Source organism: Tyto alba, unplaced genomic scaffold (assembly GCF_018691265.1).
Source record: "Tyto alba isolate M040663 unplaced genomic scaffold, T.alba_DEE_v4.0 Super-Scaffold_18, whole genome shotgun sequence".
Classification (NCBI taxonomy): Eukaryota; Metazoa; Chordata; class Aves; order Strigiformes; family Tytonidae; genus Tyto; species Tyto alba.
Window position 1 is genome coordinate 9,691,137 of NW_024881280.1, and position 576,716 is coordinate 10,267,852.

A 576,716-nucleotide genomic window follows, 5' to 3' on the forward strand; every position below is an offset into this window, starting at 1 on the left:
CAAACCTGCTCTATACAGCAAAACATTAGGATGCCCAATGAAACACACAAGGGAATTTTCCTATAACGCTCAAGAAAGAGACAAGTTACAATAGTATAAAAACAACTCAAAGTCTTGTTAAAAAACAAAACAAAAAACTCAGACAACCTGTTTTAAGTCAGTCTTCATGCAGCAAAATATGGAACACTGATTTAAGCTAGAAAACACAAGCAAGTTTGACTTGAAAAGTCAGTGTAAGCAATTCTGATATGGTTATTTTATTAATGCTACCCACAATGAATCAGCATACAAATGAGATGAATAAAAGTACTTTAGAGGAGACAGGACAATATATTTTATGAAAGTGTAAACGCTGACACTACAGTTAGCAAGTCATACTGGAAAAGACAGATGTTTCCAAGGACAATCAAAGTAAGCCTTTCTTGGTTTTAAAGCAGATTTATACATCACAGCCTTTCTTCCCTTATTTGGGCAATGGTTGCTGAGCATCTGTGATATCTCAGTCCTTTGAATCTATAAGCACTGAAACAAAGCCCCAGAAAAAGGGTAAAAGGAGTTTGCATCAGGATTTTGACAATTGTTCTACTTGGCAAGGACTCCAGTATCAAGATGCAAGTAAAATGGAATGCCCGTCAACAGTATCCACTCCCTATGCTTCCCTCAGAAAAAAATTACTTGTACAGAGTAAGACCCTACGGCAAAAACAACTTCATCTCACACAAGTCTCATTTCCAAGCAATTATTCATAGATGAGTTCTTTCAAACGAAGAGGAAAACAGAGTTTAGCAGTTTTAAGGTTTGAATCCATCCTTTTTCTTGTGAGAAGTTAAAAATCTCCCATCTTTTTTTCAGTGATTTTGAGTTGTCTTTCATTTCTCCAGTCTTTGGTTCCTCGCAGGAGAGACAAAGTGAAGAGGGCCACAAACTTTGCTCCTTGGTAACATTAAGTAATGTCTCACCTAACTTAAGTATCCTCACCAATAAAGATACTGCACTAAAAAAAAAAATCCCTGCCCAACCTGAGGTGTTAGGTGGTTGAGTGACCAATACTTCAGGTCCACAGAACTGTAAACGACATTTTTGAAGAGGAAAAATTTTAGTGATGCATTAGAAGTGCTACTAATAGCACTTTGGCCTCTCGATCTGGCAAGCTAAACTCCACCTGGGATTGCTGCAAATGTCTACTTATTTCATAAGAATTGTAATAGAAGGAACACACACCAACAATTCAGTCCATATCGTTAGTGACTATTCTCAAACACAGGGTTTGAAATGGTGTTCTAGCAAAATGATTTGCAAGAGCACAAAGAGTAAGTCCTGAAATTGCTTTTTAATGTAGTTTATTTACCTTTCAAAATCTAAGATCCAAATTAGGACCTTATGATCCACTAATGCGAAATAATTCAGTCCAAGTCTAAATAGCTACATTAACTGGAGCACCTATACAGAAGGGGCGCTCCATGCTTGAGGATACAAAGTATTAAAACTGAGAAGAGGCTCTAGGTTCCAGTGTGGAAAAAAAAAAAAGCTTTGAAATTTACTAACCAAGCACACTCAGGCACAGAGGCTATGAAGTGGTGGAGCACTCAGAGTGACAGTACTTTCTCCCTTTGTTGAATTGCTACAAAGTCCTTTCTTGTTACATAAAGAGTCATGACTCCACTGTCAAAATATCACTGCTGAAGAAGTCCGAATTGGGTTTTCTCTCTTCAAACGGTTACAGGGACAAGGTCCATGTGATTTGCCAGCTTCCTCTGTTAACACCAAGGAAGTCCCAAGCACCCTTAATGCTGTGAAAATAATCAACCTGTGGTAAGAGATCACATTGCTGGTGGAAATATTAGCAATTTTCACACAGGTGGTCCTTACCAGAGATATGTATATCAGATTACCTCTGATATAATAGCACCCGGTTTAGACCGGCCATCAGGAAGAAGCCACTTTCACACAGGAAAATTCATACGGTGCCCAGTGCAGCAGTTGTCTCAGGGAAGAGAAAAAAAAAAAAAAAAAAAAGGAGAACAACAAACAAACCACCATCGGAGGAAGTTGTAATGATTCAGGCTTGGAATCTTGAGTATTAAACTTCAGTCTCACTTGAGAACTGAGGGGAAAACATTTTTTCTCCTCCCAGATTTGCTACAAATATCCATAGAATACAAGCATCAAGTATGCTAGATATAAAACTGATGGAACGCTAACTGGTCCATAAAGGGTTGCACCAAGTTATCTGTAGCAAAGTAAAAAACTAGCCCAAATGTTATGGATATTGGAAGAGCTGGTAAGGCCTTCTTAAAGATGGCAAGAAGCAGAAGTGTAAGGCACAGACCCTAAGGGGAAGGAAAAAAAAAAAAAAACAAAGAAACAAAAAACAAAAGGAGAAATTAGGGAACTCTGACAAGCAGAAGATTATATACTTATATAAACATTAATCACACAGAAATACAAGATACAGTTCATGCCTTCCGAAATGCAAGGCTTAAGATGTACATCCAATGAAGGTCATAGCTAAAGCTCTCGTAAGTTTTCAGTCTGGCCACCAAACAAATGAATTCCGAAGAAAACAATGTAGCAGTTATGACTTTGTTCTGATGAACAACAAAAACTATTTCGATTATAATATTACATTATACTCACAATTAATATGGCTACAAAACATGCTAAAGTTGTATTCCAGTCCCCGCTTGCTGTTGCAGAGGCTTTGCCAACAAGGACACTGTAGAAAATGAAGTCTCCTAAACCTAGCTTTACTCCTCCTGCAAAAGTGAATATATGACAGCATTAAGTATCAGACAGCCTACTAATATTATATAACGGTAATTGTCAGGGAATAATACAGATTTACATTAAGTATCAACAAGACTTGCTAATACGAACATTTTTTTTTTCAAAACTAGTACCATGCCCGAATCAAGTCATAAACTGTTGTGAAACAAGATGGCTTAGGAACATTACACCACTCAATTTATTCTAGAGTTAGAATTTTTCTATATTCCTCGTCTCCTGTACAAACAAATGAAATATATACAAATTCACATAGGGTAACTGTATTTATTGGCAGGGTGCCCACTTTTGTTTGTCATGTCATATTCAACAAAATACCGAAGTACAATTCCTTTTAAGCTGGCTAAGGGAGGGGGAAATCAAATAAATCCCTTGCAGATGATGTTTTATTTGCCAGTTAGAAACCTACACCCAGCAAAATATTCCACAGCCCTCCCAATTTTCCTACAGAATTCTTATTAACGTAATTCTACAAAGCACTTGTACGTAATTACAGAGCATATCACAGAGGCAAAAGCCCAACATATTTAGTCCAAGACGTGGGATTTAGGAAAACTCATGAGCTAATGTCTTACTCTTTTTAAATAGTAATTCCCACCTTAGCAACAACTCTGGGAGCACAATACTTAATTATTTCTGCAAATAAAATAACAAAGACTTCCTGAATGTCAGTTCACTTTCTGAGCTTTTAGTCCAAGATGCTATATTAAGTCAGGAGAGGCCAACATCAGGTCACCAGCTGTTTTGATCTGGCCTGTTGTTTACTATGTCACCTGATTGTAGTTCACCCAAAACTCACTTTTGAGTTCTAAGAACGAGCATCAAAACAGAGGTGTATGCCTGGTTGACCACTGAGAAGAAGAGGGGGAAAAAAAAAAAAAAAAAAAAAAAAAAAAAATATGGAGGAGAGAGGCCTCTTTCAGTAGGCCTCCAATATATGGTCTAGCGAAGTGCATTAATGAAAAGCTCTTAAGCACTAAAACACCCTTTAACTGCTGAAACAAAGCTTGGATGTTTGCTTTCACCGTGACAGGACAATAAGCAAACCCAACTGCTAGATAACTCCTTCCACACAAGCAAACTCTCCAAATTTCTAATAAGCTGCTCCAAACTTCTAGTAAGCTAATGCTGACTGACAAGTCTGACTGGATCACTGCACATCTGTCACTACTATTCCCGGTAGGAATACAGGAAGGAGAAAACTACTAGTCTGGCCAGACAAGAGTGTTAGTTGACCTGTTAACTAAAATAGCCCAATTCATAAAATTTTTGCATCTTACTGTTATTTCTCTAAGCTCTAGAAATGAAAACATATTTGCAACTCACACTGAATTTAGAATTTTTGAGACAAAGTAAATTCTAAAATTGTTCTTAAAAGTAGAATTTTCTGTATTTTTAAATAGAGGAGTGCCTGACAATCAGAGGAAACAGTTTAACCTGCTAAATATGGCAGCATCACATGGGGAGACCAGTTTATTAGACAGGCAGACTTTAATTTATTTAGAGCTTTGCAAATGTAATAGCAGCTTAAACTCCAACTGGAAATCACAATTCTGTTAAATGAGATATTCGAGTACTGTTGTCATATGCTCTCCAAAGATACTGCACCTCAGCAGGATGCTGGAGAAAAATAAGCAAGCCCATGGCATCCTGCATTCATTTCAGTCTCCAATTAGGTTTTAAACATTGCTTTCTACAGAGTGAATTGCAGTAGCTTAATCTTGAGGCAAACACATTAATGACCGCATTTACAGGGCCAAAAATCCAAAAGAGGCAAAACACAGCAGAACACCATGTGAAAAAGACAGAAGCTAATGCAACTGACTGTATAATGGTCTGGAAACAGCTTGTGTTATTAAAGTTTTGAGTCTGTGTATCAAACTGAAGATGAGTTTGGTTAATATTACTCACTCCTGCAGCAAAACCAAAAGCTACCGAAAAGCAACTTCATCTATTTCTGTAAGGCATGTCAGTATTGATCATGAGCAAGAGCAGCTCTTCAGCTTGCTACTAGCTCACAGCACACTGTATCTGTGCAGTCAGGATGACTAAGACTAAGAATAACCAGCTTCAGATTTACTAAATCTTTCAGACACAGTACTCCATACTCACGTTCTTCGGGGTCTTCACTTGTTTGAGAGTTACTGGGTAGAGCCTGAACAGCAGCACGCGATTCGGGTGTTGATTCAATGGGTCCTATTCTATTGTCCCTTTGTTGTTGCCATTCCTGACTAAAGCCACCATCATCTGCTTCAGCATCTTCATTCTGAGTCTGGTTTGCCGGAGCTCAAAGGAAGAAAGGCATTTAAGATCTCCTTCAAAAATGTGCCTTCTAAAACATGACATTCTTTCCACATGTAAGATCATAGAAGAATGAAGAAAAAAATAGGTATTCCATAATATTTAGCAACATTGGCACACACCATTATAAGACATTCTCACTTAGGATTTTAATAATTATTTAAACAATCAGGAGTCAATGTGCACTCTGCAGTCACATCATCCACATGTCACACTCAAGTCCTAGTATTCAGGAGTACTTGGACATAATAGAGTGGAAGTTCTGTGGTGTCCTCATTTCAAGATCACAGTTTAAGGAACAAACTCTCATTTAATATTTCATTAGCTTCTTTAGTCAACACTGACAGCTTAATTTTCCAGTAAAATAGAGAACTTTACTGAAAGTTACATATACATACATGCCATCAAGCATGTTAAATTCAGAAACTCTGCTCTGCTTTAATAATACATGTAAACAAACAAACCCCATGTTTCTAAACACTAGCTGCATAGCCAAGAGGGCTAGACACATTTCTATTTAATACAAATATAAATGAGTTAGCATTAGACTAGATCATCCCAATTTGACGAGCAATTGAGCTCAGTCAATAGTTGTCTATTGAGAGTCATTTTACCATCAACATCCAGGATCCTAGAAAAACAAATGTGAAGACATTAACTGCACAGTAAGTACGCATTTTTTGAAGTCCTGACAGATTCATCATTCCTAATAAGGCCTCTATGCTTTCACTCTTCTACAGTAACCAGGAGGCTTAAAAAGCTAAAAAACAAGTCTCCATAAACATGTATTCCAACCAAATGACAATTATAAAGGCTTGTCAAAGAAAAACTCACCTTGTTTATCATAAGTGGAGTTTTTGGATGCTTTCCGTTGGGCTTCTGGATCTTCCTCAGCCATGTTCACTAGCCATATCATTGTTGCTATAAAAACAAAACAGAACAAAAAAAACACAACAAAAACACCCCAGCATAACTTCAGATGCATGCAATTTTGAGACAGTGTTGGCATCAAGCCATTCTTTTTTTTTTCTTTTTGATACAACTATCTTTTGCAACAGGCAATTTTACTCTCATTAAAGCACAGTAATAGCTGGAACGCAGCCAGTACCAGCTACAACATGCATTTACAGGATTTAGTGAATAAAAGTTTTATTCTTACTAGAGGTTGGAAAAAATGGCAACAGCTGTTGCCAGAGAAATTACTTCTATATATGAGGCACACTTGGAAAATCTGAATCAATGATTTATTTACTTTTTTCCATTAATCAGTTCTTTTATCTGCAAGTATAAAAGTCTGTTAAGATTGATACTGAACTACCTCAATTCAGAGGCTGTATCTGCAAAGTTAATTGTTCTCTGCCCCCACCATCACAAAGAATTCTCCAATCTGGAGGTAATGAAATATTGTCACACTTAAATGGTGGATTTTAATTCAAGTTTGTGGTTTCTCAGCGTTAACCTCTCTTCTGACAAAACAGAACAGACAGCTATAAGAAGTATCAGTAAAACACAGCAAGAGTGACAGATAAAGACACCCCCCCCCCTTTTCTGCACTGTAAGCTTGCCCCCAAAGCAGCCACTCAGCCCACAGCACACTTCCTGCTTCCAAGTGCAGGCCTTCCTTGAGCACCAGTAGCATAATGATGTATTATTAACCTATTTCACTGCTTATCCATATGATTACAACCAGCAACATGGAACTTCAGAAACAGTGGAATTATGTGCTAATTGATACACAGCTCACAACAGCAATTTGCATTCAATAGGTTATGTTTTTGCAGCTGCAGGGACAAAAAAAGTATCAAAAAAGTCAAGCCCTGGAGAAAACAGTTTTGTAAACGAATGTCTCCCTGGCTATTTCTCCCTTTCTTTCCAGTAACGCACAGGTTATTAAAGCACTGAAAGCTGATGAATATTTTCTGAAAACAAATACTCCCTTTGAATAGGCTTAATTCACAGCCTAATGACATACTACTTTGGCCAAAAGAAGGTGTATTATCATTTTTCCTGTTCGTATTTTGTAACAAAAGGTGCTAGTTTTTATCTTGAAAGACCTTAGCCAGATATTCTACATTTCTGAGTCAACAGTGAAAGGAAAACTGAGGCCCAAGTGAACAGACTAAGAATTCCAGCTGACAAACATCATTATAAAACACTGAAAAATGAGAAAATCACTTCAGTTGAGTGGGTGATTATAAGATTAAAGTATTTAACTTAATTTAAATTATTTAATTTATATGTATGTATTTATATTTAAATGTACTTACAGGAGTAAATAAGTGCTGGGAAGAGAGTTTCATTTCTCTCTTGAGCTGTTTCAACTAGCATACGAAGAGGACCTTTAGGACATAGGACAGCAACCAAATCTGAAAGGAAGAACAAAGAGATCTTCTATCACTGCAGACATACTTATTAGAAGGTTTTTCTCTAACACTTGCAGAGACTGGTAATAAAGATAAAATGCTACCGTGAACATAGATTTATAAGAGAGCCATTGGCCACAAATCATGTCCTACAGGAATACTTTTTAATATTCTCAGTTATAGAACCTATTTTACATATTACTGTAATATGTGTGCAAATTAAAAATCGTGATGTTCCTCACTTAAGATATTATGAAAGTGAAAATGTATCTGTGCCTGTATGTTGACTTGCAAGCTGAAACCAAATAATTCATGAAAAGCTACTATTGAACTAACATCCTGGAAATACCCTAGCCTGGTTTCTATTATCGAAGTTTCTCTTAATCAAAGTGTAATGCTAAAACAAATCTGAAGACAACAGTTAAATGAGGGTTACATAACTTCCGTGAAGTAGGTATGACTGCCAACTTATTCCCACTTAAAGAGGAAAAAAGTGAATGCGCATGTGAAAAGGAAAAAAACCAGGTTTATTAAGCAATGAGGAAAAATGCTGTGTTTGCATAGATTTGAGAGGCGTTCAAAGCATATTTAGCATAAGAAAAGAACAGCAGCCTTCTGTTGCTTCTCTCAATTCTTGTTCATCGGATAGGATATGAAACTGGGTGAACAAGTAAAAATTAACCGAACCGCAATCATTTACAAAATAGGATGACTGTACAAGTTACTCATACAAATCAAAGCAGAGCATTAAGGAAAACTGATCTATCAGATGCTCCATCTGCTTTCTCACCTGAATGTTGACGGTTTGTTAATGAAATTTGCAACTCCACAAACAACCTTAGCTACTTTTCCCTTGTCTTGCATATTTGGACAGAAAGCTGCAACATTTACGTATTAACCTTGCTACTACCTTTTGCATTTGTCCACTCACCATATGTCTTTAAACTCATTTGAAACAAAATCTGACACCGAAAGGAACAGCTTCCTTGTCAGGAGCTGTATGCTGCACAGAGCAAGCCACCTGCACCTGAGCCAACTGCCCTAGCAGCACTGCTGGTCCTGCTCAAGTAAAGAATTCCTAGCATGCGGTCACAGACTTTGAAACTTACCTCCCCTATACACAAAACTACTATGTTATGGTCTTGAAATATGATCCGAAGAGTAACTTCATTTTGCAATCACTGAACAAAGAAGGCTGAATGCTTGGCATACTCAGATTTGTTCCAGTCATATGAAGGGTGGCAGTGGGGAGGGGGGATGGGAAGGTTGTCTTAATGTGCCCTATGATCCATGAGCATACACACAAGGGACATTCTTCCTCCCTCTGAAGGAAGAGGACACCTAAGGAGTACACTGACCTACCAGAGCTAAACAAATCTTATTAAACCCTGCACTCTTACAACAGGTCAGATTCTCAGTCCTGATCATTACCAGTGACCTTCAGAGTACACATTCATCACACTTACATGATTCCAAAAAAATTCAAGTTATGAGCACATCTTCACAGATACACTTAGCTGTAATTTTAAAATTATGTCTAAGTAACTGGATTTTAGTCTTACCTGGAAACTAAATTGGTATTTGGGATACAGAGTGATCGTCTTACCAAAAGTGTCCAGTGCCCTCTAAAGCTTTATGAAAAAACTACATCTAGATATCTCAGTCATAATCCTGAAAAAGCGTAATATAATTCAAATTAATTTTATTTTTATTTTAAAAAATCAAGGAGACAGATATCACAACTATATCCTTCTAAACGTAAAATAACTCTGAGCAATGAAAACTGCCTTTAATCCTTCCTTGCTTCTTTCTCATTGTATTATTAGGCATGGATCAGGGTGCTGTTTTTACATCCACAACTTTGAGCAATTCATAGGTTGGGCAGATCTATACCAGGGGACTGTATCCAAACAACAAGCTCCTAAATTCTGAACATACAATAGTTTCCAAGGATTCTTGAAGAAAATGAGAAGCCAGAGGCTCTCCACCTTCATAGAAGTGATCAAAATGGCAACATAGGTTTCTCATCTCCTCCTGTCTTGAATTACTTCAATTCTCCTCCCCAAAGAATCTGGAAAGTTCAGAAAATAGGAGGGAAGATGGTATCACACAGTCACAGAAAACCCGTAACTGCAGGGGACCGATCTCAGTTTAGATCATGATCTTATTTCTGAAGTCTGTAATCACCTTATCCACTACTCTGGATGATACTCCCACACACACTTTTTTTTTTTTTTTTTTTTTTTTAAGGTCTAGTCAGACAAACAGAAGACTCAGGGAATAGAAAAAACTCCCACAATACCAGTTACTGTGCCTTGCCCCAGACCTTACCATACACTGAAATAACAGCCAGGATAAGCCATGCAGTCCATTCAGGAAGGTACTTAATGAACACCAAGGCCATGAGAGCACTTATCATAATGAGATATGCCTGCTGGAGCCGAAGCGGACCCTTCCAATGAATACAAATCATTCCCACAACACCGAAGTTCCAGATCATGAGTGCCACCGTGATGTAGTCCATGGCAACATTGTAAGTCTTAAAAACCTCACTAAAAAAAAAAAAAAAAGGAAAAGAATATGGACTGCATTTGCTTAAAACAATGGAAACAAGTTACAGATGCAAGCTTCGGAATATTTTTTTTAAATTTCATATTCAATGTAGTGGCACAAGTGTAAAATTCCATCTCCAATTAGTATTGAGGCATTCTTCACAGGGGGGATAATTTTACCATTGTTTTCTCGACACCAACTCACTTCTCTGAAAATCTTAATTGATTTTCTGCTTCCTTCTCAATCAAAGCAGAAATTCACAGGAATGGACAATACTGCAAAACCAGTCATTTTCAATTTGCTCATGATTTTTAAAAATCAGAGTAAGAACTTGTGCGGTTATAAAGGATCTTCAAAGGCATGCAAACAGATATCCCTCTACTTACCTGCCACCTGAGGAATGGAAACACTTTGCTAACTTCAGTGTGGTTATTCCATTTTATTCTTCACCACAAACACTGAAGAGCTTTCTTTTTGGATTAACTGTGTCACTCTGTCACACTAAATACTATAAACTAATTCGGACCCTCAATAAGTAAAACCAAAGTAGACAAATAATGCTGTCACCAAGTCACTGGTGAATTCCATGAACCCAGGGAAGAAATGGTTGTGATGGCTTTTCGCAGATTTTGCTGCTACCATCTCATCAAGGCACTAAGAACCTTATAATTTACATGATACTTTCCCTCCAGGAAATTTGTCTTACATAATTGTTAGCTGGCCTCTGAGATGTAGAGTGTTAACAGGATGTCCCTTACTGCCATCACCTATAATTGGTCTATAAACTCCCTCCCTCCTCACCCACTCGACCTCTGCAAAAGTAAGCCAGCACTGCTGTGAGGCAGCAGGGACGGGTGAAGGAAAGCAGAGTGTCAGGAAAGCCTTCAGTCCCCCTGCTCACACAGGCCCATGGAAGTGCCAGCTCCAATCCAAACCCAAAGGAAGCAAGCCTGGCAACTTGTCTCTACTCAGCCTGCATCGCACTGGTGCAGCACACACTGCCCTGTATTTCAAAAGTTGTTACTGAGGTTAGAGAAAATACTGACCAAAGAAGTCATCACAGATCACTTCTGGTAAAAATCAGTCACTGAAGGAACACTATTTTCTCCCCTTGAGACCAAATTAAATAAGCTTCTTCAAAGAGAAGTGTATCAGTGATGAAGTGGCACAAAAATATAGAGTGTAATAATGTCATGCTATAACTCTAATTAGAAACCCTGATCACATTGCTCATTTTAGAGAATACTGAGTATTATGTACAACTCTTCTTGATGTCTGGATAAAGGCATGCTTTCAAATTTGAAAAGAAAAACACTGAATATATTTTGGTGAGAGTGTAGATTCTTTTCAGCTGATTCTTTGCTGCCACTACCACACAAACAGCCTTTGCATATACATCCCACCACCAAAACCATGACGTAAACAACTTCGCTTGAGTCATATTGTTATCAAAATTGTTATAGAAGATATGCTAATAGAATAAGCTACCCTGTGGATGACAGTTTATTATGGTGATAAATGTGATGGACAGCTTCTGTACAATATCCAATGCACTATAAACATCCCTCTCTTTTATGTGTACTCTATGAACCCCTATAAAACTGAAAATTTTATTGCAATAGCTTACTCACTATCATCCTTCTTAAGATTCCATAACTAGTTCTAAAATAGACACATACACAAAGTGATACATGAAAAACAGTGTATTCATGCTTTAATTCACTTACCCTAGGTAGATGAATGAGAAAAAGAAAAGCAGCAAAAGAGAAGAAATGATAAGCCAACCATGGATCACCTAGGAAAAAAGGTATCAATATAGATATTTTTAGATTTCTTATTTTAAAGTTAATATCTACTTAAAAATGCTTTTAGGGTTATTTCCCTTTTGATTAGAGCAAAAAAATGATATTCAGATCTCTCTCGCTTTGGTTGTTGCTAAATTCATATTTAGGCTATACACATTATTGTATTTCAACTTCTGAACTGTAAGTGCTTTGTGGTCTTTCAATAGAGGTTCTCTACAATGAAAGCTACTGCTTGTATATTTTTAGGCCATTTTGATAACACTGGCATTATAACATAGCAGAAGCATCCAGCACTAACACAGATGAAAAACATGATTCATTTTTGCGCAATTAAAAAGCCTGCTGTGATTCCAGATAATTTTCAGAATGCAGTTATAGAATTAAATGCTGGAGCACAGAAAAACCTTCAGTGCTCATCTGTTGGAAATCAGAATTAGCATGTCTTTGGTGAATGACTATATAAAGATTTCTATATTCTATATCAATCATGGATAAACATAATCCCTAATTTTGATTTGAGAGCAGATATACATGCCCAACAATTTAACAAAAAACAGTTCAGGGTTGTACTCAGCAGGGACACTCATAGATTTAAACTTGGACATGACAGGCACTCAGACTTTGCACAGACGAAAGTGCCTACCACTCCTGTATGTATATACTGTGCAAAATTAAAAATTAAGATTGAAGAGCACTGTAACTTTGGTCATCTCCGAACTGAGAATTAAACATGAATTTGCCAAATTTCCTGCACAGAATCTTATATATAAAACCAAACCCAACATTGCAAGTAGATAACCAGTCAGATGTAATAATCTGGAAATTCAAGCTGCATAAGATATCCTGCTTTGAATAGTCATGCTTAGTGGAAAATTAACTGGTTAAATTAGCTATATATGTACACCAGATCAAAGCATCTATTCCTCTTCTTCTGAAAGATGTGTAGGATAATGCATCTTACGTTATAGCTTTTAAAATGTTTTGCAAAATTTAGTAAAGCCCATATGCACACAGACTAAAGGAATCACATTTATGTGAGGCAACGAGGACTTTCCAGCGAATTAAAGATCTAGCTATTACAGTTAGTAATTTAGTACATTGAGTCTAATACTAAATTGTTCATAAGCATTTTTAGAATTCTCAGCAATTTTTGAAACATTCATTCTCCTCCTTCACACTCCCTGTCTTTCAAAACAGGTTCAAACTTAACCTTTAACCTAATAAAACCTGTCATTTAACTTGCTAATCTAACAGATTGGCTTTCCATGTTTGCTAGTGTCCTCTCAAAAAGACTTAAGAATTTCCCATGTTTTAAGCATGGTGCAAGGAAACTGCCAAAATATCTGTCTCAGCTCGTCCAATTGTCACCACTCGCAGCAAGTGGGGGGAAAAAAAAAACATAGTAAAGCTGAAGACTGATAGGTACCTGAAACAGAAACCAAATTTCAAACACGTAAAACTACTTCTATATCTAAGTAGTGACCTAACAAGAGTAATTTTATTTCTCTGTAAGACTAGTTGAAACCTTTTTAAGAACACAGCAAAGCAAGTTGTGTATTTTTTTTAATAACAACATGACTTTTATCTATAGTTCTTCTATTTGTAGTATAAGCTCTAAAACTTTCTTACCACATAAGAAAATATTGAGAATACTGATGTTTCCTTCTAGTAAAGAGTAAAATGCTAGCAATGTTAAACACCAAGGCCACAGTCCAGCAAATGTTTGCATGCACTTTATATAATTACTGTCAACAGTACTAAAGGAAGTAGTTTCAAGAGTTGACATAAATAGGCATTTTACACACAGATGTTTGGGGTTTTTTTCTCAGTATATATCTCACTTGCTATAGCATTTTCCAGATCACCAGCTTCTTTTCATACAAGTGATTTTTCCAAAGTATTTCTTGTAAGTTTTGGCCAGTGTTTTCCTAGCATAATACCACGACAGGTTTTTTGGCTTATAATTAAGAATTTTCATTCTTCATTTGACAACAGCTTCAACATTAATTGATTGCTGGTACAGAGTTGGCTCTGCCTGCTACAACTTGAATAAAAACTAAGGATTGCAAAATGCAGAGAACTAAAACAAGCTACAGCAGCCAGATTTTGGTTAGCCAGACTAAAGCAATAAAGAACACAGAATAATAAAATACATAAAAAAGAAAAGCTAGTCAAATACAATCACCTTCAAAGATGCTGTTTGTAGTTGTATGTAGGAGCTACAATCAGGACCATGCTTAACTTATCACATAGAGGAGAAGCGTAGGAAACTAACAGCAGTAAAGTCGAAATAGTATTTCCTGTCTTCAAGGGACTTTTCAGGTAAAAATGTTGTGAAGGTAAGCAAATTATCACTACCAGCTGGAGGCCTAGCATTCTTTCATTATAAGTTCCATTCCCCAACATCTAGACTATACTATACATAGAGAACTGCATGTAAACTAGATTTCAGTAGACAGGTAACTGCATTTTACAGCATTCTGGTATGGTGGCATAGAAATACTCTTTAGCAATTCTAAAAATAAGTATTTATTTTAATTAGCATAAAATGTAACTACAGGAAATTTCTGTTCTCTAATCATTCTAAGTTTTCAGTATAACAATTATTTTTGTAATGAAAATGTGCAGTGCTTTGTAAGGTCAAGAGGGAAGTCAGAAATGTGAAAAGCTTAGTAAAAACTAGTTGGTGCCCTCAGCACCTGAGAACTGATTGGCTGCCAAGGAACCTAGCTGAAGTATATCAGTACATCAGTTATTTGACTTCATTAGAATGAACAGAATTGACAGTTTAAAAAGAAAACTTTGTCAGTTCAGATTTAACACCACATTGTGATAAACGAGAAGGTCCATACTTTAAGAAATACTATTCCAAACTGTATGCAGATTCAGGCAAAAGTAATTTCCTCAGTCGCTCCACAGATACTTTGTAAAAAGGTTTCACCCACAGCCACGGAGACCAAAACCATACTCCCCTCTTGACAACAAAATAAAGTGGAACAAAGCTTTGAGCCAGTACATGGATCTCACTGCCTGTTCTGCAACTGTGAAACAGATTCAAGGTTCTGGCTGCACACTGGGAAGTTTTATTAGGCCAAGCCTTGTCAAATGGGTCATTAAGACCAAAGACAAACAAAAATTTTCACAAATAACTCCTCCCAGGCAGGTGACATCACAATTATTTATGCTAAGCCCAGACTTGCCTATATTACCTCATTATACGGTGGAAGTCTTTCACAAAAGAGACTTAAGAGCCTCTGCGTTTGCTATAAGGATATTGCCTGGCGTGTACAGCCATGCACACATCACACGGTTGGGAGACTTCTATACTGAGGGCAGGGCTGGGAGAGGCGAGCCCTCAAAAAGCCCCTGAAGTCCTGAATAGATTTCAAAATGTAGGACCAGGTCTGTACTTTGTAGTTCTTGACCATGGGAAGATTTCAGTACATGGTACACTTCACAAGAAGAGGAAGCAACGCCACCCTAATTCTGACTTACTAAACAGGCAGTAGTGTTAGCACTGGGCCTTTGCCTCCCTGATGCATCAAAGGAGCAGAAGCCACGAAGTTGAAACAGTGAATTGAATCACCAATTCTGCTACTTTTACTCATTCATCCTCAATAGCCCCTCATTTTGTTCCATTCTCTATAATCTGTACTAATAAATAAAACGAGCACAATTACTCAAGTCAATGATATTTATACTCACCTTGTAGCACCTGTATTTGTAAAGCACAACCAGGAGTATGGTCATGACAATGATAACGCTGATCATGATAGCCGCGTTGAGAATTGAATTCAGGGCTCTCTGTCCTACTGTCTCTGTCTCTTCTGTGAAAGGAGTGTAGATGCTACAACAACAAAGAATCAACTGAAATGCCACTGAATGCACAGATGTTTCTGTTACGTGCGGCCAGCATCAATTTAAATTGCAGTAATCTTTCAATTCAGAGCTGTAAAAGCAACAGCTATTTTCTACTTTGGCAAAATGTGAAAAGTGGCACAGTATATTTGGCAAATGTTAATTAAAAAGAAAAAAAAATAAAAATCCACAGAATTGTCTTTCCTACATTCTTCAGTTACTACTATTTTCTACTTTGCAAACCAAACAAAAACCAGAACTCCATGTTGTTTGATACAATTACTGCCACGCTATGAATCATTAACTATTACTGCAGCTAGACCTTTATAAGCACACCATCTAGTGGATTTACAACGAAAGGTTCCCCAGTGATTTCAACAAAACAGCGCATGGGCTCAACTCTCTTAAGCACAACCGGGGAAAAACCCCACTTCATTATGGAGGGCTGGGGGGAACACTTACCATAAATAAAATCTCAAGAAAGGTAATACTTTGATAGTGAAAAGAATGTTGTGTTTTATTGAAACATTTTATGACATGCTCATAATATAAACATTTCAATGCCAAACACCCTTTGAATCATTTTGTCTAAACGTTTTCACAATGGAACATTTAGACTGATTTGCTGCAGGTTCTGACAGGTTCAGTGTTCTTCCTTTGTCTCCTTTCTCTCAAATCAGCTTTCACTGAAATTGCCTTTTTTGGCAGTATTAATGTTTTGAAAAGAAAAAAAAAAAAATCCATACAGGAAACCTGCCAGGAAAGTTTCTGCAACTGCAAAAGAGGTGAACCTCATAAAGCTATCTTCCTCTTGCATATGAATTTCTTTATCAAACAGCATAGGCAAACAAGAACTTGGCATATATGTTACTTCATTTAAATGAGTAGCTTTTTTCCTTTTCCAAAATCTCTGTATTCTAGCAGAGTAGAACTGAAATAGCTTTGGCTCAGGATTTAGTTTATTTAATAAATACCACAGAGCACAAGTAAGTATTAAAATGAGGACTAGGATTTGAATCAAACAGTAACAAACATGATCTTATCTTGACTGGTCACCAGACAGATAGCAAATGTCAACAGTACCACAAATAGAGAGTCTGGTTTCTGGAAGGAAGGAAAGAAAACTATCTTCAGGCCGATGGAGGGGAAAAGGGAAGCAAGATGGAGTTCACTGCTTGATTTAGACTCCTGAAGAAACGGAGATTAAAGGAAACTATCTAAGAGAGTCCATTGAAAAGATAAGTGGAAAAAAATGATACATACAGCTGTCCATCCTTGCGTGTGTAAAAGCTGACAGACTTGATGGTTGCAACAACGACCACCATGCAAAGTGTGACAGGTACAAACAACATAATCACATGTTTTGCCCCATATTTCAGTGTCAGCTCCTCATCTTCTTCTTCGTCATGTTCCACCACTTGCTGAAGATTGTTCTGTGGCTGCCCATTGGTCTCAGACTCGGGATTGTCATTTCTTCTGCGCTCACTATTATCATGGCGACGTCTTTCGCTGTTGTCATTCTGCAATACACACAAAACAGTTTCTTCAGCAACCGTCCACAGTCATGTTCTTATACACTAAGCTACAGATGATTTTGAGGGGAAAACATGTAAGGTAATATTTACTGTCAAAAACACTTGCCACAGCAAGGACTTAAGCAGTAGTAATTAATTGCATCACGTAGTTATCAAAAGAATGGGAATGCAGGATTATGTTAGAAGCACTTACATTAAAAACAGCAGCTCTTGAAAGTAGACTGGTTGCATCTAACAGCCTATTTCGCTTTTCCTTTAAACAGAATTTAAATAGCTGAATAAAGACAGCTTTTTCCCTTGGTCCAAACTACAGTTGATACAAGGGGGCATGACAGTAGCTTGCTCACACTTAATTCTTGTCAAGCTATATCTGTTCCTAGAAATAATGCCAAACAGACATTTATGACCCTAGCGCCATGAAAATCCCAAGATAATTTCTACTTTCCTTACCATGTTACTCCCACTACAGTACACTAACTAGAATATATATTAAAATGGAGTTTCATGAGATATTGTGTTCCCATATTTTTAGCAAGAATGACACAGAAATGGTAATCAAACTCAGGTAATTCTCAGTCTTTATACTGAGATTTGATCCCAAGGTTTTGGCACGATGAGCTAAACGTGCAGATTCTTTCTCTCCTTTCCCAAAGATACTACTGCCATATCCTTTTACTGGCACTGAAGAAATTCCAGCAGCCTTGTCAACAGATACAGAAGTGCCTCCTACCCTTCCTGATACTGTTACATGAAACATCAAGGGTGTCATTCAAACTCAAGGACAGAGGTAAACTTTCAATGGAATTAAGATTAACTACAAGCAAAAAAACAAACTGGGAGCACCACCCATAAGTAAATGATCAGGCCTGCACTCCTCCTGGTGCCATGAACCTTTTGCCCCCTCTCCAGGAAGCCCCATCAGTAGGGGGCATTCAGCCTTTTATATGTTATGTGCACATACTGAGAGCACAAGGAGAGAATGAGCTGTACTTCACCTGTTCTGGTCTACAAAGAAACAAAACCATTTTATGTTTATTGGTCACTCTAAACAAGCTCTAAAATGCAACAGTTTATTCAGACTACTCTCTTTTTTTTCTACTATATTACCAAGTGCAAAGTCAATGCAGTACTGTTCCCATTCCCTCCATTCAAGGGTTTAAAGTAAGAGATGTAGCATAAAGATTTTTGATTCCTTGCAAAATGAATCTCATTTCTTCAGAATGACTTCATCTACAAACAGTTCAGTTTGAGTAAGTGTACTAAAGCAGCTTTAGATTGAACTGTACAATAAACTAAAGATACCTTTTGCAATACCTTTAAAACATCACTCAGTTTTAGTAAAATTGCTCTAGACATGAGATAGGGCATTGAAAATAGCCTAATGAATTTCTGTTTAGATCCTCTAATGCAGGTAATTTTTTCCTTAATCATGCAATGTTAAAGTCTCATTACCTGTTCTCAATAGCATTTCCAAACACAACTGCTGACTTATCTCTCATTAACTCCCTGGAGATTTTTGATAAATCAATAGTAATTCTGGAGATTCTTTATACAGAATTTTCCCAGACCCACCCTCAGAAAAGATAAGATATACACTCAGGAGCTCACAGTAGGGTTTTCAAAAGCACTTAAGTGATCAAGGAGTACAACTCCCTGGACTTTGAACTGCAAACACTGACACTGCTAAAACTCTGGTTGAAGCTTTACAACTTCCCCAACTCATTAAAAATTTGCTTTTACAAAACACTACAAAGTAACAATACAAACCAAACACTCTGCCTATTTACTCCTTTTTTGTGGTATCCTCAGGATCAAGCTCAGCTGGGTTTCAAGAACAGTCCTCTAAGAAAATTTTCTCTATTTTTCAAGAAGGAAACAGTATGTAAGGGGAGTAAAAAAGAATCTAAAATTGTCTTAATTAAACAATTAAAACTAGCAGGCAACCAATTTTTTTTTAATTAAGGTTTTAACCTTAATTTCAATTTAGCATCATTAACTTAAAGTATGTCCTGAAAAAGACTGTAGGTTTAATATTATTTCTTACTAAATTAAAGATTCATTATAAATAACTTTTTTGCATAAAGTCCTCACATACAATTATTGCAAGTCAGAAACAGGAATATAGGAGAATGCAAATAAGAGATCATGTTTAATTATACTGAAATGCTGGCTGCAGCTGAACCTTTTTTTGTACAGATTATAGCTCAAATGTAACATTTTTCACTTTGATACTAAAATACTCCATTTATCTTAGTCTATAACAAGACAGCAATAAGCTCCCTTGTCTACATGAACTGCCTAAGACGATCATAAGTAACACTACAATGGAAATGATCAGAGCCTTGGAACACTTCACATGTAAAGCAGACCTAGTATTCAGGTTTCTGCATACTTGCAGAATACATTGCTCGTTCTCTTCTGTAATAGCAGTCCTGCACGAGGGAGCACCTACCTCCATCTTAGGCACAGAAATATAAAAAGAAAAATCTACAGCTTTGCAAAGCAAACATAAAAGCAGCCAAAGGAAAAGCCTGATTAACTTGCACACCACTAGAGAAAACTGCAAAATCAAACATGAAGAGAAAAATTGAAGAAATTAGACCAGTATGTGCCATTTTATTCCCTTCACTAGTTAGGAACAAAGACAATCGCAAAATGCTCTTACATACTAAAACACAGTGCATGGAAACCAGATTGGCATCAAGAGTTATTCTCTCAGTCGCTGTTAAAACTAGAAAAAAGTTCTTTTCAGGCTACTAAAGTGTAGCTAAACATGACATGCGCGTGCCCCACTGCTTAAAAGAACAAAGTGCACTCATATCCTACCTGATCAGTATTAAACAGAGCAGAGGCCATGGACTCTTGCTGAAGTGGAAGCAAAGGAACAGACTCTTCACTTTCCTCAGACATAGTTAAAAGTGAAAATTCTGAAGCTAAAAAGTCAGTAATACCTGTTGTAACACCGTAAGCAAACGTAAGTTATGAACTACGCGCTTTCAGGTGAATAAACAATATCAAAAGAAAATGATAGGTGTTTTTTCTTCCTATCAGGAAAATAGTTAATAGTAAACCCAGAGCAATGCCACTGAACCAAAAGATAAAAAACTAGCCTATTTGATAAAAAGTTTTTATTTATTAATTCCAGATTTATACATCAGGATCAGACCAACTTGCCCGACAGTGGGCACAGCCTTCATTAGTTGTCACATACACCATTTGTGTTTAAAGGTCATTATACAGTGACAGATATTGAAGACTGGGCTGAACTCTTGTGTGTGACTGGAAAAAGAGACGGTAAATTTAGCACTTACTGATTTCACACGCTGACTGTTAGCCACAGAAGCTAGATACACTTAAGCAGGAAAGGATTTTCATACATTATGTACAAAGTGGACGTGCATAAGGAAGAAAAATCATTGTAACTAAGTATTGAAACTACACCTAGTTACATTTAAACATGGAAAGAAAAAGCATAAGTAGTAGTTATTCATCAGTACAATCTGTTAGCGAGAAGTAAATAGAAGCATCCGTTCCCCATTGCTGTAAAGGAGCATCACCAAGTTATCTGTAAGGATGGTGAGCCCACAGCTTATTGCTGAGTTCTGCCTTTTTAATTGGGCATAAGTGTTTCAATAAAAGTTAATCTCTCACCTGTCCAAGATGAAAAGAAACTTTTTCATTCCCTCTGAAGTAAAAGCACAAAGGATACAGTAGGAAAGGTTCCACTTCTCTGTTTTTATTAACAGTTTCTAATAATCAATAAGGTCTTAAGTCAGATTGACTTAATTTAAAAATAAATTTTCAAGTGTTTTATATTTGTACTGATATAGCAGGATGCTGATCTGAGATAAAGACAGGGATTTTTCAAAATTCTACTTAAACTACTGGATTGTGTAGAAGAGTTAGAGCAGGAATCAAAATAGTCTCTTCAATCACTTCCATAAACATGGTTACAAGTGGCCCAGCTCACAAGAATATTTCTGTGTCACAAGGAAACCTGATGTTCAAGAGCTATAGCAGGAACAAAGAACTGAGCATGACAAATCCAAGAGCCTGAGCACCACACCCAAGTAGGTCACCTAAACTTGGTTTTACCACACACGTGCAGTACAGTCAGTACAGTTCTTGCAACAATTATGTGCTTAGGTCTTTCAAAGCAATCATATAAAACTTTACAGTTTGAGTTCTCTGAAAAACCTCAAGAACTCTGAGAGCAACTTGTCAACTATTCACAAGTAAGACAAGACAGTGCTGCTCTTCCTGCCTAGGAGCAGTCCTCAGCAGTAGCAACAACAAAACCCAGGCTTCAACCTCTACCTAGACTAAAATTAACTCTGTGACTAAGACACCTGTGAATCAAGCAGACCACAGCCAGGCTAGATCAAGAGAGCTCACTTAATCCTCTAAAGGTCAGTGTTTGACACAGGAGTGTCCCATCCCATTTTCTTATTTTTCTTGAGGGCTTGCTCACTCCAACACCACTTTAAACTGAGGGAAGTCTTATCTGTATATAAAAAGGAGTTTAGAACATCAGATATTTTACAGAATATTTATTTTGGCACTGCTTATCACTGCAACAGTCCAGATAAAGAAAATTACTCCAAACAAAAAGGCTTCTAGAGTTCTGAACTGTAATTTTGTCCACACTCATTATTCATCCCCATTTAACTGCTAACAAGCAATAAAATTGTTTGTTACATACGGTATTGCTGAGGTGGTTATCAGGGAAGTTTTCTGTCAGCTGCCCATGCTGAAACTGGGGTAAATGTGCAGACAGTTCTGTCATTGGGGCTGTCCTCTGGAAATCACTTATTTCTACACAAAACGGATCTTTCCTCTTGAGATGCTGAAAGGAAAAAGATGTGTAAAAAGCCTTTGTTCTTACATAACCAGGTTCTCCATCCCCTCTATACCCCAGTTTTTAGAGTTCACACAGACCAAAGACAACCATTTTCTATCTACACTATGATACCAAACTGTATCACATCTACTAAGAAGTCATAATAGGGATTTTCCAGCATAAAAATAAGAACATCTAGGTGTTATCAAATTAGTTCATCAGACAAGGAAGTCAGCCAGCAACAAACTAATCATTCAAAATAGTCCTCCATTCCTTCTTGTGCAATGAACGAGAAGCACTGCACGCTTGCTCAGAGCACAACTTGTATATTTTTATCTCAGCAGAGTTGCTCCAAGTTGTTCAGTTTTGTATTGCTGATGAGCTCAAGGGGGATATTCAAGCAAGGATGACTTGAGTTACACTCGATCATTTAAAATGTGGATATATCTTTAACACTGTAATCCCCAAGAACAACACACAAAACAGTATTTCAGCTGAGCCTCAAGAACTAACATGTGGTAGGTTTCATCTCAAAGTACATAAACGTGCCATGTGCTTGTAACTGCTTTATACATTCTTCCATAAAAAAGGTACATGCTAACATTTTCCTACACAAACATGAATAAACAGTGTGCTCCATAACAAAGAAGAATAAAGTAAAATAAGGGAAAAGGGGAAGAAGGGTGACATAACTACAAAAGTTTCAGAAAAACATAATTTCACAAAACAGTGAGTAAGCCTAAATAAATCACTGGCTTGGTTACACAAAACACAGGGAAGCAAATAAACCACTGCCTCAAGGGTGGAGTGCCAGTCCCCACTTCCATCCCAAGCGGCTCCTGCTCCTACCTTGTGCCAACTCCAGCACTCATCAGTCCTCTTTACAGTTGATCTTACTACAACGGAAGAAAACAAATGCAGGAAAAGAAAACAAGAATATTTTTCTGCTGGCTTAGTGTACTCAGCTAATTTATGGAGGGATCTAAAAAAACTCATACAACGCAAGACATCACAAAGCAAGGCCTCTCACTTTAGGCAGCAGCAAGCCACAAATGCTGAAAGACAGCACCTTATTTAAAGGGAGTTAAGACTATTTTCATACATAATAAGGTACAGAAGATGTTTCTCTACTTACAAATAAATACACATCTGATAAGACTAGCGCACAGTGCTTACTAACTTCAGCGCGGATGTAGCTTACAATAAAGAGCCATTAGGAAGCTTCACCAATGTAACACATCTAGTGGGAGCATGCAAATCATTTGGAAAAAGACAATGCAGTATTCACTAGAATGGCTCTCTTCCACATTTGTAATGAAAAATAAAGCATATCTAATTTAAAGTGTAATGAAATGTAAGACAAGATGAAAATAAATAGGCATTACACTGCTTTTAGTTTTAGAGTTTTTGCTCGAATTCTTTGGTTGGGCTAAAGAATATAAACAATGTCGTTCTGAAGTTGTTATTGATTAAAATTTTCAGTGACAGGGCCATCAGAGGAGAAAGGAATATTTTTATGTGAATGTGAAGTATGATTTTTCACATAGCAGCATATCAAAACTGTAATTAAATTACAGAAAGGAAAAAAACCACACAAACCAATAGAAACAAAATATCAACCCACAAAATCCTATTTAAAGACTAGTGTAAAGAAAACCACCACAAACTCAACAAACAGAAAAACAGCTACTGAGGAGCAGAGAGAAACTGAAGACAGGGAGGAGTAACTCACAGAAGTCGCACCAAAGCTTGAATGACAGTGTCTACCAGGCCTCAAAACGTATAGTTTGTTAAAACAACCCCTTCTGAAAACTCAAGAGCTCAGAAGATGGATGCAGGACATTTTCGCAAACAACTTTATTTTCTGTTTTGAAATAAAAGAACGTTGCCAAGTTTGAAATTTAACTATGAATGAATGAAATCTAGAAATGAACTGTGCAGAGACACAAACTAAATTTTGGCTTGTTTTACTTGAAAAGGGACTCACCACAACGTTTTTTCTAATGAAACTGTTGATATTGGAGTAGCCTGTTTAAAACAGTTGTTCCTTGGTTCCTTTGGCTTTCCAGAGCAAGAGCAGCAGGAGTTACAACCGTAGCTTCCACGCGTTTACATTTAGCCTAGTGAGACCAGGCAACGCGCAAGCAAGCTCTGTACCGTTTTCTCTCCTCGGAAAGCCAAGCAAGCATCGATCAGCCCCTGCACTCGCGGTGAGGCCCGCTTAACGCCCGTCCTCGCTCTCTCTCGAACCAGCAACAAGCAGCAGCCCCTGCTTTCCCGGGACGCACGGATCGCCCCGCCGCGGCCAGGGCCCCAGGCAGGCCGTGAGGGCGGAGGGGCCAGGCCCCCGCCCCGGCCCGCTCGGCGCCATCGGCTCCCCGGGCCCCGCGCCCGGCCCGCGGCCCGGCTCCCGCCCGCCCCACACGCTGCCCCCCACGACCCACGACCCACGACCCTCCTCCGGCCAACAGACCTGCACGGCGGATCCTCCCGGCGGATCCTCCCGCCGGCTCCCCCACCGGCTCCTCCGCGCCCCGCAGCCCGGCCCCGCTGGCTTCCGGCGCCGGCCCCGCCCGCCGCCGCCACCTCACTTCCGAGGGGAGGCGCGGAGCAGCGGGGCGAGGGGCGCCGGGGCAGCCGCTGCGGCCCGGCCGCCCGCCCTCAGGCACCCAGCCGGCCGAACCGCCGCGGCGGCGGCCGGGGGGAGGGCCTCGGCGCCAGGCCGGAGGCCGCGGTTCGGAAAGGGCAGGCTGAGAGCGGGCCCTTCAGCAAAAAGGAAGGAAAAAAAAAAGGCGTGAAGTCACTGACAAACAGTCACCCGTTAGGAGCGGGCCGGCTGGGGATGAAGACAGCGAGCGCTCTTTGAAACTTCAGCCAAGAGTAGTCTTGCAAGGGAAATGGAGCTTGTCCCATTGAACCTGGCGAGGGATGTTACCAAGTAAAGAGAAAGGAATTAGGAGAAAATGCATGCCTTGTTTTGAATTCAAAGCGCTGATGAGCTAGTAACCCTGTTCTAAAATGGCCCCACAGCATGAATGAAGTAACTTGAAGGAATCTTTGCACTGAGAAACAATATCAAAACTGAACTGAAAGTCTGTGTGGCACCTTTTCAAGAAGTCTCTAGTGGAGCTGCGGCTCACTTGTGGAAGAAACAAAGGCAATTTCAAACTTGAAACTTACCTTGCTGTCCATGATACTCGAAGAGTAATGCAGTTCCTTTTTAAATGTGCATATCCTAATTGGGTTACTAACATATAGGAAACACTATGACACACGTAATTATTCTAAATAGAATCTCTGAGGGACCGTGTAATTCTCCATGCTTAGAACAGATGATGTATTTCACCCACTAGACTACAGGAAGATGTGGGAAAACGAAGCAGCGCAAAAGTATCACACATTAAGTTAGGCTTTCCATAAGCATTTTGACACAAATACCAAGTTTCAGTAGGTTGTATGCATATGAATTGTATTTAAAATAAGCTGGTTTTAGACTGAAAGTGACGCCTAACCATTAAACAATTAGAATTATTATTTTAAGAGGGAAAAAAACCCCACCCAAACATGGACATACAGCTATACCAGACTATTTATATTACTGGTATCAGTCTGATCTATGATGAAATACCTTACACTGCTCACACCACATTTTAAGTCTGCATGTATGACAACCAATGTTCCTACACAGGAAAACATATAGAATATGAAAAAGTGTGACCCTATTGTAATATAAAAGCCAATACCGTCCAGTTTTAAGTGTGCCACTTGCTAAAATGCTACTTCTGCAAGCAGCTATGCAAGCAGCTATCTAGCAACTCCATTCAGTAAAAGCATGAAAGGTCTAATACTTCCCTGTCAGTAATAGGAAAGCATTAGTAGTAAGAAATAGGAATTAAGTAGGCAAATAAACTTACTGTTCAGGGCCTTACCCATGCCCACATTTAAAGTCACAATGATCTAGCTAGATAGCTACTTTTAGTGCAGGCTTCTACTTGAAGAGAAGGGAGAAAGGATACACCCAAAATTAGGAAGACCAATTCAGTATGTGAACAGGTTAAATATTCTAAAAAAAAGTCTTATCAAATTAACAGCAATATAAAAAACATGTATCATTCTTGGTAATGGATCTTGTTCATGGTTTCCCACTTATTTTCAGTGCATACTAATGAAAACAATGACACTTTATGTTTTGTACTCCCGTATCCCAAATAACACTGAATGGCAGTTAGACAGAATGATTATCAGGAGACTAAGGGCAGATGTTAGGTTAAGGTGTAAAGCCTCATGCCACAATAAAGTCCAGATCAATAACTAGTATATCTGGTTCTGCTGTATATTGCTTTCCCCCCCCGCCATGCACTGTGTAACTTCTGAAGTATCTTTCCATCACAGAATGCCATGCTATGGCATGCTGCACTGAATACCCAGTGGCAACATACATACTTTGCTAATGGATCTCATTCTTGGGATACGCTTGGTCTGTGCATTCATTAATGCACACCGCGTGTGTTATGTTAGATCACATATTCAGACAGTAAAGTGTTGTAACACTTGTAAAAAAAAGCTTTTTCTACCCCAAATTTTCCAAGTTTGTCTTGAAATAATACTGATACTGCACGTCTAAAGAAAGTTCACAACAGAAAGTAACTTTCTATAACAAGAACCTCCCAGCAGTATGCAATTTTTGATCTACCCCCAAACATCACAGATGCAAAATACATTGCTGTCACTGAGAAGTAGTAACACTAATTTGGGTAAGAGGTAAATACTAGAAGTGACTTTATAAAGAAACATTTTGCATTCTGAAAGAGGAAAAGTTGAAGTACTTGCATAAGCCAATTCAGAGATTCTATAGTGAACGTTCCTTCCCCCCTTCCACTACTGAAGAAAACCTCAACTTCCAAATTGATTTTTTTAATATGTCACAGCTGCTTCTAAATACTTATTTATCTGGATAATTAACACTCCATCTTAAATTTTAGTTGTTTTCATTACCCAGACACCTTCAGTCTCCTTAGGAAAGGAGTACAAGCTTATTTCCAATGCATAAATAATATAATAGATGAACATACAGCTTTAATTTAGGGCAGAAGAAAATAAGCTGAAGTTTCACAACTTGAGCTTTCACTGAAGAATCTCAACAAGAACGTTAGGCAATCTGTCAGCAGCGTTACAACGCATTTGGCTTGTTTAACTACTACTAGTGAAAGAGAGAAAATGCCATATTAGCAGGACAAAACATTCGAAGTTCACTCTCCCTCTTCTCTGCATTTACTGCAAACAGAACAAGTTTTTAAATTTATTTAGAATCTGGAGAATTTTTGGTATATGCTGAAAATTTTATGGGGAGAATGGGGAAGTAGTTTCTTAGGGTAACATGTTGCAGGAAAAAAAAGAGGAAGGTTGCAGCATATAAGTATGTAAAACAAAACATTCTCATGCAAGCTCAATCACAACATAAAAGTAACATCTGACTATTACACTTCAAGTTAAAGAAGAACATTTTGTGGTGTGTAGTATCACAGGGATGAGAAAGAACATACTGGGATCACATCCGCATTTGCAGGCTTCTAGTAACCTGACAAAGCAGGAGGTAGTTTTAAAAACCCCACCCCTAATTTGGGAACACTTGTTGATTCATAAAGCAGTGTTAAATATAAGTGTCATGCTGCACAAGACTCCAAAAAAATGTCAGCCCTTAAATCAAATATATACATTTTTAATATCTGAAATATTTACATGGTGGAACCTTTACACGATCCCATTTGTTAAGAACAGTGTTTTCAAGTGTCCTCTCCAGATACAAAGAACTAGTAACTCAAGGTCACAGTTAAGTTTTCTGAACAGGTCAACCTGTATCCTTCAGTTAAATACAATATAGAGATACTGGAACACCTTTACTTAATTTGTTTGCTATTAAGAATTGTGTTTAAAAATTAAAAATGTTTTTGAGACAGTTTGCTCCCTGGAACACAGTCCTCCTGCAATCAAAACAGCTCATCGCATATTATCGATTTGTCGTCTTACCCAGGTATGAGATAAAAAATGCAGTTTACAGTACATCTCATCATTTATACCATATCAGCCTATTTATAAAACCCCATACAAACAAAGCAGGAAAATATCACCTTCTTTTTGTGGACAATAAACTGCTTACAGTAGAAAACAAAAGTTGGGGCTAGTTTAACAATATGGATAAAAACAAGACTTTGGATTTGTTTGAAAACTTATGCTTCAGTTTTTGTCAACTGCTATGGTCAGTTACATCCAAACAGGTATTTTTTGTCTAAATACTAAAAAAACGTTTTTTAAAAAAAAATATTTTTAAAAAATCCATCTGATCATTTTGGAGACAGAAGGAATAACAGGGAAGGGCTAAAATGAAATTGAGCAGAAGATATCCCAGGTTTAAAAAAAAAATCATTAAATAGCACTTACTGAATTGAGGTCCTGCTCTTGTTTTAACTGAGCAAAGAATAAAAAAATTCCTGCAATTTGCACTTTCTAGGAAAGAAGCAGAGCAACTGCAAGAGATAAGTTCCCAGCTTCATTAGTAATTCTAAATGGGCAACAAAGTACCAAGATTACAGAATAAAAAGTCTGAGGGATCTCCTTTTCCAGAGTCAGATGGAGGGACCAAATGACCACAAAGCTGTTCTGTGAAAGCAGCTCAAGCCACTTTTAAAACTGTATTCTGATCATTCCTTAAATAAAAAGGAGGGAGAGTATGCAAAAAAAACCCAAAAAGCACTGATAAATTGGCAGTAAAATAATGTCTTCATCTGTAACTGATATAGTTCCACATTAAGTGCAAATGTTTTGCAAAACAGGGGCTTTTTTTTTTTTCTTAATATTTACAAGAATCAGAGTAACAAAACAAAACTACCAGAGAGCGTGTACAGTAGCTGCAGCTTATAAAACATACCGGTAATTGTACCTTGTGAATTATAAAGAGAACCAATGCAGGATTCAGATAACTAACTGAGAAGGGTAAAGGGTGCCTCAGAGCAGAGGACAAAAAAATTCACATTTTCTACATAAAAAAATACAGGTCTCAAGTCTCTGAGAACAGAGAAAATTCAAAGTCTTTGAATGATGGGGGGGAAAAAAAGCCCAAAATTGAAATGGAACCCTAGAAGCAAGGAGAGTACTTTATTTCACTAGACCAATCTTCTTTGCTTCTGTCTCGTATATCAACAACCTCCACATTTTGACTATGAAAACTTCAGCTTCTTCATCTAGTACCTGTAGGAAATACATATTTTATAGATTATTTTTTAGGTTAGGCATTCCAGTTATAAAGACTAATTCTAGACACATCAGAACTACAAAGCAGAGGTATCATAATACAAGTTAAACCTTTGAGGGAGGCACAGGATAAAGCTTCAGTGAATTTGTCTGTCCTGTATTTATCACCTGACTTGAGTAGGCTCTAATTATATACTTGCATAATGCAGCTGTTGAGCACTAAGTGTATCAGTATCCTAAGTCTACAGAAGTGGCTTGGGAAGAATTTAAGAAGATACACATGTGGTATTTATTTTCCCTTAATTCCCTCTGCTCAATTTCAGCTTGGAACTTTCCTTGGATATTAACTAAGTAATCTCTCAATGTATTTCTCTTCCTTGGACTTATTATCCAGGCTTTTATTGAATACATGCAAACTTTTGGCATGCATGACATCTCTTACAGTTCCCCATGTCACCTACAGGTCACAGCAAGAACAACCTACTAACGTCTACTATGAATCTCTGACTCCCACCAACTTTGCCTCTAAGTTTCCTTAGTGGAAGAGAGTGATCAGTTCTTACTCACCTTTTAGTGTATGAAAACAGTGAAACAGTAGCATTATTTCATAAAGTTTCTATTTTCCAACACAGGCAAAAAAGAGCTTTTACTCCTCTAGAGAAAAGCCACCCTTTGCTCATTATTTAAATAGACCCACTAAACCACTAATTATAAAAATCTAGTTACAAGAATGAGAAGGAATAAAAGTTTATATTTCTGATGCAGTTCGGTTATTGCTGATTCTTAACTCTACTGTTAGGGACAGAATCCTTCTTCCACATTTCTGAATATTGAGAAATTCTGAACTGGGATCAGTAATTTCTACCTAGATGCTGTAACTGCAATATCATGCCTATGCTAGCATGATCTGTTTAATCAAAACAGCTTTCATATCTAATGCATGTTTTCTATGCATGTTCTATGAACACCAACTATTTATGTTACGGACTCCTACTATTTTGCAGAATTGACTATTAGCTTCAGTGTAATGTGTATCCCAGGTGTATCAGTTGTGCAATTTCTGCTTACCATGGCAACATCATCCAGTATGCTCTGTGGCGAGCTGTGAGCCATAACCTGAAAGAAACAAATGTTTTTAGACTGAAAATTTGGAGTAAACCATATAAACATCTTTGGACAAAACCCAATTACTTCTCAAGGATTTTGAATGCTTTGCACATGCAAAAAGTATTTGCAGTTCATTAGTTCCCAGCATTAGTCAGGGCTAAAATTAGTTTTGAACTACATGGGATTCCATCATAGTGAGTGATAGTTTATGTCTAGTTACTGAGGAACAAGCTCCAGAGATTCGGCAGGTCCTGTATTTGCTGCCTATTTTTGCATCTCAAATTAAGCTCTCCTAATTTAAGGAAAAAGCTCCCTCTCCTTCAACAATGAATTCCTAATGGAAGATGAAGGCAAAATTCTCCCTGGGTCACTCTTCATAACTGAATTTTCCACATGCCTGTTAAGTTTCAAATCTTTTTTCAGAACCAAAGTTGTCTTACAATACCACAGAAGGGCATCTTTTTCATATATATACGTGATTTCAACTTAACAAATATTCAACTTCTACTTTTTACTTTCTACTAACCACCTGTGCCAAAATACTATCCATTGCTTTGCCTCTCATACCATAGCCATAAAAGATAAACCAAGACAAGCCATTATGAATGTGAGTACCACAAAAGCTGGAGAGAGTTTTTGAAATTCCCTATTGATGAAAAGCCATAGAGTTGTGACAGATTTAGAAGGGCAAGTTATTAGAATTTTATTTGTAATTTGATGGAAGAAGCTATGCAGAATTTAGTTTAAACAAGTCATGCAACGGCTAAAAGGTATAGCAGAATGACTTCTAATGCTAACTCTACAAACCTTAGTATTTGCTTACTACTAAAGCAACAACAGCATCTAAAAAGCTGTTTACGAAGTTAATCCAAAAATGTATATATAAAAAAAAAAAAAAAAAAAATCAAGCTACTGGCTTTTTTCCCCCCTGAATTCGCACAAATCCTGTTTTAAAATAGTTAAAAACATTAATGGCCAGTGAGATATTAACTCTGAATTTTAATGATAAAATTACCAGTTAAAACAGCTGCTCCTGTTAACTGCTCATTTTATCCAGTGCCATATGTTTATCTAACAGATAACAGCCTCTAGCATATATACATTATGCATAAGCATTAAAGGAGGCAACTTGTAAAAAATTAGGGTACATTTTGATTCCAAGTACACCAACTCTCTCTGATGAGCAACATAACAGATTAAAGAGAAACTAAGAACAGACTGCCTTCAAATACAGATACCACAGTCATTGCTGCAGGTTAGATAGGGAGCAAACCCCAGACTTTACAAAGGAAATGTGAGACATTCACCTTAGAACAAACAAAGTCAACTAGTGTGGCTTCTTCTTCACCAATATATTCTATTATTTTCTTGTTGATCCATGGTCTAATTCGACGTTCCATTAGCGTCTGGAAAAAGAAAAGAAAAAAAACAACTTAATTTCCATCAACTTTACTGTCCTGAAACAATACTGCCAGATAGGCAGCTAGGAGACCCACATATCTATATAGCAGAAGATATATTTTGCTATCAGTGAAATAACCCTTAATGATGTGGCATCTGCAAGTACTTCTGACCACCATTCAAACATGTTTTTACAGGACCTTTTTCTCCCCTTCCATAAAACTGCTAGGCATTTTGTAGCAACAATTCAAGAGAGACCAAACAAAAATACACAGGCATACTTCAGAATAAGTACTATATATGGACAAGAAATACAGTACTGAAGTTTGATTCCATTTGATGATGAGGGTCCAATCCACAGGGGTCCCAGGAACACTGTTCTTCTAGTCAGTTCCAAGGTTTGCTTGGAAAAATTATGCTTTTTTGTGAACAGTTAAAAGAAAATCAACTTACTGAATCCACAATTGACCAGTCAAGAGGATAAGCAAAGAGCTCTGGTTTTGCTGTGGGAATCTTCTCAATGAGACTCTTAATATGTTTGCGTTTTTCTTCTGTATTAACACTGCCTTTGATATTGCTTTTGTCTTCTTCCCCATAATCCAGGGGAACAAGTTTCCTTTTCCGGGGGACATCATCACTGTCTTCATCATCAAATTTATTGAAAACACTATCCACAGCAAGCTTCTTCCTTTTTACAGCATTGGGCTGATTAGGACTATTGCAGGCACCTACAACCCAAAAGACAGAGTAACACATTCATAAAATGCAATGGAAGATAGTTTGCTCTTCACACGTTTCTCCAGGAGTATTGGTTTGTACGTTATATACGTGTTTGTGAATGCCTAGCAGTGGCACTTTAATCTCTCAAACTCTGTTATAAAAATGGCAAAAGAGGTAAAGATCTCAAGTCGAGTTTGTTCAAGATATTTGTAAAATGGGGTCATCTTTCTCTGCCCTGAAACCTATTAGCACCCTCACCGAGGGAGGACTATAGCATGAGTTCAGACCTTAGCAGAGGCAGAGCACAGAAGTAGAAGGCTGCAATGACTCTAGCTGTAGGAAAAGCATTAATCAGTTAGCCTAATGCCATACAGTCTCTCTTCATTCAACGTCTATCACAGTGTGAGCTCAAACTGCAGTCCCACTATAATATAATCAAAGTAATAAATGACAAATACACAAACCTTCTGGAATACAAATATACTTAGTTCTGCTCTCAGAACAAAATTTTTTTAAAAAATACTAAGAATTACGTACTAAGGAACTCTACACTCACATTCCATTTGCAGTTGTCATCAATTCATTGTGTTACTCTAAAAGGAAGAAAAAATCATCTAATTTTCTGTTTTTCTCCTTTTAAAAGAAGGGTCTTTGTGAATAAACATAACTATCTAAGGCTTAAATCTAACATTAAGGTAAAGAAGCATATGGAAATAACTAATCCCAGCTCAGAGCATTCCTAAAAAAAATTAAGCCTTCAGGATACCAAAACTTCTCTCCTTTTTTCCCCCTCCAGATTTTAGAATAATAGATATCTATAAAAAAAAACATATTTTCTGGATAGGAGAAAGCAAGCACAGCATCTGGATAACAACAGCTTGATATAAGTAAATCAAAACATACAATAGATTTGTAAAACTGTGTGGCTAATCAGCTTGACTTTTTTTCATCTGATCCCATAAGGAACATTATAATAAAATGTAAACTTGCCCAATTTGAGGCTAAGTCCTATTTTGGGCCGATGCTCCTCCGGCTGCTGTTGATCAGGTGAATTTTCATGAGGGATAATAATGCCACAGGGGGATTCATCACCAGGTGTGTTAGGGGTTGCATTTCCACTAGCAGAAGAAACAGATGGGGCAGAACTGATGGGTCTTAAGGTTGGTTTAAGGCAGGGCTTTTGTTCAGGCTCCTCCTCCTCTTCCTCTGGCTCTTCTCTTTTTTCCTCTTTTTCTGCCTTTTCTTCCTCTTCCTCCTCAGACTCTGGCTCTTGTTTTATTTGTGGCTGCCTACGCCGCTCAGCCTCCTGCTCCATCTACAATGAAACAGGCAATTAGCAAAAAAAGCAGCTTTTTCAAAACCAGCACTGTCTGAAAAGAATCAAAAGATCCCCTGTTTCCTAAAGGAGTCTCTATTAGTCAAGAACAGATATATGCAACTACTGCCATTATAATCAGAAATACCAGTTAATCCAAATTTGTTTCCAGATCTACGTTTGGATGGAGTTTGAGAAGTTATTTTCTGTTCCCAGTGCTCTTACTGTTTATCTGGACTTCTTTTTAAGCAAAAGTGAACAGAGCAAATATTAACTATCATATCTCTTACACAATTTCGCTCAGTACCACCAGGATACCAAGGGCTCTTTTTTTCCTATCAGACTAACAGCTACTTACCCTCTGGAGTTCTGCATCTGGATCTGGGTGTCCTTCTGCCAGAAGGCGCTGCCTAATTTCTTCTAATTCTTCCTTCTCTCTTTTCCTATCCCGTTCATCTGCTTCCATCTCTTTCTCCCTGTCTCGTAGCCTCTTTTGAAGAGCACTACCCCTGTAAAAGATATCGATTTTGTGCTTGACAGAACATCCCAATGAGAACCTCGTACCACAATACAAGAAATACCTGATACAGATGTATTGTCCACTAAACGAAAACTAGATTTGTAAGAGTATCTGGTGTCCTCTAGTTTTGTAACAGAAAAAACTAAGATACCCGTTCCCAACCTTACTATACAGAATTTACCCCATGACGTTAAGCAATTTAGACAGTATGACTGCCGATCTTAGAGAAGGAATAAAATTATTTTATAGGTTTTCACTTGACGAGAACCAGTTCTGCTAAATTAATTTGATGCAAATTTTAATTAGTCCCATGCTGAAGGATCTTCCCCATCCTTTACAGAGTTAACAAGCTTGTTCTTTGTACGATTTACAGCTTCCTTGTAGTGAGTTCTTTACAGGCATACTTGATCACTTCTCCCTGTCCCCACCACCTTATTTTGGCATTACACTGACCTCTGCTCTGCCTCACCCACAAGCGAAGTGATAGGAAGGAGCAGCTACTCCCAAGCATTAACCAAGTAGCAGTAAGGAGTTTGCCTTTTCCCTCTGGCACTTATCAAGTGACACTGAAATAATTTAGACAATTATAATCCTTACATTGTCACATAATCACTCAAATATAAACTCCATAAGCCTCTGCCAACATACCCCCAAATTCTGTTAAAATTAACAAGATTTTATTGTGAGGAATCAATACAGAGACATACCTGTAGTATTTTGGATCATCTCTGTCATCATCGTAATCTTCTAAGAATTCTTTTAACCGTTTGGCTTCTTTTGCCTGCAAGAAATTGAAACATAAGTAATGTTATAAAATGATTTCTGATTTTCTTTCCAAGACATTAAAATTTAGTAATATTATTAGTAAATTAATTTTGGATCTGCCATGCTTCAAAGTGAAAGCATAGAGTTTTCCAGATAGAAAATGGGAAAGTTTTGGAATTGCATCAACTTCCAGGATCTGTCAACTTACTATCATATGTTCAGTAGCGGATACTACATCCATCAGGTCCACTGGGATCATGTCTCTGATCTGCAGACTACTGTTCTGTTACTAGCATTTCAAAGGCTTTTTACAGATTACACACACATGCCACCTCTTTTTTTTTAATCACACAAGAAGAGGATCACGGTTCCCATTCTTCAAATCCGTAAGTCTGGTATTGGGTATTTTAACATGGCAACTTCAGTGTATTTTATCAGTACTGTTTTGTTCAAGAACTGTGCTTTTAAAAAAAGAATTAGTTATGCACAGAAACAAATCTAATGGATACTTCTAGGATAAGCACTCTCTTGCTGTGTTACTAATCCAAACCATGTGGCAGTGTATTAACGCACATGCCTAGAACTGAAGGGGGCAAGGGGGATAGAGAGGAGGTATTTTTTTCCCTGCTCTGATAAAATGAAAGTAAGTAAGCAGTTCTTCAAGGAAAATATAAATTCTAATATATATAAATTCTAACCTCTATCTAAGCAGTATCTTTAAACCAACAGTAAGATATTTCTACGCTAATGACAAGAAACAAATTGTCATTATAGTTGTAAATTCAGCACAAAATAGCACTGCTCTCTACAACTGCCACCCATAGCCAGCATCCAGGAGTATCATGAGTAGAAAATACCCTTGAGTCAAACATTTTTTTTCCCCTCTCAATCATTTAGATTCCATGTAAAACAGTGTGTGGGGTTTTTTTGTTGTTGTTTTTTTTTTTGGTTTGTTTGTTTGGTTTTTTTGCCTTTCCTGTGTCTCTTTGCATATTTTGCTTTGAAGCAATTTCCAATCCATCTTCCTCTTAGAACTCTCTCATAACTTCTCTGGGAGAATTATGAAGTGAAATAACACCACCATAATTTAGAATAACTTCTTTAGACTGTAGCACAAAAACAGACATTACAGAAAGTGTCTTTTCAGACAAAACTTCCAAGTGTTACATTGACAACTATCATCATTTCAGAGCTAATGAACTACAAGACAGACATTTACAAAGTGCTTAGATATATTATAGAATATTATATCATATATTATAGAAGGTTCAGGCACATGAGCAGGTTGGAAGTAAAAAGACTGGTCTAGTTCCACCTGCATGACATAAAACATATGGTAGGTTTTCCTACAAATCTGACACAAATACAAGTTACTGATGTAATAGTGTATGATGATCAAACCACAGTATTTTGCAGCTGCCTACTTCTCATTCTTTTGCCTTCACAAGAGCAAGCCACTAGGCTTTCAATGGTACTCACACTTATTAGACATCATCTGTTACAAGTCTATTAACTCCTTTTTTTAAATAAAAACATGCATGGTGCTTATTCAAAATATGAGCTTTAACAATATCCATAAAGACAGCAGTAGAATGTTCCATTCTAAATGGAAGCCAAAGAATAAGGGGAAAAAATTACAAGTAAAACTATAAGCCTTACCATTTCCCTCCTCCTTTCTTCTTCCCTTTCAGCCTCTTTTTCATATTCTCGACTTTTCTTCCGTTCTCTAATTTCCCAGTTTTTAAGACGCTACAACAGAAGAAAAAAACCACACGCTAATCTCAAGAACATTAAGAGCAGTGGTACTACGTTGAAGTTAGTTTGGATTATCGCTTAAAACCAACTGCATTACAATTAAGCAAATTATTTATTTATAATTTAAAACGCCAGAATAAGAAGTCCAAAGTTGCTCTGATGGGGACTTACATATTCCGCCCCAATTCATGTCATCGAAAGATTAAAAATGTATTTAGGAAAAGGAGAGGGAGAAGGAATGACATATTTTATAGTAGAACACTTATTATCATCCCTCAGAAACCATTTTTTCCTGAAGGAACCTTAAAAATCCCAACCTACCTCCTGATAAGCAGCTTCTTTTTCCCGCAGTTTCCTCTCTAGTTTTCGGCGTTCGTAGGCATCTTCTTCATCCTCTTCTCGGTCTCTCTTCTTATCTTTCTCCCGTTCCCGTTCCCGCTCGCGTTCTCGTTCCCGTTCCCGCTCTCGTTCTCTTTCCCTCTCTCGTTCTCGTTCCCTTTCCCGTTCTCGTTCTCGTTCCCTGTCTCTGCTTTTTTCTCTGAAGAAAAAAGTCCAGAGTTAAGTACAGAGCCTTCCTCTCCACTCAATCAGATGATTTAACTTCACATGCATAATGCACTGTTTATAGCATCTTGCAAGTTATTCTTCTTCTGCAATTGTACAAGATGATTAGCTGATAGAGCAATGGGCATAAATCAATACTTCTAACATATTCAAAACCCCATTTACCTAAAAATATTTATTTGAGCACTAACCATTAAATAGCAGTATCTACAGAAACTACACATGGCAATTCTTATCAGGCTGTGTTAGCAACTCTCCATATAAGTGAAAGCTAAAAATCCCACAAATAAAGGGTATGCTTAATAAATCTCTCATGTTTACATGGCTTACAAACAACTTGAACTCTACTGACAAGATGATTTGAAGTGAAACAGCTATTTTTTTTCTACAGTGAAGAGGGAGAAAGCAGCATCTAGAACCTAACATGATTAATCACAGTTTAAGACTGAAAGAGGAATTCCCCTGGTTTTACTTTAAAAAAAAAAAAAAAACAAAAAAAAACCAACAACCAAACAACTAAACAAGTCAACAACAACAACAAAAACAAACATATAACAAAAGAAAAGGTAAAATCTACTTAAGCTAAAAGATACCACAGACATAAGAGGACCTCAAGTAGGAATAAAGCTACCCAAGAAAAAAATAAGAGACTTGAGATATGCTTAAGTCATGGGTGGGTGGCTGCTTACTACATACTGCAGTCCTTATAATTCCTGCGCTGTGGGGGGAGACAAGTATTCTTCCTGGAAGGACTAAAGTATTCTTCCAATTTGTGTAAATACAACATTTTCTGAAGTTTTGATCTCCTGTTTTTACTCTGATCTTCCAAAAGGACCGTTCTCTTTTGAATGGCAGGTGATCTGCTGAACTATACGCACTTAGTAAAAAGCACTAGGAAAAACTGAAATAAATAGCTACTCAAGTTCATTTACCTTGATCTGCTCCGATCCTTGTTGCGATCTGAACTCCTTTCACGATCTCTGTCACGATCTCGGTCTCGTTCACGGTCCCGTTCGCGGTCCTTAGTTCGGTCACGATCCCTATCTCGCTCTCGTTCACGCTCCCGTTCCTTCTCCTTCTCTCGTTCACGCTCCCTCTCTCTTTCACGCTCCCTCCTTTCTCGTTCACGCTCCCGTTCCCTTTCTCTTTCTCTGCGTTCTTTTTCAATTTCCTGTCTTTCTTTCTCCTTTTTGCCTTTTTCCTCCTCCAGTTTCTAAAAACCAACAAGAGAACTTTCCTAGTTAATTTTGTAATTATAGGAACTGGATACTCCCGGCGCAACACACAAGGCTGGTAATGGAAATACCAAAACCGCCACTGATTTTAAAATATTAAAATAGGGTTTGGTGGGTATATTTTGGAACTCATAAGTATGAAATCAAAATGCAGCAATCACAAGACTAAGTTTCGTGCAAAAGCATAGATCTACACAGACCAGCAATCTCCAACCTTAGCAGAGTAGGGCTGGCCTTGTATTATAAGCTGACTAAACTGCACATACACAGTGCACTGCCAGTCACGATTCAGGTGGGCCACAAATTCCAATGACCCTGTAAGCCACTTGGGTACAAACAAAGTGAACTTCTAGCTGATAAAATTAATTCTGTTCAACTAGGAAAATATATTTCAGTGGAATGCTTACTGGGACAGTGAGTTGTTTCCCCAAAACTCTTGGCAGACCAAAACCGTCCTCTATGAAAACTTGGGTAAAGAAATTTATCCACTTACACGTGGTGCATGTGGTTAAACAGTGAAGAGAACTGCAACCTTTCCCCTTTTCCCTCCCTAAAAAAGTTCTAACAATTCATTGGTAAGAACTGGACTGCAGAATGGAATCCTTAACTTCCACCACTGCAAGATGGAAAGAGTTAAAAAAAAGGTTGGAAATAGCTCTTTTGAAACACAGAAACTAAAGGGTTACCTGCTACAGTTTTACTAAAAATTGTACAAAATTGCCACTTTTTTTTTTTTTTCAATTAGAAACAGTTCCTATGACCAGAATTCCTATAAGACAATAGAAAATACATCAACAGAATGATAGATAAATCCATCCTTGGAAGCAATTGTTATGTGTTAACTTACAGATGCTGTGCTAGGACATGGACCGCCAACACTGGATTAACCTTGCCTATAAGCTATGTTTCTGGGAGGAAGAGCAAGTACACGGTTCACAAATATACCAAATAACAACCAAATACACCAAATTGCAACCTGATGGATGCCAAAACACCGCTTTTTTGAACAAATATTGAGCAGAATAAACAGATTTATCCCCTTTGGCTCCACGTTACCATCACTGAAATGAAATTAAAAACCGGAACAATGAAACAGCATTTTCTCTGTGTTTTTTTTTTTTTTCTTTTCTTTTAAACAAAGCATTTAAGACAACTTTAAAAAGCAATCTTACCTGATAAATGTTCTTCTGCCACAGGCACAGGGACCAGAGAACCGACAAAGGATTACAGATATAAAGCTAATTCACTAGTGATTAATGTATCCAGTGAAACTACACTGCATTGATAGCACAATACAGGCAAACCAATGTTGGATACATTGAAATCACAAAAGGAAAAAGGGACTAAAAATGGTAGGAGTTGGTAGAAAACTGATATGAAAAAACAAAACTTAGATTCTATAATATACACTGGGCTGAAAACCAATTTCTAAAGGACTGTACTTTACAGGAGCTTTACAGTGTTAAACCTCAGCACGGTCAGATGTTAAACTAGGTTGTCAACTTTCAAAAATCCAACTTACCTCAAATTTCATATACTTTTAAAGAAAAGTTTACATACTGAAGTGGTTGATACTTACAGGTTATCTTAGATGTTCCAATAGAAATTTCTTTGGTTGAACTCCTGCTTTTTTGCCACTCAAAAACTTTGTTTGTGGTGAGATTTCTCAAGAGTGGGTTTATTTTTGTTTAAAATATATTCATACAAGTGTAAATATACACACACAAGTCTTGGCATATTATAATCCATTTTGTAGGTCCTAATTCTTAAAATCCAATTGAAAAAATAAATTGGTCTATTTTGCAATCAAAATCTGACCTCATCAACTTCTATCAGCCTAAATAAGATCTGAAAGGGTAATGGGATGGGAACGGTATCAGATAAATTGAAGTAACGAACAGAAACGAACAGGTATAATAATTATAAATCTTACCTTGAGCTCTCTTCAGACTCGTCCGTGCTGTAAATGGACGCCCCCTGCAATGCTGACACCCTGACAGTCTGTGGTTATTGTTTTATAAACTCATACCAAAAACATGCAAAGGTTCACTGTGCTCACTAGCCAGCTGCTAAAGATTCAACAGCCCCTTTTAAACATATCCAATATACACAATGACTACTTTCAGTTGATTTTTAGCATTAAGAAACCCAAAATAGCCCCCCCAATATTACAGATTAAAGGCAGTAAAATGCCCAACAGCTTCTGAAACAATGAAGCATGTTTTTTGTTTGCTCGTTTTGTTGGCTGTTTTTTAAAAAACTTACTACTTGTTTGCATCTTAGTACCAGTGACGACTTGGGGCTCGGAATTAAACACAATTCTATTGAAGTTTTACCACTGACCAGTTTCACGTTCAATTGCTGAGCTTCTCCAGATGATTTCTTCTACAATTTTTCTCTCGGTTTTTATCTCCAACAACTTCAGTCAAAAGAAAAACTGAATATGTGTACATACAACAATGTGTAGACACTTGTGTTTACATTGATACAGTTGTGTGAAAACATGGTACCATCCCCAGTGACTGCATGGGGTAAAGCTGAATAACACGGTCATACGTCACCTTGATGTACCTTCAACATTTTCTTTAACGTTGATTTGAGGGTATTTTGAAAGAAAAGTGTGTGCTCAAAAGAGAAGCTTGTTGATACTTCCCTAGGCCAAGGACCATTCCAGTCTTATTGGGGAAAAAATAATACCAACTTTAAGCTAAACATTAAAATAAGAACATTACATGCATAGTTGTGCTTTACTATCTGCAAGTATCATTTTCCAAAGCAGAAACATTCACAGATGCACTAGCATTAATGGAAACTTCTGTAAGTGGGAACCCTGAGGTGGGACTTGATGTGCACAAACATTTCCAAGCCAGTTACCCCTTTGCATATTTTTCTGAGGGGGCATCCATAAGTATAATAAAAAACAGAAGCTCATACTTACATCCTATTCCATGTTACTTTCCAAGCTGTGAGTTTCATCTTGCATTAGTCACCATATGATCTCTATCATAATGGTGGGGGTCAATGAATAGATTAGCTTTATGGGAATTTACAGTTCTTCCATGCATCTAAAGTTTGGTAAGTCTGGTAACCACTGACCTAGTTTTAATCTTCCCCCACTCTTAACTTAGAACTATTAAAATAAAAGACTTAAATTTAATTCAACTTTCAACTCTTCACAATATCTTGGATTATGTTACAAATCTACCTACAGAAACACACTCAAGTGTATGTCTTATACTGCAGCCCCGTTTAGCCTTTAGTTATAAATATCTTGACTTAATGTATGTGTAGAAACTTAAGTTGCCTTTATTCATGGTAAAGTGAGAAGACTGCAAAATACTCAGTAGCAATCAAAATCTTAGCATAAAGATGTCAAGGGCCACTTTAACGTGGTAGTTGTCTTTTTTTTTGACTTGTAAAGAACTACATGTATATTAAACCTCATAAAAACATCATTTTAAGTGATATTGCAATGTACTGATAAATTTTATAATAGTGGTTTTTTGGATTTTGAAAAAGCCTAATTTGTATCAAGTGCAAAAACAAGAATACTACCTTGTGTGTGTCTCTGAATTTACTGATCTCTCTTGATATCAGGTCTCTTTTGTCTTCCTCCATTTCTATAGCATTTATATCCTCCTAAAAAACAAGGGGGACAGGAGGAAAAGCATTAAGAGCCATCTGTACAGACACAGGAGAACAAGAGAAAAGCTGAAGGTTAGAAGTTTTCAACCAGTCTTGCAAGAGATAAATAAAGTCCTTCTGCAGTACCAAACCTGACAGTCTGATGTTAATGAGTGAAAAAAAAAAAAAAAAAAATAAAAATCAGATGGACAAGAGTCACAAATCTGGCAACTAGCAGTAAACATAGTCATTGTCAAAACCTACAATGTAAACGAACCTTGGTGATGAGTGGATAAGGTATCAGTGGGGCCACTGGAAATCTGCGGAAAATCTGCGGAAAAATCCACGGAGATTTTTTTTTTAAAAATAGATTGCACACTACTCTGAAAAACAATGTTTTGTATGTTTGTACTACAAAGCAATATTGTATTGCTGTGATGTCATTTCTTTGATTCAACAAAATTACAGAAGAACCTCGCTAATTCTCCCTTCTCTGAACTACTTTAAGATACATTGTGAGGTCTCATATTAGTAAGACTTCACTGAATTACAAGTGTACTACAGGATATTAGTATGCTATGGTAGCATCATAAACAAGACTAAGCTACACTTGCCAATATAAATGATCAGTATATTTGCGGTGGGTATGTCTTGATTTTATTTACTCGCTAATTCGCAAAATTTGGTAGATTGCTCCTACTAACTGATAGTTAGTGCGAATTAGCGAGGTTCCCCCATGCTTGAAATTGAAAACCAGATTCCACTCACTCTCAGTTCCCCGCACACATTTTCAACTCCCCCACATCAGTCATGCCTTCATCCAGAACTAACAGATTCTGCTGCTAACACCAGTGGGAGTCTTCTTCACACCAAGCTCTTCAGGGGACGACAGCCCCAAAGCTGGTGAGTCCCCCCCGCCCCGGCCCCCCCAACAATATATCTGCATCCATCTTCCCTTTCCCCCCACCCTCCACAGTCCTTCTCTCCCCTCTCCTTTAAGGACAAGAGAGCAATGAGCTAGGACCATCTCTTCACTCCCACCTCTATCCACAGAGGCCAAAAATGGCAGCTTTCAAGTTTCTTTTCCTCCTTCCCAGTATGGGAGGGATGGTGGGGTGTAATTTCAACCCACAAGTGCTATGTTTTTAGAAAGAGCTTATTTGTCTACTTGACTAGCTCAGAATAGTCAAATTCTACATCATACAGAGCCAGCAGAATATCCCTCTGTTGCAGGGACATACTTAGCACCCAGCTCTTCCAAGACCGCAATGGTCTCTTACAATGTTTAACTACCTGGAATCATTCATGGCCATATATATATTTATATATATGTACCCACAGGACAATACACATTGTAACAGTGCTTGTAACAAAAAAATACAGCTGACAGCAATAGACAGTGACTCATTTGTAAATTCTCATCCAAGACAGCATCTTCTCCCAAAAGGAGGGAGAGGAAAGAAAAACAAATTCTCAGCTCAGCACTCTTATACCTCAGGTCAACCATGGCTAACAACATTGTGGGGAAGATATACTCGTTCCCCAAGGGAGATGTTGCTTCTTGCACCACACTTAAAACTCCATAAGCATTTGAAACTGCATTATTGCCTTGGAATAGGTACTTTGCAGAAGACTTAGGTGGGTAAAAATCTTGGTCAAGCAATTTTCCAATCTCTTTCATATTAGGTGCAGAATGGTAGGTGTGAAAGCCCATTTTCCCATGGTTAGAAACTTGGCTGGAAAAGCCAAGTCTGAGTTTGCTTATTCTTATTCCCCCTTCTCCAGTTTGTTTAAATCCATAAAAAGGTCATCCACAGAAGCAGGTCTAAACCAGAACATACATTCCTGCTTGACAGGGTTTTTTCTGCATTACACAATATATGAAATCCAGCTGATCAAATCCAGCCAAATTGAGACATGCATGTAAAAGTGATTTTGTAAGGCAGGAAGATTACAATATGCCTTTCATCCCTGAAGGATCCCTCCAAGGTTTGTGGGGTATACATATATACAACTAATGAAGCGCTTTCACATCTGGGGAGACAGCTGAAACCAGTTGGATCAAGGTGCACTACAAGAAATGCATATTTTAAGCAGAGAAGAATAATTTTGTCAAAACTACCAGAGCAGATTCCTGCCATTACAAAAGCGCCCTGGCATCTTTCAATGAAGATGGACAGTATGCAGGAACACTTACAGTTGTTTTTTAAATTCTCATCTGAAAAACCCTACACGCACATACAGATTAAACTGCACTAAATTCAGTATTTCCACCTTCAGAGGGATGAAAGGTCAGTTCAGTCCTGCCCAGATTCAAACCTGTTGTGCCAAGAAGTCTAGGTGCTTAGAAGCCTAAACCATCCTGAAGGGATGGTGTCTGTAACTGACTAGCTTTCAGCTTAAAAAAAATGAAACTGCTGCTGCTGACATCAATGCTTGTTGATTTGTTTTCTCATCAGAAGTTTAGGTTTAAAGTATTTGCACAAGGTTTGGCCATTATATAAAGGTGAGTTGAAGAAAAATCTGTTTTGTCCAAAATCAAAACACATACGTCCTCCTTCTTTTCCTTTTTCTTCTTCCTGGGGTGAGAGTCAGATTCCTGGGAGGGGGCATTGAGCTCGCTGGAATATTCTCGTATTAAGACTTCAATGGCCCCTTTAATTATCTGATCTCTTCTCTTCGTTTCCTCATCCAGTGCTTCATCGTCATCATTTGTCGTCTCTGGTCTGGAGTTCTAAGGAAAAATGGCAAAGTAACATGAATCAACAAAGTGATATTAATATTAGTTTTATTTCAGAAGTTCACCTTTGATCATCATATTCATGCCCCTACAGCACTTACTATTAAAAAAAAAAAAAAAAAACACAAAAAAACACACAGAAACCACATCACCTAAAGTAGTTATGAACTGCATTATTTTAGTCATATCTTTTCACACTGGTAATATCATAGTGACCACATAGTTTTACATGTGGAATGGCTGCAAAGAGCAAGTGTAGGATTGCAAAGTAAAACAGATAAATGGTGATTAAGGTGGTAGACAGGAAAAGAGAAAGCGCACGCACACTCACAGACAGGCAATCACTATAGTCCAGCTCATAGTCAAAAGTTTCTGCCTTGTATCCTCCAGAACTTCAAGTAATTTCAAAGCAGTTCCTCAAAGTCTTCCACTTAAGTGCCATGCAATACAAATGTCTACCTATAACTTTCAAGCTGCAACTTACAATGGGAAAAATATTCCTTGCACAGCAAACATTTTCTTATTGTTGCTCAATTACTTTGTAGTTCTGCATTTTTTTGCCCCCTTCCACCTTGCAGGGCAGAAAGGAAACACAGACAAAGAAGTGCATTTCACTAAATGTTACATGAAAGGGTAGAACAATGATCTGCATACTGAGCAAGGTAGCCCACCTCTTGATCCCCTGAATCTTTTAGAAAAATGGAATCTCACCTGAGAATCCAGCTGGGTATCCCGTCCAGCGATAGGTGGTGGGTGGAGTGAGGGGGAGGGAAGGGTCTGATGGAGCAGCAGCTAAGAATGAGGGGAAGGGAGGATTCAGTTGGAGCTGAAGAGGCTGACAGGCCAAGGAGAAGCAGGCTGAAAAGAGCTAGAAGGCAGTGACAGGGAGTGGAATTGAAGAGGTCCAGGGAGAAGACGTGGTCAGGGAGAGGAGCTAATTAGATAAAGTTTGCTTGGTGTGTCTCTATAAGAAATTGTGTTGTAGTGTACATGTTTGATTTCTTAAAAAAAAAAAAGTTGCAACTTTTGGATCTGAGTGGCACCAGCACACCAATGATGGTATGAAAGGAATCACAAGCAGCATGATTACGATACTCTTCATCAGTATTCCTTGTCAATTCACAGCCTTTCTTTGCACCACCAATCAAACAAACAAAAAAACCCCAAACCATTAGGAGCTAACCTCACTCTACAATTCGATGGAATCGGCACATACTGTTGTATTTGTCAAAGCCACAAACAGTATCCCTCAGCTTTATTACAATCAATCCTGTGGGATTGACTGTAACTCACAAGAGCTCACAGAAAACAAAATTAATGAGAGATGTACAAGAACCCCACTGATACTTTAAGCTTGTTTATAATATCAGCTGTGAAGCACAGTATTCTAGGTGATTCCATACTTCCTTGTTTCCCGTTGGCATGAAAGTGGCAGTCAAATCAAACCCTTACCTAGGTTAACCACTAGTACATTACTCCACCCAAACCCCATGAAGTCAGGACTCAGCTTTACTGAGCCACTGCATTTCATCCCATACACTGGGTCCACAGTCAAAAACGTGTCAAGTATTTCAAGTCATCATTATGCCTCTACTTCTGGCTAAATTACATGAAATAAAAGTACTTCTGTTTCCACTGTATTTTACATACCTATAAGAAAAATTCCAAATTAGAATTTTAAAAAATTTATCTGCTACAGTGTGGTTAGTATTTTTAGTTTTCTGAACAAGAGCCTCTTACTTTCATTTTACAGAAAATAGTTTTAAGTACTATCTTAAAGCATATGCAGAACTTCAGAATAGTTAGAGACCAAGCCCAGCAACTTGATTGTGATGTGAAATATATTATTTTAGCAAAGAAATAGATAAAAATCATTTTAACACAAGTCTGTCAGTGAACTCTTTGTAGTTCACATGAATTCAGCCTACCTGCGATTATTCCAGAACAGATCCTTACCTCTAGAAAGGAATGGTACAAAACCAATTTCCCCATCTACTAAATTTCTGTAAGCTGCCCACTGCCCAATAACTGCATCTTGTATCAAACTATCTATTCATTTCCTTTTCATTACTTTGTTCTAGAAGATCATCAGTGGAGGGGAAAGAAACTCCAATTCTCCTCAGACAGCTGATTTACAGATTCTGACAGAGTAACAATTACTTCTACAGTTTATATACTCCTAAGAGTTTCTAAACAAAAATGAAGTGACAGAATCATAAGGTATAGCACGTATTACTACACTTTAGAATGAATTACAGAATTAACTCTAAAGATTCAGTTGTAGCTTACAGATACGTTTGAATGCTGTTGAATTAGAAGCTTACACTTCACTGCCTTTCAATTTATCTTCAGACTCATTAATGTGATTCTGGCAAAATCCTAAACTAAACTAAGGGCAGACACAAGAATAAGAACTAAGAGACACACTCACAATCTGTTCTAGCAAGTACATTACATTGCCATCCTGCCAAAATAACACGTCACACATTATATACATACCCCATTAGAAGCCTTTTTCTTTGCTTTCCATTCATCTAGCTGAGCCTTTGTCTTCGCATCAACTTTGACTAGCAGCTTCTTCTCTCCAATCTGGAGGTCATGGAGCAATCTCAGTGCTCGCAGTGTGGATTCTGGTTCTTTGTACTCACAAAATCCAAAGGCTGAAATGGATGATTAAAATGAAAGGTGTTAAAGCTATTCAGGTAATTCACTTTGTGTAAAAAAAGTGTTTTGAATCAATAAACTTAGAACACTGGCACTTGTTTTTTTTAAAACCAGCAGCACACACTTCCTACAAAGTCAGAAAGATCCCTCACTGCATTAGTCTTTGATATAACTAACAGCCTAGTGAATAAGGTGAAAGCAATACATACATTGTAGATGCCCCATCCCTGGAAAACATTCAAGGTCAGGCTGGACGGGGCTCCGCACAGCCTGGTTTAGTTAGAGATGTCCTTACTGTAGGGAGGTTGGACTAGATGACCTTTAAAGGTCCCTTCCAACCCAAACCATCCTATGATTCTATGATTGTGTTTGTAAAGCTTTTGATGTGTCTGTCTTAACTAAGGAATACAGTCTGTATGAAGACATCTCAGGTGGATGTGCAATTGTCTGAAGACTAACGATATCTATTGACAGCTCATTGTTAACCTAAAGACGGGTATTTCAAACTAGGTTCTGCACAACAGTTACAGAAAGTTGTACTTGAGAAAAAACACCTTATGAGAACAAAATAAAACAAAGAATGATCTCTAGGAAAGCTGAAGAAACTGAGTTACATCTTAAAAAATAATTAAAAAACAAAACAAAACAAAACACCGAGGGAAGATATGAAAATACTAACAGCAAAAGATAGTAACCAAAATTGTTTCCTGTATCCACTGGATAAAGGTCACAAGAAAAAATACATCAGTTGAACCAATAATTCACTTTGCTGATAGGGAGGGAAGATAAATTTTACATCAGGAAAACCTCCTTAAGAGAGAAAGATAACACATAGTAATGGCAGAGACTATTAAGTGTTGCAAATACTCTCCTTTGGAGGTTAAGTCCAAACTGGTAAACCTTTCCCAGGGATGGTCTATAAACTCCTGATTCAGTCTCAGAACAGAAAGGTGAGCAAAATTAGGCCCCCAACACATTTTCCCATTTAACCTTTCTCAATTTTTTTTTTGTTCTGTCTCAATTCCAGGGACAGAAAATACTAGTCCTTTACTAGGAAGTATTTAGCAGTTATGTATCATATACAATATCTTCAAAATGTAAAAGTATTAAGGATAGCAATGTGTCAGACATTTTAAAAGCTGCCAGGTAGTAAATACAAGAGTCTGACTAGAGATTTTGAAAAGTATGAACCATTACCTTGAAGTTTTCCAGATGCTCCTTGTACTCTCTTCCAACTCAAAACCAAGCCACATTTCTGCATTAAAGATAAACATTATTAACTAAATATTGTTTATTTCAACACATTACAAAAACTTAACCACTTATTGCAAAAGATAACATGTAAAAAGGGTAGACACTACTAAAAGTAAAATATGTCTCTGTTCACTGACATCTACAGCTTAAAAAAAACCTGTACTCTTCACTTACTGACTTTAAACTTGCACATAATGGACTGCTATTCCAGTGAGTGGGACTAGCTCTGCTTTTAGTTTCAATCCACTGTTTGTGGGTCATTACTTCATCCGTTAGCCAGGGATAAAATTTAACAAGCATTCTACTGTACTTACTGCTAAAAGCTGCCGTATGAGCATGTCTGAGGCCTTCTCAGAAATGTTGCCTACAAAAACGGTGGTAGTGGGACCGCTGTTTTCATCGTTTTCTTTGTTCTTTAAGCCAGGATGTTCTTTTCTGGCTCCCAAATGTTTTCCCACCATAGACACTGTGGTAGGAACTAATACCTAGAAAGAGGAGAGGGTGTAAAATAAGGGTGTTGGGTTGTTTGTATTTTTATTTAAATCCGTAAGATGAAAGAATTGGGGATGCACATGTTTTTAAAAATTAAATTTTTCTATGAACCTTAGTTAGGCTTATGGAGTGATACACCAAAAAGTGGTTCAGGCTTTAACACTTTATAAAACACAATAAAATTTGCAATTTTCTGGCAAAGACAGACAGGAGAAAAAAGGTGTACCTGAACATGGCTACGGGAAGGTCTTAAGGTGAGCATACAGTAACATTAGGTATTATTTCTTCTACAAGTAATTAATTTGCAACATTTGAGTCACTGGAAGTTGAAGTACCTTACCTAACAGTGTAAAAAGCAAGCTGCAAATGGAAGAGTAACTTGGATTCAAAAGGTTTCAATGGACATATGACAGTCTTAAAGCTTTCCTAGAGTGAATAAACACTGCTTTATTTAATCAATACACAACCCAAAGCCTCTTTGGGTTAAGGAGCAAACATCTGTAAAAAACTGTACAGAGACAGGCACAATCATATGTTCCATTGTGCTGCACCCCTCTCCTTCCATCTAAGATTTAACAATACATATGCACCAAGTCCCTCTTCTCAAAACACCCTTTAAAAGTGTCACTTAAAATTTACTTTAATCAGTAAACGGAATAATGCATTTGTTCCAGTATTTTTGTCTTAAATATACTGGTTACCATGAACATATCCTCCTGTAACAGATAATACAATTTTGGGGAGATTTCACTTACGCAAAATCATAGAAATGGTAATTCACCTTGAAGCCAGGAAATAACCTTTATATCTTAGAGAGTGATTTCTTCCACCCCATAAATCAAACTTTCCTTCCAACTAGAAATTAGTGAGACAAAGAGTTCCTTCTCTCATATGCTCTTCCATAGATACATACTACATGGCAACTATTCCCTCCCCTCCAACAAGGGGAAAGAGAGCTTGTTTGTAAGCTTGCCAACCCACATCTTTCTATCTAACTCAGCAGTCCTGCACGATGGCCTTAGAAACCTGGATGAGGTGATGTCTCCAGAGCACTGTTAGGCCAACAAACTCAAAAGCAAGAGACCTGGAATCTAACTGAACTTACTGTATTGCACAGGAAGGCCACGTGTGACCCAAAGGCAAAGCCTAAATCATTGTATTTGAGAGAAGTACATCTTCTTGCAAGAACAGTAATCACTTCACCTTTGCAACTAGCAGCTCCAGATATTATTTCAAATTTTGTCTAGGTCAGAAATTAGCATAAAATTTGCATAATAGTTGCATTTAAAGTGAAGCATTTCCTTTCATAGTATGAACTCCAGTGGAATAGAGCAAAACAAAAATACTGATGACATCCACTAAATTTTACTCTCCATTTTATTTTGCTACCGTCTCATCCCCATTGTAATACTTACAGTTGGAGCAGGAGCCATTATGCCCATTGGTACAGGAATCATAGGGGTCCCTAAGAAAGACAAGACATTAACATTAGTCTGCCCTGTTGAGATTACTGATGAATAAAAATAAACTGATCACAGACATGATTTCCAAACCAGACAGCAATTTTGGTCAAATAAGAATTTCACAGTACTGATTACCAGTAATTCCTTAAGAATTCAAGCACAGCCCAAGTACACCAACATACCACGTCCATCCTGGTCACTTTTAACATGTTACCATTTCAACTTTGTGACAAACAAATCTATTTTCAAGGCACATTCAAACCACTGTACTGTTCTAGAAGATAGCCCTGTGATGGATGAGGCAGGGAATTCCATAAACAGAGAGCAAAAGCAGCTAGAGGCCTACAGGCAATAATCTCAGTCCCGACTTGCTCAATTCTTATAGTATAATCGATTCTGCATACAGCTCAGGGATGACGTCCTATAGAAAATGCCACCAGACTTCAAGCTGCTATTTATGGAATAGTTTTATAAAGGCAGCGTAAAAAACCCTCAATCCAGAAGCTCCCTACCTGCTGAATACTTGACTTGGCAGTCTCTAAAACTTAATTTGCAGTATTTAATCAAGTAAAACCATGCAATACCCTCCTTCCCACTACTAAATTCACTGGCAACTTTAAGTACTATCATGTGAGCCAATATCATAATAAAGGCTATTTATCCTTCCATGCCAGCTGCTAGAGGAAGTTAAAGATATTAAGTGAATGGATTTCAAAACTACTTTCTGGCCAGTAAAGACTTTGAGACTCAAGAACAATCAAGTCAATCTCACATTCTTCAGAGAAATACCCTCCAAGAATCCTAGATCTCTTTTTTCATTATACAAAAATCTTTCTTCATCTTTCACTCTCAATCCTTCTCTTTTGATCCTTTCCTTCGTCTTTCTTTCTGCTGTATTCATAAAATCCTAACCAAACTTCTGCAACTTACTGTTCATGGACTTGTTCCCCCACTTTCTCCAGTGCTTAGTCCTGAAACAACACACCTCCTCAGACACCCTCTCCAGCTTTCTCCTCATTCACTCTGGTTCTGCTTTGATTCCATCATTTATTTTCTCCATCACTCAATCCTCTTCTTCAGTCCCTTCATATTAAAGTCATACTACCTCCTATCCCTCCAAACCATTCAGAGAATCAAAAGGTGTATTGCTCTCCCATGCTCTCAGTTTTAATGCACCATGGCATCTCACAGACCAGGGGAACTACTCCAAGATAGAACTCTGGTTGTGAAGCTCTATAACTATTATAATTATCAAGATGCTGAACTGGGATTTTAAAGTTACAACTCAGTAAAGATACTAGTGTTATCACTGACAGTTCTCTGAAACTATCAGCCCGATGCTCAGCAGAAGCCAGAAAAATCCACTAAAATGTTGGGCATCATCAGTAAACATACTGATAATCAAGACCACAGGTACCATTTAGCTGCTATACAAAACCCTGGTGCTCCTATGCCTTGGCTACTGCCTACAGACCTAGTCTCTGCAGTCCAGGAACAGCACACAGTCTTAGAGAAGAGCAACCGCATGACTTAAGTGTTAAAGCAGCTGGTTTATTAGGAAAGACTACGCTGAGACTCTTCAAGTGTGGAGGTCTGCAAGACATGGAACATGACTGAGTTGTACAAAACCACAAAATGTAACTCACCCAACTCCCACATCAGAACTGGGGCAGGAGTGGGATGCTAAGTAGGCATTGAGTTTAAAGACAGACATAAGAAAGTAGCACTTTACACAGTCGTTAATGAACTTCTTAAGTTTGGTTCAAGAGGCGACAGTGGGGATGGACAGTATCAGAATGTTCATGAATGACGGGTCCAGAAAAAGGTAAAGGAAAAATGAAAGAACATACTCCAACATCCCTAACACTACAGTTATATGAGGGAACAGAATCATAAAGCAGGTATGTGCACGTGCCCACCCTAAATACCACCTTGTATTCCTACTGTCCAGACAATGCATCAGGCTATATGGACTGCTGGTCTGACCCACCACACCATTTCTTACATACCAACCATAATTTTATACATCTTAATGGTATACCATAATCTTCAGAGATGGCAAGAGTTACCAGGATCACCTCCTTATCAAATCTTCCACACTTAAGAGATGGAAATGCTAAAACTTCTTATTTTTAACAGCCGTATTTTTAGCAAAGCAAAACACTTTTCCTAACTTCAGTCTTACACAAGCAAACTGCTATAGCTGAACCTTTTCAAAAAATTATAAGCTAAGGTAACTAGAACATGAAATTTTGGCCAAACAGCTAGCTAAAGATAGCATTATAAGCCACTAAAATTGTGATCTTACATATGGAATCACTTCAGAGTAAGCTTTCATAAAGTCACTGTGGCATTTTCAACCCTATTAATACACTTGTGCTAAGAAATGAAAGATCCATATACTCTACGTGTTGAAATATGCTATCTGCACAGGTAGGCAAATCATATTTCTAGTGTGTAGAGAAAAATTTAATTCTCACCTAATACCAGGCTCTTCCACTCTACATACTGTTTGGATTACTAATACTGGAACAAGACTATTTATATAAAAAGTCAAACACAGCAAGAGAACAAAAAGATCTTTGATGCACATGTTAAGAAGCAAATGTTCAGAGCAGAAACTCATATCAGGCATTTTGAAATATTCTTCAGAAAGTTATTTTTAAAAGTATTTGGTGTTTTTCACACTAGTACATATAAACTGGAGCTAGCAAACAATAAAAGGTATGGTTTTAAAATTTTACCTGAAAATTCTGATGGCAGAATGCTACCTAATCAAGAACTCTGCCTTTAGCAGAAAAATAGATAATGTCTCATGAATCTCAGGAAAAAAAAACTTTAGAAAAATTAATGTAAGTAAGGATTAGCCTGATGAATGGATGTGTACAAACCATTCCAGAGTTCAGCCATCTGGTTTTTGAATGCCTTTATTGTCTACAAAACACTTGTGCACAACACAGCTTAAGACCATACAGACAGGAGTTATTTTCTGCAGCCCTTGTGATGAATTTTAAAGGGGTAACTCTCTGATGTATTCCTCTCTCCCACTCGCTCTGTGGTCTCCTGCCTTCAGTTACTGTTATCTATGCCGGCAACGTACATAAAGAAGGTGGTTCCAGACCAATGAATTCAAGTGTAATCGCAAAAAACAGAGGCTGATCTTACAGATAAACAAAGGAAAAAAAAAGTGGGATTAATTTTGCAAATATTAGAAGGAACGAGGAACAAACAGTAAGTTTGCAAGATGTGTGGAGGAAAGTATGGAAGAAGCAGAAGAAAAGAAAGGGGGGCTTACAAAAAAGCGGAGAAAACCAATGCAAAATGTTGTACCTTCTCTAAAAGTTACTCCTATATTTTCACACCATGCACACTCAGTGTATCCAGGTGTTTCCAAAGGCTATTACAACGTCTTGTTTGAAAGTAACTGAAAATCATGGTCTGCTGTCAAAACAGCGGCTCTTAGAACACTTAGCCTTAACAAAATTCACCACCTAGCTTCAGCCTCGGAACAAAGGTCCAAGACAAAGTCCGGTATTGACTCTAATGGTTTGTTTTCTGGTCAGAAGTAAGCAGCTTTTGGTAGACCAAAAGGAACTTGCTCACATGACGTGATCTGTGGGAAAACTAGAAACTCAACTGCAATGTACATGAATCACAGTTATTGAAATAAATTAAGAGCCAGTAACTTTAGTAAATAATGCAATTCAGAATAAAAGGAAATTTACTTCTACATAACTTACCAGGAGGTACAGGTGGAGGAAAGCCAGGGAACTGTGGAGGTGGGATCCCTGGTGGAAGCGTTGGGATTCCCATAGGAGGGCGATTCAAATGAGGTGGAAAAGACATTCTTCCAGTCACAATCTGACAAAAAGATAGAAAAGGAAACTTGTAGTAGTCAGTTCCCAAACAGAAATTACAAAAGCAGTGCAAATGCTAAGTGTCCATAATGATTTTAAGTCTTTACATGGATATTTAACTACAAACGGAAACTATTTTTACTCTTTTTCCCCAGGTTATGAATGTAGTATAAGTCTTCTTCCACAATGAAAAACAGCACTTCTAGGAAAGTGTTTCAGAATGAGGTGAAAGACAAAACTGTATCTGGCACCTCATACCAATGGTTTACAAGGAGTGAGAATTAAACATCATTTAACAGTTTGTACAACTTCTTTAAAGTAAAGCTATCTTTGCAGTATCTGAAAACAGAAGTAATCTTATAATACATTTTCAGTAAGGCAAGCAGTTCTCTTGTAAAATAAATGATCACACACAATACAGCTGGGGAACAAGATGAGAGAAAGAACTAACACATCCTGATGTTCAGCATTAACAGGATTTCCAAATTCCAGCACAGAGACAGTTAAAAGCTTGGAAGAGGGTTCTCTGATCTATTTTTAACTTCCCAGTTCACACATCTTCTAGAGCTCAAGTTGGACTGTAGCCCATGAGCTGAGAGTCAGTACACTACCATGAAGAGTAAAGGTTGTTTTAACATCATTTGCTTTTCAGATGATTATTATGTGTGTATTACTGACCCTGTAACGGACAACACCAGATAATAAAAAAAATCAAGATCACTCTTAACACAACTAGTGAGGCATGTATTCTTGCTTCCAATATTATCTCAGCAACCTTACATGGTGAAGTCTTCAAAAAAAGTTGGCCCTCAGTTCCAGTAAAAACAAAATTGGTCACCAGTATTACTGCTGAACATATAGGTGCATTCATACTGCAGTGAGGAAGCACTGGAGGAACTTCAAACCCACTGGACTGTGTGGATACAAATCACAAAGACACCACGTTACAAGCAACGGGAGCCCAGGTAGCTGTCTGTGCAAACATCTGTGTTTCTCAATGGCCTGCCTGTACAGACTGCTTTACAACCTACAGTACCGTATCTTCCCTGCAATAGTTTTCCAAACAGGCAACCACAAGTCAAAAATCAAAGCAGGCAGACTTGAGAAAAAGAGTTATGATAAGAAAAATTCTGATACATACAACAGACCTGTAGATTATAAACTACTTTCCCCAGCTTCCTGGCACTGAACACTCAAGAAAGAGGAAATGAGCTTTGCTGGACAGAGGTGTGTCTTCCATGCATGTGCAATAGCAAGCAGTTAATGACAGCCTTAAATACCAGAAGTAAGAACTAGTATCAGTACTCTACTACAATAGTAGACATATTTGAAAGAGCTAAAATATTATAGTAAGAGAATCATGTAACAAAACTATTCCCAGAGAGCCTGGAAACAACTATGAGAGAGAAATGTATATAGTGGACCAGAGAAGATGAAAGGGAAACACAAATGTATTTGGCAATACCTCTGAACATCACAACTTACTTATTCTGGTATAAGAACACTTAAATGACCCTACAGCATAATTCACTCAGTCACATTTACAAGAGGTTCATGATAATGGCATTCATTAATTGGGCCCAAAGGGCATTCCTCAACATCTAACCAAGAGAAAAGATAAATGCTCCTGTAACACAAGGTCTAAGATGGTAGAAGAAACATGAGAACAAAAGCAAGCATTCCTTCAACAGTTCAGTAAAGATTATTGTATGAAATATAGCAAACATAAAACCTTCCCTTCACTCCCCTTAGAATCCATATGCCCTAGAACACACCTCCTTTCTGTTACTCTTGAATTTTAAATATGGAATGGGCAAGAAAAAGCAGCAGAAGCGTACTGACAAAACATTTTAGGTGGAAGAACACTGTTTACTGTCTCTACAGACTACATGCACATCAGCCAACACTCCTCTACAACGTGAAGCTTGGATGGTGTGGAAGGGAACCAAACTCCTTTATCTGCCTTGGTATCACCATTTGAAACTTTTTCACCAAAAAATAGCCAACAGTCCCAGGAAAGGCAGGAAACTAAGATCTCTGAGGCTCTCAGTCCTTATCTATATTCCACGCTGACAGACAAGTGGATGAAATTCAAAGCTGTTTTGGGGCAGAACAGTAGAGCAATAAGCTATTGGGTCTGAGATGGTACTAAACAGGCTACAATAGTGTTACACCATCTGAGGTCCAGAAGACATTAAGGAGTAGTCTGTTAAACAAAAAAGAACCACTGGGAAAGCAATTTTCCAGGCTGCCTGTAGGTGCACAGTCCCTTCTCTTTCTCCGACAGGCACTTTGTCAGAGACACCATTTTGGAGAAGCTAAAAAAAAAGCTTAGGGACTAAGAGGTGCAACAGTTGTTTGAAATAAAAGATGCTGAAACATACTGTACTCAATGGATGTTACATACGCACGGAGGCAAATTTGGGGTTTTTAAAACTTGAAATAAAAAAAAAAAGCAAAGATTTAGCAGTCAGTGAAGTAATTGTTACTGCATAAAAGGAACAAGACTGTAAGAACAGATCAAATTTAGTCTTTCAAGCTTCTAGTCAGATGATGGGAAACACACCATTATCTGTAGGCTTCGACAACCGATTTTACTTAAAGCACTCTGATCTTATTTTTTTTTTTCCATATTTGTACACTTATTTTCACAGCAGCTAGAAAGCTGCCCTGTTACTGACTTTAATTCTTGCACGGACCAATCCTAGGCACCTTTGCTGCCTGTGATCAACACCAGACCTAAAGAAAGCCTCGGTCTCTTCCTTGCTACTATATGTAACTACCAATGTGAAACTGGCGGACTGAACAGTTAAATTCTGTTTCCGTTATGAAAACTGTGAGGATCAACAGATACCAACATTGAAACTGCTCACTGGAGAAGCAAGAGATCTGGAAGAGAGAAGATGTATCCAGTTTGTCGCAGCAGCCAAGATGATACAATGAAGGGAACTACTTAACACTTTTTTCTTTTGTCAGCAGCTAGACAACACACAAGAAATGTACATACTCTTCCAACAGAGGGGCCTCTGACATCAAATCTGTAAGCAATTACAAACCAGTGGGTTAGGTATGGTAAGTTATAAGATGCTAAGCTGGGTCTAGGTAGAATACACTTGTAGAAGTCTCAGGAACAGTATCTTGAACTTCCATGCAGCCTGTCCTACTACCCCGCCAGTACAGCTCAGGGATCAGTGTCTGATACATTTCCTGTGGTCTCAGTATTGTATATGGTGATCACCAAATTTCCCCAATATGTGCAAATGTGTAAGTAAGGAACTAAACAGTCCTGAGATATTTTTAAAACCTCTGTCGAAGGTATTACCTCAAGTGAAATCGGATGTAAGCTGCATTCTTGATAGCTGCATTTTAACTAGCAGCTCTGACAGATTAATTTGTGTGGATGTTACAGTGGTCACAAAGATACAGGGGTAGGGAAAGCAGTGAGCATCTGGCCTGATGCCATTCAAAATATTGAAATAACAACATCTTCAGCCCCCAAAATGATGGATTTATGTCAGGTCTCTAACTGAAAGCATAGTCAATTTAGGCTATGTCCATGCCCGCAAGCAGGGCAGTACAACAGGAATGGGTCTGTTAATCAAAACAGATGGAACTGAGACCTTTAATGTCCACACTACATGTTTTGGGGAGGTCTGTCCCACTGACAAATGCCCATTTGCAGGTAAAAGTGCATTTTTCAACACATTTTCATCCAAAAGGAACCCAGTTCATCCACTGGAATAGTAGAAACCAATGTGAAAAAAAGTTTCCCAAGTGAGGACTACTGAGAGACTTCCTTCAAAAGCACACTCCTGATCCAAGTTAACACAGGAATGCATGTGCACGCTTTACTGGCCTTAGGCAATTTTTGTAAACTGCAGATTACTGATGTCTTGGATGGCAAAATACCTAAACTTACTTTAAGCAGGCCCAGCTCAAATCCAACCCGAGCTATTAACTAAAGCAAGTGCTGCACAATCACAGCTATAATATTCCAGGTTCAACTTTGGCCTAGAAGGAGTTCAGCTGCTTTCACACACTACTCTTTTGAGTTAATAGGTCCTGGTGGAACCAAACACCACGCAGAGCCAACTGCACCAATCTTCTGAAACTCTGAGAGAGTCCAGAGATACCCATATGTCTCTACGGTTTGGTAAAATCCACTGAGACTTGTTAATGCTGAGCCGGTGCTAGCCCTGCTGGGACAGAGCTCTGTCTGCTAGAAGCCGGCTAGCTCTGACACACAACTTAGGACTGCATGGGGCTGGCTGGAGGGCATGCTGGACTCCAGTATCTGAGACCACACAAAACTCAAAATTACTACTAAACAAGGGGCGCCGACATTCATACGTTGCTGCCCTGTGCTGCTTTATTATTGCTGGCCCCCAAAAGTCCCACTAAGAGGGGACTGGCTATAAGAGAAGATTGTACTCGTCTGGCTGCACTGTAATTTTTTAAAAAATCATAGTATTCTTTAAAGTCCTTTGTTTTTTTTTAATTTATTCCTTTTTTTTTAATAAAGAGGTGAAGAGATATGTCAAAAACAGAATGTAAGTTTAATAAAAATCAATGGTAACTGATTTATTTTAACCTGACAATTATATCACCTACTCAGGGCAGCACCACAATTCCACCAGTGTCACAGGATTAATCTCGTCGTATCTCTGTGTTTACACACTGTAACTTCTATTTTAAAACCTGCAAAACATTTTAACCATTTTCAAAACAGTGAGGTTCCCCATGAAGCAGTTAGAATACTTACTATTGAGCTGCTGTTATACTAAAGTTAAAATTAACTGTAAAAATCCTGAAGTCTTAGTGCATAAACAAATTTAAATGTGTTTTCAGAATACGTACATGTAGTGTCATAAGAGCAGTGACTGTATGACTGATCTAGCTTGACTTCATTTTCTCTGATTTTAACTTCTCTCCAACATTTTCCCCAGACAATTGCTCTGCACCACAAAAAAATCTGTACACTTATTCTAGACTAAGTTGCATGAAATAGTTTGGCTAGCTAACCTCCAAAATAAGGGAGCAGTAAGTGCAAAACTTGTTTGGAACTTTGTTAAAACTGAACTATAATCCAGCTTTGATTAGAATCGTATTTTTAGATTATTACAAGAGCACCTGACAAAATCCACATGTAAGGTAAGTATGTAACACTATGATCTTTAGTAACACCCTGGTTAAAGAGATGTTATACCAAGATACCTGATTTGTATATCCATGTTATTATGTTTCACTGAAATGTCCCTATAGAAAAGCTTTCACACAAAAATGTTCTTCATGCTTTTTAAGAATTACAGTAATTCCTATTAAAGATTGTACAATGTTTTGGCATTTGATTCTAGTGTCAATACCTAGGCAGCAGAGAGTTAATAATAACTTCCTCTAATTTATGACAAAATATTTTATACCTTTTGTGTCATACAATGGGTGCAGCTGAGAAATGAATTTTTGAAAGCAACTGAAGAAAACATGCAGTAAACCAACCTATTCAAGTCAGTGCTATCACACTGGCTTTTACATCAGTCTCTACATGACCTATAGATTTTTAAGCCATTCCGTTATAAAAATAAATAACCTCTTAGTTTGTCAGTCATTTGAGATACTTTTTATATTATTGCTTCTCACAAAAAAAAAAAACCAACCCTCCCTAAAGGAAAAATCTTTTTATTTCAAGATGATTCTCTCAGTGAAAATGTCCACTTTTTCATAGAGCCCTCCAGTTTCCTCCGAAACTGCCTGCAAGCTAAGGCAGGCATCAGTGTCAAACACAACAGACATGGGGAGAGATAAAACAGATCAGATATTTTCTAAGTATATTTATTCCTGAACAAATTAAACTAATATTTGCTCAAGCCTATTTTTCAGAGGTGATCTAGAAAGTGTTCACTAGTCACCACAGAATTAAGTTGCGTTCCAATTTGTTGCTATGAAGCAACCCAAAAAGCAACATGCTTATCCAAACAAAAGCCTCAGTCTGAAAGCCCTTTAACTAGGGCTCAGTCAAGCTCCATCACCAGAACTTTAGGATCTTTTAGTTTCCAATTCTGTGCCTGTGCACCCATACAAAGCCCTCATCAGTCAAATAACTGACTCTTCACTGTAACTCTGCTATTAACTCTTCCCAAAACACAAACATGGCTGTGGCATTGCAACATTTATGTAAACGAGTGCTCAAGAGACAGAAGCAGAAATATGTGAAGCGCTATGTACAACGCCACTTCTTTACAGGGAAAGTAATAAACTGTCCTTTCGTCCTTCTTCAAATTTTTTCTGGACCATCTTCCATAAATGCCGATGCAATAGCTGAAACAACGCTTTCTTGCCCCCCTCCTTACTAAAAATGCACGTGCATACATTTTAATCTGAATAAACCGAGAGCTGTACAACTTTAAGATTTCACTTCCTGTAAGCCCATTAAAAAAAAAAAAAAAAAAAAAAAAAAAGTTGTATTCGGGATTTTCTCTGTATTTAAACAAGAATCCCTCTTTTCCTTCAGGTAGACAAAAGTCTTTCCATATAATGAGAAAAAACATCATAAGAAAAACATGCCAACAAATACACGTCACAACCGACAGGGATGAATCACTCCGATTCCTTTATGCACAAGCTCCTCACACGTGTTTTGAGGTGACCACCCCAGCCCACTCGAAGGACATTAACTTCCCTGCCGCGGTACCGCCGCAAAACGTTTCCTCGCATGACCCGCTTCCCCGACATCGGAAAGCAAAAATCCCACCCGCGGTCCGAGTCGGCCCGGCCCAGGCCGGGGAGCGGTTTCGGGCGGCGGCAAAGCTCCGCCACGGGATCGTCCGCTCCCCGCCGAGAGGCGCAGGGGCCTCGTCCCGAGCGTGCGGCGGGTTCCCCTCGCCCTTCCGCGGCGCCGCCCGCCGCCCCCGGGAGGCGGAAAGGGCTCCCACGCCTCCTGGGCGGGAGAGGAAGCGAGAGGCCCCCGCCGCCCTCCCGCCAGCCCCTCCCCGGGCCCGCTCGGCCCGGGCCGCCTCCCGTCACGGCCTAAGGGTGCGGGGGCGCGGCCTCCACTCAGCAGGCGGCTGAAGCGCCGCCGACTTCCCTCTCCCTCCCTCCCCCCGTTCCACTTCTCACCCCTTGGCTGCGGAGCGGGAGCAGCGCCCGGGGATGACGCAGGGAGAGGCCGCGGGGCCGCCTGAGGCCCGGCCGGGGAAGCCGCGGGCGCCGCTAGGCCGCCGCCACACCGCGCCGAGCCGCCACCGCCGCGCTGCGCACGGTCATGTGACCCGCCCCTTCCGGGCGGCCGCCCGACCTGCACCGCGCCGCGCACGACCATAGAGGTGGCAGGGCCAGAGCGCCCTCCCGCGCCGCGCCAGCACAATAACGCGCCACACCATAGAGCGGCGTCGGCTAGAAGGGCGAGGGGGGTGGAGAGGAAGGCGTCCTGGCCGCCATCTTTGCTAGGGGCAGGCGATGCGGCGCCTCGACCCTGCCCTGAGCTTCGCCATCTTGAGGTCAAGTCCCGTCGCTTGGGGCTGCCGGCGGCAGAGGCACGGGAGGTTGGAGGCCCTGAGGAGCCTTCGGCTGTGGGCTGGTGGCGGCTGAGGGCGCTGCGGCCGGCGCCAGACCCGCTAGTGCGGGGCGCCATTTCGGGCCGGGCTGCACTGCGACCCAGCCATGACGACCTGCACCTGCAGGCACAGCCGCCTGCGAAGTAGCGCCTGTTGCTTATTTTTAAATAAAGCGGGGTGTGGGTGTGTGTGTGTGTGTGTAATACGTGTTCTGGTCGTGTTCAGCAAATTTTAAGGGCCTAGAAATCTAAAACAAAATGCAGTCTTAGTGAGTATATGTGAAGATAAAGAATCATAAGAGCAGTTTGGGTTGGAAGGGACCTTAAAGATCATCTGGTTCCAACCCCCCTGCCCCGGGCAGGGACACCTTCCCCCAGCCCAGGGTGCTCCCAGCCCCGTCCAACCTGGCCTTGAACCCTTCCAGGGAGGGGGCAGCCACAGCTGCTCTGGGCACCCTGGGCCAGCGCCTCACCACCCTCGCAGGGAAGAATTTCTTCCTGGTATCTAATCTAAATCTACTCTCTTTCAGTTTTAAACCATTGATGTTCATCCTGTTGCTACAGGCCCTACTAAAAAGTCTGTCCCTATCTTTCTTACAAGCTCCCTTTAAGTATTGAAAGGCTGCAATCAGGTCTCCCCGAAGCCTTCCCTTCTCCAGGCTGAACACTCCCAGCTCTCTCAGCCTGTCCTCACAGGAGAGGTGCTCCAGCCCCCCGATCACTGCTGGGGCCTCTTCTGGACCTGCTCCAATAAGTCCACATCTTTCCTGTGCTGAGGACCCCGGAGCTGGACTCAGCACTCTGGGTGGGTGGGGGGTGGGGGGTGTGATAAGTAATAGAAGATTTTTGCTTTTGCTAAAAGTAATTAAACAATTACTTCTTAGGCTAAAGCTATTATTAGTACAATGATCCAAATTTTAAGAAAAGTAAAAGACTTTACTACTGGGAAAAGGGGGGAATTGATCTGAGGAAACACCAACCTAACAGCCCCCCCTCTTGGGATGCTCACCAGATGGTCCATATCAAAGGATGGTAACTCCTTTGCAATGGATTGAGAAAGAACAGAATGGGCCATCTCTGGTATCCCTTGTCCTTGAGATAAGAGAGGAACTGAAACCACTGAGCCATAAAAGACAAAGGAGCTGCAAATTGGCCCAGACTTGAAGGACAAGGTGTACATGACCACAGGACTGAAGAAAGAAGATAAGATTGTAGAATAAGCCAGGAGGCTGCTGAAGGTGTTGAAATGGCAGCTGGGTGGATAAAAGGGGGTTTGAAACTTAAACAATTTGGTGAGCCTGGACGGAGCAGCGACTCCTCGGCCACCCCAGCACTGCATTTGCTCTCTTACCTTAATAAAGATTCATTAATCCATATTTGGATGTGATTGGCCTTAATCTACCTATAACAGGGGTGTCTCACCAGAGCAGAGCAGAGGAGGAGAATCCCCTCCCTCGACTTGCTGACCACTCTGCTTTTGGTGCAGCCCAGGATACAGTTGGCTTTCATGGAAGGCTGTATCTCTGCTTAAAAAAATAAATAAAAAAAAAGGATTTATAGAGCAGAAATAGCAAGCACCAGTGTCTTAGGCAGCCATATGCTCAGCAAAAAGATGTCACTTTTCTACAAAGCAGTTGGGCCTCTCCCTGGTCTGCAGCTGGTAGTTTCCCTGACCTACTTTCAGCATTTAGACTACATTAAAAGACAATTTGAAGTATACAGTTCCCCCCAATGTTACATGCGAGACCGTAGTTGCTGTAGTTCCCACAAGGATGGCAAGCAATTGGAAATGGAAAGAGGAAGTGACTGTGAATGGAAGGAAGGGGGTTTACAGACAATACTGAGGTAGACCATAACATGAGTATATGCGCACAAAGTTGTTTAAAACATTTTGGATCAGCTAGGGGAAAAAAAAAAAAATTACTATCTCTATATTACATTTTCCACTGTTTATATACAGTTTAAGGAAAAGTGCTCAAGACAGGAGTCTAATGACACAATCCCCTCCACCTGTAATGGCAAGGAAAGCATTCAAAGTAGACACTGTTGACTTCTTCAGAACAAAGCAGAGTAAATCTATCTGACTGAACAGTCAACAACTGAGCTGGAACTAATGTCCTGTTCATCACCTTGCTTTACAAGATGATGTGCAAGGGTAAATATTTTAGCAGTACCAGGTTTAGGAAATACCTCAAGATTGAATGCAATTCCTTCCCCCATCAGAAACAGCATTTTCACTTTCTATTAATCACAACTCATTCCATGCAGCCTGCATATCCCCCTTCAACTAATACAGGTTTAGTAACTGCAATACTGACTACTGTTAATATTTAAAATAATTTATAAACATACCTAGGTAGGTAAAAATGGTACTCATTTTGCAGCTTGCAGGAAAACCAAGGAAAAGAGAAAGGGCATAAAAAGCATCTTCTGAGTTTCCTGTTTCTATGCTGTTGTCTCAGATAGAAACTGTTACCTGCTTTAAAAAGAAACGTGAAATCCAAACTCACTTGTACTGCTATAACAAGATTTTATTTACTGGAAACATTGCAAAGGCTTTCCTAATTTAGACTATTTTTAGACCATCTATTTTGTTTAGCCAGAGAAACAGACCATTTTGCATTTACTCTCCTTGTACAAATCATGAACATCAGCCTCCAGTATCCTTCCTAAACAAGGAAAAATAGGATCAGAAGCATCCAGTAAAAATATCTACTTCCACATCTCTACTCTTTCTGCTATTGAATTTTAGAATTACCTACAACTAAACCTATCCATGTTATTTTTCACCCTCCAGTTGTGAAACTGAGATCCCACTTTCCAGATACTGATCACAGTTCATTTTATTCAGTTCCACACTGCGGAGTCCTGAGTTTCATGCTCAAGCCAATCAAGAAGAGTGCAGTAGATGGCTTTAATATTAAAAGCCAAAATTAAAAGAGGTGCTTTTTATGTTTGCATATTGTTTTGCATTTCAAGAGTGAGAGATGGTTCCAGACATGCTAGGCAGCATCACAGGGAACAGAAGTTAAATTGTTTCTAGTCTATGCAACATTTTAAGTGTTTTATGGGTGAAACAGAGTTCTAGTCCACAGCTCCAGAATGACTGGGTAAAAAGGATCCACTACAGCAGAGGAGTATGGTCTTTATAAAACTGTGACTAATCACTGGGATCCTGGATCCTTACTGCCTAGCTGCTCTATCCCGTGCAGTTTCCTCTCTCTTCGGTATGTGCTATGTTACACAGAAATCAATAAAACTGGTTTTCAAGGAGCAGCTGGAATTTATTTTTGACATACAACAAAGCCAAATTTACAGTTATAAGGAGGGCATTTAAAAGATAAATTAAATCTACACTTCTCATTCCAGGAGGAACAGTGCTGCAATTTTTTCTAAGTAGGAAACAGTGGGGGATGGAAGTTTAGGCTTTATGCAGAAAGTAATGCCCAGGGCAACTTTGTATATTTTTGTAGTATTTTAAATAAAAGTAGCCTTCAAGCGTACTTTTTTTGACACCATGGAATGAATAACTGGGTTTTGTCTTCTCTTCCTCATATCCTTTAATTGCTCTCTCTAGCACATTACCAGTCTAAATAGACCCACTTAGAGGAAGATAGCTTAGATGCCAAACTCTCATTGATTTATTCCTTGATTCCCTGTGAATAGCATTATGAGAATTAAAAGTTTCTACCTCATATGTTTTAAATATATACGCTATCCAGAGTTTTTTTCACTCTGAAGGCATTTGGTTCAGCAAACGTTTGTTCCTATGGATGTCAGTTTACTGACTATTTTTGATTACTTTTTTTTCTGCAAAATACTGAGTGAAAATACATTACAAAAGAGAACAGGGAAGACAGTTACTGTTCCAGTCTTCACTCATTCATTATCACTAAACTGCGTAGAAGAGAAATAGATAAACTATGTATATACCTAGTTCCACAAATATATATAGTAGAATCTGCACATAGATAGTAGAACAAAAATCCTTCAGCAATACACTTGAATTCTGTCAGGGCCTTGCTCACTCCTAGTGTTAGGAACTTCCCCCATGCCTCATTTTTGTGGTAATTGGTCCTGCTGACTCAGTTTTGTGAAATGATATTTCACCTTACAAAAGGTGAACTCACAATCACTGTCTGCATGGATATCCAGTTATGTAATTTGGCTCCCTCTCAAAATTATTTGTATACAACCAAACCAGGGGACCAGACAACAGGGCATGTTAGAGCTGCCTGTCTATAGTTATCAACATGTAAAGTCCACTGAAGTGAAAGAGCACATCTCTTTCCTCCAGTGAGGTGTCCATTAGCATTAGATCCAAGCATCCAGCCCAAAACTCTGGTTACTTTAGAAGAGAAATTGCTTGTGCACTGGCTACACAACAAAAATATTTTCTCACGTTACCTAAATCACAGACTTTGGGAAACATGTACAGCCAACGGAAAATAACTTGCCCTTTTCTTGTAGCACCCTGCCCTTTCCAGCCAGCACCACAAGCCAGAAGCTCACTGCAGCCGTTCCCGGCCGAGGGTACATCCTCACCGCGGGGCTTCTCTGACCATCGCCTTCTGCATCCACCACCCGCTGCCGCAGCGCCAGTTTCTGACCACGGACCTGCCGTTTTTCAGCGGGTGTGTGGCTCTATTTCGGATCTGCAGCCTCTTTCAGCTAAACAAACGGCACCAGTTCACCCACCGGCTGTAGCTACCGTCAAGAAAAAAAAGAAAGGACAATAATGACAGCGGCCGGTAGCGCTCCTTGTCGAAACTTGGTTTAAGCGCCCGCGGGGCGCAGGCGAGCTGGGCTCTGCCTGGGTGAGCACCACGACCCGATCGCTTGCCGGGCCTGGGAGCGGCCACTTGGTCGCTCTCCAGGGGGTGGAAGGAGAGAGCTTCGCTCCGAATTTCATCCCCCAAACACCTGCTGGCGGCTATTTACGCTCCCGCAGCTCCGCCCGCCGGGCGGGGAGACAAAAATAAAGCTGCAGGGAAAAGAAAAAGCTGAGGAGAAGGGGGCGGAAGGGGCAGGAGCCCCAAGCCTTCCCCCCCCCCCCCCCCCCCCCCCAGCCGCCCTGAGGGGCGGGAGCGCCGCCTCACGGCATGGCCGCCGGGGCGGCAGCGCCCTCAGCCCCGCCACCCCGGGAAACCTTCCTGCTCCGCCCCGGGAGCCACAGGCCGGGCCTCGCCGCCCCGGGAACTACACCTCCCGGCAGGCGCCAGGGAGGAGCCGGCGGCTCTCCGTGAGGCAGCGCCGGACTACAGCTCCCGGCGTGCCAGCGCCATTCCGCCCTCCGCCTTCCCGTCTCCGCGGTGAGAAAATAACCCTCAAGTTCCCCGCGATCAGCTGATCCCGGCTGACAACGAGGGGAGCGGGCGGAGGGGGGTGGGGGGGTGCGGGTCCTGCCCTGCCCTCCCGGGCGCCTCGCCTGCATGTTCGGGCCGCCGCCGCGGCCCCTGCGGGAGGAGAACCGGGACACCCCCCCCCCCCCCCCGTCCCCAACACCACCACCCTGGGCGCGGAGGGGGCGGGAGGGAGGAGGAAGAAGCTACGGCCGGGACGCGACTCCTTAGTCACCGGGTGCCGGCGGGAGGAAGGGGAAGAAAGGTGGCCGCCGGCTTGTAAACAATAGCCCGGCTCGCGGCGTCGCCTTTGTTCCCGGCCCCCCCCCTCCCCGCCGAAGCTCCGCGCCCGCTGCCGCCGCTCGGCGGGAGGACGCCGAGGGCTGTCCCGCTCCCTTCCTCCCCGGCCGCCGCTTAGGACGAGGCGGCGCAGCCCCAGGTAGGTGCGAGGCGCCGGTCGGTACCGGCGTTACGTAAGGGCCGCCCGGCCCCGGAGCGGCCGAGCCGCAAGTGCCGTCCGCCGCGGGGCACCGCGACCGGGCCGGGCCGGGCCGCTCCTGCCGCCCTCCCCGCCAGGTCTCCGAAATCAGCCGGGGAGAGCGGGGTGCGCCGGGGGTCGGGGCGGGGGGGCAGGGCCGGGGCCCCGGGCGGCAGCAGGTCGAGACAAAAGCGGCTTCGTGCTCAGCCCGCCCTGAGCGGGCGGGGGGTTCGGGGGCCTGCTGGGGTTATTTGGGGCTGGGGGTGAGGGGGGCAAATCCGTCGTCTGCCAGCCTGGCCGCGGCAGCGAGCGTCCTCAGCCTGCGTTACTAGAAGGAGTGCACAAAGAGAACGGATTTTTGTTTATCTGGCGGAGCACATCAGGAAATTCCCAGCAAATAAATACTGTGAACTCTGAAGGAGGAGCTTAGCTGGGGAGTGAAAGCAGAGAATTTTCTAGTATTGACACAGTCCTCTCTCTGTGTCTGTACATGTGTATGCACTTGTGCATTTCTAACGCCTTTTTTGCCTCTGTGTCACCAGCTGCCTCCCTCCGATCTCTGCGTCAGGGAAATACTTGCCCTATAAGCTGAAGTACACTAGACTTTTTTTTTTTTTTTTTTTTTCTTCCCCTTATCATCACTGAAAATACATTATACAGCTAAGCAGAGAAAGAATGTATACCAGCATTTGGGTATAACAGTCCATGAAACCGGCCACATCGTTTAAGTTTATTTTGGAGAAAGAAAACTTCCTTTGTGCTTAACAAGACTCTTCCTGGGAGGCAGGTCGCTGTATGAATCTTACAGAAACATCTATTATTTAAAACTAAGTACAGACAACATTCCTGTTGAGTTTCGTTCCCCTGTGAAAATACTAAATTTGCAACTGGCTTTTACACATACCATTGTTCAAAAGAGAAACAGGAGGGAAAAACATTGCTTTAAAGAAATCTGAAGATGAGCGCCCACACACAAACTGCAGAGAAAGGACAGAACACAACACTCCTGTGCCAGGAAAGCTATGTTTGCAGTGGGACAGATGAAGCAATCTTTGAATGCGACGAGTGCAGGAGCCTACAGTGCCAGCGTTGTGAAGAAGAGCTGCATCAGCCGGAAAGGTTACGGAACCATGAACGGACCCGAATAAGACCTGGCCATGTCCCATACTGTGACTCCTGCAAAGGTGCCAATGGGAACATAATGCACGCCAGCATGACGGGCTCGAGGCAGATAGCAGCAGTGAGGTGCCAGGTGTGCAAAATCAATCTCTGTGTGGAGTGTCAGAAGAGAACACATGCTGGAGGGAACAGGAGGAAGCACCCCGTGACTGTGTACCATGCTGGCAAAGCCCAAGAGCAGGAAGAGGAGGAGATGGATGAGGAGACCAGGAGAAGGAAGATGACAGAGAAAGTTGTGAGTTTCCTCTTGGTGGATGAAACTGAGGAGATTCAGGTAAGAATTACCGTGGTTTGTTTGAACAGGCAAGATCTTTTAGTTTCTATGTTAGTCTGACAGGTTGCTGTGATGCATGATTAATACTTGAAGTATAACTGGCAGCAACGGTAACTAAATGAGGACAGCCAGTTAAGTGGCACTAGGTGAGTATCTTGCCAAAAAGACACAGCGCCTTGGAGTGGCCTCACGAGTTCTTCAAAAGGTCAGGTTCATTAAAACCTTATGTGTGGCGAGAGCCTCCTTTAAGAGGTTTGATAAGCGAAGCTGGTGAAAGAATTGACTCTGTACAGAGACACACACAACTAAGATAAGAGCTCTCTGTGCAGGATGCTGATCGTTCCTGAGCAAAACTGAACTGAGAGTATTGCAGTAGATATCCTGCAAATGGGAGTGCTGGCAGCCAATCTCCTACCGTATGACTAGGAGCAGGCATGCTACCAAGCAGTGCTAGTGCAAGACTACAGCCCCCTGCTACCCTCCTTTAGGATCAGTAAATCCATCTGATTTTTTAGGAATAGGATAAAGTAGAAATACGGGTCCAAAGTGTGCCATCCAAGTCCTACAGAAATCATGATGAAGCTGTATTGCTCGTCACAAGTGTTATTCCATGGTAGCCTGTTGCTGAAAGAGGGGGGGAAATTAGCCATCAACTTGGGGTAGGCCTGCTGTTAATAATGATGGAAACGCTACCTGACTAGGAACAGCCTCTTGGGAGGCATTATTTTAGAGAGTCTAGCATTCAATATATGCAGTTAATGGACTCTTCTGTTGGCCCATACATTTGGTGAGCGTAAGCACCTTACAATGTAAAAATACTTTACAAATGTAAAACCAGCAGCGTGTGAAACAGAGCAGGTTAGTTACACAACTACAAATTCAGCTTCATCTTCTGGCTTCCAGTTTGCATCCTTAGTGTTAAACCTTGTTCGGTAGACACTGAAAGAAAATGTGTAGTCACCTGAAGACTCAGTATCTGGTGGCTCTAATTTAACATATTCATGATACCAGCAGTAAAAAGAACTGTAGTAATGTTCTGATTGTTGGTACATTAGTTAATTTGTATCCATCACAGTAGCAGTCAATGTGTCTGCCATGCATTGCAAGGAAATGTGACTTAAGTATTTCGTATCTATTCTATACCATAGAAGAGTGTGTATATATATGCACACTGTAATTATACCATAGTGTAGCACAGATGCAGGGTACCTGGGTCACATTTTTGTCACTTCAGGTGTACTGACTGACAAATTCTTGTGGCTTTTGGAGGGGAAAGAGAGGAAAGGATGACAGTCCTTACAAGGTACTGACATAGGAAACACACTATGAAGGACACCAGTGACTGTAAACTGAGTGATTGAGTTTCAGGTGTAGTAGCAGTCCTAAGTTTGTGTGCCTCCCCTAAGTGCACACACATTTCCTTGTAATGCATGGCAAATACAAATACGGCTTTAAGGTGCAGACTTTTCAATAACCTTCATCTAGCCGCAAGCTCTGCTCTGAAATGCCTTAGAACAGGACTGTTGTGGAAAGCTGCTCACAGGCTGTGGCTGTGTGTGGTTGTACCAGTTTAAGTTACCTTTATACTCGTGAATCCATAAACCTTACCAAGGCAGACTCTTCACTGCCTCTTGCAAGCAAATGCATTGCTGTTAAAATGTCATGGGCAATAAAGCCAACTTCCTTATTGGGACAACAATGGTCCTTTATCAGATCATAGCATTTGATTAGAACAGGGTTGAAAAAGCTCTCCAAAAACTATCTTGCTTTGCTGTCAAGATGTTGAATCAGAGCTCTTCCATCTGGAGTGATCTTCTCTTCCTCATAGCTGAATACTTGCGTGATATCTCGCAGCCCAGTGTCAAAGCAGTTTGAGAGTTTTCAAATAAAGTATTTTCTGGCAACTGGAACTTCAAGAGTGCTTGCTATTATAGTGATGTGTCTGCTAGTGAGCATGAGGACCTTTATTTAGAGAGGGCTGTCAGATGACTAGCTAGCTCTGAAGGTATACTCTGTAGCATCACTTGCTCTTGAGAATACTGAACAGTCAATTTAGCTATAAGAAAGTGATCCTCAGTATTTTCCTTTGTGCTTGTCTTTAGCAAGATTATTGCTGATTACCTGGGGAGAAATCCTTAGAATGCTTTTTATGTAAACCAACTTTTTGTCCCAAAATGGCAAAAGAGCAGCAACTTGAAATGTGGAGGTGCAGGGTTTGAGGGTGTGTGGCTTTTTAAGCTTGAGCAGACAGATGAAGAATTTATCAGAATTATGGAGTCTACCTATCTTTAACTGTCTGTTTTCTGACCTTTGGAACTTTAAGATTGTTGCATTAGTTAAAAAATAAGAGAGGATGCAGCTGATTTGCTATCAGTGGTAGATTCTGCCATGTCAATGTTGAATGCTAGTCCTACAAAATTAGGCAGAACTAGTTATGCTGCTGAGCAGACACGATGGATAGAGATACTCGCTGATGTATACATGTTTACAAACCTCTGACTTGAAAGTGGTTCAATGAGATGGGAACACAAGGCAAAGAGATTTAATTTTTTTAGTTTCCTTTGTAACTTGGAGTAGTTAAGCTCAGGTGGCTGTATTCCATTTCATTGTTCCTGTTGGCTTCTTGGAGGTGGTAACTCTGAAACTGAAGGACCGTTATAGCACGTAAGCAATGACTGAGCTTGTTGCAGATCCAGCAGCAATGCAGATTAATCCATAAGGAGCTGTGCCTGTGCAAATTAGTTTAGCTGAGAAGTGGAGATTCTCAGCTTGGTCTCAGCACTGCACTGACACAGCTATGATAATTCTGAGATCTGCATAATTGTCTTTGTGCCATGTTGCACAGATGTGCTGGCCTGCTCAAAGCTTGTTTGGAGCTTTTTGCACTTTGCAGACATAACCATAAGCTCAGAAAGTTGAGGACTTCTTGTGCTTGTTTAAAATCCACTTAGTTAGGAAAGGTCCCATTTTAAACCACTGCACTTGTCTGTAGAGAACTAATGGTAGCTTAAGTTCGTACCTGTGAAATGCAAACTTCTCTGTGATGGTCATTGTAACAGCACTGTATCCGAGCACCTCAAAAAGAGGTTGGTCATCTTGTGTTAAGAAAATACCATTAAAGGTTAAATCCAAGTTTGCACTGCAAGTCTGTGGAAGAAGCAGAGAGAGGGGTTGTTCCTCATGGAGTCCAACCCCAGTTGTCTTGCACAACACACAGTGTATGCTTAGTGATTCCTGTGAGTTAGTCCCCAGCCATCTTGACCTACACCACAAATTTTCCTTTCCTTCTTTCAGGACTTATTGCCCCTCATAAGACTTTATTGACGACTTCTATCCGAAAACAAATCTTGTTCATGTTTTACAAATCAGTATCACCTGCAGTTTAGACTCCATCCTAAGTCCTCTCTCTCAGGCTGTATTGTGTAGTTTCTCTTTCCACAGTATTAAACCTTTGGCCTTATCTATCGCATATCTAAAGTTGAGACTTCAATCAAATTGTTCTTGATAACTGCAGCATCTGTTTGTTAATTGGCTCTGACATAGTCTGTCTTCCTTGCTCATCTCTACTCCGAATGATACTGTGGGGAGTACTTCCTCAGTCAGTTGCTTCAACCTTGTCACTGCTCTTGCTGCATCTTCCACATCTCCTCTTTGTGGTGTTAGACTCAAACTGCGTGCCTTCTTTCTTTGTGTGTCAATTTTCCAACTGATTCTCCGGATCTGCTCTGTCGAGATGTCAGCTTTCCTTTCGTATCGCTAACTTGCTGAATTTTCAAACAACCATCATTATGCTGTCACTAGTGCTGCCCCTTGCACACAGGAGGCACTGCCCTTAAGAACTTACAGAATCAATTCATTGATCTTTTTTAAAACTCCCCTGTACTTGTGGCTCTATTAAGAAAAATACAGCAAAACACAACAATAAAAATATGACTCCAGTTAGGATAATTGTTTTGAGTCCTGATACTGTCTTACTGTTTCTCGAACTTTTCCACTTGTGTGTATCTCTTGTACTTATGTTTATGCAGTTTCTGGAACAGTATCCATTTTTGCTTTGTCTTTATACAATATACCTTTGCAATAGAGTTCCTTAGCATAAAGCAGAGAGTTATTTATCAATTCTACAGTGAACTCTATTAACTATTGCTACTGAGGCAGGGGAGAAAAAATGCTTAACAACGCATAACAACAATTTGATATTTTTATCTTGGGGAACAGATGTTGAGGGTTCTTGCCACAGGATCAGAACTTGGCTGTAGTGTCACTGGTGGCTTCTACGATAACATTTTGTCCAAAGCCCTAATTAAGGACTCGGCACATACACTTTATAGATGTAGAGAAAGTCTTTCACTGACCCCAGGGGATAGGGGACATGCTTGATTGTTATTAGTCTGCCTTGAAGAGTTCACTGATCTTTGGTCAGAAACTAGCTCTGTCACAAGAAATTACCTAATTTTTGCAAAGAAAAATAAAAGGTACTGACTTTCTATCCTGTCTTGCAAAGGAGACAAGAGGAAAAGAATGTTTTTCCTCTAGCTAGTCACAAAAATAATAATGCTCAGCTGTATAATTTTATGTGGGAGAAAGGAGCGTACATTTATTACTGGGTCTCCCCTGAGCTCCCTTTCTTCAGTTAGCAGGGTCTTTTTGTTTTGCCAATAGATATCTCCGTTTCCTAAATCCAGCCCCATTCCTTGAGTTCTTTTTATTCTTGCTAGCAGGGATAGACACCTAAAGGATTAAGCTCTTTCACTCAGTAAATACTGAGCAGGATCTATATAATGCTTTGCAGTCAGTTTAGATGACGCAGAATGACCTGCAGCCCTTATTTAAATGCATACCGTTTTATACAGTCATTAAATAACCAGCCTCTAACAGTCCACATGCCCTCCTTTGTCCACCCTTGTTAAAAAGTTAACATACAATGTGATAACTCTTTAGGGATGCTAGCTGCTTTGTTTTTCTCACTCCCACTGTAAACCTGATGAAAGTTCTGGGATTTTTGCTCATTACCTACTGATTTGAGCCTAGCCGGTCTAGGGATGAAAGAATGGAGAGTCACTGGAATGCTTTTTCTAGTCAAGTATTCTTTTTCAGTCAATGGAAGTTAACATATGTTTTCTCTCCCAAGAGATCAAAATCTCTTAAGTTTTATTGCTTGCCTCTGTAGTAGAAAAGCATTTGTCTATCAAATAGTACTAGTTCCTGTGACACTCTTGCTTGATCTGCTGTTGGGGGAATGTGTAGGTGTTTGTTTTTATTTTTGTTGTTGTTTTGTTGCTATTTTTTTTTTTTTTGAGCTTTAGGGTACCACAGTCAGATGTAAGTTTCTGGAATTTTGGTCCATATCCTGTAAAGGGAAGAGTCACAATTGGTATATTTGCCATGTATGTAAAGGAGGAAGAAGGAATGTAGAATCATCCAAGTTTTTTAGATCAGTGTGATCTCTCAGATCAGGATATGTAATTTCTGTCCCTTATCACTGTTGCTGTACTATTGAGGAATTTTCCTCCTTTTTGTACACCAGAGAGGTTTTCTTGCCAAAGTATTTTTGGGAGTTTGCTGTCCTACATTCTATGAAATTTTCTCTTACTACTTTTCTATTTTTCAGTATTCTTCCTGCCCCAGTCTGTTATCAGTTTTGCAGATCCCTCTCCTACACTAAAGTGCACCATGTTTCTGTCCTTGGAATAAAGTAGTAGAAAAACTACTTAGTGATTGCTACTTAGGAGTGTTCTTTCTTTGCCTGGGTATATACCAGAATTCTGAAGAGTGTTTTTAGAAGGTGTCAGAGAAGCCATCCATTCAACGAATGCACAGCTCCTTTAATGATCTCATGCTGACTCCTAGCTAATTAGAACATAGCCACTTACAAATATTGCTTTTCCCTGGAACTGCCCTTGCACCTTCTTCATGATGCAGTTCTCCTGGGCTGTAATTAAAGTCAAATCTCTTGCTTGCTTCCTGTCTCTTTTGTCCATACGCTGAAATGAGTGCAGGTGTGGAAGCAAAGGAGAGTGTGTCACAGGTGAGAGAAGCTGGTAGCAAGCCACCCTGGAGTTACCCACTGTTTCATTCAAGGTGTTTCTGAACTTAAATGAACTTCCTGAACTAAATAGGGTTGGTGGGTGAAAGGGGGCGTTTTCGTGCTGCTTCTGCTGTACCCCATCTTGCATTGTCCAGTGAATCCTTTTGTGCTCCTGGGTGCTGCCAGCAGGAGCAGGGTGTGTGTGCTTTGTGGTGCATACAAGAAAGAAGAGGGAACTGGCAGCCTCCTGCCCTCCAGCCCTTCTGTCCTTTCCCTCTCCTCCACTGTCTCATTTCTGCAGGGTAGTGGGGAGGCAGATGTTGGTGCAGTATACGTTTTCCTTTTTTACCTGCGTTGTTAGTGCCTTGTAGGATTGCATGAAGGCTTAAGTTTCACAGTCCTTTGGCCTGCCTGTCAAAACACCCTGAAATTGGGAAAATAACCAGAGTAACTATTTTCTAGAGAGAGTGGACTTGTAATATGAGTAAATTTTGTAAATGCCCCCCTTAACAAGGACAGTGGTATAAAGTAGTGTCCTCACAGGTAATCTAGTTACCGGTAGTACTGAGGGAAACTAATAGTTACAGCATGAACTTGCTCTCTGACTTGCTGTCTTCTGGGCATGTCTCTTCACCTGGGTGTGGTCTCTGCTGTTACAACCTGGGACATTGGGGTGGTAGTTGGTAGCTCTGTGGCCAAAGTAACATTCATGGTGAACTTGAAAGGTACTTAGGATTCAGGATAATGATTTCTGCTTCATTGTTTACTGTTCTCTTTTTAAGAGTTAGGTGAAACTCTTAAATTAGTGTTATTTCTGCAGCAGTTGCATTTACCTTGAAGTTTTTATTAGTTTTGAGTTCTTGCAAAGGTAGTTTTTCAGATAGCAAACAGGTTAGTGGGCTATCTAGTCTTCCTTCTGCTTTCAGCAGTTTCATATAACTCAGTGGTCATCTGCAAGGGTAACTTCTCAGATAAGAGCAATATTTCAGTCAATATTGCCTCTTGGGGTAGGGGGGAATCCAATCAAATGGGATTACCTCCTCCCATGCCCTTATGTTTTTTCCTACCACTGTCTTAAAACCTTTGAAATAGGGTCTCTCTCTTTGAGTAGGGCTGTTAAACCGGATTTAACTCTTATCTCTTCGTCTCTTTCAGGAAAGAGCCCTGTAATAGATCGACATGGGCAGCCTCTACCCTTCATGGCAGGGACCTGTAGGTCCTGCTGAGACTCATTCTGTTAAGCTCTGTGCAAACCCATGAAAATACAGTCCCTGAATTCCTTTGCCAGGGCTGTGGGAAGGAATAGGATAACTTTGATCTGAAAAAGATAGTCAGTTCAGGGACACTATTTTCAAGGGAGTATACAGAGGCTGATAAAACAATTCTCAACAGAACCCTTAGGTGGTACTGTGGTGAAGGCAAATAGGTACAAAAAACTCCAGCTTAGAAAATACCCCTAATACAAATGCTTTCTTCTGGTTGAGCCAGACCTGTACCCAGTATGGGGAATAAGATCAAGAGTAGCTGAAGCTGAGGAGGAGTGTTGGAATCTAACCTTAAATCCTCAGAGTGTGTCTGTCCCCTCCTTCATATTGCCCTTCCTGCATCCAGTGTCAGGTCACTCAGTTTGGGCTTGAGGCTCTGTAGGGCTCCGAACCTGAAAATGCTGATGTCCACTGTCAGCTTGGCTGAAGTCTAGGAGATTACCAAGGACAATAATGATAAATATATTTAAGTGCTTGCTGGGTCAAAGATGAATAACTTATTCCTGAATGCTAGGTTGTAACTGCTGGTATGACATACACAGTTTTATAAACTAATTCATTGACACAGCCCTTTTGGGAAAACGCTCCCAAGCTACCATAAAATGTTTACATAGTAAAGAAGTAACTTCTTGAGAAGTAGAATTAATGGAGTCTAATTTGAGCTGTCTGTCTCCCATTATCCAGTGCTTATACCACATTTTCTGTCTTTTGGGTAAGAAGCGGTATGCGTGCTATCATGCACCAGCTGGCACGCTTACTGGTTAGCAAGTGTGGGCATGACAGCTCAGCTTACTGCTGAATCTTGGTGGTTGTGTGGAGTGGACAAGAGAGAAGCTTTTTACTCAGGTTATTAGAATCTTTTCTACTCTGCTGTTAAATTTCCTAAAAGTTTGATGAAAATAATGTTTTAGAGGCACTGATTTCTCTGTCAATTATGTCTATGTAATTGGATTATGCATTTTAAGTTATATGTGGAAGACTCAATTAATGGTATAAATGAGATTTTCCATGGGAAGTAGTGCAGAAGAAAAGGTATAGGAGACAAACTAAGGTAGGAAACCAGAGCTGCTTGGATTTATGAGTCGGTCAGCCTTGATTCTTCTTGAGCACCTGCTTATCATCAAAATCTTCTCTTGTCTGGAGGCCTCTAAAAGCTGGGAGGGAGTAATGGCCTTCTGAGGTCCTTTCCAGCCTGAATTAGTCTATGATTTTAGCAGAAACAGGATTATATATATTAGCAGAATTAAACAGAATTATATATTTAGCAGAATTATGATAGTCTAGGGCCTCTCTCACTGCTCTACTGATGCCATGGGTTTCATAGCAGAGAGTTTCTCCTCCTCACAGGCAGCTATCCAATCCTTTTTCTCAATTGGTAGCAAGAAGCATTTGGGAATGTCAACAAAAGTTTCTCCTGGGACAAAAGCAGGGAGTTTCCAGCTGCTTTTTTTAATAGCCTGTTTCAGTTGAGTGGCTGGGGTGCACTTCTTTGCATTCACGCACTGTCTTTCTGGGAGTGACTGTGAGGAGCTCTGCAGAGATGTGAATTTTGTTGGCAGCACTGTGCTGTGGTGCAGGTTATTCTTCTCAGATTTGTTTTATAGGCTGTAGTTAAAGGAAGAAATCCGCTTCATAGGTTTCTGTCCTGATTGTTTTCAAAGTACACTGAAATTCTGATGTAATGACCTAATGGAAGGACCTAGGACTTCAGGCGTGCACTCATGAGACTTTTGTGTGAATCTACCTCTGGATAGGAGCTCAGATTTTTAGAGTTAAAGCACAACTGCCAAAATTTAGAAGCTGTGTCATAAAGAACTGGTCTGTGTTGAGGTGAGCAGCTCTGACAGATCTGTCCTGTTTCCAGGTTTAATGATTGATATGATACTCTGTCCTTAAGAGCAATTGCCTAAAATTGTCTCAGTTTTGTGTTTTAAAAGTTCAGGGCTGCTTAAAAGGTTGCAGATCTTGTTTTAGCTTGCTTTGCTGTTTCTCCCTCTGATTTCAGGCATTAGCTTTATCTTTTTTAAATTTTTCTTAACTGTGAACAGAATTACTTGCATTGCCAGTGTGAAGTAATGCTTTAAGGGAAATAGTATTTTTTTTCCCCCACTTGATTGTTTTGACCACTTGTGCTTGAAGACTGATTTGTTTCAGCTGTTTGCAATTTTATGCTGGTATATATTTGGATGTGCTGTTACAAATCTTGTAGATTATTTTTCCATTCATTGACAAGTGTGTTAAATTTATATCCTCTTTGTTGATTTAGTGGCTGTGTATCGGAAAATATTGTCACATGATAGTTGTCAAGACAAGTCTAATGACTCATAAATTTAATTATTTGTATGATGGTATCTCTCTTGATTGAAGAAAATGTGGTTTAGTTATTAAAAATACTCTGTTAAAACCAGGTCAAGCAAGGAGTAAGATTTCAAAACGCAACAACAGAAGTACCAATGTAAGTCAAAATGACAGTGTAAGACTAGCAAAAGAAAGCATTCTGGTGAATACTATGCCGAGCACTCTTGACTTTTGTTTTGAGCTATTGTGTTGTCGTGGTACAGCTCTGACTTTTTGTACTGCTTCCGTAAGCACTAGCAAGCCTTAAAGGGTTCATAAAGAGTTTTAAAAGGAGAAAAGTGTGGTAAAAATGTCTGATTCTCTTAATGTGTTTGTTTTGCCTGGGGGCAGATTTAAAGCTGTGTAATTACAGGTCATTGGAAACTCTGTTCTATTTTATGGATTTTGTTCCTAGGCTTTTAATGTGTTATTGTTTTAATAACACTGTTTCCAAGAAATTCATAAGCAGGAATGTCATTTTAGCAATTCTTGCTTCTTGTCTCCTCCTAAACAGTTACAATTTTATTATGGCTCAGATCTAGGAAACTTATGTGAAGTATAATAGATTTACAAGTATGGGTGGCAAGGAGGCTTCAGATCTAAATGTGTTCCATGGCAGCGTGGTGTGTGTTTTTGTGTTTTCCATAGAGAGGACTTGACAGCTAAAGTTCTCTGTTTTTCCTGCTGAAGACATTCACCTTCAGTTCAGCTCAAATAGAGTGGAGTTGTGGGGCTGGATGACAGTTGCTAACAGAAATGTAGTTAAAACTATAAAAGGTGGCTAAACAGGATTTTAACCTATGATGGAGTAAAAACTAGTATTTCTAGAAGAAATAGCTCTTCTTCTACGAGCTATAACAGAAGTGTAAATGAGTCTCAGATACTAGAAATGGCAAAATAGGGAAGGGGCTGGAGAGGTACGTCTCTTGTCTTAGGTTAGACATACAAAGTTTTCATTCTTAATTGACATTGCTGTGCAATTTAAGGAAGGTTTCATGTTTACGCTCTGCTGTTCGTGTCAGACATGGAACTCTTGGGTGACATGGGAGTGGACACAACTATGGAAACACGAGTCCTTTGCTCATCCAGCAGAAGGTTGTACCATGCCAGTTTCTTTAGAGATGAGAAGCAAAATGGAGAAGTGGGACTTGAGCCCAATGAGGATTAGTACTTCCACAGTTATTACACCCACTCTGACTTTAAATGTCTTAAAGGAACTTGCTCAAGGGAAGTAAATTTGACTACTGATATACTGATACTGATATATATCATTCCTGTGCTCAGCAGTGGTTAAAGAAGGCAAATGCACAAGAGTAAGGAACACCCAATGACATACAAGCATATTCAACAAAAGGAAGGGTTTTTTTTTGGCTGTATTGATTTTTTTGGTTTTGTTTCCTCCCTACTCCCACATGGAATTTATTGTAACAGGATGTTGCAGAATCTAACACTATGACTAGGTTCACAAATGGGTTAGACAACCTCCTAGAGGATAGGTCTACTGGTTCTCTACAAGACAGGAGCTACTGGTTGCAGCCACTGCTCAGGAAGTCCTTTGGCATCTGACTACTGAGAGCTGGTAAAGCATGCTAGGAAACATTTACTCTTTTCATGTCTAAGTTCCTTCTCGCCCATCACAGAGTCCTCAGAGATGTGGCATTGGATCAGCTGGACTTTGGTGCACTCTTGTGTTCTTGGGTGACTTGTCCGAATCACTCCTAAATTCTGTACCGTGAGGAAGTCTGAAAGAGCCTAGAGACTTAGAAGGGGGTAACAGCTCAGTACTTTGTCTGATTTGATATTCAGCGTAACTTTTTTCCTGGAGTGATCTGCATTATTGATCTGGAACCGATTTTTCTTCTGTCTGGCTCAGCAATCCATCTCTTCTTCCCACAATAAGTTGCCCTGGTATCACAAGTTGTTAAAGTACATTGAATGTGAAAGAAGGCTGGTGATGTGGACATTTGCATTAGCTCAGCTTGAGATAATTTCAGCTGCAGCAGAGTTTCTGTGAGTTGACTCCTGTTTCTTAGTAGTGAGAATGCATTGCAGACCTACCCTCATCCCTGTGGTCCTGATTGTCCTTTGTGTCTCCTGACATTACTGATACAGGCCCTTCCACAAACTCTCCCAAACTGATACCAGAATAATAACCAGTGCTGCCTAAAAGACCTTAGTTATTAGTTGTCCTGCCAATACTTAAGAAGCTGTTTTTTGAAGACTGATATTTCCTTGTGCTGTACAGGGAGTGCATAATCACTGACTGGCAAAAAGAGGGTCTGCCACTTTTATGGCAAGAAGTTTGGGAGAGTGAGAGTTAAAAACAAAACAACCTGGAGAGGAAATTATCATGTTCCTTTTTGCTTACATACACATAACATTATTATACTATCAAATCTGTGACTGTGTTTAGGAGCTATCCCCTGAACCAAGAACTTTCTTTCATCCACAGAGACATCTCCAGAGATACTAAGAGAAACTGCATTTGTCATCTAAATTACCTTCCTGATGACAAGCTAATAATCCCAGCTACCAAAAAAGCAGACCCGTTTTTGTGCACCTATAACTTGAGTGTATCTTGATGGTCTCCCACAGACACCAGAAAAGATTCTGTTGAGAACACTTTGATTTCTCTATATCCTGTTTTCTTCCACACTGTGAGGCTGCCTTGAGTGCTTTGAGTCCGTGAGAAGCTACTGCAGCCCCACAGTCCACAGTTTTTCTTTCTGCATGCTGTTCCCAACCACAGTCTGGCACACTGGCTATTTTTTATTTTTTGGCACACTGGTTGTTTTTTCTTTTCCTTCAAAGTCTAGATGATGCTGATAGACTTTTACCAGAGCAAATGGGGCTGGGTGAACCTTAAACTAATTTGCTGATCTAAGAATAAACTTGTTCAAAGAAACCATTTATTACCTCATGGCCTCTGCAGATCGTGTATCGTGAGACCTTTGGACTGTACTTGAGTGGGGGAAGTAGCCAAGGAGCTTCCAGAAGTTGAGAGGCGGGCAAGAGGGGTTGGAAGCCCTGCTCCTTTAAGCTGTCAGGGATTCTCTGAGGAGAGAATTGTGACAGAGGAGGTGAATTTAATCCTTCTCAAAAAGCACCTATGTCATATTCTTCCCTGTCACGTAACACATGGATAAAACCTGTTAGAAGAATAAAAAGCAAATGATAAACAACCATAGCCAGAAGCATGAAACCTTTGAAAGCCAAGGCCATATTCTGTAACAAAAACAAGGCAGGCTTTTGTACAGAGCCCTAACCTGTTTCATTGTTTGTTTATCTGTTCCCTGTTGCTCTAGTGTCTGAACAGAAAATGCCCTATTCTCTAACCTAAATAGCATGATGCTTGTCACTGAATCTACATCAAGCCAAAGAGAAGTTACGGGCTGAAGGCTGTCTCCTCTCCTTTGGTTGTGTGTGTGTGTGTGTTTTGTTTTGTTTGTTTTTTTTTTTAATAAAAGCACCATACAGTAAATTATGAAATGTATCACTGAGGTAGTTGTGACACTTCTGTAAAAACAAGTTTGACCTGCTTCGACCACTTGACTCCAGTGCACAATTTTGCTTCCTTATTCTCTGCCCCTCCTTCCAGCTGAAGGGTCTATCAGCTGGGGAGCAGTGGGAGCAGCACAGGCTGTGTCTGAGAGCCCCTAGCTGTGGATAGATGCAGCACAGCCGTGTGAAGGAGGTTTTTCTCCCTAAATGGGTGCTCAGCCTCTGTGGATGAGGCAAGTTAAGGTGACAAAAGCAGGCCCCTGTTTTGCACCTGAATCTGGATGTTTGCCAGGAGACCCATGCTGCTGAGGGTGTCTGCCCTGCTCCAAGTAGCTCCAAGCAGACTTGGAAGTAGGGTAGTGCTCCCTTCTCTGAAAGGATTGCCTCGGGGAATGGGGTGAGACACAAGAGGTTGCACTAGACAGGTAATCACAGTGAAGCCTCTCTTCCAAAACAGCTGTGTGATGGAACAACCTAAATCCCATTGATGTGTATGTGTTAAACTGCTTTCTGCTATTTTGCTTTGGACTTCTCAGTGCTTCAGAAACTTTTGATGAAATCTGAACAGAAAGTAATCGTTCTTGTTGACATTATGAATCCTGAAACCAGCTGTATGTTTCAGTGTTGTCTACTCCAATTGCATAGTTAAATATTTTTCTCCTTTTTTTTTTTTTTTTTTTTGGAAGGTAAGGAATGAAGAAGACTTTATTAAGAATCTGGACTGCAGTCCTGACCAGCATCTAAAGGTAGTGTCCATCTTTGGGAACACAGGGGATGGCAAGTCTCACACCCTTAACCACACTTTCTTCTATGGCCGGGAAGTCTTCAAGACGTCTCCAGCCCAAGAGTCTTGCACAGTTGGAGTCTGGGCAGCGTATGACCCTGTCCGCAAAGTGGTGGTAATTGATACAGAGGGCCTCCTGGGGGCCACTGTCAACCTGAGCCAGAGAACACGGCTGCTGCTGAAGGTCCTAGCCATCTCTGACCTGGTCATCTACCGTACTCGTGCTGACAGGCTCCACAATGATCTCTTCAAATTTCTTGGTGATGCCTCGGAGGCTTATTTAAAACATTTTACCAAGGAGCTAAAAGCTACCACAGCCCGCTGTGGCCTAGATGTTCCTCTGTCAACTTTGGGTCCAGGTGTCATCATCTTTCACGAGACTGTGTACACCAAGCTACTGGGCTCTGGTGAGTAGGCAGTAAGAAACTGAATTACAATGTGCTAAACGCTATCTATAAATTATCAGGTTGCATTGAATATTCAGTGTTCTTTACTACCATGTAAAAGATGTGGTTTGGGTTTTGCTCTCACTTGTTCCAGCCAGGGAGCCAGGCTGTGGAAATAGCAGAGCACTCCCTGATGGTGATCTGACTGCCCCAGATCCGCTAGAATAATCCTCTTAGCCAGCTGGACATCGGCACAGACTAGTCATGGTAGGAGTTCTGCCAGCCGTAGGAGGGGTCATCGTGCAAGATCATATGAGTATGGGTGATATGGCAGACGAAGGTGAAAACTGAGACACCCTGGGATTTTGGCAGGGATATGGAGTATCCTGTTGCAAAAAAGCTAAAATAAAACTCTATGTAGAAACTAGGATGGGCAAGAATAATGACACTGATGAACTTCTGTACTTCAGTACCCTCACTCTACCTTTTTAAATTCTGTGGGCCAACATCGTTCTGTGGTTGTGCTGGCACAGAGCTGATGGTTTGACATCACTTTTCTCTGTGCAAGTGCCTGATACGGCCAAAGCAGCAGACCTGGCATACTGTTATTCGCATCAGTGTTCTTCATCAGTACTTTTAACTTGGCTCGTGTCATACTGCATTATGCATATTTAAATTGTGTATTTTATTTGTATGTCTGAGTGAAAGGCACTGTTCTGTGGAAGTCACGGCATGTTTTAGTTTTGACTATGTAGGGATCTAAATTTCTTCTCCTGGTCCCATTTTTTCCGTGTTTCAAAAGACATGATGAAACCTTTCTTCTTTCTGTCTGTTTCTGATGCTTTGATGAGCCAGAGCCCTAATGAACTGGCCTGCAGTAGCTGCTGCCTGTGAACATCTGGAAGTCTTCTGCTGTGCAATACCACAGCAGCTCCCTGCTGGCCCACATTCTCATTTTGGCTTTTCTCACCAGTGAGATCTTGAGCTAGTAGAAAAACTTGGCATTCTTTCTGGTTATTATTAGAGTGACTTCTTAATTACTTTTAACTTATCTGCCAAGGAAGTTCCATTTCTTACGTACCAATTTGCTGAATAGCAATGCAGAGTTTCATGTAGTTGTTGAAATCTGCTGTTTCAGCACTTTGGATTTAGTGACCCATAATGATAGTTGCACCTGTGTGCGAAGCCAGTGTAGTAAAAAAATTACATTTTTACGATCATGGTAGGAATACGAAAGAAACCTCTTAGCACGTGGATTTGCAGCAAGCTGTAACCATCTGACTCGATGGATAATTGCAATAAGTGTGTTCATGTAGTTTTAGGGCAGGGAAGAAGGGGTCTGTCTTATTCTGAAATGCACAGCTGGTACTTGGAAGCAGGCAGAACAGTGTGGTTGGCTCTATGGAGTCTGACCTGATGCAAGGAGTTCTGAAGTGCTTCACCATATACAAAAGGTTGATAGAGGCTCGGTCTTCCTTGCTACAGGGTTGGCATGGAGAATAAGCAGCCGATGTGAGGTTCACGTCCTCTCCTTCCCAGGTGCTAGGATTAGCTGTACCGGGATATGGTCTGGTGAGAAGAGCCAACAAGTGTGCTGACATGGAGTTTCCTTGTATTATGTCATAAATTGCTTCTTATTCTCGGTATCTGTGTTTCCAAACCTAGATGTTTCTGGTTTTACCTGTGGAACTTGGTCTTAGAATCTGAAGCTGTGTATCAAAAAACAGGGACTGCTTTTGGAAACACTTGGTTTCTTTTCCTTCTTGTAAAACGTAATGGTAACTGCGTTCCAGATGTATTAGAAGGCTTAATTAGGAGAACTAGTACTGTGTTGCATATGAAAGCACTGTGCAATTATTATTTTAAACAATCATTGTTTATATACTTGCTGATACTCTTACATATAGATCATCCTTCTGAGGTTCCTGAGAAGCTCATTCAGGATCGATTTCGGAAGCTAAGCTGTTTTCCTGAGGCTTTCAGCTCAATCCACTACAAGGGAACAAGGACCTACAATCCTCCAACAGATTTCTCTGGACTTAGGCGAGCTGTGGAGCAGCAGCTGGAGAACAATACCACTCGGTCACCTAGGCAGCCTGGGGTTATCTACAAAGCACTAAAAGTAAGTGGCGAAGAGTTCGTCACAATCTTTATTTGCATCACTGTGCTAGTAACTGTCAGTTGCAGCTAATAAAGGTAGAGCAGGTAAACCAGTGACAGAGACTTGCAGATGTCTGGAGATAAAGCAAGTCTTCCATGAAGATGATGATTTTTGCATAACAGTCAGGTAGGCTGGGTAGGTTTTTTTTACTTTAAAACAAACACACACCTTTGCAAAGTCCCCAAAAGGTTAAGATGTTGAAGAGCAAAACAGAGCAAAAATCAAAAAACTGAGCTGGGAAGAAACTGACTGGGGAAGAAAAAAAATAACTGGTGTTGTGACAGGCACTTAGGGACAGTGATTTACAAAGAGGAGGCCCAGGAGGAGTTATTGGTGAAATTCCTAAAGATGGCCTCAGCACAAGGGAAGGGAATGCAGGAGACTTGGAAGGAGTTAATGGTTGGCAAAACCTAGCACTGAGTGTAGTGTAACCCCAGGGCTAGGAGGCAAAAAGGAGGAAGGAGTTGTGCTGGTAGCTAGGAAGCAAGATGAGATCAAGCCAAATGACGTACCATTTGAGGGGTGCCGCATCAGATCAGAAGGCTGATGAAAAAGACTTGAAGAGAGCAGCTGGTGATTTTTTTAGAAGGTTCACCTTGCTAGGATGTCAGAGGGATTTTTGGGTCTTCAAATTTGCAGTCTGTCCTACAGGTTTCTGCACATTGCTACCACTACCTGATTAGCATCATATTTTCACTGGCCCGAAGAGAACAACTGTCATCAGGGAGGGGTGGGCAGAAAGGGCATATTTGCAGAAGAAGGTAGTGTTAGCAGTTTTTTCTGATGTTAGTCACAGCTGTTGGAACAGATAGTTCCGGATGTTCTGTATTTGGGGTAGCTGAAATAGAGAGGGAACTATCAGGGTGGCATGTACACAGTTCCTTGCATTAGGGAGCAGACAGGCAGCAAGGGGACAAGAGCTGGAGTGGTTAATTCCAGTTTCCTTTCTAGGACTTTACTGTAATAATCAAGTACTCCAGTTTCAGATGTAGCTGCTAGTATACTTAAATTCATGTCCAGTAAAGTGGTTGCTGTACTCAGATCATTACTGACTACAAATTAACTTCTTTTGCTTCACTTCCTGAGGACACGAGGCTTGCTAGAGATCTGTGTTCACGTCCTCTAACTCTTGAGTCCATTGGTCAGTATCAGCCACACTTGAAAGATCTTAAAGCTCATTTCCTTGAAATTCTGTGAAAACAGATGTCTGTGTAGAGATCTTATCTGAGAGAAGCTGTGGTGAGAGATACACGCATGTCTGTGTGTGTGTGTGCGGTCAACCCTTGCTGGACAGCAGAGATGCTCCTCTCCAACACTCCCTGGGAGGGGAGAGGGAGGAAGAGGAAGGCAGGCAGCTGCTATAGTGACCTCAGCTGTAGGGAGAGTTTCAGTTAGACCTTATGCCTTCAGAGATATATCCATCAAGAAAAACCCTAACTATCTGCTTTGTTCCAGTGCTTACTTTTTTTTTTTTTTTTTTTTTTAACACCCAAAAGAACTGAAAAAGTTAAGTGTGCCAAGGCTAAGGATTGGCAGTCTGAGAACAGATGCTCCCAGGAAAGGGAAGGAATCCCTTTGTCTCAGTCTTGTAGTTCACCAGAGGAAAGCAATTGTTCAAGGAGCTGGAGGAAATCTCAGGTCAGCACCTTGAGCCAAGGGGCACAGAATGTGTCCTCATGTAGTGTGAGAAATGACTGAGTTTCCTTCTGGAGGCTTCCAGAATGCACAAGCTCTTTTAGCAAGCACTCTGCTATTTCGGGCACGGGTTGTTTGCACAGAGGTGGATGTGATCTTCTATCACCTATTTCTACTATAAAATTCAAAGCAGGTGCAGGAGGAGAGGAAAAGAGTAATTATCTTACAAGCATTCAGGTCACTTCCATACAAGTGCAAGATTGTCTTGCTTGGTTTCTAATCCTTGTCGTGATTTCCAGGTTAGTAAGACATTATTTGTTAGCTGTGTACTCTCTCTTTGCCTCTCCTTCCAGCAGAGAAACCCATGCTTTCGCTTGCAAAAGCTTTCATAAAATGTCCGCATTGCTCTCAGTCCCTTACTAGTTCATTCTTTCCTGTTTGACAGGCTCTAAGTGACCGGTTCAGTGGGGAGATCCCCGATGACCAGATGGCTCACAGCTCTTTCTTTCCAGACGAGTATTTCACGTGCTCCTCTGTGTGCCTCAGCTGTGGGTAAGTAGATGAGACATGCACCCTCATCCTACTAGAAGATAGTCCTGACCTGATCTGCAGACATAGAATGTGAAGTTGCTGTGACATCTTGACACCTGATATCACCCATCACCAGCTAGTACTTAAAGGCAGAATTAGCTTGAGATTCAACTCCTATGTGAATTGGGCAGCTGTTATTGCTGCATCCCAGCTGGATGCATGTTCTTTGCCTACTCTATTTCTATGTATGGCTACAAACCTGTTCGGTCTATATTTTTTCCCCAATGCACACAAGGCAGGAAGAAAGGAATGTTTAAAGAAATCCCCTGAAATTTCCTATGATGATTTTTTTGGCAGTCAGTGTTCTGAGTCTGTGAGGTAGTACAGCAGTGTGATGTTATGGCTGATAATGCTTCTGGAAACATTTTCTCTCAAATGTAATATACTGCTGTGTTTGTGCTCTTTTATGCTCATTAGAGAATTTCTAGCAGCTCCTTGCAAAGGCTGCAGCGTTAACTCTGTCTGGATTGATTTCCAAACTTGGTTAGTCCTTCCTAAAATTCTCTGTGAAATTTAAATTGGCTACAGCGATCATTTCCTGTGCTGAGCTGTTGTGTAGTGCTGCTTTGTACTGGGAAACAGTTGCTATAGCTCCTTCCAAAGAGCCTGCCTTTTAATGATAAATGATGTCGTTGCTGTACATACAGTTGTGAAAATGGTTTGGGGTTACAATGTCTATACAGATGAAAGAAGTAACATAAATGAGCTCTTGGTGCAGTCTGCCTGTATCTGACAGTATCAGCTCATGGTTTGCTTTTGTATAATCAGGTGTGGCTGTAAGAAGAGCATGAACCATGCAAAGGAAGGAGTCCCTCATGAATCCAAAAGTCGATGCAGATATTCTCACCAGTATGATAACAGAGTCTACACTTGCAAGGTGAGTAGTGACACAAGGACAAGGTCTGAAGAATGGAGAAGGAAAGGATGGCCCAATGAATGAGGAGTATCGTAGGCATGTGCCTGTTTTCTTGCATTTTTTCAAATGGGAGAGGTGCTCATGGCCTTGATAAGAAAAATTGATCCTCATTGAACTTGTACTGTTGCTTGGAGAGGTCATTACCTCTGCATGCTGTGTCATTTGCTGGCTGAATTGTGAACCCAGCTGCTCTCAGCCTGGGTGATGTTGACCTTCCACATATTTGACGTCATTACTCTTCTTATTTGCTTATGCCCATTGCTTGGTATTAGCCAATTTTTGTGAAGGTTGTGTGCAGGAGACAGGAAAATGTTCACCTACCATCATGGTTTTTGTTGTTGTAGAAATGTTTCCCCGATGTCATTATTGATAGTGGGTTTGGCTTGGTTTTGTTTTTAAATCCGTTCTGATGAGTGCTCTCCTTTGCTGTGGAGACCACTGTATGCCAATTACATGCTTTATGTGGCTAAACAGCTGCAAGACCCAGAGTCTGGGATTCCCAAGAATGCAATTTATATTGAGCTTTTGTGTTGTAGGCCTGTTACGAACGAGGGATGGAGGTCAGCGTGGTGCCAAAAACCTCTGCTTCCACTGACTCCCCTTGGCTGGGCCTTGCCAAGTATGCCTGGTCAGGGTGAGTACTGCAGCTAAGATCTCTGCTGTCTGTTGCTTCTAGGCTGCCTGCTGCACTGGAATTCCAGCATCTCGCTGAGGTAACCTGTCTTCCTCTTCTGCAGATATGTGATTGAATGCCCCAACTGTGGGGTGGTGTACCGCAGCCGACAGTACTGGTTTGGCAACCAAGATCCTGTGAACACTGTAGTGAGGACAGAAATTGAGCATGTCTGGCCAGGGGTAAGTCTGGTTCCTGGATAGTCTTCGTGTAAGTGTGCAGCCAGGCACATATTGGTTCTTAATGGATTGGCTTTTGTTACAGCTGCTCCCGGTCTCTGCTGTTTAAAAGAACCTTTGCCAGGGCCTTCAGTCATCTTTTGGCTATCTTGAAATGGCTAAGTTGCCAGTTAATTAACACTTCACGTAAATGACACACCGTTAAAACCTACCCGTGTTTCAAAGCAGGGCTGGTGAATTTTTTTCTCCTGTTTGTCCTCCAGTTTAACAGGAGCAGTGGGTCACAGAGCCACCTGCACCTAAAAAAATGAGGTGTCCCTGTTTTTATGCTCAAATGAATATCTGTTTTATTCCAGACTGACGGATTTCTGAAAGACAACAACAATGCAGCCCAGCGTTTGTTGGATGGGATGAATTTCATGGCACAATCAGTATCTGAACTTAGCCTAGGACCCACAAAAGCTGTGACCTCCTGGTTGACAGACCAGATTGCCCCAGCGTACTGGAGACCCAACTCTCAGATTCTGGTAAATAGCAGCTGCTGTAGAGAAAAGCTTTGCATAGCTAAAACCCCTTTTCCTCACTCTTTAAGTAACATAGTATTTTGCAGATTCCAGATGCTTCTTGTTTTATTGCAGCAAGCCCTTCTCCTACAGTTTTGAGAACTGAAGTGCTTTCAGCTCTTCCCACTTTTGACTTAGCCAGAGAAAGTATGAACAGAGACTCTGCCCTGCCCTGCTAAAGAGACTGTTTCTCCCTGCTTTTTGTGAGCTCCTCTCCCAGCAGTATCACAGAAAACCCTGGCTTGCATGAACTTGCTCTTCAAAGCAAAGAATCAACATCTTAAATCTGGCTACTGCAGTTAATAGTACTATGTTTATAGGTGCAGAATTTAGACCCTGGTTCATACCACATGCAAAAAGCTGGCCCAAACAATTCAACTAGGGAAGGATTTCCAGTGTCTTGCAGGAAACAGATACTTCTTCAATGAAAATTGCCTTCTGAAGTCTTACCCCGGCCAAAGATCAAATACTCACCATTCAACCCTGCATGATGTGGCAGTAATTATTTGTGATTGTGAATGAAGGGATCACAGCAATCTATTGGCTTAACCACTGTATATCCACCTGTCTGAATCACTTCTCCAGGGTAAAGTGATGGGGCTGATAGCACCCAAGTCTTGGGTGTAACTATATTTTTCACAATTTCAGTCTAAGTTTTGCCGTCCAGGGATTCTGCTCTCTATTTCTCTATTAAGGAAGATGAAACTAACAGTTTTTCTTTCTATGTTGTTCTGATTAGAGTTGTAATAAGTGCAACACGCCTTTTAAAGACAATGACACTAAACATCACTGCCGGGCCTGTGGAGAGGGCTTCTGTGATGGCTGCTCTTCTAAGACCCGTCCAGTGCCTGAGCGAGGCTGGGGACCAGCACCAGTGCGCGTGTGTGACAACTGCTATGAAAACAGGGGCATCCAGTTAGGTAATTTTGAGTTGATTGTGACAGAATTATCCCTGGGCAATAGTTAGTCTGAAGTCTTTGTTTCTGGCTTCTGGATTACAACCATTCCCAGTGGGTGTAGACAGTATGGTTCAAACTGGGCTTTGGCACAGAGTTTTTAGTCAGGAAGGTCAAGAGCTCGATGTCTTTTGGCAGGAAGGTGACCTCTGCAACGACCCACCAGATACCTGACTCGTTGATGAAATTATTTTCTAATTGGATCTTTGCTTTGTTTTTCCAGCATCATTTTGCTGATGGTGTGGAGCTAGCATGAGAGCAGGGATGCTGCTGTTTCAGCTGACTATTATTGTTGAAATCAAAATGAAATCTCTGCAATCTAAGATTGGGGATGTGGGAGATAAAGGCTGAGGAGAGGCTCCAAGCTGCCTTTTTGGATTTGCTGCTGGTTTTTGCTACTGTAAATTAACTGAAACTTGGCAGAAATTGTGCTGGACTTAGATGTTGAGCCCTTTACTCTTGTGTCATGCAGATGTGGCTGAGCTGCCTTCAGATGAGGAAGGGGGGACACTTATTGCCAGGAAGGTGGGGGAAGCTGTGCAGAACACTCTTGGAGCAGTGGTGACAGCCATGGACATTCCCTTAGGTGAGCTCTGTTCTCTTCTGATTAATTTTTTTGTGTAGATGCATTTTTGTTTCCACAGAGCAAAACTTCTGATTAAACTTCAAGAGTTTGCGTGGCAGGCTGGCACCTCCACTATCACACCACTGTTGGTTGAGAGTTCTACAGCCCCTGCACCTCTCCTGCTTGATGTTTCCTCTTGGTTTTCAGCACACTGTTTTTCCAGTTCATACTTTGCCTTTTCTCCCTGTTGTGCAAATCTGTGTGCATCAAGCTGTGAGTAATTTATGCTGCTCTGATGCATCACTGCAGTGACCTGCCAGCTGGAGTTCCCTAAAGACTGGCCAGTTAGGAAGCATTTTATCAGGTTTGGTTTTCTTCCAGAGGTGCTGAGTGCCTTTTAAGTGTGTTCATGGATACTTCTGGCACTTGGTACTTCTGCAAGGGATGGCTCAGAATCTGAAGCTGTCCAGGTTGGTAATGGTGGGAAAGTAGTAATCAGTAATGCAGTCTCTAATGGTGATCTTAGTACAGTGAACATTTGCTGCTCTTTCATGTGCTGGGTAGCCGTTCAGGTATGTCAGCAAACACTTCACATTTGAATCTTCTGTTGTTGGACCTGACTTCCCCCTCACTGTGCAGATCATTGTTCCACTGCTTTGCTTACAGCATGTCCTGTCATCACCATTGTGGGTGTTTGTTTTGTCCAACCCAATGAAAGGCAGAATAAATCCCTTTCTCAGTTCAGATAGTATATGAGTTTCTGAAAGTTTGGTTTGGTGACTGTGGTTTTTTGGCCACAGCTGAAACTGAAGGTAGGGAAAAGCAAGTGTTTCAACCTCTGTAAGAGTCTGAGCAAGGGAAGATGCCGCCATTTAAGGAGAAACAATCTACCCATTTGAAGAGAGGCAGAATGTGGGAGAATGGCACTATGACCTAAATGGCTATCTGTTGCACTGAAGTATTCTGTCAGTAAGTGGTCTTCCCCTTAATGGCAGTGGTTTGACTTGCAGCGTGTGAGTACTTCCACTGGAGTACATTCTTAACATGCTCATGTTCACAAATTATTTTCTTCTCCCTCTTTCTCGTCCCCTGCACCTCACTTCCTCCGTAGGTCTGGTAAAAGATGCTGCCCGACCTGCATACTGGGTACCAGACCATGAAATCCTGCACTGCCACAACTGCCGGAAGGAATTCAGTATCAAACTCTCCAAACACCACTGTCGGGCCTGTGGCCAGGGATTCTGTGATGAATGCTCACACGACCGCAGAGCGGTTCCCTCTCGTGGATGGGATCACCCAGTCCGAGTTTGCTTTAACTGCAATAAAAAGCCTGGAGACCTTTAACCCCAGGCTCTTCTCCAGATCTTTGCAATTCCTTATGTTCTCAGGGGTACAAATGAAAATATCTGGTCTCCCTTTCACCTCAACCTGTTGCAGCCAGAGTGCATGTTTCCAGTTTCTGGCCTCCTCTTGTGTTATATCCATCTTGGAACGCTGGGAATGAGTTTATGTTCAGCCTCTAGGTTTTAATTTCAAATTAACTGGGGAAGGGAGGGAGCTCCCTTGTAAATGAACAAACCAAAATCCAGTGTATTTTATTCCAATTAAAACAAAGAAACAAACAAATATATCTATCTATCTATGTATGTATAATTTAGTATATTAAGAATACGGTTGGCTAATGAAGCTTTGAATATTCCTAGTTCAAATGATGGATGGTGGTGTTCCTTACTATATTGGATCAGACTTATGGCCTTCTGATTCTTCTTTTGGAACGTCTTGCTGATCATGATGTCCTGTGAGGAAAGTTTGGACTCTGTGCTGCCAGGAAATCTCCAGTGTTGATGTATGAGTTACAGCTGGTAATTCAACCAACCCTACATTTGGAGGTGCCATGCTTCTGGCCACGGAAGATTAAACCCAGATTCATTAGCAAGTTTGTTTGAACTGTGATATGAGCAGTGGTCTTGCAGTGCAAGAGGTATCAAGTTGAAATAGACCCCCTGGTAGAGACCAGTAGAGCTTTGAAAAGGTAAAGCAAATCATATGGCACAAGGCAAAGCATTCCGATTTTGCCATTTCAACTCCAATACCAGATCAAAAGGCAGCAGGGTCTTGCTCTTGCTGACAGTGTTCTCATGTACTCAGGTTTTCTTCAAGTCTCTCTGCCAGCTTGTTGCAGTTAAAAGTTTTGTCCAGAGCAGAACAAGAGAACAAGTTATGTAAGCAATTCTGAAATACGAAGTTTGAGTTGTTTGGGTTGTGATGACTTTTCCCCCACTTTTTAAGTGATCCTGGAGTCTCTGGAGCTTCTGTGTTCTCAGATGTGGTTGCACAGAAACTGCACAGATTTGACTTATCTTCTTTCGAATAATATGAATTTACAAATCCACCTGGAAAATGGGAACCTTTCTTCTTTGCTCCTAGCAACTGGGACTCACTGGACTTCATCCTTTTATTAAAGGACTGCAATGAATTCACTGATTTTATGATCAAAAGCACCACTTAACCTAACTAATACTGTCTTGTACTGTGGATTTGTGGTTCCAGTTATAAGAAGTAAGAGACCATTGTGGATTAAACTGCCTAAAATTCTCCCTTCTTGGCTTACATAGACAAGAATTCTTCCACCACATGAGAGCTGTCTCCTCTTGGAGTGGCTGGAGTTTGATGCAATGTCCTGGAACTGTGGTATTTTTTCCCCAGCTTATTAAATGTGCTCTTGTGTAGATGAGTGCCCAACACCCTGTTTTAGGACTGTATTATTAAATTAACTGCTATAAAAGACTCTTATCTTCTGAACAGGCGTACTGACTTTTTCCTTGTAACGAGCAGTTCTCACTTTGTCTTTGAAAGAACATACAAAGTGATTGCCCCTTTGCACCTACGTCCAGCCTACGAATGGGAGTAGACTTGGAAGACATTCCAGGACATATTTGGTACTGGCTGAGTTTACTGGGGACTGTCTAAAGTTTTTTGTAAGCCAAGTCTGCCATAAACTGAGAGTTGCCCAAGGGAGGGCACAAGCAGGTAAAAATCCTCTCCTAAAAGACATTCTGCACATCCAGCATAATTCTGTGCTTCAAAGTATTTTTATTTTTTTAATGGGTGAGCAACGTGTTCTTGGTTTGTAGGCTGTGCCCTGTGTGCTGTTTATGCATGTAGCTTTACTACCATGTTAATGCACAAAGAGAAAGCAGCCATGACATTCCTTGTATAAAATCTTTGGCATCTGTTTCAACTTGTCTGATTTTTTTTTTTTTACCCCCCTTGTCACAGCCAGAATTACTACTCAGTTAAAGAGAAAATATTGTCTAAATGTTTTTAGTATATATGCAGTCTTAGTAACTTAGTGACCTGTCAATATGCAGAGTCCATTTTTGATTGAATATCCTGGAGCTAAATCTTTTACGCTGTTGCTCACAAAGCAAAATCTTACATGGTGCTTCAACTGCAGCAGGCTTGGTGTTGCTCTTTCTGGGCAATGTTGAAAGGGTTATTTGGGTTCTTTGTTTTCCAAAATGAAAAAAATGTCTGTAAGGTTTGAGTTCATTGCTGTTTTCTATACAGAAGAGCTTTTATTTTTTTGGGTAGTATTGAGTGCTGGGAGTACAGAGAGTATAGAATATGGTTGTTAAATGGATTAGCTATTGGAAGGGGACAGACACATATTTTAGCAGAGCCCAGTGCTATTTGGTATTAACACATTAGGATTCAATTGGAAAAAGTGTCCAAAATGATGTCTGTGGATAGAAAGCTTTATAGGAAACTTAAATGAAGGAAATAGAAATCCTGGAAAAAAAAAAAAAAAATCACTAAAGCAAGTGACATGCGAGCATCTTGTGCTTGGGGTGGGACTGTCAGCCTGAAGACAAGGGTTAATCTTAGCAGTAGAAACCTGTGAGGGTTTTGTTTCTAAACTCTTGCGAGATGCTTCGCGTGCAGAGGTATTGGTAGCATCTAACCAGAGTGAGTCTTTGCAAAACCTGCCAGCAGTTAACGGCAACCTCGATGGAGCTCCACAAAAACCCAAACTGACTGTTTCATAATGGCAGTATGAGACACGTCTGACACTCTAATGCAACTCCTGTGTGAAAAAGTCATGTTTATTTACAAGGGCAGGGATAGGAGGGGACTGTTTTCCAGGAAATTTCTGAAAGATCGCTATGTGTGGTTTACTGAAGACAAATTAATTGCTTACCATGGAATGGCAGTTGGTCAAGTTGATGATGTGTCCTTTGGATCAATTGAAGTTCACTGTAATGTTAATATTTCAGTAGTTATAATGTTAATATTTCAGTAGTTATAATCAGCACACAGTCTCGGTAAGATAATGGCACGGTAAAAGCATGTTCTGAGTTACAGAATGAAGCTGACTCTTTGATGTAAATCTCGTGCCAGAAAAATGATATCAGATTGATTATTGGCAGATCAAGCAGCCTCTGCACCTCATCTGATTAGGAAATACTATGAAAAACATTGAGTAAAATAAGAATCATGTGAATTAATTGATGTGCAAAGATGTGCCCCACTGGAAAACTAATTCCTTGCCCAAAGTACCACCAAACAAGCCTAGATATGTAGAGGAAAATAGAGCAATCACATCAGACATTTTTCTGATGGATTTATTTCCATCGTGGGTACCTATGCCACTTCAGCATAAAGATTCACCTTCAACTAGGTGATGTGAGTTTTCCTCTCCTTCTGTGAAGCAGATCTATGGGAGCTTCACAGAGATGTGTGCACATTCAGTTAAACTCCCAACCCGAAACCTTTAGGCCAAGCTTGGCTTCAATGCATACCAGGTGCACACTGCACCTGAGACTTGGGGCTAGGGCAGCAGATGGCGGAACAGCGTGGCTGTGACACGTAGCTATTGCCAGGGCAGCAGCAGGCTCTAACATGTAGCTACTTGCACAAGAAAAACTGCTTTGTCTTTCACTTGCCTGCCCCCCCGTTGGTTTCCTGCTCGTTCATCCCCCTGCCCAGTTCCTCACGCGTGAAGTTGCACTCGCTGAAGTTGGCCACGGTATCCTGTGCATTCCTGTTGGTGTCACTTGGGAACTGGCTCTTTGGTTGTGTTCTGGAAAACATGACAACCCTCACTAGCTTTCGATGTCAACAAGACTTTATTTGTTGAAATAAACACCATCATTATGTTAGATCTGCCCTGCATTTATGCTGGGTGTCTGTCTGCTGTGGCTGTGCCGAGACGCTTACAAATGCCTCTGTTGTTTTGGGTAGCCTGAGCTTTAACCCTGCAGGACTCTGGCTTCCCAGCTGGTCATACAGACTGTGCTGCTCTTCATCTTTTTTGCATCCAGCATAACCAGCCCAATGAGGTTTAAGTACTACTATTGCACTCTATTTTGCAGCCTCTCGTTTTCAGGTTTCATTATCAACAGATGTCAGACACTGCAACTCTACATATTGTGGCATTGTCCTTGCATTTGATTTATTGCTGATAGCTGTAATATAATTTGGCACAAACAGATACGTTTTTGCCTGCCAGTAGTTCAAGAACAGAGAGTGATTTGGACAAGCAATAGAACTGTCTGGTTTTCATCATCTGTGTCCCACTCCCACCCCCTGCTTTAGTTGAGCATTCCTTCTTGGTAAAGCAATGTTGATATGTATATTCCGTGAGTCCCAGCAGAAAGTACATCATAAAATGTTTTCGTTAGCAGTACAGGCACATCAACAATGAAATCGTGGCAATGCCAAAATAAATAAAAACTTACTACGAGGACTTTCAAAATCAGTACTATAATGTGACAAAGACAAAGCTAAACTAGCGTGGCAGCTAGTCAGTTATCTGAAGCCAAAATTAAAGTGCATTCAGCTTTTTAACTTAATTTTTATTGGCTATAACTCCAGGAAAAAATAAAGCAATACAGATACAAGTTTTATACATATATATATGTAAAAAATCATCATCTAGGAAATGTCTCAATTGCAGCATTACAGAAATTTTAGTGTCGAGAATGCCTGGAGATTTTGAAACACTCTGATTTTTGACATTTTGAAAAGCTAGCTAAATTGTTCTGTTTAAAAGGCAGTTTTACAGCAGCACTGGAGAAAAGCAGTAGTGTATGTATGGCAATGTACAGGTGATGACTTGTCAGGAAGGCATCAGAGTGCTTCACAGCTACCATCATATTAATAGAACTGCAGCTAGGAAAGAAGTCGAACAAAAAAAGGCTGGTGATCTTGATTATATTTTCAGACACCACCTAAAATGGTTTATCAACTTGGTGCCTTGGCTTCCACATGAAGCTGATTCATAAAGTGCTTTAAACACTCCGATCGAGCGTCTTTCATCCCCCAGCCCCTCTCCCCAGAACCCCTGTCTAGAAAGTACTTTGGGTTGGTATTGACTGCTGGATACAGCTCGCAGGATATGTAGTATATACAAGCAGGCACTGCCAACTGAAGGTTTGGGGGCCAAAGCTGAGTTGTCCACTGCCAGATGATAACTGTTCTGAAAGCAGCTACTGGAAGGGGACATCTTGAGACTATGTATATGCTCGGGTTTGAATTCTCACTTCCTCACAACAAATTTTCTAGTACTGTTACAATAGGTCCCTATTAAGCTCAAAAATGTAAAAATGCCAATGTGAAATTATGACTAGCAAATTGATTATTTTAACAATAAATCAAAGCCAACACAAAGACATGACTGACCCCCCCCCCCCCCCCCCCCCCACCGCAAAAGACCCAAAAGCAAATACCCTCCCTGCTTTACACACAAAGTTAAAACTGTAGAAGTTGAAATTTCTACTGGTTATGTCTAAGAACCTTACGTGACCTGAAGTGTTTTATGTGGAAAGAGCCTTTTTAATCAGGGTTGAGAGATGACTGATAGGAGCAGGGTATATGGAACTGCTGAAGCAATGGCATTGGTGGGAGGGCCCTTTAGTCAGCCAGGAGAGCCTGGTGGTCCGCTCGGAGCCGTGCTCCAGTGAGCAAAAGTGACCAGATTGTGCCTGCTGGGTGAGGGTTGCTGCAACCTATGATGGAGCGCGGGTTTGACCTTTCTGAAGTTGCCTACTAGTTCAATACTTGCTGAGAAGCTGAGGCAATGAAATACAGTATTTTGCTACCATAGCAGAGGGGAAGAGTACTGCAGTTCCTTACTTTTTAAGTGCCTTAGGGTCATAGCTATTGCTGCATAATGAAATAGTTGATTTAATATGCTTTAGCCGCTGCCTGCAGGCTGCTTGCTGTTTGTCACTGGAGCCAAATTGCTTCTCTTCTTGCCCCCTTTCCCCTCTCCTTTCATAGTGCTCTTGCAGACATAATTAGAAGTATTTGCTGCAAAAGTGTTAGTTGGGCGAATGGGTTTACAGGGACATGTGTGTGCGTTTGGTTCCTGTAAGTAACAGAAAGCAAATGAGTGCCTTTTGTTTTATGAGTTCTCCCCAAAAGGGAACAAAGAAAAACTATCTTCAGTTATGTAAGATGCCTTTCTGCCACAATTCCTAGTTTGTGTTTCCCACGGTAACTGGGCATAATTGTTGCACGGTCTTGTTCTTGCAGAACGGGTGTTACTGGAGGTAAGAGCACTGAAAAAGTTTCAATTTTGGAATTAATTTTGATTTAAGGGAGTTCGTGATCCTTGTGGTTTGCTACCTGCAAGTGTTTGAACCACACTTTAACTAGCAAGAATATCAATATAAAGTAAGTTCCAACTCAACACTGAGTTTAATTATCAGATGTAACATTAGGAGTTTGCAGTGGGATGGGGTTAGCTGCATTTCTATTCCCTGAACAGATGCTTAGTTGCAGTAGGCATTATTAACTAAGTCAATGCAAATGCTTTTGAAAGTTGTGCCGCATGCATTAATCACTATGCATGCAACAGAGAATGTCTGAAATTAACATAACTAATCAAGACAAATTGCAGACTATTTTCTCACATTGAAAAGAAATCAAGCCAGGAATAAGATCTTATGGTTATCCAAAGGTAGTGGAGGGAACAGGAAGAGCCTGCAAGACTGACCCTCTGAGGAGAACAGGGGACCCCTGGTTTTACAAACAAGGTCTGTAGAAAGAAGAGACAGCACAGATTATGCTGTGAGCAGCATCTGCTCTGCCTTGTGTGAGAAAGGCGGCTCTGCAGAGGAACACTAAAGCCAGATGCATCGCAGGAGCCATAGCTGTAAGGAATTCACAGCTCAATCTGCCTATGGGGAAACAGGAGTTGGCTGTTAATGGGATACAAGAAAGATTTGGGGGTTTTGAGTGTATACTCAGACAGGGAAGAGACCATTCTGAGTATTTGCTGGGATTCATCTTTCATCTAGAGTACCTTTGCAACAGCAGTTTCATACAAAATATATTCACACTGTAAAGTTATTACACCACCCCGGAGAGTTTTCCTGCTCTGTTGTCTTCTATGTAGATTAAAGGGTAAGAGAAATACAAAGAAAGGAGAGGAGGTCACCACACAGAATCCTGGAGTGTGGTGAGCAGTAAGAGCTGCTGAGAAGAAACAGCTTCCTAGAACAGCATATTGCTTAGGCCTGAGGGTCAGGAGAGTGTGGAGCCCTGCAGGACTGAGAAGATTTTTATCAGGGCCCACCTGTATTTGAGTAATTCCTTCTTATCTAAAGTCACTTGAAAAATGAAAGGGAAGAGGAGTGCATTGGAAACAAACAAAACTCAGCAGGATATGCTCAGGTTTGCAGTGGCCTGTGAAGGGAATGAACTTGCAGTACAGGGCACTCACGATGCTTCTTTTGGAGGAAGCCCACCCAGAGACACTCACGAAGTGTGCCAGATGAGCTCAGGCCCCTAGCAGGGATGCAAAGGGATGATGAATTGGCTGCGACACCAAGTCCTCTATGAGCTCTAGAAACGCTTCTGCCACAACCTTGAGTGCCTCATCCCTGTTAACAGTGCTGTGCTCGTGCTGCAGCTCCCACTCTCCTTCTCTGGGAAAAAACATTTTGTAACTGAACAGTTTTGCACGCCAACTTGTTTAACTGCAGCTACTCCTGCTCAGTTACAGCCTAAGAGCTTTCCTCGCACAGGCCCCAGGGTGAGGTGGAGGGGAGCTGATGGACCATTATGATGGTAGTATGAAATCCCTCAATAAATAGGTTGCTCTGGCCAAAAGCTTTAAGTGCAAAAGAGTAGTATCTGATGAGAAATAAAAAAAGCTAGAAACCTTTGTAGCATGCCTAGGAGAGTAGTACTGAAGGTTGTCTCTGAGGGCAGGAACAGGATTGCTTGGTACCCTGCTGTGCCCCATTAAGCAACAGAGCACCCCTCCCCTCCTTTGGGCTGTAGCAGTACTGGAACAGCTCTTCAACAGACCTACAGTTACCCTTATCTAGCTCCTGCCTCTGCCTATACACAGAGAGCAGATACTCTGCTGGACTACTCCCGCTCTTCTGCTGGAAAAGGTGTTTCTGCTAGTTGCCGCCTTCCCTGCCCCTTTGAGCAGGCCAGGTGGCCCTGAACCCCAAAAGAGTTTCAGCGAGTGCACTCTGGGGGCAGGATGACACACAGCAAAGTCAGGAAGGGCCTTGGAAAACAAATGAATTATGCCTGCTCAAAAGATACGGTGGAACGAATAGGGTAAGCAGCTAGGAGACAGGCATCGAGCCCTGGATTTTATTCCTGGAATGCCATTTAGTGAAGTCAAAAAGCTCTGATGAGGACTTATAAGCCCGTTCCTTCCCAGGATGCTGAGCACTGTTGCACCCCTCTGCAGTGAAGACACAGATGGTATCGCAGGTGTGAGCGTGGTGCTGGGCGCTCCCAACTCCAGGTCACCAGCAACACTTATCGTTGTGCACGTGTGCAGCTTATACCCAATTTCAGCAGACACTTGGAACACCAACACTCATCCAGCCATCTCACTGAGCCAGCTGGACGCAGCCTCCATCCTACCCTGCTGTGCAGCCGGGGTGCGATCAGGACCTGTTTGCGTGCTCACTGGCCAACCTGGCCCCACTCCGTGGGAAGCGGCGTCTCTGCTGACCCAGCTGTACATCTGAATGCTCCAAGTGGATCCCAGGATGGAAAGGCAGTTCCTGCAATCCTTTTCTAAGAATTTTTGAAAACTTAAGTGCAGCATGTCTTCCCTGTGAAGCCCATTAGTAGCCCTACATAGTTCCTGAAGGTTCTTATCCTCTGTAGGCTCCTGATTGTGTCAGTACTTCCTACATTTACCAGCTGCAGGATGGCCTTGCCCAACCCAGACTGGTTACCAGGAAGGAGCTGGAGGTAATGAGGCTCCTTGGGATAATTGTTCTCAAATACAGATACAGCATCATCCAATTACTGTGAGCTGGTGCTACAATTTCACAGCTGAGGGACCAGCTGTACCTCTGTACAGAGAGGCCCTGGCTCTGCACAGGTGACCTCATATCCCAAAGATGTGGTCTGTCCAGACAGGGCTCGTCTCCTGCTACAGCTGCAGGAGCAAGCCTGCCATTCCAGACCGCTGACCACACTCTGGGTTTGGTGTGGGCTTGGTTAGGAAACACTATGATAAATTCACAGGGACATTCAGCCTTGCTACTGGACCAGGAAAGGGGCTTTGTTCTACACATGCTGCCTTTTAAAGGGAATGCTGGCAGAGCAGCCGCGTGCTACCCTCATCTCAAAATGACAAAGTTTAACACAGCCTAGCTCACAGGGCTGCCAGGGTGAGTGGGGAAATAGCTCTGCTCCTTGGACTGCTTCCAACCGGAGGCATAGCAGAGATGCTTGCTGCAGGGACCCAGACCAAAGCTACTGCAAACAAAGCCCCAGAACAGATACAGTCTCAGCTTCTCCACACTGGCTGCTTCGCTCTGCCAATCCACACTGCTGCACAGCCTCCTTGCTAAGGTAGGTGTAACCACAGCCAAGCGGTGGTGGTATGGCCAAACTAGGATTAAGGTAGAGCAGCCTTTTGGCAGCAAATTCAGCTAGCATGAGACAGGCCCTTGCTGAAAGTTACCTGCTTTTCAAAGCTTATAGCTAGATTTCAGAGGCTGAATATTGCCAAAGAAGTTAATCAGCATTCAGCTTTTATTTACAAGGTGTCTGAGATGTATACAGCAAGATTTGCTGAACCTGCTGAAGAAGGTTCAAAGTTTCATGGGCAAAGCAGGTGCAACAGCAGCACACAGTGACTCAACAGCATGGTGACTGGTGCAAACATTTTGAAGTCGTGTATAGGCCGGCAGCTTTGTAGACCAGGTCTGGGGAGAATACTGTGTCAGTTATAGGAGAAGTGGTAGAGATCCTGTTTGACAGCCATGAGTAAGCCAGGAACTCCTCGGCTACCCCCAAGTCTTGAAGAAAAGACCACACTGGGAATGGCATCTTTGGAGGATGGGTGGGGAGAAGGGATAGTTCTAAGCAGATGAGCATCTTGGAGACTCCAAATTCTGGTGTAGCAATCCTGACCAACTGGAAAGGAAAGGACACCAGAATTCAACATTACGCAAGAAGTACTTTACATAGCTCTGCAAGGTTATCATCACGAGAGCAGAAGGTCTACATGGAAAATACCCTGATCATTTCTACATATACCAGAGGCAAAGTGCTTATCAGTACTTTGCAAACTAGAAGTTCCGTACCAAATACTGCAAAAGTGGGAAAAATGTGCATTTCCTATCAGGCAATAAAAGGTATGATAAATCAGGAGAGTGTTTTCCTCATTGTCAAGCTCCCAAGCCAAAAAAAATGGAGAAAAAACTCACTGTCAAATTAGCAAGAATTCTTCTCATTATTCTGTCACTTAACAAATCCAAGGAGAGGAGGTCACTATGTTTACAGTGACAAGCATGGAAGTTGTCTATACTATGAGGATTTAGGAATTTTGCTTCATTTATTGTTACCTGTCCTTCCCCCAGCCCCAAATAAAATAAAAAAACCCCTCAGACTGTAGCCAAGTATATTAAAAATGAACCTCTGTGGTACAGACAGTTTACAAGGAGTTATGCTTACATGCCTAGTGCTTCAGTCCATCACCACACTACCCACTTAAGCACCAAACAAACATATACACAGTCTTCAGCCTCTATATAAAGTTATCACCAAGTCTCCCATTTACAAGTTTTTTCCCTGAATTTCAAAATGAAGTGTTTTCACAGCTCTACTCTCGAGACACACTGTGGAAAGGATAATGACTTTTGCAGGACACAGCAGATAAAGCTGTTAAGTGTTACACAGGAGTGATTATAGTAGCTGTGCATCCATAACATTGTTTCTTAATTTCCACAATATATTACACTATGTCTAAGGCTAAATTTCTTCTGAATTTTAAAGAATTAACAGCTTTAAAGCTTCCAACAGCTGTAGCTAAGAAACACTCCTTAGGTGTAAGAAAATCTCTGCCATGCACTCTACAGGTAGAGGTGAAAAAAGTCAACCCACCTGCTGTAAGAAGTCCTTCCTCCTCATTTACGTGCAAAGGGAGAACAGCATACTCGTTGTGATGACCTCTGTACTGTTTCACACACTTTGCTGCTCTCAGGTCCCACAGTTTTATCTGCAAATTGCAGTAATGGTTTGAAAGAGGATATATTATTAAAGCTGAGCGCACTTGATGGCTGGTAAGTAAGTGGATCAGGAAGACGACCCACAGACAGAACTACCACCGAGTTCCATACCCAAAGAACAGGCATCTGCGCTCAGGACTGGGAGAAGCACCTGTCAACGCCCAGATACTAAAAGGAGCAGAACATCCTAAATGCAGCAGACCCGTACCTTTCCAGCCATATCTGCTGCCATAAGGTAATGTTCAGCCTCAAGAAGGCGAATAGATGTAACTGCTGAGTCATGGAAGAGACGACTTGCTTTCCAGCTTTGGCCCTTTCGGTTGCGTTGACGCACATCAATGCTGAAAATCTCACCCGAACGGCAGCCGTTGTACAGCATGGGGGTCTGGAAGAATCCAAGAGAAAGAGGTATACTATGTAACATCTGAAAGGATCTTATACGCTGCGCAGACAGAATATGTCAAGCTTTTGAGCTTTCTGGTGCAGCTGTCAACTTATTTTAACAACACGGGCATTAAGAACCAGAACTGTCATTGCACACTGCAACATTTTTCAGCCAACTCATTAGTTACATTTGAATCCCAAATATTTACTGCAGCTGTAAAAGTTCAGCTAGGTAAGTAGGACCCTAGTTTAACGTAACAGCAAAACAGGAACTGGAAATCTCATATTCTGATTTCACCTTTCTCACTAAATCTCTGTGAACAAGTCCTTTAGTATTTTATAGGGGTTTTCTCCTTGATGGAGACAATCCACTGAATGTTAACAAAATGAGGTCATTTCCCAAAACCAAAACAATTTTACAACATGTTATTACTGTGCTCTTTGTACTTATTTCATTTTTGCCTCTGTACAATTAACAAAAATTACCCCTGTTGCCCCAGAGTTTGAAATCAGTTCATCTTTTCTGTTGCTATTCCATCATGCGCAAACATCAGACCACATCAGCTCTGTTGTGGAACAGCTATCCGACAGCAACGGTAATCACCACCTTACGTACAGCAGGATGAGTCCCATCACGACGAGAACAAAAAGCCCACCAGTGAGGCAGCGCTCCAAAAAACCGAAGGGCACGTGGTTGTTCTTACCTGTGTGGCAAACTGTTGTGCCAATACATCGCTACTGGTTCCAAATGTCTGTCGATGCCCTGTCACTACATTGGTCACAAGAACACGTCGTGTCAGGCCTAAGGAAGACAGATTATATTAATTTAGCTGAAATTTGCATAGCAGCTGGGATATTAACGCAAGAAGCCTCTCCCACTGAGACAGAAGGGGCTGCTAGCCTTGCAGATCACCTGTGCTGAAGCAGTTGTCTGCTTGGGGATTCAGGCACCAAGCACAGGACCAGGCAGTAGATATTTTGAAGCTGCACAGCATTCCAGGTCGATCTCCTAGGAGAGAGGAGCAACACATGAAATATCCATAAAACATTAGCACAGGATGGTAACTCAAAAAGCTTCTCTTCATTTCTATACTTCTTTCAACATTTCAATCTAAGGCAGAGAAAATGCTACCCAGTTAGCGCCCCTGTGCTACTCAAGACAGAGGAAACCGAAGTGGAACTTCATGACTAAGCTGAAGACTTACAGTCTATACAAATAGATGATTGTGAGACATTGTGAAACATATTCAGTAGTCAGAGGGCTGACCATGGCAGGGAAGAGAAAAATAATACTTGCCTTACAAGTTGAAAGTTAATTTTGCCTTACAACAAAACACCTTGTTTCAGACAGGTTAAGCTCTACTTTGTTTCCAGCATCTACTTAGCAAGGTTCCCTCAAACCAACAATTTAGTAGAGTAAAGTAAGTAAAGATACTTGGAACCAGCCAATAGAAAATACTAGACAGGAAGACTTTGGTGGAACTCAGGGCATCTGATTACGGTAAAGGGCTTAAAATGTTCTACAGAGCAGTTGGGCATGCTGGCCTAGTAGCTATCCATCTTCAGTGACTCTTCAAGTTCATGCTAACTTGATGCATATTTTTTTTTTTTAATAATAGCTGCATAAATAGCACAACAGGTCCATAATTCTTATCTATCACAGATTCCCTCTGTATAAACTTATCATGTCTGAATGGAAACCAGGTTGGAGGACTGTACTGTGTGACTTCAGTCAGCATGGTTCTGACATCTATCAAGAAAGTCCAATTAATAACATCCTGCCCCCAAGAACACTGAACAAATAAATTTATGAAGATACAGATACAGGCATCAGACTTTAGACACAGGATTCTCCAAATCAATCATGCTTACACACAATTGAGCATAAACTTGTAATAGAAGATACGGGCTGAGACATTTACCAGCTTTCCACCTTCGATTAATCCACTAAGCATACTTGAGTAGCTACTACAAGAAGGGATTCTGCAATGGTTGTAAATGGTCTATAAGGAAATCTGAGTATTTCTTGGGTGCAAGTATCCAAGTATTAGTTACAGGCCAAGCTATTCATGAAAAATCTCAGATGTTTACACGTGAGATGCCAAAGTCAAGTACCTACATCAGTAGCAGCTAAAAATAAACTAGTCCTTTGAATGTGGCTTGTTAATTAATTCTTAAAGTAAGTTCTTTCATCTATTCGCTTCTCAAACTGTTTCAGACTTTCTAGATTTTACAAGAATACAACAGTTTCACCAGCTACTGAAGAAAAGCGGGGAAATAACCTTTCCTTTGCTATCAAAGCTATCAAAAATTGGAGAAAAAACCCAAAACAACAAAAACACCCTACCTGGGTTAGTGCTGCTGAACAATGATGCTGGAAGCAGACTGGCACAGCCTGGTGTTTCTGCAATTCCCATGAGACACAGCTTGCTGAAGTGAGTTAAGGAAAAACAAAGATTCCTCCCTAGAATGCAACAGGCTGCCTAACATCCATAGCTGAGGAAAAGCAAGATGCTCTGACACAGCCAGAGCTCAACACTTTCCCTTTGAGACCCCTGATGTGCCTTAAGCGTTTACAATTAAGTCTTGACTTCCTTTCTTTCATAGGAAAGAGCTAGAAAGAACTCATTTTTGTTTGTGTATTTTCACTACCAGAAGGACAAGAGGAATACTAAGGCATCTTTCTAGTGCTAGAAAAAGAATGCATGGCCTACATGGATCATTCTTCTCACCTTTACATGCTGATGGCACTGCATTACTATAGATCTGTTTTCAGGGAGGTAAACTGGAAAAAGAGAAGCACGCATTGGGGAAGAAAGGAAGACTTACTTTAGTTTACATTAAAATACTTTCTAAAGATTATACTAGGTATAAATAGAATTTGAAAGCTGCATTGCAAGATCAATGGGGTAAACCTGACATGACTAGAGGAAAGCACGAAATAACCAAACCAAACAATCCCTAACTCCTAACCAGTTGTGAGCAAGCCTGATGAACTCCTGCCACCTTCTGGATCAGTCCTGAATTGCCTGGCTTTTCCCATGAGCCATTACACACATTTTTACACAATTTCCTCTCTTTTGGCACTTTAATGGCTCACCTGTTGCCTGCCATCTCCCATGTTAAAATCCCCTTTACTTCCTCTCTTCTGGGTTCTGCACTGTCTTCCTGTCTACTGCTTCCTCTACTATACCATCAAACCTCCTCTTCTCCCAAGACAGATCTGCAGGACATGCTTTGAAAGCTGCAGAGCACGATGCCAACAAATTGCTCCCATTCTCCTCTGGCCCCAATCAGTATGGGGATGGTTTACAACAGAAACTAACTGACCCACTTTCCACTTCAGAGAGGAAGTTGGTTGCCTTAGTCCTCTCGTTCTTTTGCACCAGCCAATTTCTAAACATCAGATCATTTTGGACATGGCATTGACATTATTAATGAAGTGGTAAGTCTCCAGGGCAGGAAACACAGTCTTCCACCTACAATTACAGTGGAACAATTCTACATATATCTATTACAGAAACATACATCTGTCTTACTAGCTCCAACATCTTTCAATTTTTATAACTTTCTCTGTTTTCCAAAAAACTTAATTTCCAGGGAAACTACATGAGGAGTCTTCCTGGAAGCTATTTATTCTGTGCACCATGATGCAGACTTGGGAAAGCTGAATTTTTGCTTTTTTTTTTTTTTTAAAAAGGATATAAAACATGAGAATCTGGATGAGTCAATGACGCCCAGCACACAGAATTCACCTTCAGACACAAGAAGACATACTTATTTTGTGATCTCTTAATCAATGAATAAAATGGTATTTCCACAAAAAAGTACATAAAACTATGTCCTGTGCACACTTCCCTAGCCTACTAAATAGTCCAGTAATGGGGCATGAGCATTTTAGCCTTATATTCCTCGTAAATGTCGGAGATAGAGCAGCATTGAGAAGTCTGTCCAAACGCAGACTGAGGCACCAACACCAAGCACATCGCGTTTAAGGGATCATGCTTAAAATACTCTGAGCACAAAGAGATTATGAAAGCCTGTTTTAAATATGCTTCATGTTCAAGAACAAACACATTTTCCCAAAACTATTAAGAAAGAAGCATGCAAATCTTAGTAGTTTCTGGCCCTCAACATCAGTTTTGTCAGATACAGCCAAGTGCAACTCTGAAGTAAGCCCTGTCCTGTGAAGCTGGTACTTCTATATAGTTGTCTGTTCCAACTGAAGCATAACTTTCCTGAGAACTAACACTGGTACTGAGAACTTTCAGAGATAAGTTTACTGTGCTTCTGCATTTATCCAAGCTTCACATTGCTCGATTCTTCCATTCTCTCCTCTTAACCCCTTCCCCAACCCTCATGCATTTCCACCTGTGCCTCCCAAGAACAGTGTTCTGGGAATGCAACAACCGAAGGAAGCAGGAACAGAGCACAGTACTTTGCGGTTTGTGAAGTAGAGGTTGTCATACATCTCCACAGTGAGAGACTCCTTCCCCAAACCACTGAGGTTGATGATACCATATTTACATCCTCCATGCTCTACATCGTTCACAGTGAATATCCGTTCACAAGCAACATCTGCCTGTAAAATAAAAGCTTACTGGTCATACGTACTGGAAACTTACAGGAGAAAACAGCTTGAGGGAACTGCATTAGGTCTAAAATGAAACAACACATTAATTGTGATCCCTTTAATGGAATTTGCTTTCCATTCATCTCTAAAAACAGTGGCCAACTCCTTTTTATATGCATGCACAGAAAAACACATGAGTAAGAAAGCAATTTAGTCCTTCAGTAATAATAGATACTCTTTGCAATTATATCAGTTCTAGACACTCTGGCTGATCAGTAAGCACTGACTGGTATTGGTGGAGGACTCAAAAATGTAACCCCTATCAAATGTGAATGTGAAATTCTCCTGCTGTTGGATCAAGCAAAAAGGCTGGTGCTACATTTCAACTTTTCTTTTATGACACTAAGTTTCTGACTCCCTTCTGGCTTCAGCTATCTATCTGTGCAGCGCTCTGTTTTAAGAGGCCAGGAGCTGGTCCTGAAGAGCTTCCTATATAGACTGGGAAAGATATTTGCCCCAGAGACCTCTCCTGCACATGCAGTACCATCAAAACCAGTAGAAACTGCTTTCAGATCATGAGATGTAAAATGATTACTGATGTTTACATAGGTCCACCAAACCACAGACTTTGCCACTCCCAAAATAATTCTCTTCCATTTTCTTCTTCTTTCTTGTAATCCTCTCCACTCTCCCTCCCAGCCTCACACTAATTATCCACTTAACACCTGTTTATTTCCGAGACAACATGTTGATCAGCTAAAAAAAAAAAAAAAAAATTTCACTTTCATATCTAGCCTTCTCATCATTTGCCTTTCTGGGAAAGGAACAGCCTCTTCCTTCCTGTTTAAAACTAACCAGCACAGTTTTTGAGAACTGACACAACAGGAATAATGCATCTTTGAAAGAAAAATTTGACCTGTGGGATTTCATTACAAGATCCTGAATTTTCATTGAAGATGGACTCTCTTTATCCTAAAGACTTAATAGTTCTCATAACATACCACAATTATTTTAAAATTGTTGGTTCCAGCAACCGAGGAATCTGGACTGTGAATTTCTATCTTCCTCCTCTGCATGCAGTTCACTTTTAGTTCATGGACCAGCCTGTAAAAGCAGGTGGGGGGGCAGAGGGAGAGAGAAGAATTCCGCTAAGCCTAGGTTTAACACCAATCAGAGTAGTTCTAGACAGGATACCCAGAACTGCCTCTCAGTCACAGCTGGTAAAATGCCTGCGCATCTAGCATGCTGAAATTTCACTTATATAACCCATGAACATGTGCATCTTCCACATTGTTGGAATTTCATCCTGTTATTTTGAACTCCAGCACATCTTCAGTAGCAGAAACAACAACACAGCGAGTCATTAACTTGCTTTCTGTGCTGCTACTGAATCTGAGCTATCTTATGGGGGGTGGGAAGGTGGGGGGGTGTAGGGGGAATGGCCACATCAGTTGGAAGAGCATTAATCCAAAGAAAAGCTGCATTGTATTCATAAAACACAATGTGGCAAAACAGCACATATAAGGAGTAAACAAAAAAAAAAAAGAATTTTTAGACTCCATTTATCTGAAATTGGGAAACCTCTTCATTTTAATTTTCATCAGTTTAGTAATCTGATTATAAAAGCATATAACTACTTTTTATTATAAGTAGTATGCTCTTCTGAAATGCAAAAAACCTGACAGGAACAGTTGCACTAACAGCAGAACTTGGTATCGCAAACAGAAGACAAATCAAACCATTGTACCTGCAATAACTTGTAGACCTGAGCAAACCCAGCTGCCTTTTCTGTAACAGCATTGATGAGTTCAGTCCAGCCCTTGTTGTTTTCTGGAAGAGAATAACATGAAAGTATACTCAGTTATTTGCTTGTTTATGATTCAAGCACGGCTGTGGGTCTTAGATGTTTGGGATATTTAGGTAACTTTTTCCTCTAGCTTACATATATTAAAATTTTAAGAACATCTATAAAACACATTACTACACCATCTCCCTGGCCTATTAGAGTAAGTAGACAAGAATATATTCCTAAGAGATGTGGCAAGAATATATTCCTAAGAGATGTGGCAAGAATATATTCCTAAGAGATGTGGCAAGAATATATTCCTAAGAGATGTGGCAAGAATATATTCCTAAGAGATGTGGGGTGCTTCTACATAAATACAAAAACTGGAGGGGAAAGAAAACAACCTATGAACAAAACAGCCATTGTTTTTGTTTGACATAACCAGCAGTACCACCCTGAGGTGTGACATCAGCTTCTGGCTTCACTATAACACTTTAAATTCTCATTATACAGCAAAATTTTCTGTCACAAGACTGCTATTAACTATGCAGTGTTATTGCTGCACTGAACTACTTTTCCATTCCTCGTTTTTTAAAATTTCATGCAAATGCTTTCTGGGGAGACCAAAGGATAGAGTACTTTGCAGAGCTATGGAGTAAGAAATCTTTTTGATAATGCTCAGATAAAGCAAAAATTTAAGAGTTAAAATGTTCTTATCTGGGAGCCTAATTCAGATGTCTGATTTAATAGCCAGATTTTGAGATGTTATACCCACATCTCCCATTAATGCAACATGGCCAGCAGCCTTTTTGTATCTATGAAACCTAAACTGCTCATGGAATCAGCTAAAACAACCAAAAAAAAAAAAAAAAAAAAAAAAAAAAGCAAAACCCAAGCCAACAGCAGTACTTTCAGAGTGAAGACTGAAGAGCTGAATAGCTGGTTGAAATGAGAAATTCACTACCTAAGGAGAAAAATACTGCTTGTTTCTTCCAAATGACAGCATATTTAAGCTGAGCTGTGATTTGTAAAGTTGTAAGACACAGCTTTCAGGTACTTAAAACACATCCTTCTTGGGTATTTTACCCAGATTACAGATATGTAGCATCAGCAATAATTGCTGCAACACTTTATTAAGAAACACATACAGGCTTTCCAGACAACCATAAGACCTACCTTGATTTTACCAGTCCAAACCAGTTCTTTGTAAAAAAGCTATTTCCATAAAATAACAGTATTATTATTCCTTCAGCATCCAGGAATATGATGAATACATTTATTAAACATGTGGAAAACTTAAAATCAAGACCCTATTTTGCCAATTCAAGGCAGGGATTTGAAACCTGGCATCCAATGTCCTGGTTTGAGTGTAACTGTTGGACAATCTGCAATTCTGAGCACAGTTCCTGTCTCTCTACAGTTTTTGTTTCTAACATCTTCTTTCATTCCTGTGTGGAACAGCCAAACAAAAGGCTTCAAGGACTATAAATTCACAGCAAAAAGAAATTTTCATTTCTTCAGACATCTTAGGGAACTCTATCACAGAATCGAAAGGCTTTAGCTTATAAACTGTCCTGGCCCACAGCACAATAAAGCCTAATTGCAATCTTTTGCAGAATGTACCTTCTTTTGTTTTCCTTCCTCTTCCAAGAGTCTCAGTCTTTTGCATTCCATTGCCTTGTACTGAATGCTCTCCTTGGTGAGTGGGTTGTAGTTATTATGTCCAGGCAGCAGGCGAAAATAGCGGTTCTTTTCTACGTCATAGTAAAAGCCTGGCAGTTCTTACGAGAAGAAAAAAAAACAAAAAAAAACAAGTGGCTAAAACCCAGGCAAAAATCAGATGGATAATTAAGTTTGTTTATTGCTCTTTGACATCCCACATCTTCATGGGAATGTCAGTCACAAGGCTCAAAGCTCTTGCTCCCAGTAGGTCCCAAGCATGATACACAGACTAGGAATAGGTACCAGACACTAAAAAAAAAAAAAAGGCTTATTTATAGTTTTCAAATGCAGTGCCATTACAAAGGTACAGAAAGGATGTCACTACTGACCACGCCTAAATTCAGACAGATCAGAGAAGCAGAGAGGAAAGGTTTTACTGCAGAACAAAAATTACTTTACTTCATAAATCAATCATGAGAGGACATTCTTAGTTAAAAGACTGGGTAGGGACATCCCAAACAAACAAAAAAAACACCTGACAACAAGGTATCACCCAGACCGAAATGAAGTGATTCAATTCCCACAAGCCACTCTTTCTTCAACACACAGGAGAGATTTAGATGCAATCAAGAGACACAGAGCCTCTGTCTGTTGTGCATTTGGACTACACACAGAGGCTCCTTCCAAAGATAAACTGGGATGAGAGAAACATTAAGTTTTAGTGCTTCACTGCCCAAGTAAGTTCATAGAGGCAGACTGGTAAAATACTTTGACATATCCCTAATGGTACATTGTCTCAAGACAAAGGATTTTATTCAGAAGAGGTGAGTGTTAACATTTAATTTTGAGTTTTTACTTAAACTTTTATCTACTACAAGAAATCTGAAGTCACATCTTTTTGCTGCTGCCTAAAATTCAGCTCCTTGTCAGCACCTTTTTGGGTTCAGCTTAGCAACAAGTGACCAAGATTTATTCAGGTCAACAAAAATATAGTTAGTGAATGAATCAGTAAGGTTCATGAAAGTACACTTAATTTAGTATCTAGAATCTAATTAGCAATAAACGTTTGCAGGGTACATCTCCTAACATGCTCACAACCTCTTATGCACAAGAGGGTGACACACAAAAAAGGTCTCTTTAAACTCTGGCTTTGCCTGCTGTTAAGAGGTTATAGAGTCAGGGCTGTTTCAGGACTACTGTGGAGAAATACATGTTCCCACACGCTTAGCTTTTGCTAGGGTTATTTAACGAGTGAGGAAACCTGAAAGCAAACCGGACATCTTCCTCAACAGCACTGCTACTGAATCAAGTCTGGTTTCACTGGTTGACTCCCTGATAATGAAACAAACATTTAGCCAGAGTGTTTTTCTTACAGATTACAAAATACACTGAAGGCATACAGAGAGGTGATCCCGCCGCCCCTAAGTGGTGGATCGTTGTGTCTTATAAAAAGATTGAATAACTGGATGCAAGTTATCATTTTTTTATATGCTCTCTTATTTTCTTTATTTAATGTTTCTATTGAAAGATGTATTTTATAACATCTTCAGCACATACGAGAAAAGAAACAAAGTTCATTTTCTTCCCAAAGCAACATTTCTGGAGGTAGAAACAGAATTCTATTTTTTTCAGTTCATATCAACTTAGCTAAGCACTTAAGTTTTCAAACGTGAGAAGTACCTGTGGGCCTGAAAGGGCATTTGGCCCTGCTCTCTAGATCCTTATTTACTGAATCTTTTTTATCAGCCAATGTTACTTTTCCCTATAAGCTTTACTGCTAATATCCTTCCTGTAACACCACACTATTAATGCTACTACTACTTTTTCATACAGTCAGCATATAGGCACTGGGTTTTGACCTGTAAATATGGTCTCTTACCTGGTACTACAGAGTTCTGTGTTAAACTGGACAAAGAAGGATCTCCACTACTGCTGGGGCCTGCATTCACTGGGGTCTCAGTTTCCTCCTGTTCCAACCTAGAAAAATAGCACTACCTTCAAGACAGGTAAACAATTGTCCTACACATCATTCCCACAAAGAACCTACAAAGCAGCCTGTATTGATATTAATGGAGTGCAATTTTGCAGGGCTCTGATAAGCACACTGTGCATATCAATATACACCAAACTATGAAAATAAAACAGTGCAAATATTCGTCTTAAAAACCTCTCAAGAACATTAGAGATACCAACATCTTAAAAGCCTTAATTACTTGCTAAAATATCAGAGATAACTGCTGATTCTGCAGGTGCCTTTTCAGTGAAAGAGTAGTTCTGGACATTTTACCATATCCTTTAATAAAAGAAAAGCCCACCCTTGAAAGCATGTTAAGTTTCCACAGCATAAAGCAAGAGACAGTGTGGGTGAAACACTGATGTCAGGTCAAAACATTTTGCCATTCTCTTCATGGCAAGAATTTCCTTCATAAGGTTCAGAAACATGCAAAATAAACAGAAGTTTCATGAAAACTCCAAGAAAGAAAACTCTGCTTTTGTAATAAACATCACAGTCGACACGGTAACTGCAGCTTTCTTCTTTCTCAAGTAATTTAAATGGGCACATTCAGTCCTGATGAGCAAAATTCCACTGGGATGTTTCTGAATCACCCATAAAATTCTTGCTTTTTAAGACAGGTCTTACACCATGTCATCTTAAAAGCGTTAGGCCAAGATGTTTTGCAAGAGTCATAATTTACTGAAAACAAAATGAAAAGCTCTAGTCCTAGTACCAGGTCTATTGCTGTTTGATTATACGACTTTGAAAACAGTTCAGGAACATAACCTATCTAAAACGAGAAAAACACCTCACACTTCAATTTAAAGCTTGTTAATAAAACCCTTTAAAACCTATTTTCACTGAATTAGGGGCTATCTGAATTTTTAACTTTTCTTACACAAATACAAGTAATGGGGTAACTCATGTGTATGTACATGTCTCTTTCTCTAAAAATATACTTAAAAAAACACTCAGAGCATTAAAGCAAAGGATTGGCCTCTTTTATTCCTGCAAGAGGCCCTAAGGAAAGAAGACCAGAAACAGCCATAAAAATAACTCAAAGACAGGCAAGTATAAGTTCTAAAGTTGAAAATGTACTTTTCTGAAAGAATCAGTTTTCAGGACAGAGGATTATTTCTGGGACCTTGTTTCAGTTTCCTGGTCTGCTAGATGTGGTATTACCACCACATTATTTAATATGCTTGCATACTTTCAGAAAGATCCTTTAATGGTAGCTTTTACACTAGTAGACACCAAGACATAAAATAAATGGGTAGGTGGAATGAACTACTTACATTTTTCTTCCCTATCTTTACATATTGATGAAGAGTTTATGGACGATCGGGCACACCTGAAAGGGCCAGCTCTTGGAACCACTTTTCAGTTTAAATTGAATATACAGTTGCAAACATATGATAGATTTTCAGAAATTAATGCAACTGCACTCCCGCTAGTGATGACTCATATTCCAGAAGTACTGTCCACTAGATTTTTAGATGGCAACCCTCCTCGACAGCCACCCTTCTGCAAATGTGATTAGGTGTAACATCTAACAGCTTAACCCATGCTGAGCACAAGCTGCACACACTTACTTGCCTTTCAGCATAGTTACTGCGACCGGGTCTTCTGTACCGATGGGGTCGGTAGCTGTGCTTGCGGTTGCTCCATCCATGCTTTTCTTTGCTTCTCCAGAAATTTCTGTTCATTTCTACCTATAAAGCAAAACACGCGCACACACATCAACGCTACTTGCCTGGAAGGGTTCAGCATACGAGCCAGCCTTTTAACACGCCCTCTTTTCAACCAGTTTCAAGTAGCTTCGCAGTGGCCTAGAGACCAAAACCAAGGAGGCTCATTGAAGAAAATAATTTAAAGCGGAACGCTCTTAAGTCGGAACGGCATCAGGTCTGAAAGAAGAGAAAGGCACCAGGGGGGCCGAAAGACGCACAGTTGGGTGGCGGCCCCACCCGCACGCAGCGCTCAGCTCTCCCATGCGAACCCCGGCGCTCGCCCCCACCCACCAGCCCCCTCCCGGGCACCGGGGCTCTCAACACGGCCACGAACCCGAGCGACCGACGGCGGCCTGCCGGGCCCGCCTGCCCCCGGCCCAGGCGGGAGCAGCGGGCCAGTGGCCCCAGCCACGGCTTTATAAGCCACCCGGCCCGCTGACCGACCTCCCGCCCGCCCTACGAGCGCTTCCCCACGCCTGTCGGCTTCCCTACCGGGTCGGGCCCAGCTCCGCGGCTCGCCCCGCCGCGCTGAAGGTAAAACTAAAGCTAAAAGTCCCCGAAGGCGGAGGCGCGGCGGCCCCCGGGGCGGCCCGTCCCTCACCCCGCCGCCGCCAAAGCTCCACCCACCCCCCGATGGTCGCGCCTGATTGGCCCTCCTCCGCGCCTGCCTCTTGACCGACAGCCCGCTCACCAAACAGGAGAAGGCCAGGAGCCGGCGCGTGCGCCCCGCGGAAGGGCGGGGTCAGAGCGGTGGTAGGCGGGTCCCGAGCGGTGCGGGCGGGCCCGGCAAATAAAAGCAGAGTAGCGGAGGGCGTTTTTTTTTTTTTTTTTTTTTGTTTTTTACGTTTTTTTATTTTAGCAGAAAGGGGCTGTTTGGTGCGGTGGGGGGAGAAGCGGTAGCCCGCAGGTGGCTGAGGGGTGGGAGCCTGAGGGGAGCGAGCCTGAGGGGAGCTGCCCCTCAGCGCTTAAAGGCGCGTTTCTGTGTGCCCGTCAGTCTGTGGGGCGCCGGCGGCTGTGAGAGGTCCCCGGGGCGGGCTCCCCGCGCAGCGTGGGTGGGGTGGCGCGGTGGCGGGGATGGAGGGTGGGGCGGGTCAAGAGTGGAGTTCTGTGAGGGGAAAACACTTGCTACCTCCCCGGGCTGGGGGCTGGAGGTAGGGGGCTTACAGGGAAGGGGGCAGAGAGGTGTGTTTCTGCGGGGTGGGGTGACTAAAAGGGCGTCGTTGCTTTTTTCTCTGGGTCCCGTGTTGGGTAAAGGAGCGAGAGACTCTTACAAACCCTCTCAACGTCTTAAGGGTTTAGAAAAGAGAGCTGGTGGCTCTAAAGTGACCCTTCCAGCAGAGGCCTCTTGATGCTTAAATATTTTTTTGAGCCTTCTGCTGATAGGCAAGAAGCAGGTGGGGGATGTTGAGGCAGTAGTGCTAGGACAGCTTCGGGAAGCGTGCAGTGAAGGAATGAGGCGGGAGAAAAAACTCGGGGCTGCAGTAATCGGCAGCAGTGAGAGCTCAGCGCTCCTCAGGTGGTCAGCAGAAGCTGAAAGAGCAACAAAAGGATGTAGTGGTAACTGCCAGCTCTTTGCAGTCATTGTAAGAAATCCCTTCTCAACCTTTTACTAAAGGTGTCCTTAAGCTCATCTTATGCAGTGTTTTCCTCCTCCCCTTCCTGCTTATACAGCATGTAGGAGTTCAAAAATGAAAGCCAGTATGGTAAAAATAAATACATCACCCCTCCATTGTTCCTTAGCAATTGTCTAACCTCTTCTTAAAGACTTTTGGTTTGGTTTATCCTGATTATTTTATTGTATCTCTCACTGAAGGTTTTTCTGTGTTACCTGAATGCTTATTGCTGCAGTTTAAAAGCATTGCTGCTATTCCTTCTGTGGAAATAGAAAATTACTTGTTACCTTGTTCTCTGCAACCATACTCCCTATTTGAAAATTGGTAATGCTGTCCCACTTAAGTCTTTTTTCTAGATTAAAGGACTGTCTAAAGAATGCCAGTTAACTCGGTTATTACATATGCCAACTTGTAGCTTTGATCACTCTTGCTTCCTTTTTGGACCCTTTCCATGGGGAACACATCTTTCCTTGAAGTGTGTTCCCAAAAACTGGATCTACCACTATGCAGCTGAGGCTTTCCTTGTGCTGAGTGTCTTTTGCAGGCTGTATTCGTGTTTTAGCTGTGTGATGTTTTACAGCTGCACAGCAGTGTTTACTTTCATGAAGCTTATGGTCAAAAAGGATGAGGGAGTTTCAGTTGGAGAACTGATATGTGATCAGTTGTTTTCAGTCTGGGTTTGTGGAATTGCCTGTGCTTGGGCTGGTATCAACTGAATGCTGCTCTTCTCTAGGCTGGTTCTCGGACTGGTCAAGGCCACCCTGACCTGCAGAATGAACTCGGTCATCAAGTTGTGTCCTCCATTTGCTCTGGCTGTTTTTCTACAGGGATTGGTTTTATACCTGTGTAGTCCATTAAATACAGGCTAAATGTTCTGGTTATATTTATTTAATTTATTAGTTGAGTTTAAAATATAATTGTAAATTTAATTAAAACTTTCTGTAAAGTCCAAGCTTTGTTAATGACATTAGAATTTATGGTTTGGACGTAGGTTTAGGATTGCTGTAGTTTAGTGAGTTGCCTTTCATCTGAACTGCAGTACCTGAATCTGTGTTCATTCTTAGCAGTCACATATGAAAAATAAAAATAGTTTGCTTAAACTCTACTTGTGCTGAGGCTTAAGCTATGTATTTTATCTCATGTTTGTTGGGGGCTAAAACTGCATTCTGCCAGTTAAAGCTTAGCTTGCATAAGGTGAATTGCTAAGCTTTGGTAAATGGGAGGTGTACCTGGGCCCATGAATTACCCTTGGTTTGTGCAGGCTAATCAAAAGCAGGATTTTGTTTAATAGTAAAATTTATCTGTGTTCTAATGCCACTGAAAGCAAAGCAGTTGCATTAAGAGCCTATGTAACTTTGTATGTGTACTCTTTGCATTATGAGCTGCAAGAGTCCTGCAGTAATAATACCAAAGATTTTAGGTTTGAATGTGAAAGTTGCTGTTTGGCTTTTTATCTTGGTTCTCAAAATATTCTGCTGTCCCACAGGTTGGCTCTGCTGTTGATGCTGAAAATCACTTCTGGGTTCTTCTGCATCAGGTCATGGAGGAAGGAACAAACTGCTGTATCATTTAAGGTGATGAATTATCACAGTTCATATAACGATCAATAACTCGCTGCGTTTATTCTGTACTTATTGGCTTATTCTTAATTTTTTTTTGTCTTTAAGTCTGTAGCTCCCGAAGCGGTGCTGACGGTCTTGGCGGTGCTGCCTGGTGTAGTTGCGGCCGCAGATCTGATCCGCCCCAGGAGAGGGCAGCAGTGCACTTGCACAAAACCGCTGTCTCTTGGTTCTGTAGGGTATTTCTCCTGGATCTCTTTTGTACCAAGTATCGAATTCCTATAAAAATCAATTTAAAAAGGAGAAGTACACCAACGAATCCCTTTGCAACACTACTTAAAGTGTATTTATTTGTATTTATAGCTCTAAGGTCCAGGGGCACTGATGGCACATATTTTAACCAGACTTATCTCCAAGTAAGAAGGTGAAGAGTCTTTCTCCTGGTCTATCAGCTTTGTCTCCCCTGCAGGTCAAAGGTCATGAAAAGACACAGAAAAGTTGGCAAATGAAACTGAATTTTTACAGTTTGTATCATTGCATTAGCTAAGAGGTTTTCTAAAAATCCAATACTTCTGGCTGTTAATATAGCAAGGAGTGCTTGTGTGCTAAGTGACTCCTGGAAATTGTGGTAGGTTCTGCATATATCAGCTCTTATTATTTTATATGTATGCATATGTATTTTTTTTAAGTTAATCAGTTGATATAAATTCAAATTGTGCTCTGAGACTACATCTGCAGTCTTTTCCTGCCAAGTATCCTTAGCAGTGAGAAATATTCTGGTCAAACCTTGCCTTCTTTTCAGTGCTGTTGTTCTTGATGGAAGTGTTCAGATATAATTTACTTAATATTCTCCTGATCAAAGTTTGTTTGTTTGTTTTTACTGTGAGATCAAAAGGAATAAGATGTCTCAACAATTTGTATGTAAAACTTACCAGAATTAAGTCCCATTTTAAGATTATTTAGATGCTTAGGAAGGTTTCACTAAAAGACAGTAATGAAGACGTTTAGGTTATGCTTTTGCTGGTGATTATAATCAGAAGATTGACTGCAGAATATGCAGGCCTAAGTGAGTGCTGACAATTTATGTGGTTTGTATATTGGTAGAAATGGAGCTGCGGAGTTGTGGGTCTCATTAGATAGGCTGGCATGTTCCAGGAGATAGTCTCTGGTAAAAACTCATCTCTGAGACCTTCTACATGTCATCGTCTACTCCCTCCCATGGGAGGCACAGCTGCTTGGGCTGTCTTTGCTACCTCGGCGGCTGCATGCCACTTCCTGTGACTGCACTAGCCAGTGCAGGGCTGTGTTGCTGCTGCTGCTACTTGGAGCTGGCTGGAGGAAACAAAACAAATAAAATCCCCAAAACACAACAACAAAAAACCCCAAACCAGACTCCTATTGGATGTTAAGGGAACAGTTGCAGGGAGAGGACTGATCCATGTAGCTGCAACCTGGTGGGTGCGGAATGGCAGGTCTGGTGACTGTTGTTGCCAGTTTGTTAGAGAAATGCAAGTGTTTATCCCATGTGAGTATTTCCTGCTGTAGCTTCTATGGGGACTAGAACCCAAGAACCAAGCTATATTATTACTAGGCTGTTATACTTGTGTATACAATCAGGACGGGCACGGTCTTAGATATACAGAAAAGGTGTACCCATACTTGCTAATACCAACAGATTGACTCTGTTGTGCATAGTCCAGGTCAAGTGACTGAAGTGATGTGTCTGCTGAGTTACTTTCTAGAGTGAAAAAAGAGTCTAAGATTGGGAATTCAGAAGATAAGTTTCTCTACTGTGACAGTAACTCACTTCCATTGTGCAATGTGAATTTATATTTGAAATCTCTCTCCCTAGAAAGACAAGCTGAAATCCAGACTCTGGTGCTAGATTTTATGCAGATTACTCTGTATATCTTAAAGTAGCTCCTGGTGACTCTCATCCTGAAGGGATGTTAAAAATCCTTTAGCTTTTGCTGTAAAAAGAAGGGTTTGCTTTGCCGTTTTGGTTTAGACTTGCTATTCCTGTGATAGAGCACAGGCTTCTGTGCACCAGCTAGTTTTTGTGTCTGTTCCAGAAATGGCTGCACTTCAATACTATGTTTGTCTTTCAAAATAGCATACTGTCTTTGAGATGGCAAAGTGCTAAATATTCGTGAAGTACTTTTGAACATTTTTTTATGCTTTAGCTAAGTATCTTAAATATTATTTAGGTGCAGTATGAACAGTTACCTAACACTTCAAAATGTCTTTTGTTGTTTTTTGACTTCTGTCATTACTTGCGGGTTCAATCTAATAATTATTAAATAATGTAACAATATTCACTTCTCCTGCCGGTGGTGTAGGTATATGTAAGTTGTGTGGGGGTTTACACATATCTCAGTGTACAAAACCAGGACTTCATCACCACATATTTCTGTGTTTGAGTGGAGGGAATGATAATTTCAGTGCATGAGATTTGCAAATTATTTTGACCACAGAGGTGTCTGTGCTCTGCCATGTTTCCTGTGGTGCTGTAGGTCTGACATCAGACAGTTACAAAAAAAAAAAAACCTGGCCCCTTTCTTAATAATTCTAGTGCTTTTGTGAAATCTTATTTTGGTAAAAGATGATGTCTGCAGATGGTAAAATGACCTGTCAAGCAGGTAAGGATGGTAATGAGGCTTTATGCTGCTAGAACACAGAACTGGAACTGGGCCTTATATTCCTTGCAGAGCCATTGTAAAGTAGAATATTCTGATGGTGTGGTCTTTGAAGAAACCTGCACTGAATAATGCTGTCTTGCCTTTTTCTGGGGGGAAAACTTAGGATCTGCATGGGAAGGTTAAGTTCATGGTATACATAATGCTGTCTTTTGAGTAGTGGCAGCTGGCAGCTTTTTCACTTTTCCTCCAGACTCATTTGTTCAGCTTATGGGTCTCTAATACACTAAGTGCTTGGAGTTACAAGATTGATTTCTAGCCTCGTATTTAAAAATTGCCACTGAAAAAAACTGGTCAGCGTCTCCAAAAAAGTATTTTCTTTTGTGGTCAAAATCTTGTGTGCTGCTTCATATTCTCCCTTGTCTGCTTCGTATGTAAGGTTGTACTTTTATACAGAGAGAGGTGAACTGTTTTGCTTTTACACATCAATAGCGGATGTCAGGGCTCTGACAGTTGATTTCCCACTGGAAGAAAAATTGGTGACATAGACCATAGGAATCGCCTTTTTAGTAGATTTTTATATTAAATACAAAAGTCTTTGAACAGATCTAGAGACCAATGATAATGCAGGGAAAAAAAAACGTTCTCCAGAAACGTCAATCTGGAAACAGTGTTTTGCTTTCAGAAAGCAACACTTTATCTTTGAAGTTTATAGCAACTTAACTAAAGACACCGTGTCACAGGGCTACTAACACCTCATTTTTCAAAGTCTACGCCCTGCTCACATCCAAAGGAAAGTAATTGGTGAGACTTGTGTGCAGGAAGCATTATAATCATGTGAGTGTGGTTCTCAGAAATGCACAGAAATGTACACAGTGCTGTCTTGGAGCATGAGCTTCCTCAGTTATTTTTGCATGTGTTGTGTGCTGTAGATGCACCCTTTGTAAAAATACTGTTTGAATGATGCAGGAGTGACTTGCTTAGTCTCCCTCCCCTGCTGACCCCATTGTCTTTGAAGATGTGTGATGGAATTTCTTGTTTCAAGTGTTCTCTCTCTCTTTTTCTTTTTTTTTTTTTTTTTTTAAAAAAAAAAGAAAAGGGGATGAAAGTTTTATGAGATAAGAATTCTTCCTTCTGAATCTTCTCTCAGGGAGAACACTGCAGGAGGAGGAAGCTCAGCCCAGTGTATGCAGACTAGTGTGGGAGGCTTCCTGTTATTGAGGTATAAAGTATCAAGAGTAAGTTTCTTTTGAGGTCTTTCAGGAGCACATCCTGAAGGAATAAGGGTGGGAGGAGGGAAGGTTGCCATGGGAAAGCAATCTCCAAATATCAGTACATTCTGCAGAGGGTATGTGTGGGTTCTTTGATTTGTTTGATGGCGGAGGAAAGGTTTGAAGGGAAGTTAGAGATACCAATCTACAGATACCTAGTCTCATAATCATACTGTATATAATCTCCTTATGTTTTGATTACTATTTATATGCTGCTTCATATTCTGGATACTTCCAGATGTGTCTTTGTGGCCTCAGTCTTAAGTTTTATTCTTAAACTCCTGTGCCTTTGGTAATTCTAATTGCATGTGTATACTGATACTTGTGATTGACCTTGGCATTGCCTTCAATCTGCTGGAATGACTATTTCACATCTCATGGATGGCTCCATAGATGCTCTGCTTCAGGGAGCCCTTCTAGGACCTGGTTTTCAGGCTGCTTCTCTTCTGGGTGCTGAATAGAAGCCAGAGATAGTGAACTGTGGTCAGCCACAATTACCAGTATAGACATCAGCCTGTAGATTTCAGTATGTGTGTCTAATGCAGAAATCTGCTCATGGGAATAGCACTGCAGGATCTGTCCTGTATCTACAAACTGATAAAATTAATTTTCTGCACAGTTTATGATCTGTCATTTCTGTGTACAAAACTGAAATAAAAAGGTATTCTAGACCAAGACGTACAACACTCACATGAAAACAGTGGACTGTTTCTGGAAAGAAATATTGGATAAATGACTGAAGTGGAACAAAACTGCAGATAGGGTAGTCCTATTTTTAGCAGTATTTTATAAGAAGGTCTTCAAAAGTCTAAGGACAACTGAAACTGCTTGTGTACTTTGTGGAACTGAAGCAGTAATTGTTTCACATACAAGATGTAATATATCAGTTTGCAGTTCCAAAAAAAAAAAAAAAGCCCAAACCCCAACCAACAAAACTTTAGCTCTCAGCTTAATTGGATGGAAATCAAAAGAGGAGGTAGGATACAGAAGATGGTTTATGGGCTTTGTTGAGCTATCATTTCCCTGAGCAAAGCACTTTCTAATTGGGAGCTGGAAAGCTCTGCACGTCCCAAGGAAAGAAGAATAGCTAAAGTAACTGGCTATAGGATAATACAAATTCTGTAGTATAAGCTTGTGGGAAATCAGGAAGGATGACAGAACTCTGTGTGAAATAGTTAAGAGCTTCCACAGGCTTTAAGAGGCTACCAGACCACAGGGTTTAAGTATATTAATTACCCAGCAAGATGTAATTGTGTGTGGTGTGTAATTTTTTTTTTCTCTCTCTACCCAGGTAACAATTGAGTGTAAGTTGACTAATAGCATTTATTTGTTTTCTTTATAAAACATGCCTGCTTTCCTAAAGCTAATAGACAGTGCAATTATGTCAGCTGGTAGAGAGTCCTCACCTTGAATACTGGACATACTTTATCACCTTGGTTCAGAATGCTAAGTGTGAAAGAAAAGGAAAATACAGATGATCACCAAATGTGTGTAAGGTCAAGGTCTAAGAGAACTTCTACTAGAGAAGTAACATAAAGGATGAGTGTTGTGGTATGTTGATAAGTCAGTGAAGTAAAATTGTTCCCACAGGTCCTGGATAAAATTAAAATAGCAGATGAATGTCTTTATACAGTGTAGCTCTGAGTGTATATAATGTCCAAAAGAGAAGTACTACTGACTTGAGGAGGTTGTCCTCTAAAAATTTCTTTGAGGAATAATACAAGGAGTTAGTAACCTTTCTCACAGACAGTTGCATCCATTTATGGAGTCATCAGTCTCAGCCATGTGAAATGAGGGAGGATCCTTTTTGATATAAATGTTAAGAACTGTTTTGACAAATTTGTTTCTTTAAAAAAAGTTAAATGGAGATGAAAAAAATAGGGGAAAATATTTTGAGGGTCATCTATAATTTGTTTGGGAATTTTTTGACCTATATAGTATTAAATCCAAAGAGATTAGGCTATGGGGCAGCCTCACCAAGGTACTGTTCATTGGTAGTTGCACATGGGAAGTGCTTGCTGTGAAGGTGTATAACATGACAGGAGGCTAAAAAAGCTTATCGTGGGCAAATAACTGGAAGCAGGACTTAAGAGATAAAATAAACATTGCAATCAGGTGTCAACCTGTTAATTATTCCTTTTTGTTATTAAGGACAGCATATGTACTGTATGTATTTGGAAATCCATGGGTATAGACTGAGTAATGCAAATAGTGACTGTACTGAAGGATAATGCTAATGCCACCGAAGAAAATCAGAGGGCCTTAGAAACGGTACTAAATCAAAACCACAGTTGCCTATCTGGGGAGGGGGGAACCACAAAGCCCCCCACCAAAATCCATAGCCCCCCAAGCCAGTATGTGTCTATGGATCTTTTAATCTGAAGTAGCAGGGATTGGTTAAATCAGTATGTGGTGGGTTGCAAAGTAGACATTTGTCTCTGAAAAAGTCTTAGGTTCCAGAAATGAAATTAAAATTTTAAATTTATTGAAATTATGTCCCTTGCCTTGCAGTATAGAGTATAATGGTACTTAAGCATACAGCTGCATCTAGGCCAGTATGTTGTTTCTACCCATTACCAGTAACTGGGAGGACAGTGATGTTCTGAATGTAAACTGCTATCTTCTGTCTTATGCATCTAGTGGCCCAGGGTCTCATCTGGAAAGATTTAAAAATTTTTCATTCAGGAAGACTTAAAAAGTCACTCATGTATTTTTATTGCATGAATCTTTTATTTTTTTAGGGTGTGCACAGTTTTTGCAGGCACAGCACCTTCTGACAAGGAATTCCATAACTTAATTGTTAACTATGTGAAGAAATACCTCCTGTGTTAATTTTGAACCTGCCTTTTAGAAGTTTTGACACACAAAATACTTGTTTTAGGAGATATTGCAAATGCTATGCTCCTTCTGGCATTACAGGCTTCTAATATATCCCACCTCAGCCACCTCTTCCAGCCTGAGGAGTCAACATTTTTTTTAAAAACTTCTGTTTGTACAAATTTGCTGTAGAGAAATTGTTCTATACCTTTGACCCTCCTTGTCATCCTTTTTTGTGCCTTTTCTAGCTCTAACAAATTGTGCAGAGTATTGAGGAAGTAGGCACACTATAGGTTATTATGATGAGGCACAGTGCCCAGAGTGTGCTGTCTTTCACTTGTGGCTCAATAGTGAGCTGTTATCCAATAATTCCTGGGTATACCCCAAGATCTTGTTCTTGACTGATAATGAGTAGTTCAGAGAATGAAGCTGTACATGCAAGGTTAGGATTTTTTTAATATATGTGACTGTCACACATTTTACATGCCATTTAATGTCTTATGAGTCAGTTTCCCTCTCTCTCCCTTCCCTGACTGTTTTCCTCATCTTCTGAAAACCTCCAAAATAAAAAAAAAAGAGATGACTGCTACTGACTTCAGTTGTGTGGGAAGAATAAAGTTCTGTTCCCAAGGTTCTCTGCAAGTCAGTTGAAAATTGTCACTGAGACCCTCTACCACCTTACATTGCCCTTTCAGTAGGTGCACTGAGGAGAGCTTGTTTCAGGGGAGACCTTGGAGAAAATCCATTACTTCCAGGTTCCTAATCCTTGTGCGGATGAAATAACTTGGAATGCACTAGAAATGTAATGTGACTGGTATTAAATGGTTACAGGCTTTCTGAATTAGTACAGAATGGTTTGTTCCAAGAAAGTTTCCCTGGAAAGTGGTTACTAAGTGGTCCTTATTTTCTTCTGACTCTTGCTGGTAATGGCAAGCAGTGCTACAGGAACTGGAAAAGATGTTGTTAAAAGTTTTGTATGCAACACATCCACAAAGAATGTGGCTGTCCCTAAAGAGGATAAGAGCTTGGTGCTTGCATTAAAAATAATTTATTCAGGCTTAGCTAATGCTGCAGAATCTGGGGGTCTGTTATGCTGCTGGCCTGCGGTGAGCTGCAGTACGCGAGGTGTGGTGTGGAAGAAATGGATGGCTTTCCAATTGCTTGTTGAATGTGTGCCATGAAAACTTTCTATTAGTTGTGTTGTAGTAGATATAATCTAAGGCTATAAGCAATGCCATAAAGATATTGTTTTAACTAAACTATACTAGTCTTAACATGTTAGATGTATCCTTCCCATTAGGAGGAGTGAACTCGTACATGTTCCAATTTAAAGTCACCTCTGTAGTATTTCTTAAAACATCATTAGCAGGCTATGCTGGCTTGAGAGACCAACTGCTTCATCTTCCATTTTCTAAGTTCAGAGACGTGACCAGCATCTGTGTTGTGTTTGCGTGACAGCTTTGGGATGGCAGCAGCAGTGGAAGGGAAGCTGAGTCAGCATTAGCCTCTGGCTCCATAAGTAGCACTGCTATACCTGCATGGAACAGTGCCTGAAACAATAAATCCTGTTTGATGGCCCAGCAGCTCCTTTCTTGTGCCGAGTTATGTGCAGCTTTGTTCGCCTGTAAAGCCTACAGTAAGCATGACACTTGACTAGTACAGTTTGTTGTGGTAACTTGGCCCAGCTTGCTCAGCTGGCCAGCCAAACAAGCAGTAGACAGCTCCAGATTTGCTGTGCGTCATGGTGTAGCTAGCAAGTAGGCAAGACTGGCCGTGGAGTTGGAAGACACACCCTGATAGATCTGATGCAAAGCCTATTTAATTATCTAGAATTATTTTTATGGAATGTGGATTAGGTGCTGAATCCTGGAATGGCATTTAAAGGTTTGGTATCTAAGAAAATTCACATCTCCTGAGAGACACAAAGTGTACCTCTTCAGTTCATTTTTCTGAGCCAAAGCAAACCCATTGACTTAAAGCATCAACGTAAAATGCAAGTTTCAGTTTTTGGTAACTTGTAAGTATTCTGGGTCAGACTTGTGATGCGACCACGTAAATTAATCTGAGGGATGAATCAGGCACTGTCTTGTTATTTTTGGGCGTAGTAACTTGACTGTGTCCTTTAATATTCCCAACGTTAATGGACAAATTACAAGACTTCACTTATTTGGCTTTTCCACTGCATTTCGTTTCTACCAGCCACACCACCTGCTTTCCTGTAGGAGACTCTTTGCGTGCACATCCCTTTCCATGGATGGTTGTCTGGATTGGTTTCTGCTGCTGGCTTTTTGTCAGGCTGGGTGATGGGTAGGATGTCATCCTGCCCTGCCACTCCTCTGTGGCTGGCTGTGGTGTGAAGGGCTGGGTGGAAAAGCAGGAATTTGCTCTGTATTGGTGTGACAGCAGAAGTGTCCTGTGCATCTTCCAAAATGCTTGAGTAGTGCCCAGTGCATTAATGCCAAGGCCAATGACAGGTTGTTGAAACACAGTATCTTTTTCACAGGGCTGTCCTTCAAGCTGTGTCCACTTCAGTAGAAGTTAGGCTAAGTGGAAGGACTTGAGATGTTTAGACTGCTAAAGAATGATTTTTTTTTTTTTTTTTTCCTGGAGACAGTTGTTAGGGCTGAATGTTTTGTTTACCCTTTGTTCTTCCAGGAAGAGGGGGTTTGTAGTCTAGAGGGGAAAAAAAAAAGGCACTAAGTGTTGATGTTGTTTTTGTTGTGTTTTGGTTTTGTTTGTGGCTTCCCCGCCCGCTTTAAGGAAAGATCTGTCCATAATAATTTGGAAACAGTACCATAATGTATAGACACTTAAAATAAGAAATATCTGATCCTGAAATCATAAACTTGCATTTGTCAAGTGTTTTCACTGGCTGGTATTGTTGGTTTTGGCTTTTTTTGGGGGAGTGTTACAGACTGTGTGACACTTTCTCGTATTTGTGAAAGAAATCAGTTTAAATACTGTAGCTCGCTGCTTTGTAATATAAGACTTCAACTAAATAAATGTCTTGTACACTTCTTTGGCTCTATAGACTGTGACTTAACAAGTCCCATGTTACTTGAGAGACATATGTAGTAGATCCTGAGTGACCCTGACTATAGGTTGTTAATATTTCTTTAAAGATCATGGTATGGTGAAAAAATATTAAACTTTATAGAAACGTGTCATGCATGTTTTTCATCCTTCTCTTGCCTGATTTCTCCTGACTAAAAGTTTTGGCATGAGAATGTTACCTTCTGTGTAGGTGTTCTTCTGATCCTTCTGTTTTGTTCTTCACCTGAAAGCAGCATCATCACCTCTATAAAATCAGTTGGCTGCTCTACGAATAATTAGTGTTACAAACAGAACTATGATTTTAGTGAACAGAGCAAAAGCAGATAAACACTTTAAAAAGTGGCTTTCAAGCAGTATCTCTGTACTTGTACAGCGAAGTGAAAAGAAAAAATAATAATGCAGTGTATATACCATGATGATTGTTTTTTAAAAGTTGTTTTCAGATGTAGTTTTGAGATTGTCCCAAGGCTTCCAGCCTGACTTCAAAGGTTAAATGATACTCTGTAGATCTGTGTTCGTGCTTGCGTGTGCATGCCCAAATGTTGGAGAGGGACTGTGTGTGTGTATGTACAAAGAATGGTCAAAATAGAAGTCTTGAGGTATAACCTTTTTGTCCTAGTGCTAGTACGTGTGTTCTGTGTTCTGGGGAAAAGCAGAATGGTACACAATAGTCCACCACAGGTATATGTAGATATAATACCATATATATGGCATATTAAAAAATAAAAGTAGCATTAAGTTTGCAAGTTAAGTCTTCAGAAAGCTTAGGAGATGCCAGAACAAAGGTTTTCTTCAGAGTTTTAATTCAGCTCCTTTATGAGGATTGCATGATAATTACAGATTTTGGTTTCAGGGCTGAGTCCTTTCCCCTGCTCTCCTCCAGTGCCGCTGCCCTCGCACGCTGGCAGAGAGAACAGCGAGCAGAGTGCCGCTCTCCCCTCCTGCTGCCTGATCAGCAGGAACCGCAGGATGAGGGACAAATACTGCGGAAATACGGACGGAATCCTGGGGAGTTTAGTTGCCACATCCCAACAGGTTTCTGGTGGTATTTTTTTTTTATGGCATACTTTATGCCAAATTCACCAAGTTGCCTGGATTTCAAAGCCATGAAGACATAGTCACTCAACCTTGTTATTGTTAAATGTAAGATACTTTGTTTGCTCTCACTGTTGGAAATGCTTACATTGTTTAAATGCTGAAACTTTAAAAACTACTTTACCCTGTTTAAAGACAAAACAAACCCGAACACAACAAAAAACCCGCCGCAACCCCTTGCAACCCCCTCTAAGGGAAGCCTTTGGGCTAGAAAGTGTAGGACTAGGAAGTCGGGGCGCCCACGGCTGCTGGCAGTGCCGCCGAGGATCCCGGCACGCGTGGGCCGGGCGGTGGGGACAGAGGCAGGCTTCCCGCGGGCGGCCGTGCCCGCTACCGCCTAGGACGCAAGCTTTCCGTCGTGATAAACACGCGAGGGCGGGGGAGCTGCTGTGCCCCTGCCTGCTCCGGCGGCGAGGCAGCCCTGCCGTGCGGGCTGGGGGGTTCCCTCAGCCCCCGCTCCAGCCGGCGGCGCGGCCCCGCCGGCCGCCAGGGGGCGCCGCAGTGCCCGCCCCGCCCGGGCCAGGTGAGCCGCGGCCGCGGGGCCGGGAGGGCCCCGGGGGGGGGGGGGGGGGGGGACGGACGGGCCGCGACTTCCAACGCGTCACGCCCCAGGTAGTCCCTGTACGTAACCCACGTCGGGTTTTAATGCTGGCGCACCCACTCGCGCCGGGTATTCGGGGAGCTGGCGGAGAAATTCAGCTACTGCTGTGGAGTGAGACAGGAATTACGTGCGTGTTGCTGTTAGCCGATTTCTTTCGGATTATCTTTTTTTTTTTTTTTTTAAGATCGTGCTTTCATAAGGAAATACCACATACAGGCCCAATTCTGCATTTATGGATATAAAGAAATACTATTTTTGGGCCACGGCTTTTAACTCCTAACCCCGGCTTTAGATAGTACCAATTTCTCTGCTGGGTTAACTTTGAGAACTGTATAAGAAGATCTGCGCAGAAGACTTCAAGGGCAGCGTGCATATCTTTTAAAACTTCTCTATAAACATTAGACGATCTGCTTTAGTTTACACCACTGTACATGCAGAATAAATCTTACTGGCAGCATAAACCAGATTTGATTGTGACAATGTTGGACAGTCCTTCCTCCTGCTGAAGCCAACTTTGGTGGAACCAAGCCTTTAGGTTAGAATTGCATATTACAAATGGGGACAGAATCTGACTGGCAGGGATTTTTCTGTTTGTTTTTAACGTCTGTAGCCCAAACATTCAACCCTACAGAGACTAAAGCTAGGCCTCTGAATCCAATAACTCCCAGAGTTACGTAATAGGAAACACTAGAGTTGGGGACCCATATGGAATCTAGGCTATGTGAATCTAGGCTTACACAGCTATATTGCAGCACACAAAAATAATCCAGTCTGCTTTTTCAAGGTGTCCTATAGTTTGGGGCTCTTAGCCCTTAGTGACTCTACATTAGATATATAATCCTACTCTGATTCTAGATCCTTTCTTTATAATATCCAAGTCTCAGCAGCCATTGCTTCCTAAATTATTTTCCAGTCCTGTCTGACACCTGTGTTGCTTGTCTTTCCAGTCTTGTTACCGCAAGGTACTCGATAGTATAGCTCGCCTTTAGCAAATGAATGGTATCGATGATTATGCATCGAAAAATGTTTTAGTGCCTTTGCTGAACTAGGGTCTACCTTTTTTGGTATGATTTTTGAAAACAGCGTAGGGCTTCCATAAGCCTTTAAGCAGAGGCATTAGGATATTTGTGTAAGACTATGGCCTGGAAACAAAGCTTTACTGGTGGGTTAGACTATTTGTTGGGGGGGGGGGGGAGGAAATTAAATATGCAGTGAACTGCAAAATGAATGCCTATTGTCCCAGCATTCTTGATGCTCTGCTAACAAGTAGGCCTGACTTGGATGTCCCCAGCACTCCAGTTTGGAATAGCGCCCAGCTTTGGAATATAACATGCTTACGTTTGTATCTGGAATACAAGTGAGATTCTCATATTCAGTAATCAGAAGGAGGGAGTGTGAGTGAGGGAAACAGCTGCATGTCTCTGGCACTAGGCTTTGCATACTGACCCTTGTTGTGTAACCTCCGTGCTCCAGAAGTTTGAATCCATTTCAGGAGGTGGGCATTTATATAGCTGGGAAAAGTGTTAGCTAGTGAATTATTCCAAGTATATAAATAGAGTAAGGGAATCCATCACTTGTCTGATATGAGAATGATCTTAAGCAATAAGCACCTCTTACCCATAGCAAATGCAAGTACAGTTCAGACCATTCTATGCTATCCTTCTCCTTCTCCCTGAGTGGATTTTGCCAATGCCTACGTCTAGAAGAATGATAAGAGCGTGCGGTTGTGATTTCTGGGAGAAATTATTACTGTGTGGGGAGAGAAAAGGTTTTAACAGGAAGAACTGGCCAATGGCTAGGAAAGAGTAAGAAGCTGTGTCAGGGCCAAAGGGGAGTGGAAAAGAATGCAGTTCAGTTATGCTTGCTGAAACCCTTTCTGAAGAGTCGTAAACTGCATAAGGATCAATTATTAGGCTTTATTTTGTGGGCACTGGCTGCACAGGCTTCCTGAAAGCTGGACTCCAACTGCTTACATTTTGTAGTGAGATGCAGATGCTTGCAGGATCCAGGCATGGAGAATCTTCCCTAAGAAAATAATTTGGTAAGCTATTCTACTTTGTGTAAGCTGGATCATTGCAGCAGCAGCTGCAATATTGTTCTTTGTAGATGTTTTTATTCTATCAAAATTGTTCTAATGCCTTTAAATCATATTTCACAAGGGCTTTAGCTATAGACATCAGGTGGGAGGGAACATTCTGCTGTGTGTGAAATAGGCAAACCTTTTAGGTTTTGCAGGTGAGCGCAGAATTTAACACATAAAAGACACTGTCCTTAGTAGGTGACTGATCTTACACCTAGTTTTACTAAGTTTTGCTCAGTTTAAAAACTGTAGTGCTTGATCATTCCTGAGCATGATGGGTACCAAAACATTCTAAATGCTACAAGGTTTTCTCAGGTATGTTTGGTGGGATTTTTTCTGATGTTAAAGATGCCTGCGCCTTCTTTTTTTCAATTGTACAAGCTGGTATGCTCCCAGCTGGCTGTTGACCTTTAAAACAAACAAAAACATTGCAAGCCGGCACTGGAAGGAATAGTGAGGTAGGGAACTTGTATTTTCTGCATGTGGCACGGTTGACATGATGGAGAGAGTAAGCTTTATGTGACAGTGTTGTATTTAGTCTTGTATTCTGCTCTCAGCTCTTGGTTAGCAATCCTTTCTGTCCAGCTGGCCTGAGATCTGAATGATGGGTTAAATAGGTACTATACAGGAGTGCTACTTGTAGCGAGGTAAGGGAAAGTGTGTGTGTGGTTCATGGGGGTATGGGTTAGGAAGCTTGAGCCTCTATAGCCTGCTTGAGTTCACTGGTTACAGCTGTTAACTGTGGGTTTTGGAACGATGGCTGTGTAAATCTACTCTTATGGATATTGGGGTAAATAGTAGCAGTAGTGCTGCTAAAGCCAGTAGGCCCATATTTGTAATACACATGAAAGATGAGAATCTGGCCCTGTGTATATACGTGGTAAATCCTGCGCTTTAGGCAGTCTTACTCGGAATGGCACAAGGACTCTATGGGATAATCCTAGAAGGAGCCTAATAAGCAGCATCAGTGGTAGGGAAAATATGGTCCTTGCATCAGACAGTATCCCATCAGCCACTTTCTTTGCTTGGAATTTCATAATGAAGTTTGACAAGTTCTTCTTTACTGCTTTCTGTTGAGGCAGCACAGAGTAACAGTGTCAGCAAAGGCCTGTCAACTCAAGCAAAAGCCTGAGCTTTTGCAGATGACTTGACACAAGGGCTTAGATGTGTGAGAATGGCTGGGGCAAGACTTAGATGGCAGAGCTTCCTGCTGGAGAGGTGGCTTCTGCATCAGAAGGAGGTGTCCTGACAGCAAAGCTGCCGCACCTTTGTTTAAAAATAACAAACAGGAAAAAGAAAAACCCCCAACAAGTAACATACCACCCTCTGCAACACTGCTTTTATGCAAGGGATTTTACCAGTGTGGCTACCTCTGTTAAAAGGTTTCGGCGAAATTATTCTGAAGGGGAGAATTCTGGCCGGAGAGCCTGTTTGAACTGGGGAAATTTGTATCAGATTAGTTCCACGGGCACAAGTTGTTGGGGAGATTTGGGGACAAGTAAATCAGGACTGGTGCCACTGTGACACTAACTGCAATAACGTACTCTAATAGATTCCCAGGATCTGGTTTGTGTCATACCAGTACCACACGTGTCCACTGAAATTTGCAGTCGTCAGCTTCTAAAGTTAGGCTTGACCTAAACTGGTGTTTTATGCAGGTCAGTCCATACCTTTCTGTTGTTTCCCCTCCTCTACCAAAGTAAAGTTGGATGGGAAATGGAAAAACAACTTTGTGACACTTTTAAAGCTGTTTCTACTTAGCAGGATTTAAAGCATAGCTAAACAAAAGGAGTCTTATTTCCCCCTTACTTGCATTTTCCTCTGGTGTTTGGCCAATCAATGCAATAAAATGAGCTAGTGCCCTCTCATCCCCTCACTAATTCCAAACTGCTGTTTAAGTGGATGGTTTCCTTTCCACCTCAACCACCTCATCAGGTTTTATTTTTCTTACTCTGAACTTTTACAAAGTAGAAGATATTTTAAGTTACAGATTGTTTTGACAATAATGGAACAAAACAGAAGGAAAGAAAAACTTAAAAGCTGCAATACTGTAATTCTTTTGTAATTATATGGAAGAGGAGGTGAAACCATTGAATGTATTATTAAAAGAATTAAAAAATTGAAAATAAAAATATTTCCCAAATAATATGAAACTAAAAAAAAAAAAGTTATCAGGTGAGACATTTTCTGGCTAAATCTAATTTTTGTTGTAGTTAAAAAAAAAAAGACTGGTTTTATTGTAAGCTATATAACTCCTGTATGTGCTACAAAAGTAGCCTACTTATGATAGTGTTTGTTTCCTTAGCTTTATAAAAGCCCTAAATACACTTTATAAACAAGGAAGCTTGAGTATTGAAAGAAACCAAGTTGTTTTTTTCTTTGAGGTGGTCTCATCGGTAATGAAGGAAAAGTGAAGCTGTTCAAATCAACAGCAAAATTCAAAGCTAACACTCTCTTTGGATGAATGTGGCAGTTTGTTTTTCGCTGTTGTTAATTTTCTCAGATAGAGTGCCATTCATTATGCTCAATCCAAATGCTAAACCTTTCTTGGAATCATAATTACAGTGTGTGCTCTGTGCTTATTAGAGATAAGATTGATTAGCAAGGTATTACATTCTGTTTTTCTACTCATGGGCAAGAGGAAGTAATGTTGCAGCACTCTTAGGCCATATTTGGAATCTGTATTTCAAGGTGATTAAACCCCGAGGTAGGCAGAATCCCCAGACTCCATCCATAGTGGTGATGAGGAACTTGTTTGGAGGGTCAAATCTGTCCATGTAATTGTGCCCTAATCTATACAGTCTGCTCCCTCCAAGGTTCAAGGCACCTTAGAAACTCCCTTTCAGCCCTGCACTAGGAATAGATGGAAACAAGAGACACGGCATTATCTCAGATGAATCAGGGTACCACCGCTGTATCCCATTGATGGATGTAGATGTAGAAATACTTTTCCCTACCCTTAATGCAGGGAAGAGTGAGAAGGAGTCCTAAAGGGTTCACTTTTTTTTTTTTTTTTTTTTGTCAGCTAGTTACTTAAGAAATAAGGCAGGCAGACCTGAACGTCTAAATCTTGTGCCTCATGATGGGAACTGTTTTGTCCTATCTAAATTGTGACAATGACTCCCCTCATGGAGAGGACAACCATATTTACTGTATGTGTGTCCTTCAGAGCATGTATCTTCATTATTAGATTCCTTTTCCTGCCATTATTACACAACTGCAGTGGCTACCATGAAGATTTGTATTCTCCTTTTGAGGCAGTTTGTTTGTAATGTTATTTTTCTATTGTTGGGGAAATTTAAGAACAATCCATGATAACATAAAGAATTTTCTAGCAACCACACTAAATAGGTTTTCAGCGGTTTGCCAAATTGGCAACAGACTTGAACTGGAATCTGGAACCTTAAAGAACTTCTGTCTCACCAAACTTTTAAAAACTTCAGATTGAGGCCTTAGTGTACTACTTAATAGTAGAGACTCCTCTTTGGTGTTAAAATATATTTATTTTATTGAAACATCCCATTAAAAAATAAAGGGGCTTGAGTCCATACCTCTGCATAAATGTAATTCAGGTGTAATGTGATAGAAAGCTAAATAGTGAATACAAAATTAAAACTTTGGGAAGTGAGAATCCATCCCGAAATCAAGATAACTCAGGGGCATCCAAAAAATGTTGCTACAATTATAGAGGGGAAATTTTGCTTAAAAATTAAATAAAAATAATTGAGGTCACCTTTTAAGAATGCAGTTCATGAAGTTGCAAAGAATTAATCATTGGCGCCAATTTTTACGCTGTGTAGCTCCATAGTTATCTTTGCTATGCTGACTGCGTAAAATTTTTGGTGATGTGTCTGTAGAGGGCTGGTGTTGAGTCTGTAACATTGACACTCTGATATCTTTCCCTCCTCTTTCAGCTAACCAACTATTGGTAAAGATCAAAGAAAGTGAGGTGGAGGGCTGACAAGAAACGGTGTATGAGATGCCTGCACAGCTTTAAATAAACAAAAAGGGGTTGAGACTTCAAGCCTGTTGCAGGCTATCTGTGCATGTGGGGCCCTGTTTTCTCTAACAAGGTACATTATAGCACGCAGAGCATGCTGTCATATTTAGACCTATACGAATCTGGTCTTTTGAATATTGATGTATTTAAAGAAGAAAAAGTTGTATATCACTGGAAACATCTGGGAATATTAAAGGTGAAAAAAACACGTGGCTTCTGGTAGACTAACAACGGTTCGTCTTTTATGTTTCCCTCCATAGCTAAATTAGATTTGTGGCTTTCAATGTCAGTGTCTAGGTTGTTTCACTTTCCAATTCACAGTGTGTAAGTAAGGGAATGTATAAGAACCTAACTTCTCTCCGTCTAGAAAAGAACAACTCTATATTAAAACACAACAAGATAAAAAGGAAAGCAGGGGACAATAAATACAGGGTAAAAACTCTTTCACAGTGAAAGATCGTCAGCTAAAATAAGGCTTTGCAGGGTGAGCAGGAGTATTTCTGACACCTTACAGAAAGTATCAATGCACTTGCATTATGTAAATAGTAAAAATGTTTGAAATAGAGGTGGATCAGGAGGGCAGCAGTATGATCTACGAGACATGACACTTCCCAATACTGTGAAAGGCAACGACACTGTTTTTCTTCTACTTGGGTAGAGACCAGCTGCAGGTCTGGATCTGGGGCTGGCGGTGAGGCAGTGGGTTCTGCCTTCTAAAGCCCTGCTCACTTTAACCCCATAGAGGCAGCCTGCTCAGGCCTTGTCTTAATGCTGTAGATTTTACCCCAATAGTTTTATGTCAAAACTTACCTTCCTTTTTAAAAATTAAATGTTGGCTGTCCAAACAGGTGGCAGTCTCTCATTAAAAATATGCCCACCTAGGGTTTTTATGCCAAATACTTGTAAAGTGTTTATATTTTCTTGCAGCCTCCTTGTTATGTTTCAGGTGTGTCTGAATAAAATGATCAGTGGCTAAGTGGGAATGTAAAAATCCTGAAGTTAGAACTTAGTGTATATATGTGTTTCAGATGTGTTGGTCTTGAAGGGTGTAAAACAACAGTAACACTATTGATTACTGACTTACAGTACCCTAAAATCAGAAGAAAAATTAATGTAAAGATTTAGTTCATAAGGGATCGGTTGATGATGGACTAATGTGTATGTGAAAACGAGGCAACTATGGTGTGGCATAAAAGTTTTATTAACATAGGTTTGTGATGATCCCCTTACTTGCAACTTGCAGGTAGTGAATATATGAATAAGTTATTTAGTTCATTACAAGTGAAAGCCACTTGGTGCTCCGTGCCTTTTTTTCCAGCTAAAATGGTAATCTAACTGTAGTGGAATTCTACATGAAACACGCTATAGGAAAACTGTACGGACACATGAGCAAAGGCTGGTGTCTTTGTTACCATGGGTGAGACTCTCTACTGCTCTGATATGGCAGCTCTGTCCTTGAGTGTCCTGGAGATTCCTCTGAGCGAGACAGTGTTGTTGACTGGTTTTCCTGGCCTGTAGCGTGGGGGCTGACTGGGAAAAGGGCTATCAACAATACAAGGTCCTCTGTGGATATTCTTACTGTTTGTTGCTGGTGCTGGTAGCTGATAAAGGCCCAACGTCTGAATAACAGGGAGCAGTAAGGGAAGCACATCTGTGGCTTAATCCCATTTTTGCAACACGGTCTCAGCCAAGCTGTGCCAAGAGCTCTTTGCCTGCAGAGCAGGAATGGGCCTATATATCCAACCAAACAGGACCAGAGGGAATCATTAAGCTCCTAAAAAATTACCTCAAACAGGTTTGTTTTTTTTTTTTTTTAATTTTAAATTCACTGAAAATGTCACCATTTTGCAGTAGAATATCTCAGGACTTTCTAGCTTGGCTGAATTTTGGTGCCTTCTCTCAGTAGCCTACAAACCTGCTTCCAGTTCTGCAGGGTAACATGGTCCTAGGCTTTTTTTTCTTTCTTGTGAAGCAAAGTCATTGTTATCCCAGAAATGACTGTTGCCCATCCTAGGGTAAATGCTAAAATTTCATTGATGTTTGCCATTAAGTGAATATCATTCCAGTAAGAAAAGTCAAGCCAGAAATCCTCATAATAGCAAGATGTGATATAGGTCACCAGTTCAGGTGCATGCTAAGCCGTTCATTTTTTTTTTTTTGCACAGTGTACATCAACTGTGTGCTTATGAAAAGTTGGCAGTTTGTGGTTAGCTTTTCCTGTGAACAGTGTGAGAGTACTGAACAGGAGGGTCTGAAGTCACGTTCAATGTCACCTGGGCTAGTACTATGTTAAATAACATAATGTAATACGATAATGGGAATATTCTTAAAGATGTCTTCCCAGCACTGTTTTGGTATAGATCTCGGCATCTTGGCCACTCTCCAGCTGACAGAAAGCTTATTTCTCCTCAGCAGTGCCTGTAACCAAATGGCATAGCTTGCTTTGATGGAGGAGAGGGTTGCCCCCGGGGACGCGCACTTGGCACAGTACCTACTCGCAGTACCCAGGGTGCCCTAGTAGCTGGAGCAGGCAATGTTTTGGAAAGAGGGGCCCTAGACACACCTTAGAAAGTTTAACTTTTTGCAGACTTCTGAGGAACCCTTAATGGATGGGAAACTGCTGTATTGCTCTCTTCTCCCCTCTTCACTGTGGGTAATCGTTTCTCTACCTTTCTGTTCTCCATCTCTCTCCCTTTTCTCTTCTGCCCCAGAATTAGAAAGTTTTATGTCGTCAAACAGTTGAGAGAGAGATTTTGGTTGTCTTTGCCTTTTAAAGTTCAGCCCACTAGCTCAGGAAGATTGCTATTTCTACTTCTGTTAACACCTGACTATCTCACAAACATTATCACTTCCATTCTTCTATTCATTAAGTTGCGAATCGAGTTGGTTCCGTAGTCTCCTCTCTCGTACTGTTTTTACATCAGTGCATTTTAACTGTGTTTAGTTGGGTTTCCTCTGGTTATATAAATGCAAAGAATAGAAGCAGGCTTGGGTTTTGTGGTGGTTGTGTTTTTTAAAGGGATAGAGGATGCCTGGAGGGAGGCAAGACCTTTGAGAGAGGGAGAAGTGTTAGATGTCTGATATTAACGTAGGCTTTGTCAGGAAGAAAACTTCTTGGTTTGATTCTGCTCTTGTTGACGCCTGATTTACACTGGTGTAATTTTGTGATCTTCAGTGGATTTACCTCTGAGAGTGAGATCAGGATTGGCACCTCTTAAATCACTTAGGTCATGCTCCGTAGTTCATTTGCAAGCTTCCTTTAATTAGTTGCAGGTAAGCCCAGACTTCCTGGAGTTCGCTGCCTCCCCGAATCGGGCTCCCCGGCCCCCGCCGCGGGGCTGCCCGGCCGGCGAGCCGCCGGTCGGGGCTTCCCCCCCGCCTCTCCCTGTGCCGAAAGCTGGGGGGGGGGCCGCCTGCCAGAAGTTGCTCTGCGGGAGAGCCGGTGCCGCTCGGTCGGTCTGTCCGGCCGCCGCGCGTTATGTAAGGGCGCAGGGGCTGCGGGCCGGGATGACTGACAGGGAGAGGGAAATTCCTGGGGGAGGGGGAGCGGGAGCGGCGCTGCCCTGGAGCCGCTGCCAGCGCCTGCGGCTCCTGGAGACCTGGCGGGGAGAGCGGCTCCGGAGCGAGGGAACCGGCCCGGGAAGGGCGCTACCGGGGGGGCGTGAGGAGCGAGCGGGGCGGCGCGGGCTTCTCTCCCCGGTGGGGCACGCCGCCCGGGAGACGAGGGGCAGCGGCGGCGGGGCGAGGAGCGAGCCGGGCTCTCCCTCTCCCGGCGCGTTAGAGCGGGGAGCCGGAGAGCTGCGGGCAAGCCTCCCGGCTGACCGCCCTCGCCCCCGCCGTCCCCCCCGGCGCGGCCGCGGCCCCGCCGGCGGGCGCTGCCCCTTTAAGACCTGCTCGCCGCCAGTTCCAGGGAGAGGGAGTGACCTCTGGGCTTTGACAGCTCCCCTAATAACTAGCAGAGCCCCGGCTCCGCCCGCGGCGCCGGATTGGTCGGCGGGCCGGTATGCCGCACTCTGATTGGCTGGCCGCTTCCCCTGAGCGAACCTTTAGAACTCCGAGACACAATATTCTGTTACATTGTAGCAAAATGGCGACTGTCATTCACAACCCCCTGAAAGCGTAAGTAGGAATCAAAAATGTACATATTCCGCGTGGTTTAAATATGAAAAAAGGCGCCTTTCCGGCGCCGGCTGCCAGCCTGAGCCGGGTGCCGGCAGCCTCCCGGCGGGTCCCTCCTCCCGCCCTCCTTTCTGCCCCAGCGCCTCGCTCGCTTTTTGTGCAACACATCCCCGCGGCTCGCGCCGAAATTAACGAGGAAAAAAAAAAAAAAAAAAAAAATTGCTCGGCTCGCGCGCCAGTTAATTGGCGCCCGGGCGCGGAGCCGGGGGGGAGGCAGGCGGCGGCGCTGGGGGGCTGCCCGCCCGCCGCTCCCGGAGCGCTGCGAGGGGGGAGACGGCAACGGCGGCGTCCCGCGGGGCCCCCGCGGGGGTGCGGGCACTTGACAGCGTCCTGCTCCCGCTGTCCGGGCCGGGCTTCGGCGGGGGAAGGACCGGCCCGGGGGAGCGGGGGAGGCGTGTGCGTGTGTGTGTGTGGGGTGGTGGTGGGGGGGCGCGGTGCCTCCGCGCTCCGGCCGCAGGTCGGAGTTGTCTCGGCAGGTCTTTGCGGAGTTGGGATGTCCTCTCCGAGGGGGAGCGGAACGGCCCCCGCGCTTCTCGGCTGAGGGGCCGGGGGGTGGCAGGGGCGGTGGGCAAGCGGGGCAGCGGGGGCCACCGCCGGCGCACCCCGGCGTCCGTGCGGGAGAGAGGGAGCGGAGAGGAGAAGGGAGGGAAGCGGGCTCGCGTGAAATGAATGACTCGCGACTGCCGGTCGTTGATTTGGGGCAGGAAGTCCGGAGATCTGTTTTGCATATGACAGGCTTTCGCTTTTCAAAGTGGCAAAGAGAGGGGATGGTGTTTCCATCTTGCGAGTGGGCACAAGCAGCCGTGGGCTGCTCGGGCGCGCTCTGCCCCGCGGCCGGTTCCGCGGCGGGGGTCCGCCGGGCTCCGGCTCCGGGAGCGAGGCCGGTTTAAGAGGGGGGACGGCGGGAGCCGGTTGTCGGTCTTCTGGATCGCGTCCTTTATTTTCCTTGTGGTCTGCAGCGCACGCCGTTAATCCCTGAAGGCATTAGGGAGAGTGGGATTTGGCACCGTGTGTGGGGAGAGGAGCTGTCTTAACCTTTTTGAAACGACTTCTCTGCTAACGGGGGCAGCGCTCTTGCTATTAAAGCGGGGAAGCAGAGTACCTGGCGGTGACGCTTCGTTTGCACTTTCTGGCTGCGCTGAGTGGGTGTTTTTATACCTTTGAGTTTTCAGAGATGAAATTAGGGCTGCGAGGTTTTGCTTTTTTTCTTTATTTCTTTTTTTTTTTTTTTTTTTTTTTTTTTTTTCTTCCCCCGACTGAAGTCTCTCTGGCTGGAGTTGGAAAAACGCTTGAAGGTTTTTTCCACGGGTTCCTCCCGCTGTCTCTCTGCGATCCGGAGGGAAAGGAAAGCCTCGAGCTGGGAAGGGGTGCTGACACGTTTATCGGCTCTCCGGCTCCGTCCTGGCAGAAAACCTTCGCTTTCATTTACCCGTCCTCTCGGGAGCACCTTCTAAAAACCCGCGGGGAGAGGGGAGCGCAGTTGTCGGGGAGTTAATCGCCGAAGTCCGATTATCCCCGTGGGGAGGTGGCGTGGGGTTGAACACGCTCCGAGAACCGCGCGGAAGGGACGGCGTGCCCCGCGATGGACGGCGGGCGCGATACTCGGGCGGCCGACAGCAACTTCTCCCCGCCGCGCAGCCCTTCACCTGGGCTGGGAAAAGCCACGGGCGTTTGTGCCCTTGGCGAGTATTTGCCGGTAGCCAGGGAGCCCGGGCTCCGGGGGAGCGGGGCCCCGCCGTGGCAGCGCACCGGGCGCTCCCCGCCCCGGCCGGCGGCCGGGACTTCGCCGCCTCCTCTCACACTTCGTGGCACCGCGGGGCTCCCTGCAGTCGCGGCGGGTCGCCGGAGAGGGCGGCTCCTGCCCCGGGGCCGAAATGAATCGGGGGCCCGATCCCCCTGCCGCGAAAGTCGGGGCGGGCAGGATTAGGCCATTTCTAATTAGCTCCCTTCTCCTCCCCTCGCCCCTGGGGGTGTGAGAGGAGGAAACAATAGACATCAAGTGCTGGGTTCGCTTTTCTCTGCGTGCCTTTTAAAGTACTAATGCTATGTGGAGGGAACAGAATTGGTGCTGGCTGGCTGACATCATCTGCATTTTTTATTAACAACTTCTTTAATAAAACATTTTATAATTTTCACTTATTCTTTAAAGTTGCTGATCGGGAAACAATACACATGTAAATAAATTATGCATGGGATAAATTAGGACAAAAGCAGTAGGACACATAATAGGGGAAGGGATGCAGTGCACAGTATTTTATCCTCATGTGTCCTTCCTGACAATGAAAGGGAGCTGAATGACATTTGCATTTCCTCTGTCTGCGTTTTGATTGTATCTCAAAACCCACAAACGCCCCCTACAGAAACTGGCCACACAAAGGTTTTGCTCTGAGATGGGGGACAATGTAGAGACTGAGAAATTCTAGCTCAGGTATCAGGCAGCTCCCTGTGTGTGCTTGTGCATTTAAGTGCATCCAATATTCAGTTTATCTCTGGCACTTGGACACATATGTGGCCTTGTTCATGCTAGACTAGTCTCTGGGGATAATATATGCCAGTGTACCTGAGCATCTGTGGGAATGCATTACATAGAGTAGCTCAGCGCGTAGTAGTCCCTTATTACTTACTGGCACCTCCTTACACTCAGCTTGCTTCTTTCTCCGTCTAGCGCTCTCTTCTCACTTTCTGGTTCTCTTCTGGTGCTTTCATCCCTTTGCTCTTCTCACCTTCACTTCCTCTGGTGATCCAATCAACCTAACATGACTGTATATTATTTCTGTCATTTTCTATCTTGTTGTTTACCAACATGGCGCTACAGGCAAAAATATCAGAGATCTAAGTTTAACAGATCTGCAAAGGAAAGGCAGCAGGTGTCTGGATAAACACAGCCTTCTTCATCTGTAGAAAAGGCAGTATTCAGATAGCTTTGATGGGACAGCAGTGGATTTGAAGTGCTGGGTTTGTTGGGTTGTTTTTTTCCACTAGTCTGTGTACCTACCGTCCGTACTTTTCCTTTCCATCTTCTCCTTTGGATATCTTAATATGGAGACATTTGAATGGTGCAGTAGAAGAAACAAGCGCAGTTAAAAAGTATTCTGAATTATTTCAAATGTCAGTCAGAAACCTCAGTGGACTTTGTAAACATTAATTAATTAAACCTCTTGACACCCTTGTGAAGAAAGGATTGTTGCCTTTGTTTTATGGATGGCTAAACTAGGACAGAGTGGTTCAGAAACTTCTGAATTTGAAGACCAAGTCTAGAATGCAGCCATTCCACTTCTAGTCTTAGCATCTAGTCCCGTTTCCTCCATCTCTGCCTTATTAGCGATGTGCATATGGTACCATAATGCATTTAATGTAATTAAGACCTTGTAATTTACAAAGTCTTATCTAGAAGCAGAGCTGGGTTCCCCCCGCCCCTTCTCCATCTTCACTCCTACAGCTGACTTTTATTTCAGGTTGTCAATTAAACATACTCACTGGAACATATGTTAGGCTATTTGCGTTTTCTGCATGTGAGCTTCCCTCATGCCGTATAGCTCTCTGCCTGGATGCTCACCAGAGGAGCTGTTGCCTTCCAGTGGTTTGGCCCCCGAGTGCCGGTGTTCTCCCTTTTGCTCAAGACAGCCTCTGGGACAAAAGAGGCTAACTGAGGCTCGACTGCCAGGCTAGGTCACTTGCATGCTGACTGTAGTGTTGAATAACATTGACATGCTTGGAGACACTTATTCCTCGCCAGGTGTTTGGGGACCAGATCATCACAGACTTGTGTGCACAGTGCTAGAGCTGACCTTCTAAACCCTCGCAGGCCTGCTCTGTCTCTGTGCTCCCGCTGCAAACACACAGCAGCGGTCAGTTTTACAATTGCTGTACCTTCTCAGATGAAATTGCCTTGACGGCGAGCTCCAACCCCTGGGCTGCCAAATGGCCATCATTGTGATGATGAATTCTGTGGCGTGAGACACCTGTGAAGGAATGGTCTGTGCTCACATCCTTGTTTCATGTCACCAACAGACCAGCATGGGTCTTGGGGTCTTGTATGGCAAGAATATTTCATTAGTGATAACTCTGGTTTGAATTCAAGCTGGGGACTCTTAACTGGAAGGTCCTATATCCCATTATGTGTCCCTCAAACAGCCCTGCATCCTGATTAAGTGCTGAAGACTGAGGGTTTGTTGCTTTTGCTTTTTTGTTGTTGTTGTTGTTGTTGTTTTTTGGTGTTGTTGTTTTTGGGGTTTTTTTTGTTTTTGTTTTTTTTAATGTTCTTGCACAAGCATGTGGTTGCTGATTTTTTAATATTAAAGTGAAAGTATAATGTGCAGTGCTGCTTTGAGCAGGTGGAAGCAATAAAATAGATGGACAGTTAGGTTGCTAGTTCAGTGTTTACAAGTGATGTGAAGGTGATTTTAATGTGGCTTTGCAGAAGAGAATTTTCTTCTGCTTGACAGAACAGGGTTGTTGGGCACATTAAATCACATACCAGAATCTCTACAGCATTTCCAATGTGGCTCTGGTGTCACTTAACAACATAAGTGAGCCCTAGTGTGACACATTTCAAACCAAAACTGTTGTCCACATGGAAACTGTATTTTCTCTATCTCAGCACCAGCTTTCATAGAAAATGAGGGATGAATGTTATTGTATTTACCCAAGGAAACATAAGCATAAAACCAAAATCATTGAGTGGGCAGAGAAAACAAGAAGACCTGAGGATGCACTGGTTTGAATATGAGAGAACCTGATAAATGGTATGTTACTAGTTACAGTGTTATGTCTGGTTCCATGAGTCGCTTGTGCATGATTAGTTGTTGCAGTGCTTTTGTAATTTTGTTTTGTTGGTGTTCCAGCCTTTCGCAGTCTGTCCAGTTGTGTGAATGGATGTGAAGTTGTATCACAAAACTGCTGCTGAAGAAAAAGCTTTTAAAACATACTATATGTGATGTGTGAAAGCAATATTGAACTATCTGGGTTGTTCTACAGAGGCCCAAAGGTATGATCTTTTGGAGGGTGTAATAATTTCAAGGTAAGCACACGTCCAGTGGGCTGGGTGCATAATACCTGTTAGGTAGGATTCACAGTGTCCGAGCAGGAATGGTTTACCCAGACTGTGCCGAAGTCCGGTACACAAAGCCAGGTGGGGCTTTGTCTGCAGTCTGAGTCACGGCGAAGGTAATGTAGCTCATCCTTTCTGTAGCCTAATGAAAATTGATTTCTTCCTCTGCTTTCCTAAAACTGGAAGTGTGGTATTTGGAGGTTGCTCTCAAGAGTGGACTTTGTCCATCTTGTATATCTGTCTCTGCAATTTATGACAGTTGACTGGACCTCTGCTTTCCTGAAATGAAGCATTCCAATGCCCCCATTGGCTGCGGATAAACCATCTTTTAGGGTTATCTTTTGCTGAGTGGTGTTTTCTCACTCTGGTTTGTCTTTCATGTCAGAGCTGAATTTCTTTGCTTGGTAGATCAATTTTACAATCTTGGTATTTATTTTGGGCTCATCACTGTGTTGTCTGTATGTGATGTTGCCTTGAGCAAGAACCATCCCTGTATTGTTTATCCCCGAGGACTTGTAGGAGTGGAATGAATCTGTTTCCAGAGTTGATGTTTTTCTCCCTTGGACAGACCGACCTCTGATCTGAGGAGTCCCTGTCTGGGGTGACATACTCCCACATGCAGAGAAGCAGCACCAAGGCAACGTTCTTAAGACCTGTTCCAAGGGCTTCATTAGAACTGAACTGCACTTGTGGCTTTGGCTGGCAGTTTTGCCCGGGATGCAGAGACTGAGATGTGTTAATCACTTCCTTAGTGCAGGTTCCAGTTTTAGCACTGGTTTGTATCTTTTAAGGGAACTTATCTCATCAATGCAATCTAAAAGAAAGTGTACTTTTAAAATACTTTTTTTTTTTTTTTTTTACATAATTTTGCAAATGGAAGTGCTTCTTTCTTGTCTTTAAAAACTCTACAGTTTGTGAAACAAACCCAAATATACTGGACTAGTGCGTGAGAAACAGAAAGTGGTTTTCCTTTTTTCTTATTTCAAAAGAAGGAACAGAACTGTCCAGTGTATTTTCACTGTCTAAACTGAGTGACATGTAACACAAATACCATAAATGAGTGCTTGAATACTGAATGTTTAAAATTCTTATTTATCTTTAACAGCCTAAATTATTAGAAGTACGATATTTCTTTTAAAATTGTTATATATGGTTTATTTCCCATCAGAGCATATTGTAACCACAGATTCCCAGCAGATGTCTCAGAGAAGAATAATGCAGTGTCTCAACGGCTGCTGGCAAATATCCTTCTCACACCCCATGCCCACCAGTATGGGAAGAGCAGGAGTATGTCAGCATGTGTCTCAGTTTTCAGGTTACCTGCCTGAGCCGGGTGCGGTCAGAGAGCTGCAATTCCAGCCGCGTGGAAGGTTTTACTGGCACCCCAGCAGTGTCTGAGGGGAGGATGCACAGGGAGGCAGTGGAGCAGTGAGAGCGGGGCAGGGACGGGTGCTGATGAGTGTGCACTAGGTGGCTGTGATCAGCAGTGTGTGCTTGCCAAATCCTGAGTCATTAATTTCACATTCTGCTGAGCTGTAGCTGGGAGAGAGTCCCCTGCTCAGGTGTTGATGGGGACACTGACTACATTAATGTTATTCTTCTGGTGAGAAAGGCTGGGAGTGATATTTAATATTGCAGTCCCTTTTGACAACTGATCCAGCCCAACGGAAGATCATCTCTCCATTCATACATCACCATGAGTTGTATCAGTCCGACATCTGATAATGCTGTCCTTGCTTTCTGATAATTTTTATAAATTAATATAACATGACAACTGTAATATGCATGAAATGTATGTATGAAAACTCAGTATGCAAAAGAAAGGAACCCCACATAATTTACAGTTTCTCTCCCTTGTTTCTTCTCAGATTCCCCCTTGTGATACAAGATACAAGGCCTCGGTGCTAAATTCTCTACAAACACGTGGCTTCATGCCTTCTGCCTTTTAGGTCTGGAAAATCTAAATAGGTTGGATGGTGCAAAGAAAATCAGGTGCAGCACAGTGAACTGAGGCCATGCCCTGAGTTGGTTAATTCCAGCCTGCCCTACCGCATCAGCTGGCAGGACTGATTTGATCTGATCAGATGTGGGCATGCTCCTGCTGCCAAAACACAAAGTACAGCGCTTATGCTGCTTTTATGCTTTGAGTTGGCTTCATGCTAGCCACAGGAAGATAGATGATGCCTGTTGGAACAAAATTTCCTCTTGAAAATGTTTTGGGTGCTTTTCATGTTTTGGAAGAGTAAGTGAACACCAGTTCAGTGCTTTGTGCTCTGAAATTTTTGGTCTGGTTCTAGGAACTCTGAAGTTTCTAGTGTTCCTGTGGATCCACAGCCTAATGGGATTAGTCACAGAGTTGGGAAAAAATTGAAATGGCCAGAGTTATAGCCCAGATAGTTGACTATCCAGTCAACAGTGCTATAAGGAAACTTATAACGGAGACACAAAGTTGGTATTATTTCTTCAAGGGAAATGTAATGTCCATATTTCCATTTTCTTCAAGAGCAGGGCTGAAGAAAGTAATCCATGGATTTATGACTGTTCAAGTATTTTGGTCTCAGTGTTGTTTCCTAAGAGACTTTGTTTAGTCAGTGATGGGGACAAATATATTTTATGTTTATGATTACTTTAACACCTATGCAATCTGAATAAAGAATAATGGAAACAGTGGTTCAGAAAGCTGTTTTACTGCTGAACTCCTTTGGTCTTGACTGTGAATAAAAACTCCATCTTATTTGAGGCTGCTATCCTCCTGAGTGTTCAGGTAAATCGCCAGTGTCCAATATTAGAAATTATAACATGAACCCGCTTGTATCTACAAGCTTAAGCTGAAGACTCTAGGTTTTTGTGTTTTCTGTGGATTCTTTATCCTTGAGGTTTTCAGTTCATTAGCATATACCTGTTGATGTGAAATATGGAATAAATCAGAAGCACAATTTTAATTCAGAGATCAGTACCTTTTATAGCTGGAGTAGTGGAGGCTAGGAGGCACATGAGATGTGATGGGTGAGGGCTGGTGATAGGAAGACTCCACAGTGAACTCTTTCTCCACAGGTGTGGAGAAACCCTCTCAGTTGCAGCACTGAGATACTACTTCTACTGCTTCACCACATCTGACTGACCCTTTAACTTTTAGGAGGTGCTTCTCCAAAAAAGATGTGCCTCTCTGTTAATTTTGGTGATGTTAGTCCTCAGTAATCAAATGGCATGTGGATGAATGCAATGTTAATACCTCCAAGTAGAATGGGGCCCCAAAGGCTTCTCGCTTCTTTCTTTCTCTTCTCCTGCACTGAGACAAATGAATGGGAACTTGGTCAGGTTAGCTGATGTTATGTTGATGGCAAACAGGCATTTCTGAGGTCAAAATCTAACCAAAAAATGTTGATGGGGGAAATATGTGGAAAACCCTTCTCAGTTTCCTGTCACCAGATCTGATTTGTTTTTGTCAATGGTCTCAGCTAAATGTTTTATCTTCTAGTTTTCCTCTCCCCTGCCTTCCAACCTCTTTCCCCCATTGACCTCTACCAGTGCAGTCCTAGCTGTTGATTTATCAGGGCAGGCTAGCTCAGCACTGTGTGGAGATTGCTTTTAATTAACTCTCTTCGTTTTTTCCAACCTTCAGGGAGCAGCAACCCTTTAATGATTTTAATATTTTATCTGGATTTATATCCACCTTATGTGTTGTTTGTTGCTCTGCTTCCTCACATGTTCTTTCTGAGTCATTTCCCAAAATGAAATGTTTGTTTCAGGCCCCTCATACAGGATGATGAGGAGAGTTTTTAATGGCTTCTGGACTGGGAGGATCGACTCTCTATGATCTTCCCTGGTGTTTCGGAGGAGGATGGGGACTATCTGGTGTTGTCTTGGAGCAAGACTTGTTATAGTGTTCTGCCACTGTGCACAGTGAGACAGCATTGTTTTGTGGTGGCAGCATGGCAGATCAGAGCCTACTGAATTAAATCTGACCCCTGACTTTTTGTATGTCATAGATAAATCATGAGATTATTTTAAGTCAGGTATGACTCTCATGCTAGTCAGGCTGTGTAGAGGAGGCACTAATGCTCTCAGGTACCTGTTGCTAAAATGTAGTTAACTTCCTGTGCGTGAATACAGGTCTAAAGGAGACTTTGCCTCCTGTGAGTAGCTCTACCAAGTGAGATTTCTTCAGACTGAGCAGAAAGCAGCTATTCAAAATTTCTCTCACCTGGAGTTTTCTCTTTATATATCCTACAAAGAGGATTTGGGGAGGTTCCAGCATGAAAGAATTAGGAAAAATATGTTATTTGTAATGTAAAATACGTGGCACTTTCATGCTAGAGCAGGAAAATGCTTTATAATCATGCTTAAAGTAAGTATCAGAGTCCCTTTTGTGGGATTATTTTCCCCGTTCTTCTGATGGGAGGAATGGCATGTACTGACTGGCTTGGTGATGGTCACACTAGTCACACTGTCAACTGCTGACGGAATTGGAGGCTTAGAAGCCACATTGCTTTGCTTTTGGTGTTGAGTGATAGACAGTATATGACTAATGTGTTGAAAGCGCACGGGAATCCTTCCTTGGTAGCACTTCTATGGCCAAGCTGAAATTAGGGGCATGGAGGAAGAGTGGAAAAGTGAGTAAAGACTGTCTGCCTGGTTCTGATGGAAGAAGTTCACAGATAAGTATCACTAAACCATCCTTAATGGCAGTGGTTTATGCCTGGAGCTGATAAAGGCACTGTTGGGGTGCAAAGATTTTACCATGGAAATGAACCAAGCAGCAAGCAGGTTTGTATTTCAAAATATACATACTGCCCACCAGACAATCTGTTCAGTACAATTCATGCGCTGAATTCAGAGTCATTGGTGCAAGAACAGTTAGACTCAATTTATTTTACAAGGCTACTTGTAAGTATGTGTATTTAAAGCCTCTTTGTTAAAATGGCAGAAGAAATTAAGAAGTTCCCAGATCTAGTCCTCCCTTACTGAGGAAAGTGACTCTGAGGCACTAGCTGCAAGGAACACGGTTATGGGTGCTACTTATCAAAATACTGGCAATGCATCACTGCGTAAGATCATCTGTGTCATCTGGTCTGTGATTTGTGTTTGTGTCTTTCCTATCTTCCTCTGAAGCCCGCTTTGCTTTAAAAAAATAATTGTTTGGGTGTATTTTTTTTCCAAGTTGTTGCTGGGATTCCACAGTAACTAACTCCTGGTATTCTCATCTGACCAGACTGCAAATGTGTCTGGTTCAGGTATTCATTCTGAGTAGATCTGAAAGCAAATTCCCTCCTATTCTGTTATTAGTGTTCTAGTTTTGTTTCCACAACTAACCTACCCACAAAGTTCTAGGGTTAGGAGAGGCTGTCTCTCCTGACATGTCTTCCGAATTCCTCACTGCTAAACACACACCATGCCAAGTCAAAACCTGGCTGGCCCTCAAATCGGGCAGTCTACTTCCCATGCTGCTGTTTCCAGCTACTTTCTCCTCCATGCACCCCTCGGAGGAGGAACAGATGAGGGGTGAGCACTCTGCCTTTGGGAAAGGCTCTGACCTGAAAATGGATTGCAATTCCAGCGGAATGGTTCCTTCCCTTGGTAACAGAATTGCACGCCTGGGCTCTGAGTATTTTGCATTAATTCCATCTCTGCTAAACTTTCCCAGTCAATTAACCATGTCCATCTCCTGCTCTAGCAGCCACATGTGCCTTTTCTGCTGCAGCAGGGTTTTGGAACAGTAACTCTCTGCAGCCTTTGCTGCAGCAGTTTTCCTCCAGCAGTTTTCCTCCAACAGCTCCCCCCAAGCATGGTTATCAATCAGGACCTGTCAGGTTTTTCCCTCCAACACATATATTTTCAGGGCTGCAGGACTTTGACCTTTTGCTTTTGCCTTTATAAGTACTATTTTTTGCCAATAGGGCCAGCTCAAATGCTGAGTGTTAGGTCTTTACACTGATACAAAAGTGGCATGAAAATTTCAGTCTTTAGTGTGAGGAGCTTCTGCTAAACCTGGGTATTTCTTTGGTTTCTGTCATTTTGCCTCCCTTGGGTTTTAATTTTGCTTGTTAAAAAGTCCTCATTAAGCTGGCCAGTAGTTCGTGTGTGTTCCAGGCAGCAACCGCAGTGCAGAGATCTTCTCTGAGTAGCTGGCTAACAGGACTGGATGAAAGAGTAGTGAGTTCTTGGAGGCTGAAGTGTCTGGGTGATGCTCACCCGTGGAGTTTGGTACAGACCACCTTTGAAGGGAATTCTGCACACCCCTCTGGAAGAACGGTTTGCATGCTAACACTAGTGGTCTCTTGGCAAAGCACTTAAGGGGCCATGACAGTGCCTTGAGCATGATTTTCTTGATGTTGTATACCATCAAAGGTCAAGCTGGGCTAGAGTGCCTATGAAGGCAAGAGGTGATGTTTAATATCTTGTCTTGAGTGTGTGGGTGAGCCTGGTCCTGTTTCTAGTGGGTAGGTACCTATATCATAAAGGCTGCCATCCCAGTTAGTACTAATTGATTCCTGTGTAGGTACTTTCAGATGAGAAGACAAAGACCAAATTGTCCACAGAGGCTCAATTAATAGAAGTGTAGGTTTAAAAAGAGGGTTCCTGGGTTTTATGTCCAGTCCCCTGGTACCATGTCAGATAATCCCTTTCATAAACTGAAAAGTCCTTGTCTTAAATCCCCACTTGGACTGTTTGTTCCCATTACTCCTCTTGGGAGGGTTCCAGAACCCACTGCTCTGATGGCTGGAAATAGCATTTTAATCCCTAGCCTAGTCCTACTTGTGACCAGTTTATATCCATCTGTTCTGGTGCCAGCATGGAGTTGTTAGTTTAAATACTACTGCTCCCTCCATGTCTTCCTCTCCACTATCATGCGTTTGTATGACACTGTTATAAGCCCTCTCAGACTTTGTTTTGATATACTAAACTGTCTATGCTATCTTTTCCTTTCCTTTGATCACTGGAGTATTTATTGTCCTTGCCTTTTCTACCTCAGCTTGGATTACTTACATCCAGCTTTCTAGAGTGTGAGTCGACAGAATTGTACTCTGTTCCAGGTGAGGTTTTGCCCTCTACGTTAATTTTATTTTTTACCTCTTCTGGGAGCACCTTGCTTTTGCATTTGTTTGTGGTTGTATTCTGCTGGTGGTTCATAGTCATCCTATGGTAGACTGACACTGTTATGTTTCTTATCCTGTCTTTTCAGTTGTTGTTGTTGAGATGATGATCTCCAGGGTATTAAGTGAAACTTACACTGAATTCACTCCATCTAATTCTTCTTGTCTGATATTCTTAATTTCCTTGATACTGAATAAGATCAGTCCCCAGGCCAATCTTTTCTAGAACTCCAGAAGTCACCTCCTGCCAGCCTGTTACTGTCTCTGTTGGGACTTCACCCGTGTCCAACCCTCTTTCAATGGTTTTTCAGTCATATCACCATTCTTGTACTAATCCTCGTCTTTTCCATTTTCAGTAATCTCTCATATAGTACCATATGAAATGTTTTTTGAAAGTCCAAATAGATAAGAAGATGTCTAGAATATCAGTATCTGACAAAAGCAAGGTGTCAGGTTACTCTGGCACAAGGTATGGATCTTGCATCTTAGTCATCTCCTTGTTCAAGAATGTCCTTAATAATTTTGCACTTAAAAAAGCTGTACGTGAGTAAATTCTGGCTCAGTTAGCCTTACTGCAATAATTTGCAAAGTTTGTGTTCTAAAACAATTAACATAGAGTATTTTATTTTGCTTGCTATGCTTCGGTAATATAGTAGTAACCATGATTTGCATTATCTGTTTAAAGAACTTCCTAGCAGATGTATGGTTGCAGTTCTTGGGCAGAGATTATTCAGAATTTATGCCTTGACTGCACAAATGTCTTTGTGGCTTCCACCTCAGTCATCCCACTGAAGCACAGCATTCCTTTAGTTCTTGGCCTGTACGTGCATTATATTTAATCTATGTACCATTCTAACTGCAAAACAGCTGAACTTTCTTTGACCACTTTTATTTTGATGTCTGAAGAATATTACTATTTTTTAATAGCTTTTGCAAGTTCTAACTCTTGACTTTGGCAATTCTCCCTATAGTTCCTGACCTTTAAGATCTAATTTTTTCTTCTGTTACTACTGTTTTCTGTTCCTGAAGGGTGTCTGTTCAGTTCTGATGGCCTTTTCCAAGGTACTTGTTCAGCCAGTAACTTCCACAGTCTTTCCATACAAGTTTCAAACGAATCTTGCATTTTTCTCTTAAAGAAACTCCCCAAGTTCTGTTGTATTCCACTCCTCCCATGCTTAAGGAGCAGGTTTGAAGCCATCAGGAACAGGTTTGAAGCACTTTATGATGGTGATGGGAATTACACAATTTTGTACCTGTTCTTGGACTGCAGAAGACATAGGCCATGCTGATCTAGGGCAAGAGGGGGCAATTCTGCTTAATATTAGGTTGTTTGACTTAATTAGATCATGTCTAAATGTGGCTTTTAAAAGTTCATCAATGTAAAAAAATGTTGCATCTTTCACCAGAATTGCAACAATTAAGTAAAAATCCAAATGAGCATAAAGTATACATAAAGTTGTTTTTTTTTTTCTCATATGTCCTTGTTTCATTGTTCTCTGATGTTATTGGTCTTAATCAGAGAAAACTGTGTGTATGCAAAATACATGTATATTTGTGTGCATGTATAATATAGGAAAGAAAGAATGTATTTACAGGTGATGTTTAGGAAAACATGGTATTGTTTGTTAACTGATGTCTTGGCATTTTAAACATGTCCATATACTTCTTACTGATCTATATCAGTATATGATTCAACTCTTTACTACTGGTCAGGTTCAAAAACTGATATAAATAGGAAAAAATGATACATACAGAAATTTTTTGTTTTCATACTAGAGGTCTCTGGGAACTTCTAAAATATTACAGCACTCTTTGGATCAATGCATATCCCAGCATCCCCTTGTATAAGTGACCTAAAATTGTGTGATCAAACCTCTTCTCCCCTCCCCATCCCTAGAGAGATATTTGTAATTAGATAAAATGAGGACAGAATATGCATAAGTATCTGTTATGCTGGGATCCCTGCCCAGAAAGGAAACTAATGGCCTGAGCTGGCCATAATCTTTTGCACCCTGTGTACTGTTGACAAGGCTACAGCTTGAGATGTTGGGAGTTCAGGAACAGATTTTTGCTGCTGTCTTATGGTAAGCTTTCTAAATTGACTGTTTTCCAAAACAAGTGGAATTACACAGCCTATATTTTACTCGTCATTCACTGTCGGGGACATTTTGCTTGTAAGAGCGGGCCTGATTCTTCAGTCTCATGCCTAATGCAGTGGAAGTGAGTGTAAATTACTGCTTCTGTGGTTTGGAAGTGTTTCACGTTCACTTTGCCCAGATGTAAATGACCACATGAAGTGCAAGACAGTGGAGAACTGGAAGTGGAGTTGGTGGTGGTTATTTTTTCCCATTTCATATAGCAATTACTGCTTGTCTGTTGTTCTTCAGAGGAAGGGACGGTGGGGTTCTGTGGGCAAATTCAGCGCTCTAATCAAACTAAGTAGCCCCTTTGAAGTCTGTGTGACAGGTTGTCTAGTACTGTGATACTACAGAATGCAAGAGGATCAGATAGGTGGCATTTCAGAAATCTAGAGGGTGATATATGTACTGTGGCCGTTTTCTTTTTTCTCCCAATGTGTATGGTAGGTGTTGGCTCACCCCTCATAAAATTCTAGATTTTAGACCTCTGCTAGATCTGCAGGTTTTGTCTTGTGACTTGGCAACAGTGAAACACAAATGCTGGGTGCTTATGAATCTGTCAGTCTTCCTCAGATATCTCAGTTGTTGGTAAATCTACTGATGAAAGGCTTTTCTTGGAGCAGGTGGGCAGTCTGCATGCTAATCTTCCTCTCTTGCTTTGCTTCAGTGTCCTTGGGGTAAATGTCAGTGAAAGTAAGAGAAGCGTTTTGATAAAAGGAAGGGCAAGGTCACGTAAAAAGCATGCCCTCCTGCACATTCCCGAGGAGGTTATCTATCCAGCATTTCCATTCCTCTTCTCAGTGTAGCTAAATCAGGAAGTAAGAGAGCCAAAGCCATGCTGAAATGTGATTCTTTTTTTTTTTTTTTTTTTTTTTTTGAAATTATGTCCAGTTTGGCATCTTTTTGAGCTGAGAAAGTTTGGCTTGCTCTCCTTCTCCACTCACAGTAATTTGGAGAGTGGAAGATTTAGGGTGAATCTCTGTTTTCTGTGCTTACAAGGCAGCAGGAGCTTCTATGGCTGGGCTGGAATGTGTTGTTTCAACACACTGAATGTGAAAAAAAAAACTTTAGCTTCATACAGACTGTGGTTTTTGTTTGTACTCAGTCAGTGTGATTTCACTGAAGTCCAAAAAGTTATGCCAGTGTGAGAGACAAACCAAGTCTCTGTTTTTTCAAGACAACTGTAGTACCAGAGAAAATTCCTTTTATTCCCCCCCCCCCCTTAAATTTTCAGAATCTCCTTCCACCTCAGATATTCACTAGCGCCCAGTGCTTTAATTTGGCAGCGAATGTTGACATCAGCAGCCACCTATGAGATTCTTAGCAGAAGTCTATAGCTTAATGTGCAGGACAGGCAGCAGATGTCTTCTTAGTAACAGGGATGGGTCAGAACAAAATCCTGGATCTCAGCACTTCTTGCAAGCTTCGAAAATTGAACCTGGGTCTGAAGTTAAATGTCTTTAATGGACAGGATCCAAACACCCACATGCTTTGGCAGAGCTCAGATCCAAATTTTGTCTACCTAAAGAATCAAGGTTTTGTTTTCATGTAGATTCTTCTACTAGAGAGAAGCAAGGGAAGGGATAAGACAGAAAATATGACACATTGGCAAAATTGTTTTTCAATACTATGTTTTTCAAAGTTTTTTCCATGAGGCGTCAGCAGCTCTTAAAAATCACAGGGAGAGCGTACAGTTGTCAATGAGCCAGAACGGTTAAATGCTCTTAAATATTTGAGTTGGGTTATTCCTTCACCTTTCTTTCTCACAAACATGTCTGGTAAAACTCCAGTAATGAAAACATTTGCTTGAGGAGGGGGATAAAATCCTTTTCAGCAAATAATGATGGTGACATTTTAATCGCATCATAACAACACTGTTAGCAATGGTTTAGGTTTGGCATTGAACATATACACAACATTTGTTCTTTTATACACTATTGGTATTACATAGTAAAAATAGCACAATTGCAAAACTCATTTGTTACCCTTGTGCCAACTTTGTTCAGCTGACAGTTGCTGTTTGAACTTTTAAAGCAGTGTTTCATCCATATGTTAATACCAACTGTACGATTAATTCTCCCTACTTTCAAATGATCCTTTTGTGCCCTGCAGCCCTGTATGGTAGTTACTTCCCAGTTTGACATACCTGCAAAACCACTTTTGTCAGATAAGCTGTGCTCATCCTCAGTGGTCCCATACTTCAAAATGGTAAAGAGCAGACACTGCTTTTAATTTTCCCAGTATCTTCCTGCACAGAAGTTTGTTATAGGCACTTCACTTCACTGAGCTATTTCAGGATGGTGCTATTCAGAAATTTTCATCTTTCTAGTGAGAGATTTTGGAGCTACTCTGCAATGTTTTGGGTGCCATATATTCTCTGATTATTTGCTGTCTGTGAAGCATTGCTTATTGTTTAATTTCTCAGGTTAGTTTAATAGTAGGGGTTTGATTAAAAAAAAAAAAAAAAAAAAAAAGAAAATCAAGAGGGCAAACTAAAGACCAATAGTATCCATAAATGAACACTACAAGTAGTAACAAGTGGGCAGCTGGCATGGAAGTCTCCACTGGATCACATTTGAACTAGTTTTGGATTAACAAAGCCAAAACATCCTGGCAAATGGGAAGGGGGAAGAACTCTCCCCAGGTGAAATGATACTCCCTTGGGTGGTTGGTAGCCAGGAACAGGCTGACATACAGGCTGACCTGCTGCTGCATCCCCCCCGAAGGTTAGAATTCAGCCGGAGAAGACACAAGTAGATTTTATTTTAAAACCTTTTGAATTCTTCCTTGTTCCTACTGTTACAGTTGTTTTCTGTATTTACTTAACAGTTTCTCAGGTGGGGAACTTAAAATGGGTAGGAAAGAATCAATATGCAAGAGTTTGTGTGTAGACTAGAACTTGATCCCAGAGGGGGGGAATCAATGGGCTTTCACACAGGTGGGGGCATCAGGGTGGATACACTTAGAGAGATCAGGGAGGAGCCAAAAGTGCTGTTGGTCCCTAAGAAGCACCACTTACCTAGGAGTTACATGGAGTGGTTTTGTTTTCTGACAGGCCTGCTCAGAGTTTCACTCAGTGCTTACTTTTATGTATTTATAAACATATAAAATATGCAGTGAACTTAACTGTTATGACTGATATTAGACCCAATCCTTATTAGCTCCATGATACCACTGAAGAGTCCTGAGGTTGGCAGACCTCTGCTTAGTTGGAGATTGTTTGAAGGGTGATGAAAGTTACTTCATAATAGAATTGTAGCTACACAGTAGGGCACAGCGCTTGTGTGAGACATTTGCTTTTCTGCTTTACATTGGCAGCACGCTTATGTAGCAATAATTCCTACAAAATCACTCTTCAAGCAAGCTTACACAGGCTATTACTTCTACTTGCACTGGTGCTCCCTGGGACTGCAGAGGTCGGTGCTCTAAAGAGACTTGGGGCTTCCTGGCAGTGCAGGCAAAGCTGCATTTTGCCTCTCCAAGGATGAAGGAACAAGGCCAGTGCAATTCTGGCTATGGTGAAGGAAGAAGTGGGATGAACTGGAACGGAGAACTGCAGGAGGACGAGGCCTGCTTCTCCTTTTCCTGCCGGGAAGGTAGGAGTGACGGGAATGGCACCTGCAGCTGGGGAGCAGAGCTTTCCTCCACTGGCAGCCACTCCTATTCAGATGCCACCTGGACACTAAGAAGTGTCTAGAAGTTGTAGAAGCTTTTAAAGCTTTGGGAAGTCCTCCAGAGGCACACAGTTGGTTAAAAACCCAGAATCACAGGCTAGGAACACCTGGTCAGGTCACCTGTGGAGGTCCAGCTGGATCAGTAATTGGGCCTGTGCTGTCTGATATTTGCAAATGATCTAGAAAAGAAAGTGGAGAGGGAGGTGGCAAACTTCTCTGATAAACTAAGTATATTCTAGGTGGTAAAAACACAAGGTTGCTGCAAAGTGTTGTAGAAGGACCTCACAAAACTGAATGATTTGACTTATTAAAATGGTTGATTATGTTCAGTTTAGATAAATGTAAATAAATGCATACGGGGAAAAATGATCCCAAATTAACCTATACAGTGATGGGGACAGAAATTGTTACTGATATTGAAGAGAAAAGTTTTGGAGTTCTAATAGATCTACCAAAATAGGAGTTTTGTGCTCAACAACAGGGAAAGATAAGGTAATAATAAGGAGATAGAAAGGAAGAGATGTAGGCAGAATGTTAGGACTTACTATGAAAGGAAAGACAACAAACGTCATTACTATGACACTACATAAATCCAAGATTTGCTGCATGTTGGACACTGTGAGCAGTTTGGTCTCCATGTCTTGAAAAGGATACAGTAAGTTCAAAGATGTAATGAGAAGGAAACAAGGATGATCAAAAGGAACAACTTCTGTATGAAGAATTACTAAATTGATTTGGGTTTTTCAGTCTGTGAAAAGATTTCTGACTCTGTGTATGAGAGGGGTTCATGAGATCATGGAGGCATCATGGAAGGGGCAAACGGGATGGATGTTCATTCTCTCTCTTGAAGCCAGAATTTAGGGCATCAAGTGAGATTATAAAGAGGCTGGTTCAAAAGGAACAAAAGGGAATACTTTTTCACTAAATATTAAATAAAGCTGTGGAACTCTTTACAATGGGATGTACAGGGTATTAAAGTTTACCTAGGTTCAAAAAGCGTCAGCTTCACAGAAGGAAAATCCTTCAGTGGCTGTTGACTACCAAGATATCTGAATCACAGTTTGCCAGAGGTTGAGAGGCTATACCAGTATATTTCCTGCAGAACATCACTATATCCTGTCCATATTTTGTGCGCCTCCTTAGGGATTCCTTACTGCCTGAAGTTTGAGACAGAGTCCTGGGTTAGATGGACCTTTGGTCTGACCTGGTATGGCCATTTTTATGTTTCAAGGGCTCTGGCAGTCACATAGTACTTAGCAGTGTTGCAAGGAAGGCCTTGAGAAGTTTCAAAATAAGAGACCCAGAAATGCAAGATGGAATTACGATTACTGGTGGAATAACCAGAGCTTTATTTTGTTCTTTGCAACGTTTGCTCCTTCATGTCAACCCTAGGGGGAAATCTGTGTGCCAGTTCACCCAGGTCTTGCAACAACCTGAGACAACCTGTTTATTAAACATATGCTTTGGCTGCTATACAGAGGAAATGGCATGATCCAGACTGGTAATGCAGAGACTTGCATTTAGTTTCTGCCTACACCGTTGACTTTCTGTATATTTCCAGCCAAGTCCTGTACCTTATTGTCCCTCTGTTTCCCTATGCAAAGAATAGATAAAATCCTTTATATGTTTCCTTGAAAAGCAGTTTGAGAGTAATGGTTGTAAAGTGCTAAATAAGTGCTAAAAGTTGTGAGCAAATGCAAAGTGTTTGATGCTGATTTGTTGAGTGGACAGTGCAGTTAAGAAATTTGCTATTTTCAATGTCTGTTCATAGGCCTCTTGTTCGGACTGGTTAAGAAGTAAAACCTATATTCAGATTCATTCTATAGGGAAAAAATCTGAATGAGTTGTTTCTGTACTTATTAGTTATTCATTGGTTTGGGGTGTATATGTCAGAACTGGCAGAGTTATCCCCTGGGAAATCTGCAGTGGTCTGGTCTGACTAGAGGACACGTTATTTTGTTTGTCCTTTCTGTCCTGTTGCAGTTTCTTTTTGGTTTTGTGCTCTCACTAGGTCACTATTTATGGGATGAATTTTCTAGTCATGTCTCAGATTCACAATCATAGGTGACCTTTGCTCTTGCATGTGGCTCTTTCTGCTCCTGTGGCCATTTGCAGACGTGTCTTATAAGTTATTATTTATCATGAAAGGCAGCTGATGGAACTTGCACGTAAGGTGGTTGTCCTCTCCTCATGCTGTGCAGTAGCATACCTGAATCCTGATGAGAAGACAAAGAGATGCTCTTGTTCAAAATTAAATGTATCAGAGGTCCCAGAGCTTGCTTTAACATTTGCTGCTGGGCTAGATGGTATCAAATTTCAGAGAGACATGAAACAAATTCTTGGTGTCCAGCTGTTGTATCCCAGGTACCTGCTACTTGCTTAAATCAAGTTTCATCAGGGAGGTATGTAGCCAGGAACATAAAAAATTCTGTTCCTAACCTTCTTTACACACATTATAAAAATTGAATGGATTATTCAAGGCTTTCCTTCCTTTGGACTAACTAACTAAAATCTGTCGGGAGAGGTGACTTTAATCTGCTTGATTTCCGAATTTGTGGGAAGTGGTTTGATTCCTGGCTCTCGTTGCTACTACATCTGATTGCTGTGGTCCTTATGCTGCTCAGGTGTAGTTGGGGTACATGGGTATTACAGCTCTGCCTTCTCTTTCCCCACTCACAAGCCCCATTTTGCTCCTTTTTCTAGGGCAGGAGGCCTTCTAATTTGCTGTGTTCCCACACTGGGGCTCCCCCACAGGAGACCTGTCTTTGCACAGGAGTGGCTGCTGCTGTAGGTCAGCAGAATGATTAACAGTTGCATATTAAGTACTTGATCAGGCATCTGTAGATGTTTCCAGGATACTGTACGCATTGGGTAAAAGACAAAAACATCCATCTTTTCCAGTGCACTAGCTAGGTATTAATACAGCTTTCTACAGTCAGGAGGAAGCTCTGATGTGCTCCTTTTATGTATCAGCGTTTGAGATCTTAGACATCATGTTTTTGAGAAATCATTGGAGATGAAACACAAACTTTGGCAGCACAACCAAGAAGACCTACACGACTGCCTGTACTACTGGGATTTCAGTGCTGGGATTGCATCAGTCCTCTGCCTCAGAGCTGTTATGGGTCAGGAAGTGTGGGAGAGGACCCAGGTGGTTGTGCAAACCTCTCAGTTTCACTAATAAACTTCGAGACACTTTTCAAATGAAATAGGTGGGACTGTGGGGTTCCTATAGAGAACCTTGCTGCAGCAAAAGAAATCAGCAGCTCTTGTTAACGTATCTGCTTGGTGCTTGTATGTGGAATAGTTATGTTGGGCACGGAGGTAGTCACAATGTGAATGCAAGTCTCCATCTCAAATGCGAAGGCAAAAGATGTGCAATTGCTTCTCGGTATTATCACGTTTCCCGTGCTCGCTGGTGGGTTCACAGGGCTGCTACAAGTGGCTGCTAGGAAGAGGTGTGTGGATTGTGAGGAGAGGCTGGCAGTAAAAGAAGTGGCATCCACCAGTTAGCACAGGACTGTCTGCAGGCATGACCTGTACAGCCATGGTGAGTCACGCAGCATGGAGCACAGTGCCACACTGAGTGGTGTTAATTGACAGTCCCTAAATGACATTCTTTGCCCCAGTAAACTCTGCCCATCCCCAAGTAATGCTCAAGTGAATTCAGCCACCGCTCTGCACTTAAGATTGCAGTAGTTAATCTGTCCAGATTTAATACAACACCCACCCCCATACCGTGTATTCCATGCTATTCAGCCTGGAAATTGTTTCCAGTTACACTCTAAGTCACTTGTATGCCTGTTACAGCTACATTTTGACTTGGAAAACAATGGTTATTTGAATGATGTCTCTCTGTTTTACGTAGTTTCCCCGTCCCCACATAATTTCTTCATGAAGGCCACCGTGCCCTCTTGCTCTTTGCGTAAGTGTAGAGAGGTACCTAAACACGACTTAGCAAACAGTTATTCTATGCTATGCAAACAGTGACTCTGTGCAAAGGACATTCACCCCAGCCTATGCTGCCAGTGATGATGCTCAGAGGGTGGTCTTGTCTCAGGCTTCCCTTGTTAACTTTATTTCTGATTGTCTGTGTACAATGCACTGCTGTACTATCTGCCTGGTGACCACAGGCATCCAGTTATGAAGTAGAATAATTGATTTTAAAAGAAAAATACACAAGAAAACACCCAGTCTAGTTTAAGGTATGCCACTTATTTGAGCAGAGTACGGAAGGGGGTACTGAACACTTGAAGTGTCCATGAGAATGGAGCAAAATATGTTAAATAGAAAAATGAACTGTAATTCAGTATTGATATTTCAGTTTATGTAAGTATGGTATTTTAGTTTCACTTTCTACCTTTCTCTGTGTGTAATCCCAGGTCTAGTTATAGTTAAAGGTTTTCTCTACCTTTTGGTTGTCTGAAAACTATCTTCTGGCAGTTTCAAGGTAGTTGGTAATATTGTGGAAGTGTTAACTTTAAGAGTTCCCTCCTGCAGTTTAACCCTTCTTTTTAAGGGGCCCAGGGACATTCTCCTTGCCAGTCTTCCAAGATAAATCCCACTTTTTGCTCCCCTGATGTTATTTTTAGGGGAGGAAAATCTAAGTATTTCTAGATGTTAGGATATTCTATTTCTTTAATTCCTGGAAAGGCCAAAGTAAGATGGGGGAAGTTAAGCGAACCCCCAACAAAGTGAAGGGATGAATTACCACTGTTGCAGGGGAAGAGGTCAGGAGTGAGAGAAGGATTGGAAAGAAAATGTGTGTGGGTGTGGGTGCGTGTGTACATGTGTGTGCTGCTTCACTTCGAGGACAAGTCGGAGGAGAAGACTGCAGGTATGAAGGCTTCCAATCCTTTAAAAGGTTTGCAGCATTTTGTTTTGAAGAAACTGGTATTCCCATGGGGTAGGGGGATGTATGAAGGTTTTTTTTTCTCACCAAACTTGGTTTCCCTGTAATTGTAATATGGACTCTTCCAAAATACAAGTTCATGTGTCAGTACTCTCCTCATGTACTAATGAAGAGTGCGGCAGTGGTGATGGGGACAATCTTTAAAGTCCTGTGAGGGGTGTGAAAGCAGATATAAGGCTGGCTACAAGGTGTGGTGACACAAGGAGACTCAGAGAGGACCACTGCCTGGATTCGAAGGCAGAAGTGTTTTACTGGAAGAGGGCTGATTTGGAAGGCTCTGCCTGGGGAAGTGACTGACAAAAGAACATTAGGGAATGAATAGGAAGTACGGTAGAGACATGGTAGGGTAGGAAAAGAGGTTTTGTAGGCCAGAAGGGAAATGAAGACACAAAAAGACAGACTGTACTACAAATTAAAGACATTTCTTTTAATTAATTCATTTTAAAATTACTATTAACTAGAAATCAGTATTGTAAGTAGTTCCCACTAGGCTGTGATTTCTTTGCACTAATTGAGTAGTTTCTGACCAAAAAAATTACAGCTGGCAGTTACCACTGGTCCTGGTCCCTGCTAAGTAACAGGATGGGTATACGTTAGCAAATTAAGAGCATGAGAGCAATTAGCAATTCACAGTGTTCCTCGGAGAGGATAGCTTGTGCGGCCTGGTGTGATACCCTTTGGCGTAATGTTGGGATTTTGGATGAGAAGGCTCAGATCTGGAAGAACATCAGCAAGACCTCTTTTTCCAGGCCCAATATGAAAAACTGGCAAGGGAGAGTTTGGGAAGGGTTGCAGTGGGAAGAGTGGGAGGGCAGTCACGGCAAAGGGGAGTAAAACACAGCTTCAGCAGTAGATGCCAAAGCTGGTGATAATTGTATTCCTGTTCCTGAGGGGAGGTGTGAGGCAGAGACCCTTCTGTGCATTTGGGTTTTTAGAGACTAAATGGGTACCACAGCTCAGGGAATCTGATCATTTTTCCTCCCACTGGTAGTGGAAGGAAATCTCTTGTCCTCCTCCTCCTTCCACTGAGGAGCGGAGGCAGGAAATGCAGCGGCAGCCTTGCTGGAAAGGGCAAGAGACAGTGTCAGGGATACCTCTGCACCAGTGCATTGCAACGTGGAAAAAAACTGCGTAACTGTCACACTGAAGCTTGTGGGTTACTGTTCTGGGAGGAAACAGAAGCAAGGATCCTTTTGCTCTGGCTCCGAGACTTAACCCTTGGGTTGCTAAGCAGGTTTTGGCATGACAGATCAGACCTGTTATCTGCCTCGTCCAGAGTCTTACTCTGGCAACAGTTTTTGAAGATGGATTTTTAGTGTCTTCTAGGGGTCCTCAGTGAAAGCTTTATCATGAGAGCCCAGCTGCTTATGCTAAAGAGACAGTGTATGCTGTCTTCAGATGTGCTGTTTTCTTCAACAGCTTCCCTCTCCAGTGCCATTCCCACTCCTTCTTCTTTCTCTTGGGAATCTGTAGGGACTAAGAAATGTAATCCCATTATTTATTTTCCTTATGGGTACAGAACAGATTCTGTGCCCACTGAATTTGGCAGGGAGATCCTGAGGGGAAGCCTGGGAGAGTAACTCTCTTGGGGCCTGCCTGCATGTGAGCGGCTAAACTCATCTGATCACCTTTTCTCCCTTCCTGCTCCGCTCGGACAGACTTTCTCTAAAAGTTCCTGCAGCCTTTGCATGACCTGAAAGCATTTAGTCGTACCTGCCCAACACCAGCTCTTAATGTACAGCATCACCAAATACAACAAAGGCAGTTTCCCACCCTTACCATCAGTCTATCTGTGCTATGGTATTTGAGTAGCTCCCTATTTTGTGCCTTTTTTTTTTTTTTTTTTTTTTTTTTTTAAATGGTCAGTATAGATGAGGACTTGGTAAGAGAGCTTCAGCCTCTGTTGTTTTCCTGATGTGGTGGTTTGTTCATCGAGAGAGCATGTAAAATACTTCAGTTTAAAACCTGTCACATTTTGACCAGGTGTTAACAACAGCACAAGGTGTGCCAGGAGGGGTGAGATGGGCCTTGGGCTCTGTTGGTATATAAAATATTGGCTTAAGAATTGACTCTTTCATGTTGTCCTAAATGACTGTTTCACTCTTGTGGTCTCATTTTTGCAGCAGTTAGTAGCACATACAAGGCAAACATATTCTTTTCTTTCACATCACAGATACGAGACAAAGGGATTCAAAAGCTCAGCCCATGACTCACAAGTGCATAGAAGTGGAGTGTACGCATCATGCTGTTCATCTTCAGGGGGGAAGAATAAAAGCAGTTCAGTGTCAGGAAAGGTTTTCTAGAAGGTCAGCATTTGCAGTTGGTGTTGCAGTCATCCTAAGGGCATCCTCTTCCAGTTATGGTTTGGAGTGGTTCTACAAGTAGTTTCATGTCGAAAGTTGGTGGATGACTTTACTGCCCTGCTTTGTTCTATCCCCTGTCCAGGACAGGGCTTCAAAACTGGCACTGGACATTGTGCTGAAGGCCAGGGCAGTTCTGCAGCAGGAGACCTCTGTATCCTGCATGATGTGCTTCAGAGACGCCTTCCTCTGCTGCCACTATCCTAACACACCTCCTTAGGAAAGGAACTACAACCTGCTCTATATTTTCTTCTGTTCTTTACAGACTTTGTGGTAAGAAAATACACCTCCTTACAGTCACTGCTTAAATACTACTGGGAGTTTCACTACATGCAGAGGAACTACGGGTGGGAGAGTAGTTTCACGAAAGCAGCTCTATTTTCAAGAACTGTGCTGAGGAATTTTGTGCAGCCAGTGAAGAGACTTACCAGGCTTTATACTGAATCCAGTGCATGCTGGACAGGATTTTGCATGTTTAATCACTGCTGTGTGACTGTACGTGTAGTGCAGAAATAGTCAAAAAAGCGTGTAATTATGACAGACCTCATTGTCCATTCTTCATGCCGTGAATTAAGGTCCTCAGAGTAGCAGTTCATATCTTCAAAGCACTGCACCAGTTCCAATACCAGAAATTCCTGTGATGGGGGCCAAGTGATGTTATTCCCATTTTTAAAATTAGGGAACTGAGAGACAGGGAGGGAGAGAGAGGTGAAGTCACAGGCCTGGGACTTCAGAAAGATTAAGTAACATTTAGGCGTTGCTGGCCCCCATACTTGTGTTAAGCATGACAAAACATGCCTCTGTCTGGATATTATGTAATCTTATATGTATATTACAATTGACTGTCAGTCATCTTGGAGAGAGGGCTTCTTAAGAGCCATGCTGAGGTGTTTGTGATACAGATTCCCCTGCTTGCATCATTTCGTCAGGCCCTCTCTGTGACCTTCGTCGCAGGTGGCTGTTCCCCCCTCAGGTGCAACCTAGGAAATACAAGAGTTTACCGTAGTCTGAAAAGTGGTGTTATTGACATCCCATCTCTTCAGCTTCTTTTACATAACAATGTTGAACACGAGAAACAATTAAAATAACTTTTTCTTAATGTTCTGAGAAATCCCAATCTAGTGTCATTGGATTGGAGTGGTGAAGCCCTTCTCCTGTGAGGAGAGGCTGAGGGAACTGGGTGAGTTCAGGTTGGAGAAGAGACAGCTTTGAAGGAACCTAACATCAGCCTTCAAACACTTAGAGGGCACCGGGGACTTGGAGCCAGGCTCTTTGCAGTGCTGCATGGTGGAAGGATGACAGACAATGAGTATATGTTGAAATGAGAGATTCTAAATAGGGGTGTAAGGAAAAGCTTTTTTACCCTGAGGACAGTCAAGCAGTGAGAGAGGCTGCCCAGAGAGGTTATGCAACCTATATCCTTTGAGTTTTTCAAGACTGAACTGGAGAAAGCTCTGAGGAACCTGGTCTGACCTCACAACTGACCCTGGTTTGAGCAGGAGGATGGACAGGAGACCTTTGGAGTTCTCGTCAACCTGAATTATCCTTGAATTATGGTGCAATACTTTGCCTCATGTGCTGCAAATCAGTGTATATGTTGAATTTCCGGAAGGTGATGTATGCTATGGAAAGGAAGCTTAATGGAACAAACATGATAGCATAGATGGTAGAGTAAAATGTTCCCCATTTCTGAGAAGTTTCTGGGTCTCTTCTGTTGTAATGGAGGTACACACAAGAACTTGATGTGGAACCTTGGTGACAGTCTTGTGTCCTGGAACTAGCAGTGTGAAGAGCTCCTTTCAGCTTTCCACAGCTATAAAGAAGTAATCTCTTCCAGGTGGTACACATAATTCCTGCAGACATTAAAGGGATGTAGCTCATTCTTCTCCCCTTCTTTCTCCTTCCCAAGAGAAGCATTGCCTTGGGGTGACTCTCTTTTACACTTCATGGATGGGAGAAGAGGTAGAGGAAAGTCCTCACAGCTCCTTTCTCTGGGTGGAGCACATCAGTGTTTACTTACAACCCGTTTTACCTCCAGTGACCATTGTTTGTGGTGTATGACATACCCATTTTCAAGAAATAATTTCTTTCCTAAACTGTGTTTTTGACTAGGGTAAATGAAGACTGTCTAGGCCACAAGTGTTTGGTTTGGGGAATTTATAATACACTCTGGAGAGAGATTTAATGGGAAAAATAATGGAGTTTTTGGAAATCTTACATTGTGGGAACAGACTAATATTAATCATTTAATACATTTTCCTTAGAAAGAACAAATGCAGTATGTTTAATTTTGTTATATTTCCTTTGCTCAAAACTGTGGACTCCACTTTTGTTGATTTATTGGCTCTATACTGTGTCAATAGAGCTACTTTAAGTGAGTGTTGGAAGCAGTAGGTTTTGCGTGGGATAGGATGCTGTATTTTTCATTTTTGATCATGTATTCTGAAGTGCCAAGACTTGAGTTTGAAACAGTTATCCTTGGAAAAACTGCACTGTATGGAGAAATAAAAAGTCATCATCTCAGAAAAACAATGCCAGAAAAAAAGGGTGCAGCTACAGAGTAATAGTAGTTGAGCTGAATACACTGTAGGTAGCAATACAATGATAATGGTTTCTGCCTGCAGCTCCTAATTTGAAAAGAACTTTATGAAGTCCTTACCACACTTCTCTTCACCCTTCCCTCTACCCCACTTGGTGTCACTTTTTGAACATGTTACCTAACTGTTCCCATTTTTGGTGAAAGCAAGGCTTTTAAACTGAAACAGAACCTCTCACCCTCTCACCCGATGCCTGATAAAGGTAGATAGCATGAGACTCTCCACTTACCACCTGAAGCTGTAAGAGGACACCTTTGCTAGGTAGAGGCTCTAGAAAGCTTAGCAACCTCTCTCTCTTTCTCCTTGAGCTCAAAGAATACCATTAGGACAAGAAAATCAAGGGTGAGATGTAAGTATATAAAAGAAGAGCCTCCTTCCTCTTCTCTGTCTAGTCAGGTTGGGCAGGAAAATCCTTCTGACAATTCAGATTATGTGCTTCCGGAAAATGTTAATGAACTCTGCAAGCTGTCTGGAGAAACTAGCATAAGAAGCATACCTAGCAGTTAGATTTCAGGCATAATGAATCAGAACACCCAACTTGTGTTTGTTGCATCCTTAGTGTCCTTGGACAGGTTGTTTAACTATTCAGCAACTCAGTTTCATTTCCTATATAAGGAGAACAATAAGCCTTACGCACACTAAAGGAGTGTTTAAGGGTTAATTGATGCATACTTGTAAAAAGCCTTAAAAGGGCCTATTGAGAGACAAAGTATAATTATCATGTGCATCATGATTACTTGAGATTGCTTCTCATGATTACCTGAGATGTGTACATGTACACATATGCACACAGTTGATTCAGGCACACAGTCTGCTGAAGATACCTGACCAGTAGCAGATTCAAAAAGGAGTTCTTATATTTGCAAGGTAGAGAAGTCTTCTGATAATGTTAAATTACTTGCTTCAGTGGGAATTGACATTTACTGAGGTATTAAATTTAGGCAAGGAGGGGGTGATGAAGGAGGAAAATAAGTACTCCTCCTTATATTATGGTGGGTGCAGGTTCTTTCCTTTATCTACAGCATGCTTACAGGCAAGATCTTACAAGACTCTACCTCATCTTGCCTTAAAAAGATCAAGGGATCCTTCATTCAAAGGAATAAGAAGATATTTTATCCTCCACAACCCTTTTAAGCCTATGGCTTCTCTCCAAGGGAGGTAATTCTAATGGTGTTTCTAGTGATGTGCCTGCTTGTCCACTGGAAACTAAATTAAAACACCTCTCCTCACCCAGTTCACAAATGTCGCACACACCATACATGTAAGAGGAGGTCACTGTCAAAGAGCTTTGTGGAAAAGGCAAAGATGAATTTTGGTGACTGTAGTTTTACAACAGATATTTACTAGAGATGTGTGGACTTTGCTTAAGTTCTGTGGTATTACTGATCTTGGATGGGAAGACAAGTAATACAAAGAAATGAAAGGTGTGGTTGGAGTCTTTTAGTAGGGCAGCTTCTTCTTTCTCTGGATTTCCTATTTTCTTGCTTCTGAGAACTTGAAAAGAAATGGAAGCTATATTTTTTAACTGAAATTTTTGGATATTTGCATGTCTATGATCAGAGAATGTCCCACATAAGACCCGTATAAATGCAGGACTGGCCCTTCTAACTGACAAAAGAGTTAACCTGAACTCTCTTTAAGTTGTTGCTCAAGAGCTAAATGCTGTGTGCTCAACTTGTGAGGTGGGTAGAAGGAGCAGGGAGTTTCTGGGGGCAATTATTTGAAAACTAGAGAAAACTGGGGATTTTTTTCACTGACTGTTTTAGAGTGAAGTATGCGGATTCATCAAAAACAATCCAGTTCACAGAACACAGGTGATTTTTTGATTAATTTCCTAAATCAAAGAATTGAAGTTGTTTTTTGGAACAGTTTTAGAACATGGAGGAACGTTCCATTTTGATATTTCCGAATTTATTTATTTTGAAGTGGAAATTACTTAATAATTCAAGAGGTCCCAAAGGTTAAAATCAAAGTGAAGCACTGTAATTGACTTAAAGACATTTTTAAATGTATTGTCAGTTTATGCACTTTTCTGATATTTTCAATTTTTGTACTGTTGTGGGAGAGGGCAACAAATCTTCAGATCACCAAAGGTGAGAAAACAATGTTGTGATGAGATTCAGTAAATGAGAGATGTGAATCCAAGAAGTTCTAATGATAGTTCTCTGAATGTCTATGCTGTGTTGAACATATCAGAAGCTTATACTACAGCTGGGACTATTGCTGCTTAGGCCCACTGTGTAGGGTTGCAGTATGGATAATCTGAAAATTGTGATGCAGACAGATACTTCTTTTCTCTTCAGGAAGGTTAATTTTTTTTTTTTTAATGGTGCCTTTTTGAATGCCTGTCTTTACATTTTGAGTTTTGAGTCTTTAGGGTACAAGTCCAAGGTCTTCTCTGCAAATCCAAGAGTCAGAAACACTCTTATACCTATGCAAGCTATCATTGCGTAAATTATATGGCTTTGGGGTTGAACTTTGAGGAAGAATACCACATTGCACGAAATGTGAAATCAATCCATGGGAACTGGTAAGAGCTGCTTTATACTTTTTGTGATATTGCAAATGAATTGAGAACTAGTGGCGGCTTCTTAGAATCAAGATAGGAACTTGACCGTTCCTGATTCCTGTTTATGGACTGACTGACTAAACAGCAGGAATGTGAAAATGGATTCTTGCTTATAAAGTTCCCTGAAGTTGCAAAGAGAATGTGATTTGTGCAGATTTTATTAGCTGGGCCTTTTTTTCCCTGTGATGACAGCCTATCTCAAACTGGAACAAAGTGAGGCTCTTTCTTGTTTGCCAGAATGTATTTAACTTTCCATAACTTATTCACCTGGTTTGGAAGCTAGTTTGTTTGTTTTTTCAGGAAAGGTGCCTGCTTTTGCCCCACTTCATGATGGGTAAACAAAAATTCAAGGAAGATGAGTGGCTGATACAAGGTCACCCACTGAATTATCTGCTTAGCTGAGTTTAGCACTGTAGACTAGTCTGACTCATGGTCAGGCAAATGAGATATTTATCCTCTTCTTCTTCCCTTTCCCCATTCCTCACAGGCAAATCAGTCCCCTCCATAGTCAGGTATCTCTTGCTTAGGTGCTGATGTTTTTCCCAGAAGTCACCAGAATGGGGGCATTAATTCATGGGGTGTTTTCCTGACATTTGTGGCAGGCCTACTTCCAAATCCAAATGAGTGAATGAACAAAAACTAGATTGAAGATGGTATGAGGGACAGAGAGTCAGTAGTACGGATACCATGCCTGGGCAGAGAACAACTGTCTTAAGCTAAATCGTTCATGAATCAACAAATCAGTTACATCTTCATCATGGGGTCTGGGCTCATTGAAGCTTTTCAGTAGTCATGGAAGTAAAGCCTTTAGATATGCTTGGCAGAACAGAGGGGGGACCTGTAGACATTCTGAAGGCATCTCTTTCCCTTTTTTACTGTTGTATCTAAACGCAAATGATTTAACATCCTTTTCCTGCTGACAGGGTTCTCCTAAAAACATATACACTCCATTGTCTGCAACTTAGTTTACAGAGTTGTTAAAGATTGAGTTCACTGTGGAGGCTGAGGTGGGGAACTGCTGTTGATGTAGAGTGAATAATGCCCCTGGGCCCTTTGGAGGGGCAACTTGGATCTCCTTACTTGGTGCTTTTGCAGTGTGCTGTTGGAATGGCAGCTGCCTGGCTGCTGCTCTCCTAGCCTGATCTCTGCTCCTCCAGCTAGGTCACCCTTTCAGCTGGTGTTTTCTGTTGGTCAGATCAAACAGTATCCTGTTTTATCTGCTGTGCTTTATCTCCTGTCATGAAAATCAATTCTCCTATACCTGTTTGGGAATACAGTATTCCCTTGTGAAATGCCTCATGTCTTTCTCCCTCAAACTCTTACTTAAACTTGTTTATGGTTTGACCAGGTAGTCTGTTATATTACCACATGTGGTTTATACAGCTGGGCTTCTGAGAGGGAAAGAGCCCACCCCAAGCCTGCAGCTTATGTATCTTTTTCTCCACCTCCTCTTCCTTCTCGCCTCCCTGGCCCCCACACTGGAAAAAAAAAATTCAACTAATCAACCGTTGCATCTATTAAAATATTAGTCTGTGGGATACTACATGCAAGAGCAAATCCTACAGAAACTTCTTGCACCTGCAGGGGAAATGTTCCATATACGGTATGGAGGCTGGCAGAGTCTTGATTCAGAATAAAATTTAAATGATTCTGGTCGTTTTGCCACATCCTGTTTCTCTCATATATGCATGCACTATTTTGATAACCAGCAAATAGTTCTCAGTTGGCTGGAGCTAAAGATAGCCTTGAATCGTAGCACTAGTATCCTGCTCCTGTAGAAGTGCTTGGGTTCTCTCCCCTGCAGAGATTGGGGCCAGCCTCGAAAACTGGGGCAAGCCTTAAATTTAATTTCTGGTGTTTCTTTAGGTTTAGCACGATTTCATAACTGCTTTTGAAGTGTTTCAAAGTAACCCAAACATGATAAGCTGCAGAGTTTCATTCTCTGGTTAGTCAAATGACCAGTATCATCTCTCTGTTTCTTAAGTTCCAGTCCTCTCTTTTGTGTGAGATAGGAAGTAGCAGGAGAAAAGCAGTTGGTATGCTTCAATTTCCTGACTCTGCCTGAGGGCTTTCCCTTGTTAACTCTGTTTGTAGCATTAGGGCTTTTCTGGCACACAAACTATTCTGTAGATCCATTGGCTGATGTCGGCACATCTTGTGTTTACATCGTGTTTTATTCCCCTCAGAGTATAGGTGTTTTAATACCAGACAGAAAACTTGATCTTAAGAACATTGTCAGTAGCCACAGGAGAAATCCCCATGTTGACACCTTGACTAACATGGCAGCTCTGCCACTTCCAGCAGTCTTCCAGCTGCTATCCCTGAGTGCAGTGGCTCGCTCTGTAGCAACCTGTGGTGGTTCAGGGTGCTCCTTCAACCTTTGGCCATGTTTGAATGGCCTTGTTGTCTCCTTCATGTCTTCTGCAGACTCCAGTGGTAGTTAGATTTAGAATTCAAAAAGCCAAGCCATGTCTGCAGGTTTGGGTAGATCCACCTACAACTTTTAAATTTGTAAGGAAGAAGGGACATGTCAAGAAGATGCACCAAGGCCCATTGATTGTATGTACTTTTATTTATTTGCCTTCCAAAATTGTTTGGTCTAAGTATATTTTGTACTGAAAAAGTGCATGCAGTCTGCTTTGGAAAAGCAATGGTGCTATCATCTGCATTGGAAAGAGTGATGCAGTTTTGCCTTCAGTTAGTAAACCTATGCAGAGCTCAAATATGAGGGAAAATCTTTGTGAAAATGTGTGGTTTTCTAGCCCATTAGCTGTTCGAGTGAAGTGGTGAGCGGAACTTACGAGTTTACCTTGATCTGATAATATGTGTTAACAGTGTAAATGCTTTGTATAGAGCTTTGCCTTGGAATAGTGTTTTCCTAATAAAGAAAAGAGGTAGAAGATTACAAACCCAGTTGAATAACTGGCAGGGATTAAAGTGGGGAATCGGTGGCTTAATGATGCTCCCTTGCTGGAGAATCCCAGTCTGGGCTCCACGCACCGTGCGGTTGGTGTGCGTGCTCAGGAGCTCACATGTGCTGTTGGACCCAGCCTTTGTGGAACAGGCCTTCTTCTGAAACAGAGATCTAGTTAAAATTAATATGCAGTTACTCTCAAATTTGAAGAATAACTAGGCGGGTGTTTTGTTCAGTTCCACTGCACTTTTTGAAAACAAAGTTCCTCGTGACATTTGACACTTTCTGGGCCTTTCGTGTAACGTATGTTAAGCTGAATCAGACTTTGGTCTATGCAGGCTGCTGTGCTTCCCGAGACAGATGGAAAAGATGTATATTTGAACTACATACTTACGGAAGATTGTCAGGGGACAAAAGTGATAAGCAGCTCTTTCTATAGGCTTGTAACTTCATGTTTCTTTTCCTTGGTCTATCTGAGATACTAACCATCCTAATATGCTACAGCCCTTTAAAATCGCATACAAAAATACTTGGCTGTCCAACAGCGCAGAATGCCGCAGCTCCCATGTGGCAGCTGGGAGCCCAGTACTGGGCACACCAACTGTTATCGTCAGCTATTTGCAGGTAAGTAGTGTCCAGAATAAGGATGAAGTCCGTGAGACTGCTCACATGAGCAAGACTAATATTCTGATGTGCCTCACTCTCATCAGCAATCCTGGAACTACTCAGCTAAGCAAGGCTAATAATATTTGGCTGTGTGTGTGGAGAGTTGTGTTCTTTCCATTAAACAAAACGTGACCTCTACAGGTTCTCCTTTTCTGGTGTAAACACGATGTCTACACCAACCGGGGAACCTCTGCATTAGTGTTGCTGATTCCAAATATAGCAATGGTGACAGAACCCTTCCTGGGAACTTACTCTGCCAAATTCATAATGCAGCAATGCAAGAAAATTAACTCATTGGACCAGATCCTCACAACTGTTGTAAATCTTGGTCACCTTACAGACTTTGCTGGAAGTGTGCCAGTGTACACCCGGAAACAAATGGGATTGTTCTCCTCCTTTATTCCCTACCGCCCATATGTATATTGTATTTTACTTTTAGTATTTGTACGCGATTGATGCTCACTCTTGGAGGAAATCCTTCGCTCGCCTATTTTTTTCCTCAGTGGTTCTGCTGACCTTCTGTGGGCAGTTCTGCAGGGTAGAGATGTGGTTTGTTACCAAGGTTCAGCACGCGTTGCCCACCCCTTCCCCTTCCCCCTCCTCTGTCACTTTGTGGAGCAGATGGTGCTAATTCCCATGGTGCCTCTTGATGCAGCTGAGATCTCTTCCCTGATGCCTCTACTGTATCATGGAAACTCCCTGTGGTCTTTTTGGAGAAGAGAACACACAGTTGATTATTGTCTTTTGTTTATGACTTTTAAGATCCTATTAGGATTATAGTTCTTTTTGCTTTTCTCTTCCACCTCCCCTTCCAACCTGTCCCAAAGATCTTCTGTCTGAAAATCTCTGCAACTTGGGGAATATTCCTTTTCATTACTGATGTTAGTTATATTAGTTTGCATTCCTACAGACACCCACCCACCATGTGTTTACCTTTGTAAACATTCTCCTATTTTGATTGTAGTTACATCTTTTTTCAAGCAGAAATGCTGTGTCTTTACATATAAAAAAGGTCATTCTATTGTTTTCTGTTTCAATTTAGAAGCTGAAGCATCACTAATTGCCATTTTGAATTAGCCCCTTCTTTAGTGCCCCTTTTCGCATGCTTTGGGCCTTCCCCTCTCTTGTATTATACAAGTACAACATGATGATATTGATGATTGCTAAAAAAATCTTCACTGGGCCACCGGTGTATCCTGCCCACACCCCTCAGAATCCCTGTGATGGGTTTTGGTCTCCTTATCTGATTCTAGCATCACATCCCTATTTAAATGTACTGCATTTCTCTCTCCATATCTTTCTGATTATTTTTGACCATATCCTTTCCTCTTTACAGTTAAGTCAGTGGTTTTATATTGGTGAAATCAGGAATAGCATTTCACCTCGTGTATCTGACTGCTTTATTTCTTGCGCCAGCTTTTCTCCTAGGTCAGCTTGCTGCGTTGCCCCAGTATTCTTCTGCCACAAATGTCTCTGTGCATTTTCACATATCATATAATGATGCCTCCCTGACCCTGTGCATTGTGCTACTCAACGTTCCCCCAAACCACTCACAAAATCCACTCCTTTTAGGCTAGCCTTCCTTTACTGTTCTCCACCCTTGCCTTTTACGCCAGATATGAAGCCAAATCCTGACGCTACTGAAGTAATTTGAAATGTTGCCATTTGCTTCACTGAGATGAAGACTGAGTTCACTGTCTACAGATTTAAATATTATGAATGGGGGGGAAGCGTGGAATGAAGTGCCATGAGAAAAAGAATCACTAAGTTCATTACACCCGCTGAACAGATCCTGTGAGCTCTCACTGTTGTGGTATGTGTCCTCCTGTGCCGCTGTTTTTTTGTCACCCTTGCTGTGCTGTGTTTAATTTAGATTGTAAATTCCTCACATCAGACTCTTTCTGTTTAATTTCTCCTTAAGGTGGCATGCCCACCCATGGCACTGTGCAAATGTAGTAACTCAAGAAGAGGTAGTCTTCTGAAAATTTTACCCAGGTTAAACAATTATAAATAAATAAATAAATCAATCACCTTTTCCTTGTACCAAACAGGAAACCTCTGAGCAGTGGTCAGGATCTCAGTGGAAAGTCTAACTTCACTGTGTGGCGGGACATGCAATGATCACAGTGTAAGGGGCAGGACAGAAGCCTGTGGAGGAACATTTTGTTCATGAGCTTTGTATCTGTGCCAGGCTGAGGGGTATAAATCCTTCAAATTCTTTGTATGGGCAGATGTAGTTTTCTTCTGAAAATATGCACACAGATACAACCTTGGTAGGGTCTTCAGCAAGTACTCGCCCTGGTTCTGTATTAGGAGAGAGGACGAGCAGTGGTTCTGTGTTTTTGTTTTTTTTTTTTTTTTTTTACGGTACTATGTACAGTCTCCTATATCCCATCGGCCTCTCAGGTGAATCCGTACAGGCCTGAGTTGGCCCAGTGACATAATGTTTTAGAGTAGCTGTTGTTTTGTAGAGAGCATTGGGTTTGGTCCAGGCAGTCCTAATGATGTGCTGAGTGGTGGTTATGTCCGAAATGAAACAGGCAAGAAGTGTGCTGTGCAGCTGGGGCTCGGGCTGCTGGGGCGCGGAGTGGGCTGCTCCCGGGGAGCTGCACAGCTCCACTTCTGACCCCCTTCTTCGTTAGTAAGTAGCTTGTGGCCTTCGTGACATCGAGAGGGATGTATTCCAGTTACATCAAACTCTGATACTGCCTGATAGCAGTGGCACAATGGAGTCAACTTTATTTTGCAGATATCACAAGCTAATTTCATTCTTACTGAAGTCACTGACTAAACAAAGCCAACATTCCTCTCTGATCTGTGCAAGGTTACTTTTTTCCCCTTTCCTTTTTCTTTTTCTGCTTAAGGTTCACTTTAAAACACAGAAGACCTGATTCTTCTCTTGCTCCTGGAATTCACTGTTTTAATTTCTACAACTTGCACAGTTCTCTTAGTTTATAGAGGTGATAAAAGGAAAAAAGAGTCTCTTTCATGTCATGTGACAAGCTAGCGGTGGCATGGTGCACTGGGAGAGAGCTGCGCTGAGCATCAGCTAGCAGGGAAGGTCTGTCTGTCTTGCTGCATCTGTTTCTTTGATATTTGAACAGGACTCTTCTGAGATAGTCTCTGTCACTCCTTAATTAGCCTGTCACTCCGGGGAGTGAAAAAAAACTCAACAAAAAAAAAACCTGGGATGGGAATCTAATCTGGCTTTCCTGGATGACAGGGCACAGCACAAAGCTGGCCAAAGAAATATGTATTTAAACAAATTGTTTCACATTTACACATTAACTCCTGAGAGAGTGTCTTGTCTTCCTTAAATAATTTACTTTGTGATTTACTAATTTCCCATCTTTTGATAAGGCAAATGAAGGAGCATATCTGGGAGAGTCTAATCAAGCATCTGTTTCTGCAATTATTCCTCCTATCCTGTCTTTTTTTTTGTGTTAGAAATCCTTCTGTATCCCACTACCAGACAAGTCTCTCAGAGTAAAAACCTTCTGTTCTGACCATTCTTAGTGTCCTATAGTCTAAGAAGTAATGGTGGGAAGTGGTTTCAGGCAGGAATCTCAGAACATCTCTTGTAAGCATGAAGATGTTCATGCCAATAGTGGGGAAGGGAGACTGGATGGGAATCTACAGCAGAAAGACCCTCTGCCTTATGTTGTCCTCTAAGGATACTGGTGAAAGCACTGGATGGCTGATTGGGAATTTGTGTGTCTGTACATGAGCATGCGTACCTGAGAAACAGCTTTACTCACTGTCCTTACAATCCCCACTGGAACAGAATTTATCACAGGAGCAAGTAAAAATTTTAAACCAGACTGGGATGTCCTGCTGTGTGGGAGACAAGAGTTTTAGCGAGAGCCAGTCACAAGCTCCAGAACATGTTTGAGCCAAGGATAAGAATGGCCATTGTGGGAATTAGAGCAAATGCAAAACAGGCTTGGTTATTGTTTCAGTCACGTCTGACCAGTCAGTAGTCTATTCATTTAACTCTTATGAACAGGTGTCTCTTTTTATGCAAGAGACAAGAATTCGTGTTCTCAAGTACATAGTTCTGTTATAGTGCTTTCACCTAGTATTTTTAGCTAGTACAATAAGTACAACTACTCTGATACTCTGCAAAACAAGTGCTGAAGTCTTAACATATACCTTGATTTTCTTCCTAAATTCAGCTGCCACTTTAATTTCTCTACAACCTTGATTTTCTTGCTAGAAAAGACACCTAGCAGTTACACTGTGTGAAATCTCTTTTTGTTTTTTTTCTGTAACATGGTGTTTTCTCCAAACAATATTTAACTAGAGAGTTCATTTTTGGCATAACTCTGACTCCACTGGTGTTACAACAGAAACAAATTTTGTCTCTGGAAACCAAGTAATGGATCAAAGATTTATAATTAGAATATCTTGTGCCCTGTGGTCCTGTAAACGTTTTCCACATCACAGGCAAGGTCTTCATTAGGATAAATGAGATAACACACTTTACTTCAGGCTTGTAGTAGCCATGTAGGCTTTTTTCTGTCCCCATTTAAATGGATTTAACTGAAGTTAGTTCTTGTTGCTGGATTTCCAGGTCTGTTGACTTAAATCTCCTTCCTGATGAGCCTGTCCAATATTGTCAGTAGGAATGGAAACTTTCCCACAGGCTGTCTTGCCAATCTGCACCAATACCAGGCCTTGAATATGGAGATAACTGGGTCCTTCTTATTCTTTCAGTTAGAAAGTAAATTGGTAAGCAGTTGATTTAAAAATCAATTTATTTTTAATAATTTAATAAACAATATATTACTTATCTAAAGCAAAATAAAGACATTGAGTTAAATACATACATGTTTTAACCAATGTAGTTAGTCCAGAAATGTACATCTTTTGATGCATGATGTTGCGATTATAACCTGCTTGTGACTTCCTTTCTTCCAGAAACTACTGCTGCCCCAGCCTCCTAGCAGAGCAGTTGGTGTGCACCTGCTTTCATTTCAGGTGAAATCAGTTGGTTTAGTTCTGACCACCAATTTAAGCTATTTAAGTTAACCCAGTTTGTTTTGCTTGATGCAAATTAGGAACCTTCTTCAACAAAACTGGGGCAGTAACTTCTGATATGGTGGTGCTGTATCCATTGCAGCTGAAGCTAGATGAGGAGTTATGTGCAGGGCAGAAACTGATACAATTTCCTTAGGTACCTTGCTCTTCAGAAATGTTTTTGGCACATGTGGTCCTGAAGAAATAGGCTCACTGTGGTACGGGTGCTCATGATATCATCATCTGACCACTACTGACAGGATTTAGATTCCTAAGAGACTATGTGAAGATGCAAATTGCATGAAATTCTCTCTTTCTCTCTGGTTTTCCCCCTGCCCTCTTTATTTCAAAGTGTGGCTGAAACCCACAAATTTTGTTAGTGTTCAGTACAGGTCTAAATGTCTCAGAACTGGCTGTTTTCATACTTCACAAGGATAGTGTTACTTGCCAGTAACTCTTTTTGTTGATGGATCTTCATAGTTATCTATGAACTACATAGAGAAAAATATAATGGTCAAGTTGTATGTTGACCTGTACCAGTTGATGGTACTCTAGCATCTAAAAGATGAAGTATAACTCTGCATTCACTCCTCGCTTATCCCACCAGTATGAAGAACAGAAGTTACATTTGGAGGCAGCTGTACAAATTCCCATTACTGTATTCTACATCAGGAGAACCCTTTGTAAGAATAGTACAAACATCAGTACAATAAGTTATACAATACTACAAACAGATTTAATAAGAAGCAACTTGAACCTTTACTGGAATTGAGACTTCTCAGATGGCAAATTTCTGAAAAGTAACAATTTCTTCCTCTATTGCTTTCACATTCCATCTTGCAAAAAGGAATAGAAAAGTCAAAATAGAGTGAAAGAGCTGTTGTGGGATAGCGAGCCTGCTGGGAAGGCAGACGTTTCTGCTGTCCCGGAGGAGGGCTGTGCTCAAGTGGAATCTTAGCTCAGTTGTGCCAGACCAGGCAGTTTGTGTCCAAATCACAACTGAACCGATTTGCTAGTAAGATTCCAAGGTGGCTGGCTAGAGAGCTGTAATAAAACTTCCAAAAGCAGTGAATTAGTCCTGAAGAAATTAGCCAGCATTGTGTGCCTGCCCCAAATGCAGGTGTTTAAGAGGAGGCTGTTTATTTTAGTTCATAGAGATGTCTATAGGCTAAAATTTAGTTATGGATTTCCTATATAGGGCTTATTCAAGTATAAGTATATGTCCATTATGAAATATTTATAAGGATAGTTACAACATGGAAACATGTTGTCTGTTTCTGGCTGTAGAAGTTTTGGAGGAAGAAGATGGAAAAGTACTCTGAAGTGAAGGAATTAAAGGGACTGCTAGCATGAAATTCAAATTCAGTAGAGGACGCAGACATTAGATTTGCCTCATAATCATTTTTAATTGTTTTTTGCATATACTTGTTTTTTCATCTGTTCTGTATGAGAGGTGTGAAAAGCAGCGGCATCCAAATATAAGCAAGGAATGGTCAAAACTGCAGTGTAGGCAAACAGAGGAGAATTAGCTTTTCTCTTTTTTTCCTGGTGTCTTCATTACAGTGACCTTCAGTATGACTTATGTTAACAGGAGGTTAAAAAACCTTCTGATAGGAATGTGACTTTGAAGTTGGTTGTGTTCCTTCTACTGAAAGCTTTGTTACAAGAGACCCCCAGCCTTCCCCACCCCACAATAGAGAGGCCTGGCGCTGCTGTACAATTTCTGTTGTGGGTGGAACAGAAGGTGAGTGCTTTTCCCAGGAGAGTTCATAGCCTAGTGTGAGTATTACAAATTCACCACACAACTCCTCTTTGTTCTCCCCATAGGGATAAGTTTGTCTTTTGTTTTCATGAGGTCAAATTCACTGCTGAATTTTAGTGCTGTGTGGTCTGCCCCTGGTGTGCATTTTACCGATATGATAAATTCTGTCGGAGCTCCAGCAATCATGGTGTGTCAGGACCTCCACCTCAGAGCTGATTTGGGCATCTGCACAGTGTTCCATTACCATCAGGTTTGGGCTTTGATTCAATAGTGACTCACTAAGGGCAGAGCGTTGCTTCATGAAGTACCAGCTATGCACTCTGTACTGCCTGGGGATTCAAACTAACTCATAGAAGCACAGCCCTCCTTTGAAATAGGTGCCCAAGTAGTTCATAATACAGCAGTGTAAGAAGGGCAAATATTGGGGATCAATAATCATACTGGCTATATCTTTTATAATTGTGGAGCATCCCAGGAGATTTATTTATGGAGTTGACAGGGCTTAGACAGGTACGAGCTTGTTCTGAGACCCCTCTCCTACCAGTGACATACTTGACATCACCCACAGTACTTGGTGGTTGTATTGGATGCAGTGTGAGCTGATCCAGAAGGAGCTAAGGTTCTGTATGTTTGTTTGTTTTAATGTATCACAGAAGATTGCTGAGGCTACCAAGAGCATTGGAGAGGAATATTTATTTATTTATAGACACATTGTTTACACATCATAGCTTGATGAAAGGCTGAACTCATTACACTTGAACTGAACATGTGACTCTGTAGTTATCTGCATCACGCTGGATGGCTCTAGGCCAAGGCAGTATATGTACGTACTCTGAGCAGCAGTTGTGCAGCTGAAGCAGTTGTTCTCTTGCAGCTTGTCTTTGCCTCTCTGCTGAAAGTTAACATCCCGTGGTGTGCCAGCTAAGCCTCTCCATTTAGATACTCTTTAAAAAATAATTTAGATTAGCATAAACATATAATTTAAGCAGTAGGTCTCTTTACTGGAGTTTATCTCAACTGGTGAAGGTTAGGGAATGCTTGCACAAGCCCCTTGACTAGCAGCAAGGGTGGTAACTTCTGGCTGAGGCCTTGGGGGTTAAGTGGGAAGTAGCAGGTTCTATGTACCATTGTGGCACTTAGAGGACATGGGACAAAGGCATTTCCCTTTACAGTTCTTTAAGTTCTGTTTTGTCTAAGTAGTCTCCACTGGCAACAACATTAATTGAAATGGAATACACTCTTTATAAAGGTTTCCTTCTGAATCACCACTGTGATTTAGAATAATAGAGTTCTGTAGTATGCGAAGAAGGAGAGAGGAGGTAAAAAGTCAAAGCAGATGCATTTCTGTTTCTAAGCAGAGTGAAGCTCCATCATATTCTGCTATGGTATATCCAGCGTGAATAATATCACAAGGGTTGTGCCTGCTGCTTATGAACGGTTCTTTTTGAAAGACAGACACTTCTCTGCTGATACGTTGACAAATGCACAAGAGTAACTATGCTCCCTGTTGACAGGGTGGCTTATGAGTAGCATGCAGACTATCCATTTGGAAAGAATTTCTGTGCTGTGTCTCAGGCGATGCTGTCTCACTAAACTCTGCCTCTTTCTTCTTTGGAGGCTTTTCTATTCGTGCACCTTCACAGTATCACCTAGGGGAACTGGGAACTACATTTGGACTTGTGTCAAGGGTAATCTCTTAATGAGAGATCTAGCCATGTTTTTTATTATCTTTGCGCTTGAAAGTACATTAATGACTGGCTTGCATACTGAGCAAAGAAACTGGACAGAGTGGATAGAAAGATGTATGGTTGGCAGTGCAGAATGAGAGAAGAAAGTGTTAGAGTAACAGTGCTGCAAGAAGAAATAGCAGGAAAGTTGAACTTTGTGGCCTTGTGGAAAGCCCAAGGTGTCAAGTACAGTAATATTGACTAGTCTGTCCCTGGGAAAACTGTCCCATCCTCCTCAGTGTCTGTATGATCACACTTAATTTGCAGCATGGATGGCAGAAACTTTGAAGATGCTAACAGAGTAAAATGAGACTGAAATAACAAGTTCATGATGTGTCAAGGTGAAGATCCTTCAGAGATGTTGAAACAACAGAGACAACTCCTATAACCTCCTTGCTTCCATCTCTTTCAAAATATAAAAAAAAAATGACTGGATCTGTGAAGGATGTACAGGCCTTGCTGACTGATGGTGTAGGCCTGTAATTGCTTTAAGTCAGTGCTGCAGTCTTGTCCTCCAGCTGTCCTTGACTGTATATCCCAACCCTGACACTACCTTTTCTTGTACCAGCCATGGAGTAGTTCAGGCTGGAGAACCAATTGCACTTAAAACTGTTTTTGTGTTTTGTTTTTTGTGTTTTGTTTGTTTGTTGGTTTTGGGTTTAGTTTGTTTGGGTTTTTTTTGTTTGTTTGTTTGTGGGTTTTTTTGCTTGTTTTTTTTTTTTTTTTTTTTTTTTTTTTTTACAGCATTGTTTTACGTTTAGTGATTATGTGAGAGCTTGTGCTGGCATAAGGGGGAGAACAGTGTGAGGGTGGGAACAGTGGCAAGAGAAGGATAGAGGACATTTATTTTAAGGTCAGTGCTAGCTATTGCTGGCTTAAACTGATTGTGGGACTGTGGCATAGAGTAGCCATGGAGTAGGTAGGGAAGGAGATAAAGCATGTCTGGTTGATTAAAATAGCGCAGGTGTTAAAGCTAATGTAGCAGGTCCTGTGCTTGGAGACGGTTCATGTCCTCCCTGTGCCTTTAGCTCCTCTATCAGCAAAAGTGCAGATAACTCCCTCAAGGGGCTCCTGTGGGGCTTAATTCAGTAAAACCCTCATGAGGGGAGGTTTATAGAGATAGGCAGTGTTTGTATATTGTAACCAGGTGCCCATGCTGACCAGGAAAGTGTTCAGCATTTACACTTGGCTGGGACTGTGCGAGTTTCTCTGGGCTGGTTCAGACCTTCCTTCAGCAAGGGGGATCCCAGATTTGTAACGCTGGGTTTGTGCTGCGTGGTCCGGCCTGCAGCCTTCAGTGATGAAAAATAGAGCTAAGGCAGTGTGTGTTCAGAGGGACGATGCTCGCAGGGAAGGAAGTGCCACCTTGTCCTCAGTGATGTTTGCTGGTTACAAATTTGTCCCTGTGTAAGTGGCGGAGCATCGACTTTCACTGAAGCTCTACCTTTAAGTAGATTATATCAGGTAGCACGTGCACTTGCATGATAGGGCAGATGGTTCAAAGCAATTGATCTAGCAGCCTCTCAGCTGGGAGAACAAGAGCAGGGTGTTGTTTGAAAGGTCTTTAGTAGTGAAATTTGCTACTGGTTGCTTCCTTTTAGTATATACCCCTAGCCCCTGTCTAGTCTCTAGATCCTCTAGAAGGGGAAGAGTAAGCCACACTGACAGCAGGGAAAATTTGTTGATGATGCTGGGGCATATGAAGAGGTGGTCTTTAAATTTATTTTGAATTGGGACTATTGTAACATTAATGAAAGTGCACAGTGGTCTGGAGAAGAGGCCTACCTGCTACTCACTTGCTTCCTTGTAGCTCTAAGCAGATATCTTTCTGATTACCCTTGGTTTTCCTCATGAAAAGTTCATATGCAATAATTTTGTTTAAATCTGTTTCTGTTAAAGAAGGCAAAGAAGGATAGACTATTAGGTCCCCTAGAACATACTAGGTTTAGAGCAAAAGCTGAGATCTTGGTTTTACAAGAAGATTGATGCGTCAGTTTGCTTCCTTGTATTTCCAACGCTACTGATCAGTTATATGCCTCAAGTTGTGTTATTTTACTATTTTAACATATTCTCAGGTCAAAAAGTGCTCTTGAATATAATGTTGATTGTCATAGAATCATAGACTCATTTAGATTGGAAAAGACCCTTGAGATCATCAAGTCCAACCGTTAACCTAGCACTGCCAAGTCCACCACTAAACCATGTCCCTAAGTGCAACATCTACATGTCTTTTAAATACCTCCAGGGATGATGACTCAACCACTTCCCTGGGCAGCCTGTTCTAATGGTTGACAGCCCTTTTGGTGAAGAAATTTTTCCTAATATTCAATCTAAATCTCCCCTGGTGCGATTTGAGGCCATTCCCTCTTGTCCCATCACTTGCTACTTGGGAAAAGAGACTGACACCATAAGCTAGCTTCCTCATGGAAGATTTCTTTTGTCTTCTTTTATCTATTAGACATATAACAGATACACTTGTACCTTCCCTTGATCAAGTAGATGCGCCATAACAGTATCACAAGTATGAAATTGTGTTACTTTGCAAAAGTGTCCCGCTCACTAGTGTAACTTGAGTGAGCTCTGGCTTTGTGTCTGATCTCTTTTGTTCTGGAGATGTTCCCGTCTTCCAGCACTACGCATGTGTGAGTGGAAGGGATGTCAAATACCATAGTATTTGGTGTACTTCTATTTCTGGCTCTTTTTTGACTCTACATTTTAGCACTTTTTCTTTGATGTCCTGATTCTTACAAGAACATCAAGTCATAGTTCTGTCTCAGAACAGCTTGTTACCACTATTTTAAAATAGTTCCTGAGATGGTCTTACCTCTGAAAAAATTATTTTAGTGTTTTCCCCCACAGGTTGTTAGCCTAACAGCATTTGACAGCACTTACTCTGATGGCATCCTTTGAGCAAGTTTTGAGTGTGTGCAGGAACAGTGGGCAAGAAGCAAATGTACAAAATTTCCTGCAAGAGGAGATGGGATGAGAAGTGTGGGGCATCCTGCATGAGGCAACTGCCCGGGGCTCTGCTGGACTCCCCGGGCCTTACCGTGCTTCTCAGCCAAACCTGCCTGGGCCACCGGTTCAGTAGAAGTGACGAGCAGTTGGTCAGCACTTTCTCCTGGAGGTTTTCCACATAACAAAGCCTGTGGTGTGTCTGGGTCAGCTCCCTCTCTGGTTCTCATCTGATTTAAATCAAAAAAAGATATAAGAACAGAGTGATTTCTGTTGAAAAAAATGGAAGGCATGAGAATAAACCTACCAGACATTGCTTTGACCAAAGCCAGAACAGGGACAAGAGGAAGGGAAACTACTACTTCTTCTAGGAAATCAGAAGACATTAATCAAAAGGCAGTCCTGTGTATCCACCTGGCAGGGACGCAGAAAGTTTATTTTTGTCCTGGGAAGCTGTTTTTGGATCTTTGAAATGTAACCCTTGTTATGGCAAGTTTGAGGAGTTTGCGGAGTATCAGACTGCTGAGGAATTTGCTTTGTTATATTTTTGTCTCCTTCCTTCTGCTCCTCCTCAAGGAAGACATCTTTTCAAGCTCCTGCCCGCGTCCCCTTCCTCCCCCCCCCCCAAATACCATAGTAACCCACCAACTTTGCCAGAAAATGCTTAGCACATTAGCGGGTTTAAGTGTCATAGCTGTAATCACTCAGAAGGCCACAGAACTGCATAGATTTCATTCCAGTATCCTTTCCAGCTGGTGGCTTTTTGACAACACTTGGTGGGCAGAGTTACAAACTCATGAAGCCTGTGGTACAGATGAAATATGAGTTGCTGCACTGCACAGAGAGGACAGTCGTATATGTGTGGATGTGGCAGAGGGAGGAGGGTTATGAGATCAGCTGGGTGTCTGTAGTGAGAGAAGTGTGAAATGGCAAGGGTGAGTTTTCCATTACATAGTGTCCAAATAAAAATGGTTGTTATTATTGAGGTTATCTATTTTAGAGTAAAAAAAAAAGGGTCAGCACTGCCCTATCCAGCATTCTCTGTAAATAAACTGTATTTATGCCCTGTTGTTTTGGCTGTCTTGGATGATTCCTGTCTCTTCTGTAATAGCCTGAGTGCCAGATTCTGCTCACAGCATCAGGAGCACGACATCAGGAACCATTCTTTCCCAGTCAATGGAGTTATACTGATTTTTTTCTTTCTAACCTGGTGCAACTGAGAGCACTTTGTGGTCACTGTATTAACACCTGTTAACAAGGACAGAAAGGCCCCCATGCTGCTGAATGGAGCCAGACAGCTGCTTATCTCTTGCAGATGTTCCTGCCTTTTTGTCTGCTTGGTGTGAGGAGGCATGATGGAGCACAGGAATGTGTCATATCCTTTCCATTCTCCTCCCTGCTGGTTTGGGGCAGCCAAAAGTGAGAGGGGACTAGGGACCCATTTAGCAAAGTGAGGGGAGAATGCTTAATAATCTCCTATTTTCTTGAGCATGGGATCTGACTTTTTGGCTGTGGCTGCAGGCAGGGCTGCAAGTGGCATTGTAAGCAAAAAGAATGTGTACCTCTACTTTCTTTTTTCAAAATTATGGTACTGCAGGCTTTTGGTGTGCAAAAGCTGCTTTCAGACTTCCTGCTGGGTTCAGGAAGAGCCCTACTCTCACCTTCCCCTCACAGGACCTTGCAGCAGGCTGGCTCAGAAGCTGCTACACGATTGCAAAGGCAGAGTGCTGATGATCACACAGCTGATGGGCACTACCTCACTTCTTCGGAGCCAGTGTCCCAGTCCCAAGCTGTTTCCATCCTGCAAGCTCCTCCCTTGAACAGGGCAAATCAAACTTTTTCCTCCATGCAAAACTGTCTCTTCCAGGTCCCTTTGCATTTTGAGCTCCACAGGAACCTGCATTCCTTCTCTCACGAAGGTGAGACACTGTTGATTATTTCCTGCACTCAGCAGTGCCATGTGTTTCCTGCTAAGTTTAGCACTCACCCCAGCCTGTAACTGGATTCTGGGCCTACACGAATTTTGCGACAGCTCTGAACTTTCCCACAGAGGTTAAACGCTGCCAACTGCTGATCAGAGGTATCCTGCTTCATGTGGAGTAGGCGCTCCTGGATTCCCTTTTCAACTCTGAACAGTAGATGAGGTCTAAATCCCATTAGGGAACAGTGGTTGGAGTGCTGGCCTGCAACGTAGCCTGTCACTACTGGCCTGTAAATACCTCTAGTAACTATTCACCGTGGCATTTCCTAGCTACAGAGCACAACTGGCTTGTAGCTCAGAGGAAGCACGTCCGACCATGTTGCAGGCAGGGCAGCTTTGCTAGGAACACTCAGGCTTGAGCACACCTGTACACCAGTGACGTGGCAAGATCCGGCAAGGGCTGATCTTTGGGTTGTTAGGAGGTTTTTTTTTAATCTTTGCTCATCGTTTGGAGACACAGTGTTCTGGAGTGGTTGGACATTCTCTTTGGAGGAAACAGGGCTCGATCAGTTGTGTCCACAGGGAGGAGCAGAGCCCACCTAGAACAAGCAAAGGAAGAGGTGTTTATGTTTGTCTGCTTTTTTGCATAATGCTACAGGGTTCACTCTGGGGGCCAAGTGATACCCTTGCTTATACCAGGTTGTCACAGTTACCTACTCTCAAAACAAAAATATCAAAGAGGAACATTCAGATTTTGCAGAACTGATAGGCTACTCCACGCTTTTTTTGCTACTTTGGGACAAGAGCAAAGTGTCTAATGCAACATACTGTCTCTTAAAAACATACAGAAGCAGCTAAAAACCGCAACTCCAAGTCTTCCAGTATTTCCCCAGCATTGCATAACACTACAAATGCAAGCAGCATGTTTTAAACAGGTGTAGAATTGTGCCTCGCTGCTTCCTGTATTTCAGTACCTGCTATCTGATTGGAATGAGAGTGTAGGTATTGAGTGCCTGTGAGCCCTGTGTCTTGGTAACACTTGATTATTCATTCAGTGAATCACCAGCCCCTTGCTTTTCTTTGTCCAGAGCTGGAGTACATCTCCATCCACCTTTCTCATCTCCCACTGCTTATACACATGGTGTAATCATGCCCTGGGCTGAGCTGCTTGCGCCAAATCCACCATGCTGTGGAAGAAGGATGTTACAGTGCTGGAACCAATTGCAGCATAAAGAAGCCAAGAAATGCATGAAAAAAGGAATTGTGTTTAAATCATCACATCAAATAAAAGAAAAACCCAAATAAATGTGAAGAGAACATGAAATTTCCTCTTTGATGTTCTGTGCTGGGAAGGTTTCAATCTCTTTTTAAAGCTCCTCCTCCACCCCCTTGCTTCTTATGGGATTGTATCCAATATTCCAATGTTCATGTAATGCCTTGACTTTGCTATCATTCTTCTCAGGATAATTATAGGTTAGTATAATGTACCTATTGTTCTGTTCTACAAAGCAGCACTGTCATACGGATGGCAGCGGTGGGGTGGGGGGGATCTCTGTGTGTTCTCCTGCATCCACACGCTGTCTTTAATTAGTGTTCTTCCTTGTCTTTCCTTTTTTATTTTAATTTTTTTTTTTCCTTCCGATGATGAATGCTGAACACTTCCCCTTTTCAGACTGTTGGTCTCTTTTTACAGTTACACTGGTGCCCTGTTTTTTTGTTTTGGCTGAGTTCATTCCCATCATAGCAGGTTTGCCTTTCAGATGAAAACGTGAAACCCAAGTAATGAGCTATTGGTATTTCCAGAGAAAGTGGATAAATGATTCTTTCCCAAACCTTATTGGTTGCATCTCTTATATTATCTTGCAAGATTTTTCCTAAATTCAGAAAGAAGAAGAAACCTACCCTGTGCCCAGGGGCTCCACTCTGCATTTGGGCCCTGCTGTGCAAGGCACCTCATAAACATGTACTAACACAGTCCCTGACTCTGAGTGCTCACAGGTTTTTCTGTAACAGCATTTGTCTTTGCCCTCCAGGTGCAGGTGTGGGAGACTGCTGTTGAGTGTTGTAAAGTGTTTTTGGTGCTGGGGCTTCACTTGTGTTTGCTAGACGAGGTGCTGAGTATGTTACTGGGTGCTTGAGAAATGTTAGGAAGGTCTGAAGAGCCTAGTTAAGTCTTCGCTGTTGTACACAGGAGATAAATGTTGGTTCATAATTGGTGGAGAAGCTGTGTAATCAGTTGCTCACTTTCTATTGTTGCCACCTCCAAGATAAATAATATTCAGAGTTAGGGCTGTATTTTAGCCAGTAAGGCTGTATAAGCAAATAGGTTCATCTTGATTAGCTGCTGTTTATTTCTCTGTAAACTACTTTTTGCCTTTGAGTCAAACAAGTGGTCTGGAGAAATGGTTCCTGACTAGTGCATCAAAGGAAAACAGTAGTGGGGTGTTTTTTTATTTTTCAGGACTTCACACAACTTCTTCCTCTTTGAATGTGGGTTTACCAGAATGATGAAATGGGAAACCTCCAAACTATTGCATTTTTAAAACCTATTGTTATAAAGGAGGGAATTACAGGTTTTGGAAGAATCGGGATTGAAACGTCTCTGCTAGCAATGAGGGTGCCTCAAGTGCATGCAACTTCCCTGCTATAAAAGTGGACAACAGCGTGTTCAGAGGTCAGAACTCTATTTCCTTTTCTGCAGTCCCTGAGCTTCCTCTTGCTCCTGATGTGCAAAGCCAAAACACACCGTTTTCAATTGAATGTCTCTTTCAACATGCCTTACATGAATCTTGGGAGAGATAGGAAGGTCCATCTAACACTGTCATTGCTAGGTTGTCCTGCCACAGGAAATGACTTCTTGTCTGAGGCCTTTAAAATCGTCAATGTCTCTGTACACCTTTGCAGATTTGCAAATCTGAAAAAGTGTAGTGTCCGTCTGTGGGTGTGTAGAATGGAGGAAGAGGGACTTGGTGGATGGAAATGGACTTCTTCCTGTGCCCTGAGAATGTGATCTTTTTAAAACAAAAATTAATCTCTTTCATAATGATAATCTGTAGAATTGTGTCTCCAAAACAAAAGAACCAACACAGATGCACAATTTGGCAAGCCACAAATATTAAACAGCCAACCTCTTTCTCCCTGGTGTAATTCCGTGGACTTCAAGGGAATTACACCAGTGGCAGTGAATCTGGCCTAAAATGCCTTTGACTAAAATTTGTTGGTTGATGTCTGGTGTCCTGAGTAATGCTGAATGAGATTCGATGTTTTAGAAATGGATGTAATCTCGTGTTCGGTGCAGCATGCTGAGAAGCACACCCACGTGTGAGCACACCCACGTCCGTGCAAGCGCACGCGTGTTGATTGCTTTCTGGGCATGTTCCCAGAACTGAGACGTGCTTGCCAGGTGTGTTTGCAAGCCAGGTCTGGCTGTGTTGTGTGTGTTGGGGAAGCACAGGGATGCTCCTCACAACAGCTCCTTGCCGTGTGCTTGCTTATTGTATTTCTTCTTTGTATCCTGAAGTGGAAACCGCAGGTTAATCCCAGTCAAATCCTGTAAATGATTGCCTCTGTTGGACCAGACCCAGAAAAATTCCTCCTGCTGGCTTAAGCGTATTTACATACCACAGGTCATTACAAGTTGGCGCTCACCTTTGTATTCATTCCCATGTGTCAAAGCAGAGATATTGGTTAATTTTTCTTTTTTTCTCCAGTATTTCTTCTATTTTCTAGGTTACCTTTTCTTGAAGAAATAAGAAAGCCAAAGGAGTGATCCCCATGGGTCCTGACATCTGCTGCAGTCATTCTTACTGACTCAAAGGAGACCTAGGGAAGGAGAGGGAACAGTCTGGCTGCAGTCTCTTATTGTTTCTCTTTCGTGGGCCCCCACCCTGCACCCTCCTGGGCCTGCAATCCACTAACTAGCTCCTCCTGACTCCAGCTGTCATTTTTCCTTTTTATCTACTCCTCTCTCAAAGAACCAAATGTCATCTCTTGTTGTTCCCTTAGCTGGGGTCAGAGACTCCTTTATGTGCTTTGCACTGATCAAGGATTTTTAACTGGGAATGAGAGCGATAATCAACTGCATGGTTGGAGAAGGGGAGAGATTAAATCTGAGAATTGCCAGTGATTGCCCCACGTGAAGAACAGCAGCTAGCAAAACACATGCTATCATTATGCTCTTACAATTATTTTATTCCCTTAGTGACAGTAAAATGCTATCTATAGTAGAAAGGTAGGACAAAGTCCATCCTTGTTTAGCCCTGTGGTATTCAATGGATTTTCAGTGGGGTAGAATTGGGAAAATTTAGAATAACAGTGAGGACTGACTTGTATTTTTAGACCCTCCCTCTGGGAGATTTCAGGAAAGAGAGAAGGCAAATCAAACACATGTTTGGGTTCTACATTGAGGACCCATTTTTGTTCAAAAAAGGACAGCCATTTTTATTTCTTGTCTTGACTCTAGCTATGGGGAAGTTATTGGAGGGTGTAGTGGGATGTGACTTCTGCAGTGTCCTGACACTTCAACTTCATCAGCCAGTTTTGGGGCATGCTGGCTGAATACAAGTGGGGACAGAGAATTCCTGGTGGTGCTTCAGATTCTGCCCATGGTTATTTTTCTGGATTATTTAAGACAGAATCAAGCTCCAGGGATCGCAACAGATTGCAATCTGTAAATTTCATAGTCAAAGCTAGGTAGGCAAAACAAACAGGCTAAATTATGAGAATTACCTCTGAATTGATTCGTTACTTTAATTTTAGTAGCCTAAACTGTCTCCTTCAATACGCCCTTATTAAAGTCCCATCAGTCCCTATAAAATGTCTTCTGTTGTTACAGAGCTATAGGAAGAATAGTACGAAGTGTCCTGCTTCTCCCTTTGCATAGATAGAGGTCAAAAGTACTCTGAAGTATGCAGGAACTGAGTCAGCCCTCTTCCAGAAAAGCGTTTTCTTCACAAGAGAAAAGCAGGCTGTATGGGGAGTTTGTTTAATTAAGGGAGCTCCAGCTGGTGGAGAAAGTGGTTTCACTGAACTTGAATTGCCAACTTTTGCCAAGATGTGTGTTAGGGACTAACACGCTGGTATTATTCTGTGTTTCTTCTCTAGGCATTTGACAGAGATTTTGTTAATGCTTTCAAAATCTGTTACTTTCTTAGCAACTCCAGCTCCTAGAAGCCAGAAACTGCATGGAAATTTCAGTTTTATACCTGAAATTTCTGGCTCTGCTAGCTGTAGAAATACCTACATCTAAAATAATCTACCAGTTCAGAAACAGGACCCAGCTCATGATTTTTTGAGTGGCTTGATTTGGAAAGACTGTAAGTACCAGGTGCAGGTGGTAGGTAGAATAATAAAAATGGGAATATCAGGATAAAAAAGACTTCTTTACCATAAGTCTGGGACTGGGCTTCTTGAACTTAGGATAAAAAAGACTTCTTTACCATAAGTACCAGGTGCAGGTGGTAGGTAGAATAATAAAAATGGGAATATCAGGATAAAAAAGACTTCTTTACCATAAGTCTGGGACTGGGCTTCTTGAACTTGGACTTCATCCCCTTCCTTCCTATTTTTCCAGTGAAAACAGGAGATGTGTCTGAATCTCAAGTTTAAGATGGAACCTATTGGTAAAGTTTCAGTCAACTACTACAGCATGAAGCTCCTGAATCTGGGGAAATGTGGAGTTGTGCCTGACTTTTCCTGCTTCCCTCTACCATGATGCTTCAGCTCTAGCATTTGGAATGGGCCTTTATATACTGTTTTTGAGGTCTGATCATCCCTTGTATGCATTGTGATATGAAAAGAAGGATGGATAGGAGTCCACAGTCCTAGAGATGCTTGTCATCTGTTTTCTTGGTCTCCTCCTTTGTTTTTCTCTGTAGCATGGGATATGGATCCCCTCCTGGGACCAAATAAGCACATTTATCCCGTGAATCCCTTGGAATTGTGCATGCCCTAGAACACTTGCGATGCTCCTTTTTCCCGGGGCAGATTATAGTACTTGAGAATCCTGGTCTTTTTTAATATAGATTTTAAGGTTTTTTAGAATACTGAGAATTTATACCCCTTTTTTGTGGACCTCTGTGTGCTAAATACCTTGTAAGTTATTTTCTCGGGTTGCTGGAGACTGGGCTCCATCTTTTAGTTTGTAATTTCCAGTCCTTTGTTGTTCAAAGACACACAGTCCCTGCTGTGTGCTGTTCTATTTACTGCTCCCTTTTCACTCTTTCCTTCCCATCTTTCCTTCCTTATTCAAATTTGTCATTCCCAATGGTATTGCTGTTTTGTTCAGTGGGAGCCATGATTGAGTTTCCCATTGGACTGATTTGGATTGACACCTGTCTTTTCAACCCACCAGTCTTTGAACAAATCCCTCAGTACATAGGCAAATACCAACACTGAAGCTGAGGCCTCGTTCTTCTTCCATCTTGTGCAGACTTTTACCATAGGAAGGTGAGTGTAAAATACTAGGAGAAATCAGAATGGAGTGCTCGGTCTGTGCAAGCTTTAACGACAGCCAAGTGTACAATCACATGTGGAAATGATGTTTCTGAAGTTCAGATTCAGGCCTTAAATCCAGACTGAAGTTAAAGTGTAATTTGTCATAATTTACCTGTCTCTGCAGTATTAAATGTTTTAGAAAGTCAAGTTGTATTTTTTATTGCTTCCACCTTTTTTTCTGTGCTGTTGCTATACTCAAATGTATCCACAGTTGCAATCCCATGGAAAGATACTACTACAGTAGCCAGTTTAGTCTTTCAGGACATAACATAAACAAGTTTCTCAAGTGACTGTAGAACATAAAACCCTGAAGGAAGCAGATAATTGTAGAAACAAAGTACTATATTTTTACTGCCATTTTTTGAACACTAACAACTCTCTAAAAAAGTGGATGTTGCTAGAACTTGGTCTTCTTCTTTCTGCAGAGCTGTGTGTTCTGGGATTCTTCTCCATTATTTTATCAAGATTTTCTCTTTTATGGAAGTAGAATTAACAGAAAACAGACAAGCAAACAAACCTGAGCAAAAGCATGCAGCATAAACGTTCTGAAAAGTGTCAGAATTTGGATATTAAAAACAATCTCAAAACCATGTCAGCCTATAGCAAATTATAACCATACCTACTATCACCTCAAATCCTCTAGGAATTTTTGCCACAGATGCTTGCCAGATGCTGCAGCACTTTCCAGCTGTTTCCCCACTTTTGGATACATGAGGCAAAATTGAGAAACCTCAACAGCTGATGGACAAACTTATGAAAGGTAAAATGGAGTAGGAGCTAGCTCCTTAGTGAGAACTGACAGAATTTCATCTAAAATGATGCTGACTGAAAACATAGATGCCAGCTGTTTATCAGCAGGCTTCATACTGAAGGTTAATTTTCCTATAGCATGCTCTGTATTTGTACTTCCCCTCTTCCTTCAGTCTTTTGGCTTGCTAGACCAAAAGAAGGAGTATAAGAGAGAGACCCATGAACTTATAATTCATATGTGTATCATTTTCTTACAATGGAACAGATGGAAAGCAAGAGAAGTGATCCCCCAGCTCTTCACTGCCCCCGCAACAGGAATGACCTGGAAGGGGTTGTATCTAAACACATAAAATGTCAAATAAACGCCAGGTATTTTTTGTATTCAAAAACCTATAGCTAGTTCCTATAGCTCCTCCAAAGTAAAATACTCAGTCATTCATGGCAGCCTTGTAAACAAGAATCAAGGTGACTAATGATTCATTTGTAAGTATATGCAATCTGTCTGTGTACAGGCAACACTATAGATCAGTGATAGTCAAACCTGAAAAGTTTGGTTCTTGAATGGACGGAGAGGAAGCGACATCATCACCAGGGTGTGGTAACCTGATGCTGTGGTGTGCTGTCTTTGATGCTTTGTCATCATTGTTGTTGTTGCATATGGATGGTAAGCTATGAGCAGATGCCTTAGTGCAGTGTCAGATCATCACACTGTGATTGACTTGTAGAACTCTGCAATTGTGTTTTCTTCCTGAATGCTGGTGAAAAGAATTGCTTCCCATCTCTCCATCTTTCTGCCTCTCTCTTTGATTACATCAAGGAGTAAAGAACAATTTCCAGTGCTGTGAAATATTGGCTAAGCCTTCTTTTTTGTAAAGAGAGGCTCTGATTAAGCCTACAGATTCCTCCAGAACTCACATGCGATGTTTTAAGGAAGTCAAGTTGAGCATTGTTGAGCTATGTAATACATTAGATTATTTTCTGACTTCTGCAAAAATGTCCTGTGTTTCACTGAGTGACATGGTGCTATCTCCTAGTCTTTCTCTTTATGCTGAGACAGATTCAGTGTGTAACTGGTTAGTGTACGCTACACAAAAACTCCAAAGAAGGAATATCTGAAGGGCTTTTCTCTCATAACTCTCAGTAAAGATGATGAGATTTCTTTTTTAATATTCACTGCATACGGCTTGTGGTTCTCTTTGGGGAGAAGAGGGGAGTGTGTACATTTGGGGAAAAAGGAGATAGTCATTCTGTTGTGCATATGGTAGAGCCAACAGTGTTGCTGTCAAATAATAGTGGTTCCTAAGCTAACCACGATGGAAGCCCCCCACTTGAGGACAGAGGAGACATTTACCTGCCTGTTTTGTGCTCAGTAGCAACTACACCAAGATGATTCATCTGTGTGTGATGGTCCTCAGAAGCAGAAGACTTTCATACCCTCCCTATGTTGTGACTTTTTTGCAGATCCTTCCATTTTATTCCCTTCTCAGCTCCTGCACATGGAGGGACTTTTCCCTTCCCCCCTCCATTGCCTTGGAGCTGTTTTCCTTCTCCTGATGAATTTCAAGTGCTTTGGGCCTGCAGCCCTACAGGGTGGGGGCTAAGACTTGGATTTACCCCTGAGACAGAGTGGAGCCAGCAAAGACGGGTTATTTTAAATTGTGTGGTGACAAGCCTTTTTTTTCCCTCCCTTTTTGTTCCCAGAGGATAACTGGGGAAGTTTGTTGTGCCAAATGCTTGGAATGTGGTTTTTCTCCTCTTCCTCCCCCTTCAAAACAGAAAGACTTTATGCTGTGAATTGTGTTAATTGGGGAACATAAATCCAAACTGTGGTGCAGCATTGCTGGGCCTAGGCACCTCTTGAAGTTTAATGAGGGAAAAGCAGCTCTCTCTTGCCCTCCCCTCTTATGCTCTCCCCACATCAAACTCTTTCTTGTGGTACAGTCCTGTTCAGATGGGAGTATGGGAATGCCAGGGAGAGCATGTGTGTTGGTCCAAAGTTCTCACGGGTCTGAAAGCAATATGTGACTCCCTTAAATAATGCAGCCAGAGTGAGGCATGGATGTTCTCTCAGGCCAAAGTTAGTTGTATAGCCAGTGTAGAGGGAGAGATTCTTCTGGGTACCTGTCTGAAGTGGCTGCAAGTCAATTTGAAGCAAATCCATGTTGCAACAGAGATTTGATGGTCCGTGTGCCCTGACCATGCGTTTCTGGACTGATGGCAGGATCCCATGTAGGATGCCATATGATTTTTTTTACTCCTTGTGTCCTGATACTTTCTCAGAACTTCATGATGAAGTATTATTTTATGATTACTGACTGGCCAAAGGGATGTCTCATTACATACAGAATAAAAGAGTCCATCTCCCTGTCCCAGCCATGGTACCGGGAATAAATTGGTGCCCATCAGCTTGTACGGGATATAATGTAGTCCCTTACACAAAAGGCCAACCTGGGAAGGCCTTGATCAGAGCATGAATGGGTGTATAATTACACTGAGTGTAATAACATGTACTTTTAGCAGAGATGGACAAGTTCGTCTGAAATGGCTCTTGAGTGAATGCCAAAAGCAAAAGCTTCCTTTTGGCAGTGATGTTTCAAGAAGAAAAGCAATTCACATAGTGGAAGAAAGGTAGATTGGGAGGGTAACAGGAAGAGAGCTTAAATAAAGGGCCCTGTGAGTCCAAAAATTTACTAAAACCGATGCTGACTGGCTCTGAGGTCTGCTGCAATAAAATAATAAAACTTACTCTCAGGTAAAAATGCTACTTATAGTGGTGAGAAACCAGTGTTCATCCTTCAGTTCTGGACAATATAACATTACTACAGGAGGTATTTTAACCTGATGGTAATATTTTACTGCTTTTGCCTACAAGCTCATCAATGTTTGTGTAGCATTAAGCATTAAAACTCTTGTTTTTATCAACTTCAACAGCCCTTGCTGATGCAGCACTGGAAGTTGGGGAAGAACCACTTGCTTTTGCTTTGAGAGATGGGATGAAAGGTTAGAGGGGGTGGATGGCGATTGCATGAGCAATGCAGGTCAGGTTACTGGTGGATTCCTCTTGCAAGATAAGTGAGAGCCCTCTGAAAGGTAATTATTGGAAAGCATAAATTCCTGAGATAACCTGTCCAGTAAGAAATACTGACAGGAGCAGAGGCCATGTGTTAAAGGCTAGCCATTACTCCAGGGCAATGGGCTAAGCTCTCTTTCTTGCTTTTTCTGTAACCTCTCCTTGCTCTGACAGTTGACTCCCTCAGTTCTTTTCCTTCAGTTACTTGTCAGTCTTTTCCTGGTCCTGTTTATAGACCACTTTGATGCTTGTCTCCATTCTGTACTAATTGGGGTGCAGACAAGTGGAGACTCAGTATGCAGTTTAATTCCATGTCCAAATTCTTGTTTAGTTATTGTCTTTGCTTGTCATTGTCACTGCAGTGTTCACATAGCTTTTATGGCATGTCTGGAAAAAAAGAAAGGTTGCTCTTGTGTTTCTTTAACTGATTTCTATATAGAAGAGCTTCAGCTAGCTTTCAGGGGTAACATGGGGGCAGTTTTGCCCCTGAATGAAGAAAATTGCTGGATTGCTGTTGGGTAAGGAAGTCTTAAAGGGTAAGAAGACAAATTTCAGAAGAAAAGATGGAGCAAAACTGGGAAATAAGTGCCTTCTCTTTCTCTGTGGCTTTGTTATGTAAACTCTCTGTGTCTCATCTGTAATGTAGAGATAATGATATCTACCTAGCTCCTATTTCCACTTGTTGATTGATTAATGCCTGTCTCATGATCCCTAGATTACACTTTTGTGACCTACAGCTTTAACTACTGCAGTGTATTACATCACAGAAAGAAGATGGAAGTAATGTGTTAGCTCTGGCTAGTTCCAGCTGCAAAAACATGATATACTGACCTGAACAGGCTTGCCCATGTGTACCTGCTTCTAAGACCTCATTCTAAAAGTGCACTGGAGCATGTGCTGTCTGTTCAGCTGCCATCTCTGTTCAGCAAGCCATTCAAGTGTCTGCCTAACTTTGAATTGAAGGGGACCTGCACACTCAGTGAGGTGCTTTGCTGAACTGGGGCCTGGTGCTTGGTAACAGGCAGAGTTTCATCATGAGTCGTTGAAGACCTCAGTGAGCACACAGAGGGCCAAAGATGGATCTGAGATCTGCCCTAGCATGATTGAGGTATGTGTTAAACAGCTGGAGTCTTGAAAAATAGTGAAACTTGCCAAAAGAGTAAGTTGTGTGAGCAGAAGAGAGGATCTTTACTGTGCAGTGATAATTGCAGCAGCACACTTCTGCAAGCTTTGCTAATTGATAAGTGAATTACAAGGCTTTTCTATTTGCTTTAACTGTTCTACAGTAATAACCACCTCAGTCTGATACTTGAGTTAAGGTGGTGCTGATAGCAGGCGGCAACCTGGAAGAAAAATGCGTGCAGGGAAAGTTGGTGTGTAGGGAAACTACCATCAGATATTTGAGTTTCTGAAAGCTAGTTGTGACAAGTGCTTTTTTTTGACTTTAATAAAGAGTTCCTCTCACATGCTGCATAAGTACCTACAGAAACAAGGGTACAGATGTTTGAAACATCACTCCTCAGAGTTAAAGCAATGTGTATATTTGCAATGATGGTTTTCTCTGCTCCCATGGGATGTGCTCCAGGTGCAGAAGATCTTGTGCCTGGACCTTTGAGTTAGTTCAAATGTGCTCTCAGTACAGGCATTCTTTATGCTGAGGGAACTGTGAGATGATGTGTTGGAGGACACAGTGCATCTGTTTCACCTCTTCTAACTTTTACTGTTCCTTTTTGAGGAGTAATAATGATACTTCAGCAGAGGAATGCCCGTAATCTGCCCTACTTCCATTTGTGGGTACAGCTGGGGGAAGGAGGTGAGAAAAGGAAATCTAATTCACAGTCCTCTTGGGAATTCCCCTATGCAGCATGAGTCAAGTATATCTATGCTGTACATCTGCTGAGGTCAGTAGTTTTATACAAGTGACAGAATGATTGTTCCTATGTATTCAAGACAAATAGTAACTCAAAGAAACATAACCTGAATTATCAAGGCTTAAGATGACTTTGCAGAGAACAGAAAATATGATTTCCCATTGTAAGTGGTTTGTGTGGTTAATGATTATTGACTGGGTAGAGTAGATTTTTGTGTTTTCTTATATGTGTATTTTATTTGCCATGCATATCGCGACTGAGGGACTGAAAGTGCTACCCATTCAAGATTAGTAACTTTATCTTTAAAGCATTGGCCACAGATCATTTTTTTTTCCCCACGACTGACCTCAGAAGCAAAGTAAACTCTAATAATTATGTGGTTTTATTCTAGATCTATATAAATCTCTGCTTTGCTACTTGTGTGATCATTTTCACCTGAGCAGAATGGATTGTTTCCTGTAGCGGGATTTCCTTTTCAACAGGAGATACAAGGTTCCTACAGAAGAGGCAAGTCAGCAGTAAAATGTGAGCTCACTAACTCTTTCTAGTCAAAGGACAGGAATTACCTAAAATATGAATGTAATTACAGTTCTGTGTGGTGGGGAAGCTTGCCTGCCATTTGGGAACGTTTCTACTACTCTTCTACTTGCATGTTCATTTCAATCTCTTCGGAATTCTGCCATCTGGATTGAATGGCACTGTATATTTGTCTACTAAATAACTGCACAAAGTGCAGGGGAAATCCCAGCCTAGGAACTTCCAAGATGGCTAACAGAGGTCATTCAGACCAGGACCATGCTGTAGAGTTTGGACAGTTGCGAATCTGACATGGCTAAAAGCATGCAAAACCCTCAGGCTCTTTCCTGGCATCTCACTGTCTGTTGAGATCTGATGGAGATATGTGGCTTCATGAAAAATGAGCTACATAGACACACATGAAAAGGAATTCTCATCAGCTTAACTGATGGCACTTGGGCTGATGATGTAACTGTGGTCATAGGGAAAAGCTTCCATTTGTATATGCTGTGTCTCCTAAGAGGGCTGTGCTGACTGAGTGACCTAGCTGTCACCACTGATGGTGCGGGCAGGCTTTTTTCCACTGCAAACAAACAAGTGTGCTACTTGAAGTTGGATGTACTGCCGGAGACTACCTCTGGTGGCAGAAGGGATTTTGTGAGCTTGCCCTCAGCTCCTCCAGGCCATGTCAGCTGGGTTTGCTCAAACAGATCAAATAGCCTTGCCTGAAGTAGATCAGGGAGCACTCACGCAAGTGTTGCTACTGGCGGGAGGTGCAGGAGCAGTAAGCTGTAGGAGACAAGCAGTAAAAAGCAGCAGGATAGGAGGGAACAGGTGATATTTTTAGCCAGCACAGCTAGAGCTAGGAGAGGATGTCTGTTTATGATCTGATCATCTTTGAGTATAGACAGTGCCTAAAGTAATGCACATGGTTTATTAGTGAGGCAAGTGTAGGGTGTTACCCATGTTCTGGAGGGGAACTTTTAAAGCTACAATGGAAGTTGCAGCAGTGTCATTTGTAGAAGTCTGGTTTGCTGGCTTTCCAATGCCAGCTTGGGTGATAGATTATGTTTTTTACTAATATACCTTTCTCCTGGATGTAGGAATGCAAAAGATAGGTCCGCTGTGGGAAATCAGGACTGAGGGAGTTGAATGGATAGACTTTGTCTTTGGCTACATCTGGCCCCTAAGGCTATGATTGCACTAAGCCAAACAGACTTCTGTGACCCTAAGCCCTAGCAGCTTGAGATGCTTTTTAAAATATATATATAAAAAAATCTCTTGGATGTTGTCATGTCCAATCTAATATTGTTGCCGAAGTTTTCATTAGTTCATTCTTTTAGTAATTGGAGAGAATTTTGACCTTTCAGGGGAGGTTAGGACCAAGCTGAATTCTGACTGCTGTCTTCAGATACAAAAGAGGTCTAGGTTACTACCTTTCACACCTGTTGTTCATTTAATTGGATGATGCTGCATCTCTTTAAAACAGAAACCCTTGCCTGCGAAAGAATGATGCTTTGAGACATCCCCAAGGAGTCTGCCTCTGAGATTAACCTAATTGGTCACTGTGCTGAGTCTAATGGAGATTGTATGCAATGCCTGTCTCTGGAAACACCTTAGGTAGCCTGGTGTATGGCATGGAAACTGCTGCTGTTACTTTTCTTCCATTTCCATGGAGAGGTAACAGGAGAAGTGGACAAATTACCACAAGCACCATAGTATAATTGTTCACAGTCCAGTATATATGAATGCGGCCAAGAAATTAATCTTCTGAAATACCTCATCTAGGCATACATCATCTTGTACCATACACAGATACCTGTTGTATCCAGCCAACAACTCTGTATGTTAACTGTTGAGTAAGATGGGCATAGCGATCCCACTTTTTTGGCTTTGAGGGCTGGGAATGTTGCAGGCCTTGCGTGAGGCCACGAGCAGCCGCAGGAAGAGGAACACCTCCAGCTCCGGTCCTTCTTCCTGCACAAAGATGCAGCAACTCTTGACCCTGAAAGGCAGACTTGGCCTGCAGGCTGCGGTCAGCAAAATACGCTGATGTACCCACACTCTTCTTGGCAGTGTTAACTTGAGCTGCTCTCTCCTTTCTTTAAATAGAAATGCTGGCGGAGCTCTCATACTTCCACAGTACTTGTGAGGATGGGGCTAATCAGATCAATTTTCCCCAAATTGTAAGCTATGCCTACCTTTTGTCTTTTTTCTTCCGAGAGAGATTTTCTGCATGAGATGATACCTGTAGTTTCACGCTGGATTAAATTACAGTCTAAGACTGTTTCCAGAGTAGTGAATTTAGCTCATTCTATGAGGCTGGGTTCTCTGTTATGATTCAGCATCACACCGTGACTCAAGCAGTGAGAAGCACGTCAAATCTGGCCACAGACAGCTAGTAGGGATTTCCAACCCACCAGGGAAAGTCTGCTGATAAATACCTGGCCAAAGGGGATTCCTTTGCCCTTCTATGCATAGCGGATGGGCTAATGCTGGGTGCTCAAAAGAGGGTGCTGGAAAATCTCACATTGCTTTTTCACTGATCTGGGATTCAACCTAGACTTGTAGCTCAGGGCATCTCCTTGACTGCTGTAATGTCTGGGCTGTGCCAGTGCTGACTCAGGAACTTGTCATCAGCTCTCTGATGGCTCCTAATCTCTTGCACCACATACAGTCTATGCACCTGGCATAGTACTTTTGAACAAGTGCTTGAAAGCTTGTCTGTTTTGACCCGGCTGTATGAATTCTTCCAATGAAAGGCATTAACTCTCCTTGTAAGCCTTTCCTTTCATTTACCCTTCGATCATTGCTGCTCCAGCAACACTGTCTCTGCTTGCAGCTGTGTACTGCTTTGTGGTCTGATTTGTGTGCTCTGTCTACTACTGAAACAGTTCTGCTAGCCATTTTTTTTTTTTTTTTCCTCTGACTCCCATGCTGGGGAGAGTTATACAGGCCTCTTTTTGTCCATCAGGTGAAATTATTCAATATGTATAGAAATGAAATAGATGTCTCAATGACTCTGGCTCTTGTAGAGTCTAAGATAGCTATGTGTTTGTGGGTCTTTACAAAGCTGCCAAGTTTATGTTAAAAAACTGACAGCCCAAAAAGTTTGAGCCTTCTGTAGCCCATCTGGAAATCTTGTTTTGCCTTTGCTCGTGTTCACACCCCTTACATCATTAGAAGATGTTGTGCAGGGACAGACACAACTGACCGTTATGAGAAAACTGAATCTGCACATTCCTGCACTTTCTGTCTTGCCCTTGGAGTTTGTGGCAGGATGTTGAGCAGTATGTTATGCTTCACCTAACATTAGGAAAGCCATTTTGTGTTCCTATTGAGTCTCGGTATCCTACCTCTCTGCAGTTGCAAAGGGTGCATGATTGTTGCATTTAGGAGCTGCATATAGACTAGAAGTTCCAGGGAGTACATCCGAATGAGGGACCCAGCCAGTCCTTTGTTGTTTAATGCTTAATAGTGGTCTGATACTCTTGAATATGTCATATTTTCTTTCGCTTGGATCTTTTGATGAATCTTGTGTTATCATCTTGCAATGTAATGTGAGGATGAGCAGAGCAGAACACTTTATCTCTTTCAGGAAAATGCTCTGGAGCTGGGGGTCTGCTGTCCAAAGGTGCTGCAGGAGTCTGGTGATACTGGGCTCTGGTTTCCAGTTATATCTGCTGTTCTGAGTCTAGAATGGAGAAGCAGCTGTCCAAGAGGCTTTAACTTAGCCCATTATGCCCTTTTTGAAAACCACTGGTGTTTCAGAGTGTGTCAGGAAAAGGCATGATGACAGGCTGGGGACTACTGGTCTCTTTGGCTTGTGTTGTGACAGTGTAGATACCACAATTTTGCAATTAGCTCTGTCACTTATCTAGTCTAAGGTAGAGAGTCATAGTAGGCCAGCCCAGATGTGAAAAACACACATGATCATGGCCAGACCACTGCTTGAAAAGAAAATTATGCGGATGAGAGAGAGAGAGAGAGAGAGGCCCTTTTGATGATTGTGTCTATTAATTGTCCACATTAGTTTCTGTCTTTGAATCCTAAACAATGGTAGCTCATAGTTTGTAACACTTCCCACTTCCAAACAGCCTCACTACGCTATCTCTTCTGACTTCAGCCTCTGCCAGCCATGCTACCCTTGCTTTCAACACAGAGATTTGGGAGAGTGCTGTCTGTATGAGAGGGGAAGATACGTAGAGCTGTGTGTCATCAGCGTAATGGCTGGCATTGCTGCCCATATATTCTGTCATATTCCCTGGAGGTTTTGCATAGATATTAAAGAGAAGTGGTGGAAGAATTGAGCCCTGTGGCATCCTTCATGTCAAGACTCATGGAGAGGAGGAGCAGCCGCCTGTCAGGGGCCTCTTGGGTTCTGCCGGAAAAGAGCAAGTGTAGCCAGCTCAGCACAGTTCTCCCAGCACTTGCCAGGACAGGCGGCTGGTCAAGCTGTACCTCTTGGCCTGCAGTGTCACAGGCAGCTGATAGCTCAGGTACTATCTGCATGATTTCTTAGTCTCCGTCCATCTTTGTGAGAAGGCCCAGGACCCAACTGGTGCTTCATTTACAGACTACGAATGTATCCAAAAGGAGAGTGCAAAGTTTTTTCTGAAGCTGTGTTGCATCACTTGTTTCTCACCACTTCTCAGATATTTCTCAGTTTGAAACTGGATGGCAGTGCTCCTGAAGAACAATTTCTGATTTAAAATGTCCTTTTCAGTTGTCCTCAGTGTTCCTCACAGTATCCAGTGATCTAAAATATGACTAGAGGCTAAACATATAGTAAATGAAAACTCCGTGGTCTTGAGGATGGTAAGTCCCACATTTTTGATCATGGCTGGGGAAGAAACTTCGGAAGGAAAAGTCTCTTACTATCTGTTACAAGTTTAGTCATTTCTTTCTGTGCTATCAGCTTTTTACTTGTCTAGTCATGTAGTGAGCATGGTTTTAGAGGGAAATGACTAGAAATAGGCCTCGCCTCAAAGAATTGGAGACAATCTGGATTCATACTCAAAGGATCTAGTGGAAATTTAAGAGCTATGCTTAAGGAGGACTGGTTCTTTGTTACACGAGTTTTCCAGGGGTGATGTGGACCTGTAATCATGGCTGAACTTGGCTGATTATGCCTTCAGTGGGTGCTCTCCTTCTCTGAATCCTAACCTGAAATGTGCCAGGCACTGCAGGAAGGATGTGCCAGATTCTGCCCATTGTGTAGCTTTTGTAAAAGGTGTCTCACACTTGAATAGCTGGGACTTTGCAGGATGAACTGGAAAGTAGTGGTGGAGAGCTGTTCCACTGCTTTCAGGGCCCATCAGGATCTCTTGTCAGCAGGGAAATGAACATCCTGAAGCAGCTGGAGAGAAGCCAGGTTTTTCTTGGTCTGTGTTTTTAACTTACGGGTTTATAAGCCAGGCCAGTTCTTGTGTATTTTTTTTTTGTTTTGTTTTTGTTTGTTTGTTTGTTTGTTTGTTTTGTGGTTTTTGTTTGTTTTGTTTGGGTTTGTTTGTTTGTTTGTTTTTTTCATTTAAGGCATGCCTAGACAGAGAAGTCATGACACTAGGTACTGTACAGAAAAGTAGTAAGTCAGAGCCTGCTCAGAAATCTTATGGTCTAGTTAGAGCAGGCAGACAAAAGCTGTGAGAAGGGGAGGGTTGTTCTTCCCTGACTTTGTTATTAGCTGACCTGATTCCATGATAGGAAACCTGTTTCTTAACACTTAAAAGGACAGCGACCTCGTGAAAGTCATAGGGTCTGATCCTCCAGTCCTGGTGCCTGCTCTCATGCCAGTGACTACCTGCAAGGCTGCATAGAATTCCACCAGCCTCACATTGCTGTCCCAGGACCCACGGGATCAGTGGTGCTTTCAGGGTGCTCACCTCCCTGTTCACACGGCGCTTCCGCTCTTCCAAGCCTGATGTTTCATTTCAGTCACGACCTTTTTTGCCAAAGAAGAGCCCGTAGCTCCTGCTAGATATATACCCCTCCTATGCAGCCTTGCAGAGGATTGTAATAGCATAGGTTTTTCTTTTCCAAGCCAGGGAGCTTTTATTAGCCAGCCAGAACTGGGTTATTTTAGTGTCCTCAGGCTGGAATATAAACACAAAGCCTGCACGTATGCCGGCAGTGTCACCAGCCTGCCTGTCCCAAGCATCTGGAGTTTCACCTGTGGCCCTGCACTGAGGGGCTGTGTGCTTTTTTCAGTGTGCTGAGAACTTTATTCTGTATTTCCAGTTGTGCTGCTTTCAGTATGATTTGCCTTCCTTGGCCAGCAGTTGTTCATGTTTGCTCCTTGATTTTTTTTTCCCCCAGCATCTTTGAAAGCTACACATATGCTGATGATTTTGTGTCATTAATATCAATCTAGACAAGTCTGTGTGACCTTTCACTTCAGTGTCCAATGGGAAGAATCGACCCTTGCAGTCAGTCACAGCACAGCACTGACTCATACATACTTTTCATAAAAATAATGCGAAAATTCCCCATAGTTTTTACAGATATTTTTTCAGGAGATGAAGTGTAAGTCTTCCATAGCAACACATCTTGGGAAAACTATGAAGCATGTAACATCAGATAATTAATCTTTCTGACATATGATACTTTTTTTATTATTAATATTGTCCATTTATTTTTTTCTCTTCATGTATCTCACTTTCTCAACCTCAGCTGATCTGTTTGAATGTCATTTGAGCTCATGTGCTCTCCAGTCTTATTCCCGCCCTTGTCTATTCTCCAGCTCCGTTGTAAACCTCCTGGGAGCGGGCTGGGATTTGTCCCACCTCCATCACTGCACAGTGATGAGCACAATAGTACTTTCCCTTTTTTGCCCCAATTCTAATAACACTTTCTGGTTTTCCTGCATAAGATAAAATGTACTGTGTTCAGATATGTGGCACTGAAAACAAAGGAAAAACTATCTCTAAGTTTAAAGTTCCTTAAAAAAAACTAACTGAAATTTGGAACGAGTCAGAGTCACTCCAGAAGTCACTCCAGGGTCACCTCAGAAGACTAATGGTAAAACAAAACCAACCAACCATCCACCAGTAATTTCAGGGAAGCTGTTTTCCACTGAGATATGACTGTTATAAGGAAATATTATTTCTTTACTTTCCTACATTTGATTATTTGTCACTTCTTAAAAATTCTATTTATAATAAAAGGAGAAGTTCTCAAGGTCCCAGTATCTGAATACCTTTCCAGTGAATACTTATAAGGAGTCTGTGGTTTTTGATCATGTTTGCTGTAGTGGAGCCAAGGCAAGCTTTCTTAAAGTATGGAGGTGACTAAATGCTTCTCATAAATTGATATTTTTCTTTAAGACAAAAGATGCATATTTAAAATCTTTAAAATAAATATAATGAAACAGCTAGACTACAAGATTGTGTCAAGAATGAATTTGACCCATTAACTTGGTAGCTTCTAAGCCATTAGGATCTCAAAAACCCTTTTTTCCCCCTTAGAAAAATTTGAAATTTAATCTTACACCCTACTTGACAGCATCATTTGAAGCCAAATATTTAACATTCTAAGATTTATAGTGATTGTCAGTCTTAGAAGAAGGTGGAAACTGAGGTCATCTCCAGCTAGGTCCTGTATCTGGGTGGTTGACACATACTGTTTTTGTTAATACGGATACTTTGTGGTGTGCATATTCTAATGACTGGAGTAATTTTTAGCATAAAGGAAGTCTATGCAGTGATGGCAGTTTGTTGTCACACAGCTGCGCTCTTCCTTCCAGTAAACTCCTTGGAGTTAGCCAGCATCCCTGGCTTAATGTAGGGGGAATCTGAAATAGCTCTGTGGAAGCTCAAGTGTTTGTGGAAAGAGCTGTTAATCTTTGATCAACTGGAGTCTCCTTGTTACTGACTTTGATTACACAAGTGTACAACTTTAATTACAGCTTTTAATAAGCTTTCATTTCTTCCTAGTCACATTCTTTGTATAACAGTGCAGCTTATCTTTTCTTTTCTCCTCTGCTCCCCTTCCCTCCCCCCCTGCCTTTTTATGGAAAAAAGGGGTTTGAGGTCACTGCAGGGGATTCAGTGTCCGGAGGGATCCCGCTGTGCACGCTCTGCCCACAGCTCTGCTCTCTTGTACAGTCCAGAGAGCTCTGTCCTTCAGCTGCCCTGCAAAATTCCCAGCACCGGCCGCTGCCCAGGAGCTGCTGGTCAGCAGGGGGGACGGGGCTGTGGAGCACTGCACTCACACAGATGTTCACTGCTGTGCGAAACCGCTGAGCAGCCCTCAGAAAGGCTCTGTAGCCAAAGGATGTGCTGACTCCTGGGTGCAATTCCTGCTTGTGGAGGACTGCCCCTTTCTCTCCCTTGGGGACACTGAAATGTGGCGGCTGAAGTCAGAGTGGCAGAGGGCAGCAGAAAGCTGGTGGGCTCCAGCATCCAGCCACAGTGCTCATTCCACATCCAGGGGCTCAGCGTGCGGGATACCCTCTGCTCATTAGAGAAGTGACCTGCTGGAAGCTTTGTGAGAGGCTTACAGACTTGCAATTGTGAATAGTTGGGATATGGGTTAAAACAAGCATAAGGAAATGCTTTTTTCGCATGAATTGTATTTCAGCTGTGGAACTCATCACCCCACAGTGTTTTAGGTATGAAAAAGATAAGTGGGTTGAAGAGTTGGTTGGATAAATTCATGGAAGAAAGTCTCATAAACATAATATCCTCACCATTGGGTGACCTGGGACTTGGGGAAATTCAGTTCTGATCATCAGAAGTGAGAACAGGGAACCACGGGTGCCTTCCTCTGAATTTGCCCTGCTCTTGTGTTCTTTCCTGAGCCTCTGCCATTGTCTCCAGTCAGCAGAAGGATGTTGGGCCAGAACTGCCGAGGGGGGAAGAGCATGACTCCCATGAAAGTCATAAAGCACAACTGAGGAGTGACTTAAAAGATGTGAGTCAGAAAACAGACACAGATGGTAATACAGAGTAATTTGCCCCAATTTGATATTCAGAGGTGTGCAAAAGGAGTGTACTTTTAAAATGCCATTTGTGCCTGTGGAAGAGAGTAGCAGGGAAAACTAATAGAACAGGAAAGGGAGCCTCTTTTATCTCTGTGCATGCACCCCTTTGGCTCCCTTGCTGTGCATGCTATACTCTTTTTGCACACTAATGAAGATCAGAGTCAGAGCAAGTTATGCTATATATCACTCTACTCCTATTTTCTAATGAACTTACCCCTAACGGGTAGCTTTCCTAGCTATTCGTGTCATGACTGAATTTCACCTTGACAGTAGATCCAGAATGAAGTTCAGCACTGTGGCCCACCTACTTTGCAGTGCTCCAGCATGACAGCTGCTTTGTGTCCTCAGGGTAGCTTTAATTTGATGCTTTTCCCTGTTTAGAAAAATTTGGAGGGAGGATTTTGGTAATCTCCAGCAGGCAGTTTTTAAACCTTTCTCAAGGGAAGATGAAGATTCTACAAGATTTTTGAACAAATAGTTATTTATGAGATAAGTGACATTGACTTTAGAACTGTTCCTCCCACTGGGCTCTAGAAGAAAGTAGCATTTGCCATACTGGATCTTACCAGTCACAGTTGTAGCCTGCTGCTGTTGGTGCCTCAGGCTTGACTGTGGAAACCTCTGGAAGGGTTATGACAAAATGTCTAGTCTGACCATTGCAGACATGGCCCTAGTTGTTAAGGGGTGTGTTTTCATGCTTCAGAAACACTCAATATGAGGACTATGTCCTTTGCTCTTATGGGCTCTCTGACACCAGAAATGCTGGAGTGAAGTTCTTCTAAACTCGGCTGGCTTTCTGGTTGCTCAAAATACACTGCGGGAGTTGCTGTAACATAGGATTGACATGACTGCTCTGCTGAATTGGCTGGACAAACTACAGGGGAAGAGAAACAATAGAATGAGTTCACCGTGGTGTATATGTTGCCTGACCCAGGGTCGTGGGCTAGTGTGGTTGCATCATTTGCTCATTCAGTAGCTAGGTCACTACTGAAAAGATCCGTGTCCAGTTCCTGAGAGTCTGATTTCTTGGTGGCACTTTCTGCATGATCTATTCCAGCAGTGTCTCGCGTCAGCAAGCTTTGCATGTGTTCAGGGAAAGTTTATCTGTTTGTCCATTTTAAAACTAACCCTATGTCCCCTGTTCCTGGTCTTGTTTGAGGGAGCAGCGCAATCCTTCTTACTCTCTGTCCTGTCTCTTTTGGCAGACTCGGGGACCAGTTCTACAAAGAAGCAATTGAACACTGTCGCAGCTACAACTCCCGGCTGTGTGCTGAGCGAAGCGTCCGCCTTCCCTTCCTGGATTCGCAAACTGGGGTAGCTCAGAACAACTGCTACATCTGGATGGAGAAGAGGCACAGGGGACCAGGTTGGTAGGATTGTGTCTGTGTATGCCTGTGCATGTATGGAGGGCTGGTCACTGAGCCCTCCTGGGGTTTAATTAATATGAGCTCAAACCTGCTACAGGCCACACAGAAGAGAAACTGCATAAACCTCTGTGCCTGCAGGGGATTTCCTTTGGTAACTGCAGAGAGCTCATACTAATTATTCTCTCTCTACCCAAAGAAGAGCCTGACATGGTAGTTTCTAAGGCCACATCATCGTAGCTCTTTTAATGCTATTGATCCCAGTCTGTAGCAGAATACACAATGCTCTTCTCTAAGCAGGACTGGGCTGATCTTCAGGTTGAAGAGGTGGAGGTGGGAATTTCTCAGATGAATGCTGAAAATAAGGATTTATATTCGGAAGGAGGTAAAATATAGGAGAGTCCAGTTATTGGAATGAATGTTGTTCTAATGGTTAGAAATATACCTGTAACTCCTAGTTCTGCTTTGGACAAGTTGTGTGGATATCAGTTCTGAAGCTGCAGTTTCCTGAGGTGCAGAAAGAAGTTGATATATGCCCTTGCATGGACCTTGCATGGTATATGCCTTCAGTAAGGGAAAATTGTGCCTGACAAATTTGGTGGCCTTCTACAATGGGGTTACAGCACTGGTGGGTAAGGGAAGAGCAACTGACGTCATCTGCATGGACTTGTGCAAAGCATTTGACACTGTCCCACATGACATCTTTGTCATTAAATTGGAGAGACATGGATTTGATGGATGGACCACTTGGTGGATAAGAAATTGGCTGGATGGTCAGACTCAAAGAGTTGTGGTCAACAGCTCTGTCCAAGTGGAGACCAGTGATGAGTGGCATTCCTCACAGGTCGGTGCTGGGGCCGGCGCTGTTTAACATCTTTGTTGGCGACATGGACAGTGGGACTGAGCACACCCTCAGCCAGTTTGCTGATGACACCAAGCTGTGTGGGGCAGTGACACACTGGAGGGCAGGGATGCCATCCGGAGGGACCTGAACCGCCTGGAGAGGTGGGCCTGTGCAAACCTCATGAAGTTTAACAAGGCCAAGTGCAAGGTTCTCACATGGGTCAGGGCAATCCCAAGGACAAATACAGGCTGGGTGCTGGGTGGATTGAGAGCGGCCCTGTGGAGAAGGACTTGAGGGCACTAGTGGATGGAAAATTGACTGTGGTCCAGCAATGTGCACTTGCAGCCCAGAAAGCCAACCACATCCTGGGCTGCATCAAGAGAAGCGTGGCCAGCAGGTCAAGGGAGAGGTTTCTCCCCCTCTACTCTGCTCTTGTGAGAGCCCACCTGGAGTAGTGTGTTCAGCTCTGGGGCCCCCAACATCAGAAGGATACAGACCTGCTCGAACAGGTCCAGAGGAGGCCACGAGGATGATCGGGGGGCTGGAGCACCTCTCCTGTGAGGCCAGGCTGCGAGAGTTGGGGGTGTTCAGCCTGGAGAAGAGAAGGCTCCAGGGAGTCCTTAGAGCAGCCTCCCAGAACTTAAAGGGGGCTACAGGAAAGGTGGGGAGTTACAAGGGTATATGTTCACAGGACAAAGGTTAATGACTTTAAACTGGAAGATGGTAGGTTTAGATTAGATACCAGGAAGAAATTCTTCACTGTGCGGGGGGTGAGGCGCTGGCCCAGGGTGCCCAGAGCAGCTGTGGCTGCCCCCTCCCTGGAAGGGCTCAAGGCCAGGTTGGACGGGGCTGGGAGCAACCTGGTCTGGTGGAAGTTGTCCCTGCTGTGACAGGGAAGGTGGGACTGGATGATCTTTAAGGTCCTTCCAACCCAAACCCTTCTGTGAATCTATGATGATTCTATGATTTTTAAAGAGCTTTGACTAACACCTGTTCCACAGCGCAGTGAAGCTCAAGGGAAAAGACCACTCTTATTTTTGTAGACTTTGGTTAGTCTTTCCTTTGTTAGAGTAAATCATCTGAAATTGTTCTTTGAAAGGCAAAGGACAGTCACCAGTTCAAAGACTGGAGATGTTACTCATACAGAAGTCCTCCTGAATCCCAGGGGGAATTTTGCTTTAGTATGGCTCAGTATCTGACCCACCATTAGCTCAGGGAACAGATTTTTTGATGGCACCTAACTGGGTTTCTATTTTTTTGTGTTTTCAGTGCAGACCAGAGAATCCAAGCAGGGAGGGGATTAGGGTGCATGGGCACCAGAAGCACGACATACACACATGTGCATATACGCATGCCAGTTCCTGTAAACCATACTGAAAAAAACCTGAAAAACTCCAGATCTGCAATTATGGGAAGCTGCAGCCAGCTCTTTCCTCTTCCACTGGCCAGTTTGCAGGAGGTGGAGTGGGAGGAACACATAGGATCTTTACCTCCCCTCCTGGGGCTAAGAAAGAAATTGTCTCTTCTGAAGAGTGCTTAGCTGAAATTTCCCTGTCCCTTTTGCTAGGATATGCTGAGGGAAGGATCCTTGCACTGCTCCTATTCCTAAAATATCCAAAGTAAATTTAGTATTGTCTTGCAGTACTGTTGGAAAACTCTTTCTGTAGTAAAATGCAGCCACTGGTGGTGCGGGAGACAACAGGTGTTTTATCAGCTTTAAAAATACCCTGAGAATGTTTCAGCTGCCAAAACTACTGGGGTAATCTGGGACCACTGAATGTGGTTTACAAACTGGGAGTTGTCTGAGGTTCTGGGCTAACTATTCTTTTGTAGGTTGCTTCATGACCACAGTTGTTTTTTTTTTTTTTTCAGCTGAAAATTCCCCATTCCTAAGGGATTATACTTTGTCAAAATGACCTTTCCTTTTTTTTTTTTTTTTTTTTTTGGATAATATGTTTACCCAAGGAATTTCTGTTCTTGTAGCATCAGGTTATGTGTAAGGTGCTGCTATTTTCATCCTTTTAAACACAGTCATAAGCAGGCATACATCCACTATATCCATAAATAATGTTTTGGCAAGAGCATATGCTACAAAAGTAGACACAGATAGTTTTGTATGGGTCTCATTGGTGTCTTGGTGTCTCTGCACTTACAGAAGAAATCATCATAACAGTGTTACAGCATAACACCAGGAACCAAGAGGTCTTAACGCTTTGCCTTTCTCAGCCACAAGCTCTCCGGAATACCTTGAGCAAATTCACTGTGCAAATCTTTCTTTCCTCACTTCTGATAGTGAACTGTTCAGCAGCTTACCCTGCAAAAGAGGATCTGTGGCATTTCTCTTGCAGGTATGCAGTGAAGACTAATGGTGGACCATTCTTCACAGGGAGTCTTAAGTGAAACAAGCCTCCTGCATCTGCGTTAGCCACCAAATCTGATGCCTTTGTTATTTTGAATTAGAATAATCAGTGTGAAATGAAGGATCCCTCCCCCCCATATTTGCTTTCCTCTTCCTTGATTTTTATTAGCCTGTTTAGTGCTCCCTTGAGTGTCTTTGCATCATCTATTTCTTGTAGTGTTATGGTGGGTCAAAGCATCCCTCTACAGTTTTAACATGCCTGTTTTCAGGCTGTATACAATGTGTTTGTGCCCATACTGAAGGGCTGTGAAAATTCTCTGCCAACCACCCTGATATCTGTCTTGTGTGCTGTGTTCACTGCCATTTACTATGCCTAACCTGAAAAACTGTATAAAGACAAATGGCAAAGCTCCAGGACCTCTTTTCAGTTACAGAGGGCTTGAAAAACAGAGAGGAGAGTCAGGATCTCAGCATATTAACCTGGTTTCTTGCTGTCCTCTTTGTTAAAAGAGTCAGAAAACTGCATCTCATGATAAACAGTTCAGGGTTAATTTCACACAATACTGCACATAACTCCCTCCTTTTCCCCTCCTCCTCCGGCCTTTCACACCACCTTTGAGTTATGGCTCTCCTACACTAATGAGATAAACAACATAACTCATTGCAGGTTCTGCTATTTCCTCTATAAGCAAATGTTTGGAACCTTCTCTGGTTGCCCTGTAAGGCTCCAGAGGGAGAGACAACAGAGCCAGAACTGAAGACAGTAAGACCTGTATGTGCATTATTTCCATATGCACTGCAAGATTGACTGTGGAGGGGCTAGATTTGAAGCGTTCAGAACTGACCCTTTCCTTGTTGCCTCTCCTTTTTGTAAGCAGTCAAAGGTCCACACTTCATGTGAGCCAGCACAGTGACAGATGGGGGTCAGGGTAGAGACCTGAAGATAGCATTTGATGGGTCTGGATCAAGTGAAGGTCTGCTATGTGTTTTAAGTTCATTGGATGGCTGTTATTAATGAGCAAGGGTATTGTGAATAGGAACAGAGAGCTTACTTCAAGGGGTACAGAGATGGGTGTTGGATCATCCATGTCTTGTTGATCTACCTGTCACCTGGAGTGGGCTGTAGGTCCTCTAGGGAAGAAGATTTCTTTTCAAGGATACCTGCTTTTTTTCTTGTTGAGCTTTCAGCATTTGTGGTTGGATTTCACTGTCCTGGCTGCATCCAGAACTGATATTTCATATAAGAGGACTCAATAACTGAACCCATGTTAACAGATACACCCCCAAAACAGCAGTAGATCCTTGCTCATGTCTGTCTGGGAGAAATGCTCAAAGCTGTGGTGCTTACTTAATTCAAATGACTCCTCTGCATTGCCAATGCAATGGAAGACTGAATCTCTGTCCTATTGCTTCGGTCTAGCAACTGCCATTTCAATGTTGTGAGCAAGTTCTTGCAGCAGACCTGATGTGAAAGGGTGAGGCTTCTTGCCTCCACCTCTTTAATGATTCACATCAGAGCCAGGCACAATCCACCTCATCATAATAGCAATTGTTTGCGGTGGTTAATGTTTGCAAAGTGCCATAAAGAAGTGTGTCCAAACACTGTAGAAGTGCTAGTTATTCACATTTTTATTCCCAAACTGGTCCTAAGCACCCCGCTCTGAAATGTGTCCTTCTTAGGGTGGGCATAATGCCCAGCAATCTGTGCAGCAATGAAAGACGGGTGTGAAAAGCCCGAGTTCATAGCATTCTGTGTCCTGGAACAGCGAGGATCTCTGTAAATACTCCGTCTCTCAGCCATACCCAGGCAGTGTGCTATAGGTACTCTGTTTATGCACCAAGACCTTGGAAATAGGTGGAAAGTGCTGGGGCCTGAACTGGCATTTCCAACAGTTGAAATATTTCAAACCAGGACCTCAGGCTTCACTTGCAGAATTTGATTAGCCCATTCCCATGAGGTGAATAATTTTGTTGTGTCTTTTCTTTTTTTTGTTCCCCAAGTAACAGGATATTGGTTTTTTTCATTATCCTCATTTGATTCAGTGAGTCAGTTTTCTTCCCAAGCTGGTACACTCTCCTGGCTGCTTCAGAGGGGATGTGAGAACTCTTGGGCCATCCTGATGCCCTTGAGCTGTTCTGCTTTACTGGCACCCCCCTGATGTTGCCCAGCTGTTCACTGTTAGTATAGTTTCAAATATGGTAACGTGACTCCTGGCCCCTCTCTTACATGCTCTTACCTGCTTTCTAAGGGGAATGAGTCTGGATTTGCAGTCATGCTCTGTAGCCCTTTCAAGACTAACAGCAGAAGGGTAGGAGAGCCAAAGCAGAATTGATGGATGGAGAGGGCAGGGAAAGCAGGTGAGAGAATGAAATTCTTTCAACATTTCTGTGTCTTGCTGGGTATTTCTGTGTGTCATGAGTATCTGGGGCAGTTGAGGATACTTTGAAGGACTTGGCAGTGTTCTAGTAGCCATGCTTTCAGGAAGCTCTGCTGTATTCTGAATACAAGAGAGCAAAGCATAGCTTGAACGTCAGTCAGGAGAGCCAGGGCAGCTCAGAAGCCAGCAATGCCAAATGTGATTCAATGGAGCATGCAGTAATATAAACATTACTGCTGTATCTCCTCCCTCATTCAGGATGTTGGCATGAGGAGGTAATAACCAGAATGAAGAATCTGTCCTCAAACAGAAGTCCAGAGTTTAAGCAAAAATACGGAGTCCAAATAGCCAGACCTCATGAATCTTGATTTGCTCCCATTTGGAAGACATGAATTTCCTGAGATGCTCTGTGCCTTATGATTTGCATGTTGGAACTTCATCTCTTCCCTCCCAATGGGCTTTTTTTGCCCATGGAGGAGGCATCGCCCCTGTGACCCAGGAGAGTCTGAAATTCTATTTACCCTGAAGAAATCACAAATTATTTATGTGCAGCTCTGGTTTCAGTAAGCTGAGTGAAGCGTCTTCAGTGAGACCTAGATTCTCTATAGGCCTGATCCCAGGAGGTGCTGAGGAGCCTCGAGAGCACTGGATGCCTTCAGTGCGTAGTTCTGCCTCGTGATTTGCAGGATTGAACCCTCCAACAAGGAGATGCTGGAAGGGCAAGAACAAAGATGATAGAGACAGTGCTTGTAGTTTACAAACTGAAATGTGATTGTATTTATTTTTTGTCTTTAATCTTCAGGCCTGGCCCCAGGACAGCTGTACACGTACCCAGCACGTTGCTGGCGCAAAAAGAGGCGTTTGCACCCCCCCGAGGATTCCAGGCTGAAGCTGTTGGAAATTAAACCTGGTAAGTATTTGTTTGCCTCTTTCTCTCTCCTGTGGTGCAGAGCAGCTGGCATACATGCAAACCTGGCATTTAGACCTTGGGCTTTATCTTTGCCTCTCTCCAACCATTTCTCTTTGCATCTGTTGCATCTTACTTGATTTGCTGTACAATAACCACCACCAAACCCTTTGCACGCAACTCATCCTTTACAGAAATGTGCACAACTTGTATTGAATACAATGGGAGTTTAATTTACCTTCTGTAGGGGTGAATCCTGGCCTCTATTAGCAAATTCATAAGGACGTAAAGGATCAATCATTTCCTCAGTGCGTTATTAATACAAAATCTCACTTTGGCATCTGCTGCCTAATCTTTGTGAAAAAGACCACTGTGTGTGTGGAACAGTACACTGATAGGATTTTTCATAATGGGGCTGGGGACCAGGGGTGTGACCAGATTATCAACAGCATATAACAAAAATTAGTGAGCATATGCCACACTTGTATATGTGTGTATGCCTGCATGTGTACCTTAGTTCATTCTTCTTTCATTGCTGTTGTCCTTGGTACACTTGCCCCCCAATTAAACTACGTGAAGTGATAAGCCTGGATGCTTGAATGAATGACTATAAAGCAGATGTGGAAGAGCTACATTTGTGTCAGGTAGAGCATAGTGTTGTGCATTCTTCCCTGCAGTTAGTAATAAAGGCTTGCTGTCTTTGGGGTCAGCTATTATGAGAAAGAGGGAACACACATTCTCACAGCTGTATGTGGTTTTTAAGAGGCGAGACACTGCCAGTATAAAAAGCACAGGAGAAAACCCCAAAATGTAAATTAAGAATATTTTAAAAACCTGTTTGACAGAAGAAGGTGTCTGGGAACTGAGCTATGCTCAGCAATACTGATGACTTTACTTCTATGCAGCAGCTGGTGAAGAGACAGAAAGGGGTGATAGGGACAAGTTCTAGACCCAATAAAACCAAGAGGTAAAATTCATGTTGATTTTGGTAGAAACAGTTTTTGAAGGCTCCCTACCTTCAATATAGGAAATGTCAGCAGACAGTTGGACAAGAGGAAGAGATGCTGTAATCACTCAGTTGGAGTTGAAACCAAGGGCAAAATCTCAGCCAGCAAATAGAATCAGACCTCACAGCAGAGCCACTCAGAAAGAACTGGCAAAATTAATCAGGTACACTGATGGAAACGAGACAGGACTCCAGGAGGAGGATGATGTTGGCCCATAGAAATGTCTATCTGAGATTTTGTGATGATGCAAACACTGCTGCACCTTGGTAATTTAGTAAGGTAAAGCAATAGTGTAGAGTTTGACTCTTCTTTGTTTTCATTATGCTTCTTTGCTGTACTCACTGAATGCCAAATTAGTGCATCCTACATGCCACAGGGCATGAAGGACAATTACCACAAAGTTATCAGATAAAGAGACCTCAGCATGTCTGTCTCTGTGTTGTTTTCTCTGCTATAAACATCTCTTCTGCATCTCAGGAGTGCCACTTTTGTTGCATTGCTGATGGCAGCCAAATAAAGCAAGTTACATTGCTCTGTCATTTAAATCTATTTTCCAACTAATTTCTATCTAGTGATTAACTTTCCTTATCGATTACACCACAAAATAATTTCAGTCCATCTGTGCATATCCAGAATAGACTCACTAGCCAAAAATGGGATTTTTTCCCTTCTCTGATTTGAAAGTATGAAACCTATGGAAAACATTTGCTCTCCCTTTGAAGGTAACTTTTGACATTTTGAGAAAAAGTGTAGTTCGTATTCAACATGGATGGCAGAAATTCTGTAGGTTTTGGAGGAGGACACTGTGGTAAAACCTGATGCTGAACCTAGGAAGCTACTTTTGCTGACCCTTTATTCCTCAGTTAAACACTAGGTGATTTTGTGGGGCAAAGATGTGGCAATTTAAGATTCCTTAAAAAGCACAGAGGTGACAACTGTAGGACATCTAAAATAAATTTGGAAGAAATCTAAACTAGATGTTCCATAGTTTCACTCCACCTAGGGCTTGGATAACCTCGTCATGTCTTAGAGCTGCTCTCAGCAGCTAGAGAGTGCTTGTGCTCAGTTAATACGTGAGCAGCTGATTTTTATAAAGGAGGCTGTTGAATTAGTTATATGTTATACAACATACACAAGCAATGCAATTCTACAACATCAAATCAGGGCTAAACTTTAATTTTATTATATTTTACATTTGTTAGCTGTTTAGAAGTACTTCTCGTAAGACTGACACTGTAACAAACACGGAAGGAGATCTGAGCTCCAAAAATTGCCAATCCAGCAGTCAATGGGAACGGCACTGGTGGTGTGAATACTTGCTTGGACTGCATCTGGGATTTTGGAGTGGCATTATAGTGATAAGTTGTATCCAGATGTTCAAAACTTCTACATAATTTAGGGGATAGGTAGACCTAGGATTTTTGTTTTGGTAAGTCATAGCTAGTCATCAGTTGGCCAGTAAGTAGAATCAAATTATTGTCTTGCTAGCAGCTCAAGGATATAATACATCATTTAGTAATAATATAGTATTTGTAGTTACAACCTATTTTTGCAGTGTTGGTACCTTGCAGGTTTAGGTAGTGCATAACACAACTCAGTGAGTGAGAGTTTCACATTTGGTAATACCAAAACCTAACGAAGAAAATAATCATGCTCCAGTGGTCTTATTTTTTTTTTTTTTTGTAAAATGCAATTGCACTATAATGTTTTTCTTGGGGTCAGTTGCTGCTTGCTTCTTAATAGAACACGGTGTTTTTATTGTCCTGGTCTGTTGCTTTTATTTGGTTTTAAGTGAAAGAGTTTGGTTTTAAGAATAGTTACAGTCAGAGTTATAAAGATCAGAACACTGGAATAGGTGTTGCTGATGCAGCCTTTAGATGTCTATTTTCCTCTGCCACTGTACTTGGGGTTATGGGCATGGATTGCCCTGGTAAAGTTGTCTGAATAAGGGTCTAACAATGTTTATGTTATTACTATTTCTAAGCATCCCATCCAGTAGCCTATCCAATAGATATGCTGTAGAAATAAAGTATTGCCAAAACTTATTGCTTCAGTGACAATACGGTCAATATTAGTACTGGATCTTTAAGAATTACACTAAGTGTCCCTGACATTCACTTTCACATGGACTGGTCTTCATCTTTCAGTGGTATATTCATATCATCAGAATCAAGCATTATGGCTCAAGTACAGCTGATTTTTCATTGTTGTAATGGACATGAGCTGTTACATGAGTCATTATAGTGTAGCAGTCAAGACTCCTGTGAACAGTGGTATAGATTTGAAACAAATCCCCAGTCATGGGCAATATATTGACATGTTAATACTGTGATTTCCTAGGTACAGAGAGCTAAAGTTATTAGGTGTTGATACTCTCATAATATTAATGAAACTGGACTTCTGTTCAACTGCATATGGGCAAATCTGATTTTCTGGAGAACTGGGCAGTGGTATTTGCATGGCACTTCAGCACGGAGCAGTGGGAGGGCTGGAAGCAGCTTGTGATTCCACGCTCACTCCTCAGCTGGCTTTTCTCCTGCCCAATAAAAGAGCAAAAGCAGAGCAGTGCTCCTGTGCATGGGAGGTCTGTGAGTCTGGTAATGGGAGAGTGAGAGGGTTGGGCTGGGCTGGGTAGCCTGTTCTTCCAGAGGAGTGGGAGAAGGAGGAGAATTCCAACTCTCCTACCACCACCTTGAACTGCAGGTGCCGCAAAGGCAAACAGTAGGGTTCTGGCTCTCAGTAATATCAGGGAAGCTGGAAAGATGAGGGTTAGAAATAGAAGAGAGATTCCTGATCACACCCAAGGCCCCTTGAAATCTTAATTGCCTCTTGTCCTATATACTTAGTGGTTTTGTGGCACTGGGTGGTACCATGATTCTGTGTTGGGTCAAGTATCAGTATTGTGGAAGTGGTGTTACCTACAGTAAACCCTGCTGACAGGTATTGCCAAGCTTTGTAACTATGCAGATGAGAACAGATAGGGTGTGTATGGCCAAAAACTTTGGTGGAATTTAAATCGGTAGTGTCCTACTTCAGTGTTACAAGATGGCTAAATATAGATACCTACATGCATGCACACAGAGCTTTTATTTCATGTGTTATGTAAATGTAAAGAATATGACTGGAAAACTTTTGTCTCCATTCACTGCTGTCCTTTGGTTTTGGACTGAAAGGCAACAGTGAAGTCTCCCAGCGGGCAGCCTTCCCACCCTCTTTGAGGTTGTGGAGTAGAGTTTTGGAGTGCTGCTACTGTGGTAAGAATGAGCTGGTGTCCTTTGCTAGTGTCTGTCCTGTTATGTATCTCTGGGCAATCTAGTGTTCAGCTGAACTACAGAAATGGCTTTTTTTTTTTTTTTTTTTACCAGCTGTTGAAGAGGTAAAAGTAAACAACAGTATTTTTCATTTGCTATTATGAACCATGGTGGAATTGTTTGAGGCAAGTATTGATAACAGATTTTTAGATGCCACTTAGACAATGCCTGATCTGTTTTTAATCTGACATGTGGGATTGTCCTGGTTTCAGCTGGGATAGAGTCAATTTTTCTTCTTAGTAGCTAGAAGAGTGCTGTGTTTTGGATTCAGTATGGGATTTGATATGAGAAGAACGCTGACAATACACTGATGTTTTCAGTTGTTGCTGAGAGATCAAGGACTCTCCAACTCCCCATGGCCTGCCCGTGCACAGGTGCACAAGAAGCAGGGAGGGAGCATGGCCAGGGCACCGAACCCAAATTGGCCAATTAAATATTCCATATCAAGTAATGTCATGCTCAGTATATAAAGAAGGGGTGGCAGGAAAGGAGGGCATTCTCTCTCGCTTCCGGGATTGCCATTACGGGATCTTGGTATTTCAGGTTCCCTAGCCAGGAATGGGCTGGGTATTGGTCCGTGGGTGGTGAGCAATCGCATTGTGCATTGCCCCTTTGTACTTTCTATTATTGTTATAATTTTATTATATTTCAATTATTAAACTGTTTTTGTCTCAACCTGTAAGCCTTCCTTTACCCCTCCAATTCCCTCTCCCATCCCCTGGGCAGGGGGAGCATGTGCAAGTGTCTAAGTGGTGTTTGGCTGCTGACTGGGTTTAAACCACAACAGGGATATACCTATGTGAGTGTGCTTGTGGATGAATGAATGGAATCCTTACAGATACTATTTTTTTTCAACTATCTCAATATACCTTGTAGAGGCTGTGTCTGATCGTTCCAGGTACTGTGTTTCTCCTGGGAAGTGATGAGTGCCCCCAACTCTTGTGGAAGATGCTCAGCATGTCTGTGGAGGTCCCCTGCTCTTTAAGGTGGGGCACTTCACCAAGATAAGATAGAATTAAAAAACAGAGAACAGAATTCACTTATGTGATAGACTCTAGAGACTCCAGCAGCACCTTAGATCATCATCCTGGGGGTCTTTGTAAAGGCTTCTTATACTCACTGCTATAGCCATATACTAGAGCAGATCTTATGGTCCAAATTCTCAAAATACAGTAAAGAAAGTACTTTGATTCCAAAATGGAGAAATGAGCAACAAAGATAATAAACTACTTCTGTGTAAGTTTGACCAGGGGTTTGTAGTAGATCTGGAAACTGAACCTGAGAACACAGAAAACGCTCAGTTCTCCTGAGTTCCATATTCTTTTTTTCTTTCCTGGTTGCTATGTCCAGTGTCACTCAAAGTTATTAGAGCCTAAAAATAAATCAAAACACTAATGAGAATTTCCTTTTATAATTTTTCTCAGATAGGCCAATTAATATTGACTAGTTTCACTTTCAATTTCAGCAATTTCTACACAATCACACATTGGTTCTTATTCAGTACTACAAAACAGCAGTGTTGTTTCACTATGGACACTGTAAAGAAAGGCACATTTTCTTAACAAAAAGTTTTTCTACTGTTTAACATATATGAAAACTTCCCTGTGATTAAAGTTCCTGTTATATTATAAAACTTGCTTGTGGCTACTCTTTAAGATCCATTAAGACTGTGGTAGAATCAAAACTGGCAGAATAATTATGGTGCCAAATAAGACAACATCTGTAAAATGCAGATGAATTGTATATGATATTCCTGAAGGCAGCTATAATATCAATGTTTCGATTGTTCAGACTTCTGACAGGTTTCTGTAGATGTGAATTTACCAAAGATACTTTTGTGTAAGCCTTTTATTTTTTTTTTTGTTAGTTATTCATGGCTTTTATAAACATTTGCTGTCTTGAAAACTAAATTTGGGGCAGATGTGACATGACAGCCAGCAGACAGAGGCAACTTTTGTTCTCTGATGACTTGGTCTAGATTCCTCATGAAAGATGGAGTTTAATAGTCTGTTATCAGCTTCTGTGACTTTTGCTGTCTGCCCTCCAAAATCTTGAAATTAAAATGTTTTTTAAAATCTGCTTTCTATTCAAGTACTCCTTCATTCTGAAGTACTTTGGCTTTTAGAGTAATTCTCCTCATCTTTTACGATATATTCTTCAGTACTTTAAAATATCACTGATTTTAGGATTTTTTTTTTTTTTTTTTTTTCCCTTTTCACATGCCTGATTCCAGCTGCCCGGACAGCTGCACAGGCTGGCGGGGCCAGCAGAGGGAGCAGTGAATAGTGTGTTTTTTTGCAAGGGCAGGGCCTGACTCTGGTTCACCCCAGCTGAAGTAAGTCAGGAGTTACCTCTGCGGAACTGAATGGAGCTCTGTGGGTGTAAAACTAGGGTAGGAGAAGGATTGAGCCTACTCCATGAGTCAACTTTTTAGCAGATTTTCTTCTGTGGCAGGAATAGCCTGTTTTTAAATTATTATTTGTTAGAAACAGGATTTGATTTTGGTAGGTGGTGCCAAAGCAACAGTCCAGCAGTGTATTTAGGTCAAGTGTTAAGCAAGTATTAGGTCAAATGTCAAATAACTCAACATCACAGAGTGTGGACGATGATGAGCTTCATATTTGAAGAGGCTGCATGACCCATGTCAAAGAATTTTACTGAGTGATTCCACATGGATCCTGGGGTTTCTGGTTGAGCTCAAGCAGATCTCATTTTCAACCATTCCCATCAGTCTTTATTTTCGGCACCACATGTAGAAGAAAAAAAAAAAAACAAAAACCCAAAAAAACTTGTTGTGACAGGGAGGGTGGATAATTTTCAGTTTTCATTTGATGTGTCATGGTGCCCATCTGCACACTGGCCATGCTGAATCCTGATGTTGGTCTATCATGTGCCTATATATGTAACATTTCTGTAACACCTCGGAATAAAATGAAGCTTTGTATTGTGAATCCAAATCTGGGAGCAGGGATGCTGGAAAGTTGTGGTTTTTTTTTTTTTTTTTTTTTTTGTTTTTTTTGTTTGTTTGTTTGTTTGTTTTTTTAAGGCTAGATAGGAAATTTCAATGCGTGAGAAAAAGGAAACATTCATCCTGGCTGTAGGAATCCCGAAACACCCCACCTATTTTTTTCCTATTATTTCTTTAGCAAATTGGGAACCTTTCATAAGAATGGGGGGAAAATTATTTTTTTTACCAGCTCTAGCTTTTATTTATACCAAAATAAATACTGACTTCTGGTGGGCCTTCCCTTTTGGGTGTTTTATCTAGTAAAGTACCTAAATATTGGCCTAAATTTAAGTAGGTGTTTATTCATCAGCTAAACCTGCAGCTTACAGATGAATCCATCAATGCTATGGAATCAAAACAGTAGGCTCCAATTCTCCACTAATCTTGCCTTCAGATTGTTCTCAGCAGGACATGGCACCACAGGCAAGAGCTGCTGTTCTATGGCACTTACACTTCCAGCTATGAGTCAGGTTAGAAAAAGTGACTTTCTGTCACCAGGAGAAAACTCATCAGTGTGGACCTACATGTGAAGCAGCTTCTTCCTTTTACACACGTGTTTAACCAGACTATTTCCATCTCATTCACTGCCTTTAAATTCTTCCTACAGTGGGGACCTTTGCTGGTCCAAATCTCTGGGCAGATAAAGTTTGCTTTCCTTTTCTTTCATGGCACTAAGAATACCAGAGAACCTGTTCCTTTCTGCCTGTATTCATGGACACTGGATCGTGATGTAGAAGTCCTGCAGTGAAGTATCTTTGTCCCATTGCCAGTCTGCAGCAGAGGTGCCAACCTCTGCATTCAGTGTCCTGCCCCACTATCACGTACTTGCATCACCTGTACCCCGTACAGGACTACACAGCACCAGGGGCAATGGAATATCTCATTAAAATGGAGGCACTAAAACACTGGTTCCATTTGTCCATCTCAGAGAAGTGTGTAACAGATAGTTAATAAATGTTCTGAGAGAGTTTGGGAGGGGTGGGGGAGACCTTTAAATAAGAAGGAATATATGAATAAAGCATGCCACCTGTCAAGCCTTTAAAGTGCCAGTATTAAACATTTTGGCCATCAGCATGAAGCCTTGAAAACTGGTATGAAAGTGTATCAAACTGATGCAAAACTGGTGCAAAACCTGGGCATATCTGTACCAACTGATGAAAACCAAGTTATTTGTTACACACCCATATATACAACTAAAGAGGTTCACCATAGGTGAATTATTGAGCCGGTTTTTGCAAGGCTGGCTGTGCAGTGTAAATGTTAGAAAGATATCTCAGGTTTTGCACAGCGTAACTCCTCTTGCTTCATTATGGCCACTGATGAGCTGGCCTTCTGCACATCATGGCTGCCAGGGCTGTGATAACTTCTTCAAATCACGCACTGTTCTTGCTGGGTATGTTACATGTGGTAAGGTGCAAATTCTTAGACTAATTCAGCTTAGTGAGTGTGAGTGAATATGTATCTTCCCCCAAATGGGGTTTCATGATTTTGGAGGTATGGAAATAAAACACACTCATTTCTAGAAAAGCAAATAATATTCTATAAATAGTCCAGACAAGAAAACAAAAACATTGTTTCTGCTGCTTAACTCTGCAGTCATGCTGCTAGAATTTACGGGATTAACTTTGTGTAAATAGTTTCTCTTTCATTTGTGGGATCTGGAACAGGTCACTACAAGTATTTTATATGCACAGTTTTACCAGGAGAACTGTGTTGGTTAGCTATAATTGCTTAAATGAATCACCTGGGATTACTCCTGGTTCTTGTGTGGCTCAGCCAGTTTGCATAATTAGGAGAAAGCTGCGTGAAGAAGCCACAGGGCTTTCAAACCTCTCTGGGTTTTGATCAAAAGCCCACTGAAGCCAGACCCCTCTGGCCCTAGTCACAGGCTGAGGCAGAAGTAGCAACTGAACGAGATAAGGCTATTCTGGAAACTGTTAAATCTCTATCTTTCTGAGCTCTATGGGTGTCATCCCTTAGAATGGGAATGTAATCTACATCTGCAGCAACCCACAGACACAAGGCTGTTGTAATTTCAGAAGCAGTGCAGCCACTTAGAGGTGATTTTTCCACCAGTGTGTAGTCTCAACTGTATTTAGTATATTTGTGAAAATAGAGTTATGATGACTTTGGAGCAAGGCCGTTTTGAAAAATGTTGTGGTCACTACAGTAGGCCATTAAACTGAAGGAATGTGTTGTGCTGATGAACTCCTCAGAGCCTCTACAGTGTGACTGGAGGTCATCTCTTGGGGCTCGATCTGCAGGATGTGAGGAAAGCTTGGAGGGCTCAGGCTGTTAGGATGGCATTGCCTTGAAATACCTGGGCTGCTTGAGCGCGAGCTTGCTTGTGGTGCTGCAACCCTTCCTGTGTTATCCAGCCCATTGTTTTGCTCCTTCACTTTTCTTGGCTACTGTGTGCTTGACCTACATCTGGCTGCTAGGACGCGTCTTTGGGAAGAGGTTTTTCAGCATGTGCCTCTTAAGCTGCCAAGGCCTGACTGTGAATGCCGTGTATCTAGGAGACACATTACTCCTACTGGAGAGTTAAAATGCTGTGGGATTTATCCCCTTACTATGAAGTTAACATGGATGTTTGTAACCATCAGGATTACTTATTTCTGAAATAAACAGATTTAACCTTGGAAAGAGGAGAGTGCAGGTGAGCTGAAGATGGGCTTTTCTTCTTAGAGAAAAGGTGGCTTTGAAAGAGTGTTTTGGCACTCCCTGAGCAGGGGTGGGGGGCCTAGGAGTGGGTTGCCCAAGCAGTTCCCTCCAGGCTTGTCAGGAGGAAGGGGTGTAGGAGCCCCTGGGGAAGCGCCAGGGGCTGGTACCTGGGGGAACGCTGGAACCCAGCAGATTTGTTTCCCGCAAAGCACAAATCCTCAGCTCTCCAGCAAAGGGGAGGGGCAGCTGGAAAGCCGTCTGCCCTGTAGGACTCTTGCAGCTAGAGCTGAACCTGAACAGCTTTGCAGGCACACCTCCTGGCACTGTTCTTAGTATAGCCGGTATGGATGCCTGAAAGAGTGAGCTGTATTGGCAAAAGGATTTTTGTGAAGCACAGGAAGTTTAGATGCAAGTACTGGACACAAGATCCTAGGAAATGGGTATCTTTTATCTAATTCACTATGTCTGTTTTGTATGTTCATGCGAGTAATCCTGGGTGTTCTCTGGTAATCACATGAAAAAGGGTTTATAGGATCAAGTCCCCAGGGCTTAGTCTTGTAAGATGCCAAGCTGTCTAACCCCAGACAAGGAAGGCACCCGAGCTTGGGCCTTAAGAACATGAGTGATCTTTTTGTAATTAATGGGACTTGTCACATGCTTAAAATTAAATCCACATGTAAAGTACTGGGTTGGACCAGACTTGCAGGTTTTGTACTCAGCATTCTACGAGATAGAGCCCAATAAAAAGTTACTGGGCTACTAGATCAACCATATAGTAGAACCTGTGCACTATTTTATAGAAGAACATGTTAACAAAAAATAGTAAAGAGGCTATGGAATATCATTACCTTCAAAATATGATTTTTAAAAAACTTGTATTCAATTTTATTGTTCTCCTGACACATAGCAAATGAAATTGTTTTGTAGTATGAAATATTATAAAATTTATAGCAGGTGATATTTTTCTGGTGCATAATATAAAGGAATGAGCAATAAATGTTAATATAAAGACCAGTTTGAAGTCTTACAAGCAAACTTTATAGATTTGCTGAGAGTAGAATGGAGAGTGTGATGGCTTCCCCTCCCACATCCCTGTACCTCCCACCACCTTCCTTGGTGGAAGTCTTCAGTCTGTCATTCCCATTCTCTGGAGTAATCATAATCATCTTGTACCTGAGAGATATTAGGTATGTTTTTACTAGATTACAATTCATTTCAATATTCCCTGCATTTTGCATTTGATTGCCTAATAGTTTATTACAGGTATGTTATGCTTCAGGATTCTGACACCGTAGGTGTTTGCCATGGCGTCCATTCCCAGTAATGAACTCCTTGGGGAAAGGAGGGTCGAGGAAATGTACATTTGGAGGGGAATTACGAGTAGAATAGATGGATATGGCTTCTCTGTTCAGTGTCTTCCAGACCAGAGATCTCACTTATGATGCACTTGGAGCATGGTTCCTCTTAAACAAACATGGTAATTTAGGGCCAAGACCTTAGATGCTGTAGGTAGATACAGTTCCATTAAGGACTACAGCAAGCAGCAATTTCTGTCAGCTAAAGCTGTGGTTCTTGATGTAGGAGAAAGGATGAAAACTTTACTCTTCTTGATGGAAATGATGCACTTCTGGATGCATGTGATTGCCTTTGGAAGGTATGGGGTTGATGTCTTAGGAACACATGTGGTCATGATTAATATCCTCTGCATGTCCTACAGAGCTGTAGTGAAACTCCTTTTATTGTTGGCCTCAAATAAACAGCATTGCAAGATGGGAATAAAAGACAAATTTTCAAAGCTGCCTTAGATAGTCAGAGTGCTAAAGCTACATTTAAACACTTTGAGCAAGTGACTCATTTCTTTGTGTTTTTGAGAGATGGTGAATGCTTTTATCTTCTCATGATTTCCTTGGTGCAATATCTGTGAATGACACCGTTATAGATATGTGCTACTCTGACAAAGTGAGGTTCATAGTTATAGGAATTTCTGGAGTGCTTCTGTATTTGTAAGTGATGCGGTGGGTACATCTGCCATGTAATGCTCATTGCCTAAGTGAGGTAGCAGCACAACAGGAGAACTGGAAACACAGAGGCTGTATCTGTGAGCAGTGAAATAGACCAGGATGGTATCAGCAAACAAAGACACTATTAACTAAATAGAAAGGAGTCAGGATTAAGTGCTTTGTGCCTCTGAAGCTGCTATACCAGGGTTGGCACTATAAATATACTTACAGTATATTCTTCCAGGGAGCTTTCTGATAATATCTGAATGGGCAAAATAAAAAAAATTAACCTCTCTCTGCTAAAGATGTTGCCCCAAGTACATCTGAACTCTCAGCAAGTGCTACAGATGGAATCAGAGTGCATCCAACTTTTTTGTTTTGCCTTTCAATCCTGAATCTTAATTAGTTCCCTACTGCTTTAGTACATGCACAACATTTTAATAGTCATAAGGACTTACTCCAATCCACGTTGCCATTTCCACAATTCACTCTTTCATACCAGTAGCAGTTCTGTGGCCCCGTCCCCCCCCGTCCCCCCGGCCCTGCTTTTAGGAATAGCGTAAAGAAAACTAAATAGCCAAGCGTGTAGCTGTAGATTGATGAGGTTGTCACACCATTCTCTTCACCGTTTTCTTCCGACCTGCACTGTGCTCTAATAGATGGATGATTGCTGGGGGAGGGAGAGAGTTAGCAAATCCCACAGCCAGATGTTCAGGGATGGACAGAGCGACCTTCTCAAGGAACCCAGAGGAGTATAACTGTGTCCTTCTGAGAGAGAAGGACACTCAGGTGCCTCCGGCTGCCTGTGTTTATCTCTCTTTTCAAAAGGAGCACAAATGGGCTCAGCATGGCTGCAAGGATGGATGTCTCTCAGTGCATCGCGGGAAATGACCAGTCATCCGTCTCTTCACTGTGGAGCCTGCCTGCAGCCATCAATCTTGTAGCCCAGCACGGCAGCTCCTTTGGCTTAGTTTGGCTCAACGTTAGAAGAACAAAGGGAAATGAAAGCTGAGCGGGGGAAAATGAGAGAAGAGCAACTATTCTCTTTTTCACTTTGTTTTCCCCTTGCATGGCTATCTTTCCCTCTTCCCCGTTATCATCTGTTTTCATGGTGTTTTGTAAGGTGCGGAAAGGGCCCAGACTGTTTATTTTCAGGATCTAGGAGTTTAAGGCATTTCTCTGCTAGCAGAGAGCAGAAAGGAGAGAGACATCGAAAAGGCATAATTCAAAGCCCAAACCTTCAATTTTTCAGACTTTTTTCTGGGGCAGTTTTCAGAACAAACCTGACATAGTTTAGCTGCAGTAGACAAGGAGAAAGAATACAATAGCTTTCCTCCATCTTGCTGGTTTTATCCCTTGTTCTTCGTGATTCCTTCCTCAATGCCACTTCAGTGTTTTCAGGTGTGTACTTCATCTCTCCATTCCTGTTCTGTTCAAAAAGCAATCAGCAGAGCCACATGGTGGGTCTTCTTGGAGAAAGGGATGTGCTGATGTCCAGAGCCATGATGGCAGCTCCTGTCAGCAATCGCAAGCTCTCCTGAGTCAAGCCTGCTTGGTGCAGCAGTGCTGGGCCTGCACAGGCTTTGCACAAGCCACCTGAGCTCATCCAGCACTCATGGTTCCTACTGGGAAACTGGAGGTCGTGGCAATATCTTTGTTGTAGTTGATATTCAGCCCATCAGAATAAAAATCATCCAGGTATGTCTGCTTGTACACTTAGCACAGAATTAACTGATTTCAGCACTGAACTTGGATGGGCTAGGTTTTACCTGAAATACTCACAGCTGAGGTACTTTGAGACAGGCTGGAAGGAAAAGAGGTGTGTGAATTCACTACCTGCTGGACTCACACAGCTAGGGTCTGCTTTTTTCCACGGTGAGCTGTATTGTGATTGCTTATTTTGCTTTCCCCTAGAATTGTTGCCTCTGGATATCACAGGAGAACATGTTTGGCTTATTTTGTAGAAGGCTTAGTTAGAGGTAGCATTGTTCCCCTTGGAACTGCCCCACTGTGCTGTTTGACTGATGTTTTAAAATACCCATGTGATCGCATTTACTTTTTAATTTTCCTGGTTGACCTCAATGGTGTAAGCATAAGGCCTAAAAGAGCCAGGCTCCACTGCAGAACTGTGGTAGGAGATTTCTCTCTCCCACCTTTTATTGTAAGCAAAAAACTGAGATCTCCCAGGCATACACAAAGCTTATTAGGAGATTAAAGGCCCAACTGAGCAGAGAGATAGAGCAAGGGAGCTCTGTGAAAGCAGGTATTGGACATAGTGATGTCTGAGGAATCTTTACCTGCTTTCAACCCAAATGTGCCATCTGGAGTGAATAGACTTATGCCAAGCTGGGGAAAATTTATACCATCATGGGTTTAAAGAGCTGCTTTGCAGTTTGTGCTGAGGTTCTTTTTTCTTTTTACCATAAACTGAAAGCATAAACCCTCAAGGAAAACATTTGTTTAGTGAAAACCAGTTTCTCCTCTCCCACACCTTGTGTGAGCAGGCTTTACAAGTGGGCACAAGACCTTTCTGAGTGGGGATATTCATGGATTTTTTTTTTTTTTTTTTTTTTTTTTTTTACAAAATATAGCATCCTTTTCCAACCTGTGCATTTAATTGTGCCCATTTTGAATGAATGGTCATATTTTCTGCCACTACCCATTTTGCCTCCCTGCAAATTTCGAAAAAGACAAATCTTGTTCATGTTGTCATGAGACAGACTACCCCAGATGGCACATCTGTGTCTTGGGATGCCCTCTGGCTGGCCTGTTGGCAGGCATTCCCGTGGCTTTGAAGGTCACCTTGTTTACACCTTGCCTTTTCCCCCCTCCCTGCTCAGAGTCTTGCTGAGCCTGCAGGCTGGGCTTCACCATCTGCATTTTCTCTGGTGCCATTAATCTTCCTGTTTACCATTCTGTTATTAATTCTAGAGTTCACCTTTTTGTCTAAACGCTTTATAGGCCTCTTGGAATTTCTTGCCTTTTTGTGGCAAGAGATCTGAGCATCTCAGTAGATGATTTGCTTTGTTCTTTCCCATTTCTGAAAGGATAGTTACTAGCATCTCATGCCATTTTTCTATTACAAGCCTTCCTTCTTATAATAACATTTTTCAATTATATAGCTTCATCTGTCAGATGTATCTTACTGTATGAGTAAATATTATCCTCATTCCTTGGAATTTTAAAACTGGCCACCGAAATCTGCTGTCTGTGGAAATGGTCTTGCTTTTTCAGTGCTTTTCTTGGCTGGTACAAAAACGTGCTTAAACCTGGCCTTGTGAGAACCTGTAAGAACACCTTGCATTTTTGGTGCATATTATTTGAATGACTGAATGCCTCTGAATATTAAACAAGCCCTACCAAACCCCAGAGGACAGATGAAGACTACCTCCATTTGACAGATGATGGAAAAGCAGAGGGTACCTTTGTTAGAGTTTGGCCCAAGACCACATGGTGAGACAGCAGCGATGCCTAGGGCAGTGTCTGGGGTGATTTTCCCTATCCCATCCTAAAATCACTGTCACTTTGCTGTGGCCTTTCTGTTCTTCAGTGGTTTACAGAAGTTTGCTATTTATTGAGCTGGGGTTGCTGGACTAGATCTGCTTGACGTGGCTGACTTCTTCAGACACCGCAGCATGCGAATGTGGCTCCTCTCCTCCTTCCCAAGCCTGCCCGGGTTGCAGAGCACTGTCTTCCTGCAGGTGGGAGCATTGCAGACAGAGATGCAGGATCAGGACCGGGACACCTGTAATCTGGCTGAGTGGTGCTAATAAGACCTGCTGCCTCCTCGCTGATGCCTTCAGAGCCGACTGGGTGTCTCTACCTGCTCCCCAGCACTTTGGGTTTGAGAAGGGCCTCGTTAACGGAGTTGACGCGGCATGTGGAGCCAGCCAGAGCTGAGCACCTCACTCAAGCAAATAACTCCCCCTCGGTCCGGAGCAGGAGAAAATGCGGAGCAGGCTCCCAAGAATCATTGCAGGACTCAGATTGGCTTTGGCAGGTTTATCAGCTCTGGCTTAGTGCCGGCTCTGCTAGGCCCAGACTGAATTAATTGGGATGCTTGTGCACTGCAGTTGAGAGATAACTGCATTACAGAGATTTATCTGTTACTAAAGGTATCCCCTCCACTGTCCTCGATAAGGAGGAGGAGAAGCTATGCAGAATCTCACAGAATTTGTAGCAAGGTTACAGCATGGCTGGTTTTATGCATGGTTTGTGTATGAGTTTGCATTGGGTACGTGTAGTTTTATTCAGTGCTGTCACATATTGAAATAGTACAGTTGATTGCAGTGGAGGTCCACTCCCTGTTACCATTTGCAGAGTGTGCAGTGTTGGGGTGCCTGGCCCAGCTCTGTGGTGTGGGGGTGAGTGGGGTTTGCTGGTAGCTGTCTGGTTACTGAACAATAATCAGATTCCGGTTCCTCTGATGCTGCAGAAGTCCCGGTCCAGTGTGAGCCCATCTAGAACGCAAATACAAGAGTGACCAGAACACAAATGAGTGATAGAATAATGTTATTGAATGGAGATATTCCTTTATGACTTAAGCCTTGGGGGTAGTTACCTGATCCAGAGCACTTACCCTGATATTGTAATTTGGCAGACTTTGAGAAGCAGGTACATAATGTTATATGTGACAATGATTTATATCTGTGCTGAGAAATAAATCTGTAAAGAACTTCCAAGAGACAACTGACAGGAGGGCTGTTTTTTTTTATTGAGAGATTTTATAGAGGCATTCTGTTCTGACAAAGAAATACAGCTGCTTGTAAAGTCCACGTTTTGATGATGGGTTAAACTAAACAATGCTTAACCTGATGTTTGAGGGCCTCTGCTGTTTTCTGCAGCCTTATTTCTCATTCTTGTTTTGCTGCAGCCTCTTGGGCTGTATTTTAGCTAGGGACTGATAGAAGCTTTCCATGGGATCGTCGTCTTAAAATTCAAAGTTGTCCTCCAATTTTTCTGCAGTTTACACCCAGGCTGAAGAGTGAAAGTGTGCAGTCCCCCCATATCCTAACTTCCTCTGTCTTCTTCCATCTCTTTGCTTTCTCCCTCTGCCCCCTGCTTCCCCTCAACCTCAGCATGAGACTAGCAGCTTTGCGGGAAACGGTGCTAGGGAGACATTGGGATTTTCCATTCTCCCAGTGTTCCCTAGAGCAAATCTCAGTAGTGCCTAAAATTTGCAACAAGTGTTTACTAAGATTCGTTTCAGAGCCTTATAGGATCCCATGACTCCAGCCTGAAGAGGAGTTTTCATTTAATGGTAGATAGTCCTCCGAACTATTATTTCCACACAACGTGTTTTGTTTCTGAGGAAACAAATACTCATCTTGTTTTCAAATAGCCTTGCCTCTAAAACCAGTTTATCATTCTCTTTGATTGGATTCTTGTTCTCACTATGGCCCTGTTTACCTTGAGAGTGCAATAATATACATGAGGTTTGAGGGTGGAATTGGCGGGGGAGACAAAGAGTTACTGGAGTAGCCTTACAAGCTCCAGTACAGCCATGGCTTTATTATGTCTGGCTTGAATTAAAAATAAAGTGGGTTTGATGTTTACTAGTTTCTAGGGGCATTTGTTTGGCTTTATGGACTCGTTGTGAGAGGCCCAGAGCTGGGCTGGTAGGAGGTCCTGTGGACCAGGGTTGGAGGGATTGTAAGTGTAGAACTGCACAGACAAGTTTGCTACAGATGGATGCTGAATTGCTATTGTGCTGGGGTAGCAGGGACTGTGGAAGGTCAGGATTAAAGTGTAACAGCAATAATGTGAGCATCTGCCCCTGGGACATCAGGAGACGGTGTGCTGAAAGAAGGATTTTGATGATCCAGATCTGTAGGAGGGGTGAAGATCTGTGCTGCACTATGCTGTCAGAGGCATGCTTACGAAAAGACTTGCAGGGCCCTGCCTTTACTACACCTGGTTCTGGTCACTGCCGCGAATGCATCAGTTCCAAGGACGGTAACAAATCACTGTACTGACCATGAATGTAAGAAGCAAGCGAGCAAACAAGCTAAGGAGAGTCTGGTTGTGCATGCATGGAAAAGCTACAAAATCCAGCCATTCACGTAAAGCATTGTCTCCTCTTTCTTTCTTAAGGGATTCCATCCCCCCTGCCCCCACCCTTTGCACTCTAACGCTATATTTGTGCCTTGGAGATGTGGAGATGAGCGTATGATGGATGGATGGATGCTGCTTGTCTGGGTTTTTCACCACCATTTCCCCTGGGGCACTCTGTCTGCTGGCAGAGAGCACCATCCCAAAAGATGGTATCTTTTGCAAACTCGACAGCTAACAGACAGCTTCTCTCTCTGCATATTTCCCCAAAGAAGAGCAGGCTTAATCTGGTTTTTATATGGCATATTTCATTATAATCTTTTTGACTTCCCATGTTCCCAATACGCCATCATAAATAAAACGCTGGGGGTGGGAACAGCAGAGATGCTGAGGCTTCACACTCTTGTGACACTGATAGGTTCTCATTTTAAATTGTCATGGGATTTAATTGCTTGCTGAGCCACTGCACTGCACTTTCAGACAGATCCTGCCACATCCTCTTAATGAGCTTAGTGGCTGCATTCACTCAGCAGTAGTTCTGTTTGCTGTGAATTAGGTGGCTTTTTTAGACCACCTATATGATATTAAAGAGGTAGTGGTTATTAAGGTAATATCCTTGGATTTATCCATCTTAAACAGCACTTCATGGACTCTTAATATATAGTTTCCTCTGGCACTTTTATGTTCCAAAAAACCAGCACCAAGAAACAAAAATGCAAGAATCTATGTGCAAAGTCAGTGTTTGTCTAAGAGGGTTTTTGGAAGCCGAATTGCTTTGGTTTGCATAGTAGCTGTCTCTGGCATGATAGATCATGCTGGAACTCACCCAATAAGTATCTCTGTTCCCAATTAGAACTGGAAATGGAGCTGCTTACGAGTGCACAGAGATGATGGCTTGGGTGGCAGCTGCTACTGTGGAGATGGAAATGATCCATTGTAAAACAAATACATTGCACTGTATAGAAAAAGAGATGGTTGTTTTTAATTTGTTTCAAAGAGACACTGAAAAGTTGCTTAGCTCCCAATACGTTGTAAACCAAACGTAGCATATTTAAGGACAGGAATTTGCAGCTATTTTGGTGAATCAAAACTTGAAAAAGCCCACCATTTTGTAGAATCTGTGAAAATGTGCTTCTTTTGGAGGCAGCAGTTCAGTAGAAAACAGATTCAGGAATGATGCTGGCATGGGTGCTTGTTCAGATTCTACCACCGCGGTCTAAGGACCTTGATAAATAGAGAGGTTGCTGCACAGAGCTGGTAAGCAGAAATAACCATGTTAATTTAATTACTATGAAAGGAACTCTGCCAAGTTAAGAAACATAAATTTTAATTATATGCACACACACATATTTGAATTATAATATATGCACAATATTTAGCTGTGACACCAATAATACTGTGGTTTATTAAAACAGGAAAAAGTCTTAAATAACATTTTATTTTTCATTGATGATTTTTGTTGACTTGACACTTCCATTTTGTATGGTTCTATTTCCTGTATCTCCTACACTAACCAGGTGCTATTGCATTTGCAATACTAATCAAAAGGAAATTTATGTACAAGCCTTCTTAAAATTTTTATGTACAAGAGTAAGCTTTTAGTTATAGTTCTTTTACTAGTAGTTATTACTTGTAATAAAGATTATGATCTCTGAAATTGCAATGTCTGAAGAAGAGCTTGTGATACAAACTGAGAGTTACAATAGAAAGAATTTAGAACAATTAGTGGGTAGCAAATGTTATTACCTATATTTGAAAAGGATTTGGATGTGATTCAAGGATTTAAAGACTCATAAATTCTACATGAACATTTGAGAAATTGATTGAAACAGTAATTAGGTATAAGCAGTAAAGCACCTGAGAAATGATGATATAGGAGGTTCTAACTGACTACTTTTTTTTTTTTTTTTTTCCTACCAAGGAAAAGCACTTTTCACTACTTTCTTATAATTCTTTACATTATATGTAAAGGACTAATAGACAAAGGGGTTGACAATTTACTTAGACTTTCTGAAGACCCTTGGTATGTAATAGGCCTCCAAAGAGAAACAAAGCATTTTCTTGGATCAAAACTTTCAGAATAAAAGATGAAACAAATAACAAAAGGAAACAAAGAACTTTCATTCTAGAAAAAGGCTAACAGCTGGTGCATCAACATTTGGTGTTTGGTCCAATGTTGTATAATACAGTCATGAACAAGCTGGAGAGAGGGAGTATCTTGTAAGATACAAAGATCGGCACAAAGTTACTTTTAGAGCGATTGTGGCCAGGGAGGTCTGTGCAGGTATCCCTGGGGAGATGTGGATGTGCTTGGTGAATGGGCAGCAGGATGGACACTTCAATTTGTTACCTGTGTGTTGGAATGTATTACTTATGGGAAGGTTTTGTCCCTGTTACAAGGTTCCTAATTCTGCTTAGTAAGCAGCTAGGACACTGCCTGAGGAGTAATATAAAGAACATTGTAATACATTTGTTTAAATGGAGGATGTGGTTTCACGTGAAAATATTGGATGCAGTATTGGTCTGTCTTGGGAAGATTACTGAGGAGTAAGAGGAAGTTCAGAGAGGTCTGACAGGACAAAGTCATAAGGAAACCTTCCCACAGCAGAATAATAGAAAAGATTGTGACTGTTTATCCTCAAAAGGAGAGGAATAAAAAGAAATAATAAAAAAGTTTTGTCAGGAACTTTGATTTCCCCCATCTCATAGCAAGAACAAGGAGGCAGGAAATAATTATCCATAGTTAGTTTCAAACTGTTGAACTCACTCAGGTGGGAAAACATCAAGGGCAAAAGTGCATCAAAATTCAGAAAGGGCTGGGCTGTTCTGTGTATTTCCAGAAGAGCCAGATTTAGGATAACTGGCAATGATACTACACTTATCCCTCAGGAGGGGCCTGTTAGAGATCAGGATGAAATGCAGTACTAGGGTAGCTTATTTTCTTCGCATTTGTCTCCTGACAGACCTTCTTCTGCAGCATCTGATGTGACTGCATAGTATAGCACAACAAGTATCAAAGCAAACAGTGGCCAGCGTGGGGTCATGGCTTAATTTCTCAAACCTAGAAGAGTCTCTCTCTAACCTTGTTTGAAGTTTCTGACACTGGCTGTTACCTTCATAAGCAGGACAGTATGTGGGACGGACCCCACCTTGCTTCCAGACAGCAGTTCCTGTGGTCTGGGGGAAGCTGTGATCTTTCACATGACAACTACGTTTCAGGCACTGAGTTGGCTTCTCAATTTTATTTAGGGCACAGGCATAGGAGAAAAAAAAAATACTTTTCTAGCTTTTGTGGGAAAATTCTGATGAGTTAAATAGGAAAGAGTAAATTTGGGATTTAGTGAAATTAATTTAATGGCCCCTGGTAGTGTTTAACTATGTCTCTACGTTAACTGAACTATCTTTTAGATTTTTGAAAACTTTTATCTCTGAGGATTCAAAAAGTGGTTTGGAAACGTGATTTCCTGTCTTCATTACTGTATCCTTTACAGACTGGCCATCTTCAAGGAAGTACTGAGTTCATTACAAAGATTGAATTAATTACTAAGAGGTTGTCTTTGGACCTCTGAAAGTTTCTATACTTTACATTCCAGACAAGATAGTGTCTGCCATTTCCCACTTTCTAGACCTACTTAGGAATGAAAGTGGACTTCTGGAAGCTACCAGGGGAGATGAGAATGAAGGAATTAAGTAGCAGTCAGCTTAGTGGGCAGATGGGAGGCAGCTGCCCTGAGTTTCTTTTCGCTGGATTTCCTGCTCACTAACTTAACTTCTTGGTGACTCAATCGCCCCATCAGTAAACTGGGAATAAAGTTATTACCTCACACAGCCTTGTCAGTGGGATGTTATATTTAATAATTAAAAAACGCTCTGAGAGTTTTGGATGAAATGTCTCCTGGAGTGTTGCTGGTGGGAGGTAGCAGCACCACACAAAACAAACATGCCTATTAAATACATCTGCTGGTTTTTGACCATAAAGCCTACCTTTCCCTCTGACTTAACGTTCAATATCTCTGGAACAAACAGCGAGTAGTTTTACTTTCATATACGTTCTACTTATCCCTCACCCCTTCCTTGCTCATTCCCTTTTCTAATGCATTCGTTTGCTGAGTGTATCAGTATCCAGAGACAGGCATAGCTTGTCACAGTGAAGACATGTTTGTTTCTGATGCCCTTGAGCTTGCTTGAAGCTTCTTTTCTTGCTGAATGTATGATGACCCCGTGGGTTTTGCAGTCCCACAAGGTTCTAAATACAGAGCAAATGCCCTTTTGCACCTAAGCACAGGACTTTGAAAGCAAGCCAAGCCCACAGACAGAGATTATTATGGAGGTTCTTTAGTGACTTTAGATTCAAGTGTTGGGATTTGCACATAAATCAAGTCTAAAATCCCTTCTTTCTATTGAAATGTCTGGATTTAGCATCCAGAGGGGGTACTAGGAGTTAATACAGGGAAATTCAATCTGTATGATTCTCTCTTGACTTCTCTGTCTTTTCTATAGCTCAAGTAGGAGAAAAGTTGGGGAAGGTGGCATAATGGGGTGGGTATGCAGAGCTTAATGCTTGAAAACAGAGGCCTGATTGAATAGACCTCCTTGTGATGAGAAGGGGGATCAATTCACAGTTGACCCCATCCCATTGTGTGGGTTGTCCTGGGAGTTTCCTTTGAAAATCCCAGTGGTTTGGGTTTTCTGCATGGTTTGTACTCAGCCTTTCCCTCCATGAATAGAATAGCTTTTGCTGGAATTTTTGCTGGATTTTCTGTGGTTATTGGCTGAGCAATGCTCACTTCAGAAGACTTGAGCAAGCATGTTGTGGAAGCACTGATCAGGGACCCTGAATCATTTGCTGGCTTAGAGTTTTTCATATATAGAACAAACATATTCCTGGGATGCAATTGCCCCCAAGAAACAGATTATACTTTACTGTCCCAGGTGGAGGTGTTCATTCATTATTTGGATTACAAGAGTGATTTGGGGCTTTATAAACACATGAATTTCTGCCCTGCATAGTTTACAACTCATGGTGATAGAAAGGCAGGAAGCTTCAGGCAGGCTGGGGAACACAACAGAGTCCTATCAGATGAGAAGAGGACAGAGCTGTGAAATAAGGATGCTGGATGCTGATTTGTGAGCATCAGTCCTGTACATTATTACTTTATAAATCTATTGGACTAGAGGAAGGAATTAATTTTAGAAGGGAGGGAGTACTTGAGAAATCCATACCTGGCATTGTCAGGTAGAGAGACATTCAGGATGTCTCCCTGCCATAGGGTTGCTCTGAATGAGCCCCTGCATGAGTGGGGTAGAGGTCAGGATCTGATCTACAAGGAAAACTGAATTCTCCCCTAGATGTATTTTAACATCTTGCTAAAATTCACATGCTGTATTTGCCTGTCTGCTGCACTGCCTCTAGAAGCGGCATTCAGAAGGGGAATAAGGCTCTGTTCCTTCACTTGTATGGTGAGTTGCATCAAGCTTCCTCCTAAACCCACCCTGTCTTTGGAGTCCTGTGCCCCAGGCCTTCCCCCGAGCCAGCCCTTGGCTCTTCCTGCTGCGACTGGGGATCATCCTGTTTTATGGGCTAGATTCTGCACTCAGAGCTGTGCTGACTGGCGTTTCTTCATTGGTGTAAGCCCATTTAAAACAAACTGAAGATTTAATCTAGTCAATATTACATGAAAATTCAAGACACATCCCTTTGTTTTTTTCAGTTTAAGTTCTCAGCATTGGCCCCACACACTAGCTTTCTGCTTCCCCACATGTGGAACATGCCCTGGTGTAGGAGAATGCTGCTTGAAGCTATGCTGTATAAACTGTGCCAGATGCTAAATTGCATTAAACTACTTTTCGACTTCAGGAGATCAGGTCTTATTTGTTCTGTCAGTATCTTAGAAAGTCCTGATTTTGTTCTTTATTTGAAGCATAGGGAGTTTACATAAAGGAGAAGGCTTTTTTTTCCCCATTTATTCCCTCCTGATACAATATGTCCAGCCTTTTTTTTCTGTAAGCAAATACAGCGATTGAAAAGATGCCAGGTTTTCAATAAGACAGAAATGAATCCTGTATGGAGATCCTTAGCAGTTAAAAGAAGTGCGTGAAGAACTCTCCTTCAAGATAGAAGCAAGCTTGAAAGTCTCTCAGTCTTCTGCTTGTCATGTCTGTCCTTCTGCTTGTTAGCTGTCTGGGGGAGACAAATATAGTCAGTGTGTTTTGTTTTTCAGAAGTTGATCTGCCTCTGAAAAAAGATGGGTTCACCTCAGAAAGTACAACTCTGGAAGCCTTGCTGCGTGGAGAGGGAATAGAGAAAAAAACAGACACTAAAGAGGAAGACACTATACAAGAAATCCAGGTAAAGGAGAGCCCCATGCTCTGACAGCAGGGCTGGATTTTACCATTTGTCTCTAAGCCTAGCAGATTTTGTCCTGTGGCAGAACAGTGCATCTGTTGATAGTTATGTCATTCTACTGTCAAAATGTTACCAAACCATTGTGCTACATACACTGTGATGCTCAAAATGAACTCAGGATCTCACACACTTCTCCTGTCACAAGGATCTCGGTTGTTTGGCTGTGTTCTGCACAGCTCCTCTGTTGGAATTTGTTTTGCAGCACTATGAGATGATTGCATATAAAACTGACAAGCAGAGATGGTTCCCAACCATGAACTGAATTTTAGTGCCTCATATTTAAAGTGAATTTGGACATGGATTTGAATTTGGATTCACAGCTGCTGACTGTAGACAAAAAAATACCATTGCCTTGCCTGTTGTTTTTTTTTTTTTTTTTATACTGAGAAGCCTTCAGGAGTATACAAGAAAAATAAATAATTAAACATATTCTAATCTTATTTATCTCAGTTATTATTAGTGATACAGGTATGAGAATTATTGCCTCTTCTCACACATTATGGTTTGAAAGTTATTTGTCAAGATTCCATTTCATCCTTTAACAATTAAAAGTAGAAACACATCTGTGAGTCTCATAGAAGGAATTCAGCTAATAAAATAAAGGGTTCTTATAAGTGCATGTCACTTTATAAATATATCTTACATTGCTGGGAAAGCGAGCCTGTCCCGGGGGAGCAGCAGCACATCTTTGGTGATGCTAAAACAGCACTGTGCTATGACTCTATTAGTGATTTTTAGTTAGAGACATTGGCAATGTGTCAAACTTGGTAATTTTGGCTGAGATACATGTTGCATCTATACCTAAAACTAGTAAAAATCTGAGTGGGCAGCCCCATGCCAAATGAAACAGAAGAGCATGGGCATCAAATCTATATTACTTGAAGCTCAGACCTATTGGTCTATTTGCTAGAAATTTCACACATGTAAGGGCAACAAAATTAGGTCTCACATTCCCAGTTACACAGGTAAAGGAGCAGCATCAAAGAGGAAGCATCCCATGCTCATAGAGTGGGGAAAAGTTTGGCATGAGGCCCTTCAGTAGTGTATCTGGGTCTATTAAACTGAGAGCCCTAAAGCTCTATTTATACCTACTTCCAAAGTCAGAATAAGTCATGGTGCAGCATCCTTATGAGGTCGACAAGTGTCTTTGGATGTTGCTGTGTGACCTGAGCTCCCAAATTATCCCCAGCAGCGGTCTGAGGAAAGAGACTATAGAGGCGATAGAACTGACACAAGTCTGGGCATTGCAGAGTAGGGAGGGGGTGCAAAAACATGCAAAAATTTTTCAGCTAAACTGCTGTAGCTGTGACCTGTCACCTGGATGCTAGTTTCATTAGAACAGATGCAAAAGGCATGTCTTGCTGTTGTTTCTTACGGAAGCACAGCTTATCTGGATTCAGTCTGTACACCAACGGTTGCTGAAGCATTTACTAGTAGCCAGCTTTCAGTGTGTACGTCAGCACCTGGCAGCTAGACTGTACCAGATCAAAATCACAATCAGTGCCTTTTATCCGTATGACAAATAAGAAAATGCAAATCTCTCTGTTGTTCCTTTGCACGCTCTTCTGTGCTTTGACTTGAAAGTGCCCAGCCTCGGTGGTGGTGATAGTGAGCAGGTGGGATAGACATAATTGTAATTCCTCAGTCCCAGATACTTACCTCAGGAGAAGACTTGGAGCTTAGCTGCACTGAGCTGGGAAACTGTTTTAGAAAGAATAGGGAAAGAAAAGTTACTTTGCTAAAAAGAGTAAGGGTTCCCCTGCTAAATAGATGCAGTCACTGGGACCTGTTGTACAGTTGGTATTTAACAGTGATGAGGATTTTGCCCTACAGTAAATTGGTATTGAATGTGTGTCTCCATCATTTGCTGGAGAAGGCTTAGAATAGTCTTTTGACGATGCATCAGAAAGGCTATGCCCCTTCTATCAAGGATTAAAGTCATTACACTGGCAGTGTCATCAAATTCACACTTGGTTACTTAAATTCATGCTGCAATTTTAAACATAGAAAGTGGTTTGTAGTATTTCTCCTAGCTGCTCTTGTGTAGTATTAGTGCTGTAAACTAGCTCCTTCCCCTCCCACATAAGATATGGTTACAGCCTTCTCTTTTTTTGGAGATATTGTAAGATATGAAGCAATGTGAAAATATAAACTCATATCAGTAAGTTTGCTTATTTTCTTACATATCACTAGTCTCCTCATGTACAACATTTTCCAAGTGCTTCAGTTTCTTAAGATGAAGTCAATTAATGTATGCAATTCCATGAATTTTGAAGATACATTTTATGTATATGGAACTGGAACTTGCTTAATTTTTACACCCTCTAGTATTTAGTACTCTAGTATTATGTGAAATTGTATTTCATGATGGTCTGACGTCATTAATAGCCTCCTGAGATTTAAAAATAAAAGGAGCAGAAACCATATGAAGACTTGATCCTCTACCATGTTCTAAAAGTTGTATGTACTTCTTAAAAGGGACGTTGTCCAATATTAGTCTTAAAAACTTAGCTGATAAAATAAGAATAAACTTATATAGTTGGTCTTCCAAATACAGGCTTTTTTACAAGTAAAATTTCTGTCATGTTCTTTCCCACAAATTCAGAATTTGGTGCTTGAGGTTTGTAGGGAGGAGAGAAACCAACTGTGATTTGCTCCTGTTCTCCCTCTGCTGGCTCTCAGATAGCTCTTAAATAGAAATTATAGGGAAGGGTCAAATATAGTAAGACTGAAAAATCTCCCCATCAGTTTAACGTCCCTGATTTGAATCTGCATCATGGCTGCATGTTGTAATTTAAATGAATGGTGGCATGGCAAAGATGAGTCAGTGATTCCAAATTAGTCCCTTATGAAATGGCACCACACCATGAATGGCAGGAGTGGCTGGGGCTGATTTCTGAATGTCTAGCACACATGCCAAGGGTTGAGGGGATTTCAGCGGGAGTTCTTTCCACATTGGTGGTATGATGGTTTGTCTTGCCTTTGTCCGTCTGATCTCCAACTTACGCATGTTCTCAGGGTAGCCAGCCTGTGTATGATTCTACAGGGGTTACATTTCAAAAGATCAAGATAAAAGGATTGAAATTCTCTGGCCTGGGCATCTCAGAGTTATGTGAGATGATGAATTATTGTTCCTATTGAATAATTAATTGAAGGAACTATTGCTGTTGTTCCTATTAACTTCAATGAGACCTCTACTTCCTCAGCATTCTCATGCAGCGACACCCCTGTTTCCAGATTAGAGTCGTACCTGTGGTGTAAGCCCTGAAAGATGTTACTTTCTGTAACCACTAAACACACTGGAATATATGGAGGAATTTTCTCTATTTTTGCTAAACAAAGAAAATTGTGAGCTGCCAAGGAGAAAACCACTGATTTTTATCGTGAAGTGCATTTTCAACATAAGAGGAAAACAAAACAATTTCAGGTGCAAGAAACCAAATTAAAAAAATCATGCAAACAATTTCCCAGACAGGGCCTGCAGTTATGCATACTAATACTTGTGTTGTCTTGGGATATCGGTGCTCAGTGGTGCCACTGTTATTTCTTAGGATGCTTTTTTTTGTAGTTGACTGATATCAGTGGTGTTTTTTAATAAGAACTCCCTGGGGAACTGAGGGTGGAAGGGAAAGCAAATTTTGCTTTAGTGGAAAGAAGTAGGGGTTCTGGGATCTGATTTGGCATTATATCGTTAATCAACTGTAATTTAATAACCTGCAGTCTCTGTGGTAAAGAGCAGCAGTTGGTTGTATGTGTCATCTTTTCTTCTAACCATTCCTGTTTATTGTTCAACCACAGAGGGTTTTAGAAAATGATGAAAATGCAGATGAAGTTAATGAGGAAGAGGATTTGGAAGAAGATATTCCAAAACGAAAGAACAGGCCTAGAGGACGGGTAGGTGGAGAGTTTACTGGAATGGAAAGGAAGGAAGCAAACCTCTGCTTTCTAGTGTATATTTGTCACATGCATTGTATATGCAAAGTGTATATCCATGGATGCATGATAATGGTAACATAGGTAATTTTTAGTCATATGGTCAAAGATTTTCAGTATTTTTTCAGTTTATTTTTGTGAATTACCAAGAAAAAAGACTATTTTGAGAGTAAAAGTTGGGGTAAATTTATTATAGAGTTGTATTTACAATTGCAATGTAAACTGTAATAATTATGATGACATCCTGCTATTACAATGTGCTTACTTTAAAATATTTACAAATTACAGAAAAGCAACAAACCCGGTCATGACAGCCAAAAAAAATAATTAATAAAAGTAACTTGAACTGTGTTAATACATTTTGCAGCTTTCTCCAAGGTAGCACTTTGTGGCTGACACTGTCCCTCTTGAGCCCATGGCAAATCTTCTATTTGCTTAAAATGGGCAATATTTTATCCTCAGGGGAGTCTGTGTCCCTTCTCTTACCTAAGATGTCTTTTCACAATTTCAGCAGGGTACCAGTTAAGTAATGCGACCAACATTTTAAAACTTAGAATCAACATTTTCAATTGTGGCCCCGTAAGCTAGGCATCTAAATAAACATGAACACAATTCTCAGCAGTTTCAAGCATTTTCATCTCTCTTTGGCTCCAGCGGATGCTGCAGGGGCACAGGAGCTCTAGAAGTACCTTTTGATGTGTTTGTAGGAATTAAGCAAGAGCAGCTACATTTTAGGCCAAATAAGCAGGATATAATAGCTTTTGAATAAGAGAGAGACATGAAACCACATTGAATACTTGCAATGTACTTATGCATCAGACCCTCTCTTTTGGTTTCTCCTGTTGTTGTGTTGTTTCAGTTTTCTGCTCCTCTTTATTTTGGAGCTTAAGTCCTTTAATATAAGATCAAAGCACTTTAATAATTGGATAAGTATATATTTCACCTTCCTTATTCTCAAAATCACCTGAACCAGTTTCTTTCTTTCTTTCTTTCTTAGCCAAAGACCCCCACCTGGAAAAAAATTTTCCAGAAAAATGTAAGTTTCAGAAAATTTGTATGAACCAGTAACCAAAACCAGGCGTTAGAATCGATACATGCACACAAGCTTGACTGGAGCGATCAACTAATATTCCAGGCTAACAACTCTTTTCTAATAAGTTGCTCTCACATAAATTGCACATGCTGGCTAGGGTGAGCGAAATTGAATGAATAGCTAATGGAGATATACTGCTCAGGAGAAGGGAAATTGCTGTATTCATATATCCCAGGCCTACACAAACAAAGTCCTGAAGTTACTGTTAAGTGCAAAGTTTTACCCCCTGTTCAGGAAACTGTTTCAGAATTACTCTATTACTTTTTCTCTGCTACTGTAGGGAAAGGAGTTAGAGGGTACTAGATGTCCCATTCATTTTGAAGCATAAATTTATGTCTCTATTTTCTGCCCTACAACCGGCCCCCTATTAAGTACAGGAGCAGCAGGGTCTCTTGCCTTTTTCTTGCAACTAACTCCTGCTCTGCTAGTGCCCTGGCTTCATTCAGTGCAAAAAAAGGGAAGTCTAAAGAGTGCCAAATACTTTGAGCAATTTTCGTTTTTATTTGATGGCATCGATAACCAAAGCAAAATGTGGTATAAATTAGGATTTCAAAATTAGGGCCAGATTCTCTAGCTGTTGAAAACTGGTAAGCCCAAATTGCGTCTGGTCACGAGTGTTTTGCCATTCTTTTCTAATGTAAGCCTGACCCAGTGTAGGGAATTGAGGTGAGGGATTTGAAATTATGGGACATGAAACCTGGGCAGCACTTTGTTTCTGGGAAGGAGTTGATTAGGGTATTTTTAGAGGGCAGAAGAGGAGGGGAGGACATGCCTAGGAAACTAGATCCTGCAGAGTGTGGCCTTTGGGGATTCAGAGAAGGAGTGAGAAGGGCTGACAGCATCAATGCAGGATTAACGCGACAGAATTACTGCTCTGGACTTTCCAAATTGCACATGCCCCTTCCTTTCCCTACAGCATGATTTTATTTCTAATCCCGGACTCTCCATCTGTCCCTCTGGCCACGCTCTCTGGCTGCTTCAGGGCAGCTTCAAGGCTGCTGTGCCATGGCTTCCAGGCCTCACGTGTCAAGTCTCATAGTCTTTGCTGCATCCCATCAGGGGAATGAAGGCAGTCATGGATGACTGAATTCAACAGACTGGAGTGCCGACAGCAAGTGTAGGGCACTCAATTTAGTGCCTCTGGGGCAGCTGCTCAGTTTGCTATCCCCTCAAGGCTAGCCCTGAAATTGTGGGAGCGTTAGGAAGGACAGTGAAGGCCGAAGAGATGGATTTACGGAAGGAGCTTTTTAGTATCTTTGCTGGGCAGGGAGAATGTGTTAGGAGCTGGGAAGGATAGTTTGCTAGGAGATATGAGAGGAATGCAGCTGCACCTGTACAGATTGTCTGCTCATCAGCTGGATATCCCATGGGACAATTTCAAAGGCACTAAAGACATTTCGGAACCCAAGTCCCATTGAAAGTCATTGACTTGAAAAATCTCCCCGTGTGTGTTCAGTGCATGAAAAAGTATATCTGACGTGTGGTCATGACATGAATGCTGTACCCTTGTGTTTCTGTAGAGAACAATTTGAAGGGAAACAGCTGGCTTGAAGACTAGTGAAACTCTGAGCAACAGACCTTAAATTGCCATCCTATTCTGAAAGATTCCTATGTAAAAATAGTACCTTCTTACTCAACAGATCCATTCTCAGTGTGTAAACAGAGTCAGACCTACTGACTAGTGACAAAAACAAGACTTTACAGCTTTTTCACAGCCCTGAAAAGCCAATGCAGCTGGTAGGATAGGGAAATTAGATCCTGATCCAGGTACAAGCAGGAATATATATTAAGGGCCAATCACTTGTCTTTATGAAGACTCTCTGATCAGCTGAGGGTTGTATAGGAACTGCCATGGACTGAAATGCAGCTTGCAGCACATTTTGCAGTAGTCAGGGAAGAAAAGAACAAGCCTGGGATTGATTTCATAGCCCAGAGGGGGTTTACAGAGCTGGCAGTCAGAGAGAAAATAACACAGACTAGTAAGATGATTTTATGTGATATGGTCAGTAAAGTAGCTTCCACCAAACAATTGTTGCTGGGGCCTTTTCCAGGGTGAAACTGCTTTTCAGTTCACCCTTACAAATCTCACTCTGCACGTGCATGCTGATCTGCACAGAGGTCTTTGCAGAAGACAGAGCTATACTTGTCACACCTAACAGTATTTACCCCATCCAGACAGCTGCAAATCCATGTGTCTCCTTCAGGACTGTGTTAAGAGTTAGACCTGGGCAATCCCAGGGAAATAATATGTGAAGCTTTTATAAATCCCCATTTTGACAGACTTTGGCAGGCCACTGTAAAACTGTTCCTTGTCTTTAGATGTCCGATGGAATGCAGCTCAAATAGTGCTAGTTCAGTCCCAAATCCATAGAAGAGGGACAGAGCTCCTATGACCCTCTTTGTGTCTGGGGTAGTAATATTCTCAGAATTTCTACATCTTCTCCAGCTTTACTTGACAAAGCTCTGTCCCTTTCTTATTTTCACATGCAAAATCTCGAAGGATTTGAGTCAGGCAGCCTTGTCCAGTGTGAGAAACATCAACAGTTTAATAAGAGGAGCCACAGAAACAGTTTTGTTGCTTCTACCCAGGAATAGAGTAGCTGGCATAATTAATAAAGGGCTGTCTAGCCATCCACCAGCAGATCACTTCCTCAAATAAGGATCAAGTCTAAAATTATTGTCATCTACATACTGTACATTAGTGAATGTGAAAGAATTGAAGGCCTTGGCTCCGTTCCCAGTTCCACATCACAACCTCCACCATTGGACAGATATGAGCTGTCCTCTTGTTGGCATCTCAGCTGAGAATGGTCAGGACCAAGTAGCTTTGATGATGAATTCCACTCTTACCCCTGGAGCTCAGGACAGAGCAGTCTGTGCTGTGGAGAAACAGAGCTTTTCAGTTTCCAGGGCTGCCAACTTGGTACGTCGTAGGAACACAGAACTACGGAGAGACCTTTCTGGGCAATTCCCGTTCTCTGTTATTGCAGGTAGCCACGTTACCTAATCTTTTCCACTAACTGACCAAAGCTCCATTTTCTAATTACCCGTGGTATCTTTGTCCTAGAAGGCCATTTCAAAACATTGCTTTTCAGCTAGAAAACAAAACAAAACAAACAACCCCCCCTTTGAAAATATTAAAGGAAATAATTTCACCTCTGTTTTATTTGGGGCCTGTTTTCTGGCCGATTTTAATGGTTGTATTTATCCTCTAACACCTGTTCATCTATTCATTCATTCATATTCAGTTAAGCAAGGTATTTGAACATCTTCAGAAATGAATGTGTGATGATACTCGACTGAATATGTGCTGGCAGTGACCTACTGCTGTGGATGAACAGTTTGGGTTATCTCCACTGCATTACAAGGTCCATTAACATAGTGCATATTTTAGGAGATAAAGGGTCAAGCCCACCCTTGACAAACCTGTATGGAAGCTGAGGATTTGTTTAGTTTATATTGCACATTTTTCATAGGAGGGTGAGGGGCACAAGGAGACCTGAGAGGTGATGGAATAATGTTAACATTCCTTTTGTCCTTGCAGGCTCGGGGATCTGGAGGTGGCAGGAGACGGAATGATGCTGCCTCCCAGGATGATCATGACAAACCCTATGTTTGTGACAGTAAGTAGCACCTAGACAGCTGATTCTGCTTCCAGCCTGGTCCTACCAGCTCGGTGCACTCAGGGCTTCATCTTTTTCCTTCCAGCAAAATATTCGGCTGCTCTCTGACTTGCATGTTTGCCACCTGCTGCTGCTGCTGCTGCTCTTGGTGTTTTTGCATGAAGGAAACAAAATTAAGTCCTCGGCAAGACTCCACTTCCCTTTGCCCTATAATAAATCATCTCTTATATTTTCTTTCTCTTTCTCCTTGTCTTTTTCTGGCTTCTCTGCCTTTTGTCTTCCTTTCCCCCATGTAAGATTCACCCTCTATTTCTTTCTCTGTTTCAGATAGTTACAAACAAAAGCATAACTCAAAAATCTCCGACAAAGGTACTTCACCCTTGTTGTATCTCTTCATATATTTGGTGATTCTCTTTCCTTCAATCCTTTTAAAATCTCACTGGGCTAAATTTTGAAGGTCTTATTCTCATCCCTCACTCAGAAAATACTCTTGTGGCATCTTCAGGAGCTGAACCCTCCTAAGAAACAAACACTGCTGGAATGCTTTGTTTTGATACATATTCCCTTTGAACATGGCCATGCTGTTTGACATCTCGCAATACGACTGCAGGTGAAGTAAGGCATTGCCCCAGCTGAAAAATTATACCAGAACCCAATGCCCAAACTGAAGAAGGAAACCAGAGTCCTAGTATGAGGAAGGAGTCCAATATTTGATGCACGATATATTTTTTTTTATGGTCTAATCCTTGGTGCTTTCCTTCTTCTTTTGATACTCTTTTTTGCTTCACTGTGCCATTTCTGTGAAGGGCACTTATCTTACCCACATGCTTTTGAGGTCTTCCACCTTAAGACTTACTGTAGAGTGTACATGCAATAATAATTTGTGCTACTGGGTGCCTTCTATCCTATAAGATAATAAGCTAAGAAGAGTTAATAGAAGTAGGAGAATAGCAGGTGGTCTTCGCTTCCCTGATCCAAAAATGTTTTAGTGGTTTTAAGGACAATTAGAATCTCCCTTTCTCTACTATTTACCTATCTTGCAACATTACTAACCTTAAAAGACAAACTGTTACTATGTGAATCTATGGAGGCATTTCCTGCTTATTTTTAGAAACATAAAGAAATAAGGAGCATTCACGGTAAATAAGAACTATATTCCATGTGATCAAGTCATATTCTTTTTTGGTGAGACCAGGTGACTCTGCACAGTACAGTGATGGACATGTTGGGTATTTTTCTTCAGCAAGGTGAATATTCTAAGGGCAATGAGTAGAAGTGGAAAGACTTGCACATGGATAGGAGTGTCTGAACACATGATCAAGGAGGAAGAGCTCTTTAGGACAGGAAGAGTCAAGACATTTCTGCTGTGGTTAAATAGCTGTCCTTGTATGTTGGAAGAACTAAAATGTGTCTTCTAAGACTTCTCTGGGAGCCCAGTATGTATTTTGCTGAAATCCACAGTTTTCCTCTGCTGGTATATGCATAAGTGTCTTTATCTCTTTTCTGGAACATCCTTCTAAATCCAAGGACACTTGTCAGTTGTAGTAATTTTGAACCTAATGACTCTTTATTGTCTTATAATGCTTTGCTTTTGGATCTTACATAGAACTCACAATGTGCATAGTAGTGATTTGCACAACTAAGATATCAAAGCAGGCAGCAGAAATCTGGGCTGAAGTCAAGGCTCTGGTACATTGTTGTACTGATGGAATTTTGCCTTGGCTTACATTTTGGAGCATAAATTTCCTCTTTGGTTTTGGAAATATAAACTTTCCTATTTCATTTGGCTGATACCTTCATTTAAAAAAACCTTATAGTTAAAGAGTGAGTCATAAGGAGTTTTGGAATCCAGACTTTACGCAGTGACTTCTCCTTTTCCTTTGTAGATAGCTAAGCAGAGGGTTATGTGGTAGCAGAACTGTTTTACCTGACTGTGAACCAGAAGGAAAGAACTGTCTCAATCATAATCCCATCATCCTGAAGTAATATTCTGTCCTTGTTAACTTTCTGTAGAAATATTACATGCAATTAATTGTGGATAATTGGTTTAAGTTGAGGCCTCCTCCCTGCTTGTGTGGATTTCTAGAATTGATTTTTTCTTTGAAATCGCTTGCTGAATATTTTTATAGATAAATCTCAATCTAATCATGGTAGGTTAGAAATTAGTTTGTGATACTCCATGTGCAGATGTTTTGGGCAGATAGTTTTATTTTACATGGAAACATTCAGGTCAAAAATAGTGAATCTGTTTCCTATTTGGGAAAACATGATTCCCACAATCACATTATTGGTATAAATAATTACCTTAAGGGGTTGACTCTATTTTCTCTGTATATTATTTAATTTACCTCCAGGTTGCTGCTTCTGCTAGTGTTCTGATATTTAAGTTTGGAAAGCGACCACAAAGAAGAAAGCATGAACATCTCTAAACCAAATTAATTTTCCTATTTAACTGCATGGGCACAAAAAATGATTTGTAGTGAAGAACTACTCTGTTCTTTTTTCATAGTTACATGTACATATTTATGGGAAACAAGAATATATCACCAGGTTTCATCAGTAATAAAAAGATTATGGGAAAAACTAGTCTGTGTGTCACTAATATGATGCAAGAGCAGTACCCAACTGACACTGCCCTTTATGTTGGAAGATAGCAATGTTACTTCTGAAAAGGCTGCCTTTTTTGGAAGAGACATTCAGCTATATACCAGTGTTAAACTTAGTCCCAATATTAAAATCTGACTGGAAAAGTAGAATTTCTATATGGAGGAAGGTTTTCAAAGTTCAAAACGTTTTGTCATCCTATGTTTTTAAGAAAAAGTGGTTGGTTGCTTGTTTCATGGAATTAAATATTCTGAAATACTTCAGCTGATTTTATTGAGCCTATACTGTATCAGAAGTTCAGAATAAAATGTTTGACTATTCAGAGCATTGATAAAATTGCTCACATAATCATGAAATGCCTTGTTTCATCAAATCAGCAAGTGGAAAACTAGTTGGTCAGATATTCAACCAGTTGCATCGGATAGTGCTGTGCCTTGAGCTCCCTTGGGATAAACACTTGAATAGTGAAAGTGGCAGGGCAGCCTGGTGTGGGGTGGGTATAGGCTGGAAATGGTGACGTAGCCGAATGGGTCAGCTGCTGTACGAGAGCAGATCCAGACATGGCTTGAGTACCTGCCTAGGAGGTAGAGCAGGTGCCTTAAAGCGTAGGGAAAAGTAGGGCTTGAGGAGCAAAGCAAAGCCTCTGATGTCAAGCAAGAGAAGTGGAAGATATGCCACCACAGCTGTTCATGATAAACTGGGCATGTGATTTTTAAAGGAGGAACAGAGTGAATGAATGTATGAATACCTATGTATGTAATAAGAATTGATGTCATGTCGTTGTCAGATGATCAACTGGGGAACCATCAGTTCTACCACAGCAGTCATCTTAAAAATATTTCTTCTATTTCTGTATTGTTTATTATATATTGTTTACTATTAGGGAAAAAAAAAAAAAAAGAAAAAAGAAGAAAAAGAAAAGGGCTTCTCTGAAATTTTATCTCGAAACTTGTATTCTTGTTTAAAAGTTGCAAACAGTTGTAGCACCTGAGCTTTATGACTCCAGATATATATTCTTCCTTTCGGCAGAGCAGTTAGTTTGTGCTGAATCCCTGCAAGTTATTAACTTTCCTGCTGTCCATCCTCATTTGTCTGCTTTCATTCTCATCTTCCCATGGAGACTTACCTATGTATATAATTCCATCTTTGTTTTCTGTCCCTCTATCTATGGAAGATTTCCCTTGCCCATCTCTAAAAGGAGTTGTTTCTTTGTTTTCCTTTTACCAATATGTCCTTGTCTTCTTTTAGTATTATTCCAGTATAAACTGCTATTTTAGCATAACAACGTATGTTTTTATTGTATCCTTTATTCATAGTCCCTCCGAGGCTGAGATACGTATTCAGATCCATTCCTTGTGCAAAATGAGAATTGACTCAAACCTTCCTATGATCTCTGATGGATCAGTGACTAATGCAACCTTGCATGTGCCCAGAGACACTGATCCTATAGTGTTTTGTAGATGCTGATTCTTTTGTCAAAAACTTAATTTTCAGGTTTCTCTAGTTATTTAACCTGAATTTTATCTGCTGCAGTCTAAGAACAGCAGCTCTTGCTCTGTTCTTAGTGGATAACAATGTCTTCTTTCTATGTCTGTAAACAGTTACTGGGGCTTCTTTCATCTGTGTTTTCTTCAGCTCTTTACTAAGCTCGTTTTCTTTCTCTGAGAAGTCTCCAAAGGGTTTTATTTAAGTAGTGGTGGCCAGAACTAAGTTGAATGTGCAGTTCTGAGGATAGAATTAGTTCAGAAGATGAGTGGTTGATATGGTTACATGTAACTTACATTTACTTACAAAACTGGGATTTATGCAACTTGCTCTGTTATGTATGTATGAGAGGTACAGATATGGCTGACCAGATAGGTTGTTTAGCAAACCCTTTTCCAGTGCAAGATGCTTCTCTCCGGTGCTGTGTCATGTTTCAGTGGCAAAGGAGTTTTTATCCTTGTCCACCATGTGAGTTCATATTTAATAAATCATTTGCTGTAGCTTCTTGTTCCTTCGCTGTTCAGCCTGTTTCTACTCAGGCAGATTATCTGTTATCTTTAGTTTCCTCATTATATTGCTTTGTCCTGTTTATATTGTGTTTTATTTGTTTATACTAGATGTCATATTTACTAATTATGTTTCTGTTTGAAATAATTATTTGATTAATGAAGCTCATATGATATATTTTTATTATTATTCCAATATTTCCACCCACAGTCAGTTCTCTGCATGTTTGATTCTTTCACTCTCCATTCTACCTTCAGAATTAATGATAAAACCAGAGGTGAGCATTGTGCCCAAAATAGACTCTTTTGGGTGCTTGAAGATGCAGGAAGGTGCCTTGTGAAGTCTGCAAAACAATTAGGCTTCTAATTCTGACTAATTTTAACTGGAGGTAGGCTCCTAAACTGTTTTCCCTGAATATCCCACAATACAAACAGACAGACTAAGTGCCTGTCTGCTTGTATTGTGCCTACAGATCATATGAGGCTTGGTCTCTAAGCAGGCACTTTGAACTTGACTTTGAACTACTAATAATTATTCAGAACATGGTTTTGTTTTTAAAAATGCTTGACCCCATATCCAAGTCATTATAGCTTGAAACATCCTCCTGTTTTTTTCTGTAAGTTCATCATCCAGCAGGGCAATGAAATGTCATGATTTTGAGGTTAATTTTTTTCTTCCCTATTCCCTTTGTCCACTAAACATATTGTAAATTCTGCCAACAAAAGGTTGGAGTCTTCAGGTAGTTTAAATTGATTTAAGATTAACAGATTCCACTGAGTTTCAGTGAGTACCAAGGATGCCTCTTTTAGTTTCCTTAGAAAATCCCAGTTAAATGTTATATTGTTCTATCATGACTTGCCAAATGCAATTCCTTGAGGCCTATTCTTTAGGAACTATTTTATTGTATATGTTCACAAAGTGACAGCTCTAGTAATTACCTTACTAACTTCATCTGCCTCTGCCTTCTTTCTCATCTCCTTGAAATGGACCTGATCCTGTCATACTCATTTTAATAAATATCTCATTGATTCTCTGGAAGGATTGCTGGAATACAAAAGACTTACAAGATAAATCATTATTTATCTTGATTTTTACTAGTTCTTTGAGACTTAATCTGTTGTCTTAATTCTTACAGATAATGTGAATGAATCCAGCACTACTAACTGCTGCTTTTTAGGACAGACCTTAGGTTAAATACCACAATGACAGGCTAATTTGAAAATGCTTTGATTATAGCATTATGTTTTTACATGCTTCTCATAAATCTCCATCATGACTTCAGCTTCCCTTTAAACTATTAGCAGTTTAAGCCCTAAATCATCATCTGGTATTATCCTTTCTAGTGAATCCCTAAGTAGTTAATAAGCAATAAGATCTAGAACAAATGATTGTTCAGATGAGCCCAACAAACAACTCTCCTACCATAGCTGCCATACTTGGCATTCATTGACTACTTTATTGGTAAAAAAGCCAAGATTAGAGAGGCAAAGACATTTTTAAATTTTTTTTTTTTTTTTTTAAATACCGAATAGCACAGGTCTGGAGTAGAGCACGTGGTAGGAGGGGAATAGAGTTGGCTCCGATAGTTGAACGTTTCCTACTCATATAAGCTTCCTGTTTTCTCCTTTGTTCCTGCTAGAAATTAATTTATTGAAATGTGGACATATATATTGTTGACCTGTGCATGTTTTGTGCTGGAGTTCAGTGTTCCTGTGATCTTAATACAGCAGGTAGATTCTGGGACTTGTCCTCTGGGGGCACTAAAACAAGGACTATTTACTACCTACAGAAAATCCCTTAGGGAATGGGTTACTAAATAGCTGCTGTAATATTAGAAGTGTATAGCATGACAGTACTGATCAAAGAGGGACAAACATAATGCCTTTCCATCAGTGGAGGTCAGAATACACTGTTAGCGTTTGAGATCTCTAGATGTGCTAGAGTGTGGACATAACAGTACCAGGGAGATTATATTACCAAACCAGCGCAAAACAAGGAATGTTTTTTTTGGAGTGGAGAGAATGGTGGGACAGGAAGATAACTTTGAGGAATGACTGCCTGCCAGCAATTAACTTAAGATTTAGCATTTGACAGAGCCCAGCTGAGAAGAAAGAACAGGAGGCAAAAGAAAAAAAGCAAAAAAAGACAATGGAGGGGGGCAAAATCCAGTGACAAAAAACCCCCACCAATCATGTACTCCCCCAATTTCCTGCTTCCACTAAAAACATGAATTGTTTCCTTCTGTCTCATATTGGTGACAGATTGTGCAAAATGTATGTGGAGAGCTGGCTGGAACATAGCTCACAGACTGCCAAGGACCAAATGCGTAACAATTTCAAAATGACAGCAACATAGCCATTAAAAATTTGATGAGGAAGTCTTTTAAGTCATAGATTTCAAATCCCCTTTTAAAGCAGAGGAAGTATTTTATATTAATTTTACCCATTGAGAAACACAAACAGAGTGAGAATTTGCTTATCCAAAGAGTTGCAGGCTGTTACAGGCCAGAACTTAGAACAGAGCTCTCTTTTATGAAACACTCTATGCTTGTGATTAAACTGTCTGCAGATTATGTTTTTCCCCCATAACGCAGTTGTGTAACGTCTTCATTTCAGTCTTCAAATTGGAAGGAAAGTAAGGTTCATCATAGGAGAGTGTCGGATGGCCTAATAAAATCTCTCTCTCTTCCCCATTTGTGGCGTTTGATCTGCACTACAGTATTACCGCTTACTTAACCAGTTTGTTCCTAAGATGGCATTCACATCAGGTTATAGCAAAAATATATCCTTTGAATGCAGGATGAATTGGAGTGGGTTACGTTCTACAAACTCCTGCTGTTTTCATTGGGCTTGGCTACGTAATTAAAGATCAAGTCAACTTCCCAGTGTTGAGATTCAGAATGAAATCTACCACATGCAAGGATGATGAGCCTATCCAGCAAGGAAAATTAAAGATTAAGTGAGTCAAAACTGCTGCAAAAAAGGCAAGGCCACCCAGCAAAGTTTATGAAAGGCATATTCTCACTTACTGTGTGTGAGCTGCATAGTGTTAAGAAATAATCAGCAGCATACATTTCAGACTGGGAGAACCAGTTCTCATTATGCGTTTGTCAGCTCGGAGAATGAGAAAGATGTGGTGTAAGCATTGGTCTGGATGCTGGAACTCATGAATTCTGGTCCTGGTAATGACAAAAGATCGCTGTGTGGGCAAGTCACTTAACCCCTCTGTGGTTCTCTTTTTTCAGAAGTGAAATGAGAATAGTATTTCCCACTCAGGAATGTGGAGGAAGATTAATTAGTGTTTGAAAAGCCAGTCTTGCAGTGGGAAGAGTTATATAAGAGCTAAGTGTTTATTAATGATCGCCCTTTTATAGAAACTACTTCTTAGCACAGTGATATGGTAGATTAATAAAATGTGCTCTGTCTGGAAAATAAGAGATTAGAGTGAATTCAGGAAGATTCAATCTGTTGGAGAAACCATGAAGTTCTGACTTAGCTTTTATTCTAGCAAAATCTCACTGAAGCCAATGGTTCTTTTGCCTGACTAATATCATGATACCCTTTTCCCCCTACAAAAGTCTAATTTGCTTGGGGGATGGGAAATCTCTGCAGTTTCAACTCATGGCATTGCTTTGGACTTTTTCAATGACAGAACATGAAAGGTGGAAAAGTCTAGACATCAAGAAAAAAAGCTACTGGAAGATGCAAATCTTTGGTCCTACAAAGGATCTGCTGGGACTGTGTAAACAGAACTCTTTTGCCCCAGCTCTGGTTGTGAAGTCCTCCAAATTCCTTTTTAGGTAGGCATGTCTCAGCTTGCTGCCACCCTTGAAGGCCATCTGAAAGAGTTTTGGCAGTGGGGAAAGGCTCAGCTGCAGAATTACTACTGCCTCAGCTTGTATTTTCTTGGTGAGCTGATACTTTTTTGCTGGAGAAGGGCAAGTCTGCAGACCCATCCAGTTTCCTATGCCATCCTAAACTCCACAGCTAAAATCCCTGCAGGATCCTGTAGGGAATGGAGGCAAGGCCGCAGCCTGGGGACTTCCTGCAGGGAGTGCAAGTTTCCTTTTGTGCTTTGAGGGGAAAAGTCTCATGAGACCTATATTCAGGGACATGGTGCTTTTGTAAGGTAACAACGGTAGAGTTAGAATTGTGGGTATGTTTTCAGGTAGAGCTGAATTAAATGAAGTCTGGTAGAATTTCTAGAAATATTTTTGTTTCGAAATTTTAAACTCCCACTAATAGGTAAATGGGACAGGGTTTTAGAGCTTATCTCATTTTGCAGTTAGGTTAGCATTAATGCAGGATCAAGCTATATAAGAGCAAGATAGAGTTGGATAATATGTATCACAGCTCTGTTAACTCCAAGTGCCTCCTCCTTCGTTGGTACAGAACTGATCACCTGGTAGTGCTCTGAAAATAATTGAAGTAGAGGGAAGTTTTTGTGCAGTATCAGTAATTCATACCAGAAGAATTTTTTTTAACTTTCATCTTCAAATGCACACAGATAAGGGGGATAGAGTAGGATACTTAGTATGATACTCAAATAATCTGCCAGAAATGTAAATCTCTCCATTCTAAGAAATACTGTAGTATTTGTGTGATTAGAGGTGGTTGCCTTTTGGAAATAATTTAAACAGTAATTATTTTGTAGCTCTCTCTGTTTTCATGATTACTTTTGTGTTACACTTTTTCCACTATTGAAAAAGTGGAGACAAAGTCATACAGAACTGTGGATATCTTGTTGTTCGACTCAGTCAGCATCTCTTCCACTGCTTGTCCTTTGCTCTGTAGGACCACAGAGGAGGAGGAGTTTCCCTCTCCAGAATGCATTAGAATACATGGATGGTACTAGAAGAAGGGAGACTGAACTGACTTTTTTTGTGGAGAGCATGCATCTAACAACAGTCTACTTGTTCAAAATGTCTGGCAATAGAATTAGGTTTACATATGAAATGAGGGCAGATGCTTCAAAGAATAGATGTGCATATGTATCTGGGCATTTTATTTCTCCCCAGCTTTCCCCCCTCCATCCTGCAGGATTTCTCATTTCTAATTCAAGGGCATTCAAAGTCTTAAGAAAACTGGCTAAGGACGCATTACATTTGGAAAAAGCTTCTGTCCTCTTATGATGGCTGTGAGATCATCACCTTGCAGAATGGGGAAAACTGGGATAAAAGTATCTAATGTTCTGGATCGCTCATCTTATTCATATCATGAGGTTGTTTTACACGTTTCTTATAAGGCAAAGTATTTTCCTTGAGGGAGTCTGCAAATCAGCTAGAAGAGATGGAGAATGAAATATGCTACCATGCTAGGCTTCCATTTACAATTTTCTATAATCTGTTCCAGAATGTGGATCATCAATTGACTTTTTGTGAGTAGTAGCAGAAAAGTGTAATAATGGAAGTTTTATTTATATGTAAATGAATAATTGGGGTGGGTCTTTTTTTACTGTTTTTTGTTCTGATTTATGGAGCTTTATGACTTTCCCAGACTTGAGTGTCTGGGGAATGGGAAATAAGTATCTGTATACATTTCAGGATACATTTTCAGTATTGGGGCTGAGTGAAGTTTCTAGGAGTGGATGGTGACTTCCCCCTTGGAGAGGTTTTCAAGGAGTCTAAAAACAAGACAGAGAACTAGGGACTGCTGGGTTCTGTTCTCTCTTCTGGCACCACTTCCTTCGCCTTCTGAAGCAGGCTATGCAGGACATACTACTGGGCATGACATTTATTTCTGTGTGAAATCTTTGAGGTTAATGAAGCTAATAAAGTGAATGAAAATGTGGCTGGGAGTAAAAATTTGCAGGAAGGGCACTAAGCTTCTTTGCCTTTGTTTCCTGATCTTTTAAAATGGCAATAATTGTATTTGGTAGATGAAATAGCTGTATAAAAGAAAATGGGCATTCAGAAACTACTTTGAAGATAAAAAGAGATAACTTTTAGAGACAATAACATCAATTAAAAACTTTATAGAAGCTGAATTTGTATGTAATGAATCTTACGAAGCTTGCCCTTCTGGTGAGCTCCCTGTGAAAATGTAGACCTTTCATCACTCTGAATTGTTTGATCCTGTTCTTAATATCTGTTGACTTAATCCTAAAATAAACAGAAGTTCAGAAGGAGGATTCTCTGTCACACATTATATTATTTACTGGGATGCTGAATATGAAGTTTACCTGGGCAAATAAATATCACTACTGCATGTTCTTCTAGCAAGAAGCTGTGGATGATTTCCACCTCTGTGCCTTGACTAGGAATAAAGCGATCATTACCCTTTTACAGAAAACTTTTTTTTTTTTTGTAAATAAAAATAAAAATACCGTTTCCTTTTCTCAGAGCTCAGTAATGAAGAAAATAATGTCCTTTCTTTTCAGTCCAGTTCCCATTGCTGTGCGTGACGCAGCACCAACATCGGAACTGGTATTTCATTTAATTTTATGTGCAATCTTGTTAGTAACCTTAGCAGAGAGGATTAGGGGTGTATGAGCTGCAGAGACTGAATGTGCGTTTGCCTAGGCCTGTAGGAAGGACTGCTGGCAGCATGGTGGGAAGAAAGCTTGTTTTGGGACCTGCGGCTGCAGGGCTGCCCTCCTGTCACCTCTCACCAGTGTTGGTTGGAAGAGTTTCATTCGGGCCGGCGCATGGACCGTGTGGTGCTGCTCTCGGGGGAGAAGGGAGCGTTACTTGAGAGGACGCTGCCGTTGTTGCAGATCACACTGATGTTTCCATTCTCTCTTCCCCTCCCTCATATCTCCTTTCCCCCCAGTCTGTGGCAAGCGTTACAAGAACAGGCCTGGGCTGAGCTACCACTACGCTCACACTCACCTTGCCAGCGAAGAGGGTGATGAAGCCCGTGAGCAGGAGACCCGCTCTTCCCCTGTCCACAGAAACGAAAACCACAAACGTAAGTAGTATTTTCCCTCTGCCTTTGAGATCCATTTCAGGGATGTTGCCTCCACCCTGTCTTTGCCTTGCGGAGGCTGGCGTGATTGCCTGGCTCCGTTGTGAGTGATTGGGACCTGGATGCTTGGAGCTAATCAGCCGCAGCTCACACGGGTGCTGGCTCAGCTAGTCAGAAATTCATTTCAAACCCAGCATTATCTCTGCAGCAAGTCACTTTTCCATTACTGCTCCTGTGGGGAGGAGGTGGCAAGGAGAGGGGGGAAAAGAAGAGACGCCCAACCTGCCCGTCATCAAGCAGCCTCCCAGTGGCTGTTAGCAGGGACGTCAAGGAAATACACATCCAGTAGTTTGAGGGGCCTGCCTTTGTTTTGCCTTTGAAAAAGATATTTATCTATATCTCGGTTTTTTAGGTATGAAATTCACAGCATCTCTCCCCCTTATCCCTGCATCTCCTCCCAAATGGCTTACCCTCAACTTTACCAAAAGCTGCTTCTTACAGTTTGGGGAAATCTGTGAAAAAGCATCAGTACTGATCTGTGAGGAGGAGAGCTGGAATAGGAGAAGAGAGAAGAGTTATGTGCCTAGATTCCCCACATTTGTACAGGGCTGAAAGAAAGAAATCTTAGTGGTCCAGGTGGCCCTATTTGACTGTCCTTCCTCTGCTGCTTAGGCACAGAACTGGGTGTCAAGGAGACTGATTTTTGCAAGTCTCTAAGCCCCTGTTTCTCATTTTTCCAGTGTGCAATACTATGTGATGTTTGCTTTCACCTTGGGATTTGTCTAGCTCGCTTTGTTCACTTTCAGAAAGTCCTTTCAGATCACCATGTGAACTGTGTCCTTTTAGTTCAAAGTAATGAACAATGTGGACAAAGGAATAAAATGCTTATGGGGAGAAATATACAGGCAAACGCTTTCTAATACATTAAGAAGAACTGGAAGAAATATGGAAATAGGGCAACATTTTCTTTCTAAGCTGGATAATTGATAATTGTCCCCAGGGAAGTGTGGGAGGGGGTGTTCTTCCTCCAAAACATCTGCTACTAGCCACTGTCTCAGCTTGAAGGGCCGTTTAGTGTGATCCCATTTGGCAGTCCCTACGTTTCTGTCACTTTTATGCTCTACCTTTTAGTTATTCACATGTCTTGTAGGTTCACAGCAAAAGTAATTTTGACTCCTCCAGCTGTTGATAAACTTGAGCTGTCAATGCACCAAGAGCAACTGCTTGGGCAGGCTGAAGAATGTCAGTGTTCAGCCAATAGCTTTTGTTTACTTATAATTTACATCATCTCTGTTGTTTTTTGTTTGTTTTTTGTTTTTTTTTTTTTTTTCTCCTGTGCCTGCAGAAGTCACTAATAGTAGCATTTCTGAGAAGCATATTGCAAATCTGTATTGAATTAATATTGATAATGGCCTTTCACAGATGCCCATACAAAGAAGGGTAGCATCCCTTGCCCTTCACCTTGTCATAGAAACTGAAGACAGTCTCAATCTTCATGTTTCTGGTGCTTAGGAAATGATAGAAGTTAGCAAGAAGAGGAGCCAGAAAAGCTGTGGCATGGCTAGGAACAGCCAGCCTTGGCCCATGGAAAGAAGGGTGTGTTCTACACTATGGGAAAGGGTAGAGCGGGAGCTGCTCGGGCTTGGGTTCCCCCAGAGCTCCTGGGTGATGCATGTGGCAGAGGGAAGCTGCTGATGCACAGATCCCCAAACAGGCAGAAACTTAGAACCAGTGGTGTAAGCCACGCTGAGGTCCAGATTCCTGAGCAGAAAGAATCTGCTTAACAACCAGCCAGGAGCCAGTGAGGTACAGGCAACAGCCATGCAAATGTGAAGATGACCGCTGGGGAAAGTCCCAGATGCCGGAAGGTAACTCTCCCAAATGGCTTAGCTGTCGCAGTAGCAGTTTGTTCCTTTTTGCCTGTTTGTTTACAGCCTTGAGCTCAGATCTTGCATCTTTGCTCTTTCACTTGGTGATATTTAATTTATGCTGCCATTTATCTTCCATGTGAATGCTAATTGTCCACATTGCTAATGTGCAGTCATTAAATGGTCCCTTTGTACAGGGGGATGGTGAGGAGCCAGGGCATCAGATCCTTTCTCTCCCCTAAGAACTGCTAGGCATGTGTTATGAATTAGATTTGACAGGTCTGCAGTGTTGCAAGGCTGGGGCTTCCTCTCTGCATGGGCTTGGGGGGTGGGGGTGCGGGAGGGAGGAAGGGAGGGAACGCGGGGGGGATGTTAATCCAAACAGCTAATCCGCAACCTACTGAACAGGAGGACCAGAGATATAGTATAGAGCAGGGTCTGGTTGTTTGCTTAGCAGTGTGTCAGAGAGATATGAGCAGCCTGATTTAGAGAAGGCAAAGCAAATTCAAACCAGCCATTTGGAATTTGCCGTGCTGTGGGAGGTGAGCACTGGGTCACCAAAGTTCAGGCGGGCGGCTGCAGTATGAACTTCCTTCCTTTGTACCCGCGTCTCCTCTGCAGCCTCTGCTCCTTGCAATACCTGTGGTAACAGCAGCCGTGCTGATGCAGGAGGGAGCTTTCTGGGGCAGGGCTTCTGCAGGATTCAGCTATTGATGCTCTGACTGGTCCAGCTCAAGAACTGATGGCCTCTTGTCTTGCTGCACACCCAGTCCCCTTTATCTTTACTCTTCCCCTCATGCACAGAACAATTTGGGTAGTTCAGTAAATTATCCAGGGTCTGGAAAAGAGATGTAGATAGGAGGAACCTACCTGAAACTGAGAACCACTGAATAGATGTGTATCACAGGAACTGGTCCAAGCCCCAAGTCTTGCCTCCTTGGCACATTTCACCATCCTTGACTGTTGTAGGTTTGTTTATCTACATCTCTCTCCTTCTGTCCTTCTTCCTCACTTATAGATTACCCTTTGGTGATGGAAGATAGTTCAACAGTCTTCTCTGGCCTTTGCCTTTCCTAAAACATCTTAGCCTGTGTGTTAGTTGCTTTGTTTGTATGTCTTATCTAGCCCTTTGACACAGATAAATAGCCCTTCCTCAGTGCCTAGCCTTGCCTCTGTCTACACACACGTTTATTTTTTACCTACTCTCAGAATTTTTTCACCTGAGTATGGAACTGTGAAAAGGAAGTTATAGAAAACCCTTAAAAAAGTCAATTCCCCCCCTTCCCCAACTCCACGGATAAAAGGAAATGATCCCACACCACTCTCAGCCTTTTTTTCTGCTGACTTTTCCTCCACATGTTGGCACTGAGACCGTGAGATTTGTGAGCCCAGGGTGCATCCAAGCCTGCCACAAAACACCTGCTGTTTTATTCCATCTCACTCCATGGGTACCGGCCAGCTCTGGGGGCAGCTGGTGCTCACAAATTTTGAGACACTTCTGATATAGGAATTACATTAGACTTCTATCTATTGAAATGTCTGTGTGAATGAGTGTACCAGTATAAATGCTCTTCCTTAATTCCTGGGAGAATAGGATAGTGTGTCTACATGGAGAAAAACTTCCTCTCCCTTAAAGAAGAAGAGTTTTCAGTGGCATTTTGCTGTGCGAAACGTTGGTTACAGGCAGCTGTGCAGTAAACAGCAACTGAACAGATCTTATGCCCACAAGCACTTTGGCCAATGACAATCCTAAATAAAGCACATTGTGCAGGCTGTTGCTGGCCTAGCTGCTGTGTGCAGGTTGGTCCATCCTACAATACACGTAGTTAACGAGCATGCAGTCCTGTGCCCTCCTGTCACTATGCTAGCTTGTGCATCTGACCTGCAAAACCACCTGCATACGTGATTTTGTGGCATCATCCCTCTGTGCCCAGTTCCATTGCTGATTTTATGTTGTGGATAAATCTCTACTGGAGAGACCAGCCAAAGTTGTTTGTGTACTCTAAGCATAATTGGATACCCAGTCTCCAGAGATAAAAAATTAATGTGCTAACCTCAGTGTGCCTCCAAGCTGTCCTCCAGCTCCCCCACACAGTCATCTTTGAAACATTTTTATTTCCATCCAGGCAGGGGGCTGGCCATGAATAAATGACGAGAGTCAGCCCCTCAGTTGGAGGCGAGCTGTTTGTTCCTCTCCACAAGCAGCATCAATTTGAAAAGCTACATCAGGCCTACTTCTTCCCTGCCTCGGCACTGATCCTTGCTGGGGCCATGATGGGAGCTACTTCTGAATGCAAGAATGCATCAGTGCCCACCTTGCGACAAGATACCCTGCAGCAGGTGCCTTTTTGGTGAAAATATATACATTACCTTGAGTTGGCTTCTCATTAGTTTAATCTGTTTGTTTTTTTCTTTTCCAGAGCTTGTTTTCATAAGGAAAAAGAGTCAGACTACTAAAAGAAACAGTAGTGATTGCAGGGTTTGGAACTGTATAACAATTTCCACTCGGATCCTGTTTGCAGCTGTACATTTCTCAGACTTCTGTACCTGTGTTTCTGGATGAGGAAAAAAATAGATCAGTTGCTTAGAGTTTTAGAACAGTGGAAAATCCTAAGCTTATCTTTGATGTACAGGGACCCATAGGGGACTTTTTGTTGTTTTGTTTGGAGTTGTGGGGGGTTTTTTGGTAGCTTGAGTTTTTTTTGATATACTGCTTGGCCAGGACCTGAAATGTTGTTGTCAATGTGCAACTCTCATTGAAGGGAAGCACATATTGCTTCTCAGTGGTTTGTGGGAAAATGTTTCCAATTTGACTATTAAGTTTTTGAAAATTATGTGTTACTTCAATAACATGTCAGTTCTTGAGACAGAATATTATTTTTATATATATGTATTTTCTTCCTTTCTTGCTATCTCCTTGCTTTTTTCTCCTCTGTGTAGAATTTGAACCAAGTAAAAACCAGAAGTTTTTACTGAATTTGGATGTAGGAGCTCTGCCTTATCACACTCCTCCAGTGAGTAATTTCCAGATCCAAAGCCTGCAACATGTTTCAGGGACCCATTTCATGACATTGGCCATTCTTACCTGAATACTGTGGGATGCTGCTGGACAGGCCTGTATATTGGGCACTGTAATCCCTCCTTGAGTTCCCTGAGCTGATGGGAACTATGCATTTTAGTGGCCAGAGGCCGAGTCTCAGGAGAGGTACCCCTCAAAATCAGGAAATCTATATGTTAACCTGTCAGACTCTTTTGTCTGTCTTCCTATTCTGTATCTCCTACTGCTTATTGTCACGAGGCACTAGCCAGTTACAACGATTTACTGTGAGCACTGGGATTTTGGCCTATGCTTTAGGTGTTCCTGCAGAACACTCTCTAAGATCAGTACACAGACATTCCTATGAAGTGCTGCCTTATAGTGCAGAAATGCTGACTCTCCAAATCTACAAGATCTGATCAGTTGATGCTGTATTTTCCCGGCTGTACCTTTCACTGCCCACCTCCCAGCTCATTCATTAGCTGTTCAGTTTAAGGGCCATATTGATTCCTGTAAAAGACATGATCAAACGCTCTTCCTTTCCCCTCATTCAGAGGCTTCCTCTGACTGCTACGGATGTACATCCTTCTCATAGCACTTCTTGTAGCCTGTAGCACTCCTTGGCCGTGCCTCTCCATGAGCAGGGGCTGTAGGAAAGGGAAACCTGTCAGAGTTGCTAAAAACTGTGCAAAGGCAACAGCTTCTTCTATCCCCCACAGCGCCAGCTAACTCAAAGAGGAGATAAAATCGTTACCAGGGAGAACTGGCAATGCTTTGGGTGGGTGGTTTGCAGCACCTCTCTCAGAAGCACAGCCTGCTTCTCTGGAGGGCAGCAAAGGGCAGGCCCGTGCTGTGCGGGGGAGTGGGGCTCGGGGGGCCTGAGTGAGCGTGCAGGCTGATTAGCTTGACTCTGGGAACAGAACAGCAGCCGTTTCCCAGTGCTACACCCAAGTTCAGAGTTTGTTCGGTTGAATACTGTGCCACATAGACACAGATGTGTCGCTACCAACCTAAGCTGCGCTTACAGCTGGCGGGAGGGTCTCTGTATCGAGAGCACCAACACTTCCCAGTTTGGGGTTAGCCAACGTGCTTATCTCTGGTGCTAGCGACAGAGTAAACATGCCCAGAGAGACTGGCCATTTCCTCTCATTCAGTTTGATTTACATTTTTTTCCTGAAAAACTGTGAAGAAAAAACCCTGCACTTAGTGCCACAGAAATGACTGTGCACATCTCTGCCTGGCTGCGTACATGTGGGAGAGCAAGAGCCTTGAATGCATTCCAGCCGTACTTGGCCTGTTCCTCACCACACCAGGAGTTATATATATGTTTTTCTTTTATTGTTCCTTTCCAGGGCAGGGTCTAGCCCTGTGCACAGAAGCACCTCCACAACCCACTTCTCTGACCCCCACCATTGCTCATTACACCCCAGCAATGACCAGGTGCGTGCCCAGTCAGGCGTCTCCTTCCTCTTCCTTCAAGAAAAGCCACAGTCGAAGTGCCGCTTTTCTTTTCCCTTCTCCTTAAAGCCATTTTTTTTTGCTTTAATTATCACCTTGTAATTTCTCGCACGAGCCTGCCTATCCTCCATCAAAGCGTTTTGAGCCTCAAATGAAGGGGCAGCGTTGCGATTCCTTACACTTGAGAGATGAAGCAATAACAGGTGGCAAGGCTGAAGGCAGCCCGGGCCGGGCACCCCGGCCGCCATGGAGACAGGCCAGGCCTGCCCGGGGTGAGCACTTAGGATGTAGGTTGGGATTATATGCCACCAAGTCCTTCATGGGGCTTGACGACTGCAGGCTCAGGCTCTTGGCTGGTGTTTTGTTGCGCAGGCAGCCAAAGGTTGGACTTGCACTCTGACAGCGAGAAAAAGGGAGGAGTTGGAAAGGAAAACTGGGCCCCCATCTCAGAAAAAGAGTCATGTAGATTTAAAATAAAAAAACCAAACCAAAACAAAACAAAAAAACCCAAAACAACAACAACAAAACCCAAACAAACAAACCGAAACAAAACAAAAAATGAAAACCAAAACAAAAAAGCAAATCCACCCCTTTTCCTCCACTGCGAAGTGCATTGACTTGATTCAGGCCTACACGCTGGTTCCTGTGATCTCTGTTGTGCTCTGCAAATTTTTGTTGCAAACAGGGTAAATGGCCTAATTCAAAGCCTTTCACATTGAATTGAAAACCTCCAGTGGACTTTATTGGTTTTGGATCAAGCCCAGAAGAAACAGGTAAGAGCTGGACAAAATGTGCTAGGAAAAATCCCTTTGGGAGCACATATATGTCCAACTGTAGCCAATTCACCATAATCATTTAAACAAATGATGCACAGCCCCCAACCCCAACAGCAAGGCATGCACTCTTCATTCTCCACTGCATTTCCAGTAGTATGGATATGATAAAAAATAGGGATAAAATGCTATCAAACCTAGATGCACAGCTTAAACTACAGTTAAGTATTACACTTTATTACATACGGGCTGAAGAAATATATGTGATTGTGATTTGGTTCCAAGGAACAGAGAAACCAATTTTTCTTTTAAGCACTGATTCCAGCTCCAAGTTTTCAAAGATTGTGATCCAAATCATCAGAATAACTTCACTTAGAAAACTGAAAAACAACAAGGTCCCAGTTTTTGGGGGTTTTGTCTGTATGTATTTAAGGGTCACTTTTTCCAAGGAAAGCTGTCTAAAATATCTGTATTCTGAATTTTATCATTAAAAAACAGGGACAAGAATCGCTGCTTCTGAACTTGCTTTCTGTTGAAGATATTCTCTGCAGCCGTGAGAGCTAGGAAACTGAGATTCTTATTGAGTCACGTGGCTCCAGGAGATGATGTAGAAAAGAAAAATCCTAGTTTCTTCATGTCATTTCTCTAGAAGCAGTCTTTCTTTTATTATTAAACTGAAACCATAAGGAAGATAACTTCCAGGTTTTTTGATTACTTGTTAAGGGAAGAAGGGAAGCTAGAACTCTGATTAGAGGCCCTGCCTTCAAAATCAAGAAGGCACAGAAGTTACTTTAAATATATAAACTCAGTCAGTTTGTTTGGCTTTTTAGGTTTTGTCTACAGAATGAAGTTACTGTCTGATATAGTACAGAATTTATTTAATTTACAGTACTTATTTTGCAAGAAGACTCCTGTGAATGATGATACCATATTTTAAGTAGGTCTTTATTCTGCCTAGCTTGGTATAGTTTGAAATTAACTTGATTAGGCTAAGAAGAAAAAAAATATTTCAGAATAAATGCATACCAAAGTTATTTGGAAATATTGACTTCGTTCTCAGTCTGCATCCTGTTTTCACATGAATCACCTTTCAGGTACAGAGGAAGTATCATCTGAACTGTGCAGATCTTTCTGTTTCTCTCTGGGTCACCACAACCCAATGTGACGCTACAGGTTTGGGGAAGAGTGGCTGGAAAGCTGCCCGGTGGAAAAGGACCTGGGTGTGTTAGTTGACAGGCAGCTGAATATGAGCCAGCGGTGTGCCCAGGTGGCCAATAAGGCCAACAGCACCCTGGCTTGTATCAGCAATAGCGTGGCCAGCAGGACTGGGGAGTGATTGTCCCCCTGTACTCGGCACTGGTGAGGCTGCATCTCAAATACTGTGTTCAGTTTTGGGTCCCTCACTACAAGAAAGACACTGAGGTGCTGGAGCACATCCAGAGAAAGGCACTGAAGCTGGTGAAGGGTCCAGAGCACAAGTCTTGTGAGGAGAGGCTGAGGGAACTGGGGGTGTTTAGCCTGGAGAAAAGGAGGCTCAGGGGAGGCCTTATCATCGCTGTCTACAACTGCCTGAAAGGATGCTGGAGCAAGGTGGGGGTTGGTCTCTTCTCCCACGTAACAAGCAATGGCACAAGAGGAAACAGCCTCAAGTTGCCCCAGGAGAGGTTTCAATTGGATATTAGGAAAAAATTTCTTCACCAAGAGGGTTGTCAGACATTGGAACAGGCTGCCCAGGGAAGTGGTTGAGTCACCATTCCTGGAGGTATTTAAAAGACATGTAGATGTGGCTCTTAGGGACATGGTGTAGTGGTGGACTTGGCAGTGCTAGGTTAACGGTTGGACTCAATGATCTTAAAGGTCTTTTCCAACCTAAATGATTCTATGATTCTATGAATCTGCAATTCGCCTTAATCCATTAAAAAAAAAAAATTAAAAAATTGTATAATCTATTTATTTTGGGGCAGATGTAGATGAAGATAGGGCCTTTGATGAATCTAGGAAGAGACACTGAGTGGCAAGAGGCACTGATTTAAATACACCCCTATGAGCACACCTTTGCTTAGGCAGTACTCCTCAAAGCTCCTCAGAGCTTTTGATCTGTTGTTGCAGTTTGTAATGTAAAAGAAAATCAGAGGAGTTTCGAGTAAGTTAGGACAAGACCATGGCTGGTTTTCAAGGCTTTGCTTTAAAACAGTTTCTGATTCTGGGTGAACATTTTTGTAGACAGAATCCTTGGTTGTAGTCACCCCATCCAAATGATGGAGCACCCTACTAGTGAGTTACTTCTCATTAGCTGAATTGTCATCTGTCTTAAGTTAGCACCTTCTACTTTTTAACTAACATGTTCAAAGAGTGGATATCTAGTTAATTACTATATCTCAGGTAAAAAGCAGCAACATATCAGTCCCTAGTAATTTCATTGCTTTCACTTATGAATCCATTCCCATACTTGATTTTGTAAGTAATTTTATTAAGGAATGGGATTAGGGCTGGGCTTTTGGTTCCTGATACCGTTCTCATAAATATTGCACGTTATGTCTTGCTATCTTTGCTTTGTTTCTTAATTCCCTCATCATTTGTGAACTACAGTAAAATGGAACTAAAAACTCCAAGGACGTACAGAAAAAAAAAAAAATCCTTTGAAAGTAAGAAGCCTGCTTACTATTATCTGGAAATCTCTTTATTTTCAAACCTTCTGTGTTTTAGCCTGCTGCTTAATTCACTGTACAGTACTGATCAAGAAAATAAGCTTGAGTTGTTTGATTCTTGTTTCTTCACCTGTTAGAACAAAAAATCATTGAAGAGAATAACATTGCCTAGCTTATTTGGCTCTAGAGGTACATCATTTAAAATATCATTGATGTAACTTCAGGAACTTCTCATCTGTGTACGACTTTTCAGGCCTGATATCTCTATCACACTTGACTGAGCCAGGTCTGTATTTATGAGTGATGAGCAATAAATGAGCACATAGGCATTCATGTTAAAAATTAAATTAAATTGGAAGAAAAGAAAAGAAAAAAGAAAATAAAATAAGAGAAAAGAGAAAAGATCAGAACCCATGCTTATTCCCTTGCCAGTAGTCTAGGAGAATCCCTTCAGCTTCACTGCAGTCAGCGAATAACCTTCGCTTGTCCCACATACCACAGACAAATTGATCAGTAGATGCATTTTCACAAGGACCCCTGTCCCATTTCCAGTTTGTCAGTGGATCTTACAGTCATAAGGTGCACTGGAAAAATTTAAGTCTGTATATGCAGAGTATTAAATCAATTATACCAGTCTGAGTGGTGGTAGCAGCGGAGCTCTTTCCTAGGTTGGCAGGCCAGCACCTTGAATGCTTGTTTTTATTTGTGGCCTCACCACAGAATTGTTGTGTGTTCATGAGTAAGCCAATTCATCACTTTACCTCCAAGTCTTTCAGCTGTAAAACGCAGTGTGGCATCCTTACCACGGAACTTAATTAGGGCCCAGCAACACTTCGGTTAGAGTCAATGGCAAAAGAAGCTTTTGACCTCACTGAAGATTAATGTTAGGATCTTAGTATCTGTAAGGCACTTGTAAGAAACTTGGATGAAAGGTGAAGTAACATAATAAGGAACACAAAAAAAAAAATCACTGAATGCTGAGCTTGCTGAGTTTGCATTGCACATGGCCTGTCTGTAGATGCAGCACAATATAAAAAAGTAATTGCTTAACTTTTTCAGAATGGGGCTGTAGTGGGAAAAATAAGTGCTAGGGAGATCTGCTTTTTATACACAAGATATGTACAAGTAGCAACTTTATGATCATTTTGTTACAGCTCTTAAAATGAGCCAGTGAGCTAAGCTTCCACCTGGTTCCTGTTTTTTTGCTTATTTTGCATGCATGTATTAAATGCCTCTCTGCAAACAGGCAAAATGCTAGCCTAATGCTGGGAGCTTCTCTGTGGTTTTGGGAGAACTGGGGATCTGCTAACCGGGACCCTTTCAGAACAAAGTCCACTGTTTTGTAAATACTGTCAGGGACTCAGGGACCATGCAGGAAGATACTGATATATATGCAGCCTTAAGGGTTTTAATTTTTTTCTTAATTTCACCTCACCTTTCCGTTGCCAATCTCCAAAAAGCTTAGTTAATCAACAACTGGAAGCAAATGAATAGCTAAATGCACCCAAACCAGAAAAGCAGATTGAAATCAGAGGAAATTTTAATTTTAAGTGTATGTCTTGGACTGCTACCAGAAACCCTTTAGAATGTCATTGTTCTTTGGGGGAAATTTGGATGTGGACAAAAAGACCATTAATAAAGGCTGTCAAAACATCTGTTAAAAATCTGCAAGTTACAAAATATGCATTAAAAAGATAATTAAATGTAGATGGTATAGTTTAAAGGTCTTCATGTACTAGTTTGCAGAAATCTTCGTGGGGTGGGCTTAGGGCAGGTATACCCCTGGAATTCTGAAGTTAAAAAAGGAGAAACAAAGACAAATTCCCTCCACTCCCTTCTCCCTTCCCCAGTTCCTAGTTAGAGTATACAGGAACAAGAAGTTTTCCCTCTCTGGAGAGCGGAGGAGGAAAATGGCAGTTGTGAGTGAGAAAAAAAGCACACTGCTGTTCTGCTCAACTATGAGGAATGCAAAAGACCTCTGCCCTTCTCTCCTTTCTAGGGGAACTGCTGCCTCCTCTGCTTAAGACCCAGTGTGTGTGTGCTCCTTTCCAACTATTCCTAGCTGGAAAATAAGAATGTAATTTCCCTCCTTTTTTCTTGGCTGAAAGAGTTTTTAACTCTGCTGGCTGGGACGCCTGCCCCGGGCTGACTCTTGGCACCTGTGCTGGGTGCTGGGGCAGTGCCGGACCTGCTGCCCTCCCCGCTCCTCCCAGGGGACGTGCACTCTGCTGCGTGTAGCTTAACCCTTGGTCCAACGGTCCGTGAGTGGCTTTGCCTGTGAATATTCATGGGCATTTCAACTGACTTCTTGACTCAGGACTCCCTGCCACTTTGAGATATAATCACCCCCAAAACCTACTTGAAATAAAACCAGTTAGGGTACCTATCCCCCCATCTCCCTGCTGTTGGTTTTTGAGTTTCAGGGAATGTATTTTTCCTTTCTGTATTTGTATTTTGTGGGTTTACGATTATGACTGCTGTCTGAAAAACCAGACTTGGCTTATTGACAGTGTAGGTCTGATTCTGCATTAGGGAAATTTTCTATGCCTGTACGTGTTATGAAGTCCCCGAACCTGTGCAAGGGTTTCAGGCAGCAGGTCCTTGTGAGGGACAAGCCCGGCTGGCATTATAAAGGAAATGGTGAAGTGCATTTCAGGCAAAATAGATACAACACAGGGTGTACTTAAAAGGGAGGTGATCTATACAGTTCACTTCTTGTTCTGATTGACAATATTTGGAAGACTGTGGCCTGCAAACTCACCAAGCTAACATCGTATCAGGGAGAAGGGGGAAATGTCTGAACTGAATGCTCTTTAAGTAAATCTGATTTCTAACCCGACTGCAGCCCAGAAAGGACCAGATGGGGTCATCATTCCCAATAACTACTGTGACTTCTGCCTCGGAGGCTCCAATATGAACAAAAAAAGTGGCCGTCCTGAGGAACTTGTATCATGCTCAGACTGTGGGCGCTCTGGTAGGTGACTCCTTCTTGCATCTTTCTTGTACAAAAGCATTTGTGTGATTAATATTTCACTCCTTCTGAAGATTTTGAAGAAAGGCAGTGCATTTGGGAGGGGATAGAAGACGAAGTCTTACCTCTCGTCTGTGTTTGTGGGAAAGGATGACTGGGAAATTTTCTGTCATAAAACCCATTGTTGGATTCACATTTTTAAGCTAATGGGGTCTTACAAAATAATAAAGTTTGAATGTATGTATTGGCATCTGTGAACGTTGGTACATGTATTAGTTGTTCTTCAGATGGAAGGAGAAAATCCTATGACAATGTTAAAGAATGGTCTCTGTCTTCAAATGCTGCAATTACAACTATAAATTACTTACAAGATTTATGAAAGTTGCATGACAAGCATTTCCATTGATTACACATTTCATGCATTTCTTCATCCAAAAAAGAAAGAGGGAGGAAATTACAGGGTAGGGATGGGGGTAGCTGTCAAGAATTATCCTCTTACAAGATGACTATCATTAATTTTGTTTAAAGAGGGTTTTATTTCTCTGTTTTCTTCCCTTCTCTCTTTTTAAATGTAGGCAATTGTGTCTTTCCCATTCTGAGTTGTCTTTATTTCTGGACTGTTGTTTTCTTCCTTCCTTTTTTTTTTTTTTTTTTTTTCTCCTTAGTATTTTTTTCTTTTTTCGGGAAATTTTATTCCAGCTGAGCAGTTATTTATAGCTCGCGTGGGAGGTGGTGGCAGTGGTAGAGGGAATGGGAGACCTTTAACAACAGCATATTCCAGCTTTGGTCCAAGTTTCCAGTTGTGATGTTTCTGGACAGTGGTGATACCAGTAGTGATAAGACCATCATATGGAAATCTGAAAACCAAAGAGACTTTGGAATTCAGTATTGTTGCTGCTCCTTTTGTACCGTAGTCACTGAAAGATGTCAGTTGTGTAATGGCTGAAATGTGATGTGGAGTGTTCCGTGCCAAGAGAATGGCCTTTTTATGCTCCTGCTGAAATTCATAGTAAGCCTCTTACCCCATTCAGTGGGTGCAGGACTAGACTTTCACTGATAAATTGCCTTCTGCAGTTGTTGTGACCTCTGAAGACATTCTGAAGTGATACTGACTGGTCACCAGAGGACCGATCGCATCCCCATTGGTTTTCTCCAGGGGCATCCTTATGAATGCTGTGCAGTCAGGGGCATGGACCTTTTACTGTATATGTGTTTGCATCTTAATAACTGAAGGGGGAAGCTCACGGGGTCTGTGGTGCCATCTTGGAAGATCATTGCCCTTCCCTTTGATTGTTATAGTTCAATATAACTCATTTCAGCATTGTCCTGATACAGCACAGTGAGGTGGATCCATATTTTTTTGCTATTTAAACATTGTTATGGTGATTATATCAGAGTGTAACACAAATACATTAATTCCCTTGATTCTTTAGTGTGATAGAACAAGTAGATCGGCATGTAACCTAAATTGTGCAATATCAGTTCCATTAAATGCTATCCTTGTACAAATTCTGACCCACCCGGGTTGTTCATAGCGCTCTGCAATGCTGTGACTGATGTGTGATGAAAGCAATTAAGGTACAACCACACACTAATCTCTGAACTAAAACAATGAAACCTCTTTGGTGGCTGCCATCTTTCTCTTTCTTGATAATGGAGAACATTTTCATTACACTGAAAGAGAGGTCATGGAAATTACATTGTTCCGTTCACAAAGTCAGTAAAATCACATCTCTACAAGGTGGTTCATCTGCCAATTATTTTGCTATATCCATTTTCTTTTTGTGAACAGGATTTAATTCTTCGTGTCTCAAGCAATGCAGTGTACTTGTTATATGGCTGATTCCTGTAGCTGGAGCGGGGACCAAAGAGTTGGTTACTTAATACCATGCTACTGTTTCTGAATAATAAAGTAGCTGTTCCCTAAAATCTCACACTTTCATTTTGCTGGGGCACAAGAGACATGTTTTTCTCTACCTTTCTTGAAGACGGAATTTGAAGGCTATACTATTAATCACATAAAATGTTTGATTGAGGGAGAAAATAAACCTCAGTTTCACATATTTCGGTATTTTACTTGTCTTTTTAAGAGTCTTATTTTTGTTGTTGTTGTTGCTGCTATTGATGTCCTGTGTGGAGAATTTCCTGTTCCATTTTGAAAGTTGGATTGACTCACACCCATTTGAATTTTTCAGTGTTTCCCAAGACAGCTCACTTCTTATCTTAGTTGTTTTAGCTATTGAACTGTATATATTTGGTTTGGGGTTTTTTATTTTTGAAGGAGATGCCATGAAATTGGAACAAAAGCACTTGTTTAGGTTACTTTCACTTAGTCTTCAAAATGTATTTAATTTTGTCTACAGAGGAGGCTATTTAGGATCAGGTGAAGGACAGGGATAAAAAGGAGTCCTGAGGTTGATGAGCTATCTAGTGGGTTACATTTCTATAGCAGTCTATTTGTGACAGTTGATGCCAGTCTGAAGGGCAGTCATTGTGCTTAGAGCTAACGGTGTCTAATTACTTATATGGTCTAAAAATCTTTTAAAATTTATCTAAGTAAACACGAGGAAATATTTTAATGTCTTTTGAAGAGAGGAAAACATGATTAACCCTTTCGCTGCCATAGCTATGGGCACCTGTGTTGTTTGTAGATTTTTTTCTTTGAAAAAGAAACTGATCCGATTTTATTTTTCTTACTGCAGTTCTACTGAGCTATGTTGTTGAGGTGCGCGGGCACATACCAGCACACACCTATGAGCTCGATAGTCTGAATTGTTTAATAATAATGCTGATTAAAAAAATTATGATGATGATGCCTGTTGCTTAACCCATGTGCTGATATATTCATCATACATGTCAGCTCATTTGGGAAGAGAAGGCAGGAGGGACGAAGCAGCGCCAGCACGCACTACGGAGGACTTGTTCGGTTCCACGTCAGAAAGCGACACCTCGACCTTTCATGGCTTTGACGAGGACGATGCAGAAGAGCCTCTCTCGAGCCGAGGAGGTGGCTGTGGTGGCAGCTCTCCCTCTGCAGACAAAAAGGGTGGCTGCTAAAATAACTAAAAGACACACAAACTCTGAGCGATTTGCTGTCCTTTTTACTACTAGGATTATTATTACCGTTTTCTTTTTTAAAATTTAGGTCCTTGGGTTTTTGGTTTTTTTTGGTTGTTATTTTTGTTATTGTTTTTCCTGTGGGGTGTACACTGAAAGCACAAGTGTTTAAAGCTGTTGACAACTGCTTTGAAGAGACAGAAGGTTTTGGTTTTCCTGTTATTTTTTTCATTTTAATTTGTTTTTCTCCCACCTCCCCCTCTTCTCTTTCTCTCTGGAAACATAAAAGGTGGATTTAATATTTTTTTTAATAGTGAGCAGAGTTGATTTTCTTGTCTTTTAATATATATATCGGCAAACCACGAAAAATACAGATGGGTTGGAGAGCAGAGAGCAAACCTAAATAGTTTTTTTTAATTATTATTATTTATATATTCTATATATTATTAGAAAAGCTACTTTTTAAATAAAAATAGAAAAAAAACCACAAAAAACAAAAAATCAATGGATGTCTACTTGATAATAGAACTGTGTCTAGAGAACCACTGTGGGCGGACTCTATCACAGGACAAGGAAACCCTTGATGTGATGGCTTTTGCGTTTTGAGATTTTGCACTTACTGTAGCATGTGGAGTTTGGCTCTTCTTGTACACCTGCTACACTTGTCTTTAACAGCCTGAAAATACAAGCAGCACCATTGAAGACCATGACCTTGGGGAACACATTTCCACCCCTTCTTTGGACACCTTTACACTCAGTAGATTTCTTCCTCCCTGCACCCTTTCATGTCTTCCTCACTCCGTTCTACTTTCTTTTTTTTTTCTTTTCCTTCACCTTTCACTTCATGGACACCAATTTCCAAGCATAGGGATGGAATATGAATGGCAAGTCATAGACGTCAAAGACAAAACAGATGGAGGAGCAGAAACATGGAAGAAATTATATGAAAAAATACCTCACCTATACTTTTCTTTCCATTTTTAAATTTTAATTCACAGCATTTTTTCCTGTGTCGCTCAGTTTTTTCTCTCTGTAGTGTCTTGTGAGACACTTTGTTTGATTTTCAATAGCTTCTCTTGAAATAAACCAAAGCAATACTCATTAAAGTTCCAAGGGCAATGGAGAAGAGAGTGACTCCCTTCCCAGCGACTTTCCCAGAAAGGAGGAAACATGCAGCAGGATTTGAAAGGTATGTCCAAGCTGAAATGTCTTTCACTCAATTGTGAAATCTCTATGCCCTGGATTTTCAACAGACCCATGACTGAGCTTTGTTCTAGGAGTAAGTCCTGTGGATTAAATTGTGTTATGAGTATGCGCCACATTCACACCCCTGCTGAAGCTAATGGAAGTTCTGTGGGAGGAGGATCCAGCCTCATGTACAGTCAGAAGTGATTCTGAAGGAGTCAGTGTGTAGGATGCATTTTGCTGTCCTAATATAGGCAAATATCTCCCTGGAGTGGGGGCAAAGTTAGGTTCTAAGGATATATTTTTACTGATGTGTAGAATGCCAAACAGGGTGAAATCATGACCTCATTTAAATCAGAGGCAAAATAGACATTTATCTGGGCAGTGCCTAATGCTTAAACTGGAGGACTGTGGTTCTGATACCAGAATAAAAATCTCAGCCTCACAATGAAGACTTTGGATATACGTTCTTCTAATGCTTGAATGAAGCCTATCCAAATGGGTTCTGTTTGTCCTATTCCTTTTGCTGGGGTAGTACAGTACTGTCTGTGAGAGCTCTTTCAACCCCTTTATAAACCTTAAAAAAACAAAAACAAAACAAAACAGAAAGGTTTCAGCTTCTAATTTTTTATTGTTCACTTTAGACATGGAATTAGCAGTGGCCAGATTCTGCTTTTAGGTACATGGGTGTAAATCCAGAATACATGCTAATTGATGTCTAGATTGCATTAATAATCTGCCTTCAGAATGATGTTACAAAATGTTACAAAATGCATCTGTGTGTTTATACCGTAAGACAGTGCATGCCAGACCAATGCACACCTGCAAGGAGAAAGACTTGTTTAAGGTTTCCCCATATTGATAATCCTTTTCTGTTGCTATTCTGTTCCTGCTGGTGTATTATAATCAATCGTCAAATCAATGATATTTTGACCTAAGGCTGTCAATGAGAAGTGTACTTTAACAGATAAAAACATTCATTCCTTCCACAGCCAGTCCTTTTTTTTTTTTCTCTAAAATAATGCAAGATGAATTTACAGTATTTTGCCACTCTCTTGTATTTACTAAAAGCTCAAAGTTCAGATGGTTTCCGGGCATGAGGCACAGGCATACAGGCATCTGCTTTTTCAAAATCCCTGAAAGAGTTAGGACTCAGTTTGCATATCCGTATAATTTTATATATATGTGTGTGTATAGGTAAACATATATAAGAAATATATGCACACAGACACATACACACATGTAGGTAATGCAGGCATTAAAATAAAGAGCAACGGAAGTCAAGATGAGAGACACTTCCCAACCAAGAATGGGTGGAACTACTTGTTCCATACTGACCTTACTGTTAGCAAAGAGTAATAGCAGTAAAGTCCAGTGGATTTTGTCGAAATTTATGATCATGTAACTGAGAGCAGAATCTGGTCCAGAAGTAGAGTTGTTCCCAGATCTGAAAGAAATTCCACAAACCTGAAGTGTTATAGATTAAAAAAAATTAAGTTCAAATTGATTTCTTCTGCTACTCCTGCCCTTCAATCCCTGCACTTAATGTTGTGGCATTAGTACTATATTCTCTCCCTTCTTTTTCTTTTTTTTTTTTTTTCCTTTTTCTTGCTACTCTGTGATGTGCCCATGTGAACAACAGGGGAAACAGAAAGGGAGCAAGTAGGCAGAAAGGCGCCAAATCCACACTAAACAAACAACATGATTTCTTGCATCCACCTTGCATCTACTTCTATGCACATAACAGTCATGGCATGCAGATTAGAGGGCTAAGAAAGAGTTTAAATTCTACCCAGTGTTCCTGAAAATGCAGTCAGAATATGCTTTGACAGGGAAAGGCTCACAGGAGTAATGAAGACATGAATTATCAAGGACTTGAAGAGAGCTCAGTTTTAATTTGTCTACCTTTTACTGCCCGGGAGGTGTAGTCTGGACACGCTTGGAACCAGCCAGGTGCACCTGGCCGCTGGCGCGGGGATGGCAGCACACAGCTCAGCATTTACAAAGCGCTGTATTTACCCAGCATCTGGCATGCTGCTGCAGCCCATCCCGAGCTCCGTGCTGCTGTGCTGACTATAGTCCTTGCAGCACCCGAGCTAGCTAGCTGAAACCTCCCCAGGTACGTCTTTCTGAAGAACTCCACTCACTGCATCAACTGCAGAATAGGCGTAGTCTAAATACAGTGTTTTCCAAGTGGAGTCCTCACCATTGTCTTTTGTGAACAATGCCTAACACATTCTGGACTCTTTTGGAATACAAACAATAATCAGATGCCCATCATTCATTAAGTCTTGATTTAGTTTCACAAATGCAGTTACTATAACAATGCATACAGTCTTAATCCTTTCGCAACCTAACCACCCATCTTTGTGACAACCAGGGAGCGCAGTACCCTCAGAGAGATGCCACAACAGCTCACACAGTGCATAAAAATTGCCAGCTGACATTTATTACAGATAGCATAGAAAAATATCCATCACCGTTATTTATACCATTGATGTGTATATGGATGGTCACTGGTTCAATCCAGTCCTGAGAGAAGAAGGAAGGTAAAATAAATTCATTGTTATGGAGAGCAGAGTAGTCCTCAGATTCCTCAAGATGTCTTATTAGACTGAGATAATGAACATGAATTTAGTCCAGCAGGCTGAGTGGTGTGCTACTGACCATAGGAAGGCATCGATCATAGCGAGGAAATGAAGATGTAGAGATGGAAGCTAAAAGAGTACTTGTTTAAGCTAGGTTGTAAAGTAGTGTTAATGGTGAATATTGAATGGAGTGTTGGTACGGAAATGAAATATTCTCAGGGCAGGTACTGCTGGAATGAAGGCTGGGAACAGGGAAAGAAGGTTGGTAGATCATAAGTTAAAGATGAAAGCAAAGCAAAGGGGCTGCTGCATGAGACCCTCTTAGGTGGATAGGTGGACAAGGGGAAGATGACAGTGTTAAGGTGAGTGCCATGAGGAAAAAAAAAAAAAAAAAGAGGAGCCTGATGCTGTCTTAGCCAGGGCAGAAATGAGGGAACTGCAGAGTGTCAGTTGTATCTTCAAGGACACATAATCCCCAAACCAAACTAGAAAGGCATAAAGAATGTTTTCAGTGTGAATTCTGGGTTGTACCTAAAAAATACAGTCATCTTCAAAATCAGAAAGGAATATGATGCTCTGTATTCCCCAGTGATTTCAGCAGTTCAGTGAGACCTGCTGTTCTGAGCTCCGTAAGAAGATCTTTGAAGGTGCAGTCCTTCAACTAATCACAAGCCTGGCTCTTCCAGTCCTCCTCCAAAGACATCCTTCTTATTAGAGGAATGTTAGCATGACCAAAGATCCTCCTAAAACATGTGGTCCCACTAAAACCATGTGCCAAAATAAGGCAGTTCCACTGTGAAATGTGAATAAAGGGATGTTTCATTCCGGGCCCTAATTTCAGGCTTTTCTGTGTTTAATCCTGTGAGCTGTCTCCTCAGGCACCTTTCTACTGCTCCATACTAAGGGATCTTAGAAAAGACACATAATTTCCTGAGCTATCCTCTGCAAACTTTGTTTAACAGTTGGGAGCAGGAGAAATAAGGAAGTGACATGCTACTTGAGCAGTGGATTAGGGGGACGTAGGCTACGTAGAGTGTGCACCAATCCTTAGCATATTTCCTTTTGTGGCACTTAATTATCTGACATTTTAGCAGGGATAGACCTCAGCTCTTGCATGAAAACAGTATAAAATTTTAAGTGTGATAATATATATTGAGAAAATGTTAAGAAAATACTGGATTCTGGCATAAGAGTTAAAAGGAGACCGTGAGGCATGTGCAGAACAGGGATGGAACTGAAAACTGCCTTGCTTCACTTTGCATCTCTGCCCTCCATCTGGGCGCCCCTCAGTTTTGTGGGTTGTATATGTATTTCTTCTATATGTGATGGTTCTTGGAATAACATTGTACATATGTGGTAAGGTCATAAATGATGATCCTAGTCTGCTGAAACAAGGTCCAGAGAGAACTTTGCCACTGACTTCAGAAGGATTAGCACTGGGCTTTCTTAGCTATTGCTTGTATTGAATGAAACCTCACTGTTAATACGCTTGGTAGTATGGTGTAGACAGGCTCCGAGATGGCCATTTGTTTCAGCAGAATGTGTTATTAGAATCCCCTCCCCGCATTGTTTTGCCTTTAAGCTTTTACATTAGTCATTCATTTTGAGTTCCAGTTTGCCATTTTACAGACCTCAGCTTAGGCTCTTGATTGAAGACAGAGACTCGGTTTGCTGCCTGCTGATGCACGGAGCAAATGAGAACTGCACCCAGAGAGTCGCTGAGCCCGGACTGTGCCGGGGCACCACTGCGTTCTCTCCTGCCTGCTTTGCCTTCCTTTGGTTAATTCTTGCCATGGTCTTTTGAGATGGGCCCTGAACTTACAATTCAAATACCAGCAAACTATGGAGCTTTCAAAGTCTGGCTCCTCATGCAATTTGCCTCGTCCCCGTGGCAAGTCGTTTCACTGAATGAATTCCTCAAGTGAACATTGTATTGACCCCACTGGGAGTCATCTTATAAAAACTGCAAGATCTGCCCAGTTTGTGCTGCAACATATGTAGATGTTTCCAATAAACACCCATTTCTTATTCTCCGTGATTTTTTCTTATTTATGTAAAATTTGTAGCTATGAGTATATGTAAAGTATGAGGCACATGCATGTGTTCATGCTGGCATGGGGTTGTTTTGACAAACCCTCACAGTGCAGGAATGTAGCCAGGCTGAATTTTTGCTGACTGAGCCATTGCAATAAACCCTACCAAGCTTTGTTCTCTTTGCCAGATATCTACCAAGGTTGAAAAAAACCCAACCTGTATAAATACCATAGAATACTGAAATGGGGTTGGAACAATTTTCATGTCCCTGTCTGTATTTCCATGAGTGTTAAGTTGCCAATTTCAGAGAAGACAAGTTGCAATAACATTTAGAAAAAAAATCCAGCTGCTCCAATTTCAAATTCTGATGACACCAGTTCATATCTTTGAGTTATTCTTTTGGTCACTGGCAGCTCCTAACGTTTTGGACCTTTGTGTCATCCAGAACTGATATGAGAGGTGTGGGGAAGACATGGGGGGGAGGCACTTGCATTTTGTGGAAATAAAGAGATTACTCTATTGGCTGTCTAATACTGCTCAGGAGCTTAACAGTATGTAATTTAGTCAATTCATGGATTAAATACAATGCAAAATGCAGTCTTTCCCTTATTTCCAGAAGTTATCACATTGCTGACACCCTATGTGTACCATTCAGACTTCCAAAAATGTCTTTTGTGCAGTGCTGCGTACACTCGTGGCTCTGTACAAATAATTAAGAGTATAGCAAGGTAATCAGAGCAGGATTTCATAAGCAAAAGCCTTAACCTCTAGCGAAGAAACAGCTATCTAATTTGAATGATGAAGGTTATTTAATGATGTTCACAGTAGGAAAGATTGACAGCGTTCGGTGCCTTTCTTTTGGATATGCTCCTTCATATCCTATTTGTTTGCTTTGTATCCACTTATGGCTCCCATGGTCAGTTGAAACTGAGTCTGTCAAGCTATGTTTGCAAAGAACTAGAATGCAAGCAGTGTTGGAAGGTTGGTTTGTGCTGCTTCTGTTTTTTTTTGAACACTTGCTTTTGTTGTCTGTTTGAGTTTGTTTAGTTTTACTTTGTATTGCCTTTCCCTCTGCAGTCAGCCCTGCCCTCATGGACTCCAGCGTCCTTCAAGCAAGACATTTCAGAAGAAAGCCAAGAGAAGCCAGGATGCTGTGATTCTTCTCCTGTCCTTGCCCTGACCCTTCCGTACCCGTGTTTCATCTAGCACAGGAGCCTGGACTGTGGGAAGTCTGCTGCCAACTGTTGAGCGAAGTTCTGGGGATGCCCTAAGCTGGTGCAATACAAAGAAGTTTTTTAAAGTCTTGATTTCACTTTCTTTTAAGCGTGTGTATAAACCCAGGTCAAACTGGAATTGATCTACAGTAGAACTGACTGAAAAACAAACAAACTGAAAAAAGACTTAACTATTTTATTTATTTCGATATTTAAGAGAGAAAAGAAGTGCTGAAGTTGCACAGTATTTTTGTTTGAAATACATTTTACTTCAAATTTTAAATGCAATTTTGTGAAGACATGAAATTTTAAAAAGCACTTAATGTAAAATAAAGACTGAATATTTACTTTAAGGAAAAACTTTTTTAAATAATGAAAATAAAGATCAACTCTGCTCTCTCTCTTACTTTAAAGAAGCCATTCATACATGTGCTGGGTATCTTTGTTTTTTGCAAATTGGATGTGGTAAGTGAAGATTGTTCTGGTTTACTTTCTCCTTAATAATATTATCCTATTAGATGCTTAAAACTTACTTTGCTGTACTGTGTTAGGCACAAAGCTGAACAAAACCTGTTGAAATAGCAAAGACCAGGCTCAGTGGCTGGATTTTTTTGTTACCAGATTTTGTGTCCAATTCAAAGGACTGTCTTCTCCCAGTAGGGTTGATGTGTCTTTTCTGCACAGTAAAAGAGGTTTGCTCTTGAGCATCTCTGTGAAATATTTCTGCTGAAAAAGGGGTTTAAAAAGGAAAACAACTCTGTTAATTTTAGTAATATTTTTTGCTTTGGTAATTCCACAGCGGATTGTGAGTTGGTTGTAAGGGAAGTATCTAAATGTTCAAGTGCTCTTGGCACAGAGCTTTCTGCTGGAGTCAAGGATGATGCCATGTGTAGAAACCTTGTGTACTTCAGCCCTTTTTTAAGTGGTAGTGGACTTTGGAAAGCGTACAGGTGCACCCGCATGCCAGCAGTAAGCAACAGGGGTTACTCAGCGGGAGAAGTATGTAAGTTCCTACAGCTATAAGCCTAAATTGTCCTGCGAGGCAGAGGTGAGGGACGTTCCCATCCCCAGTTCTAGGTTGTTAGCTATCTTCTCAGTGAAATAAGGTGTTCTGCTTTGTACAAGCACTGGAGGATTTTGTTGGCTGACAAATCTGCTCACAGTGGATAGGACTGTTCGCTGTCATGTGTGATGCAGTCTTGTAAGGATGCAGGGTAGCCTTGTGTCCTCGGAGGAGGGTATAGGACTTGGCTCTGAGATTAGCTTCTCTTCTGTAACAGGGGTGCCGGATGTACCTATTGGTATAGACCCAGATAGAAAAGGTGGTTTTGTTAATACGGCCTGTGCTGGCTTTTGGAGTGAAAAAAGCTATGGAGTGAAAAAAGCTATGTCTACAAAAAGCGCATCCTGACTAGGTGAAGCTGCCAGAGAGCCTGAACCTTCATTGTGTTTCTTGCACACCTAAAACTCAAACTCACCTCATTGAGAGGTTTCTGTGTGTCAATAGCAGCAGATTTTGTCTTCTTCTCCCTTCCCCTTCTCCTGCTCCTTCCCAGATTAACATATAGGGCCAAAAATAATCATGTAAGATGTCTGGTAGGCCCGAGTCCTGCTCCCACTAAGTTAAATGACAAAATTTATGTTCTAATCAGGCTCTTTAGCAGGATTGTTTTGTTTTGTTCATTTTGTTGGTTTCTAAACTTGCAGTGGTGAACTGCCTCTAGAGAAAAAAATAAATTAAATTTTATTTCATTAAAATATAACAAGACGCACAACTGTAATGAAGATTTACAAACTGTAGGGTCTGTGTTCAGTTTGTGTAATATTCCTTCCAAATAAAAGTTCTGCTTCCAACATCCCTACTGTATATTCCTCTGTAAATATTAGTTTATCAAACCAATTCCACAAGGTCTTTTTTAGTGCAAATAATCTTCCTTTAAAACGACATTGTTGAGTAACATACTTGTACATATACTTTTCTAAGCTCTCCATTGTTTATAATACTCTCTTTGAAGCTCAAAATAAAACTTCCTCCTCTATTGATTTTGTTTCCCATTTCCATTTTGTAAATTATGACACTTGTCCCTGGATTTTGTTTTGTATTTCTTAATGAAGCATGACGTTAACCAAGAATTCTCTTCCTTTTTCTTTTTTACTTTCTCTTCTCCATTCATTGGACAACAGAAACTGGTCCTGTTGCTTGCTATAGTGGAGGTAGGCAGGAAATAAAACACCGCTTTTGTGTAGGACTCATTCTAAGAGTGTTTCCTATCATTTATGATAATAGAGGATCTTCCTAAATGCGTTTTAATAACCTTCTCCATGAGATTAATAGAGTTGCATTAAGTCAATTTAGATTCAAAGGTGGAGTCTGAATTATATAAAAGCTTTCTGTATAGATTTTAGTGACACTGCTTTAAGGAGTCCTGACCCTACCTATGCCATTTCTAATCCAGTCAGTGGAGTAACTGGAAACTGTGGTTCCCTGTGCTGCATTGCACAGCGCAGGCATGAACCCTCCTTTCCCTTTACACACATTAGATTAATATTATGGTTGTATGGGATGGAAAGAGGAAATACTGTTTCAGATTAGATGCCATGCTTTTAGGAAACTGCGTGTCCTCTTCCCTGATAGGCCTGCTGTCATTTTTATGAAGCTCTGTTGCCTTTCCTCTGACTTCCTATCAGTTTCTCTGCTACCAGTAAAGGCTATAGATGGCCCTTTTTACTTTGGCAGCTGCTTGCAAAAATAGCAGCTGAGGTGTAGCTTTTAAGAGATCTTCTGGTGTGGGTACAGATCCTTTAGAGTAGTGAACTGCCCCCCCCCTCCCCCCCGCCATCAGGTTAAATGGCAAATAAGTCCTAAAGAACACATCAGAATGAATCCAGTCAGGCGATACAGGAACTGCACAGAATTGTACAGATGAGCTCCCACATGCCTCATTTTTAACAGTCGTGTGTGACAGAGTGTGTGTCTTTGCAGCAGAGAATTAACTATTGGTCTTCTTTTATAGCCTTTCCCTATAAAGTGTTATTTTTCACATGTGTAATTTTAATTTCCATCAGTGTTTTGTTTCTTCACTCTATCTTCTGGTGAATATGACCTGAAAACTTCACTGCTTGCCTTCAGACCTTATATTTACCTGTGCAAGGCCTTCGGCCAATTCATTGGAGGAAGGAGGAAACCAAAAGGCAGTTTCAGCTACCTTTGCTGTCCTCAGTCACTGTGGCTCTTGGGAGCCTGTTCGGGATCTGATAGAGCAGCTCATGGACTCCTTCCTGGGTTGTCCTCAGCTGTTCTGTGGCTAAAAAGGTCTTTCCTTATTTTTCACCTGTTGGGTTCTGGGGACCAGAGGCAGCTGAAAAGGTGGGGTAAGGTGCTAACCGTATTTCTGAGCTGTGCTGAGAAGGTAGCTATGATGTTTTCCTTAGAGCGCATACTGGGTGATAGGATTGGTGGTTTTAAAGCCCCTTCTAAACAACTTCCAATTTCCTTTCTGTGATTTTCTCTCAGATATCCTTACAATAATCTGAGTTGCAGGCCTACAAACCAGCTTTTGTATAGGGATTTCATGGGGGGCGACTAATCTTCTCCTGTCCCAAAGCAGAGAGGAGGGAGAGTATGTGATGACAGGTCCCGAGCCCCTGGCTATTGCTGCTTTTGTTGTTCTTCAACTAGTTCCTCTTGAGCTTTCTGCTGTGCTGCACAGGACAGAGAGACCCAGACGGAGGTTGGTCTGAGGGCAAAGCTGAATGCTGACAAATCAAAGAAAGGAAAGTTGAAGAAAAGGAAGGAAGGAAACTGCTTGTGGCATCAGGGCACTTTTCTTGTTCAATAGGTCATCTCCCATTCTGACTCAGTTGTCATTTTCATTGTCTCCAGTGTGATGGATGCAGAGAGCAGAGCTAGACATTTCTGCTAAGGTAACCAGGAGTGAAAGTGTACATTGAAATTGGCTGTTATGGATGTCTGTCAACACTCTGTTTAGATGAATGGGATCCTTCCCACCACAGCAGAACTATTGTTACAGGCTGTCAGAGTCCAGAGAACAACTCTGCATAAGTCTTATTACTTTGAACATTCTTGTGCCTTTTTTGGTTGGTTGAGTTTTTTTGTTGTTTTTTTTTTTTTTTTTTTTTTTTTTTTGTTTGTTTTGTTTTGTTTTTTTTTTTAATGAAGCCACAGGTCTGGAAATAGAAATGTTCTAAAGGAAAGTTTTAATTTTGCAGAAATTATCTGAATAGAAGAAAATACCACTGCTCTCTAAGCCCCAGAGCAGATTTACGTTGGCATGCTGGCTAGGAAGGTATCTTATTTTCCTGTCTGGAGAAGGGTTCTTGCTGGTGAGAGTCAGATGTGGCAGGAAGAGGGAGTAAAAATGTCTGCCAGCACTGCGGCAACTAATGGGTGCCCCCACAGCCACGTTTCCCTGAGCTGAAGGTTGGCAACGTTTAGGGCTGGAATCCCAGGTTCTCTGGGTGGGCTGAAAACAGCACTGGCTTCTTTGCTTTGACCTGAACTAGACTGTTGCACTGGTTTAAGGTTTATTCCCAACTTTTGCATGGAATCAGGAAAGAAAAATCTGGTTAAATTTGCATTCTGGATCTGTGAGACCTACTTGTAATCAGATCCATCAGCCTACAAATGATAAAAAACTTCATAATGCTTTCTCTCTACGATGAAACTTTTAATGCTCATTAGCAATGCCATAAACTTCTGTGTACCCTGTCCCATCCCTAGTGTTGAAGATGGCTGAGCAGGACCTCAGCGACGTAAAGCATACATAGCAAAGCACACAAGCAGTGACTACTCCCCTTAGCTTTGGCTGGGCTTGTCCAAATTGTGGCTTGATGTGTTTAAGATCTTCATTGTCACTTGGAAATTATTGTCAAACTGTATTCCCTGTGCTGCACCAAAGCTGGACATTTGCCACAGCTTGGTCCTGTCTTTGATTTTAATGACTTAAGATGAGAGCCATCCATCTGTGGCATTTTAATTTCACCAGTATATTTTTTAAGACCTAACTGCATTTTTTGCTGTTTCGACAAATGCTCTTGCTGTGTGTGTTAGAAACTTTTACCATATCATCTGTTGTTTGATGATGTTTTGTCCTTGCAGCATGTAATTCTTCATGATTCCATGGTGTGTGCACCATGGTGGGAGAAGGATGGCATTTACCTTTAAAAAAGCACAGATTTCTGGCGCAGAGTTTTGTGGCTAATATTGCCATCCAGGATATAATTAGAAACAGTTTGTTTCATGTTGCCCGGATAGCTGTGGTGGCTCGAAATGCCAGCGGTGGCACTGCTGTGGAAAAGGCAATACACTGAACGTTGAAGCTGGGCAGTGGGCAGAAGCTCTTGGAGCTATTGCTGCCTGCCTGGGAGAGGCAGCCGCTCCGGGGAGCGTGCAGAGGGGTGTTCCTTTGGGATCCCAGCTGATGGATGGGGCCTCTTGAGCAGGAACAGACATAACCTCCCTTCAATGTCTTTCGCTGGGTGGTTTTTTTTCAGAGTGGAGTTTAATTTCTCGGTGCTGTTTATCTTCCATAACCAATTCTCAATAAGACCTTCCAGTTTATCTCTAGGTATGCACAGGTGTTATGTGTAATTTTTTACTTGGACTGAAGCCCCTTCTCATGATGTTTCTTCAATCTTTGCTGTTAGTGTCCCGGTGTCGGTGGCTTCATTGTGGACTGCAGGAAGAGAATGAATGTGACCAAATCTTTCAGATACAGCTGTCTTTTTTTGAAAAATAGTAGATTTTTTTAAACAGTGCTGGAAAGAGTTTTGTCAAGTGTTGCCGAAGACAGCTTACTAATTTTGTATTTCTTTTATTAGCCAATAGCCAGTAAGTTCTTTACGTGATGATTTCAGGAGTCAGTATTGAGGCCAGCTCTCCAAGGTGAGAGGAAGTCATTGGAAATTGGTGAAGGCTGTGCTGTCACTAAAGGGGTACTTTTCTTTTAGTGTCAGATAGCCAGTCAGACATAGCTTTCAAATTCATGTAGCACTTTGTACAGTGGAGTTTACATGGGGTGGTTTTAACCCTATGTTTGAGAAATTAATTTTCCTATGTTGGTACAAATCATAGTTGCTTCATATCAGTGCTCTTCTGGGAGTGGCTTAAATGTTTTAAACATCACTTAAGTCTTTCCAGCTTTTTCCTCAGGATCAGCAACTTGTTTTATGGTGCAGTGGATTCTGCAGCTCGATCTTGGCTCAGAAGTCTCATCCACTGCTGGGATATCTGGGTTTGGGTTTCTTAAAGAACAGGTCCCAGCTCTTCTCAGGTCTTTCCACACCAACTGTTTCTCTGAATGTGTCCAGTAGCCTGGAGTCTTTGGAGAGTTTTTAACTATCCACAAACTCTCTCTAGGTTGAATTCAGATTGCTGTTGTGCTCTTCAGACATCCAGATGGTCAAGAGCTGGAGAAGAGGACCTTCCCTGGGTTAGGGAGCTTCATTTCTCTTGCAAGGCCAGGTCAGCCTCTTCATTAATAAGCTCTCCAAGACCCCTTCCTCACTTCCCTAATGGGTGAGATTTTACAAGTACTTAGTGATCTGAAAGAAAACCCCCAAAATTTCCTAAGGATGTCTGCACTCATTAGATTGTGACTGTTTACATATTTATGGGTCTGGCATTATGTGAAGAACTGGTCCCCATTAGGCTCAGCGCAGTTATCACTGAGAATCACCACATCTCGTGGGTGATGGGATCCCACCTAACAGTGAACGTCACAGGTGATGAACATCCTCAACAGCTGTTAAAGGTGAGAAGAGTTGGGATGCCCAGAACCTGGTGAGACCAGCCTGTAGGAGAGGACTTCCCAACCTCTTGGCCGTTAGCAGAACCACTGAGCAACAGTCCTGCTAGCCAAAGTATCAGCCAGCGATGAGCAGGGTCAGAAAACCCACAGATCCCTGTAATACCATGGAAGATAATTTTCTGGCATTAAATGTGATAATATTCGACTTTTGTATAGGCTCTCTTAAGCAATTCCTCTGGTGCTGAAAGGCAGCGGGACTAGTGAGCTGTTTAATGGGGGACATTTGTATCCACTGCTATAGAACTAGCTAGTTTCTTGTTTAATCTGATGTGATCTTTAGCTGCTATGAAGCATTGGGTGTGTAGGTTAAAGCAATGCTACTTACTTGTTACAGGTTAAGGAGTGGCCTGCACTTTGATTTGGCTAATCTGGGGTGGAAGGTCTGGTGAGCTCTGAGAAGACAACTCATGGATTTTAATCTGGTGTTTTTCCAGTGAAAAACAAACAAAAAACCCTACTGTTTTGGTGTCTCTGGGAGCATTTTGTTAGACAGTTACTCAAAAAAGCCGTTCCAACAACTGAAATCAAAAATGCCATGGTGTGGAGAAAAGATTTTGGTTTGATTTGAAATGAAACATGTTCTCTTTTTCTCAATGAAATGTCCCTTTCCCACTGCCAAGTGTGCACAGGTTTGAATGAAGCATTTCGTTTGTATTTTTTCCCTCTCTTAAAAACAAGGCCATCGAGCTCACTTTTGAAGCAAGGTACTGCTCCAAAATGAACGTCTGACTACTTCTTTGTGAAACACTGGCACAAAATGTCTCACCCTTTCTGAAAAATCAGTTTCTCCCTCTGCCACCTCTTAACCCTTTCTCCCTTCCCGCCTGCTTTCGACTGAAACTACTTCATTCAAATTCACTCCTTCACTCAGATGTTTAGATCACCCTGAAATTGCATTTTTTTAGAGAGTAAACTGAGACATTTTGCTCCCCCCTACCGAGTGCGTACTGATGCTCCGCAGGGTGCAGTTATAGCTCTTACTTCCCTCTCGATATTGATGTTGCTGGGACTTTGATGGGGAAGTGAAAACCGGTTGCCTTATTGATGAAATCTTGATTGGCACTTAGAAATTCCCAACCAAACAGGGGGTTTAACTAACAGAGAAAAGAAAAAATCAGTAGACGATGGGATTTTTCCAGCTTCTGGCACTGCATTACAAACAACGGAGAGCGTGCATGGAGAATACTGCCCATTCGGCAGCTGAAAGGGTTTCTTTAATTCAACGAGGGACTGAAGTAACTTGCTCCAAACTGGTTTTGTTTGTGTTTAGCTGAATGAGGCAGTTCTACTTATGTCTGAATATACAATCACATTAGCAACAGTGTAAATTATGCTTGCGTGGGAAAGTCAGACCTCTTACATATACAGTGTGTTTGCATCAGTTTTCAACCATTTACCCATCATGTGCTGAATTTCTTTACCTTGATGATACATGGTTACCTCATGTAACAGCAATGAGGTCACTGTCTATGCGGTGGCATGGTATCTTCTACGTAGTTAAGTTTATTTAATGTTAAAATGATTATATTTAAATAATTCCTCTGCAGTTTGCCATTTGATTTGAAATTTCTGGAGCTGTGCTGGCAGGGAATTAGTCTAGAGTCATTCCTTAATCTTTCTAGAAAGGAACTTTGTCCAGAGGTTAGTAATACTCTTTCCTTTTTCCCTTTCCTGTCCCCTAACGCTGGAAACGCTGGAGCCGGTCTTTTCGAGCGCTACCCTGATGACATGGGTACGCTGGGCACCCCGCAGGCGTGCTGCCGTCTGGCTGGCAGCGTCGGCAGGGCAGTTCAGCACCGGGAATATTGGGGAAGGACCAGGTATTTGGACAGCAGATGCGGGTTCAAGCAGGTAGCAGAGTCCTTGTTCAGGTTAAAGGGAGGGAAGGAGGGGCAGAGCTGGTATCTTTGTTTTATGGGGGGTTTTAACAAAGGTAACACTCTCGCGGAAGGCTATTCAGGCTGACGTTTCCCTAGCATTTTAAATACCACCCCACTCCTCTCATTATAGCTGGGGATTTTGGCTCTCCCAGGGGGGAGGAGATGTTCTAAATGGGCTGCCAGGGAGGTGGATTTAATGCACTAGGAAGAACTGGCTTCAACAAGTTAAAAAGCAAAACAAAACCCAATCCTCCATTCCTATTTTTAGTGTTTATGACCAAGTATTTTTGCTTGGTTGCTCATTTTGAAAGGGTTTAGTGAGCCTGCCAGTTGATTGAAAGCTGTGTGGTGTGTGAGCTGGCCTGGCTGGGGAGCCTGCAGTGCATAGCGACGAGGTCGGAGCTGCGCCGGAGGTTTTTTTCCACTGCAGTTTGTTGAAGGGTAACGAAAATGTCCCCCGGGCAAAGGGGATGTTGGCTTCCCAGGTTGTGGTGATTCATCTTGTCTGGATAAGCAGTCTTCCTCCCACTCCCGCATTTTCATCTCCATCTACCTCACCCCTACTTCACCGTGCAACCAAATGCAGAACCTGCCCTGCATTGCACGGGCGATATTGCTGGGGGGGTCTCACGCAGCTGACCCCCTGCGAGGCATACCTGCTGGGCAGCATTAGCATTCGGTGCCCGTCCTCCTCGCGCTCTACAAATGGGTTATTCTCGTTATTAGGAGCTATGTCCCTGGCATATGGAGTCCGTGCGGTGCCTGCAGGCAGGTTTCCTTCCTGTTGGTGTTGGTAAGCAGCCCAAGTGCCTCCTGGCAATTAGCAGATCGTTACCCATAATGCGGCGCGCAGCGATGCAGCCTGGTGGGTTTTCTGGAGGTCACTCTGACCTAATTCACCCCCAGGAATTGTACAGCGCTGGCATGACTTACCAGTGCATTAACAAGCTGATGCTTCAGTACGAGGTTATTTGAGTGCTTCCACATTATTTTTCTTAGGTAAGAAATAGCCATTTTGTCTAGCGGCCAAGAATGGCTAATGGGGGTCAGTCTGGAAGAGGCGGGAGCAGAGTGTTGGCTGATTTGGAGACGGGACATTGCGGGCGTGTGGCCTTTCCTTTGGCTTTAAGTTTGGGGACCGTTTCTGATCCCCCGGGGTTGCAGATGCGCAGAGCCCGGTTTGCCGCCCTGTTTCTGTGTCACCACAGCATCTCTGCAGTGTGTCAGGCCTGTGCCTGAGCCCCCGCTGCTCAGCCTCGGCGGGGAAGACAGAGGGGGGCAAGACTGTGCCCCAGATCTGCCCCAGCCCAAACCCCCGGGTGATATGAAATGGAGGTGCAGATTTCAGCCCGTCCCAGGCGGTTTTGGAGGGACAAGTGTGCCTGGCCAGAGGGGGACACCCAAACAGCAGCGAGCACCCTGGCAGGGCTCATCATCCTTCTGGCAAACCTGAGCCCAGAGCAGAGGGCCTGGCTGCAGCACCACCAGCCAAAATCAGGCTGTTCTTCCAAGGCGGTGATTTGTATACACCAAAGTTAATTGTCGGCAGTTTTTAGAGGCTTTCAAAATCTCTAACTTCTGGTTTTTATTTCTCCCTGCTAAGATATGCATGGCTGGACTGTACATGCTGAGGAAGGGGGCTACGCAGGGAAAGGCACAGACAAACCTATCACAGTAAAACCATTTTAAAACATTTCTCAAGTAGTTTTCCTGTAAGACTTGTGGCATCTGCTACCAAGGGGATGGTGTGCGGGGAGGGGGTGATTTGACTGATGACACATTAGGATGCCCAGAATAATTCGCCCCTGGCTTCTTTCTTTGCATGCTCTGGAGGTCACCCCCAAATCCCACCCAGCTCCTCCCGCCGCCCCATGCCAGACAGTTACTCTGTCTTGTCTGCGGCTGATCTCCCTGGGTGCATGTGAGTTTGTGTATGCACAGATCCTTCATTCTGTTTGTGCACTTTGAGCCGTGCACTGCTCTCAGTGTACCTTCTGTAGCCCAGGCTCTTTGTCCTAGATGATGCTCGTGATGCTTTAAAACATTTCAGAGGAAATTATGCAGCATTGTAGAGTCAAAGCTGGGAGCGAGTTTCCTCAGGCAACAAAATTTTCCAGGGAGTGCTTCAAGCTGAGAGGTGTTTTGGTCAGAGCTTGTTGCCCCCCTGTGCCCTTTGGTGTTTGCATGGCTAAAGCAACAGCAGGGTAGTACAGGAGGGTGAGCTGCAAGTGCCACCTTCCACACATCACCGTTTTATAACTTCCTTGAGATCTCCTGCTTTAATTACTTTCAAACACAGGTCTGTCCTGCTTTCAGTTCCCATTGACTCCAATTACACCTGCCTAACTGTGACTGGGACTGAACCACTGTCTTTTGCAGAACGGTTTTATTTGTCCCTTGGGTGAGCAATTAAAGCGGGCTCTCTTCTACTGGTGCCAAATATTTGAGCAATTGCTTGTAATTTATGTCTCTTTTTCCACTGGAACTGGCAGTACCAAGAAGCAAACCACCACCTCCGGAGTGCAGCTGGCTGCCAGTCCCGGGTGCTAATGCAGCAGAGTGCCCCTTCCCTTTCTGCGGGCTCGGTTTAAGTTCTGTCCGTGTTGGCCAGAATGACTATAGGGCCAGGAAATGAAATAATAGGAACTATAAGCTCTTCTACAGCTGAATGGTTTCAGAGCTCCATCAATTATTAAAGACGTTAATTCTTCCACAATTACTGGCACATTGCGGAATATTAGATTAGAGGAAAGTTGGTCTCTGACCAAATCAGACTGACCAGCCTATTCACCGAGGCCTCCGAGTCCTTTCGGAATCTCTTCTGCAGCAGAGGTGGTAGTGCTGGAACACAGAGCCTCAGGCACTGGGAAAAACAGCCAGGTTTTCTCATTTCCATCAGGACACAGAAATTCACGGTGGTGATATTTCCTCTTCTCTTCTGTCTAATAGCAATAAAACCCAATGGTGCCTATGAGTGAGACTTCCTTTTTTGTTTGTTTGTTTTTCTTAAGAAGCTGGATTCAGCAAGGCTCTGTGCCAAAGAGGGCGAGACAAGAATGCTTCACCTGCAGCCTCTGACACCCACCCCTGCCCTGGCCGCTGGGAAAGCTGTTGTATTTTTCAGTAATGAAAAACTTCCCTGTATCGCAGAGGTACTGTGGCAGGTGGTGCCTTGGGTCCTCTCTCCACAAACACTTTTGAAGGCTTCTGTTTCTGAGTACCTCCACTTCATCAGGCAGGCATACAGCCCTGTATCGTAATTTCTTGACGCTGCAAGATAGGAAGGGCCAGGAAAATGCCAAGAACTCCTCAACCTCATCCCTTAGTAATGTTTGGTCTTCTTTTGCGAGTTGCAGCTCCTCAAGCCCTGGGATTCTGCCAGAGCTAAGCCTTTTGGTGTGCTTGGATGGTTTGGGTATTTAAGGGCCCTTTCTAATCCATCTGTTGTTGACGCTACATATCTGTAAGCATGCCTCCTTAGACAGACAAATGAGGGCTAAATTTTTATATCATAACCATAAAATCATATCCCTTATTAGAATTACAAGTTACCTTTCCCTTCTTTTGTATGAATAATGATAACAATTCTGCCTAATGATGGCAGTGGTCACAGCAATCCTTATTCAATCTTAGCAGGAGGAAATTTTGCAGTTTCTTTGCATGTAAAACTTCCATTATTTGGATGGGGTTCCTGTGACATAGGTCATTATATCCGTAATATGTATTTATAGTTGTTTAAAGACCTGAATAGTTTATGGAATAAATTCTGATGCGATATAGCCAGGAGCTCTGTGGGTTTTCATTATGCTATTGATTAAAAAGCCCACAACTAGACAGTGAAGATAAGGGAAAGAACTGGAAACTGTGCGAAAATTCCTTTTACTCTGTATAAATAATTTCACATTTGTTTTAAAAAAGGAGTCTTTGCTTATTTTTTTTCCTCAAGATAATCTCTGTCTTTGTTTGAAAAAGGTTATTGATTGGATTGTTAACTTAAATAGTCTGTGGCGGGTGTGACAGAGCACATGGCTGCAATTAATCTTGTGATGCAGAATCCATTATTGAAGAAGCACTAATGAGCCGTTCTAAGGCCTTCACTGGTCACAGAGCGCCTGGGAGCAGCAGATTGCTCCTGCCCTTTAATGTCAGTTTTGGTCTTTAGTGCTATACAGCCTGTGTAAGCAGAAGAGATTTTTAGATTTTCTTTGGGTTTTTTTTTGTGGTTTTTTTTTGGTTTTGTTTTTTTTTTTTTTTGATATTTATGTCAAAATTCTCCTTACTGCCAGCCTGAAATTGCACCAGGTGTGAGAGACAAGAAATGGTCTCTGAATGTGCTCACCCCCTACTCCTCCGACCAGATGTCTGGTGGACATAGTGTACAATTAAAGTCAGTGGCATGTGAAACACGGGTGTCACTATAAAATATAGTCTCAGTTGCAGGGTTCAGATCCAGAGGAGAGTTTCGACAAAGATAAGGGAGCTTTCATACCTGATCTATACTTTAAAATATTGCTTTAAGACAAAGGGATGAGCTGTTGGAAACCTTCTCACTGCAAGTTTTATTGTCTATGTTGTTTATAGCTGTTGCGGCATAGCAAAAGTTTGGGCAGAGAATAGTTATGGTAGATTAGAAACTGTCGACGTTAACATATCACCTTCTCCTTCAACAGAACTGCTCCCGGGGTGTATTTTAGAGGTCTGTCTATTGACTTTGGTGACACCATAAATATGTGTTACTTCTTCCCCCTGTTAGATCTGTGGAGTTGATACAGACATGTGAGAGTGATACAGAGTTTGCCAGGGCTGAGCCACCACTTGAATTATTAACTGACTTCCAGCTGCAGACTCTTTGCTGCACACCTTTGCCATAGCAAATGCCATTTATCACAAGATTAGTGAAATAAGACTGTTTCTTCATCTTGACCACGTAAGTGATGAAATTAAGCAGAAAAGACTTTCAGCTCTCTGGCTTGTGCACTACCACAGTGTCTGTAACTTGAGCTACATTTCGGACTGCTCTTTGTGTAAAACAAAATTGTTTGTGGATTGAACTAGCATTTTTTTTTTTTAAGGAAATTTGAATATCCCTATAGTAGCTAGACATATGCAGCTACAGGGCTTTGTCTTCAGCTATTCTGCCACAGAGGGAATGCCAAGAAGTGCTGTGATATGGAGCAGGGGTGGTGTTCACTAACACCACTCCAGGAAGTCTTGGACGTGTGAATTTTCTCATCGGTCATGAAAAACACTGGGTTTTGAACCAAAGTAGCAGGAAAACAAGGAGATTGTGAAAAAGGAGAACAGTGAGGGCAGGAAAAAGAATTGTCATGTTTTGAGTATCTACTGACATGCTTGCCATAAGCTACAGTGCCTTATCATGCTGCTGGTGTAAGTAAAAATAGTCTTTCCAACGACATTAGGTTGGGGTCATGGTACCACAAGGCATGTTGTTTAATGTTAAAGAGGATCTGACTTAGAGGCTGAAGAAAGACATGTCCACGAGATACTCTTTTTCCATTAGACATGCCATAAGCCCTGGGCTAACATAGAGCAATCTGTGGCTATGCAGACATGGCTGTGGGCATTTGTTGGACTCTTTTGTAGTCACAGCATTTGGAGAGAGTGCCCAATGGAGTGAATAAATTGGTATGTTTTTGCAAAATATTTCTGCATTGCTACTAAGCATAAGCCACCATGGCCATCGCTCCACTATTACTGTTTTTTTAAGCAGTTGTCAGCCCGCAAGAGCCCATTTCTTTTAGGCTGCGGTGGGCGTGGTCCTTAAGAAGGGCTCCGCAAAATAGGATGGATCACTTCAAGGATGAGGCACCATCAATACGAGATGCAGCACAGAAAACCTGCAGAGGTGTTTCTGAGGCAAATGAGGAACGAGACAGTCAAGACTGATAGCTGGAAGAGAGCAGCAATGGCTGCGAAGGGACAGAGATAAAGTAGTGAACAGAACCTGACCTTCATGTCGTTTGAGAAAGGGAGAGCCTTTAGCTGGAGTCTCTGCAATGAGCAATGTCTGTACACAGGCAAGTAAGCACATGAATACATGTATGCATTTAGCTGTGATCTATTTCTGTAAGTTTAATTCCATTCTTTCTATTTCTTTTCAAATGGGACTGAAGCTATTTAACTCTCTGATTAACTCGCCTCCCTGTATGAGTTGTTTTCTGTGATATATTCTAGCACTGTACAATCTTTCTGAAAGCCAACTCTCTGCTGTTGGGATGAATTCCTCCCTGATGTGTAGTGTGGCACATTTGTTCTATTTACTGGTGTTGGAATGAGGTTCTGCATTTGCTGTAAATCAGATCTGGAGGAACATTTCAGTGTCATGTCAGGTTCTGCTAGTTTGGTAGTATCGGAAATTATATGAGGTCCTCTCAGCAAGAAAAGGTATCATGTCACATCTTCTGCACAGTTGCAGTTTCAAGGTCCCCAGAAATTTAGTTTGGACTTGGTCCACTGTAAATCTCAGTAAAATCTGACGCTTGTTTTGTGCTGACATTTCAAGGGCTCCAAACCCCAGTGATCTTCTTAGCCCATCTGAGCTCATCAGTACTGTCAAAACATTTCTTTGTTCAAAGGCTTAAGAGTGATATGAGCAATGTCACTGATCTCTCCTTCCTTAAATATCTCCTTTATTTTCTATTCAATTTCCTTAATAACTTATGTACACACATTTCTTTGCTGGACAGGCTTAGTTTTCGTATCACAACCATGCGAACATAACTGGAGAACAAAAATCCTTATTACAGCATTTGGTGGTATCATGGACACATAAAGAAAATATATTCCCTGCGGCATTATTGCCTTACCCAGAAACTCTCAGCAACTGTTTGCTTCACTGGCTGGAAAATACAAAAGCTTCTTTTAGGGTGGTGATGGGTGATGTGACAACACAGCAAAATACTGCTGGTAGGTTTGGTAATGAAGATAGCACATCTATGCTCACATCTACTGTAGCCTTGCCTTTTTTTTCTTACTGGAGAAGCAACCTTTCTTTCTTCAATCTTAAAAAGACACTTGAGGCTGGTGGAGGTGGAAGAGATTTTTTCATAGCCATTTGCTGTAGTCTAAGAACAGCAGATCGGCTAGAGGTGAAAAAACCCCGCGCACCTGATGGTGTAAATTTCTAGAAGTAGCATGCGGTAGTGCTGGATGCGTGTACCTGTATTTCTGTTTTTTCTACAGATGAGTAATTAGCTATCCCTGTCCCATGCCCCCCACCCCTGCCTACGCACAGTGTCAGTGCCTACGTGTTCAGGGAGGGATGCTCAGTACGGGGCTTTCTGAGAAGGCAAGCGGTAGCTTATTGCAGGTGACGTAGGGACTTCCTTGGCCTGATAGCCGTGGTTTGGGAGTACAGTACTTGATTTCAGCGGTATATTTTTCTTGTTTTGTTTTGCAGAAGGAACACTGATCCTACATTTGGTTTGTTTGTTTGTTTGTATTTTCCCCTCCAGAAAGCCCATTGCTGACCCTGCTACTGTGATACCGCTGTTTTGCAAAGCTGGAGTCAACACGCATGTAGGGGTGGGGGTTGTAACTCTGGCAATTTGTCCTTCCCGATTAGATGTGACTGTTCTGCTAGCTTTCCCTTCTTTATTCCTTTCATTTAGTTCATTGTGGGAATTGGCTTGGGGTTTTTTCCTTTTGGTTTCTTGTTTTGATCCTGGAAGGTTAGCTGTGCAATTTGGTTTCTTCTGTGCCAACCAACTTTAGTGGCAGAGCTCTTAAAAAAAGGAAAAGCTGTACCCTTCATCCTGTCTTGCTTCTTCTCTGTATGCTACTGCTTCCATTTAAGCAAAGTTTACAGAATTGCTCCACCCATTTGGACACCAGGAAGGGAACCTCTGAAATGGAGAATAACCTCATTTTCACCATGTCCTTCAGTCTGGTCAAAACAATGCTAATTGAAACTGTAGTTCAATTTCTGTTAAAATGGATGGGCGCTCTCTTTGGAATTGGGTTTGTTTCTGATTTCATCCTTTCTCTTGTTTTCTTTCAAAAAAAAGCCCCGCAAAAACCAAACCCAAAGACAAACCATTTTTAAGAGCTCTGAATAAAACTGCTTTGCCAATGGGGAAAGGGTGGGGATGACTCTGATTTTCTCTTGTGCCCGGCAGCGAAAGGGTTAATGCCTGCTTTCCTCTTTGGTATCTGTTAGTTGCAGCCCATGTTGTGATCAGTCCATGTCCATGTGCGTTTTGTTCCCAAATTTAACACCGGTTAATTAACGAGCAATAAGTGAGCCTTAACAATGACAGTTGTTTCCGATCTTCCTCAGGACACCCGACCTGCCTGCAGTTCACCACAAACATGACTGAGGCTGTTAAAACCTATCAGTGGCAGTGCATTGAGTGCAAATCCTGCAGCCTTTGTGGGACCTCTGAGAACGATGTGAGTTCTTTTACCTTTTTGTGCAAATAAGCGTCACTGCAAGCTACTGTCCTGTCTGCCCTTGAGGAGCACGTGGCAATGGTGTGGGTCATGGCTTTGCTGCTCCTTCCATACATCCCCGAGGAACAGCCACTCCTAAGAACAAGGATGGGCTTCTCCCCAGTGCCCCCGTTCAGCCATCTCTCTCTGCTGAAATTACCATGGGTATCACGTAGGGCCACTTGACGATACTTGTGGTTTGTATACTTACCCAATAGAAATTAGCTGGAGGCCGTGTCACAGGGACCTGCAAGAGAGTAATATTTCAATATGGTAGTCAGGAGTAGATGTGAATGGGTGATAACCTGAGAGGTGGCAGGCATGTTTCTTCTGTCCCTAATTTTGCTTACTTTCTCGGCATGATTTTTTAATCTTAGTAACAAGACTTGGGAAACAAGAAAGTATTTGACCTGGGATGGCCAGGCCTCTCTCTAGTTACCTCATCACCTGTCCTACTGATTTCTAAACCGTGATCCAGAGCCTGCAGCTGAGCAGTGTTCTCTCTGCGGGGTTTTCAGGTAAAATCTGGTGCTAAAGGTCCTTGGTAGTCTGTGAGAAACTTGGAGAATTGACAGTAGCTGGAGAGCTTTGGAGGCAATTAGCTAACACTGCATTCCCTATAGGAGAATAAATTTGAAGCCTGAGATTTTGTTTTGCTTTAGTAGTAAATAAGGAAATCTGAAAACACAGAGCTGTTCTGTGCTAGGAATCACAGGATACTTCAGCGCAGCTTTCCCCCCCCCCCCCCCCCCCCAGATACATGAAAGAGCTACAGACCACATGGTGGGATCGTGTAATTTCCATCTATTTCACAGAGCATTTACTCAGCTGAGTTTTGGAGAACTGGCTAAGTCCAGGCTTTTCACGAGACAGGTTTCCCTGAAGGGATGAGATCCAGCACACGGTCACATTGGAGCCCAGCAAGGCCTGTCCTCTTCTCTCAGTACAGCATATCCCCAGCCTCATGACTCCTGCATCATGAGGCCACCTTGGAGAGGAAGTCCTCCACCTCTCAGAGAGATCTTCCAGTTAGAAACTGAACTGCCTTCATGATGAGAAGAGGGCTCTCTGCAGCCTCTCAGAAATATGGTGGTCGACTGTGGATGCACAAATGTGATGCCTGTAGCCTTTTACTTTCCCAATAGTCTCTTAGTCTCTATGTTGGAGCTCTCTGTTCCTAGCTGAGCATTGCTGGTTACCATGCTTATGTTTTCATCTTGGCAAGAGACTAATTTACATCATTTTCTCTCTTCTCCTCTCCTTCTCTCCCTGTTTCCCTACTGTCTCCCCAACAACCCTGCCTCAGGACCAGCTGCTCTTCTGTGATGACTGTGACCGTGGCTATCACATGTATTGCTTGAATCCACCAGTCTTTGAGCCCCCAGAAGGTAACATATGTTGGAAGTCTCATTTGAAAATCACAATAAAGTCCTTGTGGAGAAGGGAAGAATTTCAGAAAGGTGGCCTGGGCCATTCAGGATTAAGGAAGCAGTAGCAAAGCAGAGGCAGGTAGCACCGGAAAGAAAGAAAATTAATAGACACGGAGGTCTAGTGTGATCTGAGATGTCCTGTTCAATCTTGCCTGGTCTCTACCTCCTTTTCCAGGACATGGCTCTTTTGTGGGTCATGGGTACCTTTGGATGTTCCAGATGGCATTGGACACCTCAGTTTAGTCAACTGAATTGAGCTTCTATGAACTGTGACTTTGGACTTTCTAAGAAGTCAAAGTCCCACAGAGAAAGCCCCAGACAGGGAGGTCCTTTCTGGAATAGCTGAGAGTCTGCTGTCAGGAGACTGGATTAAGAGGAATGACATTCCTTGTTCTCTGGTCTGTCTGTGCCTCAGAAGGATGAGAGTTTTCCGGTCTGTATTACATTTGGTATGTAGTTATGTCCTCTGCAGGAGATTCAATCTGGCTATAGTACAACTGGTTGTAGTTTGTCACTTGGTTGTGGAGCAGAGGAACTAGTCTTTTACCACTATTGATTCTCTGACTAAAATCTGCAGAGAGCAGTAGAATTGGAGAAGGAGACATGTGAGTGCAAATGACTGCTCTTTTACATGAGGGGTAAGACAAGAATAATTACAAATCAATCGTGCATTCAGGAACTAAATGTTTCTAACTTTGATAAAGAGGAAACTAAATCAGGAGGGGAAAATTTTGAAATGCAACTAATAGTTAGCTAAAGGTTTCTGTTTGATTGGGAAGTAGTGTATTGAAAGTATGAAAAAATAAAACACCTAGTGGCAATGCACACCCCGGCTGTGTTGTAACGTGTAGAAAGCTTATGTGCACACCACCAAGGGCAGCAGAGCCTGCTTCAGAGAAATACAGGCGATTCCAAAGTTAGGAATATATTATATCCTATTCAAACCAATCTTGACATAAACTCTGAGTGCCTGGATTTTATGTCATTCCTATAAGAAGGATTTCTTCATTTGCAGGGAGCTGGAGTTGTCATTTGTGCCGGGAGCTGCTCAGAGAGCGAGCATCAGCTTTTGGCTTCCAGGCCTGAGGAGCTCCAGCAGTCAAGAAACACTTTGTTCCTGGCGTTGCCATACCAGCACACAATTCCCATCCAGAACACAAAGACACAACCCACATCAAAACGAATGGACACTCAAATACAGGAAGAGGTATCTGTGGTATTCACTGTCACTAATGCCATACCTCCTGGGCTCTGCTGGAAGGATCATGTACTTTCCCGATGCTCCGGATGAAATCTCTTCACTGCTATGCATGGTTGCTGCTTACTGTTACAGGCTCACATGCATTATAGAAGGGGGAGGGTTATATCGACACAGAGAAATCAATTTTGTGTGGCCTTGTGCTTTCTGTTTAGTCTTCTTTTCAAAGAAGAAGTAGTAAAATATCTCCCAAGGAATTATTGGTGAATACTTGGGCTGAGAGCAGCACCAGTTGTTTCTCTTCACAGGCTTGACTGGAAATCTCTTTACTGCAACTACTCGGTATCTGTCGGGGGGCTTTGAGAATTTCATTAGTTCAATATTTCCCAGGTCATGAACAATGCGTTGTCACCGAGAGAAGCACTGATCAAAAATTTTGGGGGTGACAATTTCTCCCTTGGATCGAGTGCTTTGATTTGGCAGATCTTTAGAAATCTGGTTTTAGTACCTCTGAAGGAAGAACAGTACCAATGTGTGCACACATAGAGGCTTAGAAAAGCCTACTACTGTATTTGGTATTTCAGGATATTCAGGCCCACTGTCCCATTGCAATGCCAATGTCCAATCCAGACTCATCATTTTAGGTTTGTTCAGGAAATTGGGAATGGTTATATATTAAATGACTTGCTGCTTAGCTCAGAAAACTGAACAAAAGAAAAACATCATCTTAAGTTGATCATAGAAAGTAAAATTGTCAGTTTTCTGAGCAATCTAAAGTAAGCTGCAAAAATGAACAACTTTGGCTTAGGGTCAAATGAAGCACTTTTGATTATTTTTTTTTTAATTTCTAAACTAAAGTGTTCTGCAACTGAAAGTTGCATTTTATTCTGAGAATTGCCTAATCAGGACTTCCAGCGTTTCCAAAGTGCTGTTTTTTATCAAAGTCACTATCAAGATCTAGCTGAATTTTCAAATAATTTTGCCCCAAAATTCTCTGAATTATCTGCAACCGCATTTTTGGCAAACATGATAATTTGTCAGAAAACCTTCTCCAGCTCTAAAGAAGGGAATAATTTACTGAACCTAATATAAAAAGAAAGATTTTCATAATTATTTAAAAATTTAAATATAAATACTTGTACTTTATTTAAACAAACCTCTACATGTGAACTGAAGAAACACTAAGCAAGAGCATCAGTTGAAAAAATATTATTACAGTTGAGTCTCTTTGAATGATTTAAGACATCACTAGGAGGACAAGTGAGTACATCAAAAAATTTCTACCAGATACATCTTTAAGCTTAAAACCTGCAACTCCCCAAACTGCCAAGTAGCCCAGAATGACCATTTTCTTGGGTACGATATATATTACTTTCTATGCATAGATTTAAGTGGGTTTATAATATAAAATTATGAGAGTCCCAAGCAGCATGTGACTCGGGTTGCTTGTACAAGTAGGTAAGGACACTGAAGATTATATTTGGCATATTTATATTGGTTGAAACTTTTCTGCAAAATTAAATGTCCCTGAACACTTGAAAGGACATTGTGAAAGAATACTGGTGAGGTAATTTTTCTTCCTTCTGCTAATTACACTTAGTTAGAATGAGCTATACTGACCTAATGCACTTTCCCTCATTATTTAGATAGTTTCTTCACCTTTTGCATTTTGTTCAGCTTGCACACCGAAAGTAGCCGTGTCAGCTGCTGGATTCTCCCACATACTGTTTCAGCCTCTTCTCAGGCTGCAGCAGGAGTATTTTAACCTGTTAGAAAAAGATTTAGAAAGTATTTGTCCTAGTTGTACTGGACCAAATCTCTCCTGGAGCAGCTGCACTGGCTGCCTGTGAAATCCATTCACTACCTTAGTCTTTCCCTGTGACAGTGCCTCAGACAAGCCAAGGGTACAAAGAAATTTGAGCATCAGGTGTGGGGAGGGGAAAGCGGGAGCCTGTGGCCCTGCGTTAGGTGTCTGGTACCTGTTGGGTCAAAGCTCTAGAAAAAAATGTAAAATGAAGTGTCATGCTCCCAGTCTGGAAGTGCCCTGGCCCCGGGGAGCACGTGGGGGCCACAGCTTGCCCGCATGAGCCTTTGCACCCGTCTGCTGCTGTGGTTGAACCCTGCTGGCCTGGCACCTTGGGACCATCGCACGGTTCAAGCCGGTACAAATTCCTGTTGCTGCTGTGGCCAGGAGTGCAGGTATGTGTTCACCAGGAGCTGAGAAGTGTGTGCACTGGAGGAAAGTTTTACGGTGGTGCTGGCTGTGGGAGCAGCAGAGGTGGGTTAGGGCTTGGGTTGGTGCTCAGCTGACAAGCCTGCTGGGCTTGGGGAGCTCTGTCGTAAAAACGGCCATCACCTCCCAGCTTCCCGGTATTTGAATTGGCCTTGGAAGAGGAGTAGGACAATGGAGAGGAAAATGCATGTTGTTTTGGACAGTGTGTAAGGGAGACAAGGGTGGCTCATCACGTAAGTCTCGGGTAGTCCTGTTGGTGGGACCAGCTGGTACAGAAAATCAGTGCTCTCCATCCTGGTGACGGAGATGGTGCTAAATGGGCTGTGCTCTGCACACACACCTGCATTCCTATTTTGTGGTTTCGATCCGTAACACTGACTGTTTTCTCCTCCTACAACCATTCTGCAGTGAACAGTGTCTTTCGTGTTTGGAAATATTCCTCAGCTGCCACGCCGAAGTTTATTACTAATGAAATATAATGGAAGGAGAGATTGCTAGACCTTCAACTGCAAAATATTGTTTGCTGTTTGAGATTGGTGTAACAGGGTACTTGCTCCAGCTGCGTTTCATCTCCTTGGCTTTGTGCTGTGTTGCTGTGTAGCCAGACAGCTCCAGGTGACTTTGGCAGCAGATGAGATGCCAGCTCTCCCGTGCTGAGAACTTCCTCCAGCTACAGCCTCCCTTCTTCACCAGCTCAGTCTAAGATAAGGGGCTGGGACAAACCTCTCAGTGACATTTTTAGCAGGCATTCAGAGCCCTACGTCTTGGTGCACTTTAGAAATATTAATTTATGCACCAAGAGAACAATGCTGTACCTGCTCTACTGCAATGTGGAGAGGCTGTGGCACAGCCATGGGGGGTGAGGAAGAGGCATTTAGAACTTCTGATAATGGATTCCCTGTCACCTGGTACCCCCTGGGGACAGCCTTCCTGCATGGCTGCAGGGATGAACGACTGGGGTGACACCATCCGCTCTCTGGCAAATCTCGAGACCTCTTGTAGCAGCGGTCTGGTCTGGGCAGTAAACGCAAGGACTCTGGCACTGCATGCGTCTCTCTCTTGCTCTGGCAGGACATGCAAGTTTGCTGGCAGGCCCTGAGGTGGTCAGACTCTGGTGTGTTTCAGATCTCTTCTGTGCAGGCAAGGCAAGCAATATTTTAGCACAGATCAGGGCAAACTACCATGGGAGATGATAGATCCTGCATCCCTTGAAGTCTTCAAATCAGGAATGGGCAGCTTCCCAGAAGATGTATTTTAATTAAATGCAATCTTAGTTAATCACAGGAATGTCTGACTGAAAAAGGCTTGTGTTATAGAGGAAGTCAGGCTGGATGATGTAATTGTTCTTCCTGTCCTTATTATAAAAACAGATGTTTACTGTGGGAGGGGATGTATTTAAATACAAGCTGTGTCTGCATAATGGCCTTAAAGTATGTTAGTTAAACATACTCACGTGATCCTTCTCATTTTTAACCCGTTTTGGATAACCTAAAAAAGGTCGGTTATAGCAAGTTACCTTACTGATGCAGTAAATTGCTCATGACCTCCTTCATGCCCACGATGGCAGCTACGTTGGTGTTAGCTACCTCAGGCTGTGCCAGAGATTGAACAATCCAGACTGAATTGCGGTGAAACCATGTCTTGTTTCTGGCTTTCCCTTCATCGCATTTGTGTTGCCCAGTTTTCTGCCCCATGGTGGGAAGACTGGCTGAGGAAGGGAGCTGCTGCAGCAGCAGCCTCGGAAACCAGAGGGGTGGAGAAATGGTCATAAAAAGGGGGTGCACCCAAGTCGTGCCACTGAGGAGGTGAGCTCCTGTTATCATCGCAGAGCCCCCCCTGTAGCTCAGAAAAGGAGATACCTTTAAGAAATATGAGATAGGTCCCGTTCTGCCTCCTAACTGTACTTCCATAGACATGTATTTGGACTGAGTTTACAGCATTTCTGTAAATGTACCTTAGGCCAGTTCTTGAGCTAGGAAAGCCACTGTTCAGTGTGTTCTTTTGAAGCAAATATTGCTCTAAATAACTTTGCAATCAGCTTGCTTTAAAAGGAGCTTAGTAAATTCTGCCCCAAAGGAAGAATCTCCTGCACCGTGCAGTGTTATGGGGCTGTTGCCTGTTCTTTACACCTACAGCATGTGTTGTGACAGGGGTCATTTGGGAGGTGAGGAGTGGATGGGGGTAGAAAGGAATATTAATTAAGCTTGTCACTGCCGGAGGGATGCTTTGAATTGTGCGCAAGTAAATTCCAGGTAGAGCTGGGCATGACTTTTCTGCATGGAATAAATTTATTCTTAAAAAATGTGCTGTTCAGAGAACCACGATTATTCACATATCCAAGTTCAATCTGGAAAATTATTTCATACAAAAAATATGGAGGGAATATCGGAGGAGTTGAAAATGCTTGTTTCAATCTTTTTAGGCTGAATCACTTCAATATTTTAACTTCAAAGTTAATTTAATTTCAAAATAAAAAAATTAAATAGCCTTCATTTGACATAAAACATTTAATGTGGGACTCAAAAGTATTTCAGGTCTATCTGAATTGAAATTTTCCGAATTTTCCAATTTAGTGTCATATCCACCACTGTGTATCTGCTTGATTCAGTTACAGCATGTCAAGAAACTGCATTAGAGAAAACTTTACAGTATCTACTTAAAAGAAAGTTAGCAGCTATGGAGGAATAAGAATCTTCTATATGATGCAACTGGTTCATCTAAAAGTAAAAGAAGATAAACAAAATGGAGAAAAATGTAATTTTGAATGCTAGAAGCACTTTCTTAGAGTAAGACATCTTGGTTGATCTTACTTGTCTGTCTATCTAATCAGTTGGAAATGCCAACTGCTGGTCTACAAAACTGTCTTTCAGGGCAGAAGGGGAAAATGCTTTATGTTTTCCTGATATATAAAAAAACGGGACAGAGCAAATGAGACTATATTGGGAAAAATTTGGCACCAGTCTGGGAGGGCAGAAAATTCACATCTTCAGGAGGAGATGATTAAAAGATGGATTGTTTTGTCAATTTTGTTATGGGAGGCTGTGGGTTGGACAAGAGGAGGTCCTCACCTGAAATTTTAACAGTTGACCAGATCTACATTTTTGTGAAAATAAGTTCCGTAGAGAGGAGCAGGCAGACAGGATGGGAAAGCCCTCTTCTCTAGCCAGTTCTGGGTTTGTTACGGTCTTAGCATCTCATACTTTTGCTTGATATACTACATGGCAGGACGCAGGCAGTACGCGTTCATTTTCTCCAGGCAGCTGGGCAGGGTGACCACCACTGCTGGGGCAGGAGCAGGCACGTGCTGTCCCCCTCCTGCCCCGTCCCCCTCAGCATGGGGGGTCTGTAGGAACCACCTGCAGCCAAGGAGGCAGAGGTGCTCACGTGCTCATCGCCAAACTTAGGCCCCGGTTGACAGCAGCTGACCCGGGTGGGAGAGAGCCCATCCATCCATCCATCCATCCATCCATCCATCCATCCATCCATCCATCCATCCATCCATCCATCCATCCATCCATCCATCCATCCATCCATCCATCCATCCATCCATCCATCCATCCATCCATCCATCCATCCATCCATCCATCCATCCATCCATCCATCCATCCATCCATCCATCCATCCATCCATCCATCCATCCATCCATCCATCCATCCATCCATCCATCCATCCACCCACCCATCCATCCACCCACCCACCCATCCATCCATCCATCCATCCATCCATCCATCCATCCATCCATCCATCCATCCATCCATCCGCGCTGCGGGCTGTGCCAGCCTGTCCGCTGGAATGGGGAGTCAGAGCTGCCCTGAGCTTGTCTGGAAGCGTGACATTTCACCGCGCCTAACCGGGGCTTATTTCCACTTACAACAGGGACTGCGGCACCGCTATGGGCAGGTACCCAAACTGTCTGTGCCTCGCTTCTGGAGAAAAGGCAGGATGGCAATTCTTAGCTGTTTCTGTAAAGCACTTGGAGCCCACTAACCGCGTGCAAGCGCCGAGTGCTGCCATTTACTGCAGCGCTGCAGAGCCAGGCTGTGGCGGAGCGAGCAGAGCCAGCTCCCCCGCGCTGTTCCTTATGCCAGTTATTTCTGCCAGCCACGGGCCCTGACGCTGCCCCGGGGGAGATGGGAGCAGGTGACAAGCCAGGAGCTGGATGCTGAAGGTCCAAGACCCTGCAGAGGAAATGAAAAGTTTTAGTTACTGTGGCTGTGCTTCTCCTCTGGTCAAAGAGGGCAGGCGCTGGGACTGGCAGGCAGCCAAATCTATCTTCAGTGGTGATATAATTACTAACAACGACCTCCAGCCCTGGCAGTAGTTAAATGGTTTTTCAGGGCAGGCACCAAACCCGATCTGGTTTCCATAAGATAACCTCAGTTTTGCTGGAGGGGCAGGGCGAGGAGGGTGGGGGGATGTCTCTGGTCTGAAGGGGACTGATTTACAAGCGCAGCTGCCCAGCCCGCTCCCCGCTGTGTCGCCCCTGTCCGCACAGGCTCGGGCAGCCTCCCCCCGACCAGCGCCAGGGCCAGAGCATCGCATCCCTGCTCCCGGGGAGCGGTTTTGCAGGGAGGGTGCTGGGGCTGTGCCAGCCCTGTCCCCGGCGGTGCCGGACGGGGCGCAGGGTCTCCCCGTGCCGCGGACAAGGGCAAGGATGACCCACGCTGCCAGGCCGTGTCCCCGGCCCCCGGGGGGGACGGTGGCTCTCTTGGAGGAGCCAGGCTGCGAGACGTGCAAGCACAATTTGGCTGTCCCGATGGGCAGGTCTTAGCATGGGTCTGTTATGGTCCTGTCCCTCCAGCTGCACCGCGGGGGAGTTTGGCGAGTCCCCCCACCACTGGGCCTCGAGGCACTTAACTGGAGTGGGGGAAGGTAAACAACAGCAATTCTGGGGGACAGAAGGGTTTTTAGGCTTTACCCTCTTATTGCATAAATGCCAGTGAGAATGCCAGGCATTTTGCAGCTAGGGAATCAAGCCAGTAGTTTATTAATGTTTGGTGTGTGTTCCTGCCACGTTGGATGAAAACGTAAAGTATTATTACAGTATTCACCTGTGCATTTAGAATATACGTTTGTTAATGCTGTTTTGAAATGAGGAAACTACTATTTCCAGATCAGCTTACCTCCCTTTGCATTCATGAAGTTAACAATAAAACACTTCATATCTAAAAATTGCTGATTTTTCAGCTCTTGATATTTTCTTTCAGACTCCTGTCAGTCTAGTCATCCATCCGATTCAGTTCATTGTAACAAACTACAGGTTTCACCTCTACAGTGACTCAGGAAACGTTTCCTCTCTCCCCACTTTTCAGAAGCCAAGGAGAGAGAAGGGCAGGTTTTATTCTTTGTATTCTGGAGGAGTGATAAAGAATGACAAGTCCATTTCATGTTCATCTCCTTTCCATGTCTTGAAGGATTGAACTGGTTGGCTGGGAGAGGGCTCCTTTCTCTAGCAGTCTGACGGGTCTTTGCTAGCATGTCTCACCTGTGCATGAGATATCACAGTCTGGAGTTTTTTCCCCTTGGATAAGACTCTTCCTGCTGTTGCTGTATAAGACTTTGAAACTGCTAATTCTCATCAAGGACCCATGTGCCTACAGTCCAGAAAATCAAGATAAGGATTCCTCAAGATTCTCTGCCTGGAAGGCCAACCCCCTTGCTGCCCATGAACTCTGCTGGAGCACAGATCTGTTTCCAGCCCAAACATCTGCTGCTGCTGGACTCAGGACTGCATTTTGATGTCCACTATGCACTGCCAGTGCAAACTTTGCCAGAAACATTAAAAGGGAAGTATCTGATGAAAATCAAAGGACGAGACATGAATGTTATGCCTAATGTACTCTTCCTTCGTAACTCTCCCAGGAGTATAACACAAGAAGTGTGCCCCAGCATCCTTTTGGGAAGGCTATAGCAAGCACATGAGGAATTTCTAAGTGTCATCTCCTTTGAGCTTCATTACAGAATATCCTTCATTGTTCATTCTCATTTTTTTTTCTTCTCTTACAATATATTCACGGATTTCAGAGACAGTGTGTACCAAAGCTGATTTGAAGGGTCTAGAGCAATTTGGAAATAGAGAGAGGCCCAAACTGAACCATCAGCTTTTATCTCCCCCTTAGAAGTGTTCAACAAACCCTTGTTCATTGCAGGGAATCATACTCGTGTGCTGACTTAACCCCAAGTCAACATTAAGGTCACACAATTGTTCATATAGACTCTTTTGTAGTCATAAAATGTTCTTTAAAAATGCAGGGTGAAATGTTTCCTCTTTACCTTGATGGCTTTCCATTTTTTGTGCTGCAGCAGAGATCAACAGTCCTGTTTACTCTCACTTTTTTCCAGCACCTCAACCTGGGTCAGAAGTGATGGGGACAGGCCTGGGAATAATTTATTTAATTGAATTGCAGATGTAAATATAGGCTCAGGAGCATTCAAGTAAATTGTCATCTGTGGTAGACATCCAGATCTCCTAAGAAGCAGAATTTTGTGCACATGTTAAGTTATTGCTTCCCCTTTTCTTCATCTGCCATTTCAGACTGAGTGTGCTGTTGGTATACACATTTTCACTAGAAGTGGTTGCAGAGAAAAATGTCAACAACTAAAACTGGAGGTGGGGAAGACTGAGGTAGGATCTTTGCTGTTGATCCTTTATTTGGGACAACATTGTCCCCATTATTCAAAAGGGGAATAGAACAAGGATAAATCTGTGATATCACAGTGGATGTCTCAGATAAAAACTGTGATGTCATCAATTTACAAGTGCACTTTTAAAATGCTCCAGTAATGATCCCAAAATAGCGACATTCCCATTAATACATTGGTAGAGCCTTACTGTGTGATGCTGTAGTACTGAATTTTAATTAGAAGGAGACTTTAAGTTATATATACAAATATATATGTATTTGTATATCATATTAATGTTACTTACTGTAAATATTGCTCACATATCAGGAATAGATCTAGAGTCCTATAGCAAGTGTTACTTACCTTGATTGAGAAGGCAGAAAGATAAAATCTTGTTTTGCAAAGGTGTGTCAGCATTGTAACAAAATAAGGCAAAACATTATCCCTTACACCTTAATCTCAATCCTATTGAAGCATGATTTATTGGCACATGAAAAAGTACCAATACTCTAAAAGATAGGCCAGATTCTTAGCTGCTCTCAATCAACATTCCTCTGTTGACTTTAAGCCAAGAGGTTGGCCTGGTGTCTTAAAGACAAGAGGCCCAGTCTAAGTAGTTTTAGACTTCACTGTTTGTTAAAATATGCATACTTCTTAATAGTTGAGCACACCCATCACATGTAAGAATATAGGTATTTCTATCCCAGATGAGTCTGATCTGTTTACACTTGGTTCTGGTTCAGCCTGGTTCTGGTGATGCCATGTCACAGCCTCCAAAGGAAAATGAGACATCTCAGCAAGATAATGATGGAGCAGTCAGCAACCAGGGCAAATTTCACTCTAACGCCATGGAGTCTGGACTTGATTCATCAGTTTTCAGTGTATTGCCTTTTGATATTTTGTAAACAACCTTTTACTGCTCTATCAGGAGACAGTGGACAGCAGTGCGTGATTTTCCTCTTCTGTATCAGACCTCACTTTTACTAATCTCTAACCTTCTTTCTCTTACCCATTTCTAATCTGTTCTAGCCTTTTTGATCTCTCTGTCTCCTCACGTGGAACTCTTTTCCAGCCCTATTATTTTTAGCATCTATCCCTGGAGTCAGTCCACTTCAGCATCATTTGCTCTGAGAGAGGCTGAAGTGAAAGCTTGCATGACCGGGATATGCCATAGGTTTACTGGGTGGTGCTTAAACCTTCTAAGCTTTACCTCTCTCCCAAAGGTATGTCCTGACAGCGTCTTTGCTTTTTAGCCACCCCACGAGCGGGCACATAGTCACCTCTGAGGTATTTCTCCTTTGTGGTTACAGCTCACCTCGAAGGAGCCTGTTTTACAGGCAGTGAAGCCATGCAGCCTTGCTGCCGGCACACACTCTCCGCCTTCCCCCAGTGCTCCAGCTGGGGATGTGGTCAGGCTGCTGGCGCATGAGATCACATCCAGCACGGCTACTCCCTGGAAGCCAAAGTGTTGCTTAGTAACCCACTCATGGAAGTACCAGAAGCATTTTTCAATCTGTCACATTGGCGAAAAACACTGGCTTCTTGATTTAGAGGCATTCTGCTGTGCGTAGCAGGGCTGTGCTCCATTACCTTGCATCCAGCGCTATCTGCAAGTGAGGAAATGAACCTCCCATTTAATGGAGGGGCTTGGGGGGCCGGGGGGGCATGGAAGGAGGCAGATGAGGCACAGAAAATATTTGCCCAGGATTGCATGTGAAGCCTTTAGCTGGTTCTCCTGGCATCTAGTCCTCATCTTAACTCCCTTCCCATGGGAGATATTCCCTCCTTATGAAAGTGCACTCCAGGGTCCTATAGCAATTGGCCAAACAGGACCCTGCAGCACCTTCACCTATTATGAGACATTACTGCAATAAAACATGGTGTGTCATACCGAAACTGGATGAGGTATTGCAATATTTATGTTGTAAGCCTCAGTGTCATGGACAATTGCTACAGAATAATGTATGTCTTTTTTTAATGCAGTGGAGTCACAGCAGCTTCACAAGAGCACACAGAAGACAGACCATCTGGGATTACATGGCTTCCTCAGTCATTTTCAAATTATTCTGTTACAGAGAGTTAAATGAAAAACATCCTCTCATTTAAAAATAGACTGTAAAGGCTTTTAGGTTACTCCCTTCCCCTTTTAAGAATAATTCAATTTGGGAGCAAAACATCCAAGAACTGTGTTTTGACTTCCAAGGTTTGATACTTTATCTGGCACTTGTTTATCCCTAAAAATGTCTTCAAACAGTAACTTGAGGGCATTTATTTGAGGTACCTTATTGATTTTGCTATCAAATCTCCTCAGTTTGGAAGTGAAAAGGTATTTTAAACAATGTCTAGCTTGGAGATCTGGGGTCTAACTGGGCTCTTCCCATCATACTACTTCTTGTCATCAGAGAGAATAAAGCCACAGTCTGTGTCCAGCCACGGTATCAGCCATTTCTGTGACTTGCCTCTTGTTGTCAGGATGTGTCCTGAAAGCCCTCTGCAAAAAAAGTGAAGGGGTTTTATAAGGGTCATAGAAGGTCCAGAGTGGTCTGACAACAAGGTGGTTAGACAAGTGTTCCCGAGAGACTCTTTTGGTCTTCAGGGAGTTTCTTACCTGGGATGATGCTCAAGGCAGCGGTGATGAAATTAGCAAAGTTTGTTTCTTGTTCAAAGCCCCTTCAGTGGAAGGTCAGTGACACTCACAATGGCTGTGAGCTAAAGATTAACTCAGCATAAGGATGAAAAAACATCCCACAAAATGAGAAGCTCCTGACTTGATTTCTGAGGACTTTCTGAGGAATTTGGTACATCCCTGTGGTCCTTTCAAGTCTAATAGATAAGTTTGGGTATGGGATAAAGAGTCTTTCAATTATATTGGACGTAGTTGCATTTTTATCGCATGTAGTTTGAGACACACAGAAAGTGATCAAAAAATGTTTCTGATGCCTGGTGTGTGGCCAGTGTAAGAGCAATTGAGGACCCACTGTGAATCCAAGTGCAGGAGTGTCTACATCACACAAATACTCAGAATGAACTGGCTTTTCTAGGGGGCAGTGAGCACTTTTGGCAGGGGAGCAAATGACTGTGAAGGCCTGGTCTACATTTTAATTCTTAGAACTGGCTGTGCCAACTCAGGACTGATGGAAATCTTGCCCTTGTGATGCTTTCCTCTGTGGAAAGAGGATTCAGAGAAGCACTAAGTGTACAATGCATCGTCTGTTTTAGAAGTAACAGGGTATCTATTTCCAGACTTCTAATACATTAACCTTGAAGTTTGTTCGTAATTAAATAGTCTTGTCTTACCAGTTAGCCACAGTTAGCAAAAGAACTGTTGTTATAAAGAGAGTGGGCTAGGGAAGAACAGGTGGACTGGGTAACTTTTAGACAATACTGAGAAAGCACATCCGCTCCCTGAATTCACAGGGGAAGTGCATCTTTTTCTTCGCACGTTCTGCATGACAAAATTATTTTACCCGAGAGAGATTTTAGAGCAATTGAGTTAGCTACAGAGCAGGGGATATTCTAATAATGTTGATTCTTCTTGTTTAGTTTTTGAGGTTTCTATCTGCTCATGTACTCACAGCCTTCTTTTCAATATTGGGGGTGCTCTAGGTTATCTCTGTCTCACCTAACTGGGATCTGCCTGCCCTGATGAAAACAAAAGAATGTGGGTTAGAAGCTGCCCCACTTCCTGGCTTTACACACTCCTACCTATACATGATATATGTGTATGTTGAGTGACTGCATCATACTGGCTTTTGTAATGTAATAATTGTGGTGTCAACTGTGGTTGGAGAAAAGTAGGAATACTTAAAACTGAACATGAATAGAAAATCAAAGTCACTGAAAAGGCGATACAGCTGAAGAACTTTTCTTACGCTGAGCCACCACCATGTTTTCTACAATATGCCAACTTCTGTATCCCCTAAATAGCCTTTTATCCTCTTTGCAACAGAAGAGAACTAGACTTTTATGTCTTTACTCTGAGCTGGTGCCACTGATGTTCAGTCTTTTCAGAATGTGCTGATGAATGGGAAAGCTAACCTTGTCATGGGTTTGCCAACTTCCGTAGCTTCCCACCAAAATAATCTATTGCCAGTCAGTGAATAGCCTGGAGGAGTTTTGGGTGCTGCTGACTGAAGTGTGCCATTGAAATGTTGGTCTTCATGGCAATAGTGATAAGGAGGTTTTGTATTGATGCTTGTGAGAAAAACCCAGCAGTCTCAGATGAAACCGATTGTCCTGTTAGCCACATGGTAAGTAGAGAGGTGAGCCAGAACAACTGAGTGAGGGAAAAAAATAAGGACTCCTGCCTGAAGAATACCCCAGATATCACTCTCACTTCAGAGGAAAAACCCTTCTGCAACCAATTCTGGGGTGACAAGAAGGTGGGCTCACAAGGCTGAGGAGACATTTCACGGTAGTATGTTTGTCACCATGTCTTTGATTATGTAAATGAAACAGAATAGGAGAAAAATGCCTGTCATTTCTTTTATATTCCTTTTCAGCTATGTACACCACCTCCACGTTGCCTATCGCTAACTCCTTTGAGGCGTCCTTGGTATTCGTTTACTTTGGTGGCCACAGAATAAGGTTACAGGTTTGGGAACCAGTACATAATTGTAAAGACAGCTTCTTGTGTTATTTTTTCCCCCCCTTTCCCTCCTTTGTAAAGTGTGAACCTTTCTTTTGAACTCTGAAGTGACTGTATCGTTACAATGTGTGTATGTAGAGATTTGTTTTGACATGGCTTGTGTGGAGGACCTTTGCTCTTCTTGTCTCACACTCAGTTTTATTAAGTGCTTGATAGCTTTGCCAGCCTTTTGTGGGGGAGAAGAGTTGATGAGGTGGGTTCTTACACTTCAAACCTTGGCATTTTTTGAGGGAAATTTGACCAGCTTTACCTAGAGTGGCATGAGAATCTAGGGTGGTCCCGACTGTTCTTCAGTCGTCCCAATCTGATTTATTCCAGGAGAAAGAGATCGGTCTCGAAACCCTCAGAAAAATATGTTGCTTAATGCTATAAGCCACACTGACCAAGGCGGCCCATCAGTCTGTCATGCATGGAAAGGTGCATGATGTTTCACCCCCATCTGAAGGTGTCTATCAGAGCATGGAGTGAATCACACCCTTCGCTCACGACAACTGACGTTGCTCCGTGGACACTAATGGAGCTACGCAGCTTGCACCAGCCAAGGATCAGCCCTTCTGTGTTTTGGTGGTTAGGAAACCCGTGAGTGAAATCCTACAGGGGTTTGAGAGAAGAGGGCAGTGTGTGTTGGACACCTCTCAACTTTGCAGGATTTCTTTGGTATTCATACACATTTGCAAGAATGTATTCCAAGCATCTTGTACTGTTATTAGTAACTTGTACTGTAGTTTGTTAGCAGTGTTGACTACCTACGTAGCTAATATTCTGTTGCAACTTAGAAACAGTGTAAACGATTGCAGAAAACAGGAGTTTAGAACTTGTATGTACTTTTTTTTTTTTTTTTTTTTTTTATATTAAGCACTTCAATTAAAAGACAAGGAAAAATGCTCCTGTAGCCTTTGTTGTACATCCAAACAGATGTATGGAAAAGGAGGGGAGCGCTCTCTTCGTGAGAACTTCCCTACTTGCTTTGGTACTATCAAAAAGACATGGTCAAACTCTGGGAAAGGACTGCTGGATGTCAAAGTTTATTCGGCAGACAGAAGATATCAACCTAGTCCAGTATACATTAGAAACTAATGGTGTATGGCGTCCCTGCAACTGAACCCGGAACATCGGAAGGATTGTCGAGCCTTTGCTAAGTGGTGATTCACACAGACGTGAGTATCTACAAAAGGGCTGGTAACTGGGGAGAACTTAATGAATGAGTCCACTGTGTAATATGTTAGTTTTCCTTTATTTTTGTCACAAGTACCTCAGAGGTCACTGGGAGTCTGTTTATGTAAAAGTGGAGGAAAAGCATCCACAGTCTGGGGTTATTTCAGGAGTCCTGTAAAATTGTGGGTTTGGATACCAGAGGAAGGTACTGGAAAACACCAGCATGAACGGGCAACAAATGGTCCTCACCACACATCCCAGAAATTGCTTTCCACCAACCCCCCCCCCCCCCCCCCCCCCCGGCCCAAATGCGCATATCCAAATACTTTCCTGGATCACTTCACTGTGGGATCAGCATGCGTAAACAGACATCTCTAAAGCGGCTTGTGATTTGGTGATCTCAGCCCAGCTCTTAGTAGCCAGATGCCCATAATATGAAAACAACCATCAAAACTGTCTCTTTCGCTGGCACTGTTTAATCAAAGGGACAATGGGAGAGAATGGCAGTCTTATTTCTACAAAGAGCCCTTCAATGTCAAATTTGCCATACAGCAGAGTAGCATTCACCTCTGTGGCACAGACCACAGCCACTCCGGAGAGGAACAAAAGCTCTCAGACAGCACGCAATTAATCCAGCATCTATTAAACCAAGCACGGGTAATTTTGAAGGAACGTAACAGATTTCTGTTTTAAATTATTCTAAGCACTATTTTTTTAACTCTACACAGTACACACAGCTCAAAGTACAAAACAGAAGGCTGTTTCTGGCAGCTGTTATCTTCCCAGTAGCTGTTTTACAACCCCAGCATCTCATAATCCTGAGACAAAAATCAAGTAAAGCACAGCAGAGGAACAACATTAAAATGCCGCTGGCTTCCCTCTGCCCACAGCCATGATCAGGTGCCCAAAGCAGGAGCAAACAATTAGTTCCATGACCAAGGGAACTAATGAAATCTGGTTTCCTATGGATTTATGACAGTGCGTTGCCTTGGTGCCAGAGACTTGAGGAGTTAGTCTTTCTGCTAATATCTTGAATCCAGATGAGGATTTTATCAGCTATAGTCTCTGGAATGGCTTAATGAACTTTGAAGTGGTGATACATTTAGAAAAAAAGATATATTGCATGCCACATGCAGTGAGAGATGAAATTTAGTGGTGGGAATTTACAAGATAATTTAAAAACACAGATCAAAACAAATACAGCTTGTCTGCTAAGTCCTAAAAAAGGGACTGCTGCTGGTTTTACTTCTGTAATGTCTGTCTACACTTTTTCCAGTGCAACTCTGTTGAATGATAGTGTAATTGCCAATGGGGTAGTTCTAATAAAAGACATAGAATAGTTGCAGCAGTAGAGTTTAAAGGTATAAATGAACAACGTATTTTCACAGAGGAAGAAAATTATCCAGAGATCTAAAATGGATATGTATTTTTAAATTTATTTACAAATGGTTTGGAAAAAAAGATGAAAAGTCAAGAAGTTTACTGAGAATGAAAAACTGTTCTGGGCAGTCAAAACAGGAGTTGACTGTAAAGAGTTGCAGAAGTTTTTCATGATAACGAGGGACTGAATTGTAAAATGACAGATGAAATCTACTGTCAATAAATGCACAGTAATGTTTCTGGGGAAAAAAACCCACCCTAATTATACATGCATAATGAGGGGCTCTAAATCAGCCATCACTGCACAGGAAAATGATCTCAGCGTCGTTGCTAATTCTGAGAAAATGACAGGTCAAGGCTGAGCAGGTGTCAAAAAAGCAAGTAAAATGTTAGGAATTACTAGGAGGGGAGAAAAAGAGGAGAAAACAGAAAACATCATTATGTTCTCTTCATAAATTTGTGGTGTGATCCTGTGCTGGACAGTGTTTGCAGCTTCTCCATTCCTCCCGCTCTGCCAACCCCCCAGCCCAGCACATGTCCAAAAAGCCCGTAGGAGAGCCAGAAGCGGCACGGGGGACAGCGAGAAAGCACTGGTGCTACAGGGCAGCTTCCATGCAGAGAGAGAACAAATGCGCTGGGACTCATTGGCTGTCAAGGGAGATGGCAAACAAGAGACAGGTTTGCAGGCTTGCCAGGAACCAGCTGCCACAGCAAACGAGCTGCACCTCCAGCCCCCGACGTCCCGAAGCATCTTGCTCCTGCAGCTGAGCGGGCAGAGCCCAGCTGTGGGGTGCGCGCTCTATACACACCTTGCTTCTCATATTTTTGGCCCCCAAGCTTCCTTTAAAGGTCATTGTCAGGGAAAGTTATTTCCCCAGCCAGCCTGATACTTTGGTTCTCACATCTTCTACTAGCAGAGTTTATTTCTGTTTCTGGGTATGTTTTCCTACCACTTTAGTATGTGCCCATACTGGGGCAGGAAAATCTGACACTTTAACCGTAGTCCTTCTCAAGCAAGTTATGCTGTGCCTGCTTATTTCATTAGGTACAGTTGGTATAAGTTTATCAAACAGCTTGTTATTGAAGCTTTCAGCATTTTTCTGGAACAAAAACTGTATGAAACAGTAAGTCCAAACTCGGCAAACCACAGCTAAACTTAGGGGGTGCGAACCAAGCACCACATAAGGTGACGGCAAACATCCCGTCCACTCCTGTGGGACCAGGATTTCATCTGTAACTGTAGGAGCTTCCTAAGAAGTTACAATGGTGATCACAAAGATGAAAGGAGGCTTTTCACAACAGTAGAAATTGATTTAATGGCTTTTTATAATGTGTTCCCAAAAGGCCCTAGTGCAACTATCTGTTTTGATACCACAATAGCTTACTGCTGTGCAGCCTCTGTTTTAATGATTTTTTTTTACATGTCCACTTTATTCCTGGGTAATAAGAATCCATAGGAATTGAAAGAGCCTCCTCCCCAAGGCTGCCTGACTGTGCCAAACAGAAGAAAGACCCGTCAGTCTCCAGGAGAAGCTCCGGAGAGCAAAAGTACCTCCCCTGCAGCCTGACCTTAGCAAGGAGACAGGGGACTCAACATTCGCGACAGGCGGCAGCTCCTTTTAATAAATATTTCACGGCAGAGAACAGCAGACTTGGGGAGAAAATGGAGGGCAGGGTTCAGCCTGTGACGCAAGGTGATGTGACCGGACCTTGTCTAGCAGGGCTGGAGGCCACCTAATTGGCATTCCCGCGCCATGCTGACGAGGAGCATTCTGTAGTCCTCTGGGAACGCAAAAGTAATTAAAAGGCCCCTCAGCACGCAGTGTTGCTAATGGACTATTGCCTGCCATGTGATGTTTTTGTGCTCAATTAGAGCCAAGCAACACAGACTGCTAAAAATTCACGTCTCCCTCCAAGGAACACTTGGGTGGACCAAGCCTCCTTCTGCTTCACGGTGGCCCTTGTCATGCATCACCCTGCAGCGTTTGTGACAAGGAGCTGAAGGTAGAGGCGATGGCTTGGCTTTGTGCATCACTCTCTTTGCCGTGCTGCAGACTGTGCTCCGGCACTGGGAGCCTGAGCGAGCGAAGCTGGTGGGTTTAGAGCAGCCATCCTAGCACACCCAGGCACCTCCACGGTGACCTTGAGCTGCAGAATGACTGTGCATATGGTGTGAAGCAAAGGCCCTGGATCTCTTCCAGGCGAGAGCTCACCCGCGCATTGCATGTCTGCGTGGACTTCTGGCTTCTCCTAGCGCAGTGCAAGGCTTAGTCGGTGCCAGCTGCGGCTGCCTGGCAGAAGAATTCCTCCAATACCCCCCCGCCTTTCTCTGCGCAGATCCTGTACGAGATGATGCTGAGAGACCTATCAACACCTTTTGCATTTTCTCAGGAGTGATTTGGCCACCTCAAGGCAATTTCTCCCTGCAATCTCAGATTTGCCTTCTGTCCAGGCACCTCTTTTATTTACCAGCTCTGCTGTTGAGGCTGCCTTGCCAGGTCTGTGTGCCTAATGCCTTGTTTCTGATGCTCTCACAAGCCTTGATTTGCTTTGCAAGCCATCAGTGCTTCATTCAGGCCAAAACAACAATTCGTCTCCAAGGTATGGTCGGTTGAGTATTCATGGGCTAAACTTTAGGTAATTAGCATTGTTAATGTTCTCTGTGTGATATTACAGCAGTGGGCCTCATTAAAATGTTCTCCTGGGAGAAGCCAGGCGAAGAGTCAGGTGTCAGCTTTGCTTCATGTGGAAAAGCCTGGCTGTTATTCTGAGAGAATTATTTGTTTAAACAGAGGATTTACACATGACGGTGTATTTAATCCCTTGTGCTTCTGACAGTCTGAGAGGTGGGCTGAGCTGCTGGGCAGCATCTGGCGTGGCTCAGATGGCCAGCCCCTGGCAGCCCCTCTTCCAGGAGGATATCTGGCCAGAGGGAGGAACTCAGCAGCAAGGATCTCCATCTCCTCTGCCTGGGAAAGCCTCGTGCCTGTGGGATCCTCCCCAAAACACAGACAGCAGGCAGCAGGCAGCAGCCTGCAGGCTGGTCCCCCCCGGTGCCCACAGTCTCACCCCATCAGAAGGCCCTGTCAGGTCCTGCCCCAGCAGCTGCCCTGAGCAGCCAGAGACTAATGACTGCTTTTAAAAGAAAGGAGAAAGACAAAAGGCCACCGAGGAGATCAAGCTGATCTGAACCGAGGGAAGTGAGAAGAGAGGTAGAGGTTGCATTTAATTCTCTGGAGGAGATTTCCTGTTCTTGCTACCAAGGCGGCTCCGATGGGGAGACAGGAGAAGGTGGTAGTTCTTCCCACCATGGACTAACCTCCCTCGGCGTAAGGTTGCCATACGAGCCACCCTTGTGGCAAGTGCCATGGTGCTTCCTGGGGCAGCACCAGCCCCTGCTCCTTGGGGAGGGGATGGCATGGCCCAGGGCCACCTTCCTGTGGCACCACCAGGAGCAGTGCTGGTCACCCCAGCCTGCCTCTACATCTTACACAGGGAGTGGGAGAATTGAGCACGTTACCACACTGGGCAGAGGAGTTATGCCCCGGTAAGAGGCCTGGAGGAGTGCATATACCTCAGGTACTGGGCACGACATGTGTGCTCTGCAGGAGGCTCTGCATTCGCTCTGTGACCTTCCCAAGTCCTTTTCCCCAAGCCTGCCAGCAGCTGGCTAGGCAATTATTTATGAACAAGAGTTGAGCTTCTTCAGCTGAAGGTGGTAGCTGTGGACAGATGTCAGTGCAACACATGGGCACGTACCAGCTGTTCGCAGGCTCTGAGCACAGGCAGGCAGAGATGCCCATTAACAGAGACAGATACGTAGGGAGATGCGTGCTGGCTCCAGACCTGGCCAGCCAGTGACTGCACAGAATTTAAAGCATAAATGCTGGTACTGTTGTTATTTTTATAGTTTTTTTTTTTTGTTTTTTTTTTTTTTTTAAAGTTTCACCCAGTATGCCCCCAATATCGCTTACTGGCGAGCCTGCAGGGGAGCATGGACAGCTCTGCTTGTGCCTGGGGAGAATGGCCACCTATGTGGCCAGCTTGAGTGCTCATCCCCAGGCAGACCCTCGTGTTTTGAGATGCCACATGTGACTGTCATCTCGAGACCCTCTGAAACCAATGGCTTCAGCTTCTAGGTAAGTTTCTCCAGCAACACATTTTGTTGCTATCTCCCTTGGTGGTGTTTGTCAGGCTGCTCGGGTGGGTAATGACCGCGTCTGAAAGTCACTCCCTTCCTTTTCATTTTAGCTAGTTAGATGTCCTTGCTTCCCATGGATCTTCGTTCTGCCAGTAGGAGAGCTAGGCAGGTGGCTGGAAGAGCAAAGAGATGGAGAGATGCAATGGAGGTATCGGATTCCTGGTGTGAAGAGAAGCTGAGGGCCTGGGTGGGACTGCGGGATGGCGATAGGTGAGTAGGAGGAAGCCTAACAGGATGGAAAGGGGGAGGGAAGAGACTGCAGGATGGGGATGGGGATGGAAGATTACCTGCCTGCAGGGAGAGGATTTGTATAGTGGGATGATGTTTTGCATCAATTATGCAAATCACCTGGATGTTGTGCAATGTTTTCTTGGTTTTGCTGTTTTGGTAGAGGATGGCTGGCTGCTCCCCACACTGCTGCTCCAGCCACTAGCAAAGGAAACTATGTCCTTCCCACAGCTCTACTGACACCATCAGCTGTCAGCACCCAAACTCAGATGCAAATGAACAGATCCATCTTGATGTCTGCTGAGTTAAAAAAAAAATAATAAAACAAATGACAAAAAAAAAAATATGTGAGGGCAAAGGAGAAATTGGGCTTTATCTAGTGAAGTCCTGTAGTTCAAAACCTTTCCCCATCACCCCAGACAGTCCAGAGGCTCACCCTCTAACACATCATTTTCATGTTGCTGTGGGAGGGCAGAGTAAAAGCTAAGATCCCCATCTCTCTGGAAGCAAATGTGGTGATGGGGGTGTTAATGGCCATCTGTCTGTCTTACCAGTGTTATTTAATAACTTCTGTTGGATTTCCTGCCTGGTTTTATCCCAGCTTCCAAAGGAAAGAAGACTAAGGCTGTCATGAAATCATCTGCTTCCAGCTAATGCTTTTTAAATTCCTTGGTCATTTCAGCCAAGTGTGATAAAACCGTGTAGTTGTTAGGGTCTTATAAATTTTATGAAAATGTACAGATGAGCAGGGTAGGGAGAAGGAGTGTGAAACATCTTGTTAGTCCCTTCTGAAGGAAAGGACACAGTGTGACATTACACCATATTAAATACTAGGGAATGAGAGAGAAAGATTATGAATGCCCCAGCTGAATGGAAAATTGCAATTGGAGGCTGCATCTTAAAGGCATTGGAGAATCCCATACAAAGCAATAGAAAAACATAGAAAACAATGCATCGTTTCTTCTGCTGCTCATGGAGCATCATATCTCACGCTGTGGTTGAAAGATAAAAATGCCTGTTGGAAATTACACAGTGGACAGCAGCAGGCCAAGAGCACAGGAGGGTAAATGTAATTGCCTTGGTCAGCTCTTCTAGTAAACACATCAGCTGGTTCATACTGGAGTACCTCCACTGAGGCTGGTACGCTGTTTTACACCTGCCGAAAATCTGACCCATCAAATTTTGTGCTGAGGGAAGTGTTTAGTTCTTCTTTCACTAATAAATGTGTAATACATCAGCAAAATTACCTGTTATACCAGGCCTTACCTGCTCTTTTAGGAACATTTCTCCAAAGCTAAATCCAGTCAACATCCCTGTTGTTCTGGGCCTTCTCAGAGCTGGGAGGAACCTGGGGTGAAGGAATGACAAAGTGTAAAGCTTAAGAGGAGCTGTTTCTACTCTTGAGCCTGTCCAAACATCCATAGTCCCTCCATGCCCAAGCCTTCGGTGTTTCCAGAGGTGGCCTGCATTTCAGCAACAGGACTTGTGAAAAAAGGTGTCCTTCCTCGGGGCTGCCACACAAATGGCTCTTGGAAAAAATTGACTCTTTCTGTAGCCAGAGCATTCAGCCAAGTCAAACTGCAAAATTTGGGTCTACATTTTGGCTGGTGCCTGGTCAGGGTATTCAGAGTAGAGCTTTACTTTGCCTTATGGGTTGGAGGCAAATAGCTTGCTGCAAAGCCTGTGCCATACCCAGACCTTCATACATACCTGGAGCTGAAGCCATGGACAGAAATTCCATGTAAAAATGGGAATCACGTAAGAAAAACAGTTGTGTTTCAGGAGAATTCAGAGCAGGTTTTTATATGGTGGTAGAGGCCAGAACAGTGCGATATCAACTACTAACATCTTTACTAATAACACTAACTTTGGAGAATCGCTGGGCACAGGGATTTTATCCCATTTAAATGTAGCTCTCCTGCGCTTCCTTTGCTGTGAACTTGCGCAGATGAAAGGAAGAATAATAACTATCTCACAGGCAAGCAGTTCCACGTACCGGAGATTAGCAGAGGCACCGGCGAAGCGCGGGGCTCCTGCCGGGTGCTGACATTCCTGCGGCGCTGAGCAGAGCCTGCATTCAAATTATTCTGAGGATAGCTGGCTCTTCTGCAGGGGCAGCCCGGGGAATGCGTCAGGGACCGGGCCGAGGGGTGCTCGTTATTCACAGCTCCCCGAGCGCAGGAGCGTCCGCTCGTTATCTGCCCGACGGACTGGTGTGTGCATCCTTTCCTCATGCTCTGGTGCACGTGTGCGTTTCCGTGTGCATCTGTGTATCTGTTTCAGGGCTGACATGTTCATCTGATGATACATATTTAAATAATGTAAATAATTGACATGCAATAAGGAAATGCGCTTTATCAAATGAAGCGAGACCAGGCAAGGCCCAGCATCAATTCATATTCATACGCTGTGCATTTCCTCCCTGTTTAATCTGTGTTTTAAAGGAACCTATCCCTAGTGGGAATTCCACTGCCAGCCCTCACCGGCCTCGTTTTGCGCATGGCGTGCCTTCAAAACTAATCCATCCTCAAAGCCAGAGGCTCATGTCAGCTTCATTTTGAGAGTGAGCATTTAATTTCTGCTTGCTCCTGTCCCTTAAAAAACCCCCAACATTTAAGCTAATAAAGGGGAAAGACCAGGGAGGGAATAGAGAAACAGCAACCTGACTCTCCGTCCATCCATCACAGCTAAAGCCAGCATTTTATTATGAAGATGGATTTCTCCTTGCCCTCTCTCTACCCTGTGTTGACATTAGGACTCTGTGTAAGGCTTCCTAGGCCCATTTCTCCTGGGTTTAAATTCAATGCCCCTGCACTTCCTTCTCCTGTCTTTAAAAGTTTCTTCTCCCCTCCGCTTATTTTGTACTGGCAGCATAGAGTTTTGAATGACTGAACAGGGACTTAAATTTGTAGTGCCCAGTGATCCTGATGGCAAGCGCAGGGTGAACAGTTCAAATCTTCCCTAAATCCAGCTCACTTTTGATCCAGCCGTGCGTGTACCCTTTTCAGTCTCTGTGCCTCCAAACATTTGTGGTGTTCCTTCTTTGTTTTTGGGAATGTGTGGAGCGGCGCTTTTATTAATTGTGCACTGCAGCCTGCGAACAAATTAGCATGTGTGCACAAAGGTGCTTTCCTGGCCACCCTATCCATGCAGCTACGCTTAATTGGTGTGAGCATGGCAAGGGAGAAGCTGTCAGGCAGGCACTGCATTTAGCTTCGCTCTTTCTTCCCCTCTCACTCAGGAATTCAGCTACGTTATTTTTGAATTGGAGTCTCTAGGCATCTTAATTTATGCTGCAACTTTCTTATTGTCCCTGGAAATGCAATTGGAAAGAAAAAAAATCCGTGCAGAGGATCTTTAGGAGAGGGCAAGGGAAGCTGCCGATGATGATTATGCAGTGAGACAATCAGCATAAAGAGTGGCTAGTGCCTCTGAACAAAAAAGTTATTGGTAAAAAATGGCAGCTTTGATCAATTTGTGTTTTCATTTGCTTTTGTGCGAGGCTGTAACCCTTTAACTTCAAGTCTAGCCATTAAACTCAGTCTGCTCTTCCTTGAGAAAGGACTACAGAGGAAAAAACTCTCTTCCTTTCCACCTTCCTGTTTCAGGCATTTTGGATTAGCACAGCATCTCCGAGTTTATGCCTGATGTTTCTTCACCTCCTTCTGAGCCTGGGATTTTGTCTTTGGCCTGTGCTGCTTTCCTGTGCTTTGTCCTGTTTTCACTCACATACAGGCCATGAAGAAACTGCATGTCTTCAGTGTTTTCAAGCTGGGGGAGGGTGATGAATGCACTGCTGGCCAGGGAATATGCACCGAGGAAGCCATCTAAAGCAAGACCCGAGCTCCTCAAAACAGTGTGAAGAAGTGGTTTTGTGCACTTTTCCTGCAAAGCTGCAAACTGGAGGGAGAGCTTCTGCTGCTGCACCTGGAATGTCCCCCCCGGCCTTTACCTCCAGGGTTTGTACCTCTTGCGGGGCAAGGCGGGGGGAGCCTGCAGCCACTCCTCAGCCAGGGCGTCCCCCAACACGTCCCCAAAAGAAATCCTGCCACAGTGGGTGGTGCTGGCACCTCAACCCTCACAGGGGGTCAGCTGGTGGTAGCACAGCCCCTTCCGTTCTCAGCATCGCTGCTTCTACAGAGTCAGTGGCCCAGCAGCACTCGGTAGTCCATAGGGCTGCAGGAGAAAGGAGAAATTAGCATGCATGTCCCTGTGCCTCTTGGGCCCACAGCATCCAGGTCTCATAACTCTCCCTTTCTCTGTGCTGTCCTGATGCCTCTATTGTTTCTCATCAGCTCTCATTATGGTGATTTAACGTCTTCTGCCTTTCTGGGGCAGAAATAGCACTCGTCCTTCCCCTGCATCTTCAAGACAACGCTGTGCAGCTGCGGAGAGTCCTTGAGAGTGCATTAGTGGCAGCTCTGAGCCACACCATCTCTTACTTATCTGCTCCAGACAAGAGATTGAATTCCCTGGTCCTGCAGACTATAATGAAAAGATGAATGGGAGACCAGGGTCGTTACCTGGGTAGAGCAGAGCTGTCATGCTCTCCACAGAGGCACTGATTCAGCTCCCCCTCGGTGCTCCCACTCAGGTACGTTGATGACAATTAGGAGAGTTGGTTTTGGTACTGTCAGAACAGTGCCGGTTGCCTGTTTGGACCATGTGTAAATGAGGAGAACCTCCACAGGGCACAAAATCCCTGGGAGGTGCAAGACTTGACTTTTCCATGCTTCTTGCTTTTCTGTGTGTGTGCAAGGCAGGGTGTGCTGCCCAGACACTCAATGGAGAGAGAAACCGAGGCACACTATGGTGTGCCTCAAGACATGGTGCAGGGTTAGTTTGTGCTGAAATGACACAAACATGTGTCTGTCCCAAGGCCACACACTGCAACAGACGATTCATTTAACATAAAGCTTTGGCTCACTTGAAATAAAGGACTTGCTGGAAAACAGTCCCCAAAGTCACTGAAAGATACGGCTGGACTCAGCAGCTCAACACCTCCCGTAGAGTTGTTCAAAAAGCAACAAGAAGCTCATCTGAAATGTGGCCTGAGGCTTGCTTGGAAGCCAGCTCCGGGCTGAGAAGTCTGCTTTGCCCACCAACACCCTGGCCCAGTGCCGAATGCAGCCTGCCTCCACCTGAGCTGACACGCTCGGAGGGCTGCCCCAGGCTCCCTGAAAACCCAGGACCCCTGTGAAACATTCATCAGTCCTAGACAGCCTGCAGCTGAGCCCAAGCTTAGCTTTGTGTCTTGCACAAACTGAAAAGCCAAATAGATTTTCCTTGGTTTCACTGCACCTCCTGTTCCTACTCTTTGTCTCTCATATGCAATGCCACTGCTGTTTGTTTTCTCCTAGGGATGAGTCCAATTTGCAGTGGCATCTTGTCCTGCCATTTCTGAACACACGAAAGTCTTCAGTAATTTTTTTACAGAGGTGGACCCAGCTTCTCTGGTTTGCAGTTTTGTGCATCAGCTTCCCCTTCCCTCTCCCAATTCAGAGCAGCCTGAGCCAGGAGGGACAATTTTGTGTTGGTACTGGGAATCTGATGGGGAACCCAGTGTAGGAACTGGAAGCTGGATGTTTCTGGACTTTCCAGAAAGAGGCACCACTGGGAATTTTGTGAGTGCAGAAGGTTGGGCAGCCCGGGGCACTGGCCTCAGACAAGAACCACCCTGGTTCCCTGCAAGAAGCTCTTCCTCATCCCTCCCCTTTGGGTTTCTGCCTGATCAAGGAGACAGGTGAGTTGTGATCTTGAGGAACTGTCACGGGAAGAGAGACAGGGAGACCAAGGGCAAGCAGATGATGATGGGAGGTGTCATGGGAGTAGTGCAAACACAGGAGGACAGAGAAAAGAGGGAGGAAAATGCAGACTTAATTTTCTGCTGCAGTTTCCAGGGAAGACAACCTTATTCTCAGCAATGAAAAGGTTAATTCCCTTGACAACCTGCCCCCCTTCTTCCCAAAGTCTATCTCAGAAATAATCAAACTATTTAATTAATATTGCACTAGTCCAAATAAGTACGATCATCTTCCAGGAGTATATACATGTAGGGCTATAATTAGCAGCCTCCTTGGCACCAGCCCACATGAGCTGACAGGTCAGTTTCCATGACATACTACATTTTTCCATATCATTGCTCGGTCATGAGTGACTATGAAATGCATTAACCAGACTCAGCAGAGATGCGGGATTGGGTGAGCCATGGTGGGGACCAGAAGAGAAGCAAGTAATTTTTCTTGTTGGGAACTTGCTGAGAATCATAAACACCTCTGTTAAATGATTACCTCCTAAACTATATGTTTTTGAAGTATGGTTTTCAAGTAAACTGAGAAGTGAAATTTCAAAATTTCTGTATTTCCTAGTGATGGTGAACCATTTCTTCCCTGACTGAACTTCTTTCTCCTACTGAGGTGGAGGGTAGCACTTTGTCTATCCCACTGGAAGATGTCTCTTTTTCCAACAGAGGCAGATGGATGAAGGAGAGATGACACCTAAACCCCCCAAAATGTTCTTGAATGCCTTTTTCTCCCAGACCTTGCTGTTAGCCACTCAGGCATGACAGGACACGTAAGGAAACACAATTAAGTTTCAGACTGGAAATGAACTTCTGCCTGTGGAGGAAGGTTGGTTGGTTGTAACCAGAGCCTTTGGGAGGCTGAGTCCTTGAGCGTCGCGGTCCCCTCACTGCACTTCCTGAGATTTTCCAGCTTGTCATGTCCCATACTTTGCAGCTGTGTCCCACACATTGCAGCTGTGTCCCATACATTCCAGTCAGACAATGGCTAGGCTAACCAACTGGGAAGTAAGGGCAGAAATGAACCTTTACACAACTTAAATACAAGCACTCCCCTTGGCCTGACCCCATAAAACAAGGCTTAATTAACTTAAATAAATAACTTAAATAAATTAACTTAATTAAATTCTGCAACTGTAGTCAACCAGCTTCACAACATTGTTTTTTTCCCTCAGGAAAGACACCACCAGCATTACAGTGAAACTAGCTTAGGATTTTGTTTATCTTTTCAATAACCTATTGCCTTTTTTTTTTTTTTTTAATATTTCTGGAGGTTTTCCCTTATTTCAAGAAACTGTTGCTATAGATAATCTATATACATTTAAATAAGTAACAGCTTTTATGGAAATGCCTCATTATAAGTTGAAAAGCAAGCAGGTCATTAGAATAAATAAAGTTAAAATTTTCAGTGAGCAAGTGAGATAAACGAACATTTTGCTGCAGAAAGGGATTTTTTTCTTCTCAGAGAATGCTAATTCATCTAAACTGAAATTTTCCACAGAAAGATGACAATGCACTTGGTAGCAAACTCTCCTGAAAGGAACCAGTGAACAAATGAAAAAAAACCTGATTAAAAAAGCTATTTTGATTTGAAATGTTCAATTTTGACCATCTTTAATGTCACACTTTAAACAGCTTTCTCTTAATTATGTTAATGTCAAATTGAATTACATATTAAAATGTAAAGGTAGAATGAAATAATTTCCTTTTACCTAAGCCCAACACTTGGATCAAAATGAAAGTCAATTTTTTTCCTAACTTAATTCAGAATTACTAGGCATTTTCTGTTTCATTACATTCTGCAGCAGAAGAATGTTTAAACCATGAAAGTCTCACCCTCAAGTGAAAAAAAAATATTTTCTACATAGTTCTTGGGAGCAATGATAGCACCTAAAAGACTCCTTGTGAAAGCATGAGATCTTGGCCTTGTCCCTAGAGGCACCCGACTGGCATTTGACAGATTTGTGATGCTGCAGTAAAAGGTACAGGAAATCTGCTGAGGGCTGCAAGGTTTGATGATGGAAAAATATGGAGTATAGGAACAGAGGCATTCTTATTCTTATTAATATTATTATTATTATTATTATCATCATCATCATCACCATCATCATTATTGTTATTATTGTTATCATTAAAGTTATTAATAAATGTTCAAAATAGACACATGCATAAATCTAGAAAAAATATCAATGAGCAAATTCTCACCTTTTCTCTTGCAAAAATTTTAACATCCTTATTTTGTCACTTAGATATACATGTTGTGTTTTTGCAAGAGCAGTTGGGTGGGCAGAGGCCCAGTGAGGTAGGCACCCACACCAGAGTCCTCCAGTCTCCCTGGGTGCTTTTTGACTTCCTTGCTGGAAATTCAGCCCTACATAGTGTACAGCAATGGCTCTTGGTTTGGTACCATGTTGACTCATTATTTAACTGGGTTTCTGCTTGGCTGTGAGATCCGATGATGCCTTTTCTGCATTGCTCCTCACTGGCCCACTCAGAAGAAGACCCATGCTGCAGTTTGGGTGGGAACGCAGAAGTACTGTGTTTGAAGGGCGAGGAGGGAAAGGAAGGATGAAGTGTTTAGGGTGCGTGCAGGTTTCGAGCCGATGCCCTGCCTGGCTGCCAGGAGGAGACAGGAACATTAATGCTGGCCCCCACCTACAGCTGGACAAAGATGCTAACAAGGAAAAGTGCCTCCTTAGCCAAGAGAAAGCCAGTGGAGGAATGGCTGCTGTGATGGGTGAGGAAGCATAAATCAGATGTTTTTATAGTGAAGTTTTCCTGCTGAGCCTCTTGCCCAGGCCTCCCGCGATGCCTCACGCGTGGCTGCCACTGGTCCCCCCGTGCTGGCAGCCATGGATTGTCCTTCACGCCTCAGAGCATGCAGGGCTCTATTATGCACTCGCATGTCTCCCTCAAAATTGGCACCATCTGGACCACCACCTGAATGTCATTTTTTCCTGCACAGCTTCTCACATGATTTGCCAGCTTGTGTTTGTGATTTGGAGGAGGGGGGGTGTGAAAGGTGGTGAGGTCTGGCACGAGTCTTTTGCATAAGCAGTGCCGCTGACAGAACTTTTCTCTAGGATTTAATTGATCTCTGCACCTCTTTGGAAACCTGTGCCACTTATTCAGAGGAGCTCCCTAAATCTGTATCCCTCAGACTCCATCCAGCAGTAAGTGAAGTGCTGCAACCCCTCTAAAAGAATAAATACATTGACCAGCCTAAGGACTACCTCAGAAATAATAAGCAGATTTTTGTTTGCAGTGCTTCTACAGGGAAGGGAGAGCGTGTCGGGATGGGACTTGGAGGGGCCAGTCTGCGTTGGGTGGCTGGTGGCTCAGGTACCGTAGGCTTCTTTTCCCCAATCTTCTGTCACAATCTTCTTTTTTTTTTTTTTTTTTTTTTTTTTTTTTTTTTTTTTCCCCACAATCTTCTTTTTAGGAGTTTGCTGTATTCCAGGACACGGACTCTTAAATTATATTTTTATTTCATAAATCTGACAAATCTGGTCTGTTGGCCTGTTACTACAGGGTACATTCTTGTACCAGTTCTACCTTTGCTACCAGGCAGTTGCTGTATGAATGTCACAGGAATGTTATGCAAAGGCCACAACTCATATAGGCTATACTCAGATGGCAACTACACACACTGTCCAGTTATACACGATCCAGCTACAACATGTTTCTGGGATGAACATTGGGCCATAGGGAGTGAAATTATTTGCATACACCAATAAAACACAATCAGGGCAGACAATACAACATTTAATAATGAAACTCTTAAAATACTGAAATTTTAATAATAAAATAATAATAAATATACTACTTCTTAAAGGGAAGCTTGGAAAAGAAAGTTCAGTGTCTGCTGCCTTCACAAAGACCTTGAGGAAATGAGTTGGTTGTATTGCGATCAGTAAATTAACAAAATTTCTAGTTAAAACCTCTTTGAAATCATGCTACCTCACAGTGTATGTCAACCAAACAAGGGTTTTAAATGTTTTAGCATATGCCGACACACAGTCTTAACACTACTACATGTGCCATCACTAGTGAGCTAACCTGAGAGTCACATGTCTCTGCCTCCCCTGGTACAAAAGATTGTGCAGTTGCCACCATTGTGGAAGCTCTGCAAACACACAGATGTTTTCTAGGTAGCTGTGAGCACTGATCCTCAAGGCCAAGGAGGTCTAGCTATCACCACACCAACAGAGCTGATGGAGAGCCAGGAGCCACGGAGAGTGGCACCATCTCCAGGTGGGGACTAGTCACGTGGAGACGGGGTGACACCTTCACTGTTATTAAGAGGAGGGATTTGCCATTTTTGTTCTACCTCATGGTAAATTCATTAAAAAGAAGGGAGTGGCCAGTGTGGGCTCTTGCTCAAGGAAGGAGAAAGCAGGTGCCTTGCTGGGCACAGCTCATGAAAGTACCTAAAGAGGCTATACGTGTACTTGATAGAGATACCTCCCATTCATATTCTCACTGCAAAATGCAACCGCGGCAAGTCCTCCAACAAGCCCAGGGTAAGGGAAACTTCAGGATGACACATTGCCTCCACTGCTAAGGAAATTCTTTGCCATTCTTCACCATTAACTGTCATTTTATCTGCAGCCTAGCTTCTTTTTTTTTGTGTGAGGCTCTCACACTGCTGCGTCCCCACCTGCCAGGTCTGTCCTGAGAGATAGGGATCTGCTTACATAACTTTTGGTTTGGGGGAACTGATCACTCTAGGTTTACTGGCTCCTCTCATTTTACCAGCCAGTAAGGCTGTATCATCAGCTGTATCGTATCATCTGCATCCTCCACATTTATAAAAAAGCCAGATCCACCATGAGACAGCCATGTAGCTTGGTGGCCTTCTGGTGTAGTCTCTGTGAAAACTCTCCTAGTTTACAGCCAGAAAATATTTGTTTTAGAGACCAAGGCAAAGAACATACCCATTCTTAATTACAGGGTGGAGAAAGGCTGTTCACAGATGACTACAGGTAAGAGGGGTAGGGCTGTAGGGCTGTACTAACTAAAGGATTTTCCATATCTTTCTGGGAAAGAAGCAGGTCTATGTCAGCCAGCAGAAGGTCTGTCAGTGAAGGGCTGTGGGTCTCAGCCTTTTATTTGAAATTTAACTTCATTGCAATGTCAAGAACTCAGCTGCTGGTTCAGCACAACTCTAATTAAATCTGTATGTTATGTCCCTTTAATGAATGGTGTAACAAATGGCAGTAGGCATTGATCACATATCAAAAGTCAGTTAATTTTGGCTGTTCCAGTAAAACATGAGCAGTACTTGCACGTAGCTTCAGAATAGCTCTTAACCTGACACACAAATAGATTAAGACACAAACACAGAGTTAACACCAAGGAAACTTAAGGAAAAACATGCTTTTGATCAAAATGCTGGGAGAAGAGATCATTTTCCTCCTGAAGTGCCTGTGCGAAATTTGAGTAGAGGATGGATGGATGGATGGATGGATGGATGGATGGATGGATGGATGGAATAAGACAAAAGAAGTGCTTGAAATCACTGACATGTTGCTTGTTTTTAACAGAAGGAACTGGTTTGTTTGATTTTTTGTTTTTGTTATTTTTTGGTTGGTTTTTTGTTTTGTCTTTTTTGTTTGTTTGTTTGTTTGTTTGTTTGTTTAAATAATCAACTACATCTTCCATGAAGTCCAGGGGGCCAAGAATTGCTCTTTGCCTCCTAAAAATTGAGTCTTGGAGTGGTGCCAACTCTCAGAGAAATAAACTGCTAGCCAGTGGCAAGAAAATGTAATTTGATTTATTGTATACCTTTAAAGTGAGTGGTAGGCCTTTTCTATGTACATTAAAACCAGCATCCTTTTATTTATGGACTGGTTATTTCTAGTAGCCTTAAGATACAATTATTATCTGTCCAAATGAAAAACCACCTGGGTGGCAAGGCTGGAATACAGGCTTGCTGGTTTTGCCCAAACAAGGAGACTCTAACGACTTTCATGGAAGTTTTAGCTACATAAATAGTGCAGGCACCTACCCTGCTGCTGGATACAACTCTGTACATCCCCTGTGTTCGGAGCACAGCAGAGGACACTGACTACAGTTTTTCAGAAAATAAATAAACAATTATTTAGGTTTGGCTGTTTTCAAATCCCTTTTCTTTCCAGAGATGGTCCGAGTTAGAACTTAACTTAGAGGAATATTCCTGGAAACAGTCAAATGAAAACAAATACCAGAGAAAGGTTGAGCAAACCCAACTGTAACAGTTGTGTCCAAACTTTTGGGCGGCAGAGACAATACCAGATGACCTGCATGTCCAAGCAAAACTAAACAAAGCTCCTTGAATTTTAGCTATCCAATGCCAGTAGCAACCGCTTTGCGAATGAGCTGCAGATCAAGAATTTCTCCAGGAATAATTATCTGGCAAGTAAATATTTGGCAAGTATATTCAAATAGTGAATAAATCTTGGAGATACTGCAATCTACTTGCAGGCAATTTGTTAACACAAGAAGAGATGGAATTCGTCAAAGACATCTTTACCCAGGAATGACAGGCTCATAGGCTAATAGAAATTAATTTTCCATCTCTAATATTGGGCACTACTTCTGCTTGGTATCACAGACCTTGACACTCCTTTGGCATGTGATGTTGAAAACAGCCAGTTGCAATTTGTGCTTGCTTTTAAATTTACAGTTTAGCCGAAGGGGAGGAGAGAAATGCTTCCTGTTGGGAGCCAATTCACCCCTCTGCTGGGCCCACACAGAGTATGCACCATGCTTTGAAGTTCCCTGTAAAACCTCAAAGCAGCCTGTCTGTGAGGTGCAAGCTTGCATGGCCCCACCTGGCCCTGGAGGGAGGTGTGCCACCCAGTCTGTGACCTCTCTGAATGTGGCCGGGGCAGGGACAGGTTGCCTCAGCATGTGTGTTTGAGGTTAACACCTTGTGCTTTGCCTGCGCTTCTAAGTCTCCCATCATCGCTGTTGTGTAGTGGTAATGAGCCTAGTATGGATGATGATATCCCCCTCCATGACAATCATAAATTGCACCCCTGATGCAAGTGCTATCTTAAAGAAATGACCCTGTACCTCAAGCCATTATCCAAGCACGATGGAGAGGCAGGAGGTGATGGCCAAGTTTCACACACGCAGGAGCTCATCAGCCTCAGGGGAGCTGAGATGGTGGGAGGGCAGCAGGCCAGGAAGATCAAAGGAGTTTCTGAGTCGCGGACTTATCAACTGGGTCCTTGCCTCCAGGGATGGGGACAGAGAGGGTGGGAAGGGGGCTCGCTGGGACCTCTTTCTCAACCTCCCCTCCTGTGGGGACCTTCCATCAGCCTAAGTGGAGCCCCTGCTCCTGCCCCGCTGAGACAAAGCCGGTTGAATCAGGTGGAGCTCTGCCCCCTCCGCTGTACATATTGCCAGCGGGGACCCCGCCACAGCGGGTGCTTCTGTGGTCTTTCAGGGGAACAAGTAAATTGGATCATTTCAAGTGCGCGCCCACACAAATGCTCAGCTGGGATGAGTCACCGGAGGAGGCTGGTAATCTCAGCAATGCCTCATGCCCGGCTGCAGCCTGAGTACAGCACTGAGGGGAGCACACATTATCTCCAGATAAGAGCACCTGCAGGGTATACTATAGGAAAAAAACACGTTTGCCTTATTTTATGGAGAACTTGTTCAGAGAGAGCCCTACTTGACTTTGGAAATATCTGTTTGAACATATGTATGTATCGACCAAGCATGATGGTACAGTGTTGTATAAAGCTTTCTCTAACTTGACTGCAGGATGGTTGTATTACATGCAAATAAAAAAGCCCTGTGGGTATTATACAAGCCTATTCTACGGAAATAAATGATTCCAGGAGTGGCCTAGGCAGTTTTAACACATTTTATTGGAACTGTTTTCAAAAAGACCTTCACTTATTGCAGCCAGATGCATTAGTTTCCATGAGGACAAATGTACAGGGTTTTGAGAATGTCATGTGTGTCAATAATAGAATTATTTTCTAATCCTACAGATATTACAGTCTTAAAGCCTTTGACGATCTGCTCTTCCTGGACTGGGCACAACTGCTCATTCCTCTTGCAGTGTTGGGCACGACCCCTTTCTGATGGGAGTTAGCTCCCCTTTTCAGCTACTGTGACAGAATTGAAAATGTGCCCAACAGGAAAGCTGGAGCAGGTTTGGCATTGACTCTGTCTCCCCTTGGCACTCTTGCTAGGGTAAATTTGCAACTGAAATTCCAAATTTGGCAAGAAAAGGAGGAACCATTTTCCTGGCAGCCCTCCATAGGTACTCAGGAAAGTGGATGGGGGGTGGTAGCCACAGAACAGATGGCAGTGTGGGCTGAAGGTAGGTAAAGTGGTCAAAGATGTGCAATAAATAGATTTAACAAATATGTTACACCACAACATGTGTGACACATGCATGTAGTTTGCCACGAAGAGTATGATGCCAGAGCAATACCTCACTTACACAAATGACTGAGTAATTGTGCCGTATGGATGAGCAAAGCCCTTCTGTCTTCACGTTATTATGTTTTTCCTGAATGATCTTGTAAAGAAGGAGAAGGGCAGCAAAGTTGATAGCAATCTTTGAGAAACCGGCATAAGAGAAGAGCCTCAGCCGTTATAGTCTGAGGTGGGGATAAGGCTGAAAAGAGACATGATAGTCCACAAATATCTCTACTGTGTCACAGTGGAGAGTGGATGTTGATGCAAAATGCAGTAACTTAAGACAATGCAAAAAATACATTAAGGGAAATTCTTCGGGGGAAAAAATCTACAGTGCTGAACACCTTTGCTGTCTGCGGCCTACAGATGGCTCTCACTTTTTAAACTTACTGAAAGATGGCTTTTTATGTTGTACATCAGATGTTTGGGTTTTTTTTTTCCTTGCAGTAAGAATGCTTCAAGTATGGAAAAATGTGTTCCTGGGGGCATCTGCTAAGGTCCCATCCCTGGAGATTTCAGAGGCGTGCTAGATAAAGAAGCCTTGGTGAATATTCAGGAGGTAAAATCCTGCTGATTACAGGGAGCAATGCAAGATGAGCTGCCAGGTCTTTTATTATCTATGACTCCATGACTATTGGTAGTGAAGGGAATTCTTGCACAAAAGCCTTTACTGGCTTTATTTATGCCAAGGCTGCTTCCAGGAAGGGGGAATCCATCATATCAGAGATGAATGCAAACACAGAGCTCTCTCTCTTGCCCCCTCTCTGCTTTTGGACTGTCCTTTTAGCTGACACAGAGACTGTGGTGCTCTGTGTATACTCTGCAACTTGATTTGCTTAAGACTTCCCAGAAACAAAGAGACACTGAGGGCAGGATCACCTTAATATAGTAACTTGACTGTTTTCTGGGAACTTCTTGCTTGGTTAGAAGAGAAAATGAGGGAGGGAAGGCTGAGTCCCACGAGTGGGCTGCAGTGATGCCCTGACAGCCAGGCAGGGAGCCAAGAGAAGGACACTGATCCAGGTCCCTTCACCTGCAGCCAGGGCACATCATTCCTATGACCCATTAGAGACCTCAGAGCCCTGGCAGATGAGTCGAAAGGTCATACCCAAACCACTGTTACAGTGATGCAAAATTGCCACCATATCATCAGGTCAATAATACCCAGGGTGAGAAAGAGAAAGCCCACACAACCAATTTAATTTCCTACGCGGTGCAGGTAGCTCTAGCACTATTCTTGCCATTGCTTCCACATTTGAGAAGCCTGTGGTTTGCTGTGCTGCTTTCCAGAAGGCTCTGACAACTCTCTAATTAAAGGATGACAGAAGGCAGCTAAGCTCTGGCTTTGGCTGTGAGGGCTGTTTTGCAGAAGGGGAGGCAGGGCGCAGCAGAGGAGTTTGGCATCACGGCAGAACGGCTCTTTGTCCACAGGCAGGTCACCAGAGGAGGACTGGAATTTTGGGTAGGGTAGCTACCTACCCAAAATAAATGACATGCAGAAGCTCAGGAGTTTGGCTACAGAACAGCGCTTGCAGTTTGCAGGTGGCCCACAGCAGATGATCCATCACACTGAGCACAGAAAGAAGGTTTTCCCGTGGATTGGATGTGTGTGTGTATGAGCACGGCTGGCTGAGGGTCCTTTCTGGTACTGGCCAGACAAGCTTTTTCTAGACTATGGAAAGCTCTAGCTAGCTCGAACTGGCCAGACCATGCCCAAAATCTGTCTGTGCCCCAGCATGGAGGATCTAGCATCTGGTATCAGCCACCGACTGAGGGAAAGACTTGAGGCCTTCCCTGCTGCTGTCTGTATAAACAAATATGCAGCTGCACTGACAGACACACATATAGAAAACAGTGTCAGAGATTTCAGCTGCCCCAGAGGTAACAGAGTGGCCACAAGTTCCTGAATACAGTGTGTGGGCAAATGCTGCAAAATGGCTTTTGCCAAGGTGCTGTCACTGCCTGAGCTCCAGATGTGCCAGTCCTGCTCACAGGCCAAATTGTGCTGTGGGGGCTGAGATTCAAAGAAAGGTGAGTCCAAACCCCCCGTATGCATCCCCTCCCTCTGTTTTTGTAATTGCAGAGCAGATATAGAGCTCAGTAGCCTTGCACATGGCAGCCGTTGAGGAGCATTTTAGTGAAGAGACTTCAGCTTAAGGAGAGAAATGTCAGTTTGACAACCCCTTTGTGAGCTGCACAGACCAGCCTCTCTAAGAGGGGGGTCAGAGACAAGAGTGAAGAGTGACGAGGGGGAGAGGCAGCAGAGAACCGCAGGTGCTGAAGCAACGGGACACGGGGAAGATCCAGTGTAACAGTGATGCAGTGTGCCAGCAGCATGGCACACGGAGGAGCACTGGTGCTCTGATGAGCAGAGCTGCAGCATGGCTTGAAGGTAGATAAACAAAGCGATTAAATCTGTCCTGCAGGAGAAAGGACCGCACATGGCAATTCTGCCTGATTCTCAAGTCACTAAAGATGGACTCTCACGTGTGCTAAGCAGGGGGTCTAGTTGATGAAGGTATCAGTTTCCCTGCCCTGTACTGGTCCCTTGCTTCAAAACCAGCAAAGGTTACAAGTCCTGCAGAGGCAAATGGCACTCAGAAAACCGAGATGCTCTGAAGGACAAAAGTGTGTAACTGCTTTCAGCCCAGTGGCCCCCCGCTGCTGGGGGGGCTCACAGGCAGTTATGGGAAGTGGCACAGCCCTTGGAGTGGGGTTCCTGGCAGTTGTGCCTTGTAGCACTGCAGCTTCACTTGCATGGGCGTGCATGACCTTCTCCCGCCGAGGAGGAGAGCTTGGGCTGCAAACACCTCTCAGCTCTGGCACCTCTCAAACCCGAGTGCTGCGGTCAGCCACAGGTCTTGCTCTCCGGTGAGACAGCTCTCCCAGCTCGCTGGCTGGCCGCTTCCCAGCTCATCTGGAGGGAGCAGAGGGTGCTGGTGCCCGGGGAAGAGATGGGGGTCACACAGGCAAGCGCACTTGACAGCAGCACGGATGCGGGCTGCGGGCAACCAGGTGGCTTCAACACCCCCCCCCCCCCAGCATTTGACAGCGCTTTCAAGCTCAGAGCGAAGCCTTTGTCTGCCGTGTTTGTGAAAGCTGGGAGGTGCCTGGGCAGCATTAATTCCCCCCGTGGAGGCGGGAGGCCGGCGCGGGTGACGGCCGCGTCCTGGGTGCTCCCTGCAGCGGGCGCAGCTGTGCCTGGCCGTGGCCAGATGGCTCCTGGACCACGGGGCCAAAAATGCTCAGTGGCAGGAACACATTCCCACTGTGCCGGGAAGGCAGTCGACAGTGAGTTCATGCAAGGGGATGGTGATTCTTCCCACCTCCCCTGCCCTGGCTGTTTTACCGGCGCGCTACAGGGAGGCGTGCCTGGCTGATGCTTCGTGTCCCCCGCAGCAGGGATTCACAGAGCCCATCTACTTTCTAGGAGCTCACCGCCATCCACCTTTATGCTCCTTGTGCAACGGCCACCACAGCTCGCTGTGTCCCCCCGTGGGACTTCCCTCCAGCTGAACCCAGGGCTTGCCCTCTGCCAGCACTGGGGACACAGCCCTGAAGAGAAACGGCGAGGCTCTGGTGTTGCACAAGCCCCCACAGACAGAATTTGCTGCCTGGATGCCTTCAATCACACCATGAGGGTAGGACGCCCTTCAGATTTTTCTTCCTTGTAGAGAAAAATCCCACAGGGCCTAATTTTTCTGTGCTTGGCCCCAGACAACCTCTAAAGAGCAAGAGTGTGGCATTTCAGAATCCCAGATGCTTCTAGGGGAAATGATATGTTGTATAAAGCAGTGTTTGAATTTTTTATCTGGTGTGCCTTAATCCACGTGGCATCAGGCTCATGCTGAATTATGACAAGAATTGGACACCCACAGTGCTGGGCTATGAAGCATGTGGGAATAACCTGCACGTGGATAGACATGAGAAATCTTGACAAGGATCCAAAATAGAACAATCACTCCTGAAATCCCAGTCCAGATGAGGATTTCCTAGTCCGCCCATAGAAGGTGCTGCTTAGGGCTAGCTGTCGTCTACTATTTATGGAAGGATGGCATGGTTTAAGTCCCTGAAGATTAGAGAGAGAAGCTCAGTTTAGTATCTTTGCTGACAGATAGCAATATTCAGGGATCAAGGCCATTGCCCACAGTCAGTTGTCCTCTACCACATGAGATATTTCAGGGTATCTCCTGGGTCCCCAGGCAGGAATGCACCAGTAAACCCAGTGTCATTGCTGTCAACCTGTGTGGAGGACCTGGCACTTTTGACCAGCTCAAACAGCATTAGATTCCTTCATGTGCAACTCACTTGAGCCCCGAGCCTGCAAATTGCTCCCTAAATTCTGCCCCCTAACATCCACCCTCTGAGCGGGTGAATCCACAGATTCCTACTGCAAATGCAAGAGGGCAACCACGCTGACACTTGTGGCAATAGCCATAAATTCACATTAACAGGCTTCAAGTAATAGCATTGCTGTGTAAAGAGAGCCTTTGAAAAGCTTGTTTCCAAATGCTTAGCAGCAGGATTAGAAGGTTGCTGGCTCTCAGCTGCGAGCTTTGCAGATGCTAGGGGCTGGCAAAGCAAAATCTGTATCACATGAAAAAGTTGATCAGGTCTGACTCTCTCCTGCCATGAGATTACTTTTCTCACTACAAAGCATTTCTCCTCACCAGTAAGTTCAAAGTACGTATGGGCATGAAGATAGCGTATTGTTCACCAGCTCACTGTTCTGCTGAGCAGCCGCCTCGCTTGTTCTCCGTCTCAGGTTATAAACAGTGCCGAGAAGCTGCAAAATTGCTCCCAGTTTAAACGACGAAATCATGATAACCTAGCCTATTTTACCCTACTGTGAGCTCAACTTTAATAATCCTGCTTAATCGTTAAACCACAATGAGAGCAAGCCAAGGAGTTTAAGGCAAGAGCCAAGACAAGGTGTATCAGAGCACTGCTCAAAACTTGAGCTGAGCACAGTCAGCTAGAGACAGAGGTAGCCACAGAAAGGGACAGCAAAGCTGTTGTGCAAAGGGTCGGAAAGATGTGGCAGAAAATTCCTATCTGTTGGGACTGGCTGGAGGAGCCAGAGCCAGCTGTGAGCTGCTTCTGCCAGTCAGGAGTCTGCAGCGGTGCCCTATTTACATCCTTTTCCCAGGAGACCATCTTGTTATCTAGCACAGACACTCCATTCAAGCCTTGCTGTTGACATAGGTGCTTTGACTAAACCCCTATGCCTGATGATTATTGAATATAACAATGGTTTCTGGTTATTTTCCAGAATGCTTTACCCTCCACTGAAGGGTACAAAAACAGCAAAGGGACACACCTATTCTTTGCCCACCATGCTGCATATTGTCTTAAGGCAAACTGGCTTTTTTCTAAGGACTTTTCATACAGAGGTGAGGTTAAATAATAATAGTAATAAAGAAGAAAACAAACCAACCCAAAACCAACAGAAAATAAGGAAAGGAGATAATATTAGAAAATAAAACTTGAGAAGACACACTGCTTCTGTCACTCAGCTGGAGACACTGAGAACAGGGTTAGGCAAAGCCCTGCCCATGGACGCATCCAGGACTTGCACTGAATCCAGCAGAATTATTCACGTGCGCATGCGTGCATGATAGACAGAACAGATTTGGTCCTTATTGCTTTGACTTTTCCAGGATGCTCAATTTATTTGTGTATTTCAGGAAACAGACCAGTACAATCAGAGTTCTGTACCTGGGTTCCCCTTCCCCCACCCCGAAACAGAAATAATTGTAGGCTAAAAGCCTCACCCATGCCAGAAGATGAGAGAGCCAAATCCTTTCCAAGGCAAAGGACTCACCAAAATCACCGGGGTTTCACCTGAGTAAGGACTAACTGAAGAACTTCACCACAGTCTGTGACAATTTGCTGAAGAGACAATGAGCCAATTTTGTATTTTCAGACTAAAATAATAGACTGGATGGGGGAATGCTCTTGCCTCAGTTTCCTTGAAAGAGGGGAGTGATAGGATTGGTATTGCTGAGACCATTCCAGAATTTGGGTTACTGTGCAGAAAACTGACTCATGCTTTGCAGTCCAAAATGGGGCATATTTTGTCTTCATTGTCTTGCTACCACCTCTTGTAGGATTTGACTGCAGCATGGAAGCATCCTGATATAACTTTACAGTGCATCGTCTTGTTGTTACTGTAGTAACTTATTACTAGGACACCTTGTGTTATCTTTATTGCTGCAGTACCTGGTACAAATGTACCACTGTTTGTCCGCACACACGGTTATTACTGTCTTATTCCCCAAACTAATTTACTGCAGCATCCTGTTGTGTCTTATTGCTGCATTATCAAAATGCTACTTTACTGCAGTGGCCTGTGTTACCTTATTGCTACATTTATCCTGGTATTATTATGTCAGCTTACTGCCACTTTTTATGGCTGCCCTGCTACCATTTTATTACAGTACTCTATGGGATCTTAGCGCTGAGTTATACCTAGAGTACATTAATCCATTTGCTTTAGCCTAACGCTGTCTGCACAGGCTTGTCGAACCTTCCTAGTGCTTATCTTGGTGCCGTTTCACCACAATAGCCGTGAATGCTCTGGATACTCTATTATCCAAGTAACAGTGTACAGCCATATTTCACAGCCATAGCCCTGTAAGTATGGGAATCTTTGTAGCTAGCTTGCACAGCGTGGACATTGTAAAAGCTTTCCAGACTGCCTTTCCTTGAAACAATGCCATTTAGAACATAAATAGAGGTGGAAAGCTGATTTCCTAACTCATCTTCAGGACGATGAGGTAGTTGGAAGACATGAGACGCTTATAAAGCCGTGGATTACTGCTTGCAACACTCAGTGGGATACTGGTGAGTGTACAAGAGTAGCATCACTTGGAATAAGCAATGATATAATTAAAACGCGATAATTCAAGGATGCGGTTCATGTGGAAGTAGTTACATGTTAGTATCATCATATGTGAAGTAAAAGACATGTGAAGAGCAGTTCATACATGTTCCCAGGAGGAGGCCTTGTCTACTCTCATGTTTGTTTTGGAGAAATTTAGTCAGGAAATGAGGAGCAGAGCTTTTGTCTCTCCAGAGAATATGCAGCTCTGTCCGCTCAGCTAGCCATTACTGAGCAGATTAGCTTGCACGAGTGTGCATTTAAATGGCAAGCTGTTCAGCATCCAGGCCCCCTGATGTACGCCCATATGCATGCTCTCTGTGCCTGTAAAAATTCCCTCCATGCACTCAACTGTTCAAACACAGCATATTCCCCACAGGCGAAACACTGCAGCAGCCAAGACGACCATCCCGCAGGAATGGAGCAGGAAAAGCCGGAGCAGGGCGCTTTGCTCACGGGGCAATGGCACATCTCCAAGCTAAAGTCTGGCATTGCTGCTCGTTGCACACACCATAGCCCAAATTCCACCTGTCCCAGGCACCTGCCAGCATCCTCCATGCTGCAGGACACAGGAATACCTCCATGGAGCTACCCCACCCTTCCCCCAGGAGTCCTGTTCAGTGTCAGGAACTCGCAGCAAAGCAGAGACCCTCTGGTAATGCCATCTCTGCGCCTACCTACACACTGGAGTTCCCTGCTTTATGTGTACGTCCCGCTCAGGAATGCTCTGCAGACCAGTTTGAGGGTTCACAGGACAGACTCGCCTTGGGAAACGCCTTGGCCTAGAGGCTGGGCAGCCCTGGCAGTAGATTAGCTTGGGGTGTGAGAAGCTGTTGGTTTACAGAGCTCCAGTGATGCATGGCAATGGTGGGTTTGACACAGATAAAAACACTGTCAACAAGGCTCTGAGAAGAGCTAGCCTTTGCTTTTTCCTAGGGATGATGTAAGGGGACATGTACGAATGTGCATGAACGGACAACAAGGCCTGTTACACGAAGACCCACTATTACCCGAGGGGACGGTTTGGCTGGGTGGGCAACAGAGGATAAACGGGTCCTGCAAGGACAGCTAAGTGACAGTTTGGAGGGGACCAAGTGTCCCCTTCAGAGGGAGGACACCATGTGAACATACAGGCACATCCATGATGGTTCTGCGGTCCTGGAACTTGCTCGCATCATGTATGTGTAGGATGAATTTGGTCTGAAGACAGACAGCAGGCTTTATACAGGAATAGGCGTGTGTAAAGGACAAATATCATACTCAGTATTCTACTGTACATTCATGCAGGTGTAGAGGGTCCTATGGGCCTTAGATAAAATCAGTAATAGGGAGTTTTCTGGAGAAATAAAAAAAGATGTATCAAAATGAGAAATGGCGTGGGTAAAGAGGGAAGGTACTTTTTCTGACAGAAACTATGCTGGCCTGATTTTGTGCATACATAGGCCTTAGATATTAGAATAATACTTGCCTCAGAAGTGAATATTGTTGATAGCCAGCTGTCTAATTAGCTAGATGGTTTTGCCTAGGTAGGGATACAAACTTGTAGCCATATAGCAATTCTACCACCTGCACAAAAAGCCAATTTGCCTTGGCATGAGTGAAGAAGACCAAGAAATGTCTATTTTCATATATGCTTCAGATCTGAACTGCTTGCAAAATACAGGAGGTTTTGTGGCACTAAGTCAACTGAGTCTTGAAATTTTCCTATATAGGCAATATACTGTATGTGAATGCAGTCCATTTCCCTATCTGCAGCTAGGATACATGGGGTTTTTAATTAAAGTCACTTCAGTTCAGTGCTCATCCCAACCCTCATACTCCCAACAGTTTGAAGCAAGCTACTGGATCATTTCTTGCAGTTGTATTCATGAGCTGTAGGTCAGATGAGTTTTAGCAGAAGCTCATTTCCTCCAGTGGTACAATTTCACTCCTACAATGGTGCTTCTCAGCAGTCAGTGATCTGAGCATTATATCCCAGCTGGGTGTGCTGCTGCTTAGGAAGGGTTACCTGGCATCCAGCACCCTGCCATTCATACCCTGCTTCTGCCTGCCCCATCTCCATCAGTTCCCTCCTCACTGTAGACTAAATTTTGACACCTGCCCACACCAGAGTTGCCTTTCCCTGTATACAGTGAGCAGATTTTGGCCCTCTGCAATCAGAGTTGGAGTCCAATTCTACCTACTCAGAGTAAAGCTTGAACATCCGTCATTCAGTATGTATGCAAAACCTTAAATAAATAGAAAAATCAAATACAATATAAAACAGCTCACTTTTAAATACTGCATGTGTGTGTGTGTTTGGTGCGTTACACATCTAAAACATGACTTTGTGAGCATCAGGCAGGGTCTGACCACATTTGCACTACACGCACATGCAGAGCGATTCCGCCGCCATCAGAGGCTTTGCACTAGGATCAGAGTCTGACTCAATGGGACAGATCCTTAGGTGATGAAAGCCACTCGCCCTCCTGACTTCAGATGAGGATCTGGACACCATCTCTGGATCTCTGGACCTGCTACATGCTATTGAAAGGACACAAGTGATGAACTTAAATAGTGCCTTTTTTTTTTTTTTTTTCATTGCTTTAAAAGAGGAGAGACATAGGAAAGAAAAACAAAGTTAAAGTCAATGAATCTGCAGGAGAAATGCATTTGAGATTTTGTGAGAAGGAGAAGCAGCTTCCAGCAGGTATTTTATTGGATCCAGATGGCCACAAGAAAGGGAGCAAGTGAGATTGCGGTGCCATCTATTACAGCCATGTTTGTGCCAGGGAGAGAAGAGATGAAGGAAAAACACTGATCCCTCTCAGCTCTTCTTCCTCTAAGTTGCGGGGTCTGTTTCCTTAAATAACAAGACAGCAAGCCCTTGCCTTGTCGACCTTCTGCATACGGTGAAGTGCGCTCCTCCAAACCCCGGTCAGAAACAAAGTACCTGCACAGAGCTCGGCGTCCTTACAAAGCTGTGCAGGGAGGAAAGTATGGATGCAAACTGCGAAGAGAGGCGCTCCCCTGGTGCTCGGCTCTCCGCTTGCGCTCGCTCAGGCTCTCTCCCCCGTGGGGACCCGCTCTCCCCGAAATGCCCCGTCCCTGGCAGCGGTCCCAGGCGTCTCTCCCATGGGGCGGTGGGCTGAAGCCGTCAGGAGGACTGCATCAGGCCCGTGAGGCGCTTGCTCGCCAGAGACTTTCCCTGGAGGGAGGGACAGACAGACAGACAGAAGAGACCCAGAGGCGTGAGTGATACCGTGGGATTGCTTGGCTGCGAGTGAGGGGCGGGGGGGGGGCCTTCCCCCAGAGTGGGTCCACCCCAACCATGCCGATGGGCGATGGGGCTGAGCGTGCCCCCGGCACTTCGGGTGCCTGCAGTTTTGCCCTGGGCAGGTGGTTTGGCAAGGAGGTGTTGTGGCTAGTGATGTCCAGGTGGTTAGCGCTCAAGGTTGTGCCGTGGGACACTGTCTGGCGATGATGTTTCCTTTCTCCAGTTTCATGAGAACTGGTGAAAGCAAAGCCCTGCCCTGCCCTACGCTCGCTGCTGCCCGTCCTGCCTATCCCCGGGAACCATGCCCCAGGCTGGGAACAGCTGCAAAACCCAGGCTGCAGGGAAAGCTGGGATGTCCCTCCCACAGCCTGTGAATCAGCATCCCCTGCCCAGCGTCCATCAGAAACAGATATAGGAAAAAAAAGTGACTTCAGAAATAGCTTAGCCTGTCCCTGCCCTGCAGCCACCCAACTTTGCCCAATCCTTGGGCTCTTGTCTCCTTGGTCGCTGCTTGTCCCCTCCTGCCCGGCCTCCCTGCCTTCCCCCTGCTCCTCCCCAAGCCACCATGCAGGTGTGTGGCCATGGCAGCCTTGCTCATGCGCTGCTGGCAGCTGCTTGAGCTTTCCCAGTGACTGTTGTGACCAAGGACCATATCTGAATCCCTTCCCTGGTTTAGGCCACGCAGCCCCTGCTTTCAGCAGCGAGGGAGGACCTACAGCTGGTCTTCTCCATTTGCAAGGCAGCAGGAAGGGTATATCCCCACAGGGGATACTGATGGCTTTGCAATTACCGATGTAACAGTGAAAAATTGTGTCAGGTATTGCACCAGTTGCTGTGTTTCCTTGGTGAGCTTTCTTCTTGAAAAATGGTGTTTTTCTTAAAAGAAGAAAAAAAGTCTTGGTTGAAATAAACATCCAGGGAATACCAGAGAGATGTGGAATACCTAGCAGCTCTTAAACAACCTCCCCTACATTACTATATTTAACCAAGATTTCCTTTGCAATAGAAAGTCTTACTAATTGCTGTTTGAAAGGGTGAGCCACAAAAAGAGCAAGAAAAACAGATTATACAGTGAAGGCGAATATGTGCAAAATGTAGGAAAATTTGAAATGTAAAAATTTAGCAGTTTGTTTGAAATAAGCCTTGTTTAACAAGTTAGCACTCTAAGAAAAAAGGAACATCCACCCCCACCCCCTTTTAATTTCTCATCTCTTCCCATTTAGGGCTCTTCCAGGAGGATGTAGCAGTTCCCTACAGAAGCCTCATTTCGTTACTCAGATGTGTGCCTTTTACCAAATAATTTGCTCAGCTGCACAAACACACACGGCCTAATCTGGCCGGTTTCTGTACATCGGCAGTCGGCTGCTGGAAACACTGTCGTCATTCGGGCTGTCCTGCCCAGGACGAGAGCCACAGTGACGGCTCCGTGGCTCCTCCATCTCTACAACAGAGCTCGCACCCAGGGCACAGCCTGGGGAGGACCAGCTCCCTCCTGGAGCTCAGCAGATGTGCCAGCACCACTGCCATTTAAGGCATGTGTGCTTTCTTTCACTATAAATCAAATTTTTTATTATTCTTATTTTTAAATGCACTTCTGGGAAGCTTGGCTCAGTGCTATGCCAGGAGGTGCTCAAGTCTTCTGCGGGGCAACATGGCAGTGCCTGGGGGGGCTGTGACCCTGGCTGTCATTTTGCTGCTGTTAAGGAATACCAGAGAAAGAGTGCTAAGGAATTATCGGTTCCTGAATCCCATTTATAGGAAGAAGAAGGTAAAGATGTGGATGTTAATTTCTGGAAGAATAATATGGCTGGTTTTAGAAAAAAAAAATGTTAGTTTCCACCTATATTTGGATACTTCCTTAGGAAAAACAAACAAACAAACAAAAAAAAACCACCAAAAAATAAGCCTTGGGTTTGTATAATGACTATTCAGTTAGATTCTAACTAATCTGTGACAGGCAATTCCTCTTGTTATCTTCTCACAGGCAGGCGGCTTGGGGGTATGCCAGCTCCCTGCGTCAGGGTCCAGCGGGGTGAGGAGCAAACGCTGGTCCACATCCAGCCCCAATTTCAACATGCACGTGTTCAAAGAGGGAAGCTGGAAATGCTGGTGCTGGGCCGGGCCAAGAGGAGGGGGCAGCTGACAGAAAAGCTGCCCTGGAGAAGGTGGCTTGTCAGAAATGGAGCCGATGGCCGTCGTTTCCCCAGAGCAAAAGCTCGCTCATGGGTTTCTCGTTGAAGGCAAAGGCGGTGGGCTCCATCTGCAGCTCCCCCATCTCACGGGAAAGGTGTTAGCCCGGGAGCCCAGATCTGAAGGCTGGCTCTGCAGCAAGATTCCTGCGTGCCGGCTGGGATGGGTCCCCGGCGCAGAGCCCCGCTGCCCGGGAGGGTAACGGCGCCAGGGAAGTGTGAGATGCCGAACAGCCTCGCGCGCGGGGACATGCAAACAGATGGGTGCGAGAAGCTCTGTTTTAAGACAGCGAGAAGCAGGCAGCGATGTTGTCTGCTCAGCTGTTGTGTCCACCTCTGTGATAAGACAGATGGCAAAAGGATCCCTGGAATAGCACAGAGGGTGAAAATTTTGGCTAGAAGCAAGAGTGCTGGGATGTGTGACGTTCAGCTTCGTTACTGAAGTGGCCCCCAACTACAGGCATACTGATGGAGGGGATTTTGTTTCAACCCAATGCAGAGACAAGAGCCAGCCTCACAGCATGAGTTTGAGCAAGACAAACGTCTGAGGGCTGGGGGTGGGTGGGATGCAAGCATTCAGTTTGGGATTCTCTCATCTTAGACATCCTCATTAAAACAAAAATAAAGAGGTTCAGGAAAAAAAGGCATTTCATTAGGAAAACTGGCATCTGTTTCCTGTTACTAAAATGAACAACAAGGGAGCAAAATGTTGTGTCCCAGGTGGAAGTGCTGGAGCCACTTGCTGAGGTAAATGAACATGATTGAGTTGCTTTCACAGAACTGCTGCTGGTTTACACCAGTTGAGGGGCTGGTCCACAGCATCTCTGTTTCCCGTTTAGCCCTCCAGGGCTTTTTGGGCACGAAGCCCATCAGGAGACACAAAATGTTTGTGTTAGCCAACTGGTAAAAGCCAGCATGGGCGACAGCTCCTTTGGGATGGCGCAGTGGCTCCCTCCCAGCCAGCCAGGCGTCCCCCCCAGGACCCCCAGCCTGCTCGTCTACACCCGCCCGCCCCTGCTCGCCGGGAGCCCCTCCAAGGCCAGGCACCCCAGGATGACACCAACGTGCCTTGGTGTCATCGCTCTTCTGTGCCTGGAAAAGAGGTGGCCAGGTGGCCAGGCAAGGGTGGCCTGTGCCCGCCTGAGGCAGCAGAGGTGAGGTGCACCCTGGATTTTTTTGTGATCCTGCAACCCTTCCCCGAGCCTTGTGCGGAGTGGGTGCCTGTCTCAGGTGGAAGGCTGCTCTGAGAAGCTGGAGGTGGCTAAATCAGGTCACAGCTGGGTGCAATATATGCCAAAAATGTTCAGGCCCAAGAGGTCATGTTGGGTCTCATCTGACACTTGGCCTGGATTCCCCTGGGGAGATCTCTGACTGAGTGAGGACGTTTTGGATTATTAGGATGTGCAGGTTTGGCACAAAGGACACCTAGCTTCTGTAAAAAGGTTCAACCAAAACTGATTTTTTCTTTCCACATCTTTGTTTAGCATGAAACCAGTGCCTGCCCCCACATTTCTACATCTCCTTTCCTCAGTGAAGGAAACTGTCCACAACTCCTGCCTTATTTCCAGGAGAAATTTCATCTAGGCTGTGCTGTCAGGGAAATTGGAAAGCATATGATTTCAAGCAGAGCACAACTACAGTGCTTTTACTCTGTTGTATGCATATGCTGAATAATTTAAGGCAAGATTAGAGTGTATGTAAGGAGTAAACTTTTTACATGGGGTTTAAAGCTTATGAAGAAATCCCCAGTCCCTCTAGTTGCGAAATATTTGTCACTACTAATTAGGGTTATGACAATTAAAAACCCAGACTGTTGTCACTCAAACAGCATAGCACAAGCAGTAGGGCATATGTTGCAAAGCATATGTTGTGTGTCTTGTTGGATGCAGGAAGGCTTTCTTTTCTCTCATTCCCTGCAAGCAGCTGAGCTGTAACACAACTTTCAGGCAAGGATCATGTGCAGCTTCACGGCTTCTTGCTAAAGGTAACGTCCAGTTCTCTCCATGCAGCTGGATGAATGGGTTTTCTTTTATTCCCCTGACCCCTGGCATGACAGGAGCCTCAGTTTTCAGAGCCAGTGTAAATCTGAATTTGGAGTAACCGAAGGAAAATGTCAGTTAGTTCTTAATAAACCTTATGAAAGTGCTCCCCAGAATATGACTTGCAAGTATTTGGTCCATCCTACTGCTTGGCTACATGTCAGGCAGAGGACCAGACCTTGGTACTTGTGGACCATCAGGGCTTTCACTGAGGCTCAGTGAAGTGAAGATTAACCTGCAGGTCACAGGGGACACTTAGCATCTTTGATGGTTGAGCCTTTGCTGAGCAGCTACTAAACTAAGGTGTAAAATGCAATTAGCGATTATTTTAATGAAGCGGAATTCAGCAATTCAACATAGGCAAGAAGCCAAGTAACAGGGAAAAGAAATATGTCTGGGTTTTGACACAAAAAGGAGACAGCACTCCTTTCAAACCTCCTGTATGAGTTTCCCTCTTGTTCTTTGCTTTTATCTACCAAAACCAGCACTTTGCACAGGTAGGAGAGCAGGCAAAGGCTGTGAGCTATCTTTTTTCAAAAATTTTAAACAGAAAGTTTAGTTTTGTCCAGTACCTGTGGTTTCACACAATGTTAACGTGCTCTGCCCAGCACAGAGTGCAGTTCGTGTCTAGCATGCAGACATTCACCACCAGCAGCATGCACGAGCCAGCACTCCCATGCACACTGCCGACAACCTACCTGAACAGCCGGGAGGGATTTATCCCACGGGGAGCTTTGTAGCTGCAGCAACGGGGGAGAGGAAGCACGTGGGGAGCTTCTGGTGTGGCAGCACCGGCTCCCCTCTTTGCCATGTGAATACAGACCAAAGCGCTTTCATGCTGACTGGTCACCTCCGCACTCTCCACCCACCCCGCTCAGGACTTTGTCTGCTATAGCTGACTCCACTTCTTGCTTTCCACCCCTCTTTTGCGCTCAGGGCTGTCCTTTTCCCAGCCTGTTGCCCAAACTGCTCCAGCCAGGAGCATCACCTTCCTGGTGGAGAAGCCATTTGGGGAGCGGCGCTGCCCTGTCTCTCTGTGAGACCCCCAGCAGAGAACCGGGGTGCGTCTGCATCTCCACTGGAGATGAGCAAACCCTTCCATCAACTCGAACCTGAGTTTTTTCACATGGTGACAGGAACTGCTCAGATTTCCTCCATTTTAGCTAACACACTACAAGAACTTTGGCAGCGGGCAGACAACATCCTGCAACCAAACTTTACTTCTGAAGAAAGAGACTGCCAGGGCCCTAGCCCTGCCAGCACTGTTTGGCTTTCAATGTTATATTACACTGCAGATCTTGGGGAAATTTATTTTTGTGTCATTTTAAAAATATTCTTTTTATTAGATTTTTTTTTTTCATGAAAAGATACATTGCAAACGTAAAGTAACATAAATTAACGACGGTAAATATGAAACAGAGTTAAAAACATAAACAATAAAGGAAAATAACTTAGTTCAACACAAAATAAACACAGACATGTAAACTATGAACATATATAACATAAATTAGCACACAAATGTGGTGAGCAATACCACCAGTTACACACTGACACAGACTGAAAACAGGAGCTGCAAAGTGGCTGTAGAGGGTAAGCAGGGGAGCAGCTGCTCACCCATTCTCACCAGCACGGTCCCACGAGTTACCCCCAAACTCCTGCAGAGTGGGCCCCACTCCTCCTGTAAGGCTTGGCTGACAAGTTACTTGAACTTCTCACCATCACTGCCCATTGCAGCGAAGCTGAGCAACCACGGGTTAGGTTCCTACATTTGACACTGCTTTTTTTCTCTTCCAGCTTATATCACTATGGGAACAGATCAGAGCTCCAGTCCAATTAAAGCCAGTGTTGTCTGCACCCATTTTATTTTTTGAGGATTTCCTGCGTATCCTAAGCGAGGCATTGCACTTTGCTTTGAGCAATACCAGCACACCACTGCGTATGGCACAAACCAGAAGCTGACACCACTAGCCCTGTACTCACCCACTCCTAGAACAGTTTCACAACCGTTGGAGGACTTCTCTACCATCCTACCAGCACTGTGAGGAAGATCCTCTTCTGCTGTGGAGCATCCTGGGCTCCTTGTATCTGAGGATGTGTTAGAGCCAATTTTGGCATTAGTTGAAGCAGCCTACGGATGGCTTAAACTTGCCACACTGAAGAAGGGTCCTTCAGCACAGCCCTGCCAGGTCGGCAGCCTTGGGCTACAGATCCAGGGCCTGTTCCTCCCTCCAACAAAAAAGGGGAAGACAGAGGCACAGATGGATCACTGCAGCCAGTATACAACGCTTTATTAGAGTGTTTTTTCAAGCCATCTCAGAAAATGCCCTTACTGCATGTTGCTGCTCTAGCTGTTCTGTTCTTCCCTTTGTGTGCAATGGACTCTGTTTAACCACCTTCAGCGGGACTGGGAGCCAGGTGTGCAAATATCTTGCATGGTCAGAGGAAAACAGAAACACCACTGAAACACCAGACCCCTCTGGAGTATCAGAACAAGCTTGGCTGAAATTGCAGCAGGGATTAAGCCCACCTTCCCCCCAGGCACCTTGCTAAGGTCCTGGTTCGGTATCTGCAGCTAGCTGCTAGACCTGTCTGCAGTGGGAAGGTACCGACTTTTATCTTCCAGAGTTTGTACGTGGCTGGAATAAAAGACAATAAACGATTAGTAAGCGTACCCTGAGCTCCACAGAGTGCCTTTCATCCAGAAGGATCCCAAAGCACTTCACAAACCGTACACACAGGGATCACTCACCCACCGCTGGAAGGTAGCGACCTTGGGGACGAAAGGCAGCTGCCATTCTGCAGCACTACACAGCCGTGTTTGTAGGAAGGGAAGTGAAGAATAACTTACCCACTAGAAACAATGAATATTTATCCTTCCAAGGAGCCCCGGTGTACAAAGAGGCTATGCAGCACACATGCAACCCACCGGTTACCAAGCTGACGAGCGTGCAGCGTAAGCCTGGACAGCGCAGTCATTTTCCAGGGAAGGCAGTGTGCCGATGCCAGCAACAGACGTGGTGCATTCAAGCACGCAGCAGCCCAGGCGTACCTGCTCCACACAGGCCATGCGCCCGGTCCTCCGCAGCGTTGGGTGCTGACACTGACTAGTTATTGCACGTAAGAGAACAGACAACAGGTTGTGGATGTTGACTGGATCCCTTCACGTTTGGGGTACATTCTGATGCTTTCGATCACTTATGTACTGCAAGTGCTTTTTCCCAGTAAAAGCCAGTATTTGTTAATGACTGGAGTAGTGGAGAAAGCACATTTTCTTTTAGAATAAAGTATCTTCCAAAGATAAAAATAACCCTTTTTCCAGATATCTTTTACTGGTGCCAAATCTAAGAAACTTTGGCACCCATTCCTATATCCTTCCCTTCTAGATGTCTCTTTGGGTATCCACTTCACCAGCATCTCAGCATATCACCTTTTTATACTTTCCAGTTTTTCAACTGCTATTCTCTACCTGTAACAGCTTAAACCTTTGTCTTTATTACGCTGCAGACATATAACCTTTGTCTTTATTATATTGCATGTGAATACTTTCCATGCCCTCAAATGCTGTTATCTATTTATGCAAGCTGGTAGAGCTGGGAAAGTGAAAAAGTGGGAAAGCTGGTAGGTATATGACAGTTCTATCAGATTATCAAGGAACCAGTTAAAAAGAGAGCCCTGATGATATCAGGCAGCAATTCTTTCTCCAGTCTTATGCCTTCTTCACTGTGTTCATGGTTAGTATTTGTAATACATCACAGTGACACACAGCTGTGCAGAATACCAGACAGTTCACCTGAGAAAGATAAGATCCCATCAACACATTTCATGCGTGTGACACCATACTCATGAATTAAGAATAGGACCAGAACAGTTCGAGTGCGACTTGGACTCTGATCCAACAGCAGACAGACTGAGAGGACATAAAAACCAGCACGAGGCAGTAGCAGTGGCCAAGGGATGAAACTGAGGATCAGGAGGATGGGAAAGCAGCATCAGGGAAAAACAGGGGTAACAACATGGAGCTGGAAGACTTCTGACAGCGTGTAGGAAGAGACAGCCAGGCAGGCAGGGGAGACACTAAGGCTCTCATAGATGTATAATGAATAGACACACATGGAAATGAAACTAAAAGTGGGACTTTGGTTTTCACTGGGTACTGAACTGGGATGCACTTACAGTCCTGAGCCAAGGTTAGCTCAATCTGAAATAACCAAAGGATACCAGAAAACTAAAGCAGAGGAAATGCTACCATGACAATGCCCATTTGCACCACTGCAAGGAGAAGGAAGGTGTTCTAGGCTGCAGACAGAAAGCATCCTGGCCACTGAGCAGGACAACTGTATCAAATACAAGACCTTCGGCTCCATTCCTATTCCTGGAAAAGTCATACTTGCATGAGAAACCAAGGTGGGACACTGGCTCCACAGTCATTAAGGATGGAATGTGGGACTTTGCCTGCAATGCTTCTGGTTGAGCACACAAACCCACCCTGCTGCTGCTAATGCAAAGACTAGGGCAGCTCCTGCTTACCGGCTTCTGCCTTCTGCAGCTCTGCCTCCGATGGTTAATGAGGCTGGGCCAGTCTTTTTATTCCGTTATTCACCTGTGTCTGGGAACTGAGACAATCTTCAGTGCTCACTGACTTGCTGTCCTGTACAAAATGTTCCATCCATAAGTATATTCTTAATCTACAGTCTACTTCCCACGCAGCTTGAACACAGAACACCTCTTCCTTTACCTTATTCTCTTTCTGCACTGAGTTGAATTTACCACTTGGAAAAGCTCTCTGCTTCTTCATACCTGACTCCTCGATACATTTCACACCACATCTCTGTATCTGATGTCTTCTACTGTGCTGACTGTAAAATAAATCTCCCAAGTCCTTCAGTGTCACTACATACTCACATTTCCTCTAGGACTTAACGGGAGGGCTCCTTTTCCCATTAAGTATTACACTCTTTACCAACTGTAACGATGCAAGATAGAGTACAGCCTGCAGAGCATCACCTGCAAGCGCAGGCTGTCGGCAGCCACGGCAGGCGGGCGCACCTCACACCTCCGCACGCACTGCGCTGGGCCGCTGCGGATTAGGAAGGGGGCAGGGGAAACACAGCGAAAGGGATTTCCCACAGATTCCAGCATCCAGACCAAAGCCTGGCATTTGCATCTCTGCCCCCCCACCCCCAGTCCCGTGCAGCCCTCTCTGGCAGAGGCTGTTCAGTTGGCCTGGAGCTGCCGGGTCCTGCCATCGCTTGGGCTGAGTTTCAAAAGGGGCCCTGGCCAGCAAACGCCTCTCGCTTCTCCCAGGTCGTGCAGCTCTTCTTTCTGTCCGCAGTCAGTGGAAGAGATGCACAAGAGCTTCTTTACCTTCTTCAGGTAAAGAGATTTTTCAGTCCGAGAGCATAACAACTAACAGTGTGCAACGTCAGTTGGTTCAGACAGAAGTTGTAAAAATTCTGAATAAACAATGTACCACTGCTCTGACCACTCTCTTGTCCTTTAAAGCACAAAGATTGAGAACTCTGATCCTCTCAAAAGCTGTACATGTGTGTGAATCTTTTGTTCTTCAAGAAATGTCAGCCGGGAATAAAATGCAGAGATCTTCTCAGCATTGGGTCACCACCTTGATACTGTGTCAGAAAACTGAACACCAGTTTCCTTATAGGGAAAATTCCTTCCTTGGAGTATAGCCATTTTAGGAAAGTTTGAATTCAAGTCTGTGTATCATGGCCCAAGCTTACCTAAGCTACCTGCCGAGGCTGGTATCCGTAGGTTTAATCCCTGTTATTGCAGGAGTAACCATTGCTGCTTTTAGAAATAATACTCAAGATGCTGCAAGACACAACAAAGGAACCCTCTCCTGTTTCCCCCTTTATTAAATATAAATGGCCACCAGCACAAGTTAGGCAGAGACTTGGTGGCTCCCTTTGCAAGACAAAAACAGCAGTGGTTTCCCTAAATGTACTCATTAAAATACATTTTCCTTCTACTCCTGGCTCTGAAGGATCATCTCAGCTTATGAGAACTAAGCTTCTGTCTATCTGATTATTAAGTCATTTCTAAAGCAGATGGGAAACTACAGTGGTTTAAACAGCTAGGCTGAGACTGCATGGCTAAAAATAGTATAGAAAGGTCCTTTTAATTAGTAAGATGATCAAATATGACAGAAGAGAGAGATGTAGATATATGGATTTGTGTGTATGTGTGTCTTTAAAATTAAGTTATTACCTCAATACCAGGTATTATTTATAACATATATGATACATGATGTCTGATTTTTATGATGCCATTTATCTTCACTTGGGAGAGAAGACAGGCTAACTCTGCTTTCATAATGTCGATTCTTGCTGTATTCAAAAGGAAAATTGTAATAAGATAAACCTGCCACCATGCGCAGTGCCATCATTTTTTAAATGAGGTGGATTAGTAAGTGCTCCAATGCAATAGACTGTCAGATCTGCAACTCCCTGAGATCGACCCTTCCTCCGGGCCCCCGTGGAGAGCACGGGAGAGCCAGTCTAGCTTTATACCTGTGATTTCAGGGCACAGGAGCCCAGCAGAGGCCCACAGGGGTCGGGGACTGTGATGTCTATCCTACCACTGTGATGATCACATATTTTTGAGGACTTCAAAACCTGAACAAGGGAGGAAAGAGATCAGCTGTCCCTCTGCTCCAGCAGCGCTGGGCGACGTATGCCCTGTAGTGATCTGCTCCGTCACACAGAGGTGGCCCTTTGGTGTTCACCGGATGACTGAGGACCGTGACATTTGGTCCTGGGACCACACAGCTGCTGCCCAGACTGTGGTGGGGGGCTGCCACAGGGCACACACGGACACCGCAGCTGCAGGCTTCAGGCAGGTGAGCTGAGGAGGTTGCGGATGTCCGGCACGCAAGGCGCTGGGTCAGACTGGTGTGCCCCTGTTCTCAGGGGAACCCAGACAGGTGGGCACTGCAAACTCTGCCCTTTGCTACAGGAGGACCTGACCAGCGGTGGGTGCAACCCCCTTCTTGGCCATTGCACAAAGGTATCAGCTGATACTTTGAAAGGACCTGGAAGTAAAAGATGAACCCTCACTGCAGTGAAAATTCTCCTGCCAAAATCTTGCTGTCAGTGTTTGGCTTAATGCGGATTGGAGAGCACCCGGCTTCCAGAAAGATATGGTGCGAAAACTCGGTGCATTCATTACTTGTGAGCTGCCTTCTCCTGGTCAAAAGTACCAAGCCAAGGAAGATAAGACAGTGGGCCTTGTAGGAATTAAGAGCGACACGCAAAATTAAAAAAATCCATAAACCTCTGTTCTTTCTTATTCCCCACTGATCCCCTTGAAGGTGGCTGGTGGGGCTCCATGGTGTCTTTCTCAAGGATGTCAAATGGTCTGGAGTTAATCTCTGTCTCCTGGGTTGTGACTCTGAGATGAGCAGGAGCACTGTGGGTAAAATTTCTTCCTCTTTCTCTGTGTCTGCTCTCCCAAAGCCAAGCTGTACAGCTTTCCACCCAGTGCAGGAGAACAATTTGGAAGCACTGAAAGATTTTTCTGGAGAGGGATTTAACCCAAGTAAGAGACAAAAAGTCTGCAATATTGTTTGCAATTAGTCAACAAAGCTTTACAGTTTCTTTTTCTGAAGTGTTGTATTTTTTCCCTGTCTTTCTCAAACAAGAGATGGAGAGATCCAAGCAATTAGAATAGGCAAACCTAGAGAGTCTGACTTTTTTCACTCAAGTGAAGACTCACTGTCTAAGAAGCCTGGCATGTCTGGCATTCTGGCTACAAACAAGCCTTCTCTGGTATGGAAAGCATCCCTGTAAGTACAGCATCACGAGGAAGGAAGGGATCATGAACCTCCACCTTCACGCTCCTGCTCTGGCTCTATGTCACATTGTTAATGGAACCAGGTTCCCCAAATTTGAGTACAGTGATGCAAAAGGAAACCATAACATCACTAGATATGTTTTCCCTGTGTTGCTTATCACAGCTGAAAAGTTACAGCAAATTTAATCAATAGTAACTGCTTTATTTGAAGAAACAATGAGCTAAAAATGATTGGGGGGAGGTTCTCCATAGGCCTGAAGTGCCAGGATACGATAGGAAACATATATGATGCTGTGAGAGAATTTGCAATGCATTTTAAAACACACTTTAAATATTCTTATGACCTTACTAACCATGGTGATGCAGAAAGAACAAACACAGCCAGGTCACTTTATTCCCCACTGTGTTTTTAAGCTGTTCCCCAACTAATAATTTTCCTAATGTTTTTGCTGAAGGACATATGTCTTTAGTCAAATTATGTGCTTGAAATCTGCATTTAAATCTTGAAATTCAAATGCAATTTACCTTAAAATTAATGTTTTTATCCAAACCCAAAGTTCTGGAGTGCTGCCCCAAGTTTTGCATCATGTTTCCACTCCCTGTGGCTCTGGGAGGGCTTCCCCCTGGGTGAGTGGGAAGGCTGCCGGGCGTATCTGTCTGGGGCTGGAGCATGGGCTGCTGTGGCTAGACTTCAATGACCTCAATTCAATCATTTCCCAAAATGCTGGGTCACACGCCACAGCCAAATCTGAAAATTTCCCCAGGGTTCTCCTGTGCCCTCCCAACGCCAAACAGAGCAGCACAGTCTGGAGGTGGCCCAGGTCTAGAGGCAGTTTATAGGAGCCACTACTTCATGTCAGCCTTGGCTCTCTAAGGCAAATAAACTTCTAGCCCTGGTTGTTTTGGACGCTCCTCTTAGAGCCACCACTAGAAACGTGACCTCTTACTATTCTGTTTGCAAAATAGGCTTAGGGCTCCCCCCTTGAAGAGAGCCAAGCATCAGAGCTCTGTTCCAGTCAAACCTTAAGCATATGCTTAAGTTCAGTGCGCCTGTGCAGGGTCAGCTTGAATATGTGATCCTGTAATGAGCAATCACTAAAGCAGAGTGGAGCTCTGGGAACGGGAGCCGCTGTATTGCTCCACTCCTACACAGTCGGGGAGCTGCAGTGCAATTTGGAGAACTAGAGCATGCAGAATTAACTTCATCTTAATTTAGTCCCCTGAGTAGGCCATAAAGTTACCACTTTGGTAATGCTGTCCTCTGAGGACATTATGACATGCCAACATAGCGACTATTTTCTCATCTGATGGTAGTGACAAACTGCCATAACGCAAAGTATAAAAAATTCAGACCCTTCCTAGTTCTGGTAGCTACCATGCCATCAGAGGACAACATTTTATATCTGTATTAAGAAAAATGAAAGAAAATGTTTACAGTATGCTAGCCAGTAAGAGAAAAATGAACTAAAGTGCCAATCAATCTACAACAATTTTCTTTACAGGTACTTACATGATAATTCTACCATCCCAAACTGAGCTTGTCAAGTTACCGTTCAAATCAAATGTAAGAGAAAAATCTGTCCTTGGTTGTGTTACTATAAACCCAGTCAGTCTAGTAAAGTGAGAGTTACTCTTCCATGTATTTGGCAAATCTGGGAGCAGAATTTACCGCTTGGTGTAAATATTTCTGCATAGTTTGTTTTAAAAAAGTCTTGCCTATTCGTCTTTCTGGCAGACTCTTAGAAAGTAGTAAATATGCAGATGGGCATAGTGATATATTTTGTATCAACATATTTTAAATGTGTGCATATGCATTAGCTATATAAATACATTCCCCAGGAAGTCTGCCAGTGGATATACTACAAAGCTCCGCGTGTTACATTTGGGTTTGCTTGTGCAGAAGCATGGCAGCATCAGAAAGAACCCCTCTAGTCTTATTTGCTCTACGACAGCTCACACTTACCTGTGCAGTTTCCCCTTTTCTCTCTACATGTACAAATGTTTTATATTTATATGCCATGTGTATGTATATGGTGTATATATAAGTATACATACATACACACACCAATGTAAGCACATGTACTGTATATACACATAGTCCAATGCCTTCATTATAAAGCTGTTATAAAGACATAAGAAGGTCTATGAACTTTCCATGAGATATTGTTCTGTACAGTAGCTTCTACAGGCATCAACTGCTCGACGGCTCTCTGCTGTCCCAGTATCACCTCACAACTAACGATGGCCGGTACATGAAGACCCCATAGCAGTATGCCAAAACCACACGACGTATCAAGTCAAAGTGTACTCGATACTGAACAACACAAGAGTCATTCCCCACTGACCCAGTTGCCACATTTTCAGCTCTAGCCCTGTGCTTGCTCTGTGCCACCCCACGCACACGGCCTGTCTCCCGCTGTGCTGCCCGGTATCCCTGCTCCTCCACCCCACTTGCAGCACCTGCCTCTGGCCCTGCTCCTTCTCCCTGCTCTTCCCCATCTCTAGAAAATCTGCTGCACACGTGGATCCCTGAAAGCAAGTGCGGTGAGTGGGTCTTGCCCAAGCTCTGAGGTCCTGCCCTGGGGGCTGGAGAGAAGCAGCCCCAGCCGGTGCCCAACGCTGCCCTGTGCTGTAGCATCCCTCCACAGCCCGACCAGCTTCCCCCACCTGGAAGGGCTGGCTGGAGGTTGGAGACTGGTGAAGGACAAGAGAGGATAGGACATTTGTCTGCTGCCCTTGAGATCCCACCATCCCCTTACCTAAAAGGTTTAACAGGGTTATGTTTCTTGCTGTTACTGCGCTCCTTTTCCGGTATCAATATCATGAACGAGTCAAAGGGTATCACCCATCACTATTTACATGAGCACTGACAGACAGGGGCAATGGAAGAAGCAGCTGCAGTGCTGTGGGTGGATATGTATGTGTATATATATACGGTATCATTAACCATGCACTATATAACCACATGGATATTGTTGCAGTGGTGCTATGAGAACCATGCTCTTCTACTTCATTGCGCAAGGAAAAGCCACAACAAATACTGCGGTGGGAACACAGCAAAAAGACAACCTTGCGTTTAATTCTGGACAAAAATCAATTTGCTTTTGCGGTGATGATAAGCTAGAATGAGCATTATGGAATTCTGCTTCCCGCCTCCCCCCTTCTTTAGAGTTACTATTTGGATGAGCTGCAGTATTAAAAGAGAAGCTGCAAAGATGCTAGCTGCAAAAATAAAGGATGAAATAAAAAGTCAAGCGTCCACATTCCCCCCAATTAAAAATGAAGTTCTGAGGAAAGGGAGGAGGGAAAAGAAAAGGAACTTACCACACTGCGAGTGAACTTTTCTAGAGAAGTTCTACGACCTTGCTCATTCTCTGGCTTAACAGGGAAAAAAGTGGGGAGAAAAAAATACAGAAAAAATCCCTTCAGCTTAAATGCAGTTTTTCAAACCAGCAGCAAAATATAAGGAAGCAGCAAGGGGTAGAAGTTGTTAAAAAATGTAAAAAGCAGAAATCAATGTTTGCAATGGCAAACATAAGAAACTAAAACCCCTTAAAGAATGAGAGACATCACTACTTTTACTCTTGGAGAATGTCACCTTTTCTCCTGTGAGTTTTTTGAACAGTTCAAACAGGTCTGTGCATTGCTGTGTCTCACAGCTATTGGTATTGATTTCTTGTTCATTGGATTTTCCTTCTGTGGCTGTTTGAGCTGGGACCTCTGATTCTGGTTAACATCTGCCAAACAGCTGATTGGAGGCTCCCATCTACTTGCTTAGCAAGATGAAAAAAACCACAGTAACTTTTACAATATTGAAAAGCAATGTGTGAGTGAATACAGCGCTGGAAGAAAACCACCACTGAACTCATTGCCAGGGAACTTACGCTCCTCTATCTTTCCAGAGGATTGAAGCACATTTCCAGTAAGTTTGGCTACATCAAAACACAAGACAGCACATGTATGTCTGTGCAAGGCCATGGAAAGATACAGGCAGATTTGGGGCACTGGTATTTTTGTATCTGGAGCACAGGACTATTCATACGAAAGAAGACATTCAACTTCACTGTGAGAAGACTAGAGTTTGCATCACGGCTTTATTAACGTATCCCTGAGAAGGCTGCTCACTGCAGCACTTCATTCATTTGGCACAAGGGAGATCTAATTGTCACTAACAAGGAAGAACTAAATAATTGATTGGCATGCTTGCTGGAATATCTAAGAGAAAAAAATGTTACGGAGAAGAGAAGAAACTCAATAATATGAAGGAAAGCTCAATGCAGTCAGAAAGCTACGGGCACTGCTGATTTCCAGGAGAGAAACTTCTCTTGATGTGGTAAGCCAGCGAAATGGTAAGATGGAAGCAAAACTGCAGTGAAGGTTATAAGGAGCTACATATAAGGGAAAGCCACAGTGATGCTGGTGCATGACAGTGCACTGGAAACAAGCATTGCACTAGAGGGGCTCATCAGAGGTGCCTACCTGCCACATATGCCACAGATTCAGCTGCAGTAACAACCCCCAGGGCAGACCACCCATTCAAAAACCATATACAGAAAATGTAAGGAAGTCAAAAGCATATCAGATAAGTTGGATGAGAACTTCTGTAGGTGAGTCTAGGCAAAGCCTTTTGATACTTCTGCATGTTCATCACAGCTGCCATAATGATATCTACAGGGCTAGTCTGAAGCATCCCAGGCAGAGATGGGGCTGATCCTTCCTTGCTGCATTGCCAGAGGTGAGACCAGAACATCAGGCCCTTTTAAAACAAGCAATATTCTCTGTCCAGAAGAAAGAGACAAGTAACCTCCCCATTATAACCAGTTGAGGAAGCCACACCACCAACTCTGATGTCCCAAAAGTGGCATCAGAAGCACAAGCTAGAGGCACGCTGTTTTAGCAACGCCAAGGATGGCACCAAGGCCTCAGAGCATGTACCAAGCAACAAAGCTGACTTCCTGGCCGGCAGGGAGGCAGTAATGTACCCAGTCCAATGCTTCCCAAAGGGGTATTTAACATGCACTAACCCAGGGGTTAGCTGCCTCTCCCTGCACGTGAGAGGAGAGGGAAGGGAAAGCAAGCATCAGCCTCACTTTTCTGCTGATTGTAACAGCAGTGCAAGTGCTCAGAGCATCGCAGATCCCCTCCTTGAAGGAGCCTCAGAGGTGTCCCCGCACCCCGCGGCAGCAGAGGTGACAGAGGGAGGCTGCAGTCCTGCCTCCGGGGCTGAGCACGTCGTGAGGAATGGGACCGAGGACAACGGTGCGCAGCCACGCACTGGCCTCCGCGCCTGTCTCCTGCACAGGTGGCAAGACCCACTGGCAGCCGAATTAAAGACACACATTCACTCAGGAGGAGAAATACCTAGACAAAAGACAGTGTTCTGCAAGGCTCCCTAGGGGAGCAAGGCACTTGGAGTCTGCAGCATCGCATTGTTGCAGGCTGGAAAATCAGTGTCTCACCCAACTGCATTTTAAAGCGGAGCTTTGGTGTGCACTGGGGGCAAAGGAGAGCAAGCTGCTGAAAACAGGCCATGCTGCATCCCTGCACTTGCTGACAAACTTTAGCATCTCTGTTTTTGCTACCAGCAAGGTGATGCAGCTTCCCACCCAGCCGGAAGGCAGGACGGCGGTCTCCAAAGACAATGAGTGCCTTGTTGCGGTGCTGAGAGCTCGTCTAGCACAGGGGGCCACACACAAGGCTGCTTCCCTACCGTGGCTGAAGACACGCGTGGGGAAGCAGGCACGGAGAGCACCGATGGTGTCGACCAAAGTGCCTTGCAAGCACAGGCTGCAGCAACCCTCCACGTTTGGCATGGGGACGGCAGGCTGGGACCAGCTGGATGCGTGGAAAGCTCATCCCCATAGCATCCAGCTCTGAGTCAAAGCCTGACATTTTCTAGTAAAATAAAAAGCAGCTGAGGCAGGCTGGCTGCAGAGTGATGAGGCCGCTTGAGCATTTTTAATGGCAGTGGGTGTGGGTGCTGGCTGCAGGGCCCTCCGGCTCTTCCCGCCCGCTTGCCTGCAGCCCGTGCGGCTGGCAGCCTGCTGTGGAGGTAACCGCCTGCCTGCATCCCTCCAGCACGGCACGGAGGTGTGGAGGCTGCTTTGCACAGCAGAGGAAGGAAATTTAAAAACAACCAAGGGGGGGAAAAAAAAAAAAAAAAAAAAAAAGAAAAGGAAAAAGAAGAAAGAAAAAAGATGGAGTCAGACCTTTCTCGGTCCTGTGAACAGATCTGGGGGCCTGCGCAGGAGCATCTGAGAAGGCTGCGGAGCCTGGAGCTGTGCCTGCTGCAGCACCGCAGCAGCGTTTGCACAAATACACACGGCGAGTGCAAAGGGTAAAGGCAGAGAAGCACATGTGCATGCCAGGTCAAGCAGCCCTCCTAGGTGCAAAATAGGACGTATTTGCCAGTAAATAACACCAACAGACTCTACCAGCTCATGGCAAAGGACATGTGCATTTGGATAAAATATGGAACAACCACCCCCGCTGCAGATGAAAACCTCTAAGCCCAGGTAGGTGCAGAAAAATAGACCTCATCACTTAGGAGCCATTCACTAATTATTGACTGTCTCCTCCAAATTTTTTTTTTTTTTTTCATGATTATTTACCCAGCCATCCCAATTTTAAGTTCTTTTGTGTAGATTCTGCTGGCACAAAACAGTGTAAGTAGAAAAAAACTTATGAAAACCAGCTGACACTGATTATTAAAAGTAATTATGAGAAAATTTCTCAGCATCTTTACAACATTCAAGCCAAGCCCTGCCACTGAATCAAATCGGCCATGTGTGCCCTGATGGGATCGGGAGGGGGACAGAATCTGCAGTAGGAACCTTCCTGGTCAGTACTGAGCAGTCAGGACAAGGGGCCTGGATAAAAGCAATGCTTCAAAAGGTGTGTGCTGAAAATGGAGCCTGTTCCTCATGGCATGAAGCTCCTAGCCATTGCCTTGCTGATACTTTTTGCCAGGGATCTGAAAAGGGGTAGGGAAATATATCCAAAAGCTTGGGCTTCTGAACTGCAGGTCTCCAAACACCTCTCCCTCCCTCCCTCCCTCCCTCCCTCTCTCCATCCTAGGATTCATTTTGTTGGCTACTGAATCCGTTTTTTGGCACGAGACTTTGGGGCTTAGGGTGGGGTGGGGTTTTTTTAAACTTTAACTTGATGAAAACCATGTGTTCCAGAGGGAATGGCGTCAAGGCAAAAATAAAGGACAATCCCTTCCCTGACCCTGGCCCAGGACAAGCCCAGGAGCAGGTCCCAGCCTTCTCAAGCATTCATGTCCACCTGTCCAAAGTGAGAACGCAAAGGCCGTGTACAGTGCTACCGAATGGCTGGAACAGTATTTAGCATCTGTTTTGTGTCCATTTGTGCAGGACCACAGGGAACTCGCCCTTCTCTGAACCAGCTGGAGAGGAAACGAATGCTCTAAATCAAACAAATACCAACCTGCTCTTGCCCCGGTTCGATGGGGCTCACTGCCGTGGCTTCGCAGCCCGTCTGTGCTGCAGCCAGAGCCACCTTTCCGGGACGCTTCCCGGACGGCAGGAGGCCACCCCGTGCCGGGCTGATGGGAATGTCAGTGCCGCGACAGCTCGGCTGCTGTTTCAGCTAACGCAGAGATGCCCACCGGTATTATTGTTTCACCTTTACAGGGAGTAACAGAAAGTGCCCTGAGGCCTTTTCTGTTCTTTTCTCTCCCTTCTCCTCAAAAATAACTAGCAGAGCATGTGCCTGGCTGCTCCTTCACCCTTAACAAACCTTCTGTGCTCCCCCATCCCCTTCCATGGTGCACTAACTCATCTGTGCTGCTCTCTTGCCAGGGAATAAACCCCAGCTCCGCAGCCAAGTCATCCATCCCAAACACCTCCCTGCCTTGAGCCAGGAGGTTTGTCATGGCACTCGTTCTGACACGAGGCTTGCTGCCATTTGAGGACACCCAGTCACCATTTTGGCTGCGGTGGCGGCAGGCTGGGGGGCAGTGCGGTGCTGATTACCTGCTGTGAAGTAGCCTGTAGTAATGTGCCTATCAGCAGAAACAGGAGCAGGTCGACGCTTGTCTCTGCACAGCACGAGTGGGGCATGTTGTGTAGACACACAAATAAAATGCGATGAGTCGGTCGGAGATCTCAGCACCATCCAGCCCTTCGCCGCTGAGCCGGCCGCTTTCAGCAGCCCCGTGATTTCTACCTGCTGCAGGGGGGAGGCTGAGCATGGAGGCACAGAGCTTGGATCGGGCCAGGCATACGGCCATTCCTCCCGAGGACAGGGCTCTGCCCTCGTCCCTCCTCTTCTCCAGCCTGGCAGGGGAGGAGGACTTCTGTGCGAGGCGGGGAGCTACACCCAGCTTTCCCCTGCTGCAGCTCACTGCTTCCAATCACGCCCTTGCTGGAGGCCAACCTCATGTTCCCCGCTGAGTACCATGAATCTGCAGGATTGAGGCCAATAATACTGTGGTTATTTGTAATAATGACACTGGGAAGAAGGGAGGAAAAAAATCTAAAATGGATTAACGAAGTATGTATGCCTGGACTGTACATAGCCTATGTCCACTGTCTTGCATCAGTTAGTGGTGTGAACAGTATGTTCCTTTTATCCTCCCTGGTACCCCCCCCATAATTCTGTTATTGTATCTCAGTCCCATTCCACAACTTCTCCTCCCTCCATTCCTGCACTCCCAGAGCAGGGAGGGGAAGCTCCCACATCTGTGGTTATTGTATGGTGTGAAAAAAAGTAACTCTTCAAACTTACAGTATCTTATAAATCTCAAAAATGTCAAGTATGTTTTGAGGCACTAATCAAGCCTCTCCACTGAGCAGGTTGCTATTATTATACCCATTTCACAGAGAAGAGGATATGAGGCAGGCAAAGTTGAGCCTTCTTTTCACTGAGGTCACATAAGAAAGTGGGGGAGCCAGGGGAAGCGCATGGATTTTGTGGCTCCCAGTCCTATGCTCTAGCCACACAGTCAACCCTTCCCTTTCTCCTGCCCTTTCAGCTTGCCAGAATCCAGTGCTGGAGGGCAAAAGATCCTGAATGACATAAACTTATCCACAAAATATTCATGTATGAATCTCAAGCCATAGAGACGTTCATTTGCTTTGTGCGAGCAACTCTTTTAGCCCAAGTCCATCATGCTGTGCTTCTGACAGAACTTATTTTCAGTAATAAAAGTAAGGCTATGTCATAGCAGTGTGGTATACAGGCAACATTAGGATAATGTCTTGGGGCAAGACATAATCATGCCCCAGAGAGACGTACTCATCAAGTCTTAAACAACTGCTGTGAACTTCTACTCTCATCAGTGAATCCAGGACTTTGTATGCAGGCTCTAAACCAAGTCCTCCATCCACGTGGGCTCTGATATGTCACTGGGTTTCTCTTTTCCTTCCCTCTGCTTTCTAGCTATTCAGAGGAATTTTAAAGGGATGCCTCTCAAAGCTGCACCAAAGATCTTACTGCGTGGTTTAGCGTACAGAAACTTCATGTTCTTTCTGACAGCATCGTTGTACCTACGCTGTTTCAGGAACACTTATTTGCCCAACACCATGCAACGTGACTGCAAAGAGTTTTACAGATTCTGGAGCAACATCAACTCCCCTCCCGCATTGTGTGAAGCTGGTGAACAACGCATCTGCACAGATCTACTCCTGCCTTTTTTGTGCCTTGCTATGTTTACTCATGCACCCACAGTTCTTTCTAAAAGAAACTCGATTCTTACTTCCACAGCTGCGTTAACATGACACCACAACCTGCTCCTCTGGCAGTGTGCAGGGGGATAAGGATGTCATGCTGACATATCCAGGGCTTGATCTGACAGTAAACAAGCATTGCAAAAAAACCCCAACTCACCTCCAGTTTGAATGGGCTCAGCTGGGAGGAGAAAACTCTCCTGCTTTCAAGCACACAAACCCTCACGTGTTCAGTGGAGACTTTGGAAGGGGGGAACCATAAGCTGATAGGAGTAGGAAGATGGCAAAGGTTTTTATCCATCATACCATCAGAAGACTTTGCCTTGCACCTCCTTCTTTCCCCACAGCCTCCAAACTCTAAGTCAGGTCTAACCTTTCCAAATGTAAGCAGTACTGCTTTATGCTGTCTCAAACCAGACATTTTGAAACATAAGGCCAACTGCTGCCCTTCATTACCTTCCCCTAATCCACCTGCCAGTAGTCCCAGGCACAGCAGACAGAGGGGTTTGTCTCCTTTTGTCACCATATGCATGCTTTTAGGACACACAATGACAATCAGGACAAAAATACCACTGGGATTTCATTGTATTGTGCTGATGCAATGTAATTTGGCAGCACACGGAGAATGCAGCAGAAAAACAGCAGGGAAGATGGTGATGGGAAACCACACACTCAGGCTGCAGGAGTCAGAAGTCAGTTTATGTACGGTCCTGGAAGCCAAATGTAAGTGGAACACGTACATGTGTACATGCATGCACATGCACACAGGCAAACATGTAGACTTAAGGGAGCAAGTCAGGAGGTGCAGGAAATATTTGAACACAGCCACAAACACAGAGATCAGTAGCTTACCTCCCAGCCCCCTCAAAATGAAGGGACACTTAGCCAGGAGCTGCCATAACTCTACGTAATCGCTCCTTTGCTACCGTGAACTGGGGGTTCTTGGCAGAAACCTGGTGCTGGCAGAGCACACGCAGACACCAAAAAGGCTGAGAAGAGCTCAAGCCCAGTTCTTCTGTGAGACAGTGTGGCTGCAATTCCTGATTACTGCATGGGTTTCAATTATTTCTCATCTCCAAGGAAAAGAAAACATCTCTGGGGTGCCAAAAGCAAGGGAAAGGGATAGAAGGAGCATGGGCATCACTGCAGGGGGGTCTACAGGTAAGGCATCCAAAGGGAAGATCACATGGTGAGGCTAGGGAGGTGAAAACCAGAATGGGTGAGATTTGCACCAGTAATGAATAGATTGATGGGTTCTGCTTCTCATACCAGACACCATCTTTGCCATGAGGAAGAGGCGATACAATTGCCTGCACTGACTTTGGGTGACAGCTGTGCAAGACAAACACTTTTCCATATTATTTTTACCTTGTGTCACCATGTTTTCCCCAAAACACATGTTGAGGCTGTGCATACGGATGCCATACCCTGTGTCCCCAGTGAAGAAAACAAAAGTGCTCATTCCTTTTATAAATGAAGGAAAAAAAAGGAAACAATATTTTCATTTTCACACTAGCAGCAAGCAGCAGGCGAGAATCAAGAGGTGCTAAGAGATGCAAGCACGTCCTTTCCAACAAATACCTTCTTCTTCGCCAGTAATAAGTCCTGGTAAGCATTCGAACGGAGGAAGCGCGCGTAGCTGTCACTCTTCATCAGCTTGTAAATGTGCTCCTGTGGGACGGGAGGAAATGAGAGACAGAGAATTGTTATCAAACCTCATTTAGACATCACAGGGATTTAAAACACAGCGAATTAGGAGGAAGAGAGACTGATCAAAGTTCTAATTAAGTCTGCCATTATTGATTATCTGTGCTGTGGTAGCGTACAGGAGGTCCATCCTGGGGCAGGACCCTGCTGTGCCTGGGGTTGTACGAACACAAAACGAAGAGATGGCCCTCACCCCAAAGGCTGGTACACATTATTCAGTAATCAGTGTTATTCTGAAAAGACTGCAACTCTCTGAAGTCCCCAGATTATACGCAGGTATCTAGCCAGGCTGAAACTACTTGGATGACTTAAGAAGGAAGAAATAAACACCAGAAATTGTCCCATAGATTACATTTCATTTTACCACTCATAGATACTTGACCTATCACCCAGCACTCCCCTCCTGTTCATGGAGGGGAGCTGATACTTGGACACACTTCATCTCCACTTAAGACACATACTTAAAGCAAGCCAACTTGTTAACATCCTGAAAAAGCCAGTATCCCTGGTGACTATGAAGGGAAGTTATATGACTAGATCAGATGTGGATGGCTACATCATATACATGAAGTTATGTCTAATGAGACCCTCTCATAGGGTCTTTTTTCTCCTAGCAAGTCAAACTACTGTTACCAGTTTGCTCTGAGAGCACCTACTACGTGCATCTTCAAACTTTGAAAGTGGTGTTTCATTGCAGCAGAACTGAACGCCTACCCTTTCCCAGTTTCCTTGCTTAGTTTTACTTTCGTGCTGAGAATCCCTTAACACAGTCAGCTCTTCTTCTCTTAATTATCCCTGGATTTGTAATAGATATTATCCCAAACACCAAGAAAATAAAATCCAAATACTTTGACCAAATAAAGACTGCGAACACACTAAAGGAACTCAAGAGAAAAACAGGCACCCTGGACATTTCTCTTAGACTTTGCCCAAGGAAGCACTTTTATAGAGTTAATGAGCAATTTTATCTATACTGATTTATACAACGTGAAATATTCTCTCCTGCCCTAAAGCCATTGTATATGAAACTTTAGAAGAGCCAAACCAGACTGAAGTCACATAGCTTATTTCAGGGTGTTAACAAGCCAAGCAGAATTCCCTTATCTTCAACATCATGGGTAATTAGTGATGACCTGTCTATACACAGAAGAACTGCTTAATTCAGCTTTCTTACACTATTCAGTGTAGTCCTAAGAGGGGCATAACTGCCACTGGTTTTCCTATGACACAGCATAAACTTAACCTTTGCGCTGCAACCTGGCGTGGAACGATTTTTATTGGTTAATTTCCATACTTGCTTTTAGATCTGACAAATCCTCATTTGTGTAGCACTATCTATCTGAAGGATAGCACAGGATTTTGCAATAGAAATGCTCCTATAAAGCCATTTAGCAACTGTCACCCTTCCTTGCTGCAGAAAAACACAAGGGAGGGCACAGCTTCGTACTTCTCACCTACAGCACTGCCATGAGATTTCACATCCAGCTGTAGGACATTTGTTCTATTTATTCAGGACAGAATGAGCCAAGTACGCACTAAGACAAGAAGAGGGAAAATAACGCACGTCATGGATATGGTCATCAAAAGGTTTCTATCTCTCTGGTGTGAACAAGGATTTTCAACATCAGCCCTCTCTCAAATACTTCAACTAGCAGAAACTCAGGATGCAGTTGATTTAAACCCAACAATATTGCAATCAGTTCACCTGTATTGTTACCTCTTAAGGTTTCTCAAAGGAGACTCCACATCCTCCTAATGAGTTCTTCATAATTACCTGGGAAAAAAACACACCTACCTATATACCTAAAAGTCTTTTTCCTTCCTATTCTAAGACCATGAGGAGACTGATGAGTAAGTGAGGCAGCCACCCTGTAGCCCATCAACAGTAAAGGGCCTGAGGGGTCTCCAGAACCTCCCTTCTCTTAGTGGTCCTCCCTTGCAGCACCATGCAGGGTGCTGGTGGGAGGGGATGCTGAGGCAGGCGGGAAGGTGCTGTGGGGCTGAGGTAAAGTGGTGGGTAACAAGGGTATTCTGATTAACATTTTGATAGACATGTGATTTTTTTTTTTTTTTACTGCCTTTGGACTCCAAATGGTTTCTTTACCTGTTTTCAGGCAACTGGGTCTGCTCTGAAAAACAACAATAACATTTTTTGAAAATAACATTCAGTTTTCATTGCAGTGCAGACAGACCACATGAGCTGTTTGCAGGCAAAGGAGAACACACCAGGCTGGCCATATAACCCTCCAGCTTGCCAGCAACAACCATCATTCTTGCTCATGTCAAGACGACTTCATGCATTTGACCTTAAAACAGTATAAACTCAATATCCAACTCAATTCCAGGCAGGACTCAGACTCCCAGCTCCCTGCTCTAGCCTTAAAACAGCAATCCTTTAGGGAGTCACATTGTAAAAACAAAAATTTAAAACAGTATCTGGCTGTGAAAAGGGGGAAAAATTACTTTGATCCTGAGATGAAATAAACCACAAGCCAACTTCTTAACTGAAGCCCTTCCCTGAAAAGCAGGACTATTGCATGCCCAACAACAACTGCCATCACAGTTAGCTAATTGGTATGAAGCACTTTCTCTGCTTTTCACATCTTGGAATCACTGAACAGCAACACTGCTACCTTTCAGCTGTTCACCAAAGATCTAATCAAACAGGGAATAACTATTCCTAGGCTTTGAATGCTAATGAAGAAAGAAGGCTGGGCATAGGGGAAGGTAGGGACACGCATAGCTTCAGAAGCAAACTCTACTGTTTAATTGCAAGAATTCAAAGGGCTTGCTTTGAAGAAGCTCTGCACTGGAGGCACGACTGATACACTGATCTTTTTTTTTTTTTTACAGCACTGCATTTCTGAAGCTCCTACTGGAAGTCTGAACCAGTTGCTCAGGTCAGCAAAGACTGCCTTCTATTCTGCAACAGTACAGGACAGCTTACATAGCTGCAGCCAAAATCCCCGCTGAGACTGCACCAGGAAGGTTCCTGTTAAAATTGTGGCTGCAGTGTGTGTTCAGCCCGGTTACACAACAAATCTATCTGCAGGACAGGAAACGCCAGTGGCTAGGACATTTGTTTTGATCTTTAGCCTGCTCTGTTCTTTGCCATCAAGCTATTTTCTGCTATACTTTGTAGAATCTGCAACTTTCTAGGGAGAATTTACAGGTAGCGTTCAGCAGCTCCTCATTTCATAAATACAGTGGAAGCTATTGGAGGTCCAGCAACTGAGTATTTTCTTCTGCAGAAGCCTGAGCAACAGGCATATCAACACAGGCGTGTGCACGGATTTAGCTGTTCTGTGCAATTTGTGCGAATTGGCTTGTCCCCTCCTATCATGGATTTTTAACTCACTTTGGATCATTGCAACCCACTGGTCTCTCACTTCTTGAGCAGCTGCTTTTGTTCCTCCTCTTCATCCCATGGTGGAGAGGGAGCACAACCTCACCAAAGACCGAAATCTCCAACTGCAGACAGCAGTGCTGCACTTTATACACGTGCACGCTCCCTGACATACCTGACACTGCTGGCAAGAAATCTGAGCCTTCCCATCCTTACGTGGAGAGAACTCTGCATTTTGTAAAGCTGTTTATTATAGGGTAATGAGCTCATTACTACTAGCTCCCTGACACAAAGCAAATGCGCTACTTGTGTAATTTTTAACAGCACAGCTGCAGCTCTGGACATTATAGTCTCTTGCACTGCAAGCAGTCTGGCCAGAATTATCATTGTGACATTTCTTTGCAAGTGCCATGGGAAGGTCCTGTGCCACATCTGCACAACGGCAGGAGAAACATTTCATCTAGGCAGTGTAGCACCACCCAGTCATCGCTGGGTACCACTTCCCAGCTATGGCTCAGACTCCCAGCTCCCTGCTCTAGCCTTAAGACAACAATCACATTGCAAAACCAAAAATTTAAAGCAATCATCTAACAAAATTGCCCAAGAGATCTACTGAACCATTAAACAAGGTAGCACCCTGCTTTTAAAGCCAGATAGAAAGCAGGAAAAAAAAAAAAAAAAAAAGTCTTTCAGTATTTAGCCAGGAGTTGACAGGCATCACACATCCCACTGGTCTTCCCTGCAGCCTTGCCAGCTATCTCTGAGCACCAAGCCGTCATCGCAGGTCACGGCAGTGGCAGCTGTGAGTGGAGACAGGGGCTGACTCGACATGTGTGAGCAAGCCCTGGCGAGCTGGCTTTTTGAGCTGACTGGTCACTTTGTCCCTCACACAGCGTGCTGTTGATGAGTGCTGGCTGTACTGATGCTCCCCTGCGAGGATGGATGCACATTTGGAAATGTCAGTCTAGCATGGAAGGTAACAGAATAACCTGCTTTTGTAATTACGGTGGTTTTAATCTTCAGGAAGTAAACAATTCCCTTACAAAACTCCTGCAAGCAGAGCAGGTTTGCTGTCAAACACCCCCAGAACCTGAACCAAGGCAACAGAGGCAATGGGGTCTGTGTGCATCTCTTCTTGAGAAAAAGGCAGACCCCCTTTTGTGTTTCGTGGACCCGAATCACATCTCCTCCATGGTGGGAAGAACTACGCAGTAGTCCTGAGGGCTATCCAGCTCCACTGAGCATCTTCGTTGTACCTAGGCTCCTATCACAAGAGTTACACTTCAGGCAGCATAACCATTCCACTTGCCATTGTATGATATAAAGGAGAACAAACAGCAAATTTTAAAGGGGGAAATGTTATCACTTCTGTGAAGTAGAAAACAAAGGAACCAGCCAGGTAAATCACAAAAAAATTATTTTCTACAGTTACGTGAAACCAAGAGGAAATCCCGCCCCTGACAGCTGACAGCTTAAGTGCAGGGAAATAAACCCTGATAAGGTTCAGCATCTCTCGGCTGTTTTCCTTCCACAAGCTCTATCTTTGGAAAGAGATGAAGGACAAGCTCTGTAAATTTTCTTGACAAGAGGGGAAAGGGGGGAGGAAAAAAAAGAAAAAGTTTGCAATCCAGACGGGAATGTGGGAGGTGGTTGAGATAGCAGAAACTGCCTCAAAGCTGCACCTGCTTCAAATCAATGTGCTGCAATGTGATCTCGGGTCTCTCTCCCCCCTTGCAGGCAAAGAGCAGTGACCCTGAGGAGGGCATGGGTGGCGGCCAAGCAGGACCTTGGGAACACCGGAGAAATATGTGGGGAAAAATCTGAAAGATAAAAAAAATAACAACAACACCTGACTTATACAAAGCACCTGGCAGACCTCAGGAATTGTGTCCTCTGTCAAGAACCTCTCTTTTTAGCTGAAAATCTTGCTTCTTTTCTCTGAATTGTGTATATGAGACAACAGTACTGTTGATGGTTAAACATCCATTTCTAATCCCACCTGTATCTTACCCACTATTATATTTTGTGTCAGGCTTAAGACTTTTTGGGGGTTGTGAAGGCCAAGCACAATGTTCTCATGACCTTTGAACACTGCTTAGATTCCAGAAAGCCCTTAAATTTTAAATTGCTGATAGAAAGCTTTCCCTGTTTGTGCCTAAACACAGCTGTAAGCTTTAGATGACAGGGGGGAATAGAGGGAAATTGCAAATTCTTTGCTCGTTTCAAGCGCATCTAGCACATTTCTAGCCCATTCTGGGGGGCTTACACTAAGACTAGATAGCTGCTGAGATTCACTTGATCCCCAAGGGCCCACTTTGCCCTTTGTAAACTGGTCAGAAACCTTCTTGCTGCAGCTATCCCACTAACATCTTTTGGATTGTTTTGGAGCACCCCTTCACCCCATCACCAGCACTTGGTATTAAACTAGAGAGAGCTGATTTGGAGAGCCCTTTGTATTGTAAACATGCAAACACCAGCAGGCTCCCCTCTGGTCAAATGCAAGGGAGATTTGCAGAATGTCAGACAAATCCATTAGAAGAAAAGCCCACAAGCAACGTAAAGCAGTAGATTAAACAACTAAATAAATAACAGCAAACCACAATGAATTTTAATGTTCGTTCTACCTGTATGCTGGGCACTGGGGAGGAATTTACTGCAGATTCACACAGGAGAGAGCAGTGCCTCAGTGAACGCCTTGTGGCCTTCGCTGGAAGGATGATAACAGGCACCAGCTGAGGACCTGCCCGAAGTTCGCTTTTGGAAGAGCTGTCTCTATAGCACAAAGAGGATGTGGGAAGGAGAGAGCAGGGAGATGCTTTTCTGAGCACACCGTGTGTGACTGCTGCACCTTCCAATTAGACTTGGCAGCAGCCTAATGTCTTTCTGTCGGCACTTCCACTCTGCACGGACACCTGTGGCAGAGGAGGTGAGGTTAACCCCTGTGCCAGCACCCTGCAGCCAGCAAAACCTGCTATCTGGGGGCTGTTGGAGACGTGTCCTATTTTCACTCTGTTGTACTCTTCCCAGCCCATCCTCAGGAATCCCACCTGATCAGCACGACCTCCTAACCATACCACCACCAGGATCTTTCAAAAACCCAAGGAAAGGAAAGAAGACCTACTCTTTAGCAGTTACTTGTGCCACTACTGAATGCAACAGTTTTTAGGAGCAATTATGATCAATTGCCATTCAGTCTGAATGACGGTGCTGAAAAGTACTTTGGAGAAAGCAGAAAAAAATGCTGCAACAGCTTTGGAAGCTGAAGTAGTTGGTAGCAGGCACAACTGAGATGAGGCAAGCAGTGAAGAAGCTGCAGAAGAAAAGACCTTCACACTTGCCCTGACTGAACCTGTCAGGGAAAACACCAGTGGTGGTGGGGAGGAGGCAGAGAAACACGGTGGTTTTATTCCAATTCCCCTTAATGTCTCCAAATCCCCACTAAGAACGCCTCTGGATCTGCTTATTCTGGTCCCTGCATTTAGGATTTTACTCTTCATAAAAATACTGTACTGCCTGTTTTGAGCTGTCTGCACGCATTAAGCAGGGAGAGCCCCCCCCTCCCGAAGCCTCACTGGTACCTGGCAGCACTGCCATCTAGCAGGGCGAGGGGTAAATGGGTGCTCTGGCTGCTGTGGGAGTGCTAGGCTTCCCCTGATTTATAGTTTAGAAAAGGAATGTTTCAGGTTGGTAAATGGCACATAAGGGTCTTGGCCTGAGCGTGAATTGCTCTGGAAAATCTGAGCAATATCTTTTTGGCCACTCTCAAGTTATTTAAGTGACACAGTAATTTACACCCACAGTTTTAGCTGGTGCATTTTCTTCACACTCAACCAAGTTTTTTGTGCTACTAAGGAAAAAGATGAATAATTATACCGTAATATAGACTAACCTCCCTTCTAAACTGAAAAGCATAAAACCTCTTTTCAGGCCACAAATGAAATTACACTGGGCTGAAGGCACAGGAATGTAAGAAAGAGCTTTAGCAGGAGGGATAACTGTAAGCAATGAGAGCTCATTTTGAGTAATACACAGAAATCCTTTGTTTAGCCCTGTAGATACATAGTTTGAAACAGAATGTAAATCTTTTGTGGGAAAGTGCATTGATAAAAGTAACACATGAATTTAGCTTTGGCTCCTCTGTAAATTAATGAGACAACTGTTTTGCTTCATACCTTCAAACATACAAACAGGAAGGCAGAGCTGCCAGGGGTCCATGGCAGACGCAGTGTGGAGGACTACAGAGGCAAAGGGTTGTCGAGTGCTGCGCAGTTAAGGGCTCAGCCTGGTACTGCAGAGGATTTAGTCCTAAATATAGCAAGGGCTATCCTGGGAGAAAAGAGTGGGCTGCCGGGAGTCTAACGCCATATGAGCAGCTTTTGGTTTCAAGAACAATGATCGTGGCTAAGAGGCTGATTCTCTCAATATGGGCCAAATCCTGGTTACTGGCAAAAAGCCCAAGTGAACAGGTTGTGCCTGGGAGGAGGGGACAACCTTGTGTAGAATTTGGGAGACTGGCATCTCTTTTCCAAACAATACAATATCTAGGATTTGCAGCAATGAAGATGGTGTTTTCCACTTCTATACATGCTGTGGTATAGCTATGAGATGTAACTACTTAACTTTTTGACCAAGAGCCTGACACTTGCAGGGCTGTTTGTAGCTTCCTCTCTGGAGAAAATCCTGCCAAAAAGCTGAGTTGTGCCATGGCAAGGAAGATGCAGAATCCCTCACAGAGCAGGAAGAAAATTCTGTGGCACTGGGACAGTCCGTGACCCATAGGAGATTGTGACAGAGCGGGATGCAACCCTACAGAAACAAGCAGCATACAGCTTGTGAGTAAACGTGGCTATGCTTGGACAGGGACCACCAGCCCTGCTTGGATGTCTACCTAGAGAATATGTGCTGGATACATAAACAGCCTTCCATGCCTCATCAACATTTTTGCTGTAAGATATCTACTACTGTATCACCTTGGACTGCCTTTAAGTGATTGACCTCAAGCTCTTGGGAGTCCATGCTACAAATCCATATTGAAATCTTACAACTGTTTGCCAACAAACCCCATCCCAACAGCACACAACATTCATGCCTGCTGTGGCTGAGAAGGGGAGATGTGAAATGCATTGTTGATAAATCTCTAATTCTTTAATTAGAAGGGTGAACACTTTAAGAGATAACAAACCCTTAGAAAAATTAAAGACTGCAGTGTTCCTGCAGCACGTGGGTTTGGCAGCTGTGGAACTGAGTCATCTGCAAGAACATTCACCCATTGTCCATGAGAAATGGACTCCTGGAGTTCTGGCTTCTGGGGCAGAAAGGGATGCACTTGCAAGCACTTTCACACCCTGCTTGGGAGAAACAGAACAGCATCAGCTACTTCCTGACCTTCACACTAAGAGGAAATGTTCTTGCTCTGGATTTGACAAACAGTTGTTTCTTGCATTCAAGAAGTACAACGCACACTACAGGCACAAGAGTCCCAGAGTCTGAGTGCTGAATGCAATTTTTAAGCAAGCTAGAGACTTTCCCATGTAATCCATGTAATCCATGTAAAGGTATTTTTTTGAGTTAGGAAATGTCTGGTACGTGAAGCACTGTTATTGCTTGTGCGTGTAGTTCTAAACCAGCTTGGCAGGATCAACACCCCAAATAACAGGCAGACTACTGTCCTGTGGCAACATGCTGACTGTTCTTGTCACCCCATGCCCATGATCTTTCACTTGGAGAGATCGGCTGTCTTCTGTCACTGTGTGTGCAAGGAGAGCTCACGCATGACTTTCTCCTATCCCCTTTTCTGCCCATGTGTAACAGACGGCCATTAGCTTATACAGTAGTTTGATCCCTGATGCCTTCAGAGACAAGAAAGGCAACAGCAAGACAAAGGCTGGATGTTAGATGTTTTTCGTGTAACGTGACTACTAAACCACAAATTAAAATGAAAGGTAAAGGATAAAAAAAGTACTTTCGTATGTGTGGTGTATATGTACATTTTGAAAAAAGACCCTGGAAAAGTAATGACATTGAATAACCGCTCCTATGTAGACCTCGCTTCAAGTCTTTTGTTTCCTGCTTTGTGCAGCATCAGGCACACCTCCATCAGGCATGAGCCTCCACCATCAGTTTCCTATTTTTGCTCCAGACACCTAATTGCTCTTCTGGGTGTATTTGTGGGGCTCTTGGTTTTAGATTCTCTTTGGTTATAGGCTGTTTCGTGAAATCCACAAGGGAAGGAGCTTGCATTTTTGTTTATGTATGTAACAAATACACAGCAACAGTTAGGCTTTGCATGAAGGCTGTTTCTACAGTCACTGTAACCCACATATGGGGAAGGCAACTGGAGTGCAGTGTAAAGAAAGATTTTTTCCTCCAGTCCCACAGAATCAGAACCAAAGGAGGAGAAGAGAATACAGGTCAAGTCCTCATGCGGTCTGGGCCTGAGCACCATCCACGTATACGTATGCAGTGCTGCAGTGCTTTCAATTCTTTGCAGCGCAAGCGCTGGGTCTCTGAGCAGGACTAACTCAGGTGGACTTGGGCCCCTCTTTGAGGCAGAGCACCTGGGTCTGCCCCACACGCCCTTGCTGACTGCTCTCACTGCCAGCCAGAGCTGCTTTGCTGTTACCTTGGCTCTCCATCCTTAGTCACTGTCCTTTACATGCTTGTGCGTACCTGGGGTGACTGGGTGAAACTTCAGGAATAATGTTTCTTCAAGTTCTTACATGAAAGATGATAAAGATGCACAATGAATGATTATTTTCAGGTTTTCCTTCCATGCTGTGATTTTGCTCAAGACCTACAAAAGGAGATCTGTATGCCCACTGAATGGGCACCAGGCATACACTCCTCCATATGCTTGCTTTCACATCCCATGTGTGCTTGAAAAGACAAAGTCAGTAGAAGCAAGGTCACCCTTCATTTTCCCTTCTTGGTAGAAAATGACATTGCACTTCCAAGAGAGCCTTGCTTACACTTGGAGTTTGGCTTTTAATTCAACAGGATCCTGTCGAGCCCTGTCAATGTTTGCAGCTTCCCGATGGGACCAGAATGCAAGCTAGGAACTGATCACCGATGAATCCTGCAAGGGCTCGTATCTCTATCACAGCCCAGACCAAACTGAACCAACACCTGGGACAGCTGAGAGCATGCACTGGGCTCAACTCTTAAATCTCAGACTAGATTTAAGGAAGAAATTCTTCACAATGAGGGTGGTGAAACACTGGAACAGCTGTCTAGAGAGGTGGTAAATGGCCCATCCCTCGAAACATTCAAAGTAGGGTTGGACGGGGCTCTGAGCAACCTGATCTAGCTGAAGACGTCCCTGCCCATGGCAGGGGGGTTGGATTAGATGACCTTTAGAGGTCCCTTCCAACCTGAACTGTTCTATGATTCAAATCTGGGCTAGGTGCAGTTCTGGTTTGCGCAGACAGGAGTTTGGCATTCTGGTCTAAATCTGCTCTGGAATTAGCCAAGGATCTGCACAGTACAGTTAAAATCCCTAACTGAGCCCAGATTAGAACTGGATTTCCCTGAATCATCTTCACAGAAAAAAATTGCCAATTAGTTCAGGTAAAGGAATGTCAATCTAAAACTCTATTTATTAAAGAAGAATAAACAAAGCAAACAGGAAAATAATTCCAAAGCTAACTATGTGGCTTACCTTACTATAATATACCTGGCACTGAAGCCTACCAGTAAATGCCCCTACAAGCACCATTACTATCAGGTGATACTAGTTCCCAATGCCAAGGGACTGAAGAAGGAATTAAAGACCTTCTGAAGGCAGAAAGACATTTCAGGAGAGGCAAGGAGATGCTTGAAGGTGTGTGTGTGTGTGATGTTTAAAAACTAATAACATATTGTAGAGATAAGCCATAATTGTCACACTCACAGCTCTGGGTTCCCATGTTAAAGATGAATTACTCTGGCTGTCAGCAGCTTCATTAGCCAAAAGAGGCCATTCAGATGGACCCAAACCTATTTACTTTCCAGAGCCGGCTGTGCCTGCTTCATATTGCAGGGCCCCACACTGGTTGTTCAATGATGCTGATAACTCCTCTGGGAGCTTGCATCCTGCTAAGCAGTTCACTGTTTAATTGAACTGACCTTTCCTGACGGTGCCCCTTGTATTAAAAGCTGCTTTACTCCCCAGTGAAAATGGTTTGATAATCATAATATTTTACTCAGTGGACAGTTGTTTAAGAGCCGAAAATAATCAGCTAAATTGGTAGGCTCTCCTCTGGAGGGGCCCAGCTCTAAAATGACAAAAGGTGCTGCAGATCAAGATAGCTGGCAGAGCTGAGGAGCAGGACAGAGCTCGGAGCAGGAGCTGTGCCGCTCAAGGATGGGGGATGCCAGCAAACTGGGTGGCTGGGGGAGGCGAGCACAGGCTGAGCTGGCACAGCAGGCTCTGCTCGGGGCAGGGGGTGGGCAAGGGCACACGCAGGAGACACGGCAAGAGAAGGCAGCTCTGTGCAAGTGGAGCAGTGCAGGACTGCAGAGCGCAGCAGCAGCGAGGGACACACAACAGGGCAAATATCTTAAGCTGGGATGGGGAAATGGCAAAACACTTGCTCCTGTAATACAGGAATCCATCTTAGAGAGAGGTCTGTCTGAAACAGTAAATGTACACCAAATTCAGGTTTGGATTAGGAGCCCTTTGAGGATGTTTGGAACTGAGATTTTCAGTGTCACTGTTCTTAAATAGAGGAAGCATTTGCCTTCAAGAGTGCAAGTGGCCTTGGGACAAAGAGGTCTTAAGTGAGAGGCATGTTTGTCAGGAGTCCTCCTTTCTCCTTCTAGGCCAGTTGTCTTACCAGATGGTCATGCAGCAGTTGGGAGAGCTCTTTGGGGCTGGGAGCCAAGGATGTGCAAAGAAGCACATCCATGTACACTGTAAAGCACCTGGTAACAGACGATGCTTTGCTTCTGACTTACGGTTATAACCCATTCACCAGCCTGAAGTATAGCGTGCTCTGCTATGCCTTCCCCTTCCCAAGTACGGCAATGTGCTTGTTCCAGCACTTCTACGGAACTGGCATTTTGCATGTCTCCCAGGTCAGCATGGAGGCTAGAGTGCCACATCACTTTCTCCTATTTTTCCAATACAGTAGCAGCAATTTCATTTTCTCAGTTCAGCCAATCCTTTTCTTTCCTCTCAGACTTAGTATTTCAGAGCGCCAGGCATTCAAAGAATGTGCTGTTCAGTAAACTAAATTTCTTCTTGTTCTTTAATCACAAGGACATTTCAGTTGTTTTCCTCTTTGTGCTAAAGCTACACAGGACAGGACAACACTCATATTTTCCCTCCCACAGTGGGGTGTTTTGACTGGTTGTGTTTGGTTGAGTCCCTAGGAATGCGGGATGTGTGGGAGCTCTCATAGGCTCCCAGTGCCAGGGTGCCGAGACAAGGCAGCTGGGCTACCACCTGCTGCAGACTCATGGACAGCAGAGCCCTTGAGGTGGCAGGGCTGACCTGGGGGAGATGCCAGGGCAGTACCTGGGAGATTCAGAGTACACTGGGGGGGACCCACATTCTCTCCTGTGAAGCGGATGTGCAAACAAAAATGTTGCCTCTCCAGGACAAGCCAGTAAAAGCCAACATTGCTCCAGCTCTGCCATGGCACTATGCCCCTAAACAGTGTCCCGTTTCTCCCTGCTTTTGTTAGACAGCCTTCCTAGCTACCTTGTCAAGCAGTCAGAAGCAGCTTTCTTGGAGAGCTACCAGAAGTCCACTGCACAAGAAGGTAACTGGGTTCACCTTCCACATTGCCCTGTTGTCACTTGTCACAGTATTCAGTCTCCAAGAGGACCATAGCTGGGCCTGAAGTTCTACCTTTGCCTCATACTTCTGTGTCTGTGAACCAAAACAGATGAATTGAGGACATCTGTCAGCATAAAAATCCTCTGAAATAAAATTAACCCAAGGACCTAAAATTGCAGTCTAACTGCAAGAGCTCCAGCTTGATTTCATCAACTCTTCTTTGAATGGCAATTACATTGTGAACTGATCAGTCCAAACCTAAATCCTCCCTGTCTTCTTCTGATTAAATACCCATTGTCTAAACATCCATCTTATTCTCAGTACTTCTACTTATCAATTTAATCAATTCCCCCATTATTCACCTATCTGCTTTAGCCTGCATTTTGCCATCATAATTTTTTTTCAGGTGATGCAAATTTGCAGTTCTTGTTCACTGTAACTGCAAAGCAAAAAACACATCTTAGCCAGAATGTCTTCATACTCCTGTGTTTCTCAGCTTTAAAAAGAACATTTAAGTTGCCTGATATTCACAGGGGATTGCCTTGAAACTTTGCGTACATTCCTTCTATGCTTGCCCCAAGGAGCAAGATTGAATTCAGGAAAATACCATATTTGATGCTGGTTTGAAAAATTCATTGCCTAACCTTGTATAAGTGGTCCACAACATCTCCCCTGAGATGGAAATATTTTGTTAGTGGAGTATTTTGAAGAACTGCCTTTGAACGCCAATTTAAAGAAAATACAAGAACAAGAATTCTTTTCATTTGCTGTTGGTTTTACTACATGCCTTTGATAAAAATGATTACGAGAAGGAGATCTTTTAATTGTGTCCCTGGTAATATTTGCCAAATGATCCCTTCTTCCTTTTTATTTTTTAGCCTTCACAAAATGATGTTTTCACTTTCTCAGAAGGTTATGCAGCTTTATCCTTGCTTGTAGCAGTCTTTCTCAAATTATCTGTTTTCCTATAGGCATTTTCTGTGTACAGTTTATCTGTAAAATTTCCCTGATAAATCTGGGGCCCTTAGGAGGGAAGGATTAAGCTCACTGCATTGCCTACTGTCCTATCATTATTCTAAGGTAATGTCTGGTGGGCAAGTTTCTAGCTGCGTTGGAGGGAGCTGCTGCATTTGCAGTTTGGCCACGGGGGGCGGGGGGGTGAAATTAGCTATAAAAAATAAATTATAAAAAACATGTATTAACCAGGATTTTGATATGATTATCAGCCATTCTTTAAATACTCCAGACTGTGGTGACAGGGAGTACAGAGAGCCAAACTGAACTTTATAGCACTCTTTCATCTTTGCTTTCTCTGAGACATAGCTCCAGTTCGCTGCGCCTTGCAGACTTGTAAATTTTGGAACATTTGTTCCCAGAGGAGCATTAGCCTGTTATAACTGATAGATTCAAAGAAAATATCATTTACCCAGCTTGAATAGATATCCTCAAAGTCACTTCCAACTGTGCATCTCCTTTTTCTTACAAGTGAGCAGTGACAATGTGATAGTAGAATATCACAGTAAAACTGAGAGTTTTATTAGCAGTAGTTCCACAAAATCAAAACCAAACCTGTGCATCTTCATATGTATATCTCCCTGGGTCTTTGACATTTTGGCTCGTTTTCTCATAGCTATGGGAATCCAGGTTGATAGCACTTTGGGCCCCAGGAGCTAGAAACTCTTGCCAGATTTCTTCCACTCTGGTGGTTACGTCCTGTAGAGGTTGTTTCTTGAGATCTTGGACAGCCAACCAAAACCTGTACTAGGCAAAAATTAAAAGGGGAGAAAAGAGAAAAAGAGAGAAATCTAGATAAGACTTTGTGGATAAGCCTGGGCAGAGTCCCAAAACACAGACATAGAGTCTAACCTCACATATAGCTGTACTCACTGAAGACTCTCCACTTAGCATGATTTCAGGGGAGGGTATGGTATACTTTACATCAAAACCTTACACCATGGCTAAGATCAGAACAGTGACTTTAAGAAGTAATATGTCCTTACTCAGACTGCCCCTGCAGAAGCGGGACGTTAGGCATGCAAACAGGAAACCTCCAGAGCCGGCGCGGGGGAGCGGGCTCTGCCTCCCACAGCCCCGCTGCAATCCACTGGTCATTCCTGCCTGCAGGATCGGTCATCCGCAGGGAATGCAAAATGCTGAACAAACTTAATATTCATATCATTTCTAGGGTGAAGTTGTAGCAATGGCACTTAGAGTAATTCTTTTCCTTTTTTTTTTTTTTTTTGACTTGTAAACTGACCAGCATTCAGATGGATGACCATGGGAAGAAATTAATCTTGTCATGGTCATACTATAATTTCACAGGGATATTTTCCAGACTGGACCACACTTACGGACTAAAATAAGTTCATAAACTTTGAGAAGATAATCTCTTTGACAGCTAAGGGCATAATCCACATCTTGCTCTGTAAAACCAAAGGCCATGAAATACTTTTGCAAGAGTGACATGCATTATCTTTTACCCTAGGAAAAAAAAAAAAAAAAAGGTATTTTGTTGTGGTGCTGGTTTTTATTTATTTATTTATTTATTTATTGTTGACAGAAATATGATCTTTCAGGTGATTAATTCAGAAGATGCACAGTCCCCAGTAGCCTTCTGGTTCGGTCAACTCTACCTTCTAGCAAGAAGATATCTCCCGAGGCCTCTGCTCTGGGTACCCAGGTCCTGCAACCTGGCTGAATGGATACAACAACAGTGCTGAGGGCTACAAGGCGAACAGGTACAGAGGGGACCTTTGCAGCCGCCTGCAAGCTCTTTCCTACCCCGTGGCAAAGGAGCCCACTGCCCAGAGACGACAAGGAGGCTTGACTTGGCCGTCCCTGCCCCGCACGCTTAACTCTGCTCAGTAGACTGTGCAGTTGGGACAGGGTTTGTCTGTGTCACTGTTTGTTCAGAGGATCGGCAAGAGCTGCACAACTCAGAAAAATCCTGTGTCCCCCCTTGTTATAGGAGACTACTAAACAAACGAGCTGAACTTTAGCTGAAAGCCTGATTTCCCACCCTGAATGATCCAATGGTGCCAGCGTGCTATCACTAAGGTAGATGTTCCCCCATGGAGGAAGAAGGAAGATACAGTCTCTCCCAAACCAAAATCCTGTTGGCAGCCACTGTGGGTGGAGGAACCAGCAGCCTGGTGACTCCTGCACTGTTTCTGACCCTCGCTTCCCTACCGTCCGCAGGCAGTACCTAACCACCCCAGAAACACTGGGGTTATCATAATCAAATGAGGCCACTAACCCATTTAGCCTGGTCCTGTACCTGCAATGGAGGGAAACAGCCAATTTGGGGAAAAAAAGACATCTGCACTGTAGGTAAGGCTAGGCTAAATCCTCCTTGCCTGTCCCCTGCTCCTCCCATACCAGGAGGGGACCTAATGCTACAGCCCTCACTCACCCGAGACACTGATCGTATTCCTTCATATGGTTTTCCCTGCTCCCTGGCAGGCTGTCAGTAAAACGGGTCGGGGTACACTCAGACACCACAGCAGTACCTGTGGATTCACGTACCGGTGGTGCTCACACAGTGACATTTGGTTTTATAAACTGAAATAGAGTAATTGGGGCTGGCGCAAGGGAGTATACAGTCGGTCCTTTTCCACCTTTGAGACGTTAAGTGAGCCTGATGTTCTGCCTTGTTATTTGAACCATAAGTGACACCCTCACTTATCACATCCACACAGAGAGTAAAGGGTGGCACTCACAGTGCAACAATCTGATGCCATATGTGGCTTTCTTTACTTCGAAAATATTTTATCATTCAATTTCAGCTGCGATGGGAACATGTGAATGCAGAAAAGGGATAGAGAGAGAAGATGCTAATCGTTCCAGAGGAGCTGGGACACTTCAGCCAAACACTTGGCTAGAGAGAATGTTTTCTGCTGGCTTATCTTCTGCCCTTGGAACCGGGGAGGCGGGCTGGGAAAGCATGCTCATGAGACAACTGGGTGCGCTGTGAAGTGACAGCTTGCCAGAACAAGAGCACCATCCATTTTAATAACCATTTGGCTCAATCTGAAAACCAACCAACCAGACCAACCTGACACTAACAAGAACAAGCTCTTTTTACTGAAAGCAATTGTGAATTCATGCCCAAGGCTGGATGTCCTCTTCAAGGCAAAGGGGAGTTTTGTCTTGGTAAAAATTTCAAAGCTATTCACTGTAGCTGGTATCTGAAAATTGAGGAACATCAAAGAGGGGTACCCAGCCCTGCAGCCTCGACTCCAAGGCAAATTCTCTGCCATGAGGAATCATCCTGAAGCCAATGCATAAGCAGGACTGCCTATGGGATTTATACAGCATTTGCAAGAGAGAAGGTATTTCTGCCCAGGAAATGAGCAGACACGCGATGGCTGCACTGGAATTTGTGCTTAATTATAAAGTGCAAACGCACTAAGTCAGTCCCACAAATTCTGAAGCGCAAGCCCAGCCTCAAGTTCACAAGCAGTCAGGAGCAGGTCCCGCATTGTCTCCTCCCTTTCTCAGGGAGGCAGATCTCCAGTGGACACTTCTTGCACAGGGCAGGGGAGGAGGGAGATGTCCTCCTGTGTCCTCTCTGCAGGTGCCCTATAAGCTGAGCAGGACTGGCACAGGGACTGTCTGCACAGAGGGAACAGCAGCACTGATCACAGGTTCTTTGCCCTTTATAAAACAGCATGTAAGATCTGGAGAAGGCTGATAATACAGTGCCCTAAACTGTTGTCAAAGGCATAAACCATTCCAGCCTCATCCAGCTTGTAATTAAGCTGCTGTCACTTGCAGGAGATATCCTGTACTGGCAATTTATCCTATGCAGCCCCCTCAGGGCACCAAGAGCTCCTGGGCCTCAGCGTGCCTGCTCTGGCTCCCCACAGGGCACTGCGGAGGTGCTCAGTCACTGCGGGCTGCTGTTTGCAGATGCCCCTTAGTGAAAAGACTGCTGAGGAAGGACAGGGCTTTGCTTCTGAGGTGTACTGTAAAACAAAAATTAATTTTAAAACCAGATCAGGAGCCAAAATATGGAAGACTTAAGAGACAAAGGAACAACTGTCAACGTAAGGACAGTGTTGTATCCCCATCTTGGAGGGGGACATGCTGCCCCTGGCTTGACAGTGAAATCACCAAGTGACTATCTGAAATCGGAATATGAGTGTACTCCTCTCCTTGCCTCAGCAGCTCCATGTAAGGATCAGGTGCACCCCCCGTCTCACATCACTCACCATTCGCAGTCTTGTTCTCACTTCCCTTCACCGAGAAATACCATTTTAACATCGCAGGTGGGAGGGGAAATGAATTAAAGTAATAGGTATAAATCAACGTGCAACTCAGGCAGAGGAAATATGTACATCTTTGTGTTGCTCAGCAGCGAGATCCGTGGGACGGTGAGCCTGGCGGGGCTCCGACCAGCAGCACCCTGTCCTCCGTGGGGCACGTCGGGGACGGGCACCCGCGGCGGGGCTGAGGGCACAGGCCTTCCCCAGCGCCCTGCCGCGTTTCCAGGGAGGCCTCAGTGCCGGAGCGAGCGAGGGCAAGCTTCCCGCCGGCCTCCCCCTCCCTCCTCTCTAAACCCGCCAGCAAACATGATGCCCGTTTGTTCGCGAATATGACAGCCGGGCACGGAGAGACGCCGGCACCTCACTCCTGGAGGCGCAGGGCAGCCTGCCGGCCGGGCCGAGACCCCGCACACCGCCCCGGGGCCCTGCTCGCCGCCCGTCCCGCCCGGGCCGCGGCCCCACGGGCCCGGTGCCCGCAGCCCCCTCAGGCGCGGCGCTGCCCTGCCCCCTGCTGGCCAGGCGGGGACACGCACGGCTGCCGGCCGCCCCCACAGCGGGACCCCCCCGGCACCGCCCCTTCCACGGCACGCGCGGGAAAACCCCCATGGCACTGCCCCTTCCACGGCACGCGCGGGAAAAACCCCCTCAGCCCTTTCCAACGGCACACCCGGGATAACCCCCTCCCGGCACTGCCCCCTCCACGAGACACCCGTGACCAAGCCCTAAAGGCCCTGTGCTGGGCCTGCCGGTTCCGTGGCTTCGGGCGTGGTTAGAAACTTCCTGTGAAAATGCTTTTTATTTAGGAAACAAGGGGCTTGGGTGGGTTGTACTTTATACATGTGCTCTCCGCAATGCCCCAACTTTTCCTTTCCTGACAAAAACGTTAAAAAAAAAAAAAAAATTGGCAACAAGTTTCAGCCATTAGAGGTCATGAGAGATATAAACACTTTCTGCAGGTAAAATTATTTTCTGAATAACTCGATTTTCAACATATGTTCACAATAATGCACAAAATGCCTGCATTCGTGCATCACAAGCTCCACAGTGCATTCCTATAAAGTGCCATGTGCTCTCTATTTAGGTCTATAAACAGGTGTGCAGTCTCCTTCCCCTTCGGGTAAAATTCCCATGTCCCATATTTCCACTTAGTTGTTTCTCTTTCCAGCTGACACTCTTTGAAGTTGGGAAAAAAAAAAATAAATCAATCCACCAGTTAGATGAACATCTCAGCAATCTCAAGATGTCTCAGGAGATTTCCAGGTCATAAAAAATGTATAACAACTCCCTGCTGGCCTTTTTTTTTTTTTTTTTTAATTGAAGCTTGGCATTTTGTCTGCTGTATTTTGGGTACTTCAAAAATCAACATAGTCAAAACAAATTGTAGATGAAAGATAGCAACAGAGAGGAGAAATAAAAAAGAGCAAGAAAAAGAGTTAAAATAAAAACAGAGAGAAAAATACCCAACTGACTGGCTTTCCTGCTCTCACATAAATAATGGACAGCCAGTAAATAAATAAGTTACAGGGCTCGGCTGAGCCCAGGAGACTGGTGGACATGATCCTGCAAGTTTATTAGAACACAGAAACACAGCTGGAAGGAGACCCGGGAGGTCACCGAGTCTAGTCTGCTGCTATCTCTGGCACTGCCTCACTCGAGACCCCCACTGGGACCAATTTTTCTCAGCCAGGAAGATATGAAAATACCCCACACCACAGACAACCCTGTGATTTGGGACTTGCACCACTGGGTGTAAGAGAAGAATTTGGTACCCTTGCCATATCACTCAATTACATTAATTTAAAAGCATTCTCAAGTGCACACTCCATGAAATCTTTTCTAACACTACCAGGAATTTCTAGGTTTTCCAGCAGTCACTTTCTCAGATCTGCCTTGAGGACAACACAAGGGCCTACAGGACTCCCATCAGTGTTAATGAAGATCCTACAGAGATTCCCAAGAGAGAATACATCCCTATCCCTCCTGCAACAGTTCCCAGATCTCTGGGAGGAGAGTCCTTAAAAGATAACTGTGAATGTAATTTTTCTAGCAAGGTGCCAGATACTGTGCCCTTGGAATGTTCCTTGCAGCTTCCCAGGGCTTGGGTGGGGTGCATCTCACTTAACTGTAGATGTCTACCATGCAGACACTTATTTGAATCAGTCTCTCCAGGCTTATAGATGGTGTAGAGAGACAGGTGCTTTACAGTGTCATTTAGGTGCTTTTAGTTTTGTTTCCACTTAAGGTTTAAACAAATCCTTCCCAGGCAATTCACTGACTTCAGTTTCTCTTCTCTCACTCTAAGGGGAGCCTGGATGATATGGGAGAAAGCACTTGCTTCCAAGCTGCCAAATTAGGTGAGGCAGATCCCAATCTCACTGTTGGGTGTAACTTAGATTTTGCTTGCACGTTTAAGCATCCAGCAGCTGCTTTCCTTTCTACCACACACTCTTAATGAGAAGTCAGGAGCTTTCTCTGCCACACCTGAACTCTAGAGAGCCTCCTGCTCTCTAGCACCATGGCTAACAATCCAACCTATTCCAGCTTTCTTCATTAATATTTCTACCTTTATGTCCTATTGTTATTTAAAGCTTTAAGCAGGCTTGCTAATACTGATATAATATTAGATAGTAATGATACCATGTAAGCCAATACCATAATAATGATAGCAATGTTCCCATATTAACTAATAAAGATACCAGTGCCTTCCAAAAAGGATGTGGCATTTAACCTCTCTCTCCCAGCCCACTGACTTGCTGCCTCCCTTTGCTACAAGCCATCTCAAACCCAAAGAGAACACACATCAGCAGGAGGAGCAGCTCTGACCGACCGAGGAAGGTACATGCTTGCCTTCTCATAATGAAACATTTGTTTGAGTAGGATGAACGTGGGGGACACCCACTAGCCATAAAACCTGCTGGATTTCATTAATGCAACTGCAGATGTATTTCAGAAAACCCATTTGAGGAGTATTTCAATACAGTATATGAATCTTGCACTTCATCACTATAATTCAATCGCAAATGAACACTACTGTACATAAGTGCAGTAAGCACATACAAGTTCAGTACCTGTTCAGCAATAAAATTTTAAGCTCATTTATGTAATTTAGTAACACTCCCTTGTTTATCTTACAAAGTAACTTTGAGGTTTTTAAAAATAGCAAACATAAAAGTGTGTTGATTTTTCACCCTTTTGCTGCTGGCATGCTTTCTGTATTTCTCCTCAAACAGGCAAATCTGATAAATACGCTGGTCAGTTCCAATGTCTCTTAAAGTCACTTTCTGGGGAATTTCCCTTTCAGATCTCTCAGGCTATCAGACTGCACTGAAGTTGCAATTGTTCACATGCTTTACTAGTGTATTTGATTTTCTAAGTGAAGCAAATTAACAAAACACAAACTTAAAGGCTGCACAATGGAGTTCCTAGTTGGTGTAAACTAAGAACGACATCAATCCCACTCACTACCAGCAAAGACCAAACCCCGACGGACTGACTGCACGCTCAGTTGACAGCAGATTTCCTCATCCCAGGAGCAGGCACAGTTCTCCCAGTGAAATGGCAAGCTCTCTGGCTGTCTCTGCCAATGATCACTGGGCCTACTGGAACAGGACTGCCCCAAAGAAACTATGTGCTGAGATGGCACCGAAACACCACAACAAAGTCTCTGCAGTGCAATTCAGACTCTGTAAAAAAAGTGTTTTCTACTGGATACTGCCATGTCTAGGACAGTCAGATTACACTACTACTGGATCCTTCTGTGTCTCCAGGACCAACCAGAGGAAGGAGCCAGTAAGGATCATTGCAGATACCTGTGAAGTGCCTCTGACCTTCTGTACCTCAGTTAAGGAGCAAGGTTAAGGATCCCACACAGAAGAGTACGAGAGCACAGACTGGCACCCTGACACCAACTTAAACCCTCGCCTTCAGCACAAGCTGGTGGCTGCAGCCTGCCCTGCTGCCAACCACAGGTTATCCGCCCTGCTGCTAACCACCATCTTCCTGCTTCTGCACAAATGCATGAACGTGGCGGTAGGTTTGGCTGTTTGTCCTATGCAGGAGAGAGTCTGAACCATAACCTCAGCCACTGAGTACCAACCTCTACCTGTTCAGGCTGCCTCTCCAGCTGACATGAGCCCTCTCCCATTTTCTTTGGACTTTGATGCACCAAGCAGTGAAGCCAGCATTTAAATGCCTGCATTCCTAAACACTAATCCCAGTGTTTGCCCCATCTTTGTTTCAAACATAACCCTGGGAACCCCTCTTTCTCAGAGCTCACTGTAGTATATTTGCTTTGCTTCTATGGGACCTGTTGTGATTTCGTTCTATCTGCAGGATACAACAATACACCAGCTCTTACATGGACCTCATCCTCTCCACATCAGGAAAGCTGCTTTCCCTAAAACAAATTTCAGGGTTAGGGTTGGAATTAGAGTTAAGATTCAAGGCAAGTATGATAAAACCTGTGGCTATATCCTGATTAACGCTACGACAAGCAGGGGACTCATATTCTTGCTATGTAGGCAGGGTTGTGGGTTTAGCTTAGGGTCTATGGGGAATATCTAGCTAGACCTCTCTTTTTCTGTCAGTGTGAGAAACTATCTGCTATCAGTAAGGGAAGATGGCTTAATACGTTAGTTCTGGGGTACATAGGGGTGACTAATGAATCCTAAGGCGCTGAGTTTAGCACTTCGTTTTGCAGCGGGAAAGCCTGAAGAGATAGGCATATTGTTTGATGGATGGATACCTCAGAACGAGGCATGCTGTTGGCACTTCCAATTTCTTTTAATCAATTCTGCGATGGGACTGTATCTTGCAGTAACATGCTAGGGCCAGAGATTGGGTTTAGAACAGGGCTACAGACAAGACCAGAGAGACTGGGTCTTCTAAGAAAGGTTTTGTCTTCATCTAGTGTTGACTCACCGAAAAAAATGGCAACTTATTACTGCAGCCTGTTCCTGCTGTAGTTGAAGTAGCAGAATTGTGTGCACCAGATTTATAGACTCCCAGTCTGATGTAGGATCACGTGGGTGTCTACATAATGTTTCATAATAGAAGTTTTGTCATCTTCACAACATGAGAAGCCAGGTACTCAGAATCCCCTCATAGGAGAGTGCTATTAAGGTGAGAGTCAAGCTCTCAGATAGTTAGGAGGTGCCAGAATTAAAAGTAGCTGTTGCAAACTTGATTTGGTGAGTGCCAGTACTGCAACAGTTTTTAGCCACATGATCACCATACCATTTCCCACACACAACCCCTGCCACAAATACACATGTAAATCCTATACACTGTTAAGGATCTTAATAGCAATATGCCATGCCTCATCACATTATCACAACTTTGCAAGCCTTTGCATATGATACATGACAACACTGGCTCTGCCAAACGCTGTTCCTGAGATTACTTACACAGTTCTAGTATAGGCACCCGTAGAAGTGCTGTGGGCCAAATCCTGCCACTCTTAACTTTATTCAAATGGGTGCTTTTAGCAGTTCAAGACAGACCAAACATTGCATTTCACCTGTTCAGGAGTGTAGGATTGGTCCCATTCATTTAGTTCAAGTCAAAAAATGTTTCACCTGAGGTTTTCTGAGCTGAATTCTGATTCCAGGAAACGAAGGAACTGGTCTCGTCCGACTGGGTCCTTCAGCACCTCATCCATGGAGAAACCCCATCTTTTCACACGCTGCTGACTAGGTTCTTTGCTGTTTGGAGAGAGAAGGGAAAAAACAGATGGAATGTGCATTTCTGCCTGCTGTCTGAGCAGCTGCTGCTGTTTCTGCTAAGCAGCAAAGGAAGAAAGATTATCAGACAAGGAGATGGTGGTTTTTTTCTCAAGGTTTTGCAGAAATACAAGTTAGCAAATAAAATACAAAAAGAAGTTATAAAGACCAGGGTCATCATTAAAACAACTGTACTATCTGGGTGCTATGTACATGGCAAAAAGAGAGACAGTGAATGACATGATTTTCAGAGTAATTTCTGGTAGGTTTCATGTAAAGAACAGCATACCACACTTGAATGATTATCCATTATGCACTTCTTATATATCTCCTCAAATGTACCTTGGGATTTCTTATATGTCAAGGCAGAAATTTGCCAGCAGTGTTCCCTGAGCCGCTGGTGAGCTCCAGTGCATCTCCTTGTGTCCCACACAGTGCTGACTGGTCACTTGGAACTGGCTTCAGATTTTCAGTTCCACATTTGCATTAAAAAAGCAGTTTCACTAAGAAGCAGTGCAGACAAAATTTCTAAAAATGATTACTGGATTGCGGTCTTTTATTTTTCAGTGATTCTGATTTTTGGATGCCTAAATCTTGGAAGACTAAAAAGCATCTCCCTCCTGCCCTCCATGATAATCAGACTCTTATTTTGTGTCTCAGCTGGGACACTGAGATGCAGAGGCACCCCAAATTACTAACAATCTTTCTGCTAAATTATTTCTAAATACAACCCCACTTACATAAGCTGTTGTTTGAATTACCAGGCATGTTGCAGAGATGCCTATGGAGAGAGGCAGTGCCTGGGAATCACGAGGATCCTATGAGACAGTCTGTGCATGAGAGCGTAATCTGGGCTCACAAAGTGTTTGAAAGCTTCTGGTATGATGGCATCATACTATGAGATAACCATTAAAATACAGCTCAGCTGCTCATGTTTGTGACAGTAGAGCCACCGTTAACAGTATATATCTATTAAACTACGCATCTCGTCATGTCCACCGCGATTCCTAATCCTGGAGCCCTAAGGGACAGTGGCGATCTGTGCTGAAGACCAGTAAGACCAAGGGGTAAATAAAATGCCCGCTTTGATTTCCTCTTGGTGTAAAGACTAAGCAAAGCTGGTGGGCATGTCCTCACTCGAAGTGCAGAGCACTCAGGGCTCCTCCTGCGCTCACCCAGGGGCCAGCAGCGCTGAGGACGAGGGCGCAGATGCCAGCCTACCTGCTAAGGGAGCCAGCTGGGACGTGGGGGCATAAAAGCCATGTTTGTGCAGAGCTCTGCACGAGCTCAGCTCAGGGAATTTCCTGCTGAACCCAGAGATCTGTAGCTACTCTTCTTGCCGCTGCACAATGTTCTAGCACAGATGAAAAGGCCAAAGTGCTCTCTAAAATTGAAGGCTTTCTGTGGCATTTCCTGAGTCCTGAGTGCCATGAAGGATGAACTGCAGTGGCACAGGGCTGTCCGTGTCTGGCAACTGGCCCTTACCATTAGAAGTGAGAGGCTCTGTTTTCCTGAGCAAAGGCTCCGCTCTCCTAGCTGAGGAAACAGCTTTGCAGGCAACACATGGACTACCGCAGCTCTCAGGGATCATTTAATTATTCATGCAAGTTGCAACTAAATGCAGATGCAGTGAGTTCTCTTACAATAGAGAATAAAATGGAAATACAGAGCTGTTTGTTCTTCCATCTCCCAATAATACAACTTTCTCTTTTTCATCAGCAGGAGAATCACCTTCCTTAACTCTGAAATCACAGCAGAAGCCAAGCATTTATTTTCAATTCCTATAAAGGCCGTGACATCAGGTTAATTGTATTCAAGAACACAGACACCTTTTCTGGGATTTGCAACTACCTCAACAGATGCAGAAATAATGGATGCCTGGATTACCTTGTGGGTGGGGGTTCCTCCAGATAAGTATTTTGTATCTGGTTCTAGCTCTGCTAGGGAGGATAGAGAAAATGACAGAAACTGACTAAAAAGGAAATCCAAAATATTAAAATTATGTGAAGAGGGGCAGAGATTCCAGAGAAGCAGGTGAAAAAATCTTTTACAACCCGACCACATGGTTTTTAAACAGGGAAAAAAACTGGCCTTTTCCTGAACACCGATTCGCTATGAAATGACTTTGTTAGGCTGGTACCATCTTAAACTTTACATTATTATTCAAGAACAGACAGGATTAGGTTTGGCATTCTCTTTTCAAAGATTTGCTAAAGTGAACTCCCAGTTCAGCTTTGGTGCCAAACAGCAGAAGCTAAACACCAGGAGAAGCTGCTGAGCACTTGCAGTAGTTGGTCATAGGATGCGAGCAAGTATCGAAGGTGATCCATGGCCTGGGGATGCCATTCAATCCTGCTGCAACAGCTGCTAGGTGTAGAGGCAGGCAGGAGAACTCTAGCCCCACCACAAGGGCTGTGGATAGCCTGTGATGGCAAGAGATGTAGACACCGGCCAGACTTCCCTTGCACCAGCATCACATGGGCAAAAGACAATCTAAATTGCAGGGCTGTGCTTGGTTTTTTTGGAGAAAGTCGCTGAGGTGCAAGGCATTGGAGGTCCTGCAGTCATTCCTCCTCCTTTTCACCTGTTAGACACCGTAACAGAGACAAGCCAGCTTGTTCACAGAGAGGTGAGGCCCAACTCACTTCGTTAATCTATTATAATTCTCACCTGCTAAGTCTCACACATGTGGGCTACACTCTTCTGGTTCCTGTGCCAAATCTACCTCTGCACAGAAGGAATGGCCACTGCCATGTAACCCATGCTATTCTGCCAGCAGCATCTTTCATGCAATCCCAAGGCAGGAGCAGGGCTGGAACACTGCAGCTGGGGGAGAACCAGAGAGCAGGCTCTCAAGGGTCGAAGGAGATGTGCCGAAACAAGTATCTCTTACCAGTACCCTAATCTGGAATCTCAGACCTGAGTCTGTGCATGTCCTTGACAGGCATGAGAACATCCGTTACCTGACTTACAGAGTACCACACATCAAGTCATACGCCAGTGGAAGGGCTGAATAATTCACAGAAGAAGTGATAAAGCATAAGCCCCTGCTTAAACTCGAGTTATATACTTGTGTCTTGTAAAGTTAGACAACCTGCTTCCTATCCAAACAGGGCAATGGGAAGAGTATACAAGCAAAATGGCAAGACAACTCTAACATTACTTAAAGCCACAAATTCTTACCTCATTTCAATGTCCCACAATGCTGTGTCATCACTTATCCAGGGATTGGAAGGCTCAGCAGGAGTTATAAAGGGGTCATATTCCACATACTGCTCTGTGTAGGCTATTAAACTGACAAATGTAAAAAAGAAAAAAAAAAAAAAAAAGAAAAAAAAAAGAATCAGGGCCTTTATGCCCAGTCACATGTCAGAGAGGTAGAGCTTTTCTTTTTTTGTGTGCTTCTTTTTATTTTTATAGGTATTAATCAGTTTCTCAGCAACCACAGGAACCCCTTTTCCCAGGGACGGTGCATGTAAGGGTTTCCCTGCAAACACCCACCCGTTCGCTGCAGTATTTTCCTCAAGTTCATCTGTCACGATGCCCACAAAAAGTCCGATGAGGCAGCATCAGGATTGCTACGGTGGGACTTCCCCCAGAGAGCCATGGGATGGCTATGAAGTGCATGTGCTCCTCTTCATTCATTACATGTTGCTACTGCCTCTCGCCCTTTTGGTTTTTGCAGGCTTTTGCACCCACTGAGCTTTATGCATTAAGAGTAACTCATCTAAATAGGGTCATGTGCTGTAGCTAAGAATATACTTAAATCTTTGGAGGATCCTGAGCATCAAAGCTTCAGGCTATAGATAATTTTTTTGTTATGCTGGTACACCATTTCATCTAATAGCACTATTATAAAATACTTCAGTAGTAGTTTGTAATAATTAACTTAGACTGTAAGTAAATTATATGCATGTTGGAAAAACACCTGGCCTTTATAATGGTTTGCTTCATGATGGGTCAGATAAGACATATAGGCTCTAATCCTCACTAGGATGACATTCAAAGAGCTTCCTGGGAAAAGGACTGTGTCTGCTTGCATAAGTGATTCAGGAATTCCACTGGGATCAGGGCTAGGGACACGTTTTTACAAAAGAAAGACAGCATATATGAAATAAATCAAAAGAAATTTGTCCTAGTCTATATTGGAAATACTCTAAGGTACTTTTTAAATTTTTTGCCTAGGTTTGCCAAGTAATTAACTAAGTTAATTGAGCCTCATCATACTGAACAACTAATCTACTTGCACTGTGACTGTCCATGCTAAACTTTATCTCTGGTGTTCCACATCTCAAAAAGGCAGGAGAATGAAAAGACCCTGCGAAACAAAGGGTCACAGAAGGCAGAAAGTTTCCCTGACCTGCTCTACAGTAATTATTTCTTTTTGTTTGTCCTAGCTCTTATCATGAGGCATTAAAATCATACACTTTTGTAACCACAGCAGGTTCCCATTGCCCCTCAGGGCACTCAGGGCTGTCTCATCTCATTTCATTAATTACATTTCATGACTGCTGTGGGTCAAGGGTTGGAGGAGGGAGCAGCGTCCAATTTCAGAGAGCAGCAGCAATCTCTGAGACATCAATGAGAAAGAGGGTTGGTTAAAAAAAAAAGCCACAACAAAAAGGATCAATCAGGAGATATCTGCTGTGAAACTTGAATTGCTCCTAATAAAAAAATAAGAAGGCATCAGAGGTGCTGGTACAAGTATAAGCAAAAATAAAAGGGGAAAAAAACTAAATTAAATGAAACAAAGGGGAATTGCTAAACACATTTTGCCGGTTCAGTAAAATGACAGCAGTGGAATCGTTGCCTCATTATCTAAAGGAGGCTACAGGCAGGGGACTCTGAAGGGAAAGCATTTCTGTCAAAATGCAAACCTGGACTTTTGGCCTTTCAGGTGATGCACTGTAATTCTGTTAGAAGAGGTGGTGGGAAGCATTCACTGGAGGGTGCAGAGCTTGCCTTGAGAACCCAACTGTCTCGCAGTCAGGGGGCCCTGCTGAGACTTCACAGTAACTTTGAGGAGCTGAGAGGATAGCACAGATTTTCATCTAGGGAGCTGAGACTGCTTCTGGTAAGAAGATGCTCCGGTTTTCCCCAGCCACTTCTGTGATGCCACATGTAATGGGATTGCACTAACACTGCACGATGCAGGCAGGGAAAACAGTATGTAGAATACATTGATAGTTCATCTTGACAATTCTCAAATCCCATTGCCAAATCCTAAATCTGACAGTATGCAGGTCCCAAGTGAGGAGAAAGGATGTGGAACAAAGGAGAAGAAAACTGTTTCCAAGGTGCCTGGAACAGCTGAGGGATGACTGCTTGCACAGTTGGTGCAGATCTACTCCTGGAAGGGGAAGAGGGAGGAGGGACAAGAAAATATTTAGTAGTGGGCATTTATTTCATGAGAACTGGGGATAACCTTTTAAGAACCTTTCCATTCCTCTTCTGCTGTACAAGGGCTATCACACAGCATAGCATGCATTCACAGAAAATGCACGTGATTGGTCTACTAAAATAATTTATATCTTATTCCTGTAACAGTTTAAAGAGCAGCTTGTTTCCCCCACTGTCCCCTGCCTTATTTGTTCCTCGGTACTTCCCTTGTCCTGCCTTCGTGCTGTGCTGAAAAAATGGCAGGCAGTGCCACTGTCAGGCTTGGCTGTCAAAAGGAGCGTGCCAAGAAGTTGTCTCCTGCACCCCGACCTGCCACACTGTCACTTAAACTAGTCCCTGCCTGAAAAGTGACTTGCTGATAAGGGCAGCAGGTTTGTTGCTGGCATTTGTATTCAGCGTTTTACATCGGGCTTTCAGGTCGCACACGTTTTTATTTCAGGCAGTCGTTCAACTCAGGTCACCCACATTAATGCCTCCTCACCTATGCCCACCCCTGCCAAGGCACCGGGCACATCAGCCCCGCTACTCCCCCCCAGCCTGCCCCGGCTGCACTTCCCACCACCCTCTGCACCAGCAACGCTGCCACCCAAAAGCCATCACATAACTGAACGCTTCTTCACAAGATATAAATATCACAACCATGATTTTAATTCTTTATAATTTCCAAATGAAACTCTCAAAACAGGAGAAAATAATTTTTTGATTGTTCTCATTTTATTTACTTTTCTCCTGGTTATTGATTTGCACAGGTTTTGATAGCAACATTTTCTTGTCCAATTTGGGACCAATTAAAAAAAAAAAAAAAAAAGCCCAAAGCCCTTTCAAACCAGAAAACTCTTCTGCCCAGTTTTACTGAAAACTAATAGTTTGTTGTTTTTTTTTTTTTTTTTTTCTGGCACTGACAATGTTACATTTATAATGTCAGTAGCTCCTTATGAACAACAGGTGTCTTATGTGGACAGAATTTGATGTTCACAAGTGAATGAGTTTTACTGAGTCTATCTTATTGAATAAATACCTACCTAGAAAAAATTGAAGCAAACCAGATCTGCTTGCTTGTATATTACCAGCCTGGAAATTATTACTGTCTCAATATATTAAGGTCATTGTAAGTAAAATAAATACAAAATGACATTTTTTGGTAAAGCACAAATGTATCTTCTTAATAAAAAAGAACCAGGAAGCTCAAAACATAGATATGAATGTGCTAATTTCAATTGTACAACATGGTGTATGCAGGATGTCAGGGAGCCTCTGAATATTTTCTATTTAACTGGATAAATTTTAATTTTAATTGTTAAACTTTATGAGTCAATAGGAACTTACTTCGGGGCTCTCACCTTTTAATTTGCCTAGTTTAGTACACACATGATAATTACAGGTGCAGGCACTGCAAAGCACATTTCATAGGGTAATCTGTTTTTAATTTGCTTAAATAAAAATTCCTCTATTATTTCTCTACAAGGCACCAGCCCTTATCACATCCCCCCCAGTCAACACAGTTTTGGTCCAAAATTGATGTTACTGAAGAGCATGCCGATCCTTGCATCTGTCTCAGTGATTCCCCTGCAAATGTGCATAACTTACAAGTATCTAAGTAAAGGAGCTGTCATTCTCAATTAAACTCGAGCTTGTTCTTTACCTGTTGATGACACTGTCCTACCAGAACTAAATATTTTGCAAGTCAAATTGTGCCTTGATTTGCCTCTGTGAGAAATCCACCTCTTAAAACACTGCCTTGAGTAGTCCAGGTACAACCCCAGTACTTCCCATAGGGTTTCCTGTGTAAGAGTGGGAACAGAAACTGGCCCTGCCACTCCAGTATGAACACAGACACAAATATCACAAGAGATAAGCACTGAGAATTAACCCACAAAAGAAAAAAGGTTATTTTCAAACTGAAACAGGAATGACTTTTCTGTAAATAAACTCTAAGGTCGTGAAGGGATGGGAAACAGAAGTACTGCAAGGATTCTTTCTTTTGTGAATAGTGTTTCTTTTGCTTTTACAGTACGACAACATCCTCATATTTCACCTACTTGTTCTCAGTGGCAGAAGAGCGAGCACAGAAGTGTCAGTGGTGAGCAGGCAGGCAGCGTGGCCGGCCAAGGAGGGGGGAGCACAGAAAGGGGACCAGCCTTTGCGCATTCCTGCCCGCTCTCTGTTTCTGGAAACGCCAAACTGGAGATGAGGAAAGAATGGGAAATCATGCAAACAGGGCACTCACCTTTCTGCTACTTTGGACATCTTTAAACAGTGCCTCTCTATCTGCACATTCAGAAAAGTTATCTGAGGAGAGAGATGACAAGGACATTAACAATCCAGGAGCTCTACAGCATGCATTGATCATATCCCAACACGCTATTGATTTCTCTTTCCAAACAGCTTGAAAGTAACTCAGAAGGAAATGGGACCCTTCCCTAGGTATTAGAAGAAACGTATTAACTTCTTCCAACAGGAGTCTCATTTCCTATGGCAAAGCCCCGGGGGAAGCTTCAGAAGACATAATTAAAGTAGGAAAGGCACATATTTGGGGCCGAGGTTTCTAGACCACTCAGGGTGCAATGTGATCCCCTTTTCACACCACACTCTTCTCTTCCATTTCTCTAACTGACTGGCATCACAAGACCAATAACCGTTTTACAGCATATTTGCACTCAGCTATGAACTACTTCACAGTTCTCTGCAGCCTGTGTTGCCTGTGATGGAAAAAGCTCAAGAAATTTAGCATTCAGATTTGGTTCAGAAGACCACTCTAAAACTGGCTGCCTAAGATCGATTTTTAAAGCTGCCTTTAGTAAAATGTTGACCTAATGATTCCTGCCTGTTCTTCAGTGAGTGCTGCTTGTTGCAGGAAAGTAATTTTGATGGAGAGCTCCCTGTGCTGGGTCAAGTCCGCTAGCCATTCCTTGGGGTGATTGGGCAAATAACTTTTTCCCAGTTTCCTAGAAGCTTTGACTGTACAGTCTAACAGTCATGCATCAAATGATCCTTTTCCCCACTGCCCATCCCCAGCCTGCACCCTAGTACACTGGCTTCTTCCCTAGCTTTTGACACAGCCCACTTTTCAGATATCCTCAGTGATCTGGAAATTAATCTGTCTAATAGCCCACAGAGAGAGTAATACTTGATTCAAAGGTCAGTATTACCCATAAGACTTATCATCATACAATTGCAGTGCTCAATTAATACATGTATCTTTAAATACTTACTACCTTTTATATAAAGTATGTGAGGATCAAGGACAGATAATGCATACAATTGGTTTTGCTGATATTTCCATAAATTTATATGCTTTTTTTTTGCAGGTAACATTTCTCAGAAAGGTCGCTGTATAGCCATCTACTTACTTGTTTCCGGAAATCCTCTTTTGTTGTTTTGCGTACAGGTTGGGAGGGTACATGTACAGGACTCTGGGGCTGAGACTCCTCTGTAATCCCATATACTGACTGTGAGGAACCAATAGAAGAGATTATGGCATTTTTCTCTTTCACACAATGAGGAAAAGTGGAATATTCAAAACAGTAAGGTAAAAAGCCAGCAATTTCCTACTGTTTATATCCACACAAGTCAATAATTATTCAGCCTGAAACAAAATTTACAGATCCGACTACGCTTGCAGGTGCCTGCACTTGGAAGATCTGCAAGCACATTAATAAAAGGGTTTATTTTAAATGTTAAAATGCAGCTGCTAATTTTTAGGAGCTCTGTGCATCAATGCTTGCAGGATGAACACTGGGAATGGTCACTGTGTTGAACCAAGTGGAGAAAGAAAAGGTGAGAACCTAATCCTATGCCAGAGGGAGCTGGACAGGCTGGAGAGGTGGGCCCATGCAAACCTCATGAAGTTCAACAAGGCCACGTGCCAGGTCCTGCACATGGGTCGGGGCAATCCCAAGCACAAATACAGGCTGGGAGATGAGTGGACTGAGAGCAGCCCTGCGGAGAAGGATTTGGGGGTATGAGTGGATGGAAAGCTGACTGTGAGCCAGCAACATGTGCTCACAGCCCAGAAAGCCAACCGTGCCCTGGGCTGCATCAAGAGCAGTGTGGCCAGCAGGTCGAGGGAGGGTGTTCTCCCCCTCTGCTCCGCTCTGGGGAGACCCCCCTGCAGTGCTGGGTCCAGCTCGGGGGCCCCCAACAGCAGAAGGACACGGAGCTGCTCGAGCGGGGCCAGAGGAGGCCACGGAGATGCTGGGGGGGCTGGAGCAGCTCCCCTGGGAGGCCGGGCTGAGAGAGTTGGGGGGGTTCAGCCTGGAGAAGAGAAGGCTCCGGGGAGCCCTTCGAGCGGCCTCCCAGGGCTTAAAGGGGGGACAGGAAAGGTGGGGAGGGACTCTGGATCAGGGGGGTGGGGATAACAGGACAAGGGGTCAGTTTTAAACTGAAAAAGGGCAGATTTAGATTAGATATAAGGGAGAAATCCTTCCCTGTGCGGGGGGTGAGGCGCTGGCCCAGGGTGCCCAGAGCAGCTGTGGCTGCCCCCTCCCTGGAAGGGTTCAAGGCCAGGTTGGACGGGGCTGGGAGCACCCTGGGCTGGGGGAAGGGGGCCCTGCCCGGGGCAGGGGGGTTGGGACTAGGTGATCTTTAAGGTCCCTTCCAACCCAAACCATTCTATGGTTCTGTGAACTACACATTGAAGAAGGAGCTCAACAAGATGTCAATGAGCCAAGTTCAAATGAACTTCTCAAAATAAAAACCTGCAGATTGACTTGTAGCCATTAATTTTTAGGACAGAGACCTGCACTGAAGGCAATATTAGTTACTTTTTCATGTAGTGCTTTTGCTTTTTATTTAACATTCGCAAGAGACATGTGAATAGCTCTGCTGCAATTTAACTTCCAGTGGAATTTCAGGAGTCTGGTGTCACCTCCAAAACTAATATGAACACAGAAGAGTTAAAACTTACTGGAAGTCAAAGGCACCCAAGTTGCTAATGATCCAGCCTTTGAAAAGATTAAGGCAAGTAAACAGCTCTGAAAAATCTGTGCCCAAATAATTTCTGAAAATGGAACATAGGCACTTTTGCCAATTGCTTTTAATTTTATGGGAGTGTGGAGCCAGCAGACATCTGGGACACAGAGCTCCTTAATGCCCTTCTCAGCTACACTAGTCACCCAGCCTGTACCACTCTGCTGGTAAAATGGGAATAGTAAATTCACAGATTAGAACAATACAGGACTGGTATTTGCAAAACACTTTTTTGGTTCCTACTGGGAAGCTCTTACAGATGTCAATTGTGACTTGCATGTAAAAAAAAAAAAAAAAAAAAAAACCTAAACAAAAAAACAGAAACTCAAACTGACCTTTTTCACCTTCTGTGGGTTTTTCATACGACGACACTTTCTAATGTCCATTTCTGTGGTGTTCACACAGCCCGGCTGAAAAGAGCGGTAATCATATTACTCCTCTGTTTACAATCCACATGTTACTTTACCTTTTTAAAATATACTATTAGATCTTGTCCAAAATTCCTCCCTGAAGTCTGTGTCCCATAAATTATGCTTGTTAAACAAGATAGTGCATATACCCAAAGTAGGCATGTCAGCATCAAATACATTTACTCATAACTTTGTCACCAAAAGGAAATTTCTCAGCTAAGAGGAGAGCTTTTTCTAGAAAGTCTGAGCCAAACTGGGTAAGCTGCTTTTCTTTTGTAGGCACACTAATCAAAACATCGCATTTATCATATATTTCTGTATTGGGTCTGGCTGAGATGGAGTTAATTTTCCCCATAGCAGCCCTCGTAGTGCTGTGCTTTGTACTGGTAGCTAGAAGGGTGCTGGTAACACCCCAGCGTTCTGGCCGCTGCTGAGCAGTGCTGGCACAGCACCAGGGCTGTCTCTCCAGCATTGTCCCCTCACCAGTGGGCTGGAGGGGGCAAGATCTTGAGAGGGGCACGGCAGGACGGCTGACCCAAACTGACCAAAGGGATATTCCATACCATGTGATGTCTGCTCATCAATAAAAGCTCAGAGAAAGGAGGAGGGGGGGGCATTCCTTATTACGGTGTTTGTCTTCTGGAGCAACTGCTACACCTACTGAAGCCCTACTTCCTGGGAAGTGGCTGGACATCGCCTGCTGATGGGAAGTAGAGAATAAATCTTTTGTTTTCCTTTGCTTCCATGCATAGCTTTTGCTTTATTAAACTGCCTTTATCTTGACACATGAGATTTTTTTCTCTCTTATTTTCTCCCCACTGCCGCTGAGGAGGGGACTGATAGAGCAACTTGGTGGGCACCTGGTGTCCGGCCAAGGTCAACCCACCACAATTTCCAAATCAATACTTCTATGCATGCACAAGCCTAGAATGTCTAAAATAATCTTGTAGACATTTGGCTTGTTTTGAACTGTGAGAAAAATCCATGTGTTGACTTTCAAGGTGATGTCTTTGTGCAATGCATGGCACAGCATTTACTAGTATTAAAACTTTCCTGTCAAAACCTGGAAAGTCTCATAATTCAAAAGAGCTTTACCACGGGCCTGTGCACATCCCAGAATGCTCTTTCCTGGCTGTCCAAAATCTTTCTTTCTGTTTTATCTTTTTTCCTGTCGATTCTGAAAACAAAAGCATAAGCATATGAGTCAACACACAGGTAATGCTTTCTTCTTTGTTACAGTTCTTCGCTTGGGTTTTAACCCCATGACCAAAAAATTCAGAAATCCATTTTTTCATCCAGAAACGTCACACTCCTGTTTGCAAGGCCATGTGCCGTGAACAAAATATCACTGATGTTTGCTCCATTATGTGTCAAAAGAGATTTTGGTGGAAAATTTATTTTAATATCTGCTTTTTCACCTGGTAAGGAAAAACACCTTTCCCGATACTCTGTTCCCAAACCCTGATTTGGCAGGCTGGGGAAGTTCATGTTTGGCTTTGGTTCTGTCAGAAGACACATTGGGACCTTCTTTCCTTCAGGTGAAGCTCTCGGCCAGTGCTGGACAGAGGTCCATGTTGGGACGTCCTGTTGCACGCTGGTGCCTCAGCAGCACCAGTGCTACGACCACAGATTGCAGAAGCTATCCCAGGCATTTCCAGCAGACACAGCACAGGCAGCTCTTGGGGCCACCCTCCATAGGGCTCTGCCTGCCTTCCCTGGTGTTGGCAGAGCGAGGGGTGGCAGCACAGGTGACGGCAGCTGAGCTTGCTGCACGGCCGCCCGCAAGCCAGTGCTCACCCAAGAGACCTGCAACTGGGCCAACACAACGGCAACTCAACAATTTCAGCCCTGATGCAGCCAGTGCATCGACTCACTCAAAGCACAGGGGTCAAAGGGCCCTGAAGGTTGCTCAAAGCAACTGTTCTATCTCGGCAGCACTGAGCAATGTGTATCTGGTGCCCCGCTCCTGTGCTCAGCTCTACACGTGAGCACAGCAAAGTCACCACTGGTTTGCAAGATCTACTTGCAGAGACACTGGATGAGGCACAGGAATGGAGGAACTGCTTTTGCTTTCCGAGCGGGACTGAAAAGCTGACAGTGTCTCTGTGCTGGGTTCCCACACTGCTGCCACCCGGGCAAATCAAAGCAGTGAGGGAAAAAAACATGTGAGCTGGGATTTCTGACCATCAGGTTCTCCCCTCTCCTGTTTCTTCTTTTGGGGGAGCAGTGATCCTTGGCTAAGTCTGTGCTAGAAATGCACCAAGGTGACAGAAAACCAGGGACTGAAACTGAAGTTTCTGAACATCCCTCCCCACAAAAAAACAGAGTCCTCCAAAGTTCAGTATCACCCTCTGACCATCCCCACTGCAAGGCTGAGGTGAGGAATGAGCTCTGCACAGGCCCTGTTCCCACTGCCAGACAGTAGGCACTGAATTGCACTGAGGAACAAACACACACACCCAGCCCAAAACCTCTTTTCCAAGCGAGCCCTTCATACCCGGCCAAACAGAAGGTGAAGTCTTCTGCCAACCTCACACCACACTGCACACAGACTGGAGGGACTCTTTGGAGGCTCCATGAATTGTCTACATGGGTGCTTTGTGCTGAACCCAGGTTCTCGGCTCAAATCCCCAAACTTCCTGATAATTCAGTATTTCACATTTTAATCGATGAAGACACAACATAATTAGATGCTCTGTGGCTGCAGTTTTTGAGCAATGTAGGTACAGCAATGGAAATCCTGTGTGCAAATGAAGACATGGAAGGCAGAGCAGAACTTGATAAGCAGGAGGAATGTTTTCAGGTATTTTTGGTTTGTTTTCCCTTTTAGTTAATTCAGGGCTGTGAATTACACTGTGAATACCAGAGATGCCTTGTTGGAAACCTGAAGACTGAACTATCACATGAACTGGGAACTGAGAATCTGAAACTAGTCAGCAAAAAACAGTTGATAGTGGTCAGTCCATGGTTACATTACAAACAAAACAGAATGGAAAAAAGATGAATAAGTAACAGTGATCATGTCAAGAATCTGATATTTACATTTCTTAGGTAGTAATTGTATGCTGTGGACAGAATGCAGAATTTTGTTTTGACTTTGATTTTTTTTTTTTTTTTCATCATGGCAATAAACCTTTCAGTAACTGAAAGTACAGTTGTTATCTTAACTTCTAATTTTCTCTTCCAAACAGAACACTGGTATTCTGGTTGGAAAAAAATCCCTTCATTACCTTGTAAATTAAAGGATAATTACCATATACTTAAATAGTGCATAATTACAATGTTATTAAGTAAAGAATTAATATAAATTCCAAAGAGCTAATCAGTGATAGAGACCTCAGCCACACCCTCGAGAAATGATGTTTCTTAACTTTCTAGCATCTAATACTGAAAGTGCAAATTCCTTCTAATGGTATGAAGTGTCAGTACTGTTGTTCTCATGTGCCATCCTCACCAACCTTTCCATTTTATAGGTGACAACTACATGCACAAAACAGACATGGAGGGTTTTAGGCACTAATCTGTAGACACTAGTCTTCAAACCCTGGACAGTACCTATTTTGCAGCAATAATGAAAACATGCTCAAAACATTGAGAGGCTTCAAACCATTTTCACAAGGGAAGATGAGAAAAGAAACAAAGGTTTCAATTATGAGCAAAGGATAGGAAAACCCCAAATACTACATCTGAGTAAGTTTCATGTAAGTGGTACTCAATTCTCCACACTAATTTAGTAGCACAAGTCAGACTGCAGAGAGTAGAGGTACAATGGGGTCAACTGGGGATTGGTATAAATGAGAAAAGCAAATCCAGTCTGCTGTGACCCTTATAATCACTTTGAAGTGGTAGTATTTTTAAACTCAGAAATACTTTATGAGCATAGAGTAACACAGACAGATGACAAAGTTCTGTTCTTTCCATTTATACAAAACAAAAATACTACACAAAAGTAGAAGCAGAATGGGCAAGCAAATTGCCCAAGCTCCCATGGTGAATCCAGGCTCAGGAGCTCCTGACCGACATTTCCATGTACAAATAAATAAACCCATCTTTCAGATTCTGGCACAAACCTTCAGAACGGGCTCTCTATTGTTTCCAGTCTGCTGGTGATTAGAATTCACCAACACCTTCTGAGCTTAGTTGCAGTAAAGACTTTGACAGGGAAGTCTTATCTGTACAGAATCCCCTTCCCTTCACAGCTCTAAATACTGGTACAGTTCAGTGCTCCAGGATTACTCACTTCACTTGGGCCTCAGCTTGCATGAAGATGAATTCCCACTTTCTTGCAAATGCTCTCTGAAGTCTTGCTAAGTTTTCCTGACAAAAGATGGAAACAGTAAGAACAATTAATCCCTGCAATTATAACAACTGCTTAAGAGCACAGTTAGCATGGCAGGTGTTTATTCAATTTTTTTTTTTTTTTTTTAAGCTGGAAAACTCAGGACACAGAAATCAGTGTTGGTTTCAGGCAAACTATCTTACAGGCAAAGAGAGGCTGTAACACATCCTTTCAGGCTGCAGCCCCATAGCTGCAGTCAAGAGGGCCCCGTCAGGGAGAAGTAATGGAGTGTGATGAAGACAGCCTGAGCTCTACTATGAAAATAATGATGGACTTGTTCCCAAAAGATAACCCTGGGAAGCTTTGTGAAGCTGACAACTTCCATTTCTGATAGCAGATGGCTGCCACCTGCACGTTTCCCTCCCATCTCCACTCTCCCTTCCTCCCCACACTGCTCTCTTCTCTGCAGGCTTTTGCTAAGGTGCAAAGCCTGAGCATCCCTTGCTGTGCTCACCCCGAGAGCCGCTGAGAGCATTATGCAGCTGCACAGCACTGAAGGCTGGGGATTGCCAGGATGATTCATAAAAGGAAATAGCTTGTTTGTCTGAACAATGAACATTGCTAACTGCAAAGACAGGGCCCAGATGCAGCCTTGCTCTACATCTGAAGTAAGAGTTCAGGTCCAGCCCCATTACAGAGAGTGTCGTGATCTGATCATTCAGAGGTGGATGTGACTTCATCACAGCTCAAGGTCAAACTCGGGACACGGCCAGAATTTCAGGCTCAAATGGCACCCCAAAGTCACATACCCACACCCACCCCGACAAGGAGGCCTATGAGACTATTAACTTGATGCTCTTCACCATTACAGCTGGTTAAACTGTTGCAAATTTTCATTGACAACGAACACTATTAGTTCTACTGCTGTCCTTTTTATACCTATTCCCTTTATTTCAAGACAGTGCTTAAGTGCATGAATTTCAACACTAGAAGAAATCTTCCCATTATTTACTTCAAAGTCTTGTATAACACAAGGCATTAAGCTTAGCCCTGTTACCAAGTCCATGTAAGAATTTCAGTCCATATACACGGAGGAAAACAGTTAAGCAAATGATTTACAGCTGTGCTGATTTCCTTAACTGTGGCTACAAGGAAGAACTACTTCTAATTATCTGCAAAACCAATTTTTTGTGGGTTTCTTTTTTTCTTTTTTTTTTATTTTATTTTGTTTTAAATTATGTTCACATGTGCCCTCTGGAGTAAATATGCTGAAGCCAATGAAACAACACCAATTGAAGCAACATTTGAATCATGCTTATGTTTGACCAATTATAAACAAAATTGAATTCAATTATGCAAACTTAATCATATCATCAAGACCCCTGTTCTACCAGGATAAATGGGGGATGGGGGTTGTATATGGATGCTGCAAGCACAACCTAAAAATGAGATGTCCCCTGAGATGTTTTGTAGAGATTCTCTTTGGAAACTCCAGGTTAGTGCTGATGTCTATGGAGAAGTATTCTCATACTACATCTCCAAAAATGCGTACTAAATGTACAAGACTCCTTCCCACTCCTATAAGCCTGTTTCTCTCGCTATTGCTCAGCTTACATCTCCATTGCTGGATCTGCTTCAGCTCCCATAATGACTAGGAAGAGTCGGTGCCATTCTTATCTGATTGTCTCTAATTAAGAGAGCAAAGTTTGAATGCAGAAGTAATCTCTAATTGTGCAATGCAATATTCACAAGAAAAATGAGAGACTGCCAAGATCTAATTATTTGCCATCACTGGAGCGTTGCTACTCTCAGTAGACAACCATGTGCAAAAGTACTTAGCCATAGCCTCCCTGTATGTGTGTGGGAGTGTGTGTGCTGCTGAACAGCCTTTTGTTGCTTTATGATAGATCTTTAAAGTACTTACAGTTAATTGGTTGGCTGTGAGCAATTTTAATGGTTTTAATAATGAAATCAGCAATATGCAGAAGAGAAAACTCAGCAAAAGGATGTGTAAGTGCCTGTAGATTATTATATTCTTTCCTTTTTGCCTGTACTTCAAGATTAGAACTCTTGGGAACTCTGGATACATTTCGAGGGTGGACTAGGTAAGTGGCAATTCTTGCATGCTCTTCACTGAAAGGACCAAATGGCACGTATACATATATCCATGTGCACAAAAGTCACAAAATATAGAAGGTAAAGAAGAAGTAAAGAGTCCATTCTTGGAAAAAACCCCTAAAATATATGCAATACAAATGTTTTCATTTTAATAAACATGAACACAGAGGTACACTAGAACCAGCTTTGTAAACAGACCCTCCAAAGAAAAACTCCACATTTGTAATTCGGCTGCTAAATAAAAAACAGTCAATATGATAGAAAGAAAAATTCAGCTGGACAGAGAGTTACACTTCTGGTATTCAAAGAAACTCACACCAGCCCTGCCCCTCCTGGCTCCATCTTCTCACTCCTCTCCACCCAAACCCTGCACAATCTGAAGCCAAGGTTGGGGATATTTTTATGGATAATAATTTCATAACAGAAAACACGCCCTGAATAAGCTTGAGTAATAGTTTTTTATATGGCATATTGAAAACAGTCCAAGTCTAATATCTGAAAACTTTCGTAACTAGATAGGCCATCAGCAATTTAATTGCCCAATAATGCACCTGAAAATCCATCATTCCTGTGTGTTAACATCTGCTATATAAACCAGGAGCTCTTAAATGGAAACAGGGAACCAGTGTAAACTTCTGTGTAATTTGCCCCAATCTTGGAGGGCTGGCTATACAGCAGATGCTTTAATTTGGGATGTTGCAAAGCCAGGGACATTCCCCAATCATATTCCTCATGTTGTCTTCAGATCAACCTTCACACAATTCTGACAATTAAAAAAAGACATGGTAAAAGGTGACCCCAAAGCACAAAACGGCAGCATTCAATCAGCAAGCAAAGCCCTCCCTGCACCCCCCCAGCTTTAAACTCTAGCAGCAGTGTACCTACGGCTTCATAATCCGCCAGCTCCAGCCTAGCTTTGTTCTGCATGGTCCGTTTGCAAAGATAGATGGCTAAAGGGAGAAACAGAACGGAAAACAATTACAGACAGATTATTAGGACTAGATCTTAAAAGAGAAAAAAGTGGTCCGTGCACTGTTCATTCTCGTCAGAAAGCAATGTGAGCCAAGGAATGAGAGGGCTGAATACCCAGCTGACATTACCCACTAGTAATCTCAGAGGCCTTAAACATCTGGGACATCTCATTTAAAAGTGCTGAGAGTAGATGCCAGGACCTAACAAGATGTCTGAGAAAGGAACAATTGCTTCTGGGACTGGTAAAAGATTTAGCATTAGCAACCTGTTCCCCTCAGCGCTTTGGGAACGTGCCTGCCAAAGTGAGCAGCTCTGCACTTCTTTCCCCCTTTTGTTTAAAATAAATAAATAAAAAATCAGAAATACAGGCCAGATCTTAAAGGTATGATCCCAGCATTTTTTCATAAGCTCCATCAACTTATTCTACACATTTCCAGTGGTTAGGAGAAGTCTTCTCACATTTCACCATAAGCAGAAACTGATGTGGTTTAGGGTTCTGAGGGTCAGGATGAGCCCGGTGCACAACACCAAACCAGTCCCAGGCTGCCTTCTGGGAAAGCCTCAGCTGGGCCTGCTAGCTCACCCCACTTCCACTACAGGCTGAAACACAAGGTCCCAGCGCACCCTGGGTATACAGTCAGGTCTGAACTACATAACGGAGATCCAGCGCTCTTGGTTTGGGATGAATCTAGATGTGAATTTTATAGCTTCCTTGTGTTTTGCCCTCTCTCATGCTGCAGGGCCAGGTACTTATTGTCCAACAGCGTACCAAACCGGGCAGGGCAGAAGGCATAACATCACCTACAGAAAACTGCAACAAATCTTTTTCAGAAAATTTCAGGTTTTCTTTGTAAACCACGGGGTTTTGGTTTGCTGGTAAATACAATTTTCTGACACCTTTATCAATGTTTCTAATTGGAAACCTATTTTTCTACTGAAAATATATTTAAAAAAAACCCCAAACACTTCTACTTATGTAATTCTATTCTATGCTGTTCCGATAATTCTAATGTTCATATAACAAGCCAATATTATGCATGGTAACTAGAGCTGATCAGTTAATGGATATTTTTACATCTCGAGGGCAGTTTCCTCTGTAAGACATTTACAGCACCAAATAAAGTGAGAGTCAGGCATCTCACAGCATTTCTTCATGCTAGGCAGTGACTTGCCATTAGTAAGTTAGTTCCTGTCCTGTGAGTGGATCCATACAAATAAAAAAAGTATGAAGTGCTGGGATTTCAGTTTTATTTGGGTCTACTGCTAGCTTGGGATTAATTCCTGGGAAGACTCCATCTGTACAGACCTCTGATATGCAAAGACTGATTATAAGCATATGTTAGAGATTTCTGGGACAGATGAAAATCTGTCACTACAGGGCTCAGAGCTAATGCAGTTGCAGCTTGTCCAGCTGTGGGTCAGCTCATATAGGGCTTTATTTTGAGGTGTACTGCTCCACTCAATGCCCCTGCAGCACAACAGTCTGACTGTGAAACCAGTCATTTATCAGGTACTACAGGAAAAAAACAGAACTTCCCTCTTCAGGTTGCTATTCTGTTACTTACAGAATACATATCTGGCACAGTTCAGACAGTTATATAGGGTGACTGTAATATCTGGACATTATTTTGCATATAATGAACAGCATCATGTTTTCTCCTGAGGAGTTCCCTCACCGGGATAAACACAGAAGAGCTAGCTTCCCTGCAGATGAGGACTGCAAATGAATTGTCAGATGACAGACCCCACTGCAGGCTACTTCTCTACCTCAGCAAATGGTTTTCAGAATCCATAATGATGAGTAATTATTGCCTGGGAAAGAAAGAAGCAAAACCTGATTATTCAGGAAGGAGTTCTAAACTGATCTCGGATTATGAGATATTTCAAAAGAAGGACTTCCAGAAGCTCCTGTTTTATGAGCGCACACATGGATTCACTTCCTTTTCCAATGTCGCACCAGGATGCAACAATTGATTTTATCATTTAACTGTGAAAGAAGTGCAGTTCTGGAAGGGACAGCAATATTGCATGCAGACAGCTAAAGATAACAACACTGACATATTTTCTTTATGTATTATCACTGTCTGCAGGCACTCACATGTTTAACACACCATGTTGCAGTTTATTAGCTCATAAACCACGCTCAGTCTTCTCTTTTTTTACCAACTATCATCTGGTAATCTTAAAAAAATGGATAAAATAAGTCTGATGTCATTTATCAGAGGACTTTAACTATGGGTGCCATCAGTTATATACTGGTTTACTGATCAGCCAGATGAGTGCCCAGATGAGGTAACATTTTATTGATCAACATATCGGATTCAGCTACAGATCAGAGTATGCTCTCCCACAAAAGCAATATTGGTATTATTTAAGATTCCCAAGGATCTGTATTCTGTGCACCATGAATCCTGTCGAAACTAACAGAGCTATGGGAGAAGGAAGGTAACGGCAGATAAAACCCTGGCCCCACTGAACTCCACGGCTACAGCTCCATGGACTTGAGACACCCCGGGATTTCACTTCATGTATTCGAGATGGGCACGTCTGCCTCTGATGCTGCAGCCTGACAAGAAACTCTGCTGATGAAGGGTTTAGATAGCCAACAGTAATTATTTTAAGGACAATTTTTTCCATCACAAACTTTCCTTACTAACTTTCTACAATGAAATAATTACACTCTCACCATAATCTGTGTTTTCTGGTTCCCAGCAGTTTGAAGGCCAAAAGTAGGGTGCCTAAGAAACAACATAGGCATTTTTGTAATTTAAGAGATGAAAAACAGTTCAGATGCAGAAAAACATTGCAAGTACAAGAAGAAGAATCACAAAGTCTACGGCCCAGTTTCTGCCCTCAGGGGCAACACTGCTACAGATCTCAGTAAGAGTGAGGATGCTTTTCCAGGAAGGTATCACCTTTAACATTCCTCACTGCAGGGAAATAGAGATGCTGTAATACAAGCATCTCTTGAGGACGATGTCCATTATCCCAATTATATTTTAGACACTGTTGCCAGCTCATCTGAATGTGGACCTCTTACCCTCTGTCCCCAGAACCTCCTCTTTCCCTGGCAATTCACAGGCACCCTGAATCTTTTTTTTTTTTTTTTTTTTTTTGAGCATGAGAAACTTCATGGCCTTTTATATATGTTACACACCACTTGCTTTTTTGGAGCAGTTAGCAGTGTGGTTGGCAGCCTACAAAACAATTTACTTTTTAAATATAACAGATGGCAGAGGTCAAAACTCAGCTGATTAGAGTCATTCTGAAAGCAGAAGTCCTGCTAATCTTACTGCTTTTATTTTCTTTCCAGGTCTGCATATTGCAGTTGCTACAATTAATTACAAGATATTGCTATGTGTGGATGTATTTCAGTTTTAACATGAATGAAAAATAATGTCTCTGTGATCACAGAAATTACAGAACACTGTTTTGCATTACTGGTGTAATGCCACAAATGGGTGTTGGACGTTACATGCAGACTATTCCTTGCATCAAAGTAGAGTGAGAAAACATGAAGTGATCAAACAATACAGGGTTCAATGTTCCTCACTTATATGTATCTTATGAACTTCACAAAATGATAAGCTACTGTTAAAGGAAGGACTGATGCTGAGGCAGAAAGTGGCAAGAAGAGAGTAAACATGACTATCAGGTTGTTTTTTTTTCAGAATTGTTGCAGGAAATGACAACAGGCAAAGAATAAGCACAAATTGTAGGAAAAGATAAGGAAAAGAAAAGTCAATAAACAGTCAAGACAATTTGATGATGTGGTCTACACAGGCTTAGAATAAGGAAAAGAAATTAAATAATACTGAAATCTAGCTCCTGAGAGCTGCACAGGACTTCTTATGGTGAAATTCTTTTAAAATAGAGAAAAATACAACTAAATGGGCAACCAGTATTACCCCTGCTTTTGTAAAGTCTTACATGACAGGAGGAGCAGGACTTTCAGAAAAGCAAGGGAGCTGTAATGAAAAATCTTAGTCTGAGAGATGCCAGGTAATCAGAAGGTGGTGTGAGATAAGGGGAGGTCTTTGATCTCCTGGGCTGCTTTGTTCACCATGCCATTGGTCTCATGATAACACAATACAACATCATCAGTGGGACAGTGAGCATGAGCAACAGCAACATCAGATGTAAAGAGAACATGTTTTCAAATAAAAACTAAAAAAGAGAAAAAAAAAATGTAGATGAACCGGAGGGTGAACAGAAGAGGGGCCGCAGGAAAGATGAGGGAGCTGGCTAGGATCATGCAACAGAGAAACACAAACTCAGCCAGCAGGATTAGGCAGTAGGACTCCAGGTTTGAATTTATTGCTTCTTTTAAATTTGTACAATCTGTCCAAACGGAGTTGTTGCAGCACAAGCACTCAGTTATCTGGGAAGTTGACAGTAGCAGATTTTGGTCAGGGCATGAAACTCAAGTGCAGGATGCTTTAAAAATTCAACAGACCTGGAGGTACAGGTACACTGACAGATAGAGATGTCCCAGTTTAGGTTGCTGACAAGTTTACACATCCTTTGTAAAAAAGCCAAAGCCTGAAGCTTGCCCCCTCCCACATCAATCTGTAACCAAGAGAGGATAAAAATTTGAATTTTCTGCTGTGCCAGAGCTCAAATGTCCAACCTCAAAGTTTGCCCTGGTCCATTTTGCACAGGAGGGTGGCTACTCAATTCTGTGCTAGGATTAGAACCTGAAAGCCATTTTCTTTCTCCTTGTTTAGTTCAAATCTGAGTACAACAGCCTTGAAATCTCGTATCAGAAATAATCACATGGCATATCTGTTCATTTATGTAAAAACTGTGGGTCAGAAAGTAGAACAGAGTAATTTGGGATTCTAAAGCAGGTATTTTTAAAGGGTCTTCATAATTTTCTAAGGCCTCTACCAAGATAGTCTCAATCCCTGGTTTCACAGGCTTAATGGGCGCTTAGGGATAAGGAGCAGGTGATTTCAGCAGTATTGCAGGGACAGTAGAAGGGCCCACAAGGGAGGCAGAGGGCTCACCAACCTGAAAACGATAGAATGTCCCATCATCTTTCAGGGTAAGGACATGATCTGAGATCGGAAAGACATAACCCTGTGCAGCGATAAGACTTCCCAAATGTATTGCTTCCCCTGGGAAAGAGAGAAAACAGAAGGGATGTGTCAGGAAGACGCGCACTGCACATTCCTCTGCCTTCAGCAGCGGCTCTGGCAATGACTCACATGAAGATCTGGAGTGCAGATGCCTCTCTGTACCCACACCACATCCTTATGCCTTCCACCCAAACCGTGCAAAGCAGAAATTAGCCTTACAATACAGATGAAACACTGCTCAAATGTTTAACCTGCTGGTTTTGTGATTACAAAATGTCACATACCAGTTCAGCTCTAGAGTCTGAAATTCAATCCAAAGCACATTATCCACCACAGGTGACAGCTGACAAGAAGCCTGTTCCATCAGTGAACCCTACTGCATCTACCAAATCTGACAAACACCTGCAACACCAGGTCATTAGCAGCATGTTTATTCATAAACACAAATCCTGACGCTGTAGCATTGTCATTTGTTAGAGGAAATGGTACAGAGGCAAAGGGGAGTAACACATCCCAGCACTGCCAGGGCAACATTCACCAGCGCAGAGGCACATCTGCATAGAGTTTCAACCCATGTCAGCTGTCAAAAGCTGCATCAACTTTCTCAGAGTTTCAAAATACACATCAGCTGTTCATGCACCACCAGGTAGATGAAAAAGCTATTGTCTGCAGCTGAAATTCAGATCTGGCACTTGACTGGACTCATGAGAAAGGATTTTTGTATAAGGATGCCCTGGGTGAGACAACAACTGCCTCTACCTCTGCTTTTCCATGGTGGCAGTAGGCAGCAGAAACAAACTGGGAGGTGGCATGCTGTATTTTTTCCCTTTCCAGAAAAGGAAAAGAAACTTCTGGACTTGCAGATCTTTTCTTCCTTATTTCTCCAATAATTCTTAACTGTGCCAAAACAACGTTGGTTTCTCTGAAGAGTGAACTATTCAGACTGTGCCCACGCACTGATCATTGTTTATGGCTAATCATCCATTTATCTATCTACTGAGATAAATTAGCTGCCATTATCTGATCTCATGATGGTGTCTGTGTCACCCTTGGCCAGTATGTCCTGTCAGTCACAGTTACCTGTTTCCATACCATGAAAACCTGCCACTGCATTTGCCTGCTTAACCACACACATCCACCAACTTCCTTTCCAAGTCTGGGAACAATCTTAAAATCAGTCAGTCTTTCTTAGGTAGCAACAATTTCACAGACAGGCTGAGACTCAGTGCTTTGTGTGTGTTACAGTGTAAGGCATTAGGACTTAATTAAGATGTTGATTCTTATCTCCTCTCCTTTTTCCCTCCAATGCTTAAATCAACCTTGTTGTTCTACTAGTATTTTAGACTGCAGTAAATTAGTATCTCCTGTCTAATGGCACACACAATACAGGTGGAGTATCTGCTCCTCCCCAGCTTTGGTCACCTTACCTGGATCCTCAATGCTAAGGTTCTTCATAAGCCACTGCACGATATCAGCACCTTCAAAAAAAAAAAAAAGGTGAATAAAGCATTAAACACTGAGACCACAGTGTTTGAGAGCTCAAGAGAGAGATAACATTGAGATAGATACAATAAAACCCACATGAATTTTATTCCATTTTCCTTTTTATCTCCACTGAGGTTTCAGAATGTTTCTTCCTTCTTGTGACACACTATAATTATATAGTTATTGACAGGTACTAAGTCCCAAGAAGTATTCTGTGTGATAGGAGACTCGATATATTTTATTACTCTAATGGTTCCATGTAACTTGTTCTCTCCCAGTTGCTTCTCTCCCACCTTAGCATACAGGGAGTTACATTTCTGCAAGCACTAGCTAGCAAGGAGACAAAAGAGCATTTGGTTAGCTGTAATGTCAGAAGCAATAATCTAAAAGTACAGAACTGAGTTATGAGTCAAAAAAAAAGACAGAGGAAAGTCTCGCTTATGTCAAAGACAAGCAATGTCTTGGAGAAGGAAATGGTATTCAGTGTGCCTGTAACCAAGCCCCTGCTGAGCTGTCCCCTGCTAGTGACTGTACGAGCAGGATGGTGGCCAGGAGCAGAGAAGTGAGTTTTTAAGGCCCATTAGGGAGTTTTTTAGGTTTTCAGAGGACATCAAGTAGTACAAAGGTCGTTGCTATCTTATAGGCAGCACAAAGATCTGTAGGAGTGATTCTCTGCATGTACAGAACCTCTCATGGAAATCATAAAAGTGGAAAATGTGTCACTGTTCAGTAAAAGCTAAGGCCTTTTATCAAAATACAACATGATAGGACAGCAAAACTTATTTAAACTCCATACTCAGAAAGTTAAGCTGAAAATTAAATATAACAGTGTGTACAAGTCAGCTAACTTGACTTGTCCAAAGTCAAAGGCAATCAGCAGAGGCACTTGGAGGCAATTTAGCAAACCCAGGCCAAGTTACAGCAGTGTGCAGCACAACCTAACGATGCCATGTCTGGATGCAGACATTAACACCAAGCCCTGCTCAGTGTACAGTCAATTTGTTGAGAAATATTTGCATTCATTTACAGCAGGCTAATAACCTACTGTAATACTTTGTGCTATTCTTTGTGATTTATGAGTTGAAAATAGCATACAAAAAGGAACTGATCAACCATATGGTTCAGGCTTACTAAACAAACCCCAGAGGATCTTATCTGCATGGAGCACTTCTGAGTTCAGACATGGTGGGTACTTCAAGAAACAGCATAACCCATGTGATGCCTGTCCCAGAAAAGTCTGAAGGACATTTGGCTTTCCACAAGCCCAGATGTCGTGGGTTGAGTGACTGGTGGAGTTTTTTTGGTGGCAGGGGACTATAGGGGCGGCCCCCTGTGAAAAGCTTCTCAAAGCTCCCCCAGCTCCAAGTCAGCTCCACCTCTGTTTGGAAACTGAGCCAATCAGCTGCGCCTCTGCGATAACGTATTTAAGAAGGGACGTGGTGACGGGCAGTGGGACTGGTGAGGAGGAGTTGCTGCAGCTGCGTGAACACCAAGGTCAGTGGAGGAACGGAGGAAGAAAGGAGGGGGGAGGTGTGCCGGAGCAGAGACCCCCCCGTATCCTGTGGGGAGACGGCAGGGCGGCCCCCCCCGCCACCCATGGATATCTACGGTGGAGCAGACATTGATTTATGGCCTGTGGCCTCCACCTGATTGATCAAGGTGCTGTGCCCAAAGAAGGCCGGGGTCTTGTGTGAAAAGGTAGCCCTCGCTGTTGTAGTTCAGAGCTGGGAGGATTGCAGCATGCGGGGGTGTCCCACGCCGGAGCAGCTCGGGAAGGGCTGCAGCCGTGGGAGGGAATCCAGTCGGAGAAAGTTGGTGACCCATGATGGAGCAGTGTGGGGAATGCTGCGGCCCGTAGGAGGGACTCACATCGGAGAAAGTTTGTGGAGGACTGTCTCCTGTGAGAGGGGCACCACGATAGAGCAGGGGAAAAAAGTTCCAGAAGCTCCCCCCACTGAAGATGGAGGAAGTGGCAGCACTGACTGCACCCCCCATTTCCCTGCCCCTGCACCTCTGGGGGAGGAGGTAGAGATATCGGGAGCAGAGCTGAGCCCGGGAAGAAGGGAGGGGTGGGGGGAAGGTGTTCTCAAGATGTGGCAATGCTTTTCACTGCCCTACTCTGTTAAGTGTTGTTAGTGTCTGCAATAAACGTATGTTCTTTTTTCCTTCCCCTAATGAGTCTGCCTTTTGCTCATGCCCATAAAGGGGGATTTTCTCCCCATCCCAGTCCTTTCTCGAACCCCAAGCCTGGCTCTCTGTCCCTTCTTATTGCCGGAAGAGAAGGGAGAGAGAGTGGCTGTGTGGTGGTTGGCTGCCGACCAGGCCCAAACCACGACAGCAGAGCACCCTCACACCCTCAGCAAACCTTAAATACAAAAAAGTCCAGGAGTCACAATTACAATGTGTCACAGAGAGAAAAAAAAGGCACTGCTAGTCTCCCAGGTCCCTGCAACACCTGCAGGTCTGAGTGACTCTCCCATACAGGTGAAAATCCCACTAGAAATGTGGACTTCCACTTCCCCTGACAATGCAAGTTGGCCCATGACTCCACAAGAAGCACCAGTAAACTCTCATCAGTCTGGCTTTGGCAGCAAGCAGGTCTATGGACCTGACCTCGCTCATCCCCCACCCAAGGCAATCAGCAGAGCTCCTGAAGATCAGGGAAGCATCTGCTTTCACTTAAATATGGGGCAAACGGATGTGACCAACAAATATCAGCTGTACATTATCTCAGTCTGCCTCAGAGGTATCAACAAACCAGTGTCCTGGGTTGAGTGAGTGGTGGGGTTTTTTTGGCGGCAGGGGAGGGGGCTACAGGGGTGGCCCCCTGTGAGGGGGGCCATGACAACCACGACAACCAGACACTAAAGAACCCATGTCACAGGCTTGTATTCTTAGCTCTGTGGTCACTCTCCATACTTCCCAACACCACCTAGGAGCAATTTAAGTTTCCACTATCCTATCTGGAAAGCTATTCCAGAACGCTTTTTTTTTTTTTTTTTTTTTTTTTTTTATGGATGGATGGAATTCTTGTAACTTCCTAAACTAAGTTTATTTATATGCAATTTACATGCATTGGATACCATGTCTATATTATTATTTAACGGAAAGAATTATTCTTCTTCCTTGATAGTGTTTCTTCAGAGGGCTGACACATTGCCTCCCTACCTCCATTTCACTAAACCAACCAAACTCTTTTAATGTCCTCTTAAGATGGTCTCTCTCTACATCACCATTCAGTAACTTTTCAAATTTAAGTTCTGTTTTTTTGCACTGGGGGCACCAGAACTGCAGGCAGTACCTTGCAGAATGTCTAACCAATGCCTCTGGCAATGCTGCCAGCACTTTCCTGTTTCTACTGAAAGCAGCTTGCCACGTGTATCCTAGTCACATCCTTTTTTGTGAATATTAAATGTATTCAGAAAAAGATGTCTGAGGGGGTCCAAAAGTACCTGCTAGATAAGAACACATCTAGTGAACAGCAGTAGCTGAATAACATTTGAGTAAAACGTTGAGAGTCAGTAACTGTTGTTTTGAGAAGTTTGTTAACAAAATATTTTGTTTTATAAATATGGATGTTCCCTTCCGCCTTTTACAAAACAAAAATAACCTAGAGATACAACAAAACAGTTGGGGTTAGAAAACTACTTCAAGAAGACTCAAACTGAAGTGCTTCTGTATTGTTAGAAACAAAACCAAACCTCACAAAATGGTTCAAGCTAAACCAGAACATTTCTTGTTTTGTCTGTTCATCACCCCAAACTAAAAAGTCCACTATTTCTTCTCATTTTGGTCTCAGATTACATGCTTGCAGTGATCTCTTAGGCAACTTATTGCCAACTGATGTGACAGCTGATATCTGAAAATCACCTAGAGGAGTGCATTGCTTTGCTCAAGGAAGGTGAAGTGCATTGCTTTGCTCAAGGAAGGTGAAGTGCATTCTGCATGATCCCTTTCCAGATATACAGGAGTGCTTAATGCAGGATTAAGCCCCATGCTGTTTTTACATAGAATGATCATGTCCCCCCCTCTAAGCCTCTTTTGAGGAATCTATTCAATTTTCATCAAACTACAATGAAAAATTCAAGTAATGCTGAAAGCTGGTGTCCCAGTCTTTCTTCCTCCTGCTATTAAGATTTAAAAAGAAAGCCTTAGAGAGCCAAGTAAACTGAAGGCACCAATTCAACCACAACTCCTGTGATCAGCCACTTCGGAATATAAGCAGCACTTGAGATCAGGGATTTTAATTTGTCTCTGTTAAAAACATTAAGTCATTCCTGATTGTTGCCAAGAGCCTGGAAGATGTTATAGCTGTTCCACAGTTGTCCTGAGGCAGACATATTATCTTTCTGCTGAGTTTGCTGAACCATTATTTATCACCTGCCAAGACTGATTACTCACCCTCCGGACAATGACAAATCTTTCCTTCCTCTGTTAATTACTGTCATCATTAATAGCCATGTCACTAATTAATATTCAATCATAATGAAAACTCTTTATTACTATCTCCCATAACACCTTCAATTTTTAGGGTTACCCTCACACACTGGCTTTGCTTCTGCTTACAGCTTTTTCTATCACTGCAATCTAATTTTGCCCACCTAGAAACAGTACTTATGCCCTTCTTCAAATGAGAAAATTCAGATTTATCTTTATAAGAGACAGTGAAGACTTGAGTGAATCCTTTACAAGACTCTCCTCTGTCAGACCAAGACACAGATTCCTTTGTCTGTAGGTTCTCCAGAAAACTCCATCCTAATGTCTCCTCTAGGTTAAGCCCAACAGACAGTCCCTCACATAACTCACCTTCCCAAAACGATCTCTTCTGGCTGATTTTCAGACTCCACATTTCACAAGCTCTTTCAGAGGACACCTGAGGGAAACCCTTGACCCTGACGTGTTTCCAGTAAATATTAACATGGCATATGAGATCTTCTGAAAACAAGTAGTTGGACAAGTTTTCATAATAGAAAGTGTTGCTGGATCCAGGTAGAGGAATGGGCCCCATCTCCTCAGTGCTCCTCTCCATATATCCACATGTCCTCTGAGTCAGTATGCTCAGTTCAAGGATAGTCAACAGCCTGTGAATATCTACTTCCTCCTTTTCCTCCTCACCTATAATGAAATAGATCTTTTTCCTTTAGGCTCTTATTTGAAGCTGAAGTAGATAAAGTTGCTTAATACCAACAGAATAGTTGTATTTCTATGCACAGACTTGCAATGACCATTTATCCAGCTACCTGGTTTAGAGACAGACTAGCAGTTTTATATTTCTTGCTATTTTCTCCATTTTCTGTTCAGCCTCAGTGATCCCATAATAGTAGCTAGTGTTCTCAGAAGGCCATTGCCTGTCAACATGACAAATGAGTGGTCAGCCATGAAAAGATAAATAAAAAAAAGTTCACAAGGTGTGAGGCCATCGGCAAGATGCAGTTAATGAGGTGAGTCACCACCACTGTATTTGATGCCTTTTCTACTCAACCTAAGTTGTTCTACCTCTTCCAGAAAATCCAGGACTTACTTGGAAAATGTCGAGCCATCTATAATCAGATTCGCCCATCTTCCACACACTGTGTGAAATGGCAAAGGCAAAGAGAACAACGTACCCTCCTCCAGCAATTTCTAAACATCTGCTGCCCGGTGTGGAGCCTGTGCTCTGGTTCTGGGCAAAGGATCCCAAACCACCAGGGTCTGCTTGCCATCCAATGGACTGGGCATGTCCCTGACAAAGCATACACATATACGTATAAAAATAAAAAATACAAGAGTATTCCTGAAACTTCAGCAAACACGTGCAACTTTGTGTTTCTTTTTAGGCCTGATAAGACAACTGCATTTTTCGGATGAGTGTCCTGAGATGGCAGAGCTGGCAAATACTGACAAGTAGAGCTCCACAGTGACATGGGACATCTCATGTTGCCCAGGTTTGGCATCAGTGACCAAGGACTAAAAACTGTCCTTTCTCGTGGGATTTGCTAAGCTGAGCCCTGATCACAGGATGTCATCCAGCAACTACAGCTGATGAGGTGGGATGCTTTGGATCTCAGATCGTGCACAGCCTCATACTGCACTGACAAATACTAACACTGAAGAAAGTGAGGTCTTAAAAAACCCCCACAAACAAAACTGTCTGATCATGTTATGAAAGCATTTGTCATATATACATGTCTACAGGAAGAGACATAAGATTGCTTGGTTATTTCCTGTCTTTTTCCAGTGTTAGTATAACCCTAATATTCTCTGAATATATTTTAATTATTTAAAAAATAATATTAAGTATTTTTACATAGTAGTGTGGGGTTTGTTGTTTTTTTTTTTTTTTTAATTGTACAAAAGGAGTACAAAAAAACATGAAATATTCAGTTCCTTCCTAGACCTTATCTACACACTCCATGACACATTCTATGGGCAAAAAAGCTACCTGCCTAGCTTCTGTTGTCAGTCACCTCCAAACTCAAGGTCCAGACAGTCTTGATGCAAGGGTGAAAATGTGTTCTCCTTCCTGTCACTTCATTCTTGGAAACAAATGAACCCATTTTAGCACCAAATTTTCCAAGCAATTTGCTCCTGAACTCAGACCAATCTTTAAATATTTCCATCAGGAAAGCAAGACTGGAAAAAAAAATTACAAGCAATCAAAACGACATAAGAATACATGCATAGGTGTATGAGCAACCTCTCAAGCTGCTTTTTACTCTGTCAATCATGGCAATCATACTATTACACGGAAATAACATGTTTTGGTCCTTCCCCAAACAGCACTGGGTGCTTGGTAAATCTAGGACAAAAAGATTAATTAATTATCCACACTTTTACCATCAGGCTTGAAAAATAAACAAATAAACATCACCTGTGATAAATGGCAAAGCCATTTCATACAAAATTTCTCAAGGCCTCCAGAACTTTCTGATACTATTTTTCTTACGCAGAGCCCACCACTGAGTCTGACAGTGATTTCAGCTAAGTTGGAAGTATAGACTCCTGCTCACAGTAGGGATTTAATGCAAAGCAATGATTTTTTATTGTAAGGAAAGGAAAAGAAAAAAAAAAAAAAAAAAAAAAAAAAGAGAAATAAAGATCTAGGTCTCTCCCTAGTATTCTGTTGCAAATATTGGGGAAGTACTTTCTAGAATTTCCCTACAATAAGCACATAAATAAACACCAATGCCAACTAAAAAAATATCTCAGCAGTTGACTCAGAAAATGTGGTAATTGCAGCTCTCTTCCATCAGCATGTGGTAATTGCACCACTCAGTGTCAGCAAGGAGCATCATCAAAGCTACAACAGCTTAGAGCTTCTAGCAACAGCAATTTTCCTTTACGTCATGTTCACTCTAAATCTTGTTTGTGAATTATTAACAATCATTAGTGGCAGGAGTGTTACCCTTTTTTGACCAAAGCAGCCAAAGTTGCTTTTTTGTTCATTGTAACTTTTGAGTGCTTGAATTTGCAACTTTTCTTGTAATAAAAAAATTTAAAATATAATACTTTGTGCAATGTAAGAATGATGCTTGGTGGGAAGGTGGAAAACAGCACATGGAGCAAAGTTGCATGTTAACATTCCAGGATGATAAAACAATGACAATGACAGAATATTTGTAAATTTAACAGGTTCAAAATCCCTGATCCTCTACCTTTTTCTGACAACAGTGTGGGTTATTTATCACAGTGTTTGGGCTGATAGGACATTCCAAATATTTCTTCATCCGTCCTCTATCTCCTTTACTGTTATCTACAGAAGGCTGTTCAGTATGCTTGTCTGCTTATACCAAATGCTGGTATTTCAGAGATGAGTCCCACGTAAATACTAAACACTGGGTTTTGTATGTTGTTTGTGAACTTAGGAAGCACTCTGCACCTCTGTTGCATGAGTGTCTGTACCTGTGTAAACAAAACCATGAGAATCAGATCACAGATTTATTGAAAGCCTATTAAAATTAACAACTCTGATGTTTGACTTGTGCACGTTCTTGTCCCTGACACCAGGCCCTGAAGCAAAATTAACAGCAAGTCTATTAATAAATTCTTTCACAACAGGGAGTTGTGACCCAGACTCACAGCCGCACTGCAAGGTGTTGATGGACACTTGTGGTGTTGGGAGAGTGACAGAAGATAACCTTCCAAAGAGAGAGAAAATGCCACGGGCCCCTGTAGTCATGGTGGGGAAAGAAGACGAGGAGCTGAGGGAATCAGCTCAGGGAATGAGATCAGGCAGAGGGCAACACACCAGAGTCGCAGAGCTCCTTGTGTGCTCTAACTAGGAATTGAACAGGAGTTTCTAGCAACCGAGTGCTAGCACACTTTGAAACAGCTTACAAAGTAATGGGCTGCAAAGTCACAATTTAACCATCAGCACTTCAGTGTAAATTTGTCCCCAATACCTATTTTACATGTAACACAGATGCACACACAATCTCTCCTGCTTGCATTTTAAATACAGATGGATATGAAAGAGATTTGAAAAATCCAAATTCCTTGTGTACTTTCACCCTGTTAATAGCTCCTTCTTCTGAACTGCTATTTGGAGGGACTTTTGCCTTCTCATCGTATCAGGCAGGCTACCAAAGTGCAGGTACCTGCTACGATGCAGACCTGTAGAGGGAGATTTTCACTAGGCAGGAATCAATAAGTGATCAGACATTACAGCGCAGAGCTCTGTGTGGACTAATTTACCCGGGTAACAAAGATAAATTAGATCTTAAGGTCTCAGAGATATCATGGCCAGACTGCTTTCGTTACAGCGCTGCCCATCTAAAAATAGTTCAGGTAGCTTTACAAGGTGTGAAATCAAGTGACAGATGACATACCCGAAGAGAGGCTTCTGGCTTGCAATACTCTCCCATCAACAACACTTAAAAGCAGGCAGCTAGTGCCGAGGAGCAGGAGGATGCCACTAGCTGAGCACCCTGGATTTAAAGTGATTGCTCTACAGTGGTATTAGTAAGGCTGAGTTAGCAAACCTCCTAATGGACACACAGTTAATCCCAGTGAGAGGTCTGCCAGGACAGCTTAAACCAGGTCCTCAACTGGAAAAAAAGCGATACTAGCAAAAGGTCTTTTTCCATCTGACCTGAACCAATATAAAGAGTTCGGTGCTCCGCCAGCCTCAGCCTTGTTCTCACTCCATTTCGACAAAGTTGTGTCACGTCGGCCCAGCCCTCACACCCCACACTCAGCACCTTTGACTGCGTTTGCTTGCACGGAGAGATGCCGAGCAGCAGCCTTACCACAGGAGCAGCCACACTGATGCACTGGTGCTAAACATTCCTCACCTGCCTTGGAAATCCTGAGCTGCTATCAGGCCTGTGTTATCTACAGACAGTCCTGGCATCAATAAACATGCTGACAGACCCAAACACATGCATCCTCCAGAACCCAGAATATATCACAACCCCAGCGCAATTCCCTCCATCATTGCTTCGCATGGCTAGAATTTGGCTCTACATTAGAGACATACTGTGTGACCAGTGCCCAAATCTTGCTCTCTCCCCAAATGCAACTCTGAGCAAATTGCTCTTACTACAAGAGGAAATTGCAAAACAAAACAAAACAGAAAACAATTCCCCACTTCGTGTCATTCAAACCTGTACCTGTTTCTCCTCTAACACCCACGAAAGATAAGCACATTGCCTTGAGAGCCATTATGGAGATATACAAGAGGCAGGAAAATTGTACCTTGCAGTCCCAACCTCCCAGCAGCAACAGTAACAGTATTTCATAGTAGCATCAGAAGTTACATCCTTTTACAAATTGCTAAGAACTGAGGATGTCTCAAGATGTACCTTTACACCTACAATTGATCATAAATTTACAGTTGCTTTTCAGGCTGCTCTGCCTTTGCATTACTCAGACTACTGAAGTGGCTCTTATAGCTTAGTAGTTTGGCTCTCTGCCATATAGTAGTGTTTAGACGCTGTTCCTCACGCTGTCAAAATGATTCAGCAGCAAAACAGCAAGGGAAGCAACTCTGAACACTGCTGGAATCGGGGCTTTTGCAGATTCCCGTGTCAGATCTTGTTAGGGCTGAAACATTTTTACTGCTATGCAATTCACGCACACAACCTCTAAATCAAAGGCAATCCTTCTGTCTTTTCCATCATATCTTAGTATTTTTAATAGCAAATTTTCTTCTCCAGGAAAGAGGAAGATCAATAAAATGTAAAAGGCGACTGGTGTATTTCAGCATGTGACTATCAGGTCACTTCACACTGCGTCCTCATTCACAAAGCGGGTTTCAAAGGCTATCACATCAAGGTCCTCCTTGCCTTCACCCGTGTTATAACAGTTTCCCTGCAAAGGTGTAAATGTCACTGACTGGTGGAAGACAGTAAAGTGCTTTGAAAACTGCAGCATTTTAATGATTTTGGCACAATATTTATTTACTAGGAGGTCTGACCCTGTAGTCCTCGCCTACACTGGGTTCCTATGAATTTCCACAGCAATTCTGTTTGCAGAAGCTCAATTTTTAAACCTTCTAAAGAGCTCTGGCCACAACAGGTCTCTCTTTCACAAAATCACATGCTTCCATGTTAAGCAACAACATTACTGTCCGTGCTCTCTGATGCTAATGATAATTAGCATCACCAAATTCTCTAAGAAACCAACTTCATCTTGACACGTTGCTACTCTTTTCCCTCTTGCTCTTCAGGAGAGGTTGAGGACCACATGCAGGGTTTGCAGTGATGCAGTAGCAGTCACATTACCTGCAAAATGAAATAATCTGACAGCTGTAACTCTCTTCCCTCCAGGAGTTCATTGTCCTGAAAATGAAATAATTGGCTTTTTCCCCCCTTTCCCTGCTAAGCCTTTCAATCACATATAACACAGGGTGCATTGGAGTGCAGTTGGCCTCACTGGAGCTCTGTACTGGTGCAACAGTCAATCAGGGACAATTCACCTGCAGGATTAAGGTTGTACATAAAATTTCTTTTAGTCAAGGGTAACACCAGATGAATTATGATCATCTATTAATTGCTGACAATTTATTTACTGCCATGCTAAACAAAGAGACAGTACTGGCACTAACGTTAGAAGCCATATTTTAAACAGGATTCCTTAAACCACATGTTAAAGGTGCTTATGCTGACATGGAGCAGCTGATTTTGCTGACAATGACTTGTTCCTGCACTTCAAATTTGGGCAGAGACATATATATCAATGGGAATTACAAATGTGCAGAATTATTTAATGATAACACTGAAACAATTGACAAGGGCAATTCTGTTAGTACTCATAATTAAGTAACAAGTTCAAAATAGGTAAATTATTTCTTCTTTCTTACATTTGATGGATTTCACAGATCTGCGCATAATAATAGAAGCAGTGAAAACAACAATCAGCTTCTCTTAAATACCTATATTTTAAAATTGTGTTCCCTGTCTGGTAAGTCCTTCAAGTTTATTTTACCAAATAACATCTGAAAATAAGCATTTTGAAAAGCTGAAAGCTGCACTAAACAAGTACCATTCAGTTTAAATAATGAAATCTGCTGTCAAAACACCATGTAGCTTAGAACTGCAAAATATCTGTCTATGAATTTCAGGTGGCATTTTTGTTTCCATACTAAGAGGGAATCTAGCAAAATATTTTCCTTCCCATCTTTTTTTTTTTTTCCCCCCTCCAAGAATTTGAAGACCAGTATTTTATTTAACACTTTTTTATGTAAGCATGGGTTTGGATCTAAAAAAGCTGACGGGCTGCTCTGAAGCAGCAATGATTTGAGATAGCAACAGGCCCTGAACGTAGGATGGGCTCAGAGCAGCCACAGCTGCGGTTGTTAGCCGAGCAGGAGCACAAAGCGCAGCCTTCGTAAAGCCATGCATCGTGCAGTGAGGATCAGTCTCATGCAAAGTAGCTCTCTTGTTTGAGAGCTTCATGGTGCAACATCCGACAGCAGTGGCACAAACCAGGCAGTGCTGCTGCTTTCCTATTTCCATCCCACAACGCCTCGGTCTGAGGCCCAGCAGCTTCACCCGCTTCTGTCTGGGAGCCTCACGGGGGTGAGGGTTACTTGTCAACTGTCACCGCTGACTCCTGACAAAACCCCCACTCTCTAGAAATACACCACGGGGCACGTCAGCTGTGCTGCACGCTCCAAACTCAGCTGTGTCCTGGCAAGCATGGCAGGAGCCACCTCGGACCTCACAACGTTTCTCAGCGAGCACGGTTTGCCTGGGCACATTGGCACAAAACAGCCTTATAAATGCAGCAAAACACATTCCGGCACTTTTAGCTTCCACACAGGTAAAACTCAAAATCCTCCCTATGCAAAGCAAAAGGTGTTTTTCAAGTCAGCAGCACTGTAAGGTCTCAAGAAGTATTTTAATTCACCAGAAGTTTAGGGAGAGAAGTCTTAAAATATCTTCAGAGAACAGAGTTTCACAAGTGACTGGGGAAACTAGAACTATGTAAATACTTTAACAAAATATCTTCCTGTAAGTATTAAGATTTAAAAAAAAAAAAATACATATCATTTGTGCTCACAAGACATTTATATTTGATTTCCATTAGTAACAACTGTTTCATATTTATACTGTAATATCCTGAGAGTCCCACCAGTAGGCGCTGGGCAAATACAGTTAGTCCTGCCTCTGAATTTCATGATACAGTAAACTGACTGACAGGTATGTCGGAGCAACAGTTACATTTCAACAAGCAGTGATGGAAAGCAAATGCTGGTTTTGTAGACGTGAGCATACCTGCTGAAAACCTATTTTAGAAAGTCCCAGGCACCCACCACTGAACAGGGATCACATCATGCGGATTTTATGGGAAACGAACATTTATTACAACGCAACCAAATCTTTCCTGGGCTTACAAATATTCTTCAAATACTTTCAGATTGCGTTCTCATTTAAAATGCATATTGTTCCTTCTGTCGTTTCACCTCTTGCCCAGTCTCACTCCTCTTTGGTTCAAACCTCTGGGGTGCAGCTGGGAGGTTGAGCTCATCGCCCTGATGGAGTCTCTGATGAGAGACAACCTGGGCGCAGCAAGGCCGGGCCAGGCCGGGTGCAGCAAGGCCGGGCGCAGCAAGGCCGGGCCAGGCCGGGCGCAGCAAGGCCGGGCGCAGCAAGGCCGGGCGCAGCAAGGCCGGGCGCAGCAAGGCCGGGCGCAGCAAGGCCGGGCGCAGCAAGGCCGGGCGCAGCAAGGCCGGGCGCAGCAAGGCCGGGCCGGGCGCGCAGCCGCCCGGCGCGGCCGGGAGGTGGTGATGTTGCCCAGGGAATGGCAGGCGGCGTGGCAGCGGCTCTCCCCGCCTCAGCCCTTATCCCTGTCCCTGTCCCTGCCCGGCGGATCCTTGGCAGCCGCGGTGACCGTCCCGCCTGGGGGTACAGCCCAGCGCCCTTCCCCGGTGCTCACCCGGACCCCCCCCCACCCCCTCAGCTTACCGGGAGGCAAGACTGAGGGAAAGCACAGGGAGCCCCCACCCGATCTTAAGACGTAACCAATTTTGCAGATAACGACAGTAAACACAGACTCCGGGCGGAAAGGAGTAGGTAGGGTCCTCTCCCTGTCCCGGGAGAAACCCGCCAAGAGAGACACGCCGTCTCCGCTGAAGCCACTCGCAGGGTACAAGAGGAGCGAGACAAAAAGGTCCCAGAAAATCAACATGCAGGATTACAAAGTTGCGGTAAGATACAACCGATCGCCCCATCGGGTTGTGTCTGAGAACAGGCGTGGAAAGGCGGAGCGAAGAAAGGCTTTGCTCGTCTTCGGTTTATTTTTCACTTTCGCCTCAGGACCACGCGTTCGCGCGGCGCAGGCTCGGCTGCGCGATGCTCCTCTTTTTCCTCAGTGAGTCACCAGCATCTCGCACCCACAGTCCCCAAGAGATGGCAAGAGAGCGGACACGGCGGTCCCGTCAGTGGCCCCGGCGAGCTGCCCAGCAGCAGCTGCGGCCCAGCCCAGCACGGCCAGCTCACGGGCCCGCTCCCAGAGTGAAGTTAGGGACGTACGGAAATATCTGTGAGACCTAGGGGGAATGCCAAGCTTTTTACTGTGCTGTAGACCTTGCCTTTTATAAATGTATTAGCTTCTGTTTCAGGGGGGAGGTAAGGGGACATCATTGTTTCTGTGGATCTCAAGAGGCACAAGTCCTCCTGGAGTCAAGAGGGAAACTCATACGACTCAACATCTGTAACCTGAACTACTTCTGTCCTCCCAGAGGAAAATAAACCACTCAAAAATGAATGGCTTAAATCTACGGCCTTATGAATTAAACTGAATCACAAGAGGAGAAATGTAAGCAGCAGAAGATACTGAATGGATGGAGAGGAACATAAGTTTGAGAGAAAAAAAAAAAAGAAGTTTTGAAAGTACTACAGCAAATTTCTCTAAAGAACAGCACAACAGAAACAAGTAAAGAAAGTCAGTTCCCAAATAAATCATGTTAAACCCATGGGAAAAAACGAGACAAAAGTCACTTCTGACTAAGAAAATGTTCCATCACAGAGAGGTAGGCACTAAAAAAGAGATAAAAATACAGGAATCCATGGCTTTGTTTCCATATGCTCATACAATCCCTCCTCAGGAGGACAGGTCTGAGAGTAATTTGCTCGATTGCTCATTGTATGGTCCACACTTCAAGAACAAGCATGAAGGTCATGTCTGGAAGATGTGGGATCTGAAATCCCACTGTCCAAAAGCAAGGTAACTCAGCGATGGTTAATCATGACACCTGATTAAGTATAACAATACTGAATACATGTATTAATGTTATAAACAGCACAGAGATCTCAATACAAAAATACTCTTCCAAAGGCCACATAACAAAATCACAAATCTAATCAGCTCTGACATAGCAAAGACATCTCAAGTAGCCCTGTATTTTCTATGAAAAAGTACAATTACTAAGTCCCAAACCAAGAGTTACATTGGAAAATAAATGTCTTTTATGGACTACTGCAAAGCCTTTCCTGGATCTCTCCTCTTAGGACTCCCAGGCTAGATATCTCGACCACAAGAAATTCCAAAATGAAGTATCATCAAGAAACCATGCAGGCTCTTGTGCTACTTCTAAAACTCAGCTGGTATTGATCATTCTCCCCTTACTCTTTTTCCCATCAGCTGCGCATTTTATTATCAATATTTACTGACAAAAAGGGTGAGGGAGAATACCTATGCTTCAGCTAAAAGCAAAGTACAGGTGGGAACCATGTAAAGCTTCTCCCAGATTACCCCTATGCCAAAATTCCCTGGAGGCACCTTGCAGAGATTGTGAGGGTTACTACTTATTCCTCCTCCTGGCCACCTGGCATTACCAAGGAGAGTGCCAACAATTGCCATTTTTTGTGATGTAAATGTTTTTCCATAAGGAGTTAAATTGCAAGCCATAGATCAGTGTACACACAAGCAATTCTGAGAGGAAATCTTGAGAAAAGCAATTCTGAGATAAAATATTCTAGAAAGGTCAGTTGCTTTTATTCTTTCTTTCCTCCTCCTCCCCCCAGTGATATGTGTAGAATGACCCTGTGGCCATACTTTGTGTTCCTTGGTCAAAAACTGCAAACAAAGTTTCTTCAGCCAATTGCAATCACGCCGCCCCACCAGTGCTGGCTGTGCCTTCTTCTCCCTTGCCACGGCGAGCATTTTGGGGTTTGTACTGACAGCACTGCTAATGGCACTGTCACAACTCTGCTGAAGCCAGTCAAAAGCATGGCTGGTCACTATTTACAACCGTGGTTTCTCACAAGCTCAGCAGATTCTGCCCAACATAGTGATTTATTCCAAATAAACTTTTCAGCCTGTTCACACTCTGATTACCAGTAGCTTATGCTGCATGAAGGCAAGTGCAGATGTGCCGAGCTGCACACCCTCCTCCACCAGGCTCAGGTTTGTTCCTCCCTTGCAGTTAGAAGGGAAAAAGTGCAGGAGTGGAGAAACAAGGAGCAAGAGGGTAAGCCTGTAAAAACCAGTCTGAAGGAATAAGAACATAAATGTTGACAACAACAGTAGGTATGCAGAAATGAATTACACTTACAAAACTGAAATGGTCCAAATGCTACTCTGAAACATTTTAACATACTTTCCACTGAAGCCTACGAGAGTCTCTCTACATATACCTGAATGCAAATCAGAAATACAAAAGATGACAAAGTCCTTTGCTGCTACGCATTGTATCTGCACTTCATCTAGTACATGGGAGCTTGGCATCAGGGATGTCCAAGCTTCAGTTCTGGAATGTTGCTGTATGGCTTTGGAAAGGGCATGTAATGTTCCTGAAGGGTAATTGTATCACTGAAAAAAAAAGTCATAATAATAGTTAGGTGTCTGTCAGCAGGGTCGTAAAGATTAATGAATTGATGTTTACCTAACCCTTTGAAAACATAAAACACCATACAACTTCATAGTGTGTTGAACATTAATATTAATTTCTGACAATGGAGTTCCCCAGTCCTACTCTTCTGTGCAGTCCCTCCTCTGTAAACGCTCATTTCTGGTTTTACTTTCATAGACTGAAACCTGTCAGTGCTTTGCAAATTTTGCTAGCATTATGCCCAGAGCAAACTACAGTCGGTCTCAAGGCAGGTAACTCAGACTAACATTTCCAACCTGACAGAACAAATTGCAAGGGCAACATTTACATTCTCTTGCCAGTTTAGTCAGAGACTGACTTGTGTAAACATGATCAGTCTATGACAAGACTGCAAATTTGAAACCAAGATCCTGATCAAGTAACTTTACTGTTACAAGATACTACTCAGTATTTGTTTGGTACTGTCTAGTACTGGGCTGGTCCCTTTTGGAGGGCCCAAAGATATTAAGCTCATTCAACCAAGGATCATGTCCTTTACTGGACTCCATTCTTCTTAAAACGTTGCACAGCTTCAAGGCTCCAGTCTCAGACAATGAACTCACACAGCTTCACTCCGTGACTGTGACTACACGCGCTGCAAACTTTAAGCAAAGGCTGCCAGATTATGGCTAAACCAGCAATTTGCTGCCAGGAGCTGGTCTGGTGAGAGGAGATGAGACGAGACTAAAGCAAGAGTTGATACTTGTTTCTGAAAGTCATGATGGTCTTCTATGCATTTAAACTTGGAAACACACTGAGAAGCATGTCACAGATGAGAGGATAGTTTTACAATGAAGTGCAGAACAGCATGACAAATTATTGACTCACTCCTTAAAGAAACATCTCATCTTCCTTCAACACACCCTTCCAGTATCTAACATGGCAAGCCAGAGTCAGCATCTCCACCTTTCCCTCTACATACCATTAAAAATAAAAAACTTCAGATTACACCTATAAAACCCCAGAACACTGCTCTAGCCAAATAACTATGTTTCTACCAGAGATGATTTTGATGTTGTGACTTTAACTCTCATTAAATTTAGACCTGCACTCACAAATACCTGACTTAACAAGAACAGCTGGTCTTCTGAGGCTCCCCTGAGGATATCAGTTCCCAGTAAACAACAAGCACTTAGATACATCAGTCAAAACTGGTATCACAGAACCCTCCAGAAGAATATAGTAAAGGCCAACAGACTTGTGGCTTTACGAGTAGACCATAAACAGATCAAAAAATCACTAACAATTTAAACAGTGCAAGATACTTATTTGAACATGGTTAAACTGTTCTCCTGCTCTTCCTCCTGGCCACAGGAAACAGAACTGTGGACCCTAATCTAGTCAGGCAAGCCAAGGGAGACTAGATTTACCCCTTGTTTAAAACACAAACACAAAACAGTAAGGATGTGTTTATTTCACCAGTATTTCAGACGTAAGTTTGCAGAAAACTGGCTGATTCAGGATATGCAATCAAGTCCAGGAAGCAGAGCAGTGACAGCAAAGCAAAAAAGCATACAGCAGGCTTACTGTGGGCAACAAAAAAGCAGTTTTCAGACACCTGCAGATGCTCAGGAGCTAGACAGTTGTTGGTAATGCCCATCTGAAGCATTACTTGCAGGGATGGTCAGCTTATGCCTTTTGGGCCACAGAGCACTCATGAGGGGTTCAAGTGAGGTTCCGACCCTGGGGAACTCCCTTGCACAGGAGCTTCCAGGTCACCCAAATCCCTGGCTGCAGGAGAACGAGTGCCTGCACCACTGGATTGCCATCAGATCCAGCACGAGGAGGTGGGTACCATGGCAGGCCATTGTTCTTCCAACTCTTACACTTCTGAGGTTTATAAAACGGGGTCAGGAAGTCGGCTGCCTCCAGTCTTTTGGCATGATCCTGTCTACCCACACCGTAGCACCAGAGCTGCCTAGCTAGCGCAGTGAACGCTTTGACCTGTCACCACATTAAGCTGTCCTGGCTGGGCAACAGCTGGTTGGGTTAAGTTCTGGTATTAGGGAAGAATATAACTACCCATAAATACAGACCAGTTTGACCACTAATTAATCCTCCCTGAGAAGGAGGAACCCACAACACCCCCTGCCAAAGCACACTCTAATGAAACGGCCACACTGTTGATCGGGCTTAATTGTTTTGTTAGTATTAAAATGATGTAAGAGAAGTTGATCTATAGCAACAACAAACAGGGGCTTTTATCCTTTCTGCAGGAAGGATAATCAGTGGCTATCAGGAATGGAGATAAGTAGGTCCCCAGCTGGCTTAGATTCAACTACTTTTTTTCCATGAAAATATTTTTCAATTTTATCATGTGGTTATTAAATGCACATTTTTGTCTTAAACCTATTTTGAGTAATTATATGGATTATGCTGGTTTAGAATACTCTCTTTTATGAAACTAAATTGTTGGGTATTTGCATGCTGTCTGTAATTTGGTATTCTAAAGTAGTAATTCTGAGAGCAAAACAACGCACCTCCTTGCCTGTTTTTCCTTTACTTTCTAGTTGCTTGCATCCTTTTGCCTCTCTGAAAACAGAGACATGGACATTTCCCTTGGATTGCTGCTGGGCAATGGCAGCCAAACAACCATTCATGCTTTTGAGAACTTCCCCTAGATAGATTTGTTACATCTTTTAGCTATAAACAATGTTATCCTCAAACAAAATACCAACACAACAAAAGGGTGTCCTACAGACAACCTTTCTGTATTTTTAAAACATACAAGTTTCAAAAAACACCAAAGTGACCTAGACTTCTTTGTTCCATTTTCAGAACTGAAAGGCCCTCAGGACCCTACATCCTATTGGCTTTCAACAAAGTTGTACTGGCATAATAGTTAGAGCCATTTTTTGACATCAGATTTACTTTTTCAAAGACGCTTCAAATGTTTCACCTAGCCACATAGATATTGGAAGAGCCTACTCCTGATTTCAAGCATTCAGCTCTTGCTTGAGCTGGCATATAGTCCCAGACTAAATTCCATAATTCATTAGGTTATTTCTTTTTGCTTTACAATTCAGCAGTCAGCATTTTGTAAAACCAATTAAGATTTCTGGGAAAACCTTGTCATATTTTTTTTTTCTCATTGTGCTTTTATATGCAATTACAAATTAAAAAACCCAAACATCCACAACATGTAAACAGTTCAGTTCTTACATAGTAGAATTAAGAGCTATGTAATTCGCATCAGTCTTCCAGTACTGCAAAGATTTCTTCTAAAATGACCAATGATACATATCAAAATTGTCCCTTAAGGGTAAACGGATAATTTATTGGATCAAAATACTCACTAATGCAACATTAAATGGACAAAGCACTCTGTAGTTCACATATTTGATTAACTGTAAGCCACACACTTTAGACCCTGGTGGATGTTTGGTTTTTTTTGTACATTTCAGGTATATCTATAAATCCAAAATCTAAAAAAACCCAGAACAAACAAGTTTTGCATCAAAATGCCACCATTCAGCACGATCACAAGCAAGCATAAAAGGCTAAAGCTGTGTCACTTAAGCACAGTCCAGAGATGAGAAGAGAAAATAGGGGTGATGGCAAATGGGAAACAAGGTTAGTACAGCAGAATGGATTGAGCGTGTCCAGGTGGGATGTGTTGGGATAAGGAAGGGAGAATCACTTCCTTGAACTACAGGAGAAGATGAAACCCTGAAGCGTGTCTGCACACTGAGGGTGAGATATCCTGGCTGCTGAACGTAACCAGTGCAGGATCTTTCCGCATGGAGCAGTGGTTCTCCATGGCACAAGCAGTACCTCCAGCTACAAAAGAATGTTCTCAGCCAGCCTCTTCATCTTCAACTGAATAACTGAGACTGTTACGTGACTAGAATAGAATATTTCCATTGGAAGGGAACTACAACGATCATCTAGTCCAACTACCACTTTTATATTAGTCAGGTTGGAAGCAAAGGACTGCTTTAAGTACCTACATGTTAACCTGAATGTTCTTTCACAGTCAAACACTAAAATCCAGCTCTGAGAGTACACTTTTGTGTCTGTCACATACACAAGGTAAAAAGTACATTATGTGTACATTTACAGGATTTTACATATGCCAATGTAAAATGTTGAATAAATGATAATCATAGAATAGCTTGAGTTGGAAGGGAACTTATAAATCAACTTATAGTTCCAACCCCGCTTCCACAGGCAGGGACACTTTCCCCCCAGCCCAGGTTGCTCCCAGCCCCGTCCAACCTGGCCTTGAACCCTTCCAGGGAGGGGGCAGCCACAGCTGCTCTGGGCACCCTGGGCCAGCGCCTCACCACCCTCACAGTAATTTCATTGTATTCCTAACTATTTCGTAGAAGGCTTTTTTATCTTTACTGTGAGGTAAAAACATTTGTTCTGCATTTCTGAAAAATTAAAACACAATCATAATCCAAACAGAATGGCAAAACATCTGTGTCCCCCACCAAGTCTCTCCTAGCAGACAGCTAGAGACCAAGGAATATATACATTACTTTTTTTCTTACATACTACCCTAGATCCACTACAGGATCCATGGCCAGACAGAATATTGGTGGGCATTGGTTTGACTCAGAGTGGGAGTTCTTACTACATCCCTTAGAGCCTACCTTTTGCAGTTCATACCTGCTAACTTCCTCCACATTAGTTAAGAGTCTCACCTCAGTGAAACCTTCTGTACGCTCATGTCTTATTAGGTGACGAGACATCTTCAGCATCTGCTGATTATGAGGAAAAAAGCAGAAAGGGAGGAAAAAGGAGGGAAAGGACACGGCTGAAAAGGACATGCCTTATCTTCTGTCCCTCTCAGCGCCTACAGGGATCTTGCAAAGGTATTGTCTTCACCATAATGGTTCCAAGGGCAGCTGCTTGCATGGATGTGCAGAGCAGCCTAGCTTCACTGGAAGCTACCCTTTTAGAAAACTAGTATCCCAACACCAGCAGAGATCCTGCAGAGTCTCTGTCGTGACTGTCCTGCAGAAACCCTCCTCAGAAGAGAGCACTTGAAGTGAATTCCCTAATCGGATACAGTATGGCCCCTCTAGACTCCAGAGCCCCTTCAGCAAGTTCTCACCCAAAATATGGTATTATGCACTATCATCACTACTACAGCCCTATCTGGCAGTTGATTATTTGAAGAGAGTAGGTTGTATATTATCCTATGCCCCCATGACATACTATGAAATTACCATCTTCAACACCAAAAGCTTAACCCATAAAACTCAGTAGTAAAAAAAGCAGTAGCCATTCATGTTAATGTTCAAGTCTCTATAGGTTTTCACTAGAGGTAGGACAGTGGAATTAACAATACCCCTCCAGAAATAGTGTGCTATGGAACCAGACAAGACACGATGAACTCTGTGAGTGACTCCCTCCCTTAGCAAAGAGAGGCAGAAACTGGCTCACAAACTCTGTCGGGCTGATCAGGCACTGCCAGGCAGCACAGCTGAAGAGCAGATGCTACCTTCCTTTAATTTAGCAAAACCTGCAAGGTGGCTCAGCAGACCCATGCAGACATGATGCAAAACAGCTGCAGGTTTTACCTCTCACTGCGGCAGCGTGTTAATCCAACTCTCTCAGTATCACCCACGAAGGACACCCCTCCTGTTCTACAGGGCAAACCTCTAGGTTCATATTAATAATCACTGCTACTCAGAGGTACCCTGAAGTGAAAATCTGTAATTGCAGGTGACCATAATAATCAAGATGTGCTGGCTTTTCAGCCTCTTCTCCCCCGCCCCAAGCTCCCTTTCCTGTGTGCTGCCTCACCACACATGAGAGCACATCTGCTCTTATCCCTGAAAAATGTGGACTATTTTAATCTGCCTCTGCCCAGGATCCTGCTTGCCATGTCTCCATCCTTCTCGCATCCATAGCAAGGAAAGGGATGGTCTTGTACCTAGGCTTCCATGTTCACCTAAGCTACAGCCTTCATGTCTAACACCAGGCAAGTCACTCTTATCTTCTCTCCTTGCGTGAATTAATATAATAAAACCTCAGAAGGGTGCTTTCAAGATGCACAGTTTAATATAAGAGACAGAAAACCTATATGAAACCACAGACAAGGAGCTCAGCTGCTTGTGTCTGAGCTGTCTTAATTTCTTCATTGGTGCGTTAGTATGGTTAATACAGGTTTTCATTGCTGAAAAATGAAAGGCACTCAAAACACGCACAGACTTTCTGAAAGCACCACTTTGATAATCATCAATGTACCTGACATGCAGGTTGTAAGAGGCTGCTCCAAGCACGCTACGTGGCAGAGAAGAAAGTGTGAACCTGGGAGAAGAAAGATGACACCAGAAAGTGGTGGTGGTTAATGGTACCATGTGTAGAATTAAATAATTGTGGGCTGGAAGCAAACCACACTGGGTGAGGCTGCATATAACCTGCTAGTTGGGGGAGGCACCACACACAAAAGCCAAAAGAGCAGATGGGAACTAAAGACTGAACTAAGAGGAGGAGCAGGATTACTTAATTTAAAAGGAAAAAAAAAAAAAAAAAAAAAAAGCCATTTTTAAAAGGTGCTCATAAGGCACCTACTGCACTACACAGATGCAAATCTCTAACAAACTGTCCCTAAAATAGGCCACCCCTTTTCCAAGAACACACTAGCCCAGGAACCCCAGGAAGAGGACTGGGTGGTGACAAAACCAGATGTCTTTTTTTCAGATCTTTGCTTTTTACAGCATGGGCCCTACACAGAGTGAACCCTACTTTAGCAACAATTGTCACAGACTGATAAATCTCCAGCCTGACACTGCACATGCAAAGCTTTTTTTCTTAGTCTGGTACTCTACACCCCAGCCTGACTTTTCCAATGCTCTTACAATCTGCTTCTACAGTTTCGGTACTATTTTAACTCGCATAATATGAATCTCTTTTTCAGAAAGTGCTTCATGGCCTGAGAATATGTCAAAGAAAAGTCATGCAACTCATGCCTGAATCTATCCAAACTGGTAACAAATCCTTTGACTGCTGAAGAGAGGTAATGAAAGGGAATTTAATCTTGACATTTCTGGATTAAACAGTTGACAGGCAAGGACTGGAGGACTCGGTGGCACAGAGGACAGCTGTTTCCAGAGATGTGCCTAAATTGATAAGAGTGTAGATGTTATGAATGAGAGCTTGGCAGCGCCAGAAAAGCTTGTCACAGCAGAGGTGAGAATCCAGATTTTAATGATTCAATTAAAGAGCGCCAAGGCTGGTGGAAAACAGTGAGTTATTTCTACCTATGTGACCCTATGACTGCCCTCATGCTACTGTAGGCATAATTACGTAAAATGCACAACCATTTAAATGGAAGATGGAATTATTTAAAGAAAACAGCTGGCAAATTTAGAGCTAAGTAGGAGCACAGAAACGTCAGTGCTGAACCAAGAGCGTGTCAAACATGACCCAGATACCCAATTAGAAGATATGCTCAAATCTGACTTGCACAGGGCTCAAGAAACAGCCTGGCTGAATACAGTAGAGAGGTATATTGAGCTTTAGCACGCTGATTGCATTAGATACCATTCCAATCTGTCCACTCTTCCCCAACTTCAATGCCACAACCCTGACAAATTTGCCAGGAAAGGGGAAGGGAGAGCAGCATTACAGAATAATGATGCAAAGAGCCTCATCTGTGAGCTTTGAGGGGGCTGTCAAGGCTGGCAGAGAGGTGGGAGCTCAAGGCTTTGTGTCTGTCCCCAGCCGACCCACATTGGGCCAGTGGGGCACTGGGGAGAGGGGGGGATGTTCTTCCTCTCTGATGCTGGCTATGGTTACCCTTCTGCCTTGAGCACCTCAGCTTAATAGGCCCCTACATCCCCAGAAAGTACTCAAGGAAAGAAAACTCGGGAATGGGAAGGAATCTGCAAAATCTGACCACCAGTCTATCTTGAGTTTGCTTATGTTCACACACAGAACAAGTATCTGCAGCTGAGTCCCAAGACACCAAAAGGATTAACAATATAAAGTAACACATTAATTAAGAACGACTCTAGGACAGCTAACTATAATCAGTCAAAATATTATTTTCTTAAAATGTAGCACTCTGCAAGAAGAAAGCTCTGTCTATGTTTATTTTAATTTTTTCTTATGCTATTCTCCACCAGAGCAGAAAAATATGTTCCTTTCTGTTTTGAAATAAAAGTATCCAAATACAGGGGAATACACCCATGTATGTCTGCTCAGCCGTCCTGTACAAAAATCAGGGGAACCCACAGAGCTCTTCAGTTATCTGAATGAGTGATATGGACCCAATGGGACAGCCTATACAAGTGAGTGGGGAAGAACAGTCTGCAAAGAAAGACTGTAATGTGCCAGTGTGCTCTCTTATTGGAGTCAAGACATGAAATAATGTTTGTAGACTAGGTACGTTTCTTAACTTGATGCTGAAGGATCCTTGCTGACAACAGGAGCAAAAAGCTGAATAAGGAACAAATAAGCAGCAAGTCACTGACAGAGATGGTGCTGAGATATGCCAACATACTACATAAAAAGCAGGAACTCATTAATTTGCTTAGGTACCATGGATAAAATAACAAAGGGAACAGAGTGCTTACCAGACCCCTTCTTGATGGGCATCTTCCTGTTGGGGATTTGCACCCAGTAGGCAAATGGGTAAAATGAGCTCTCAGGTACGGGGCTCAACGTCTGAGGGGGAAGGTGGTTGTGGAGCAGGACCAGAGAGGTTACATGACCCCCATACTTGGCACTAGTGCAGCAGTTAATGGAAAACTTCAGACGGTTCTGGTGCTCACTGTTCAACAAGGGTATTAAAAACTTGGGAAAGGGTCCAGGGGAGAAGCACAAGAGGAACTAAAGGCCTGGGAAAAGTGCTTTGTAGTCAGACACGCTTACAGGGACACAATTTATTAAAAACTTCACAAAGTGAAATAACTATTTCACTGCAGTGATTAAGTATCTTTCTGGGGAGAACAGATGTCTTCATTGTCATCCACAGCACCAGCTTCAGTACCAGAAGGTGATCTGGACAAAGTCAGACCAGAAACAAGGAACAACTTTTGGATATATTACTTCTTTTTTAAGGGCGACAGTAACTTTTTTAAAGGTTAGAACAGATTTTTTTTTTTTATGCCAGGCATTTTAAAAATTCAATACCTTCCTTTAAGATGCAGAGTTGTAAAGAGGATTTGAGGCAAGAAAGCTGTATGTAGGCAGATTGCACCAAAAGACCACCACAACCTCTTGCTGCACAGGTCAGCACAACAGGCAAAGGTCTCCACCCCACGGTCAGCCTCTGGGAACACACACTGCCCTTACAACAGTTCAAGGACATACAAGACAACTTGTGAGCCTTCACACCCACGTTATTTACTGCTGGGCACACGGCTGCAGTGTCTAAGCTCCTGTCAGCTCCCACTGGGCACAGCATGGTGACCAGGCACACCAAACTTCTGGCAAAGCAAGTTTCTGAAATTAGTAAACAAAGGCACACTGACAATCTCATTTTGAAAGGTTTTTTGTTGGATTTTTTTTTTTTTGTTGGGTTTCTTTAGACTTTCAAGTTGTGTCTTTCCAACTTCTAAGCATGTGTCATCTCCAAGTACATCTCACAGCTCTCCAAGGAAGCTACTCACTGTATCAACTTTTCCTACTTAAAAAAAATATCTGCAATGTAATATCCATGTAGCAATGATGTAAATGATGTATGAACGATGCTACAATGCAGACTAATAAGTCACCTTTTGAAAGATCTAGTCTTCTGACTCTGTTTTCTACTTGACAAAAGAAATAAACTTTGATGAATATGCCACTGTCCAATTCATTAGTTTCAGCAACCACAGCCTTGAATAGCTTTGTGATTAAAATTTAATCAGAATACAGTAACCTTTATTTCTCTTCCATGGCTACTACAGTTCCCTTAGAATGCTCACCTGTCACTATGTCTCTGGTAGGAGAAAAATTTAGACAGCATTCAACAAAATAACATTGGACATCTGGCAAATATCTCATCTGCTACAAAGTGTGGTTTTCAATCAGTTTAATCTATTCAGGAAATAGGAATGAAATTTACTGAATACTTAGGGCAAAGGTAAAATATCAAAAAAGAAAAACCTATCAGAATTTATTCACTCAAGTGAATTTGACAATGATTTTGGCATCAATCAGTAAACAATCACATTTTAAAATAAAAAACAACAAAAAAAAAACAAAAAAAAAAAAGGAAGAAGAAAAAAAAAGAAATCCTATCCACATTAAAAATAGGTATAAAAAAAAAATAATCACTGAATAAGACTTTCTATGCAGTACAACACAAAACCCTACAAAAATTGGATGTAAAACCTTCCACTGCTACAGACATACATAACTTTTCCTGTCAGTCTACATTAAGTTGGGTTTTGGGTTGTTTTTTTTTTTTTTTTGTCTTTCAATGTGAATATAATTAGCTTTTTACATTAACCAACTTACCAAAGTTTCTTGCATGTTTTATTACTCATTTCTGGGTAAGAGTTAATCTGCAATCCTGACCACAGTGTGGAAGTATCTGCATGGAGAAAATTTTTATTGTGCAAGGGACCTCAGAATGGAAGGCAGAATCCTGATATTCTCTTCTTGCAAAGCATGCAGCCATCATGTAGGAATTAACTGAATGAAGACCTAATTGCTTAGTTTTATTTCTCTGCAGGACCAAAATATAATTTTCTTCCCTGCATGTGGTAGTGAATCATACATCAAAAATATCCAAGCTCATCAATTCACACCGTACTCAAAACAAATCCATGGGAAACCAGCATGCAATTTTGAGAGATTTATCCCCACAGAAAAAAAAAAAAAAAAAAAAGTTGTAAGAAAACATGCAAATGGGTATTATTTATAATGATGGATATATAGAGAAAGCCTGAGAGCTTCTTCATTTTCCTGTTTGCCATTTCTGATGGAAGGCTCTAAAGCCATAGCTATGGCACTCTCAGGTGCTATGTAGTACAAATATATAACAGACCAAAGAGGTGAGTATTTCTAGTGCAATAGGCAGAATAAAACAAGCTATTCATCAGCTGTTCGGGTAACACAGCGCATCCACTCTAGCACTATGCCAACCCCCTTCAGCTGCAGCATCTCCTGGGGACATGTTCTAACTGTCCCCTGTGTGGCTTTTAGCAACAGTGATTTCTGACTGGTACGCTATTTGTGGCTCAAAAAAAGCTTTTGCACTATGTAATTCTTTCTACTATTTAAAGTAAAAAAACGAACCCAACCCTTCCTTTTCACCCTGCCCCCAACAGTTACATTAATGGTAACTTCAATTTTGTAACCGAGATATATCATACATAGAAGACCCATTCACTTACCAAATCTAATATATGTGTAAAAGCATAGAAAATGATTAATGAGACTGAATTTACAGTTACTAAAATTAACTTCTGCATTTCATTAGAACAACACACCGATTAAAGTCAGGAAATTTAAACTCCAGAATAAACTGTTGTGTTTTGCAATATAAGCCCTTTAATTAAAATGCAAGTAAAAATCCGCTCAATAAATAATACCCTGAAAATTACTTTCCCTAAAGCAGCCAAAGGATGACAGATAAGGATGAACAGAATATATGCACGCAACAACAAGGCAGATGTATTTGCCAAATAATGAGAGGGATTTATTTTTCTAATGGCTGGAATGTCACCAAATTAAAGCAACAGGTCCAAAGTAAGGGTTGTCAAATGACACCGAAAGATTTGCTCCTTCGCGTTGCTACTGATGACCATCGGGCACTTACATATCGCTGCTTTTGCAGTACCTCAAGGTAAAACCAGTTTGTCTAAGGCTCAGATCTCGACATACGCCTCGGTGGGTGCGGAGCAAAGTTGCTCGGCTGTGTATTAGATGCTTAGCAGCCCACAGAAATGTTGGAGGCAGGGCAGAAACAAAGCAAGAGGTGTGAAAAAACAAAACTGTGTTGGTAGAGCCTTCACCACGCAACTCCCAGGTTGCTGTGAAGTGAAGACAGGAGAGGTGAAGTATTGCAGCTTGAGTGCAGTCTGCCCAGCGCACACATACAGAAATCAAAGCCATGCAGTACTTATAATTAATCTCTGCTCTTTTGCTGTGTCATTCAGATCTGGAAACAAACTTTTGTAACAATGCAGCGCTTTTGAAGATAGCAAGATGAATGCAAAAAAGCATTAATCATTCATTCCCATGAATTTCTACAGGCATTGAAATATTGTTGACTTTTCTTTTTAATGCTTTATTCATTAGCCACAATATTCCATCAGCTAAATGCTGTGTTTCAGAATAAAACTGCAGTCAGCAACAAGAATGCTCTTAACATGTAACGTTTTTTGTTATTGCGGCTGAATTAGCAATTCATCTAAATGCCGGAGTTCAGCAGGTAATTTATCATCAAATCTGCATCTATTCCAGCTTTTAGTCTCTACTGAAAGACTGAAAAGGGCCTAAAAGCAATTCTTGAAAAAAAAACAAACAAACAAACATTTTCTAATAGACCTGCTTGTTCCAGGCCCACTGCTTTCATTTGATGCCTTCCAGCCCAGTAATTTTTATGCTCATATTCTTCAGTAAAAGAAATTATAATTTTGTGTTGTTCTAACTTCTGCCCAGCTGGCTGGAAGGTCGTCTTTGTTTTATTTTCCCTTTTAACAACATCTCTGGTGACTAGGAAGAACAGCCAAGTCACTGCAGAAAGAGAAAGTTGGACCATTTGGTGATTTTGCTGATTTTTCACTGTATTTTGATTGTACACAGGAATATCCACATTAGCAGATTATTTAAGTTTCTGATTATTTAAGATTCTGATCTTCGCTTGATAGATGCACAGATTCAAATCCAGCAAGGACAAGTAGGACCAGGAAGGACCTTCACAAGTCTAAACTAAGGAAGTTACAGGCCTCATGATATCCAGGGCTTTTAGATAGCACCCAAGAGACCATTTTATTGACTGAATACTAAAGCCTCAGGATGTGTTTCATAAGCATTCTGCGGTGGCTTAAGCCAAATTTTAATGTGTCCACTGCTGTGATGTGCTTTTTCTCTACTGTTTTTCACCTCAGGTATGACTACTTTCAAATGCTGTCACGTGAAAGTACATGGTTACGTAAAATGTCCGATTTTGGTAATTTTAAAAGTGATGCTTAATTTCTTTTAATCGTTTAGGGTTTACTCCATAAGGCGTGCACACGCTGTTCCGTGATGCCTGAGCTTCACGTGATGTACGAGCACGCTTAAGCAGAGATGAGTAGTCCAGAAGGGAACGGAGAACTATGTGCTTGACCCGCCGAAGTGGCGCCGGCAGCCAGCTACGAACACCAGCCTTCCCCTGGGGGCCGAGAGCGGCGGTGGGGTCGCACACACCGCGGTATTTGGGCTGGGGTTCATGCCACGTGGCGGGGGAGGACCACACGCAGCACGCACCCCACGGACTGCCCCCGAGCTGGGAGAGCTCGGTACGAAGCCAGCGCGGCTCGCGATGGCGGCAAAGCTGCGTGAGCTGAACTCTGGCGTGGCTGCGGCACACGGACACTGGCAGCCCTCGCTCTGCAGGGCACCTAGAAACGCAGAAGCCTGCCCTTGTTTCCTTCTAGCACACAACACTTACCACTCTTAGGTTTATTCTTAAGAAAAACTGCACGCTCTTTGTGCGTATTTAAGTGTACGTATGTGCAGATGCACAGATAGATGTATTTAATATGAAATGAAAAAAAATTTTCATTTAAAATATTAATTCTGGGTGCTTTCTCTTATTCCTTTGACAACCATATCTTAATTCAATTGATCTAACTACCCCCCTTGTCCTCTGAATATCAAATCCTTTAAATTTTTGCTTCAGAAGGCATTGACTTGCATCTTAACAACAGGCAAAGAACTGCTTCTGTTCAGAGAGCTGATTTTTGTCTTTCCCTCCCCGCATGCTTCTCACCCTTTGAAAGGTAGGAAGCTGGATACAGTTAAGAGAAAAAGGGAGGGAGGAGGGAGCTGTGGATGAAGGCAGCATAACTCTTCAACTGGGTTAATTTGTCTCCTGGCATGGGAATAGAGAGCTTAAGAGAAAGCTACAGGAAAAAAAATAGGCAAGGCATGTGCCACTTGCATAATAACTGACATGTCTAATGCTATGCGATTCACAGCAGCTTTGAAATACTAGATTAAAAGGTCTAACAACCTCCTTATTGAGGGATGGATGGATTACATTTCCACTGGGTGTGATTTGAAGAAGACATGGATAAAAGAAGAAAATCTAAGTTGTGATGAAGAAGCCCAGTCTTGACTTGAATTACTTTAAATGCAACTTGATCAGAGCAACTGATTTTTTATGAGAAATAAATGGATTTATATGCTCGACCAGTGTTTGCAAGCTAGTTTCCACCACACAATTGCGTAACTGTCAGATTTACTGTGTAGCATCTGCTGTACACAAATGTGGAAACCCATCAGGAATTATACATTTATATGCATATATAAATAGATATCAATTCTAACCCATGAGCATGCTTCTTTGTATCATTTATAAATCAGTAAACACCCAAAATTAGTTCTAATCTTGATTTAAGTTTCGGCGAAGTTTTTTTGCCATCTTGTTTTAACTAAATAGGCTCATTCATGTTTAGCAAAAGACTGAAAACTTGGTTTAGATTTGGGACTATCTACACATACTAACTTTGCCTGAAACTGAGTCAGTATCACATTTCAAGTCTCCTGTTCTCAAAGCAAAACTGCAGAGTAAAGACAAAACTTAAAAAAAATATCAATCTGGGCTAGAGGTTCAGACCCACTCATTTTGACAAATGTTTCAGCTGTTCAGGTTCGGAGACTGGTGCTGTCCCAGACCTAGGCCTGAGTGGTCTAGATCTAGAGTGAAACTACCCAGATGTTCTGGGCGATCTGTATCAGGCTCAGACATCCAGTTAAACCCCCGGGGTGAGGTGAGGCAAGCAGCCGGACAGACAGCCCAGGGGAAGCCAAATCCATTTGCAGCCAGCTTATGGAGGTTTTTGGTCCCAATGAAAACAGTTTCTGCAAGGCACTAAGGCAAGTTCTAGGCAAGTTCTACCCCTGAACAAAAGCATTAAGAAAGCGAACATTGTGGCAAAGCACCCAGCCTTGCACCCTGATCAGCACTGCCAGGCCTGGTCCTGCTCCCCACACCACGACCTCTTTCCTTGTACAGTTCCTCTGAACAGGAACCTTTCAAACCCTGCAGACAAGGAACTCTCTCTGCTCCCTTGTGCCTCTGGCTGCCACATCTGGACGAGAGATGTGTTTGAGCTCCTCTGAAGGGGAAAGGCAATGAAGACCCTCAGACCGGCACCACGGGAGCTCATTTCACAATGGGGGTATGAAGTTCTCCAGCAGAACTTGTCTGTCCTGAATTATGCTGTCAGGGAACACTATCAATAATAGTCTCTCTTTCTCAACACTATGGGATTTCCATACTCCAGCCAAACGCATTTTCTTTGAGCGAGTGACATTCTGATGTTTTATGGGACAACTCCATAGGCATTTGCCAAGACACATGCTGGCTTCTTCAGACAGAGACACATGGCAGTTTAAACTTGGTTTAGATCATGAGTCTCAAGTAACGACAGGCCATCTGGCACATTTCAGTAATACTGGCGCTTTCTGCTCGGAGAGGTCTGGGACTTAAATAAGACAGACATAGGAGGTCAGGAGTGAAATGCATTGGCAGGGCTGCGTGCATGAAGCTTCGGTGGCAGCACTTAACCCAAGCCAGTACAGCCGGGACATCACCCATCAATCTGTTCACAGCCACGCAGGCAGAGCAGAGCAAGAGGACAAGCGAGTGTTGGGGTGAGGGTGGGGAGCAGTGTGCGAGAGGTGCCAGCCAGGGGACAGCTGCTGGAAGGAGGCGGCATCGCTCAAAACGGAGCTGTGGGGACAGGGCTGCTTGAAGTCAAGGGGCTAGGGGTCAGCATGGAGCTGTATCAAAACCTCTCGGGAGGGGGGCAGAACGGTGCAAGGCTTGTAACACTGCACATCTCCCTTGGGTTGCAGCAGCAAAGATGCTGGTACAGAGGAGGATCAGACAGTACACAGGACCAGGAGAAATCTGGAATGAAGTTGGGGGCGGGGGGAAGATTGGGAAGCATGGAGGAGGCTTTTTGCACTGGAAAGCTTAGCTGTTGCAACACTGACTTCTTTTGGCAACATTGTGCAGGGCCAAGTCTGAAGCACTGGGAGAAGAAAGTATACACATTTGGTCCTCCTACCAAACAGGAGTTTTAAGATGCAATTGTATGGAAATCAAAAAGAGGATTAGAAAGACAGTTTTGTTGCTGGTTAGTATAACGAGATGTTCTTACAACAGTCTGATGACTGGGGAAATAGAGAATTGCTGGTTTTGTTTCATTTGCAGAAACAAAATCATTACTGAAGAAATTGTTTTCTCACTAAAAAAAAAAAAAGAAAACGTGCAACTCCATTTATTGCAGCAACTGCCATCATGTGCACTGGCTGACGATCCAGTCTGGGCATGGATCACAGCACTACTCAATAACTGCCCTCAGACAGTTTTTCATTCCATACTCTAAACTTGCCATTGGACAATGTCAGATACATGCACACAGATGCCACACACACTTTCGTCTGACTTTCATTTTCTGTGGCTTGCCCATAAAAGCAAAGACTTAACCAATAAGATAATGGTATGTTATGCCCTTCTCTGACTGACCTACTTTGAGCCAAAATCCAGGGAAGAGGATACACAAATCTACTTCTAATGCAGATTAAAACCTGCCTTTGGCACAACATCCCCACACAGACTCATCATACCTTCAAAAAAAAGGTTTTTTCCATCCTTTTCCCAGATTCCTGTTGTTGAGAGAGGACCATTAATGATAACTCCCCAAGGCTCCTTCTCCTCATGTTACACAATGTCTCATTCACAACTTGGGCATGAGCACAGATGAAAGCAAAACAGAGATGAGTGGTTCTTTCCCTGGTATTCAAACTTTCAATCAAGCACCCACTTTGCTGTACTATAAACAGAGCTGCCTGTTTAGAGCACAAAGGCACTGCTGTAATGTTTCTTTTTCTTTAAGATTTTACATTTCTCCTGTGAGAAACAATTACAATAGAAGTGTCAAGCAAAAATAAACCCTTGTTAATCACAGTCACTGAGAGTCTGCCAAGTAAATCACATCTCTCAGTGTTACTGTTCCATTTTTCAGGTAGAAATAAAAAGTGTGTGAGAATGCCAGAATCTAGAAATTAAGCTCTTCCCAAGAGGGGCTACAAAGTTTTTGAAAATGCAAGAGTTCTCATGTTTGTGACACAGAGTGGAATTAGACAAGCACTAAACTTGAGTATCTGATGACCATAAGAATAATTCAGGTTGGAAGGATTCTCTAGAGGTCATCTAGCTGAACCTTCTTCCAAAACAAGGCCAAATGCACAGTTAGGTCAGACTGCTCAGTTCAGCTGGGCTCAGGGGTTTCTGAACACCTCCAAAATGCTGGTTCCATAGCCTCTCCAGGCCACCGGGCCCACACTCAGCTCCTCTGACCATAAACAACTTTCTTCCTAAATCTAGTTGGGATTTCTTTTCCTGCAACTTGTGTACACTGTCTTTTGTGCTTCCACCATGCATTCCTGAGAAAGGGTCTGACCCTGGCTTCTCTATAGCCGCTCACTCCCTTCAGCCTTCCCTTCTCCAGACTGAACAAGCCCTGTGTCCTCAGCCTCTGCTCAAACATAGATGCTCCTGGATCTTCAAGTGCTCCAGTTCTTTACCCATCTATCACAAGTACTCAAATAATACATAAATTTATTTTGATTTTGGTCTAAAAATGGACAAGTCTATGCATCTGAAAGTAGAGATGAGAAATGGAGAAAACTTTGGGATCTCATCTGAGCCATTATTTTTTCATACTTTTCAAACTCAGAGGTTTCATGCACTGCCTGGTGCATCACAAGGGAGCCACCTTCAAATCACCTGAAGGGAATGGTACCGAGCTTGTTCTCCAAATCTAAGGATTTTCTGTGAGCTTTCCCTGCGTTGTGAAAAGCCAGCCATTTCAAGGCAATGCAATTGCAGCTGCTGTTTCAGAACAGCAGAATGCATTGAAGCAGTTTCCATTGTGCCAGTGAACTGCCAACCAGGGTAGTACCTAAGGATAAGTATAATCAGCTTAAAGATGCTGTAAAGTGTCCCATTTCTTGTTTCTTTTGAGTAACAGGTGGTGACTTGACAACTAGATCAACTGATTAATCAATGCTATGAATATTAACAGGAATATCAGAAACCTGTTTTAGCTGAGACAACCTTAAGACATCCGGTCTGTATATTGCAGACTTCAGCTTATGGACTGAGTTTTCAAATCAGATAAATGGTTATTTTCCCCAGGAACCTTCAAGAACAGTTAGCTCATACCTGATCCAGCCATAACCTGAAATTTAGTAATGCAATTTTCACATCTCATTCTAGATTAGTGTTTCTTTTCTACTGTAAAACCCTAATCCTGCAACTGCCAGTTACACCGAGTCACCCCTCTGAAATCAATGAAGAGCCTGTTGCTCTATAAAAAGGGATTAACTGGCCTGAATCTCATTTAAGTAAGAACTTCATTCCAACTTCCATATTCCTTGCCTATCCCCAAGAACCCTATAGATTCGTATTCCATTCCTGTAGCTTAAGTTAGACATTTTTTCTGAGACAAAGATATCAAATCATGCTCCTGAATCAATCAACACAACCTCAAACTGCTCAATCCAACCATTTTCACAGTAAAGATACTTCTGAAGTGCTTCAGCTCGGATATGCTCCACTGCAGGGAACATTCTTTGCAATGGCTTGACACCAGCTGCATTGCCAGCATCCCTTTTGACAGGAGCTATTTCCCCATTATTTTACAACAGTATGAAGACCCCAAAAGCAAGAAAGGCCTCTTTGAACTGCCAGTCTTCTCTCAGTTATTGGTAGTGCTGTCTATGTGCAAGAATGCAACTTTTGCATTTTTAGTGATCAGCTGAGCTTTACTGCAACAAAGTCATCGCTGCAGGGAATGAAGCCCTTCACTTTTTAGAACAGGAGGAGAAACTTCCCTAAATAGACTTACCAGTGTGTGTATCTGGTCTAATTTGGAAAGAGACTCTGCAGGACAGAAAATCTTAATTACTTCACAGAGATACCCAACTACTGTGACTTATAATTTATGATGTTGTGTATCTCATAGGACAACAGTCTACTGGTAGAGAGAGGGAAAACAGTAGTTTTGTGCCAGTGTTGTGAATACTACTATTGAGTTAGTGAAAACAGGTACCAGAAACCCAAACTCATCATCTATGCATAAAGGGTACTTTACATTCTTCTATCTGCGATTGTACGTCTAATAGGAGCATCTGGGTATGAGTGAGAAAACAGCTTCAACCTTCTTTCCTGAGCTCTTCCCCATCATCCTACCCCATCATAGTGAATGACTCTGATACTGCAATAGCCAAAAAAGCTATGTAATATTTTTTAATAACTCATCCCAAAGAAATATAAATGCTTGTTTACTTAAACAGAAATAAGAAATCTTGCTTCAATACTTCACCCCATAACAACAATATGCAGCAAAAATGGGCAGAGGGGGCATTTTTTTCTTACATTACTTCTTTTTTGTGACTTTAATAGTGTGCTTGTTTAGAGCCACGAAGTACCAGCTCACACTCTCCTCCCTGCTAACAGGGGTCCTTACCAGTGACGACGCTGGGAATTTTGGACAGAAAGCTCTTGACAGTGCGGATGGGAACTCCACCTGTTTTGTCATCCTGCATTCTTGTAATGATGTCTTCAATCTGTCAAAAGGAAGGAAAGACTGAGTGGTTTATGCAAAATGGTGACCGTAACATTTATATACCATGAGTGCTTTGGAGCCCTGCTGGTAGGACGGGCTTTGAATATACTATGTGTATTACTGCACAAACACAGACCTAGAACACAGCTACTGCCTCCCAAATTTAAACCCTGAGACTAGAAACCACAAGACAACATAGACCAGCTTGGAAGATGGTGGTCAGATACTGACCATCCAACAGCAACTGTGCTTTCTTGGCTGACCAAGGGCAACAGGGAGCTGGTGTTTTGTCCACATGTGAATTGGGTTAGACTCTATACTGCAACCAGCGTAAGGAGCTTCCCATCCAGCCCGTTCTCCCCCCTTCTCCCACATTCGGTTGAATACTGTGACCTTGGGAGAGCTTTTATCTTCCAAAGGGTCCCAGACAGTCACCAACAGCCTATGACTTGAGAAGAACATGAGACAGAACAACTGCAGGACGATTTCCCTTGCCTCATGCTGCATGTTGGGATGGTACATGTCCATGGTCATCATACAAAGCAATCAACCAGAAGTAAAATGATCATTGGGTAAAACTTGTTAGATTTTCACAGCCAAGTTGACTTTTACTTCATGGGCACATACACAATCCATCACATACAGCAAAATATACAATCATCTTCAAAAACCATGGCAATCAGAGGATCTGGTTACTGGGGGAAAGAGCTTAATCCTCCTCCTGTTTACTCTAAAACAGGAAGGGATTTTTGCTCCTTTTGAGGCTACTCCTCCTGCATCTACTTGAAGGCAACGCCAGGGAGAACAAAACACTGAACATAAGCACAGTGCAGAAATTCAGTACCTCCAAAAAACTCTCTTCAAATTAATAAGGTCTCAGAAGCCCAACAAAAATAAACCTGAAGCCGTTGGCTCTGTTAGCTTGAGCAGTTGACAGCACAGTCCTGCCTGCTGCTTCTGAGAAGGGACTGAGGCCGACGGCAGCCAGACAGGGAGCACAGCTCTGATTTTATCTAAAGATTTTCTCCTCACACATGCTACAAAATGCAACCTCAGCAGAGAGGGTACGTGGTGGGAGCACAGCCCCTCTATCTCCTAAAGGTAGCCTGAGAGCTCAACCAGCTCTCTTCAAAGTCTGGAAAGAGGGCTTCATTTAGATGCACAAGTGAGTTTCTTTCACAGACTTAACACCTACATTTCAAAACAAGCTTAATTTCAAGTCTTCCCGAGGCGTTAAGACAACCTCCCTGCCAACTTCAGACACTGAATTTGATAACTGTGTTTTTAACCTCAGGCTATCACTTAACTGAACTGTTCACACCTTGTTTATATATTATTTTTAAGTTAACACATGCCCTGAACAAATTCTCAGAGGGAATGAAGTCACGAAGATAAAAATATCCTGAGATATTCAATAGATTATAGGAGAGTTTAGTACCTACAGTCAATTTGCGATAGAATAATGCTACTTTTCCCCCAACCCAAACACTATGAAAATTAATACCTCTTTCTGCCCTTTACCTGAACTTTATGCAAGGTTATTTGCTGGATAAAACAGTTTCTTCCAGTCCAAGGATACCCGGAGGAGTAATTGCTTCTCTCAGGCTGGACAAGAAGCATTTCACAGCACCCTGTGGTGTTGAGAGGAGCCTGACAGCATTGCTCATCGCCAGCCCAGACCTCCAAGGCTACACCACTCCCACACCAGACCTGCCAGGCGGACAGGACAGCTTGGTCACCTGCAAAGGGTGGGCCAAGAAAGGCATCCAGCTTAAGACCCACTTCAACAAGGCAGTCAAAAAAGCCCCTCTGTGACCAGCTAGTAACTTGCCTTTATCTGTATGCACTCATAGCTGGCATCAGAGAAAGTTTTTTCCCATGTGTATTAGGAGGAAAATACTCTGGAATGTGGTATGGGTCCCATGTTGCCAGGAGCACTTAAGGGCTTTAAAAACCGCAAGCATAATTTTTGTTAAAACTGTTTTCTCTTTTTCTATTTTAATGAAAGGTTCAGAATGAAAAACAAGCTAAAATAATTGTTTTGATGCAGGAAAATAAACTTATTACTCTTTTGCTCACTGTAAGCTAAAGGAACACCAGGCATGATTTATGTCATTATCACCCCAAGAGAAGTTCCATTTCAAGCAAAATAAACCTTCAATTATCTTAAAAGCAAAATACATTGTTTTTACCTAAACTATCCCCATTTCAAGCAATCAGGCAGGCACTGGTGTCTCAAACGGGGCCATTAATTTGGGTTGCAGTCACAATTACAAAAGCCTACTGCAATTTTAAATCAAAATAAACAAAACTGCCCTAGAGAGAACTCCTTCCCTAAAGGCTTCTTCTTCCTCTTGTCTTCCAGCCTGACTGCTTGCACTTTCTGCTTTCCTTATTTCTGAACGCTGGATCTTTCTTCTTCCCTTTCTATTCACATGCCACAACTCCTTCCTTCCTTTTCCTCTCATCTGATCCAGACAGTACATCATCCTCCTAAAACATGCCAGCATTTGCAGTCTGCTGCCCAAGAGCCCGCAGGGTTATAGCATCTGATTGTACATAGTCTTTCCATTCCCAACATACCCTCCTTGTGCTCTCAAGCAAATTTCTGCACTGCTCAAAGGGGACAGCACAGCCTACTCAAAAAACTCTTAAAGTTAGAATCAAGTTTTAAATAAAATATTATAAAACTATATTTAGCAACATATGTCAAGTTTTTGTTCAGTTCATCGCACAGAGAAGATGTGACCCTTTGTACCAGCCTTTGTGTTTTGCATCCACCCAACATTTGCAGATATTAACACCCTGGGCCCAAATTCCTGCCTAGCTATGGAAATGTTTCATGAAATAAGTGATACTGTGACAAAGTGGAAAAAAGTCATTATTAGAACTTCAAGTGTGAAGAAAAGCAAAGAGGGAACATCAAGCATGAAGGTCACTTTCATTGAAGCTTTTCATCTTAACTTTTAAGAGAGCTACCTAGACACTTCACTGCTAATGATTCTCCCTTCAGTTTCTGCATGTCATTAAATATCCTTTAGGTTTCGCTATGTGGCAGACAGGGAATTAGAGTCCTTTGATAGTTCATTTTATCACGCTAGGAGGCACAAACTAGTAATACTAAGCATTCTCCACATTTATGACTCCTAAATGAGCAAGTTTCAGTGAACTAGCTTCTGTCCAACAGAAGTCATGGTATGAACAGGCAATGTCATGTCGGTTTTTGCTTTGTTTTGTTTTTTGTTTGGTTGTTTTTTTGTGTGTGTGTGTTTGGGGGTTTTTTGTTTGTTTGTTTTGTTTTGTTTTTTTCTATTCCGGGGCCCACTGCTATTTCAATCTGGTCTGATTCTGCATCAGTAAAGGGAACCGTTACTCTTCCATCCGAGTGGATTCTGGGTCAGTATCTCCCTGAGACAAGCCAGAGCAATTTAAGTATCTGCTGTCACTGTTAGCTACACACTGCAATGTATGCCTAACAAATTAGATCTGCCTTTCCTCCTGACTGGTTGCTGACAACTCTGCTCCCTACATTTGTCTAGAATGATTTTATTTCACATTACCCCACTTTCAACGCATTGGAAAAGGCTTTTGGCTTCAGGAACACATTATTAACGGAGACAGGACTCTACAGCCACTAGTTTATTAGAGTTTACCAACATATTCTGTTACACAGAATGTGTTGGGGATCTAATGCACGTGGGATTTGCTGGCATTCATTAGACCTTCTTTTCCACTATCAGCACTTCTGCTGGCCTAAGGAGGGTGAAGGCATGAAGTAGAAGGCCTTGAATTTCTGTCAGAGCTGAGATGTCTGTCACTAGGAGATGAGAAGTCCATTCTCTGGGGCAGGGGAAAATAAAATATTACATTTGTTGATGTGTTATAAAAGTCAGTCGTAGTACAACAACAAATGTAATGATCACAGCCTGGCAGCTTTGGGTCAGTGTCACACAACATTACCAGTGTTACTATTGTAAGGGGGAAAACAACTCTCAACTTTGCAGTAGCTTCTCTTTCTCCCAGCACCAAAATAAAGCAGGAACCCAGAGCACAGCACATCAGCCTGCACAGCCTTGATGAAGGCCTGAAAGCACCCTGCACAGTCAAGGCTGACCTGAGAGATGACACACTGAGGGAAGGGCAAGTAACACACAAAAAAGAAAAGCCAACAGCTCCCACTTCCCACGACCCCATGCCTGTGCACCAACAGCTTTGTGGAACACCCAGCTGAACCTGCTCAACTGCAACGGAGTGATGACTACATAACGATGTCAGAGGCCATCACAGTCCCATTTTGCCAGCTCATTTTTGTGAGCTAGTGAGGGAAATGGTGCCCTTTTCACATTGTAGCCTGTGAGTTAGCTGCACATACTCTCAGACCCTGTATGGAAGGTCCTGCTGCCTGTTGCTGAATGTTTTGGTAGGCATCAGGTTCCTGACTGATTACACGCAGCAGGTACCCTACTCCTGGGGATTTCTGTCACCAGGTAACCTGTGGCTAGGGAGTCTCTGAGCATTGCTCATCAGCGCCAACATGAAATGTATAGGGTTGGACAGACACCTCTGTGCAATGCCAAATATCCTCTTCACTCTGGTAGATGAGAGCTCTCATGAATATTGGTGGAGATGGATGATACATGGAGGAAAGAATCAGTCTGTTGTCAGCTAGCGTAATGGCAACAATTATAAATACATTTGATCTTTTACTCTTGACTGAAATCTGAACTAAAATAGACCATTTCTCACATTGCCAAACCCTACACGTCCCATAAGCACCTCTGACCATCTCTGACACTACCGGCATGCTTGTGCCTTCTGTACCCGCTGACTCCTGCCACACAGCCCCACAGACAAAGAAAGTTAATTTGAAAAGATGCCTGAAGCCAGCTTGTTTCACCAGTCTGGACAATTTCACTCTGCTCAAACACAGGAACAGGCGTCTGGGGAAAGAAAAAAAAAAAAAAAAAAAAAAAAAAAGGCTAATACCTCTCCCTTCAGCACCCTTGAGGGAGAAAGGACAACCTTGCCTCTGAGACAGCACTGGAAAGCAGCAGAGCAGCACCGCCAGAGAATTGCTGTGTGACCTTCAGCAAACAGCTTCATCTGTCTCTGCCCAAGTCTCCCCTCCTGTATAACGGAGATAATACTGAACCGCACAGGGGCAGTGAAACTTAATTCACAGATGTCAGAGAAGGACTCTGAGTGCCTGGGATAGCGGATGCTACGTGACTGTGAAAGATACGCTCCCCATCTCTGACAACCTTTCACAACCCCAACAACAGCAACAAAACCAAAGAATGCCAGAGCCCACGGGGCTGTTGGGCTGCTTCCCACATGACTAGCTTCTGATGATGGCTGAGGGCAGGGACATTGATGGAACTTGCCCTCTTCCCAGTGGAGCTTTTATCTCTGCTGATTTTTAAATTTCAGAGCTTATTTCAAATAAAGGCAGAGTATACCGCATAGCTCCCTCACGCTTGAGTGTCTTTCAGGGTAGAAAGAGAGTAACTATGTTCTTCACATGTTTACTGGGAGGGTGAAACAGAGCTAATAACGTCACCTTGAAACTGGCAACATGCTTGAGCATCTATCTATCTATCTCTTCTGTGAGTAAGAGGGTACCAGTGAATGAACAACTACCAGGGCACTTGTCATGATTATTTGTATACTGCTGCTAATCTAGCTAGAGCTTCACAAAGTATCTACTCAGCATGTCATCAAATAGAGGGACAGGTTTCACCACATCAATTCAATTAACCAAAACAATGCTTAGGGAAAAAACGGTGACACTTGTTATTCAGCAGCTGAGCTGCAACACGAGTCTGGAGAGTTCCAGGGAGCAGCTTTTTGATCAGATCATGCCTCCCCCTAACACAGCCTACGGCATCAGCTCTGCACAGCACCCCTGGCTTGGGCCTGGGCTGCACTGCAGGAAAACGTAGTCACAGAAAATAAGAGCTGGAGCTATTCCCCTCAGGCAGTATATGCACAGTTGGAAAACAAGGTTTAATACTCCGCAGAAAAACAAAGCTTAGCAAATTAATTCAACAAACAGATTCTCCAAATGAGACGAACTAATGCTATTTTCTCTCTCTCCAAAATCGAGCTTTTTAGACCATCAGTGTCAACAGTTAGAAACAAAAGACATCAATGTGCCAGTGTTATGCAAACTCAATTTTTCATTAAAAGCATTTTGACAGACAACTCTCGATGAGCTCAAATTCTACATGAGCTATAATTGCTTAAAGGAGGAAGCTATTTTGGCATGTTAGAAAGCTGTGTAAAATACTAAAAGTGAATTCTTATTTACTGATTGTGCAACTGTAATTACGGTAGCAAATGCTTGGGACTCTGTTGCATTTTAGAGCATAACAGAAACTTCTCGTGAACAGTGGTGAATTTCCCAATGTTTTCTACAGCTTTGGTAAAGATGTCACATATATGCATGTAATCAGCATCAGAGATCTTACACCACTTAGAGTATGGCCACTCTAACTAAAAACCTTCTCATGTTAGCTGCAAAGTAAACCAAATATTTGCTTTCATCCATAAGGAGCAATGTTAAGCCTTTTATGACTGTAGTAAAGTATCACAAATATCCAGTGAAGACAACGTGAATTTTAAAATAAAGCACTCCAGCGGAGACCAAATAGCTGTAGAAGTATCACTGAGGTGTGCTGCAAGTCACATTTTGGTGAAAGAAATTATACCGTTACTGCCACACAGTACGTACTGCATCAGGGTGGCTTTTGTGTGGCTTATGAACTATGCAAACACATGCAAACCTACGCACAGATACACACATAAATGCACAGATTGTTTCAGTCAGGAAAACTGTAGAGTGGAATCATCTGTAAACTCTCTCAGTGTGAAATCTGAATTGGAAGAACCACTTTGGGGGAAAAAAGGAAGAAGTTCAGTCCCTCTGTCCCCTAAACAGTGCTGCTACTGGGAGCCACTGGTACTGACAGTACCTGGGCTGTTTGTATCTGTCAGCTAGTGCCAGCACTGAGCCTCCCAGACCATTTTACATAGGCCATCAGTCACCTAGTACAATAACTACTTCTGACCATGCCATCCTCAGCAAAATTTGAACCGATAATCCTCAAGTGCTCCACAATGTCTATCTTCAGATAGAAGACTGAATCAAAACAAAGCAGAAGCATGGGTTGAAATATGAAGGAATAAAGCTACTGTAGGAAATCTAGGGCTGCACTTATGGTAGTATATTCACCACAGTCCCCTTACGTCAGTAACCAAGAGGAGCTTGGGGGGAGCATGAGAGCATGTGCTTTCTTTTGACAAGCTTTTGCTGAAGCCACCGACTCCAGGAACCGACTTGCTCTAGCCAGGGTCCAACGCACAAGTTGCTGTGGAAACAGTAGAGATTTTATTTTCTGTTGCATCACTGCATCGAGTGTAAAACCATGCAGGTCTCCAGATTGCTCATATGGTGATGAATGAGGTGTGGAGCAGACATGCCTACCACAGCCTGCACAGGGACTACTGTAAAAGGAGCAAACCCCATACAGGACATGGCCAAGCCCCTTTGCGTGCCCGCTCCCATGCGGGCATGCACATTTGGGCCCCTTGACACTCCCACCACAGGCAGGGCACCATGGTGAAGCCCATTATCCCAACCTCAGGAACGCCTAGAAGCAAAGCTGTGACCCAGCTGCCATCTAAAATAACACTGCACAAACTACTTGAATCAGCAAGTGCCTAAAGTAAGAGTGTTTAGTTCAATAGCTTCGATTTTGCAAGGGCTTCTTTTAGGGGTTAGCTCCCATGCCCCGAGTTTGACTGAGTTCTGGTCATCAACTCATCATTCTCACACAAGACAAAATTATGGTGAAACCTGTTCTTGTGCTGGAACAACTGAGAAAGCTCCAGGAATCTTAAATCCTCCAACAACTCTGAGCTGAGTCTCCAATTTGTAACACTATTTGAGGCCAGTTTTTCATGCCTGTTTAGAAGTAGCACAGAAGAGTTTTAGTATTACACCAGATTACCTGAAATAATCAATAATCCTAGCCTGTGGTGGTCAATGAGTGACCTGGTATGAGAAAGCAGCACCCCTCTCTCCCCCATGATGCTGAACAGCCGTTTAAGAAACACAGTACCTGCAGACGAAGTTCACTTTTCTCAGGAGCATCAAATATAAGGCACTTCCAGACAGAAAAATGCCAGACTTTGGTGGGTCACCAATCTTTCCCACACAGGAACTTGCAGCTCTCTAAATCTTGGTAAAATTAAAGATCTGGTTATGAGCTGCATCCTAGGCCACCTCAAACCAAATCCACAAACCCAAGCAGACTCCCATTTGCAGCTTCCCAAAGCTGGGAATTGGACAATATTTTCAAGGCTCATGATCCTTCTCCAGAGCTGGAAACACAGAGCTGCCACCTCCCACCCCACCTGCCTTCAACGCCAGGCTGGGGAGGAAAGGGCTACCCAGCCACCCCCTCCACAGCACCACTGTCATGTGAAAATGAGCCTTCCCCTGCAACAGGGTGGAAAAGGCCATTCCTGGGTCTGGCCGAAAATAAGTTACTTTCAACAATGCTGATCACGTGTAAAAAGAGAAGTTATTCCTCATGAGTGACTTCCCCCAGTCCCCCTCACTCCAGTAGAAAATGCAGTAACTTCTACATGATTAATCTGAAGTATTTCATTAAATATGTTACTTATTGAAATGGAGACACGCAAATATTAAGCAGATAAAAAGTGGGGATGGAGTTGGTGGATGCCCGATCAGGGTTTTGAGATTCCTACTGATATCTTTAAAAATCTGAGTAATGATGAGCACGGAATGTCATTGTACCACCTCTGACACCCAGAGAAGACTGTGCCATTCTCCAGTTCTCACATTTTTAATGCAAAACAGATTTTCTACCCCACTAACAGATCTTCAACAGGGAGCAAACTCTGCAGTTGGGGTGGGGAAAGCTGCTGCGTTCCTGACCATATTCTGCATACAGAGGAAGAAAACACAAAGTAACTCCCACTTAAAGTGACTATGTTCGGTCTAAAACTGTAAGGCCTAAATTTGCACGTGGATTTAGGCCCCACACCTGAGGGAAGATTTCTGTCCATACCTTCCTGAAAGTTGCACTGAAAACAAGGACACATGAAGCACAAGACAAGACTTTTACACTGCAGACTTCTTGTTTCAATCTGAGCTTCAACAAAGCACTATTAGCTGCAGGCAAAATTAGATGAAAGTATGGAGTACAAGCTTGAGAACATTATGATTTAATAAGAAATGCAGCGTACCATCGCTTTCTATTAATTTTGCTAAGCTTCATAAACACGTTCCTGACTTCTCCCAAAGTAATGAAGCTACTTGGAGCCATTCAGAAAATAGTCCATAAACTATTTCTAGTATAAAATGCAAAAGTTTGGTTTTGTTGTTCCCTGCAGGAAAGCTGTATCACAGGCACCAAATCTCCACTGCTACCTTCCCTAATGAATTGGTGAGGGAAACTATCCAGCACATCCTCTCTTTCTATTTTGGTAGTTGATGGGCTCCTGTGGCTTAGCTAAAATAAATTATGCAGAAATATATATACACACACCAAATGTTTCTCTTCAAAACAACAGAAAAAGTGGGGCTCCGGGAATTATTTTTTCTGCCTTTTTTTTTTTTTTAATCATTCCTCTGTGTATATAATACCGTGGCACATAATACAGTGTGACAGGTCATTTAACGCATCATTTAACTCTTTGCACTACAAAGTGCCATACCACAATAAAGACTAGGTACCCCTCCCAATGCTGTGAAGTAGATACAAAGCAGAGAAGTTCATAAATCACAAGAAAAAGAGGACACTATTCACCATCACAAAAAGGTTGTATTTTGTTTCTCTCTCTCTCCACCTGATAGTGTCACCTTGAATTTTTTTTTTTTTTTTGTTACACAAAACTCAAAAGTTACTTAAAATTATAAAAGCAAGGACAGAGAAAAACACTCCAAATTCCCACCCAGGATTTAAAGGCATCACTACAAAAGTAAATGGTATTTTCATTTGAATTTCAGATCAGAAAAAAAGGAAGAGGCTTTGAGAAGATTTGTTTGTTGGGGAGTGAAACAATACAGATTTGGATTTTTTTTTTTCCATACCTCTATGAACTATGTCTCCATACTGCTTTTTAATGCTTTTTAAATACTTATATTAAAAAAAATTACAGTTTTATGACCACAAAAATATATAAGATTACCAGTATTGGAAACTGAAGGCCTTAGTTTAGCCCATGAAGCGACAAAGCTGAAGTGTTTAGCACTGTAAGACTTTCTGTATGAGAACCAGAAAAGAGTTCCAGACAAAAGGCAGTGATGGGAAGGGCCAGTGTGTCCACCAATACCATATCTAAACACTCTGCAAAGTACAGATGCCATTTTTTTAGTGAGGTGACAAGGGCTGAGCATTTGGCAATTACTGAAAAAAACATTTTTCAAGTGCTCTACTTCACTTTCTGACATGTTAGTGAGCAGCAGTAAAATGATAATTAGAGAAAATTTATATCTGAGCATGAATCAAACCAGACCCAATACTGTCTGACAAAAGTAATCTTAATTTAGGAATTAGTTTATTCAAATACACTGAATTACGCTGACAGGCCAATTTGCAAAACATAGGGGTCCCAGAGCCACTTTAACTGAGCCACTCAGTTGCTTTGGCCCTTGAATTTGACAGCAGCTATTGCTAGAATGAAAAAATCCAAACCTCACAGGTTGCTAAATAGAAGGCAAGAATTAAAAATGTACATATGATCCTTGTAAAATGATCATCATTACTGGATTCATTAACATTTTCATGCACTGCAACTACCATTTATTACTCTAAGACTATTCTATTCCTTTTGGCAAAGCAAATGTTGCAAATCAAACAGTAGATATAAGTTCTCCTGCGACTCAACGATGGTCCTCATAATGGGTGAAGTTATTTACTTCAACACTGATTTTATGATTTATTCAGTTCTACTACTGTTATCTCTGTCCTTTGGTAGCAATTACATTGCCAATCTACTAAGAGGAATACTTAAACAAAACAATTTATATTAACACTCCAGAAAGAAACAGTTTTCTTGTTAATATAAAAAGAAATGTCAAATTCTTTTTTGCCCAACAAAGTTTCCCTTCTGCTAGTAATGAATCAAGGAACACACCACTGGCAGTAAACTTGTGGCAGATAATATAAATGATGCCACGTCTGCTTTGATTTCAAATCTCTGAATCAAACTGCTGTTCCATTCAACTCCGGCATTTAATGTGTCTGATGCCCAACTGGGGCTTGACTGTTCCTTTTAACCCTCTATTTTACAATATATAAAAAAAGTTAGACGTGCCCCCACCCTGCAGAACACAAGTGCACTTTAGTTGAGCAGAAACAGGTACAACTTCTGTGAACCATGCTGGAGACACCCGTTTTAAAGTTTCTACCTCTTTACACCTAACCAGTATTTTTCTTAATTCGGGGCAGTTAGAAACCCTACACAGAAAGATACCGTTTACTTTGGGTAGCTTATTGCTATCTGTGTAAGAGACAGCTGAGAACGCCGCTCACACTGCGGAATCTCCTGGGTAGAGCCTGCGACTCTCCCGCCTGCTGCTCCTGCCAGTGGGCAACCCCGAGCCCGCCTCTGGCCCTTCGGATGGCTAAAGCGCTGGTTTAGTCACCGAGAAGGGACAGAGCGGAACAGAAGGAGCAGACACTGCATCCTGTGGCTACAGCTTAGTGGCTGTTTCAACACGTGAGCATACCGACTGAGCTATCTCCAGAGCATGAAATGGCTACTCCTGTCCATTTTTTGGTGTCACTTGTGATAATCTGGATCCATACAGAGGTTGTTTTGTTTTTCATTTAAATGCAGAAAGTATTAGCTCCAAAACATAAATAGTAAATAACCCTTTTGCATGACTCAGGTAATTTTTTCTCATGGATTTCATGTTCAGTTAACTGTGTTCATAGTGTGGAAGGAGAACATCTAGCACATCTAGCTACCCAAAACCCCCACCACTCAAACCCAGGACAGTAATACCATAAACATCTTAAATCTTATTACACATAAACAACTAGTTGTACAATATGGTCTTGACTTCCACTCTACCCACTTTCCAAAGCGATGGTTTCTGCACTAGTATAATTTTGCTTGTAGAATACGGTTTGATTTTTAAAAATAATTAAATGCCTATACATCCTAGATATCTAAATCTGCAGGAATGGTCAGCCAGAACATCTTTTTCACTACTGTCTTGGCTGCTTGATGCTGAAAGATGTAATTGTTAAATACACAACTATGTTGCAAGAGTAGATTTTTCTTAATTGTGTAATATCAGCTGAGACACAGATAAGCATTTGGTTATAGGTCCAATCCATCTAATGTACCGAAACAGTGTAAATACTAAGTAGCACACATGAGTTTTATATTTTAACTTCTGTGTTGAAATCAAAGACCACATTAAAATGATTTACCTTACTTCTTCCAAGACAGAACAAAAGCAACTCTACACACAGATGGGAAACACGTTTTATGGTTTTAGAAATACACCGGGTTCACTGGTTTATGATGTTTTAAATTGTTTTCCTGTTCCAACTTTTTATAAACACACTTACGACCCTCAGACATATGACTTTGACTTTTAGATACAAAGGAGTTTCATATTAGCAGGCCTGTCTTATACCTCTATGCTGTTAAATCTTACTAGTGCTCAAGTCTAACACTAGTACTTAATGGTAAATTACTAACAAAAGAGTGTAAAGGGATTTCACTTTGCTATGAAATCATCATCCTGCCAGCTAAGGTCATTACTAAAGTCACTGAAAGATTGAAAGATTTGCTACTGAGGTAGATTCAGAGTCTCTCTGTTCCATAATTTTCTTTTTCTATTTAATTATCTCTTAAGTTTCATCTCTGACTGCAAAGCGATGTAACTATCTCTAAAACAGAATTAAGGGATATTTAACACACTTTCCAGCATCTTTCAGTGGGCCCTGTGTAGTAATATAGCTATAGGTCTATCTATAAATGGACTGAAACAAAAGTATGATAATCATTCTTGTTGGTAAGAACACACCTTGCACAAAAAGAAATTTCTTTAGAGCTTCCTCATCTCACCAAGGATAATATATTTTTAGCTCTAAATTCTACCCTAAAGTAAAACTATGTAGTTCTGTAGCAGTGGAAAAAAACCTGAACAACAACTCAAGAAAACTTACTCCAGAGCATTTTCTCTTCATGTTCCTCCCTCCTTGGCAGCCTCTTGTGCCCCTTGCCCACCTTGGCTTGCTCCTCCATCCAGCTGCCAGCTCCCGCAACTCTAAAGGGATAGTGTTGTATCTATTGAAATATGGTGCCACAGTTAAATCTCACTGTCTTCATCTTTCCGCACATCAGAACCAGACAAGCGGCTCAGCAACCTTTGCTATGAAACCTTTGCTAGGAAAGGAGAGGAGCACAGTAACCGTAACCCCTTTTAGACTGAGCGCCAAATGTGGTAGCTCACACCAGAGCTGCTGTGGATGGCCGCTCCCTCCTGGATTGCTAACGCTCAGGTTGAAGATGGTGCTATGACAGTAAATGGGGGCTAAAACATTTCCCCAGAGCCGAAGGTGCAGGCGCTTGACCATCGGTTACCAGGCAGGAGAGGAGTCTCAGACTGCCCGTGTCCATCTGTGCAGTGCCTGGGCTCTGAGCTCCATGTTGCCATACAAACTCTGTTTATTAGGTTTGCGACGCTTATGATGCTATTAGTCTTTGTCAATTAGCAGAGGAGATCAGCACAGAGAAATAATCAAAAACTTATCTTAGTGCTTCTCCCTTACGTTAGCTGAACACCATAATTAGATGCTTGCTGTTAAAATATCCTAACAATAGACTTCTGGGGACTTTGGTTTTTAACCTACTAGCAGAGAGCAGATGAAGATGTTTAAGCTAAAACCTAGCTTTGATGAACATTTTTCATTGTGACCAGCTCCTGAACCTAAAAATGTATTCATATTTTTCAGGTAGTTTGAGTAACAAGCTTTGCAATAAGCTTCAGTAGCAATTCAGTAACTTTTTTTGCCACTTACTTTGTACAGTCTATGAGTGGTTTCTTGTTCTGACATGGTGTCACTTTTCCTGTAAGACATGGAAAGACCAAATGTGGATCCTTCTATTAATGTGTGAATATTGCAACTTGCATAAATTTAAGAATACTTATTTGAAGTAAAACGCTTCTCTAAAGACAGATGCACATAATTCTCACCTGTGTGAATGTGCTTGGCTAAAATATAGACATGTGCATATGCATATACTGTAAAAAAAAAAAAATCAAACTTCAAATATGAATGAGTGCAAGTGAACTGAAATCGTTTTTAGACTCAACCTTGTTTAAACACTGTGTTGATTCACATTTTCACAACCATGATTAAATGCAAAGGGCATACAGTGAATTTCTATTTCTTTTCTTTATGATTTCTAATACAGAGCATTCCTTTAAAAGTGACATTTTACATCCTATATAAATGTGACTAAATGAGAAACTTAAGAAACCTCTGAACTAAGCAGTACTGATAGATTTTTCTCTACTAATCTTACTGCAAGTCAAACAAAAGTGAGTGAGGAGGATTTTATACTTAATGCAAGTAACTTCACCAAACCCCCACCTTGCCCCCCAAATACCACTACTGGTGGAAAATCAACAGGAATCAGACACTTAACCACCATCTAACAAGTCTTACAACACCAGTTATCTGAAGTGCAAAGGCAGGAAACATAAGACTGCCTAAATCTGTTACTTAAACAGGGTGGTGGGGGACAGCAGTGGAATATCCTTACACCTGCAGTCAACTCAGCAAGACACAGCTCTGCATTTCGTAACCAGATGATCAGCAAGATATTAAAAATAGAATGACTAATGACTGAGTAACTGGGTAAAGAAAAACAAACAAAAAAAAAAGATTCTCTACAAGTTCTCTTCAGTTTCTGTGCCAGTATCAAGTGGTCCCTATTAGTGCTAGGAAGTATGCATGAAAAGAAACAAGACCTGACAGCCTGGAGATCAGCAGCTCAGGCTCCACGCTGGCCTCGGCACCTGCCTTGGCTCAGCGGTGCACAAGAGCTCCACAGGAGCAGGGCGAGCGAGGACGGTGGAAGCCCATCAATAATACATGTCTGATCAGCCAGAGAGAAGGAGGGAACCGCACGCTGCATGGTGATTTGAAAGCTGGCATTCTTTAGAGCGTTCAAGGCCATTTCTGTGAGCATGGCTACCCTGTATTTACCAGTGTCTTCCACCACATAAACGAGCTGCTGGAAGGGGCTTACTCTAAACTGCATCCCATACCCAAGCAGTTCAACATGCTTGCAGAGAGATGGGACAGTCTCTACCAGAAATTCAACACCAGTTCTTCCCCTTTCATATTCAGGACTTGAGTTCATATGCAGGGAGGTCTGACTGCCTTCTCACTGTTATCAGAATTGAGCTCCTGATATATAGGCTACTAACAGGTTTGCAGATCAGGCAACTAAAGTTGCAAAAGCTTTCTAAAAATCCGTAAGTCTCTATTCTCTCATAGCCCTTTTTCAGACAAAAGACTCACCATCAGCTTCCACATGTCATTTGTCTAGGCATTTCTGTTGCTATCCTGCATCCTGATGTATTGTTCCTTGGAGTCAGCAGCAGCCTTTTTGATTTTCCTGGGACACACGTCAACATACCTGAGTGCAAAATTTTGTAGCACACAATCACAGTACTGCCAGCCTCTGAAGTCCAAGTAAGCCCGAGGGTTTAATGGTCATTTTCCTGGTATTTGATATTTCCTATCCTGTCTAGATTTCTGTCCTTCACATTAGCCTGCTGTTAGCAACAGGTGACTGCCCACAAGCATTTTGACCTTGCTTCCAGATGTACTAAGAGAGTAATTTGGATCCTCTTTCTTCAGGACATGCAGCTCTTCCTCATTGGTTCCCTGGGCTTCAGGAAAGGTTACTTCCCACCCTTTTGCATCTTTAGCTCTGAGCGCCTCAGTCTCCTCCTCTACTTTGTCATCCTGCTCCCTAACACCTATGTGTTCCTCTGAAAGTATGAGACCTTGTCACTCCCCAGTCCCCAGCTTGGAGAGCTCTCTGGGGGGTACCACACATGCACAGGAGGGAGACAGCTCCAAAAACTCAGCTTATTCAGTCTTGTTGACTACATATTTGATTCTCTCTCTGAAACTCTCAGTTTCTACAACTTCAACCCACTGGCCCACATTTGGTGGGGAAGGGAGATACCAGATACAACTACAATTCTACAGTTTCTACAAAAACAAGTGATTAACATTAGAGACAGTTCGTCTTTCACATCAGTGTCAGGGCGTCAGGAATTCCTGAAGTGAACACTCACACTCCTTTGCCTTGAGGCAACCCTCACACAACTGAGACCTTACATATGACCCAGCTATATGGGAAGAGCTCCTGCTAAAACTTGCAGTCAACTTGGAGATGCAAACCTGAGAAGAGTTGTGTTTCTGTTACTCACCAAACTATGTAACAGGCCTGCCCTTCCCATCTCAGCAGTCCTTGGCCACAACCAGTTCAAGACCAGCACCAGTTACACTCCTCCATTCCAATTCGGGGCCATTTGTTCTTGCCCCTGCACTGGAGCATGCTGCCCTTGCCAAGGTTCCAATACAACTAGTTGTGAATCAAGACACAGAGAAAACTCTACCTAGTTGTAGTGCACAAAGTTGGAAGGCAACTACTTCTAAACGTATAGTGTGGGGGGGGTGGAGGACAAATTCTTGAAAAGAAAGGCAAACAGTCTAGAGTTTGTTGTTTAAAACGCATGTGGTTACCTATGAAGAAAATCACAGGAAGCTTGTTCTCAATTTCAGACAGTAGCAAAAATTATGTTGTTTTCAACAAGAACAATAAACTTTTCATATTGCAATTGTACAAAAAAAATCACCAACAAAAAAAGTACTATTATCATCTTGGTAGGTAGGTACCACTTGGTACCACCAAGTTAATAATGTTGGCTTATCATTAAGCACATTGTACTTAAAACTTCAAACACTGCAGGAATCCATGTTTGTAGTTTTACTAATTATCTACTGAAACATCCATTTGCATATTATAAACACAGGTGTACCCCTCCCTGGCTTTCCACACCATTTCTTAGGGGAGATTTAAGAACAAGTGACACTAAGTTTTTTGACATCTCCAAATAACATCAACAGAAATTACTGTTCCTCCCTGGTTTTAGAAATTAAACTGCTCTGTTACCATGTAGTATCTTTCAGTGGTTCCCTTTCTAATTCTGTGTGGGTGTTCATGTTCACGGGAGTTTCAGTAGAAATATGGCCATGAAGTTTTTCTCTATGAAATACCATAAAATATTTTATGAAATGATTCCTTTATTATTAAAAAAAATAACTCTTAATGATGACAATCTCAGATTTTCCATATCTTTTTACATTCACAGCTGCAAATAATTATTTTCTGATATTTTTCATGGACAAGCTTATTAAAGTATGTTTATACGCATTTCTATTAAAGTGTAATAACTCATACCACGGGAGTTGTGTGCACAGTTTGTTCACTCCTCCCAGCTCTGTTCTTACATAACATCAATCTTATGCATATAGCAAAACACGAATCACTTCTGTATCAATTTATCGATAACATACTGACAAACTATTAGGTAGACATTAGGGTATGTTGAGTATTACCCAGCTGAATAGAACAGTTTAAAGGACCTGTGATGAGACAGTGATACATTCACACAAAACCACTGAACTAGACTGGTTGCCACTGCCAACAGCTATGCTTTGGCTGTTAAAAGTCTTTGAGACAACTATTGCTATATGCTTTGCACATGCAAATACAGAAATGAATTATCCGTAAGTAGCCAAAAGCAATTCAGAGTAATGCCATTTCTTTATTACAGCCTTCCCCAGATCCCCTGTGTTATTTAAAAATATTTTAATGACGTTTCACTCATTTGAAAATGCTACGTGTAACCTGGTGCACTTGCTTCAACTGAATGATGCTGAAGGCAACTCTTGGCATGCCCTAGTTGCTGAGCTCAAAACAAACAAGTCTTTTAGCGATGTACGCATGAACAGAGGTTCATTGCTGTGTAGTTCTCATAAGTGGAAATACCAGAAAAGCCACAAGAAAACCCAATCTTTTTAGATAGGGTCCTCTGTTTTGTTCCTCTAGTAACCAAAAACTAGACTAGCATAAAATATCCTTCTCCTCTCCTTTGAGGTCCCGGTACAACACCTGGGCAGCAGCTGCAGATGTAGGCAGAGTTGAGGAGTGTGTTGCCTAGGGGGGAACACTGGAAGAGACCCTGCTTCACAGAAATCTGAGCCAATATTTTTAAAAAGCCTGCACTTAGTCTCCGATACCTGTAGTCCTATCCTTGTTGCTGCTTTAATCTGCTAATTCTTTATCAGAATTTCCTCCTGCAAAGAGAAAAATGAGAAACCCCTCCCTTTCCTGCAGTTTATTCCACCAACCAGCCTGGGTAGATGAGGTCAAGCGGGGACAGAGCCTCAGCTCCTCTGCCAGCCCTCTCCCATGGCCTGCTTTGCCCTCCAAAGCAGGGCTGTCCAAGCAGCATCTGGACTTGAGATGCTGTCTCAAAGCGTGCTGTTGAGGGATCAATCTTATGCTCCATTTTCCTGCACAAGGTCAGGTCACAATCTGGTCTCTTAAGCCAGTTGTTTTTATCTTTTTAAACAAAAAGAAATTCAGGAAAAGTCAATGTTCTGTCTTTTCAGCTTTGTCTGCATAATTTTTAAAGTAACTTGTGACTACACAAGTTACAGGATGCTGTTTTATACAAATTTCTGCTGCTTACATTGCACTAAATTACACTTAGGAACTGGGTCTGTCATCACTAAGGCATAAGCAAGCTACAAATACAAAAGCAACTGCTGTTACTATAAGCACTGGGACTCCAAAACTTGGTCCAGGGACTTAATTGCAATTGACACGAACCTTGGATTTTTCGCTCTAATTGAATGAGAAACGAGCATAAAACTGTATTTTGGTAGAGGAGAGTGGCCTTACAAACCTGTTGCCAGATAAGTAAGAAATAGTGACCTTCACAGCTGGGTGAGGAGTTATGGAAAAGCAAACCCCAAGAAGATACAGAGACCCACTGACTCAGACACAGGCTGGGGAATTTAACCTGCTGTTTGATCCAAGTCACAGACAGCAATCGGAGATGAAGAGGAGAATTGCTTGCTCATCTTTCTCTTGGATTTTAAAGACATTTCCCTAACACAATTAAAACAGAATGGCCAAACATCTCTTGAGCAAACAAGTAAGAGCTGGAGCAGGCCCCAGGCTCTCACCATCCCTGCTCCTCCCTTGCCCCAGCCTGCCTCGGGGAGGACAGGCTGCCACTGCTCCAGCAGCTCCTCGAGACTGGTGGCTTTTGCCAGTGAGTGTTTCCAGTCTCATCACAAAAAGCAAAGCGCACACATTTCTGGGTGAGGGCAAGGCAGCCCCTGATTCTTGCCACAGGCAAACGGGGACAGGCTGTGCCCCCTCCTCAGCCCTGTTCAGACCTACTGCATGGGTCAAGGTGGACAAATCAAGTTAGAGTCACCTGTGCACGTGGGACAGCTAAAGGAAATGGATGCAGCCTCCCACACAGACACAGCAAGTAAAATGGCTTTTACCTAGCCAAGCAAAGTATCTTTAATTAGAAATACACCTTCATGAGAGTCTTTAAAAAGAAAATTCAATTTGCACCTAGCTTGAAGGCTTTTTACATTGCTTAATTAGTAGCAACTATCCTAGCTAATGAAAACTAAATACCTTCTTTGCATGCTGTTACTTGGGAGGTCATGACATGCAGCTGCACACGCAATCAAGCTTTCACAAGAGCACTCTGGAGACAGAAACAGTGAGGAAACCTGGAGTTTGCTAAGGGCTGATGCTACCACAGCAGCAGCTTCTTGTAGGGTGCCCGGCCAAGACCTCTGCGCAGCAAATCTCTAGAGGACTTTGCTCCCCACAGCTCCTTTAACAGACTCTTCCAAGAAGTGAAGAAATGGCACTTCTCATGCAAGAAATGTCCCAGCTGTAAGAGGCAGGTTGCCCTGAGCACAATGACATGCCTCAAAGGGAAAGCTGTTGCATTTCCCTGCCCTGTCTCCATCCTGCCATACTGAGCAGCAGCTCAGTATTTCCAAGCTCCTGATCTTCCCTGAGTAGAGAGGAACATTCACCTATAGTGTGGAGTTTGCTACCACAGATACTCTTGCACAGCTCCTGAAATCCTGCTCACAGTTTCCAGGAGTCTTAACTCCTTTCAGAAATGCCAATGGGCACAACATCATGGTTCAACATCATGGTTCAGGGACTGAAAGTTCACAGGAGGATTATACCCGGTGTCTGTTGTACACACAGGGTGCTTCCACACACACTTGCTGAATGAACCACTGCAGCAGTTTAGGATATTGGTGCCCCCAGCTGTTTGTGAGATAAGAGTTGCAAATTCCCCACAGCAAAGTCAGCAGAAGCAAATCTATACTTACAGTGCAGTTCACACGCCAATGTCTTAGTGCAAATGCCATTTCAAAATAGCTTTAAGGTATTATGCTGGACTGTGAATGTGGCCTGAGCCTTAGCTGTACCCTTATTCTTTCCAGTCTCTTGTACAGAGGGTACCATTCAGAGTAATAATACCTGAAGCCACTCTAGCAAGGTTCCCCTCAAGCTCTTCTCTAGCACCCTCACCTTGTCATAGCCTGCAGTCGATACTTGCAAACACAGTAATTTGTTTATGTATCTTCTGTTCCTCTTCTAGATCTGACCTCCAGCAACACACTGGATAAGTGCTTCTGAGGATATCAGTTTACCAGCTAAACTCTTATCTCTCCTCTTTTCAAGCTGTTAACCACTTGCAACCAGACTGTAACAGATATGACTGTTAGCACATCTCTTATTGTGCAGGTGACTTTGGAAACACCAGCCTGTAAGCAGTGAGTCACATCAGTCAGTTAACTTTGGTTCCCGAGAGGCATAAACCCCAAATTTAGTTACCTGAAAGCCCCAGAAATCTAGGTAGATCAAAGCATAGCAAGCGTGCCTGAAGTGTGGGACCCTTCACCTCTCTTCTCCCTCAGGAGAAAGCCCACCAGCTGAGAGAAGGCTCACAAAAACCCCAAACCATGGCACATGCCAAGGACCTTATCTCACATGTGGTACGTCCCTTCTGCACAGTGCTGGGAAGCACAAATGCCTCTCTGCTCTCAGTGTCTCAGCCTCCTTTAGAGCTTTCAGCCACCTGAACTTCCTCTGAGCTACTCAACTTCAGCAGTTTTCTTTTAAATCTTTAATTGAGAGAGAATCTGTCCAGTTCAACAAAAAAGACTGCACTAGCAAAAAAATCAAGCGTTTCACACAGAGATCCCCATTTCAGAGGATTTGCATGTTTTCTTTAGCTGCATATTTTGTGGGGGATGTACGTACCACCTTTGGTAAAGGTCTGGCAGCATTGCAGAGTCTTTGGCAGTGTTCTGAGAAGCAACTTATTAACTGATTGCAGCAAGACTGCAATGTGCTGGTCACATCAATTCCCTGACAGCCCAGGGGGTGAAAAAGATGTTGCATTTTGTTCTTGTTACACTTTGGTTTCCCCTTGTTTTTATTTTTATTGCCACTACTCCATACCTGTCAGCTTCTTCCCACTCAAAACAGTTGTAAGTACTCTTTTACAAAAGTGAGAGCAAAGGAAATAATTAAATATGCATATGCATTATATTACCCTGAACACTCTTGTTTTATTCAACACCTAGATAATAGGCATTTCCTTATTCAAAGGAGCATCTGAAAATTGCATACTTATTTTAAATGTGACCTCAAACTACTTAGATGTACAACAAAGCATCAAAGGCTACTGTAAAACTCTAGTCCATTTGACAATAGCATGTATTTAAACTACTTAAAAGCTTAATGCAAAATTGTACAGTTAGAAAAATATCTTTTAAGTACAATACACATTTCCATAAAAATACTGACAATTAAAACAGCTCACGCTCCTGTGGCAGCAGTGATCTAAGCATATTTGTTGGATCTGTTACTACTGGAAATATTCAGTACGGCAGAGCAAAACAAAGTAAAAATCCAGGTCTTGCTCTCTGCTGGAATTTCACCCAGTGTGTTTCTCAGCAAGACTTGGAAAGCCTAAAGCCAGCCCATGCTTTTGCTGGCAGGTGAAAGCCAGCTGGGTCCACAAGGATTTCTATTTGCCCTACAGTTACGGCAACTGAATCATTAGTACATAACAGGGATTTCTCAAAGTTTCAGAGCACAAGACAAAAATCACACCAAATTTACTCTGGACTGTTCAATAGCGCATTCTTCTTCCTTGGCACTGTTTTACCCGTAAATGGTCAATGTATCACTCTCTTACATTTTCAGTGCTACAGTCACTGCTCATAAGTAACAGAACAAACACAAGTACACAATTCAAGGAGTGTTGCATTGCTTCATTTTATCAGCATAAATTTCAGCATTGCATTTTTCCTGGATACCTCTTATCACAAGTACAGTGCCCTGACATTCCTGATTATAATTCTGTAACAACTTGAAGAGATATGTGTACATTTAAACTAATAAAACCAGGTTATATCCCCTTTTCCTCTTCATGTTAATCTACATTGTGTCCTCTGCCACAGTACTGCAGACCTGGACCTCAGCAGAGCGATTTACGACTAGCAGTAAGCTGTGCTGCAGATCAGACCGGAGTTATGTTGGCAGATCAGTCTGGAAGCCTGAATGGAATAAAAATGTGGCACAAGGGAGGCACACTGTCAGATCTGTGCACACGTATGCATCTGTTTATGTGTCTGGTGATGACCACAGTGGGGAGCAGGTCCAAGACTGAAATAGCACGACGAATTGCTAAAAATCAGGATTAAGATGCATTGGCAGAGCCATGCAGGAAACTTTGCACATAGGCTGCCTGCCTACAGTGTCTTACTCAGAGCTCTGTCACACTTGTATGAATAACATTCATCAAACACTCAAATGCAAGTGTTTGTGGAACAGTATTGCTGTGACAGGGCCAGTTCAAACAGGGCAAGCAACTCTCCCCCTCTGCTGCCCTGGGAGCCCACCACCGTGGCTTCAGGCAAGGCTGCAGGCAGCTAGGGAGCAGAGGTGGGAGCCCAGGCTCTCAACGGGGTGAGGGACAGGAGATGCTGGAGATGGGGTGTGGGCCTCAAGACTGAACCATCAGTCCCAATAATCACCCAAACTCATTAATGGAGCTGTTGAGACTTTGTTCCCACGCGCCGCTTTGGAGGCAAGCTCTCTAAGTGCAAATCACTGTTACATTTTTTAGTCAAGGATCAGACTCTTCAGGTAAACATCGCTCAAGCCTGGTGACTTATCATGCACAACCCCATCCGCCTTGGCTCCTCCAAATTTCTACCTCTGACAAAACCTTATCTTCTTTTCTCTGAAAGGTAACCCCAAGGCAGGAGACTCCTCCTCACCTTTAAAATAGACAACTTGTCAAATCCCCCAGTCTCGCAGTTACTGTCTGCTATGAATCTAAAATGCCAGCTTTGCTCTGCCCCACACATAAACATGAATACCTGACACAAGATTTTTGTTTCATTTTTAACCATACACCGGGATTCAGCTTGGCTCTGCAGGATCTTAGCAGGGAGTAATGGGAGGACAAGCAAGTGTCTGAAAAGCTTATACCTGCAATCTTTTAATGATGACAGCACTCATCTGCATAGCTTATTTAAGTAATAACAACCAAGATATTTTATAATAGCTACTGTACAAGATGATTCCAGGGGACACAGCTACTATGGAGTAATCAATCCCATAGGATTAGAAGCAGTCTGCTGAGCCTAATGCCTTAACATCTGAGAATTATTCATCATCTCACAATAACCATATTTTCTCTAATGTATTATTACTTATATGTTAATGACACCCTTACAGCATTTAAAAGCCTGTCATGCCCAGCACCACACTGCCGTTTATTTCCTGTATATATACCACTTGCTGTCATCAATGTCTCTTCTCAAGCCTTTTTAGCTGTTGACCCAATTTAATGCCTTGCTGGAGATTGTCTTCCCAGCTGTAATTACAGTAAAAAAAAGACTTCACAATAAATGCATTCCTCCAGCACCCATAGCATCTGTTAACTCTTTTCTCAGTGTATGTGCTTGCCTGCAAGACACGTTCCAAGAAGATACACATTTGGTAGCATAAATTCTGTGTCTTCCCAGTATAATTCACCTCAGAATAAATATTTAGATCCTAGTAATGAAAACCCAGCTAATGCTTTATCTGGCATTTTGCAGTACTGTACATGCTTAGGAAAGAACCGGGATATTACAGCACAATCCAGTTTTACCTCAGTGGTGATTACAGCACAGCCATCAGTCAGTTTAACCTAACTTGGTTGCTCTTTCCCTGGCAGCTTGACACTAAGATTGCAACAAGCCTTATCTACAACATTATAGTTAGCAACACACATTAGAATAAAACAGCTCACACACTACACTCATTAGATTAAGATTACTTTAGCTTAAGGACCTTCAGGTATGACCCTTCTAATTTTATGAAGTAATATATGGTCAGGGTTTATTTGAATTTTCCTGTGATTTCCCAGGATTCTTCCCTTTCTGCAACTGCAACCTACGTTAAAAATACATAATAATGCTGATAACTTGCTGGATGATCCTGGTAAGCGATCATTTATAGTATCAGATCAGGCACCCCCAAATATAAAAAACCCAAACAAACAGGCCACTACTGTCTCTATTTCCCACCACTGCCTACAGAAGAAATACATTTTGAGGGGGAAATTAAATTGTGTGGAAGGTACGCTTGTGGATCTTCTCTTCTTGAGCTCTGTGGGTATGTAGGAGGGACATCATCCGTGCTTTGCCTCTCTCCAATGAAAAGTATTTCCCTGCCCAAGTGAGCTCAGAAAACAATTTGTCCTCACAGTAAGCCTTAGGATTTCCAAAGCTGGGGCACAGAGCTGATGGGGCCATGCTGCCTTGTGCAAATAACAGACACCAGCTTTGAATGTGAGTGTGTCCAGCTAGGCTTACGCATCTTGGGTAGGTACAGGCTCATCTCACGCACAAGAAGGCAACTGAGAGACATGTGTCAATCCCAATGGCAGGTGAAGGTATCCTTTGACAGGACACCCAGAACGGAAGGATGCAGAGCCTCCTACACATCCATATTTGTTAATCAGATCTCAATATGTAACACTCAGGAAAGTTTACTCCTTCCTAACTTGAGAGAGATGGAAGAAAGGGAACAGGGCTAGATGCCAGCAAGGAGGAATGAGAACAAGTCAGCCATACCAGTCTCCGCAGTATGTGTGACACTAGAAAGCAAAGCTTAGACTGAAGTGTTCTCTGCTGTTTATTAACTAACACCTTTTTTAGAATGGGGATGCAAAGTGATGAAGCACTGTCAAGTAAGGAACAAATAGTACAAATGAAAATTCACTAAAAGTCAGGAAGCTTATTCCAGTCTTGCACTAGCTGTTACATTTATGCCAAACTCAAACAGAAAATCTTCTCTACCAGATAATTAATAAGGAAAGTGCTTACAACAATACAGTCCCATTAGAATCAGTAGGGAAAAAAAACCAACCAACCAACCAAACAAAAACAAAACCACCCAAACAACAAAAACACACAAAAAAACACTAAAAAAATCTACCAGTCATAGGTAGGGAAACGGCTTGATGCTGTCACAATCTTTGTTAATACTAACAACTGTTAAGTCTGAAGCAAGAACCATTTGTTCTCTTTGTAGGTAGTACCCGGGGTCTCCAGCCATGCTTGCCATGTGCATGGGGAGGTATCAATACCATCTTAGCAACTGAGCAAGTGCAGCTCATCAAGGGTCCATCGACCTCCCATCCAGACACAGCTTTGTGATGTGACATTTTGTGATGTATAGCATTAGACTGACAAAATACAACCTGAAAAGGAGTATTGTTCAAATGAACTTAGTTTCCTCACATTTGACAGGGGTAGAAAATACTCATTGTGCCCTTCTTACTCTTTCCCATGAGGAAAACGGACTCGGGGAAACAAATGTTCAAAAATTAAAATTAAAAGATAGAATCCTTGAAGTAAATTAATACTGTATCTCTCTACAACTTCATCTCATCCTAAGGTCTTATTTTTCTTTTAAATGCTTGTATTGTTTTGTTTTGTTTTTTTTTTTGAAGTTGAGCCGTAACCTTATTGGGTCAAGTACAATCTTATTCTGACTAAATCAGTGGACACAATATTCTATAAAGCATAATTCAGTTTCTTGAAGCTGGTGAATTCAATATAGCAGGTTGCTGCATCTGGAGATGTAGTAATCCTATGTGACAGTGATGAGCAATCATAGTAGGCTCTCCTGAAGACTACTCATTTGGTACATGCTCCTGTTTAAATATTACATGTAATACACCATAATACACAAAGGATTGATTGAAAAGCACTCCATGGTAAAAATCCAAGACTACACAGGAAACACCTTCTTAGAAGAGAGCTACAAAGATGCTTCTCACTCTTCTTTTGAGGAAAAAATAATCCTACAAGAAATGAGAGGGAAGAGGGAAAGGGAAAAAGACCCTTCAGTAATCAACAAAGTTGGGGCAGAAACCAGAGATGGTCTCCACTTATTAGCTTGTGGAAAGAGAGAACAGTGGTTGCCTTACAGCTTATGATGTAGTGTTGTCCTTTGTGATTACCTGAGAGCTACTATGCATGGTCAAAACATCGTGGTTGTGTCTCTCCAGCACCACAACCCCAGGATTTAGCAGTTCACCAGGTCACTAGTAGGAAGTATTAAGCTGCATTCTAGCACTACAGAAAGTGATTCCCACTATTCCATAAAATTTGCATCTCTGCAATCTTATACAATGGGACAGGTTATTCTAATATCATGCTTCAAGGCATAATATGATTGCCTACAGGATGAAGAAAGCACTTCTTGCCCACAGTGTTTTACAAACAGTTGTTCTTATCTTTCTCCAAAACAGGAAGAGAAATGGGTTTTACAGATACCACCAAATCACACAAATTATGAGAAATCACATGTAGGACGCTAATTTCCACAAGAAAAATCATCAGAATCTTTTTATTACTTCTACTTGCTTCTTTTTTAAGAAAAGGAAATAGTTGGAAAAGGCTGAAGTTCTATGAATTATTAACAGAAAATTGGTAGAAAAATGTTCTAGTCTCTGCCATCGCTATTTTTAACATACACTTAACCCGAGTTCATTCACAGCCTGTTGATTAAAACTATTTACATGCTGGTTTTGTTTCACCTCACATTAGAAGATTATTTGTAGCTATGGCACAGCTAGAAAATACCCTCCTCTGTTAAATGAACAAGTAGAAAACACACCACTATAATAAAGTTATTTTAAGCAGATATTTCCCTTGAACTGAGGCAGTATTGGCTAACTTTCACTTATGATCTCCCTCCTACCCCCAGTGGCTAGGCTAGATTTTTTTCTTTTTTAATCTATACCTTTTTGTGACAGGCCTTGCCCTGTAGGCATGTCCTGTGCAGGGTGGGGAAAAGGTTAAAGTTACATTCAAGCTGTAAAGTCAGCCTCTCAGAAATTACAGAATTCCAGAAAACAAGAACGTAATTAATAACTATATGGTTCGAGCAATTTGCTCACCACCCTGTAGGAACTCTGTGGCAGAGCCAGAAAGCAGCAACATGGGCTGCCATCGCCCTGCCGTCTCCTCCTGCCCGTTAACCTCATCCTCTCCACATCTGCTGCCTTCTACAGTGAGTCAGGCAGGGCCTTGGGGGGAACTGCCAAGTTGTGAGGAACTCCACGGAACCGGGACACATGTGCTAAAAGAGCTACTACTGCTGGCAGAGGTACGACGACTGTGGAGATGGAGACATTCAACATCCAAGAGCTTGGGAGGAAAGCACCAAGGTGAAAAGACATCAAGCTCTTCAGGAAAAACATGAAGTTGAAAGACCACAGCTGAGCAACACAGAGGGCCAGCCCCTTCCAGGGGGCTGCAGAGCCCATCCTGTCCCCACCTGCTGACAACTGCCCAGCTCATCACATGCCTTGCTAGGACTGCTTTGCTCAGTAGATCCCCCATTCTACCCATCTACCATGTATATTGCCCAACAGACAACTGCTTTATGCCTTCATGTTGTGAATAACCTGCTTGCAGAGGCTGTGCACAGCAAAACGTACCTCAACAAGCTGATCCAGAGAGGAAGCTTTACAGAGTATATTTAAGCCTGGGAAGTATGGGAACTGTTCCCACAATACCATCTCCACACACAAACTGTGAGTAAATATCTATTTTTTTCAAATCTGTTTGTAGAGGAAAGAGTAGAACAATCTAAATTTACAAGGATTGATTCTGAAGATTTATCAGATTCCCATAACAGTTAACAGATGAAATCCATATGGGAAACATTCCCTGAATAATGAATTTTACTTCTCAAACATATTATGAATAATACATGACATGAAAGTGGGGCAGAAAAATAAACCTGTTTTTTCATTATGGCAATATCACTGCACAGATGACAAGGAGCTCTTACTAACCACAGTAACAATATTCCATCATTTACACAATAATCTAAAACTCTAAGAGCAAGATGTTAATGCCAACACTGTGCAACTATCCACAGTTTTTGCCTAAATTGCCAGACAATCTGTAACTTTATCACTTGAGTTTTGCAGGAAAAAAACAAAACAAAACCAAACAAAAAACACAACCAAAAAAACCAAACCAAACCAAAACAACAACAACAAAAAAAAAAACCAAAAAACAAAACAAAACAAAACAAAACCCATCCAGACATGGTGGAGAATACAAACTGGATAGAGTTGTTTCAGGCTGTTTACTAGCATCATGCCATATAAACTGTCGAAAGGTTTGGATGGATAAATCAAAGTTATGACCAGTGATGAAATTCTCAGGAAAAAAAGCCAAGAATAACTTGTCAAATTAGCTTAAAGGATGTTCACAGTGGGATGCTAAGGTTCTGGTGTTCTCCAGTCCCTCTCCATTCACTGATCTCAGTGACAAAAAGGTTTGGGGAAAATAGTTCTCATGAATACCTGACTTTTGCTTGTATTCTGACCAAAACAGAAAAGTTTCCTGTGCTAAGTACAAGGAGCTAATATAATAGTTTGGGTGGGGTTTTTTTTTTTTTTTTTGGTTTTTTTTTTTTAAAACTGTAGATAATTTGGGACCCGACTCTGCAAGACTCTCAGGCAGGGAGTGATCAATTGCAGAGTAACATTGTAATTGCAAAGAGGATGGGAGAACATATGAAAGCAATTCACGGCCACTTCAAAGCCTCACCCCAGAACAAGAGGTGTATGGGACCTTTGCAGGTACTGTAACCATGTCCAGTGGCTGCTATTAGATGGATGCAGAAGGACACAGAAGAAAAGTGTAAGGTTACATTTAGGATTGGCTCAGGAATCATGGTTAACCTCCCATGGATCAACTCTGGGTGCTACCATGTTTTGCTCAAAAAAACCCTGCTGAGCATTATCACAAACTGACCTGAATTGAAGCTCACATTTGGTTCCAAACATTCATCTGACCATTTTACCTTCTATCCATTTTTAGTGGAATGACTAAAAATGTGGAGCTTTAACTGTTAAAATGAAGTGAAAAACAATAATTAAGCTGTCTTCTCATTCCTTCCATAAACAGAGGGCAATCGTGGAAAATAATGTAAGAAAAACTATTACTGTTAACATATTATTTCTTGCCTAGAAGGAAGATAATATGCTTTTTCCAACACATGGATTTTTTTTTTCCACCCCCTCAAAATGCATTTAAAGCAGATTTTAATTTGAAACACCGAGGTAAAACCCCTGGTGACCTTTCACATTAATAAAAAGGCAAGTGTAATGATTGATGCAAGTCCCTTCCATCATCCTCTTCATTTTTCTAAACATAGTATAAAATGCAATTGAGTTACTTTCAGTTGCAACCCTAGTACACAGTTCTAGGAAGCTAAAGTTCAGAGTTCCTTCCTCTGTGGATATAAAGGAAGTTTTTCCATTTAAATTCTTTCACTTTTTCCCCCAAAAAAAGGTGCAGAACTGGCAGCGGAGTACATTTTTAAAAGTCTGTCAATACTGAAGCCTGAGAGAGAAACGTTCAGTTTTTTTTTTTACTTTCTGTAGAGCATGTACTTCTAAGAATTCCTTCTTTACCTGTTGAAGCTCCCAGATCACATCTCCTGGGGACAGCTGGCATTTTAAGGCTCTTTTTCTTCAGAGTTTCCAAAATGAGGTCATTCTTTTTACTACTGTCACCTTTTAGCAGAGTGAAGTTTCTTTTATCAGAATCTTATCTTCTCACAACGCACTTCAGAGAAAACTTTCCATCAACTTTTCTTCATTTTGAATTTTGTAGGTAAACTTGCAAAACTACCGAAAAATTTTCCAAATATAGACTCTATATTAAAATAATCCATTATCTGAGTTACTGTGCTTTGAATCAACATATTTTTCTTTTAGAGCTCAACATTTCAAAAAACGTACCTAGCAGAGCAAGCTCCTCACACAATCTGCACCATCCTCAGACTTAGCTGATACCACATTTCAAAAAGCTGATGAAATAGTAGGGATGATTCAGACCATTCATGGCACAACACCAGTATTTTCTTTACTTCACCAAACTTGTACCAGCATAGATAAGCTAAAACTCAGGGCACATGCACCAAACAGAAACAGGGATATCAGAGCTTATTCTGCACTGAGATTTCTGGGATTTTTATCCGAAGTCAGCTGTGTGTGAACCCATGGCACTATGCCCTGCTGAAAAGGAGTAACCCCTGCAATGCTGCACCGTGTCCTGCTGCCCCAGCGCCCTGCTTCTGGGAGGATGCTTGAACCTGGCTCCATTAGGTACTTGGAGACATTCCCCCTCAATCCACTGTCCCTGTACTGATCAAATATCACAGGAGCAGAGTCAGCAGCACAGGAATCCTATTTCTTGTTGATCGAATCTTGTTGATTTTATTGGAATTAGTTTAGGTTTGGACAAGCCTAAGGCAGCGATGAATCAGACAACAGTGCTTCTGAACTCTTATTCTGCAAAAGACTGAGCTCTACCATCCCTTGTTCTCAAATTTTTTAAGATGATTTTCAGTTCTTTACAACTGAAAGACTTAATTATTCTGCTGGCTAAATTAGGAACACGTACTGGTTTGCCTCCTGCATAATCCCTTTAAAGAACTCCAAAATACTTTCTAGTCCTTCGAAACAAGTGAGCAATTTCAAAATGTCAAGTTGAATTTGGCATGAGAATAAAATCCAGAAATTGCCTTTTAACTGTATCATTGTACCAATGATTCATACTGCAAATATTTTTCCCAAATCAAAAAACAGGTGATGCAAAAGCACCTGGTAGTTCTTCTTTTGTGTAACTGAAGGTTACTCCCAGAGGATAATTTTCCAGCTGGCCTGCCTGTACCCTTTTCCTCCCATTAATCCCAGTTTAAGTTTAGAGATACTAGGGCTGAGCAGGACATGGCTGCTACACTGATGAGATCTTCCAGTTCCCAGCTGATGGATGGGAACCCACCATGGCACAGCACCGGCCAGCACACGCTGTCCCACCACTGCCAAGGCAAGGCCAGGCATCACGACAGGAGAGCTTGAGGGAGAAACACAGGACTTCTGCACTGTGCAGCTCTGCAGGGAGACCACACTCTGATCTAAGTGAGCAGCAACAGAAAAGTAAACTTCTTCATCTGCAAATTGTGTATCGTTCACATTTTGCAGTTCTTGGCCGTCTCCACAAAACCCTGCTCTGACTTTGCAGGGATGCGAAGAGGAGTAAGTTAGGCTGTTAGGACTTAGGACCAAATGTACTAGGAGGCAGATGCCTGGTTAGATTCTATATATGATTTCAGAGACTTTCGGATGGAATTATGCCCTGTATCTTGCACATGGTAGGCTGAACTATGCAAAAATGTTTACAGCTATACCACTAGCCATGAGAAATTAACACAGTTATTTTTGAGTTGTGACACTTGCCAACACTTAACTAAAGAGCAGGAACTTTTTCACGGAAATGGTGCCTGTTTCAGGTGAGCACAGCAAAGCATGGCTTGGGAGCAGCATCACTCTGCTCTGGATCAGCTCTAAAAAGGAGCTGGGAGCTTTCAAAACCAGAGATCAGGCCATAAATATGCCCATATGTTATTTGGTCTAATTCTTCTAGAATAAAAGCAACCATGTAAGTGACATCAGGGACCAGATTACCTTCTCCACCTGTTTCCTGCAGATGAAGAAAGAGGCAAAAGCAGAGTCCAGAGATTCTATTAAATGCTCACTGTGCAACATTTAAGCAGCTGGGAACCACATCAGGTGCGGCCGGCGACAGGGCTGGGAGCCAAGCGCTGCCTCCTCCCTCTGGGCAGGGATGCAAGACTGCCACAGCCCACGGGCTCTTCCCCATTTTGGGCTTTGATGACGAAGGAGGACTCATGGAGGATTTCTCCCTTTTAAGCAATACAGCACAAAATGCAAGGACACAAAAGCAGTAGTGCTGAGTCAGACCAGAAATCCACCTACTCCTGCATCCTGCCTACAACACCGGTCAATAGCACATATCTAGAGAAAAGTGCAAGGCCTAGGCAATTGCAAAGATGATACTTCTAAATCTCTTTCTGTGCACTAACTGCCTCCTGGACATTTTGTTTTTTACTCAGGCTTGAGGGTTTTTTTGTTTTTTGTTTTTTTAAAAAGAGTTCTCCTTTCCACTGACTGCAGAGCATCATCTTTACAGGTATGGGCTTTACAGAGTAAGTATCATCCTTGCTCCAACTGCCCCTTGTAATGCAATAGTGTTGCAGCTGATATTTCATGCCACTTCATAATTAAGGTATGCCTTTCAGCACTCCAATGAGTTCATAAAGCTACTTTGACAAATGAAAAAAACAAGCTGAGGAGCAAGTGAATCACCTGCCCACGGCTATGAGAGAAATTAGCGAGAAAGTTAAAAGCAAGTCCATAGCTCCAGAGTTTTGATTCTGCTTTAAAACCAGAGTCTATCCTTACTTTTACAGTTCACTAATGAAGCCTTCAAAAAAAGCTAGAGAAACTAAAGACCGTTATTGTTTTCACATTATGCCTGAAAGTGCCATTTTTGTGACTGTATAGACAATGACATTACAGATGATGACAAAAATCAAGATAATAGTTTCTAAAGTGTTGCGAGTTCAGCCTGTTTAGCTGTCTAGTGACAAAGTCATCATTAAGGTCTTAATTCAGAAAAGCATGGAAGCACATACCTACATTACTCGTATTAAGTAGAGCATTTAAGTGTGTACTTTAAGCACCTGCTTAAATTCTGAATCACTTATTTTGGGAGTCAGGTGTACACTTACTGCCCGTTCAAAGACAGATGGTTTGCTGATGTGTTAACTACCTAAGACCATAAAATGTAATCACAAGGGAAATGAATTCAGGGACTTGCAGGAATAATACCATCCCACTGCAGAACCAACTTGGGCAGGGCCTTAAGCTGAACCAGCAGAGGGAACCCAAACACCACGCACTCTGGCCACCACCCCGTAACACGACTCAGGGGCACCCAGGACACGACTGCTCCCTGCTTCCAGCGGCACCATGCCTGCTTCTGCCACAGCCACCAAGAAAGACCCACTGTTCTCAGCTGCCTCATGGCCTACCACGGATATATGGACATTTTGGTCTACACGCACTGAATTTCTTAAATTAATTTTTAAAGGACAAGTATATTAAATGTAGTGCTTATATAGCCTAAACTAGCTGATTTGTATTGTCCAACTTTACTCCATTTATATTACACCTCTCTGATATTACACCATATTATCTAATGTTCACAATATGCATAATGAACACTACCTGAAAGACAGGCAGGCATGTAAAGACCCCATCCCCAACTTCACCACCTTAATTTTTCATATATATATATGTTTGGTAGCACAATTGTACTGTTTTATCACTGTATATATTGGCCTGGGGGTAGGGGTTGTTGCCATTGATACAGGTTTTTCCGGCACAAAAAGCTCACAAGTGGGAGTTTCTCCCACACTGCCTGAGAATTTCTTCTGCTTAAATGTTTTGGAAAGCTACAGTGGGTTTCCCATGAGTTTTCTGGCAGCCTACATGAATCCCTTTTCAGCATCTCAAACTGAATTTGCATGTGAAAACAGATTACCCTAAGACAATTACAATGTCAACTGGTTAAGAAACTCCTGCACTGTCTAGGGTTGCGGAATTTATTTTAAAAGGACAATGAGGACTTTGTGGACAAGTGAACACACTTGAAAGACTTTAGGAAGCTTGAAAATTTCTTTTTTCTTATAGCAATTCTGTGGGAGTAATTCTAATAGCAACATTCTGTGGGAGAGCGCTATTGGCTTCTCCATAAGTTAAATTCACTCAACCACACACCATTTCTTTCCTGTTGAACTGTCCACAGCAAAGTTTCACACACTCTTTCAATGAGAACGCATCTGTCCCTGCTCCTCCCGAGGATGTGAGCACTCAGTAGATACTCCACGGAGTGATAATGGCAGCAGAGCCATGTGAAAAGACTGCATGGAGTCAGAAGAACCCTCCAACAGGTCAGACCAATGCAGATCTAAATAGTAACTCTATACTCACTTCATCCACTGCCTTCATGACTGTAAAACATGATCAACTCTCCTTCAGCCTTCTCTCCAAACTGAGAAGTCTCAGCCATTTCAGCATCTCCCCATAAGACAGTTGCTCTATGTCCTTGATGATTCAAGTTGCCCTTCTCCATGCATTCTTGAACTCCACCATGTCCTCCTTGAGATGTGGACACCAGAAACATTAGCTTGTGTTGACTTCATATGAGGAGTAAAAGTATTTTCTGGCTTCCCTAATGTCATCTCTGTCAAAAATCTGTAATTGCCCTACAGCCACATTTCCTCTACGAAGATAATCTGCTGCTGACGTGTTGTCAGTAGTGAGGGTAGTTTAACAGGGGGAGAACATAATGTAGTGAAAATACTCAAGGCCACATTGCATGCAGTTGGATTTCAGAAACTGCAAATGGGTTATATCCTTCCCCACCCCCAGAAAAATAAAAGAAACATAAAAGAAACACTGGAAAAATAAAGATTTTTGCATAGATGCAATCCCAGCAAATTTGCCACAGATGTTACTTGAACAGCTTCCTGATTTGCCTTTAGACAAAGGATGAACTCAAGGGGTTGGGAACCATGAATTGGGAATTTCATTCTACTAATGTTTACATGGAGGAAAAAAAAAGTAAAACCCTCTTGTATTTTTAGACCAGAAACATGAGACCATAAATCATTATGTCAAGCACTAATGTAGGTTTGGGGAAGAAAAAAAAATGGGTTCTGGCTTAATTTGGAAGCACATTGGATGAATCCAAAAGCAGGTCTGTGCTGCTATGATTTATAATAGGATATTGTAATAGCTGGATAGAAGTAGATTTATATCGCCTGGATGTAATTTAGATCCAAGAAGAGAGGCAGCCACTTATAATGAGACTTCGCTGTGAGGTATGTCCCCCATTCTCTTGCTTGCCAAGGCATTTCAATTATCTCCCTTGTACTTCGTTATAAATAAAGCTGCAAGGAGATGTTCTAACCCAGGCTAGCTGGAAAAACCGAGGGCTCAAAGGAGCCAAGATTCATTCTTATAATAACTGGGTTTCAACTCAGAACTACTGGAATCAGTGATCATATTCATATAGAAAAAAACCAAAGTGTTTTACTACCACAGATGTGCAGTTGTATTTATCCCACCAGGGATACTCAACAGTTGTCACCACCTCGATTTGAAAGGTAAAAAACTCCAAGGCACATGCAACATGCACTTCTGAAATTCCCAGTTTTCAATAACTAGATTTTTGGCCAAGGAAAGTTCAGCCTTACACTCAAAATCAGGTAATTTCTGACAATGACAACCACGCTACTATATGAATTACAAGACAGTTATACCAACATTGACCAACTTCATTCTATAACCTTTCTCCTTCCTTCAGCTCCTCTCCATAGTTTGTCCTGCCCAGTCACATTCAACATTTCTCTCATTTCAGAAGTCTACTATATGAATAAAAAGTTGTATAACATCAATAGTATAGAATATACCTATTTTATACTTCATTTAATACTGTACATACACATGATAGCACTACTTATATACTACCAAGTTAAATGGACTGTTTTGTTGCTTTGTAAATATATTTCCTGGCAAGCCAAGAGCTTTTTACAGAAAAGGTTACTTTCCTGAATATTAAATTCAACCTACACTAACAGAAACATTCTCCAGTTCTTCCTCACATACCCACTTCCAGGCAGCCTTTACTAAGGCTATCTTTGGCTTGTTAAAATTCTTCTTAGCTTTAATAAGCTACAGCTTCAAAATATTAACTATAAAATATAGAGTTTGAAAATCAATTCTTGAACTGAGAAGACTACTGATGTTTTCACCTGCACATCCATCCAGACCACTGAGATCCCAAAAACTGCAACTCAGAAGATCAGCTTATGCACAGAGGATGCCTAAAAACAGGAAGAAGAATGAGTGGAGGTCCATAACTACCTGATCTTAACCACACCCAGAACAGGGCAGCCTCACTTACCTGCATTGATTTCACCTGGGCAGTTGCTTGCCAGGAGCTTTCCTAGAGATGAGATCTGTAAGCAGCCAACCAAGAACCACAGATAATTTTAAACTGGGCAGACAGCCACCTCTACCTGTAAAATGTAATCCTGAAAGGTACAACGCAATTTTACATTACCAGAAGACCTTTTCTGTTTTCACCTGTCCTGGTTCGGGCTGGAATAGAGTTCCTGTTTGTTTTAGTAGCTGGAGGAGCTGCAGCACAGAGACCCCAGGGGCTCCCCAGGCCCCAGTGCCCTCACCTGTGCGCGGGGGCGGGGGGAGCACAGCTGGAGGGCTGGGCCCCGATTGGCCGATAGTCCATGTCATGTGACATTATGCTCACCATATAAAGGCAGGAGAGGGCTGGGAGAGGGGCCACTTCTGGGAGTGTGGCTGGGGGGCCTTTGTGTTTGGGATTGCCAGCCAGGAGCAGGCGGGTGGTGAGCAGCTGTATTGTACATTACCTGCTAATATTGCTGTCAGTGTATTATTCTGTTACTGTTATTAAACTGTTTTTATCTCAACCCGCGAGTCTCCCTTTGCTGTGCCGATTCCCTCCCCATTCCCAAGTGGGGGGAGGGTGGGTGAGCGGCTGTGGGGCGTTTAGCTGCTGAGTAGGCTCAAACCACAACATCACCTCTTGAAATTCAAAGAGCTAATTAACAATGTTTTGTTCTTCTGTGTCTGTAGGGCAGGTTAATTTTAACCTAATTCCTCTGCCACAGAAAGTGACAGCATTTAAAGGCACCAACATCATCATTTTCTTGCTCTCTGTTACTTATGCTTCTGCACTTAAAACCTACTGGTAGTATAAATAAGCACATGCTGCTTCACTACCAATTTGTTTCAAATTTAAACTAGGAATTAAATCCCCCATGGTAGCCTCAAACATCACACAACACTTTACCAAATACATATCTTCCCAACAAGGAGACAATACTCAGATCTGCTCTGTACTTTTCACCTGACATTGCTGTGTTTACAAAATTTAATTACCCTTCCATACAAGATGGGAACTGCTATGTTAATAACTTCTACTGCTCTGGTAATGTGTCTTCAGGACCACAATAATGGCCTGGCCAGTTTGTATTTTTGCACCCTGGGAGTGGTTAAGCACTAGAGGAGGATGTTCCCACAAACCTGAGAATTATCTAGCCAAAGGGTGTCCTGAAGTGGCAAGCAGCCAAGCTAAGGCCAAGCCAGGTCCCTAAAAAAGGGCTTTTTAGAAAACGGTCTCCTTAGAATGACTGCGTAAGTGTTAGTAAATACCTCACTAGAAGGGTGCAACCTCTTTTGTAGCTGTAAAAACATTTTTCAAGAGTTCTACTGTTCTCAGAAATTATACTTTCCCTTAAAAAGGCTGCTGAACCACTGGTTATTATTGGCACTCAATACATAACATAAATAATAACTACCATGGAAGTCACCTGGAATTACCATTTCATTAACTATGCTGGTAACCTGTCTCCTAAATTGGCTGCTAAGCAAAAAAACATAACTTCAGTCCTGTACAGTATTTATACATGTAGCTAATACTGCTAATTGTGTGATTGCCCTGCTAGAAGAGAGAGGAAAATGGAGCTCCCGCATACTTTTTTGAGTTTGGAGTACACTTTGGAGTTGTGCCAAACTATGAAAGAACAGGGACAGCGAAAGGATGTGAAAGAATTGGTTGTACTTGCAGGGCATCTCCTGGAATGCACCATCTACTTCCCAGCTAAGCAGAGGTGATGAGCAAACACATACATACACACACATCACCCTCCCAAGAAGGAATATATATGCATTTTATAAGGATGAAGGTGTGCCCCTCTTTAAAGAATGCTTTGCAAGGAGGGTGGGAAGCAGAGGGTTTGCCATTCTATTTTAAAGCATCTGCCTAAAAAAATTTTAATTGCTTACTGGCTACAAATAAATGTATTGCAAGCGGACATAAATATAGATTCATTCTGAGGCAATTGGCATGATTACTTTCCTTAAGTGATGAAAATTACTATGTAAACCAAAGTCATAAACTGAGTGAAATGACTGACTCCCAAACCACCATCCAAGCATTAAAATCTCCAAATTGGTAGTAAAACACTTTTATGTTCAAGTAAATATTTCTTCTTTCTATTGATGCTTAAACCTAGGAATTCTTTGTGGGAATTGTTACCACTGGATGTTTTTATCAACAGAAATAATAATGAAAACAAAAGCAAAACCCAGCTGCTAATGATTATGCTATAAATTTAATTAACAGCAATGAAAAAAGTGACATTTTCATTGACTTAAGTGTCATACGCAAGTGTAATACAGGACAGTCAAGCAACCATGGGACTATATTAATCCCTGTGATAATAGAAAAATAGTAAGTGGGAGGGTAAGGGAAGACATATTCTTTTGCAAATCATACAAATACCAATAATATGATCTACATTATTACTAATTTTTATGTGGTTACTCTAAAAACCTGAAGGCAAGTTCAAGTTTGATCAGGTGCTGGGAAGACAGGTACAGAAAATACTTCATAAAAGTATAGAAAGTACAGAAGTAATCTGAAAGATGCTGTAACCTCCCCAAACAAACTTATCCTGAAAGAGAAGCAGCGTGAACTGTAGGAGCAAAGAGTCACACATGGTAGAAGTTGTTAGTGCTATTAAAACTGTATTTACGTAATTTAAAAGATTCAGAAAATTAGTGCAGAAGAAATACAAGTGAGCGTGAGGAAAGGATTTCTGTCTTTAATAAATGTAGAGAGAATGCATTTGCCCAGAGAGAAGTCAGGAGGACAAAGCAGCCCTGCAGTACAAAATGGGAGCTTCCCAATCCACAACCAGTTTAGCTACTGGCGGAGTGGGGGAGGAGCATCTTTCAGCACTACCTAGAACTTTCATTTTACTGTTTTAGATTTTTCTTTCATATCACCGACTCTAGCTCTGCATGCAAGAATAGGAACCACTTTGCTAGATTAAATCTGATTTTTTAAGCTTGTTTGATGGTATTATTGCTCCCAGGTAATTTGCAATATTCTGGGAGTAATATATCTCCATAATAAAGAACTAAGAATTCAGCAGCATGTCTTCTGCTGCAGTCTGATTTTACATAGTGCTTACCATGGCACAGAATTGCCAGTGTCATTATTTTTTAAATGTTCAAGTTTTGCATAAATTAGACTTTAAGACGGTGTCATACATTGCCATGCTGCAGCGGTGGCACAGCTTGAGGCATAGCCTTGGCCTCAGTGCTGCAAGCTGGGGTGCCACGCTTAGTTCTAACCCCCAGGAGCACTGCCCCCAGAGAACCTCCCCGAAGGCAGCGCAGAGCAGCAGGAGCCCCCTAAGCTTTTTGGGGTCCCTGCGATGGCTGCAGCACACGTGGCACCACACTCCCTCCTTCACATGGTGACTCTGTTGGTGTGGGAACCCCGCGCTTGCTCTTCTCTGCTTTCTCCTGCCTCCACCGGTCCAGCCTGGACTCGACAGGCTTCACAGAGGAAAAATGCAGAGACCAACTCAGGATGGGTTTCTAAGTAGGAGTATGGAAAGACAAGGCTATGAGGGAAATGAACACAAAACACAACCTGAGCATCCCCTGAGGAAGAGGCTGCTCCCCGGCCAGTTCCACCACCCATGTCCAGGAGCTCCCCCATCGCCCCAAGCCCCGCTGACCTGCATCGCGGAGCGCGGCCGCGCCTCTCCCGAGCTCTGCCTCCACCTCTCCCTCCTCACACCCCTCCGGAGGTGAAGTTTGGATACAAGTGCGAGTGCCTGGGGCTGCTCTGCCCGGGACTCGGCAGCTGGGGTTGGTGTGGGGATGTCCCCTGACCAGGGACGTGTGCTGCATAGATGCCAGGGATAAGCCTTTATCCGGGGTCCTCACTCAGGCTGCTGCTCCACCCCCTCACCAGTGCTCCTTCTGTTAAGGACCATCAATACATTTATAGTAAATACAACACAATGCTTGGTTATGCAAACTTTCCGCAAAACTCAGGATTTTGGGTTTGCTACCAGACTGCTGGCAGATCCTGCTACCAGAGATCCCTCAGACCAGGGGCTGGGTGCCAGGTTACTCCCACTGTCTTGTCCGGAGAAGAAAGCCCTGCTGCCTTCTGCCTTGTGAGGCAGGAAGTTTTTGCTCGGGTTCCTCTGTCACGCTTATCATCTGGATTTCTTTTTTGTGAATCCTCAACTGCCTAATTAAAAGGAATCTAGTAATTACAGAATTAAAGCTTAAACCCTTGAATTATTTCTTGATAGTGGTTTATTCATTTTCTTATTTAAACCAGGTGCCTGGTGTGTGCCTCCCAGCTACCCAGCAACCCAGAGGTATGTAGTAAGAATCCTGTCTTGCAGTGCTGAAGAAAGGGACCTGTTTTGAGGGTTTTTTACCCTGTGATATTCTAAATCATCATGCCACCATTTCTGGGTGAACAGGTAGCTGTTTATCTCCTTGATGCAAAATAGAGTCGATTACTGTATGTCTGCATGAAGCAGGCTCAGATAAGAGTTTTTTTCTGGGTTCCCTTTCTAGGGGTTGGACGTGTTGCCCACGCATTCCAAAAACCATCAAGTACCCATAAATATCTGTGAGACAGAGCTAAGTGAGCCACTATGAACACTGAGCAAGCATTTGTCAATTTTATACTTCCAGTATTAGAAAGATTCTGACGTTTTGATACAAAGGGGTATCTGACTGAAGAATAACTGTTCTCACAACAGTTTGAACCCTTATACACTCTATTTTGCTAAAATATTATTATACCTCTGACATAATACTACATTTCAGCATGTTTGGTGGTAGAGCACACTACTTCACCAAACACAAGCACTGCATCAGAGGGAAAAGTAAGCTATTAGACTTGTGTTTATATCTCTTTTAATGTAACTATGGACACTAAGACACTTCAGGCAGAATCCCATGGGGGCAAAGAAACCTAAAACCAAAAATGACTGAAGCATGACTAGGTGTATACAGTGGAGAGAAAATATTGCATATAAACACAATATGCTCAGATAGCTTTCCTGTTACTTGAAACAATTTGCATTATATTTGTAAGGATGCAATAGTGAAGATGAGCAAGCTTATCAGATACAGTTTCTGTGATATAACATTTTAGAATAATTAGTATTTTAATTTTACTTAGTTAAAAAAAAAAATCTCTTGAAGCAGACCAAAAAGAAAGCTACATATCAGTTGGCTGAAACAATATTTTAAACTTTCTCTGATTTCCAGAAGAGAGTTTCCACACAATTAAAATAAAAGAAAGAAAACATTCACAGTTAAATTCCAACACCAGAAAATGTGAGGCTGTTAGATGATTCTTTCTTTTGCTACCAAACGTAAGTAAACAATGCTTTGAAATTAGCAAGTCAATGTTTGGATCAAAATTGCAAAAATTTGTTCTAGTGTGAAGACATTAACAAACAAACAAAAAAAAAGTATTGTTGTTCTCAGTCATTTGTTAAACTAGTGTTTCCCAAACAGAAGATAAATTTAGTTGGAGGACAACTTAGTAGCCCTTTTATTCAGAATTCCAGCAGACTCACTGAGTTTGCCTTGACAGGATCCATGCAAACATCTCCCAGCACTCTCCTCAGCTTTGCTCTGTGGTCTCCTGTCTCCTCTCATCTGCATTTTCTTTGAATCCTGGGATTCAAGAAATTCCAAATCTGAATGCAAGAGTCTGCCATGGACTTTGTCACATCAGCTTTTTTTCCATGTCAACATCCGATCACACTCATGCTCTGTGAGTTTGATGCAAACAGTGCAAGCCTAGATAGTTCTAAAGATGTTCACTCTACAAATGACCACTTTGGGTAGAGAAGGTCTGAGTTAGGCAGGCCATGACATCCATAGATTGATAACTAATGAGTGGTCATGATGACACAGCCCTCCAGTCCCCAACCCCCTGATAACACTCAGTTGCTCTCAGGTTTCTGTTCAAACACCTAAATCCAAACACCCCACTCAACTGCTGCTCAGTTTCGTTACATAAACTCAAACCAGGATTCAATACATCAGACTCCAGACCTCAGGACTTGGACACTGTATATATTTCTAGAAACAGCGAGAGGTGAAACGTCAATGAATCTACCTTCCTCCAGTAATCAGAAAACCTATTTCTTGATGAATATATCTGCCTTTCAAACCACCTGATTTAGCTGAACTATGTTCCTGTCCCACTCTGTGTAAAGCTACTGGTGTGTAGATCAGGCTCACCCGCAATGGCAGCCCTGCATGATGCCCTTGCAGGTGGTTGGTAAATAGCCCACCAGGCACAGCAGCTACTTGTACCTGGCCAGTGCGCTCATCTATAATTTATTCACATGTATATGTATGTAGATAAAAACCTGACAGTGTGCACAGGCAGAAATACTGGGAATAGTTCATGTGTTCTGTGGGAGCACAAATGTTAATGGCACCAACCACCCGTGACACAGTTCTGAGTGGAGTCAGCACCCCTGCTCTTGCTCCCCCGGCCACGGAGATGTGAAGCACAGGGAACCACAGTGAACCCGCGCTCCTCACAAGAGCAGACTGCGTGCAGGTGGCACTGCCTGCTACAACTGCTTTGGTTTTTTGTCAGCCTACCGCTGCAATTCTTGGATTCTGCATTTTAGAAGGTTCTTCTAAGCAAGAAGAAACAACATAAAGGACAGTGTTTGGGGTTTTGAAATGGTTAGTCACTACTGTCCTCAGAAAAATGATTGTGAACATGCCAAGCTGCTGAACACAGGCTGGCCACTGCAGGCTTCAGGCTTGTTATTTCTGTTATGGCGGTCTCTCATGGGAAGGCAGGAGAAATACTCTCAAGTAATGTGCTTCCCCCCATGTTTCTGATGTATTTCTGTTGCTTAGACAATAAGAAATGGGGTAGGATCTGTGTGTGAGGCAGTAGCCAGCTACCACCAAAAGCCCAAGCAGTATGAGTCTGACACAGACACCTCTGTCTTCCTCTACTACCAGTGCCACCAGGTGTTGGTGGTGCTCGGCTGTGGCTCACGGAAAGTTTTGCAAATATTTCTTGCTTTAAGTATTAGCTGCCCTCATTGCACTTCCCCTTCATTTCCCTGAGCAGGCTGAGTATCCTCTTCAAGTACACAAGAGCATTACGGGTTGATACACAACACGAGGACATCTGAATAGAATTTTTCAAAAATCTCCACTGCTCGAGCCTATTACTCTCACAGGGCTGTCCCCCACCTGTACCCCATTCTTCCATTTCATCCACCACAGAAAACAGAAAAAGCAACAAACACTCCCATACCATCTTGAAAATAATAAGCCCTATCTAAACTGATCACACAGTCCTAACGCAGTAATTAACATTTTCTAGCAGAAAGAAAATCTTCTGGCTAATAGCCATATACCAATAGTTTTCACGGTATAGCAGATCAGGAAAAAAAACAAAACAAAACAAAACCAAAACCATCTCGCTATACAGACTTCCCCTTCAAAGCTGGGAAAAATACACGCTGATTATAAAAATGTACAAGGAAATGCTCCTTGTATGTACAAGGAAATGTGCAAGCAAATAACTTACTGAACTGCTGTGGTTCTCTTGTGTTACACTTATTTAGTGGTCAGGTGTGGCTTCTGGGTTTGGAAGACTCAAGGAGAAAGGAAAATTTATGCTACAAAATACACATGGACATGAACCTAAATCATGGAACATGCTCAGTGGAATTTCCCTTTCATAAGTATCACTTATTACTTATAGCAATAATTTAACCTTTAGAACAAAATATTAGTCTCTCAAGGTTATTTCTTAGTTGCAGTTATGATCTCAATCAGAAGCCCAGAGCTTTGCCTGGAAGATAACTAGAGGCGAGGGGACCAACAAAGCCACATTACTTATGTGAACTGCTGAAATGTGAAGCACAAGAGATTTTTGCTTCTATTCATACTTCTTGTTTAGCACTTTTGCTTTTCTATACCTCTAGAATCAGTGATTACGTAGGCATAACAATTCAGACAAGATTTTTCTAAGCTGACCTTTACAACACAAGTTTAGCAAGACTGCATTATTTTAAACATTGTTCTTTATATATGTCATCTGGCCTCCAAAAAGCTTTGCAGATAACAAGCTAGAGGAAATTTTTTCCTCCCATTCAGTTTCTCACTTGATATATTAAAATATAAAACCTGAGCTAGAGTGTAAAGATAAAGAAGCAACTTTCTAAAGCATGGGAGGAATTTAAATAAACTCATTACACAAATCATTGTATTAGGCTTACAGGGGCCAATCTTTTGTTTAAAGGAAATGAGATTTATATTTAGTGAGTGGTGAAGGCACAGAAGTGGAAAAGATTTGCTGTTACAGACAACATACCAAGTTATTAGACAAATGGCAATTGTGCAAAAAGCTGCAATGAAAGCCATCAGCCTTCATGTCCAGAAGTACAGCAATCCCACACCGAAGCTAAAAGCTTCTGGAGCCCAAATCAGCAGGCCTGGCCTCATCCTCTCTTCTGCCTCTCTCTGGCTGGGAGACACAAAGCTGATCCCTGCTGTGTTTCCCCAGGGAAGCTGGTGGGTCTCTCCAGCACCTGAAGAGACTCTGAGACCATTGCTAGATCCATTTCTCTCCCTTATACCCTGTAATTTATCTACATGCAGATGTACACGGGTCCCCCCTGCAGCCAGCCGTACACACGAGGATGCCGCGGCAGTGCCGGCTCTGCCTGCGGGAGCCAGCCTCCTGCTCCTGGCCTGAACAGGCTGAAAGGCTGAACTGATAAGCTAACTGCTGAAACAGGGACAGAAGGTTCTGTGAATTGGGGGAAATGATAATGGTATTTTTATTCATGCACATCTAAAAGCTATCATTAACGTGGGACTCTGAGCACTGGTAGATGTCAGCTTCCCCCCACACCAGTGGACCTTTCCCTTGTTCCTCCTCTCATGTCATGAGAACAAAGGAGAGAAATCACTCACCTACCAAGCCCACCAAATTTGACACTCAGCTCAGAGCTGTTTTCAAGCTTGTAATTTCTTGCACTCTCCTGCAACCAAACCATTCTTATTTATAGCAGATGTTAATTACTGTTTCCTTATCATCAGGGTTACATGCAATCCGATTTGCGCGTCCGTAAGCCTCGTGTTGGTATCTGTTTCTTCGTTTGTTAGTGACTAATTTCAAATGTTTCATTAAGCCTGAAAGAAAAGAATTGAGGCAGGAGGTTAAACCATCACCACAGGATTCCTCCACTCTCTGACACTGTTTGTATTTGAAGAGGACAGAAAATCCTTTGGACGCTGCAGATGTAGTCAGACAGCCCAGCCTCTCCCCCACGCTGAACTTACACCTTCCAGTTGGAGCCCCTACAGTTTAACATTCCTTCAATTCCTTTGTATGACGGAACTGCCGTGTATGGCTCAGGCAATGCTCTTCAAAAGCAAGCTATGTATCCCTGTTCAATACAACAGAACATACTACGTTATCTTCTGTCTGAGCAGGGCCACATGCTGGCTCTACGCACGGACCGTCTCAGCTAAAACCAACACTGAAGCTAGATGGGGTTTGTTTGCAAGGAACAACATGGCTTCAGCATCTTATATCCTTCAGAAATCTAGATCATTTCATAGGCACCATCTCCCAGGCACCCTTGAGACATGGCTCTCATGTTACCTAACCCAGATGCTTCATCTGCATACTCTACTCAGAAAAGCTTTTCTATAGCTTTCATTTTATATATCTACAAACTTTCATCTTCTGTGCAAGTGCATTTATGTGAGTACAGGTGCACGGAAAGATGGCAGGAGATCCTCCCTCTGTTGCTGAGTGACCTGTTGTTTACTAAGTAACCTTTTCTTTTGGGGAAGGGGTGGGCAAGGAGTCATGCTAAGGGGGAGACGGACTTCCCTCTTCTCATTATTATTTTGTTTCTGGGTTACGGCAAGGAAAGTACTGGTCCTGATAAGGTTCTGTCTGCTGCTTGCTGAAGTGCTAAAGATGTGACCAGAAACCATACAGTCTTTAAAAAATCTGCCCCCTTTGTCAGTCTGCTATTTGGCACCTATTTCAGGTTGTCGAAGAGTATCCCCCATGGTGGGTTTGCAGTGGCTGCTGCCATGGGCCCCACATACATAGTGTACTAAATATACCACCAAGGGTACCTGTGGCAATGCATTTGTCTGAGTGTCTGTCTGTTAGCTTTAGCGCTGGTCATTCCTCTTTCTTTTTCTTTCTCTCTCTCTCATTTTTTTTTTTTTTTTTCCTAAAACAGTACCTCTTCTCTCCAGGAATAGGCATCAAATTCCACAACCGTGCATCTGGAAAATGAATATTTAACAAAACTTAATGAAAACTTCCTGCTCTAAAAAGCATTTCCAAACCCAATAAGCTACATTACCCATTAGTTTCAACCCATGCAGATGTCCAAGTAATCAGACAAGGGCCTACAGAGTGGTATTAAAATGCTGATATCAAATGAGTCACAGTTGCTTTCCACTTACAACGTTCTCTATAAATTACATGTTTTCTTATGTTTTCTCGAGAAGTATCACATGCAACTAGATCTAGTAAATCCGAATTTTATTGTTAACTGAGTATTGGGATTCGAATTTCAGATTAAGCAGTCCAAGCACACTTGCCCTATAAAGACGTTTTCTTTTTCCAATCTCTAGATAGATACCAAGCTATGGGAAAAGACTTACACACCTCAAAGGCATTAGGTTTCTTTGATTCAGCACGTGTTCCTTTTTGAAAAGGAAGGACTATAAATTAACAGACATTAGTATTTTCTACCAAAGTACATACTTAAATTTGCCACAAAGAGAAACTGTAACTAACAGAAATCCTGACTATGGCAGAATTGCCTATCAAAAGTGGTTAGGATTTTGTTGTTCTCTTCTTTTGCCTGTTGCTGTCTTGCTTAGAAATCAGCAACATCTCCATATTACTACAGTGTGTTCTGTAACTTTCCAATTTAAAAAAGCTGAAAAATCTAAAGAATAACTGTAAATGTTCTTTTCTGAAATTGGCTGTCATATTTATGATCCACTATTAGTGCAGTTATTTGTAAGCACTTCCTCTAGCTCATCAGAACAATAACAGAAAAAAGGTTTTTGTTGGAGGCAAAGATTTTTCTCCTAGAAATCCATTATCTGGCCTGTTTCTTGTCATTTACCTTTTTCCACAGCACTGCAGTGCTGTGGAATCTGAATGTTCATACAGATTGCCAATATTTTCACCATTTTTAACAAGTCATAAGGTCAACTTCTTTCAGAAGAGATAGGAGGAAGGCAGAAAAAACTTGAAAATGTCTTCACCTACTTCACATTGGTTAGTACTCTCTTTTTCTTCTGCTTGGACTATCTGAAAATAAAATTTTAGACAGAGATAACCTATTTTCAAATGTTTAAAAATAAATGTTAATGCAAGAAAGTTTAATACAATGAAACCAAATGATTTCTGCAAAAACAACAGGACCTATCCTGAGAAGTCATGACTTAGTGCCACTCAAATTTTCACAGAATTCTCCCATCTCCACTCATGATGAACTCGGCAATGAGAGCAATCTCATTTGCTGGCATTATAATTTGGTATGGTGTTAGCGCAAGATTCACCTGCCTCTACTAATGTCAATGTGCCTTTTTCCTAGACTCTGCATAAGACCCTCCATGAACCTGGAGCCCCCACTGATGGAAGGACAGTGGCCAGGCTGGTGGAACAAGGTGAACCCAAGTTATAAATGCTACCTGGTGTTGGTCTGTTAATCTCAAAAGCACCTCTAAACACCTACTTGTAGGGTTTCCAGGAGACACCTCAGCAAAGGGAGCGACAAGAGGTCAAAGTCAATGAAGAACTTGGGAGGAAAATACTTTTTGCCTTCCTGCCCCTCCTCAGATGTGCAGGATAGATGAAACTCCCACAGGAGACTGCTCCCACAGACTTTCCTCCAGCTAAGAACTGCTCTTTTGAAGAGAGTGATTCAAGACAGAGTATTTAAGCCTGGTTATACAGCATACATTGTACATGGATGTGCACTGCTTTCTAGCCGCCTTCTTTCACAAAATGCAACAGAACAGCAACAAAAGAATAAAATATTTATGAAATAGGAAAGCTTAAATTAGTGTTTCTTTAAGGGAAGCAAAATGTGAAAACTCTTATCTGCTGGTTTGCCAACAACACTGAACTTGATCTCCCTTCCAGATCTTTTGTACCAAGGTTAATACATGTTTTCAATAGAAATACTGTTGATTTCTACCCTCAGGACAGTAGAATCAGCCCTACTGAGGGACCAGCCTCAGTGATGACCTTGATCTGTCGCCAACCTTGACTCTCAAGCTGGGAGCAGTACAGACAAATGCTGAAGCCAGCAACTGGCATTACAGATGAGGAAATTGAAGTGCTTTATTTGTTTCCTGTCCCTGTTAATTTTAAGTGAGCAGAGGAAGGGAATTTATGCTACCATGACAGGACAAGAGATGCAGTTCCAACAACACTGAGTTGGTTTTTTAATTAATATGATTAAAATGCATTTTCTATCTATAAAGAAATAGAATATTCAGAGTTTAATAACTGGAAGATGTCAAAAGGAGAATGCATGCTCTAAAAGCCTTCCTGGAAGCCCTTGACAGGAAGCTAGTTTCCTTAAAAAATACTTCCTTGCTCTTACTAGTATTGTTATGCCATGGTATGGGTTCCATGCAGATGGACTTTGCCTTACCCTACCTCTACCTGATGCTTCTTTCTCATCCAGATGTTAGCTTTCTGTGGAGCCATGATTCCTGTGCAATATTGCTTGCAGTTGATGAAAAACCAACTCTGGTGGCCCTTATAAGGTACAAAACGTATTTAAAGATTAAACAGTGTCAGGGATTTCCCATCTTCAGAATAAGATATAGAAGCCATTTTTCTTTGAATTACCCGTATCTGAAGTCGCAGTTTATCTCACACACACACACTCTCATACAAACACACACCATTCACACACACACACACACACACACACATTCATACAAACACACACCATTAAGGATTTTTTTTTTCCCTTGAAGGCAGCGAAAAGCACAAAGGGAAGCCAGCAGGCACTGTTATGACTGGCAGTAGCAACACTGCAGCATTAACGTAGGTAGTTGCTATTCCACCCTTTTCTTGGTCTTTAGAAAAAGGAAGATAATGACTAACAGTTTCTTTTTAAATACGTGCAAGGTAATTCAGCCACAACCATAGCAAATTCTATATGCAGAGATAGAGTTCTTAGCATCCCCGTAGTACATGCCTTTTGCTATTGCCACGGGGCACAGATGAATTAAGTGCTTTACCCATCCTCACAGAGGGAATCAGTGTCACGGGTAAGAGTAAAGAACCAAGAATACACTGGCCTGTACCTATAATCACTGAGAGTACTTCCGTTTCTTTGTTTCCTGCATCTCCGCTGTGCTTTCATATTCAGAAGTCCTCTCATTTCACCACCACCACCTACCCCTCTAACAGTGACACCACCTAAATCAATAGCAAATGATTAAAAAATATTCTCACTGACTCATTGTCTTTAATGAGACAATCAGTCTTATTCAGAGCAGTACACCCAAACTAAATAAATAAACAGACACTTATTGACTGCAGCCAAATCATGGTATACATCGTGAACAGATTTATTTCCTTCCAGATTCATCTTATAAATAAAAAAGCAGTTGTCACTTTTCTTGATCAGGTATGACTGCCTCTGTCACTGTGTTTTGCTGCATGACGCACATGGAGATACTGTTTTCACTGCCCTCATTAAGATGCTCGCAGGTAAGCCCGGTTGATAACTCCGTCAGCCCTTACAGCGACTGAGTGGTTTTTCAGCTTCCTGAGAATGTTTCTTAATCTATGTGACCCACCACACAGTGGAAACTGCGTTTATGCAGAGCGAAAATATAACTCTCCACCTCAGGAAGCAATTTCATGACAGCAAAGAGGCATCCCTTGGAGAGCAGAAAATTCATTAAGCAGTTCAGATTTTAAAACAAGATTACAACTCATCATGGCAAGTTTTCTTGGGGGTGGCATCCTTTGGCAGGGAAGAGAGAAGAAACTGGGAGGTCACGTAAGACCATATATTGTTCAGCTAAACCAAGGAACGTGATCTACTGGGCAACTTACAGTTCATGTTCAGATTAATGCTAATTATACCTAGTATTTTACTAGCTCCAGGTACAGAGTGGGGCAGGAGGAATACCTGGCACCTGTTTCCCAGCCATGTAGCGGGAGGTGTGCCGAAGAATGGGTACTGTGCTGTGCCATTCTGGAAGTCAGCATCTGTTTTAGAGGATTCTTAATCCTTGAAAAAGGGCAAGGAGATGGTTTTTCACGTTGCTCAGGCCTCTCAGCACAACAATTACCCTAAACAGAGTGGTACAAAACTAAGGACTGGAAACAACAAGGACCTTTCCCCAAAGCCAAGCTTAGGCACTTAGTCATGCCTCAGCACCAGTGATGTGATTCACTCCCCTGGGGAGTCTCTGCACGTGAGCAGGGAGCTTCCCACCAAGGAACTTCAGTGGCTGTGGAAATGGCAAATACGGAGTTAATCCTGACTGGCAAACTGTAAGACTTCACCTAACCGAAGTCTGGGAAAGCCTGAGCTCTCCTTACGCTTTCCCTATTGTAACAGGACCATATGGACAGAAGAGTTCTTTTCTAATTCCCCCTAATTTCATCTCAACACATCCTTCCCCAACAAGCATTCTTCCTCTTTTGATCCTGCTGTGTCTTCAAACCTGCAGGATCGTTCTGCCCCTCATACTTTTAGGTAAAAGTAAATTAAGCCCAAATGATACTTTGTGCTGTACAGCAGGTACCCTGCAAGAGCAGTAGCTGCGTGTTAAAGAAAGACAGCATCCTGCATGAACTATATTCCTATGGACCAGTTTGGGCAAGTTTATGAAGTACTTCATAAAAGACACAGACATGGGATGAAAGCCATTCATGAGCCAGATCACAACCTGCTCAGAGCAAGTGAGCCAGGCAGGGATCAGGAAGTGACAATGTATCTTTTTTTAAAGGAAAGCATGTGAGGAAAATATAAGATACCTCCCAAATGAAGCACCTAACTCGTCATCGCTAGGTGACATGATGCCATACCCCACCTTCTCAGTCCGGACTGCACACTGCGGTGTCAAGGTGAAGACCACACACCTCAGGAATTTCAGCTGTGAAACATCCAATTTTCACATGATGATGATGAGAGGATATTTACCTTTCTACGGCATTTGAAATCCACAATACTGTATGGTGCAGCTGGGACCTGCATCCTAGACTCTTGAGGGAAAACATGCAGTGAAATGAAGTCCTGTGACCTATCCACCTGCTTCGATGGACTGAATTCAGATCATCAGCTATTTTGAGCAAGACTCTCTTATAACTCTTGATAATAACAGGTTACCTAGCAAACTAGAGTAACTATATGAGACACAGATGTTTAGGTTTCATCCTGATGGCAATTCTGAGAGCTAAGAGAGATGATAAAGTAAGTATTCATGTAGTTTCAGATGCTATGGAAAAGGTAAGCCTAGCCCTCAGAGGCTGGCACCAGTAGTGCACAGGGACTGTGAGAACGGGCATCACTGTGCTTTGGCCTCTGGTGTCATGAGCGGTTGGACTGAAATAATTCACAGAGCTACAGATGATTCGTGCCCACATGCCAAGGATTATTTCTTTTGGTAGGAGGCATTTGTTTAACATCAGGCTGATGAGCCTGTTCTGTAATTTGCCACACAGAAGAGGAAATCCCTAATTCATTGATTTCCAATTTTTCATTTCCTGCACACCATGGGCTTCCCTCATTAGGATGAAGGTACCGAATCTCTGCTACAGGTGGGGAAAGCTGAACAAGCTATTCTGCTTTTCAGTGAATCAAAGATATTGAATTGCCTAATTGAAGTAGCATTAACAATACAGTAGCACTTTCCACTTCCAGAGCACTTTATTGCTGCAGAAATCAAAACAGTTCATGAAGATGTAGGTTACAAAATTCCTGTATGAGCCTGGGAATAAATTAGCATATTTCTGATCAAATGCTCTTGTGTTTTTAGGTTGACTTTCACTGGTCTGTGCCATTTGAAAAATTGTAGCTCACAGCTATAGTGAGAACACCTTACTTTTGCTTTTCTGACCTCTGAGTAAAAGGGGTCTTTATTTATTTTACTCAAGTCAGGGGAATGCAGTGTATTAATGGAGCATGAATTACCTAGAAATTTCCTGGTAAAGTGTGGTAATGAGCTCAGGCATCTCTGATACCCCAAGTATACTATGTATGAGTGACATTTAGAGTTAGTCACATACTGGTAGTGTAAAGATGACCCATTGGCTCATGAGAAAGAGGGTAAGACTGGCAAGAACAACACTGACAGTGTGGATTAGAATCACAGAGCCACTAAACAGCCCAGGTTGGAATAGATATGGAAAGATCATCCACTCTGCAGGTTTTAAAGACCAATTCAGACAAGCTGCTTTCAAAACCTGTTGAGCTGATTTGATTTTGGAGTTTGGTATGTCTTGGTGACCTTCCCCTTCCTCAATTTCCTACATTCCAGGAAAAGGAAGCGAAATGAAGCAGGGGAGTAGTAACAAGAAAGTATAAAGAGGGAGATGCTCCTGCAGCTACTAATTGGTGGAGAACAGCATCAATGGCCACATTTCCCTGCACCACGGCTTGGGTCAAGCACCAGCTTTTGCTCTGTGTTTGTGCTGCGCTTAGCACCATGGGCTCCTAGTCCACTGCTGCTCTCCTCAGCAGTACGCGAGCTCAGATTTCAAGACAACACACTCTTCTGATTTTCCCTTTTTTTCTCCCTACTCCCCCAGACCCCTCTTCTGTCTCCCACCCCATAACAGAGTTGTACTGATTCCTTACTACATTTCTTTGCTTGCGTGTTTTATACGTAGCTCCCTACCCTTCAGATGCTTGCACCTTTGAATCATAAAGTCTGCAACTCATGGATTTGTGCAAAGTTCTCAGTACAGTCAAGCCACAGTGTTAAATAGGATCTTTAAAGGCTATCATAATTTTTATTCCTGTCATTACTAACTTATAATTAAATGGAATGGATTATTTCTCATTCGTCCCTGACAATTCATTTACATGCACACTGCTTCTGACAATTACAAAATAAGAAAAATAGTTCTGCCTTATCATTACAAAGCACTTCTCTTGTACCAAAACCTCAAAAGGAGAAAACAGTGGGCTTACAACTCAGTGGTAATTCCTTCCACAAAAGAATAAAGGAGTATGAAGAGAGAATAAAACTGTTCATCCTTAGTCTTCACTTCTGCAGAACATGTGCATGTTTGAGCAACGCAGTTATTATACCTGCACAAAGAGTTACTTTGGCCAGAGTTCTTCGATGTTGCATGTTCTTTACACATACCAAGAGAAAGGATGAAACTTAAGATTCTGATTGTTTTGAGTGACAATGGCAAATGCAATAGAACAGTAATTGTATACGGAAATTTTAAAGGTGCCAATTACAGTATACTGGAACACCACCTTTAAAAACCAAAACACACTGGATGTACAACATCCATATTTTGAGCCAATTCCTCCCTAGTATATTGTAAACAAAGAAGTCTAATCTGGTACGGTAGATCAGCAAGTCCTGCAATCACACCTGGAAATGCGTGGGCAGCACTCACCCCAGAGAAGCAGCACAGTAGCTGGGGAGATTCCTCATGGTTCTCAAAAGGCATCTTCCAAAGTGCTCAGATGGCAAGACCCCCAGGCTCTGCCGCTGCCTCCCAAGGGGAGCAGCAGAAGCCCGTTACATGATGCATTCAGGATGAGACCACAGAAAATACAGGGAAACAAGACCGCAGGGAACAAAACAGACGGACTTGAGGGGACTTGGTAAGATGGCTTAGTGGATTTGTCTCGTTTTTAATTTCTGGGATTCTGAACCACTGCGTGACTGTATACAGAAGCTTTGCTTTTCATGTCCTGCAGCACTATCTACAGTACAAAAAATCATAGCATGCCTGATTAGAGTGGCTTACGGCATACATTATTAAATGCTTCCACAGCAGACCAGTATTTCTTTTCACATCAACCTATCACCATAAAAGTGATCCAGGAAAGGTCCAACATATTGCTGTGTAGTTTTTATTCTAGCCAAATGGAGAATCTGAGAACAAAAGCAACACAATTTAAAGAGAAAATGAGAGAGAGCCCAGAATACACAGATAAATGGCCACTCAGTTGGCAGATGGTAGTAATGAACAGTGAAGCACCGGAGTTTGTAATTTCCCTTTCAATTAGCAAAAGGAGTGAGTGCCATCACAAGCAGCTCTCTACTCCCAGCCTCATTTCCAGTGGCCTGAGCTGTACAATGTTTCACCGAACAACCCAGTGCTCCTACACAACTAAGGCATCCAAATGCTTCACTGGGGATGGCTTCACAATATTTGAAGTAAAAGCCTATCTTCCTCATCAGGGCTGCATCTGCACCCCGAGGGATTACACACATGATGGCTATCGCAGTGTCCTCCCCACTGACTGAACTCATGCCTGTGAAGTGTTGGTTATCTTTGACATTTCCATCTCTTCAGGTGTTCATTAATTTAAAAACCACTTCTGCTTATGCAGCTATTTCTGCTTCACCCTCCACCAATCTTGGATCTACATCAAGAAAAAAATTCTTCCACTTAATAGAAAAACAAATGGAAAATGATTCAAAAATATTGATGGAACTAAGATTTTTTTTTTTTTAATTCATACCTGGATAAAACTAGAGATGGGCTAATTTAAGAACCAAAAAGAAAGAGGCAAGCAACTGAGTAAGTTACTCCATTCATTTCATATTCAATTTGCTTCATTTTTGACATTCAAACTTAAAACCTCCCAAACCCCAAACCCAGTCAGAACAAAAAGGTGTAGCACATCTTCCATCAGACTGATTGCTTTTGCCTGATGCATACCTGTCAATCAAAGTGCATGGATTACCACCCAGAACTGATGTCAAACGATTCTTTGAACTCATTCACCTTCCTTCTCCAACTCACAAAACATTCCTATTCCTTTTTTCTTGCTACCAACCATGGAAATTTTTTTGACAAAAGGATGAAAATTAAAGGTATGGGGCCTAATTCATCTTTCCACTGCATCAGTTTTCAGTACTGTAATTGCACGGACCTTGAGCAGATATCCCACCTTTTGAACACAGTCATTAAAACAGGCCCATAAATTCTGTTGCTATCTTGCTGTTGCATTATGCTATTTGCCTTAAACAAGGAACTGGTAGGAATGTCACTATGGAAAGAAGAGAAGGGAGCACAGACCAGCGACAGTAACAGACAGCAATAGCTTAGGCATTTTTAACGTTAACAGCACTCAACTAATACGCAAGAGTAAGTGTGACAAAAGTCTGTATGTTTTATGTTCTGCTGTTAGGAAGGAAGGAAGGAATGAGAATTCCCCATAAAACACAGAGTTCCTACCTTCTGCTAGTGATACCCCGTTTTCCAAGCAAGTCTCATTTGTAGATGTGTATATATACACACACACACAAAAGTACACATAATTTTCCTTCTTTCTTCATACATTTCCAATTATTTTATCTTCTGCTGTGTCTTCTTGGGGAGCAGTGACCAAAATACTGTATTTTTAGTCTTCATATTTCTCCTCCACTGTATTTCCTCAAGCAATAGCTATTTCTTAAGTGACACCTTTTACTTTTATCACCCCAAGGGTTCAGGTGTAGCCTTATAGCATACAGGTCCGATCATATGCAATTTGGCTAAGCTTGGCTGAGAATTCTCTTCCAAAATCTGAACATACAGGGAGTCCCACAATACTTAATATTTTGCATAAAGAACAGAATAAGGTTTCTCTAGCTTAATTTTAGGCATGTGAAGAAACACATGGCACCTGAACTAAGTGAGGACTCCTAGACCTGTACATAAGCACAATGCTGATGGCCAATGGCCATGAAAATTGGAGTATTGTACCTTTTGTAACTAAGGGACAAAATATTATGGAGGTAATTCAATTACTGACAATAATACGCACTTAAAAAAAATTTAAAAAAAGGCAACTCAGTTTCATTTCCAGATCCCAGGCTGAATATGAGAATCTGACAGGTAAAAACATTATCTTATGGATGGGCACACTGATAAGAAAATATTGAGGGGGGGAAAAAAAAAAAAAGATAAAATCATGCTGTGTCATTTTTTAATGTTTAATTTAACACATAGAAGGAGCAGATCTGAAGGCACTTATGTCGATTGAGGAAAACATACAGGCTCTAAGACCTACCCTAGTTGCAGACTGAGAACTATCATAGTATAGGGCTTGCCCCCCTACCCTTTCCTTTTTCCTTGCTATTACTGAATTGTATTGTTTCTCAGATAAAATGGGTTTCAAGCCAAATCCTTCCATCTTCTCTTTAACAAAACTGCTTGCACAACCTTACTTTCTTTGACTGCTCATTGCTCTCCTGCAGCACCTACTACTGCCAGCTGGGTTGCTCCCTGCATCTCAGCAGTCCCTGTTAGTAAGTGACCCCTTGAGATAAAGGGTATTTTTCTGACTCAGGCTAGAAGGGACAGGCTACCACAGTGTATCCCTGGGGCACAGTGAAGGCATACACCTGGGATGGTGGAGAGTAGTGAACAAATGATGGCAGGCTGGGAGAAATACCTCTTGGCTTTGCCATGGCAGCCTTTCCCACGAGCCCTCAGCCATGACACTTAAAAGGGATGGAGAGACACACAAACTGTCACCCAGTATGAACAGTGATGGGGGACCACACTGCTGGATGACAACATCTTACCAGTATTTATGCACTAGAACATGGGAAAGAGGTGCATATAAATGTGCCCAATTTTACAGGTAAGTATTTAATGAAATAAGGAGGAATCCATGATCTTAATTTTGAAGCCCTACTATCCCCTGTCTACTCCCCATCATTTATCTAATGTTTTGTCTAAACACTTCAATAAGCATGGGGATTTACCTGTTATGAACAGAACTTTAATCTGAGCCACTGTCCAGATGCTTGTAAAATAAGTACATGCATGGATCAGTAATAAATGCTCACCTCCAACCCCACATCACTGGAATGGAGCTCGCTCTTTCCCCCTTCATGCAGAAGGACTCCCCAGAGAAATGTGAAAATGCATCACCTCCATCTTTATTTCCATCTCAGAATCAAGAACTAGGATATGGAGCAACATCAGACATATCTTATTGTTATGATTCGGATTGGGGAAAATCAGATATAAGGTGAAATATGGGTGTTCAGCTCTTCTGGCAACTATTGGTACCATTAAGAGGAAAAGCTTTTCTGCTTGCTAACTGCTAGGTAGCTGGGTAGGCTAAATAAACACTGACACTATGACAGACTTCACTGAGTAGCTCTGGCAAATGCATGAAATTACATCTGTATTTAAACCTGAGTGCAAACTGAAACATTGCTATTACCAGGAAAACAAAAAGCCCAAACGCGATGATAATACCCCAGACTTGGTAAATGGAAACAGGGACAGATGGATTTTTCTATTTACTTGGCAAGTGGACATTATACTTTTTGACACTGGCTATAAACCAAGTGAAAAAAATAATAATTGGATAAGCAGCGATTTTAAGCAAGACTGCTGCATTAAAGGACACATGTTGAGCAAGTGATGGATTTCACTGCTAAAAAGATTGGAGGCTCCTAATGGATTGTTAAAATGCTATTACAAAAATGGTTTAGAAGCCTAACCTCTAGAGAGTTGTAAGGGCATTACTTCCTACACACCAATTTGATCCTCACGGGTGTGCATACATGTGCATATAGTACTTTAATATGGTGGTGATTTGCTGAGGTGAACAGAGGGTATGTCCACTAAAAAGCAATAAAAGCCTTTTCAGTACCTCACGTGAAATCAGTTGGTACTCTCAGACATCTTTAAAGTTACACCTACATGGATGTGACTTTAAATAAATGAGATTCATTTCAGTCTTGGAATGGGATCACACATCACAAAACTATGTTCAAACCTGATATCCTGCCTTGCATGGTGCCATGAGGCTTTCTAATGCTAACAATCCACTTTCTTTTCCATCTTCTATCCCTACAGTAAAGCACTGGCAGGCCTTGCTGATGGGCCTTCCTGATGATCTTTTAGAACAGAAAATATTACACAGATGTATAAAATTTAAAGATAAGAAACCTCTGGAAAAAAAATAATGTGCCTTTACTACCTGCGTGATTGGGAGCTGCTCAGTGCCAGGCGTCTGTTTTTGGCTGCTAGCCCATATTCCCAAAGGGTTTGGTCACAAATGCCAGATGCAAGACATCAGACTACTTCTTGTGGATGCATGTTATTTTTAGTAGCACTTTAAAGTTCAAGAACAGTGATATATTTCTGAATCTGTCTCCATGTTTGGTATTCTGACTGTCAGCCTCTGCAGGGTGGTGAAATATGGAGTGGTCTAAACATACATCTCCTCTGCCACCCCTTGAAGTAGTCACAGTCAAGTAACAAAGGAAGGACAGCTTGGGGGAAGCTGGTATCAGGCTGGTGGTATTGTCAGCAAAACAGTGAATTTATTTCCCCATTAAGCTCTTCAGACCTTGCACTACTCAAAATTGATTTTTTTTCCCCAACACTAAGATTTGTTCCAGTTTCATTTTTTCTGTCACCCTCATTATTAGAAGTCTCCCATTCCAAAAGGAGATTCCTCCACTGGCTGCGCTTCTAGTGAGTCAGGACAGGACATCATCTTTTTTCATATCATCTCAAATGTGTTAAAATTATCATGGAGGTACGTAATCTGCATAGTTATGACTAAATTTTTCCTGAAGAATCAATCCTTATGTGGTAGTATGGTCTATGCATTGGTCTATGTTTGTCTGCCTTCCAGACCTCTTGCTTTTCAAGCAGTTGGCCAGTTTCAACCTAGTTAAGCAGAGTGGTAAGAGTCCAAAAATGTCAAGCTCATAGATTTGTTTGGAAAATAGAAGTGACCAGGTGCAAGAGTTTGGAAACCCCTTTAGTGGCACACTAAGGGAAAGGCAGGGAGGGGAATGCAAAACTTAGCATCATTGGACAATTACCATCAAAGTAGGTTTTATGCGTTTTGTCTCACAGAACTATTTCTTAATCATCCTCTTTAAAGAAGAATCATAATTTCAATTATTACAGGAAAATCTAACCACAATCACAGGTAATCAACTGTCGTGGTTTAGGCCTGATTGGCAGCCAACCACAATGCAGCAGCTCTCTCTCCCTTCCCCTCCGGCAATGAGAAGGGACAGAGAGCCAGGCTTGGGGTTTGAGATAGGACTGGGATGGGGGAAAATCCCCCTTTTATGATCACGAGCAAAAGGCAGACTCGTTAGGGGAAGAAAAAAAAAAACCCATACATTTATTACAGACACTAACAACACATAACAGAGTAAGACAGTGAGAAGCATTGCCACATCTTGAGAACACCTTCCCCCCACTCCTCCCTTCCTCCTGGGCTCAGCTCTGCTCCCGATATCTCTACCTCCTCCCCCAGTGGCGCAGGGGCAGGGAATGGGGGGTGCAGTCAGTGCTGCCACTTCCTTCATCTTCGGTGAGGGGAGTGTCCAGAACTTGTTCCCCCCTACTCCATTGTGGTCCCTCTCTCACAGGAGACAGTCCTCCACAAACTTTCTCTGACTTGAATTCCTCCCATGGGCCGCAGCGTTCCCCACACTGCTCCGTCATGGGTCACTTAACTTCCTTCCGACTGGATTCCCTCCCACGGCTGCAGCCCTTCCCGAGCTGCTCCGGCGTGGGACTCCCCCGCATGCTGCAATCCTCCCAGCACTGAATTACAGCAGCGGGGCTACCTTTTCCCATGAGACCCCGGCCTTCTTCGGGCACAGAACCTTGGTCAGCTGAGCAGGAACGACAGGCCACAAATCAATGTCTGCTCCACCGTAGATCTTCATGGGTGGCAGGAGGGGGCCGCCCTGCCGTCTCACCACAGGATACAGGGGGGTCTCTGCTCCGGCACACCTGCCCCCCTCCTTTCTTGCCTCCGTTCCTCCACTGACCTTGGTGTTCACGCAGCTGCAGCAACTCCTCCTCACAAGTCCCACTGCCCGTCACCACGTCCCTTCTTAAATACGTTATCACAGAGGTGCAGCTGATGGGCTCAATTTCCCAAACAGAAGTGGAGCTGACTTGGAGCTGGGGGAGCTTCGAGAAGCTTCTCACAGGCGACTGCCCCGACAGCCCCCTCCCCTGCCATCAAAAAACTCCACCACTCACTCAACCCAGGACATCAACCCAACTAGTGATAACTGATAACATTTTTCCTTTTTCCCTACCGCAGTAAAGTGTTGTTTTCCTACTACCCACACAGCATCCACCTTAATCTGAGTCTTAACAGCTCCATCTCATCAATGACACAGGAATTATGTAAAGCTGCACAAGAATAAAATTAGATCCCACCTGTGCAATAGAAGACATCTGAAAGCCAACACCTTGAAAAAAACAAATATTCTAGCGACAGAAATGTGTAATGTCAGTAACATTAAACATAAAAGTAAAATTTGCTGTTTATTTTTCCTCTGTCCTAAAGGTGGAAGGTAAAAAAAAAAAAAACAATTGTGCCATTTGCCAAAGCTAGTCCTAATTTCCCAAGGCTGCCCTGTGGTCCCTAACTTGTCAGTGAAGAGGGAGTGATTTGCAACAAGAACCAGCATCAGCAGGCTCTCCATCCGGCAAAGCCCAGCCACGGTGGCTGTCTGCAGGCGGGGATTACAGGAAGCAGGGGCTGCGCTGCCGGCCTGGCAGCTTCACCTAACACTTCCTGAGAGCAGACTTACCCCCTCTGCCAAGCTCTGCAGAAACAGGGTGCTGGGAGTGTGGAGAGCAAGGTCACAAAACAAAAGAGCAAAACAAAACCAGCTGTCTTCAGTTGCTGCTCTGGTTCTTTGTAGTTTCATCCTCCCATGACATTGCTTCAGCAAGCCTTCCGCTTCAAAGAAATATACATTTCAAAGTATATATTTAAATACCACCACTTTTATTAATCTGGCAATTATAGTCATGCTTGTTTAAAAGATGAGAGTTTCAAAATTCACAGGAATTTTCAGTTCAGAAACTTCACAATTCACAACTGCCAAACTTTATACCACAGGGTATTATCACAAACTGGGAATGCTAAGTTGTACTGTAAGAGCCAAACTTGAAATTTCATGAAACAGTTTTCTTTCAAAAGATACTAGTCAAAAGTATTTGCCCAAAACATGGGTAATTCAATAGACAGATACAATTTCAAACTAAATGAAAGAGTATTTGTTCCTGTTTCTTAATTTTTCTTCACCTCTAACATCTTATTTTTTTTTAGTATTTTAGACTTCCATGTGTTTGAAACTTACTATACAGTGGTTCAAAACCTGTATCATAGAAGATATCTTATACAATCCTAGCAGACATTAGGAGAGATTTAACAAATAAAAGGATCTTACATTTATGGGCTGTACAAAAATGTTATACCTAAGTTCCAGTAATAACTTTTAGTTATTTTACTAAATTGCAAGGAAATCTAAGATGAAAATAAAATCTTGTGTATTTCTGTGCTGAGAACACAGCTTAACCTCTGGTATTAAAATAATATAACAGGCCAAATCAAAAGAATTTATATAATTACACGCAAAATTATTTTAACCATGACATGTAAAATTACTCTAATAGTCTAAGACTGAATGCTAATGATTTGTGTATCCAAAATACCCACAGGATCTGTGATTTGTCTGCACTGCAACTGAAAGTTCCATATTTTGGCTCTTTAGGAAGGGCAGGCAGGGGAGAGGAGGAGGGGGGTCACCCACTATGTCAGTGACCAGCTGGAGTGCGTGGAGCCCTGCCTGGGGGTGGGTGAGGAGCCGACCCAGAGCTTATAGGTCAGGATTAAAGAGAGGGCAGGGACTGGGTGACATTATAGTGGGGGCCTGATGCAGGCCACCTGATCAGGAAGACCAGGTGGACGAGGCCTTCTATAGACAGATAGGAGCAGCCTCATGTTCACAAGTCCTGGCCCTTGTGGGGGACTTCAACAACCCTGCTATCTGCTGGAGGGACAACACAGCAGGGCAAAAGCAATCCAGAAGGTTCTTGGAATGTGTTGATAATAAATTCCTTCTTCAAGTCATGGAGAAGGCAATGAAGAGAGGTGCTATGCTTGGACCTTGGTCTCACCAACAAGGAGGGGCTAGTGGGGAGCATGAAGCTCAAGGGCAGCCTTGGCTGCAGTGACCATGAAAATGTGGAGTTCAAGGTCCTTAGGGCAGTGATGAGGGCACACAGCAAGCTCACTACCCTGGACTCCAGGAGAGCAGACTTTGGCCTCTTCAGGGACCTGCTTGGCAGAGTAGCATGGGATGAGGCCCTGGAGGGAAGAAGGGTCCCAAGAAAGCTGGTTAATATTCATGGATCACCTCTTCCAAGCCCAGGAGTGATGCATCCCAACAAAGAATAAGTCAGGTAAGAATGCCAGGAGGCCTGTAAGGATGAACAAGGAGCTCCTGGACAAGCTCAAACACAAAAAGGAAGCCTACAGAGGGTGGAAGCAAGGACAGGTAGCCTGGGAGGAATACAGAGAAATTGTCTGAGCAGCCAGGGATCAGGTTAGGAAAGCTAAAGCTGACAGAATTAAATCTGGCCAGGGACATCAAGGGCAACAAGAAAAGCTTCAATAGGTACATCAGTGCTAAAAGGAAGACTAGGGAAAATGTGGGCCCTCTCTGGAAGGAAATGGGAGACCTGGTCACCCAGGATATGGAGAAGGCTGAGGTACTCAACAACTGTTTTGCCTCAGTCTTCACCAGCTAGGGCTCCAGCCACACCACCCAAGATGAAGGCAAAGGCAGAGACTGAGAGAATGAAGAGCCACCCACAGTAGGAGAAGATCAGATTTGAGACCATATAAAAAATCTGAAGGTTCACAAGTCCATGGGACCTGATGAGATGCATCTGCGGTCCTGAGGGAACTGGTGGATGAAGTGGCTAAGCCACTATCCATCAAATTTGAGAAGTCATGGCAGTCCAATGAAGTTCCCGCTGACTGGAAAAGGGAAAAGATAACCCCCATTTTTAAAAAAGGGGAGAAAAGAAAACCTAGATAACTACAGGCCAGTCTGTCTCACCTTTATGCCCAGGAAGATTATGGAGCAGATCCTCCTGGAAACTATGCTAGGGCACATGGAAAATAAGAAGGTGATTTATGACATGGCTTCACTATGGGCAAATCGTGCCTCACAAATTTGGTGGCCTTCTACAATGGTGTTACAGCATTGGTAGATAAAGAAGAGCAACTGATGCCATCTATCTGGACTTGTGCAAAGCATTTGACACAGTCCCACAGGACATCCTTGTCTCTAAATTGGAGAGACATGGATTTGACAGATGGACCACTCAATTGAATAAGGAACAGGCTGGATGGTCACACTCAAAGAGTTGTGGTCAACAGTTCTATGTCCAAGTGGAGACCAGTGATGAGTGGTGCTCCTCACAGGTCAGTGTTGGGACCAACGCTGTTTAACATCTTTGTCGGGACAGTGGGATCGAGTGCACCCTCAGCAAGTTTGCCGATGACACCAAGCTGTGCAGTGCAGCTGACATGCTGGCAGGGCAGGGATGCCATCCAGAGGGACCTGGACAGGCTGGAGAAGTGGGACCGTGCAAACCTCATGAAGTTCAACAAGGCCAAGTGCCAGGTCCTGCACACAGGTCGAGGCAATCCCAAGCACAAATACAGGCTTGGCCACGAGTGGATTGAGAGCAGCCCTGCGGAAAAGGACTTAGGGGTATAAGTGGACAGAAAACTGACTATGAGCCAGCAACATGTGCTCGCATCCCAGAAAGCCAACCATGTCCTGGGCTGAATCAAATGTGATTCTCCCACTCTACTCCAGTCTGCTGAGATTCCACTTGCAGTGCTGTCTGTGTCCAGCTCTGGGGCGTCCAACTTAAGAAGGACATGGATCTGCTCACATGGGGCCAGAGGAGGACATGAAGATGATCAGGGGGCTGGAGCAAATCCCCTGTGAGGACAGGCTGAGAGAGTTGGGGTTGTTCAGCCTGGAGAAGAGAAGACTCTGGGGAGACCTTATAGCAGCCTTCCAGTACTTAAAGGGGGCTACAGGAAAGGTGGGGACGGACTCTTTATCAGGAGGTGTAGGAATAGGATGAGGGATAATGGTTTGAAACTGAAAGAGGGTAGATTTAGATTAGATATAAGGAAGAAATTCTTTCCTGTGAGGGTGATGAGGCACTGGCACAGGGTGCCCGGAGAAGCTGTGGCTGCCCCCTCCCTGGAAGGGTTCAAGGCCAGGTTGGATGGGTCTTTGAGCAACCTGGTCTAGTGGAAGGTGTCCTTGCCTGTGGCAGGGGGGTTGGAACTAGGTGACATTTAAGGTCCCTTCCAACCCAAATCATTCTATGATTCTATGAAAGTATTTGTCAATACATGCAGGATACTTTTGAGTTAAAGGGATAAACAACCATAAAATTAATGTCAGCAAAGATTAAGCATACTGTATAAGTACAAATCATTCACTCTTGGTCAGTTGTTTCTACATGTTTTTCTGAAATGAAGATACTGCAGTACTTGTCAACAAAATCAGAATAGCCTCAATCTCTGCTCCTCTTATGCTTCCAGAACTGCCTTGCTTTTGTTCCATAAAAAACACTGCCATAAAAATAAGCACAGGTTTGACTTGTGGCCTCCAGCCCACTACAAACATCCTGAGATGTTGCAGAAACCAACTGATACTCAGATGACTCTGCTTTTTCTAAGATTATATACAGACTGACACCTGGAAACACCACAATTTGCTGAATCTGGTCCTCCTCATCTGCACATACAGTTGTTTTAAGGGTGCAGAGACAGAACCAGGGAAGAAGAGAAACTGAGGGCACTCGAGCAACTGTTCAATGAGCTCAAAAAAGGGAGAAAATCAAAATTCAGGGGTGGACTTTGTAACTTAATATAAAGTTCAAAGATCCTAGCTGCAAACTTTGAACTCTTACTGGGTTTTATATATGATCCTCCCACAAGGAGGAGAATGCAGGCTGAAAAAACACAGGGCTGATCTCACACTGAAAAGGTGGGATGCCCTTGAGAAATTTAGGTAGTTAGCAAAGATTACAAAGTCATGCTCAGGACACCTTTGTTAGGAGTGACCCAGTCAACTGGCCAAATCTTTGGTATATGAGACAATGAATCAGGAGAAAATAGAAAGTAGGCACAAAATATCCATTTAGTTTTAGTCTATAAATATTAACATAATAATTTTGTGGTTTTAATTTAAGCAAAATATTTTGTATATTTCAATACACTGTCGACATACCTAATTTTAGATCCACATTATACAATATTGCTATGCTTTTTTTTTTTTTTCCCTACAAATACATGACTCATTTTATATTCCATGGACATACAAATGGAAATTGCCTTCTATCACAACAGCTAGTAGACTTTTGTAAAGGAAATAATAGAGCATGTTTTCAGATTAATACATCCACAGAACTGATCCTTCTCACTCCAACCACGCTACCGCCTGGGTTCCCTGTTAATACTCAGTGTGCTAGAGCTGTTTAATGGCTTCAGAAATAACTGTTAGTATTATACCCTAGCTGAGGCACAGAAGAAGATGGTATTGATGGGTGGAAAAGGTGTCTCCCACTCCCTTCTTGTTAGCCTTCATTCACCTAGAGCTAGAAATGCCTGTGTTCCCAGTGAAGGTCCTCAAATTATCACTGCTTCTCAAGTGCCACAAACGAGCTGGAGCATTGTGCATGGGTCAGGAAAGGTCCCCATGGAATGCACAGGGAGCACAGGGACATCTTTCTGAGTGGCGCGGAAGAGCATGAACTGTGTTCCCATCTCATGTCCAGTATTGGGCAAGGTACAAATACACCCTGTGCACCAGAATTCCTTCCAGGCACCATCTTCTGCCCAAACACAGCTCTGATCCCAAGTCAAGGCACATAACAATCATACACGGGGTCACACTGGCACATTTTCTTGCTCATTAAAGTTTTCTGTCTGTGATCATCACCAGGTTCTTTGGAGGAAGGAGCGAAACTCCCCCAAATGGAGTGCTATACAGAAGCAGCTCTAAACAAGAAGGGATGGATGCTTCACTGCATGTTTGGTTAAAAGCCTAGTCTAGGAAATAAAAAGCAGACCTGCCTCTTCTGTTGTACAGCACTGTACAGCAGCCATTGAGATGATCACAAAAAACTTCTAACTGACAGTGTAGACTTCCTCTCTTACTTTAGGGATCTTCAAATGAGCATATATACATATGCACTGGTATGTGTATTCATACACATGTGCACAGATACATAAATACAGCCATATGCAAATGTTTCGATCTCAGTGAGGTTGAAATACTGTTTTCAAATATTTTATGATTAAAAGGTCTCTGGATGTTTACCATCCAATTCTGTTGACAGGCAAGTGGGTTTGCCCAGTTATTTGTGCTGTTTCACTTATGTCACGTCCTACCCCCTATTCTTGCAGAAGAGAAAGCTGAAAGCAGAGATCTGCAATGGTCCCAGGACTGTCTGTTCCTCAGACTGCAAACTTGTTAGCACTTCTTCTGAGAAATATTTTGCTGATACGCATTTAAACAAAATGTGTATGAAATGAGAGCCCCTTAGGGACTCACATGGCTTCCCAAAAGGACCATTATGAGGAAATGGAAATTTGTGCTGATCTGCATGTGGAAAGGAGGACAGATGCTTTGTGAGGCATTACAAAAAGCAGTAAGGCTTCATTTCCATGTCAGCCCAAAACTGATGGCTATGACTTCATTAACATCTTATTCATGAAAAGCATTCAGCAGCATATGCAGGACATGGTATGTAATGCTGGCCTCATTTTGAGATCTGTGTTATGAAAGATTATCTCCTTATGTCCCTTCACTACGATACGAACTGTTAGCAGATTTGCAGTGAACTTTTGCTGCTATCTCAAAGCAAGACACAGTGGCTCTTCTTTTATCTCTCAAAGGACATTTAGGTTTACTAATTGCTTTTCAAAAGGCCAGTTTGCTCCTGAACAAAATTGCTAATGGAAAAGGACATAATCATGCTCTACTTCCATCATGATCATCTCACTAATGTTACCATCTCGCTAATTTTATTCACCAAATACAAAATATAAGCAGTTTATGCACCTATGCAACTTTGATTTTCTGTAAAGAGAAGTGTCAGTCTGTTTCCATCACCAACAACCTGTATATGTTGTGTAGATTTCTAAGCTGCCTTGTTCACTTTTCTCATTTGCTTATATTAAGGGAGCTGCTTTGTGCACAAGCTTTCAGCTTTAGAGAAATTTCTGGAAGAACAAAAATTATTTAAAGGCATGAGAAGGATCACCTGGAAAGGACAGATTAAAAATTAATAAGAGAAGTTTGACCCAACATGTCCTGAAAACAGGAGTCAACGTAATGGACCACCGCTTAAGAGGAAAACAAATGGTTCATAAACGCAGAATTGAAAACATTGAAATAGAATTGAAACAAGGAAAACTAGAACAATTCAGGAAATCTTCGTAATGGTGGGGTCTGTTAGCTCCCAAAGTCTGTTCCAATGGGATGCTTGATAAATGGGGTTTGATGGTGACAAAAACATGTTTTTTTCCATTTCTCTGTTTTGAACACAAAAGTTAGCAATCTACCTTCACCCTAAATGCTTTCCCAAAAATTCTCACTGCAGGGTTAACTCCAGCTACTGCTAAAATCCATTATAGCAACTTCCCTTGCTTGACTTTAGGAAATCATCACAGACCAAATCACTATGTCCTGCCAACTGAAGAGTACAAATCATGGAAGTTGTGAATGCGTAAACTACTTCCAGCGTTAAAAGTCAGTCCTCAGCTCTTCTCCACCAATACGATGCTGTTCCTCGGACCAACACACTAATTTCCATAGGGATGATACAAAGAGAGTTGCTATTAATATAACTAAGGATCAGTTCTGCAAGTGTTTCTGTGTATGTGATGGCAAAAAATTTTGAAACATTGCAACTGAATTGCAAGGATCAAAAGTCCCTAAGCTTGCTTTTCTAAGATGATGTAGAATGCAATTGATACACAGTTTTACTGAAGTTGCAGTTTTGAGCTGTTCTATGAGTTAGAGAAATTTTGTGATTTATGAACATTATGCAATCTCTTCCTAAGCAACCATTCTCATGTTGTTTTAATTTACTTTGAAGAACTTAAAAGAATTACAGGAAAATTCAGGTTGGAAGGGAACTCAGGCAGTCTCTAGCACAATCTCCTCCTCAAGCCAGGCGTAGCTGTGAGGTGAGACCATGTTACTTAGGGCTTTGTCCCATAGGGTCTCAAAAACCTCCAAAGATGGGCAGGGCACGATCTCTCTGGGCAACCTCTTCCCTGCTCGCCTGTCCTCAAAGGGAAAAAAATTTTAGCAAAGGTCTGAGAAATACCATTTCTTGTATGAAACCTGTATCAGAAGGCATTTGTGTAGATTTGCTTCATGATAGCTGGGTTTCTCTTTATTTCCCCACTAGCTGCTCTCCACAGTGTAGTTTCACTACTATGCAGCTCTGCCAGGTTAAAATAAGGTCAGGCTCTGACAAACACATGGCTGAAATGGTTATGCACTCCAGTCAAAAATGGGTCATCTCAGAACACCTCCCCATTTTCAGCTCAGCTAAAATGAAACAAAAGTTGTCCAGCATTTCAAAGGCTGAATTTTACTGAGCATATTGTAAAGACAGTAGCATAAGCTGGCAAGCAGGGCAGGAAAGAGGCAGTTAAAATTAAATTTGAGCCAAACTTTTCCCAGTGAGATGCTGGCCTGTGCTGGCTGTGAAATCCACACTCCTTCTGGAATGAGAGAGATCAGAACCTGGTGGTTCAGGAGTACCTATTTGTTCAGACACCAAACAGGCTTAACTCCACATGCTAGTTTTAAGTTGCATGTGGTAATGACTGTAGTCAACTGATGGTTTCCTTTTTTCCTCCACTGAACACCAGAGCACAGACCTGTGCCAAGATGAGTGAACGCATCATGCAACAGAGCTTAACATTTGTTCAGAGGACAGGGACTTCAACCATCACCACTACAGTAGGCTTAACATTCCCATCCTGTTCCTCTTTCCAGACAGCCCATAAAGTAAAACTTTAGCCCAAACACTTGATCAGTTATGGTTGCTATGTTCATACTCCACAGTTTAGGAAAAAGTTACCCTATTTGTAATCCAGGACTTTACCAGGTATTGTTCTTTTAATGTAATTTCATAGAAATGTGTCTAAAAAATGACTTGGACTTAAACTGGGGTGCATCACTGAATATATCAGCATTTAAATGATCCAGCAGTTCAGAGAAAGGCCTTTTACTGTAGTGAATATTATCCTTGATTATTACTGAGTGCCAGCATATCCTCTCAAACATCAGACTGGCACCAATCATGCAGTCTGATGAAACAGTATCTCCATGTTAGGCATCACTACCACTCAACTGCAAGACACAGGGCATTAGTTAATCCAGTTTCTGGTATTCTTGCACTTACTTGTTCAGGAGCAAAATGTGACCCAAATGGCATCTGCTCCCTCTCTTTCTGGGTAAGGTTAGAAACAAGCATTTGTGTCAATGGAAGGGCAAAGGGAAACAAATGATCCTGTAGATTATTCCCTCTGTCAGCACTTGTGCTACGGGTATTGGGGAATTTACCAGAGACAACGTCCTGGTGCAAGCCAGCAACTTTTTCTTCCCCCAAGAGAGCACGTGTTGGCATCTACAGCATTTATGACTTCAGCAGGTCGTGGTGGGGATAACCTAAGGCTTTTCTGTGACAGAAAAGAAGGCATAAATTTTCTATGGGAGTTGCTTCCTACACCAGTAGCACTGTGCATTTGTCTCAGTAATAGCTAAAGAGAGGGCTGGAGGGGCAAGAACTGACTCCTTACAGCACAGGGGTTTTTGTTTTGTTTGTTTGTTTGTTTTGTTTTGTTTTGTTTTAATTAAAAAAAGCACAGATTAATGTTTAATTAATAACATCTTATATAAAATGTATTCATTATCTTGTTTCTCACTATTGACACTGTAGTTACATGTTCAGCAAACTGATAATAAAGTCTATAGTTTCAGAAGTACAAAACTTGGCCATAAACAACAGCTTCCCAGCTCCTATTTTTATAGACAGGCCATTAACTTGGTAACAAGTTAAAACATTTCCTTTTTAAATTTGACCATGTTTTGGCAAAATGCATGAATATTGTAAGCTCTTTTGTTCTGCATATCATAAAAGCATGTATAAAAGCCTTTTACTTTTACGCTTATAATCAGCTCGTCAGTCATTACTCTGTAACGTGGTGAGTGCTCCTGGGAGGGCAGGGGGTATAAAATCAATCAGAATTCTTCACAGTGCCTGTAGTGAAAATTCCTGACATCTCTATGAACTCCCCAAGCTTTTACTTTTCTTTGTTGTGTCTTTTGGAAATCATTATATACTTTACAAAGGCAAAGAACTGAAACACGCAGAGCTTACACCTAGGCAGAGTGGGGGTGAAGAAGGAAGGAGCGCGCCCTCCGCATCAGTGCAAAGGCTGTACATTTCAGACTGTTTATTGCTGTTATGCTCTGGTTTTATTTTTAATTGCTTTAATCTTTCATTAGATTACTCATAGCCTTTAAACTACCTTTTTCCCTACAATATTATAAATTGACATACTATTTACATGTCAATGGTGAACTGCATATTGTGCCTTTGGCAGGAACCGTACTTAGAAATTTTTCTTCAATAAATGATTGATAAAACACTGCTGTTACTGAATAACATAAAAATTCAGTTTATTACCAGCCTTACTGCCTGCAATTATTCCTGTTAGTAGTGTAATGGTAATTTAAAGACCTGTGATGCCAGTTATAGGCCAGATCACTGGCCCACTAATAAGCCAAATATACATGAAAGTCCATAGATTGTTATGACTTCATACTTTGATCTAGATTAGACATAAATGCACAGTTCAGACATGTAAGATGAGACAGTTTTGAGGGCAGAAGCAATTCAGATAGGTCCAGACACCAAAATAAATGCACATAAGGAAACATCAGAGATAGTGCAAATACTGCCATAGTACATTTTCATTTGCATATTTTATACTTGATGGTATTAACATCATAACTTTTAATTTCAAATGTTCAATGCTTTCTCATATATAACTTTGTTTCTGTGCTTCTGCTTATGTGCATGAACAAATGTCAGAGGATGGATGGGGGGATTCACTCATCTTCATCTCCCTGATCTAGTCTAACATGACTACAGGAAATGCAGCCGTAGCCTTGGCCTTTACACTCCTATGCAAACATTTTGACAGTCCCACAGATGTTAGATGACAACTTCCATTAGGTTGATATGGCATTTGGTTGCTTTGCACATACCTATTTGTTTCAAAACTCCAGGTTTTCTGACTAAGATGAGCAAACAGCCACCTCAAAAGGGGAGGGAGAGGGCTGAGACCACTGCTCCATTCAGTGCCTGCACCGGTCAAGCAGGGCAGCTCCACTGGAAAACATCATAAACTTTCAAATTATGTGGGTGATTACCTTTAGCCTCCATTATGACTTCTGAAGACAGAGAGATACAGATTACTTGAAAGGTAAACTGAAAAATTCCTAGTGGTCCTGACAACACAAAAGACCACTATATTTTTCCTTCTCTTTATGCTTGCAACTCTACATGCAACAGCACCTCCTCAGGTTTCGGACTTCACCTTTACCAACATCTTCCTTTCCTCTCTTGATTACAGCTCCCTTTTCAGATTTCAGCCTGCTGCATGCATAAACAGCCATTACTCTCATTCTTCCTTTTGCACAGAAGCACAACCATGTTGCACAACTCTCAAAAAAATTCCAAGTCACACACTGATTTCAAGCCGTAGCTCAAGACAATTTGTGCATTCAGCATCTCCAGTCTCTCTACTCTCCATTTTGATTTAACATTTTGTTCTTGTTGGCCCATTCAGTTAATCTTGTTGCTGTTAAATACAGTAGCCTTTCTCTCTGCAAATCCTGCCATCTGGAACAGTCTTCTATGTACGTTTCAGTAAATCACTTGCTTTTAAAAATCTGGAAGCATATCTTGTCTCCCCTTGCTCAAAACTAAATTCCTTTCCTTATCACTGACAAAGTGATACCACTGCACATAGGGCTGATTTGTCCCTTACACCTAAATGTACTCCTGAACTGCTGTCATGAACCACCCTCTTCAAAATTACAGATACACAAAGCAAAACTCAGATCTTTCAGATTGGGTTCACCTCTTTTTTTTTTTTTTTTAAACATACCATATGATAAAACCATGAGGCATCTGGGGATACAGTTTGCATAAAAGCTTTTACACAAAATAAAGCTGTCTTACTCTCATAAACTGGCCAGTATTGTGTGTTCTTGGAATTACTTGTGACGAAACAAATAGCGTTCAAATAAACAGCAAAAGTCAGTTATTTGTGTCATTTACTTTGAAAATATTTGCTTGAAATAGAGCAATTAGTAATTTGTCAAACAAATGATGACAGCTGATAACTGCTGCTGATATACTGCCTGGCATTACTCTCATGTTTCAGAATCAAAAAATAGACACTAATGTACATATATTTCAACACTTTCTGCATTACTAACTATCTCTTTCAAGACTCAATATGTTATCAGAATTTTAACTGAACAGCCCTCACTTTTTTAATACCATTATTCTGTAAACATGGCATTATACTAATTCAGCTAGCCCTGGCTGTTGGCTAGATAACAACATAACCTCAGAATGGCAACAAAGGTACAGACGAAGGTCTATGGTCAGGATTCTCAAGTGATGAAGCCTCTGTGCATCAGGCCAAAGATTTGGACCCATAGTCATAAGCTGAAGAGCTCATTTCAAAGAGAGTATCCACTGCCCTGATGAGTAAGGAACTGAGAACCATAGAACATGTTTGATACAGGTATGACCAGCTGTCAAAGGAAAACTACAGCAGCTTTAAGGCAGCAATGGAAAAGTACGGGGTACTAAGCCCTTCCCCTGAATCCCGGAGAAAAGGCTTTTATCGTACACTGTTGTTCACTGGTTGATCTGGCCTTCAGCTGGGGTGACTTCAAATCATTGCCATGGAGATAGGTCTGTGTGTGAGTTATCAGACTGCACAGCTCCAGTGACACAAAAAGAAACAACGGTAGTAAGAGAAAAGTGATGGTACCACCTCCTGTCCCAGGTGCTGAGGTGCACGGCACAGTCAGCAGTCAGGTTTTTTTCTGGAGAGCTGCTCCAGCCTGGCTGGCCTTGCTTGGTGACCTCTGTCAAGGGTGAGGACCTCGTGCCAGCATGCGTGGCTCTGGCTGAGATCTGATGCAGTACTGCAGAAGCCTTCCAGCTCTTTTCATGGGGTCTTCAGGGCAGGCTGAATTCGTTTTTATCTTCTGTGCTTTTAAAAGCTGCGTTCATTTTATGAAGTTAAAATATTAACTCAATTTCCCTTGCAGTTATGGTACCATAACAATGGCTGAGTCACTATATTAAGAGATGTATTTTCTACTTCAGTTTTTCTTATTTTCCTACATTTTTATCTTATCTCTGTAAATCACAGAATGTATGAATTACTTGGCAGAATATGTGACTATCTCCAGTCTCAGGCACAGGAACTAGAAGTAGGAAAATAAAACTCAAGATTTCTTTTCTGCTATGGATTTGAGACTTAATGTAGGAGAATGCCATTGTAATAAAGCTGCTACTTTTACCCTTCAGGCACACAAAACGAATCATTAAAACTTACAATTAGAGGAAGGATCTGAAAGTGCTATAGGTTTTAAAGTGGAAGATTCTTTGTGGGACAAATGGAAAAAAACATAAATCAGTTTAAAGCTAATCACAGCCTCAGATCTGACAGAGAGAGACAGACCAGTACATAGGAGGGCAGCAAAGTAATTGAAGAGTCCTTCTACAGGACTCTTGTACATGTCCAGGACAATACGGTAAGTTATATTAATGCCTGACCTAGAGCACTGCCTATAGGATATGTGAACATCTATACTGCAGCAGATACTTTTTGCGTAGGGGTGTAACTCAGTGCAATCAATCATCTTTTGAAATCTCAGCCTGGAACAAGGTACAAAATGCAAACATTAAGCCTTCTCTAGAAATCTTTGTACAAGGTATGTGCAAACAGTATTACACATATTTTGCCTTGATTCTACATTTCTTTGACATCACAAGGAGATTTCTTCTCCTCAGGATCTGGAAATTATAGCTTAATGTTTGGCGTGCTTGTATTTGCTTTAGAAATTAACCTGAAAAATACAATTCCAGGTCCTTTTTACAAAGAAACTTTTACATAGCTGTTTATAGATAAAATGTTGCCACTAGCTGAGACTCAGAAACTATCCTTTCACTTGCTTGTCAGTGCTATCCTGACCCATTACACAGCTATTCTTCATAAAGAAGGAAATCCCAGCTCCTCAACTCCATCTCTACGTTGGAAGTAGCAGTCCTTAATCAGGTGTGAAATGGGCAAAGGAATTAATTAATGTCACTCGAACAGCACAGAACAAGAGAAATGAATTAACATGATGAGTATTTGCTGCTCTCAAGGCAGCAAATTGCAGACTGGCTGAATACAAATAAAGAGACAAGGCATTACAAAAGATGGCTGATTGGTTATTCTTGATTGCCAAAAAGCTGTTCAGGATGCACGGAGAGAAAATTTCTGCAGCCAGAAAAAATTATTTCTGATGCTGATAAGAAGAAAGGGAAGGAATCACTCCCTCCCCCCTGAAGCTTAAAATTACCTAAAGGATCTGGTGTTAAAAACAAAGAAGAAATCACACTGAATCCAATTAAAGACAGATTAAATTAGTCATGTACTTATTGATGAAAAAGATGCTGTTTGGTGACTTGTGAATTACTTTAAAATGCATATTTTAAAATACCTTGGTTGGACTTTCTGGTATTCTTGCTTATGCTTCTTCCCAAAGACCAGAATAATACAGTTTAAGTTTTGGTGTTTGTACATGTCCTGCATATAAAAGGTTATTTCAATAACCTCATTGAAAGGACACTGCAGCCTTTCTGTTAGGAACACATCTGAGGAAAGCAATTTCTTTTATTTTAGCCAAAGATAGTGTCTTAAGTCATCCTTTTTTATCTATTTGGAAGAAACACCATCAATTTTACTGGAAACTTCTATCTGCAGTGCAGTATTAGAAGCTGCCTGACAGTGGCTCTACACTGGTCTTTGAAAACTTTGTATGTGGGGAAGAAGTCAAGAAGAAAATGAGAAGAATACTGTATTTCCAGAAATGGCTAGAAATTCTGGGTTTAAACCTCGCATTCACTCCTACTAAAGCCTGAAGAAAACCACAAATATATACTTTAAGCCTTGTTATTTCTGGGCTTCTTTTTATAAAGAGACGTGGAAATATTTAGTCAGTCACATAACTTTAGGACACCAACATACTTTATGCAGGGCACTTCCACTGCACAAGCATGTTCTTGGCAAGCTCAGCAGTGATGGTAACACTTGGTGATTAAACGGAGTTGGCCAGCGCGATCCCAAGCAGTGCCAACCCACTTGGGCTAAGTGCAGCATGATGGTGCCCAGACCCATCGTGGCTCAGGGCAGAACAGTGAACTCAGCCTTGCAGCAATCTGATTCTGACAAACAATGTCTTCAAAGCACATAAATAAACTTTGCTAATAATAATACATGCACTTACAATGCACCCTCCTTCCTCCAGGAATCACACAGCGCTTTGCGAATATTAATGCATTCTCTGTAACAGACTTCTTGTTTAGAAATCCCAGGATTTATATCTCAGTACAATTGGCAAACAACATTTCACTTGAATGAGAGGTACTTCAGTGGCATCATCACTTGCTGGTTTAACATAACTACTCTGTCTTCCTTCAAACTAGCATTTAGACACAATCCCTGTGCTATTTGAAAGAATAAAACAGCTGAAGTCTCATCTCTGGCTTAAAGGCTGTTGGCTAGGTTGAATGAAAAGGCTATTTCACTAGAATTGATAACAGCTGGGAATAAGAGTTACCTCACAGTAACATCTGGGAATACATGAATACCCTGGATTTCATCCTCTTCTTTCAGTGGTAAAATTCAGCTGAAGCTGTAAGGCTATAAATCCAAGTAGAATAATTGGACTCTATTGCCAAGCATGTTTATTCTCTTAAGGCCACCTCAGCTTTAAAGCTAAAGGGACATTTGCATCATGATTTACTGAACTCACAGTTCATTTCAGCAGAGTGATTAAGACTCCAGAACTACTTGGACACTAGGTTGGTTGATACTGGCCATTTATATACCCAGAAGATGCAATTTGCCCTCAATTACTTTTCCTCATGCCCAAAGAGTGTCTGACCTAAGCAAAGTGATTTTTTTCCATCATCTCATTTACTGGTGTGTTTTCTAGCCAGCCAACCACACGCAGAAAAGCCAACATTTTCTTTATGACCAACACTTGATGACCTTGAAAAAACCTGCAACAGCAGCCTGTGGGAATTCTGGAGAGATCAAAGAAACAATTCAAGTTTGTATTCATCTGAGTGCCGTCCTATGCCTAGCGCTGTCTGCGGTGCTGCTACAAGAACTGCATATTACTGTTATGCTCAGCAAGCACAGTAGCAGAGCTGCAGAGGCCAGTAAACAAAAAGCACTGAGCTGCACTGAATGCTCTATCTCTGTAAGCAAATTGCCAGAAATCCCAGAGAACAAAAATTATACTGTGTACCACAACCGCAAATGATCTAAAAACATTATATCAATGCACATTTGAGATAGACTGGGTGTGGGGGGGAGGTGTACCACTTCACCTATCAATCAAAATAAATTATGTCCAGGGTGGTACTACATGGAGTGCTGTTATGCAGCTGCTTAAACATCAGATTTGGAGAACACCCTAAGTCATTTAAAGTGCCAGGAGATTTTAGGAAATTCATAGGAAACTGAAGTCAGGTCCACCTGTATATTTAAAACTTTCTTATTTACAAAGCTTCTTTAATGAGAGCTGGTATTCAAGACCTCAGCTTTATGTTTCACATAGAAGATTCTGCCTTTGCAACAAAAGGCTATGGCCCAGGTAGGATAACCTATCTGGAGAGATGAGGAAAGAGAAGCCAGGCACGTTGATACATCTCAACACTGACTGCTTTAGGAAGTTAGTTATCAATAATGAATAACTAACTATCTAGCATTTATATTGCTCAGGGGATTTTTAAGTATTTGTCTACTCTCACCTCCTCACACAGGACAGCAGACAAGCACCAAGGCGAACAGCAGGAAGCTGGGGAGGACCCCTGGGATGAAACTCAGAATTACACGGGTCCTCTAATGGAAAATAACTAAAATCCATGACTGGGAGTAAGGAAGTCCAGACAAAAGCATCCATTCACTAGTGAAGACACAGGGAGGTTGCACTTTGCTTAGTGCAACCAGTTTTTTAACAGTCTTCAAAAGCAAATCTGGAAAGATTCCCAGATTGTACATTTGATCCTTGAATTTAAACCTCTGAGAACAAGGGCAGCCACAGAAGCAATGAGAGAATTAAAGGACTGGTGTCCTTCTCCCTCTCCAGCACCATTAGAAGAGGGTGAGTCACGTACATCTTAATCACTGAGCTACAACCCACCTTCTCCCTTTTTATTCTCCCACCTCCCTAAATCTCCCCTCCCAAACCTGCCTGCTACTACCAGGCAAATACAAGACCAGCCCTTCCTGTGATGGATGTGTACAACTGTCAGTACATGGCAGTAAATAAGCTGCAGTTTCCATTTTCCATGACGGATCCTATAACTTTCTGTGCTAGGTAGTTACATAACTCAGTACCCTTCCTGGAAAGGAAGTTAATTTACCCAATTAAAGCAGGACGTGAATCAACGATGCCGTTATCACAACTGAAACATGGCCAAGATACCAAAATGAGCATCCTTACTGTCATACTGAAGGGATGTCTGTGTTGTTTCTCATGTTCAGGACACAAGGATGCATTCACAATAACTTCGGTTAATTTGCCAGCTCCTTCTCTTGTTACTGGAGAGAGAGGCTGCTCCGAGGGGAAATTCAGAACAACAAAAGTTAATCTCTTCCTCTGAACTGCCCTTTCTAGGAATCCTATGTGTCCTTGCTGACAGGCAAAGTAATAACCATCACCCAAGACCCAAGGTATCCCTTACACATATTCCTTGGAAAAAGGCTATAACATTTCTGATTTTCTATGTAACACCCAGAGGAGCTTCTTTTGCCATATTTCAGGCCACTCAAAATACTAAAAGCCTATTTTAACCCTTTGTGGTTTTCAAACTATTCATGCTATAATTTCCAAAATAGTCTGCAGATTCACTGGATGTTTTTCAGTGTAAGAAGATAAAAAATATTAAAAATCGATATTTGAAAGCCTGAGGGTTATAAAATAATCAAGCCTTTAAAAACAGGGTGCACAAGACAGAATAAGAAGTTCACTGTCAAGCATGCTTGACCAAAAGTGCGCATGATCTTGTAGTTATTACGGGTAAAATAGTTGTTTAGATGGTGACTTTCTGGGATCCTCGGGAGCCGAATACACATTCTGCAGCTCCCCAAAGCTTCTTCCTAGCAAAATCAAACCGGTAAGTCAGTTACCGTCAGAGAAAAGCAATGCGGTGCATCCCATCCAGCACAGGTAGCTGATATGCTTCCTAATAGGTTAAAAAGTACTTGTAAATATTCTGATGTCTCCAGAAACAAGTGTCCCAATACTCCAAGCAAGATTATCCTGATGTATTTAAAACATGCCCACATATGGATATGTCAGCAAATCCAGACTCCTTGGCCTCCTCGTTTTCAGCACCATGTCAATTTTAAATGATTCTGGCTGAGTGAGATGGCAGGTTGCTGAAAACACTGTCAGCAACTGGCAGGCTGACTCCATTAAAGTATTCAATATTGCTAACATTGGTTCAACGGGACTTAAAAATGCCTCCTATATGAAATCAAATTCATACAGTTCTCCCTCATGCTGCCCACAGTGTGAATAGCTCACACATTTCAATCCACACAAGCTCAGGGCTTAAGTGGTCCCCTGACCATGGGTCACTTTTCATTCAGGGTTCACACAAAAATAAAATTGCAAATGGAAAAATGACTGGAACCACAGAGAATATAATTTTGACCGTTAATCAAAAATCTGCCTAAGCTCATGCAAAACACAAGGTGATTCAGACACCAGCTTTGTAATGATATCCACGGTGAAGCTGTGGGTGGGGAGGGTGGGAAGGGGGGTTCCAGGTTTTAATGAAAGGTCTTTGCTGAGCTATGGCAGTGTCAGACTTTCATGCATAAAAAGCAGTTTTAAAGCTTAGAATTGCACTGCCAACTCCACAGACGGCTGAAGGAGATTATGCCACCCAGAGACTGGGGTCTGTGTTCGAACGTATTTAATCACCGAATTTCATTTGGCTTCAAAGTACAAAAATGTTTTCCTGATGCTGGTAAAAACCCACCAAAAAACATGTATTTTGTAAAAACAATAATTCTGAAATTAACAGCTGCAAGTATTTAAGAACATCTTATCCCATCTTCAAAGCCAGAAAGGCTTCACCATGAGTGGCCTTGGAAGAGTCCATGAAGGCGCAGAGGTGGACTGCTGAACTACTCCTGCCTCAACCGCCACTTCCAAATACCCTCTGAGACCAAATGAAATCACAAATCCTCTACCTGGTTCCACTGCATGAAGCTTTATAGCGTGTGACATGTACAAGCTGGAACAATGTTAATGGTCCAGCCTTTAAACCTACTTATTTGAGCTTGAAAACCGTGCAAGGCAAACATTTCCTGCATCTCACAGGGCATGTGACTTTGGGCTCACTGAACCCCTTGGAGGCGGCATCCTCTCTGCTTGTGCCAGCTGCAGTAACATATTGTCTCATTTATCTCTGTATTGTTACATCCATAATGTTAGCAACCTACATCAAGCAAACCTGGCTGTAGCTTGGTAAGAGTTCAAGCTTACACTGCCTTTCTTCATCCAAAACATTTTGCATTCTGCTGGTGTTGAGGCTAGACTCAAAGACTGAGCTCTTCAGTGGGATTGCTCTAATTCTGCGTGATAAGAGCTCCTTGAAGAAGGAATTAACCTCTATGGAATCTGCAGAATGTATAAATCTTCCATACCTTCCTTCTGAATTTATGTACACGAGTTGTAAATGGCCAAGTCACAACAAGAACCTTATGAGGAAGGTGACTTCTTCTTTTTTCCAGAATTAATCTGTTCAGTATGTATGTGAATACCTGAATAGGGTCTCATCAGACAGCAAAGAGAACAAACACGGTATATGTCATTTAGTATCAATACATGCTACAGAGAATGAATAAAATTAACCTGCAAAATGCAGGTCATCCACATAGTATCTCACCTGAAAATTTCCAGCTTTGGAAGGCTGGAACTTTTTTCCCTTACTTTTTCAAGATTTTGACAGCATGACCACTTTGACAATGAATGAATCGTTCTGTAAACATTCCATCCTAATTTACTTGCTGGAGGGCGGATCCAATTATGCAAGAAATAATCCCATTTTCTTGGGAATCTGTTTTTTTGAGCAAATATCTATGGTAGGTAGGGGATACTTCAGAAAAGTTTAGTTTATAATTTTGGGGACAAATCTATAAATGCCCTTCTAGATTCATGTGGACACTAAAGGACATATAGATTTACTGGATTAAGTCAAGCCTATCTGCAGTACTGATAAAAACAAGCTGTACAGCAGCACAATGTCAATACACAGGAGAACTGAAATGATAATGGCTCAGCTATCAACATCCCCATCTAAGAGAACAGACCACTGAAGCAAAACCTCTGTGATGAGTAAACAAGCTCTATCCATCTTCACACTCGAGTATGAATAATTTCCCAAGCAATGCTGAGATGTTAAGTCACTGCTGTTCCATCATACCTACCATCATTTCCCAATGGTCTCCTTGTAACCAGAGGGAAAAAAGGCCCTGCAGTTAGCATCCCAGTTTTTCTTCATCCATAACATCTTCTCAACCTGCCATTTTGCTCAAAAACAAGAAACTTCTGACTAGTGTTGTAAAAAGAAAGATATTTCATTCTGGAACAGATAAAGAAGTCTCATTACACATTTCTGAAGCAGAGCTAGAGTTGTCCTATCTTTATGACCTTTAAAACAAATCCCAAGAAAGATTTGCTTATTTAGAAGCTGTCCTGAATTCCATGAATACCTATAATGAATAAGAGACAGGAAACATTTATGTGAATTACAGTTTTACTAATTTATGGGTTTATACAAGCTCTTAGTAGTTTACTAGTTAATAGCAAGAAGGTAGCTACTCACTACTGATGTAGCTCTATGTACACGATCCTGCCTCAAAACAGCATCCCACCTTGCAGTGCCCACTTACTACCTAGTTACTCCCTCCCCAAAGCCTCCATCATCTCATCTCTTTGGTCCCCAAAATATCTATCATACCCTGCCGAACTCTCTGGGCCTATATGGGCTTCTCAACCCAGCACCCCCATCCCTTAAAGCCATTTAGCCCCCAAAATACTTCCTAACCCAGACACTTGAGCTTTTGCCTCAGACAATCCTACACCTCCAGTGTTCTCTCATCTCTCTCCATCCCTGGTCTCCTGCAGCTGGCCCATGTGGCCAGATAATCCCATCCCCTTTTTGACCTTCTCTGCAGTGGCTTTAGGGGTGGTCCAAAAAGCCAGAGCCAGGACACTGATATGAAAGAGCCACCGAGGCACAACTTGGAGAGCAGATAAACAGAACATGCCTGGGAGAAAGCCCGGACTGCACAGGAGCCCCATCTGAGCAGCAGTCTCCACTGATCTGTGCCACTGCAGCCGGGAGAGCCAGGCCAGGAATGAAGATGATGCACAGCAGCAGATATAACAGGAGACATTACACCTGCAAGACCAGCAGCTGGAATGTGACTAATGTGTCTAAGAAAGTTGATGCGTGGCCTGAAGGCAGTTTATATTCTATTCTACCCCTCAAGCAAAAGAGTAGGCAGCACAGGGAAGGAATGATCATAGACACCTGCTCTCCTTTATCCTGACAGACGCTTTTATTTCCGTAGGGTACTTTTGCCAGCACAAGTCTCACCCTGCTCTATAGCCTGAGGATTAGAGAGCAGCCAGGCAGTTTACACAAATGCCTTAATTTGACAGTAAGACTCCTTAGTTTCAGCATCTTTTACTACCTTTGGGGTTTTTTCTTTCTTTCTTTCTTTCTCTTCAGTTCTGCTGAATTCTTTTCTTAATGGCAATCAGCAAAGAAATAAAAGTAATTATTAGAAGATAAAGAAGAACATCTGGAAAGAGGTGTGCATCATACTAAACAAGCTTTACAACAGATTTCTGAATTACTCATCTTGATTTATTTGGATATAGTTGATCAGACAATTATATTTTATTCTGTATCTAGGCCAAAGTTTTAACATGATATACTGAGATAGTTAGCTAGCTAGGTGCTCATCAAACCTCAAAAATAAAATTGGTGAAATCATGCCAAATGCAATTGAGTCAGATGAGGCTAGAACAAAAAACTGCAGTGGCAGAGTACTGTTCATATTCTTCTGAGTCACACATCACAAAAGGTATTTAAAATATAATGAGACTTTATGCATTTGGAAGACGGAAGACAGTCAGTTTTTTAAAATTATGCCAGATTTGTAATAGAGATGCAATGAAAATAGACTGTGTTTCCTGACCAGTGAACTTTCTGTCTCAGTAATTAAAGCCTCTTGTGTTCATTGTAAAACAAATATGATCCGGTTTCAGGAGCTTTCAAAAGCAGTTGGTTGAGTTTACAGGATGAAGCATATAGTAGATATATAGAAACCCTCTTTCATGATCAATACGCCCAAAAATCTGGAGCGCCTGTGGAGATGTGTATGGAGAGACTGTAGTGGCAATAGTATCTGGAGGTAAATGGCTGGACCTACTGAAAGCAAAACAATAAATGCAAACACATTTCTCTCTCCCTCTGAGACCAAAGGAAGATTTAGCATTTCACAGAGGCAGTTCCTTCATTCCTGTTGCTGAAGCTCTGCCAGGGGGCACTTTGGAAGAGATGTGCCAAAGGGGGATGTCTGAGTGCACTGCACTTGCCAAGCTCACCACCTCCCGCGGCCCCTGCGGCCGCCTCTCCTCCAAAGCCCCTCTTCCCCCAAGCACTGCCCCTCGGGCACACCACTGCCCATACCACCCTGTCCTCACAGCCAGTCTGCGCAAACCAGCCAATACCCCAGGACACTCACCTGGAGGTAGCGTCAGAAACAGATTTTTAACTAGAATCATAGGTCTAGCCAGCCTCTAGATCAACAAGAGAATTGTAATCTGACATATCACTTTATAATAGTGGTAGTAAAATAGAGTTATCTGTTCACCAGCTGAGAATTTTGATGAGAAGCACTGAAGTGCCTACCCTTTTGGCCTTCTGGATACTGCAGTCTGTACACTTGTTTGGACTAAAATGTCAATAAGTTGATCTCTCCAGAAGAAATCAGAAAATTAGTTTTATCCCCAAACAAATATCCTGATACATGACAGGCACCGTTAGAGACTCACACCAGCAGAGAATTTAAAAAAAAAAATCATCATCACCATTTCTCATCCTCTGTTCAGTGAAAAATTGCCACAATTAGAACAGCTTGAAATAAAACTCTTGAGGGAGTTGCAGTGTTTTAACCACCCTAATTCTCTGGTGCCCCACACTTCTCCATCTTGCGAGATGTGACTCGCATACCTCTGCATTTGGAAAGTGAAACACTACTCAGTTCCCCAAGTATGCATAATTTTTCTTGGGTAAGACAGCCGTAGAGGTTTAGATGCAGAAGGTTTACAAAGTAATGAAATGTAATGCTACCAAACCCTTCCTGCTACTGTTGGGAGGCCTCTCTGTTAGCTGTAGCCAGCTCCGCTAGCCGTCAGGTAAACACTTCTGATTGAGTTTAGGAGAAAGTTTCAGATCATCTTCCTTTTTGCTGTTGATTGTGATTGTCTTCCCAGAGTAACCCATCACTCGCGGCCCAGTAGTACTCTCATCAGGAGAAGCAGGCTTGACAACTTGAAGTCTCAGGGAAAAGAAATCTCCCTGTCAGTAAATAAGTGCTGCCATTTTCCATACGTTGCTCTGCTCCGCTCTAATTATGGCTCTCCTGTGCAAGAGACCTGGGTGAATTCTGAGGAACAGACAAATAAAACCCAAGCAAGCACTGCTTACTAATATTTACTCAGCACTAATAGCAACTTCCCTTCATGCAATTTGCTTCCCAGTGATCGCGTGTTGCACAGATGCAACTACAGAACCAAATTTGCAGAAACACGCTTCCAAGTGCAGGTAGATCAGAGTCTGACTGCACGACACAGCCTGATCTCCACAGGCTGCTTCTGCATCCGTGATGTTACCAACAGACATGCCCAGTAGAAACCCTGCCCATCTCACACAGCACAGCCCTTCTTGTCCCATCAAGGTGACACACAGAAAGAACATCCACTAAATTCCCCTCGCAATGACTCTGATCCATGGGCCAGACTCAGGCCAGCCAGCCAGCCTGCCTGTTCTATATTCGGGTGGTGAGCCACACCTACATGAAAAAAACAGACCTCACACTTCAAGTCACACTCTTTCAGTTAGCACTGTCTTATTTTTTAATAATATTTTTAAGAAACAGATATGTGTTTTTGATCTAAGACATAGATTTTTCAGGCATGGGTCTGGTCAGGTCAGTAGATCTGCCCTAATTTTAAACTAAGCACATGCTTTTCTCCTCTAGAGAGACTTTAGAATATTTCCTTGCTATTACATCAGTGCTTATTTGACACAAAGGCTTTGCTTTACTACTTCTGTGAACAATTGCTGAAAATTGGTGAAATTTTCTATTTCTGACTCATATACAACTTCACCATGAAATAAACTGTAACTTTTATAGTAATTAATCATCTAACTTTAGGATTACATATTATTTTTTAGGATTTAATTATTTTTTGTATTCCATTTTGCATCTTTACTTCACGACTGTGCTACCTGCTACATACGTGCAGGAACAGAAGCTAATGACTAGAAGCATACAGGTCACCTTTCTTGTGAAGGAAAAATGTCAGAAACTGGAAATATTTTAAGGCTCTGCACACACAATTCATGAAATAATTAAACAGATGCGTTCTTTCATTCAGAAATTCCTACCCCATTTCAGTCCTCAGTTCCCAAGGAGCGACTCTGTGTTAATGGTTGAGTCTGACTGGAGGCTGCGGCGGGCCCTGAGCCTTCCTCCAAACCCTTCCCCTCACAGCAGGCATGCTATAAGTAGCTACAAGTTGTGAATCCTCTTCAAAAACCCAACTTCCCCCCAAGAGATGGAAAGCAACTTGGCGCGCCACACCAGAACAAGCTGGTGATTCTCGGCATGCCACGCTGTGCCATGCTGGTGGCCACAGGTGCTGACTGAGTTCCCCCAATTGATGCAAGAGGTCAGAGAACGGAAGGAAATGGATTAACAGGACATTTAGATCTAAGATCCTAAACAATCTGAACCCCCTCAAATTAAAAAAAAAAAAAAAAAAAAAAAAAAAAAAGATTAAAAAAATAAAGAGCCTGGGCGGACCCTGGTCAATTTTATACTCTCTTTTGACTGGTTTGGATTTTTAAAGCATCTTCTAGGCCTGTAGTTTTTTCTTCAGGTTTCCAGCCTAATACACTCAAGGAACTAAAAGTGATTAACAAAATGAACTGCTTTCCATCACCAATTTTTAGGTGAACAAAAACTTTTTAAATCAAGGTGAGCTAAGTAAGATTTTCCTTTCTAAGTGGGAAACAGAGCAGTGATTTATTCACAGAAGTCAAGGCAGGGAGACGGTCCTGCACTGGTCAAGCCTGTCTCCATACCTAAGTGGGAGATAATCAACAAACTTCTGAGGACATTCCAAGCACAAGCTAAAATTTGCCCTCAACAGAAGTATTTAAATAAAATTTATAGAGGCAGGCAGTGAAATGAATCTGTGAAGGAAGCTAGCTCACTAACTATTCTAAAATAAAAAACAGAGCCTGTCTTCTCTTACAGCACACCCAATATTTCACAAGCCTCCAACACTGTTTGATGGAGCCTCTGGAACAGCACTGTTTTATTTACTATGGCAGGGAAAGCATAAACAAACTCTGCCTGTAAATCACTTTCAGCAAAATTACATGTTTTATTCTAAAATATGGAGCTTGATTCCCTGTGGCCTTGGATCTTCTACAGTCATTTACATCAGCATGAAGCATATCGATGGTCTAAGGAACCACTTCTTTGATGCAACAGCATTTTACCTACATGACATAGTCATCTGCAGTGCTGCAAATGTCTCAAATGTTACAAGCCTTTTGTGCTTTGGAAGAATCAGTACAATCTATCTGTTGGACAATGCACAGGTGTACATATATTTTAAAAACTCCAAACAAACCACTGATGTTAAAAATCTGCCTATATATTGAAAAGGAAGTTAGGATGGGAAGAAGACATCTAGAGTGGACAGTCTTTATTAATACTATTTTATAAAGTTCACAAATATATCTTTCCCATGGAAACACTATTAAAAGAATCCTACATTATAAGATCATGCAAGTTTCAAGATTGCATTTTAAAGCTTTAAAGATATGTCAGAATTACAATCGCTTCAGCAGTCTTAATCCAGCTATCAAACATGCTTTGGAATAAAAAATTTAAATGCTCATATGGGTTTTTTCTACAGGGCCCTTCCCTCAATCAGTGCATAGAAACTATAGTTCCTATAGCTACTAGACAACTAATAAGTATGACTGCTTTCTCATCATACTTCTACATTTAGCTGCAGGTCTTGCATACTGCGCACTATTCACATTCTGCTCAGGATCCTGAAGTATTAATTTCCTGCTGGCCATGCCTGTGTTACCATCACAACTGAACGCAAATGCTTCACAAACATTAGTTATTTTTTGCACTGTATAATCCATGTTTTACATATTTGTAACTGATTTACAGAGATAGCAAGGTCAAAAATATATCCACTGACTTTCAGGAACCCCAGCCAAGAAGCATAGGACATGGTCTTCTCTCTAGTTTAGGTATAACTTCATTCATGGTTGTGGTGCTTGACCTTTCTGCAAACCAAAACCCAAGTCTCATCCAGTAAAAAAGGATCTTACCGTTACTAACAAGAACTTCAGTTTAAGCCACTTCAAGAAAATGCTACAACAGGCAGAAACAGCATGCAGCTCCCTAGGGCAGCTCTCACTTGCCTTTAACTGTATCAGCTCTTCCTGCAGCCTCCTGCTTCAGTTGCTGTGCACTTTTCAGCTGCTGAAGCAAATAAACGAAGTGCAACAGCCTCTGTTCTGTGCTATAAACGAGATCAAAGTATTATAGAAAACTCAGAGTGCAATCATCCAGTTAGAAAGAATATATCACAATTTAGAAATAACAGAGAGAAAAGCAGGGCCATGGAGATACACTTTCTTCTAGCATTTCAGTGTCTTGTGAGCACTGGCCTTCATAGCCAGAAGAACATTATTTGGAGCCACCTTGTTACCTGCGTAACAGTCCAGGAAGTTCTGTGTTTTTTTAATAGAGTAATATTTTTAAAATCCCAAAGATTCTATCACGTGGCATAAAATCAATACCCAATTCTGTTTTAAATTTTGTGGTATCTGCAACTGAGTTAGCCTTTTCCTAGACACTGCATGAGAACTCAGGGAATTTAGGAATGAAGCAGGCTTCATCCTCAGTTTTTGTTTTAGAGCGAGACTTGGCACTGGAGCCCAGGGCTGCAGAATTACGTACAGTAACAGTCAGTCTAGTGAAATCTTAGTTATTAAATTCAAAGAATTTAAGCCATACTGTACGTAACCATATGTAGGTGCATACCACATAGGTAATTCCGACCAAAACCTTAGCTGAAAGTCATATTTTTGCTTCAAAGCGTAGAATTGCTAGAGTTCTTCAAAGGAAAGTTCATGAAAAACATTTACATGGGGAAAGAGAAGATATTCTTTAATTATATTTCAGAAATGAGCTGTCTGTTCAGACTGATGTGGTTTGAACCTGGTCGGCAGCCAACCACCACACAGCCACTCTCTCTCCCTTCTCTTCCGGCAATAAGAAGGGACAGAGAGCCAGGCTTGGGGTTTGAGATAGGACTGGGATGGGGAAAAAATCACCCTTTATGGGCACAAGCAAAAGGCAGACTTGTTAGGGGAAGAAAAAAAGAACATGCATTTTTTACAGACACTAACAACACTTAACAGAGTAGGGCAGTGAGAAGCATTGCCACATCTTGAGAACACCTTCCCCCTACCCCTCCCTTCTTCCCGGGCTCAGCTCTGCTCCCGATATCTCTACCTCCTCCACCAGAGGTGCAGGGGCAGGGAAATGGGGAGTGCAGTCAGTGCTGCCACTTTCTCCATCTTCAGTGGGGGGAGATTCTGGAACTTCTTCTCCCTGCCCCATCATGGTGCCCCCCTCACAGGAGACAGTCCTCCACAAACTTTTTCCAACATGAGTTCTTCCCACAGGCTGCAGCATTCCCCACACTGCTCCGTCATGGGTCACCAACTTTCTCCGACTGGATTCCCTCCCACGGCTGCAGCCCTTCCCGAGCTGCTCCGGCGTGGGACTCCCCCGCATGCTGCAATCCTCCCAGCGCTGAATTACAACAGCGAGGGCTGCCTTTTCCCACAAGACCCCGGCCTTCTTTGGGCACAGCACCTTGATCAATCAGGCGGAAGCCACAGGCCATAAATCAGTGTCTGCTCCACCGTAGATATCCATGGGTGGCAGGGGGGGGGCCGCCCTGCCGTCTCCCCACAGGATACAGGGGGGTCTCTGCTCCGGCACACCTCCCCCCTCCTTTCTTCCTCCATTCCTCCACTGACCTTGGTGTTCACGCAGCTGCAGCAACTCCTCCTCACAAGTCCCACTGCCCGTCACCACGTCCCTTCTTAAATACGTTATCGCAGAGGCGCAGCTGATTGGCTCAGTTTCCAAACAGAGGTGGAGCTGACTTGGAGTTGGGGGAGCTTCAAGAAGCTTCTCATTGGGGGCCACCCCTATAGCCCCCTCCCCTGCCACCAAAACAACCCCACCACTCACTCAACCCAGGACAAGATCCATAATCATTAGCAGAGAAAACTTCAGCGTAAACACTTCAAGTGTAACAAAAATTATAAGCACCTGAAAACAGAGTCTTAATAACTAGGCACCAGAGATTGGTAGTATATTAATGTTTTCCAGTCCTTGATGTGTTTATATGCTGTTGTTTCTTCAGCCACTTCTAGTATATCTGATCTAACTACACTAGTCCTGCTCTGAGCAGGAAATTGGACTAGACTTCTGGAGGTCCATTCCAAATTTACAAGGAGAGTTTTTGATATAGGTTCTTTTCAGGTAGAGACCAATCCTGCTTTTTTCATAAGACCAAGTGACATCAGCACAAACTCAAATATTACAAGCAGTAACTCCAAACTCTCAGCATGGGAAGTCACCAAGTAAAACACTGACAGTCTTGAGCTCATTGATGGCATCCATTTTCCAAAACCCGTCTTCAAGACAGGAAACTCTGTGTTCATTTCTTAGGTACCACCTTGTTAGCCAGTAACTATGTAACTCATCAAGCTCTTATGATCACTCTGTGCCTTGAATTACTGTCTGAGAAAAAACAAACTATCTAGGATCTCAATCAATTTATTCAAAAGAAAAAACAGTCCAGGTGGTACCAGATTTCCTATTTCAGTGTTGTTTTCCTAAATCCACTGAAGCTGCAGTAAGGTTTGCCAATTTGTCATTTGGTTTGCTGTGTACTTGGGGGCAAAGTGCATTTATTCTGTATGTAACTGCACCCTTATACTTGACTGAAATGTGCTTTTCAACTGACACCCTGCAGAGAATTTGAACTTAGTTGCTTTCATCAATACAAGCGCCTATGCAGTTAGAATTTCAGAACAAGCCCCTTTAGCATTAGGAATCATTATTCTCTCCTCAGGCTTGCTATAAACAAGCAGATCATGAGGAAAAGGAGGATGGAAGGAAGAGGGATGGAATAGAAGGGGAGGAGGAGTTAATTTAAATATGCCTTCCCCATATAAAAAGGCCTTGCTGCACTCTAAAGTGTGTTGCCAGATCTAGAGTTTATCTACAGTGTGAGCTGGACTCTTGAAGTTATTTGCAGAACATTAAGTATATTTAAAAATCCTGATTTTTAGCTTTGAGGATACAGTACGTTTTCTGTAAATCAGTAAGATAACAGAGCAAGCGAAGCAACGCTCTTCCAACCAACAATAATTCTCTTCAGTTTTAAGAGATAGATTTCTTGGTATTATATATATTGATGAGGGGAACTTAGGTACAGAGGTAGGACGACAGTGAGGGCGGACTCTGAATAAGTGCATTTTGAATCAAGGTTGCTGCTCGCCTCACTCACTTGTACTGGCAAGAGTGAAATGGACTACAGCTCTAATATTTGGAGTACCATGGACTGCATGCTTCCTCAATGCTATTAACTCTTTCCAAACAGAAGAATATTTAATTACAGCAATGGAAGCAATAGAGTGGGAGAGAGAAGAGAATATCCAATTAGGAAAAAATTTGAGATGACGAATGAAGAGCAAAATAGCACACTGAGGAAACACATTTCAAAAGACAGGCTGCACATGCCGAAGGCAGGATGCTCTTCAGAAGACAAGTTCAAATGAAGAAAGTGGATCTGAAATGAGGGACTGACAAGCATGATGGCATATGAAAGCAACAGGATTTGGCTTAACACAAAAATGCTGAGTCCTGAGTGCTATTATGTATTAAATGTAACTCTTGAAGAAGGAAAGCACAGTCAGTGCTAAGCGAAGGAGAAGATGCAAGGGAAGAGTGAAGAATGCTTTGCAAAAAAGACACACACATACCATAAGAACAACAAAGGATGATGACATGCTAAACAGCAGCTCTCAGTAATCTAGCAAGGCTTTTCCAGGTTAGGGCAGGAAAAGGAAAAAATATCCTAAAATCACCTGTATTTCAAAACAAAACAACACAACAGAGAAGCCATGCCCAGATCTAACCTCTCTGTTTGCCTAAGGAATAATGCTCTGGGCCTTATCATAATGAATTTATCTGTTTAACATTAGAAGAAAGCTTGTCTGTCTTTGATTCTTTACCACTGTTGCATGAGTAATACTTTCAAGCACTGCTAAAATAAGCTACAGGACACGCATCCTTTCTGCTTCTTCTTCATACCCCTTGTGCAATGGGTACTGTTCTCATTGGGAAGTTGGGTTTTAGACGGTGTTTGAATTGACCATAAGTGTCCAGTGTGCAGTATGTGCAGCATGCAGGATTTACACAAAAAGCACTTGCACTCCCATGTTTCTCTATTCACACAACTGAAGCAACAACTGCTGCACTTCTCTATCATTCCTCTTACTCACAACTCCGCATCTTCCCTCAATCCCATCCCAAAGGCACAGAAAGCACTACAGAAATAATATTCCCCAGCTAGAAGTTGTACCTTTCTGCATTACCCCATTTTCTCTCCCTGCTATCTGAAAAGTTCAAGGACACCCAAAATAAGTATAAGGGTGCCAGTGGGTGTGTTAAAGGAGGGGTGACTGGTAAATGCAATACAAAGAATTGGAGAATGTGGCTCCACTTTGCACCGCAGCCCCACTGCTGGGAGAAGCAACCCACCACACAGTCAGTCACAGTTTCTCCCTTCAGGCACTCCAAGCAACATGCATTCCTGGATATCACTCATTATTCACATGAATGCACAAGCCTTCTGTTTCTCTTCTCCACCCTTCTCCCCCTCATCCAGATATTGCTTCTTAGTAAAAGTCTTGCTTCTTTAATTTTGTAGACTTACTTCCCTGCAAGTGACAGGGACTGACTGTAGTGCCTCTGGTGATATGGCCAGATTAACCCAGCTAGTCACTGGCTCCTCCATGACATATGAGTGTAGGAAGCCTTGGCTGCATGTTCAAGTTGTCCCGTCTTTGGTCTCACTCAGAAGAGAGCTTGCTTAGAAAGACTGATGAAAGGGAGAATTTAGTCAAGTGTCCCTTGCTCTGGAGTAACAGCAATTGATCATAAATCTGCAACCCAGATTAGTAAATTATCAAGAATTTAATAGCATCTGGTGGCAAACTCTAGAAATACAGCTCTGTGAGAGAGGGTAACATAGGATAGGATCTTCCTTCAGAGCTACCTGCCGCAGCATAGGAGGCACCTACTCAGCTTCCCAGCTAGCAAGAGGTGGCTGGGGTGGGGTGGCTGGGAGGGATGGAGCTGCCAGGCGATGGTTGCAGCTGGGCAGCGGGGTGCCGAAAGCAGAGCGGTAAGGCTGCCGGCATGCTGCAGCAGTGGCAGGGCATGCCTGCTGCCTCCTCTCTTGTCCCAGTGCTCTGGGCTCTCCAACTTTACTGCTTTATGTTGAAGGAGAAATGAAGCAGCAGAGCTGGGGAGAAAAAAGCATCAGAAGGTGTTGGAGACAACTGATGTTCCTTCCTCTCTATGGGGAGGCTGTCTTCCAGTTTGGAAAGATGAAAGGCAATGGAAGAGGCCAGTGTCAAAGGGGACCACAGTTGCCAATTTCTTTGTGTGAAGCCTGGCAGATGTTTATGCTTGCTTGGAGGTCAGTGACAACTGTGCTTTACTTCAGATGTCTTCAGGAAATAGACTGAATAAATGAAACTGACCATCTATAAACTATCACACATCTCAATTCTCAGCTTTTGCCCATGCAAGGGAAAAAACAAAACAAAACAAAACAAAAAAACAAAACAAAAAAAAAAAAAAACAACAAAAAAAAACCACCCACATTTAAAGTTGGCCTGGACTAGCTGTGCTGTAACATGGTGGGTTTTGTACCCACAAGAACCCGTATGAAGAGTGAACAATGCCACAGCATTTTAAATGAACCAAAAACATAAGCCTGGAACGAAAAAACATGGTTCGCAAGAGTAGATGCTGCCATTCAGCCATAGCACATGCCATGGGCAACACGCAGCCTTGCTGTGTTTTATTAACTGTTTTAATTACTACATTTGTATTACTATAGACATGAAAACCACTGCATTCAGTGTCCCACTGGCTGTAAAATCCTCTGCTATGCAGCAAGGTCTTGAAGTCAGGATCTCTGCCTGGTATTTGCAGATCTGTCAAATCCCATGCCTCTGACGCAAGACAGAGCGCTGGCTCCCCTCCCATCCGTCTGCAGCACAGCCTGGACCTCATGCAATTAAATCCTGTCTCCTGCTCCAAGGCCCCACGCCACAGTCAATCACATACCCATGGCTCAGGGGGCAACGCATTACCTTGGCAGAAAGATGCCAGGTCTGCATTTGCACAGCACCTTATGCAGGGGTCAGCACTAGGGAAGGCTCTTAAGGGTAAAGAAATGATCAGGGGACATAAGATTGCAAAACAAGTGCACACCAGAGCCCCACTCTGTCCCTTCTTCCAGCAAATACCTACCTGCAACAATGGGGAAGCCATCAGAAAAGACTTATTTTAGAAATGGTGCTCAAGTACTTGTACCATTAGCCCAGCAGGTTGCAACTTTTACTGTTTCTCTCATCTTAGCAGGATTCACACAGCTGATCTCTTGAAAGCAATTAATCAGTGTCCTAAATTCCACCCACCAATGAGCCCTTGTGTACAGTTCTTAAGAGGAAAAAATTAAACTTTTTAATTAAGTTTTTCCATCAAAAATCCAGTCCTGCTGATAACGGTCAGGAAGGTATGCAAAAGTAATTACTCACACAATCTGTTTTTCACACACTTTCCACTCTCTTCTGGGGCATCTAGCCTTCCTCTTCCAATTCATTAGCATCCCTGCCCTGCCCACAGTGCCTCAGGAGCAGCATGCCCCTCTTTTCCTTCTCTCGGATTAAACGCTTCGGTACATTCACAGGTCAAGAATTTGGATGCCTTCCCCCTTGCCATGACTGCATAAATAAACCTACATTTGTTGACTGACTGCAGGAGTCTGAGAGCAAAGGAGGAATACAAGTCACTCACTTCCCTGGTGAGCTTAATTAGCATGTCAGACAAAAAACAGGGGGAAGAAAATTTATTAAGAAGCTATTTTCAAAATTGCAGCCACCTGCTAGACAGAGGAACTCTTTAGCCCTTCCTCAAACAAGAAGGAATTGCTGGGCTTAGAGTAATTTTCACCTCTCCTTTGCCAAAGGTACAGCACCAGTCAGTGCTAACTCAAACATGGAGTTTTGTGACTTAAGGGAAAAAACCCAAAGGCAACGTGACTATCTACACCACAGTTACATGTCTTCCAGACCCTTTAGGGGAGACAAAAACAATCGATAACAACTCTCACATTTTCTGATGACCATTTACCTTTCAGTATTTCCTACAGCAGATGATGGTCATCTCAGTTTATTATTTTTGCCAGAAAACACTATACTGTATGCTTCACTGTATAACCTGTGTTGTTCAGCACTGTCGAAAGAAAGTTAAATCATGAGGACAATCTATTTACATCTCAGCTTGTTTGACTTCACTGCTTTCAATTAAACCATTTCCCATCAGGGAAATGGTAAGCAGGGTGCTCAGGCCTTCCCTTCACTGCTCTGCATACAGACTTTGCACATTTTTGCAGGGAGAAGTGATATCATGTCAACCCATCTGTGAAATAAAAACCCTATAGCCTTCTCTTGGGAGGAGAGGCTTCCATAGGAAGTCTGCTGTAGGAAATCTTCAGCCCTTTAGCCAATCTCTGATCTCCTTTATATCGAAAAGACTGTGTCAGGAAGCAGTAACTTAGGCAGCAAGGTATGAGTTCTCACAAATAAATCCAAGGCATACAATCACTCTGGTTATCAATACCTGCACTGAAACAATCCTTCACCAACTGAAAACCGAAGCGCTCACCTGTCAGTCTGAATTTGCTTATCTTTCTTATTCCACAAGCATCCCACAGGATCAAACTGGTGGCACTGCAAGGCTGCTTGTGTATGTATCATGCAAAGGTAACTCAGAGAACAACAGCAGATCCTGCTTATGGAATCATGGCTGTAAGAGCTCCAGCAATGCTCCTACCCAGCGATTCAAGCCAGGCAGCCAGAGCAATACTGTTAAATAAGGACAACATTTTTGATACATTCAAAGAATGGGAAGAGCAATCGCAAAGTGGCTTTGGACTTCTCAAACATGAGAGGAAACATGCAAGTTGTAAGAAGGATGGGAGCAAATTGTTTTCCCCTTAAATCCTTTCTGCCCTTTCTTGAACAATCCCAATATCCTGCTTCACTAGACCTGTACAAAGCACCTGAAAGACGACCAGAAATCCTACCACAGTGTTTTTTGCTTTGAACTTAGAAGAAAGTTTCTCAACAGAAAATACCAAAAACCTCAATTTCCCCAGATGTTGCTTCTGCTGTCAAAGCTGGGCACTGTCTCCACAAACGTACCTTAACTCCAGCAAACTGGCCCCCACTGTGACAGCTGGTGCTGTGTTACACCTCAGCAGCGAAAGAGGAGGCGATGGGAGGCAATGTAACCTGCTACCACCCAGAGGAGACTCCACAGGTCCTCCTGTTTTCAGTGTCTGGAGTCTGCAGCTTCCTGCAATGAAACCTGTTTCTGGAAACCTATGTAAACAGTCCTATTCCAGGGGAAAACCAAGTGGTACCTGTTCAAAGCCAATTCCAGTAGAAAGCCTTCAACCAGTACCTGTAAGAAAAGTCAGGCTATTCATTCAATCGCCTGACTTTGGGCATTGACATTTGAAAATCTGGTCTTAACATTTATGAAATATGACCTTTATGGCCGAAATCATAAAAACAGGATGGAGTAGCTACAGCTAGGGTTGCCAAGCCAAAGTTTCATCCTGTCTGTATTTCATGTACTGAAAAAATTGAGTGTTTTACTCAAATCTCATATTCAAAATTTGCGTTTAAGGGAGCTTGGAGGTTCCGTATTCATTGTCTGTTTTGTTTAAGCTTTCAGAATTCCTGGCATTGGAGGAGAATCTGCAAATTTGAGGTCCATAAGGTGGCTATTAATACATTATTAATGTTGCGTTAATGATTCAGAATTCATCTGCTGCATATACTTCTCTAACCACAAAGACTGAGATTAAATGCTGCTTGTATAAATGCTACAGTTTCCTACATAAAATATTCTGTAGATTACAGGTCTGCATGCACTGCTTGATTTGAAATAAGATTAATCCCTTTAGGGTAAAAGTAAAGGAATAATGAAAATCTTCTGACCTACTTTTTCCTTCTAAACTTGAAAGCAGTATTTTTACAGTACCCTTATCTTTCTCTTCCCAAAACACACAGAAAATATTACAACCTTGACTGTGTCACTTGATTTTAAAAATATAGCTGACTTTGCATCTTTGACTAGAGTTACTTTCAGGAAATCCTGGTTCACTAATTATTTTTATTTTATAGACTCTGGATATGTTCCCTGACCCTTATATCCCCCAGTACCTTTGTGACTCACCAAATAGGTTTATTCCACAAACTCATAAATCCATCCATAGACAAGCAACATCAAGACCATCTTTTGTTTGGTTTCTCTCATGTGATTTTTGCCCTTTCTGCCTAATTTAAACCATTTCCTAAATGTTTATGTTTCCCTTTGACATGGCTTCACCCTTGTTTGCTACATGTCACTTTTTATATGTTGATAATGTTTTATACATTGCCTTTCTTGGATAACTCAGAAGCAGTAAGTTTTCAAATTCCAAATTCAAACAATTAAGGATACCTAAGTGCTCAGCAGTCTCATAAGCACAATTCTGCCACAAGTTGTTGCTATTTAATGAACTGCTGATTAGAGAGTACTCTTTCCCTCTGCCTCTGTCTTTAATAGTCCCTGGATGGCCTTTATATACAATTTCCTTTCCAGTCATTCAAAGCAGATGGTCAGGCACCACTACACTGCGAGCATGTGTGAGCATACATATACACATGTATTTGTGTGAAGAGAGATCAAAGGTACATATAAATAAAAATTAATGTAAATCAAAGATAGGGGAGACCCTAGATATGTAGGCCTCTGATGAGACAACAGTGCCGCAAGAAGAAACAAGATGATTGTTTACAGCTATCCAGGTATCCAAAGAGCAAAAAATGAACAAAAGCACTAATGGACATAAGAGAGCATTCTGGGGCTCCACCATCTGTACGTAGTAAAGGATGCTCTATTTTCATCCCTACTACTTTCGTATTACCCAGACGTATCCTCCATCTCCCAAATTAAGTGATTAAACACAACGACACCACTTGGGAGGGAAGGAGGAAGGAAGCACTACCACAAAGCCACCAGTCCATGTCAGGATCACTACGAGTGCTCCATGTCCCCTAACATCTCTGGACGTTTCTTACGCCCCAGGGCAGCGCTCTGGCCGGTGGCAGGCATGGCTGCGAGCGGGGGCAGAGGCTCACGCCTCGGCCGCTCACCCACGCACCTCCTGCAGGGAGCAAAACGGGGTCAGACAGAGCACCCCTTAAATGTGTGTCTCTCCCTCCGTTGACTATACAGGAACACAAGATAAACAGTAAAAGTATTAAATAAAAGCAGGAGTGTTCAAACACCTGCCACACAGATGCTTGAAGTCAGATAGAACCTTGTGTGTAGGGATCCCTCCGCCTCTAACAGAGCACTTATTTGTACACTGGGGAAGTACGACAAGTCTTTTGAAGCCCCCTGATGGCAGAACAGCTTGTTTAGGGCACTAACTTTTCCTGGTGCATTCAGTGTAGTGCGTGTTGCCTTAGAGCCATTTGCCTTCAACCTTTCCCCAGGAATGGATCATCACAAGCCATCTCAGCTAACGCCTGTGTGGTTCTGGGCAGGCTTCTGCACCACTTCCAGCCAGCGGCTCTCCAGATAACCAACTCTTTCCCAGTTGTCTGAATCATTTTATGACCAGGTCAGATGTATGCAATTTTCTTTATTCTACAGATGTACAGAAAACTGTTGCACTTTCATTCAAGACCTTTCATTTGCCAAGCTCAAAAATGCTTAATTAGCATCTTCAGTGGATGAGGGGAAGAGGAATAGAAAATTAAAAACATGGAGCGTAAATAGGTATTTTCATCATTGCTGTTCATCAGGAAAACAAAATTTTCCTGTTGTGACCCGATTCAAGGGATTTAATTCATCAGGAAATATTCCACCTCCTGCACAGAGTAGCAGGAGCCTGAGTGACAGCTCTGTGTAGCTCTGCAGACATTATACCCACCCACTCCACTTGCTGCCAAATTCAAGTCTCTTTCCTTAGGCAAGGATATTTCTCATCAAATGGTAAATCAAACACCAACTCTGCACTGACAGAATTGAAAGGCAGCAACTTTGAAAACGGATAAAAACACAGTACTCCTCAGGAGAGCTGAGGGTTAACCAGGGGAATTCACTGCCAGAGGAAATCATTCAGGCAAATACATCAGAGGGATTTAAGTGGTGTGAACATTTGTAAGAACATGACTAACATCTGCATTTGAATTGTAGTGGACTCTATTTAAAACATCAACTTTTAAATCACTGAAACTTTAAACCGTACCCACGTGGCTTTACTGAAAAGCAGAGCATGCAGCCACGGGGAAAGGACCCACTTCATGAGACATGGGATGCAGCCCTGCACCATCACCTGGCTGTGCCGCGTAGCCACCGGCGGTGGCAGCAGAATCGTACGTACGTGAATGCCATCAGATATACCCTACTCTGCTCCAGTATTGCAAAACACAGAGTATTTCAGTTTCAGAGACTTAATTGTTTTTATGTGACTACATGAATTAAGAGTATTTCAGTTTCAGAAACTTAATTGTTTTTATGTGATTACATGAATCACTGTGCTGAGCTGTGTATACTTCCACATTCAGCATCTTAGTATAAGAACATGCAAAATAGGAATGCAGAGTAGAAGACGCTTTTATTTTTTATTTCCCTGTCTGTATAGTAGGGATAACAATCTTCTATCCTATGACACAGCATATGAATTTATCTGTATTTATAAATTGTTTTGAGAATTCACCTGCAAAAGACAGCCTGGTGAGAGGGTATTCAGCTCCTCTTGGCAAAGCAAGAACGGACAAGTTTAAAACTAGCAAAAATAACTCCACAGAGAAACCCCAATAGTAGCAATACTGCATGCCTTGATTGCCCTCTCCAGAGAAACCAGAGCTACAGGCAGGACACCAACCTAGCTAGATCCTACCAATAACCATTCTGAACATGGCTCGGAGAGGCTTTGCAAGGACAGCACACTCACACAGCAGAGTAAAAGTGCAATTCAGTTCAACAAGAAGCAAACGCTGAATTTTTTAAGATCCTGGATGTTAATCATGGATTTTAAATAGTTTTATGAAAACAAAGCGATTTAGCTGAGCCTATGTCCTCTTATTTAGCCCCTGAAGCCACTGTGGCTGTCTTCCTGAGCAAAGCTGGAAGCCTTCCCTGAAGAGCAGAGCCCAGGAGACCTGCATCTCTGTGCCCTGGTACTGCAGCAACGCAGAGACCTCAAGCAAAAGACCTACAAGTCAACAGTTCAGCTGTTGTTTAATATCTCATATTCTGCTCAGCTATTCGGCAGTCCCACCGCCAGAAATGTCTGTGCACACGTGATCTTGTGCAGACAGACAATAGCCTTTTGAATCCTTCCCAGGGCTGAGTGCTGCAAGTCTACTGAGCTTATTATGGAAGTGAGGGAACTAGCACCACAGCCACACAGCTACATGTTGCTATCCATGTTATGCTATAGTTTAGCAATCTCAGCATAGCTCCTCTACTCCCAACAAAATTTTTGGCACACAAAAGTCTCCTGTACCCATGTACTAAGAAAGACTTGCGGAGGTAGGTGCTTTCTGGATGGTTCACTTCCCATTATTATTTGGAGACTTGTGTGTGTTTTAGAGGACACATGAGACACAGAACAAATATTAGAACAAGCACACCTGTGCAGAAGGCTTTTTCTTTGATTTGTATTTCCTTTCTAATAAGCAAACAAAAAACTCAAGTGAACAAAAACTAACAACAACAAAAGAAACATTTACTTGGACCATTACTTTTTCTAGGCTTGAATGACCAAGGAACTCACTCAGGGAAAGCAGCAGGGCAGGCCAGACTGGCACAGCGAACTGGGAAGTGAATTTTGGCACAGCAGCTCCCTCCCTGCACACAGAAGCCCTGCACGCCCTGGAGTGCGGGTTCTGATAGGGGAGCTGGAGGCTGCAGCTCCAATTCTCCTCCTGAGTTCATGTCCTTCCGTGCCAAACCGTTCCACTTCCACCACTATTAGGCACATACAGAAAGAAACCAAAATGCACCCTTCTTGTTTCTTTATGGAACTCTGATACAAGCAATAGAAGAAACAAACCTGAATAGAGATATTGATGAGACACTGACATACGCAACTTAGAAACAACCTAAATATTTTTTCTTTAATCCTTTATAGTTAGAGTTGTCCTAGCTACCTTTAATAATTTTTTAAAAATGTAGGTGAAATTTCAAAATAAAAGAGTCATTTTACTATAATTGCTTTCCCCCGCCTCTCCTTATTTACCCTCCCCTCCTTTTATTTCTTCCCACTTCTATTTGTAAAATGAGTCTGAGAGGCCCCCAGGTACCAAGACTGGTCAAATCCGATTTTTAACATTTTGCAATCCAGCTATTCATCAGAATCAATGAGATTTTTTTTTTTTTTTAATAAAAGAAACCCACAGGTTTTTTTGCTAGTTAGTTCGAATTCCTTCCTTTTTTAAAATCTTGAAGTGAAAAAACCAATGCCAGTTTAACATGGTAAATGTTTGCTTACAGTTCATAGCAGTTCTGCAGTAGAAGAAACTTCGAAGGCTCAGCAGGAAAGCAAACATACATTGATCTGTCTGAAAACCACCAGCCCAGCACAATGACATTTGTGTCATTGAGAAGTGAAATCCCATTCTCCTCCCTTATCAATTTTCAAGTCAGTCAATCATTTGTGTAAAACTCAGAAATGTCAAATATAAAGAACCAAAACTGTATCTCGGGCAATCTCTCACAGACTCAGCATCTTTCCAGAGAGTGAGAGGAAAGGTTGTATCAAAACACTGAAATACAGGAGTGGTCACGGTCACACATGGTGAAAGCAGGTCTCTCAGCCCAATACTGGTCCTCTAACACTAGACAGAAGCAAACATCTGTGGAAGAGTGAAAAAGCCAGGACTAGCATACCACAATACTTTGATGGAACATTCTCCCAGTCTCAAACAATCTGTCATTAGATTTGTTTTATGTTTGATGGGGTTGGAAATGAAGATCAGGATTCATAGAAAAATGTTCACTTCAATAAACAGAATAATTTAAAAAGACAAAAATCAAGATTAAATAGGTTTTCTTAAAAAAGATTAATTTCCTGTATCGGAACAACTAAGAGGCAGTACGGTTTACAAAACATCTAGCGTAAAACCCTCAAATGAGAGAATAGCACATGTGCTTCTTAGTTTAATGCAACCTATATATAGAAGGGAGTGGGAGTATTAAGACATAGTAACACTAGGAGATATTACCATGCAAATATCCTCCTTCCCTCCTGAATAACACAGCTGACTCTGTGTCAATTATAATTCTGTCTGAACATTAACTGAGTTTTCACTAACATAATGTTATTATAATACATTGTTAGGTGGTAGAAAGAGGAGAGGGAGTAAAAATTTCCAACTAGTAGGATTAAAGAGCCCAGATCAGGCAATAAAGACTATGCAGCTGATACCAAATCATTGAGGAAAGACCCACTAGCATTTCTTTACACAATGTACAGCATGAAACCCTACTTGGTAGTCAGAATTTCCCCACCATCCCCCTATCAAAAATAAGCAAGCTCCTGCAAATGCTGATAGGTGTTAAGCGAGAGTATTTCACTGAAAGCACTGCCCTGGGACAGGGTATAAAGCATCCCTGAAGTGATGTGATTCATATCAGGTACCTCAAATGGACCATGTTTTGAGTGTATCTACAGCTAAAGCCTTTATCTACTATGGATAAAAAACAAAGCATTGCAGAGCATCATGTCTCTTGCCGCTGAGGGAGAACTGGAAAGAAACCAACCCCAAACTGCAACACTGGGACAGAGGAAAAGAGAAAGAAAAACGGGGGTAGGACTATCTGACCTTTAAAGGTCCCTTCCTACCCAAAACATTTTATGATTCTTGAATTCATTACACATGCCTAGAACCGCATCTCTGTAATGGATTACTGTATCATGGTTACCTGCTAGACCCCAGTGCTCTCTGCTTGGGTAGAAAAGTTGTCTTGGGGTTCCTAATAATGAGTTTCTAAAGCTGGAGGTGAAATGTTTTATCTAAAGTACCTGTATATACCCGTACACTTGAAATGCATGAAAACAGTACTGCTCCATTTTAATTACTTCAATATTTCCATTTAGAATGACACCGTATTTTTCCACCACCCACTTAACACAGGAGATACAAGAATAAACAGTTACCAGAACAGCTACTGAACAATATTAATTGCGAAACTGTATTTAAAGAAAAAAACAAATAGAAACTAGCAGGCAGTCAAGAGCTTCAGATCCCAGAAGGGCATAATTAATCCAGAAGGACACGCGTGCTGTAGGAGCACTGAGTGCACTGATGCTCTGGAGGGGCTCACCAGGCTGCTGGTGCTGCAGCGTGGGCCCCCGCGCCGCTCGGCCCCGGGGCAGGAGGAACTCCTCTGCAGACGGGTGCTGCAAATGTCCACGGGAGGGAATGTGCTGTTGCTGTCTCTTGTTTTCAGCTGTGAATTTGGGGTGTCACTGGTGCAACAGACATGACACCACACCGGCCACTGGAGCGCCTCTGTTTGCAGCATTTGCTTGGGGGCACAGCAGAGAAGGAAACGAGGAATGGGATGATTAGAGTGGCAGGATGAAATACCTTTATTAACATTCTTAATCTGACCTTGATTCAATACTGCATTGGGATTATACACATTATTTCTCCCTGAACACTTACAGCACCCTTCCAGCAGAGACGCAGATTTTCTACTTAAAATGTACTACTAAGATTGTAGAATACGCGCAAACACCTGCCAGCAAACTCCACCTTTTCTCCTCCTGTCTGCCCAGCACAGGCCTCCACAGCCACCCATCCAGGAGAGTCAGCTGGCTCAGAAACACAGCGTTGTTTCCATAGACCCCAAATATTGATTACAAAAGGCATTTACTGCAATAAGCATTGAGACAGTGGACTGTTCTGGTTTGCTCAGGATGCTTATGAGAGATTACTGGCTGCAGATGCAGTGACCTAAACTGGAGATAAGCAGGCAGAGAGATGCTCAACACATGAGCTGCTTCCACTAGGTACATGCTTAAGGGCATGCACGTACCTCCATCTGCACCTAGGCCGAAACACTGAGGTGAGCAATACAGCTTGAATCAACATAAAATCTCAAACACATGAGGAATAAAACAGATAGGAAAATCATAGGAGAACTCCCAGAGAATACAGTTTGGAAGTAAAAACTGTTGTAAAAATATTACTTTCAAAACAGACCAAAAAAAAGCATGACAATGTTGAAGAGTTGGAGGAGGAATATTTGTAAGCCATAAAATATTAACTATCCCTTAAGAATTATTCCGAAAAAAATACATATTTGGCAACAACATCACTTTTAAGCTTGAAAACGAGATCAGCCATTTTAGATATTTTTAAATTTTACTTGTAAACATTCTGTGACTTCCAAGCTATAGATAAAATTATGAAAAAAAACCCCACCCAAACCCATAAAGAACGGTAAAAGCTGTTAGCTGTTTCACTAGCATTAGTATTCCTCTAGAGAAGCACCTCAAGCAAATTAAAATAATCCCCAGGATTATTTTTCAAGAGACATGAACAGTAATCTTGGCTGTATTTCTTAACATTAGGAGACATGAAGTGACAGAAACATACACAGCGAGACACCTCATCCCTGGGTGATGATCTTGCCAAACACTACTTCAGGTATTACTGAGACACTATGATAAAAAACAACATAAGAGAAAGAAAATGCAGTTTCTTTCTACACTGCCCTTCTTTCCTACACTTGGTAGTTCTATTAGTAGCTTGCATGTATGCAAATGCATTTGTGATCATAAACATCATATTGTGTTCTTCATTTAATTCTCCTTTACAGTAATAGAGCACATAATGTACATATTTACTGGGGTGAGAAAAAAGTTAAGATGACCCTGGATTTAAAAAAAAAATATATACATACTTTTTTATGTTTTCAAACATAATATTATCCCAATTCTTCTGCTGTTCTGTTTGCACATGAGAAGTATTATTCTGTTATATAAATTGTACCAGACACAGAAATCTGCTTTGTTATTTCATTTGATTTATCAAAAGTGAACATTAGTTATTCAGCCCATATAATTAACTCCCAACAGAGACAATATTCTACATGCAGGAAGACTCTGCTTTGGGCAACTGAATTGAGTTAAGCAGTTCCACTTGAGCAACTTACCAAATAATTCAAACCAGGAGCAGGTATAGGAAAGCAGGCAAGACACCAAAGACTTCCCTCGTTGCACTTAAGCTGTGCATCATTGGGGCACTCCGTCGTTTTATGTCCTTCCTTTCCATGTGCCCTCCTTTCGTTCCTGCTCACTCCACACACCACGGACACATCCTCTTTCCTTCCTCCCCCACCTCCAGGCATGCCCCCATCCAGCCCATGGCCTTCTGGCTCTCACCCCTGCCATACCCTTCCTCCGTCCCCCCCGAGACTGGGTGGAGCGAGCAGACGCTGAACAGGGCACCACAGATTCAAGCAAGACATTACAAAACTTTCTAACAGAAGGTACACTACAAGATTGGTGTACGTTGCTCAGGATATATGCATCTGTGGAGATAAGGAGGTTAAACAAAAGTACATCAGGAATGATGTAGATGTAGTTGACCCTGCTTTGAATGCTAGACCAGAAGAACTCTCATTTTCCTTCCAGCCCTATATCTGCTATTATTATCTGCGCTACGTTTTATATGGTTAGGTTTACATAGGCAGGCAAATTCTATTAGAATAGGGTGTGTATACAGTATCTATGCATGCATGTGCGTGTGTATGGACAAAGACAGAGTATCACTTTTGGGGACTTTTTTTCCCCCCCCCCCTAAATTTTAGACTAACTCAATTATTAAAAACCGTTATGTACAGAAATAAGATTAATTCTACAACACCATATCTGCACTTTAAAAGCTTCCTGAGTTTAGCAAGCTCCAGAAACCCATGAATGATGCTTAGACCTATTCAGAAAACATTATGTCTGCACATATAGATGCAAGGCTGAGTGAGAAACAACAAAATTAAACAGTGAGTCTGGCTGGCTCTGCTCTTCCCTCCAACGATTTTATTTAGAATCTCTCTAATGAGGCATATCCGTAATCCCCTTCGAGTCTAGGTATGTTTTATTTTTCCAGACTTTAACAGTCAATCTTTCTTCCCAAGCCCTGAATTTAGAGCAGTAGAAGCTCACTTTACAACAGTGAGAGTTGACACTGAATTTGGAAGTTTTCAGACCACTTTTAGTTGAGCTTCTTCAAAAAGCTGTTAAGTTTCAGCAGGTATTTGAGAAATATTATCCCTTAATCTGGAGATAAAAAAGCTAAAGTACAAAGCAGAAACAGAACTTATCCAAAGTTATTATCTGTACTGGTAAGACCTCAGTTTTCCTCAGCTGCATTTCCAAAACCTAACCCACTTGCAACATGTGCTATATTATCTTCCAGAGATGAAGACAGCTTTGATTTTATTCATATTTTTCAGAACTCCCCCATCCTTGATTTAAATCACTGGCTGAAAATGCTTTTGTCTACCATGACATTTACTTTTTTTCACTCATCCTGTGAACATAATTTACATCTCTTATTAAGGATACAAAGCACAAACAGTAATTCTTGCAAAAAGCTGAAACACAGTATAGAGGATTTTGAATATAGATGGCTGGAGAGAAGGAAGAGCACAGAGGATTGACGCAATTCACCACATGGATCAGATTCAAATTCAGCTGTAGGTCACAACTGAAAGGAAACATGAATAACAGTATAATGAGCTCAGTCTACACGTCACTAAGATGAGAAGAATCAATTTGACACTATGGGTCCTCTCTTAGTGGACTAAAAGAACAGCTTATGTTAGAGTTCAGCAAAGAGACAAGCTAGAGGATGGGAGCATAGATTGTGTTAGCAGATAGTTTCCATGCACCAGGCAATGAAAAAATTTCTCACTTCAAGATTGCTATGTTTACTCACAAGTTCTCAAAACATAGAATTCAGAAAATCAGAAAGAAAACCCATGAAATAAAATCTTTAAAATACATTTTAAAAGGCATAGCAGCAAAAGTAAAATGTTTAATCTCAACAGCTCTCTAATGAAAGATAAAGTGTTTGTAAATTATGGAAGAAAAAAAATTTAATTATTCTACTCATTTCTTTTCAGGCTTACTGAATAAACACTATTTCATATAATTCATCACTTTTGCTAGGACAGCGATGTAAAAGAATTTTTTCTTCATAATTTACATCTCTTCCAGAAAATGTCTTATATAAATTTCTAGCCCCAACATTTGATTTATCCCCTAGATGAAACCGGAATGCTGCTGTTCTCTTATTTTTTTATCATCATCATCTGCTTTGACCAGGACCTTTCAAGTATCACCTTTCAGGAAACTACCCAAGCCTAATTAAAAGACTTCTTTAGCATATAGTTTTAAATAACCATAACATTGTTGCTACTTCAGCCTTCATTAAACACATTACTTGATTTTTTTTTTTTACAGTCCATAAGTGAAAATACCACCTGCATTTGCTCTCAAAACTGGTCCTTGACAAGTTTTGTTAGTAGCCTTCCTCCTAGCAAGTACTTCTTTCAAACGAATATTATCCTTTTAGGTGATAAATTTCTTATCCACCTTCTAATTCTCATACTAATCTCCATCCTCTCCAGCGCATCTCCATTTCAAATGCTTTAATGAAGTCCACAAAGATAAACACTACTACAATTCTCTCCACAGAAAATTATTTATTCTCAAAGAAATCTATAAGGAGTTTGGAAGAATCTTCCAAATGCCACTTTTCACTTGGCTTTATGTCTTTAATTAATCTTCCCTTCAGAAGTGAATCAGGAGCCTCACATTGCGGAGGAACTCATGCAGCCACCATGGGTCTGCAGAAACTGCGCCGAGGAGGCAACTTCTGTGCCTGACAGTCACTGCCACACACCGCCAAGACAGCGTATGCATAAGAGGTGCAAAAGGACGAGGGGCTCTTGGGGCGTAAAAAAAAGGACAAACGTGCAGTAACAGCAAGCTATGGAACAGATTCCCTAAAGAATATTATCTTTGCTGTTTAGGAAAATCAGGGAACACCTCCTAATTTCCTGCTGTCTTATCTCGTTTCTCTTCTGTGGTTTATCTTCCGTAAAAATCACAGAACAGTTGTCAAACTGCTGGTGTAGTTCCCTTGCTTGTGTCAGCAACACATTCAATAAGCTTCATTTGAATGTAACGATTTCAATATCAATAGCGAGCAAGCATGACACTCCTCCATACTCTCAGCCAGAGTAGCAGCAGCATGGAAAAGCTCTTTCTTTAGCACCTGGATAAACAGCAAAACTGCCTTTGATGTTTTGCTTTGAAGTCAAGGCAGAATTAGCTTTTTAGTAGCATTAAGAGTGACTCATTCACTCTGGATGCCAACTAGGATACTCTGACATTTTTACTTTTTTAATCTTTGTGCTGTCAGGGAAGAGACAGCTCTGCTGCTAACTCCTCCAGGAGTAATGATAATTATCTTAAGGACTCTGCATCCACCTAAAACTTGCTGATCCTACCTTAAAAGGGTGGAAAGAATCCCCCCAAGCCCATGCATTAGAATTCACTCTAAATCCAAATATAGATTGACCAGACTATTCCCAACAGTTAGACCTCAACAGCATGAGAGGAGGTCCCCAAGTGCGGTGCTGACAGCACCGCCAAAAACTCTGTGCTGTGGTAGCCCACTTCTCAAATCCAAAGAGTAAAAGGAGGCACGTGCAGAGAAATGATCACCAGCAACACCTCTGTATTTCAGAGACCAATTCATCTACACTTGCTATTCTGATAGAGGTAGGGAGGGATTTAGGACCCTATAAATTGCATTTACATCCATGGCCCCTTCTGTTCTCCCAGTGTGCAGAAACATGAATCACTGGTGTGGGAGTTTAAAGATCTGCCAACATTTCTTCAGGGGTGACCATCCGTATGACATGCAGACGTCCAGTCAACATTTGCCCATACCCACTTGAAACACTACCAGCCATCAAGACCAGCATTTCTGCATGAAGAGGTAAAACAACTTCTTCTGATCCAGACATATGCTCCCACATACCCACAGATACATTGTCTTGTACAAATAGGGCCATTAATGATGTTAGTGCAGGTTAATTAGTGGGTCATGGGAAACAGCTGTTCTTTGCAGCAAATGGCAAGGGCCCCCACCCATCGTTAAACCAGGACCAGATCCTCACCATAATTGCCATGCTCTACTTTGCCTGAAAGACTCCTTTAAAGACTGGCATTTCTTCTGCTGCAGAAAGACCAAAAGCCCCTGCTGTTCTTTTCCTCCAACAATAGCTGATAAAGAACCAGATTAGAGAAAGACAGTAATCCCAGGAAACACGGGATTTCTCATCCATGAAGGACAAGTATAGTGGCTTCTTTCATAAAGAATTTATGAGCCACTGTAGTAAAGTCTTCTTAGAAAGTGAATAAAATATTTTTCTCTCTACAGTGAAGAAATACTATTACCCTTCACGCCTGAGGTATTTTTCCTGCTCCACTAGATTAATTTCAAATTAAAACTCCTGTCTTTAAACACAGCTGGCACCTAGAGAAAATGAAACAGGGTGGGAAAAAAAAAAAATCTATGGATTTTCCTAATTAAAAAAGGAGAATGTCTGAAACCATTGCTTTGTTCTTGATTTTTTAATTTATAACATTTAGGTTTGTTTGGGGAAGGAGGCAGGAGTGCTAATGCACATTTTGTTTGTTTTTTTTTCACCTGGAAAGAAAGATCCAATGATACATCTGACTGGAATTAAGCAAGAACAAAACTTTCACCCTACCACTTCATGAATGCGCTCTCTTTGCAGCTTGCATCCTTGAGCCTGTCCTACCTGGCAGATGTTACACCTGCCACAAATTCAGCTTTTTTTTGTCAGGTCGGTGTATGAGGTCAGTTCCTACCCTGGCTTACACTCCCATATACTCTACTGATGTCAGAAGGGTCCCAGGTTGTGCAATAAAGTTGTGCAGTGCTGGTAAGTGCCAAGCAAGCAGGTGAAGATCAGGCCCAACACACCTACTGTTTAATCAGAACAAATGTTTGAAGCTTTGACCTTTACCATTCACATGGTATAGCTTCCTTTTGTACATTTACCGCAGTTACTTTTCAGCATACAGAGAATGGTTCAAGAGTAAAATTTCTTTAAGACTCAGATTCAGGAATCCCACTGAAAGGTTTTGGACATCTTAGGTGGGATAGCCTAACCACTAAAGTGGTTTTAAAACAGAAGACTACTTTAAAAAGCAACACAACAAAAAAAAAACACATTTAGAAAATTTAAACGTGTTTTGCATTGACCAAGTTCATAAAATACACCAATAGCAGACAAAGTTGCACTGCATCAGGACAATTTGGCCAGAAAATGTCACTACAAAGCTGGCTGTAATTTTCAGATCAGCATCTACTTTGATACTCTACCAATTAAAGAGATGGGCAGTTGCTACTGCAAGCAGACAGTCCACCTGATCACCATCTTAAAATTGAGAGCCAAGATTTACAACCTGTAGGAGGGCTCCTCTGCCCTACACATCATTGGTTAAAGAGACAGTGGAAGACTTCTCAGAGATTCCAAAAACTTCAGCTATTTTTTTTAAAGTCCACAAGGGAAAATGAAATACCTTTCTGAATAACTGTAATTTCTAAGTTTAATACTATGAATCAATTGCAAAAAGAATATGAGTTATCACAACAGGACAGTATGAATGAAAACTGTATGGTTCAGACTGACAAATGGCAATGCACTGGATACTAAAAATACATGCAATGCAACAAAACCGTAAATCACGCATATATTCAGAGTAGGCCTATACGGAGAAAACTGATTATGATAGTAGGAAGGCGATCAGAGCCAAGACTGAAATCTAATACAGGGTGAGAACAGAAAGTTTGGGGCATTTGGTTAACCAACAGCTATAGGAGAAAATAAATTACTTGATTGTGAAAAATCAACACTATTGCCAAGCTGTCAGAGAATCAGGGGGCAAACCAACATGAAGTAATTAAACAACTTCAGAATTAATTTAAATGAAAGAAGCATCATCACAAATATATTTCCAGATTCTGAAATAAGTTGGCAAACAGGGCTAAAATTCTGAGTCTAGTTTATTCATGGTTTTTAATAAAACCTGAGGATGTCTCTAAATAGAGATGTCACTCAAACAAGAAACACATCTTCATATAATACAGAAAAGTATAAGCAGAGCTCTACAACATTTACATCTAAAATGAATGCAAAGTCATAGAGTTGCTAAGCATCCCCACTGGGTAAAAACATGAGAAAATAAGCCATATTGGGCAGACTTCCACAATGCCTAAAAATAACCCACACAGAGAGAGAACACTGGAACCAGCATCCCTCCTGTGCAGGATGGCAACATTTAAACCACAAAGTAATTCTGATTTCACCTTGAAAGATGAAAAATTAGTATCTTCACAAAATTCCCATTGTCAGTAAACACTCTATTTTTTCTTGGCACACCTGAATATTAAATTTCCCCTGGCACAGGACTGATTTCCACAGTACCTCTAAGGCAGACACAGGCTTCAGTGCCCTGTTGTCCACACATGCCCAAGGAACTGCTGCTGCTGTTGCATCCCGCAGACGGGGCTGTGAGAACAACTGCTTCCGAAAGGAGGGGAGCCCTGTTTTCAGTTTCTCAGCCACAAAAGCCTTAGAGCCTGTAAACTGGGGCTGACTTACAAGCAGCCACTTCTACCACACCATCACCGTGCTACCGCGCTACTCTGTTTGGTAAGCCTCGGTGATGACTCTCACAGGTGGTACAAGAGCAGCAGCGAACAGAACACTAACTACACGCAGTTTCCAGGAGACAAAAAATATGCCCTGCCACGTTCCATACAGCTCTAAGACAGCTCCAGACCACACCTTTTAGTGTGCAGTATCTGAAAGGTTCCCAAATGTCAAGAGGAATGGTTAGACACCTGGGGTGTAACATCTCTGAAGCTCTGGAGTCCTTCCTTCCAGAATGAAGGAGTACACACATCTCATGCAAACTTGGATGTACCCTAAACCACAGGTTTACAAGGTCTTTCAGAAGAAAGAGCCTCACATAATCATCTATGCTAATCCAAAAGTCTACTATTTTCCTCCTCACCTCTCTCACAACAGTAGGAAATATGGCTGCAAATCTGGTTGAGGACAAACCAGTGTACAGAAGAGTGAGGTCAAAGGCTGTGGACTACATGGGACAGAATATGCATTTGGACAGGAGTCTGCTACATCCTAGCAGATTCCTAATTTGCAGATTATTCTGCAGTTAAAGTACTTTTACAGGAGGTCACAGGTTTGTCTCAGTTCAATGCCTAGGAAGGTATTTCATTCCAGATTTCAAAATCTTATGCAAAAGAAGCAATGCATCCTTATGAAGAGTCTCATTTTCAACGAACCAGCATTTTGAACAAAACTCTTTTCCCAACCTCTAAGCTAAGCCTTCATAGAAACAACCATGTTTTCTTGCAGACCTCAGAGCCTTTACTGTATAAGCCAGAATCAAAATTTGTCACTAAATCATCTGATTAGGCTGGTCAAACATTTTCTGACTACAATGGAAAAGGATCTCTGTAGGCAATGAAAGTCACTAACAGAGAGGGACAACCAGCAATTTATCATATTTTAGTTCCTAGTCAACCTCAAATTATAAAATGAAGCAAAGATTGCCCTTGGAAGTAAGCATTCAGAAGTTCAATATTTTCATCTCAATGATGCTGCATGGCTTCTCCATTTCTACATATTTTATGTATATGGTAGAAAAATGTGAGCACACAGAAGCAGTTAAATGATGACTAGTACAACTAGCTATAAGCTTGCCAGCAAGACAATGTTTTTCTTGTCTACTGCTAAATGCAATTTTATTTTAATTAGAAACTGCAAGTTACACAGGCATGATGAAGTCAAGATTGTCTGTTCCCCTGATAACATAGTATGTCTGACAAAAGCCTTCATGGCCAATTTCTCTCATCTTGTTCAAGTGTATAGAGATGATTTCAACTGATTTCTCTCTCTACTTCTGGTGCAAAAATTCTAAAATTACAAATACTCAGGCCAGAAGTTGTAGCTTTATAGCTCTGGACTCCTTCATCTGGTTTTCTCTGAGTTTCTTCCCACAACAGCAGGGCAGGAATTACATTACTTTAATTTTTTCATTGAAGGATGCCAAGCTGGTAAAACACGAATTGCTGTGGGAAAAGTAGAAAATGGAGAGGATGTGATTAACTGAATACAAAATGAGTTGCATATATTTTTCCAACACATAATCCTCTAACTAAAGCTAAACAGAGGTTCTCAATCAAATACAGAGATTGCTCAACAGCTACTATGTATTTTTAGGGACAGAAAACCATAAGAAACCTCACAAGTCTATTCATTCAATCCTGTGCTTTTGCAGACTATCTCTTGTAAGGGGAGTTACAGATTCCATGTTCTACCTACTGGAAAGCTCTTAAGCAGTTCACACCTTCAAAATATCCTCAAAGGTCTAGCCCCAATTCTCTTACATCTATTCCTTTCCAGATAGCCACACTTTCTACTAAATTGAAAGGTTGTTCTGTGTGTTTACCAGCTCTCAACACGTGGACTTCCCAGTTGCCTGCTCCTTGCCTTTCCTGCAAGCCCTCTTCCACATCACCTCCAGCTTTAGTATAACGGTTTTGATTCAATATGCACTGGCTTGCACCCTGGACCAGTTAGTTCCATAGATTTTTTTTTTTTTACTGCTCCAATCCTTAGGCTCATCCAGCTCTTTACAGAGCATCCCTCAATCCCTTCCCATACTGACTATAGCTGTTAGCATTGCACCATCTGAGCATTTTGTACTCAGGTTGTCAGGGAAAACACTGAACAAGCTTGTTCTTCAGAACCTATCTATTAGTCTTTTATTTCGTAACTTTTTTTTTTTTTCATGTTTATCTACTTGCAAATACTGTTGTGTTTGGGAAGTAGTGTGCCCAAAGGAAAAAGTGTGCAGCTCTGCAGCCACAGCAGAGCAAAGCAGGAACACTGGGATTGTAACATTGGAGAATTACTTCCCAGAGCAGACATGCAGAAAAGCAAAACACTGGATAAGGAGACTAGAAAGGCTTTCTGGAACACACAGAGTTAATATTAAGCTTTAAAAAAAAAAAAAAAAAAAAAAAAAAAGAAAAAGAAAATGTAGATTAATTTGCACTGATCAATATTTATTATTCTTGTATCTGCCCTCGAACAGGAACTGCAATGATTTCGATAGATGTCTAGTCAGGTCATCTCGTTTCACTGCAGTTTCTGGAGACACTTGGTAGGATCTCCTGGGAATGCTATTTTGAAAATTCCAACTGTAATCTCAGCAGCTTTATCTCCCTCTGCAGTGTGTGTCAGAATTTGGTCTGGTCTGAGAGGTCTTGCACGGAAACCTAAAATGCATACAATTTACGTCCAAAATGTATCTCTTCAACTTTTACTTCATTCAAATCCAAAATGCACGCAACATGACAACCAAGTGCAAACTGAGGTAGCAAAACAGACCAAGAAAATTTTTCTTTAATCTTATTTTTTAAATTAAATTTATTATCATTAATTATTAAATTATTGTTTTTAAAATAATTTAAGGTCTTATTTAATCAGGCAACAGAAAATCACTGGAGCCAGGAATGGAAATGAAGAGTTTTGAGTTTGTGATAATAACAGCTAATATGTTGCAGCCACCAAGTGAGCTTCTGCTACAGACAGTAAAGTTTTGGCAAAACAAATTTGGTACTGATTTGTCAGACCGGGAACATACCTGTCTACAGCAAAAGTTTCAAGACAGAGATTGGTTGTGCACCTCTATCCATGAGTATTTGCCACTGCTGGAAACATCCTTTTCTAGTCCAGACTAGGTTATTTACTTTCATGGAAATGTTAGAAGGCTTGGTTGTTTTTTGGGTTTTGTTTTTCGTTTTTGTGTTTTGGTTTTTTTTTTTGGTTTGGTTTGTTTTTTTAAGGTTTCTGCTGCAGCTGGGCAGTGACACAGTCTGAGGGAAAAGGAAAAAGTTTACAGTTTTTAGGGGATGCCCTGAGGTATGCTGCTGGGGGCAGGTGGTAGGGAACTCATTCAGCCTACTCTTACCCTACGGTAAATGCCAGATTCGAAGCAGAGTAAGCTACCTCCTACTTACCATGCAGTAAGTAGACATAGAGAAAAGTAGGAAATGCCGTGTAATCAGTGAGCTGTGAATCCATGGCACAGATTTCTTATTACTTGCACGTACAGCCATACTATAGACAATATCTCATGCCTAAAATACTATTTTAAATAACTAATGCTATTTGAACAAACTGCAGACACAGTGTTTGACTGAGGCATATTCCATCTCACCAAGTCTAGAGCTGCATATGAACAGCACCATGTGAATGTTAACTAATAGAGGCAAAATTTTTTCAGATGCCAAACCAGCACTAAAGAATGAGACACGACAAGCAATTGTTTCACTGATTTAAAAGTAAGAAACTGAAAAACTGCAAAAAACCACATTGATCCTTTTTTCTTAAGTACGTTGTTTCTACAGAGGAATCACAAGTAGAGCTAAATGAACCCTGCAGTATTCAAGTCATGAGATGCTTGCACTTGCACCCCAAGGATTCTGCCTGCAAGGTCTGTACATGAAAGCTTCCAGTTTTGGAAAAAACTGAAAGCTCAGTTTTGTACTCCTGTTGCCACATGAATTTATTGCCTCCCAACCCTGACTTGGCCTGAGCTTTGAGGTGGAAATGCTAAAGACTTCTCTAGCATGAACTTCCCACAGTAGGACAGAATCTAGAGCTTAAAAAAAAAAAAAAAAAAAAAAACCAAAACAGAAAATCTTGCATTTATAGTGATTAAAATCCCAAAACATGCATTTTAAATCAACTCAACACAACTAGGGAAGATGGAAAATAAATGAAAAGTTTGTGCAAAATTCTTCCCCAAACCTTTGTGAGAAACAAGCCCACATATGTATAAAAAAAAGGTTATATTGGGGACAAAGTCAGTGGGGCAAAGAACACAGCGCTGGGCACAATGGCGCGCACCCTGGAGCCAAAGGGGCTCCCTTTTATTGTATAAAAGGTTACATATTCATCTACTCTCATACATATGCATCACTATGCCAAGGATAGGGAGGGAATATTACAATTAGTTCTGAGAAATCATTAACATATCCCCCCACCCCAAATTCCTCCCGCGCTTGCGCAGTGCTCCCTGGTGGTCATGGGCAGGGGTCTGCAGATGAAGGCTCGTAGTCTTCTTCACTGTGTTCACTAGCTGACCCTTACTTCTGCGCAAACTCAGTCCTGTGGTCACATACACCTTGTCCTTTGAGTCTGGGCAAATTTGAAGCTCCTTTGTCTTTATGGCTCAGTGGTTTCAGTTCCTCTCTTATCTCAAGGACAAGGGATACCAGAGATGGCCCATTCTGTTCTTTCTCATTCCATTGCAAAGGAGTTACCACCCTTTGATATGGACCATCCGGTGAGCATCCCAAGAGGGGGGGGGAGCTGTTGGGTTAGTGTTTCCTCAGATCAATTCCCCCCTTTTCTTTTCCCAGTAGTAAATTATTTTACTTTTCTTAAAATTTGGATCCTTGTACTAATAATAGATTAAGCCTAACTCAATAAAAGTAATTGTTTAATTACTTTTAGCAAAAGCAAAATTCTGCTATTATTTATCACACCTTGAAGCCCTTAAAGGCATTTCCTTGCTTTTATGCTCAGCTGCTATTAATTCAGTGGCAGTTGACAAATAATTCTGTGTAGTCAAACTGATTGTCTTTCAAAAAAAAAAAAAAAAACCCAAACAGAAAAATTGCCTTTTTCTTTATTCACTCTTACTTATTCTTCACAAAACATCCTGTTCTTACACGTCCTTCAGACAGTACAAGCAGGATTTGATTTGAATATACGCTGGAGTATGAAAGGGGAGATGTAGGGCTTCTTTCTTTCCCAGTCTAGTTTCTTGCTGGAACTCTCACTGCAGTAGGCGATGCTTTCCCCACACCTCTGTCTCGTGGCCTTTGCATAACCGCATACACTGTCTCAGCTCGGACAACTCAAGGAAGCACAGCCTGTGACTGCAGTGTTCGTATCCCTACAAACTGTTCCACAGCTTCAAAAAGCAAGCATTGATTATGGCAGCAAAATAAAAAACAACTGTTACTAAACAATACAAGAATCTCTTTCTCCAACTGGAAACAAAAACGTTAGAATAAGAGTCAGAACAAAATCCATGATCCAGAGCACAATCTGCTACCAAATCAGCCTAAAATATAAGAAAACACTTCCGAATTTAAAAACCCTAAAAAAGATTAGATAAAAAGGCCATCCTAAAAAAGCAATGCACCTCCACAGAAGGTCTCAGGAAAAGCAGAAAGGAGAAGTTAGGAACCAGCGGACCTGCACGTACCAGAGCTCACAGACCGATGTGAACATGATGAATAGCCGCACACCGGCTGCTAACCCACACCTGACATCCTCCGCCGCACGACAACTGCGGTAGCTGCCGGGAGCTCATTACCTCCCCATAATAGTTAGCTCTTGCCCACAGTGGAAGGAAATGAATTTTGAACTGAAAAATGAAGTGTTCCCGAGCAGATGTATCATTCCACAGCCGACAATTTCCTGCCCAAAGGCACAAGCCCACATTAACTTCACAGCGCAGAAGGGAAAAGATGCTCGGGCTGGGCTGGGCCCTGCAGGAACCCACGGCACAGATCAAAGTTTCTAACTACCCTTACTTCTGTAATAACAATCTTGTTCAACTTGAATGGCCATATTTTTAAGGTTTTAAGTACCTGAAAATATAGGGAGATACCCCTCATGGAGGTTTTAAAAGTGCTACAGAAAACAAGCACTAACC

At 42.4% G+C, this 576,716-nt stretch overlaps 6 protein-coding genes across 34 annotated transcripts in view; 2 read left to right on the forward strand and 4 right to left on the reverse strand.

Moving 5' to 3' along the window:
- Positions 1 to 228: 228 nt before the first annotated feature.
- On the reverse strand, positions 229 to 24,593 carry PSEN1 (presenilin 1). 5 transcript variants are annotated; one of them, XR_006165147.1, is made up of 13 exons: positions 22,889 to 22,935; positions 21,902 to 22,045; positions 20,026 to 20,064; positions 16,928 to 17,184; positions 15,512 to 15,653; positions 11,729 to 11,796; positions 9,780 to 10,000; positions 7,353 to 7,451; positions 5,920 to 6,006; positions 4,897 to 5,070; positions 2,638 to 2,756; positions 1,893 to 2,330; positions 229 to 1,790 (listed from the first exon to the last, which is right to left on the reverse strand). XR_006165147.1 is itself a non-coding variant. In XM_042790976.1 (13 exons), the coding sequence occupies exons 3-13, from the start codon at positions 21,983 to 21,985 to the stop codon at positions 2,175 to 2,177; spliced, it is 1,446 nt and encodes a 481-aa protein (XP_042646910.1). In that variant the 5' UTR covers positions 21,986 to 22,045; positions 22,889 to 22,935; positions 24,513 to 24,577; the 3' UTR covers positions 229 to 2,174. The 5 variants fall into 5 exon arrangements, 4 of the variants coding, with proteins under 4 accessions (XP_042646910.1, XP_042646912.1, XP_042646909.1 ...); XM_042790976.1 differs by adding an exon at positions 24,513 to 24,577 and having other exon boundaries at positions 229 to 2,330; XM_042790978.1 differs by lacking the exon at positions 22,889 to 22,935 and adding an exon at positions 24,531 to 24,593 and having other exon boundaries at positions 229 to 2,330; positions 21,902 to 22,050.
- Positions 24,594 to 27,742: 3,149 nt separating this feature from the next.
- RBM25 (RNA binding motif protein 25) lies at positions 27,743 to 62,021 on the reverse strand. Of its 2 annotated transcripts, XM_042790832.1 has the most exons (19): positions 61,877 to 62,021; positions 54,647 to 54,767; positions 50,859 to 50,908; positions 49,266 to 49,436; positions 48,895 to 48,952; positions 47,533 to 47,693; positions 44,845 to 45,027; positions 42,571 to 42,624; positions 42,225 to 42,308; positions 38,367 to 38,647; positions 37,192 to 37,408; positions 36,775 to 36,864; positions 35,058 to 35,131; positions 34,189 to 34,339; positions 33,506 to 33,830; positions 32,249 to 32,523; positions 31,702 to 31,800; positions 30,356 to 30,403; positions 27,743 to 29,284 (listed from the first exon to the last, which is right to left on the reverse strand). In XM_042790832.1, exons 2-19 carry the CDS (start codon positions 54,750 to 54,752, stop codon positions 29,192 to 29,194), a joined length of 2,520 nt encoding a protein of 839 aa, XP_042646766.1. In that variant the 5' UTR covers positions 54,753 to 54,767; positions 61,877 to 62,021; the 3' UTR covers positions 27,743 to 29,191. The 2 variants fall into 2 exon arrangements, with proteins under 2 accessions (XP_042646766.1, XP_042646767.1); XM_042790833.1 differs by lacking the exon at positions 42,571 to 42,624.
- Positions 62,022 to 67,356: 5,335 nt separating this feature from the next.
- Positions 67,357 to 95,366, forward strand: ZFYVE1 (zinc finger FYVE-type containing 1). 4 transcript variants are annotated; one of them, XM_032984671.2, is made up of 12 exons: positions 67,357 to 67,624; positions 68,675 to 69,585; positions 83,403 to 83,907; positions 85,794 to 86,008; positions 88,128 to 88,234; positions 89,042 to 89,150; positions 89,726 to 89,823; positions 89,927 to 90,044; positions 90,398 to 90,568; positions 91,344 to 91,524; positions 92,033 to 92,146; positions 93,237 to 95,366. In XM_032984671.2, exons 2-12 carry the CDS (start codon positions 69,091 to 69,093, stop codon positions 93,467 to 93,469), a joined length of 2,346 nt encoding a protein of 781 aa, XP_032840562.1. In that variant the 5' UTR covers positions 67,357 to 67,624; positions 68,675 to 69,090; the 3' UTR covers positions 93,470 to 95,366. The 4 variants fall into 4 exon arrangements, with proteins under 4 accessions (XP_032840562.1, XP_032840563.1, XP_042647203.1 ...); XM_032984672.2 differs by having other exon boundaries at positions 68,793 to 69,585; XM_042791269.1 differs by lacking the exon at positions 67,357 to 67,624 and adding an exon at positions 67,641 to 68,093.
- Positions 95,367 to 103,135: 7,769 nt separating this feature from the next.
- DCAF4 (DDB1 and CUL4 associated factor 4) lies at positions 103,136 to 117,378 on the reverse strand. 4 transcript variants are annotated; one of them, XM_042791272.1, is made up of 14 exons: positions 117,255 to 117,378; positions 116,629 to 116,744; positions 114,916 to 115,013; positions 112,998 to 113,155; positions 111,336 to 111,418; positions 110,590 to 110,692; positions 109,454 to 109,597; positions 108,721 to 108,770; positions 107,363 to 107,442; positions 105,929 to 106,024; positions 105,720 to 105,817; positions 104,840 to 105,016; positions 104,507 to 104,621; positions 103,136 to 103,537 (listed from the first exon to the last, which is right to left on the reverse strand). In XM_042791272.1, exons 2-14 carry the CDS (start codon positions 116,736 to 116,738, stop codon positions 103,344 to 103,346), a joined length of 1,506 nt encoding a protein of 501 aa, XP_042647206.1. In that variant the 5' UTR covers positions 116,739 to 116,744; positions 117,255 to 117,378; the 3' UTR covers positions 103,136 to 103,343. The 4 variants fall into 4 exon arrangements, with proteins under 4 accessions (XP_042647206.1, XP_042647207.1, XP_042647208.1 ...); XM_042791273.1 differs by having other exon boundaries at positions 116,625 to 116,744; XM_042791274.1 differs by lacking the exon at positions 116,629 to 116,744 and adding an exon at positions 116,786 to 116,861.
- Positions 117,379 to 117,896: 518 nt separating this feature from the next.
- Positions 117,897 to 320,198, forward strand: DPF3 (double PHD fingers 3). 16 transcript variants are annotated; one of them, XM_032984738.2, is made up of 14 exons: positions 117,897 to 117,913; positions 119,862 to 119,949; positions 211,913 to 212,073; positions 218,455 to 218,562; positions 242,821 to 242,948; positions 246,804 to 246,899; positions 247,936 to 247,974; positions 251,576 to 251,654; positions 251,982 to 252,023; positions 263,021 to 263,158; positions 275,785 to 275,913; positions 302,998 to 303,110; positions 304,456 to 304,537; positions 305,595 to 311,123. In XM_032984738.2, the coding sequence occupies exons 3-14, from the start codon at positions 212,049 to 212,051 to the stop codon at positions 305,663 to 305,665; spliced, it is 1,050 nt and encodes a 349-aa protein (XP_032840629.1). In that variant the 5' UTR covers positions 117,897 to 117,913; positions 119,862 to 119,949; positions 211,913 to 212,048; the 3' UTR covers positions 305,666 to 311,123. The 16 variants fall into 16 exon arrangements, 11 of the variants coding, with proteins under 11 accessions (XP_032840629.1, XP_032840623.1, XP_032840625.1 ...); XR_004405963.2 differs by lacking the exons at positions 117,897 to 117,913; positions 119,862 to 119,949 and adding exons at positions 141,557 to 141,607; positions 320,139 to 320,198 and having other exon boundaries at positions 305,595 to 305,786; XR_006165130.1 differs by lacking the exons at positions 117,897 to 117,913; positions 119,862 to 119,949; positions 305,595 to 311,123 and adding exons at positions 141,557 to 141,607; positions 302,119 to 302,243.
- Positions 320,199 to 346,115: 25,917 nt separating this feature from the next.
- The window catches only part of RGS6 (regulator of G protein signaling 6), a 292,354-nt gene continuing 61,753 nt past the window's right edge, over positions 346,116 to 576,716 (reverse strand). The window contains exons 3-18 of one of the 3 annotated variants that reach the window (XM_042790726.1): positions 458,795 to 458,894; positions 422,797 to 422,847; positions 421,302 to 421,408; positions 418,975 to 419,026; positions 416,202 to 416,266; positions 413,160 to 413,236; positions 410,015 to 410,096; positions 408,845 to 408,919; positions 406,892 to 406,990; positions 405,769 to 405,830; positions 401,325 to 401,435; positions 397,998 to 398,123; positions 388,724 to 388,910; positions 373,923 to 374,012; positions 365,974 to 366,027; positions 346,116 to 350,543 (exon numbers count right to left, since the gene is read on the reverse strand). In XM_042790726.1, the coding sequence (XP_042646660.1) occupies positions 350,493 to 350,543; positions 365,974 to 366,027; positions 373,923 to 374,012; positions 388,724 to 388,910; positions 397,998 to 398,123; positions 401,325 to 401,435; positions 405,769 to 405,830; positions 406,892 to 406,990; positions 408,845 to 408,919; positions 410,015 to 410,096; positions 413,160 to 413,236; positions 416,202 to 416,266; positions 418,975 to 419,026; positions 421,302 to 421,408; positions 422,797 to 422,847; positions 458,795 to 458,894 (1,389 nt within the window). In that variant the 3' untranslated portion in view covers positions 346,116 to 350,492. Of the gene's footprint in view, positions 350,544 to 356,219; positions 358,631 to 365,973; positions 366,028 to 373,922; positions 374,013 to 388,723; positions 388,911 to 397,997; positions 398,124 to 401,324; positions 401,436 to 405,768; positions 405,831 to 406,891; positions 406,991 to 408,844; positions 408,920 to 410,014; positions 410,097 to 413,159; positions 413,237 to 416,201; positions 416,267 to 418,974; positions 419,027 to 421,301; positions 421,409 to 422,796; positions 422,848 to 458,794; positions 458,895 to 576,716 lie in introns of those variants that run through there. The other 2 variants (XM_032984584.2, XM_042790727.1) reach the window with 2 other exon arrangements.

Excerpts from the sequence above, each read along its gene's own strand:
- ZFYVE1 (XM_032984671.2), top strand. The coding sequence starts at position 69,091 with ATGAGCGCCCACACACAAACTGCAGAGAAAGGACAGAACACAACACTC. Across the intron at positions 88,235-89,041 it reads TCTGTGTGCCTCAGCTGTGG|GTGTGGCTGTAAGAAGAGCA; the intron begins GTAAGTAGATGA and ends TTGTATAATCAG. Across the intron at positions 91,525-92,032 it reads AAACAGGGGCATCCAGTTAG|ATGTGGCTGAGCTGCCTTCA; the intron begins GTAATTTTGAGT and ends TGTGTCATGCAG.
- DCAF4 (XM_042791272.1), bottom strand. The coding sequence starts at position 116,738 with ATGAACAGAAATTTCTGGAGAAGCAAAGAAAAGCATGGATGGAGCAAC. Across the intron at positions 115,014-116,628 it reads CGCAGTAACTATGCTGAAAG|GTTGGAACAGGAGGAAACTG; the intron begins GCAAGTAAGTGT and ends CTATTTTTCTAG. Across the intron at positions 109,598-110,589 it reads ACAATTTTAAAATAATTGTG|GCAGATGTTGCTTGTGAACG; the intron begins GTATGTTATGAG and ends TTTATTTTACAG.
- PSEN1 (XM_042790978.1), bottom strand. The coding sequence starts at position 21,985 with ATGACAGAACTGTCTGCACATTTACCCCAGTTTCAGCATGGGCAGCTG. Across the intron at positions 10,001-11,728 it reads TTCTCATTCATCTACCTAGG|TGAGGTTTTTAAGACTTACA; the intron begins GTAAGTGAATTA and ends TTTTTTTTTTAG. Across the intron at positions 7,452-9,779 it reads GGCTGTTATTTCAGTGTATG|ATTTGGTTGCTGTCCTATGT; the intron begins GTAAGGTCTGGG and ends TCTTCCTTTCAG.
- DPF3 (XM_032984732.2), top strand. The coding sequence starts at position 141,576 with ATGGCGACTGTCATTCACAACCCCCTGAAAGC. Across the intron at positions 242,949-246,803 it reads ACACTATACAAGAAATCCAG|AGGGTTTTAGAAAATGATGA; the intron begins GTAAAGGAGAGC and ends GTTCAACCACAG. Across the intron at positions 246,900-247,935 it reads AGAACAGGCCTAGAGGACGG|CCAAAGACCCCCACCTGGAA; the intron begins GTAGGTGGAGAG and ends TTTCTTTCTTAG.
- RBM25 (XM_042790832.1), bottom strand. The coding sequence starts at position 54,752 with ATGTCTTTTCCACCTCATTTGAATCGCCCTCCTATGGGAATCCCAACG. Across the intron at positions 38,648-42,224 it reads AATTCAGAGACACACACAAG|AAACTGGAGGAGGAAAAAGG; the intron begins GTAGTATTCTTG and ends GTTGGTTTTTAG. Across the intron at positions 33,831-34,188 it reads CAGATGCAGAACTCCAGAGG|ATGGAGCAGGAGGCTGAGCG; the intron begins GTAAGTAGCTGT and ends GTTTCATTGTAG.